This window comes from Topomyia yanbarensis, chromosome 2, assembly GCF_030247195.1.
Source record: "Topomyia yanbarensis strain Yona2022 chromosome 2, ASM3024719v1, whole genome shotgun sequence".
NCBI lineage: Eukaryota > Metazoa > Arthropoda > Insecta > Diptera > Culicidae > Topomyia > Topomyia yanbarensis.
In genome coordinates, this window is record NC_080671.1 from 375,434,607 (window position 1) to 376,011,322 (window position 576,716).

The 576,716-nt window shown below is 38.8% G+C and overlaps 19 protein-coding genes and 2 pseudogenes across 21 annotated transcripts; 8 read left to right on the forward strand and 13 right to left on the reverse strand.

Annotated features, from left to right (window-relative positions):
• Positions 1-1,416: 1,416 nt before the first annotated feature.
• On the reverse strand, positions 1,417-2,360 carry LOC131681597 (glutathione S-transferase D4-like). The gene is made up of 3 exons (XM_058962489.1): positions 2,267-2,360; positions 1,776-2,198; positions 1,417-1,717 (listed from the first exon to the last, which is right to left on the reverse strand). Exons 1-3 carry the CDS (start codon positions 2,351-2,353, stop codon positions 1,574-1,576), a joined length of 654 nt encoding a protein of 217 aa, XP_058818472.1. The 5' UTR covers positions 2,354-2,360; the 3' UTR covers positions 1,417-1,573.
• A 3,184-nt stretch (positions 2,361-5,544) lies between these two features.
• On the reverse strand, positions 5,545-6,139 carry LOC131680769 (uncharacterized). Its single transcript, XM_058961480.1, has 2 exons — positions 6,056-6,139; positions 5,545-5,982 (listed from the first exon to the last, which is right to left on the reverse strand). Exons 1-2 carry the CDS (start codon positions 6,137-6,139, stop codon positions 5,545-5,547), a joined length of 522 nt encoding a protein of 173 aa, XP_058817463.1.
• Positions 6,140-9,422: 3,283 nt separating this feature from the next.
• Positions 9,423-142,673, reverse strand: LOC131684606 (mucin-2). Its single transcript, XM_058967623.1, has 12 exons — positions 142,188-142,673; positions 84,597-84,717; positions 13,645-15,571; positions 13,433-13,588; positions 12,723-13,373; positions 12,460-12,663; positions 12,217-12,402; positions 11,989-12,165; positions 11,563-11,928; positions 10,910-11,503; positions 10,716-10,853; positions 9,423-10,658 (listed from the first exon to the last, which is right to left on the reverse strand). Exons 2-12 carry the CDS (start codon positions 84,645-84,647, stop codon positions 9,619-9,621), a joined length of 5,490 nt encoding a protein of 1,829 aa, XP_058823606.1. The 5' UTR covers positions 84,648-84,717; positions 142,188-142,673; the 3' UTR covers positions 9,423-9,618.
• A 23,230-nt stretch (positions 142,674-165,903) lies between these two features.
• LOC131680770 (gustatory receptor for sugar taste 64a-like) lies at positions 165,904-181,890 on the forward strand. The gene is made up of 8 exons (XM_058961481.1): positions 165,904-165,988; positions 167,969-168,349; positions 168,633-168,802; positions 180,150-180,433; positions 180,493-180,655; positions 181,224-181,313; positions 181,410-181,594; positions 181,690-181,890. The coding sequence occupies exons 1-7, from the start codon at positions 165,904-165,906 to the stop codon at positions 181,536-181,538; spliced, it is 1,302 nt and encodes a 433-aa protein (XP_058817464.1). The 3' UTR covers positions 181,539-181,594; positions 181,690-181,890.
• A 9,735-nt stretch (positions 181,891-191,625) lies between these two features.
• LOC131680771 (uncharacterized) lies at positions 191,626-208,711 on the forward strand. Its single transcript, XM_058961482.1, has 11 exons — positions 191,626-192,168; positions 192,317-192,463; positions 192,520-192,900; positions 192,970-193,133; positions 206,151-206,684; positions 206,749-206,852; positions 207,109-207,401; positions 207,499-207,662; positions 207,719-208,002; positions 208,064-208,316; positions 208,598-208,711. The coding sequence occupies exons 2-11, from the start codon at positions 192,319-192,321 to the stop codon at positions 208,709-208,711; spliced, it is 2,436 nt and encodes an 811-aa protein (XP_058817465.1). The 5' UTR covers positions 191,626-192,168; positions 192,317-192,318.
• Positions 208,712-223,461: 14,750 nt separating this feature from the next.
• Positions 223,462-225,657, reverse strand: LOC131684607 (integrator complex subunit 10). The gene is made up of 3 exons (XM_058967624.1): positions 225,355-225,657; positions 225,025-225,286; positions 223,462-224,950 (listed from the first exon to the last, which is right to left on the reverse strand). Exons 1-3 carry the CDS (start codon positions 225,543-225,545, stop codon positions 223,520-223,522), a joined length of 1,884 nt encoding a protein of 627 aa, XP_058823607.1. The 5' UTR covers positions 225,546-225,657; the 3' UTR covers positions 223,462-223,519.
• A 9,210-nt stretch (positions 225,658-234,867) lies between these two features.
• LOC131684608 (GPI mannosyltransferase 3) lies at positions 234,868-239,499 on the reverse strand. The gene is made up of 3 exons (XM_058967626.1): positions 239,079-239,499; positions 236,189-237,043; positions 234,868-236,133 (listed from the first exon to the last, which is right to left on the reverse strand). The coding sequence occupies exons 1-3, from the start codon at positions 239,201-239,203 to the stop codon at positions 235,566-235,568; spliced, it is 1,548 nt and encodes a 515-aa protein (XP_058823609.1). The 5' UTR covers positions 239,204-239,499; the 3' UTR covers positions 234,868-235,565.
• A 597-nt stretch (positions 239,500-240,096) lies between these two features.
• On the reverse strand, positions 240,097-241,367 carry LOC131684609 (SUMO-activating enzyme subunit 1). The gene is made up of 2 exons (XM_058967627.1): positions 241,162-241,367; positions 240,097-241,097 (listed from the first exon to the last, which is right to left on the reverse strand). Exons 1-2 carry the CDS (start codon positions 241,251-241,253, stop codon positions 240,191-240,193), a joined length of 999 nt encoding a protein of 332 aa, XP_058823610.1. The 5' UTR covers positions 241,254-241,367; the 3' UTR covers positions 240,097-240,190.
• An 8,687-nt stretch (positions 241,368-250,054) lies between these two features.
• LOC131684612 (dynein light chain Tctex-type protein 2B-like) lies at positions 250,055-250,726 on the forward strand. Its single transcript, XM_058967632.1, has 2 exons — positions 250,055-250,409; positions 250,470-250,726. Exons 1-2 carry the CDS (start codon positions 250,229-250,231, stop codon positions 250,724-250,726), a joined length of 438 nt encoding a protein of 145 aa, XP_058823615.1. The 5' UTR covers positions 250,055-250,228.
• A 120-nt stretch (positions 250,727-250,846) lies between these two features.
• LOC131684611 (sialic acid synthase) lies at positions 250,847-252,443 on the forward strand. Its single transcript, XM_058967631.1, has 2 exons — positions 250,847-250,978; positions 251,046-252,443. The coding sequence occupies exons 1-2, from the start codon at positions 250,862-250,864 to the stop codon at positions 252,078-252,080; spliced, it is 1,152 nt and encodes a 383-aa protein (XP_058823614.1). The 5' UTR covers positions 250,847-250,861; the 3' UTR covers positions 252,081-252,443.
• A 29-nt stretch (positions 252,444-252,472) lies between these two features.
• Positions 252,473-254,516, reverse strand: LOC131684610 (zinc transporter 7). 3 transcript variants are annotated; one of them, XM_058967629.1, is made up of 4 exons: positions 254,342-254,516; positions 253,843-254,132; positions 252,751-253,790; positions 252,473-252,669 (listed from the first exon to the last, which is right to left on the reverse strand). In XM_058967629.1, the coding sequence occupies exons 2-3, from the start codon at positions 254,021-254,023 to the stop codon at positions 252,781-252,783; spliced, it is 1,191 nt and encodes a 396-aa protein (XP_058823612.1). In that variant the 5' UTR covers positions 254,024-254,132; positions 254,342-254,516; the 3' UTR covers positions 252,473-252,669; positions 252,751-252,780. The 3 variants fall into 3 exon arrangements, with proteins under 3 accessions (XP_058823612.1, XP_058823613.1, XP_058823611.1); XM_058967630.1 differs by having other exon boundaries at positions 252,473-252,673; XM_058967628.1 differs by having other exon boundaries at positions 252,473-253,790.
• A 3,604-nt stretch (positions 254,517-258,120) lies between these two features.
• Positions 258,121-259,416, forward strand: LOC131684613 (small ribosomal subunit protein eS25). Its single transcript, XM_058967634.1, has 3 exons — positions 258,121-258,214; positions 258,499-258,775; positions 259,224-259,416. The coding sequence occupies exons 1-3, from the start codon at positions 258,212-258,214 to the stop codon at positions 259,301-259,303; spliced, it is 360 nt and encodes a 119-aa protein (XP_058823617.1). The 5' UTR covers positions 258,121-258,211; the 3' UTR covers positions 259,304-259,416.
• A 1,146-nt stretch (positions 259,417-260,562) lies between these two features.
• Positions 260,563-261,709, reverse strand: LOC131684614 (nucleolar protein 12). Its single transcript, XM_058967635.1, has 2 exons — positions 261,455-261,709; positions 260,563-261,396 (listed from the first exon to the last, which is right to left on the reverse strand). The coding sequence occupies exons 1-2, from the start codon at positions 261,535-261,537 to the stop codon at positions 260,661-260,663; spliced, it is 819 nt and encodes a 272-aa protein (XP_058823618.1). The 5' UTR covers positions 261,538-261,709; the 3' UTR covers positions 260,563-260,660.
• A 9,287-nt stretch (positions 261,710-270,996) lies between these two features.
• LOC131684616 (probable dimethyladenosine transferase) lies at positions 270,997-272,238 on the forward strand. The gene is made up of 2 exons (XM_058967637.1): positions 270,997-271,141; positions 271,301-272,238. Exons 1-2 carry the CDS (start codon positions 271,084-271,086, stop codon positions 272,161-272,163), a joined length of 921 nt encoding a protein of 306 aa, XP_058823620.1. The 5' UTR covers positions 270,997-271,083; the 3' UTR covers positions 272,164-272,238.
• On the reverse strand, positions 272,211-274,348 carry LOC131684615 (protein FAM114A2). Its single transcript, XM_058967636.1, has 3 exons — positions 273,583-274,348; positions 272,488-273,516; positions 272,211-272,333 (listed from the first exon to the last, which is right to left on the reverse strand). Exons 1-3 carry the CDS (start codon positions 274,213-274,215, stop codon positions 272,259-272,261), a joined length of 1,737 nt encoding a protein of 578 aa, XP_058823619.1. The 5' UTR covers positions 274,216-274,348; the 3' UTR covers positions 272,211-272,258.
• Positions 274,349-280,612: 6,264 nt separating this feature from the next.
• Positions 280,613-458,441, reverse strand: LOC131684617 (histone-lysine N-methyltransferase trithorax). The gene is made up of 6 exons (XM_058967638.1): positions 457,805-458,441; positions 311,519-312,923; positions 284,113-293,638; positions 283,919-284,052; positions 283,674-283,849; positions 280,613-283,555 (listed from the first exon to the last, which is right to left on the reverse strand). The coding sequence occupies exons 1-6, from the start codon at positions 458,114-458,116 to the stop codon at positions 283,382-283,384; spliced, it is 11,727 nt and encodes a 3,908-aa protein (XP_058823621.1). The 5' UTR covers positions 458,117-458,441; the 3' UTR covers positions 280,613-283,381.
• Positions 458,442-466,707: 8,266 nt separating this feature from the next.
• On the forward strand, positions 466,708-467,781 carry LOC131681599 (peroxisomal multifunctional enzyme type 2-like; annotated as a pseudogene).
• Positions 467,782-467,814: 33 nt separating this feature from the next.
• Positions 467,815-469,912, reverse strand: LOC131684618 (FACT complex subunit Ssrp1-like; annotated as a pseudogene).
• A 542-nt stretch (positions 469,913-470,454) lies between these two features.
• Positions 470,455-471,484, forward strand: LOC131681600 (uncharacterized). The gene is made up of 2 exons (XM_058962492.1): positions 470,455-470,655; positions 470,748-471,484. The coding sequence occupies exon 2, from the start codon at positions 470,752-470,754 to the stop codon at positions 471,331-471,333; it is 582 nt and encodes a 193-aa protein (XP_058818475.1). The 5' UTR covers positions 470,455-470,655; positions 470,748-470,751; the 3' UTR covers positions 471,334-471,484.
• A 3,672-nt stretch (positions 471,485-475,156) lies between these two features.
• LOC131681601 (histidine-rich glycoprotein) lies at positions 475,157-489,198 on the reverse strand. Its single transcript, XM_058962493.1, has 3 exons — positions 489,088-489,198; positions 488,726-488,956; positions 475,157-475,533 (listed from the first exon to the last, which is right to left on the reverse strand). The coding sequence occupies exons 1-3, from the start codon at positions 489,100-489,102 to the stop codon at positions 475,342-475,344; spliced, it is 438 nt and encodes a 145-aa protein (XP_058818476.1). The 5' UTR covers positions 489,103-489,198; the 3' UTR covers positions 475,157-475,341.
• Positions 489,199-535,916: 46,718 nt separating this feature from the next.
• LOC131680772 (uncharacterized) lies at positions 535,917-558,486 on the reverse strand. Its single transcript, XM_058961483.1, has 4 exons — positions 558,414-558,486; positions 557,976-558,150; positions 536,849-540,719; positions 535,917-536,790 (listed from the first exon to the last, which is right to left on the reverse strand). Exons 1-4 carry the CDS (start codon positions 558,462-558,464, stop codon positions 536,145-536,147), a joined length of 4,743 nt encoding a protein of 1,580 aa, XP_058817466.1. The 5' UTR covers positions 558,465-558,486; the 3' UTR covers positions 535,917-536,144.
• Positions 558,487-576,716: the final 18,230 nt, after the last annotated feature.

Below are 576,716 nucleotides of genomic sequence, written 5' to 3' on the forward strand. Positions count from 1 at the left end.
GATATTTCTAAAGTATGGGCAGTAGACTGCCCAGAAAGATAATGAATTTTTGAAAACTCGATCGGCCAACCCCTGATTCGGTTACTAGTGCCACATTGAGTACTTGCACCAAATTTGGAACAAATCGGACAAGTCTAGCTACCGGACCAACGCTCCTGAAGTTCATATGGGATTTTTCGACAATTTACATGAAGAAAACCCACTAACTCGCATTTGTGCCGCTAGATGGCACTGTATGCATCGTATTATCACTGTAAGTAAAAATAAGAAATATAATTTAATTGTCTACAACTTTGTCGAAGACTGCTTGTCAATCCTGCTTTGTTGAAAGAAGTTATTAAACTTTTAACGAAGTGATGTCTGAGTCAGTTTTCTGTGGGGTCTAGTTGTGCATGGTTTAGCTCAATAGTATGTTCAGAAGAATTGTAGTAAATAATACGAGTCATGTTTTGGTTGAAAATTTTTAGTTCCAACTGTGACCGCATAGAGGGCGCCAACACTAACTATTCATAGAAGAGAGATAGAATATCGAAATGTTCGAAAGAATTATTGAAAAATACCTGCTCTACAACTTTGTAGAATACACCTAATATCTATCTCTTTCCGTTGAAAAGTTAGTGTTGGCGCCTTCTATGCGGTACTATGTGGAACTAAAATTTTTCAACCAAAGCATGATTCGTATTATTTACTACAACTCTTCTGAACATACTTTTGACCTAAATCTACACAACCATGCACTGCTAGGCCCCATAGAAAACTTACTCAGATATCACTTCGTTAAAAGTTTAATAACTTCTTTTAACAAAGCCGGATTGACAAGCAGTCTTCGACAAAGTTTTAGACAATTAAACTATCTTTCTTATTTTCACTTACAGTGATGATACGATGCATACAGTGCCACCTAGCGGCAAAAAGGCGAGTTAGTGGGTTTTCTCCATGTAAATTGTCGAAAAATCTCATGCAAACTTCAGGCACGTTGGTCCGGTAGCTATACTTGTCCGATTCGCTTCAAATTTGGAACAAATACTCCTTGCGGGACCAGGAATCGACTTAGGGGTGGGCCGATAGGGGTCATTTTTTTCCTGTCACTCTAATGGGCAGGCTTCACTGGGTCATCGCCTACTGATATGCGATTCATCCGAAGGTTATTTCGAGAGTTTGGTGGGTTAGCCAGTAGCGACGCCAATTAGATAAAATCATTCAATTTAACACAGATAACACTGTCAGCGGACAGACTGTTTCTTTCTGTACTGTACTCATGCATTCTTCGACGGAGTTGATTCGTAAATTAAAAATTGCGTAAATAATGACTTTGTAAATGGAGGTTTCAGAAATTATATTTTTTCCAACAAACAGCCAAAATTTTCTATGCAACCATTTTGGCACACCAATTCATTCACAGTATCAAAGACAACGTAAAGTTCAAACACGCAACGGTAAATATTTATTGGCTTAAACTCACTGATAAAGTTGTTATCATTTAGGCACCTACTGATATGCATAATATCGATTGATTTATTGTATAGGTGAAGCTTTTTCAAGGCATTTCGAGAACTGGCTTACATCGACAGCATCAAAATCCCTTCGTAACCATCGATCGGAAAAGGGTGCCAAACTGCTGGGCAATTTCCTGATCATCCTGGTAGCCTTTCAGCACCTTACAGTTATCGTACCACGCGAGTAACCGCGGATGCCGAGACAGATCTAATCCAGCGTGCTGTAACACAAAAATATTGTATCTTTTTAAAAGTATTCTATTTAATATCGTTGCTTACCACCATCGAAGCTATCGTTGGTAGTAGTGACAAATCAGCAACTGTCACATTTTCACCTGCAATCCAATCATTCCGCACTAGAAACAATTCGAGATTACTCAAAGCGTTTGAGACGCTGGTTTTCATCTCCTCGGATACCTCCGAAGTAAGGCCACGGTAAATCGCGGACAGCTCTCCTAAAGTTTTCAAAGAAAATACCGATAAATCATGGTTCAAGACACGATTAATAAGCGCCTTCTCTTTCGGTATGTTCGGATAGAGTTCATGCCCCGGATAGTACCTATCGATTAGATAGGTTAGAATGGCACGTGATTCCGCTAGATAAAATCCATTGTCATCTAGCGTCGGTATGGTGTGCTCAGGGTTCATCCGTAGGAATTCCTCAGTTCTAGTCGCTCCAGCTCTGACGTCAACTTCTTTTAGCTATTTGAGTATATCGCGTAAAGATCATCGTTATGCCAGTGTGTGTGATATCCGAACCAAAACCCTACCTCAACGGTCAACCCGAGTTCCTTAATCAGCAGAATAACGGCGCGAGCTGGAGGGCTCATAGGAGAGTAGTACAACGTGATCGGCATTGTGTGGCTGATGGGCAGTGACTGAATCGATTTTTGACTGACTATAATTATTCGTGTGTTTAACTGATATGTGACGTAATCTATGCGGCCTGTACTGATAAGTTTTTTCTTGCATTGCGTAAAACCGTAGCTAATTAAGCTGTTTTAATCCACCTAGTGGTGCAATATATCTTTTCTCATTTATCCAAACGATGATTCTATGGTTTGAAATTTTCAATATAGTGTGCTGCACACAAGATATTTTCAATTTCTTACTACTATTACTCATGTTCATTCATGTTTGTATAATATTGTATAATAAAATATGTTTTCATCCAAAAAAGTTTTTTTTTATAAGAACCTAATAATGATTCAGAAATGGTCACGTTTGGTACTTCTTGAACATTACATTATTACAAACCAAATGAGAAAAAAAAGTTAATAGAAAATACTCAATGTAATAAACAGCAACTACAACCTTAGAAATTTTTCGTTATATCTTTTTAAAAACAAAACGTTGTAAAATCAGTGAAATTTCAATATTTTCAAGTCACTTGAGTGTATCGTTCAAAATTTTTATAAAAGAAAACGCTTAAATTTCTAGTTCTTGTCCATATTTTTATAATCCGGTTGGTGTATTATCGTACGAACAACCTTTTTTGCACCATTGTAATGCTCACTAGCACCGTCAAGTGCAGAATTTCATCACATTCGTTTGCCGAAAAGATCAGTGTTCCAAATGATCAGAATCACAAAGTATTGTCAGGCCCGTAGCGTACGATTGGCCGGTTTGGCCCATGCCAAGGGCCCCAACCTTAGGGGGGTGCTGAAATTTGTATCTACTTTATAAGCATAGGAGGATAAGTCACAATAAATGTGCCATATCCAGATAAGCGCTAAATTATTGCCCGAAAGTCAAACTGAAATGTAAACACCTTCGGGCAAATACAAATCGTTGTCACCACGGAATCAACGGCCACCAGAGGACAAACACGGCCCTTTTCCCCACTTTGTCGCATCGTCGGCGACGTTCTTTCTGGATGATATCCAACGCCAACGCTTAGCCTCCGACTTGGACAAAATCTCACCCACCCGGCAAGCCACGAATTGGCGATACCTATGATGATCTGAATGTAGCCAAGCCAATGCCGTCTTAGAGTCACACCATAGCACTGTCTTCTCAAGCGTACTCTGATTACTACTACCATCAACTCCAATCGTGTCATGGAGTCTGCCTTCAGTGGAGCCACCTTGGATTTCCCACCGACTAACGCCATAGAAATCCCATCCGGAAATAACGCCCGAAAGTAGGCGACACACGCATACGCTTCTTCGCTAGCGTCCACGTAGATATGCAGTTGAAGCGACATGATATCTTTCACCGAATGTTGTGGAAAGTAGCAACGCGGAATGCTAATCTGGTCCAGATGATCAAACAAACTCCACCGCATCCTAAAGGTAGTCTTCGCTTTCCACAGCCCCTGGATTAGTACCGTGCCGTGGATGAGGAAAAAACAACACAACAATCCTTCCGGATCGAATGGGCTCAATACCACTCGCAGTACCTAGCGCTTAGTTGGATTCTCCGCAACCACCGCTAGTGTTGTTGTAAACGTGAAGACATCGTCGACCGAGTTCCAGTACATCCCGAACACACGTTCGGTTGAGTTGTTCTTATCCAGCTGGAGACACTTTTCTTACGAGAACCTCGGTGGAGTTTGAAAGCCAGTTCCGCAGATGGAATCCGCCGAGAGAGTGGATCAGTTTGACTTCGTGTGCCAACTTCACCGCTTCGTCAACGTCGTCAGCGCTATCCAAGTAGTCATCCGCGTAGTGCCTCCGGATAATTGCGTCGGCTGCAGCTGGATACTGTCTTGAATGCTCTTTAGCGTTCAAATTCTTCACGAATTGTGCCGAACACGGTGAACACGTTGCATCAAACGTAACGACGTCCATCAAATACACATCAGGGGCTTGTGTCGGATCATCACGCTAAAGCGTGATGCATGTCGCTGTGCATGTCGATCTTCTCGCCGAATCTGAATTTGGTGAAACATCTTCGATCATCAGATCAGCGCACAGAGCGATCCGTTTCTCCCGGAATCCATATAGAACATTAAGCAACGTATTTAGTAGTCCAGGCACTTTTAAAAGCATCGTATTGAGTGCGACTCCATCCACTTTGGCCGCAGCATCACAGAAGATACGAACTTTGGACGTTGAGCTCCTTCCGGGTCACTTTGTGTATGTACCCTTACGCCTGATACTCACAAAGCTGTTTCCTTATACTTTCTCCGATGAACAAATCCTTCTGCATACGCCTCTCCAAGCACTGCAGTCGCTGAATCGCCATCTGGTGGCTGTCCGGGAACTCGAAGTAATCGTGCTTCCATAGAAGCCCCGTCTCGAATCGCTGTTCGACTCGCTCAATGGTTTCCATCAGGATCCGATGTGATCGTTGAACTTCCGCGGACTCAGGACGGGCGACTTCCATTGGCTCTCGACTGAGAAAAACTGCTCTACGAGCTCATGCAGTGTCTGCTCGGCCTCCTGGCACTCGCATATGTGGAAACTATGAACTATATCCACCGAATTGTCCTGGCTGGATTCGTAATCCATCCCAATCCCGGTCGACCATCTCGTAGCTTGAGTGTTGACGTAACGTGAGCGTTGTCGTTTCCAATGAGGATACGAGGTACCACTTGATCGTAATCATCGACTGGTAGGCCCTTCAGGTACGGAAAGGTTTCTGCGAGTTCCGCGTACCGCAAGGATTGTCTTGGTAAGTCCAGCTTGCTTACCGTGCGCACGTCCGACGAAGAATGTCTAGATGCCCCTGACCGTCCTGCTATTTCCAATGCGATCCGTTGAGAATTAGCTTCTGACCTCTTCACGTTCGCTGTCCACTGCGGGCACAATGGTTGCGGATCTCCTACAACCCCAAGTTCCTTTAGCTACTCTTCGTTAATCAGTGCCCTCTCCTAGCCGTCGTCCAAAAAAGCGTACACGGACACAGATCGATTGTTCTCATACAAAGTCACTGGAATAATACGAAAAAGGGTAGTCTTCCCAGCGGAATGATGGTTAGTGACAGCTTCGGAACTACTTGGCTTAGCTTCACTCGATTCCTCCTTGGACCAGTTCCTCGCCGGATTGATGTCGTCCCTAAACTTCCTACAGTCACTAGCTAGCGACTTTTCGTTTTCCCTGGCCTACTGGGCCTCATTAGTGTCCCGTTTGGAGTGCAGCAAAGGGTGGTGTCGCCGTTGACATCCGTCAACGCTTGTGAATTGCTTGTGAATCTTGCAGGGGCGCCTTCCGTGTGCTCCAAGACAGAGTCGACACAAGCCGAGTTTCTGTATTGTCTCCCAGCGTCCATCGACCGTTTTCTTGTCGAACTCTGAGCAGTCGTTCGCCCGATGCTGCGGGTTTTTGCAAATGAAACACGTTGGCCTTGACGAGCGCGTCGTAGCACCAACTGTTTCCTCCTTCGTCGCCATCGGAGAAGAGTCCTCCATTGAGTGAGCTCCGCAGAAGTTTTTGTCCTTTCCCTTCTTCTCCTTCACTATTCGCTGCTGCTGTACGGGTTGCGGCCTAGGATCGTAGTTCACGGTCAAGTCGAATGCCGCTCGCACCAGTGTCTGCATATACTGCGAGAAAGACCGGAGGTTCACTTCCCCGCAGCAACCAGTCCAGTTTCATAGGTGCTGGAAGCTTCTCTACCAACTCGAACAGTAGCATCGGATTGTTGAGATGCGCTTCATGCCTCCCGGCATCCAGATGATCGCAGAAATTCTGCACCGCCATACCGAAACCGATTAGCGTATCGAGTCTTTCCTGTTTTGACTCAGGTACCCCTCGGATCCTCTGCAACAACGTATGGATCGACAATTCCGGTCTACATTATGGTTTCTCCAGTGTAGCTTAAACATTCGGGACGCTCGCCGGTAGCAACAATCGACACCGCACCGACTCAAGTGCGTACCCCTTCAAACACCGTTGTAACCTCGCCAAATTTTCCTCGTTCGAAAACCCGCACGTCTGAGTTGAGTTAACGTACGAGCTAATGAATAGCGGCCAGTCCTCCGCCGTACGCCTGCTCATCATGCAACGGAGGTTGCTCTGCTCTAGCCTGGAACTCCGCAAACTGTGGTTGTTCCTGCGGTCCCAATTGGATAGTGTTGGCCTGACCCGAAACAACTATTGGCGCAGCTGTGCTTTCGGCTCGACTGATAATACCCCCTAACGTCGGCTCAAAACCAAACTGCCCTAACGAAATACCTGCCAACGCCGCTTCTAGAACACCCTCGTTATTGCTAGTTGGTTGCTGCTGTCGTCGCGTTACTTGTATCTATAGCTGAGGCCTTCATGGGTTGAACCCATTTCAAACACCCATGTCAAACCCCATGAGCATGAGTGTATTATGGGCTTTTCGTTTGCTCGGGTTCTCCGTCGGGGCAACCAACGTCAAATAGGCGGACTTCTACTGCTGTACCTTGCTGAAGGAATTCTGCACTGAGACGACACTCCGGTCGTCTTCATCGGCTTCCTCACCGCCAAACGGAATGACTCGTTCATTACCGCCTGGTCTAGTTAGAATAAGCTGTAGATTGTACTTTATCCGAATTCAATTAGGTGGCCTGAGCACGTTTAACTATAAGTTTTCATTTTATACCTTCTTCCTCTCTTCTATCTTGACGTCTAATCTTTTCCTACCCTACCATTTCAAACGGTCCTTCTTCCCTTTTCTATCTTGACGTTGTCATTCACCGAGGGGTGGTCGAGCTTAGAGTTGGAGCAGCGGAACATACCGCAACATTGATCCACTTGACGTCTTGATTTTCCTGGAAGCTCTCGTTTGATCACAAATTTCTCAGACCAGAGACTGTTTGCTTCGGCATTGTGTTTGGCTACCTCGCAAGAGAAAAAAATCGGCCTTTGCAAGGAAACTCATTTACCTATAGTTTTTAGGAACAGTAACAGATGGCCCCATAAGGAGATCGTCAGAGTCGAACTGATTCTGAGCCAAGGGAGTATAATGATAACCGAACGAACAGACGAGACGAACCTTGCCGAACTGAACGTCAATAGGCCAAGCAGTCCCACTAAAGGTTACCCGAAACTAATTTGTTGAAATATACAAAGTTGCCCCGTCCTGTGCGATTGCCATTTAAAATCTTAACTAACTGGAGCAAGGGGTCTTTCAAACAGCGAACCCCGTTTATCAGTAGATCAATACATGGATAAATCGAATCGGTGACCACACCATCGATCTCAACTTTGTAAGCGGGTATGCAGACGCGTTAATCCTTTATAAAATACTTATCGTCATTAATGTCATTCGCTTGCTTTAGATAAGATCACAATTCTAAGCGATCTTTTGAGATATTTGCTAGTCAGTAGTTGGTCTTTGAGCCGAAAGAACATCATATATAATCCAATTGAGTTCAATGTTTATGATTTTAAACTGGAAGTCGGAATCTTCGATGACAAAACATTTTCAACATCAATTTTACCAGCATCTGGGGATATCACTTATGCACCGACCTAGATACCGACGCAAAGTGAAAACTTTGAGAATGCGAACGAAATAGATATAAGAAACTGAAAGACAGTGGATAGTAAAGCAAAAATGTGCTCATCTATCTTTACTCGGTGTATGGCTGCTATATTTCCTCCTTATGGAGAAAAAAAATGGGTAAACACCAAAATTTCTCCCTAGGGCAAAAATTGCGCCCCTCTTTGTACGTAAAAGGCGCAAATCCTAACTTAACAAAGCCGTGTCTGCGCATCCTATCGGCATAAACAGAACTTCTGCTCGAGCGGGACATTAAGTAGAAGTAGATTATTTTATTTATTTTTATTATAGAGGTTTTAAACTTAGAAAAACCTCTAACCCTATGTGCGGGGTTGGGATTCGAACCCAGATGAGCTGCGTACAAGGCAATTGATTTACCAACTACGCTATGCCCACCCCAAGTAGAAAATTGTTTCAAACCATATTTGCACATTATTGGTACAAAAGCTATAACTAAATTCGTTATGGAACTTGCATTTCGGCTTCGTCTCATCAAAATCGGATGCAAACTTAGCGACAGGACTAGCCTATCACCAGAAAATCCCCCGCTAGCTTAATCTTGTTACTCCGGCCCTACGGCTCGTCTTTTGTGTGTACGTACCAATTCTATAGTCGGACGCCACAACACGGAAAACCATGCGCTGCAGTTAAGGAAAATTTATCTACTCCAACAGACACCAGAAAATGTTCAGTTATTGCTAAATAAGTGATAAAATAAATCATGGCGGCGCCGGTGGTTGAGTGGTAAGCTGGGTTCAATTCCAGCCGAGGTCGTTGAGATTTTTCTGAGGTGAAAAAATCTGTGGTCACGTCTTCCTTCGGAAGGGAAGTCAAGCCGTTGGTTCTCGGTCCATGAAATTGGTGGATCGATATCTAGTCCAGGTAATGGAATCGCCTCAATGGCGTCGGTAAAGAAGAAGTTGATCCAACTTCTATACTCTTACTAACTAAAATATCCTCCTTTCGTGATACTTGTGGAGTGCGCAGTAGTATATACGGGCTCTAGCAAAAGCAAGTATCGGACTAACCATTTCTTCCCTTTCCTTCCGCGATCTACGTTCGGGCTTGGCCGGCGCCGGTATGGATCAAAAACACTTTAGGATTACCAGGAGTTGCACATTGAAAGATGTTTCGCTACTCCCAAGCATAATTATCTACTGATTCCCTGTGCAACTTCAGCTAGTCCCGATCGATAACGGAGTAGCAGCCAAGGATGGTCGCACAAGCTCAAGCTCAAGCTCAATAAGTGATGAAATAAATCATGATAAGAGTGCCATTTCCATTTACACACTATATTACTGTTCGAAAGTCGAACTAAAAAAGAAAGCCAAAATAAACATCAAAAAAGCGCAAAACGACGAATCCGGCAAGAACGTCAGAAGACCACGCTACGGCCCCGGATATTCTCGAAAGAAACGACAGAACTATCTGTTTTGCACAAAGTACAACCCACGAGTACCCGTGCGACCAAATTTGGTACGAGTGATGGGCGATTACAGAAACACAATATCATTTAACTTAGCATATTTCTCTTTATTTACAACAACCAAGGCAACAACAACAACGTTTCTTCGATTTTGCTTGGCAATATGTACAGTTTTGAAACTCTTCCTGGTGGAATCGCATTCACCAACAGATCTTCGTCAAATTATTGTTCTTTCTTTTCGGGAGTATTTTTCAGATGTAACTTTTTTCCGGAATTCCACTTTCAGTGTGGCGGTGCAAACTGGAATCCCTTAACGCTGAGTGTGATCGAGATGATTTCCTTCGCAGCTTCCGACAAGTCCCGTTTGCTGCGCTCTAGCGTTGCGCTTTGCTCCTCTTCGACGGCAATCTCCTCAATCTGGACAGGTTCCGCCTGTTCGGCCAGTGCGTTAATTTCGTTCAGTGTATTTTCACTTAAATGACGAACGAGTCGAAGACCGGCTGGCAGTGGCGGTAAATAGGTGGCTGGTGGATTGGTACTGCTAGGTCGATACGGTTGTGGACAGTTGGGATCAGGTGATCCTGGATAGCAAGATGACGGAGTTGTAGTAACGAAAGCCCTCGGACAGGCTAGATCTGGTGATCCTGGATAGCAAGGCTTGCGAGTGGTTGTTGGGCATCGGGGGTCGAGAGATCCTGGATAGCATCTTAGAGCGGGGGTTGTAGGAGCAGTTGGTCGTGGAGTTGTAGGACAACGCGGGTCCGTAGATCCTGGGAAACATCGTGGTGCAGCGGTTGTGGTTGGAGCTGGCCGGGGTGTAGTAACAAATGGTCGCGGAGTCGTTGGGCACCGTGGGTCAGTCGATCCAGGATAGCAGCGCAGAGCTGGTGTTGTTGATACGGGACGTGGACAACGTGGATCATTCGATCCTGGATAGCAGTTAGGAGCTGCCGTTGTTGTTGGCACTAATCGTTGTGTTGTTATCACCGGTCTCGGAGTCGTTGGGCACCGTGGGTCAGTCGATCCAGGATAGCAGCGCAGAGCTGGTGTTGTTGATACGGGACGTGGACAACGTGGATCTGTTGACCCTGGATAGCATTTGGGAGCAGCCGTTGTAGTTGGCACTAATCGCTGTGTTGTTATCACCGGTCTCGGAGTCGTTGGGCACCGTGGGTCTGACGATCCTGGATAGCACCGCAGGGCCGGTGTTGTCGATACGGGACGTGGGCAACGTGGATCGTTTGACCCTGGATAGCATTTGGGAGCAGCCGTTGTGCTTGGTGCCGGTCGAGGCGTCGTTGGACACCGTGAATCTGTTGAACCTGTTATGAGAAATATGATTTCAGATGTCATACAAAATCGATTTCAAAATAAAATACCTGGGAAGCAACGTAACGCTGGTGTAGTCGAAACTGGTCGAGGACAGCGAGGATCTTGTGAGCCCGGATAACAATTCGGAGCAGCTGTCGTTGACGGTACTGGTCTTGCAGTCGTCGGGCACCTGGGATCAGAAGACCCTGAAAAAATACATAATTATATTATTTTCTCTTGAAGTTAACATACGTTAACCAACCTGGATAGCATCGCGGAGCCGCAGTAGTGGTTGGAGCCGGTCTAGGTGTGGTTGTTACAATCCGAGGACAAAGTGGATTGGTACTACCCGGGAAGCAGTTTGGCTTCGCAGTGGTTTGTACAGGGCAACGAGAATCAGTAGAGCCTGGATAACATCTTGGGGCAGCCGTAGTTTGGGGTTGTGGTGCTGGTGGAAGATATGTGGCCGGCTGTGATGTTGGTCGTGGCGTAGTTGGGCATCGAATATCTGGTGAACCTGGATAGCACCGCAAGGCAGGCGTTGTTGTTTGAACAGGCCGTGGCGTTGTCGTTCGTGGGGCAGCAGTGGTAGTCGGTTTAGGAGTTGTGGGACATCGTGGATCAGTAGAGCCTGGGTAGCAACGAAGAGCTGGAGTGGTAGTAGGCGTAGGTCTTGGCGTGGTAGGACAACGTGCATCGGTAGATCCTGGATAACATCTTGGGGCAGCAGTTGTCGTTGGTGCTGGGCGAGGGGTCGTAGGGCATCTTGGATCAGTTGATCCAGGATAGCATTTTGGACCAGCGGTCGTAGTTGGCACTGGACGTGGTGTCGTAGGACACCGAGGATCTGAAGATCCTGAAAGCAAATAAATCATTTAGAAAGTTATCCAAAAACACGCGAAAAGGGTAGCCTACCCGGATAACAGCGTAATGCTGGAGTCGTAGTGGGAGCTGGTCTAGTTGTCGTAGGACAACGAATATCGGTTGAGCCAGGATAGCATCTGGGTGCAGCCGTGGTTGTTTGTACTGGCTTTGGTGTCGTTGGGCATCTATAGTCGGTAGATCCCGGATAGCAAATTGGAGCTGCTGTAGTTGTTGGTACTGGCCTCTGTGTGGTTGTTTGAGGGCATCGTGGATCAGAGCTACCCGGAAAACATCTTGGCTGTGGCGGACTTGTTGGTCGTTGAGTTGTTTGAGGGCATCGAGGATCGGTAGAACCAGGGTAGCATCGAGGAGCAGCAGTGGTCGGAGGCGGTGTTGGACACCGTGGATCGGAGGAACCTTGAATGAAGTTGGTGTTTAGAAGTACACAGTATACAAAGCATAAAATGCTTCCAGTACCTGGAAAGCATCGTGGTGCTGCGGGAGTTGTAGGCTGCAATGTCGGTGGAAGATACGTTGGAGCGGATGTCGTAGTTTGTGGACATCTAATATCAGTTGATCCTGGATAACAACGAAGAGCTGGTGTTGTTGGGGGCGTTGGCCGTTGAGTTGTTGGGCATCTTGGATCGGGTGAACCTATGTTTAATTTGATTAGACGAGTTCGAATTTATCTAAGACCCAATATACCTGGATAACAGGACGGAGTTGTTGATGGTGGAGGTCTCGGTGTCGTTGGACAACGAGCATCAGTCGATCCTGGGTAACATTTAGGTGCGGGAGTTGTCTGTGGACACCTTGGATCAGTAGAACCTGGAAAGCAGCGAGGTGCCTGAGTTGTAGTGGGTACGGTAGGACACCGTGGATCACTAGACCCTAGAATATGAAAAAGATTTTAACACAAATGTTTGATATTAGTGTGGAACAACGTACCTGGATAACATCTCGGAGCCGGAGTTGTTGTGGGTTGAGGTCTTGGAGTGGTTGTCTGAGGACAACGAGGATCACTGCTGCCTGGATAACAACGTAATGGAGCTGGAGTAGTGGTTTGTGGGCATCTAGGATCAGTCGAACCGGGGTAGCAACGTGGCGCTTGCGTTGTTGGTGGTGGTGTGGGGCAGCGAGGATCAGTTGAGCCTAGCCAAATTTTCAATAGTTAATTGTGAATCTCATCTAAAATAAATCACCGTATATACCAGGATAACATCTAGGTCCTGGTGTAGTAGTCGGAACAGGCCGAGGCGTAGTAGTTTGTGGACATCGTGGATCATCGCTTCCTGGGTAACAACGAGGTGCAGGTGGCAGCGTCGGCCGGGGGGTTGTTTGTGGACACCTTGGATCGGTTGATCCAGGATAGCATCGTGGAGCAGCCGTTGTGGGCGGTGGCTGTGGGCAGCGTGGATCACTGGATCCTGGATAGCATCGTGAAGCAGCCGTTGTTGGCGGTGGTTGTGGACACCTTGGATCAGTTGATCCTGGATAACAACGTGGAGCAGCCGTTGTTGGCGGCGGCTGTGGACAGCGTGGATCACTGGATCCTGGATAGCATCGTGGAGCAGCCGTTGTTGGCGGTGGTTGTGGACACCTTGGATCAGTTGATCCTGGATAACAACGTGGAGCAGCCGTTGTTGGCGGCGGTTGTGGGCAGCGTGGATCACTGGATCCTGGATAGCATCGCGGGGCAGCCGTCGTGGATGGTACTGGGCGAGGTGTGGTTGTTTCTGAAACCGGGGGAAGATAGGTAGGTGGCGCGGAAGTAGTTTGAGGACATCTTGGGTCACTTGAACCAGGATAGCACCGTAATGCAGGAGTTGTCGGAACAGTGGGGCATCGAGGATCAGTAGAACCTGGCGTATTAAAGATTAATTAAATATTGCTTCCAGAAAATTCAAATCGCCGAACATACCAGGATAGCATTTAGGGCCTGGCGTAGTAGTTGGAACTGGTCGCGAAGTTGTAGTTTGCGGACATCTTGGATCCTCACTTCCAGGGAAACACCGAGGTGCAGCTGGTGTCGTTGCTGGTCTAGGAGTTGTTTGTGGACATCTCGGATCAGTCGATCCTTAAAGAATACAAAAATTAAATTCGTTTTGTAAATTGAATATTGAACAAAACTACCTGGATAGCATCTAGGACTGGCTGTTGTTGTTGGTGGTGGCCGTGTGGGAGGGGAAGTCTGCGGACAACGTGGATCCGATGATCCTGGATAACATCGAGGTGCAGCTGATGTTGTTGGTACTGGAACTCGAGTTGTAGAAATTCCTGGGCAACGAGGGTCAGTTGAGCCTATGGGACAACGAAGAATTGGTTTACGGCATCTTGGATCATTGGATCCTTCGTAGCAAGCTGGTGTGGAAGGAACGGGAGTTGAAGTAGTTCTTTGTTCCTCAATAGGTGGCAGATACGTTGGACCTTCAGTTGGTGGTCTGGGTGGCCTAGTTCCTCTGCCAGTTGGACGAGTGCCTCTTCCAGTGGGACGGAACGTGGTCGGACATCTAGGGTCAGTAGATCCCGGGAAGCAGCGAAGAGGTGCTATCGTTGTTTCCGGTGCTGGTGTGGTGGGACAACGACGATCTGTTGAACCAGGGAAACATCTAAGTGGTGCTGGTGTAGTTTCAGGAGCTACTGTTGGGCAACGTGGATCTCTAGAACCTGGGAAACAACGAAGAGGAGCAGCTGTAGTAACTGGAGCTGGCGTTGGACGTTGCCGGCAGCGGGGGTCTCGTGATCCACGACCACATTTCGGTTCATCGGGTACAACTATTATATTGCAACGATCATCGGTGGAACCTGGCTGGCAGAAAAATTCCGTTGTAGGACTAATGGTAGTAGTAGTAGTAGTAGTGGAAATAACTGGTGGACGAGTTCTGCGACGAGGGGCGGATGTTGTTGAAGGCTGGTATACTGGAGCAGAAGTAGCCGGAGATGTTGGTCGAGTGCGACGCTGAGGAGCCTGTGTTGTGATGATTTCTCGCGTTACTGATATAGCTGGTTGTGTTGAAGTCACAGGTCTTCGGCCTCTCGTTGGGAATGAAGCCGGGACAGTTTGCGGTGGTCTAGTTCCTCTACGTGGGGCTACTGTAGTAATCGGGGCCGGTCGACGGGTCGTTGTAGTTGTTCCAACAGCTTTAGCTAGCTCTTCAATCTCACACACCTGTGGACCACAACCTCCTCTGCATATTTCTATGTCGCACTTCAAAAATACCTGCATTTTATCGGGGAATTTGAAAGCCTTGATATTGTTGTGCAGTATAAGAGTAGCTCCTGTACTTCCAGTCTGTGTTGTCTTTTGCCAGAGACCGAACAGTTTCTTCTTGCGCGAACAACCATTCTTATCAGAAAGTTGCAGACGTTTGGTGCCTGTGGCATCATAATCTGGACTATCGTATGCATAGCAGTCCTTCACGGTGATATCATATTCACCCTTTTGATCTCTCAAATACACCAAAATACTTAGAGCTTCACCAATTTTAATAATACTTGGAATAGGTGAAACGTTTGGATACGATCCTCGCTGAATATCCATCCAGCATTCAACGCCTCCAGTAGCAGTCGGCACGTTTACAACTTCCAACATATCCACCACGAAGGGTTTGAAGAAAATGGTATTTTGCTGCTGTTCGACTTGACTGCACGAAATCCGTCTCGCCGTGTCCCATGCTTCCTGGACGTCTTCATCGCTCTGTATCACCAGCACGTTGTCCACCGATGCGCAGACCGAACATGACGGTTTACTACCGCATCCATTGAACGGCACCGTAAAGGAAAACGAACGTCCCCCTTTGCCGGCCGTTACATAGCGGCAGCTGGGGTCGTTGTAGTAACCCTGGCTGTAGATGACTCCCTGGAAGTCCGTTTCGAACTCAATCGTCACCAGCATGCCACTCTTCTGGTCACACGTAACGTCGATGGTCTCGATGTGAGTGTGATCATACCGGGGCGCAACGCTATTGGCCTGCCGCGGATACTTCCTCCCCGTTGGCACCAAAGCGTTATCATTGCTGCTAGTTTGTGCGAGTTGCTGCTGGGACAGCACGGCAGTGATCTATATGGGGGGAAAAGTGAAGCAAAATTGAAGAAATTAGTAAAAAACGTGCTGATTTTGCATAACACATTTTTATTAGTGACATGAGCTAAAGTGCGAGTAATTATCGTATCATTGCTGAAATGTTACAGCAAAGCAATAAAACGTTTACCACATTCGTTTTGTCGGGTTAGTGATACGACTGGTGTCAAATGCTGAAATTGCTTATACACTCAGGTTTTTTTTTACGCGGGGATAAGAGCCGCGTAAATGAAAACCGCGTAAATGAAAACCGCGTAAATTTCAAAATCCGCGTAAATGAAAACCGCGTAAATTTCAAAATCCGCGTAAATGAAAACCGCGTAAATTTCAAAATCCGCGTAAATGAAAACCGCGTAAATTTCAAAATCCGCGTAAATGAAAACCGCGTAAATTTCAAAATCCACATAAATGAAGACCACTTAAATTTAAGAATCCGCGATAAAGGGAACCTCATTGATGGGTACCGCGTAAATTCCAAAATCCGCGTAAATGAAAACCGCGTAAATTTCAAAAACCGCGTAAATGAAAACCGCGTAAATTTCAAAATCCGCGTAAATGAAAACCGCGTAAATTTCAAAGTCCGCGTAAATGAAAACCGTGTAAATTTCAAAATCCGCGTAAAAAAATACCGCGCAAAAAAACCGCGTAAAAAAAACTTGAGTGTAATTCGTTTGCATCATCATTCCTCCATAATAGGCTCTAAAAGCTATTTCCTTCCGAGTCGTACCCTGCTATTGAAATCAAACCGAATCTTACGACGAAATTCCTATCAACAAATTCATCCCTCAACCCGATTTACTTACGATCAGTAGTTCAAGAGAGGCGAAGAATGTTGAACATTGCAGATAGAATTCTTCCAAATCAATCATAAAGCATGTCCCATTAAATATACGAATATTTTTAGAACTCATGTTGAGTACTCTGTCAAGTACTGTAAATAGATACTGTGATGGTTAGGTTAGACAACAACATTTAATTTTAATTAATTTTTATTTTTTTAACATTTAAAAATACACCGAAGACCCGTTTTTATCATCCCCTTTCGTGTATTTTTGGTTGACAACATGGGGGCAACGACAACACACATTTATTCATTTTCTTTAATAAACCGAAGCTGCTGAAATATTCAACATTATTCCGTAGACATAACCTCATAACCCTGGCTGGCTGACGAAATCGAAACCTGAAAAAATTGGGGGCTGATAAAAGCGGGTTTTCACTGTAGTAGTTAAAGGTGTTTGTGACCATTATGTTACACATGTAAAGGTGTCTGTTGCCGCTCACCGAGACCCCACGATGTTCTAACGATCAGCAATGGTTTAAAGGTGGAAACAGCAGCAGCAGCAGAGATCCAGTGGTGGAATAATTTCAAACAATTCTTTACAAAATTGCCTTCCCTTGAAGGTCGATTGAAGGACAATTTTCGGTACTCGAACACGAAAGACGTTGGATGGTTTACTTGTTATATTGGACAAATTCCGAAAGCAACTGAACAACTGCACATATAGCGAGACTGTTTTTATAGCACATTAAAACGATTGCACGCTGCCAGTATATCAGCTCCGTCGTCTGTGTTAGGGAAACCATGGCTAAGCAAGCAAATATTGAAATGAGCTCCAACATGCCCGCCGCCTTGAATTATTTAATTCAAAACTTTGAATCCAAAATGACATTATACGATACACGGAACGCTGGCGATTAACTGGTAGTAACTGGCACTGGAGAATGAGTGGTCGAAACAGGAGGATAAACCATGAACAGTTTGACGATGACGATATCCGGCGCCATGAACAAATAATTTAATTATATTGGAATGAATTGAGCTCTGGCGAAGCTCTTTCACTGATTTGATGGGCTGGTTGCGATAATGAGTTGTCATCTGCGTGGGTTGAATTTACTGCACCGGATACTACCCAACCAAACACGCTGTCAACCAAATTTGGAAGATTCTCGTTTAACTGCATACGGGCCGCACTGGGGAAAAAGGAACAGAAATGTTTTGCACCTAGTATTAAGTCTATCGGCTGGCTTTGATTAAACGACGGATCGGCCAAAAACACGTCACTCGGAATTTTCCATCCTGCTGTGGATACGTTTAGTTTTGGGAGGCTGGATGTTACAACATCCATCACGAGAAAATCGGCAACACATGAAAAGCGTCCACGCCTCGATCTGATCTCAGTGGTGACAGATTGACGTACCGGTTTTGCTAAATTACCTGCTCCATGGATTGTTACGTTGGTACTATTTCTCTTCAATTGCAACACACTGGCCAATCGTGCGGAAATTAGGTTAGGTTGCGATGCACTATCCAACAGTGCTCGAGCTGAATGGTGTTGCCCATGTGAATCGATGATCGTCACCACGGCTGTCATCAGAAATACATTTTCAGCTTGACCTCGCATTGATGCACTCACCTCAACGTGTGGGAGATTTCCGGACTGTAACATCGTCGCTTGTTTATTTGGTCCAACAGTAGTTTCCGCAGATGGGGATGGGCTGGTCGTTGGTTGAATGGTGAGATGAACCGAAGAATCTGTACTCGCCAGGCCGTCCGAAGAATTTGGGTGGAGGAGCGTATGGTGACGACGATTGCATTTCCTACAGTTGTAACTAGACGAGCAGTTTCTAACGATGTGATCAGCTCTCAAACAATTGTGACACAAGCGTTTGGAGTATACGAACTGCTGTCGCTCGGGCAACGAAAGCCGATGAAACACTTCACATCGTATTAGCGGATGCGGCTGGTTGCAGGCCAAACAGCTGTCATGGAAGTTAGATGTAGTAGCATATGACGAAGAATTAAACTGAAAAGGCTCTTGTTGCCCTTGTATATAAGAACCAGAAGATCCATGATGGTTGGCGCTGATTGATTCCAACACCCTTACTCGACGATGCAGGAAGTCCACCAAACATCTATAGTTGGGATCCGTAAGTGTTGACGCATGGTCCTCCCAAACCTTAAGACAGTCATCGTGTAAGCGAATGCAGAGTAAATGCTCCAATATTGTGCTCCACTGGTCTGTTGGCTCACCCAGTTGATGTAATATTTTGACATGGCGTTCAAATTCGTCTACTAATCTGTGGAGTTCTGCTGCATTTTCCACTTGCATACATGGTATGCTGAACAATGCCTGCAAATGACGTTTCTTCAAGAGGTATTCATTATCATATCGACTCACCAATGCTTCCCACGCGAGCTTATAATTGGCAGAACTAATAGCGATCGATTCTATTGACTGTGCAGCTTCGCCCTTGACAGCGGCCTTTAAATAATGAAACTTTTGCACATCTGGAACCTCAGGATTCGAATGAATAAGGGCTAAAAACGTGTCGTGAAATGCAAGCCATTGGTTGTAATCGCCATCAAATTCAGGAAGCGTAATCGTTGGTAGTTTAATGCCCGTTAGAGAAGTACTGGAATGTGCAACTGGCGGCAGAGAAACGTTCCCATTTTGAGAAGGGAGTTTTGTGATGAGGCTGGCTTTAGTTTTGAACAGCCGAGGCTCAAAATTTGCTCGAACATCGGCAAGCAACTTCTTACCTTCATTAGTAGTTTCAATGTCCTCCAGCTGTCCTTGAACGGCTTCCAGAGTCGCCCACATATTGTCTAGATACTGCAGTCGCAAAGCTACTTGAATTTGATCGCGTTCGATGTTGAAATCTGCTACGAAAGCCTCCGCCCGACTGAGCGCAGTTATCATTGTGTCCCTCCGTGAAAGCAGCGTACCCTTTAGTTGCTGATCCATTATTCAATTCAATGTGCGAAAGCGGACGAAAATTTGCTTCTTTGTATCACCTTGTTTGATGTGCGTTGGTACCGTTAGGTAGGAAGTACAGGTGATCCAATAGCGCGATGAGCAGCACACTGTTCGATTGTATCCTGGTCACGGCACCAATATGTTGCCGCTCACCGAGACCCCACGATGTTCTAACGATCAGCAATGGTTTAAAGGTGGAAACAGCAGCAGCAGCAGAGATCCAGTGGTGGAATAATTTCAAACAATTCTTTACAAAATTGCCTTCCCTTGAAGGTCGATTGAAGGACAATTTTCGGTACTCGAACACGAAAGACGTTGGATGGTTTACTTGTTATATTGGACAAATTCCGAAAGCAACTGAACAACTGCACATATAGCGAGACTGTTTTTATAGCACATTAAAACGATTGCACGCTGCCAGTATATCAGCTCCGTCGTCTGTGTTAGGGAAACCATGGCTAAGCAAGCAAATATTGAAATGAGCTCCAACAGTGTCCATTTACGTAAATTGAGCGTTGCAAGATGACGTCATATGAGTAAAAATGCTCGAAAAAATGACAGTTCAGCGAGCTTGTTTACATGGCGTTAGAATTCGAAACGAGTTTCTTGTACTGGATGAAACCAAAAATTTTCTAATTTCATGTAAACAAGCTCTCTGAGCTGTCAGAAAAGTAAGGTTATACATTTTCATGCAACGCTCAATTGTGGGACCCCAACGGACGTTCACAGAAAGTTGTTGGATAAAGATTCGCTGTTGCGACACCTTGCGATTTATCTGGCAACACGGCGAAATGTCTGTATTCTGTCCCTGTCAAAAAATGCGGACGATTATTGAGTTCTTGTCGGCCAGTCTCACGAACACCAGGGCAGCTTACTGGTTGAAAACAATCCCATTTACTTTTGCCGGCTTTGTTTACTATTTTCCACCAGCTAGTGAAGTAGTATTTGTGTCATGTGACATGTACGTACATAAGCCGTAGAAAAGTCTATGGTCAGGCGATTTAAAAAGTTTGATGTTTGACTCAACTCGCCTGTGCTAATTGCCCCTGGGAACAAATCTAAATTGCGAATGCGATTTAAAGGCAATTTCAATACTTAGACAAATTCTCTGGCGGCTGAAATGGACTTGGTTGTTTTTTTGCGTTTTTCAAACATGGTGGTTCATGTTTAGCTTAAATTAAATTAAATTAAATTGTTTTTTGAGCAATTGGTATGTTCTCACTTGTATTTTGTTTGTCTAGGGCACTGGTGTGGTACATAATCAGCGTAACAAATCGGTCCCGAAAAGCGGTAGCATGAGTGTTCGGAGTGAAAGTTTGGAAACAACTCCAATAAAAGCTGTCAACTGCCTGCGCGGCAGTTCTTGGCACGACGACTACCGACGTTCACTGGGAAGACAGAGGTGAGTGATCAATCTTCATCACCAGCTACGAGACGACAACGGAAGCGTGTGGTTTTTCCAACCTAGAGAACTTGGCTCGGTTGCAGGAGTGCTTGAAGGGACCTGCACTGGAAGCGGTAGGATCACGACTTCTACTGCCGCAGTTCGTTCCGAAGGTGATTCAAGAGCTTTGAGAACAGTTTGAGCAACCCGAGCAAATCTTGGAGACGTTGTTAGTGAAGGTTAGATCAGCTGATGGACCAAAGACGGAGAAACCAGAATCGTTCATCACATTCGGTCGGCTTGTTCAGCAGCTTTGCGTCCATATGGAGGCCATACATTTGGAGGAGCACTTGGAAAATCCAGGAGTTGGCAAAAAAGATACAATCGAGCACAAAGATGGACTGGATTCGGTACAAACGTAGTGAGCAAAGCAGTGGTAAAAAAGTTACATTGCGCATCATGGCGTGTTTTCTAGCAGAGATAGTATCCGTCGCGACGGAGGCGATAAACTTAGTTGATGGTCAGGGTAGTAGCAGTCATGTATCGAAAGAGAGCGAAACAAACCTAAGCAGCAAGGAGTCTTTGTGAATATTCACAACGAAGAAGAGAAATCCTACCGGGAAGATGAGCCGCACAAGTGAGTCTCGTGTGTGAAGTGTGGTGAAATAAATCACAGACTGCGAAATTGAAATGAGTTCTTGAAGCTCGATCCAGCGCAGTGATTGAGGGCGTTAGATAAGTGGGAACTTTGCAGAAGCTGGCTTAACGAGCACAGAGATACGAGATGTAAAATAAACATCCGCTGCAAGGTAGCGGATTATCAAGGGTTGCACAACACGCTACTACAACAAGCACACGTACAATCGACGTGTAACGCGCACACCAGCATAGTTCCGTCGCCTGGGATATTCCATGTGATCCCTGTACACGCTGATCGAAGCTTCTGTGGCGGAGGAACTGGACTGCATGAGAACGATGCAACCTTTACATGTATTGTGGACTGCCGGGATTACTTGACTGGAGAGAGAGAGAGAGAGAGAGAGAGAGAGAGAGAGAGAGAGTATTGTTGAACTAGCGGTATCTAGCATAGTTTCATCACAGAAGATCGAAATGAGAAACGCACACACAGTGACAGAGCTAGGACTACCAAGACAAACGTTGCAGGTTGCATTTGCACCCGAATTGGTAACCCAAGTGAGCATGTAGCGGTACGAACAACGTTGGGATGGACTATAACGGTCGACAGGAGAAGGCACAGGATCAATCTAACTTAGTCGGTTACTCAAACAGATTTTAATTTCGGCTAAGCAGTCTCTTATGGATTAAAACGAATTATGTTATGATTACTCCATAATCATAACATAATTCGTTTTAATCCATAAGAGACTGCTTAGCCGAAATTAAGATCTGTTTGAGTACGTTACAGTCGAATTCATCAATCAATAAATCATAATAGTCGGTTACCGTACATATACCACCGGGTCTAAAGTAGATCTCGATTACCTTTTCAAATCACGTTATGTACTGGATGATTCGGCTGTGACGGTGGACATGATTCCAGAATCGAATGATGATCGTAGAGCTAGGGAGATATTGGAGAAGACAACCTTACGCATTGGCGAACGCTTACAGTATAGTTTGTTATGGAGAGAAGAGGATATGCGGTTTCCGGACAGTTTTGATAAGGCAGAGAAGCGCATGAAGAGCCCCGAGAAACGACTTGTCAGGAACTCATTGCTACAGCAGAACGTGCAGAAACAAATGACGGAATATTTGCAGAAGGGTTACTGCCATCAAGCGACGCAACAGGATCTGCAATCTACTGAGCGACATAAAACGTGGTATTTACCGCTGAATATCGTGCTGAATCCAAAAAAATGGGTGGGTAATGTCAGAGATATAACCGGAGTGAAGTACAATACACTTAGGATTATTTATATGGATATGTAGGTTATCAACGGGATTTTGCGGAAAAGGGAAAGCCTTCTAATTAATTCTTCATTAAAATAATGGTGGTCCTGAAAAGGACCGTTTATGTTCGCTTTGGCGAATGATGCGCTGCATTCGATTCTCGTTGGATGCTGCTGACTTCTGCTCTCTATTTCCGGATTGAACTGTTGTCCATGGGTGCGATACTGACATGATTGGTGTAGCAGTAGCGTTATAAACCGTTTATGATTTCTTTCTGCATCGTATGGTGAAAATATTAAATTGCTGGATCAATTGACCCTTTCATGCCCAACTTTTTTCTAGTACATGTAAGGTTTCAAAACAATTTTTCCTTGAAAACGGTGGGATCAAGAAACACGAAAAGCTTTTTTTCAAGATAGGTGTTTCCCTCGTAGTGCTACAATCTGCTCAATTTTTACCTTCTAATGCTCAATACAATTCTCCTAGAATATTTACAATAGTCCAATTGCGTGGAAAACGTAGCCAAAGACAGTCTAAATTGATAAGTTTTATCAGTTTTCAACAAAATTGCAATATAACGAAGATATATGAAAAATTTATTTTCCGTCGTCAACATAAACTGTTCCTGGCAGCACTGCTCCATCGGAATTCAATCAGACTAATTGCAATAACTTCAGTTCTAGAGCTGATCCATGGAATTGTTAATACTCAAATGAAAGGCAATTGTCACATTTATTAGCCATAATTGTTTTCGTGAGCAAATCTTGCCTCAATCAAAAGTTATAGCTGCTTAAAAACGTTGTTGTCCACAAACGACATGGGCATGAATGGGTTAAAGAAAGATGGCGTTTGGAAATTTTCAAATGATTCGTTATGATAATTATGGTTAAGAAATTAAAATTAAAAAATTAAAATTGGGAATTGTTTTCCATCGTCAACTAGTTTTCTTCTTTTCAAATCTGCAACATTCTTGGAAAATATTGTTTAAATTTTATTGATGAAACTCCGAAAATGCGTTTGGCAACACTGCCCACTAAATGGATGGTGGGGGAAAGACGCGTATTCGTTTAGGTTATGCTAGTATTAGTAGCATAAAGGAATGAAAAAGTGCATAGCACAAAAACGAGCGAGCAAGAGAGTGATAGTAGTGCGTATTCGCGCGTAAATAGGAACAAAAAAAATAAACGTAAACGTTCAAAATCTGACGCGACTGCCACAGCCGATATTTTGAAACGGGCCCCCATATTTAAACGTTAGAAGTATTCTACTTCAAAACCCGAACGCCTGGTTTGGGATACAGCAGCCACCGTTCAAAACGCTTCCCTAAATTCAACATTATTGAAGGGTCCAGATCTGCTTGTCTCTTTACCGTCAGTGATATTCCAATTAAGAGAGCAAAGAATAGGATTCGGTGGAGACATTCGCGAGATATTCCACAAAGTGCGGATCCGCCCTGAAGATCGTCAAGCCACGATCCATGGTCGTATCATAGCACAAGACCTCTGGAGAAATGGTTGCGACTGGGATGAAACGATCGACGACAATTCGATGCTTGAAAGAAGTTGAATCTGTCAGAATTCCTCGATATTACTTCGGCGATAGCGGTACGCTAGATTACGGGTCACTGCAACTACACACATTCGTAGATGCCAATGAGAACGCATACGGAGCTGTTGGCTATTTTAGGAGGAGTTCCGTACTGTATGGCGTTGGTACAGGCTCGACCTAAGGTGCTCCAATAAAACCATATTCTACCCCTCGCTTGTAACTAATGGTAGCAGTATTGGACGCTCGACTAAAGGATGCAATACTGGAGAGTCACGACTTTGAAATAAAGAAGGTCTTCTTCTGGACAGATTCATGAACTGTGCGCTCATGGATCAAGTCGGATGCACGAAAATATCAACAGTTCGTCGCATTCAGGATGAGAGATATCCTGTCGCGAACAAAAGCTTCGAATTGGCGGTGGATACCCACAAAATTAAATATTTCGGATGAGCTGACCAAGTGGTCTAAACGATCGTTCCTGTCGGCAGGTAGCACTTGGATAGTCGCACCTGCATTTCGGTACCAGCCAGAGATGGACTGGCCGAGTGATAAGGATGTGGAGGTGAATGTCTTAGAAGAGCTTCGAACAGCGTGCTTATTTCATAAAACGGAAACTTCAATTCAAGCCGTAGATGTGTCGAGGATTTCGAAATAGAACGTGATAAGTGATGGAACGTGGTTCGTAACGAATCTCCGGAGGAAAGTGAAAGGTGTACCGATCGAAACACTTCGTTCTCCATCAAATTTCCCCACCCTAGCGCCTTATAGTAGACAAGAGAATGCGATTCGAAAATGCCAACAGAGAGATGAATTACAGCAAGCTGAAGTGATACTGTGGAAACAAGTGCAGAGTGAAGTGTTCGAGGATGAAATCTGTATTCTGTGGCTTCTCCGAGAAAACAACAGAGAATGTAAAGCGAAAACTGAAAAGAGGAGTCCCTTGTACAAACTGTCGCCTATTTTGGATGAAAACGATGTAGTGAGTGTGGAAGGCTGAGCAGCTGAATTTCTACCGTTCGAGATGCGTTTCCCCATTATATTGCCAAGAGGATACTTGATAACGTCACGGTTGATCGACCATTACCATCGACAGTTGGGTCATGGACAACGAGAAGCTGTTGTAAATGAGTTGATGCAGAGATTTTGTATCCCAAAAATTAGAGCGGAAGTTATGAAGGTGATGCGGAATTGTATCTGGTGTAAAGTGTTCAAATGTAAACCAGTTGTACCAAGAATGGCGTCACTACCAGTGCAGCGAGTTACACCGGTCCTTCGCCCTTTCACGTAGACGAGAGTTGACTTTTTTGGCCCAATTAATGTAAGTGTCGGTCGGCGAAGCGAAAAGCGTTGGGTGGCATTATTCACGTGCTCCAAGACGAGAGCGGTTCATTTTGATGGCAGTCCGACGATTCGCCCAATGTCCAATGGAATTTTACTCGGACAATAGCACCAACTTCGTAGGTGCCAGCAAAACCAATTTTGAGAGATATATGTGAAGAATGTAGCGAAAACTTTACGAATGCGAGAACGAGGTGGAATTTCAATCCTCCGTCGGCCCCACATATGAGAGGATTGTGGAAAAGGCTAGTTCGGTCGGTGAAAGAAGCGCTGAAGAAGTTAAAAGACGGGAGATCACTTTCCGATGAAGTGCTAGAGACAGCGTTGGCAGAAGCAGAAGCATTAACTCCGAACCACTTTCTTCTCGGATATCCCTCATGTGACAGAGAAAACTGAAGTGAAGTGAAAGCATTGCGAAATCATTATTAGCGTACACAGTGCTTGCCGACAAGCTGTGTCTACCGACACTTAACTTGAGGTCAAAATGGCAAGACGAGCAACGTTCGGTGCAAGTCGGCGCTTTAGCATATATGGCGGATGAGAAGAACAGGAAGAGCTGCATTAGAGGTGTAGTGAACGAAGTGACCAGAGATGCAGATGGAAGAATCAGACAGATCGTAATTCGAGCTGGTGGAAAGCTTTACCGGCAAGCGGTGGCGAAGATATTGGAGACAGAACGTCTAGCTGCTTTCGAGAGACTACGCCAGAGTTACGGAAGGGGCTGCTGCGGCATCTCGCGATTTATCTGGCAACACGGCGAAATGTCTGTATTCTGTATGACAGACACCAAAGAAGAATGAAAATCCAAAACAAACCGTTGACAGCGCAAGAGGAAAACGTTAATCAGTAATAAAGTTATTGCGGTCATTTGGAGATACTTGGAAACTAAAGTAGAAAGTGGTTTTTAGCGAGAAAGAGAGCATCTTGATAGTGGTAGCGTGAGGAGCAAAAACTATTCATGTAAGGAATTGAAGGTGAAATATCGTAGTGAATTTATACACTATATATATAATTTCAGTTTTGAGCTGCACAACAAAAGCTACTTCAAATAAGGTTTTTTGAGATACCAACATTCGCTATGCGCGCACTCTCCGTGATAAACCTTATCCACGGAAGTCGAAAAGGAAGCGTCAGACTTCAAAAATAGTTAAATTGGCCTAGGAACAAAGGAGTGATAATTTATAAAAAAACTCATTCCCACGGCATGATTGTCCGCGTCAGAGTTGTATATTACAAAGATTTGCTTCCGCTTCCGCCAACCCGTAGAAATTTTATAATTGAGAAAGATCCGAGATGCCATCGAATAATCGACAGTAGACACTTTGAATAAACGACCTAGAAAAAAAAGCTTTATTATTGTAATGTATATTTTAAACATTCGCTGGAAAACGAGTGTAATTTTCGCGAATTAAGTGGGACATGCTGTAAGTTTTACATATGAATGTAGTCAAGTTCATACAGGAATCGTTTGATGGATGAACCAGCTATCAAATCAATATAGATATGCTAGGATGGATCCACTTGCAACTAAAATTTTTTGTAACTTTTTCTAGTAAGTTTTTTTTAATAAAGCGATTTTGCGTGTCTCATCCCAAAACTAATTCGATTTGTCTCAATCTGATAATATGGAATAGTATGTATGGAAAAACCTGATATAGTAACCACCAATTCATCGTTGAACCAGTCTAGTTAGGATGCTTACAAAAGTGTACTACTGCCAGCGGAATGTTGGATTACCCTCACGCGGAGAGTTTCTTCAGAATCGGATTGATAACCTGAAACTTTTCTAAGCGTGTTAGCGGAAACAGAATGCAAAGCATGCATGAAAGTTTTCAAGTTACCCAGGCCCACTACGCTGTGGGTTTATTTATGACTGCTCATTCGTGCCACGGGTTTCAAGTTGGAAGAAATCCAATTGTATGAAACGATAACCGACGGAAAAGTTTTTTTAGCAAACAAATGAATATATTTTCGAGGAGTGAATGTTCTTGTAGACGGCAAAAGTAACGATGGAAGATTCTTGACGATTGTAAATCAGTTCCGATTTTGGTTTGTGGTAACACCAATTCTATTCAATTATGATTTCAATATTTTACATTTCGTTTACTACTTTCGGAGATTCAGTTTAATAATGCTGCGCAAGCGACGAATGTATATGTTAGCCAACCTGATGGGGTTCGAGCTTAGGCAGCATAACTACGAATCACTCAAAGTCCAGCATGCCTCCTGGTAAAGACAGACTTGTCCATCTTTACTAAAAATATTTTAACAGGTTGGGTAAATAGATAGAAAAAATAGGTTCCAATTTTGACAGGATAAAATACTCCATAAGGTTGATGAAAACGGGTCATCACTGTATTAATTCTTTGTTTAAATTCATTCATTCATTTTATTCAAATCCCTTTATAAATTTGACTTGCCATGCATTTTATGCATTTCATGCATTTTATTATGCATTTCATGCATTTTATTATGCATTTTATAATGCATTTCATGCATGTTATTATGCATTTCATGCATTTTATTATGCATGTCCTGCATTTTATTATGTATTTCATGCATTTTATTATGCATTTATTATCCATTTCATGCATTTTATTATGCATTTCATGCATTTTATAATGCACTTCATGCATTTTATTATGCATTTCATGCATTTTATTATGCATTTCATGCATGTCATTATGCATTTCATGCATTTTATTATGCATGTCCTGCATTTTATTATGTATTTCATGCATTTTATTATGCATTTACAGCATTTTATTATGCATTTCATGCATTTTATTATGCATTTCCTGCATTTTATTATGCATTTCATGCATTTTATTGTGCGTTTTATGCATTTTATAATGCATTTTATTATGCATTTTATAATGCATTTTTCACGCATTTTGTTATGCGCTTTATGTATTTTATTATGCGCTTTATGCATTTTATTATGCATTTTATGCATCTTATTATGCATTTTATGCATTATAATTAAAATGCATTTTATTATGCATTTTATGCATTTTGTTATGAATTTTATTATGCATTTCATGCATTTTATTATGCATTTCAAGCATTTTATTATGTATTTTATACATTTTATTATTCATTTATTATGCATTTTATGCATTTTATTATGCATTTTATGCAATTTATTATGCATTTTATGCACTTTATGCATTTTATGTTTCATCGAAGTACGATTCGCACGAAGCCAAGTGAAAGGTGCGTTCCGGTCATCAATCTGTATTGGAGAGAGCGAGAAAATGATTACACTTCCGGAAGCAACGTGGAACGTAATTTTGGCAGTACATCGGTTATAGAAAGTATCTTCGCATGGTGGATACCGGTGAAACCGATGAGACCGTTTCATGTACCTTTTCCAAATATTGGAAATATAATGGTAATATGGCCAGTATTAAGCAATGACATTTTTTTTCTCCTTTTTGATATCTCCGTCATCTATGAAAACTGTTTTGGTTCCGAGCGATTTCCTTAAGTAGGACTATTATGAAATTAAAATGCTTGTAAAGACGAGGCCAGGTCTGATATGGCCATGGATATGCTCAATTCTGTAATTCCATCTACGATTTGTGCAGGTGTTCGTGCTATGCTATGCTATATCTATTTTATGTATTTTATGTATTTTATTCTCTCATTTTTTTATTTTTAACGCATTTTTATATAAATATTTTGTATTTTATGTATTTTATTTATTTTATGTATTTTATGTATTTTATGTATTTTATGTATTTTATGTATTTTATGTATTTTATGTATTTCATGTATTCAATGTATTTTATCTATTTAAAGTTCTTTATTTATTTTATTCTTTTCATTCCATTCAGTCATACTATTAGATTGATTCCATTCATTCGATTTATATCATTTAGCATCATCTACTATTTTTTATTCATTTTCAACATTTATTTCGAGATTTTGTTGAACAGAACTCTAACCAAAGGTCTTATTCATTTACGTAGGGGAATGTGTTCGGTTGTTGGCACACTTTTGTTTTTGGCTCGCAACATTACTCCAATTGCACAATATATGGGAATAAGCATACCAATGGAAAGCTAGAGGCCTTAGCTAATAACTGATGAAAGAATTTAATTTATTCTGTCAACATGAAAAAATTGATTAACAATTTCCTAAATAATGATAATTTTTAATTATTTTTAAAATTGTTGTCGGTTGTGGGCACCCTACGAAAATTGACTAGAAATAGAAAAAATATGAATGAAAATCATCAAAAGAAAATTTATTCATTTCAGCAACTATCAAAGGAATTTTGAATATCATTCTTCATCAGAACCACAATCTGTGTATTTAAAAAAAACTGATGCGAATATAACGCACTGCTAATGCACTGACGGATCGCATTCACTGCAATTGAGTGAGTTTCTGGCAGCCCACTTTTTGACCAGAGCTTCAGGAAAATCAGATAGAAGCCAAAGGGGGGCTACAAGGTAACCCCGTGACACCTTCCCTCCAAATTTTTTGGTCGTGGCAATCTAGTATATACAGTGCAACCCAGCGGTGAAAACACGACCAGGTGGGTTTTCTTTATGTAAATGTAAAACGTTAAACCGAAAGTCGCCTTCCTGGGTTTCAGAATGGTGCCAAAGATCGATCTCCGGTATCTAGTCATAAAACTCGTTCCAAAATACCCATATTGATTAAGTTATTGAGCACTCAGCATTTGCCACAAAAAAATGGTGCCGACAACCGACCATGTTTGGGTGCCGACAACCGATTTTAGCAACCTTTTTGAAAACTGAACAAAAAGAAAATTGTGGTGAACTTCTCGGTGCCATTCAATGTTGAATCACAAAATAGAATAAATTCACATCGTAAATATTCAATGTGCATACTTTTTCGATCAATTTACTTCCTTCTATAACACTAAGCAAATCATAAAAAAACTTTTAAGTAGAGTTTCACTTGTTCAAAAAATATATTGGTTGTAGAACAGAACATTCAAGTCTGTTTGCTTCAGCAATCGGCACAAAAAGATCGTGCAAATATAACACATAAATGATATAGATCAGAATGTCCATATCTACTTTCTTTCACAAGTTACGTAGGGGTGCCGACAACCGACCACTTTCCCCTATAAATCGCATGAAAAAATACATGTATGTCCTAAATAAAACTCCAATTGTTTTGGGACACGTGTTGTGGTCTATTTCGCACAAATTCCGCTCAATACAGATTTTTTGAAACCTTGATCGATTTTATGACCGCAGAAGAAAAAATTTCAACATCACATCAATAACTTACACCCCCAAATATGCATATGTATGACTAGAAGGTCAACGTATAATATCAAAACTCCTACCAAGCAAATTGGTCATATTTCGCGTTCACCGCATTTATCCCTTTTACAGCATTACCGGTCAGTTATAATGCGATTTTGATACATATTTGCGGTGCAGTACATCCGTTTATCGCCCGCATACAGGTGGCACCAACTTTTTAATTAGGTAATTATGATGTTTTTTCACCTTTTGCGATGAAGTGTTTTCTACGCTTGAATATAAAAGAACAATCAACGAAGTAATATAAAAGAACAAACAAGAAGCAACGTATCGTTACAATCAATGGAATTCTACGTATGTAGGTCAAGTGGTTCAACTCGAAACACGCCATGGGAAAAGTTGAACTGATTATTGTTATTCCTGTTGATCACCTATCCTATATCCTCTTCTCTATATGGAAATTTAATGTTTGACCGCACTCTTCATACTGTAACTCCGGAACCAGAGCTCTGATTGAAAAAAAAAAATATTTTAGCGAACTGTAGTTAAATCACAGTTTAATGTTTTATTCCCTCCCCTAAAGAAAGTTGTCATTTATCTACAGCGTGGCTTTTCAGAATGGTCTCATTATTTTAATCTGTCAAAATTCAATTACAAACCGATGGGAACAAATCAAATTCAAGTGTATGGGGAACTCTTTTCTTCTGTAATAAAATTAATGTAATAATTGCATAATAATATTGTGAAATTTCAAAACAATGGAGTACGAATCCGGGCGCTGTGCAGTTTTGGAACTATTAACGAAACAGAAGTCCGTTGGTGGCATAAGGACACTCAACGGTGTGAAGCGAAAAATGCAGGTCATATCCATGAGCTCAATGGCTAAAGACTACAATGTGTCGCGTAAGAGGGTCCAAACATCGCTCCGGTGGAAAATGATCTTGGTTTATATTCATACAAACTCCAACAACACCAAATTCTTTCTGAGGTAACGGAAAAAGAGATTGGAAGATGCAAAATACTACAAACTTGGTACGGCGTCATCATTATCTATCATTAATCATCATTAATCTATCATCTATCATTAATTTCTGCTATCTACCATATACCATAGACAAGCTATTGTGCTTTTGTTTCTAAAAGAAAAATCTAACCTGAGTTGTTTGAATTAGGGTTTGTATGCCTATAATGGACCCTTTGCGTATTATGGACCCCCTCGCGCTTTTTGTCAATTATTCCTCATTAATAACTGTTTTTAACGTATACTGTTGGTTACAGGACAGCTTTAAGACTTAGACAGAAATTAGAATGTGTTTTTCACCATAATTCATTTTAAAATTGATATTTGCACTCAATTTCAATCCAGTGCAGCATGACACAGGGTTTGTAAGTAATTGTTTTACTACTATAAAAAGAATACTTCGCTCTGATGTAAATAAACTACGCGTGAGAAAGATATTGTTTTACTGGTTAATACCTAGCACTAACACAATCTTTTGCGATGTAGATCTAACAAACTAAAAAAAATTAAAATTTATGTTGAAATTTTGGGGGTCCATTATGGGAACAAGTGAAACTAGGTATCTGCGCATTGTTGACCCCTGACACATTAATATAACTAGAAACTTGTAATATCAACTAATAGAATTAAAAAGAGCTATCAACATTCTGAGGATTCAGTATAAAATTGATTGAAACCATCGAATTGAAAATTTGGATCAGCAAAAATTGTGGTTTCTACGCCAATAGACAAAAACTAATAACAGTAGGTACAAATACATGAAGGCTACCAAGCAAAAGTTCATTCGAGTGACTAGAACCATGTTCTATAAAAAAAGCGTGCAGGCAATTTGATGTATCACGCTCTACTGTGAAGTATCGCGGAGCATATAGAAAAACTGGCCTGAAGGAACAAGAAAAGGTCCACGTTTCCCACCATAGAAGAAAATAAAATAGTGACATGGATAGCCCGAAAAGATTACCTAATAACCACGAAAAATTAAATTCTGGAGTAATACCTTAGCAAGTTCGTCGTGCACAGATTTACAGAATGATTGCAATTTGTGAATAAATATCCTTCTATTGAAAAGTAATATAATAAATATATTGATTTAGAAAAAAGGTGGTGCTAAACGTTCAAGAAGCTTTACTAAAATTTTATTATACGGAATACTAAAATAAATACAGTAAAATGTAGCATTGATTACTGTTTCGAATAACTTTCTTGAAATCAACGAGCTGTAATTAATTTCATTTTTAAAATAAGATAATATAGTTCGAAATCTTGTATATATTGCATGTATCCAGGCAATTTCATGTCCATTATTGTTACGTCCCAAAATAAAACAAAACTAAAGATACAAAGTACTTTTATCGAACTTTTTCAGGAAAATAGTAGAAATTAAATAGTTGGGGATTAAATCATGTAAATCATGGGCCCTGTCAGCTAAAATACTTACGGTTTTTTCAAAACGCTTCAGATATAGCTATACTTGAATGTAGAAGCAATTGTATGAACTGATCAAAATGATGCACGAAGTTGTGTCGTTTTTAATTTGTATTTGGTATCTTAAAATATTATTAAATGACAAAATATTCGTTGTCTTTATACACTGAACATGTTTAGAGCCGACTCGTTAATATTGCAAATACTTTACTCCACTGTATTGTTGATGAATTGTCATAATTCGACCACCAATCAATTCAGACAATTGCCAATTACAATTTTCGCAAACTTGTGTAAGACTTTCTATAATGCAGACCTCATCGCCTTACTCATAAGCGTCATAAAAATCACATCGCTTGATATAAAAGTCATGTTTGCCTTTGAAAACAGCATCAGATCAATTAAAAATTTAATTCATTAGTCAAAGATTTCGAGTGCCATTGAAATATTTAATGAAAGGAAAGAATAACAAGATTTTGTTATTTTTCATATTTTATATTTTTCTCATAATGCTGTGCTAAAATGACTCTTAGTATTACCAGAAAACTGAAAAAAATACAATTTTATGTATTAATTGTTGGATATGCGTATAATGGACCCGGGTCCATAATGCGCATATTCGACCCTGCGTCCATAATAGGAAAACGGATCCATTATAGGGATATGGATACCAGTTCGAAATATCGAATTTTACTAAAGGAATCAAGTGGAAATGCTTTAAATTTTCATTATATTGTTTGAAAAACTTGGTATCATCAATTGATAGAATATTACATTAAAAGTACAACTGGATTTATCCAAATTCTTTGAAATTGTTAGCACCGTCTACTGCGGGGTCCATTACTAGCACATTAACCCTGTACCGATCATATTTTTTTTCCATCCCCTCTCGACTATTTACCATTTGACCAGTGTTAAGCCAAAGAGGACCAAGTGCCATTTTGTACCATAATAGTTTTTGGATGCAGCCTTATCTAATTGTGTCAGCCGGCTTACTCGCGGTAAGTATCGGCCAGGAACACTGCCGCGAGCCGTTTTTGTTTTGTTTACAAGTTTGTTTTCGCGGCCAGATGAAAAATTGGTGGAATCAGCTAGCCAGTCAACCCTGAGCTTTAACAAAAAGTCATTCTCATGAAATAAAATTTATTTCCTTTGTTTCAGCCTTGAAAAGTTCGAATGAAAGGTTTTAAAAACTACACACATTTGAAAGTGCCTTATTAGTAAATGAGCCTTTACGTAAATGTAAGGAGTCGAGCCTTTAGCACTAGAAAATATTCGATAAAACATAGCAACACTTGGAAGTAGCTATAACCTTGTTCCCTTTTTCTCAAGTTAATCCTAAATCATACGTATGGATAATTGATTACTTCTATCTTATAAGATAATATTATATAGGGGAAGATGGGGTAGAACGCACCCCCTAAGGAAATATGATCATAACTCAGCTATAGAACATCAAACGGGAGAATTTAATTAATGATATCGTTTTGCCAACATTTTCCTCTGTAATCACAGTCATAATGCTATGCAAAATAATCAAGAACATGAAAAATATTCGATTCTTCAAAATCATTAAAAATTGCCTTTTGAAAAATAAGCGGGGCAAAACGCACCTGTTCGGGAGTAAAATGCAACACAACAACGGGGCATAATGCACTACAACAACGGGGCAGAATGCACCGCAACAACGGGGCAGAATGCGCGGTGAACAAGCAAGTAGTTTTGTTTTCTAACGAGATTTCACAAAAGTGTGCCATTAAATAGCCTTAGGTTATGCAATTAGTAGGTCTTCAGAACAATTTTTTTGTTTTCGATTAAAAAATCAGCCAAATCAAAGAAGAGGGCATTTTTCCCCCGATGGAGCAGAGATATAAATTTAGCAAAAATTCAATTATTTAGTAGATTTTTCATATAAAGTGCGACAGAATAATGAACAAAGGTATAAATAGAACTGGAATGCACTGATATAATAATACAAATTGCATTTATAAGAGCTGAAAATCCTTGTTGCGCGAGCCACGATAATAACATGAGAAGAGCACGATATTGTCTTTTGTTTATTTCTCGAGCTGCTATTGATGTACGATTTGACAAAGTATGTTGACTATGTCGGACTTCTGACTGGTGTTACCCTTTTCTATAAATTTCCAGCAGTTTTCGATATAAGCAAGGAGTGCATTTTGCCTCGGGGGTGCGTTTTACCCCATCTTCCCCTATAAGTTTGTCTCACACATAATATCCTCTTCCCATGAAAACAGCTTTCAAACAATTTATCCCTTATTTAGGAGACCTCTCTGTGACGTTGACGTGATGTGACAGTATGTACTGCCTGAATTACGGATGGAAAAACAGACGTAATGCTTCTTGAAATATATGGGCAATCTCGGAACTAAAAAATAATTTATTCAACAGGGTCATATAAATGCTTCCTATCTTGTAAATGCGGTGCCAAACACGGTAGAACATCTTCAAAGTCTACGATATAATAATCGGCTACAATGTCATCGACCGAGTTTTCATTACTCTAGCAACACACGACTCACACCAATAGATTTTATTTAGAGCGTAATTGCAAACTTATTAGTTGGATACTAAAATTGATGTTTCAAATTATATTAATAATGTGCGTAACATTTCGTCAAGTTTTTCTTAATCATCGTTATCTGAAATAATCTAGACTAGATACTTCGCCAGACAGAAAATTTTAAAAATAATTTTGACCTGTCAAACAGCTTTTCTATCAAAACCGCGACGAACCGCAGCACGAATTGAAACAATCTAATTCATTGGATCAAATAAGTCGAATTATATTTGTGTATGTTATGTCTCCAGAAATTCAAATCATCTCTCATGCCCTTGCTAAACGTTTATAGAAACAAGAGGAGCAGTCGAAACGAATGATAACATATAATTTATGATAATCGATTTTGGAATAAAATGTTAATGGATTTGTACCAGGGTCATTTTCGAAACAGCGACCATGATTGACATTTGATTATGCCAAATTACCTATCAATTGGGTCATCAAAACTTAACTAAATAGCAGACACGTTAATGATAGTCACGACCAACGATTTTGGGCTACTAATTAAATGCATTGGGTACGTCAACTATGTATTTCAAAGGCCTCCGCGAAAGTACACAGCTAATCGATCCGAAATTAGACACAGCAACAAGCAACCAATTTCTGCTAGTGAAATATTTCTGGGACTAGGTATTTGCTCGGCTGTCAGAAGCAGGAAACAGTTGCCTATCAAAAGACGAAACTATACAAGCAAAGAATTTTCGGCCAATGTTTGCACATCACTTTCGCACTCAATCCTTATGAAAAACGGAAAATTGATACCATGAAGCTGAATGGTGTTGTAACGCAATTTCCGCCCTCAAATAAATTGCCTTTCATGTCACACAAACAATTTAGCATTATATACAGAATTCCAAGGCACGTCATCATCAAGAGGAACCTTGGTATTTCTTCAACTCCTTAAGGTTCTTGAAACTACCACAGTCAGTCAAGTCAAAACTGCACATGATAAACGTTAGACTTTGTTCAAGAAATAAAAATCCTCCCACGAGAACAGGCATCCATGCTACGTATAAAAATCGTTGTACAAACCGTAAACATTATTGTCAATTCATTCCCCGCCTCCTTTCATTGAATTTGACATAGGGGAACCCGAGGCTAGTTGGCGGTTGACGGAATCCCTTTTTTCCGTTTCTATTAGACATATAGCGCTGCGTCTTGTTGTGTACCTCAAGTTATGTGAAACCCATTATCCAATGCGTTTTTGTTACAAAATATTCTGTTTTGTAGAAGTTGTGGGCGATATTGTATTTTCGAGCATACCAAGTAAATATTCTAAATTTTAAAGCTTATAATTATATTTTTCGATAGTGCGTGGAAAGAGCTTTCAGTATCCGTAAAGCTATTACATCTATTCATGAACAAAAATTATTTTTTAAATGGTTTTTTATAAAATATGCTGTTTAGGTAAGTTTGCGGTGATGCACGCGGGGTAAGTTGGTAGTACTATTTACAGTGGGCAGTGCACTAGAAAGCGATGTGGCGTAGCCACATTAGTCAGTGTTCGTGTATAAATTGTCCGTTTTCGCTTCAGATAGTTATTCAGATAGTATTTGCGACTCATGCCTGTATGAGTGGTCTACTAACTCTCAGCGCTCTAATATCATAGATACCCTGCCGTTTAAAGAGTTGCCATAATAATTTCAGGTAAGCTAAGGTCAGTTAGCTGACTAGTGGGATACGGAAGCTGAAGTTTAACTATAATGTATGCATTGTTTGTTGTAGTTTGACATTACAACCAAATGTAATAAACTTTATTATTAGTTCGAATAGCACAAATTTCGCATGAATTCATTAAATTTAATTTTTCTGGTGCATAAGCACATATTAATGGATTGTTTTACATTTTCTTTTCTTATGGATCGTTTTGTAAATATTCATGAACCATAATTTAACGTTCGATATATGAATCATGTCTAATGTTCATTTTTACATCTTCTATGGACCAAGAAAAATTATTTAGCAAATATTTTCATCAAATTTATGGAACTTTTTCTGACATTTTATTGCTCCATTTTGTAATACCGTGGAACATTTTTGTCGATATTATGGAACGTATCGACGTGTTTTAATGTACATTGTTAATATTCTATGGATCAATGTCAGTTAATTTATGGCGCAAAATGTATCATTTTATGGAACATTTCCAATATTTTTATGGGGCATTGGTTGATTTTAATTGCTCTTTTATTACTATTTTAGTGCTCTTTTGCCACCATTTTATGGTTCAATTTCACATATTCTATGGATCAAATCACCTCTTTTTTTGGATCATTCACACTGTTTTATGGATTTTCAGTTTTGTTTTATGGAACATGGACAACTTTTTTATGGATCGTTTTTCAATTTTTTATGGATCATTTTTGTTGTTTTAGCGGCGCAAACTTAGGGCTGCCATAAATTTAACACCCTTGCCCAATGGTTCTGAAAACAAAAGATATGAAATCGATAAGCAACGCAAAATTACATTTTAGCAAAAATTTTGCTTTAGATTAGGATTAGGTCGTGTTAGATATAAAAATGAATATGTAATAAACTGTTGCGTTATTTTCAAGTACACAAAGGAAAAAGTTTTTCTCAAATAATTTAAAGAAGGGCAAAGTAAATCCACAAAAGATTTTATTTAGGAGATTTAAGACTACGTCAAATCAACCTCAAATTTGAAACCGTTTGACGTTTGACGTATGGTGGTAGACCGTCTAAAGACAATCAAAGAATCTTGGAAAAACAAGCTTGAAGGTGAGACATAAAGTATTAAAAACTGGCGACTTCAAAGGAAGCTACACCAAATAGTTTTTTATTGCGAAATTTTTTGAATTACATGACTTTTTATTAGGGATCATGCTCAAAATCTACTGTGTGAATGTAATTGAATGTCTTGCTCGTTGCAATAAAAGGGGATATCCCAGTTCAGCACAATAGACATCCAGCAAAATTGTTTTTGGGCTGAGTTATTCTGTGAATAATTTCATATCAAGCACTAGAATTGTAACCACTTGAAAAGGTCATAAATTCGGCTTGGAAAATTATTTTTATTTACTACAGAATACAAAAAGTATGAAAATATTTTAAAAAAAATGTTTGCGACATAGCCGGAATGTCGTGATTAATCTTTGGGATGGTAATTCAAGTCTAATGATATGCAACGGGAACGTTTGAATGGGAATTTTTTAAATGATTCTTTATGATAATTATTTAAATTCCTTCGCCAGCTATTTTCCTTCTTTCAAATCTGCAACATTCTTTTAAAAAATTGTGGGAATGTTATTGATTAAAAACTGAAAATTGACTGACACTTGCCACTTAATGGATAGTGGAGGAAAGACGCATAGTCAAGGCTCCGAAAATGGCAATTTTCTGTGAAATATTTTCGGAGTCTCAGTTACCAAACGTCACTTTTACTGAGATCTCAGCAATACAAATTGTTTGGTGAATTCTCAGCTGTTGAGATTTCGGCAAAAGATGCAAAAAAAGCTTAGATTCCTCAGAAAAAAATAAGTGTGTATTTTTAAAATATATTATCGACAAACGTGATTTGTACAGCAAAGCTATGTGACAGCGAATTGTAAGGAATTAATTCTTCTGTGTGAATTTTTTTTTTGGAGAGATGGTTAAAAAAAACCAAAAGAAATTGAAAAATGCCGTTATATCTTATCTATCTATCTATGTATCTATCTTCTATATATATAGAAGTCAAAGTTTGTATGTATATGATTTATAGACTCCCAAACGGCTTAACCGATATCCGTACAAATTTATACACAGTAGGTATTTGTTAAGGGCCGTGTTTGTGTGCTATTAGTTAGACATTATCTGCCCGCCAGATGGCGTTTTGTAACAAATTGTGTTTTCCTCCAATTTCGTTGAAAATCGCAGCAATGCGCGATGGGTATTAGCTAGTATCTTATAATCTTATTTTTGTTAACGCAAGTCTAAAAATAGAAGAAACTATAATTGCATGATGAAGAAGCTACTTAAAGTATGCTTCTAAATTTCTTAGTGTTTTCCAGTCATAATTATAATTTTCTTACACAATACTAATACTACATATCATTTCGAAGCAAAATGCTTTAAAAAAAATCAAAATATATTCTTTTTCTTTCAAAAATATTATTAAGCAGTGAAAATATGCTCTTTTAATAAGTCATTCACAAATAGGGCAGACCGGGGCTAGTTGGCGGTGTTTTCAGTTTTCAATTTTCACCGCTTTGATGTAGGTAGATCTTGCTAAATAGAACACGTGGCATGAAAGAGCAGACTGTTGGCAACATCTCTGATTTTTTATAAAGTGTTTGATGCATTGTCTCCATTTTTAGAGACAAAAACATGTGACGTGGAAAACCCGCCAACTTACCCCGGCCCCGGGGTAAGTTGGCGGTATGTGTGGGCACGCCAAAAACTAAGCAATCAAATTGAGATTCAATTACTTCGAGGGTCCTTTTGGAACGTGCTGAATGTCTTTTCAAGAAAACTGCATATTAACTGTGTATTAGTATTTCAGTTTCGATACCCTGGTATTTTGACTTTGACGCGTACTCCCTATTCAAAAGCAAATTTTCGAAATTCTTTATGCGATTGGCCGGAATAAATGTTTCCGCATTGATGAGATACACAAGAAAACGATTTTCTTACTTTGGAGTGAATTCCAGAAATAAATTTTTTTGATGACTTTTTTTACGCTGTAAATAGTACCGCCAACTTACCCCGCGTGCAGCACCGCCAAATAACCCCAACCGCATATTTTATTAAAAACTATTTAAAAAAAAAATTTTGTTTGTGGATTGATGTAATATCTATACGGATATTGAAAGTTTATTTCATGCGCTATCGAAAAATATAATCATTCGGGAAATAGATTGAAAATTGAAGTATTTAAAATTTAGAAAATTTACTTGGTATGCTCCAAAATACAATATCACCCACAACTTCCACCAAACAAATCGTTTTGCAGCAAAAACACATTGGATAATGGGTTTCACATAAATTGAGGTACACAAAAAGAGGCAGCGCTATATGTCTACTAGAAACACAGCAAAAGGGATACCGCCAACTTACCCCCACCGCCAGCTAGCCCCGGGCTCCCCTACTAAACATAAAAAGCATGTCCTTCAGCCGTTTTCAAGTAATTTTAGATTTTCTTTCGAAATAAAGTGTTACTTCGAGAAACAACGACCTTTTCATAAGTAATTCACGTTTGTTCATCAAAGACTTAGTTCCCAGATCAAGGATGTTTCGTGTACAACTGTCCTGATTTTCTTGTTCAAAATACGCAACTCTAACGTGACAGATTTTGGTTGTAACGTGACAGTTCCATAAAATTGAAAAAAAAAGTTTTTTTTCAGAAAAAACTATATTTTAAACTCTTCTTTATTTTCCAAGCTTAAACTTAAAACTGTGTTCTCGCAAATTTGGGGACCAACGGAACAGCCTTTTTCAATTTAGTCAGCCACCCTCAAAACTCACAGCGAAAATTGCGATGTATTAAACCAGCCCCGTGAAAACTGTTTGTTGCCTAAAGCTGCCACCAAATGCCAGTAGCGCTAGCTACGTTTCAAATGTTCAAGGTCTGTTCACATGAACTGCATAACACTGTTTAAAAGTTGGAATCAAAACAAGTAATTAATAACAATATATGAGAATTCACGCTTTCTCTTGCATCGCTTCTTCTCCACAAAATCCGAACGCTTTTATAACCTGAGTACCAGTTAAGCACATCAAAATGAAGTTTGTTTACATTCAAAAAGTTTCAGGTCGAGTTAACAACATTGGCTCGTAGCAATGTGAACGTTGCTTAAAGCGCGTTCGCTGTCATTTTTGACAACTAGCCGAGCCAGAAAGCCAGCTTATGTTGGCTTCACTCATTTTTCGTCAAAACGTCAAAACATTCACCCTCTTGTATTAAACTGACAATAAAGCGAAAACCGTTCATGATAGAAAACAACTACCTGAAGAAAATAACTTCCCGCCACTCTATCGTACGCAAGATCAAGGTCAAATGCTACCAGCATCGAGTTTCCATACTGCTGTTTTAGTCCAGTATGCGAGCGGTAGCCTCAAAAATGTTTCGCTTTCCGTTACAGCATTTTGGATTTTTTGATAATACCAATGGAAGGAGGGGGCTTATTTTGTTTTTCAGTATCCTAGTGAAGATTTTGTAGTCAGTGTTTAGTAGTGAAAATCCCGGGAATACCGACCCATTCCTCGGTTAAACTTCTGTGAACGTTGGCAGTACCACATTCCGCCCATGATGTAGCCACTTCCGTGAGGATTATCGCCATTATCACTTGTTCTACCATGCGCACATTTAGTCCAATACGAATTTTTTAAAAAGCCAGTACTTTTTTTAAATTTTCGTGGTAGAGGCACGTTTTACCTCTGTGATTTTCCGATTTCACTACTCTGCCAGAGGAACGATGCTGTACTGTTTGTGCAGTGGATAAGCAAAAAAGCAGTAGAAGTTGTTTGTTTGGGTTATTGTTAGTTATAACAAAGTAACTTCTGCTCTGGGTGAAATTGGAAGGTTGACTGAAGCATATAATAGCTTTTCAATAAAAGTATATTTTTTAACATTTTTTGTCGCTCTGGTATTTTTTAGCTTTTATGAATAAAACGCAATACCGGGAAACCAATTCTCACCAAACCGCGTCGGTACTAGGAATCCTAGTCTGTACGATTTTATGCTGTCGTCACTTTTCTTCTTTTTGACTAGAATGATGAAACCACCAAAAAACTCCTTGGGGGCTTGAGAGGACAAGGCTTCTTTTGTTATAAACGTCAACTCTGGCTGAATCACTTGCCACGATTTTAAATAAAGGTCCTGGTAGACTATCAATGCCAAGAGTTTTGTGTGCTGGTTGATTTAACCCTCAAAAAGGCAAGGGGTCTCAGAGGACCGCCTATTTACAGTTTTCTAATTTCAATGCACTTGTAATTTGAAATTCGATTCTCTCAACAACAACAAAAAAGAGGCTTTTGATTTCGTCAGGTCTTAAGAGCGATGTTTTTAAAAGTAACAATTTATGCTTGCCTTTTTGAGGGTTAATTGCTTGTAAAATCTCGTTGAAATAAATTTCACTCAATATGCGCTGTGTATCCTCATTGTCGCTCGCGATGCGTAGTGTTGGGCTAAAATTGTTATTTACTGTAGTATTCGAGGAGGAGTACAGATTCGCGAAATATTCCTATACATTTCGGCGTACAGGGAATACATGCCGAGTAAATGAAAGCCGCGTAAATCAAAACTGCGTAATTCAAGAATCCGCAAATTGAGTATGTGCTATGTTAAGGGATTACACCACTGTAGAATATTAAAAAAAATCAATTTGTTTTATTGGTCTAAAATGTACTTTAACGACTTGAATATGATATACCAAAAAGTAGAAGGCGACATTAATAGTTAAATGTTCAAATTTCCAATTCTGCCGCAACGCCTCGTATGTATACTCTACGCGTGCTGAAAACATTAACCGCGTTTTTCTCGAAGCCACATTTTTTGAGCTGGCCGGAAACATAACACGAAAAAATAATTTTTTATCCTTTTGAAATTTTCACAGTATTTTCAAAATTGATTTCTCCATCGACGTACGTAGGATTTTATTTTTTTATTGGTTATTTTTTTAATTAGCAATTTTGTGTCAATTTTTATGACATTTTCTGCGTTTCGCTATTTCGCAAAAAAAAACAAGATATAGAAAAAATCCTACGTACGTCGCTTGCTATTGTTATAAGAAATCAAAATACTTTAGTTTTGAGCTCTAGGTTAAAAATTACGGGAGAGAGATTTCCGGCCGTGGACCCTTTCCATAAAAGGCGTTTGCGGGAAAAGGTTTCACGGCCGCCATTTTGTGATAAAATTACTTGAAAAAAATATTTTTTATGCTTCACAACTAGTATTATAAATCCCATTTGACAATATCTCGATTCACCTCCTTATTGTGCCTAGAAAAATTCCTGAAATATACCTATTTTTTGTGTTCTACAGTGGTGTTAATCCGGAAATCCACATAAATGATTCAAAAAATCCACATAAATGAAAACACGCGTATTTAAAAATTTCGCGTGCAGAATACCTGAGTGCATATCGCTTTTTTATGTTATCGTTGTCTAAATACCTGTTATTATTAAATAAAGGTATATTGATGTCCATATGGATTAATATCTGCAATAAATAATTTTCAACATTGAGACATAGCTCAACACCCCAAAATGCTACATCATTTGTGCATGGCCTTTCTTGCTTACCTCCTCAATGTCAAATTTTTGGCGGTGTCACACATTTCTTCGTTATAGGGTAAACAGCTTTGCTTTATTGTCACCAAGATAATAACACATATGCGCTGAAAACAGTGAAATTCTCGTGCTTGAGCGCAACGAAAACTCGAATCGAGTTCCCTTATTGTTGCGCTACCATTTGACTCAATGCGTTGAACAAAGATGGCAGACGCTGCTCTAACCAACAGCTTCAAATGGGAAGGGTAGTAATAGAAACATAACGAAAATAGACTCATCGCCCTATTTATAAAAAACAAGCCTAACTCCGTTGTGCATGTTCGACTTTTCGTGGCAAATGTCAGCGACCACCAAACCATACTATGTATTGCATACGTTAATATGTATGCATGAATAAATTAAACTAACATCAATCTGTCACATTTTTTATGATAAGCAATCAAAATGTCCCCGATTCTTTTAGTGTTTCACTACTGTTTCTGCATGATGATCAATATTGTGTAAGTTACGTATTTTCTCAAAAATAATTTTTTGATGAGAGAAAGTCAACTACTAATATGAACATTTGTTTTATAAATTTTTAAGTTTATCCTCTCTCATTTTAAAATAATGATAATTCAAGTATGGCCAGTCTACATGAGATAATCTTGCTTGGTCAACACACTAGTTTATGACCAGGACTACACAAACTGGAAGTCGGTCACTGAATTATTATCATCTAGAATTCAGCACAAATCGATCTGATGTTCTTGCCATAAACGTAACGGTACCTACGTGTGTGATACAATCACCTGATCTCGACCGAACTCCCCACCGGATAGTTAATAGGTACATGCCAATTAATAGACGTCCCCGCGGCATAACATCAGTTGCAAAGTGGTCCGGTGAGTCCGCGCACAAACAACCCGTGGAGAAGATCATAAGACATCGTCGTCCTTCATTGCCAGCGAACCATAGCGGCGGCGGTATTAGGCGCATCTTCAGGCCACAGGGTAGTGCAAATTAATGCAAGTGTCGTGATTATGCAATCATATCTCTCGAGGAAATGTGTTTTAATGTTGCAAGTCCTATTCCACCATCACCGCCCGCACCGAGGCACGTTTGGTGATTACTTAACTAGATGGTAAGTCATTTTGAGAACTGGGCAGAACTACCCATCTGACTGACTGAGTTGCCCAGCAGCGGCATCGGCTGAGCCACTCGAATCGCCAGGATGTCCCGCTAGCAATTGAAGAACCTGAACGGTGGAAAACGAAAGAGGCGCGGGAAAAAAGGTCACCCGGTACTTATCTCGAATCGGATGTAATATTCACTTCGGAGTTGGCTCATGTATCAATTAATTTTCAGGTGGAGGAGGCACACGTCGAGTGCTGCTGCTGCTAAGCAAAGATTGTTCAAAACAAAAGATGAAAAAGGCTTGGGTGCGAATGGAGTGCTGAAAGGTAGGTAGATCAAAATAACCAATTGTTTAAGTGATGTTTAATTAGCTGCGGAGTCAGTGTTACATCAAAGCTGGTGTAGGTCAGGTTCAAAAACGCTTTTAACTTCACTTCAGAAGGTGACGAAGAGGGTTGCTCTGAGATCAACAGGATGTGGAACAACTCTACGAAAAGTTTTGTAGTCAATCTGTAGGAAAACTATCTAAATCATTGGTAGCAAAATGCGGCTTGCGATCCACATAACTCTTTTATGCAGAAGGAGCAGAAAAATACCACGTATAGATGTCGACCACTGACATAAATCATATGCTGATCGTAAACATAAATCGAAATTCGATGGCTCAAAGTAAACTTTAAAGTGCAAAATTATTATTAGATGAGAACAAAACATTACAGTTGACTGACACCTATTCAAAATGATCGGTAAAAGCCTAAACAGGTATTGTTACCACAAACAGTATTCTTTAAACTGTGTTTACAGCTTAGTTCAGACTACCATCATGTGGATCAAAGTCAGTGGTAAAAAGAGACTTATTTCTGAACGGACAAGAAAAAAGCGGGCAAAATAAAACCCACTTCCACCGAAATCCGATAGGCAATTAACTAAAATCAGTAAGACACCAGACGATATTAAAACTCGAGTCTGTAGTATCAAGCGATAAAAATGATCAAATGTGTTGCGCGGCAGGAGTCAGTTCTGTGCGATCTTACTTTAGAGGTAGTGGGACGATCAATGTCGCCAATGCGATAGTCATGTGTACTTTCTGGGACTTCTTCCAGCTGGATACCCAAATGTGGCAGGTTCCAATCCAACTTCTGGGATGATTTTTTCACATAATTGCTTCGGTTTAACTTAATATAGATAAGATTTAACAAATTAGTTCATAAGTTGTGTTAATGTTCCATTGAGTTTTCATTAATGACAAATTTAAACGGCGGCTGCCTAAATAAAAAAATATATAGATAAATAAATAAATAAATAAATAAATAAATAAATAAATAAATAAATAAATAAATAAATAAATAAATAAATAAATAAATAAATAAATAAATAAATAAATAAATAAATAAATATATAAATAAATAAATAAATAAATAAAATGAAAATAAAATATTCCAATTTGTTTTTCGTTGAATGCTGCCAAAAATCCTAAAAAATATATAAAAATAATGTATCAGGGGAACATTGCGAGCGGTGCAGCTATAACAGGTATCAAAAGACGATTCATCTCATCCAAATACCTCTTCACGAAATGCAACGATACAAGAATAACCAAACAGCTATTGGCGCTTTACCCACAAAAGTTATATCAAAGTCAACAAGTTGATAAGACTACTCGATGACACGTAGTTGGCCATACACGCCGCCGATGATAAGTTTTGGAAAAAAAATCCCATGAATCGGATTATTTGCAGTAAACGAAATACAGAGAAATCTATAAGAAAGTCTCCTCGGTAAAGGAGAAGCAAGTGCAATATATTCTTTTCCATGAGTCGGAAACAAGCGATGCTTAAATTATATAACGAATCCTTATTTATATTTTCAAGTTGCTATGATTCCGATGTAAATGTTGTCAAATATTCTGAGAATCCAGTCTAGGCTCTGATCCTACATAGACCAAAAGCTAAAAACATTTGCGGTAAAGCAAACGAACAAATTTTACACGCGTCGCTTCGTCATTTTTACACGCCAGTAACAGAAAAGCCTCGTTGACCCCACGGTGAGCGAGCTGTGTGAACCAAAAATCTAAGTGCGCCCGCTAAAGAATTTTTTCTTTGGTGGGCGCACTCTCGTGATCGATTTTACAAACTGTTTTTTACAAACTCAAGGAAGACCCAGAGTGCGCGAGGTGGAAAAGTTGTTAAAAGTGAAAATTAATCAATTAACATTAATCTAACGGTTGTGACCAACCTAGAACTATATCATAAAAAATGTAGTACTGATAGCGTTCAACATACTATCAGAAGCAGAAATGTAACACAACACACAACGTCAATTACTACAACATTAAAACCAAGATCCCCGTAGACCAAGGATATGATTGTAATTAGCCCAAATGATTAGGCACCGCGAACTAGTTCCGAGTATGATAAAAAATAATGCAGTAATACGGAGAAGTGTAATCCATTACAAATGACACCTGGAGAAACTTTTTCCCCTGCATTCTCAATGAAGTTGATGTGGTTAGAATACTGTGATGCCAACCTATTCCTTCTTACTTGACCTTCGAATGCAAATCTGCTCAAAGTATCACGTACATTTACGCAGGCGCTCACGGGTATGTTCCGCAACCAGACGGCACACTACGATATTTCAAAATTATTTCTCACACTCGTTACAATTTGCTGTTAACTACTAACGAGACCAAACTTATAATACCATTTACCATTGAAAATTATAATTGTGTTATTGTATTCTGATCGGAATATGCCAAAACTGCTAAACAAAATATATCTACTATAAGACATGCTGACAAACAGCACTGCTAAACCTTTGAGAGAACCGGTCAAACAATAATCCTCTTTGACCTAAGCCAACATTCAGTACACCTACTGAAGCAATAACCAAAAAAGAAAACGTAGGGGAGACCGGGGCTAATTGGCGGTGTTTTCAGTTTTCATTTTTTTACCGCTTTGATTTTGGTAGATCTTGTAAAATAGAACACGTTGCATGAAAGGGTAGACTGTTGGCAACATCTCTGAATTTTATTAAAATGTTTGATACGTTGTCTTCATATGTGACGCGGAAAAGTCGCCAACTTACCCCAGCCTCGGGGTAAGTTGGCGGTATGTATGGGGTAAGTTGGCGGACTGCCAGAAAATAAGCAATTCAATGAAAATACAATTACATAAGTGGTCCATATGAAATGTGCCGATTGTCATTTCAATAAAACTGTATAGTATTCGACACTTTTCATTATATTTCAGTCTCAATACCCCGTCATTTTGACTTCGACGCGTACTCCATATTCAAAAGCAAATTTTCGAAATTCTTCAGGCTATTAGCTGAAATAATTGTCCCCTGCATTGACGAGAGACACAAGAAAAAGAAACTTCAGAAATAAAAATAAATGGTGACTATTTTCGCACTACAAATAGTACCGCCAACTTGCCCGGGTGCGTTACCGCCAATTTACCCCAACCGCATATTTTATAAAAAAGGATTTAAAAAATTACTTTTGGGTATGAATAGGTATAAAATCTATACGGACGCTGAAAGCTCTTTTCACGTACTATCGAAAAATATAATCGTTCGGGGAATAGATAGAAAACCAGCTTAAATAACACAAAATGTTTAAAATTAAGAAAATTTACAAAGTATGCTCAAAAACACAATATCGCCCACACCTTCTACAAAACATAATGTTTCGCAACAAAAACACATTGGATAATGCGTTTCACATTACTTGAGATACACAACGAGTGACAGCGCTTTATGTCTAATAGAAACGGAGAAAACTTACCCCAACCGCCAACTAGCCCCGGGCTCCCCTACACAAAAGTCACTCAGAAACACAACAAGCGTAAAAAACAACCATCAGTGAAAACCAAAGCTTCTGTAGCTACAACGACATGGACGTAAACGAGAGCCAGGAAGAGGGCATACTGACAACAAGCAGCCGACGATAAAATAAATTCACCTCCGAGAAAGATCGCACGCAACAGCAAGCAGTGCGCCCAGGATAGACGACCGTAATATTTTTCGGTTTGTTCTTGAATTATAGTAATTCAAAATGTACCCTTTTCCGAAAAAGGCGGATGATCTTTGGTTTAGCTTAGCTCAGGTAAACTGTCCGTAGTTGCACTTCGTGATTGACCGAATGAGTGCAAATGCACAATGACCAAAAAATTATGCTTGGGAGGAGATAATCATACTCACTGTGCATGTCGCACTGACTCAAAACTTTCATAAAAATGGCCAATAACGACGTCAACCACGACCAATACTGTTCTACCGAGGACTGGAAGGAGTGTTAGTTCGATACTCGCTATTGATAGAGACCGAGACTAGCTCTGCATCCCCTCGAGAATCACGGGGAAGGGATTGTGTTACTAGGAAGGGGAAAAGATCAAGAGGTAAATATGTCTTGGTAGACAATATGATCTTAGATATTTGGACGACGAAAGTCGTTCCGGGTCGATTTCTGAAAATTTTAATTGTACTACTTGAACTCCGGACAGCCGGCCATCAGGAGAGTTACTTCTTATTTATACTTTAATGATCAATTTCAGATTTTCTTTTGTTTTCGTTAAGCATGAACTTGAACTTCACGTTAAATAACGAGAAAATGTCGATTGAAGTTTTTACAAATATTTTTGACAACAGGAAAACTGGCAAAAGGAAAAAAACTAAATAATCTCAAAAAAAAATTCATCGAGCGTGGTAAACAAACCGAAGCTACGATAGAAAACTCGATTTTATATGTGAAATGAATAAGAAATAGCTTTAGGCGGCCTAAAATAAGCATTAACTGTACCGAAAGCTTTAATTTGTATGACGGATCTTCAATAATGTTTCTTTCGCGAAAAGCGGAACTTAGACATGCTCCAACCGCAATTTAAAAAGTATGAAATGACAGCGATTTGGGTCAGAACCCGAACCAGTCCCGGGTTCAGGGAAAAACGGCAGAAGGTGCACTGAGGGGACGTAAGGGAGAGGAGCTCTGTTTCAGAAGTGAATTGCGACATAGTGTGTCCTCATCATGTTGCACAATAATACAGCTTTGCCAATCGGAATATCTCCGAAAAAGGTAGATGATACTTGAGGTAGAACTTTAAAAAAAAAACCTGTTTTGATCCACCTAGTGGTGCAATTGTGCCTTTCTCATTTATCCAAACTATTATTTAATGACACGACTGTCACGAACCTGATAAGTAACATGTCGATACTGACACACTTCAAACAAACAAAACTATAATATTTATATAAAGCCTAATCAGCGTGAGTTCAATGTTGTCTTCATGTTAACTTCGTGGTGCAGAAAAGAAGGGATATAATTAGTGGGAGGATGCGTCGGGAATCATCTAACTTATTGTAGTATACAGGGTCGATGAAGGTTGGTGGTCAGGCTGGCGGTTGGGAGGTAGGAGGTGAAGGGGTAGATGGAGGGTTTAAAACCGAACTTCATATTATACCTTCCATTTGAGACTTGGTTAGTGAAATTTGGTTGTCATCACCGAAGTGGCTTTAGATCTGGAATTTGCCTGGAACCCCGGGACTTCCGGAATCATCGATAGTGGACAATACAATCCAATAATTTTTGATTAGCCATCAGTGATCTAGGCCTGCGAATCGAAGTAAATTGATATTTATTTCAATAGATTTTAAACCTACGAGGTATTACAATTGTACCGACATCAAGACATCAAGATCAGTCATAGGTGACCATTGTGGTCAAAACTACTTCCATTGGTCATTAGTGATCTAGACCCGCAAATCCAAGTAATGTTGAACCTATTTGAATATGTATGATATTATTCGGACATCATAGGGTCACAGTTTATATGGGAATTTGCTGTGTGACCACACTCCAGGGATGCCACATTGAAATCAGTGTTTCGGTCAAAAAAATCTTTTTACCATCTGTGATGACTAAAAAAGGAAAAAAACTGTGGAAAACTGGGATCAATTTCCAAAAAATCGCAAAATTTTTTCAAAAATCTGTGAAATTTTCTTCAAAATGCTAAAAATCGGTCATCTGTGAACAAAAATTATGAAAAAAAATCTGTGACATTACAGAAAAATCTGTGAATATGGTAACCCTGCCACACTCTTCAACCCGTAACTCCGGAACCGGAAGTCCGATCAACTAAAAATTCAATAGCGTCTTAAGGGAGCGTTATACCGTTCATTTGAAACTGAGTTCGGTTCCGCCATCTCTAAGAAAATTGAGTGACATTATTTGACACACACACACATACATACACACACAGACATTTTGCGATCTCGACGAACTGAATCGAATGGGATATGACACTCGGCCCTCCGGGTCTCGGTTTGAAAATATGAGAAAAGCAAAAAGGTGCGAAATCGACAAGGTCCCAAAAAGTCGATGTTTATAAAAAAAAAATTCAAGATAACATAAAATCTCGACGTTTCATGCATTTTAAAGATGTTTGGCATCAAAAATACGAATTCGATTTCTGAAATTTCATGGGGTCCCCTCTTTGAAAAAAATTTTGAGTTCCGGCTTATATGAGAATTTCATATGTGACCGGACGGTTCAGTCTATATTTCCGGAACCATATAAGCGATCCGTACGAAATTTTATAGACATCTGTGGGGATATTATAGCTATCATTTGTACCTAAGTTTGTGTAAATCGGCCCAACCATTTCCGGGAAACTGATGTGAGGTCGGTAATTTTGAAAGATGGCCGCTTCTGCCGGGCACTTTCGGAACCGTCCATGGTGGTCAATGTAGTCAACGAAAGTTTGGTTGGCTGTCGGTGACCTAGAACTGCAAATTTAAGTTATTTGAGAGACATTTTAGCGAAATTTTTACGTTTTTTGCTTTCATCGGAGTATCGGTTTGAATCGCAATTTGCTATGTGATCGCACGCCACAACCCCTACCTCCAGAGCCGGAAGTCGGATCGGGATAAAATATAATAGCCATTTACGGGGGCGCAACTTCTTTCAATTGAGACAAAGTTTGGTTGAATCGGTCTAGCCATCTCCGAGAAACCGATGTGACTGTCATTCTGAATTTAGATACTTCCGCCGGGCTTCCGGAACCGATGATGGTGGCCAATGTGGCCAAAGAGACTTTGAATGGCTGTTAGTGACCTAATACTACAAATCGAAGTAGGTGTGGTCACATTTTGGAAAAATTTTCACCTTTATACATTCATTGTAGAATTTATTAAAATCGACATTTTCTACGTGATCGTACTCATCACCCTGTAACTTCGGAACCGGAAGTCGGATCCATTAGAAATTCAATAGCAGCCTATGGGAACGTTGCACCTTTCATTTGGGAATAAGTTTGTGAAAATCGGTTCAGCCATCTCTGAGAAAAGTGAGTGAGATTGTGTTCGCGTACACACACAGACGCACATACACACACATACATACATACATACATACACACACATACATACACACACAGACATTTGCCGCTCTCGACGAACTTAAATTGAGATGTACGTGAAGAAACAGCTGCGAGGTCCTTCGAGCTAGTACGCAAAGTTCTACAAGGGGATGTAATTCCATGACATCTTACCATTCATTCGAATCGCAGCTACGCACCAAAAAATAAAGAAATTTAAACGACATGTAAATCAATACGAATGTAAACATACAACGATTGAATCCGAAATTTGATTGAAAATTACGTTAAAATCAATTGGAGCACCAAACAGCATACAATTTTACACTTTCATTTGTGTAATATTACATGTTATTCATTTTACAACAATATTCGAGTAAAAATACATTGAGGTGCATTGGTTTTCCGTTTAAAGAAACTGTAATTTTCAATCCACGTGTAAAATTATAATAAAATTCGTTGAAGAAAGCACGACAAGTCGTGTGTATTTGTGGTGGAACTTAATTTTACATTTATTTATTTATTTTGTCAATCAAGTGTAGACTACATTATACAAATATTAATTGCTTATATACTATCCTGTAAACTATTTCTATGTACTATGATGCCGTAAAGAGTTGAAAAACTGTTTTAAACTTGTTCGGGGCATGGTAAGGTCAATACTTTCACAATGCTCGTTATACACAGCCATCATCTGGTTTAGTGGTCCGAACAAATTTCTATTGCGTAATTGACGAGTAGGAGCATATAAATTTAATTTTGACAATATGTAAGATGAGTCAATACGCTGCATAACGATATCGTTTAGAAACGAGATCATAGCATAGTCCCGACGTTCTTTCAATGTTTGAATATCTATCAACATACAACGTGCTTCATAAGATGGAAGAGGGAATACTGTCCATCTTGACTTGCGTAGTGCATATAATAGAAACTGTTTTTGGATTGACTCAATTCTCACTTCGTGTTTTTTTATGAATGGTGACCAAACAATACTACAATATTCTAAAATAGACCGAACATATGCTACGTAAAGAATTTTAATTGTGTAAGTATCTTGAAAGTGATATCCGAAGCGTTTTATAAAATTAAGCATATTACTAGCTCTATGAACAATTGTGTAATAATGTAATGTTCTACAAATTTTAATTTTGTATCTAAGATAGCTCCTAAATCTCTTATTTTATCGCATTTCTGAACGGTTTGATTACCTAATGTAATTGACACGGAAGCCGTGATTTGTTTTCTGCTAAAAGTCATGAGATTACATTTTTTAACATTTAACTCCAGTAAACATTTACAACACCATGTATAAAAAATTTGTGTTTCATTGTGAAAAACATTATAGTCATTATTATTTCTAATTTTTAAAAATAGCTTCATATCATCCGCATGTATGAGAATCTTAATGTTTTTTTAAAATAAGAGAGATGTCGTTGACATATAAAATAAAAAGAAGAGGTCCTAAGTGTGAACCTTGAGGAACTCCCGAAGTAACTTTAATTATATCAGATTTCATCTCATAGAATTTTACTATTTGCTGACGATCTGTTAAATACGACTTAATCCAATTGAGAAGTCTCATCTCGATTCCCAATTTTTCAAGTTTGAATATTAACATGGGAATGTCCAGCTTACCGAAAGCTTTGCTGAAGTCAGTGTAAAGAGCTTCTATATGATTTCCTTTATCCATGGCATTTAACGAGTAATCAACAAATTCTAAAAGGTTTGTACTAGTTGAACGGCCTTTAAAAAAACCCATGTTGTGATTTTTTTTTTTTTTCCATACGTTTATTTGACACGGCATTTGCAAAAGCTTTTTACGCCAGTTTTTTTTTTACATAGCACGTTACAAAAATCCTTAAGACTAATTTTAACTATACTAGTACTTTGTCTAAAACTAACACTGAAATCACTTTATTGTTTGCTTTTTTCCTTACATTGTTGTATTTCATAATGATCTAGTATTTTCGGGTGTATTTATTTACTTTTTTTCTGTTATTGTCTAAATTTAAAAACTAAATATTCTAGGACACTTTAATTGGTGAATGATTAGCCTTGGATGAGAGTATGAGGAGATGAATTTAATTAAATTTTGACAGACGCTGTTTTTAGAAAATGATAGATAAGTTCCATGTATAGAGGATCGCGATACGCCAGGATGTCTCTAACAGGAACATGGATTGGTCTTCCTCGGACTTGTAAAGAATCTACTAATTGTGATCTGGCTTCACGATATTCAGTGCAGGACCAAACAACATGCTCAATGTCATGGTAACCTTCTCCACAAGCACAATGATTACCCTCAGCGAGCCCAATACGACGGAGATGCGCATCTAAAGTATAATGATTGGACATGAGCCTAGACATCACACGGATGAAGTCCCGACTTACATCCAATCCTTTGAACCATGCCTTCGTTGATACTTTAGGGATAATTGAGTGTAGCCATCGTCCCATATCTCCATTGTCCCAAGATGTTTGCCAACTAGCAAGTGTCCTCTGTCGAGAAGCGCTATAAAATTCATTGTAAGCGATGGGTCTTTCATACATTTCACCATCTAGTGCACCAATCTTGGCTAAATTATCAGCTTTCTCATTGCCCGCAATAGAGCAATGGGCGGGGAGCCACACTAGGGTAAATTTATAACATTTTCTTGTCAGGTTACTCAGAGATTCTCGTATCTTCCCCAAAAAGAATGGATCTTGATTATCAATCCTCTTTGAGCGTAGAGCTGCAATTGTGCTGAGACTATCAGTGAGGATAAAGTAATGGTTCGGGGGTAAAGTATTAATTATTTGCAAACTATAGTGAACTGCTGCTAGTTCCGCTATATAAACAGAGGCGGGTTCTGCAAGTTTGAGAGAAATTGAAAAATTATTGTTGAAAATACCGAAACCAGTGGCCTCACTGATTCGTGACCCATCAGTGTAAAACATTTTAAGGCAGTCTATGTGTTGATATTTACTTGTGAATATTTTAGGGATCTCCCGCGAGCGTAGATGATCCGGAATTCCACGAATCTCTGCTTGCATGGACGTGTCGAAGAATAAAGTGGATTCAGGAGTATCTAGTATATTGACGTATCTGGGAACATAACTAGCAGGCGTTATTTCTTGTGACATGTGATTGAAATACACTGTCATGAATCTGGTTTGGGGTCGAAGCTCGACAAGTCTTTCAAAATTTTCAATTACCAGTGGGTTCATAACCTCACATCGAATAAGTAAACGAGAAGAGAGATCCCAGAATCGGTCTTTTAAAGGAAGAACTCCCGCTAGTACTTCAAGACTCATCGTATGGGTCGACTGCATGCAACCTAAGGCAATTCGTAAACAGCGATACTGTATCCGTTCCAGTTTAATAATGTGAGTGTTCGCAGCTGAACGGAAACAGATGCACCCATATTCCATTACTGAAAGTATTGTTGTTTGATACAATCTTATCATGTCACTTGGATGAGAACCCCACCATGATCCAGTTATTGTTCGCAGAAAATTTATCCTTTGTTGGCATTTCGTTATTAGATACCTAATGTGGCCTCCCCATGTGCCTTTAGAATCGAACCAAATTCCAAGGTATTTAAAAGTCAGGACTTGGGCTATCGTTCTACCAACCAACTGAAGCTGAAGCTGAGCTGGATCACGCTTCCTTGAGAAAACGACCAACTCTGTTTTCTCCGTAGAGAAATCGATGCCCAGCTTTAAAGCCCAAATTGATAAATTATCCAAGCTATCTTGCAATGGTTGTTGTAAATTTATAGCTTTTGGTCCTGTGGCAGAAACCACCCCATCATCTGCAAGTTGTCTTAAAGTGCATGGGCTGACAATACAATTATCAATGTCATTCACGTAAAAATTATAGAGAAGGGGGCTTAGACAAGAGCCTTGTGGGAGGCCCATGTAACTTATTCTGAGTGTCGCCAAATCGCCATATGAAAAATGCATGTGCTTTTCTGACAATAAATTGTATAAATAATTATTTAATATCGGTGAAAGACCACATTGATGTAGCTTCTCCGAGAGAACATCAATGGAGACTGAGTCGAATGCTCCTTTTATGTCTAAGAACACAGACGCCATTTGTTCTTTTTTTGCGTAAGCGAGTTGGATTTCTGACGAAAGTAGCGCCAGACAATCATTCGTTCCCTTTCCCCTCCGAAAACCAAACTGGGTATCTGATAGCAAGCCGTTCGCCTCAACCCAATTGTCGAGACGTCGTAGGATAATTTTTTCCAACAATTTCCTGATGCAGGATAGCATTGCAATCGGTCGATACGAGTTATGATCGGAGGCTGGTTTTCCCGGTTTTGGAATAGCGATAACTCTCACTTGTCTCCAGTCGTGCGGGAAGCTCAAGAAGCTTATTGAATAAATTCAACAGGCGTCTTTTTGCTAGGTCAGGCAGATTCTTCACCAAGTTGAATTTAATTCTGTCTAGTCCCGGAGCATTATTGTTGCATGAGAGGAGTGCAATTGAGAATTCCATCATTGTCAAAGGCGAATCTATGAAATCGTTACTTGTGGGAGCATCGCGAGTGATTTTCTGCGCAGGAGCAGAATCGGGACAAATTTTCTTGGCAAAATTAAATATCCAACGATTCGAAAAATCTTCGCTTTCATTAGTCACGTTTCGATTCCTCATTCTTCTGGCTGTGTTCCAAAGAGTACTCATTGATGTTTCTCTTGACAAGCCATCAACGAAGCGTCTCCAATAACTAGATTTTTTGGCACGACGTATACTGTCAAATTTGTTTTGCAAAATGAAATAATTTTCAAAGTTCTCACGTATACCCCCTTTCTGTTTCATAATTTCTTTGTAGGCAACTTGTTTAGCTTCATATGCATCAGAGCACTCTTTGTCCCACCAAGGATTAGGGGGCCGTCTATTTATTGTCATTCCAGGATTGCATTTCGTTTGGGCTTGTTCTGCTGCTTCAATAATTAAACCCGCTAAGAATTCATATTCTTCGGTAGGGGGTAGCTCTTCTGTCGAAGCAAGAGAAGTGGAAATTAATGTTTCGTATGTTTTCCAATCAATATTTCGTGTTAAGTCATTAGGAACATTGATTGAATTCGTAAGGCCTAATTCACTGTTAATTGAAACAACGATTGGCAAATGATCGCTACCGTGAGGATCAGGTACAACCTTCCACGTGCAATCTAACCGAAGTGATGTCGAGCACAGAGATATATCTAATGCACTTGGACGTGCAGGAGGTCTGGGGATGCGTGTTGTTTCGCCAGTATTTAAAACTGTCATATTAAATTCGTCACAAACATTGTATATCAAAGAGGATCGATTATCATTGTAGAGGGAACCCCACAATACTCCGTGCGAGTTGAAGTCTCCCAGTATCAGACGCGGAGCAGCCATGGATTCCACTACCTCAAAAATTTGACGTTGTCCAATTTGAACTTTGGGAGGTATATATATAGAAGCGATAGACATGTCTTTGCCTTTAACGTTCGTTTGGACAGCTACAGCCTCAATGCCCGCAAACAAAGGGATGTTAATTCTATAGAAAGAATAGCACTTTTTAATTCCTAGAAGCACTCCTCCATACGGGGTGTCTCGGTCTAGGCGAATAATGTTGAAATCATTTAAGTTGAAATTAATGTTTGAGGTAAGCCATGTTTCACATAGAGCAAAAGCATCGTATTTTAAATTATGCAGTAAAATTTTTAAGGAATCAATTTTAGGTATGATACTTCTGCAATTCCACTGTAAAACAGTGATGGAATCTTTCATTGGAGGCGGTGAATTACCCATTGAAAGATACAATCGCTGCAAGGATGGGCCATTGAGCAATCAGCTGCTCTAAAAATGTTCTAATTGTTGGGAGGAAAGCTGAAAGTATACTCTTTAGTGGTTCAGAAATATTGAATGCTTTAAAAATCCAATCAACAATTTCAGAAAATTTCATAATCCTACCCCCGGCTGAGGCTCAGAGGAAGTCGAAATTTTATTATTTCCAGTAATGGTGTTCTGTTTGGATTGTATGTTCCTAAAACCGGGCGGAATTGATTTCGGTTTTGAATCGGAATTTTTCGGTTTTGGGCGCAGTTTATCTATTGGTGGAGAAATTTTAAGGCCCTTTCTTGGCAGCTTGGGAAAAGAAGACTGTTTTCTTTTTCTGGAATTTCCGGGTAAAACAAATGATGTACCTTCGCACGCTCCGTCGGAGTCAGACTGTTCCGAAAATAGAGATGTGTAAGTGTTCTAAGAAGATGGGTTTAGGGGTAGCATTTTTCAACATTTCTGCATAGGAGCGCTTAGACCTCTCCTTCAAGGATCGTTTAATTTTATCCTCACGCAATTTATAAATGGGGCATGCAGGGAGCTCATGTGAGTTTTCTCCGCACATTAAACATTTTTCTGAATTTTCATTGCATGTATCCTCTTGATGAGAACCCCCACATTTGCCACACCGTGCCTTATTGGAACAGTAAGTGGCTGTGTGGCCAAGCTGTTTGCAATTAAGGCAATTCATTACACGAGGGATAAAAAGGCGAACAGGGAGACGAATCTTATCGATAATGACATAGTTGGGCAGCGCAGACCCAGCGAAAGTCACTCGAAATGAGTCAGACAGTCGATAAACTTTTTTATCTCCTTCGTGTGATGCTGAATGCAATTGCTTGCATTCAAGTATTTTTACGTCTTTAAGTATGGTGTCTTTGAAACGACCAACCCCATGCTTAATTAAGTCATCAACAGTCAAACTCGATTCTGTGATGACCCCATCAATTTCAATTTCCTTTGAAGGAATATACGCTCTATATTCACGCGTAAAAAGCTCGCAAGAAGCAATTGCATTGGCTTGTTTGAGACTACCAACGACAATGCGTATTTTATCTTTATTAACTTTGACGATCTCTTTTACATCCGAGAATCGCGAAGTCAAATCTTTAGAAATTTGAATGATATTTAGCGCCTTTGCTTTACGCCTAATAAATACAATCCATGGTCCCGTTGACGACTCTGGGTAAATTTTAATTCTAGTCGGATTTACATTTTCAGCATAAGGCTTAGGGGGAGGGTCTGTTACTCGTACTCCCATCTCTTCATCCATTTTACCTAGTAAGAAAAACTATCACAAAAAGGAATGAAAAATATACCTGTTATCTGCTATCTATTAGGTGACGAAGACACCGGTAGAACACACCTCATGTGTTACGTTGTAAACTCGGTGCCCGTTGTTTGACAATGTGACACTTGCTGTCCTTCTTCGTCGCGTTGCTTCTTCAGTAGAGAAATAGTCCTACCTGCAACACTTCAAAACTCTCTCCGATTAAGCTGCTCGTCGGTATCACCACCACAAGCGCGCTCTCTCCGTTTCCACCACCTCGGTAGACAAATGTGGCTACCTGTGGCTTGCTGCGAAAATCCCACTGTCGATGCGGCACTTTTCGGTGCCACTTGTTTTCCTTATTCGTCGTACCCCTTCTGCGGTAGACAAATAGAGCGAATGGGTCTACCTGTGACGCTTCCCTCTCGTCGATTAGAATTGCCCGACGACACCAATGCACTATATCCCCTTCTGTGTGTACAGGCACGATCACTGTCGACCTCTGCCACCGCTGTAGGCAAATTCGTCTACCCGCCGTTTGCTGTCAAAACACCACCTGTCGAGGATGCCGCCGACCACGCCTCCGACGCATCAACCGTCGACTCTCACTTAACAAACTCGTCTCTCTCTCCCACAACAACGCATACAGCGTCTCGCACTCCGTCACTCTCTCGAGAACAAAACCCTCCACCTGGAGGCACAACCGTCTCGGTCGGTTGCAAAAACTGTTATGATGTTGTGAATTTGTTATTTTATGTTTGACTTGGTTGAAAATGGTTTTATTTACGATGGATTCGAAAAGTTTGGGAAAGCAAGACAGAATGGCAATTCCACGATAATTGCGAATATCAGATTTTTTACCCGATTTATAAATAGGTATTAAGAAAGATTTTTTCCAATCTTTTAGGAAAATACCAGACTCTAGTGACTTATTGAACAGCCAGAATAAAGGTGACGTAAGCTTAGTTGCTAAATTCTTTATGAAAGCAGGTGGAATTCCATCAGGTCCTGAGCCTTTAGTGGCATCTAGATCATTGAGACCAGACAAGATCACGGTGTCTTTTTTTAACAACTTTATGCAAAAAAATTCAGCATCTCTGAAACTTCAGGATATGAAAGAATGGGCTTTCCCCTTTCATTTGAAACCAAAATCAAAATAATCCGTCGGGGGGTCTAGAGCAACTTTTTTTTTGAAGTATTTTTTCGTGAAAACATAGATTTTACCATGGAACTAGTTCATATTTCTGCCCCTAGATGGTGCTTTAGACATTCGAACAACACTAAAAGGGAGAATCTGATAGATTATTTAATTGTCTACAACTTTGTTACCAACTAAAAACCGATTTGAAATTATTACGAAAATTAGTTTAATATTTTAACGAATTCTAAGTCTAAGTTAGTTTCACAGAAGACCTAGTGGTTTACTATGCTATATTTTGTTTGTTAATTCACAAGCACTTTTTTATTTGCCAAATAGTTGTGCTTAGTTCAATAGTGCATTCAGCGGAATGTGAGAGCTTGGAAAGTCAACTTTTAGCTGAAAATTATAATTCCCTGATACAGGGCACCATTCATATTTTTAGGATGAGAAGTTTTAGATAAGTTTTGACCAAACTAGTATGATATTAATATTCTTTTTCATGATGGTAAGTGATTCCTCCCGCAGAAACAGCTTTTTCAATTATGTATGCCTTCTTTTTCATTTTTTCGATTGTTCTCAGGGATGACTGATAACTATTCTTACATGAATCTCCTACTCTGTTAGCATCTTCGTATAAAATTGACTTGTCCTGAACTTCAACCATTATATTTGAACAAACTCAATGAAACTTTTAACGCACCATTGCAATATTTCGCGGATTTCATTGCAACGCTTGGTTAAAAACGCTGATTATCCGTTTTCAAAATTAACTCAATGTGACAAACAGTGAACAAAAAACTTTGAGTTTATGGATCAAGATAATTTTTTTTTGGGATACATTCGAGGACTTCTATGTATTTATGGTTATTGTTGTACTCAAATCATATTTTGTTTTGAAAAGTAATACATATCGCATAATCTAGGATCAATTTAGTAACGATATCTCGCATAATTGATAGGGAATGGCCGTAAAATCCAATTGCCACAATATGCTTTGCGGAGAAAATTTGAATAAATCATTTCACACTAACCACCAATTTGGACAGTTACTACTGTGGTTTGCGTTCAATTAGAAACGGTGTGTCCCAACATTTCGTCTTGAACGGAATTTTAATAGCTGACTTAAGCGATCATAACCTAAATTATACGAAATGGTCCTTTCTAAAACACCCGTGTAACAAAACATAAATGTAAGCAAACCCTTGTAACCAAGCAATACCTTCCGATTAATGGTAGTCCCTTCGAACCTATCGGGAAAGATTACAAACCAAAAGCACAAATAGTTTTCTGACTCTGTCAAACATCCTAATTTTCAGAAGTTCAATTAGAATTGTCAACGTAATGAATCCCGTCTAATATTATCATGCCACTAAACCCAATTATTTTTTTTGTAATATAATAAGTGCGAGAAAACATATTTCCAAACCACTAGGCCTCGTGTGAAACTATCTTAGATATAACTTTGTTAAAATCTTAAACAACTTTTCCGGATGATTTCAGATCAATTTTTAGTGGTCAACAAACTTGTAGACAATTAAATTTTCTATTAAATTCTCACTTTTAGTGTTGTTCGAATGTATAAAGCACCATCTAGGGACAGAAATATGAATTATTTCCAGTAGTAAAACCTATATTGTTACGAAAAAAACTTAAAAAAAAAGTTGCTCTGGACCCCCCGACGGATTATTTTGATCTTAGTTTCAAATGAAAGGGGAAAGCCCATTCTTTCATATTCCGAAGTTTCAGAGATGCTGATTTTTTTTGCATAAAATTGTTCTAATAAATACACCGTGAAGATATCTTGAACATTAATGTGACTGACACCAACATCCCTTGAATAATCAGGAAAATAAGAAAAATATTCAAAGTCACGATCATTGTCTGAATAGTTAGAATAAGTTTCTTGAAAAAATGTTGCGAAGAGATTACAAATATCTTTTGAAGTTTCACCCTATTTCCCATCTAAAGACATTTTTGATGGGAAGTTGCATGAATTCTACTTAGTTTTGATGTAATTAAAAAAGTTTTTTGGGCATGACTTGATCTCATTTTCAGTTTTTGCATTATATACAGTTAGTGCCGAAGAAATAGCCAAAGTTAGTTGGTCACGAATGTTAAGGTATTTTTCCAAATTATCCTGATTATTGTGTTTTCTGTAAATTTTGTGAGCTTTTTGCTTCCGATTTTTCAAATTAATAATTTCCTTGTTGAACCAAACTGGATTTTTGGATGCATGATTTCGTCGTTTTTTCGTGAGTGGACCTCCTGTATTATTTGCCAAAAAATATTATAAAAGATCTCCACTGCACATTCAACGTTCACTTGATTCTTTAAAAGGGACTGCCAATTAGCACTGCTTAATTTATATTATATTTTCATAATTTGCTTTTCTATAATCGAAAACGTCCTCGAAGTCACAATCAATGAAATTATGATTCTTGTGCACAAAAATAGAGAATTCTATTGCTGTGTGAAACGTTTCATTTTTCCATAAGGGAGAATGAGATTCATTAACACAGAAATCTTCATTAATGTTTGTTAATAGCAGATCTAAATAAAGATTGTATTGATTTTTTATATGGTTTATTTGATTGAGTCCTAGCAATGCAATTTTCTCAAACATATATTGTAATGTTTCGTTTTCACCAACGACAGGAAGTAGAATGCTCTCATTTTCAGAGTCAGGAATAAAATCTAAGTTGCGCTGATTAAAATCACCATAAATATGAACTTTAAATTCTGGAGGAAAATTAGAGATTATTTCTTCAGCTGCTTGAAGGAAAATCTCATATGTTGATTTGCAAGCTAGGTCCGGTGGAAAGTACACTGAGACAAAAATGTGGATTTCATCATTATATTCATGCTCCAAATAGGTGCATGAAAATAAATTTAAAATTACAGAATATTTTTATCTGTGTATCTAAAACAATTTTTTTTATGAAAATCGCTATAGCGCCGCTATTAGTTCTGAGTATTATTACCGCTAATGGTTTTTATACAGAACATATTGTTGTTCAGCCAGCATCGCATAAAATAATGACACCGGATGTATTGTACTTACCTCTGTTCATCTAATTCCGCTGATTGCAAAATTTTCATGATTGTCACTTGCTGGCCATGGCACTGCCGGTTATTAGATACGCAAATGATCCGAAACGATTTTCACCAATTATACTACTTACTGGAATCAACAAAGTATAAAGACGATGCGAAGTCGGAAGAATGGTTCAAATCATTCAGCGACTTCAGCCGTTATTCAAATTTTTGAAAAGCAAGATGCGCTCATTAAATTGATGATTCAAACAATTATGATTGAATTCATTTTCGCCCACGGACTAGATGCAGGCGAAATTTATATTAGTAGGTATCTTGTTCTGCCTGCCCCATTGAGAAGAATTGTAATAAAGATCTGATCAAATAGTTGGATTTTTTAACTTGTCTGTTCTATGGGTTACTTTTGAGGGCGTTGGTGGATGCAACGCCCGACTTCTAGCAAACAGCAGGCAAAGGATTCCTCACATTTTCATTCGATCATGTTCATATGAGCTTACCTAGTTATTTTTTCCGTTTTTAGTTCACTGTAATGGGTACAAAAAATCATTGCATGTGATTATTGAATATGGACCATTTCAGTTGATGACAAAACTCGGATAGCACAAAAAAATCATCTGGTTGGAATTTTCTAGTTTTGAGTTTCAGTAATTGTGGTGGTACCAGCTCAGTAAAATGTACGGGTATGTAATCGTATTAGTGAGGATAATTCTAAAAATAATAAACAGTATTAAAAATAAACATAGAACTCAATTTAGAAAATCAGCATAAAACATATGATGCAAAACATTATTTTGAATGTCATTCGCATCGAGGTCCATTTGTTTTCAAGAGCAAAAGTTTCCTAACGATACAGCAATCATGCAAATCACCCGCCACAAAATGGGTCATTGTTGCATGGGTGGCTAATTTACATGAATCTGTAATATCAAAACACTATTTACCCGAAAATTATCTCTCAATCCGACCACCGAAACTGAGCCTCCGCCGACGACCGAGACCGGTTTGTGGGAAGATGGTGAAAGAAAGATGTGACAAAAAAAAACGCAACGCAATATGAACCGCAACGAAGAGAAAAACAACCCGCGAAAAGATTACACACGATTTCCCCTCCGGGTGGCTAACCGTTTGTAGCTTACATAATTTTATTTTACATGCTCATCTGAAAGAAGAAAAAAAATCCCAACGACCTTTCCCAATACATAGCCACACCGCCCTATTTTCTCGGCTCACTCGGTGTAGCTCAGTCGGCTTTTTTCATCGCTGAATCACGATCATTCGTTTAACCCAGTCAGTGGGTCATTGGTGGCGGTGGGTGGTGCGACGGTATCGGAATTTCTTTTTGGGAAGGCCCTTCAAACCAGTTGTCTGCGCGGGATCACATCGATTGAAAGTAAACTTGGCTCTATAGGAAAGGGGATATGTTCAGTTCGTTCGCAGGCTATGAGCAGTAAAATTCGGTTGGTATACTCCCACATCTCGACAGATGCCCCGTGAGCATTGAAATAACCGTATGCCATTTAATATATAGTCTGGGTGGAAATAGTAATCTGATATAGTCCATTAAGTAAAATCGTGTGTAGAGTAAGAATTGCCAAATTTATTCAAATAGAAATTTTCATGTATGTTTCGAAGCAATGCGCAATTACATTAATAGTGAGTTTAATAACTATTAGCATCGATATTGGATTGGTACCCGCGAGGCATACATGCATTGAATTTGTCGAAGAAGACATAATCTTCTATAAGATTGTGCTTCAATCAGATCCAGACCTTTTTAATTGCAGTAGCATCAAGCTGGGCCAAATATAATGTGAAATTGTCACTTTTTTGTTTCTTTCATATCAGAATATTTATATCAGAAACCCTTCAAACTAAACATTGGTTCAATTTTTGACTTTTAGCTCCACCAAGCTCTACTGATCCCTTTTATGGTCCTTATTAATTGCGCAAATTTTGGTACCAATCGGTTGCGTCTGCGGACCCTCCAAAAATTTCAAAGTTTATATGGATTCAATTCATCAATTACATCAATCAATTCATGAGAACACTATATATTTCTAAAGGTATTCTTCTACTGAACACATTCGTGGAACATTGTAAGTTTGTGAAAATTCGTTGAGAAAAGTTATTAACTAAAGAAGCAGCATGACATCAAAACAAGTGGATTTTATTATTAAGCATAGCAACCCTGTTTGAATAGCTGCATCTGCCATACGGGAGCGGTTGGTAATAAGCCTAGTTTACACTTGTATAACGATGGAGCTATTAAAACAGGGTTGCTATGATTAATAATAAAATCCACTTGTTTTGAAGTCATGCTGCTTCTTTAGTTAATAACTTTACTCAGCGAATTTTTACTAACTTAAAATGTTCCACGAATGTGTTCAGTAGAAGAATACCTTTAGAAATTTATAGTGTTCTCATGAATTGATTGATGAGGTGATTTTTTAAGAATTTATTTTCAATCTTAACCGATTTTTCATACTAATTACCATATAAACTTTGAAATATTTGGAGGGTCCGTAGACACAACCGATCGGTACCAAAATTTGCACAATTACTAAGGGTCATAAAAGGAATCAATAAATCTGGTGCAACTAAAAGTCAAAAATTGAACCAGTCTACTAAACATACATGCCAGTTCATTGCCATCTAGTTTGAAAATGTGCACATTTTCTCGCAGATACCAAAACCCCATCCCACCAACCTCAAGAACCGCATCCGAGAAGATGCATCCAACAAAAATTACCGGTTTAATCCAAATTTCAATTACCATACTCCACGGTGACGATAATTGTTATAATTATTTGACCAGCCCCTTCCTCAGTACGGCCGGCCATACACTCTTCGAGCCAAGCTCATACGTAGGCCAACTTGCCCCCTTGAGAGCTGTCCGGTCGTCGTCGGCGGCGGTACTCATCATCTCCGAACGACGCGACGCGGCACTGGCAGGCACTATTGAAGTTGCCTGACCACTTCGTCTCCAGTGCCAATGTACACTACATAGTCACCAGCTGTCGGTTGTGCATTAAACTAAACACTACATATGGTCGGTGTTAAGTCAGACCGAACTAAGTGACAATATATTGATTTCGAGAAAAACGAGTTTAAAGTTTGAATCGCAGCATCCTTTACGTTATAATTGGAAATTTAACTTTGCCATAATTCTTGTTTATTGTTACTTATTCCAAATCTGACGAAAGTCGATTGTAGCATAAGAAATTGTTTAACCAGTGCTATCATTATCTCATTTTTTTATGTTTTGCGACTTAGTCCGGTCTGACTTAACACCGACCATATATGCTGTTTGGATGGACCGATGGGCTCCCTACCTGCCGGTCTAGCGCGATTGGGTACCATTGATCAACCCCACACTTTCGGTAGGGCCACCCGACTGTCGGTGTCGGAGACCCAGAGTAGATTTATGTTCGCATCAAATCAAAAACTTGCATTACAACAACGACAACAGAAAAAGTCATGATTTTTGTGGAATTGGGCGAAAAGATGTTGAGAGAGGCGAAGTTTGATTAATTGTTAGCTGACATTTGAACTGCGGCTTCAACTATGTGATTGTTGCCGGTGACCAGTTTGCATTGATTATTCGACGTATTTGAACGGGTCCAACATTTATTAAGTTGATCGATAAGGTCATCTTTTTCAGTCTGAAGCGGATTGCTCAACGATCAAATTATGCGTGATGTGGTTTGCAGGACTTGGGGTTTGCTCAGAAACGTTTTCGGAGCTCGCGTCAATCCGGCGCTAGATTAGCCCTGTCCCTAAGTTAGTGTCGGATTCTGATGAGACGAAGTCGAAACGCAAATTCCATAACTAATTTAGTTATAGGTATTGTACTCTTCGCGCGCAAACATGGTTTTCAACAATGTTCTCCTTAATTGAAGAAAAATAGTTTTATCGTATTTCTTCCACAATAAGTAGAATTATAGCATTGCTAAGCCTAAATTTCGATTTCATTAATTCTCATCAGCTTAATCAGATCACCTTTTCTTGCGAGGCATCACGCAGGACGGGGGGTTTGCTCTGAAAACACATATAGTGTTTTCGTTTATTGAAGCTAGCTCAATCTTGTCACTAAGTTGGTGTCAGGTTCTGATGAGACGAAGTTAAAATGCAAATTCCATTACTAATTCACATTTAAATGTTTGAGTATAAAGGTAATGTCATTTACGTACAAAATAAAAAGAAGCGGGTCTAAGTGGGAATTCTGCGGCACACCAAAGGTAACACGATTTGGTTCAGAGAGTATATTCTGAAAGCGAACTGATTGTTCGCGTTTCGTTAAATATAATTCGAGCTATTTCAAGAATTGGTTTTCTATGCCATATTTTTGCAGTTTAAAAAGTATTTAAGGTATGTGTCTGTGTAGAGGATTTACACGTTGTTGCCATTGTACACTGCAAATGTAGTAAAGGTTACAAACTCTAAAACGTATTATATTTTTAAGCGGCCTGATATATACTGGTACATTTCCGTCAGGTCCTAGCCCCTACGATGCTTCTAGGTTTTTTAGTGCATTGGTGATTTCGTATTCTGATAGCTCGTGGACGAAATGTACACTGGGAGAATATATTCGAAAATCTGCTACGAATAGATTTTATATAGAACAGTTTCGTAAAACAACGATTTCTTCATACATTTGATTCGTAGTTCTCTTGAAATGTTTTACATTTCTTATAAAATAAATGAATAGAATTCGCTCAAACTCAAAAAAAAATTTCGAGGCCCGGAGAGCTAAGTCTTTTATACCAATCAACCCAGATCGACGATGTGTGTGTTTTTTCTTTTTTTAGAGATCTTTGAAAATTTTCAAGAAAACCCTGAGACGTGAGTAAATGTACAAAACCCCAAATGTCTCAGGGAACGGGTTTGGGCTGCCATTACCCGACCCGCTAAAAACCACTGCTCTTGCCCAGAACCTGATTCCTTCCCGGCACTACCTTACGGCATTTCTTCGGGGAGGGGTTTCCATGTTCCATTCAACTACTTAGCAGTTCGTTCCTTCAGCAGGGATACAGCACCACTCCTCAACATACCACCAGTTCTCCACCATCCACACAGACTGGAAATTTCTGCATGGCAGTCGGAAAACTGACTGTTAGTCGGGACTAGTGCTCCTCCCTACGAAGAAAATCTGGACGGCAAACTTCAGATTGTCTAATTTACCGAGCCCTTCGGCTCCCTTGTACCATTCAGCACCACGACTCCACTCCCTTGTACCAGTTAGCACCGCATTTTGGACCATCCACCGACGCTGGACCTAGCCTACTGCAACGAAGAATTCCCCGACGAGAGAAGCTCTCCCGAAACTGAGGCAACCATCCAGGTGTCGAGGTCAGTTCGGCGATTCCGGTCGAACAAGGCGTCCGGTTCGCTGATGCCCCGACGACCCGCGACTGGTGGTGTCTAATCGCGGTCTACTCAGTCTAGTCCCCGGCGGTGAATCTAGCTTATACCGACGGAGAATTTATCAGCGAAGGAAGTTCTCCCGATACCGATTCTTCGTTAGTTTTAGCACCACAATTTCTTGGGCCCTTTGGCTCCGTCTCCTTCCATTTCGCTCAACTTCCCCGATGAGCCATTCAGCTACCGACCTTACTTGTTTGCGAACTACTCGGTCAAGTCCCCGACGATGGATCTAGCCTACTCCGTCGGAGAATTCTCCGGCGAGAGAGGCTCTCCCGAAGCCGAGCGATAGATTTCTTCCGATACTGATGTTCATTTCCGTGAGCTATTTGGCTCCCCGCTTCGTCCCGATCTACTCGATCTAGTCCCCGGCGGTGGCCATAGCCTACTCCACGGGCTAGCCAGTAGGTGCTGAGGTCCATCCAGCGATTGCGGACGGAGCGTAGCTTCCGGTCACTGACGCCCCAGCGACCCACTGCTAGCTATTCGACGTGGTCTACTCGGTCTAATCCCCGGCGATGGATCTAGCCTACTCACGAGCTACCCAGTAGGGTGTCGTGGTCGATCCGGCGATTCCGGTGAAGCCTGGCGCCCTGACGACCCGAACCCGGTGCTACGTCGCGTACTACTCAACTGGTCCCCGGCGGTGGGCCTAGTCTACACTGCCGGAGAGTTCCCGGCGGCAGAATTTCTCTCATTTGTGGATTCATGGCGGCTTTCTAGCCAGTGGTGCTACTTTGTTGGTCCCTTCGCCACTTCCTCTGCAGCTCGGAGAGTACATATAATCGTACAACTCTGTTGACAGCGTCACATGTATGCTCGTCGTGGCACATCTTTTCAATGATATTGTCCACTGTCGCACCAGGAATACCTCTTCGAAGTTCACCTCTCCATGCTTCCTATGCACGCAAGCCGACACATTTAGGATGAGTCGGTGGGTCCACCTTTCTTTCTCTCCATTGTCACACTCCTGCTGCCATTTAGCCAACGAGTCCGCTCGGAACAGTCTCCTTGCATTGCGTGCATTGCTCCGCTGGTAGCATTCCACATCCTCAGCCAGAGTGATGCATATGGGGATCATCCCGGCGATAACGCATACTGCCTGCGACTATATTGCTCTGTAAGCACTCGCGACTCGTACGGCCATCAGCCGGAATGTCCTTTTCAGCTTTTCACAGTTCCGCTTGGTTTTCAGCGCACCACTCCAGGCAGGAACCCCATATCGGAGTATCGATGACGAAACAGTAGATAGAAGACGTCTCGGGCCGTCGACGTTTGGCATGATTCTCGCTGTTGCGTTCGTTGCCTTCGCCGACGTTTCACAGGCGTAGTCAACGTGGTTGTTGAAGCTCAACCGGTCGTCGATTATCATTTCGAAATGCTTCAGTGCACGCTTCGATGCAATCACGCGCCCTCCAACGTCAATCTGCATCCGCTGAACTGCTTTGAAGTTGCTGACCAACAACACCTCCGTCTTGTGGTGAACTATTTGCAGCTTGACCCTGTTCATCCAGCTCTCGATCGCGTCTATTGTCTCCGTCACCAACACCTCCACTTCTTTAAGTGTCTCACCCATCACCATTAGTGAAACATTAAAACCCCATCGTACATCCCGTTCCAAAGAGTTGGTCCAAAAATGGAGCCCTGAGAAACGCCCGCTGTGACTTGCATTGACTTCTGCCCTTCGCTCGTCTCGTACAGCAGCACTTTGTCCTAGAAGTAGCTCTTCAGGATCTGGCATAGATAGTCTGGTACCCTCATTCTGTGCAGCGCTGCTGCGATGACTTCCCAGCTGGCGCTGTTAAATACATTGTTCACATCTATCGTGACCACAGCGCAGTATCGATCTCCTTTTCGCTTCTGTTTAGATGCCTTCTCAGCTCTCTCGAGTACTGTCCGAATTGTATCCACTGTCGATGCTTCTTAGCGTGATCCGTACTGCATCTTGGACAGTCCGCGCTCACCTTCCGTTAATTTTGTCAACCTGTTAAGGGTGATCCTTTCCAGGAGTTTTCCGAGTATATCCAGTAGGCATATGGACATGTGTGAGGCCGTATCGCCCGGTGGCTTCCCTGGTTTCGGCAGCAATACTAGCTTCTGAACCTTCCACATTTCGGGGAAGTTGCCTTCATTTCGACACTTCTGCAGCACCATCCTGAACATGTCCGGATATACCAGGATCGCAGCTTTCAGCACCACGTTTGGTATTCCATCCGGACCGGGGGCTTTCTTTAATTTCCGGCGCTTCGATGCTTCTGCTAGCTCGTCATTAGTCACTTGCCGATCGTCCGTGTTTGCTTCTTCTTCTTCGCCGTACGGTGTCGGTGGCCATATAGTTGGATCGTGATCGCCATCACGACTCGGTATGTGTCGCCCCAGGCGTCTACTTCTCGGCACAGCTTCTTGCGGCAATCTGACTTGCTAAGTCTGATTTCCCGTTCTAAAGCGGCCCTAGCTTCCCGAAACGCTGCCTTGCGCTCTTCTCTATCTGGCTCCGACATTGCTCTTTGATCCCGCCTTCTGGCTCTGAGACAAGCAGCGCGTAGCGTACTAAGCTTCTCGTTCCACCAGTAAGCTGGACGCCGTTTATTGCGTGGTTCCAGTTTTCGCGGCATTGTGGCGTCACAAGCCGCTACAATCCTTCTTGTAAGGTCAGCCGCATCCACGTTCTCGGTCCCGTCGTCCAGCCGAAGTGCCTCAACGAAGAGGTCTTTATTGAAGGTTTTCGTTTTCCACTTCCGCTCACCGGTCATCCTTCTCCGAACTGCAGCAGGGTTCCGTTGACCGATACGGTAACGAATCGCCTGGTGGTCACTATGCGTATACGTTTCGCATACTCTCCAATCCATGTTCACCGTCAGCGAAGGACTACAGACTGTGACGTCGATGGTGGACTCCCTCCTGTCTCTCCAAAATGTGCTAACAAAACCTTCATTGCACAGTCGTACGTCTAACTTCGCTAGAGTTTCCTGCAGGATACACCCTCATGTGTTGGTTACTCTACTGCCCCACTCCACAGCCCCGGCGATGTCACCACCAATGACTACCGGCTTCTGACCGATCAACTAATCGGTTAACTGTTCCAGCATTAGGCTGAACTGCTCCACTGTTCACATTGGAGGAGCGTATCAGCTGCACGCGAATACGCTATTGATTTTGGCGATCACGAAGCATTCGTATGAGCGTTCTACCATTTCTTGAATGGGGAATCTGCCCACAACCGTTCCAGATCTATCTGTTACCGTTATCGTGGGGGACTTGATATAGCTCTGGGCTCAAAGTCACGTCACACATAGTTTCTGTCGTAGACTGCCACAACAGTTGCTGTTCAGTGTCACAATGTTTCAGAGTTATCTGGGTTATCTCCATTACCGTTGGCCTGCAGTCGTCCTCTTGTAGGCATGGCATTTAAAGACACCCGTCTGATGGTCGTTTCCGGCCGCTGGCCTGCGTGCAGTCTCTCGCAAGAGGGCCCGTCTCCCCGCATTTACAGTATATCCCGAATCTTTCCGGATCTTCGCAAGCCCCTGTCAAATGTCCAAAGCATTCGTTGAAGCATTTCTCCGCCTACCTCCAGTGCTTTGTCAGCAGTAGTTGCCGGTAAACGCTGTCTGAGTTCCTCCGTATCTCTTATATAACCGGATCGTCATGTGCACCTCCCCAAGTTACATTGCTTCAATGCACCTCCCAGCTCGTCTTCCGTCGTGATCTCATCAAGGTCCTTGCACACAATTACCATCTCCGGGTTTAAGGCTTTAATGTCTGCCTTTTCACCAATTGATTTGATGATAGTTTCCTGCGATGCCGAGCTGTTAATCCTGAGATCCCTCTTCAACTCGAAGAGCATCTCACCTTTTTGTGTACGCCTGATTCTTACCACGTTTTTCCCCAAATCCGTCAAGCTCCGATTTCGCGCTGACCTTCTTGAGCAGCGCAGCATAGGTCATCGCGTTATTGGCTTTGATGAGTACAGCTTCTCCCTTTGGCACCTCCGAAAGTTTTTCTTCCGTCTTCTGCTCCCCGTTTTTGCTGTTTCCCGTGTTTATGCTTCCGACCTACAACGCGTCAAAGGTTGTTGCAACAGTACTCCGATTTTCTCTCTGTTGGGTGACGTCCTTACCTTCAGCAACGACAGCGTCCTCGAGCGTTTGCCACTTGGACCCGCCTGGCCGTCCGTCTCCTGGCGAGGTTCTTGCCCTCTTTGGAGTCACAGAAACTGGCGTATTTCCCACTCCAATCAGCTTCCCCTTCCCCTGCTTCGGAGAGCCTAGACTTAGCCGACGCCAATGCTCGCTTAGCTACATCTGCCCTCCGCGATGCCGTGTTATACTCCTTCACGGCAGACACAAGCGCTTTTCGGATTAGGAGAACCATCTTCTTAAGGATGTTAAGTATACAGATCGGAAAACTAGAAGTCATAAGAACAGGCTTAATATCTTACGGGCTTAACTTTTGTCTTCTGCTGATGAGGGTCCAGCTCAGGCAGCATAACTGTCTCCTGGCATAGACAGACTTGTCCATCTTTACCGTGAGAATCGGTTCTCGCGGTAACGATGGACAAGTCCGTCTCTGCCAGGGGACATGCTGCTGAACTCGGGTGATTCGTAGTTATGCTGCCTACGCTCGACCCTCATCAGCAGAAGACAAAAGTTAAGCCTGTAAGATATTAAGCCTGTTCTAATGTCTTCTAGTTTTCCGATCTGTATACTTTACATTCTTGCTCACACTTGAGTACTATGGCTCTAATTTTCATAAATTTCCCTACCCAGTAATCTCTAGCTAATTGAATGTAGTTAAAATGTAAAAAATTAAATATTATACTTTTTTGTTTCGAGTGCTGACACACGACTTTCGTGGTAGTCGTAGGAGACGTGCTAAGTGTAATAAGAGTGTAATAGACATTCTAATAAATCCCACAAAAAACGGTACGAATAACAAATCAGCAAGCCCCACGACAAAAAAACTTCTCTAAAATACCAAAAAATCTAATACCGACAGATGAGCACGTCCTGCAAAGTGTTCAACCTTGAAATAATTTAGCATAATATATGCATCGAAAAACCAGTTCTACCTCAAACTGGTTAGTGGTTTCTCTAGGGAAATCAAGTAAACTAGTTGGCATCCAGTTCATCACGATGTCAAATTCATATCGTCTTCGTATAGGCATGCGCCATTGAGACCAAAGGCACTTGTCCAATTTCAGTATATTCAGAACTCAGACAAGACCCCTGAAGAGAAAAAAAAGCATTAGTCGAGATAGAAATCGAACATTTTAACGTCTATTCTAGCCTAAAGGATGACACCAAACTGTCCAAAAAAACGAAAACCGGCTAGATCCCGAACAATAGGAAATAACAAAATTATTACAGAGTACAATTGTCGTAACAAAATGTAATATGAATCAGGTCACGTTATCTGAATAAATTGGAGTATCAGCAGGAGATTTAAGTTTCAACGCATTTTGTTATGATCTTCTGGTCGGAGCTGCTGACCACAGTTCAACAGATTCACTCTCAAGAGTTTTGTCTGACCGGTATGCAAATTTATATTAACCATATCAAATAACTCGGATCGGGAGGTGCGCTCGGTCCTCCAGTGGACGGCATAGTGTATACGGTAATGAGTCCATTTTCACCCTATTATGAAACGGTTCGCACTGTTTTTCGAATAACGTCTAATTGAAGCAATATGTATTATCAATATTATTTCACACAAAAAATAACAATACATATTTCTGGAGAAACTTTGGATTGGAACGTGAGTAGCAATGAAAGATTCTCTTTGGTGTCTTTCTTCTATTCATTACTCGGTCGTTTCAACATTTACTACTCAACTCTTTGCATAATGAGATATGAAGCGGACCAATTTTATTGCCAATATCTGTTATTCGTAGTTCGAAACCAAAAGATGTGATATATGATGAGAATAGGCTCTACTGCTATAATAAGTACAGCACCCTGTCACTTCTGTGTGTTTAACAAATACATCCTGAACATCAGTTCTTTCATCGGTTTCGGCATAAATCCGCATAATAGATTATGATACAGAGGATTACGTAGTCATCAATGATCATTTGAGTTAAGCCAAAAAACCACAAGACCTTCAAAAAATGATTGACGATATTTTGAAGGAGACCAATGTCACACTTAGCCCAGTCTACTCTTTCAGCTGTAGTAGCCTTTCAACCCTCTTCCGCCTTCGACTGTGAATGACTTTTAGATAAATAAATATAATTTTGAGGTTCCTCGTGGTCAGTGACACAGTATTGTTGTTACATATACCATCAATATAACATGAGGATATAACATCCTTCCATCAAACATTTGAAGTGCAATAATGACGGTAAATTTTGTCCTGTTCTTAATAGTGTAATAGTCATGACAATATTCCTGCACTCCAACTTGCAGGAACGTCCAGTTCATTGAACAAACAGACTAATGTAAGATGACTTCTTTCTACTGGGCAGAAAACATAAACGACTATTATAAAAATAAGGGCTATTAACCGATTACGAACTGGACGATACGGGGCGCCATTATGGCACATTGAACACTGCAGTGCGCTGCATAGACAATCTACTAACATTTATAACACAACCTTCTGTCATAATGTTACCGTAGCGATCCTCATTGGAAGAAATATTTACAATCAGCTGTCAAATCAGACTCTCCATTCGCCGGCCCGCAAGCAGACGAAGAAGCAAAATAATTGTTGACCATCGCTACTGATTCGACTCATTAGATTCAGACCCTGGTGTAGTGGCGATATAAAAATCACATAAAACTGCCAGCTCAATACCATGTAACATTTGCCGGCGTGTAGCACGAAGAGAGCTTCACAAACTGTTTCGAATTAAGGGAAAGGTCAACCACTTCTGCTGTATTTTGCTATTGTCGTCATCCATATTGTTTTTTTTTTGATTCGCAGTTGCTTTTGACCATCTTCAAGTGGATTCTGACTCTACGGACTGATACATGACTGCCACCGACCACCTGTGCAAAAGTTATATAAGAATAATCGTCTTCTGCCGACCAGACGCTATTGCTCACGCGATGCTGCCCCTTACCCCGTGCAGAGAAGATGCTGAACTTGTTTTGGTAACAAAGCGCAAAAAAAAACAAATAAGAAAAGCGAAATATGCAAATGCTGTCAGGTTCACGAAAGATCCGGTTGTGGTGTTAGATTCTACATGTAAAGTTAGAAGAATATTGTTCCCCGCATTCCTAAAATAATTTGACATTCTGAATCTTATTTTAAATTTAGCTCGACTGCTTTAATATATGTTGACATTTCGATGTAGAATAATTCGGGGTTCAGACAGTGAAGTTTTGTTGTGGAATACCTCAAATGTGTTGACCGTATAGTTTGAAACAGTCGGCCTTCACAAAATGCATAGCTCTTTTATGCATAACTGCTAATTTCGATTCTAGCTGCGTAATTTAAATATTCACGATCCTTTGGCGTTCTTTCAGCAATAAATATACGATTTTTCGTCTGAAGAATTATTCTGCAGGAAAGATGCATCTATAATCACACAACAAAGAGAAATTACTCATCAAAGCTGATGAAAAATCTACGGATTACGTTTAGATATCATTCGGAAACTTTCAATCTCTATTTAAAACGAAATATATCAAAATAGCTCTTATTTAGGAACTATATGAAACAAATTCATACACTATCATTTGCCATTCTTAAACTACTTCTAAGTAAGATAAAGGGTGCACGGAATCAAATTTGCTTCACAAGAAAGGGTTCGTCAAAGTTTCCTTATTCAAGCGATCGGTTTCAAACTTTCAGGAAATAAAGTTAAATATATTCTTAAACCAACCTGATTTGACATTCGTTTTCGACCAACCTGATTTGACATTCGTTTTCGATCGCTCGCTCGAGACACAAGTGTTTTATTGCCAATCCATGCAGTGTGCAGCTACAAATAGTAGTGTATCGATTTTATTGGCTATTTTCGGCAAATTTGAGACTAAGAGAAACGAAAGCAATGAAATTGAAAGACAGATGGGTATTTTACAGCGAATCAGTTATAAACTTAGAACGGAAAACTAGGACTAGGCAGGCTCACATGGACATGATCGAAAGGAAATGTGAAGAGTCTTTTGCCTTCTACTAAGTAGGAGTTCGGTGTTGCACCCAAGTCTACCGCATGGTCATTGAAAGAACATATCTCATCATCATTTTTTACCGCCGACATCGGCACATCACATTTCCTTTCGATCATGTCCATATGAGCCTGCCTAGTCCTAGTTTTCCGTTCTAATTTTGTAACTGATTCGCTCTAGAATACCTATCCGTCTTTCAATTTCATTGCTTTCGTTTCTCTTAGTCTCAAATTTGCCGAAAATAGCCAACAAAATCGACATAGTAGACCATTGCGGCAACCTTCCAAAAGTCTGGAGACAGGTACAGGTAACTTTCATTTCAAAAGCTGGAAAAAAGGGCAAAAGGTCCCCCAAAATATTTCGTCCAATTAGCATATCTTCAGTATTACTTAAAACAATGGAAAAAATCTTAGATGACTTTATAAAGTTTACATGTCTCAAGCGATTTCCTCTAAGCAAAATTCAATTTGCTTACCAAAGTGGGAAACAAAATCGAAAAATCATTTCAATTCAAGGAGTTATGTCTAGCAGCCTTTCTTGATATAGAAGGGTCATTTGATAATGCTTCATATGGTTCCATGTGAACAGCTATGGAAAATAGAACTCTTGATAAATGTATTATCGATTGGATTGAGGCAATGCTCGCTACCCGAGAGATCTCAGCTGATTTAGGAGAGGAAAGATCAGTAATCAGATCACAGAAGGGCTGTCCTTAAGAAGGAGTTTTATCGCCCATATTGTGGTCTTTAGTAGTCGACTATCTCCTGTGTAAACTAGAGGGTTTCGAGGTAATTGGTTTTGTTGATGACGTCTGCATCATCGTGCGTAGGAAGTACGAAAGCACAATTTCCAGCCGACTGCAAGCGGCACTAAATTTTACACTTAAATGGTGTAAAAATCTCCATCTTAACATTAATCCTTCAAAAACAGCAATAGTTCCATTTACTAGACGAAGGGCTGTTTCATTAACACATTTAGCTCTAGATGGAGTTCTAATTGAATTCTCAAAAGAAGTTAAATATCTCGGTGTTATTTTGGACAGCAAGCTCAATTGGAACTTACACCTGGAACAGGTAATTAGTAAGCTACAAATGCCTTCTGGGTCCGCAAAAGAACTTACGGTAAAAAATGGGGCCTTCGGCCTAAAATGATTCAATGGATTTATACGACAATAGTAAGGCTAGAATAACTTATGCATAATTAATATGGTGGCATAAAACTAAAGAGGTGACCGCTCAGCAAAAATTGAATAAACTGCAAAGACTAGCTTGTATTGCAACAACTGGGGTGATTCGGAGCACACCTTCTGTGGCCCTGAATGCTCTTCTAAATCTCCTACCGCTTCATCAGTTTGTGGAATTGCAGGCAGAAAGAAGTGCCTTGCAATCAACTCGATCTACAAAAATTGTAGAAGGAGATATGACAGGACATCAGATTCATTAAACGAGTTGATCCTAATTGGGATAATATGCAAAATCAGACAAGGCCCTTCGTGCCTCAATTATGAAGGGAAATCTGAGGTGCATAACATCAAATTGAGTCATACGACAATATTCCTTTAAATGGTCGCAGTGGAAATCAAGGCTCTACAGCTTATAAAAAAAAATTTGCGGCGATTAAAACATAGTAACATACAAAGAGTAATACTTATCCGCGTTCAAGGTTATCTGCGCACTCTACGCTTCATCGAGCTTTCAGTATTTTTTCACTTCTTTTGTGTTTCTGTTTCTGAGTACCGTTAGCCGGCCAGTGACCAGTGAAGCAGTGCTCTAGTAGTAAGCCGTATGGATACCGTTACATACACAAGTTAAGTATTATTTTACGTTTCCCCTTCTTCGTTCACCTATGAACGTGCACAGGACAATAGACCCATGCGGGCCCTTCGTGATCTCCTTCCGGACCAAACACAAAAAAGTGTTTGAATCTGCTGCAGATTTCCCGAATTCTGACGGTTCGGTATTCGGCCGTGACAGAAATAGCGAAAATTCGCCCGGATAAGCTTCGGATAAGATTGTAAACAGTTTCATTCAGGCAAACGATATTGCTGGCTATGGGCCCTTTACGAAGGAGTACAGGGTGTATATACCAATTAACAGGGTTGAAGTTTGTGGGGTCGTTTCCGACTACCTCCTCTTTAACCTGTCTACCTGTCCGCCTCTTGGTGCCACGGGTCATGAACTGTACTAATTGCAAACAATTGGGACACACAGCCTCCGATTGTAGCAATAAGGCCCGTTGTGGTAAAGCCAGTGGGAATCATAAGGATGATTCCTGTGGAAGGTATGTCGAAAAATGTCTGTACTGTGGGGGAAACCCACATGATCTCCTGTACAAACAGCGCGAGGAGAATCTTAAACGTTCCCTTCATGGACGCTCTAAGCGATCTTTTGCAGAAATACTACGCCACCGGCCTCTACGAACATCTATATCAACTTGTCTACTGACGAAGGTGGCTGTGATGAACCCAAGGAGGGAACATCTTCTGCTGTGCCTAGAAGCAATAGAAAAAAGAGGAACATTTCCTCTCCCAAGCTTCGTCGTAAAGGCCAGAAGGTGTCTCTTTATGGCCCCCCTAAAATAACACCCCAAGAAAATGCTGGTGGAAAACCGAAGCAGCTCAGAAAAGAAGTTCCCAGCACTTCCAGGAACATCAAAAACCCCAAGTGTTCCCATATCTCAACCAGAGAAAGAAACCAGCGCTGGCTTAATAAATTTCTCTGACATTGTGGACCGTATTTTTACAGTGCTAAATATATCCGACCCTCTTAAAAGCATCTTGGCAAGCTTTCTTCCCGCAGTAAAAACATTTTTGATGCAGCTCACTGCGAAATGGCCACCCTTTCAGCAAATTGTATCCTTCGATGACTAATTATTCGAACGAGGTGACGGATTTGATCACCATTCTAAAGTTGAATTGTAGAAGCATTATCCCGAAAATCGATTCCTTGAAAATCTTACTAAATAACTTGAAATGCGATGGATTTGCACTATGCGAGACATGTTTTACTTCAGAAATAGACCTACACTTCCACAATTTCAATATACGGAGCAGTACTCTTGGGGATCAAAAAGTGCTACTCTTTCAATCGAATCGACCTCCCCTCGACACCAGCCATTGGAGTTGTCGCTTGCCAAACCATAATTAAAGACCTTTGCATTGCTTCCACCTACATTCCCCTAGAGCCTTAGTTAGCCACCGACGACTTTGCGATATTGCGGAACTTCTCCCCGCACCGAGGTTAGTTTTAGGTGACTTCAACTCCCACGGTACGGCATGGGGTTTCCTCATGACGAAAATCGATCTACCTCACTCCATGAGCTTTGCGACAACTTCAATATGATTATTTTGAATATGATTTATTTTATTTTTTTGGGTGAAAGGACACGGATACGTGCCCCACCAGCGCGTACCAGCGCCTTCGACCTGTCCCTCTGCTCGACATCGCTGCGGTTAGATTGCATGTGGAAGGTAGTCTCTGATTCCCACGGCAGCGACCATCTGCCTATTGTAATTAATATTGCTAACGGTTCAGGGCCACCGAATATAATCAATGTTTCGTACGACCTGACACGAAATATTGATTGGAAGAGCTACGCGTCCGCGATATCCGACAAAATCGAGTCCACTCAAGAGCTTCCTCCGGAGGAAGAGTACGGATTCCTGGCTAGTTTGATTCTCGATACCGCAATTCAAGCTCAGACTAAACGCGTACCAGACGCGAACTCTGGCGGGCGTCATCCCAACCTATAGTGGAACAAAGATTGCTCAGATGTGTACGGGAGAAGGCCGCGTATAAAACCTTCCGGGCAGTGGCGTAGCCAGAAATTTGGTTTGGAGGGGGTTTTGATGAAAATCGCAATTTTTTTGAAAAAATGCTAAAATTTAATATGAGTTTGATAAATTATTAAAAACTCAAAAACATAAGTAGTCTAACAGATGTCATTCCAATCTACAAACAAGAAGGATCAACATGGAACAGTTTTCAAACCTCTATAGATTATTTTCTTGTATAATATGTCAATGAAGTCAAAAATTGCGATCTTTTAAAGTGGGATAAATGATCTAAAAAATTTTCAACGTTCAAGATCACCTAATATAATAATCCTTGACTTTGAAGGTTTGACAACTTCGGGAAGTTATCAACATAAAACAGCGCCTGCTTTGATATAGAAATTTTAGTGATTAACTCTCATAGAGGTAATTATGGTGAATTAATTTTTCAAAAATATTAAGAGACATGGTGCCTTCAGCAAAGTTTTTGATAATGTCATTTCAAACAATTTTGTTGAAAATATGAAGGCTACATGAATTCAACATATAGGGATTTAAATGGCCTGGGCCTGCTATATTTCTTCTTAGTGAAGAAAAATTTAGGTGAAAACTATTTTTTCTTCGCTACGGATAAAATTGTTTGAAACAATCATTGCGAGTTGAGAACACAAAACCTATAACTAAATTATGGATGGATGGAACTGAAACTTGCGTTTCGACTTCATCTCATCAGAATTCGACACTAACTTGGTGGGCGGACTAAGCTTGCGCCGAATTGATGCCAGCTCCTGAAAATGGAATCACTCTTTGTGTTTTTGAGTCCTTTTAATATCTGGGAATTATTTGTTTTATATTCAGTTTCCTTATTTTTTTTGTAAGCTTCAAAGGCACCTTGAACGCAATGTGAATTTATTATTTAATTACCGCAGAAGAGATTTATCAAATACAGTAATTTCAGAATAGCTTGTTGTAAAGGTTTTCTACTACTATATTTCGATACTCTGAATATGTGGGATATTTATGTCTTTGACAAAGTTGTTTGAAATAGCACTTTCGAAAACTTTGCTGGAGACATTAAGTCTCGACCCAAATTTGGTTGAAGAGTAATTCTTGTCTATAATTACTTCTAGGAGGATTAACCGTCAAAATTATTCTATCAGCAGATGAACAGTTTTACGTTTTGAAATTCTTCAATGTTACTTAACATCGAAATTTGGCAGTTTCGAATGAATGTGATCGTGACCGTTAAAAATTTATCGAGCATTAATATTACTTTTCTTTATTAGTCAACCTCACAACTTCAGGACTAGTACGTAGCACATAAAATTTTAGTACGCCATTCATTGCATCCTGCTAAGAGGCTATTCATATAGTTGATAATACAACAAAAATCCAATGCTCATAAAACCGATCCTGACCTGCTAGAGACAAAATTACATCAGCTTTCAACTAGTTTCTGAAATGTTATTCTTGTTGTTAACCATATTGAATTGTTGTCTAAACTCTACACAATCTAAAAAAATACATTTTCAGCAAATGTTGAAATGTATGTAAGTTTTCGGTAAACAAGCTTATGTTTTATATGCAATCAACCTATTCAAATTTAGATTCCCATTCGAAAAATTGTTTCTAATCCATATTTTGAAGCATCTTTCCAAAAATGAGCTCATAATAATTCAGACATTTATTTTATTTTACATTGAAGTAATTTGACAACTATGGGATTTTGGCTAAGAGATAAGTTACAAGATCCCCTTCCCATAATTTTCCAAAAGTTCTCATGACGCTTTAAACACAGTTCTCAATGTAGTGATCAGAGAATATTTTTCCAAAAATATTTTGTGGAATATTAAATTAAATTCGTCAGCATCAATTTTTTTTTCAATCTAATTAATTTTGGTTTGGGGGGGGGGGGGGTTTAACCCCCAACCCCCCCCCCCCCCCCCTGGCTACGCCACTGAAAATGGCGACTTGACAGATGATTTGCTGTACCCGTTTTGTAAGTTTTTGACGAGGTTCGGTAAAGTTGGTACAATTTTGCCGAACAACCAGTCAGTATTTACTGGATAATGTTTATGTACCGAAAAAAGCAGAAGAGCTGATAAATTCAGTGAAAAATATTGCGGGTTTCAGAAAATTATTCGAAAAATTACTGAAAATCACTAAAAAATGAAAACTATTCCGCAAATTTTTAAACAATTTGCTGACAGCTCCTTAAAAATATCACTTTACTGAGCAAGTCGTCAAAAGAAATCACTGAACAAGTTTGGGCTGGGTTAGTGTGTAGAGCCTCAGTTAGCCACCGACGACTTTGCGATATTGCGGAACTTCTTCCCGCACCGAGGTTAGTTTTAGGTGACTTCAACTCCCACGGTACGGCATGGGGTTGCCTCATGACGATAATCGATCTACCTAACTCACCTACCTACCTCATCTACCTCACAAGAGCTTTGTGACAACTTCAATATGACTATTTTGAACACGGGTGAAATGACACGGTTACGTGCCCCACCGTGGTCCGAGCGCCTTAGACCTGTCCTTCTGCTCGACATCGCTGCGGTTAGATTGCATGTGGAAGGTAGTCTCTGATCCCCACGGCAGCGACCATCTGCCTATCGTAATTAATATTGCTAACGGTTCAGGACCACCGACTACAATCAATGTTTCGTATGACCTCACACGAAATATTGACTAGAACAGCTACGCGTCCGCGATATCCGACAAAATCAAGTCCACTCAAGAGCTTCCTCCGGAGGAAGAGTACGGGTTCCTGGCTAGCTTGATTCTCGATACCGCGACTTTCGGCAGCTTCCGGGGCTACTGTTCTTCACCGACCAGCACAAGATTTATGTACCGGAGGAAGTAAGGAAGCAGAAACATTCAAAGTTTGCCAATAAATACATGATGTGGAAAGCGATTTGCACATGTGGTAAACGGAGTGCACCTTTCGTGACTACCGGGATTGTAAACGGGGAGATCTACATCAAGGAGTGTCTACAGAAGCGTCTGCTTCATTTGTTGAAGCAACACGATTTCCTGCGATCTTCCAGACGGATCTAGCTTCGTGGCACTATTCAAATGTTGTCCTGGAGTGGTACGAAACCAACGAGGTCACTTTCATATCCAAGTACATGAATCAAATAATCATAAAGTAGATCAAACAATGCGCCAACAGTCCTCAACAAACCCAAGTGAAAATCCGGGAAAACTCTGTAGGAAGTAGAAAATCATATCGTGACCAAACGCAACTAGCCGCATGAAACACGGGAAAACTTTTCCAACAACGATTCCACGCAAACTTTTCAACCGTTAAATAATATGTGTGTCGAAACTCTTCCTATACCAAACACCGTTCAAATCGCTCACAGTTTGGAAGGGCGGAAAACAAGAAAACTCAGAACAAAAGAGTGATAAACTTTATACTTAAACAGTTATTAAATACTTTATACGTAGGTACTAATACAACTCAAGCAGATCCACTTACCTGAACGAGCAATAATACGCCGAACGAGCTTATACTAAACGTCCTCCTCATCGTCTGTGATGTCCCTTTGAAGGGAGCAACCGACCGCTATCAGTCCTCAGCGGTGGCAGCGTTGATGGTTCTGAAAGGAATAAAAAAGAGATACGAAAAATTATGAAACTGCATTATACACTAAATGACCGTTCGTCTCCATTTGGCTACATATGACCACCTGCACTGTGGCCACTGTGGTACATAGTACATAGTGGATGGAGATGAACACTAACGAGTTCCATCGTGACGAGATGCCAAGGGCCAACAACAGATAAACATCCAAAGTGTGGGCACCAAACGTGAAGAAGGTTTACCTAAACTACTACGGTTTTCCGAGAAGGGGTAGAAGGGGTAGGGAGCGGTACGTGGCAATGAAAGCAATGCATTGCCGGATGCTGGTTGGCATTTCCGAACAGAAGTGTTGTGTTTTCGATGACCGCATGAGTAATCAAATTAGTGTTATGTGAAACCGATTTCAATGGTGAGCTTTAGTTGAGGCAGCAGATGATTTCAATTACGATACAGACTTCAATGAACAGTAATAAAAGATTCAAAGTGTTTAAAAAGTTGGCACTCTCAGCCATTTATGGATAATCGATTTAGGGTTCCCAGTAAATAATAATTAATCTATAGCAATAGGCAAAGAAAAATGAAAAAATAGTGTCCTTCATACTTCATAGATGTGTGAACAGCTTAACTATTTAATTGTAATGAAATTTGCTATAGGGTATATGATCTTGAGTGGGACAATTTGCTGATTTTTCTGCTGTATCAGTGACACATATTTTAGAAAACGCGTAGGGGAGGCCGATGAGGGTTGAAACAATTTTTGGTTTTTATTAGATAAATCGTTCGATGATTACTTATTTTCAAATTTCTTACTTCTGTTTATGCTTTATAAAATTACGTTAGAATATCTGGTACAAATCCATAACAAAACATCAATATATTGTTCTTGTTTCAACTCTCCTCCTACCGAGGTAATTTGAAACAGTAATCAATGTGAGTTGAAACAAGTAACCAATTATTTTCAATATTATCAAAACGTTTTCTAAAGCATCAAATGTTACAATTAAAGCACTTCCCTTCTATTTTGAATTTTTTTCAACATTTTTATCCATTTTCCTGGGACAACCATTTCGAATCGACTTTTTCATACAAGCTTGCATACAATAAACCTTTCGTTTCGAGATGCGCAATGCCAGCCCTGTTTTCATTCATTCCATTTTTTTTAATTTTGTTATTTTTTTTTATATCTGTGACATTTTAAATTATTGTTATTTCTACATCTAACTCAGTAGATGATTGTTGCTAATTTCAATTTTTTATTTTTTTGTTGCTTTGTTTTTTGTTATATTCTTTTTTCTTCCTTTTGTCCTTTTTCGTGTTTTCCATGCTTATGATATTTTATTTTTCATTTTGTTGTTTACCCGATTTACATTATTTTAACAATTTTGCATTTTTTTTCCTATTTCTTCTGTTTTAGTCTAATTTTCTTTTTCATTTCATTTTAAATACTAACTACATTGAATGTTCTTTTTGCTTTTTTTAATTGATTGCGTTTATACTTTGCTACTATTTTCGCATTTTGCACAAGGTTGTAATCACGAGTTTTTTAATAATGTTGTACCAAATATGTAAATAAAGGACTAGCAAAAATCAGACTTCCCCGAAACCGCAGAAAGTCAACTACACCATCGAGCACATGAGCTGCTGCATTTTCAGAGGCTGACAATGTGTTTTTTCTTTAACGAATTCTAGGTGAAACTAGACAAAAGCCCGAACAAATTTCGTAGAGACATTTAAAAGGTTTTACAATCAAAATTTGGTTGACTTAAACTTAAACTTGGCGCATTTCTGTGCACAATATTCAAAAAACCTAAAACAGCTCTGATTTGAAATCTTTAAAAGTATCCAATTCAACAGCCACCAGTGTAATGTCAACCGGAAGGAAAAAGTGGCCGATATTTTCAATCATTTGAAGCTGTCGAAGCTCACACAGAGATATCTGATTTGGTAAGCATTCTGTATCTGTGGTTTAAAAAGTGACATTTTCATTGCAACCGAGATCTTCAACCACGTAATTTACGTGAAAGAGAATGTGAAAAACGTTTGCTACTTTTCATGAAACAACACAATCGTTCTATGCTAGTTTGGCCGGATTTTGAATCTTGCCGTTACGGAAAAAGAATATGTAGTGGTACTCCGCCAACAATCCTGCCTACACAGTGGCTGTATAGAATTTGATAGCAGTAGTTAAAAGACGCTCAAACGAAGGCTTAACTGCATATTTTCTGTATTTTATACTATTTGAACTTCTGAAAAAATTCTATGGCTAGACCCCCCCCAGGTCCGTACTTTCTCACTACAGCCCTGATGAAGGAGCTAGTGTTTCGACAGTTTTTCAGTAAAATTTTTGCGCAAGTATTTTAAACTTATTTTGTTCTAACATAGTGGTGGTCAGTTATTTTCGTCCGCGTCCCTTAATCCATAAATGACGTAGCATTTTTTGAGTAATTTTTAACACCCCCCTCCCCCATCGTAGCATTTCGTCACAAACCTCTAAATACCCCCTGGTAATTACGTAGCTTGACGGTAACTCTCCTCCCCCCCCCTGTCAACGTATTTTTTTTTTAAATAAAAAATGATGTTAGTTATTCCCGTTTAAAAAAGCTACGTAGCCTGACATGACCCCCTACCCCCCCCCCCGTCGTCACACATCATCACAAAATGCAAAACTCTCCCTACCCCCATATAATGCTACGTCATTTATGGATGATCCCTTATCACCTATTTTATAAGGTGATGCATCAACTGTACTATTTTTGAAAATGAAGCATTTTGGTTACGCAACTAATTTTTCAGATCTCAATTTATTGCAAATAATTACGCAGTATTTTTTATTATATTCATGATTGCATATATTTTGTAATATGTAATTTTAAATGTTCTTTGATTCAATGGCATTGTAAGCGAACAATTATCTACCGCTTGATGCCAATCGAGCTGACATTTCTTTGGACTAATCCAACCAATTTTTTTGTTTGTTTATTACGTTTATATGACTAACTAAAAACTACTCCATTGGGCATTTAACGGGCGTTGGGAAAATGATGACTGTTGAATCATCGACAGTTTGCGAGAAGACTCGAAAACCAGTTACCAATTTGTGGTAGTCATATGTTTTATTGTCATATACATAGGCTTACCTTTAGTCCGTTAAATAAATTAAATATACTTGATTGTCATGTTAACCATATTTCTTTATGAATATAAAAATACTATAGCCTTATTGACATAAAAAGTGACAAGTTAGTTTCTTTTCATTCTTATTGTCTCCAAACTGGTTCTAGTAATTAGCATAAAAATTGGCATCAATGGTTGTATATTCGACATGATAAGCTAGTCGTTTCAAGTATTTCGGTAGGAGTTATTTTATACCGTATAAAATGCGCTTCAGTTAGCTTAACAACGTGCGCGAATAATTTTAACATAACAATCGGCATCCTATCCAATTGTTCAGTGAGAAAGAAACTGATATATAATTGTCATTTTATTTGCTATATAAATACCAATGTTTATACACGATAAATAATACTTGCATTATGAAATCTTCAATTATATAAGTATTAGCATATCTATTTCGACAAATGTCACGAGACACTAAAGGTAATCGACGGAATAAAGAAGCAAGGAATAATAAAATCGTTCACATACCGTTTGATTCTATTCAACATAAGCAACACTTCCTGCTCTCGGCTGTCTGGAGATGAAGTTACTTTTTGCAAACCGAGCATTTCCAAATTAATTCAACAAACGCTAAATCAATAATAAATTCTCGGCAGCTGGTTGCCCAGAGCAATAAACACATGGTGCTACGAATTGTACGGTCATTATTATCAAGCTCATGCTCATTTTGTTCTAACATGGCTTTCCAAGTTCCAATTGCAAAATTCACTCGAAAAATTGATTGCGAAACAACTTTGAACGTACTATCTTGTCTCTGAAGACATCCTGATTTGAGGCTTTCCCTACTAACATAAGCAAATCTTTGCGATCCTCTGGCGATGCGGATGTAATGTCAGTCTCCAGCAAAAGCGAATGTGGAACCAACTTTCCTTCTTTCCCCAGTAAAGGGTGTACGGAATAAAATTGTTGTAAATTTTTTTCATCAGGTATGCATTGTTTTCATTGTGTAAGTTTCAGTAGTGAAATCTACAACCGTTGTGAAAATTGAGTCGAAAGAATATCAGCGCAAAAATTTCCTGGAAGTTTGAAAACGATCGGTTGAATTTTGACGAACGCTTTCTTGTGATTCAATTTGATTCCGTAACCCCTTGGTCGTGGCCGGAGGTGTTATTGCTCCATTTATTAAAGTTTTGAATCAGTGAAACATCCCAGTGAGAAAATCTACATCTCGCAAAATTTATTTTGTTAGTTCATTAGGTATTGTCACCCGTTCAGTCAATCACGTTGTGCAACTATGGACGGTTCTAAGCTAATTTGTTGCCATTCATAACATTTTTCATTAAGCAATTTCTGTTACGATAGTTCTAATTTCATTAATTTGTAAAATAAGAATAACGAGCCACTTTTAAGACTACATAAAATCTACCATTCCGAAGAGCGTCAGATTCAATTCAATGTGAATGAAATATTACGCCACTTGCACCTTTGGCATAACCCGATTGTGCACACGGATCCGGTGATGTGGCCTGCGACCATCTCACCTAGGAGGCGATACGGTAAGCTTCAGTTAATTATCGAGATTATTTGCCTGACATTTAGCTATACCTACTCTACTCGTATGACCGGATTAAACGATAGCAACTGCAATGCGATATGACTACCGACGAGCGAGCACCGTAGCACCCACCGGCCATCCGTTCTTCCGCCCGCTCCGCTCCGATCGGTTGACCACATTTCAATCCTTGTTAAATCGCACACACAGCTTCGCGGATCTAACGTTGATCCGGTATCGGCAGGCAGTGGCGTTTCAGGTGCAATTTTCTACGAACATCGGCCATCAAATTAGTGTAGTTAACACTTCATAGATTAATAGCGTCACCAACCTCAATCTCGAGAAGTTACATTTTACATTGACGTCACCAGCATAACCCCCCCCCCCCCCCCCCCCCGCATCGGAGTCAACGCTCCTTTAAACAATGTGGCAAGATTTTATTTTTCTCATACCTATCACAACACAACCAAGCGTTCGATGAGCGGTATGACCCGTACGGGTACCTAGTAGAATCCATCGGTATTGGTGTTGTGAAGATGCGCCAATCGATCCGTAAACGGTTTGCTCCGGTGCGCTGATGACAGTCGGAAACAGGTTAAGTTTTGTCGAAGGATACCTATTTTTATACAAATGTCGTAGTCACGATCTGTTTCACGGTACGGTGAACGTGGTGAGTTCTTTAATTTTTGTGTTGTTCTTTATGTGTCCGAGGTAATTTAGAACTCGTAATGGTTAATAGGAATTTGGGCAATTCTCAAGGATATCTGTTTCGCAGTAGGTATTCTAGAGCATGCTCATAGAGTCACAGAAAAAGGGATCGTTGGATCACCGAGTGTCGAAGAGACGGTATAGATTTTGAGGGATTTTGCCCAGTGTGCGCAACATTATTGTGTTGCTAAGACTCCTGTTCTATATTTTGAAAAGAAATTGAATTTGCTGGATTCAGGTAGATGAAATCTTACTTATATGACAAATTTTTATTATTCTGAATCCTTAACTAGAATACGATTCAGTCACAATATCAAATATTTCAAACCTTGCGCAAGTTTACAGCAGGACGTAAGTGCGATGAAAGCCTCCCATAGTGTGCTGTTTACATTCTTTTTCGATTATTACAGTGTCGTTATAAAACCTTGCTCTAAGATTGTATACTAAATCCTCCAGCACTTTTGAAATGTTGATATGGAAGTTTTCTTATATGTCTTTTGTTGCATTGTAGACTCGGTTAGTAATGGATAGGCTAAAATTCCCTCTCAAAGTGTATTTTGGCAGCTGAATATTACGCCCTAATCGTGTGTTGCCTGGGAATTGTAGACAAAACGAAAACTGTATTAACAGTAGACCTCTCCACATTTTGTAAAATTTTTGAATGGGTCGGCTCCGATTTTTGTTCTAGGTGTGAATTTAAAAACTTTCACCTAAAACGACTTAATTTGGACATGATTTAGAGGTGTCTCCAATCAAAAATCGTGTTTTTGCTATGTTTCCATAGTAAGATTGAACAGCTTTCCGGATTTAGTTAATTTTGCACTAACAACAAAAATAAGAATTTTGGTATGCTTCCAACCGCACATTCACATTCATATTTCTACGAAGAATCAGACAGAAATGGCAGTCCCACTATTCAATTCAAACCGCTTTCGAACAACGGCACCAGTAGAATAAAAATGTGCTTCATTTTTCGATAATTTCCAACGGATTTGCAATTTTGTATGTCCATATATTCTGCTTGCTATAGCACAAAAAAGAAGGAACGATCATATTTCAGCGAATTTCAAATAAAAAAAATCTATAGATTTTATAAATAAGTACAAAAATAAATTAATATAACTAGATTGAATCTTAAAATCATTTCAAATATTCGAAAAACGCACTTGCATAGCCTTCAACGAACTATTATCTTTTATTTTTTCAATCGGAACACTTGAAAACTGCTGGAAGTATGTTGCGTTGGAAATGAAAAAAATAAAAACTTGATTTAAGTCAAACACAAAGTTATTGGCGCCGGTTCGTTGGCGAGTTAGCGTAAAGAAATATCTCTAACTACTATTTAGAGGATGATGCAGCATATGCGTAATAGTAAGTTTAATTTTGAAATCCATTGTACTTACTGATATTATGTATATTACACTGAAATTATATTGTTATGTACCAGTTTTTTGCTCTAGTTGTTTGTAGTGCCAATGACGGTAAAAACGTAGGGCTGTTAATACTTTATAGTATTTTGAATACATCTTCGAAAGTTTTGGTGTCGTTGAAAAGAGCCATTTTTGTTGATAGTATTAGTAAAAGTGAAGAAATGGAAAGATTAAAAATGTAATAATTACAAAAATTAAAAACATTATCTAAACGGAGATCAATTGTACAAGAAAAAAACCTGTTTTAATCCACCTAGTGGTGCAAGTGTGCCTTTCTTATTTGTCCAAACTACGATTCCATGGCTGGATATGTTCAATACAATGGTGTAAATTTTTTTTACGCGGATTTTCCAATCAAATCGGGTTTTTTTACGTGGATTTTGCAATTACCGCGGTTTTTTGACGCGGATTTTCCAATAAACGCGGTTTTTGCAAAAATAGTCAAAGTCCCTTTGAATGTAAAAGACAGACTTTTTTCTGAAAAAATTTTCTAAGTCCTTTTAAATGCAAAGAACTTTAAACGCAATTAACACGGTTTTTGCAAAAAATATTACATTTTTGAATGCAAAAGACTTAGAAAATTTTCGGAAAGATGGAAGAGAGGGGTCAGGAAGACTCCTTATGGCCCGCACCCCAACAATATGGGTATTTTCGGAATGGTCTTGAAGAGTAGGTTCCAGAAATTGATTTTTGACGCCATTTTGAAATCAAAGATCTTCCGACTTCCGGTTTAGCGAAATTCGCTATAACCCAATCAATATGGGTATTTTTGGAATGGTCTTGAAGAGTAGGTGCCAGAAATTGATTTTTGACGCCATTTTAAAATCCAAGATGGCGACTTCCGGTTTAGTGAAATTCACTATAACTCAATCGATATGGGTATTTTCGGAATGGACTTGAAAGTGCCAGAAATTGATTTTTGACGCCATTTTGAAATCAAAGATGGCGACTTCCGATTTAGCGAAATTCGTTATAACACAATAAATATGGGTATTTTCGGAATGGTCTTGAAGAGTGGGTGCCAGAAATTGATTTTTGACGCCATTTTGAAATCAAAGATGGTGACTTCCGGTTTAGTGAAATTCGCTATAACTCAATCAATATGGGTATTTTCGGAATGGTATTGAAGAGTAGGTGCCAGAAATTGAACTTTGACGCCATTTTGAAATCAAAGATGGCGACTTCCGGTATAACGAAATTTGCTATAACTCAATCAATATGGATATTTTTGGAATGGTCGTGAGGAGTAAGTGCCAGAAATTGATTTTTGGCGTCATTTTGAAATCACCATTCCGAAAGTATCCATATTGATTGAGTTATAGCGAATTTCGCTAAACCGGAAGTCGCCATCTTTGATTTCAAAATGGCGTCAAAAATCAATTTCTGGCACCTAGTCTATAATACTATTCCAAAAATACCCATATTATTGGGGTGTGGCCCATAAGGAGTCTTCCAGACCCATCTCTTCCATCTTTCCGAAAATATTCTAAGTCTTTTGCATGCAAAAGGACCTAGAATATTTTTTTGCAAAAACCGTGTTAATTGCGAAATCCGCACACAAAAAACTTCCAAAAATATTCTAAGTCTCTTGCGGAGAGTTTTTTACGCGGATTTTCAAATTATCGCGGTTTTTACGCGGATTTTCAAATTATCGCGGTTTTTACGCGGATTTTCCAATTACCGCGGTTTTTTACGCGGATTTTCCAATTAACGCGGATTTTAACGCGGATTTTCCAATTAACGCGTTTTTACGCGGTACGTACCCCCGCGTAAATAAACCTAGGTGTATTACATATTCAGTACGATTTGCACACACATACAATGGATCGACAGCCAAGATCTTGATATACTATGTGTAGACACTGAAACATCGCTTGAAACCACCGGCGGATCAAGAAGGAAGATCCGGGGGGTCCGGACACGGACAAAAAATTTCAACTTGTTTAGTAATTTTAAACTAATTTTAATTTTAAAGTAGCAACCCCTCATTGCACACTCCTACCTAAGCCTTTATAGATCAAAAAAATTTAGGCTGGCGATGTTTGGAGTGATTGCATAACCTTTCTTTTCGAGAAAGGCAAAAAAACAAAAGGAAAACTTAATATTGAAAAAGTGTAGTGTCCAAAAAAGTCAATTGCAGGCAAAATTTTTTTTTTCGAGATTTCATCAAAACTCAACGTTTTATGCATTTTAAAGTCATTTGGCATCAAAAATACAAGTTCGATTTTGCAATTTTGCTTTACTCCCCCCTCTGAGAATTTAAGTTTATATGGGCTGTGTGGTCGCATTCTTCAACCCGTAAATCCGGAGCCGGAAGTCCAATCAACAAAAAATACAATAGCATCCGATGAGAAGGTTCTAACTTTCATTTGAGGCTAAGTTTGTGCAAATCGGTTCAGCCATCTCTGAGAAACAGAAACACATACGCACATATACATACACACACAAAGACATTTTCCGATCTCGACGAACTGAGTCAAGTGACATATGACACTAGGCCCTCCGGGCCGGTATTACGTAGACGATTTTGTGAGTGATTGCATAACCTTTCTTGTCGAGAGAGGCAAAAAACAAAGAGAAAATTTAATATTGAAAAAGTATACAGCAAAAACTAAAATCGCAAAATCAACCACATAAACAAATTAAAGTCAATTGTCAAAAAATGTATAATCGCAAACAAAACCTATAAAAATCGATAAAAGAAAACAGGAAACTAGACAAACAAATTGCAAAGATTAAAGAAGTCGAACATTATTGAACAAATGGTGAAAATAATAAAAAAATCAGTAGATGTTGGAAAATTTTGAGAATTAATGAAAATGAAAAAAAAAACAACTAGAAAAAATACGAACATTGATATAAAATAGAAATGCATAAGACTGAAAAGCTCGAAAACAATAAAATATATTTAACATTAAAAACAAGAAATTTATAAAGCAATAGAAAAACTGAATAAAACGATAAGAATGTATAAAAGTAGAGGAATAGATATAAAAGGCAAAATAAAATAAACATGAAGAAATTTAAAAAAATGGACCAGAAGATTTTGAAAGCTTGAAAAATTGAAAGGATGGAAAGACGAAAATAATAAAGAATTTTGAAAGGTATGGAATAAACAAAAACGGACAAAATGGAATACCATAGAATCACACAAAATCGAATAAATAGCAAGAAGAAATTGAAAAAAAAAGATTAAATTATTTAAAGAATGGAAAAAGCCTAAATGTAAAACGAAGAAAAAATGCGCATAATGCCAAAAAAGATAAATCCAATGTTTTCTACAAAAACAATACAAATAAAAAAACAAACCTATTGAAAAATTGCTAACAGAAAAATCACTTTAAAAATAGGTTAAATGGATAAATGAAGAATAACAAAAATGAACAAGATAAGAGATTAAGGAACATGTGTAAAAAATAAATAAAATTATATTAAATTAGCAATGAGAAAAAATAAAACTACGGAAAATAGAAAGCTAAAAACTAGAAAACATGTACCAAAATTCGAGAAAGGTAAATAAAGGGACAATAATACATTTTGGGATGAATTTAAAAAAAGGGAAAAAAGCAAAAATATATAGAGAAAAAAGAAAATAGAAAAAAGGGAATGATAAGAATAATTGGAGCAAATGGACAAAATTTTAAATTTGGATGGAGTGACAAAAGAAACAAATAAAAAAGCAGGGTATTGAAATATGAAACAACAGAAAAAATAAAATTGAATGGAATTTCCTCGAAAATTACAAATCTATATATATATATATATATATATATATATATATATATATATATATATATATATATATATATATATATATATATATATATATATATATATATATATATATATATATATATATATATATATATATATATATATATATATATATATATATATATATATATATATATATATATATATATAAAAGTCAAAGTTTGTATGTATATGATTTATAGACTCCGAAACGGCTTAACCGATTTCCGTAAAAATTTACATACAGTAGGCATTTGTTATGGAGCGTGTTTGTGTGCTATTGGTTGGGGATTATCTTACCACCAGATGGCGCTACAGAACAAATTGTGTTTTCGTTTCGTTTGAAAGTCGCAGCAACGCGCGATGGGTATTAGCTAGTACAATATAAATATAAATTAAGGTAAGTGGTTGTGATAAAAATGTAAAAATGAAGAGCGTGAAAAGATGGATAAAATAAAAATATGGTAACAATGGAAATAGATCAAAAAGGCAGAATATACAGCTTGAAAAAAATTTAAACTCTTTTTTATGATGTCTTCCTTTTGAATTCCACTATTTTATGAAAACTGCAAAAAATGCACTTTTATATCACAGATGCGTGTTGCGGCTACGACTTGCAGCCTTCATCAGTGTTTGTATCAATATGCGAGAGACATCAAAAAAGAAAAGTGTTTAATGTAATATTTCACTAAGTCGCCCAAAAACAGTGCTTTTTAAGTGGCGTAAAATCACACTTCAGTGTCTTTCGAGAATCTTTGTGAGGAGCATATAATCCGTTGATCCATTGAAGTGAAGGTCATGTGGGGTAAAGTAAATCTGAACACTTTTTAAATATATTGGCCAACACCGAAAGGGGTCCTACTTATCGATTAGGATATGCAACCCGATGATGATGTTTATGATGACTGTATGCTAGACGATTTATAAAATGATGCTGATGAAGAAAAAATTGCAAAATAATCAACTGGATTCTTCCGGGCGAAATCCGAATTACCTCAACAAAGACCCGGAATTCGCCTCCAAAAACCGGTGTGGCAACCCTAAATAGAAGGATGAGAATTTTTATTTTTCTTTCTAATAATTACTTTCGATAATAATCCAGCAGTTGCGAAGACGGAAAATTCAATAAATCAAAAAAATCGATTTCATATTGACGAAATTTGAAGACAACCTCATGACTTCTAATGAAATCATTTTTTTTTTCTTATTTTTTTCGATTATAGAAATTTTAACCTTAGGGCCATTCGCTTCTTCATTCAGGTTATAAAATTTTATTTAAAAAAAATCTCCATCCCTATGGGCGGGGTTAAAAATCGAACCCAGGTGAGCTGCATACATGGCAGGCGATGTACCAACTACGCTGTGCCCGCCCTGGTCTGATTTTCTGATTGGATACAAAAATATATTTGATATCAAATATGCAGTAGTTTATTATTTTCACTATTCTAGTTACATCATACACAAGGTATTGAATTTTTTGTTGAAAAGTTTAGGCCAAAATTTTAGTTTCTGTTAGTAATCCGGGTCCCGTGCGTGCGTCTATCCAAAGCGATCTTAAACCTGCTGGTGATTGAACATAGTTTTTTTACTTGGACTACATGGTGCACAATATCAATCATTCTTTTTATAATCCGCACCGTCTAGCGTAGATAGTTCTGATTCATCTGTATTCTTTGACACATACTTGAAAGAAGTGTTCTCGGATCGAAAAGTTAATTTCTGCAAGATGTTTTTTCACCAACGGATCAAATATCGACGGGTCCATTGGATTCCGCATCTGCAAACTAAACGTCTCCGCTTCTAACAAACTCAATAATCCTGCATCAGTTAATGCCGTAAAATTGACTTCCATTCAGTGAACTTTTAGGATCATTGTTATATTGCCTTCACCGCTCACTTTTATGGTGGATATTCGATCGGTGAAACAAGGAACAAATTCATTGTTTTGCTAGAGCAACTCTTGAATGTTTGATTGATTTATTGGACTGTCATATCGGACTAATTTCGCCTGGGTCCCTTTGCATTGTTTCCTCTTTGCCAATGACAAGACAGGTGATGCATTAGAATGTGACTCGTCTGGAGGAATGAGTGTAATTCGTGATTTTGTCCACGTGATTTAACAGCTCATTCTCAGTCACTATATGTCAGATGAATAATATTTAGCGAATTTGCCTCGTGGTGAGTGATATCTGCACATGTGGCGGCGGCTATTGCGACATCAAGCATGTTGTCTGATCTTGCGTCGAATATTGAGGCTCCAGGTCTCAGATAAGGGAATTCTATTTGGCACGATGTGCTGGTAACGCGCGAGCTTCCTTATGAGTCATTTAAATATAATCTTAGAAGCCATATTTAGCTTGCATTCTTCATTTCATCTCTCATTTACTCGTTCTAAAAGAACCCTTCAATGCTCTGGAGCCAACTCCGGGCAGCATAATATAGCTCTGTCGGAGCTTGAAACGAGTTTCTTTTCTTGCGAAATATTACGCTTGACTAGGAGTTTGCTCAGGAACACAAATTGTGTCTACGTTTATTGCGATAGCGTCTATCCAACGCTAGCTTAGTCCTGTCACTAAGTTAGTGTCAGATTCTGATGCGACGAAGTCGAAACGCAAGTTCCATAACTAATTTAGTTATGCTGCCCATGATTACAAATCAATCCCATAAAGATAGGAAATCCCATAGAAAAACTAGTTTAAACCAAAATTGTTCTCCACTAAACAGAAATATAGCTCGAACTATAAATATAGAGTGACCTGCTGACATTGCTTCATAATTAATCACTCCTTCTAAATATATAAATCCTTATTTTCCTTATCCATGATGTAAAGGATTCCTCGATCATTAGTCGCAATAAGTGTTTCAGCTACTAAAATTCTCTGAACTGCTATTCAAACCATACTCAAACTGTTTGAACTACTATTATTACAGTGGAACCATGAATTGGTGTAATCTCGTAATCTGCTTATTTGCCAACACGCCAAAGTTCAACCATCCGGCGTTCGTTGGTAAATACGTTGGAATTCCTTTCAAATTTGTACAGCTTCAAGGCACAGCTATCCCTCCGCTCCGTGAAACATACTCCCACGTGCTTTGATTTGCATTAAAACACTCGCTGCGTACCTGTTAGCAGTCCCATTCAGACCATTCATTATAAAATCTACCGAATCGAAATCACAGCTATATTGCGACCATATATTCACAAACAGGAGACTCAAGGGTGTAACGGACAGCGCGGGATGAATCGACGACACGTATCCTAGAACAAACGAGCTGCCCGTTTCGTATGGCTTCACAGTTTATTCCGTTAGAATCATCCTTACAAGATTTATTTTACCCTTACTCACCCGACACATCAATCCACCGCTAAATGATTCGAGAGGATTGCGGCGACAGTACACAGTACAAATGAGTTCGTTCTGCGATAAAATTAAATTCGAAAGGTGAATATTTTTTACAATAAATTTTCCACACGCATATATTAAACGTGCGTGCATCCGATCCGTTCCAACTCTATTGGCTGACGGTTGACATTTGAGGGCTTGAACCGGTAACGGCGGCGGTGACTCTTTGACGCAAACCGTACCTCTAGGATTGCCTGGAAACTGATGTTTGTGGGTTCTTGTTCTTCAGTATAAGCTAGCGAATATTTTAATGCTACATAGTAGCATCGCTTACTCCATCAGCAACAAGCTTTAAGAAGGAGGAATTAATAGCAAACATTATTCTTGTATCATATTAATTCAGAATTAATTTCAATTAACGACCATATGCAAAATAGAATTACCTGAACTATAAAAATGCATTGGAAGAGAACGACGAACTATCAAAATCGAATTCAATCGAATAATTGTCTATCATTATCCTCACAACTGTAAGCATGTTGTGATGGCGGAGCCTCTGTTCCCAATATACTGTTTTTTCAGCTCATTTTCGAAATTTTTCTTATCTAATCATCTGTGCGGAAACCAGATTAAGTTTAGCCATGCAAATTAGTCAACAACTCCTCAACGTCTCAAATTGTAGTGAACATTATTCCGCGTCCTTCACAAAAAAAACAGGACCATTACAAATCGGCATTGAAAGCACTACTAAAACTTCAAATACACAGTTATGTAGCCAGGACCAAATCACACCTGTTACATGTAGTGCTGACCGCACCGCGCAGGAACCCCCCCAAGACAGTGCTAAATTACATAAGCGATAAACATATCTTTTTAGTCTGCACTTACTTGGTAGCATGGGAAGGCACTTAAAACGAAGATAAACGAGATGCTGGAATATGTCAAGATTAACTTCATCTTCAGGTTTTTGCGGCAAAAACGTTACGGCCTAACGCCCAGAAGAGGCCCGGTCAAAGTGTCACCGCGCCCCGACCCAAGTGTGAGTAACGACCAATCAATATCGTTGGGATACGAGAGGATGCCACAAATCTTCTGTGTCTCATCGAAGAAACACGTCTAAGCACAATGCGGCGCAGTGAGGAAGCGGAGAAGCGTTGCTGCGGTGTGGTACCTTGACTAGTGTAGACTTGCTTGTTTCCAAGCCAGACGAAGCGACACGTACGTATAGGCTTACAAACACCGATGACACCGCCAGACAGGTGACTTATTGGTCGGCTAGGCATCTGACCGGACCACGTTAGGTCATCGCAATAATAGGATATGCAAATGCAAGCCATTGCTCGAAATGCTATGCGTTGGACAAGTAATTTTGGTATGTCTCAAACTTACTGTCGAATCGGGTCATTTCGATGTTTGAAGTGCGAAAAATTAATCTATGTCATGGTCCGTGCATCACTGAGTGATTTGAAATTAGCCGAAAATAGCCAACCGGAATGGTTTTTAGGAACGATGGCACTCGATGATAGTATTCAATCGGGTGCTCTTTACTACGCCTATATGAACTACCGAAAATTAAACACAGGAGTGGAATACCATAATTGAACCTATTTACTCATTCAACAAACAAATATCTAATCGAGCCAGTTTTTCAGTCAGACAGAATATTAAAAAGATTTAATGCCTGTACAATTCAACTTACAAAACTTGTTTGGACTACACCATTGGTTTAGAAACAAGGAAATGAGGATCAATACGTTTGGCTGATGGAATTTCAACGCTCTTTTACTATGCTATATTTATCCGTAGTGGATAACAATTTTTGTAAAAATTATTTTTTCTCCATTAAGGAGAAAATTGGTTAAAGCCACCTTTGCTCATGAAGAGCACAAAACCTAAAACTACATTAGCTATGGAATTTGCGTTTAAACTTCCTCTCATCAGAATCCAGCACTAACTTAGTGGCAGGCCTCAGCTAGCGCCGGATTGACGCTAGCTCCAAAAATCGGATACACAATTTGTGTTCCTGAGCAAACCCCTAGTCAAGCATGCTGTCCCACAAGACAAGGAGAACACCACCAGTGGCAGATATAGAGGGAGGGTCTTGGGGGTCCGGACCCCCCCCCGAATTTTTTTAACTTCTTGAGAAATCTTAAAATAGTTTCTATTTTAAATTCGTTCTAAACTCAAAATTATTCCAAACCCGATTCGACCACCAAAACTGATTTTAATTAAATGAGGTTATTACATATCACGTACAATGAACATTTCAAAATCGAAATTTCGGACCTCCTCCGAAATTTTTTTTTCTGGGTCCGCTCCTGAACACCACGCTTGACTAGGGGTTTGCTCGAGAATACGAATTGTGTTTCCGTCTTTTGCAGTTAGCGTCAATCCAGCGCTACCTTAGTTCTGTCATTAAGTTAGTGTCGGATTTTGATGGGACGAATCAGGTGGGGAAGTAGAATTGGAAGGGTGGGAAAAATAACAACACAAAACAAAAATAAACAACAGGTAAGTTAAACTCACAAGTAGTTCAACTTGCCTGCGAATAAGCCTAAAGCTCTTTACCACATTGGATTAGAAACTTTAGTATGTCTCTGAGTTTCAGTCGACCAAACATGGTTTCGTCTATATAAGGACGGCTGAAGACTCGAAATCGCAATTGCGCTACCGCTGGACAGTTGCATATCAGATGATATGAGGTTCCGTAGTCGGATTCACAAAGATCACATGAAAAAGACTCAGCGCGCTGAATAGTTGCCATGTGATAATTGAGTTTGCAGTGGCCGGTTAAAGCCCTGGTCAGCATGCCGCAGTGGAGCTTCGAAAAATGTAAGAGATTTTTCGAAACCACTGGGCATGGTTGTTCTAGAAACGCCTTTGTTTGGCGACACGTTTGTAGATTTCTCCAATAATTTCGGTGCTCGGACGAAGCCCAGGACCGTATTTTTTCCCTTATCCAACTTGTCGAAATTGGCAGCGCGGGCTCAGGACCAACGAAGTCAATCGCTGAACCTGCCCTGGCCAATTCGTCAGCCCATTCATTTCCAGTAATACCGCAATGTCCGGGCACCCAGACAAGGTAGATAGTGTTGACAATGCTTAGTTCTTCGATTTGGGTTCGGCACGCGATCACTAGCTTGGACCGGGATTTGTCTGAGCTAAGAGCCTTGATTGCAGCCTGACTATCGGAGCAGAAGTTTATAACTCTGCCGGACAAACTCAGTTGAAGGGCCGATTGCACCCCGCACATAATCGCAAAGATTTCTGCTTGGAATACAGTACAGTATCTACCTAGTGAGTGAGATTGTTCCAATCTCATTTCACGACAGTAGACACCAGCACCAGCACGTCCCTCCATCAGAGAACCGTCAGTGTAACAAACCACTTGCGTTTGTTGTTGTCTTTCCATAAAGCCAGACAACCACTCCTCTCGAGAGGGAATCTTCACATGAAATGTCCTGTAAGGAAAACTACAAGTGAGTGTAATATCGCTGGGAGCAAGAATATCTTCACCCCATGTAACCATTTGTGACCACAATCGTGTATGACTGGTAGCAAGATCAACATGATTACTGTTCCAAAGTCCAGTAACCTGCAGTCTGTATGCACATGATAGTGCTTCTTGTTTTAAGTGTATGTGTAATGGTTTGATATTTAGAAGTGCCTCAAGAGCAGCAGTCGGAGTCGTGGTGAAAGCACCAGTCAACGCCATGAGCGCCATTCTTTGCAGATGGTTTAACTTTGACTGGACTGTCACCACCTCTCCCCTCTGCCACCACACAAGGCATCCGTATGACAGTATTGGACGTACAATTGTCGTGTAAATCCAATAGATGTATTTAGGTTTGAGACCCCAGGTCTTTCCAAAAGTTCGTCTGCACTGCCCGAAGGCCATGCACGCTTTCTTGACTCTGAACTCAATGTGAGCAGACCAATTCAGTTTGGAATCCAATATGACTCCAACGTATTTGACTTGATCTGCGCACAGTAGCTCAGAATCAAAGAACTGCAAGGGACGAACCCCGGTTGTTATTCGCTTCTTCGTGAAAAGAACCATTGAAGTTTTGCTTGGGTTAACTGATAGTTTAACTTGTCGACACCACTGTTCGACAGCTCTTAATGCCTGTTGCATTAAGTCAAAGATTGTTCCGATGCAAAATCCAGTAATTAGTATTTGGTAATCGTCAGCAAACCCGTAGGTCGGAAATCCAAGCTCATTGAGTTTCTTCAACAAGCCGTCAGCTACTAAGTTCCATAACAAAGGTGACAGAACGCCGCCCTGAGGACAACCGCAAATACTCAACTTCCGTATCTCAGCCTGTCGCAGTGACGAGCAAAGTATGCGGTTACTAAGCATTGCGTTTATCCAACCTGAGATACATGCAGGTATCCCATGACCGCGCGTCGCTTCCAGAATAGACTGGAAGGACACATTGTCAAAAGCACCCTCAATATCTAGGAATACACCCAAGCTAGATTGCTTGAGCGAGAAGGCTTTCTCAATGTTGTAAACAACATCGTGAAGCAGAGTTATCGTGGATTTCCCACACTGATATGCATGTTGCATTTTGTGCAGTGGATATTCAACTAAACTAACGTTCCTGATGTGATGATCGATTATCCGTTCCAAAGCTTTCAGAAGAAAAGAACTTAAGCTGATAGGCCTAAAACTCTTGGCTTCTTCATAGCTTGAGCGCCCCCCTTTGGGAATAAATCTAACAGTTATTTCTCGCCATGCTTTCGGGATATACCCGGTAGCAAGACTAAAAAGCAAAATCTTTTTCAAGACATGTTTAAGAATATCAAATCCCTTTTGCAGTAGCACGGGAAGTATTCCATCTTTTCCTGGTGATTTGTATGGAGCAAAGCTGTCAACTGCCCACTTGACCGATTCAGTGGAAACCAATGTGCGTGCTAACGCCCACGAGTCCGAATCACCAGAATGAGATCTGTGAACATTGTTCAACTCCGGATCGATACAACCTGGAAAGTGTGTGTCGAAGAGACAATTAAGAACATCTTTTTCGTCCGTCACATAAACACCATCTCTGGTTTTCAAGGAGTTCATCTGAAAATCATTCGATTTGGAGAGAATTTTATTTAATCTGCTAGCCTCGTTCAGACTAGAGACATTAGTGCATAGGCTTTGCCAGCCAGCCCGTTCTGCAGATCTAAGACATTTCTTATATGCACTACGAGCTGACCTAAAAGCCCTGGAGTCATCACGCTGACGCCGGTTCCAAGCTCTTCTCATAACTTTCTTCATTCTTTCAAGCTCAGCCCTCCACCAAGGGGTTCCCCTAGTCGATTTAACAGTACGAAGTGGACAAGCTTCTTCGTAGGATGCTAATATGAATGAGTTTGTCGTATCCATGACGTCATCTAAGTCGTCTAATTGACTAATTGTTGGAAAATATCCATGAAATTTAGTCGCCAAGTTTTCCAAAAAGAGGTCCCAGTTTGTAGATTTAGGATTACGATATGTCACCACATTGAAGATGACATCAAAATGATCGAAAAATATATATTTATGATCGGATAGAGACGGTTCAGTTTCATTTGGAACCTGCCAATTTCCCAGTTCATGCAAAATTCTATCAGAGCAAAGTGTTATGTCTAACACCTCCTCCCTCCCAGACCTCGCAAAAGTTGGTCGGTCTCCCACATTCAGAATATGGAGATTTGTACTACTTATGTACTCCATCAGTTCAGAGCCTCTCAGATTGATGTCTGAGCTGCCCCAAATGATGTGATGAGCATTCGCATCACTGCCGATAATGAGCGGAAGCCCATTTCTGCTACAATATGCTACAACGCTTTTGAAATCATCAGAAGGAGATGATTCGTTCTGCGGTAGGTATGCTGAACAATATATATATTTTTTGTCTACGTTTCCGACAGTCAATGTAACTGTGACAACACAGATATCGCGAGTTGTGAGCTCCGATATGAGACACGCGTCAATAGCCTTATTTGCAAGAATGCAAGCACGAGGCATTTCACGTGGGTTAGTCATGCCTGTCTTGTTGTAAGCAATGAAGGTAGTGTTAAGTAACTTTCCAAAATAGAACTTTCCTTTATGGAAATACGGTTCTTGAACCAATGCTATGGAAGCTTTACCTTCCTGCATGAGTCGAGATAAATTCATAGTTGCTGTACGTTTATGTTGGAGATTGACTTGTGCTATTCTAATCATTGTTGATTAGAGAACTGTACATTTCATCTCCTACACAAATTGCACAACAACTAGAGGATACCAAGCGAGTTGGGATGTTAACGCATTTAGCGAGCCATATCAGGTTTAAATGGGACATGATCATTTGATTCCCACGATTTGCGAAGAAAATAATGGTCCACTGTGTCAGAGATTCGCATAACATAGTAAGGGCAAAACCCAAAATGCTCCGTGCGCGACTGGCATATTTTAGACCCTCCAGTCATTAAGTCCTCGGCACGGAGCTACACCTTGACTTAGGGTCTCCTACTTTCAGTCGCCTCCTACGACATGGCAGCAGGACTCCAGTGGCTCAATTCTAGGCCGGATACCACACGGCCTCTGGGCAGGTTCATCTGTACACATCGAAATTTGATAATCGAAACTCAACAAAACTTCACCGAACTACCATCAGCCGAGAGTCTCAGCAAACCCCCAGCCAACAATAATTCGGCAAAATTAAGTGGATCATCGGTGAAAAAATCGGTGTGTAGAGTGAACGTTCCGCTGCGTAATGCAGTATACTGGGGAGTTCGCCCGACTCTTCCCAGGCTCCGTTCGCCATTGAGAATGTTTTAAACCCCCTCAACAATTTTACCCATAGCACGGGTCGCATGACACTATGGAATTGGGGTTCCCTGTTTGGTAGATTTTTACCACTGAAACAGGTAGTCCGTAGTGTAATTCTTAGCCGGTTGAAACAACCACTACCGACACTACATGGCTTATCTAGGCTGTTCGGTGAAAGAAGCTGACATTGAAGAACAGCTTCCATATTTAGATGGGCGAACAGCCGCACAAAATTATTCCAAACCCGATTCGACCACCAAAACTGATTTTAATTAAATGAGGTTATTACATATCACGTACAATGAACATTTCAAAATCGAAATTTCGGACCTCCTCCGAAATTTTTTTTTTCTGGATCCGCTCCTGAACACCACGCTTGACTAGGGGTTTGCTCGAGAATACGAATTGTGTTTCCGTCTTTTGCAGTTAGCGTCAATCCAGCGCTACCTTAGTTCTGTCATTAAGTTAGTGTCGGATTTTGATGGGACGAAGTCGAAACGCAAATTCCATATCTAATTTAACATTCTTTCTTCTGACAGAAAAAAAAAACTATTCTGAACCAAATAAAACAGTCCTTATTGAAAACGGATCAGCATTTAATGAAATTTCGCTACAGCCAAAACTAACTTCAACTTCTCTGCCTTCAGAACACTAGAATTTTAGATTTTATAGCATTTTCGTTTTCAACAGTGCTCTACACTGGTGTAGTCAGTTCTACACTCATTCAAACTCGTCTGTAGTCAATCACTTTTTTTGCTCTATCCCGGTGTAGCACCAGTTTAAAATGAAAATGCTATTAGTGATCTATCTCGGTTGAGCATTGCTCCGGAATAGTAAATAAATACCGACGCCCCGGTTGTGCCTGACTAATTTCGAGCAGCAAGTGCACAAGAAGGCAAAAGTAAAATCTTGATACAATATTCCGCTTTGATTCGACAGACTTAAGGACTTTTGCAGGGCTAATGCCACGGCCCTTCTGACCACTAAGTATACTTCCTGACTGGAACTCGAACATACGACAAGAGTCTCCAAAAGTTTTCTTTAAAATCCGGCGGGACTCTAAACTCTACAAAATTTTTATACTTCCTTCAACTTGACCCTAGAAACACATATTCTGCGAGATCAAAAATATGACCTCGAAACTGTAACAGATTCAAAATTTTCAATGATTCTATTTTTTTTTTCATTGCATTTTTTGAAAGACATAAGTGTCTACTATATTATGTTACGCGAGCTTTTTGGTCGGCAGCCCTAAGTTTGCGCCGCCAGAACAACAAAAATGATCCATAAAAAAATGAAGAACGATCCATAAAAAAGTTGTCCATGTTCCATAAAACAAAACTGAAAATCCATAAAACAGTGTGAATGATCCATAAAAAGGGGTGATTTGATCCATAGATTATGTAAAATTGAACCATAAAATGGTCGCAAAAGAGCACTAAAATAGCAATAAAAGAGCAATTAAAATCGATCAATGCCCCATAAAAATATTGGAAATGTTCCATAAAATGATACATTTTGCACCATAAATTAACTGACATTGGTCCATAGAATATTAACAATGTACATTAAAACACGTCGATATGTTCCATAATATCGACAAAAAGGTTCCACGGTATTACAAAATAGAGCAATAAAATGTCTGAAAAAGTTCCATAAATTTGATGAAAATGTTTGCTAAATAATTTTTCTTAGTGCATGGAAGATGTAAAAATGAACATTAGAAATGATTCATATATCGAACGTTAAATTATGGTTCATGAATATTTACAAAACGATCCATAGGAAAAGAAAATGTAAAACGATCCATTAATATGTGCTTATGCTCCAGAAAAATTAAATTTAATGAATTCATGCGAAATTTTTGCTATTCGAACTAATAATAAAGTTTATTACATTTGGTTGTAGTGTCAAACTACAACAAACAATACATACATTATAGTTTAACTTCAGCTTCCGTATTCCACTAGTCAGCTAACTGATCTTAGCTAACCTGAAATCATTGTGGCAACTCTTTGAACGTCAGGGTATTTATGATATTAGAGCGCTGAGAGTTATTAGACCACTGATACAGGCTGGCATGAGGCGCAAATACTATCTGAATAACTATCTGAAGCGAAAACGGACGCTTTATACACGAACACTGACTAATGTGGCTACGCCACATCGCTTTCTAGTGCACTGTCCGACTTCGCTGCCGCTCAGTCGGCTTTTAACTAGCTATAGCCCCTATGTTTAAGTAAACCGGGCAAACGAGAGGACCACAGGTTTGCTTACAATTCCAGCTACGGGTTAATCAATACCTCGTCCAACGGATCCTCAGCGGCTTTGCGCCGCCTCGGATCCTTGGCTTCGGATATGCGGCCAAGCCGCATCACACTAGCTCCCAGTATAAGCTCCCTTGTTAAAACACTGTCACTGTTATGAGAATTATTAAGCACAACTTATTTTTTCAGTTTACCAATTTTTAAATTTATTTTTTCTAGTGCGTAAGCACATATTAATGGATCGTTTTTTTTCTTTTCCTATGGATCATTTTGTAAATATCCATGAACCATAATTTAACGTTCGATATATGAATCAATACATAGCATTTCTAATGTTCATTTTTACATCTTCTATGGACCAAGAAAAATTATTTAGCAAACATTTTCATCAAATTTATGGAACTTTTTCTGACATTTTATTGCTCCATTTTGTAATACCGTGGAACATTTTTGTCGAAATTATAGAATATATCGACGTGTTTTAATGTACATTGTTAATATTCTATGGATCAATGTCAGTTAATTTATGGTGCAAAATGTATCACTTTATGGAACATTTCCAATATTTTTATGGGTCACTGGTTGATTTTAATTGCTCTTTTATTACTATTTTAGTGCTCTTTTGCGACCATTTTATGGTTCAATTTTACATAATCTATGGATCAAATCACCCTTTTTTATGGATCATTCACACTGTTTTATGGATTTTCAGTTTTGTTTTATGGAACATGGACAACTTTTTTATGGATCGTTTTACAATTCTTTATGGATTATTTTAAATATTTTATATGCCAAAATACGTTTTCCCTTTTCGATCCATGCATCAAAAATGCTTCTACAAGCCATTGTTCGAAGTGGCAGGGCGCCATTGCATTGGACGCACTCGATTCGAAACGCGCGCATCAGGTAGAAACCTTTTCATGGCAATATGCACGTTCCCAGAACGCTTCACGTTGCACTGTGCATATGTGCAGGTCTCAAGAACTCATTTCACGGCTTGATCTGTAGAGAGCACCACTGCTGCCGCGGCCAAACTGCGTCTGCTTGTAACGTATCTGCATATAATGTATATCCAATGAACGCTTCAACGGGTGTGTCTGGAGTCTGGCTTCGACACATTTGCATTCTGAAGACTATGAACGCACTGGGAGTTGCTGTTGGATCTAAAGCAGCCCATTTCGCCCGGGCCTCTGATAAACGTCTGCAAACTGCCGAACACAGAGTGTCCGGCTACGTGAGGACTGGAGCAGAAAACTCCAACCATTTCTCTCCAGGAGCTATTCGAGGTGGTGAAAGGACTGCTATTTGGACCTGGCATCGCAGACTTATCTTGAGAGTTATAAAACAACCACATAAAACGATGAAAAACTAAAAATTTTGGTCAAAATTGTTAAAGTCGCATTTAAGTCCGCCATATTAATTTTTTTTATTTTGATACATATTATCACGGTGTCTTTTTTTAACAATTTTATGCAAAAAAAATCAGCATCTCTGAAACTTCAGGATATGAAAGAATGGGTTTTCCCCTTTCATTTGAAACCAAAGTCAAAATAATCCGTCGGGGGGTCTAGAGCAACTTTTTTTTTAAGTTTTTTTTCGTGAAAACATAGATTTTACAATGGAACTAGTTCATATTTCTGCCCCTAGATGGTGCTTTAGACATTCGAACAACACTAAAAGTAAGAATCTGATAGATTATTTAATTGTCTACAACTTTGTTACCAACTAAAAACCGATTTGAAATTATCCCGAAAAGTTTAATATTTTAACGAATTCTAAGTCTAAGTTAGTTTCACAGAAGACCTAGTGGTTTGTCAATTCACAAGCACTTTTTTTATTTGCCAAATAGTTGTGTTTAGTTCAATAGTGAATTCAGCGGAATTTGAGAGCTTGGAAAGTCTCATCTTTTAGCTGAAAATTATAATTCCCTGATACAGCGCAACATTCATATTTTTGGTATGAGAAGTTTTAGATAAGTGTTGACCAAACTAGTATGATATTAATATTCTTTTTCATGATGGTAAGTGATTCCTCCCGCAGAAACAGCTTTTTCAATTATGTATGCCTTCTTTTTCATTTTTTCGATTGTTTTTAGGGATGACTGATAACTATTCTTACATGAATCTCCTACTATGTTAGCATCTTCGTATAAAATTGACTTGTCCTGAACTTCAACCTTTATATTTGATCAAACTCAATGAAACTTTTAACGCACAATTGCAGTATTTCGCGGATTTCATTGCAACGCTTGGTTAAATACGCTGAATATCCGTTTTCAAAATTTCAATGTGACAAACAGTGAACAAAAAACTTTGAGTTTTTGGATCAAGATAATTTTTTTTGGAATATATTCGAGGACTTCTATGTATATAAGGTTATTGTTGTACTCAAATCATATTTTGTTTTCAAAAGTAATAGTAATATCGCATAATCTAGGATCAATTTAGTAACGATATCTCCCATAATTGATAGGAAATGGCCATAAAATCCAACTGCCACAATATGTTTTGCGGAGAAAATTTGAATAAATCGTTTCACGCTAACCACTAATTTGGACAGTTACTGCTGTGGTTTGCGTTAAATTAGAAACGGTGTGTCCCAACATTTCGCATTGAACGGAATTATAATAGCTGACTTAAGCGATCAAATCCTAAATTATACGACGTATGGTCCTTTCTAAAACATAAATGTAAGCAAACCCTTGTAACCAAGCAATACCTTCCGATGAATGGTAGTCCCTTCGAACCTATCGGGAAAGATTACAAACCAAAAGCACAAATAGTTTGCTGACTCTGCCAAACATCCTTATTTTCAGAAGTTCAATTAGAATTGTCAACGTTATGAATCCCGTCTAATATTTTCATGCCACCCAATTATTTTTTTGGTATTGTAATAAGTGAGGGAAAACATATTTCCAAACCACTAGGCTCGTGTGAAACTATCTTAGATATAACTTTGTTAAAATCTTAAACAACGTTTCCGGATGATTTCAGATAAATTTTTAGTAGTCAACAAACTTGTAGACAATTAAATTTTCTATCAAATTCTCACTTTTAGTGTTGTTCGAATGTATAAAGCGCCATCTAGGGACAGAAATATGAACTATCTCCAGTAGTAAAACCTATATTGTTATGAAAAAACTTCAAAAAAAAGTTGCTCTAGACCCCCGACGGATTATTTTGATCTTAGTTTCAAATGAAAGGGGAAAGCCCATTCTTTCATATTCCGAAGTTTCAGAGATGCTGATTTTTTTTGCATAAAATTGTTCTAATAAATACACCGTGATTAACTCAAATTCGTGTTTATACATCACAAAACCTTTTGACTGAAATTCCCTTATTTTAAGTGGGGGTACACCATATTGGATCAGCCATTTTGAATTTCGAAAAACTTACTTCAGATTTGAAATCAGCGATGTCCAAAACCCCTAATACAATGTAATTGTTACAAAATATTGACTTTCAACTACGAATAATTCATCGAAAGTGTTCTCAAAACTTTAAATGCTTTTATCTCTAAACATGATTTTTCAAACTGCGTGCAATCTCATTTGGCAATGGTTCTATTTAAAGACTTTATCTGTTGACCTCTCTTTTCGTTGGAGGCAAGACCTATAAAATATACAAATTCTTTGTATTTACTTTTTAGTGAAGCCTTAAAATGGAAAAAGGGCTAAAAATCGATCTCAAAGTTTGCGATCGCACAATTACGTCAAATTTTAAGTTTTCTACCCGTTCTTAGGTCATTCCTCCGATAAATTTAGTTTACTTTAGAGCCATATTAATAGTTTTGTGTTTCAGATGATGTGCGCAGTTTTGGAATTCCACGCTCACCTAACATTACAGAACGTCACCATGGGCGCCATTTTATTTTTTTGTCTGGAAAAAAATCCCAGTTAACCAGGTGTCGTATAAGGATGACCAACAAAATTCGTATAAGCATACATTTTTTATCGGAATCAAATAATGGTACACCGCATTACACAAAATTTGTCTTAACTAGTGCGTTGTGATGACTCCTTCACGATTCTTGTATATGAGTGCAAACTAAGTCTTATGAGGTATAAAAAGGATTATTAGTGCTGTAATATACCACAATTGTGGCTACACAAACGTGCGTCGGTAATAGCCAAATTAATCCAAGTATTTTAAGCAATAGGTGGTGAGGTAATTTCTATATCGTCGCTTAGTACCGACTTCAATACGATCCGCAAAATAAAATATCAGTTCTGTTAAGTTTCAAAAAAAAATCGTTGCTTTGTAAAAAAGGGAGTCTCAGTTATATATTGATATTGCCTTCTAATCGTTACCATACCAGCATGGTTGCGTCGTACCATAAATAGGAACTTAGAACTATGGAAATATTGACAAGACTTTTAGTTAATAGTTAAAATTATAAGTTTTTCTATATGTTGTTTAGAAACAGCTTAAGTTAATTTCAAGACCGGAGCAGATACTTATGTTAGCAGACCAAAAATGTAAAAAACGTGGATAGTATTCACATAACCCGAAACTTAAAGTTAAAGTGTATCCTAAAGCAAATTTAAAAAAAGTTAATATGACGATAAAACATGATGATGAGTTATGATCTATCAACGACCATTCGGTAGACTTAAGTGGTAAGCCCAACTCCTACCAGCAGAAGGCAAAAGATTCTTCACATGTCCTTCCGATCATGTCCATATGAACCGGCCTAGTCCTAGTGATCCATTCTAAGTTTATAACTGATTCCCTCTAGAATACCTAAATTGCATTGTTTAGTTTATCTTAGTCTTAAATTTGCCAAAAATAGCCAACAAAATTGATACAGTAGAACCTTACGGCAATATAGTAACAAAAAAAATAATACGATTGATTTAGACACTCTTTTGGTTATTTCTATGATTTGATAATTTTCTCCAGTACAAGGAAAATGTTACAATATATAAGTTGATTACAACACGTTTATGATTTTTTTAAAAGTATGTTACGATAGGCGAGTTAGTTAATTCACGTTCGCATAGACAAAGTCGTATATCAGAGTGGTGTAATAATAAGCGTTTTCCCAAGAGTCAATGAGTTTTACCACACCTATCAAATGATGTATGGGGTATGTTGTAGGCACGTAAGCTGATACGTCAGGTTTCGAGACCGTGTAAACCCATTTGCAAGAAAAAATGCTGGAAACATTTTAGAATGTAAAAATTTTAAAGTAATTCTCGTTCTTACAAATAAACAGGAGGTCTAACAATGTGTCTCAATGTTAACTTTTATTTTATATTAATATTTTCCAAAAGCCTAACATAATCGTATATAGTACTCTTTTGAGTCGTAAGTACCGACCACAGTCGCATTTATGTACAGTATACATCGTATATTGAGCAAAATTTTATCTCAATGTAGATTTATTGCCTCCACATTCGTCCGTATATAGCATATTTGCGCATTATATACGATTTAGTATTTGTATTTTTAGTATTTGTATATTTGCATGTATAAGTCAATTGAAATTTCGATTTAACTACAAAATTGTTTTCTGGGTTGTAAATGAAGACGCCCACAAAAATTAAAAATGTTGCTTACATTTTGGTCTTTTGAATGAGAACCTCCTCTTAATTTAACTCATATATTATGAATGATAAGCGTTCACGAAAAAAATTACCTCTACTGATTTCTATTTCTGATTCTCATTAAGAATCGGTACGCTACTTTTTATCCGGTACAGTGCTCCTAGTGGTCGGTTCTGCGCAGTGGCGGCCCCAGGGGTCCTGAGGGTCCGGACCACCTCCCCCCCCCCAAATTTTAAACTTTTTGAGAAATTTCAAAATTCGTTCGTTCGTTCCAAACTCAAATTCGTTCCAAATCAAATTCGATAACCAAGAATGATTTAGATTAAATGAGGTTATTACATATTACGTATTGTACAAAGAACATTTCAAAATCAAAACGTCGGACCACCTCCGAATTTTTTTTGCTGGATCCGCCCCTGGTTCTGTGATCTTTTGTCAAAAATGTGTCTCTTAAAATTATGTGAAAAAGTTTTGAAAGAATCATTTTTAATCCACCTAGCAGCGCAGTGTGAAGAGATCTTTGTTTTACAAACTATTTTACCTATTGGACTCAAGTGACACCCAAAATCTCTAAACAGATAGATACTGTACTAAAACTGCTCAAGTATCACCTTCCTATGCATAAAATAAATTTTCTGGAATATTTAGAATTGTTCAATTGCATAAAAAAGTTAATCTCAGGCAGTCTAAATTGATTTTGTTTGTTTTTGATAATAGATTCTCAAACAGGCTACCCAAATTAGGTAAAATTGCTTAATACGTTAAAAAAGGAATACGAAGGAATTATGAATTTTCATATACAGCCAATATCTCTGAATTCAAGACATTTTCCAACGAATTCCAAAAAAATCAAAGCTCTAGGCCGGATAAACGTTTACCACGCTTGCTTGCCGCGCTTCTATTCAGTATAGTTTCATGATGCGACAAAAGCTGCAACAGTCATGTTAGTCCATACGGGGTCGTGGAAACGCAAACTTTTTTTTCGCAAACCCTATCTGAATTTGATTTTACAACGCCAAATACTACCAAAACATTGGATCTTCCATCGAAATTGTAATTTCACCTAATTTGAGTGCATTATTTGAGAAGTTTTAACTCAATATTTCATAACAAAATTACGTTCGTTAACTGAAATTATTTCTGGCAGCAGGAAATCCGACCAAAAAGACATTTAATTGGAAACTGCCGGAAAAAATAAAACAATTTATGTACCAAAGGTTGCGGAATTTTTCAAGAAACAAGATGTAAAAATTTGTTCGCCGCAAGCAACTGTTGCCGGACATATGGGACTTTGAAAATCCAGAACATTACCGGATTTCATCAAATCATAGGCCCAATTCAGAAGCCGCTTCAAAACTACAAAGAAGTATACACTAAAAGTTCAGGAAAACTCCAATAATCAAGACGAAATCAAATTTGTTGATATGGGGCTTTGAATATTCGGAACATTACCGGTTTTGCCTTTTTCAATAGAAGTGTCCGAGTGTCATATACCTTTTAATTCAGTTCGTCAAGTATGGCAAATATATGTGTGTATGTATGTGTATGTGCGTGTGTGTGTGTATGTGACCAAAAATGTTGTGTAGCGTTCCAACATATAAGTTTCCTTTATGAAAAAACGGTTTTTGAACCAAAGCTATAGTTTCTGTACGTTTATGCTGAGGATTAAGTTGTGCTACTCTAATCATACTCGATCTCAGCACTACACATTTCATCATCAGCACTTGTTGTACAGCAACTAGAAGATACCAAACTTTTTGGTATCTTCTAGTTGCTGTGCAGGCAATTGTGTGGTTATCCATATAAGCAGATACCTTGTTTTGAATGCATTTGTGTTCAATATAGTGTTGTCTATTTGTGACTCCTTCACTAAAAATCTTCACATCTTATCGTGAAAATACGACATTTTTGAAAGCAAAATATTTCGTTTTATTATTTTGTTTTATTTGTCAATTTTTTTTTTCAAATTTTTACTCGAGGTGTCTGTCGAACCCAATTTTTAATGCAACCTCGCCAGCCAGGATAATCTATTTTCACTATTATCATGTTATAATAACATTTGAAACAAATTTTAAAATAAAACAACTTACTTAGTTTCAGCCAAATATGTAGATGTATTACAATATCAAAAACCGGGAATCTGTTCATATTCCACAAACACACAGCATGCAATGAGAGCAAATTTTGCTATTGGGAAGTAGTAAATAAGTGGTAGGTTATAAATTATAAATTTTAATGCGGTGAGATTTCTTATTTAAGCATGTATGCAGCTTTCACGTTTCAAAAACGTGTTCCCGCACTCGTAACAATTTTCAGAAGTTGAATTTTATGTCCTTTATAATAAAAAAGATAAAATTGTAGAGATATTATGTATATATATATATATTTTCATAGCCCTACATTCTTTTAAATTTTAAACTTATTGGTGTCTCTCGATGAGCATAGAAAAGACTGACAAGATCCTGTTCGACCAAACGAGACACGAGTCAAAGAAATAAGTGTTAGTTGTTCGATTCCAAACACTGAATAATTACGGACATAAACAAACGAATAAACTGATTACTAAACCAAACATGAATGTCACAAAGACAAAAATCTGCAAGCTGCTTTGCCCCATAAGTTGATCGCAATCGCATACCAGTGAACGGGCTCATCTGCACTTAACCTTACGATTGAAAAGCCTCTAAAACACATATCAGATAAAAAAAAAACGAAAACGTAATTCCCCGACAAGGCACTCTCCTCGTCAACAAAAGATGCCAACCATAATGCCATAATAATTTTTTATTTCATATTTAGCCCACCAGAAGCGCTTTCCCACAAACTCCCTTCAACAATGAATAGCTAAAAACATAGTTTAGTGGATGTATCTATCATCGGCTACCAGACTTATTATTTCTTTTAAAGTCATTCATCCATCACACGGGTTGACCCACTGTCCAATCATGCTCAACTCATTCCAACATACAAAGTGCACATTGTGCCTGATTGATTCCGCCCGTCGACCGCACCATAAGTTAGTCGGGCTGATGTGCATTACATTAGACACCACGGATTGCACTACCCGTTGAATGGTGGCCTATCGCACAAACTCATTTGTTGTTTTGATCTCGCCATTATAATAACACAAGCCTAGGAGTCCGTAGGAGTTCAAAGGAATCTGAAACGGCCTGCAGGCCAAGTAGAATAGTGGTTCCCGCGAAAAAAAAAAAACAAACCTGTTCGATTTGGTAGAAAAGTTCAACAAAAGTAAATTAGGATTGACGTTGTTCAAACATTTTCCCTCATTAAGATGTTGATCGATGGAATTTAACGCTAATGTGCTTACAGATACGGTTTCGTTCGCACTAGAAGGCGTTAAATAAATCTGGTATTATTTTAACCTTCACGGCTCATTAAGTCTGGCATTAAATTTTTTCCTTAATGATAGCGCCCAGCCAGACGACTATGTTTGGTCTGTTAATGAGGTATTGAATGCACCCGAAAAATCAAAATTGGATCTTTCCGTGTTGTGAGGTCATGAATATTGTAGAAGCCATACCAGCTTTTTCATGAACTATTCTGTGTTGTTCAGAATGATGCAACATATATCCTGCGCTGCCGAGCATTTCTCGCTCATTGCGAATTTCTCACACCGCAAATCATCTTCACCTTTTTGACCCTTATCGCAACCTGAAAGCTTTGAAACAGCAGTCTTTCCACCAAGGCATAGCGGCTGCGTTTGTCAGAAATGGTTATTGAACAGGGCCACGAACTCGTTCACTTTTTTCCGGCACTTCAACGACACTCGACGAGCATCGTCGTTGGGCGAGCTTCAAAGTTTGTTTCTTTCAGTTTTAGATAATGGCGAATCTTGGCTAGTCAATCGCCAACAAGACTTGGACCTGCCTCGGCTTTCGCGTGGTAAATTTATGCGCTATGGGAGCAGTTAAATTGCAGTGTTAAATTTGAAATGCTACGGCACACGATAAACTAATTATTAATAAAGTTCAAAACGTCCAAGTCTTCCGGGGTTCAGATCAGCAACAGTAAGAGTTGAATGTTGAGAGGCGCTTTAATTGAAATAGCCTCCAAGTACGCTGTTACTGGTCGATACTAATCGATTTCTAGGGTAGTTACGGTAGTTCTGGTAGTGGTTCCAGATATGGCTATATCACACACAAATCTATATTTTGGAAAGACCTATCATTGTTTTTTGAAAATAAAATTCATTGAAATTTTTAGGTTCCCGTTAATGGCTCAATATTCGAGTGAGGTTCAATATATCCATTATTGAGAGCGATACCAGAATTGACTCACCTACCTTATAGTTTGTAGCAGCGTGAAAAATCTTGTAAGCATGCAGCCGACTGACATGAGCGGATCGCATATCTAATGCAGCGCCGGATCGTCCCGTCCCAAATGGCCACGATTTGCATGGTTGACATTTAGCAACAATTACCGCGAGCAGTTCCAGTAAAATGGTGTATCGGCATCGACAGTAAAGGAAGCGGAGGTTGAAGGATTGGAAATGAACATTTTGAATGAATATCAGGTCAGACAATGATAACCATTTCTAACCAGCACGTCATTTTTCATTTAAACATCTGAAAACTTTGAACAACCGTCGGTGTTGGGCATTTTGGGTGTTAATTGAGCCGTTGGTCCAGGTGTTAATTTCATTGACACATCCACGACAATTGATGCTTTCAATACAAGGTTAGCTATTACGTTATTAGCTAATCGGAACAATTTAAATAGAGGTTATGCACGTTGCTATGACCTAAATGGCGAAGATTATCTCATAGAAATACAAGTCAGTTTCACCTATCCTTTATTTTGTTTGTTGATATTACAATTCGCAATCTAACACTGGGTTTCGATGATCAGGTGACACGTGAGGGGGAAGTGGTGATGTTTTTAATTCCATCCATCAGAAGGCAGGGAAAAGTAAGCAAATCTAATCAAATGAAATTCCCTCCGACCAAAAATCGTTTTTCTAATAAAGAAAAGTTGTTTTCTTTCTCTGAAAAATAGAACTAGATAAGTTTCTTCATCCATGATTTGTACTTCCGGTTTTAGTTTGAACTAACATGAAATGCGATATGTAAATCTAGATAGATAACACGACAGTGAAAGGAACTCGATACAATTAAGAGTGTAGAGTGCTCAAAAAACGAATTTTTGAAAACTTAATCTGTCCACCTTAAGTCGATTCCTGGCTTCATCTGGAGTATCCGCTCCAACTATGAATCAAATCGGGCAGACCAACTCGTTATAAAATATCAATAATTAAAACATAAATTTTTGAGGTTTTGTCAGGAAACAGCTCATTGGAGTGAATCACCCACGAATTTTCTTTTTTGTAAAAAAATGGTTGGGTATGTTCGAAAGAATTGTAATACATAACATGAGTTATCTTTTGGCACGTTTTCCAGAATGAAGAGCGCCAAAGTCAACGACCTCATCAAGGTCTCTTCTGCGGCATTCCCACTACACGTCCACCCAGCCATCGACTGTCATGTTTTTGTGTTATTCTATGAATTTAAGCTTTATACGCGAAGAAATTGGAAATAAAATGGTCAGGTTAAAATTTCCTATTATGGTAAATGTAAATGTACCTATTTTGTCACTAGTCGATTTTTCAGAATTTCAAGGCGTGATTTGTATTTTCAGTTGGTTTTCGTTTAATATTTATATGCGTAACGAGTTAACAGTATGTATCAGTTGTTTATAGCTATTTGTGCGAGAATTCCGCGACCATCCGGAGAAGATAATGACGAAGAAGAAGAAAGCTGGGTTGAAAATGCTGTTCGAGAAACGAGGACGGAACGAGTTTGCGTGACGCTGGCCGAAAATATCAATGCTCCCAAACCTTGATTCACCGAACCCTCAAGATGGAGGACATCATCTGTCGGAAGAAGACTCGATCCCCCGAGTACACGGACGACCAGATAGCGATCGTGAAACCGCTATGCCGGTGGATGACGAAGAACTACCGCAGGACGCTGTTCGTACTGGACGATGAAAGTTACTTTACCCTCTCGAAGATCCACATTCCAGGAAATGACACTACTAGTCCAACAACAAGTCGGCCACACTCCCCGAAGTAAAATATAAGTTTAAGCATAAATATGAAAAAATATGCTGTACATTGCCATATCGGATAGAAGTATTTTAAAGCCGTGGTTCAAGCCGAGCGGTCTAGCCATCAATCAACAAGTGTACCATGATGAGTGACTTGAGAAAATTCTTCTGCTGTTCTTACAAGAACATCATTCGTATGGGAAGTATGTCTTCTGGCCGGACGACTAGCCGGAAGACGCTAGAGGATCTTGAGCAGAAAAAGATACCGTGCGTGCCGAAAGAAAGGAACCTGACCAACTTGCCCCAGTGCCGACCCATTGAGGATTTTTTCGGCTTCCTCAGTGCCCTAGTGTACAAAAATAATTGGCGGGCCAAGGATACGAAGCAGTTGAGCACCAGGATCCGGAATAGTATCCGGAATTGTATCCGGAAGATAAAGTGCTGTCCAGCCCTCTTGTGAGAGCATCGCGACTAAGTTGCAGTGATTCATTACTTATGTTATAAATTCCATTCTCGATTCATCTCTTTATTGCAGGAAGAAAAATTCCCGAAATATGCCTATTATGTCATGCTCTACAGTGGTGCAACTCCTAGGTTCACAGCTTGCCATGCATGCAAAAAAATCAACGATTTGTGTGCTTATAGGTAATAAGGGACCCTTATTTATATGGTGCTGCAAACAGTATCAAGCATACGGTCCAATATGGCGACTTTCTTCATTTTCAGAATAGGTTCGGCGAGTGGATGACGAAAACCGATGTCTAACGCCATTATGAAATTCAAGATGATGACCTTCGGATGAGCAAGATTTTCTAAAACTCTAACGCAATTTGTAAATCTAAAACTAAACTTTCGGTTGCAGTCTATTCTCAACCACCAAAGGCATCAGTCACAATACCAGTGTACTCTCTGCTGCTCCCAAGCCAGTGCAAGCAGTTGCTTTTTTCTTGTGTGCATTGTCTGAAGAACAAAGGGAACCGTTACTATTAGTGTAAAAGGGTATAATACGCCCCACCTGGGCAAAATGCCTTCAATTCAAATCTTCAATTCTCATCATTCCTGAATTATCTAAAAAGTAAAAATGACTGATAACAGTATCGTTTCATGAAATTAACGTACTAAGTTAATTTGGTATTTTGAATATGTTTCAAAACAACAATATACACAAATATTTCAAAAGAGCTATTTTAATGTATGCTCCCACTTTTTCCAATAGCATTACAACCAATTAGAAACAGTCGGACTTGATATAACTATTTCAAGTAGCTACTAGAATATTATAGTTACTATCTTAGTTTTTAGCTTTGCTTAAAACTATGTGTGCGTGTACTCATTCACAACAGCTCACCACCGGCTAAAACGCCCCACTCATTGTTGTGGGGCATACTCACCGATTGTTATGGTGCATATTTAGGCATCTTTGAAAAATGTTTAATAATACTTGTATCAGGATGTTTTTAATAAAAAAAAGAAACGAATACTAATTTCTAACTAATATAACCATAAATTAGAGTAGTTGGTGCGGAGATCGTAGTGTCGGATGGTGAAATATAGCTATTTTTGCTTAAGGGGGGCGTATTAGACCTGTTTACCCTATTCTATCAAGATGACTGAGTCTTATCAGCAAAATGTGATTCTTCGGGATAACACGGTGACCATTGACTTCCGGTCTTTCCGCATAAGACCGAGTATTGGTGATGTGGAACATTTGCTGAAACAGAAAATGCAGCAGGTTTCGGATGTCAGCTTCATTCAGTTGGAGCACGTCAGACACGCGGTGCAGATAACGTTCAACAAATTCGCCCAGGCGAAAAAATCCATTTCGCAAAACAACTTGAAACACGTTCTGGATTGTGACATCGTTAAAATCAAGATCCCTGAGTATATGGATAACGGAAACGTGGAAATTAAATTGCATGATTTGGCACCACGTACTTGCAAAGTGGTCATTAAAAGATTCATGTCATATTTCGGAGAAGTGAAATCCATTACAAAGGATACGTGGAGTAACTACTTCCAGGTATTTCAAATGGTGTTTTTGTGGTGATAATGCGGGTAGACCAACCCATTCCCTCCTACCTTACCCTGCAGTACACAACAGAAGGGGGTGATACCATTATACAGCGAACTCTATGTACATATCAAGGACAAACTAACACGTGCCAGTTCTGTAAACAAATGGCACATTACGGACAACCCTGCCCAGAAACCGCTAAGAAAAGCTCATCTACAAAAAGAAATACCAACACTCAGTCTCCATACCATTCCCTGAGCCACAAACGGTTGGCAAATTTGTGGCTGCTGTTCAAGCAATAATGACAACTGCGAAAGCCGCATAAGCATAAGAGATCGCCCGTAGTTGCTACTCCGTTATTGACCAGAACCAAATTAGGTTGCAAAATGTTCATTGGAACAACATGCTTGGGAATAACATGATGAGCCACATTGAATGACAACTGCGAAAGCCGCGTCAAGTACCACAAACTCAACAGCTAATACCAACAATGAGGGAGTTACTAGCAATGACGGAGGGTTCACGCTCGTGACCCGAAAGGGAAAGAAGTTAGGAACAACACCTGATCGCGAACATCAAGGCAGTAACCCCGATGATGTCTGGACATGTGCGAAGACGACAGAGATACAACTGACTCCCATGGATGTAAATATTTTACCCCGATACGAAAACGGATCTCCGCGCGCAATGGCAAGTCGCGCGTACGGGATCGATCGTAGCATTAACTGTTTATTATTTTTATTATTTACATCATGTAAATATATAAAAGACCCATAGCTCCGTGAAGCCAACGCTTTGAGCCGTGCCAAATAAACGAATTAAAAAAAAACTTTCGGTTTATCAAAATTGTCTATCGTGATGACAATAGGGAAATATTTTGAAAAAGAATTGTTTTGTGAAGTATATCGATTAGACCGGCAACAAAATTGGAACACCACTTCGGCCAAATATGAAAATTTTTATTTGCCTCTGATTTGCTCACTTGAATTTATAAGGTTGTATGCGAAAATATATGAAAAATTGTCTATGGAAACCCTAAATACATTTAAAAGTGCCGGTATCACTTTATGCATCCCAAAATCAAGTGTAGCGATCAATATTGCCAAAGACTGCAAATAAGTCCGATTTATATAAAGTTATGTGTTGCCTCTGTTTCGCACACATGCTTGTGATAGGATAGTTTCAAAAATTCTTTTGACCTTCGAAGTTGAATAACTTTGTCATGTAACCGCAAATCAATATGCAGCCTTAAACAAAGCAATTCATTGGAAAATAAGTTACGTGGTCTTGAATTTTGAGATTGGCTGAATCGCTGTGGGATTTTTTATTGGATTTAGAATTTTTATGGTCCGCCATCTGCCATTTTATGGTGTGTACATCTAGGTTCAATCCTAATCGAAGGCGATGGGATTTTCTGAAAGAGAAACTCTCTCTGGTCACTTCTCCCTTCGAAAGGGAAGTAAGACCGTTGATCCCGGTCCATGTAATGATAAGCCGATACCTAGGGTCCAGATGGTAAAGGCACTAATGAATAAAAATAATAAAAGCACTATTCTAGACATTCAGCATAGCCAATGAATTATGGGAATTCTACTTGTAATCATGGAAATTCTGCTAAATCATGACCGCTTAGGCAGTTCGAAGTACCGTTCAATCACTTTCATAACGGCTCGAACTTGACGGAAGATAAGTTCGTATACATGATTAATTTTCTTGTTTAAAGTTGGCTGCTTTAAAGTTGCGAGATAATCCGATAACTTTCTATTTATGAATTGCAACATAACCAAGATCGTTACCATCCAGTAAAACGCCAAGGAACAAACTGAGCTTTGAAAACTTTGGAGCTTTGTTGTCCACTATATTAAGTATCGCATTGTTTCTTGTTGTCTCTGTCCAAGATTTGTGAAGTCAGCTTTCTAATAAGGCACAAACAAAGAACTGCCTCGTGCTTACATTCCTATAACAATATTCTACACCGCTCAAATTCGCTTTGGGCATATGGCACATTGACTTAGCCATGAATGCATTCAAGTGCAACGCTAGAAATATTAGTTCTAGTAAATATTGATTTTCACAAAATCAGTATAAATGAACTTCACCGTCCGCAAATATATAAATACTGCATCCAAAACAAGCCCTCTCTGCCTATAAAAAGACAAACAATCAATGTTTAACAAACAACGTTTATTTTTTCAATACATTAGCATATGATTTTTGCCATTTTTTTAATCTGCTATCTTTCATCAGTTGTTGTGATCGTGTTAAACAATATCTCACAAACCAAGTTCTTGATCCAACACTCCCCCAGTGAGCTTGACCTTCTATTTCGACAGACTACTTCGTCGATTATTAACAAATGTATGGCAAGTAGTGACCCTAACAATCTTATGTTGGGCGAACAGATGACGACTGCCTTGTGCGAGCCCGCCGTTACCATCAGATCAGGGTTATTGCATACGCAGAGAGAGACAACTATGCACCTTAATAATGGGCTATACTAATCATGTCTAAGCATCATAACTAACACGTTATTTCCAATGCCAGTAAACATACTGAAATATTATCGGAAAAATCAAACTTTAGCGACACTAAATCAAGGCGGGCTATCCCACACTGACTGTGAGCTAAACCTATCATCACGGGCTCCCACTCTCCTCCACTTGGATATCCACACATTGACTACTCTATGACCTGCAGGCGTACCTATATCGAGTAAATCATGAAGTTCACCCAGAAGTCCCATAGCTGACACCTCCGAACCGGCTGTAGTTAGGCCACCGTCAATGTGCCGTGAAATGGAGTGTAATTGATCACGGAAACGAATTAGGTTGGATGGGCTATTCTTGCAGATGTATTCAAGAGCACAAATGTTTTCATGGAAAAAGATAAAATCTTGTTTACAGAGGTATATATACCCACTAAAAACTAACTTTTAAAACTTAAAACTTCAAATTAAAAGGCAATTACATTATTAAAATTAAAATCGAATAACGATACCTCACCTGACGGTACCGGATTACACATGTTTACGGCACACCACCTGTCGGGACGTGGATGCTGGCTCCGGTGCATGGTAAGTGGTTTTGAAGTAGATGGTAACACTTACTGGTTGGCTGTTAGTTCAAACAGCATCATAATCATACAAAATTTTCGCACTTTGGGTTCAGTCAGGGTGGATGTGCCAATCTATTATAATAACATTTATGAACAGTTCCTTTCCAATTCCCAAATTAAGACAGTTATGTTCAATGCATATGCACATGACGACTAATGTAATAAGTAATTGGCGGACACATCACATGTTAGATAGATACACACCATAACAGCAACGGGTGAACGCTATGGCAGATACTCCCATCAATTATAATTATGTGTTATCTTCATCGGCAGTCCGCAAACAAGTTCTACAACAAAGGTGCACGGCTGCAGAGCAATCGATTCACACCGTATGGTGTTTATGATGAGCTTTGACATTTTCACACTGAAAGCTCTTGGTCATCCAGTAAGTAAACGTTGCATCGGTGAGGCAACGAAGCCCAAATGAGAAGTAAAAACCAGCATACTCTATCCACCTAATGACTAGACCACAATCATTCATTTTTTTTTTTGACGGACAGATTAACCCACTATGGAAATGTCAGTTATTTTCGTATTATCAAATCAATAGTAAAAAGACAAATATAGCATTAAAAATTGGCTAAAACACGTTAGGGGACTACAGCAAATCGGCGTCCTCAATTGTGATTGTCGTCAACACATTTCAATGAAATGTGATATTTGTATTTCATGATTGATGGGAGTTCAAGTTCAATCCGCATCCGAAAATCTCACACGTCCAATGGCGATTTCTTTGAAATATCTGGTTTCCCCGGTAACCGGAATGCATCAACGAAAATAACACATATGACCTAACCGGTCCAATGCTCGATGTTGATCTATTACATTGTCACCTGACCAGCCCTTTTGGTGAGATATTTAAATAGCAACAGTATAATATCATAAAGGAAATCTTTTCTTCCGACCGTAGCAGGTATTGCCAAATGCACATGATATGTTGATATGTTTATCTGTAGAATTGAACTGATTCAGTGTAACTGATGGTTCAGTTTGTATTAATTGTCTCCTTTATGATATTACATACATAATAGAGTGCTGTCCTGTTGAACAAAAATAGTATAGTAGAACGCAACAGTAAAACAATTTTTTATATTATATTATATCTTAATAATGATCTGGTTTTCGTGGCCAATACATGTATTGATCCTAAAAAATTGCAGACGTTCGTCTATCATTTTTCTTGTGAATATTAATGTTTGTAGTATGGTATGGCATGTGACAAAACCATTAAAGCGACCAGGCCAACTGTACTGCGTACAATGAAGAAGATGATTAAAATTATACGGCAATCAAACTATTCATTTAATGAAGAATTTAATCAACGAATCATTTTGAACATTAAATAAGGAAGAAACGTGGACAACCGTACCCACCGTTTCTGTTTAAAACATATTCTTTCTTTCGTGAGCTATTTCACGAAGCTCGGAATATTTTCAAGAAGCTGCTGGCATTTTGTGCAAGAACTGAATACTTCTACGTGAACAATTTCACGGAATTTAGAATACTATTTATGAATTCGTGAATTGGTTCTTGTGAGTAAATTCATAAGTTTAAAGAAGATTCAATAATATTCACTTTTACTCAACTTAAAATTTTTACGAGAACATGGTTTTGAAATTTTTACATGTACTATTTTACAACATTTAGACTATCATTCATGGATTCACTTTTGTTCTGTGAACAGTATCATAAAATATACCATAGTTGCATTCAGTTGCTAGCGATACAAACAGATAAACAAAATAAGAAAACTATCAGGACCTCGAACGTCATTATTCATTATGGTTCAGTGTTGTATCCGAGTTGAAAACGAGATCTGCGCTGAGCAAATAAAATACTTTATAGAGTCACAATTCGTGTTCGAGAAAAAATTTACAGAACCACTGATCGAATACGCTTTCATAGTTCAGCATATATTGTCACCTTACTTCGCATTAAAAACCCGATAAGAAGCTAAACACTAAAATAGACAGATAACGCAGAAAGAAATTACAAAGATCGTGACTAACTGTCCAAAATAATAAACATTGATCAGATTATTTTTCATGAAAAATCTGACAGTATACCCGATCAAAATGCAATAACAAGATTATAACAGAATGCAATTTTCGTAGTAAGCTGTGTTATAAATCTGGTCCCGTTAGTAGATAAAATAACAGAAAAATATAACAAGTAGCAGGGCGAGATATAGTTTTGTAATATTTCTGTTATGTGTTTCTGATCGGGTAATCATCAATAAAATATCACCGCAACATATATGGTAATTACGAAAATCGTGACTAAGCTCTCAAAAGCATGAACATGAATCAGATTACTCCTCGCGAAAAATTAGATACTAAACTCATTTATAGATATATTGCTGGCGTACACATACGACAATCTTGACTAAAATCCTAAAATCATGAACATGAATCACATGACCCCAAGCTAAATTAAGTAAATTCACAAAAAAATTAAGAGTATTTACGAAAATCGCCGCTAACCTCCAGAACATCACAACATTTTGGGCTTATTTAACCGATATAGTTAATAGAAATCAGTATATCAACAATTTTTTTACTAAAAACATAATACAAAATGCAATAATTTAAAAAACTAAGCGGCAACAGTAACCCTACCAAACATTCGAGAGTAACGCCATATGTTTGCAGCATCCACCCAGGACTTCCGGAATTGTCTTAAGTTGTCTCAATGATTGGCGACCGGTGATACATCCTGGTATATCGAAGTAGTTTGTCATACATTTCAATAGAATTTTAACCTATGGAGTATTATGAGTGAATCGATTTAACCTTCTTTAGGTGTTGGCGTCAATGTGACTCAAAATGAACTTTCAAAATGCGATAACTTTTAAATTTTTGCTCCTAGAAATTTGGATTTTCTTGACTTCTCTTTCATGGAGAGCAACGGTTTTCAATCGAGTATAAAATTTTCGTACATTCCTGAAGGGCAGTACAAAAAAAGGTACGAATAAGGTATTAGCGGGTCATATTGACCGCGATTTCCAACTCAATTTTAAGACACATTTTCAGTTAAATGTATATTAACTTGTACCCAAACTGTTAGTTAGAGTTTCAATTTTCAGTTTCCGGTAAAATTTACCGTTTTTGATCAGGTTGGCCAGTTAGGGTCGGTGCATACATAGATATATGCAGAACCGTCATCATAAATCACAAGTTTATTGACAGAATACTAATAATAAACAAAACCAAAACAAAAATCAGAATATATATATTAGTCGCCGTTCTTGGATGTTCCGCATTACGCTTCCGATGCTAATTCCGGCGATACCTTAGTATTTATCATAATACTGAACAAGTGACAATGCATAGTGGTCCAGATTTTGCAGGAATTTTAAATTTTTACGAAAATTAAATGACTTAGCCTTATAATATGTTTGGCAAAGTTGTAGTACTTTGTGAGACCTTTCTTTTTGTTTAAACAGATGCTAGGGTGGTTCTAATTTTAGCATTATTTAAAATTGACTTTTTAACGGTTCGAGATAGAGCTTTACTGTCTACGCTGAAGTTGACGAGCAACATATTTTAGAATATATTTTTTCTGAAGACATGCAAGCTCTATCTTTATACTTTCAATTGCACGAGAAATCCAAATATAAGCTTTAGGGTGTACCTTAAAAACTGTTTTATTTCTATAACTTTTGTAGTTTTTATTTTACATGAAAGTACCCGTTGAACAACTTGAATATTATTTTATGGAGCATAATTTGCTTTAAAACATATATTAAACATTTATATAACAAATATAACTTTTTCAAATAGCATTATCTCCGATTAGGGCACTTAACATTAAATACCGTTGCTGTCATATGAAAAAGCATGCTTTGTAGTACAGATCACCATAAAATGGCAAATACGATATTTTTTATATCTTGCAATCTTTACTATAAAAAACGCTTTTAATCCACCTAACAGTGTGATGAGACATTTCTTATATCTCTTATCACGCTCTTCGTATATTATATCGATTGGAAACATTTAGAATTTGATGATTCGCGGTGTTTTTGATAACACATACTACATGGGATAGTGGCTCAAATCACCATAGGCCAACATCAGTGCTAGAAATCTCAAAGGTTAAACCAAATCAATGCAAAAGCGGAAAAATGACCCATGAAATAGACATACAAACGAATTTTTGCTAATGCTCTGTTAATAACATATCCAAATTCTTCAATCAATGCATTCTTCAAACATTCATATCTTGGAAACTAAACATCAGAATCACAAAACATTTAATAGCGTTTTGTCTGGGTGATAGGCCTTTCATTTAAAATTGGTTTGGATAAGATCGGTTCAACCATTGCTAAGAAACACGAATGAAAGTTTGTCCGTTACATACACACACAGGCACACACACAGACATTGTCCCAAACCGTCGAGCTGAGTCGATTGGTATATAAGACTTAAATCTTGAAAGTTTGAGCGAATTATATACATTTCTTTTATAAGAAATGTATATAGTTTATTTTTAGGAAACAGTATATATATAACTTTCTAACGAGAGAAGCTAGTGGTTCGGTACATTAAGACAAATTGTTCTCCTTCAAAATATCTGAAAGAACTTCTAACGAAATCTTAATCAAAAATCAAAACTACAAAAGTTATACAAAGAAAACAATTCTTTAAGAAACATGCTGTTTTTGTAAATTTCTTGTATAATGAAAAGTACATGACAAAAAGTTTTAATGCAAAAGTTTTTTAAAATTTTATTTTCTTCAATTTTCTAGAAGACAGCGAAACTCTATTTCGAACTATTAAAAAGTTAATTTTCTGATTTTAAATAAATGTGGAGCCACCCTACCCACTATTTAAAATAATAGAATAGTATTGCAAAGTGCAATATTTTATCATGAAAACGAAACTATATTTTATTAATTCTTCTCCGTGGAAGTAATTTAAACATATTACAAAGTGTCAATTCATGAAAAACCATATTTTTTATATAACTTTTTCAGTTTTCATTTTTTCCGACCTACATATCCTTCAGATGTTTTTCAGAGCTTTGAAGTTGAATATTTTCTTCTAACGCGTCGAAACTCTAGCTTCTTTTATTTTAAATATATAATCACTTAATATTTTAAAAATAGCTTGTTTTTAAATCAATTTTATGAAATTTTAAAAAGTTATAGTTTTCGCCTTTTTTGATCAATTATAACTCTAATCGTGACCTTATTTATAGTTGAAAAAAATTATCTTTTGTTTGTCCCAATGAGTTATATTGTTATTTAAAAAAAACCGCGTTTTTGGCGAAAAAGTGCTCATAACTTTTCAACGAAAATAGTTAGATATGTGGTGCCATGAAACAAATTATTCGCCTCAAAACAATCTTAAAGTTGTCTAAAGACAACTTCAGTTTTAAATTAATACCGCAAAAGTTATTTGAATAAAACAGCTTTTCTAAGAAACACACTAACATTCGATTTTAAATTTGTTGTAAAATAAATAGTATGACAGATAGAGCTTACATGTCTTCAGAAAACTTTTCCAAAATTTGACGTTCTACAACTTTGTTGAAAGTCGTTAGTCAGAATGATTAAAAAGTTAATTTTTGTACCTTGGTAAAATTAGAACCACCCTAATTGATGTTTTAACAAAAAGGAGGGGGCCTCAAACTTCTCCAAAGACCTGACAAGGTTAAGTTGTTTAGTTTTAGTAAAATTTCAAAATTCCTGCTAGATTTGAATTCTGGACCACTGTCCAATGTGGTAACCCAATGAAACTAATCCCAAAGTTTTGTAATATTCTTAAAAGCTCATATAAAATCCCATCTAATATGATATAGATACTCTGATTCAAATACTGGATTCAACGGGAAAACCCGGAATATCCGTAGAACTGTCTAATTCATGAATCTACTTCTAGAATTCTGCAGTTTTCTCGGAAACATTTATTCACGTTGTAGTGGCATAAATTTCTAGTTCTGATTGAAAAAGTGATTGCATTGGTCACATAATGACCATCCAAAAAATCTGGAACATTCGCTGAACTGATCAATTCATTAAGCTGCTCTTAGAACTATAGGTTTATAGTGTTTCTTGAATACTCATTTGAACGAGTTCGTACTTATGACCTACTGCTGCTTTTTTTTGGCTACATAATGACCTTCCAGAAGATCTGGAACATCAGTGGAACTGTCCAATTCATGAACCTTGTCCTAGAGTTCTAAGATTCTTTGGAATATCATTCGCATAAATTCGTACTTGTGATTGGAAGACAGACCCTATTCGTATCGTTCCGGAAGATCCGGAACTAGCTCTGGAAGTCTATGGTTTGCTAGAAAGTTTTTTTGGAACTATTATTGCAAAGAAATTGTATTTGTGACCGGAACAAAGATCCTATTTGTGAACTGGCCAATTTAACGCCGGATCATCCGGTCCCTGTTCCAGTCACAAGTACAAATTAATGCGAATGATGTACCCTTATATGTTTTCGAAAATAACTCAGAGCCCTAAGACCAGCGGCACGGATGTTCCAGATGCCGGAAAGTCATTTTGTGGCCTGTTCCAGTTATAACTATGAATTTATGCCAATGCAACCAATATTTTCGAAAAAATACTACTATTTACTGTTTACTGTTTACTGTTTACTGTTTACTGTTTACTTTTTACTGTTTACTGTTTACTGTTTACTGTTTACTGTTTACTGTTTACTGTTTACTGTTTACTGTTTACTGTTTACTGTTTACTGTTTACTGTTTACTGTTTACTGTTTACTGTTTACTGTTTACTGTTTACTGTTTACTGTTTACTGTTTACTGTTTACTGTTTACTGTTTACTGTTTACTGTTTACTGTTTACTGTTTACTGTTTACTGTTTACTGTTTACTGTTTACTGTTTACTGTTTACTGTTTACTGTTTACTGTTTACTGTTTACTGTTTACTGTTTACTGTTTACTGTTTACTGTTTACTGTTTACTGTTTACTGTTTACTGTTTACTGTTTACTGTTTACTGTTTACTGTTTACTGTTTACTGTTTACTGTTTACTGTTTACTGTTTACTGTTTACTGTTTACTGTTTACTGTTTACTGTTTACTGTTTACTGTTTACTGTTTACTGTTTACTGTTTACTGTTTACTGTTTACTGTTTACTGTTTACTGTTTACTGTTTACTGTTTACTGTTTACTGTTTACTGTTTACTGTTTACTGTTTACTGTTTACTGTTTACTGTTTACTGTTTACTGTTTACTGTTTACTGTTTACTGTTTACTGTTTACTGTTTACTGTTTACTGTTTACTGTTTACTGTTTACTGTTTACTGTTTACTGTTTACTGTTTACTGTTTACTGTTTACTGTTTACTGTTTACTGTTTACTGTTTACTGTTTACTGTTTACTGTTTACTGTTTACTGTTTACTGTTTACTGTTTACTGTTTACTGTTTACTGTTTACTGTTTACTGTTTACTGTTTACTGTTTACTGTTTACTGTTTACTGTTTACTGTTTACTGTTTACTGTTTACTGTTTACTGTTTACTGTTTACTGTTTACTGTTTACTGTTTACTGTTTACTGTTTACTGTTTACTGTTTACTGTTTACTGTTTACTGTTTACTGTTTACTGTTTACTGTTTACTGTTTACTGTTTACTGTTTACTGTTTACTGTTTACTGTTTACTGTTTACTGTTTACTGTTTACTGTTTACTGTTTACTGTTTACTGTTTACTGTTTACTGTTTACTGTTTACTGTTTACTGTTTACTGTTTACTGTTTACTGTTTACTGTTTACTGTTTACTGTTTACTGTTTACTGTTTACTGTTTACTGTTTACTGTTTACTGTTTACTGTTTACTGTTTACTGTTTACTGTTTACTGTTTACTGTTTACTGTTTACTGTTTACTGTTTACTGTTTACTGTTTACTGTTTACTGTTTACTGTTTACTGTTTACTGTTTACTGTTTACTGTTTACTGTTTACTGTTTACTGTTTACTGTTTACTGTTTACTGTTTACTGTTTACTGTTTACTGTTTACTGTTTACTGTTTACTGTTTACTGTTTACTGCTTACTGTTTACTGTTTACTGTTTACTGTTTACTGCTTACTGTTTACTGTTTACTGTTTACTGTTTACTGTTTACTGTTTACTGTTTACTGTTTACTGTTTACTGTTTACTGTTTACTGTTTACTGTTTACTGTTTACTGTTTACTGTTTACTGTTTACTGTTTACTGTTTACTGTTTACTGTTTACTGTTTACTGTTTACTGTTTACTGTTTACTGTTTACTGTTTACTGTTTACTGTTTACTGTTTACTGTTTACTGTTTACTGTTTACTGTTTACTGTTTACTGTTTACTGTTTACTGTTTACTGTTTACTGTTTACTGTTTACTGTTTACTGTTTACTGTTTACTGTTTACTGTTTACTGTTTACTGTTTACTGTTTACTGTTTACTGTTTACTGTTTACTGTTTACTGTTTACTGTTTACTGTTTACTGTTTACTGTTTGCTGTTTGCTGTTTGCTGTTTACTGTTTACTGTTTGCTGTTTGCTGTTTGCTGTTTACTGTTTACTGTTTACTGTTTACTGTGTACTGTGTACTGTTTACTGTTTACTATGTAGTAAATATTTACTATGACAGGATTTAGGTTTCACCCAACTGGATAACCAGTTCCCCCACGTAAGTAAAGTCAAAGTTCATCCTACAGTCACTGTTAGACAGCATTCAATAAAAATATCACTCCGACTATAAATCCGAAAGCGGGTTTACCTTTGATGGTGCCTAGTTATGCTTACGGCACCACACTCTTCGGACTTTCGGTTCTGCAGCCGAAGATTAAAAAAAATGTTGACCTGTTGCACCCATCAGCATCAACAAATTCATTGGCCCAACACAGCACGCTCAGTTTATCAAAACCTAGGTGCTTGTTATGGCCGGCTATTGGCACAAGTTCAGTCGATGAGCGTGCGGCTCTTTTTTATGCGATTTTGCTCTGCAGAAAAGAAGAAAAAGTTTGGCCACACCGTGATGGTCCGTAGCGTTGCAACGCAGGAACGTTTTTCTCCGGGCCAATTATTTAGGAGGGGTAATAAGACCGGCCGAAACTATAAAACAGAGCATAGCTTGATGGGCAAAATCTACGCGATCTGCTCGGGTAAGCTGCATGCTAATGATGGGTTCACAAGAAACAAAGCATGATTAATCTGCATGTTTCGAAACGGTTTAAACTGTTCATACGGCGTGGCTACTTCAGCAGTCGTTGGGAACATTCGAGGGCTACCTGAAAATAGATGCCAATAACAGGTTCACCGGTAATGACTTCATATCTGTGTGTAATTGAGGAACATTTCTTCTGAAACGTAATGTACGCCAATTCGACCGTAGTTGGAACAATAGGGAGAGAACTTTATAAGCTTGAACGATGATTAGGTTCGTGTGAATATATAAATATACTAAAAAGCTAGAACTATAGTTGTTTAGAGAAAGCAATAGGGTAAAAGCATTATATTTCGCCACCACAAACAAACGTTTACTCAAAAATAGCGTTTAAATTAAAAGATTTAATTTCTTTCTTGCTTGTATCGAACATATAGTGTAAAGTAAATCTCTACTTCTAATATTAGATGTCATTTTAGTGATAAGCCAATTCGATAGAGCGATGTTCCGAGAAAAAGTGAATGTTTGTGCCGCCAAGCAAATTGTGATTTTCGAATAGGGTGACCATATGTCCTGGTTTCCCAGGACATGCCCTGGTTTTTCATTGACTGTTCTGGTGTACTGGGAAGTCGAGGTAAATGTTTGATTTGTCCTGGTTTTTCTCCTGTAAGCCTAATTTATTTCTATTTATTGAGTCTTCGTTTTCCACTATGCTACAGATCGCAACCATACCTGCAACGTATACTCATCCTCAATCGGAATGCGATAAACAAAACTTAATACAGTCGAATCTCCCAACTGTACCTTCCTATAGTTTTTTAATCTCTTAAGAGTGCCTCGTCAATATCGATGAAACAATGGTTACCAGTGCTTCTTCTCGGCTTAAATCGTCTTTCGATCCGGGACCCGAAGAATTCCCTTTGGTACCTCTGAAAGGACTCACCGGCGTTTTGGTACTTCTGCTTCTATTTGAGTTCTCTTGCTAGTGGCTTTTTTTCGTTTTACTGGAAATCCATTCCACAAAAAGAAAAATAGCAACTATCGTGAAAAAATTTCATTGAACGCTCTCTCGAGCTAGGGATCATGGAATTACTACAGGGTCGATACCAGTACCTAATCAGTCGCTCTGCTTGTTAACAGTGTAGTGAATCAAACGAACGTTTCTACCTAAAGTCTGCTGTCTATATGTACCGTGCCGGTACTATAAACAAGCAAAGCAATCGAATAATAAAATTCGTCCCAAGCCAATGTAAACAATAAAGCACCGTTACTTTCATCGGTGCGATATAGATGTTTGAAACTCAACAGCAAATTTGCAAATGCAGTTTAGACTAACGGAAGTCATCGTTATACAAGTCCCCCTCACTCGTTACTGATAACGTTTAAAACTTTGACCATAACGGAAAGCTACGCTATGGAAGACAACATGCAATACGTCGTTGAGCATGATAATGATAATGATAAGATTGATATGCGTCTGCACGATATACACCTGGGTACTATTAATAAATTTATTACAACCATCATGTCGGAATATGTAACGGTGGAATCCTTTAAGTTTGAATCCTGGAGAAGGTATTCTAGGTATTTCCAACGGTGTTTGTTTCGTGAGAATGCGAGTGATGGAACCTATTCCTTCATATCTGAACTTTCAATTCAAAGCAAAACGCGTGAACAAATCTCAAATCACGCTGCGCACATATGAAGGACAGACCCCTGCGTGCTCTACGTTGTTACATAAGAAAACACACTACGAGAAACCATGTACACATACCTCTAACGAAGCAATATCAACTGCTAGCATACCCAATACACAGCCCTTCATCAACATCAACAAAATCACAAACCACCGGAGTTGCAGCTCAGGCACCAACGAATACTGGAACAACAGAACCTACGCACAGTATGACCGATCATTGCGATGCGCCTACTACTTTCCAATCAACTGCCAGAACCACCGATAATAAAGTAAATAACAAAGAACACGGATACGCGATCATGACCCGTAGGCCCCACAAGCAACTCAAACCAGGTAATCGTGAAAGCCCATACAACCTTAACAGCGAGGATAGCATGAACGAAAACGATAAACCAAGAGAAAGCGGACTAAGTGATCCACAAGCAACAAGAGGCAATGAAGTAAATAGATGTTCAACAAGAAATAAGATCTTTACGCAAAGTAACAAATCGCGTACACAAGATCCAACGGATATGCAATAAAATTCGATTTATTTATTTTTATGTACACATTGATAATATTAAAAGATCCACGGCTCAAGTAATGCATATAGGCGTGTCAAATAAATGAAATGGCTAATGGACGATTAACAACGGTAGGTTTTGCAGCACTCAAATCGAGAGATAATGGTTGTCATTGGAGATTACCAAACATAGCGCAGGGAAACTACTTGAGATCGCTAATGTTTCTGATTTACATCAATGTCGTGTTTTTAGTACTGAAAACTCCTCGCCGGTCCTGCACAGACCATCGCAGCACGAAACGTTTGCTGATGGTGATATAGCAAGAACTGCCTTTGTGTAAATCTGAAAAAGTTTTTAGTAATCGAATTCCGATGAAAGACTTCCTGGCAGAGCTCTTCCTCCCAGAAATTTTTTATTGTCGAAGCTCTGCCTGCCAGACCCCAGAACTTCTTAACTGCCGAAAACATGGAGAAAGGCAATGTCGATTAAGAGGTAACGGGGGGAGGGGAAGCAGTACCATTTCGGCTGTCCTGGTTTTTTACTAGTCTGATATGGTCACCCTATTTTCGAAACACTTTCACAAGTACAGTAGCGCCCCGTGGTGCCTGTTCCGAATTAAACAAATCACTATCCGTAAGGCATTCGCCTTGTTATAAACTTATCTGAAGCAACTTTCTAGGTAGTCAGGATAACTTATTTGTATAAGTTAAGAAAGCATTATTACGCGCCATATGGTAACAACCTGCCTAACTTAAGGCGAAGATATGTGGAAGCCAGGAACGCACGCATGAAGTATCATAATTTCGGCCACCCGGCTAGAAACTGCAGTGGACCTGACAGGAGCAAACAATGCAGAAGGTGCGGGGTTGAAGGCCACAATGTAAAAGACTGCCGACAACCATGTTGCAGGAGGCCTTCGACGTCAGACCTTCACACAGACGACTGCAACGAAGTCACAGTGAAGGAAACGTAAATCAACTTCAACCACTGCGACACAGCGTAACAATTGCTGCGGCAATCTGTAGCGGAGTCTAACTGCGATGTAGCAATCACCTCGGAGACTTACCTATCTCGGCCGCCGATGGAAACTGGATATCAGATAACGGCGATTCGGACGACGGGAGAATATCCATTTCAGGAAGTGGTTAATCGCACCGATGAAGGCTTTATAATTGCCAAAACCAATGGAGGCTTCTTCTGCACCTGCTACGCACCTCTGGTCGACGAACGATCGATTCACAGAAAGGCTCAATAAACTAACAGAATAGATTATTATCAATCGGACACCAATTATCATAGCCAGCGATTTCAACGCTTTGGCCGCTTCACCAACTCAAAGTGGAGTAGTCTATTCGAGGTCTGTACAAAGCTGAACATAGATGTTGCCAACGATGGTACAACCAGAACATACCGCCGGGAAGGTTATTGACGTTACCTTCTGCACGCCCGGACTAGCAGTAAGTTTGAATTGGAGAGTGTGCCAGGACTACACCCACAGTGATCACCAAGCGATCCGGTACACTATCGGAAGCAATAGACAGTCGGAAGGGCGTATGACTCAATCAACCGAGCGAAGGTGAAAAAAACGAAGTTCCACAAGAGAGTCTTTGTTGAAGCGTTGCGGCTTGAGTGCAATCACCTGTACTTCAGTGCAGATGAAGTGATAACGGCAGTAGTGACAGAGTGCGATGCAATCATGCCAAGAGAGGGTAAACCAAGGTACAGTCGCCGCCCAGCCTTCTGGTAGAAGTCGACGATTGCTGACCTACGTACATGTTGCCACTGAGCCCGGAGGAGCATGCAGAGAGCCCACAACGTCGCCGAAAGAGCATCAACAAACTACGTATTCTTCAAGTAGTCGCCCCATCCAACCAGACAGCCATTCCGAGGAGGAATTCTCACAATGAAAGTTTTAAAAGGAAAACCACATATGAGTGTAAGGTCACTGGGTGTACACTCATCCCAAGTAACCGTTTGAAGCCGCAGTCTTGTGTGGCTAGTTAAACAGTCCATTGGGTTACTGTTCCAGAGCAACACAAACACAACACAAACGGTATACATAAGAAAGTGCTTCTTTCAGAAACACATGTAGTGATTTTATATTCAAGGGTGCCTCTAGAGCAGCAGTAGGTGTTGTCGAGAACTCAACAGTCATCACCAAGACCATCCTCTGAAATTAATTGGATTGTTATGACTTCTCCTTATTGTCACCAAACAAGGCACCCGAATGCCAGTATTGGTCTAATAATTGTTGTGTAGATCCACTGAATGTACTTGGGTTTGAGTCCCCTAGATTTGCTGAAAGCCCATCTACATTGGTCGAAGGCCATGCAAGCTTTCTTGATTCCGAAATGGATGTGAGCTGTGCAATTATGTTTTGAGTCATGAACCCCAACGTACTTAACTTGTTCTGCGACAATAATTTCTTTCGTTGGGTGAAAAGCACCATTGATGTTTTATTTGGATCAATTGATATTTCAACATAAAAACACCATTGCTCAACAACACATAAGACTTTTTGCATCAAATCAAAAAGTGTGGTAATGCAAATTCCGGTGATAATTATATAATAATCATCGGCGAAAAAATATGTCGCAAACCCAAGCTCATTGAGTTTTGCCAACAAACCATTGGCGACAAGGTTCCATAGCAGTGGTGACAGCACACCACCTTGAGGACATCCGCAGACACGCGGTTTCCTTTTCTCTATTTGTCTTAACGATGAGCACACGATTGCCAAGCATTGCATGTATCCAGTTCTCGATATATGAAGGTACTCCATGACATCGTATTGCTTCCAAAATGTATTCGAAAGATACATTGTCAAGGGCGCCTTCAATATTAAAAAAATCCTAAATTTGATTGCTTTTGCGAAAAAGGTTTTTACATATTGTAGATGACATCCTGACTGTAGTGGTCGATTAAACGATCTACTGATTTGAGACGGAAGGAGGTCAGACTCATCGGTTTAAAGCTCTTTGCGTTCTCAAAAGTGACGCGGACACCTTTGGAAATGATTTTTACAGTTATGGAATGTATCCTGTTATAGGACTACAAAAAAAGAACATTTTTCCAAAACTTTGCTTGGAGTGTTCATACCCTCTTTGAAGTAGAACAGGATGATTCCATCTTTTGCCGGAGACTTATACGGACCTAAACTTCTAATCGACTTTTAGATCGTTTTGGTTGTCACAATTCTACGAGCAAATGCCCAAGAATCAGAACTACATGAAAAGAACTCAGAAGCCGTCGTCAGTGACGGCTCCGTACAGCCTGGAAAGTGTGAGTCAAAAATATAGGTGAATACTACATCTTCGTCAGATGAGTATTCACCATTAGCAGTTCTAATCGAACTGACATGCAAGTCTTTCGATTTCTAAAGTAACTTATTTAATCTACTAGTCTCATTGAGACTTCAGACATTTGTGCAGCGGTTTTTCCAAACAAATTGCTCAGAGGATCGAAGAGCATTTATGTATTCTTTGCGAGCCAACTCCTACCTCCGACCAGTGTTGCCACAATTAAATCTGTACCGGGAGTTGAAAAATCTTTTCTATCTGTACTGTTCCATAGAAAAATCTGTACCGAATTCTGTACCCAAACAATAAGGTTGTTTTAAAAAAAAAATATTTTTATTATTCATATTTATCATTCGGGATTATTTTATTTGAGCTGGAACTCCGCAAGAAACCAGTTAGAATTCCGGATGAGTTTGACTGGGTAACGTCAATATCAGCTCCAGCTCAAATTCTCTCTGCCACTTTGATTACAGTGGCGGCGAGAAGCTGAGATAGGGCGGGTATTATAAATAGGATGCAAGGAACCTACTTGCAAGAATTCAAATGAAGCAGGTCAGAGTAAACGTAGGCACTCCGAGTAAATTCGCTCGGTTTTCACTTACATATCATCCCTTTGATTTGCTGGAATAAGGTTTCTCGCATATCGCATTCTAATGTCAGTATTAGTTCGGGTTCAATCAGTAACAGCTCCACTTTAGATTCATGCCATCACTACTGCCTAATTCAAAGTACACTTGCTGTTTACTGGGATGCATCGCAGGGTTAAATTATTTTACCTTCCTGTCATGTAAAAAAAATCTGTACCAATCTGTACTTTTTTGCAAAAATCTGTAACCTGTACCGTACAGAATCTGTACCATAAATGTTTCAAAAATCTGTACCTTTCTAGATAAATCTGTACTTGTGGCATCACTGCCTCCGACCCGTCGCTGCGTCTGCGATTCCAAGCTCCTTTTTGTGGCACAAACTTGTTAGTCCATATTTAATTTCAAGCTCTTCTACATAACTTATTGAGTCGAATAAGTTCGGTACTCCACTTAGGTGTTCCTCTAGAAGCACGCATGACTTGAAGCGGACAAGCCTCTTGGTTTACAGCTACTCTGAGTGAATTTGTTTTATCGACGACCTCATGCAAGTCACTTGGAGATTCAATCGCAGAAGATGCCCATGAAACCTAGTCTCCAAGCCCTCTTCGTAGAGGTCCCAGTTCGTAGATTTGGGATTACGATATGTGACGACAACCAGCGAAACGTTTAAATGATCAAAGACGATGTACTTATAATCAGATAACGACGATTCGAGCTCGTTTGGTACGAACCAGTTGGCCAACCCATGTGTAATACCGTCAGAGCAGAGAGTAACATCTAACACCTCTTCTCTGCCAGCTCGTGCAAATTTTGGGCAAATTTTCCTACATTAAGAATGTGCAGATTTTTCCTACTTAAGTATTCGCCAACCTCTCAAATTTATATCTAAGCTGCCCCAAATTATATGGTTGGCATTTGCATCACCGCCGATTACGAAACCGGGAAACCCATTTGTACAACTGTATGATACAATCCTTTTGAAATCATCAGAAGGTGATGGTTCTTTTTGCGGAAAACAAGCTAAAAATAGACGTATTTCTTGTTTGTGTTATCAACAGTCATATTGACTGTAACAGCACAACTATCGCAAATTGTCAGATCGGATATAAGGCATGCGTCAATAGTACTATTCGCTAGTATACATGCACGAGGCATTTCACGTGGATTTGTCATTCGATGTTCTTTGAAAGCTACGAAGTCGGGGTTAAGTAGCTTTCCAACATAGAAGTTTCCTTTATGGAAATACGGTTCTTGAACCAAAGCTATGGAAGCTTTTCCTTCCTGCACAAGGCGGGATAGATTCATAGTTGCTGCACGTTTATGCTAAAGAAATTTGCGCTACTCTAACCATACTCGACAGCACTACACATTTCATCATCAGCACTTGTACAGCAACTAGAAGATACCACACACGTTGGCTTATAATCACCTATAGCGAACCCCAAAATGGGTATTAGGGACATGATCAACATTTTAATCCCACGATTTGCAAACAAACGTCCACTATGTCAGCAAGGGTAAAACCCACGACACTCCTTGCGCGACAGGCATATTTTAGTCCTGCTAGTCATTCAGTCCTCGGCACGGAGAAACACCCTGACTTGAGAACTTCTGTTTCCAGTAGTCTCTTACGACATGGGAGCGGGAGTCCAGCGGATCAATTCTTGGTTAAGATACTTCAACCTTCTGGATACCACACGGCACCCAGGCTGGTTTTTTCCCCGGAGGAAGATAATAGACTGTTATCAACCTCCTAGTGGACCAAAACCCCAACTCAAAAAGTGCTGCCTTCACTAATTAGGATCATTTTCAATTTTTTTCAATACAACCACGAGCCATTAGAACATTAGAAAGAAAAATACTTGAAAAGCTCAAAATTATGGCTCCAAATTATTTCTCGTCAGAGAACATTCATCAATTGACAAATATTTTGTTCAAATGAAGATCTGAGTCAGTGGTTTAGGTTCGAGGAAAGCATGGTTCAAAGAATTGCGAGGATTTTATTCGTTTGATGTCTAGATTCATGCACAATCACGTTTGATATCGAATAGAAATTTTTGCATTTGTGACGAAGTTTGTACAATGTCCATTTTAAAATCGAAATTTTTCACCCCCTCAAAATTTTTTTCTGGATTGGCCCCTTCACCGAGTACCGTGTGGGCTGAATATTGTAATGCCTACGCATTCGAAGACACTCCAACGCTCCGATTTGTGAACTCGCATACCGAGATCTCTCTTACATGTCGGTATTCCAATATATTTTGAAAAGCATAAATGCACAAGCTTATCCCACTTTTGTCACTGTGACCTCTCTTCTCTTCCTCTCTATGGTCCTGTTGCTATTCCGACAGTGAAACAAATCCTAATTGTTCTAAGACCATACCTGTCCAAAGTTTGAAAAATTAACGAAATTTCTTATCATACTCTGTAACGAATAAGCGAAAATATTTTATCAAAAAGTTGTTGTCTTGTGTGTTTAACTTGGTCTCAGCAATAGACGCACAGATTAACATACACTTTATTTAATGAATATATAGCGGTACTACAAGGAAATTTTTAAAAATAATAGCACTCACATTTCACGCTTCGAATCCTCAGCTGCACATCGAATTGGTAACACTTCTCACTTTAAAATCCTTAAATCACGAAACTATATCCTGTACGAATATCGCAACACTTCACACAAAATCCAGTTCACCGTTCGAAACAGTCCATAGGCACCACTCACTCAGTCCGTGTACGTATCCTTGCACGCAGTCAACGATCAGTGCTATTCTTTGGATTGGTTCCAACCCAGCGCATCGATAACCGCACAAATTAAAATGAACCGCGATCCGTGTGAAAACTAAAAGGCTTCATCGGGCTGACATAACTTAAATACCTTTTCGCTGTCCGATGCGCACCCATAAAGGCGATCTTCAGATCCGACCTAGTCCCCACCTCACCGTCCTGCCAAAACCGAACGATCGCCGCGCAGCGCGAGATACATCTTCTTGCCCGGTGCGGTGCGGCGCTCTACATGGGTTCAGGTCGATCGGTCGGGTAAAGAACCTCGCAGTGACACCGCCACCGCCACGATCTCTCATTCTCGCCTCCAAAAAGATGCCTTCTGCCAGCGAAACTCTCACTCTCGTTAGGGATGCATGCCGTGATTATCTCATCAACGAAACGCTAGCGCGCTGGCGAAGCCGGTTTTACAACCCGACTGACAAGAACTCGCACAGTTCAAAACAGGCGCCAAATGAGAGCGAAAGTGTTCAAAGTTTCACTCTTCTGGTGACGCGAGCGAGCATCGATCGTGGTGATGCGTGAGCAAAGCTAGATAGATGCCGCCGAGGGCTTGGCGGTATCTGTTATGATTGTCGCTCTCGGTCGTTCCACGCAAAAGCATGTCCACGTGCTCTGTTGTTGTCGAATAAGCCGGGTGAACGGGGATGCGCCACTACGGACTGGTGCCGGCCAAGTCAATAGGCCAAGTGTAGGAAATTGGTCAACCGAAACGTTTGCTGGGGTGTACAAAAAATGCTAATAGATACTAGCAAATCGACGAAATAGCGTACGATGAAAAATTCATACTTAGACCTATCGCGAAATTATCGCTTATTTCTGTACATTAGTGTAATGTAACGAACGAGCGAAATCGTTCATTTCATATCCAAATTATAATTCAGACCATGAAGCCAAAACCATTGCAATAATGTGAGAAAGGCAGCATCCTACATCTAATAAAGTGCTGGATAAAATCCAACACACTAAAAATAGTTTTATTTGGTTTTTATCCAACGAGAACCAACCACGACTATTCCGAGGCTAGATTCAATTTTATGGTCGAAAAAAGAGGCCGAATGTTGTGCACCAATCGTGTGCATTCACCACTCTTATCGCTGAGAGCGACCGGCACTTGGGGGTCGTCACATATTTAAATGATCGTGAGTTCATTCATGAAAAAAATTCGGCGCCGTACTGAAAAGGGATTTACCCTCTCAACGGCCAACGCGTGGCAGCGTTTGCGATTTTACGAGTGGATTCAATTCGATGGCCGCTTGGGAGATGCACAGATGAGGTAATTGCATACGGCATATATTAAACGGAGGATTAAGGTGGAATTGTAAAATTCGTACGATTTGTAGCCTAATTGAGGTGATAATAATTGAATAGCGCTTTTCGTGAATAAATAAATCTTCTGATAACTGAATAGCTTAATTGACTTCGACACATTATTAATCAAATGGCTGGTATGTACAGAGTGCGGCAATTGAACTGCTACAAACTTTCGATCGCTATTACGATGTCATACATAAAAGACAATCGAGACCCCCCAAACAAAATTTATATGATTGAAGCGAAAAATGTATTGATACTGATTGATTTAATTTAACATTACAATAATAATTATCTGATCAGTACATTGATAACCTATTGACTTAAACATCATGAGCACTTTTGAAAAAAATATGATTAATAACGAGAATAACACTTTCCGAAATCGGATTTCGTTCCTTTTTGGAAAATTGCGTTTTTCGGTTGACTCTAGCAGGTTCTGATCGATTGTGATGATCATTTGATTTTTGTTGTATTAATATAAAATAAATATTTGAAAGTAGTAATTTAAGGTCAATAGCACATTATTTCGAAACCGCCAATTTCGGAAGGTTTAGTATCTTCGATGCATTTTACAAACGTTAAACAGCACATCATCTGATAAAATAATTCTGGCGTTATATCCTTCAAAAAGGATTTATGAAGAATTTACTCTTCAAGCAAATTTAGTTTGAGACTTATTTTCTTTGGCAAAATTTTCGGGAGCGCTATTACCAACCATTTTGTTGAAGACATAAAGCTCCCTGTGTTCAGGGTATCAAAGTATTTTAGACCCTTGTATTTACCTTTAAAATAAATTATTATGGTTTTACTGTTTATGATGAATCTTTTCTAATTTTTACAAACAAGAAAATTTAAATTTTATCCAAAGTTTGAGTGTGTGAAGCTCACAATTGAAAGATATTTTAGGAAAAAATAGAGTTAAGAAAATTAAGACACGAATTCTGTTAATATTTTTGATAAATTAGTTCTCCATAATTTTAAAACTTCAAAGATTTGGGTTTGGAGTTATGCCATTTTGACAGTAAGCTCGATTTACACCTAACCGAATTTCTGACTACGCCGCTGACTCCAAGTAAGTAGAAACAAAATCGTTCTACACTTGTTTACAAAAAACTTCCTCGAATACTACATCGAATTTGATGAGCCCTTAAATTAGCCTGTCCCCGATTTTTTTTCAGCCTCATATGAAAGTGTTTTATGGGTTCTTGCAGACGAAATAAGGCTGAAGTAAAAGCTTTCTTGAACATATTTTCTTTTTCTCAAAAATGCAAAAACGTAATTTTTTTTATTTTACGCTAGAAGACCCCTTTAGGAGAGATTTACATTAAATAATCAGAAATTCTCATCATACGTCTCCCAACCTTTGAACGGAACGGATCGTTATATTTCACAGTGGTGTTCGGTGTGTAAATTTTAGAGAGTGAAGGTCATCCTTTGTTCGTTCGTTAGCTGCCATTCTGCTGGTGCCGGCAGTAAATCCAGTACATTGTTTTCGCTGGTGCGGAACAATCGACGTTGTTTGCAGATAAGTTTTGCTTTATTTTTTTTCCTCGTTTGCTTTCTTTCCTTTTCCCTACTTTTACTCTACCTTGTAATCAAATAATAAGACACATTCCCGTTTATATAACGCTCTGCCCTCGTGCTTAAATGGCCGAGGGCGAAATACCATCTGATGTAATCATGGAAGTCCCTGATCCCCCTAATACTCGCATTGCTCCCCGTATAAAGCAGTACCCAGAAGGTTCCTCTGGGCCATGGGTGGTATATTTTCGGACCGGAGAGAAACCGGTTAATATATTAAAACTTTCTCGAGATCTGACTGCTAATTACCCGGCCGTAACTCAGATAACACGTGTTCGGGCAAACAAGATACGTGTTCTAGTGGATGATCTCGGCCAGGCAAACGCGATTGCTTGCTGTGAGCGCTTTACGCGGGAATTTAAAGCGTACGTGCCTTGTGTGGCCTGTGAAATCGATGGGGTAGTGTCCGAACCGGGCCTGAAATGCGAAGAACTGTTGGAGCACGGGGTTGGCTGCTTTAAGGACCCCTCTCTTGAACAGATTAAGATCTTAGAATGCAAACAATTGTATACCGCAAACACCGAGGGAGGTAAGACTACCTACTCTCTATCAGGCTCGCTTCGGGTGACATTCGCCGGGTCCTCTCTTCCCAACTACATCCTCCTTGACAAGGTTCGCCTACCAGTTCGCCTGTTTGTACCGCGGGTCATGAGCTGCAGCAATTGCAAGCAGTTGGGCCACACAGCCACATATTGTGGAAATAAGAAACGATGCGGCAAATGCGAAGGAGAGCATGAGGATGACTCTTGCGACAAAGAAACTGAAAAGTGTATTTGCTGCGGGGGCCCTTCACATGCTCTTAAATCATGTCCTGCGTACAAGCAGCGCGGGGATAAAATTAAGCGCTCCCTTAAGGAACGCTCAAGGCGTTCTTATGCAGAAATGCTAAAGAATGCTTCGCCATCTGTCCTGTCCGAAAATCCCTATGCTGGTTTGGCTAACGTTGAGCAAGAATCTGACGACCCACGAGAGGGAACATCTTTGGTTAACCCAGGGGCATCCAGGAAGAGGAGAAATCCAGCCTCCCCTACATTGCCTCGTAAGAGTGCCAAGGTGTCGTCCACTCAGAGTGCGCCAACTACAATCAATAAATCCAACGGAAGTGATGCACAAAAGCCGAAGCAATTTGCTCCGGGACTTGGAAATATTAATTCTAACAAGGAGTACCCACCACTTCCAGGGACATCAAAAACCCCAAGTGTCCCCTTTTTTCAAACAGATACTCAGTCCAGTAGCAGACCAATGAAATTTTCTGACATAGTGGACTTAATTTTCACCGCTTTCAATGTTACTGATCCTCTTAAAAGCCTTCTGATACGTTTTCTCCCTATAGTGCAAACATTTTTGAAGCAGTTGACTACTAAATGGCCCTTCCTTGCAGCGATCGTATCCTTCGATGGCTAAGTCATCGAACGAGGTCACCGATTCGATCACTGTTCTACAGTGGAACAGCAGAAGTATCCTCCCGAAAATCGATTCCTTTAAATTTTTACTAAATAGTTTAAAATGTGATGCTTTCGCATTATGTGAAACTTGGTTAACTTCCGATATAAATCTCAACTTCCACGACTTTAATATAATTCGTCTGGATCGAGAAACCCCCTATGGAGGAGTACTTTTGGGGATCAAAAAGTGCTATTCTTTCAACCGAATTAACCTCCCTTCGACACCAGGCATTGAAATTGTCGCTTGTCAAGTTTTAATCAAAGGTAAAGACCTTTGCATTGCTTCCATCTACATTCCTCCTAGAGCCTCGGTAGGGCACCGAACGCTTTGTAATATCACGGAATCCTTACCGGCACCGCGGCTAGTTCTGGGAGACTTTAACTCGCACGGTACGGTATGGGGCTGTCTTCATGATGATAATAGATCAACATTAATCCAAGATCTTTGCGATAATTTCAACATGACTATCTTAAACACGGGAGAAATGACGCGGATTCCTACACCACCATCACGCGCAAGCGCGTTGGATTTGTCGCTTTGCTCGACATCGCTACAGTTAGATTGCATGTGGAAGGTGATCCCTGATCCCCACGGTAGCGATCATTTGCCTATCGTGATTTCAATTGCTAACGGTTCAAGACCATCGGAAACAATCAATGTCTCGTATGACCTCACACGGAACATTGATTGGAAGAGTTACGCGACCGCGATATCCGTTAAAATCGAATCCACTCAAGAACTTCCTCCGGAGGAAGAGTACAGGTTTTTGGCTGGCTTGATTCTCGACAGTGCGAATCAAGCTCAGACTAAACCAGTACCCAGCGCGAATACCCATGGACGGTGTCCCACCCTGTGGTGGGATAAAGAGTGCCCAGAGCTGTACGCGGAAAAGTCCACTGCATATAAGGCCTTCCGGGAAGACTGGTTACCCGCTAGCTATCAACAGTACGCGTCGTTAGAAAGGCGAATGAAGAGCCAAAAAACGCAGTTATTGGCGCCGGTTCGTCGACGGGTTAACGAGAGAAACAGCGATGAGCACTCTTTGGGGTACGGCTCGACGTATGCGTAACCGTAATAGTACCAACGAGAACGTGGAATATTCAAACCGTTGGATATTCGCTTTCACCAAGAAGATCTGTCCGGACTCTGTCCCGGTACAGAAAACGTGCCGCGCCGCGTCTCCTCACGATACCGCGAACGAAACACCGTTTTCGATGGTGGAGTTCTCACTTGCTCTCTTATCGTGCAACAATAACGCCCCAGGGTTAGACAGAATCAAATTCAACTTGCTGAAGAATCTGCCTGACACTGCAAAAAGGCGCTTGTTGAATTTATTTAACAAGTATCTTGAGGGTAACATTGTCCCTTATGAATGGAGGCAAGTGAAGGTCATCGCCATCCAAAAACCAGGAAAACCAGCCTTCGACCACAACTCGTATCGGCCGATTGCAATGCTGTCCTGTATTCGGAAGTTGTTCGAGAAAATGATCTTGTTTCGCCTCGACAATTGGGTTGAAGCAAATGGCTTACTGTCAGATACACAATTTGGCTTCCGCAAAAGGCAAAGGGACGAACGATTGCCTTGCGTTGCTTTCTACAGAAATCCAAATGGCCTATGCTAACAAAGAGCAGATGGCATCAGTCTTCTTGGATATTAAGGGGGCTTTTGACTCAGTTTCTATCAACATTCTGTCAGAGAAGCTGCACCAGCATGGTCTTTCACCAATTTTAAATAACTTTTTGCTAAACCTGTTGTCTGAAAAGCACATGAACTTTTCGCATGGCGATTTAACAACATCGTGATTTAGCTACATGGGTCTTCCCCAGGGCTCATGTCTAAGTCCCCTGCTCTACAATTTTTACGTGAATGACATTGACGATTGTCTTGCCAATTCATGCACGCTAAGGCAACTTGCAGACGACGGGGTGGTCTCTGTTACAGGGCCCAAAGCTGCCGACTTGCAAGGACCATTACAAAATACCTTGGACAATTTGTCTGCTTGGGCTCTTCAGCTGGGTATTGAGTTCTCCACGGAGAAAACTGAGTTGGTTGCTTTTTCTAGGAAGCGTGAGCCGGCGCAACTCCAGCTTTTATTAATGGGTGCAACGATCAACCAGGTTTTCACATTTAAATATCTCGGGGTCTGGTTCGACTCTAAAGGTACCTGGGGATGTCACATTAGGTATCTGAAACAGAAATGCCAACAAAGGATCAATTTTCTCCGAACAATAACTGGAACATGGTGGGGTGCTCACCCAGGAGACCTGATCAGGTTGTACCAAACAACGATATTGTCGGTGATGGAGTACGGGTGTTTCTGTTTCCGCTCAGCTGCCAACATACACTTCATCAAACTGGAGAGAATCCAGTATCGTTGCTTGCGCATTGCCTTGGGTTGCATGCACTCGACCCATACGATGAGTCTCGAAGTGCTGGCGGGCGTTCTTCCGCTAAAAAATCGATTTTGGGAACTCTCATATCGATTGCTCATCCGATGCGACATTCTGAACCCGTTGGTGATTCAAAATTTCGAGAGGCTCGTCGAGCTTAATTCTCAAACCCGTTTTATGTCCTTGTACTTCGACTACATGGCACAGAGCATCAATCCTTCTTCGTACAATCCCAACCGTGTCCGTTTCCTAGATACTTCTGATTCTACTGTATTCTTCGACACATCCATGAAGGAAGAGATTCGTGGAATCCCGGACCATATACGCCCGCAGGTGATCCCCAATATATTTTATAATAAATTCCGAGAAGTCGACTGCGACAAAATGTTTTACACTGACGGATCAAATCTCGATGGGTCCACTGGCTTCGGTATCTTCAACAATACTATCACCGCTTCATTCAAGCTCAATGATCCCGCTTCAGTTTACGTCGCAGAGTTAGCTGCAATTCAGTACACCCTTGGGATCATCGACACTCTGCCCACAGATCACTACTTCATCGTTTCGGACAGCCTCAGCTCTATCGAGGCTCTTCGTGCGGTGAAGCCAAAAAAGCAATTCCCGTATTTTCTGGGGATGATACAGGAGTCCTTGTGTACGTTATCTGAAAAATCTTATCAGATTACCTTTGTTTGGGTCCCCTCTCATTGTTCTATCCCGGGCAATGAAAAGGCCGACTCATTAGCAAAGGTGGGCGCATTAAATGGTGACATATACGAAAGACCTTCAACGAATTTTTTAGTATTTGTCGTCAGAGGACGCTCAACAGTTGGCAAACCTCGTGGAGCAATGGGGAACTTGGACGATGGCTACATTCGATTATCCCAAAGGTATCAACGAAGCCTTGGTTCGGGGGGATGGATGTGGGTCGGGATTTTATTCGCGTAATGTCCCGACTTATGTCCAATCACTACACCATGGATGCGCATTTGCGGCGTATTGGGCTTGCGGAGAGTAGTCTGTGCGCTTGTGACGAGGGCTATCACGACATCGAACACGTTGTCTGGGTATGCGCCGGGTATTGTGACACCAGGTCTCAGTTAAAGGAATCCCTTCGGGCCCGAGGAAGACCACCCAATGTACCAGTCCGAGATATGCTGGCAACTCGTGATTTCCCCTATATGTTCCTTATTTATACCTTCATAAAAACGATAAATATCCCAATTTAGCCCCTCTCTTTTATTTCTCGTTTTTAGAGTTTCCTCCTGCCTTGTGGAACCGATCAGCTCCAGAGTGCCACTATGTAACCGCCGCACAGTGGCTGGAGGCTGGCCAAAACCTCAAAAATTTATTTTTGAAATATTGATATTTTATATTTTTCCCAAATTTCTCATGTATTGAATGATGTATATTCAAAATTTTATGGTCATTGGATAAGAACAAGATTTTTAACAAGAGTTTAAACGTAGCAAAGTTCGGATTTTTTAATGATTTTCATTTCCGAAACCACCATTGCTCTGTTCACTTCATATGCATGTTGCTCTTTTGATTTTCGTCCGATTTTAGCACAACTAGTCTCATTGTGTAGAGGAACAAAAGAAGTTGGTTAGTGAATAAAATACATTTGGTAAATTTGCTTGGAACTACGACTTTTTAGTTTAAATATGTTTGAGGTGGTCAGTTCAAAAATACTTTTTTCACTAATGTATTCTGTACAAATTTCGGAAACATTCCGGAACAGTCACATAGTATACATTCTATGGGAAATAACCTCTACTTTTCGAATATCATGGTCTCGTTCTGCGCCTAGGTGCGCAAAAAGTTTTTAGGAGATTTTGAAGCTTTGTTGCTGATATGGAGGCGCATGGTATTTTGTGTAAAATAGTTAGACAATCTACAGTAAACCAACACGTTATACAATGGATTTAAAGTAGTGTTCTTCATTTTTTATGATATTGCTGACATTGGTGAACAGTAACGGAAAATCTATCATGAAAACGGAATCATAGTTATAAGAAAGGTTCAATGACACTGTATGGAAAAATGCATTTAATATTTTACGACTTTTGACATCAAAAATGAGCTCAGCGCCTCAAAATTAGCTTAAATTGTGATTTTCAGCCAATTTAGGTAACATTTGAGGTTTTGTCCGACTTTTGTTTGAAGACCCGCCACTGTGCGCCGTCGCCCTTACCACTACGCCTGCATAGAAGGAAACTGAAGCGAGAGCGACTCGAGGTCCGATGACTTTTGAAGGATTCCCCGCGGGTCCGAAGAATACCATCCGCCAATCCGGTACTCGACGACTTACTAGACTGAGGCGCAAATTTGTTTCGCTGATCCCCCTTACCCCCCCCCCCCCCCCGTTCGAGCGAAAGTTGCAAGTTTTGCTCTTCTTTCCCTGTCTCTCCCCTGTCCTTGATACAACTGCTGCTACACTGATGCGGAAATAAGCCACCCTCTGAATATCTTGACCAAGCATAAGTTTTAATTAAAAAATTCAAATTAGTATTCTGTATTTCTAGTTTTAAGATAGCTATAATTTTTACTCTTTATTGAAACTCTTGTCCTCCATCTTGTAAATAGAATTGAATCCCTAGTTTTAAGATTTCTGTGAAGTTTCTCATAAATATTTGTTCCCCCTTTTGTGTACTAAACTATATTGTTAGTTTTAAGATAACCGTAAAATATTTCGTAAAATACTATTACTCCCCCTCTTGTATATCAAAGTGAATCCCTTGTTTTAAATTTTTTCATAAAAAAAATCTTTTGGCCCTCTCTTGTATATTGAATCTTATTTCTAGTCTTAAGATAGCTGTAAACTTTTTTTTCCTTTGTAAAAAAATATTTCAACATTGTAACCTCCTAGTTTTAAGATATCCAAAATGTAAAAACATAAGCATTTGGCACCGCCAAGCTAACGCATTTGTGCCTATCAAATAAACGAAATGAATAAAAAAAACAGAAATTCTTATCAGACTACATCAAGGGAAAAGATAGGGACTACATCAAGGGAATTGAAGAATATTTTAACAGCTTCGGTTTATTATAAAGAAAGAAAAAATATGTCCCGATTTAGTCAATGTTCCCATTTCGTTAGCCTAAAATGCACCATGGGGCTGATAAGAACGGGTCTTTACTGTATTTATTATTAACTGTGTCCCACATTAATAGGTACATCCCTTCTTGAGGATATTTTTTAATTGCATCGAAATACACAAATTTTTTGGTAATTTTCAAGGGGTTATTTCATCGATTTTTTCCAAAATTTGGCGAACCTATTCCCATTTGTGCGAGTGCGAGGTATCTTAAATTTAATGGTATACTTAACAGCTTATATATAGCGGATTGAGAAAATGCAGGAATTTTCAGCATTTTCTCTACACAATACTACAAAAGCTCAATAAACAAAATTTCCGTAATAAGATTATGAAAATTTTAAAGTATTTGAAAATTTTGAATACTTTTATGTTTTAATGAACAGAGTAGTGACCATCGCTTCACAACGCAATTTATTTTTCATGACTTGCGGTCAGCACAATCTTTCGAATTGCTGAATTGAAAATTATGGAATAGAAGTTAGTTTTTAGTATTATTTAAAGATTTAACTCACCGAAAATCGCACAAATGGCTCTGCATAAGACCCGCTGGTGCCCTAAGATGATTTCGCTAGATTTTCAGAGCAGCGTACACTAACGCAAGTGACGGAAGTTTTAACGAAAAGTTCCGTGAAAAAGAAAATTCCGGTAATGATGATAATTTTCCCAAATTGGATTCGAGAATTTGATATTTGTTCTTTGGCATTAGGATTAGCAATAATTATTCAAATCAAAGATACTACTGGGAAGTCACTTTTAGGAAAAGTCGATATAGAAGTAAAGTTTAAATTACGCTCCCATGCACTTCAGAGATAGCGTGATATCAAGAGGTGCAATTTAAGTTCATAGTTGTCAGTTGCGTTGGAAATTTGAGTGAACGCTATTGAGAGTATGAACTTCAAATTGATTCAAAATTGTCTTTTCCGATATTTTTGGCCCATACATATGAAAAAGCGAATTCAGTTTTCTCTATACAACGTATTGATTGAAGAATTTAGATGTTATTAACCGTTATGTGTCCATCAAAAAAACACCTTTAACAGGCCAACCCGGGTACCCATAAATTGAAATGCTCATAACTATTGTTTCCTTTGAATGATTCGGACTGTGTTAGATGTTTTGGATTCAGGAACTCGTCGACTTTTTGATTCTGTAAAATTGAACCGAATGAATGGATCTGGTTCTTGGGAATTCGGATTTTCCGGAGTAATGTTCCAGTGCTAGGGTATGATTTGTAAATTTTAATTATGTCTTAGCAATATGAGTATCAAAACTCTTCAAATTGTCTCGGAAGTCTATTATTACATATATTACATGACCCTATGGCAGTTTTAAAAATGGAATTGGAATGGAATGGCCACTCACGGTTCCACGGGAACCTGCTCCGGAATGTCCGTTTCGGGGTCAAATCACCAAATAATTCCAAAACTTCAAAATGTAGGCTACTGATGCAATTCCAAGAATTTTGATACCCGTATTGCTAGTATTCCACTGAAATTCACAAATAGTATTCCAGCACTGGAACATGCTTCAGGAAATCCGGATTCCCGAGAACCGAATGATACAACCCGATTTATTTTTACTAAGGCTAAAAGTGGATGAGTTCCCAAATCCAAAACACCAAAAAGTATCAATATCGGTTGGAAATTACCTTAGTTGTTGGTATTTCAGTTTTGTGGGTACCCGGGTACCCACGTCGATCTGTTACACGTAGTAAAAAAATTCAGGAGCCCCTCCTCACTCCCCTCCTTACTATATCAACAATATTATTAACCCAAAAGCTTGACTTAGTGAAGTTCTAAATTCTAAGTCACAAAGTTTCAATTTCCAGCTATGGATCAAACATGTGAATTTCATTAGTTGAAACCTTAAAAGGTACCCGGGTACAGTGTCGAACACATAACGGTTAATGGAACATTAGTAATAATTTATTTGTATGTCTATGTTATGGGCCATTTTTCGCTTTTCCATTGATTTGGTTTAGCCTTCGAGATTTCTACCACTGTTGTTGTCCTATGCTGATTTGAGCGATTCTCTGAATCCTGCTACTATCCCATGTGTATCAAAAACATCGCGAAGCATCAAGTTCTAAATGTTCCCAATCGATACAATATCCTAAGAGAGTGGAAAGAGTTATAAGAAATATCTCATCACACTGTTAGGTGGATTAAAAGCGTTTTTTAATTTATTTTTATTACCTTTTTCGCATACATATTTTTTCTTATACTCATCAATATTAGCACAATATCCAGCTTAGAAAAACCTGTTTTAGTCCATCTAGCGGTGAAAGTGCGCCTTTCCCATTTCTTCAAACTATGACTCCATGGCCGATTATGTTCAATATAATTGTGGAAATGTCTATTATATTCTTAATACACTTTGCACCTACACACGCTCGCCAGCTACGGACCTGATGAGCTACGTGTCGGAGGGCGACATTTTTGAAACATGCGCACATGCATACACACACACACATACAGACTTTTCCGATCTCGACGAACTGAGTCTAATGGGCTATGACACTCGGCCGTCCGGGCCAGGATTAGGTTGACAATTTTCAGAGTGATTGCATAACCTTTCTATATGAGAAAGGCAAAAAGATGCAAAATCTCTAACAGCCGATTTTTGTTTAAAAAACCTGTTTTAATCCACCTAGCGGGGCAATTGCGCCTTTCTCATTTATCCAAACTGATTTAAATTTGATATCTGGGTAGGTTCAATATAACATTGTCTATTACATTCTTATTACACTTGGTAAGCATATATAAGAGCACGATTGTCACGAACTTGATAAGCAACATATCGACGCTGACACACTTGAAACAAACAAAAATATAATGTTTAATTGGCGAATCAGCGTAAGTTTAATGTAGTCTTAATGCGAATATATTTTGAAATGCGAGGTGACGTCGGGAACCACCTAACTTATTTTGGTATACGGGGTGGATGAAGGGAATACAGATTGGAGGTTGATCTGAGAGGAGGATGAGAGAGTGGAGGGGAGGGGAGTTCGTAGAAAGCGGGTGAGGGGTGGATGAGGGGTGCAACAGCCAACTTCATATTATACCTTCCAATTGAAGCTAGGTTAGTGAAAAATGGTTCAGTCATCACCGAAGTGGTTTTAGTTCTGGAATATGCCCGGAACCCAGGACTTCCGGAATTGTCGATAGTGGACAAAACATTTCAAGAATTTTCGATTCACCAACATTCATCTGAATCTGCGAAACGAAGTAATTTAATGTTCATTTCAATATATTTTTAACCAATGAAGTGTTTCGAATGTACCGGTTTATATAAGAAACTCCTATGTTACCGCAATAACCAACCTGTAACTGACGAACCAAAGGTAAGAACTGAATGAAATTCGGTAGCAGTCAATGGGAGCATTATATCATTCATTTGAAATCAAGTTTTTTAAAAATCTGTTATGAGTTTTCTGGGAAATAAGAGTGAGATTAGCTCAGGAACTTGGTGAGTTCTCCAGGGGCATCAAGAACCATCATATGTGGCCAATATGGTCAGAGCTACTTTGATTGGTCATTAGTGACCTAGAACCGCAAATCCAAGCAATGTTGCACCCAGTTATTACATCATTTGGACATTATAGGGTTACCAGTTTATATAGGAATTGGTGTGTGACCACACTCTTCAACCCGTAACTCCGGAACCGGAAGTCAGATCAACTAAAAATTGAACAGCGTCTTATGAGAGCATTATACCATTCATTTGAAACTAAGTTTGTGCAAATCGACTCCGTCATCTCTGAGAAAATTAAGTGGCATTATTTCACACACAAACACACAAATACATACACACATATATACACACAGACATTTTCTGAACTCGACGAACTAAATCGAATGGTATATATTTTAATCCACCTAAGGGTGCGATTGTGAATTTTGTGAGGTGGGCGATGCAGCACTCAACTGCATATTATACCTTTCATTTGAGACTTGGTTTGAGAAAATCGGTTCAGTCATCACCGAAGAACCGATGTGACTTTAATTGTGAAACATGCCCGGTATCCGGAACTTCCGGATTTGTCGATAGTGGACAATATATTTAAAGAATGTTTTATTGGAAACCAGTGATCTAGACCTGCGAATCGAAGTAATTTGGTGACCATTTCAATAGGTTTTTAGCCTATGAGGCATTACGATTGTAACGGTTTATATGAGAATTTCCTATGTGACCTTAGTAACCACCCTGTAACTCCGGAACCAAAAGTCAGAACCTCATGAAATTCAATAGTAGTCATTGGGATTACTGTATCTTTCATTTGAAATCAAGTTTGTGAAAATCGGTCAAGAATTCGCTGCGGAATAGGTGTGATATTAGCTTAGGAACATGGCGAGTTCCCTGAGGGAATCATGAGCCGTCATAGGTGGTCATTGTGGTCAAAGCTACTTCGATTAATCATTAGTGATCTAGTCGATTTTTACGGTGAATGCATAGCTTTTCTCTTATGAGAAAGGGAAAAATTGTTCGACATAACATAAAATCTAGTCGTTTGATGCATTTTGGAGGTATTTGGCATCGAAAGTACGAATTCGATTTCTGAAATTTCATGTGGTCCCTCTAAGACAAAAAAAAATTGTTCCGGCTTTTGTGGGAATTTCATATGTGACCCGATGGTTCAGTTCATATTTTTCTTGAACCATATAACCGATCCGTACGAAATTTTATAGACATCTATGGCGATTATATACCTTTCATTTGAGACTATGTTTGTGAAAATCGTCCCAAACCATCCCAGATAAACTGATGTGAGTTCGTTAATTTTGATAGGGGGCGACTTTTCCGGGGCACTTCCGGAAGAATTTATGATGGTCAATGTGGTCGAAGAGACTTCGGTTGGCAGTCAGTGACCTGGAACTGCAAATGCAAGCTGTTTGACACATATACATTTTAGCGAAATTTTTACCTTTTTGCATTTATCGCGGTATCAGTTTGAATCGGAATTTTCTATCTGACCGCGTGCCACAACCCGTAACACAGGGACCGTAAGTCGGATCAGAATGAAATTTAATTGCAGTTTACGGGGTAGTAAAAGCTTTCCTTCAAGTTTGGTCCAAACGGTCTAGCCATCTCCGCAATACCAATGTAATTGTTATTCTGTGTTAGGGTACTTCCGCCTGGGCCGCCGGATCCGGCGATGGTGGCCAATGTGACCAAAGAGACTTTGAATGACTGTTAGTGACCTAGAACTATAAATCCAAGAAGTTGTCGTCGCATTTTTGAAAAAAAATCATCTTTATCGTTCATCGCAGTATCCGTTGAAATCGAGATTAGCTGTGTGATCATACTCATCCTCCTGTAATTCAGGAACTAGAAATCAAACCCACACAAAATTCAATAGCAGCCGATAGAAACGTTGTACCTTTGATTTAAGACTAAGTTTGTGATAATCGGTTCAGGAAATTCAGAGAAACCGATGTGGACAAATTATAACAAATTTTTCTATTTAACCGTACTCTTCAACTCGTATCTCCGGAACCAGACGTCGGATCATAATGAAATTCAATTGCAGCCGATGGGAAATTTGCACTTTTCATTTGCGACTTACCGGTTGAGCTATCTCCGAGAAACCGATGTGGACATTTTGTTAACATGTTTACACATACAATCACACATACATTTTCCGATCTCGACGAACTAAGTCGTATAGTATATAACACTCGGCCCTCCGGGCCTCGATTAGATAGTCGGTTTTTGGAGCAATTGCATAACCTTTCTATACGAGAAAGGCAAAAGGTCAGTATTTCACGAATACCGAAGTGCTCATTGCTCTACGCTAAGTTTACAACTTAGCCAACCAGCCCCGCACAAAATTCGGCTACCTTACCCCAATACATATTTTCGAGATTAATCACGATTTTCGAAAACAAAAGTAAAGTTACAATGGAAACTGTTATACCATTTTTTAAGGTTTTGAATACTTTTTTCAGCGGCACCACGTTTTGAAATCGGATGTAATTTGTTTCGCATTACACACATTACTTTACAAAACAGAAATTTACTCACCAGCTCCGAAAAAAGAACAAACGCGCTCCTGTACAATCAATAACACCAAAACACCTTAAATTACGTCGGTGCATGGGCGACCTAATACCCCACCAAAACACAATAGATGTCGCTACTGCGCATAATAACCTTATCATAAAAGACACTCGACCAACCTACCCCTTTAGCCGACCAACCCCGGTCTCCGCTACCGCACCATTAAAAGATACAGAGAAATCGGTTTTAGATTCGAAAATTGGAAAAAAAACTTTTGCAAAGAAACCTTCGCTGTAGAACGAAATTGGTGGAAGGTTTTGTTATATTCAAACGAAATGTCCGACGACCGTGGAGAAATAAGCCCAATACTAAGCAAAATCCAAAAAGTGTCTTACCACAATACAAAAACTTGAGTGAGAAAAAAAGCGAAAGCGTTATTAACAAGGGCCGCGAATGGAATGCTTGAAAATGATTTTCTTTACGGATGAAAAAACGTTACTGACCAGCAGTTCGTAAATAAACAAAACGATAGGGTATGGTTGACGGAAACATCGCTAAACAATTCGGCTGTTTTAATGACGACTTGTCGACAAAAACCTGCTTCAGTGAAAATCACCCACAATAATCGAACTCCATTGGGTGCCCATGCTCACTACGGTTCAATACCTTGGGTTTTCCAACAGGATTCAGTACAGGCGCATGAGACGAAATGCTTTAAGCTGTGTATTAAAATTCACCAAATCTTTACCAACTACGCTATCTTCACCTGCTTGTTATCATGTGTTTATAGCTTTGGGCAGCTGGCTGCCGAGAATGCATGAAAGATTTATTTTTACTGAGTTAATTTTGAAATGCTTGGTTTGTAAAAAAAAGCAACTTCAACTCCGGACAGCCGACAGTCAGGAATGTTGCTTATGTTTAATTGAATCAAATGGCAGATGAACGATATTATTATACCATGCTCCCTCATTCCGGCGAAACACTTTTGTCTCGAGACATTTGTCGATATATCTATGTAATTAAAGGTTTCGTAATACACGCATCATTTATTGTGTATAAATTTTGGTATTATTAATAATGACAATTATGTTGTGTCATCTTTCTACGCGAACGATTGATTCTTATGTTATAATTATTCACGCGCGTTGTTATGCTATGTAAGACACATTTTAAACTGTATAAAATAATCTCTACCGAAATACCCGAAACGACTAACTTTGTATGTCGGACGTACAACCAATAATATGTACGCGCTTTTTACGCTAATTACTAGAACAGGAATGAAAACAATAGGAACGAAAATAAATTAACTTGTCACTTTTTGCGTCAATAATCAAACTGCAATATTTTTATACGCATTAAGAAATATGGTTAACGTGACAGTAATATAGTGCATGTACTACTCCAAAGCATATGCAAGTACTCAATACAATAAAAACAATTTATATAATTTATTGATGATTTAATGGACTAAAAGTTAACCAATGAATATGTCAATAAAACATTTATTCTTCGAGCTGATATGACTGCCGAAAATTGGTAACTGGTTTTGAATTCTTCTTGCGAATTGTCAATTCTCAATCCGCATACATAATTCAAAAGTCATCATTCACTCAGACAAGATCAAGCGTATTCCCCACGCGCATTAAATACCCAGCGGATTAGTTTCCTAGTTGGTCAAAAAAATACTAAACAAACAAAGAAAATAGTTTGCTCAGTCTAAAGAAATGTCAGCTCGATTAGTATCAACCTGCGTATATGTGTTCCTTTACGATACCATCAAATCAAAGAATATTTAAAATTATATACGACAAAATATGTGCAATTCAGAATGTAACAAAATGAAAACTGATTAATTATTTGTATTAAAATAAGTTCGGAAAAAATTAGTTGCATAACTGAGGTTCATTTTCAAAGATAGCACTGCTGATGAATACCTTTATAAAAATAGGTGATAAGCGACGATGTATAAAATAGCTGACCACCGCCTCTTGTGGCTGAATGGAATCAAATTCCAGAAAATCTTGCCTGAAGCAGGCCATTGAACCCAAAGACGAGTATGTTGAATTTGGTGGATGTCATATAATGATATTTTTAATCCTTTTTTATTAACGACTTATAGTGAGTCAATCTTTTTCCTTTTTTATATTGTAACGACATATAATTAGCAAGGGACTGGAAGGTGAAGTATTTTTCAAATATTAAGAGCCATAGTACTCAAGGGAGAGCAAGGATTTGAAGTAAGAAAGTTTAGAAAAGCGTGGAGTAGGGTCAATGAACAAGCTTAGAGTTTCCCGGTTACTTAGCTTTTTGTCTTCTGCAGCGCAGTAGTCGGCTCCGACAGCATAGGTCATTAAATTGACTTTACGCTTGTCCGGACATGCCGCAGACTCAGGTGATTCGCATTTAATGCCGAAAGATCCTGACTACTGCGCTGCAGAAGACAAAAAGCTAAGTAACCGGGAAACTCTAAGCTTGTTAATTGACCCTACTCCACGCTTTTCTAAACTTTCTTACTTCAAATCCTTGCTCTCCCTTGAGTACTATGGCTCTTAATATTTGAAAAATACTTCACCTTCCAGTCCCTTGCTAATTATATGTCGTTACAATATAAAAAAGATATTTTTAATTAAAATGGATAAAATTTGAAATAAAAAGTATTTATTTTCCTTTATTGTTATACTGTTCTTCACGAAAAATACCCAGTTGCCAGACCCTATGCAAACGAATTCGATTACGAACTAATTTTATTTTTCTTAGGTGACGTTACAGTTTGTAAAAGTTTTATTCGAGTATATATCAAGCCTTATTAACCTTATTTAGGTGTTAACTTTTTGTAACGAATAAGGTGTTAGCGGGTCATATTGACCCCGATTTCGAACTCAGTTTTAAGACACATTTTCAACCAAATCTATATTAATTGGTACTTAAATTGTTTGTTGAGGTGTACATTTTCAGTTTCTGTTAAATATTACCGTTTTTCACCTTATTGGTCAGTCTGAATTGGTGCCGAATGGGGTCATGTTTGGCCGATTCTGACGGTATACTATTGTACCCCCAGAATTGGCATCGGAATCGTAATGCGGGACATCCAAGATAGATCGTATCATGTACAAATTTAAGGTTGGACAGAGAATGGACAAAAATCGAAAACGAAAAAAGCAGTTTTTTTACACCGTACGTTAGATCTTCATAAAAATCAATCTGATTATGTAGAATGTTGTTACAGTACTGCTGATTGATTTTTATGAAGAACTAACATACGGTGTGGAAAAAAACCTGCTTTTTTCGTTTTCGATTTTTGCCCATTCTCTGTTCAACCTTCTCATTTTTGTTTTGTGTTTATTATTAGTATTCTGTCAATAAACCTGTGATTTATGATGACGGTTCTGCATATATCTATTGATGCCAAACAAGACTACATTCGGCACCGATTCCCACTGACAAACCAGGTGAAAAACGGTAATATTTACCAGAACCTGAAAATTGAAACTCTAACAAACAATTTAAGTACCAGTTCATATAGATTTGGTTGAAAATGTGTTTTAAAACTGAGTTCGAAATCGGGGTCAATATGACCCACTAACATCTTATTCGTAACGTTTTTTACAGCCCTACAGCAATGAGTGAAAATGTTGAACTCTATTGAAAATCGTTGCTATCCATGAAAGAGGAAAAGTCAAGAAATTCTAAACTTCTAGGTGTAAAACTCAAAAAGTTATCTCATTTTGAAAATTCATTTGGGGTCATATTGACGCAACACTTAAAGAAGGTTAAACAAACTTAATGGGACCGCAACGATAGAGAACTATCTAAAAAGCGGTTGTTGGTGCCATCAATAGCAATATCTCTTGAGCGTATTATCATATCTGAACTCCAAACATTGAGGATCGTATAGTGATGCCGCTTTGCATCGAACTACGCTGGACTAACTAACGGGCCTTATGATTGCAACTTGATCTACTTAAACTTGACACATTTCTTAATTTCGTGCATAGAAAACACTCTTCATTTTCTAGTGCGTACAACTGTTCTACAATTATCAAAATGGTGTCCAAGCAAGAGGAGAAAGACACCGCATGCACATTGCGAAAATCTCAGTCAAAAATACAATTTTCTTATTGAATAAAATTCTAACTGCCATTTCAAATCAAAATGTTTTTAACAAAAATATTCTGAAATGTAATAGCTTTCGAGATATTTTAAATTTCGTTTTAACAACACAACTATTTTTTTTTCATTGCGAACTTTTCATAAGTTCATCGCGTTTTTCCACCAACAACAATAGGTTTTTCAAAAGACCCGTAAAATTTTCTGTTACTGAAGGTCCCACGACTAAAATTAAATCATATTTTGGTTGTTTTCATGCAGCTTTCAAATGATTTACAATATCGCCTTGATGCCAAAAGAAAAGTTACAGGAAATTTTATGGGCCTTTTGAAAAATCTATTGTTGATGATGGAGACACACCAATAACTTATGAAAAGGTCGTAATAAAGCAGAATAATTGTGTTATTCAAACAAAATTTAAAATATTTCGAGAGCTTCTACATTTCAGAAAATTCTCCTTTTGAGCATTCTGATTTGAAATGGCGTTAAAATCATATTCAAAAAGAAAACTATATTTTTGACTGCAAATAGTATGAATTATAAAAATGTGTTAAAAGTATTTGTTAGAAAAACTTTTTAGTAGCTGCTTCTCCATGATCCAAACACACTTAAAAAGTTTTCTTTACACCTCTAAAACGAAAAAGATTTGATAGTGTATGATCGGGAAAAAAGCGAATAACTTTTGAAGAGAGCATAATTACACGAATTATTAGTTTTGTTGGAGCGAAATTCCAAATATCTCAACAACTTCCGCTTTTAAGAAGATGTTTGTTAAATACATTTTGATTTTAAATGACACAGAATCATATTCTGTAATAAAATTACAGTTTTGTAGGTCGATTAGTATGAAATTTAAAAACCTGTTTTAATCCACCTAGCGGTGCAATTGTGCCTTTCTCAATCATGAACACAAGAATGTTTGCGTTGTTTATATTCATTAAAAGCTTTCAAATGCAAATATTACATTTTATTATTATACATGAAATGACAAATATACAAGAAAAGAAATCATTATTCGAGTTCTAAAATTTTGTAACAAAAAACAGCCACGGTAATATTGAACTGAAAAAAGGTGCGAAATCGGCAAAGTCCAAAAAAGTCGATTTTTATAAAAAAAAATTTCGTGATAACATAAAATCTCGACGCTTCATACATTTTAAAGATGTTTGGCATCAAATACAAATTCGATTTCTGAAATTTTGAGTTCCGGCTTATATGGGAATTTCATATGTGACCGGACGGTTCAGTATATATTTCCGGACCCATATAAGCGATCCGTACGAAATTTTGTAGACATCTGTAGGGATATTATAGCTATCATTTGGGACTAAGTTTGTGAAAATCGGCCCAACCATTTCCGGGAAACTGATGCGAGGTCGTCAATTTTGAAAGATGGCCGCTTTTCCCGGGCACTTCCGGAACCGTCTATGGTGGTCAATGTAGTCAGCAAAAGTTTGGTTGGCCGTCGGTGACCTAGAACTGTATTATTTAAGTTGTTTGAGAGACATTTTAGCGAAATTTTTACCTTTTTTGCTTTCATCGGAGTATCGGTTTGAATCACAATTTGCTATGTATTCGCACGCCACAACCTGTAACTCCGAAACCGGAAGTCGGATCGGGATAAAATTAAATAGCCATTTACGGGGACGCAATACCTTTCATTTGAGGTCAAGTTTAGTTGAATCGGTCAAGCCATCTCCGAGAAACCGATGTGACTGCTATTCTGAATTTAGATACTTCCGCCGGGGCTTCCGGAACCGATGATGGTGGCCAATGTGGCCAAATAGGCTTTGAATGGATGTTAGTGACCTAATACTACAAATCGAAAATTTTCACCTTTATACATTCATTGCAGAATTTATTAAAATCGACATTTTCTGCGTGTTCGTACTCATCACCCTGTAATTCCGGAACCGGAAGTCGGATCCATTAGAAATTCAATAGCAGCCTATAGAATGTTGCATCTTTCATTTGAGACTAAGTTTGTCAAAATCGGTTCAGCAATCTCTGAGAAAAATGAGTGACATTTTGGTCACATACACACACACAGACGCACATACACACACGCATACATACACACGCACAGACATTTGCCGAACTCGACGAACTGAATCGAATGATATATGTCACTCGACCCTCCGGGCCTCCGTTAAAAAGTCGGTTTTCAGAGCAATTGTAATACCTTTCTTTTGAAAAAGGCAAAACCTGTATAAAGTAGGGTGGGTGCTCCTATAGTTGAGGTGTACCAATAGTTGCAGTAGTGGGTTATACGCCTAACTAAGATACCAACCATCAACAAATATTTTTTTATCGATTCATCGCACTAAAATTATGCGACAATAAAACTGTTATCCTTGAAATTTGCTCAAATAACTATTGAAAAAAATATTTTCTTAGAATTTTGAGCTCCCTTGCACCTATAGTTGATGTAGTGTACCTATAGTTGCAAGTCCCATAAGAAAGCAATGGGATTTGCAACAATAGGAACCGAAATTAGCGATTGCACCACTATTGGTACATGTGTTCCTATAGTGGTACAAGCGGTTTTGAATACATAAATTGGTTACTAAGCCATCTTTATATTTTTCCTATGAAGTAGGGACTGAAAGCTTTCGTTTAATGTATTGCCCATAGGTCTATTAATCGATTTTTTATCAAAAGTTTTCCTTAAGCATGCGACTATTGGTACATCCACCCTAATCGTTAGAAAAAAACTTTTTTGCCGAAAAGTTCTCCATCATGCAATCACATTCAAAATGTTTCTTTTCTCTTTAGGTTTTAGTTGACAAAATGTAAAAAAAAATATTTTTTTGCAATTTAAATTTCTAACATAAATTTTAGTTTTAGTGAAAAATTACACACATTTTTTCATTGCATATTTTTTTCGTGCAGGATTATAAACTCCCTGTTCTCAGATAGTTTTGTTGTATGAGATACGGTAATCGGTAAATTGCTATTGTGTCAAAACAATCTTATTAACCGTAGAAAATGTTTAGTATTCCATGGCGGTGAGACGTATAAAGTTTCATCGGAATCTAAGATGATCACCATCTTAAAGATTTTCGGACGGATCATCGTGGGATTGCTCTAAGCGTGCCCTGCATTCACCTTCTAAGTTTCTGGCGGGATTGAATTTATTGAAGGTATTGAAAATTGAGTATCATATTTAAAGTCTCGAGCTACCTGGTTGCGCAGTCCTGGGTCATTTGTAGCAATAAAATGTGTCAATGAACCGTTAAAGTGACAATAATTCAACATCACTTTTTCACTCTTCCGATTGTCTCGATGCGTTGTGAATTCTGTAGCAGAGTCAGGCATGGTACATAAAACTTACAACTATGACTTCTGAACAATCAACATTAATTACAAATAGTTTTTACGACAATCATCAATTAACTCTCTGTTCACTCCGTGCCATGCAGGTTGATCCTGCAAGTTCTCACAACTTGCACAGCATCCGCCTCCAAATTGATGGCAAACACTTTGTTATATTATTAGAACTCGCACGCGAGGAGTCTCGTTGCTCGAGACAAGGCGTGACTCATCCTTTGGCACGAAGATGCCATGCAATGCGCATAGACAAGATCCCCACAAACAGCATTTTTGTAATCACCTGGTTATCCCTTCCCCCAAACACAACCACGGTGAGTTAAAAAAACTTGATATTTATTAACACGTTACGCATCGTCGTTCTCCCATATGAATAATGGAATATGATTTGACGATTCCGTATTGGTTTCTATGAAAATGTTAAAGTTCACATCCATCACAGGACGGCAAGAGCTTCGGACAGGTTCGCCGTGTTCGATAGTGTGCCATCGTTTGAGTTTGAAAATAAGGTTTTGAGCGCACAATCCAAACGGACCTCCTAGTGCTGTGTGTGTACTAAGCCGGCGGGAGATGCTAGTGTGCACATCATCTGTCATCTTTTGTCGCGAGCCGCTCTACTCATTAGTGCTGCCAGAGAGGAAGGTGTACATCAAGGAATTTGTGGTTTTTTGTTTGATTCGCATGCAAGGATATAGGTATGTGTGGTTGCAGACATGGAATTTGAAGTGTGTTTTTTATAGCTAGGGAAGCAAATATAATCCTACCTTGTGGCAGATTTAAATTTAGAAACATCTACTCCGAACAGAAGACTTTTGCCATTCTCAATGATTAGGGAGAGAGGGGTTATTTGGCGATGTTTTCAGTTTTAATTTTCTACCGCATTGCCAAATTGAACACGATACATGAAAGGGCAAACTGTTGACAACTACTCTCAATTTTATGTTAGATGCTTTTTCTCCATTTTTAGATACATAAGTGTGTGACACGAAAAAGCCGCCAACTTACCCCTGCTGGGGTTAGATGGCGGAATGCCAGAAAATAGGCAATCAAACGAAAATTTAATTACTTCAGGGGTCCTTATGAAATGTGCTTATTGTACATATTCCAGAGAACCCCATTTTTGGCGAAAAAGTGCTTATAACTGTTCAACGATAATAGTTAGATATGTGGTATCATGAAACAAATTATTCGCTTCAAAATAATCATAAAGTTGTCTGACTACGTCAGTTTCAAATCAATATAGCAAATGTTATATGCATAAAACTTTTTTTCTAAGAAAAACTCTAAACTTTGATTATAAATTTGTCGTGAAATGAAAAGTATGACAGATAGAGCTTACATGTCTTTAACAAACTTTTCTAATATTTGTCGCCCTACAACTTCACTGAAGGTTGTATGGCAATATTTAGAATGATAAAAAATTAATTTTTGGTCCTTGATAAAATTAGAAAATATGCTGTTTTAACAAAAAAGAAGCGGCTCACAAACTACGATAACTTTTCCAAAGACATAATAAGGCGAATGTGTTTAAATTGTTTAGTATTAGTGAAATCTTAAAATTCCTGCTAAATTTGTATTCTGTGCAATGGCAGTATGAATTTATTTTGGAAAGATATCAAAAGTTGGTTGATTAAGTAAAGTAAATACACCCATCCTATAACGAGTTGTGGTAAAATCAGTCAAATACAAGCATTTGCAAACATGAGATATGAAAGTACAGTGCACTAGATGATCTATCTCGACAATTTTCTTAACTAAATGTACAAACGTACAAATCAACTACTTGAAGTGAAAATCGGAAAAACTAAACCTGTTTCGCAAATAAATATGTTTGAAACTTACAGCGTGAGGCACTTCGGTGATAGACATCCAGACATCAGATAGACTACAAGGCTATATGCAAACAATGTTTACAGACTAATAGTTCTCCGAATACGAGCCCCCGTCAAACTTTGTGTAAAACATATGGCAATCTGTGAGAATGTCATTCTCAACTACACATCGATATGCAATAAATGTGTAAACACATAAAAAATGCATACCGTGCTCGACAAAATAGTCCAGTGTGACACGCGATAGTAAATCCTAATCTCTATCAAAACAACAGTCTACATTCTGCAGCGGTTCCGGGCAGCCATGATAACCAAACTTACAAAAAAGTTCCCAATGGTCAGATCCCGTCCGATTGATACCAAACATGACACATTTCTACGATCTATAGGACCATGTAATAAGTTCCAGCCTAGTGCAACAGTGACAAAGGTACTTATCGAATCTTTTAGTTCTCTTTTTAGGACAGATGATGGGCATATTCCCAATATCCGGTGTTTTCAGCCATGATGCGCACAAAATCCGTCTGGACTGGGTATCAGTTCCTGTGATTCTTAATCTAGTTGTTTTGGCCACCGCTCTTTTCAATGTAACTACGGAATACTTCCGCCTTCAGGACGTAGGCATCAATCCGAAAAATATCAACGGTTTATTGTTCTTCATCGATTGTATTACCATCAGTGTACTTTTTCTGCACGTAGCCACCAAGTGGAACAAAGTTGCAATCATGTGGGAACAAGTGGACCGTATCTTCGTCCAGGAACCGTACGGGACGTTCAGCTCTCGGTGGACATTGCGCCGGAAGATACGTATCGCTACCGTAGTTCTTCTGCTTTTGGCCTTAGGTAGGGTAATGAACCTGTTTTCATTTTATAACTATTATCACACTGCCCATTTGAAGTCATTGGTTAGAGAAACATCTTCCATCTTTGTCCAATGTATTGCCTCAAATGGCAGGGTGAAAATTGGAGCACTCGGTTCGAGCTTTTGTTGCGCTCAAAAACGATTACATACTAGTTCTTAACAACGAAGCAAAGATACTGAATCCAATTAAAAGAGCTCGTTACCCTGTGTTGCTACCAATTGGTTACAGAAATTATAACACTTAATGCGAATAATCAATTACAGCTGAACACTTGCTGTCCATTGTGAGCCTTGCAAATGAGCAACGCGAAGAAATCAAAAAATGTGGCTGGGAGAAAAACATCACTGATATATTTCGACATTTTGCACTACGAAAATTTCCAAATGTGTACGTGAAGTTTCCGTACAGTACATTCTCAGCGGTTTATTTTTTGGTAAGTATACATATTCAATTTCTAATACAATACAAGTTTATTTGACGAAACGATGCACAGAAACATACAAAAAATGAGACCAGTCTACAAAAATACAAAGGTTCATTAAATTTAGAATCAGTACTTTGAAAAATGAATTCAAACAAATAATGCCCCTACCTGAATTAGATGAAACTCAAATTTAGTTGTAGGTTGTGTGCCCTACACGCGCAAATGTTGTTTGAAACAAAGTTCTCTTCGGGTGGACGTAGCGTAGTTGGTGAATCGATTGCCTTGTACGTAGTGCACCTGGGTGCGAGTTCCGAGAGTAAGAGATTTTTCTAACCCGAAGAGGCGAATGACCTTAAGGTTAAAACCTCTATAATCGAAATAAAAAAAAGTTCTCTTCAGTGAAGAAAAAATAATTTCGACCGAAATTATTCTCCACTAAGGATAAATATAGCATAGTACCTCTTTGAAGTTTAATTGGTTGTTATAAGATAGTATAACCATTGTTTATTGTTAATTCTAAACTGCTCGATATTTATTGAGCCAAAGTGCGACATATAGCAACTGGGATGACGTGTCATGCTCTTAGTATCTTTTTCCTCAACTCTTCTTTATTTCGTGGTTTCTCATGGGTAATTGATTTTTAATGACCGTCCACATGTTTATACGCGTTTAAGTGTCAAGCACGTCGTTGTTGTTATTATCAAACCATTTGTTAAGGGTCAAAAGTTATACGTTTTGTGTCTTGCATAAGCTGTCATTTCAAATCCATTCAGCACATGGAATAATGACATCCCGAAAAATATCTACCCAAAGGTCACCTAAATCAGCACAAAGTGGGAGAAAATAACCAAAACCACTTCTTTTAAAGCCTGGATAAAGCTCACCAAAAAGTATGTTTTTAAGTAAAAAGCCAAAAAAAAATTTTTTTTATTTAGTTCCTATGTTTTACATTTGAAAATTTCTTAAATCTAGGGAATAACACATTGAAATATATATTTTTTATAATGAAACTAAGAGAGTTTCATGTCTATCTTAAAACTAGAGATACAAATCGATATACATGAGGAGATAATATAATTTTATTAAGATTGGGAGAATCTATTAGATCAGATCGTAGCAGTTCAAATAAGAAGGTTTCATGTAATTTTGGTACGCTCAATTCGTTTTCGATATTAAAATACATTAAAAATAAATATTTGCTGTTCATTAGGGTGGCTCAAAAATAGTTTTTTTTTTGTCGAAACGGTTCTTACAAAGTTTTAAAAGTAACTTTTGTGTAGCAGATTCGTTTTTGATAAAACAAGTCAGAAAAAAGAAATTATCACGCATTAGGGGCTCAAAAATATTTTTTATGGTGTTATCGTTTATAAAATTGTTTAATTGTTATGTTCGTGCGCCGAATTTGTTTTTAATATTAAAACATCTTAGAAAAAATCCCTTCTCGTTAGGGTGCTCAAAAATATTGATTTTGTCGCAGCGCGTGCGTGCATGCGTAAGTAGTGCGCAATGATTCGATATTGCGTCGTTTTACTCGATCACAGTTTATGGTAAAATTCTTCTGCTGTCGGTTGCTTCGATTCAGAAGCGATTAAGTAGCCTTCTAATCAGTATTTGAATATCACCTCAAAATGGTTCGGTTTCCTCGATGACTGATCAATTTTTTTCAGCAGAGATTTCCAGAAAAGTTCAAATTCCTGGTCACCCTTTTCGGGGAGCGATTTCAATGAGCGAAAAACAGTTCACGAGCAGTATATTTGCGCTCACGCAGGGTAGAATACTTGGTAAATAGAGTTTTCTTTTTGGCATATTTCTGTTAAAGTGAAAATTTGTTTGATGCGCAGGTACATAAAAAAATCTGATCAAAACTGCGTTACTAAATGTTTACTAAATTTTACAGTTACTTCAAAAGATAACATGAAGTAATTCCAGACACGTTTCATGACATATTTCAACATTTACTGAATTTTATACAAACTGAATGGATACTATCAATACCTATGTAACTACTCTTTCCACTTTTTTTACAATGGAGAAGACGTTTACGTCCTAACCCAGTACACGTGCTATTGGTAGGTGTCCAAGCTACCACACGGGGTGTACTGGGGGCGTGTCGGGCTCAACCGGGAGGCCATACCGACTAAACTCCACTGGGCTCCGCCATCTATCCCCAGGAACTACCTTTCGGCATTACTTCTGGGGGGATGACCGTACTTAACGTACGCTCTCACTCGTGCCTGACATTCGCACTCACTCACGCCCTATATTCCTCTGCCACGCCTCGAGGTGTCAGTAGCGATAGGTACCGGCAATATACTCTACGTTACGACCCTCCCATCTCGGCATGGGCAGACCATTCCTCCGTCTATCATCCGCCAATTCACTCGATCTATCGCCATGCATCGGCGTGGCTATCGCGGTTGCTACCGCTGTGCCACCCTTGCCTCAGCATGAGCACACCATTCATACATTTCTCCGCACATAACCCATTCCGCTCTAGCTAACTAAACCCGAATTAGTCATACACCTCGCCTGCTGCTCGGCGCACCAAGTTCTCTGCAACCTGCAGGCAATCTGAGTGGTAGCAGTCGAAACTGCGTTCCACTTCTCCACCGCTTGGCACATCCCCTGTACAAGAATATCAGGGGTTGTGTCGCAGCCGCAGACGTCTAGCATAGCTCCTCTTTCGACGTCGAAGCGGGAACATACGAATAGTATGTGCTCCACAGTTTCGTCAACACCTGGGCAGACTGGGGCCTCAGCGTGCCCAAACCTGTGGAGGTACTGTCGGAAACAGCCATGGCCTGACAGGAATTGTGTTAGATGGAAGTGAACTTCCCCATGGGGTCTTCCCACCCAGCTCGATATGTTAGGTATCAGCCGGTGGGTCCACCTACCTCTCGAGGAGTTATCCCATTCGCGCTGCCATCTGGCGACCAAGGTCACCCTGGTACGCTCACGGACTCCCCTATTGCTCCGCAATTCAAAACAATCTTCGTCCTCCCGGATGATCAACCCGGTTGGCATCATACCCGCTATCACGCAGGATGCATCGTGTGATACCGTGCGGTAGGCAGATATCACTCTGAGGCACATCAAGCGGTAGGTGCTCTCCAATTTGCGACGGTAACTGGTTACTTCCAGTGCCCTCGCCCAGTACGGTCCACCGTACCTAAGGATAGATACGGCGACACCTGCCAGTAGCCTACGTCTACTGGCGCACACCTTGGAGCTGTTGGACATCATCCTCGATAATGCCGCAACAGCCGTCGAAGCCTTCTTGCACGCATAGTCGAAATGGCTGCCGAAGGTCAGCTTGTCGTCTATGATGGCCCCAAGAATCTCCAGACTCCGCTTTGAAGTTATCTCGACTTCTCCCGCTTGGATAACTGCTTGTTGTACCGATTTACGGTTATTAACAACAACCACCTCCGCCTTGTGATGGGCGAGCTCTAGGTCTCTCGCGCTCATCCATTCCGCCGCTATGCTTATCGCGTGTGCCGCCGTTAGTTCTACCTCGGAGATTGACTCCCCATAGACCGCCAGGGTGACATCATCGGCGAAACCGACGATTTTCACACCCGGACGGAACTTTAGTCTCAGAACCCCGTCATACATAAGGTTCCATAATACCTGGCCCAGGATTGAACCTTGCGGGACTCCTGCGGTAATAGGAACACTTCGCTGACCGACATCGGCCTCGTATAATAGTACACGGTTCTGGAAGTAGCTTTCCAAGATCCGGTACAGGCCCACCGGCAGACCAAGCCGGTGTAACGAGAGCGCGATGGCATCCCAGCTTGCGCTGTTGAATGCGTTCTTCACATCAAGGGTCACTAACGCACAATATCGAATACCTCGCCTTTTCCGTTGGATCGCTATCTCGGCAGTCCTTACCACTGAGTTGATAGCATCCACCGTGGACTTTCCTTTTCAAAAACCGAACTGATTACTTGACAGGCCCTCCGTACCTTCTGCGTATGAAGTTAGCCTGTTGAGGATAATCCTTTCAAGCAAATTGCCCGTCGTGTCGATCAGACAGATTGGTCTGTACGCCGATGGGTCACCAGACGGCTTGCCGGCCTTCGGCAACAGTACCAGCTTCTGCCTTTTCCATCTATCCGGAAAACAGCATTCGTCAAGGCATCTCTGCATAGCCAACTTGAACATGTTCGGGTTCGCCATGATTGCTGTCTTGAGAGCGCTATTTTGAACTCCATCAGGCCCTGGAGCTTTGTTCGCCGAGAATTAGCTACTGCAAGTAGCTCTTCATTCGTCACCGGGGCCACCGTGTCGTCTGTACCCACCGAGCCTTGCGGCGCCGGGGGCAGGCACTTATGGCTCGGGACGGGAAGAGTACTTCGATAATTCTCGCCAGCCGTTCCGTAAGGAACCCCCTTTGGTCTTTGCCATCACGATCCTGTAGGCATCGCCCCACGGATTCACATTGGCCTCCTCGCACAAATTGTCAAAACACGCTCTCTTGCTGCTCTTGATGGCCTTATTAAAGGCCGATTTCGCAGCACGACACACTTCACGGCGATCCACTCAAACCTCCTCAGTGCGGGCTCGCTGCATCATACTTCTAGCTTGTAGGCAAGCTGATCGTAGGGCTGCGATCTCTGCACTCCACCAATATACCGAACGTCTGCCATTTCTTGGCAGGGTTTTCTTCGGCATAGTGGCGTCGCACGCGCATGATAGAACAGCTACCAGCGCATCCCCTCTTAGACTGTCGGTGTTGGCCTCCAGTCCTAGGGCCGCGGTGAAAACTTCGCTGTCGAAATGATTGGTCTTCCACCCGCGTACCTGACAGGGATTACCCGCCCTCGGATGCTGCACACCATAGTTGATCATGAAGCGTATTGCTAAGTGATCACTATGGGTGTAGCCCTCGTCTACCCTCCAGTCCATGTCTGGAACCAGACTCGGACTGGAAAATGTTACGTCAATCCACGACTCGACCCCATTCCTGCGGAATGTGCTAGCGGAACCATCATTGACTAGCACTGCGTCGAGTTTCGCAAGCGCCTCCAGAACCGCTTGGCCCCTACTATTTGTACAGTGGCTGCCCCACTCCACTGCCCAAGCGTTGAAGTCACCCGCTATGACAAACGGCTTCCGACCCACCATGTCAGACGAAAGCCTGTCGGTCATCTGGTTGAACTGTTCTATCGGCCACATAGGTGGGGCTTAGCAGCTACAATAGAACACACCATTGATCTTGGCTATCGCGACACCCTCCGCAGAGGACTGTACTACCTCCTGAACCGGGAACCGTCCCGTTGTACAGATTGCCGCCATCCTAGACCCGTCCGCCACCCAGTTGCCGTTATCGGCAGGGACGTTGTACGGGTCGGATAGGAGGGCGACATCTATCCTCGACTCCGATACCGACTGCCACAGCAGCTGCTGAGCAGCTGCGCAGTGGTTAAGATTCAGCTGTGTGACGTATGCCATTGCTTCCTCTTTCCGGCCTCCCCGAAGGGACACGCAGGTCCGCCCATAACATGGCTGCGGCCCTGCTTCTTACTAGCGCAGATGAGACACTTGGGTGCCCACTCGCATTTCAGCGACGCCACAACTTGCTCCTGTCTGGGCCCTTACAGTCGTATGACTTGTGGCCTGGCTCCAGACATTTAAAACACCGGTTCACTGAAGGCGGCTGGGGTATGCTAACTGGGCATACTGACCATCCGATCTTCAGCTTCCCTTTATCGGTTACTTTTTTGGCTTCCGCGACCGGTAGCTTGAAGTAAGCTACCTGCATGCCAAGCATCCGCTCCCTGATACGTACAGATGTCTGATCGATCTCAACACCGCACTGCTCCTTAACGGCCGAGACGACGTCCTCTGCGCTTGTGATCTCGTCCAGTTGCTTACACTGGAGAATCACTTCCGCTCCCAACGACCTCACCTGAGCGCCGTTTCCCAAGACCTCTTGGGCCAATCTCCTATACGTCACTCCGCTGGATTGTGCACCACGCTTCAGCACCAAGATCATTTCGCCGTCTTTGGTGCGTCTGACGCTTCGCACATCCTGTCCTAAATTCGAGAGGCTTTCGGCCGCCCGCATCGATTTTAGGATCTCAGCGTAGCTACCCTCGTTGGTTTTCACCAGCAGGGCCTCTCCTCGGTCTCTCGCCTTCTTTTTCTTCGCGGGTCGAGGTGCGTTCGACTTCCGCTTTCTACTGACCACCTGCCATTCACCATCTTCTGCCGATGGCGCCGGCTGACTGGTGCCAGGTTGCTCCAAATGTTGCGCCCGATTAGCGACTTTCGCCTTTTTAGGCTGAGAAGTCGCCTTCTCGGGTCGCCGCCCTGCGGGATCCTTCGCACCCGGATCCGCGCCTTCCAAACGACGTTTGGCCTTATTCGTTGCACGTCGTTTGGCGTTGCTCCGCGTTCCTGTGACCAAATTAAGCTAAAAGCACTGGAGCTACGCTCTTCTAAAAGTTGTGAAAAATTCATTTTTCATCAAAAAAGCCCAAAATTTTACGAAATTGTCTCTAAGCCAGCACAAGAAAAATATTGATGAGTATATCGCGTGCCCTTCATATCTGAACTTAGGGGAAGCGTCTAGTGTAAAGTACTCATACTAATTGTTATTTTGTTTTACGATTTTGAAGGCAAGGCAACAATGGATCTTTTGTGTAATATTAAGATCTATTTATATAGGGTGACCATATCAGACGAGTAAAAAACCAGGACAGTCGAAAGAGTACTGCTTCCCCCCGCTACCTCTCAATCGACCTTGCCTTCTCCGTATGTTTTCGGCAGTTAAAAAGTTCTGGGGTCTGGCAGGCAAAGCTTCGATAGTAAAAAAGTTCTGGGAGTCTGGGAGGATGAGCTTTTTTGGATGGATATACACAAAGGCAGTTCTTGCTACACCACCATCAGCAAACGTTTCATGCTGAGCAGATCGGTGCAGGACCGGCGAGGAGTTTTCAGTACTAAAACACGACATTGACGTAAATCAGAAACATCAGCGATCCCAAGTAGCTTCCGTGCGCTATGCCTTACAATCTCCAATGACAACTATTATCTCTCGATTTGAGAGCTACAAAGCCTACCGTTGTTACCAAAAATTTCTCCGTTTAATCGATTGTTATATGAAAACTGTCGGATAGCTTGGTGTAAATAATATCAGTTTGAGCCAGAAAAAATTGACATCTCCGCGTGAACTTCAAACGTCACGATGAATGAAATGTTTGGTTCGTTTCCCTCGTCATTTGTTCTGCCGACACAGCGTATTCAGGTTCGGACATGTTCGGTTTCAGAAGCAAACTGAATATTGTTTCCATTCTACCTATGACAGGAATTATTGAGCAAAAGTGCACCAGATATAGATTATGTTACTATGTTTTAATTGCCGCAAGGTTCTACTGTATCGATTTTGCAGTTCACTTATGCTCGAAAATGTAGAAATATGCCAGCTTCTGCCTTCAAGCTGTCCACATAAAAACAAATAAATGCTTTGGTTGGTGAAGGAATTTATATTGCCTCTGAACTCAATCATTCCATTCTGCATGAAGTTTCAGTCAGTTGGGAAGTTAATGAATGAGGGAGGCGGTGAATCTGAATTCGGTAAATAGAAGCAGAAATAAGTAACTGATTTTGAAATTTCGCAGCACTGGTTTGAGCGCGACATTCCATACACCCTGTTATGTAGGATGCTAGGCTCGAAGGTTAGTCGCTGTTCAGCGTCCAGGCGTGAAGGCATGTTAATCGCCTATTAGCTATTTCATTTATTTGATTCGCCTCAATGCATTACCTGAGCCGTGGATCTTTTAATATCAAAGTGTAAATAAAAATAAATGAATCGAATTGGGGGTAGGCGTAGCATAGTTGGTAAATCGATTGCCTTGTACGCAGCGCACCTGGGTTCAAGCCCCGACCCCACACGTAGGGTTAGAAATTTTCATATGAGATTTTTCTAACCCGAAGAGGCGAATGGCCTTAAGGTTAAAACCTCAATAATCGAAATAAAAAAACGAATTTTATTGTATATCCATCGGATCTTGTGTACGTGCTTTGTTACTTTGCGTAAAGATCTTATTTCTTATTGAAGAACGGTTTATTTCATTGCCTCTTGTTACTTGTGGACCACTTAGTCCGCTTTCTCTCGGTTTATCGTTTTCGTTCATGCTTTCCTCGCTGTTAATGTTGTATGGGCTTTCACGATTACCTGGTTTGAGTTGTTTGTGGGGCCTACGGGTCACGATCGCGTATCCGTGTTCTTTGTTATTTACTTTATTATCGGTGGTGCTAGCAGTTTATTTATAAAAAAATGGGAAGTAGTAGGTGCATCACAATGATCGGACACGCTGTGCGTAGGTTCTGTTGTTCCAGTATTTACTGGTGCCTGAGCTGCAACTCCAGTGGTTTGTGATTTAGTTGATGTTGATGAAGGGCTGTGTAATGGGTATGCTTGCAGTTGATATTGCTTCGTTAGAGGTTTGTGTACATAGTTTCTCGTAGTGTGAACTTCTTGTGTAACAACGTAGGGCACGCAGGGATCTGTCCTTCATACGTGCACAGCGTGATTTGAGATTTGGTCACACGTTTTGCTTTGAATTGAAAGTTCAGATATGACGGAATAGGTTCCGTCACTCGCATTCTCACGAAATAAACACCGTTGGAAATACCTAGAAACATTTTCTCCTGGTTTCAAACTAAAAGGATTCCATCTTACGTATTCCGACATTTTTAATAGTACCCAGGTGTAGATCGTGTAGACGCATATCAATCTTATCATTGTCAATATAAACGGGTATCTTGATCCTAACATTATCATGCTAAACGACGTATTGCATGTTGTCTTCCATAGCGTAGCTTTACGTTATGGCCAAAGTTTTAATCGTTATCAGTAACGAGTGTTGTGGGCTTGTATAACGACGAATTCCGTTAGTCTGAACTGCATTTGCAAATTTCCTGTTGAATTTTACTGTTGAGTTTCAAACATCTTGAAATGAATGATCGATATCGCACCGATGAAAGTAACGGTGCTTTATTGTTCACACTGACTTGGGACGAATTTTATTATTCGATTGCTTTGCTTGTTTATAATACTGGCACGATACATATAGACAGCAGACTTCAGGTAGAAACGTTCGTTTGAATCACTGCACTGTTAACAAGCAGAGCAACTGAATTGGTACTGGTATCGACCCTGTAGTAATTCCATGATCCCCAGCCCGAGAGAGCACTCAATGAAATTTTTCCACGATAGTTGATAGTTGATTCGATAGTAAGACGAAAAAAGCTACTGGCAAGAGAACTCAAGTAGAAGCAGAAGCACCAAAGCGCCGATGTGTCTTTTCAGAGGTACCAAAGGGAATTCTTCGTGTCCCGGATTGAAAGGCGATTTAAGCCGAGGAGAAGCGCTGGTAACCATTGTTTGATCAATATTGACGAGGCACTCTTGAGAGATTAAAAAAACCATCGGAAGGTACAATGGGGAGATTCGACTGTATTAAGTTTTGTTTGTCGCATTGCGAGGATGAGTATACGTTGCAGTTATGGTTACGGTCGGTCGTTACTGCGATCTGGAGCATAGTGAAAAGCGAAGACTGGATAAATAGAAATATATTAGGCTTCCAGGAGAAAAACCAGGACAAATCAAGCATCTTCTTCGACTTCCCAGGACACCAGAACAGTTAATGCAAAACCAGGACATGTCCTGGGAAACCAGGACGTATGGTCACCCTAATTTATACATTCATTGTACACGAAAAAAAAAATTTCTGCCATTTCCACGTCGAAGAGCGCCACGGCAAACACGATAACTCTTGATAAAATTGTCTGACACATGAAATTCAATAAGATTTGTAAAGCTTAGACTTGTATCTACTCGATGAACCAAAAAAATAGAAAAAAGTTCGAGTTTCGGAAAATGGCTTCAAGAAAACCGAAAAATCTCATATTTTACTGTAATATTCGCTCACTTTTCTTCAAAATAATAGGGAGACAAAAAAAAATATTCGGTTTTCTGTGATTCATCGACAGGCAACACATATTGTGCATGCTCATAAAAAAATCAAGTCAATTCGTTGATTAGTTTTTGAGTTAGCATGTTCGCCAATTTGAAAAACGCGGTTTCGAGAAAAGGGTGCCCCACATCAAATTGCATCACGGACAAAAACGCAGTAGAAAATGACCCACCTATTTTCTCTTCAAAATTTGGGTAGAAGTAGTTTAGAGTGTATTGTTTACACTGTATTTTTATCGCTGGCAGTTTTTCAAAAATTGTTGCTGACGAATTTCGCGCCAACTCGAACAAATGTTGGCAGCACCCTCTCAGATTTTAATGAAACTTTCTGTACATGAAGACTTTGTCACAAAAAGCCACTTTGCATATTTTGTTTTTCCAAAAATGATCTAGACTGTTTTTTGAAAAGGGCCAAACTTTTTTTTACTATTTTTTTTCAAATGGATAAGTCTAAAAATAACAAATCCTACAAAAAAATGTTGTAGTGGTTTTCACAAAATTAGTCAAATTTTCTAATGAAAATATTGAAAAAATTCTTCATTGACTCCTACACTGAAAAAAATCGATTTTAAAAATTTAAAGTCGATTTACAAAAAAAACCATTTTTGATTTGGATCAAATTTTGTTCCAAGATAGATAATTATGTTCCCTATCTACCTTCAAAAATTCATGTTGGGCACTTTTGAGGAAAAATAGTTATTTGAAAAAAACTTTTCCTTACACAAACTGAATTTTTTTTCTTCTGTGTATTTTTATAGAAAACTAAACCAATGAAAGTCATATTCATCTCACAATCCAATAAAACTCAGTTTGTAAGAAGATATTGTCTAATTTAGCAACAAAGCATATTTTTATTAAGGGGTTAACTACTTTTTATTTTTCAGGAAATCGAAGTTTTTTTATTACTTTATCTGAAAGTACAACTCCTTGCGAATGTTTTTCCAATTTTTTATAAAGATCCAAGAAATATATCGAAAGTTACAGCGACATATTGTAATAGCATTTGGAAAAATGTTATATTTGAAGAAATAAAAATTATTGAGTTGCGTTCCTCTTAATAGAATTTGCTAATCTAACAAACTTAACATGTGGTAATCTGAACTTCATAGTAAGTAACATTCACTATGCGAACAAAATACTGAGGAATGTGACCTTCAGAACGAGCACAAAGCAATACCGTGACAAAGCGTCCAATAACACACTGTTCCGAGATTAAAACACTTCCGAACTGTCTGAGAGTTATGGTACGAATATGTTGACATTTTTAGTTTCAAGCTGATTACCTTGTAATTTTCACCAAATAATGACAGCCACATATCGTTAACCATTTTATTTGCAAGCTTTTATTCTGTTGAATGCATTTTCCAGTACATTTCGGCTGCCCTCACCGTCTACTGGAACTTCCTGGACATATTCATTATCCTGGTGAGCATTGCAATTGCAACCCGATTCGGACAGATCCACACATATCTGCGAACGATGACCAACGGTGGTCTACTGCCTAACGAACAATTATGGGTACGTGTCCGTACCCACTATGTCTCAGTTTGTGAACTGTTGGAGTTGGTCGATCGGACCGTATCGTGGCTCGTGCTGGTATCATGCACTACAAATCTATACTTTATTTGTCTGCAGATACTGAATGTCTCACAGTAAGTTTATGCAATAGCTACTGGATCGTTCAAGTACTTAATTCTACTATTCATTTTAGGAAACTGCTGTACATAATGAGCGACATATACTATTGGTTTTCGCTACTGTTTCTGATAGGACGGACTGCGACGATGTTTCTGTGTGCTGCTCGCATTCACGAAACAGCGAAGAAGCCCATGGACGTCGTGTCCAAGATCCCAAATGCTGGATGGTGCGTAGAGGTTTGTATAAGCAAATCATTTTTCCATTAGCACATTTCAGAACTGAGGTTCGGACCAACTGTTATAATCAACGCAAACGAAGTTTCTAGTTTTATTGGCACTTCATTCTTATAAAGAATACCTAACTTTACCTATCCTCGGTTATATAATCCTACAGAAAACAGAAAATATTTTACATGTCCTTGGAAACATATGGTTACGAAAGAAACTACAATGGGGTATGATTTAAATATTCAAAGACGCATCACATGAACGATAAGAGTTGAATAAATGTCTAACCCGAAAGTGCTCCATCATCAACTGACCACGAACATGTCGCTCTACTAATACAATATGCCACCAATAACTCACGCGCAAAAAACCGAAAAAAAATCCCAACTCATATGCAATTCATAGAAGTTTTACTCCTCGAGAATAAAACTCGAACATGCTGTGAAAACGTCGATTCGATGGAATCCTGATGGCACTTGAGGGAATAGACGCATCAATGCGTCGCTCTCACAGAGGCACACAGCACACAACTTTTCGTTTTCACATACTTTCTATGTTGTCCATTTTTCCATCACAGTTGGATCGATTTGCAACCCAGTTGAAGAGCGAAACGGTGGCCCTCACCGGGATGGGATTTTTCAACATGACACGCCAGTTGCTATTTTCGGTGAGTTTTCATTTTTTCAGGCACCTGAACGTAAAAGCGCAGTGCAAACTTATGAACGCTAACTTTTTCACACGCCGGGTGCCTTGCTGGAACCAGATGGCCGGAACGATTGTGACATACGAGCTGGTGATGCTGAAGTTCGACAAAGAGACTAAAGGCAGGGGATATATCCGACCCTGTACGTTCTTTGACATCGAGAAAAGCTGGCTAATGCCAGGACGCTAAACAAACGGCCAGCTCATTTTTATCGAGAAAACCAAATCGATGCAGATAAAGACGAGGTAGAGTAGATGAGAGCGTATTTTTAGTATCAAAGCGTTTGATCAACCAACGTAAGCACGTGTGAGAGTGTCCTGAATTTTTCGCTTTTTTGTAGGTTAATGTTGGCAGTCCAACCTCCATCGATGTGCGGATAGTGACCAAGACGACGAATTATAATCCACAATGGAGTGATACCGGTTTTGGAGAAGATGTTTCCACACGCACAGGTTTGTTCGTGGGTCTTCTGATGGCAACGGATGACCTTAGCTAAGCCGCGCACCGAACTGTCTGCCCGATCGAGCACTACGCAACTCACATTCGCTATTTGTATATTTGCATGCATCCGTGCAGAAGACAACAAAATCTATTAATGCGATATAACATGCACTAACGATCAACAGTCACTACTCCACAGCCACTACTAGATTCATTGAGTAATAAAATGAAGAATAAAGTATCAACTTCTCTACCATCCAACGAAGATATTTTAGACCCCCATGATCGTTTGGACAATCATTTTAATTGCGTAAACTTTTATTTTTTTACAGATTTCAGATATTGGATTCTAATTAGAAGATACCAAATGGTACTTCTTTCAAGCTATGTTTTAACAACACGATAAGAAATAGTACACGAAACATCATTCAACATTGTCTGCCAGACAGATAATGAGGCATCTAAAAAAATAACTTGACCTTGATGAATCAAGTAATATCAAGTTTACATATTTGGTCAAACGACGATCAAGACTCGTTCATCACTTACAATTAGTAATTTATTGTGCATCCAAAAAACGTTGACACTCAAGAGCGCGAACTGGTGGAAACACGGAACAGCACAGACCAGTTCTTTAAAAACTTTTTTTAGCAGATTTCAACCATATGCAACCCTTTTTCTTGAATAATGAATACAATATGTCAAAGTATTGAAACAAAAGCTAACATCGCAGAACACAGTAACTCCACTTGAACAATTGATTAGTACAAAAACACTAACATTTTTTTCCAATTTTGTACGATTGACAGAGTCATCCTTGTGGTTTTGCAGAAAATAATTTCTTAGCACTTAGTACTAGGTCCGGGATTCGGAAGTCCCGGGAAAACTCTTTAACTTTTTTTGGCAAACGAATAATATTCTTAAAAAAATGGGGGGAATGGGAATTTAGTAATGGGTATTTCTACTTTGTTAACTAGTTCAACTGGAACGATGGAGTACGGCAGGTTGAACGCATATTCACCATTTGATCTCTGTTGCGGTATGTTCCTTCAAAGATGATAAAATCATAATCTCGTGGACCTAAAACTAGTAAACAAATTTTGATGAACATATTATCAAAATTTGTTCACTAGTTTTTGGACCACGAGATTTACAGTAGTATGCGGCTATTTTACACGTTTACTGTTATTCTAAATTTGTAAAATGTGAGCAGTGCATCGTACATAATGTAATAAAAATAGACAAGGCTTCTCCCTTAAAGAAAAGCACAATTTCCTCTTTCAATAAACATTTCACTTTGCCAACAGATGCTAACAAACATTCCTTGAACTTTTAAAATTCTTATTCTGTTGATTCTGAGTGGGGGTACGCCCTGAGATTCAAACATTTTTGAGCGTTAGGTTTTTTGTTTTAGGAACAGAAAACCGTTATTTCTGTTGAATTGTCTTTTCTATTCAGTTAGTTTATTTGACCAGGAACGTTTGCTCATGGTTTTTTTTCTTTCTTGTACGAATTATTGTAGCGGTTACAGATTTTAAGCACTTGTTTATTTTGAGTTGCGCGGGAAGATGTTGAAAGTGAAATGAGCTAGATTAATTTTGAAAATTAATAACATTCGTCAAACTTATTGACATTGGCACCCAACTAAAGAAGAACTATTCTTTGCTAAGTAATATTTGTATATCACTTCTTTTAAGAAACATGCAAATGACTCGAACCTATAAATATTCACTAGTCATTCCACCGCTGGTCGAAATTTAAAATCAACAGTAATTTGAACTATTTCACTTCAGTAGCTTTGCTTGAGCTCGGCATGGTTTGATTGTGATGGATAAAAATATTTTTGGTAACATAAATGATGTAAAAAAAATGGTACGATTTTATATCGTGCATGATAAAATACAGAGATCCCTCGCCTAGCCCAGTATGCCCATGCATGAAGATGGCTTCTACCAAGTTTATATCAGGAGCAATAATAGTGGTTGTAACATTTATGCGTTTTAACTGAGTGAACATTTTCAATTGCTTAAAAATATTTATGTGCTCCAGTGAAATAGCTCTATGCGCCTTAAAATTGCAGTGAAAATATTTCTCATTTTGTAAGCGTTGGGAAATAATGTCGTTATAATAAGATAAAGCATTGCAAACTCACGGCGTTCTTTGAGTGTTTGTTCAGGGTGAGCCATCTGGATGTATCCTATTTCAACATTGAACAACTCCGCCATTTTCCAACCGATTTTGCAGATAAAAATAATTCGGAAACGTCATTTAGTGCTATTTAAGCTATGAGTCGATTTACACCAAAACATTGCGCTGAAATCGTAGCGCTTTACATTGAAAACGATCGTTCAATAGTGAAAACTGTGAAAACAGTAATGGTGATTTGGAATGTCTTCCTCGTTCGCCGAATTTAACGGCACCAGGCTTTTTCTGTGGGGTTACTTGAAAAGTAAAGTTTATTCTAGCAAACCTAAGAACCTTGACGAACTCAAAGCTAATATACGAGCTGAAATTGCTGCGATTAAGCCCGAAATGCTGCCCAATGTCATGAAAAATGCCCGCAAAAGAGCTGCATTTTGTGTATCAAATGGAGGTGGTCATTTAATCGACGTTGCAACGCGTTGTATTCTAAACCTAGTTTATAATAAATGGCATAAGATATCCTAAAAAATTGTTTACTTTTGAAAATCGGTTGAAAATGGGGAGTTGTTCAATGTTGAAAAAGGATACATCCAGCTGGCGCAACCTGTATTTGACAGGCCACCACTTCAGTACCTGTGAAGTCAGGGGAGTTGCTCTATAAAAGGAGAAACATTTTCGTATTCCCAAAAATACTCCTCCATGATGATCATCTCTGTCTAGTCTAATGATATTAAAATCACGAAAACTCAAAGTACGCTCGGGCCGAAGCCATGTTTGAGAAATTGCGAAAATGTCACAATGTGTGTGGTACAGAAGTTGTTTGAATGTGTCTAATTTTGGGATGAGACTCCTACTGTTCCATTGTATAACGACGGTATCCTTAATACTGTACGACGTATTAGCCATCGAAACTGATTAGTGAAAATAGGATGGTATTGTAATGAGCATGCAGTGTGCCTCAAATGATGGAAGAGGGAATGCGGTCCAATTGAGTTTACGAAGTGCTTAAAAGAGAAATTGTTTTTGGACTGATTCAATGCGCTCTTCATGCAGGATTGTGTATGAACTCCATACTAAGTATTGTATATGGATTTAATTATGTAAAGGTCTTCAAAATTATAGCTCAAGCGTTTAATGAAGCCCAGCATACTCATTACTGTATTGCAATGTGAGCTTGGAGTCTAAGGTTACGCCTGAATCTCGCATAATTTAACGTTTTTCGACTAGTTGGTTTCCTAAATATACCGTTTCCTACTAAATGGCGCCTGCCATAAGATATCACATCAGCGACGATCTACGAACGATACTAAACGGGTTTGTTTGCAGTAACTGGCTGAAGCGAGGAGTCCATGACACGATCAACACCGTGCGGTAACATGTCCTCGACGGTCCGACTCGACTCGGTGATTCGACGCTGTTAATTTCCACTTCTCGTGAAGACACTTATACGCAGTACTCTAGCCAACCGCGTTTGATTGCTTCAGGACAAACAAAACATCTCAAACGTCGTTTAGTCTAACATTAATAATTTAGGTTACGGCTGGCTACCGCCTTCGAAATTTGTATTACTTTAACTTTGACCCAGAAAAAGATCAGCCAAGGGTAAGTCGATGTTTCTTAATAAGACTTCACACCGCACTGATTCGGAAGTTTTGACAAGGGAAGAGATGGAAAGATAATCTGGAGAGACAGGAATAGATAGGTTGGGAACAGAGTGAATAAAGCGAAAGCACATTACAAGAAATTGGGCTTATAGAAAAATCGGGACGAATCAAGTGTTTTATATGAACTACCAGAACACCTTGGGCAGCCTGTTAGAAACCAGCCAGTTTGATACTGACTGGGATACCAGTACGTCTGGTCACCGTGTTCAAATATAATATGGATGTGCCTATGATTTCATCCATATGCATGTAGCGTTAACGAATTATACTGACGCTATACGCATAACTGTCCCATGTGTTATGGGATTACCTATATACATGGGACAATTATGCGTAGAGCGGCAATATAACGAAAACAAACAAACCAAATGAAAAAATCAAAACTAATCGATTAGTAATCATAGAATAATATAGCATTAACACGTGCACAAATCGTAGATGGAATCGCGAAATTATCGACAAACATATGATTACGGCGTAAAAGCCGAGTGTCAAAACTCTTTTTAAAATGAAATTCCGGACAAACCGTTATAGGCCGAACACAGTTCACAGCAGTGAGAGAGAAAACTTTTCTCTTTTGTTTACTACCAGTCTGTGATTGGCGAGTAACGGTTTGTCCAGAATTTGCGAACAAAGTGAATTTTGACAGTTGGATTTTACACCGTAATCATATGTTTGTCGAGAATTGAGCATATCCATTGTCATTTCAGTTTTTGCTCATCTCCACACATCTCCACACGTCTTTATGAGCGTTTTCATTTTTAAATAGTTCTATCATCTACTTAAAAACGCTCAGAGCTAACAAAAGGCGAAAACTGTAAACAATGTAATGATTGAAAGTTATATGAATCAAAGTTACTAGTACTAATTACTAATAGTTAGAAACGTAACAAAAATATAGATAAAAGAAAACAAAAATAGCTCTTCTAAACCGCGTCGATTTCTTACAGAAGTTGAGAAATCGGGGCGTATTTAGTTTATATATTTGATTTTCATATATGGATTTGCTCTGCTGGGTAGATCTTACCGGATGGATTATCACTTTTATTGTTCTTTTTATTTTGTCTTCCTTCTTACGAGTGTTCTCTTTGACGATTCTATGTTATAATTACAAATTCCACATACATTTGATTTGGAGTTACAGCGATGGTTTTCCGAGCTACGAAAATGAGATTACGGAAAATATGAATAAAAATTATAACAAAAACTAAACATGTCTGTAGAGAAAGGATGAAGAATTTGAAATGATCCAAATGATTTGTGCTTAAAAAGCTTATTGAAAGTAGATGATGACGTCACAGTATAATCCCACCTTGTGCAAATCTTGAACACCAGTCTATATGCTTAGAGTAACCATAAAAATACACAAGACAGTTATATGGCTAATTTCAACACGAACGGATGTGTCGCGTAAGTGTTCAAATATCCGAAAATATTTGTGAATTTCCGGGGGAACGCGAAAATATTCCAGAAGATGGTTTGATATCCATCCTCCGGTCACCACAATGTCCAGAAAACTACCACAACAACTGAACCAAACACTCGAATGCATACATATTTCTGGCGAGAACAAGCTTTTTTGGAAACACAAATAGCTTCATGAATGCGAGGTTTATTATTCATGACATTTGGTTTTGGTCACGACAGAGCTTTCACCATTCATTCAAATTCAATCCGAACGAGCCACAATACAGTTCAGTAAAACGCTTGCCTTCACCCCAACCGAATGAATTCCCGCTATGGGACCATCCATAAATGACGTAGCATTATATGGGGGAGCGGGGAGTTTTGTATTTTGTTATGATGTGTGACGACAGGGGGTAGGGGGTCCTACGTAGCTTTTTTAAAGGAGAATAACTATCATGACTTTTTATTCTTTTTTTAAATTTGGCGGGGACAAGGGTGGGGTAGAGTTACCGTCAAGCTACGTAATTACCAGGGGGTATTTAGATGTTTGTGACGAAATGCTACGATGGGGGAGGGGGTGTTACAAATCGCTCAAAAAATGCTACGTCATTTATGGATGGTTCCTATGGATACCGAAGCAACAACACGAAGAAATAGAAACAGGAACGAATATATCCACACATGCTTGCATAAGCACGTATCATTATAATGATGAACAGTTGTGAGTATCATCGAGAGAGAGAGAGAGAGAGAGAGAGAGAATATCAGTATTCTCTTCTCTCTTGAATAGTGGTCCCTTGTTGCTTGATTGGTTATTTGGTGGAATTGGTTCACGAACATACAAGCTGTTGAATCATAAAATTCATCTGGCCAAATTAGTGGTTTTCAGCGTATTTCGCTACGTCAGTTAAGAACTAATGGAGCGGACATTAGGCAACAGGTACAGCTAATTTGATTCTGCTGAGGTTTGAGGGGGAAAATTTGAAGTTGCGTTCACGATGCTTAATAAATTTAGGGAAATCGTGGATATTCAAACATCGATATGTATTTCGTCAGTTTTGTGGATGTAGGTTCCCCAGATGATTCAGACCAATACATATAGGTTCAGTTTTTTCTAACATTGTAGCTTACAAATATTTGGAATTTTATAATCGTGATCCAAAACGAAGTGGTTATAAGCTTGGTTATAACTGGTTATAGCATTTAATAAGGACATTCTTTTTCCTAAATGTTGTACAGACAGGCTAAATGTTAACAAATATAATATTAACATCAAATTTGTTGATGAGCAAGATTTATGATTCCTGATTAAATTGGATAATACCTAGTAAGGAGTGTTTAAAATGTACGACATATTGTGGAATATTTAATAATCAGAAAAATACTTCGAACTTCGTCTAAAATTGAACAAGAATACACATGCCTTTCAATCTTTGGGAAGAAATTAGATAAAGTTTTATTCGGAATATCCTCCAAATGAATCTTGACAATTGACTTTAATGCCTTTATTCTAAGTTACCCGAGATTTTTTTTTGCAATCAGGCAACCAAAGATGTTTTCAAATTTTGTTAAATGTAAAAAATCACACAATATTTTATTTCCTATTCCATCAACATTACTATCCTATCATTCAAAATTTGTTAACTGGTTAATAAAAACTTGGCACAATTTAACAAATTGCATTCATCGACATTTAAATCAAACATGATTTACGAAATTCAACGTCATGTGAAATTAAAATTAAATCTAAAACATTGTTAGGATTTTTAGCTCCAAACTTTAAAAATTAGCTGATGGGATCGAAACAAATATAAAAAAATTAAGAACCAAATGGAACACGTTATTAATAACTGTTGAATTTCGTGCTTGGTCAAGTCTCCCCATGTTCCCCTTATCCCTTTTTGTGTTTTCACAATTCGACAGATTCAATAGGTTGAAGACAAAACTAAACAATAGGGCATATCAAAAGCGCACAGAAGATGTTCCTACCTCGAATAAAAATAATAAAAGACAACAAACACATTCTCGTTATGAGCGCTGTTCTCCTGGCAGCTGGGAGGCATCATTTTTCGTACCTACATTCGCACCCAGCAAGCAAAGAGAATCTGGGTGCCTATGCTTGCTATGGAGAACGAATGATGCACAGCGGTTGATATCTCTTCGAATGGGAGAGAGAATGAACAACGGGTACTATTACGCTATTATCATAAACCTACACTATAGCACAGTAATGGTTCACCAGCCTCGGTGGTGGTGAACCAAAGCCGTCAACTCCACAGCTCAGTGGTGAATGGTTCAATAGGTGGTATGTTCGTGAATCGAAGAACGAATGAAGAGTATTCGTTCTTTTTCAGCTGATTCGTTTTCCAAGCTCTGGCACGACCTTTGTAAATGAAGCAGTTCACGAATTTATCAACAGTTTTTTTCGTGCATGTTCCAATTATCACTGTAAAGACGTTGCAGAAAAAAAAATTTTTGATCAGAAGAGGTACTCGACGAAGTTTTACAAGAATTAAAATCTAGTCACTTAGTTGAAAGCTGGTCCTCAAATTAACATATCCATTCAACGAACGATAAAATTGATTCTTCGCAAACGAGAAGCAAAAGCAGCAGCTTTTGTTTTCCTATGACAATAGGAATCTAGAGAATGTAGAAAAAATCAAATTTTAGACATATCTGAACGATGCAGACTGAAAATGAGCGTTCTGTTCAACTGAGAAAGCCTCGAATAGCGGCCGTCTTTGAAAACAAAAATAAAAATTTGGTACAGTATGCTCAATCTTGAAATACGTGCAGGTTAGACTCAAGGAAATCACTTATAACAACTGATATTTAATTCATTCATCAAAAATCTTTGTACACGCATAATGTCTGTAACATTTCCTGCATGGTTATGACATTAAAGTGTTGATTTATGCACCATCTCGGTTCTGTCGTGTTTTAAGATATTATCGTCAATATTTAAAACACCAATTAAAATGACAAAATTTGTTTTTAATGGCATGAACTGCCGAATATGATTTGTACCAAACGATTAAACAAAACTTAATGCTAAAATAAAACTATTGCAAAAAAACTGATGTTAAGAATCTCGTTGTACGAGACTGTAATAATTAGTCCAAAGCTACCTTTCTTAGTGAGCAGCACAATAAAGGGTGTTAAAATCAAAACTTGGACAACCTTGACGTATTTTTTTTCATCATGCATTAAAAAAACTGCAATACTACCCATGACCGCAAATCAGTCCCATAAAGATAGGAAATCCCATAGAAAATGGGACAAATATGCGATCATGGGCAGTAAAGTGGAGTAAAATTTCGCTTGATCATCGCAAAAATCCGTACTACTTACACGCCAAGTTGGCGAAATTGTTGAAGGTGGTCACCGTACACACTTTTGTAGACACTCCTTGAGATAGCTCTCCCCGTTTACTGTCCCCGGTAATCACGAACGGCGTACTTCGTTTGCCACATGAGCAGATCACTTGCCAAATCATGTATTTATTGGCAAACTTTGAAAGTTCATGCTTCCTTACTTCCTCCGGAACATCAAACTTGTTCTGAGCGGCGAAAAACAGTAGCTCCGGAAGCTGCCGTAAGTTCGCCTTGACGTAAGTCTCATCATCCATGATGAGACATGAGGCTTCGTCAGCATCTGGGTGTACAGTTTCCCACTGTATTTTGCCGTTCGTCCCGATTGCGAGGCTTCTGCACTTTGGACGTATGCGATCCCTCCCGGAGCTTGGCTCTCTTAACAAAAGACTTGAACGGATTCAACCTTATGACAACATCCCTGGCTTGTGATCCTGATCACTAATAGAATATTCATTCAGACCGCATTTCTTCTTCCGTTCGATGCTCAGAGTTTGGTAGTACTAGTAACGTTTAATCACACGACTCACCGTTGACTGCATGATTACAGTTGTTTTTCGATGTCCCGATGATAGAGTTGAGGATTTTCCAGGTGCTTGCGCAAAATAAATTCACTACATTGCTTTTCGGGTGACGCCATTTTTTCCCATTTTCGAAAAACTGACAGCGACAAACATACAGTGTAAACAATACACTCGAAATTGCTTCTGTCCAATTTTCAAGAGAAACTACCCAGCGGGTTATTTTCTACAGCGTTTTTTCCGTGAAGCAATGTGGTGTAGTTGGTAAGTCGATAGTCTTGTACGCAGCTCACACGGCTTCGATTCCCAACTGTACATAAGATTAGGAATTTGTCTAACCCCAAAAGGTAAAATCTCTAAAACGAACAAAAAAAGAAAAGAATTATTGAGTATGGATGGACTTTTATTGACGACGAGTTTAAAACAGCAGAAGAAAGTTTGCAAAGCAATATATTAATTGTTTACAAACCTTAATCAAACTTCACTACCGATATGTTCAGAATTATATGGAAATTATTGCCGCAAAAGAACATCTCGTATATAACAATCCGTTGAATAAATTTCAATAGAGATGTCAGGGCATAATAAACAAGCCACAATTAATGTGAGAATTTTCCAGACCTCTAATATGTTTAGCTATGTTTACTAAAAACACGGAATATGTTACTCGACTCCAGGTCATACCATCAAACACCCGATCAATGTTTCGTGTAAAAGCCACCCTCCTGGAACGTGATTTTATAATTAGCAACCAACATCTCACACGACTAGCTAATTCCTAATCAGAGTCAGTCGCAGATATGAATTTACCATACCTCGTGTATTGTCGCCGTCCTGTTGAAAACACAATAACTGCCGTTTGCTCGATTTTCATACCGACGATGCAACAGTGCATATTCTGTGTTCAGTAATACAGCACACCTTACAGCCATGTGGAAAGTTGTTGAGAAATTCAATATATCCACTGATTGCTGCTATCTGACTAGCCCGCAGGAAAAGCGGCATTGGTGAAAATTTCAAAATGACGGTCTGCTTCCACGTAGCTTGTGTTTGGTTTGAATGCCACGCTCGCTATGAATAAAATCAGCATATATTAAATAAATATCCAGAGCATGAAAACCGGGTATCGTTCATAGGGAAGTTGACACAAGCAAGCACTGATAATTATTGTTTTCAAACATGGACACCAGGTCCTCGAACTATAATCAGCAGGAACCAATTAGAACTTTGCATACAAATGAAACTATTTGCTGAAAGTGAAAATTAGTCTGTGGTATGATGGTTAGTTATACAACAAGTCAATTTCGAATACTCACCACTTCATATCAAATCACATTCACATCACAATCGTGTCACATTCACATTGCATTCACTTTAAATTCACATTACATTTCTTTTAATAACTCTTTCCTTATTAAAAGCAATGCATAACCCATTTTGGCGCAATCCGTACGTTTTGTGGAAGAAAAGTTCTTTATTAGTTGTGCAAGCTGTTCCGAAAACAGTGCTTCCTGCTTATGAGAATGGACCACTAGAAGATGATTTTTTCCACACTGCAATCGCACCAGGTTCGTAAGCTAAAGTGATCTTATCTTACCGCATGATATCATACTTTTGTTCCCAGTGTTACGATTCGCCCAACTCTTCGGTGTGTTTCCGCTGAACAGTGTAATGGAGCGAGTTCCAGAAAAGCTTTCCTTCGAATCTACCACCCTAGTATGCTTGATCAGTGCGACGGCCATTTTTGGCGGTTTTTCCGTATCAGTACTGAGTATTAAACGCCTGGGAAACGGCGGCATAAACGTGATCAACGTGGCGGAACCATTTTTCTTCGGCATAACCGCTACCAGTACCGCACTGTTTTGGCAACTCGCCAAGCGATGGAAAGTGCTGGTTGATGGTTGGTCCAGAACAGAGCAGATCTTTCTGCGGGAGCCTTTCGAAAAAATATTGCTGCGACACAGGATTAGATTCGTAGCGATCATAGTATTATCGTTAGCCTTTGGTAATATTTTTCACTGTGTAAGAAACACACTGAAAAGTTACTGAAGAGAGCTTTTTTGTATTTCCACAGTAGAGCATGCTCTTTCCGTAGGCAACAACATAAGCAACATTCGCAGAGAAGTAACAGTTTGCAATTGGACTATCACAAATCCGGTCAAGCATTTTTGTTTGAAAACATTCAGCACAGCCTTCCATACTGTGCCGTATAACATACCCGTCGCTATTTACAATGAGGTAAGTGGTATGTGAACTTTGAAAGTATTTAAAACAACTTGCACTTTTAAACTGTTTTCATTATCCTCACAACAAAATGTTGTGCATGTACGTGTCAATCACGCTGTTGTAAGGGTTAAATATAAAAACAAAATCCTATTTTCTGTTCAGTTTATTTGACAAGACTTATTTTCGTTAGCTTAAAGGCAGTGGCGGATCCAGTGGGCGGGTCTCGGAGGTCAGGACCCCTCCCGAAAATGTTCATTTGTTAGATATTTTAAATTAGTTTCAATTTTATATTAGTTTCTTACTCAAAATCATTTGAAACCAAATTTGACCCCCAAAACTGTTAATGACGTTTTTACTACAGACACTTTAAATAACGTTACAGACACTTTATACACAGACTAGTGAAGTGTCCAAAAATTCATCTAAAGGGACTGCAGCCAAACGAGCATGAAGATATTGTTAGGGGAAGTAAAGAGGAAAGCCCATTCAAACCTTATGGGATCTTTCGCGATGCTAGTAATCATACACGGTTGCTAGTTGTACTGTTTTTTTAGAACTAGGAAAAAGCAGGACGGACAAATATGCTTCGGGTAGATATTCAGGAGGGGGTGAAATCCATTATATGGGAATCGGAGACAGGGGAAAGAGAGTGGACAATAATGACAGGGAGAAGAAACTATGAACTTATAGTTTCAGGGGAACGGGAGATTAACAACATCTATTAAAGACTCGAACGGTCTTCATCAGGAGACATCATGTAGTAAGACGCTGGACGATCCTTCTCGAAACGGCAGGTGTTCCTCCAAGTGATTTCGTATTACGGCTCTGATGCAGATCTGCATCACACCGAGTTGCTCGCGGGTTGTTTGCGCTGTCGATCCTGTGTTTGTTAACCAGTGGCGTAGTAGCGGGGGGGGGGGGGGGTTGGGGACGAACCCCCCCCCCCCGAAATATTTTGGAGAATTTTGAAAAAATTCAATATGTTAAACAAAAATATGCCTAAAATTTTAAATAAAATTCTCAAAGTTTCATTTGCAAAAGTTATCTTGTGAAAATATTTCCTTGTAGTGAAAATCGGCTGCAGACTCGACACCTACCTGACGGCACGTTGTGGAGGCTAGCTCAACCGCCGAGGACTATAACAAGTAGATCGAGAAATAAACGTCAATCCCGTGGGGACGCGTACTGAGTCATCATGACGAAGACGAGAGTCCGTCGACACCAGCTGAAATATACCCGGGTAAGCTAAAGATAATCGTTGAGGGTCTCGTCCCGAATCACGATTCAACTACCTGGTCATCGACACCGTGCGGTGAAGAATAAGGAGGTAACACAGCCGAGTGGTAAATGACTAACGACGAGCTCAAAGAAGCATCGATGTGACTAAAATCAAAGAAAACCCCCGGTCCGGATGGAATACCAACCGTGGAGCTGAAAGCTGCGATCCTGGCATATTCGGACATGTTCAGGATGCTACTGCTGAAGTCTTTAGATGATGGTACTCCCCGAAATGAGGAAGGTGCAGAAACTGACGCTGCTGCCAAAGTGTGGGAAGTCACCGAGCCATCCAGCCTCGAATAGACCAATGCCGTAGCGTGGCATAAAAGAATGAGCCAGATCCTGAAGAGCTACTTCCAGAGTAGAGCACAGCTGTACCAGACGAACAAACGGGCAACAGGCAATGCGAGTCACAGTGGGCGTTCCTCAGGGCTCCATTCTCTGTCCAACACTTTGGAATGGGATGTACGATGGGGTCTTAACACTGCGGCTTCCCAGGAAAGTGAAAATCGTTGGTTTCGTGGACGATGTGTCACTACCGGTGAGGCACTTGAAGAAATGGAGGTGTCGGTGATGGAGACAATGAAACCGCGAAAAGCTGAACACGACGCTTCGACTGCTGGTCATACGAGTTGCGATTGCGTACCGGAGGCAGTATGCCTTGTCGCCGAGATGATCCCCATCTGCATTATCCTGACGGAGGATATCAAGTGCTACAAACAATGAAACGCCAGAAACGTGAGGAAGATGATGAGAATCGATTCAATGGTGACGTGGCAGCAGGAATGGGACAATACGGAGAAAGGAAAGTGGACCTACCGGCTCATCCAAATCTTTCGGCGAAAGCACGGAGAGATGACCTTCCATCTGAAACAGCTCCTACCGAGCCACGGCTGCTTAAGGAGTATCTTCATCAGTGTGGGTACGCAACGTCAACACTGTGCTTGGAGTGTGAGATCGTCGAGGAGACACCGGAGCGTCTTTGAATGTCCGAGGTTTGACGTCTTTGAATGTCCGAGGAGAGTCTTTGAATGTCCTAGGTTTGAAGTGACGTGCAGGGAGCTACTTAAAACGGGAGGACCGGACATCAACCCGAATAATGTAGCCTATAGAATGACAAGCGACGTAAAGACGTGGAACGCAGTAAACAGATATATGATGTAGATCAGTGATTCTCAGTGGCCCCTAGGGGGCCGCGAAGTCATTGCTGGGAGTTCGCGAAGAAAAATATATTTTCCGAGTGCATATTGAAATTTCAAGTCATGTTTCCTAACAAATTGAAAATAACATATTGATAGCATACAAAATTGATGTTTATCTATGGGGGTCCGCAATCTTACAACGGAATGGACATAGAACAACGGTTTCGGGAGAGCAATCACCGCCAGGGAACTCTCCGCAGGAATAAGCTAGATTCACCGCCGAGGACTAGTCGAGTAGACTGCAACAGAGCAGCGAGTATGAGTCGTCGAAACGCCAGCGAACCGGACGTCACGCTCCATGCGGATTCGTCAGACCGCCCACGGCACCCCACCGGTTGTTCCGGTAGAAAAATAGCGAAAACCAAAGAAGAATCGATATTGGGAGAACTTTTTTCGCCAGGGAACTCTCCGTTAGCGTAAGCTAGATTCACCGCTGGGGACTAGACTGAGTAGACAGCGACGAGACACCACTAGTCGCAGGTCATCGGCGCACCAGTGCATCGGATACCCTGCTTCATCAGAATCGCCGAACTGACCTCGGCACCTAGCTGAGTAGCTCGATCTCGGGAGAACTTCTCTCGCCGGGGAATTCTCTGTCGGAGTAGGTAAGGTCCATCGTCGGGGAATAGACCGAGTTGTTCGCGAACAAGTCGAGGAGCTGAATGGATCATCAAGGAAGTAGTGCTAAATGTCCCAAGAAGAGAACTAAAGGGCTTAAAGGAGTTGCGGTGATAAATGGCACCGGTCACGGAGCCAAAGGGCTCAAGAAGTTGTAGTACTGAAACCAAATAAGAATCGGTATCGGGAGAACTTCTTTCGTCTGGGACCTTTCCGTCAGCGTACAGTCAGATTCACCGCCGGGAACGAGACCGCGAAGATCGCGACGATACACCACCAGCCGCGCCGGGGCTCCAGCAAACCGGATGCCCTACTCTACCGGAATCGCCGAACTGACCGCAGCACCTGGCTGGTTGGCTAGCTTTCGAACTTCTTTCGCCGGGGAACTTTTCGTCGGAGTAGGCTAGATCTATCGTCGGGGACTATACCGAGTAGTTCGCGAACCACTCGGAAGCTCAACGAGGAAGTGGTACTGAATTGCACAAGGGAACTGAAGGGCTCAGTAAATTAGACAGTATGAAGTTTACCGGCCAGATTGTCCTCGTAGGGGAAGAGTATTAATTCTAAACCAACAGCTAGCTTTCCTACCTTGACTATCTAAACCCGTTCCCTGAGTTGTTGGTTTTGAACATTTTTTTCCTGCTCAGAATGTTTTTGAACATTTTTTCATATACAAAAAAAATTCATATCCCCCCCGAAAAATTTTCTTACTACGCCACTGTTGTTAACTCATTCGACAGAGATGTTTCGTGTCACCTTGAAGTCGCGCCAAACCATTGATGATGTGTAGACAAGCGGAAGAAATAACTTCTGAGAATGATAAGAATAATAAAAGGGGCAACTAAATCTGTGTATTGATAATTTCTACGAAGGTGTATACAAGGGACAAATAGAGGAGATCGCGGTTTGCCAGCACATCCCGAACCGGAACGTTGATTGAACTTTCACAGGCCACAGTTGAGATCTGGTGGAACAATACTCGACGCATGCCCAGACAATATGTTCGATATCGTGATAACAGTCGCCACATGCGCAGATACCACTATTCGCAAGCCCAATTCGTTCGTCAGATATGTACCTCAAACGTGTAGTGATTGGGCATGAGCCAATACATCACAAGAATGAATTCCCGACACATCGTCAGTGTAAAACATATTGCTGCAGTCGACTTCTCAAAATTTACTATGAAAAGTATTTGGGATCACTTGCGGACGTGTGTGATCCGGGATTCCACGAATCTCATCCTTCATGGTTGTGTCGAAGAACAGTTGAATCAGAGGCATGAAAGAGGTTGATACAGTTGTGATAATACGAAGAAGAATTGATGTTTTGTGCCTTGCAATTGTGCTCGACAAGCTTCTCAAGATTTGCAATTACTAACGGGTTCAAGATATCACATCGGTTGAGCAATCGATATGAAAGGTCCCAAGCCCGCCAGCACTTCTCTTCGCTCTAGTTTGATGAATTGTATGTTTGCAGCGGAGCGGAAACAGAAACTCCCGTACTTCATCACCGACAATATCGTTCGTTGGTACAACCTGATTAGGTCTCCTGGGTGGGCACCCCACCACGTTCCGGTTATTGTACGGAGAAAATTGATCCTTCGTTGGCACTTCTGTTTCAGCTAACGTAATGTGACATCCCCAGGTACCTTTAGAGTCGAACAATACTCCGAGATATTTGAATGAGTTGAAGCTGAAGTTAGGCTGGTTCACGCCTCCTTGGAAATACGACTAGTTCAGTTTTCTTCGTGGAGAATTCGATACCTAAGCAAACGAATTGTCCAAGGTATCTTGTAATGGTTCTTGAAGATGTACAGCGTTTGGGCCTGTAATAGAGATTACATCGTCGTCTGTGTGCAGGAATTGGCAAGATATTCGTCAATGTCATTCCCGTAAAAGTTGTAGCGTTCGGGACCTCGACATAAGCCCTGGGGAAAACTTTATACCTAAATCGTGATGTCGATAAATCACCATATGAAATATTCAACATGGTTTTGCAACAACTAGTTTAGCGAAAAGTTATTTAAAATCGATTAAGGACCATGCTGGTGCAGCATGTCAGAATAAATATTGAAAAAAAACTGAATTAAAAGCCCTCTTAATATCCAAGAAAACTGATGTCATCTGCTCTTTGCTAGCAGCTGGCATAGGCCATATGAATTTCCGTGGAGAGCAATACAATCGTTCGTCTCTTTGCCTTTGCCGTAGATAAATTGTTTATCTGACAGTAAGCCATCTGCTTCGACTCAATCGCAGAGGCGCAACAAGATCACTTTCTCGAACAACTTCCGGATACATGAGAGCATTGCAATTGACCGATACGTGTTGTGATCGGAAGCTGAGTTTCCTAACTTTTGAAATTCAACAAGCGTCAAGTCTGGCCTCGGACTTTTATTGTCACATTATAAGAGAGCAAGTGAGAACTCCACAATCGAAAAAGGTGTTTCGTTCGCGGTATCGAAAGGGGACGCGGCGCAGTAGATCTTCTGTGCCGGGGCGGAATTCGGACAGACCTTCTTGGCAAAATCAAATATCCAACTGGTTGAATATTCCGCGCTCTCGTTAGTACTATTTCGGTTTCGCATACGCCGGTTCATGCCCCAAAGAGTGCTCATCGATGTTTCTTATGGGTGAAAATAGTTTTTACCTAAATTTTTCTCTACTAAGGAGAAATACAACATACCCTGCTAAATAGGCGTTGGATTCTGAAGAGACGAAACCACAACACAAATTCCATAACTAATTTAGAACCGGCGCCAGTAACTATGTTTCTTGGCTTTCATCAGATTTTTCATTCACATTTCTTATATCGCATCATTCACTGTCGATAGCTAGTGGATAACCCATCGTTCCGGAAGGTCTTATACACGGTTCCATTGGATGTCAATTGATACTAAAATAACATATTAGTCACCCAATCACAAGGAAATTAATGTTGCTACCAGCAGTAGCATTTTATTCGCTTTCTGTAATTTCCAATTAATGACTATGTTTGAAAACAATGTGACAAATTAACGAACAGACATCAGTAGACAATCTTGGAAAGCGACTAAAATGTCGCAACTAGTTGAGTCTATTAGTCAATAACTTTGGATTATTGTTTCGATTTCATGTTTTCATGTCTTTCGTTTTATTATTGTTCGCAATGGAATAAAATGAGAGAAATGATCAAAAATAACGGAGAAAAGAGAGAAAAACGAGTCAAGCAATTGAAATCGACTCAAGAGCACTTCTATCATTTCTATTAGAGATGGGCGGGTACGGGTATTTTTACCCTATATCCGACCCTAACCCGTACCCGTAGGAATCGGGTTATGTTAACACAGGGTAGAGGTCGTGTGGGACCGGTGGTTGAGTGGTAAGCGTGACCGCCACTCATTCCAGTTGGCCTGGGTTTGATTCCAGCCGAGGTCGTTGAGATTTGAAAAAAAAGAATCTGTGGTCACGTCTTCCTTCGGAAGGGAAGTAAAGCCGTTGGTTCCCGGTCCATGAGTTGATGATCGATATCTCGTCCAAATAGTGGAGTCACTTCTCTGGCGCCGGTAAAGAAGAAGTAGAATCCAAATTCTACACTTACTAACAAATATCCTCCTCCCGTGATACTTGTAGAGTGCGCAGTAGTATATATGGCCTCTAGCAAAAGCAAGCATCGGACTAACAATTCCTTCCCTTTCCTTCCGCGATCTACGTTAGGGCCTGGCCGGCGCCGGTATTAATCAATAAACACTTTAGGATTACCAGGAGTTGCACATTGAAAGATGTTTCGCTACTCCCAAGCATAATTATCTACTGATTCCCTGTGCAACTTCAGCTAGTCCAGATCGATAACGGAGTAGCAGCCAGGGGTGGTCGCACAAGCTCAAGCTCACAGGGTAGAGGTCGTGTCGGGTTTTTTCGAAATATTTTGCACTTACCCGTATAAATGTTTTTGATTGTAAGGATGACCTTTTTCCGCCAATATCAAAAAGTGATAACTTTTCCACGTAGAAAAATATTAAAACAAACACAATTCTCCAATTTTTACATATATTCTTTTTATGGGTAAGCGTGTATCGAGATATATTCTTTTTATGGGTAAGCGTGTATCCATAGATTGAGAACTGAAAGTTTGCCATCTAGAAAATTTCATTGTGAAAAATTTTGCTGTGCTCTAAAACAGGGAAACAGGATTTCTCAAGCATTTTTGAAGTATTAATGTTGTAAATTTTCTTCATCTTTTCTACATTCAAAAAGAAAAATAAGTGCATGGGAATGATATGTATTGTATGACTTCTATCGATCTGTTTAAGGAAAATATTCTAAATTAACCACCAAATATAAAAAATAGTGGATTTTTTATGCCTTTTTTGACAAAAATGTTTGGCGTAACTACAAAATTTATTGATTAGTTTAATTAAAGAGGAATGTTTACATGTATTCATGTACACGAGATTATTTCAATTAATCAAAAATATGCAGATAACTTATACCTTTTCAATTGTAAAATCAATTAAGTGGGGGAGGGGTTAAGGTTTTCAGTGAGAAAAAAAACTTTTTCGCGAATTTTTTCTGGTGAAGCAAATTGATCAAAACTTTTGTGTGTTACAATGTATCATTTCAAAAACATTCTGTATTTTTTTCATGTAAAAATATCCACAAGCACATGCATACACATTCTATGTCAATATACCTAACCCCTACGTTGAGTTTTTGAGATAATTTGAGATAATAATTGCTATCATTCACGAAAAATTCCGCCATTTTATAGTAAAAAACCCCCTTATCGGAAAATTATCTCTAAAACTCAACGTAGGGGTTCGGTATATTTCACATAGAATGTGTATACAAAATTTGAAATAAATCGATTTAGTAGTTGTTGAATAGCAGGTAACACCGCAAATCGTGTTTTTTCCAGAGACGTTCTACCAAAATCTTCATCACCGAGTCGCTTGTGGATATTTTTGCATGAAAAAATTACAGAATGTTTTTGAAATACATGCAAAAATTGGTAGACGAAGCGCACTTCGAGGTGCTGTAACTTTCGATCTAACTCTCGGATCTTTATGAAAATTTGGGAGAATATTCTCAAGGAGTTGTACTTTCAGATAAAGCAATAAAAATAATTTGATCTATTGAACAATAAAAAGGTATGTAACTCCATAATAAATAACAAAATAATCATGACGGGCAGAAGTTGGGCTGTTTAAAATAAAAGTTATTTTCGTTTAGATGATTTTTGGAAGAATTAATCTTATCGAAAATTTTCTAAAAGAAATCTCATATATGCTCATATATACCCCGATTTTACGGTAAAACAGTTTCGGAAAAAATGTCCTCGCATCTCACTAAGTACATCGTGATTAGTGGCAGTTTCCAGATCAGGTGTGGTCGCTGCGAGGAATCTGGAACTGAGGTATTTCTGGTTTCGTTCACATGTAAAAATTTATGCGGGAGCATAAATTAGTACATTGAAAACCCGTTTTTATCAGCCCCTGTTTTTATCAGTTTTTTGACCCGATTTTATCGACCAACCAGGATTGTGAGGCTATATCTAGGGATTAAAGAAGAATATTTTTAGAGCTTCGGTTTATTAAAAAGAAATAAACGAATATGTTTTGCCATTGTTCCCATTTTGTCAACCTAACATAAACGAAGGGGGCTGATAAAAACGGGTCTTCGCTGTAATAGGGGAAACGGGGCCCAGTTCGAGGAAGGCGTAAGTTGGCGGAGATCATTTTTCTTTTCATTTTTATTAGACATATGGCGATGTCTCTCATTTTTTACCTCAAATTATGTAAAATATGTTTTCATGTGTTGCATTTTATTTTGTTTTGTAGAATTCACGGGTTACAGTTTTCGAACGTAATAAGTGAATTTTCTTAATTTTGTGGAACTTGTGTTATTTACGGTGATTTTTAATCTATTGCGTGAATGATTATATTTATCAATAGTGCAAAATCTACTTAAATCAAAGAGATAAAAAATAAAAATACAGCCAGCCTGCCCCGGGCTCCCCTACTCTTTCGAATCAAATAGGTTAAATTTATTTATTGAAAAAGGGATTCGGGTCAGGTACGGTTTATAATTTTTTTTATTGCTGGTGTGGGTTGAATTCGGGTCAAGTTCGGGTCGGGTTCGGGTTTGGATTCTTTCTCATGTCTGGGTACGGGATGGGGTCGGGTCTTGTATTTTCATAAAATCCGGGTACGGGTCGGGTTCGGGTACGGAAAAACTCATACCCGGCCATATCTAATTTCTTTAAACTCAAATCGAGTGCCGCCAGAATTGAATTGCGCTCTGATCCTCTCATTTTCGAAAGACCCTATCGTCTTCGTTATCCGTACGACTTCGATGCGTTAGGTGCAACGGCTTTAATTGAAACTGTTTTTCACATTGTGATAAAATGAACCTGTAATCAAACAGACACTACAGCTTTGTTCAAGTATACGAGCATCTTGCAAACTTGGAGTTAATTGAAGAAAAAATTAGGACACATTACTTTTATTCAAAAAACAAACCAATTAATGAACAGATTAATATCAATATATTTGTTTAATGAAGTGACCATTCGACTTAGAAAGTGTAACCGAAATCGGCAAAGGAGAAGTAAGTGCGATGTGTTCCCTTCCATATGTCGGAAGCAAGAGATGCTAGAATTATTAAGCTTATTTATAGTTCTTTTGGTGGTGTCATCAATGATGCAGTTAACAAATTTCACGTAAATTTGAAGATATTAGTAATCAGTTTTAAGTCATTTTCTTTCGATTTGTGGCCAATTTCTGGGTAATTTTCCATAATATATTAAATTTTGAGCAGTTTCCTTTAGTAGATTAAAGCATTGAAATATAAATTTTGATCCTATTGTTTACCAAGAATCCTTCCTGGCTGAGACCCTGATTTGCTATGCCAAAGCCTGTCTTGAAAATAGTTTCATTTAATTAAAATATGTCAAAAAATGTTGATGCCATACAACTACACGGAAAAAAATGGTTCCCAAAATCGTGAATAAAGTGCCATGAATTCTGGAGCAATCGCATTTTTACGTTACGAAAACAGGACCATGACCAAAAATCATGGCTTTTATAATTATGTTCAATTTCCCTCTAGTAACGCCCGCATAACGCTTTCATTAGTGGAAATATTTGTTTTTGTTTTGCGAACTTCAGTCACGGTTTCCGCCAAAAACTAGTTCACAACTTTATGAACATTATTCATAAAACCAAAGGTTGACTCATGATTTTTTCATAGTTGTAGGAACAATAGTTCACAAAATCAAAATGTTCTGGCAATTTTTTCGTGAATTATTTCATGAAATTCGGAATTTTATTCATAAATCCATTCAATTCTCGTGAACTAATTCATGATCCTTAATATATTAGTCACGATCCAATATCCGTGCTCGTGAAATGGTTCACAAAATCATCAAATATTATTCATGTCTTTGTGAACTGGTTCATGATTCCTAATATATTAGTTACGATCCCATATCCATGCTCGTAAAATAGTTCACGACATTATTAAATATTATTCATTTATTCGTGAACCGGTTCATGATTCCTAACATACTAGTCACGATCCAATATCCGCACTCGTGAAATAGTTCACGAAATCATGAAATATTATTCATGTATTCGTGAACTGGTTCGTGATACCTAGTACAATATTCACAACTTACCATTCGTTTTCGTGAAATAGTTCACGAAATCATAAAATATTATTCATGTATTCGTGAACTGGTTCATGATTCCCAACATACTATCAACATACGCGATCCAACATCAGTACTCGCGAAATAGTTCACGAAATCATGAAATATTATTCATGTATTCGTGAACTGGTTCATGGTTCCTAATATATTAGTTACGATCCAATATCCGTAATCGTTAAATATGTATTCGTGAACTGGTTCTTGATACCTAGTATAATAGTCACAACTTATCATTTGTTTTCGTGAAAAAGTTCGCTAAATCATAAAATATTATTCATGTATTCGTGAACTGGTTCATGATTCATAGTACATGATTTACGATCTATCTAGTATCTATTTGCGTGCTTGTGATATTTAGAAGATGTCCCTAATCATTTACAATTTCATACAACATGGTAATGAAATTTTTACGCGAACTCTTTCATTTCCATGCACTTTTCTATGAAATACCCAGCTGCTAGCGACCAGTAATAGGTACAAGCAGTGGATATAAAAAACTATTAGAACCTCGAATATCGTTATTCATTTGATAAGGTTAATTGTGATGTCCGGACAGAAAACGAAAACTGCACTGAGAGCCCCAAATAGTGTGCGTGATATAGTTCACAGAACCAGATATCGCGAATGAGTCGTATTTTAATGATCCAGTTCATATTGTCACGTTATTCCGATTAAAAAACCGTTAGTAGCCAAAAATTAATAGATCACGATAAGGCGAAGAGAATTTACGAATCCCATGATAAAACAGCTGATATCATGAACATTAGTTACTCTTTGAAAGTAAACTCTAAAATAAAATATCACGATAACATGAACAGAAATTACGAAAATCGTGACTAAGATCCTGAAATCATAAACACAAATCACACAACTAGTGACAAAAATATCTAAAATCGTGACCAAGATCCTGAAATCATGAACATGAATTGCTCTATTCATGACTAAAATATCACGATAACATGAAAAGAAGTTACAAAAATTGCAACTAATATCTTGAAATTATGAACACAAATTACAGATATCATGATAAAACTATTTAAAATCGTGACAAAGATCCAGAAATCATGAACATGAATCACTCTACTCATGACTAAAATATCACGATAACATGAATAGAAATTACGAACATCGCGACTAAGACCTTGAAATCATGAACTCGCGAATAAGCTCTTGAAATCATGAACAACGTTTGACCGTCGACTGTGTATTCCCAAATCATGAACAAGAATCACAACAAAAACTAAACATGCCCAGGGAACAACAACAGTAACCCAACCAAACATTCTAATGTAACGCCATGTATAAATTCGGGCGAGCTGGTTTTTAGAAAACACAAATTGTTTCATGAATACGAGGTTTATTATTCATAATTTCAGGAACTTGGTCACAGTTTTCGTAAATCGTTCAGTTCACGAAATCGTGACCTTTTTTCTTGAATTTATGAACTGATTTTTTTTCGAGTAATAGTTGGATACGCCAGATCAAGAAAATAGGAATTAAACCGTTTCCGCGCATCTATAAATCGCTTGCTAAATCAGAAGATTTCGTGCAAATTTCGACATTCTCTTCGTTCCAATATTTTATGAACATATTTCTATTCATTTCGATTTAGCGTTTTAAACCTTGCATTTTCTAGCACCATTAAGGATTGTCATATTCGATTAGCGCATAAACACATTGAAGTCTAGTCTATAATATCCATTGTTGTAACTAGAGTAAATTGCAACTTGTAAATAAATATTAAAAATCAAATTCAACATCAATAATTTGTCGATGTACTATAGCCTTTCTTGTAACCAAAAACATGTTTTTTAGAATTTTTAGTTTCTATTGTCTTAGATTTGGAATTGTTTTCAAAACTGCATTCAGTTCCATCGACTATCTCAAGTCATCAGAATAAAAGGATTTATGCAACATTTTTTTAAAGCCCTTGCACAAAACAAAATCCTGGCTACGGGCCTATCTGTGAAATCGAACAAATTCAGAAATAGAGAGCAAAGATATATACACCCTTATTCTTGCTTACGAGTGCCAGATTCGTACGAAAGTGGTTCGTAGTCTCGTTTACAACAGCAAATGAACTGCATTCGAATGAATCTCGCATTTGTCGTAAGAAAGAATAAGCGTGATAAGCCCTTAAACCATAGCACAATTAGTGGTTGTAACGTCCATGAACTCGATCTAAAATATAATTGATACAAACAAACAAATCAAGTTAAGCTAATCAATTAACTTTTTTCAGTACATTGTCATATCAATGACATTCGCGTGGAACTTCATTGACCTGTTCGTCGTTCTGGTCAGCATCGGACTATCGACCAGGTTCAACCAACTCAACCGATACATATCGAAGCACATCCGACAGCGGAAACCCACATCGGAGCAGTTTTGGGAGAAAATCCGAATGCATTACGTGTCCCTGTGTGAGCTTGTCGAAACCATGAACAGATCGATCAGTCGACTGGTTTTTGTATCGTACGCCAACGATGTGTACTTCATCTGTCTGCAGATCATGAATGCTGCCCATGAACAGCCGTTCTTGATTAACAAAATCTATTTCGTCTACTCCTTCCTGTTCCTGATACTAAGAGCATTTCTTATGTTCTGGTATAGCACACAAGTGCAGCACGCAAGCCATCTACCATGTCGGTTAATTCTGCATGTTCCCAACGAGGAGTACTGCGAGGAACTGCAGCGTGTGGAAATGTACTCCAAGCGTGGCGTCAGCCTGACCGGGATGGGAGTGTTTCTCGTGTCGAGAAAGATTCTGCTAACGGTAATTGTTATATTTTTTTAGAAAATACCTGTCAATATGCTGATAAATGGCTTTGTTCACGCAGATCGCCGGAACGATAATGACCTATGAGCTGGTTTTGCTCGCCTATCGGAAACGCTCGGATGAAGAGTCCAACAGCAACACCACCGTATGTGAACCATTGCAGCTGTCCTAATGCACTGATGCTATCGATCTACCGTGCAGACATTGTTTCACGCTCCACAGAATAATATACTCATATAAAAGCAATCGAATGATCCTTGAAACAGAGTTGAAAGAAATCCTTGGCAAAGATGCACCAAGACTCGTTCAACGACGCTATGCGATCCGTATTTTTATCCTTCCAGTTCATGGGAACATATCCGGTCAGTGGAGTACTTCAAAAAGACCCCATTGACCTACGCTTCAAATGGAACTCGGTCAGATTCATCTTTTCGCTAGTGGTTATCGTGGTAGGGCTAACAATGTGCTACATTGAGTATGAACGGTTAGAGCGAGTTGGAGTCAGTGCAAAAAATATTATCGGGATTATATTCTACATGGACACAGTTTTCATCATGATGCTGATGGTTAATTTATCTAGAAAGTGGCACTCGGTAGCAATCCAGTGGCAATACGTTGATAGTGTGTTCCTCGACAATTCCGAGCGGAAATCAAAACCATACTTAAAGTCGAAAATACGATATACAGCTTGGATATTAATTGGATGTGGATTATGTGAGTTCTCCGTTGCCAGGAACATGTTACGATTGCGATAAATTGGGAAGCCTCGTTAACGTTGGCGTCATTTAACACATCGGATCTTATTTTACAGTTGAACACATCATCTCCAAAACTGCCGATTTGTATGGTCAATACCTCGAAGCTAATTACTGCCACTGGGACGTACATGATTTGCCTCGATACTTTGCTTCTAGACGCTATGCATTTATTTTCAAGCACATCCCTTATAACATACTAATTTTCCTGTTTTTCGAGGTATTTCGAGGAACTGATTGTCATTCTTGAATCAAACCAAATCTCTTGAATTATAGTACGCAAACACTTCACTCACAATGGCCTGGACCTGTCAGGATCTGATGATCATTCTGATAAGCCAGGGGTTGATTTTCTACTTTCGAAAAATCCACGACCAAGTACAACAATTCAACAGTGGAATTGTGATTGCCGACGAGAAATTCTGGATCGAGGTGCGCTCCCAGTACGTCCTGTTGTGCGATCTTGTAAGCGCTGTGAACGATTCGCTTGCCCCGCTCATAATCACCTCCTGTGGAACCAACTTGTATCTGATTTGTTTTCAGCTACTGACCGTCACCGAGTACAGATTTTCGTTTTGTGTTTTTATTCGAATTGAAAGTAACCCTAGTTTTTTCTTGCAGAAGAGCGCCAAACATTTTTGCGCGCATCGACCACTGGTACGCGCTATTCTATCTGATTCTAAAAACGGGAATCGTTTTTTATAGTGCCGCCATGATTAACGAAGCTGCCCGGGCTCCGTTGACTGTCTGCACAAAGGTCCCGAACGTTGGCTGGTGTCTGGAGCTCGACCGGTTTACAAACCAGCTGCGAACTGACCGGGTAGCGTTGTCCGGAATGGGATTTTTTCATATCACCAAAAGAACCATGCTTGCGGTAATTGTTGTTTCTAGTAGAACAGAGAACAGATCTCCATCTCTAGCATTTGAGTTACGTTAACATTAACGGTCTATTGAAATATATCCACCGATTTCACTGCTGATCAGATAGACAATTCTCAATGGCCGACATAGTTGTATGCCATAGATATCATCTAGCATAACTAAAAAATTACCCAAGTATTTCAAACCAATTTGCTCGACATGGTAGTCTGATCTTTGCGCTATTAGCATTATCATTAGGGAATACATGCAATAATCCACACTAGTAACCCACAGATGGCAGGAACCGTGATAACCTACGAGTTGGTGATGCTCAAATTTGCCGAGGACACCGAAGGTATTGGAAAAGTACCTCCCTGTTCGAAATTAGCATTTTCGAAAGATGCTTAATAATTTGCTCACAACATACAACAAAGTTTAATGCTAATAAACGATAGCTTAGCGTGCAATTCATTTATACCTATGAAAAAGATATGTGATCATTCAAAAACTCCTTACAACTCGTCGAGCCTTTATGGAATGTGTACATGACAACAGCGGGGTTGCTTTATATACGTTTTATGTATATGCATCAGGGTGGCAGTTATTTTTGCGATGTTTGAATTTTGTCCATAGCCGGTCCAAATATGAATTAAGGTTTCAAAAAATAATGGGCGCAATTTGAGCAAAATTGAACCATTTCAAAATGTCCAAAGCAACTGAAATTTTATATGGGAAATGCATGTATTTTTTCATGCATTTTTTTTTTAAATTTGTAACTTATCAAAGTGATCGTAATTTTGAAACTTGGTAGAGTTCGGGAGAATCATGAATCGGTCACTTGCAGAAGTCTCTAGCCTCGATCCTAGCAGTCTAGACTCATGCCTTTCAGTTAGACCAATCAAAAAATACGCTCTATCGAATAGACAACACGTTCCATGGCGACATGACCGGGAACTGATATGGGACAGCTGACTCTCTTCTAGCATCTGTACCATACGCTAAAAATTAAGCATCAGATCAACCGCCTACGCACAATCATTCAAAAATACACGCCACATGATCACAAAATCGAAATTATACACGCGTGACAAACCCATTAACATACAAATGCTTGAGCCGTTCGCGAGCATCCACGGCACCTACACCAGCGATCTCGCAAACATGTTAAGGTTGGACAGAGAATGCGCAAAATTCGCAAACGAAAAAAGCAGTTTTTTCCCACACCGTATGTCAGATCTTCATAAAAGTCAATCAGCGTATGTAGAATGTTGTTACAGTACTGCTGATTGATTTTTATGAAGATCTGACATACGGTGTGGAAAAAACTGCTTTTTTCGTTTGCGAATTTTACCCTTTCTCTGTCCAACCTTAACATCCCGGTGATAAGGTGAACGACTCAGCACTTATAAATTTTCAAACGCGATCTCAAGTGTAAACCCACAAACTCCTGCGCTCGCACGATAATGGATCGGTCACTTCCGGAAGTCTCTATTCTCGGTACCAGCAGTCCAGGTTCATGCCTTCAATTGGACCAAATAAAAAAGAGAGCTCTCATATCCACTGGACATTGTTCTAGAATCTAAACCGGACACCAAAAATTAAGTATCAGATTCACGGTCCGCGCCGGATCATCCACGTAAATATGCGAAATGCACACAGCGATCGAACACGTTAACTTACAAATGTTCGAGCCCTTCGCGATGTTACACGCGATCGCGAAGTCCCTACGCCCGCACATATCAGAACCGTACAATGAATATCACAATCAGAATCACTGCCCGCTGCACAGAGGAGTAACTGGGGTCAAATCCTGGCCAAAATTATTTGTTGTTGCTATTGCTTTTATTATGCCTTAATATGAACAAAAAATAGACAATAAAAAGTTTTAGGAACAATTTGACATCTATCCACGTGCCAGTGCAGAGGTCAAATACTAGTAATTTCGAGCTGATCTTTGTGAATACATTTGTTTTTCCAGTTGAACAAATAGTTGATCAGTGGAAAAGGGAGAAGACAAGGGACGCTTGAGCATATTTTCATAGAGATACATTTTGAAAAACATAGTATTTGGCCCTACAGTATTTCGGTGTACCTCAAATTACTAAAAAATTCAATATTTTCAAATCGCTTAGAATTTGTGGATCGAACAAGATGTTTTTCGGATAGCTGCAATCTTGTTTTGTAATACTGCTTTAGAAACTTTGCCGGATCTCGCCGTATAATGTAACTTTTCTATCATGCAAGTTTGGAATAAAATGTTTAAAAAAACATATATTTTAAAGTTGGTGCAATGCACAGCAACACTAATACTTTCAGTTAGTTTTAGGCTGAAGTTATACAAATGGTTGTGTTCAACTACGTTTGCAATATTATTGTCTTACTTAATGCAGTCATCATCACCAGAAAGCGATATTGCTGGATATATAATTATAATTAAAATGAATAAAAACTGAATAAAGTGGCAGAATTAGGAATATGTCAAAAATCGTTAAAGATTTTTTGCGTGGTTGTAAAATGGTGATATTTTAAGGGGTTTTAATCATTTTAATTATAATTATATATCCAGCAATATCGCTTTCAGGTGATGATGACTGTATTAAGTAAGACAATAATATTGCAAACGTAGTTGAACACAACCATTTGTATAACTTAAATTTTCTAAGATTTTTTTCGAATGCTAAATAATATTTTTATTCAAATAAATACCTTCAAATTAAGTTTTTTGGTAAGAAGTCAGTGTCATTGCAATGAATTCATAATGACATACAATAATTACTTTTGATATTTTTTGACATGGGCCGCTCTTGCACTGAGCCCTTCAATTGTAGTGAGTGATTCTGACGGGGGGCCCTTCCGACAACCTAGCCCTACAGCTCCAGTAAGACAACTCTTGAGAAAACTCTCTGGTCTGAACAAATGTGCAATACTTCGTGTAACATAACCAATTACTTTAATTTTCACTTTTTGCAAAAACCTTGTCAATTTTAGCAAGCGTCACTTTTGCTAAAAAACAGCGATTCCATTTAACTGTTTTTATGCAACATTGGCGTGGGAGTCTACTTTCAACTTCTGCCTGAGTCAGACGTACAATCGAACCAAGTGAACAACTAGCAACCTCTCGATCTGGTGTGCATTGTCTCGAGAACAAAGGAAACATTTCATTTATTCTGAGTAAAGTTGACGAAAAGGCTCTACTCCGACCCAACGCCGCGGTAGTTGACTTTAAATTCTGTTCAATGCGACCGATTTTTCGAGAAGTGTAATCAAGGATGCAAAATGCCTACCTTTTCTGCGGCTGTAATTTTTCTGCCTACATTTTCATTTCTCTCTCGATGCTGCTGTCATTCGCTAGTGCAGGACGCCCAGCGCTGTACGGCTGCCTGTGTGCAAAGCAGTAACATGACAAAAAACTACTGTACCCAGTACAGCCACCAGACGCGAGCGGTACAGCTTCTCTTTCCTTATTTTACATTTTTTAATATTTTCAATCTTTTTAATATTTTTATTCAAAAATTACGACAATGAATGCGGCTTATTTACGCCACGGCCGGCATCAACGCTTTCGTGTGCGGGCCTTTCCCTTTGACTATGGAGAGAAAAATGTACAAAGCGAGAGAACAAACTTTACTACGCCACACTCTCACCGAGCAGTCGGAGTACAGCAGCAAAACAAAAATGTATTCTACTGCTGTACGGGAAAATGTACTCGGTTTGGCTACCGTTCTGACAAGAGCTGTAGTGATGCGTCGCTGTAGCGGGCTGTACGGCTTGTACAAATGTAAATATATCGAAAAAAATGTAGTTTATCGGTACCGTTGGCATCCCTGAGTGTAATACCTCCTGAAGGTCTAGTCTAGTCTACATATACACAGCCAATACATGGAGGAATCCTGGAAAATTGCAGATGTTCGTTTACAATTTTTCCTGTCATTATTAATGTTTATGGCACATATTGAATATGACACAAGAATTAAAGCGGCCAGGCCAAGTGTGCAGCGTACAAAATAAAGATGATTCAAAATTATACGGTCATCAAATTATTCATTTAATGAATAATTTAATCAACGGATTATTTTGAACCTTGAATAAGGAAGAAACGTGGACAACCGTACACAACCATTTCAATTTGATTGGGGTTTGATAAATCGTTGGGAGTGACTTTACTAAGAAGGTTAATGTCACTCCTTTGGTTCCTGGGATGGGACAGAGGTATTTAGCCCTGGCGTGGCTAATGAGCCAGGTTATGCGCCTTTACTCGCTCTCTGCAATAATGATAGTAAGTTGATGAAATGATAGAGAAAATTGACTAAACATAAAGACAAAAACGCCTAAACAACTAAAAGCACGCAAAATATTTTCACTCATTTAATCATCTAATGAATAGTGATTCTAATTTCAATCCTGCAAGTTTTGATTTAATCACTATTTTGTTGGCATACTATTTGTAGGTATGACTTTTCCTAGAAATATTACAGAAGCACGTAATCAAGTTTTCGTCAAATTTTGGGAAGGATTAGATATCAAAAAATATATAATAATATTTGCATAATGAAATAATCAGAACTCACTGATAATAAATCTGGAGACTAAGAAAATCCTACTTCAAAGAGACATTCTCCTTGTTTCGATTCCTAAGGCAGTTTTGGTGTATGTCACCCCTTTCATTTTGTCGGTAACTGCTGAGCTGCTTTGGAAGGGCCCATGTCAGGCGACGAAACACCAGAGCCGGCATATCTGTTGGAGCCGAAAAAAGCCAGCATAGTATTTAATAGTGCCATCACCATTGCTCCTGCTGTCGTGTTGGCGTCGATTGTGACTGGATGCTCCGTGCCAATGAAGACTTTGAAGACGATATGGTAGCTGCAAACTGCCACTACTGCTGCGAAACGCCACTATCAGTGTTGCACACTGTAATCGCATCGGGTCTAAGGGTGGCCCCGGGCCAGTCACCCTTTCCTCTTCTGTTGCCAATAAGGTGGCAGCAGAACCTGCCACTATCACTGATAAGTCATCGAAGGATCTCGAGGATTCATACACAGACATGACCACTATGCTCCGGTGGTTATTCACTGGCTAGTATAGCTCCATGACCACTTTTAAAACTAGACTTAAGAAGGTTATCTCTTTCAGTATCATCATCTTCGCAATGCAGTATTGATATCATTCAACAATTTAGCCCAAGTCGAACGTTTCGTTTTGCAGAACAACTTAAAGCACGTGGCTGAAAGTGATAAAGTAGAAATTAAAATTCCCGTGTGTATAAAAAAGATTATATACACTAAGGAAAAACTTATAGCGAAATTCATAAGATTTATCTTATGATGAATAGAAAAGTAACAAAACTATGTTTTCATAAGATTAATATGAAAAACATACGACTTTTATGATTACCTTAACATTTTATAAGTAATTGCACACGCCAGTCGTTTGAATTTCATACGAGCAACTTATGATTCTTATAATCATAAGACAAATGTATAATATTGTCTTATGAAAAATCAAAGATACCTTATACAAAATGAAGTCATAGCAAACTGATTTGACAAAATAAATGCCGTTTCATAAGACAATCTTATGTTTTACATACGTGCTACTTGTGGCCAAAAAATGTACGATATTCTTATGAAATTCGCTATATTTTTTGCCTGAGTGTAGAGGTATGACTACATGACCTATCACCACGTACCCCTCCTGAGCTAATTGACACTGACACTGATACGTGGAGAAATTTCTTCCCGGTTACACCTAACCACAGACAACCAGCCATAACACATTGAGCAACAGGCAAAATTGTTATGTATTAGATTTATAAAATCCTTTTTACTTGCCTCCAGCGCTATCGTCATTCCTGCTTGACTTATTTACCCATCTCGTCGAAGATAGCGACGTTGGTCGCGTTGTCAGGTAAAAGTGTCATAGTGAAAGTTTGTTTAAATGTTATCGGTATGTTGGGCATAATCATCACAAAGAGTTACACTTCTTTTTATTTATGTTTCAAATGGAGAAATAATAAATAAAACTAAATAAACTAAACTCCGGTGCGATCATCTTGTATTGCTTTTACAAAAAAATCCTTCTTGCAGTCGTGCATTGGTCCACGTTATTAAAAATATTACTTTTGCATGCTTTTTATGAAGCGCGTTCTGCAATCACATCTAGGCACTCCATCTCATTCAGGTTTCCAGCAGCATCTTTCACCTTTGAAGCCAGTCCCTACGCTTTGCCCTAAATCCAAAAATTTCCAGCGAAATTCACTGCATATAGTAACTAAAGTAAAAGTAAAAGTACTTGGAAATAGCATAGGTTTATCATCGTTAATTTAATCCAATGATTCTATTTATTTTTTATTACCTATTGGATTTCTTCGAGATTGATCACTCCATCAATTCGTCCGAGCAACAAAGTTGCACCCAAAGTACACGACTGAACACAAATCTGTTGAATTATTTATATACTACATGGCAGAAGCGCGTGGAAATCGGAAAACGATTTTTGGATTGTTACCACAGAGAACAGACATATAAGTTAGAATAAATTTTCCCGAAAAACCATGTGTAAACATTTAAATTAAAATACGTTGAAAATCACCATCGCATACAGGTTCGCATGCGTGAATCACCATTGTATCCAAGTTTACACACAAGTCCCGTATAGCGATTGCTGGCCGATCGAAGCGCCGACCAGTGGCAAGTTGCTACTCGCTGTTGTCATTTCAAAGCGACAGTTTTATTTCTTACACAAGTTGAAAACTTTACTTGTATGTCAGTTCTCAGTGTTGTTACACTTTTTTTTATTTTGACAATACAAACTCGCACCAGAAACCCATTTTTACAGTTATTTACCCGACTAGTACGCGCGAACTTTTAAGAATGCACTTTAACGCCATCACCCAAAGTGTGGCGTTCCTGCACACTAACATATTCATAAAATGAGTGTTATGTCTGTTTGTCTGTGACCTAACGGTGTTCTTGAGGGGAGGATGCGGATTGAAAGACCTACCCCCACCCACTTGACTATGAAACTCAAAACCCACGAAGCTGCTATTAATCAAACTACGTTACGCACCCATAAGGGACAAATTCCTACGTGCAAGCATTGTAATCAAATTAATTAATTAAATTGTAATCGATTGCCAACGCATCTACGACAAACCTACCCAAAACAGCGTTTTCAATACCAATACCTGAACCACAAATGGTTTATCCAATTTTGTGGCAGCTGTTCAAGCCATATTGAAAACCGCAAAAGCAGCACCTAGCACCCCAAAAACAACTGCAAGCAACATCGGCGATAATAATGACGATGGATTTACACTGGTCACCCGTAAATGGAAGAAGCAGGAAAGAACATCTGATCGCGAGCACCAAGACACATTTAACGATGAAGGCCATCGTGTGTGATGTGAAGGACAGGAGAGCATTATCGCTTTGACCATATTGGCCACCTACGTTCTTGATTCCATATATGCAGGAACTAAGAGAGGAAAATTTCAAAATCGAATTTGCATTTTTGATGCCAAATCTCTTTAAAATGCAGGAAACGTCATTTCATGTAATCTCGAAAAAAATAATTTAAAAGGGATCGACTTTTTTGGACTTTGGTACATTTTTTGGCTTTTTCCCTTTCTCATATAGAAAAGTTATGCAATCACTCTGAACATCGTCAACTTAATCCCGGTCAACATTTTTTTGATTTGTTTAAGGTTCTGTGTTTTAACAGGTGCGCGGATAGGAGTATGTGGTGAGGGTCTGCCCCTGATTTTGAGTTTAGAACTACTTCAAAATTGAAACTAAATTAAAATTTCTTAACAATTTGTTTCGGCGTCGACACATAGCATCTCAAGTTCGTGGCTGTCGATCCCAACAGTGCCGAATAAAGTGTGTCGTGTATTCTCAACCACTCAACAATATCAACCGAATAACCTGCAAATGATGGGGAATTCATTCAAGTTTAATAGGTTGTATGCGGCGGTCTGGCCAGATGGCCAGATTCGGATTTTTACGGATATTCCGTAAGATGTGTCCGAGAACCGAGAATATTTATTTTTTCATTTATTTTCCAAAGTTTAGCTTCAAGTCTGGCTTTATTATAAAATGTATTGGTTATGTTATTGTAAAATATTTGAACACTATGAATTCGTTTTAGAATCATATAGGCAATATTCAGGAAACTTGGAAGCGGTTCTGGACTGGAGTACCCAGTGAATCGCAAGCAACCTGGAAATGTCGTCTATGATTGCGTATCGAGCTAAAAAGCGAGCCTGACTATCGACTTATAAGAAGGTGGTGACTCCAAATTGTGACGGTAAGCAAAATAAGTCGACCAGGGAACGATCGCGGAAGCTGTGCATGAAGATGCTGTCGAAGTTCGCAAAGAAATATCTCGTGTGGCAGGCCATCTGTTCCTGTGGCTTAAAGAGCTACATTTACATGGCGACTGGGACCATCAACCAGGAAATGTATGTGCAAGAGTGCCTAGGAAAACGACTGTTGTTATTCCTCAAGTAACACTATTCTTCTGTTCATTTTTAGCCGGATTCGGCATTTCGTCATTACGGAAATAAGGCCATGGAGTAGTGTGCCGCGAGCAACGTCCATGGACTGGAATAAACTGAATGCTCGAAAAAACCTAATTTACCCTTGTAATGTTTAAGTTAACGATTCAATGAACGTAATTTTAAGTAAACACGTATGTTCCATACCTTTTAATGAAAATTTGAGTCGGTTTTTTGATATTGTTGTCCAAATTTAAAAAAATACTAAAACAATCGAATTTGATTGTAATTGTAATAGTTAGACGAATTTTACTGTTTTGAAAATTTCATTCTACACATCCACAAAATCCTCAATTTAAGACCATTTGCTAAACTTGAGGATGCGCTTAAACCTTTCTTTAGATACCATTATGCAACTAGCTGAGAATTCAACAAATGTTCATCAAAATATTTGACACAATGTACTGAAACCTTTATGTTTGAGTTGTTAATTGAAATCGAATCAAAATGTACATTGCCGAACCGTTTACTCACAAGTGGTATAAAAAGAGTTCAGGTTACGGTAGATTAAAATCTTATTCTGGGGCACTCGGCATCATCGCACGGCTTGCTTGAAAATTCTATGAATCAAGTTACAATTTGTGAGAAAAAAAACTAAATAAATGAATATTAAGAAAACTGGATAAAACTGGCAAATTTCAAAAAACTGGAAGATTTTTCCGATTGTCTGTTTGACTGGATGTTGTAAAAAACTGGAAGAATCCAGTTTAACACATTATAACCCAGCTATGTTAAAACTTTTGATAATTTATAAAATACTTCGTGAACCCTCATATACAAACTATTTGGCGCAAGTTTAGAGCGTGTAACGTCGTGTCATCTAGTCTGTCATCCTATGGAAAATCATCCTACCATCGCCTTGAGGTCAACGTCATATTGGCAAATTTCGCATTGAATCCGCTTCTGTCGCTTCCTAATCTCCTTTTTGTCTCCTAGGTCCGAAACGGATCAATCGACTATTAACCCATTATATCCTAGCGTATGAAATTTCATACGCAGAACTATCAATCGTTTAACGCGTATTTACTGCAGAATTTTGGCATCTAACTGCTTTATTATTGCACTAATGGGATCATTACACCTCATATTTCATTGTGAAACAAGACAACTGCCATTTTCTATAATTTTGTTTACATTTTTGAACCGTGTATAGTTGGGGCAAATGGCGGCTGAAAAGTAAGCAATACATTTGATTGAATTTTATTGTTGGAATTCATGCTAATAATTCCATTATGTGACAAAACGTTCCTACAGGTGTAAAAGAAGTGTTGTCTATCAGAAAATCCGAAGAAATATGTCAAACAACTTTAAATTTGTTGTTTTTATTTAGGAGCACGAAATTTTTTGCGCGAGATATTTTCATTCTCAAAACCATTTTAAGCGGTGATTTTATTTTTCCCATAATCTTTGATACATTTTTTGGTGGAATTGAAGATATCACTGCATTTGGCTCACTTTTTGAAACCCCTGGGTTATAATGGGTTAATTGAAACGGTAAACATACTAGCAGTATTATTAGTCCTTACTCGCGAATACTTTTCCTACAACTGTGCTGTTTCTTCTCTATCTTATAACATAACTCGATTATCCCTGTTCTAGTCAATATACATATTCATTACATTATGGACCAGGCAAACCCTTAAATTTTCTATTATTAGTATCCTGAGTAGCTATACCAGTGAAGGTATTTTAGGATTTCGTTAAAAAGAATCTCTGCCAATAAAGGCGTAAGCAATATTTATCCACATAAAGTTTGCTCGAAACGAATGTCCGCCTGGTTCGACTCGAACAGACCACACCGACCCGAAGGGGTTACTTATCATTTCTGAGAGCCGGTGTGCTTGATCGAGTTTAATAATCATAAGAACAAATCCTGAATAATTAACTATCTCTTAGGTGCCAGTCCTGCACTCCTTTCCTGAACTAGCCTCATACTCACGATCAAAAGAGTCGACAACTAGTAGGATCTACATGTCCCCCACCCAAGCGAATTGATCAACTTGCAAGTAGGAGCACATATCTACCAACCAGCCAAAAAGACTTCCGAATCAATGAGAATGGACCATGCCAGTCGAAGGCCACAGGCCCAGCGCCATCTCGTACAGTGTCATTGTCATTTTTCAGCCCACCCTCTGGCAGACGTTCATTCGCCCATCTAGACTCTGTCAAGATGAGAACCTATAAAGCCTAACTTGTTCGTATGTGCTAGTCCGTTTAGATTTTGGTTTGCTGAAACGAAACAAGAAAAGCAAAATAATTGTGATTAGTGTCGTAGTTATAATAAATAAGTAAACGATTTCTCCTCTGTTGTCCGTTCCCTTGTTCGTAGTCCTCCCTCCTGTTCATGATCTGTTTGGGCCACTGGCTTTCCGTTTCCTTGGCCGTCACGCTCGAACCGCACCAATCCGTTCATATCATGGCAGGAGAAACAAATGAAAAAAAACAAAGCAAAATGAAAATAAATGGACATCTGCTATCTGTGCCTAAATTGATGTTGCTTCTCAGTTTTGCACGACCCAGGGGCAGGGCAGGAAATATTCGAACCGAACCTATGTTCGAATACTTTCAAAGCGCGAAGCTTTGCGTTACTGGTTCGTATTCACAAGCTTCGCATCACAATCGCTTACCATCGTAATTGCGGACATTTGGGCGATACTTTTGCATGCTCTTCGGCGAGGACAAATGAAGCTTCTTGTTCATTTCATTGATGTTCGGAAAGATATGTAAAAGCTTTTGCGTAGTTTTCGACGAACACGAGCTAAGCTCTTGGTTCGTGTGATCGATATTTTTGAAACAGTTACACGGAGCTTCGAAGCGATGTTCGCGAACACAGAAAAAAGATTACCTCGAAGTATTTCAGAATCGCGAACACCGAAGGATTATATCAATTTAGCATCGCGAGGGCCATCGCTAACATGTTTGCCGGACGATATTAGTTTTCTTTATACAAATACCTACCTACTAGTTATGCAAAAAAAAGTATATTCTAGACAGAGGCCTTATATTAAGGGTGGAATAGGTGAAAAATAATTGTGACAATGTGTAGCTTATGGATGCTGGGGTTAACTGAAAAGTGACGTAACAAGTTTATTTAAGATACCCTACTGATATATTACCAGTAGGGATAAAATCAAGATTTCGTGACAGGGCGGGGATAAATTTTCAAATGAAATAAATTAGGGCTAGAAAATGAAGTTAAACACAATGTACACAACGTATTGAGTGGCTCGCTTATCTTAGTCATGTTCCTATGTCAGTTTCTTGAGGATCCAGTTATGTCAGTTTCTTGAGGATAAAGATATCGATATCCATTCAAAGGAAAAAATCGATTATCAGTTAAATAAATAACGTCATGATGTGTATGATGAATCCTAGAAATAAATAGGGAATGTCAATAAACTCGACCATTCCCGATTCATATTTGGCAGTTCTGGTCGTTTTGTAAATCTTGTTTTCGACTAACAGTAAAACCATTTTGATTCAGAAGTATGTTTTTTCGTGCACTTATTTAAAAAAACTCTTTGAATCCATCTACCAGTGTGATGAGACATTTTTATAACTGTTTTCGAATATTATATCGGTTGAGAACTTTTAGAACATGATATTTCGAGAAATTTTGAAAGTGAAATTAAATCAGTTGTAAAGCTATAGAAAATAGCCTTTTAAAATGAACGGACAATCGAGTTATTACTAATACTTTATGAATACATTATCTAAGTTCTTCATTCAATGCAATATGTATGCAAAAAGTTAAAAACTGGATTTTCCTTGAGAACTGGGCCAAAAAATCGAAAAAAATGTGTTGGCGATCCGAGAACTAGAACAGAAATTGTAACCCTTGGACCTCTGAAGTGCATGCGTACAAAATGCTATAGTCTAATGTTTGTTTTCATTCATTTCATTTAATAATTTTCAGTTGAGCAATTTTGTCGCAAACTGCATTGTGGAGCGAGGGTCATAACTTCCTAAATTTAAGTGTTCCTATTAATTTAGTACACTCTCTTTAACATAAACTACTCTAACGAATGAACGAATGGGAGTAGGTTCGATAAATTTTGAAAGAATCCGTTAAATCAACCACTTAAGGGATTACACCACCGCAAAATTAAAAAAAAATCGAAATTGATCTTGATTGATTTTATTATTCCATATCAACATTTGAATAGGGCTAATAAGATTTGTGAACAAACTTTTGTTTTGCTGATTTCTCTTAATTTGTTATCATTTCAACACAGAAAACATTTGAAATTGATTCTACCAAGGGCAAAGATGTTGATTCATGTGAATTTTTCATAAAATTCAACTCTGTAGCGGAAAAATGAGCGAAATAAGTTTGTTTACAAAAGTCTCATTAGCCCTTTTGAAGAATTACTATTGTATTGACCTTAAATATGGGTCTTCAAAATAATATATCAAAATATGGAATACGACAAAAAGCGAATAATAATGGAAAGACAGTATTCGAAAAAGTTCGAGTTTAGAACGACTTTCATTCTACTTGGAGTTATTTATTTCGCTTCTCATTTTCCGAGATTTCCCTTACATAAAGCATTTCGGCTATAACTGATTCAAAAAAAAATACAGGGGGCCCTAAAGATTTCTTTCTTTTATTTTTTATTAGTAAAAGTCAAATAAGGGAAGATTACATCATGGAGAAGATAAACCAAATTTTGTCCTTTTCAGAATTGTTTTTGGATTTCCAACAAAAAAAAATCACTAGAACATTGTTTGTAAGTTCTTTGCGTTTCTCCATCAGTAATTAGTTAACAAATACAATACAAACAAGTTGGAATATCCTTCTCATTATTTATCACAAAACACATGTACAGGAGTCAGGAAATAAATTTCATAAAAGTGGAACATGTAATAAGTTTGACACTTCATTTATTAAGTGAACAGATTCTGTCGAAAATGTTTGAAAATAAATATTTTGTCTCTTGTGATTAGGTAATCAACCAATAAACTTATAAAACAATATTATAAAAATCATTTGGAAGCTTTCCTCTTGGTTTGGTACAGATGCCAAGAAATTATAATTCAATTAATGACAATAATAATGGATTCAAGTATGTAGGTATTTGTTAATAAATTCATTTGGTAAAATTAAAAATAACGTTTAACACACAAATCATCGCATATTATTGAGTGAATATGACTAGCCGATTTAAGAATGTTGCGCAAGAACGTTAGAAACCGCAACAAGTTGAAAACAAAGGCCAACGGACTACGCCTAACTACCCCTCAGTGGATGCAAATAACTGAAGTTCGCCGTCTAACTGAACTCGGACGTCAGCAGTGAGATTCCATCCGAAAATTGTTCTTTTTAGGAAGAATTTGTTTTAGATAGGGAGATTATTAAGAGAGGGGTAATGGTTTTAGCGTTAAAAAACACTATTTGAGATTTTTTTAGAAATTTGGGCGAAGCGAATTGATCAAAACTTTTGTACATTATAATGTATCATTTCATCCAAAAGAGTCATTTCACCAAAAAAAAAATTTTCACGCTGAAACCCTTACCCCCTTAAACATACTTTATACATCTTCACCCTAAACTCCTTGGCAGGGAAAATATACTCCGATTGAAGAAGAAAAGACGAGTTTGCAATCAAAGTAGCTAGTAAACATAATTGTATTCCGAAAAAAAAAATTGAATTTCACTACCACTAAGCTCATTCAAACTCGTGGCTCATAAATTGGTAAGGTATGCGACGCACCTAATCCCTAAATCCTAAATTATAATCTTAAAATAATCCATTTTATTTATACTCAAAATAAGATTTACAGATTATGATTTTAAGACAGATAGTCACGTAGCGAACATGTTCACGGTGGCCTCATGATGCTGATGCTTGAAGCGATATAAAACTTCGATGTTCGCGATTCTCAAATAAACGAGGCATTCGCTTTAATGTGTTCACCGAATATCGCTTCGAAACTCTGTGGAAATGTTCCAAAAACGCAAAAACCACGAGCCAAGAGCTTACCTCGTGTTCGACGATGTGTGCTTCTAAGGTTAATGTGAACTTTTTCGAACATTGTAAAGAGCGAACTAGATGCGAAGCTCGCTTCGTCCGAGCAGAGATAAGTTTTACCCCTAAATGTTCGCAGCGATTGTGTGAAACTCATCGATTGCATGTGGTATGCTTGAGAAGGTGCTTCGTGAAGCTTCGAACAGCAATCAATTCATTTTTCGAAATTTTCCTGCCCTGCCCAGGGGGGACTTGGCCTTGATCCCAATGCTATGTCACCGATGTTACGTGATATTCGTTATGGAATATTCTTTGTTTGGGGGGGCCATTCATAAACAATGTTGTACTTTTTTTTTATCCCTGATCCGCTGATACGTCTAAAATTCATTTTTAGTTTTTATCTCGTTACGTGACGCTCTTCCCCTATTGTCAATATTCATCATCATTTATGAATGGTCCCCTGGTGATATATTTAGAGCAGACAATCCAATGAAAAATGTGCGCTCTTGGCGCCTTGTGTCACATCTTCATGTTTGTTATACATATTAAGAATACCAAAGCATGCGATGTGATGACCGAAAGATTAGAAAAGCAACTCCTCCCCTTCCCCCCCCCCCCCCCAAGAAAACGACTAGTCATGCTTGTATTACAAAAATGTATGACCACAATTAACCTCGTTCGATTGCTAGTACATCACTTTTCAAAGATATTTTGCAATAGAACCAAATGTTGTTGCTGTAAGAACTGCACCAGTAGCTCATCCAAGTCCTCGTTACACCGTGTAATTTGTTGTTTAATAACCTGCTTGAAATCTTCCTTCACTCCCCTGTCTGAACCACGGGTCCCGATTCGACGCGACCCAGCAGCGGCTAGGTTTCCTCCGCTCTGAAGCACAGCGAACTCTAGTTTCACCTCGGGACATTTTTGCCACAAGAACATGAACTCCTCAACAATTTCTACGTTAACAATGTAACTGGTGAATAGGAGATAGGTGAATTGCCGTCGGGATTTGATTATTTCGAATATGATCTCAACAATGGTGGATTCGTGAGGCCAATTCAGCTGACAGAGCACCAGTAAGTTTCCCATCAGCGTACTGGAACAATCAGGATCTCCCAATTTGGCTTTCAATAACGTGATCAGAGTTTGCACTATATAGTGAAGAATGGAACGTTTCGTTAGCGGCATCAGCATTAGAACTCGAGGAGCAGGGAAAAGCGAGATGCTTTGCAAATATGTACCGTTGACCGGTGGCAGATTTTGAAGAATGTTATTCATCAGCTCGAAGAGATGAACATTTATGCTACCTTGAACCAGGGCTAACCCAAAAAGTCGAACATTTTTCTCCAACTGAGACATACCGCGTGCGTTCGGTGATTGAAGCAAAGTGTGCGTCTCTTCATGCTGACCCACGTATACCGATAAATCCATCAAAAATTTTTGAATCCATAGAGACAGTGCTGGAATGCAAATGATCAACTGGGTAAAGTCAGCTTTCAGAATTTCGTTAGAATGCAGCAGTTGCCAACAGTTGTACGACGTAACCAGGCAATTGGGTGCATCCGGATTCACTGGGCCATTGACAACCACTTGTGGAATCTCCAAAACCGGTTCCAGCTGTCTACGCTTCAGGTCCAATTTCAGATCTTTCAGACCTTCAACTAGTATGACCTCAATTTCGCTGTCCTTGCCTTTCAAACGCGAAAAATTAATGTATTCTTGTAGCGAAAGCACAAACACAATCGTAGCGCAAAATAGAATCTGTTTATTCTCTGATGGCCTTGGCGGTGCCGATTGCACGATCTGAATTATCTTTTGCCAGTATATGTCTTTACTCCATCCTTTTTTGTAGGGTACAAACATTTCCCATTTTAGGATCTTCCCACAAAAGTCCATTACTTCGAAAATTTTGCGCCAACAATCGGCGATTAACCGGCCTTTATCTTCGGTTTCTGTCAGCATCTGGTTCAGGTAGTACTCAAAGCATATGGCTAAAATCTGATGAACCAGTTTGTTCGGTAAATCCGGAGGTCGATTAAAAATCAAAGGGATAGCTTCCTGCACCAGCATCTCTTTAAAACTGGGGATGGCGATATTTTGCACCAAAGTGTCGACAAGTCGGGGCTGAAATGTAGTTTCAAAAACACTTTATAAGAAGAATACAACAATCAATGCAATGGTAACAAGAGAAAACATACAGCGTGTGTTGAAATGGCTTGCGGGAATCGTTTTAAAAGCAAGACAATCAGACGACAATGATCCAAGTTGTTATTTGAATGGGCTGCAGTCAAAAGCAAAATCTTGTGTTGCACCTCGTAGGAGATATACTGGAACATTTTGACATAGAACTCCTGTTCCGGTGAAGTCGTCCCTTCTGGAACCCGGAGCGCTGATGTCATTAGAGATATTTCATTCAGCAAACTAGCCGGTGTTTGGAGAGCGTTTTGGAATGTCATAATGCTATTAAAAAGATGAATGGAATAAACATATTAGTTTCAAGCTTCGATAAATAATACCTTTAAACTCACATGTAACTCAAACATTTCGCCGCTTCCTCAAAATTCTTAGCGTTCTTTTCGATCTCGTAAGCTTCAAACTGTACGCCGAAATCGTTTGGAAACAGCGTTTTTGCAGCGATAATCCACGCCTTCGCTGTGTACGGATCGGACGTTTGCTTGGCCCGGGCTATTAGGTATTTTTCACTGGTAAGAACTTCCATCACCACAAATAGAAAGGTGGATTTCCGATATTTTGCTTACAGGTAAGCAACCACCCCAAGATATTGCTGACAATTTTATGCTGTTTTTGTTGGTGCGGCAGTGAAATTTATGTTTTCAGTCACTGGCATTCCGAACCGCTGGCTGGCAACCTTGGGATAAAATTCACTAATGAACTAACATAGGGGTCCATCCTTCTAGGAAATTTGTTCAATGATTTGTAACCTCGAAATGCACATCAAACCAATTATTTGAAGAACATTTGTCAGGAATTCTACATGTTTTTGTCAAGAACATAAAGTTCTTGTTTTATTTTTTTTCCATACGTTTATTTGACACGGCATTTGCAAAAGCTTTTTACGCCAGTTTCTTTTTTTACATAGCACGTTACAAAAATCCTTAAGACTATTTTTAACTATACTAGTAATTTGTCTAAAACTAACACTGAAATCACTTTATTGTTTGCTTTTTTCTTTACATTATTATATTTCATAAAGATCTAGTATTTTTTGTATTTATTTACTTTTTTTCTGTTATTGTCTAAATTTAAAAACTGAATATTCTAGGACACTTTAATTGGTGAATGATTAGCCTTGGATGAGAGTATGAGGAGATGAATTTAATTAAATTTTGACAGACGCTGTTTTTAGAAAATGATAGATAAGTTCCATGTATAGAGGATCGCGATACGCCAGGATGTCTCTAACAGGAACATGGATTGGTCTTCCTCGGACTTGTAAAGAATCTACTAATTGTGATCTGGCTTCACGATATTCAGTGCAGGACCAAACAACATGCTCAATGTCATGGTAACCCTCTCCACAAGCACAATGATTACCCTCAGCGAGCCCAATACGACGGAGATGCGCATCTAAAGTATAATGATTGGACATGAGTCTTGACATCACACGGATGAAGTCCCGACTTACATCCAATCCTTTGAACCATGCCTTCGTTGATACTTTAGGGATAATTGAGTGTAGCCATCGTCCCATATCTCCATTGTCCCAAGATGTTTGCCAACTAGCAAGTGTCCTCTGTCGAGAAGCGCTATAAAATTCATTGTAAGCGATGGGTCTTTCATATATTTCACCATCTAGTGCACCAAGTTTGGCTAAATTATCAGCTTTCTCATTTCCCGCAATAGAGCAATGGGCGGGGAGCCACACTAGGGTAAATTTATAACATTTTCTTGTTAGGTTACTCAGAGATTCTCGTATCTTCCCCAAAAAGAATGGATCTTGATTATCAATCCTCTTTGAGCGTAGAGCTGCAATTGTGCTGAGACTATCAGTGAGGATAAAGTAATGGTTCGGGGGTAAAGTATTAATTATTTGCAAACTATAGTGAACTGCTGCTAGTTCCGCTATATAAACAGAGGCGGGTTCTGCAAGTTTGAGAGAAATTGAAAAATTATTGTTGAAAATACCGAAACCAGTGGCCTCACTGATTCGTGACCCATCAGTGTAAAACATTTTAAGGCAGTCTATGTGTTGATATTTACTTGTGAATATTTTAGGGATCTCCCGCGAGCGTAGATGATCCGGAATTCCACGAATCTCTGCTTGCATGGACGTGTCGAAGAATAAAGTGGATTCAGGAGTATCTAGTATATTGACGTATGTGGGAACATACCTAGCAGGCGTTATTTCTTGTGACATGTGATTGAAATACACTGTCATGAATCTGGTTTGGGGTTGGAGCTCAACAAGTCTTTCAAAATTTTCAATTACCAGTGGGTTCATAACCTCACATCGAATAAGTAAACGAGAGGAGAGATCCCAGAATCGGTCTTTTAAAGGAAGAACTCCCGCTAGTACTTCAAGACTCATCGTATGGGTCGACTGCATGCAACCTAGGGCAATTCGTAAACAACGATACTGTATCCGTTCCAGTTTAATAATTTGAGTGTTCGCAGCTGAACGGAAACAGAAGCACCCATATTCCATTACTGAAAGTATTGTTGTTTGATACAATCTTATCATGTCACTTGGATGAGAACCCCACCATGATCCAGTTATTGTTCGCAGAAAATTTATCCTTTGTTGGCATTTCGTTATTAGATATCTAATGTGGCCTCCCCATGTGCCTTTAGAATCGAACCAAATTCCAAGGTATTTAAAAGTCAGGACTTGGGCTATTGTTCTACCAACCAACTGGAGCTGAAGCTGAGCCGGATCACGCTTCCTTGAGAAAACGACCTACTCTGTTTTCTCCGTAGAGAAATCGATGCCCAGTTTTAAAGCCCAAATTGATAAATTATCCAAGCTATCTTGCAATGGTTGTTGTAAATTTATAGCTTTTGGTCCTGTGGCAGAAACCACCCCATCATCTGCAAGTTGTCTTAGAATGCATGGGCTGACAATACAATTATCAATGTCATTCACGTAAAAATTATAGAGAAGGGGGCTTAGACAAGAGCCTTGTGGGAGGCCCATGTAACTTATTCTGAGTGTCGCCAAATCGCCATATGAAAAATGCATGTGCTTTTCTGACAATAAATTGTATAGATAATTATTTAATATCGGTGAAAGACCACATTGATGTAGCTTCTCCGAGAGAACATCAATGGAGACTGAGTCGAATGCTCCTTTTACGTCTAAGAACACAGACGCCATTTGTTCTTTTTTTGCGTAAGCGAGTTGGATTTCTGACGAAAGTAGCGCCAGGCAATCATTCGTTCCCTTTCCTCTCCGAAAACCAAACTGGGTATCTGAGAGCAAGCCGTTCGCCTCAACCCAGTTGTCGAGACGTCGTAGGATAATTTTTTCCAACAATTTCCTGATGCAGGATAGCATTGCAATCGGTCGATACGAGTTATGATCGGAGGCTGGTTTTCCCGGTTTTGGAATGGCGATAACTCTCACTTGTCTCCAGTCACGCGGGACAATATTCTGCTCAAGAAACTTGTTGAATAAATTCAACAAGCGTCTTTTTGCTAGGTCAGGCAGATTCTTCACCAAGTTGAATTTAATTCTGTCTAGTCCCGGAGCATTATTGTTGCATGAGAGGAGTGCAATTGAAAATTCCATCATTGTCAAAGGCGAATCTATGAAATCGTTACTTGTGGGAGCATCGCGAATGATTTTCTGCGCAGGAGCAGAATCTGGACAAATTTTCTTGGCAAAGTTAAATATCCAACGATTCGAAAAATCTTCGCTTTCATTAGTCACGTTACAATTCCTCATTCTTCTGGCTGTGTTCCAAAGAGTACTCATTGATGTTTCTCTTGACAAGCCATCAACGAAGCGTCTCCAATAACTAGACTTTTTGGCACGACGGAGACTGTCAAATTTGTTTTGCAAAATGACATAATTTTCAAAGTTCTCACGTATACCCCCTTTCTGTTTCATAATTTCTTTGTAGGCAACTTGTTTAGCTTCATATGCATCAGAGCACTCTTTGTCCCACCAAGGATTAGGGGGCCGTCTATTTATTGTCATTCCAGGATTGCATTTCGTTTGGGCTTGTTCTGCTGCTTCAATAATTAAACCCACTAGGAATTCATATTCTTCGGTAGGGGGTAGCTCTTCTGTCGAAGCAAGAGAAGTGGAAATTAATGTTTCGTATGTTTTCCAATCAATATTTCGTGTTAAGTCATAAGGAACATTGATTGAATTCGTAAGGCCTAATTCACTGTTAATTGAAACAACGATTGGCAAATGATCGCTACCGTGAGGATCAGGTACAACCTTCCACGTGCAATCTAACCGAAGTGATGTCGCGCACAGAGATAGATCTAATGCACTTGGACGTGCAGGAGGTCTGGGGATGCGTGTTGTTTCGCCAGTATTTAAAACTGTCATATTAAATTCGTCACAAACATTGTATATCAAAGAGGATCGATTATCATTGTAGAGGGAACGCCACAATACTCCGTGCGAGTTGAAGTCTCCCAGTATCAGACGCGGAGCAGCCATGGATTCCACTACCTCGAAAATTTGACGTTGTCCAATTTGAACTTTGGGAGGTATATATATATATATATATATATATATATATATATATATATATATATATATATATATATATATATATATATATATATATATATATATATATATATATATATATATATATATATATATATATATATATATATATATATATATATATATATATATAGAAGCGATAGACATGTCTTTGCCTTTAATATTCGTTTGGACTGCTACAGCCTCAATGCCAGCAATCATGGGGATGGTAATTCTATAGAAAGAATAGCACTTTTTAATTCCTAGAAGCACTCCTCCATATGGGGTGTCTCGGTTTAGGCGAATAATGTTGAAATCATTTAAGTTGAAATTAATGTTTGAGGTAAGCCATGTTTCACATAGAGCAAAAGCATCGCATTTTAAATTATGCAGTAAAATTTTTAAAGAATCAATTTTAGGTATGATACTTCTGCAATTCCACTGTAAAACAGTGATGGAGTCTTTCACCTTAGGAGTTGAATTAACCATTGAAGGATATAATTGCTGCAAGGATGGGCAATTGAGCAATCAGCTGCTCTAAAAATGTTCTAATTGTTGGGAGGAAAGCTGAAAGTATACTCTTTAGTGGCTCAGAAATATTGAATGCTTTAAAAATCCAATCAACAATTTCAGAAAATTTCAATAATCCTACCCCCGGCTGAGGCTCAGAGGAAGTCGAAATTTTATTATTTCCAGTAATGGTGTTCTGTTTGGATTGTACGTTCCCAAAACCGGGTGGAATTGATTTCGGTTTTGAATCGGAATTTTTCGGTTTTGGGCGCAGTTTATCTATTGGTGGAGAAATTTTAAGGCCCTTGCTTGGCAGCTTGGGAAAAGAAGACTGTTTTCTTTTTCTGGAATTTCCGGGTAACACAAATGATGTACCTTCGCACGCTCCGTCGGAGTCAGACTGTTCCGAAAATAGAGATGTGTAAGTGTTTTCTAAGAAGATGGGTTTAGGGGTAGCATTTTTCAACATTTCTGCATAGGAGCGCTTAGACCTCTCCTTCAAGGATCGTTTAATTTTATCCTCGCGCAATTTATAAATGGGGCATGCAGGGAGCTCATGCGAGTTTTCTCCGCACATTAAACATTTTTCTGAATTTTCATTGCATGTATCCTCTTGATGAGAACCCCCACATTTGCCACACCGTGCCTTATTGGAACAGTAAGTGGCTGTGTGGCCAAGTTGTTTACAATTAAGGCAATTCATTACACGAGGGATAAAAAGGCGAACAGGGAGACGAATCTTATCGATAATGACATAGTTGGGCAGCGCAGACCCAGCGAAAGTCACTCGAAACGAGTCAGACAGTCGATAAACTTTTTTATCTCCTTCGTGTGATACTGAATTCAATTGCTTACATTCAAGTATCTTTACGTCTTTAAGTATGGTGTCTTTGAAACGACCAACCCCATGCTTAATTATGTCATCAACAGTCAAACTCGATTCTGTGATGACCCCATCAATTTCAATTTCCTTTGAAGGAATATACGCTCTATACTCACGCGTAAAAAGCTCGCAAGAAGCAATTGCATTGGCTTGTTTGAGACTACCAACGACAATGCGTATTTTATCTTTATTAACTTTAACGATCTCTTTTACATCCGAGAATCGCGAAGTCAAATCTTTCGAAATTTGAATGATATTTAGCGCCTTTACTTTACGCCTAATAAACACAATCCATGGTCCCGTTGACGACTCTGGGTAAATTTTAATTCTACTCGGGTTTACATTTTCAACAGGCTTAGGGGGAGGGTCTGTTACTCGTTCTCCCATCTCTTCATCCATTTTACCTAGCAAGAAAAACTATCACAAACAGGAATGAAAATATACCTGTTATACCTGTAGAACACACCTCATGTGTTACGTTGTAAACTCGGTGCCCGTTGTTTGACAATGTGACACTTGCTGTCCTACTTCGTCGCGTTGCTTCTTCAGTAGAGAAATAGGCCTACCTGCAACACTTCAAAACTCTCTCCGGTTAAGCTGCTCGTCGGTATCACCACCACCAGCGCGCTCTCTCCGTTTCCACCACCGCGGTAGACAAATGTGGCTACCTGTGGCTTGCTGCGAAAATCCCACTGTCGATGCGGCACTTTTCGGTGCCACTTGTTTTCCTTATTCGTCGTACCACTTCTGCGGTAGACAAATAGAGCAAATGGGTCTACCTGTGACGCTTCCCCTCTCGTCGATTAGAATTGCTCGACGACACCAATACAAAATATTTTTCTGTATGTACAGACACGATCACTGTCGATTTCTGCCACCGTGGTAGGCAAATTCGTCTACCCGCGGTTTGCTGTCAAAACACCACTTGTCGAGGATGCCGTTGACCACGCCTCCGACGTATCAACTGTCGACTCACACTTAACAAACTGGCCTCTCTCTCCCACAAAAACGCATACAGCGTCTCGCACTCCGTCACTCTCTCCAGAACAAAACCTTCCACCTGGAGGCACAACCGTCTCGGCCGGTTGCAAAAACTGTTATGAAAGTTCTTGTTTTAGTTATGCCCGGAAATAATAAAACCTGTACAAGTGTTACACAGCGGCAGATTTCTCTTAAAACCTGACCAAAAGTGGAAAATTGCATGAAAGAAACAGTTAAAATTGCCACGTTTTGTGCATTTTTTATTGAGCTCTCGAAATATCAGTATTATTCAAGTGTAGGATTTTGATAGGTGTGCCGGATTTGAGTTTAGAATGAAGCACTATTTACACCTGTCCGATCGGTTTCAGTGGCGGTTCAGTACCGTGCACGGACACCAATATTCTCTCACACACTTCAAATGCGAACATTCACATTTGTACAGCACGGCACCGTGTCGGACATATAAAGTATATGAAAGAATATTGGTGTCCGTGCACGGTACTGAGCCGTCACTGAATCGGATCGGAAAGGTTTATTTGGCTTAATGACAACACAGAAAAAAAATATTGGTAAAAATAAGAGTTTTTCACTCTTAGCAAAAAACAACCAACGCATACTGTTAGTTTGACAATAAAACTTTTATTTTAATTACTATTCTTCATTAGCTTAAAAAGGAAAACTTTTATTTTGATTATTATTCTTGATTAATTTAAAAGTTTTACTTTCAACCTAATAGTAGGCGTTGGTTGTTTTTTGCTAAGAGCGGATCACTCTTACTTTTACCAAGATTTTTTTTCTGTGTGAAGTTATACTGACCGTATGTTCTTTTTATGTGTAATAATACATTTAAGCTTTCAATATAGGAACCCGTTTCAAAATATCAGTAGTGACAAGCACTTCAGTTTTTGAACGCTAATAGCTTCTGTTGTTCTGAATGAAATAACTAGATTATTGCACTATTTGATCGCAAAAATGCACCCCTGTGTGAAACGAATTCTGTATTATGTACAATTACTATAAATAATGAAGCAATACGCGAAACGTACCAGCAGTGTGTAGTTGCAGATTGCACAGTAATACGGACAGTAAGAAGAAGCCTCTATCGATTTTTGGCAGCGTCTAATTTTGTCGGCAAAGCGGCTGGACGGTTCACCAAATTCAAAGAGCTCTTCCACGGCGGTAAATGCGCGAATGCACGCAGCAATCGGTTCGTTGTATCCAAATACGGTTCGCAGTGATCGATTTGGTATAAAAACATCTTCTTCCGAAAGTATCTCTGGAGCGTCAATGTCCCCGTTGATTAGTTTTGCGATAATTGCCGCCTGTTGACTTTTTGGCGACTTAGTGATGTTTCAAGTCCCAGCAATTGACACCTACCCGGATATGGTGACAGATTAATTGGGTCTTGTCATGGCAGGCTTCTTAGCGCCATGCGAACGAAGCGTTTCTGCACTCGTCCGATTCTAATGCACCACGAAACTTGATGTAGAAACCAGATCACTGAGGCGTTTTGAAGAATCGGGCGAACGAGTGAACAGTACAGAGCTTTCATGCAAAGCGGATCCTTGAATTCTTTAGCAATTTTGAAACTAAAACCCAGTTGACGCGAAGCCTTTGAGATGATCAACGAGCGTTGTGAATCGAACATCAGCTTTGCATCCAACTGCACTCCCAAATGCACGTTATCACTTGACATTTGGCCACGTTAATGACAAGCTTATTCTTGCAGCACCAATCAACAAACAGTTGCACCAGACCTTGTAAGCGCCAATAATCCTCTACCGTGCGAACTAGGAGATACAGTTTCCAGTCATCTGCATAACCTAATTTGCAACCAGCTCCCAAAAGCAATGCGATATCGTTTTTAAAATAATGCGAATAGAAAGGGTCCTAAGTTACTGCCTTGCGGAACACCTGATTTATTTGAGAACTGCGATGATATGCTATCATTCAATTTTATTTGTAAAACTCTTCCAGAAAGATACGATTCCAACCAGGCCACGAGTTGAGAAGGCATTCCCAGACGGGATAACTTGCAAAGAAGTATCCTGTGATCAATTTTGTCGAACGCTGCTTTGTTTTTAGATCAGTATAAATGACATCCATCTGTGCTTTGGCTTCCATGCCCCCGATGCACTTCGATGCACAATTATCGTTTCGAGGATGCAGAAAGACCGTTTATTCCACGGCAATTTGCAGCGTTCCGCGGATCGCCATCCTTAAAAATAGGACACAAGTATGATTGATTTCATATGTAAGGGAATTTAGCATGCTCAAATGGTCGATTGAAAATCCTACTCAATGGACCTGCCAAAGCTGTGATACAGCGGCGTAGGACAACTGCCGGCAAGCCATCTGGTCCGGGTGAGAGTATTTTAGTTTCTTTGCGGCATGTTCAACCAATTCAGGCGTAACAACAAAAATGCCCAAATCAACTACACCGGTGGGAACATCGGTGGCAGCATCTTCCGCCTCTTGTCTTAAAGTAAAGCTGCTCGAGAAAACTTCAGTGAAATGCCTCGCAAATAGTTCACATGATTCAGAAGCTGAAGTAGCGACTGCACTACCAAGAAAAACATTTGACGGTATCGATGAGTTTTTTCTTTTGAAATTTACAAATCGCCAAAACATCGTGAATTTCGTCGTTAGTCTGCATGCGAAGCAAATAGGATTTATGCAAACTGGCACATAGAAAACGATATGCATTGATATTTATCTTTGCTGTTATTGGTTTGTGTTTGTCAACCAAAAGTCTTCGAAATTCGGAGATTAAGGATAAACGGTTTTTCATTTAAATTAACTTTTTCAAGCTACTAAAAAAATCCTGAAATATTACGTCCCTATCTACTAGAGTACTTTTACAGTCGGGATTGAATAACAGATGCCTTAGAATATGTTTTACTGACTGCAAGTATGTGCAGCTTACATACTATCTAAAGGGTTATTTCTTTCGAATTCAAAAAAGGGAATCAACCAAACTATTTGAATATGAACACTTTATTTCGAAGAACATGGTAAACTCACTTGTCGAGGATCTGGACATTACAAACTAGAAATCTGTGATTGACTACAAAATAAAAGCAACCTAGTAGGTTTAAATTTAAATTCAATAATTCAACACAGAAGTGATAATCTTTGCATATTTGAACAATACGCCAAAACTTCGACTCTATTCTGCTGTAATCGCGATACACCTATTGCAGTTTTTGGCTACCAGACAATGGTTACAGTGAGCAGTTTTCTCCCAACAACGAGTCGAATTCATTCGTTGGGTAAAGGTTTTTAATCTTGCTTTTAGGCCCAATCAACGAATCATGACTGTATCACCAGTGGTTTGAAACATGTTTGCTTTGGAAGAGTAAAAATAAGGAAAATACCTGGCAGTTTGTTAGACAAATATAGCCCCTATTAGGCTAACCTTTCTTCCCCGAAGAATATTGTTTGATCCTTATCATATAGAGGAAAAATAAAGTACGGTTTGTACTATCGCTTCTACCTTCTAAGTGTTACCAAATTGCTAAACTTTCGTCAAAAGTTTGATATTGCCACGTTTTTCGTACGGACTGCTCGTCGATGACGGCCAAATTAATTACAAATAAAACTTCACATAGAAACCTAGCACTTGAAAAAGGGGGAACAAAAACCAAGTACACACAAAACCTTAAATAAAATAGTGTTTAGCCTTCAGTACCCTGCTCGGTAGGTTGTTCATCTTCCTTTGGTACCGGACTGGTTGTCGTGGTTTGGGTAGGATCAAATCGTTCATAGATGAGAATATTAGCTCCGATCCTATCAGTCGTGTAATCCGAGTGGAAGAAGGATTCCTTTTGCTTGTAAACCGACAGGAAGTCCTTGATCTGCGGTTCAAGAATGTCGAACGCTACCACGTGGGTCGGTAAAGCGCTGCGCGGATGAACGGGTAGGTTCTTTCGAATCCAACTCATGGGGTCCTTGTAGAAAGTGTCTGCTTCGTCTGAATAATTATCAACGTTTTCAAAGTTGGGTTCACATCGCAGAAACCGCATTGTGGTGTTATGGTGGATATGACTCTGAAATGGCGTTGAGTGGCAGGGTAGAAGGAAGATGAACTTTGCTGGTTGATCGAATTCGTCCCGGTAATCACGTGCTATAGACTGCAGTGAAGACATCACTTCTAGAGCACCACGCTGATGAACGAAGCTAAGGTAGCTGGCAGGAATGATGTTGCCGACCAATAGTCCAAGTGCTGCAAACCATACTAATTTACTGAAATAAATTGAAAATTAGTATGATAAAATTAATAAAAATATTTGTTTCGTACCCAGACGCTTTTCTACTCCACCGTGATAGATGATCTGCTGACACGTACAAGCATAACGGCAAGATTTGAAGTAGGAACCGAAACTCTTTGTGCGAAAGAAGCGAGTAAACGATCAAAGTAAAAACAATCGTAACTAACAGAATAGAACGCTCTTTGTACACTTGTCGGTGACGAATGGTTTCCACAACAGCAAACAGAAACGGGATAGTTCCTATCCCAAGAACAGTTGGTAGGCCAACATTGACGTACCAATACCAGGGATGTTCGCCATAAAAGCTGCCTATTCCTTTCAGAACGTTGAAGCGAAGGAATTCATACGGGGAAATGAGAAGAGAACCATGCAAGAAGCTGTCTACAGCCAGGGAAAATGATCCTATGATAAATCCAATCAGGAGATAACGCTTCAGAAGTAATTCCCAAACTGGATGTGTCGATTTTTTCATATGGTATAGACATAGCGGAACCCAAGGGATGGCTGATGTTGGTCTGATGAAAATAGAAAGAGCAACAGGCCACAAGAAAGTAGTGCTCTCTACGGCAGTCCAAGGGAAGTAACTTAGAGCGATAACTGTCAGCGAAGTTTCCAATGTGTTCGAGAGTGTGCGGGAGGCAGTGTAGAACCAGAACCACGAGGTTGCTAAGACAAAAACTGACCATTTACTCTTGTTCGACCACACATAAAATCTGTAATCTGAATATGCTGATAGAAGTGCCTGTAGCACCCGAGGCAGCAGTACCAACAGTTCGACACAATCCAGCTTAGACAAAGCGAGAAGTTTGTATATTATGGCGATGAAGGCAGGATAGACGTAACTACGTATGCCTTTTGTCCATTCCCAGGTGAGGTGACCGTATCTGAAAGAAATGAAAAGAATCCTACGTTATTGCCGGTTTGGTTTAGTTGCATTCAACATGTCTTGCGTAAAGTCATAATTTGTTACAATTAGATTCAAAACGATAAATGAAAAACACATTTTATTGTAAATCATATACAAAAAGTCAAAAATTAAAACTTGCAATAGGACAAAAGTTAATTGTATTTTTTTATAAGGGCTAATCGGTCGAATGCACTATTTCGTGACCATCAAATTTAAATATATTTAAAATAATAAATTAAATATATGACGTAATAGAAGTGACTGCGCGACCCTTTTGGATGCTTTCTTAAACACAGTGTATTGCTAACACAATTCAAAAGAAAGGGGAATAAAGCGTATTTTCTTCGAATCGTTGTATGAGAAAACCTAGTCTAGTCTATACATACACAGCCAACAAGGCGTCTGGAAAATTACAGACGCTCGTCTACATTTTTTCTTGTTAATTTTAAAGCGACTATCAAATTTTTGATGGGGTTATTAAATACATGACGGAATAGAAGTGACAGTGCGATCCTTTTAGGTGCTGTCTTAAACCCAATGTATTGCCAAGACAATTCGACACAGATCTTTCATTAGGGCCTAAGTCGCAATGTACTCAAATGGAGAAAAATCAGTTTCAATATTCGGCGAAGGTTTTCTAAATGTAGTTTTTATTGTAGGTATAAATTACTTTATGACCGTGTTTTTCCGGAAGCATTTTTCGTTAAACCTTATGACAATATAACAAAGAATTTAATTCCTATGTGCTTTTAGTGGGTAGAAACTAAAAAAATGCTTACGCCCAATTTGCATCCCAGTCGTGATTTCGCCCTTCAGCAACCACCATTTGCGGAAGGGCTAAACCATGTACATAATTTTCAGAAGGGCGCGGTAAATGGGCTAAACTGACTCTGTCTTGCTGGGTAGGGCTGGGTAAATGGGCGAGCTTGACAGTATACTTTTTAATAGGGCTCAGCAAATGGGCGCATAGAAACCCAATGTAAAAGAAAGGGCGCGTGAATCTTTTCTTCAAATTTCATGAAAATATCGAAATATTCGAATGTTTATGTGCAACAACTATCGAGTAGACATGATCATAGTAGATATTGCTTATCATTTATATAACAGAATCGCCGTTTATTCTTTTATTTGTGAATAATAACCGTACGCCCGCTTCTGTCTAAAAATGTAAGTTTGGCCTTTATATTCCATATGAGAAGAAGGGCCTAAGTCGAAATCTCGAAGAAAATGCATGTTTCGCCGTTTTGTTTTCTTTAATTATACATCGAACTAAAAACCATTTTAACTAATTTTCACCTCAATCTTGTAGTATTTTTGTTGCATAATGTCGTAATAGCGAAAACGCAGTTTGTTTACATTTGCGATTTAAGCCCTAATGAAAAATCTATGTCGAATTTAGAAGAAAGACAAAAAACGTTTTGAATCGTTGTATGAGAACACCTTCACTGATAAAAATGTAAACGTTATGTGTAATGATTTTACACATAAATTTTTGCAATGAACGGTGGCATATACACACTATTTGCTGACTCATAAACCTAATGTGTGTATTTACAAGAAATATTAATCTTATATTCACATTTCATAACTATAAGGCACATAAAACCCGATTCTATAACAATACGCACATATAACCCATGTGTGCGCATACATAGTTTATACAGTTGACACATAGAAAGTATGTGTGTGCTGTATAACATTAGCATTTATTCTTCATATGGATTATAAGTGGTTTGAAGCAAATAGAATTAACGTTTGGATTTGTTTGAGTGTAGGAAACAAAATTCAACGATCTTGGAATGTTCGTCTATAGGTTTCACTGAACGGTACAAACCGTAACCATATTCGTGCACCCCTCAAATTGGTGAACATTGAAAGCACAGACATAAACCAGACGCGAAAGATTCATTATCGTACGTCAAATGAATCGATGTTCATGAATGAGCACAGATTTTCATTCATTCATGCTTCTTTCCGTAACCTCCTAGGACGTTGTAGCAAAATCCTCTTACCCAAATGTTAGTCGATGGGCAACTTCCAAACTTTGCCAGTACTCATCCGGAACATACCAGGTTCTCACAACAAATACCGATGCTAGCCGCAGAGCGACAAAGAAGAGTAGTATTTTGTTCAACATGTTCACTACCGTGGCACACTGCAATCTATCCGGTCTTGAATGAACACTTCTGTAGATGCCACAGAATCAGCGTGCTTCCAAAATTTTGAATTTTTCGCTTCCGATTTTTACCGATGAATCGATAGTTTTTCGCATTTCAAACTAGCACTTTCCAACCGCTGCCTCTGCTAGAGTTCAATGAACAAACATTTTTAACGGAAATTATTGAAAATAACAATATTAATAGAAAATTAGGAACACATCGCGGACGACGATTGACTCCCTCGAAGAGTAGCAGCACACGCACACTCATACACTCGCGACATTCGACAAACGAAAATAAACTTTCAACGGTCTCTCTCACCCGCTTCAATGGAAATAACAGTTACTGTGAACCTGAGCCGCACAAACACTACCCGCAAAAGCGATGACGTTCTTGTTTTCAATGAACGAATGACGTAACCGGCCGGCAGAATTTTACGCTTTGAATGCACGAGGGGTGGCAATATGGGAAATAGGCATAGCAGTAACCCGTCCGTAAGGGACTATAGCGACCCCGTGATCCTTATACACTTTTTGCTCCCAGTTTCTCCGAAGCAAAACAAAAACTTGCTTCAAATTACTTCGGTTATACTTTTCTCACTGTTTACTCGAGAATACTTAGGCCAATGATCATATTGAGTACATAAACAATTCGGGAGTATTTCCAGTTTCTCCTGGTTCATGAACAAGCCTAGTATTGAGCGTGTAAAACTCGCTAATGTAACATGAATCAATAACGATCATTTTGTATTAATTACAGTCCTTATACTACAAAAAAGCAGAACACCACACCCTGTTGGAAACGTGAAAAAACAGAGCTGTTTGAAGCTAATCTAACACCTATAACATACCGACAGAAAAGAATACCCAAATTAATCATGAAACTATATATTGAGGGTTACTGTTATTTATTGAATGAATATCTCTGCTTCTTATAATACTGCCTGGCCAAGTTACACTTCAAGCTCAAGCATTTCCCCCAATCGATTCAATAAATCCGCAGCAGCTGTCCGGGTCAAAAAGAAATACGTTATGATGGGGTGCCTCCTTCTGAGACACAGTCTTGATAATCTCGTGAGCAACAGCGCCCCCAACAATGGCTGCTGCTGGTGATATCTGGGCGAATACATGAGTGAAGGCTGCCTCCGGAATCAAATCGGTGGCAATTTCATCTCGAATCTTCAGTAGCTTCTCCAAATCGGCATTTCTCTCGTTGTACAACGGATCGCGCTTCTCGTCGTCGCGGAATTTCTGCAGTACACGAAGAAGGGGCAACGATGGTCCAGATCGTTTCAATTTACGAGCATATGATTGAGATTTATAATCGAAATCCAACACCGCTTGGTAGGCTGGATAATCCAGCGTACGCTTCACTGTTGACGTTACCAGTTCGGTTTTAGTCTTCTCATGGGGCTTCGAAATAATCTTATGCTTAACGACGTCTTCAACAAAGTTATGCTTCTGCAGATCGGCAAAACTGTATCCGAACATGCCCCACAAATCAGCTGCAAAGAACTTTACTTCGGCTTCACGGCAAACATTATCAATGCGTATCAACTCCTCCGTAGATGCTCCAATGATACACACCACATCGAAATGTTTGAAGAACTCATCCGGTTTCTTCGACAGCTGTTCCGTATCTGCTTTCAGTTCCACCATAGGATTAAGCTCCTGAGCTCTGTGCAATGAAGCTTCCGCCCGGTTTGTTCCCAACGAGGAATGTGGTACCAAGAATTGAGAACAGAAATCGGATTCCTTTACGACTTGATCATCCAGTAATGTAACAGCCTTTACGCCGGAAAGGATAATGTTCTTGGCGATTTCCGCTCCTAGTCCATTAACTCCGGCAATCAAGATCCGTGCGGCTCGCAATCTAGAATGGAAGTTTTCTAGTTTGTAAAAAATAATCGTCCAGATTGAGGTTAGGAATGTCTTACCTTTTCTGCGAATCAAGCCCCCAAAGGCGAATCTGACGATCGTACAGTTCGGCTTCGTGCTCGGTAAGTTGAATTCCGTTAGCCTCGACCATTTTAGATCAAACTAGTTAAATTTTGGTGACGATAAATCCTGTTTTAAAACGCCGAAGATCAGAATCTGTTATTCTGCTATTCGCGAGACGCGGCTTTGTGCACTTCGCATTGAGAAAACGCATACGCATAAAACAGAAAGCGTTTTGACGTTTAGGTTATAGGCTATCTACCTGGCGAAAGTTGTCGTGAGCATATCACTCAGCGAAAAAACACTGAAGAAAATTACACGTACAACATCGTTGAAATTGACTTATTATATTTTGACGTTTAGGCACAGTTGCAATGTGTATAGATAACATATAGGATTTTCGATTGATTGACACCGGTGTAGTGGAGTGCACTGAAATTGCACCGTTTTTGCAATTTCTAGCAGAAGTGCAGAAAACTGGGTATGTTCCATTGACACTTCTGCTAGAGAGTGCAAAACCAGTGCACTCCACTACACCGGTGTCAATCCTTTTTTTTTGGTAAAAATTTATTGTCCAGTCTCTTATTACTTATTTAGTTACATTGTAAATAAAATTTATATCCATCTACAGTTTTTTGGTTCATTGGTGTACTGGTCATGTAACATAACATCTGGGAGAATTCCTTCAGTATTAGCTGGCGTGTCCGTCTGGATTGGTGTTGGAGAACTGAGTAGATCCAATCCTCAGGTTGTAGTTGTATTAGCCGTCGATCAATCGTTACGAAGATGTTCAGTTGGTATACCCAGATAGCTTTGTTTTCGCTACATTGAAGAAGGTGATGCTCGATGCTATCTGTTTGATCAGGACAAATATTGCAGTCGGCGTCGGCTCGTCTATTCATTTTGTAGAGTAGCTCGTTGGTAATTATCTTGCGATGAACAACTGAATACCACGCAGATCGTTGATCCGAGCAGCTTGGAGTGGATGTGTCTAAATACTTTCTTCCAGTCGCGTAGTGGATTCTCCCTCACTATTTTCGGTTCCTTCAGTTGTTTTAGGAAGCTGCAGTATATTATACTGGAGCTAGGCGTTCTTGCGATTTCATCAGTTAGAAAAGCAGATTCTTTCACCACTGTTCGAATGTGTTCGTATTTCCGGGGTATGGCCAGTAGATTTGGGAGATTGGCGTTGTGTTCTAAGAAACTCCAAAGAAAAGGGAGATCTGAAGCGATTTGTATCATTCGATTTGTCAGCAGAGCCTTGGCTTTGATCGGTGGTGAATGTAGATTTAACCCTCCTCTGTCTTTAGGAAGTATCAGCGTTTCGAAAGCTATCCTGGTCCATCTTTTCCCATACCATAGAAATGATCCAATTCTCGAGATAAACTTTCCACTATGCTTGTTTGGAAGTGGAATTACAGATGCTGTGTACCATAGCTTCGATGTTATGTAAGTATTTATCAAAATGACTTTTTGTACGAGATTCAGATTTCGGACGTTGTTCATCCACATACACGTTTGAAACCCTCGTAAAACCGCAGCCCAATTGCAGTCAACTGTGTCGGAGAAGTCTTCAGCAAAATGTATTCCGAGGATTTTCACTGTGTTTTGTATCTGCAACCACTCATTTTATGGTGTCAAGTTTATCAGGCCGATCCTTATGGCTTTAGTTTTCTGGGTGTTTATTCTTGCCCCAGAAACAAATCCGAATGCTTCAAAGGTGTTTAGAACAGCTCGCACCTGATAGTCACTGCCGAGAAACATAGAAATTTCATCGGCGTAGGTGTTCAAAACAGCATGTGGAAATTCTCTGTGCAATTTATCAAGCAGTGGTTGCAAATAGATTACAAACATAAGCATTGATAGTGGATCCCCTTGTCGTACCGATCTCTCTATTTTTATTTCATTTCCCAGTTTGCCATTGATAAGCGCCCTTGAAAAACTGTTGTTTGTACAGTACATTAGAAGGTTAACCAGATCAGGATTGAAATTCATTTTTGCCATGGTGCTTGCCAGGAAGTTGTACTCTACCCTATCAAAAGCATGGCCGAATTCAAAAGCAACCAGCAGTGCATTCCCACGTCTCGCTTTCAGTTCACAACAGCGGTCAAGTATCCGAGCAGTGGCTTCAAATATGTTACGCTTCCCATTGGAGCATTTTTGATTTTTTGATAGCACCAATGGGAGCAAGGGATTAATACTGTTTTTAATTATTCTAGCGAATATTTTGTAGTCCACATTCAGGAGTGAAATCGGTCTGAAAGCTTTGACGCTGTTATCGCCCTTCTTTTTCCTAACAAGCACTAGTACTCCATCAAAGAATTCCTCAGGAGCATTAGAGGACATTGCTTCGTTGATGACAAAAGTAAACTCTCTCTCTCTCAATCACTTGCCATGCCTTTAGGTAGAACTCTTTTGGCAAGCCATCGTTGCCGGGTGTTTTTGGTGAGCTGCTCGATTTGATTGCTTGTAGAATTTCGCCTGAAGAAATTTCATCCATTACTCGCTGATTGTCCTCATTTTCACTCGGGATGCGCTGTGTTGGGTTGAAGTCGTCGTTCTCGACCGGGTGCGTGGAAGAGTATAAGCTAACAAAATATTCTTGCACACTCTGGTGTATCGCATTTGGCTCTCGTATTGTATCATCTCCATTCTGCAGTATATTAATCGAGGTTTCGGTTCGTCGGCTCTTCTGGTTTGCTATGTGAAAAATTGATGTGTTTTCTCCTGCTATGTATATTTCGTTCCAGCACCGCGTGCGATGTGTATAGCTACGCTGTAAAGAGAGCATCCGTCCTTTAATGTGATTGATTGTTTCCAGTTGACGGGGATCGCCATAATACCGATCATATGCTGAGCGAAGTATGGCGTAGTACAATTCCATTGTATCATGGAATGAGCGCCTTTGAATGGACGGTTTCCATTTTAGGAAGGAGATCAGTTTAGGTTTCACGAATTGAATCCACCAGTCTATCCAAGTACGATAATTTCGTCGATGCCTTGTCCAGTATCCCCATTTCACGTGCAGTTCCTCAATGACCGCTGGATCATCAACCAGGCTTGGATGCATACGCCATATTCCCCGACCAGGTGGATTTCCAAGTGTTGGAAGAACAGTGCGAATTATGTATGCTTTGTGGTCTGAAAAAGCCGTTGCAGCAAAATTTGCGGTTCGAATCCATTCTCGCATATTCGGTGTGACAAGAATCCTATCTATCCTAGAGGCAGAGTCCGATCTGATAAAGGAGAATTCAACATGTTGGCGATTTAAAAGCTCCCAGCTGTCGTCTACACCTGAGGCAGTCATGAATCGTTTTAGCATTGGACTATGCGCGTTTGAACCAGTAGCATCTTTTTGGTTTACTACCGAATTGAAATCACCACCAATGATGACAGTGTTCGTAGCATTATAGAAGTAGTATGGTAAAACTGTGTTGTAGAAATTTTCCCTTGCGTTGCGATTTTGAGTTCCCGATGCTGCGTACACATTAATGAAAGTTACGCCATTGATCCGTGCACTGATTAACCTTGAATCCATGCTTCTGTCTACATGGGTGAAGGTGAGAAAACTTCGTGCTGCAATCGCTGTTCCTCTTTTGTGCTCGTCTATATTGTACTCAATGATGAAGCCTGGTATGTTGAGATGTATCGTTGCCACTTCCTGCAGGAAAATGATATCAAGTTCAGCGGATCGGAAGAATGAATTCAGGGCGTCGACCCAATACATATCAATATTAATTCGTCAAAAGGGCGAAAGTGTTTTTTGTAAACAAACTTGTTTCGCTCAGATGTCCGCTGCAGAGTGGAATTTCATGGAAAAAATGCGTTAATGTAAATTTTCACCCTTCGTAGAAGTAATTTTAATTACGCTATATTTTTTAGGGTGAAATATAGCGTAGTGCCACATACAAATATGTTCTAAATAGGGTTCTTTAAATCCAGTTTTCGGTGAGTCAAAAAATGATCACCTTTTTGTATGGAACCTTGGCGTATTTAATTTGTATTTGGTAGTGCTTTCGCATAGGCCTGCTAAGCCAAGACAAGTTTCGGCTTGACTGTGTCTCATCGGCATAAACAGAACTTCTGCTCGAACGGGACATCACGTTTGATCAGTCGTTCGATTGAAACACAAAGTGTGTTTTAGTTTTAAGGGATTTGCGTCAAGCCGGCGCTAATCTATTCCGACAATAAGTTAGTGTCGGTTTCTGATGAGGCGAAGCCGAAACGCAACTAAGCATAATTTTAATTGTTTTCTGCTTTGGAATTATAGTAAATTAAGAGAAACCATCAAATTAAAAGTTTGTTTACAAATCTTATTCGCCCTTTTGCAAATTTAATATGGATATAACGCACGGCTCACAGAAAGGAGGCTTGCTATTCCGCGAATTGACAGTTTTCGGTAACGTCAGAGAAATCGTTGAGATAAACAAACGGATTTCTCGAAAGTTGTTAATTGACAATATTTGAGCTCTTACAGTGGAAAAAATAGTGTGCAATGGATTTTTGACGTAAATTACTCCATAATTATACTAGACACAGTGGATAATCAGTGCATCTATGTGATTATTAGCGTAAATCGGGAATTTGGATGCATGCCATAGAAAACATATCCCACCGTAATGTTCTGATCATAGCAAAGGTTTTGGACATCCGCATAGCTTCCTTGTGATTTACCAGGTGCCGATCATTCGTTAGCAGCAAAACAATATATGAATTTCGTGTAATTGCATTCGCCGACGATTTCTATGACGCGCTCGCGTCAAATGTTTACATTCTAACGAGCTAGCCTAGTATATGTAAGCCGTGGATATAACGATTCGCAATCTGATTTAACCTCATTTGGCAAAAATTCCACCCGATTTAACCTCAATCTCGCACTAACACAACTGCACATGGATTAGTCAATAGTGTACTTGACAATCTGTAACTGTATTAGTGTGTTCAACGATTTGTTTTCATACACCAGTCATAGATGGAGGAAAACAAATCTAAAATAGCTTTTCACTCGAATTATTTTCATCATGGAACCTGATCAACCGGTATTGTACGTGTCTGGAATAAGTTTTACAGTGTCGTAGAGTATTTCAAAACCATTATAAGTACTTTTGTCGAGCTATTTCAAATGTTCAAATTGACTAACAGTTTTATATATGACAACTGGAGGAAAACAAACCCCCAATTAGTGTGTGTGAAATGATTTGCATTGAACTCTATTGGAAATTTCTCGACAAACATACACTGAGAAACAAAAATATGCATAGTTAGCATACTTTCTACTCCCGTCTCTTTTCTTCTGCTGTGATTTTTATGCATTTTCATGCTTCTAGTAAGCATTCAATAAGTGGATAGACCGAATGTGTCCATGCATTAAATTTACAGCAGAAAAAACGAGTGGCAGATAGAAAAGTATGCTATCAATGCATAAATAAAATTCTGCGTGTATATGATAGGCGGCGATTGTCACGCTATCGAGATTGATATTTGCATATCGAACAAAACAAGGAATGAATCGTTGCGTCTAAGACTTTAAAGACATGGTTGCGTTTGACACATCGAGGGATCGTGAGATACTTAAAATTCAATTCAAAATGAGCCACAAAATAAAAGTTAGTGATCTGAGACAAGACATGCGAATAACAAGAAATCGAACGTCAAATGCAGCCAGAGAATACTTTCAAATGCAGCTAGTCCATTTAAAATATGTGAGGCAGAAAGAGACTCAATAAGCTGATCAAAAAATCTATTATCTATCCGCAGGTCTCATCCCAGTTAGTGGTAAGACACTGGTTCTACCTCGTGTTCCACCTTAATTACAATAAGTATTCTATTAAGTACAGCAAAAGCATTTTTAAATAATTTCATTGATTACTTTAACTACATTTAAAGTACGTAGGGATTTTCAATACAATGCACTATCTACTAGTGCTAGTCCCTAAGTTCCAAGAGTAAAACCGAACTATGCACATAAAATATTAAGCTATTAAAATGCATAGCAACCACGAACGAATTTTTATCAATTTTTGCACCTATCTGTTTATTTCCCGTATTCATATATTCATCTAATATTAAACAATATGAATGACGAGCCAAAAAAAGTTTCCACTTTCTGTCAACTTTTTCATGATTTTTGAACGACCTGAAAATAGCAAAAAGACTGTAAGAAGATGAAAAGGTAAATAAAATCCATATTTTCAACTTTTTCCCTCGAGCCATATTTTTTTCATCGCACTCCAATTTATTTCTAATAATATCGCTCAAAAATTGGAGATGAAGATGGATTAATGCTTCTTTCTATGTGTCAAGTGCCGAAAAATCGAGTGAAAAATTTAATCATTAATGCTCGAAACTCACGTTCTGACAGTGCTCGATGGAATCAAAACAAAACATTTCCAGCAGCATAACTGCAGGAACGAATTAAAACAAAAACATGAATTTTGTTGCCAGAATTATTGAACGATTCGAAAATAAAATAAGTTTGCAGAGTTGCCAGTTACAGCAAATTGCTCAAAATTCGAGCAAAACTGAATTGAGATTTGATTGATATGTTGTAATTTCTTCGAATTTGTTTGGCAATACCCGATTTGGCCGAAAGTTGCTTAAATTTTCTAAAATTAACGGAAAAAATACAAATTTATGCAAAACCGTTCCGTTTTGTAACAATTTTTCCGAAGTGGCGTTCCCCTCGCCAAGGTTCCATACAAAAGGTTCATCAAATGTGTTTTCTGCTGGCCGTAGCGCACCGCTCATGGCAGGGCAGAGTATTCCTTGTATCTGTAGCGATAGATAGTTCCTACATCGAATGCTGTCGCCACTATTCGTTGCAGCAACGAGAAAGCTCAGTGAGTAGCAACTGTTCTATGATACCGAATTAAGAAATTTTAAGATTTTGCGTGAATTGTTTCGTGGGTTTACCTAACGATTCAAAAACGTTTCTAGAAGGTACATCGAGGGTACATACAAATTAGAAAACGTTCACATTGGATTTCGATCGTTAACAAGTGTTTTTTTCTTGAGCGGAAAAATAAACATTTACAGTTGTCAAAAAACAATTCCAAAAGTGCAGCCAGTCTTTGTACTTTTTCATCAAAGTACACTGTCACTCTGACCCAGTACCTTTTCTGGTAAAGGCCAGCTTAAAACGTGTCCATCATCAGAGCATAATGTATTAACATATTTGTATTTGGCGGTACTTAATATACTTAATGGTACCACAGATAACAGACGTTTAGGCTAGAACAAAATTTCTTCAAAAACCTGTGTAAACTTTCAAATTGATATACGTTGAAAATCCGTGTTTCACTATTGCCATCTGCGCAACTGTTTGCTACACGTGTTTGACAGCTGCACTCTAACTGCATTGTAGTGATCACTGCGCCATCTGCAAACGTTTGCCAAACATGTTTCAGATGTCTGATTTATTCGGAATTTCAGCAGCGGGTATTTACACACGATTCAAATCGAGCCTAAACGTCTGTTATCTGTGATGGTACTTAACGGTACCTAAAGTAACTGATTAAGTACGACTTTTAGCATTGCGTCGTATTGAAGGTTTAGTGCTTGCCTCTCGGCCCTTTCCGTAAGTTATTCCCAACTATAACATAAAAAAGAATTGCTTTAAATATAATCGCAATTTTTTTAACATGAAAAAAATAACAATAAAAGATTTTCTAATTTAAACTTTAAACATCTTTTTAAAATTCATTTGGGGGTGGGCGTAGCGTACTTGGTAAATCGATTTCCTTGTACGCAGCGCACCTGGGTTCGAGTCCCGACCCCGCACATAAGGGTAGAAATTTTTCATAAGAGATTTTTCTAACCCGAAGAGGCGAATGACCTTAAGGTTAAAACCTCTATAATCGAAATAATTCAGTTAATTTGCAACTTTAAATAATTTGCTTAATGAATAAACCACAAAATGTTATTTCAATTTAATATGCTCATGAAAAATTGCCCTTCAAAATGCAATCGTTTTCAAGTTATTTTAGATTATCTTTGGAAATGATATACTAGGGTAGATGAGCCCTTGTCCATCTCATTAGTCAGGATGTCACACTATTTCGTTGATAACTCGACATAGAGTGACTGGATTGCGCTTAAATAGGTATCACCATCTTTGCTTCGTTCCTAAGAAGCAGCACAGTTAAAATTTTGGCCTGGAAAATGCAAAATGTTCGCGTTCGAACGAAATGAAAAGTCGAGTACAACATACCCTCATTCATCCTGCCATTTGAGCTAATGCGTTGAATAGAGATAGCAGAGACTGCTCTAACTAATTTGTTCAAATGGGTGGGGTGAATAGAGCAGCTAAGACAAGCTAAGAAGAATTAGGGCGCAGTAACACTATTCCGTGATATTACAACCTTTTCATAAGTTATCCCTTAAACGAATGAATTTTATTTTTCTTTGGTGCTCATTTTTCTGGATGGATACGATCTATACCTCTTGTTGAGGCTTTATATTTTAGAATTCGGTATGTTGCCAATGTTGGCAACAGTATGAATTTAAGGGTTATTCAGTTATAAGGATGTTTTGTGTACGACTGTACTGATATACTCCATGTATCGAAAACAAAATATTTATTCAGGAAAACAATATTTCAAACTCGTCTTAGTTCTCCAAACGTCCAACTTCCAACTGTTTTCATTGCAAATGTGGAGGCAATATTCTCTTTGGCGCAAACCTAGCAGGCCATTTCAGCCAAGTCTTGAATAAAAGATTGCGGTAGCGTTTGTATTTTCTTATTATCCGAGTAGCTGAGAAAAAACATTCAATTCGCCAAGTAGTTTTCTTCCAGTGTTACTTTATTTCGCCAAAACACTTCGGGCAACATTTTTTTGAAAATCAACCGATCGCCCGGGAAACGCACGAACAAAACAAAATTGTAATTGTAATTGTAATTTATTAATTATACGAGGGCCTGTTAGTTATACTTTACATCAGGTCAAGGAAGATAAAATAAATAAATAAAAACAAGCGCATTCTCTAGTGGAATAATCAAAATTATAACACATTATCTCTAAACCCGAATACAAGTTTTAAAGGGACTTTCATTAGTGGAGAGCAAAAATGCTGCAGCAAGAACAGTTGCTGAAGGTCGACCGACCATGTCCTGATCCTGATCCCAAAGTGGCAGCTGATACCGCAGCTCCACCAAGCACGTACCAGATGCGCCCGTCTTTGGAACAAACTTTCAAATCGGAGAAAATTAAACAAATTATTAATACGGTCCTCAATGATACTCTAACCGGTAGTACAACGTATTTCGTTAAAGTATTGTTTGATGGCCAACGTTTTTTTTTTTTTGTAGGACAAACCTATTCTGCCGTGGACGCTACACGATGGACCAAATCGCTGGCGGACGAGATCAGTCTCAAGGTCAAGGATCTGGAAATGAGACGGTACAAACATGTAGTTCAGGTGATGCTTGGTCAACAGTTGGGTGCTGGCTGTAAGTACATAGCACGCTGCCGATGGGATGCAGAGTGTGATAGTCAAACCTCGGGAGAGTTCAAGAATGCCACCATCTTTTGCGTCGTCACCGTGTTCGGATTGTATCTGTATTGATGCAAGGGAGCGATATTTCTTTATGTATTTGATTTACCAAGTGATTTTGATTGAGAACATTGTCTAACGAAACAGATAATAGACGTTAATAATAAGGACATTGCTAAGCCGTTAATTTCCAGGTATATTCTAGTTATGAAGATTTTTGGAAGAGATGTCGGGGATGGATATCCAGTTTTTATCATAGCAGAGATCGGGCAAAATCATCAGGGTTCAATGGAGGTCGCCAAGGAAATGATTGTACGAGCAAAGGTGAATAAATTTGTGGGCGTTTCCCAATTTAAAAAAATCAAAATAAAACTATTGTTTATCACTCCAGGAAATTGGCGTCGATTGCATAAAATTTCAAAAATCCTGTCTTCCAGCGAAATTTACACGAAAAGCATTAGAACGTTCGTACACCGGAGAAAATTCATGGGGACGTACCTATGGCGAGCACAAAACACATCTGGAATTCTCACTATCAGACTATCGAGCTTTGCAAAAATTTTGTTCAGATATTGGAATACTTTTCAGTGCATCTGCAATGGATCCAATCTCGCTGGAGCACCTGACAGAACTTCAGCTACCATTCATCAAAATTGGTTCAGGAGATGCTGATAACATTCCCCTACTGAGAAAAGCTGCAGTTACGGATATACCCTTAGTTATATCAACCGGCATGCAATCATGGGACCAGGTTCAACATATTTATTCTATTTTTAAAAACAAACCTATTGCTTTGCTTCATTGCGTCTCGGCCTACCCCACTCCACCTTCGGAGAGCCTGTTGAAACTTATTCCGCTGTACAAACGGTATTTTCCAGACATTGTCATAGGTTATTCTGGTCACGAGTTAGGGCTACAACTGACGCTAGCTAGCGTCCTCCTGGGTGCACGAATCGTTGAACGACATTTCACACTGGATAAGGATTGGAAGGGGACGGACCATAAAGCGTCGCTGGATCCAGCGGAATTCGGCCGTTTGGTAGGCTACATAAGATGTGTGGAAAATTTAAGGGTTAATCATGAAAATATTATTAATTTATTATCGAAAACCCTGAACGAGACTGATTACAATAGGGACGAGCTTTTGTTAGCTTTGAAACAAGTTTCCGCTAGTGATAGAAAGCTGCTGGGGTCGGAAGTTGCCTGTCACAGTAAGCTAGGAAAATCACTTGTATTCATGAGAGATGTTCTGGAAGGCCAATCGCTCACGGCCGCCGATGTAGGCGTAAAGGTTAGTGAACCCCACGGACTTGCTCCTATCTGGTTTGATCGAGTTCTTGGTCTCAAAGTGGTTCACACGTGCCGCCAAGATGAACCAATTCAGGAGGGCGATGTCGCGATGCGCTTTTCTTCAGATTTATATTAATTGTTCTATTTCACGTTGCATTTTATAATTTGAGGACAATTATATAGCATTAGACTTACAAATGTAAACTCCAGCAGTTTAAAAATAGTTCGACACGAGAAGCATAAACTGTTTTATATGTACGTCCATAATCACAACTTTAAATATCTACAGCGCTTGAGTTGAATTTACACTAGGCGTGATTCAAACATTATTTGACTTATACAGGTTTAGTTTACAATTATATGATTAGCAGATACTACATAAATTTAAATCTTTAAGATTTTATTGAGACACCTGTCGTTTCGTATCATTTTAAATAAGCATATTTAAATGGATCATTCGGATATATCAATGCATGTAGCGTCTTCTTAGTGACAGCCATTTAATCTTTTGAAATAAAATGTATAAAATAATGTCCTTAATCTTTGTAATTCTTTTTTCGGTGACAATGTAAATGAACTTAAAGCGATAGAACTCCAGCACACATTTCTAAAAGTGTATCTCAAATCAATCCTAGTGTGTTTTACTCGCTCATGCTCTCGGATGCTTCAACTGCTCAGTAGGTTTAAGGTCAGGTGGCAGTTCGCTTCCTTCACTCACACGCACACTTTCTCGAAAAAACAAGTTTCTTCAAAACACGAAGGAACACACCCACTAAGTGTCTAATAAAGATAGATAAAATACTTACTCATTTTCATCATAGCGTTCACCCACTTTATCACATTGCAGCGTAGTCAAGTTGAATATGGATTTGCCGCACTCCGATCGCTTCGAAAATCATTCGCGTGTGCTGAACGACATATCGGGCATCAACGTTTTTGGACACTTCTAGCTTGATAGCCCCTACGTATACTTCGCTACATAACGTCCAAAAGTGAGGTTCCTGGACACTGTAAACTCCTGCGAGACCAGTAACCTTTTGGTAGCACTGCGAAAGCTGTCGATCCAGAGCTTCTGGTTGACGCTGCATAAGTATCATAACCGATTCTTTGATCAACGAAAGAGTGCTCACTCCGATGGTAAGAGCGATAAACATACTGCAGATGGGGTCAGCTCGCATCCACCCAAACAGTTGCATTAGTACAGCCGAAATGATTACACCAACCGAACCAAGTGTGTCGGCTAATATGTGTAGAAATACCCCGCGCATTATCTGAGAATTGTTCGAAGTAATCGGTTGTTCTACCCCGATTGAGGTGGTGCCGTGATCGTGATGATCGTGGTTATGATGGTCGTTACTTCCGTGGCTGTGACCGTGATGATTATGGTTGGCTAAGAGATGGTTCGTATCATTGGTACTTCCGCCGTGTGAGTGGTTATGTCCACTGTGGCTATGCCCATGACCTCCGTGACTATGTCCATGACCCCCGTGACTATGCCCATGACCCCCGTGACTATGTCCATGGCCTCCGTGGCAGTGTCCTTGTCCTCCGTGCTGGAATGCATATATACCGACCAAGTTCACCAGAAGGCCCAGTACAGATACAACAAACAACCTTTCATGTTTAACCTCCGGAGGTTCGATCGCACGTTCAACAGCCTCCGACATGATGAAGAATGCAATGAACAATAGAAACAAACTATTCACGAAACCAGCCAGTACCTCCGCTCGCACGTAACCGTAAGAATATTTTTCATTAGCCTTCCACTTAGTAATTACGGAGGCGGCCAATCCAGCCAATAGACCGGTGCAGTCAAAGAACATATGGAATGAATCCGAAATCAGACCTGTAGACCGAAACATTACTGGCAACACTAGCAAAAATCGAAAAAATCCTACCTAAACTGTTGGTCCATATTCCGTACATCAGCTCAACAAATGCAAAACTTAAATTTAGCAGCAAAAACAAAAACAGATTCCTCGAATTCCTATCGGAAAGGATTAACCTGGAGAGGCTGTTGAACTTCTCTCTTACTTTGTACGTAAATCCCCGGGAATCCTTATGTGTGAGCGGAAGCATCCTTGTGTCGTTTGATTTCAGTTACTATTTCAATGAACTCCAACCTTTTCGCGTTATACCATGTATACCGATAGCTGTTCCAAATCGTACCCCAGTACCCGTTTCGTTCCTGAAATGATGATAGTAAAATTGTTATCAATTGTAAATATAATTAAACAGAGTTGATGCTGTACAATGGCCTTACAGAAGAATGATAAACATAGTCAGTCATCGATTGTAATGCATACGTGTTCAGCGATTACAATCTTCTAATTGGGACAACCCAACCCGGAACAATTTGCTCCGCAGAACAGACATGAAAAAATAGACTACACCTACCTTGAAACAGACTGAATCGATCAACCTGAGAATTACCTACTTCTCATGCATCTTTTCGGGTAAATTGCGGTACGTTCTATGCAAAAATTTACTGAATCAATGCCACATAATTTTCGACAGAGGATAAAAATTTGATTTCCGAAGATTGTTGAGTTGTCACCTTTAAAACCGCAGTGACAGGTAATATGTGACATTTGCAAAAAAGTTGCGTTTGAGCAAACTGCGTTCGATGCAACACGCTACGACAATTTTACCTCAAATAGGTAATAACCAGAATAGAGGTTTGCAATAGTATTATTGATTCAACATTGCTCGACGCACCGTTCTCGCAGTAGATTTACAGTGAAACCTCAGGTTACAATATAGATAAATTTATATATTAAATATAAATTTCTCTGTTTCTGAGAAAACAATGTATGGAAAAACATTGATTTGTTTAATGTTAAGATACATAACCACCCCCTTTTTCTAAAAATACGCTTTTACATCGAAAATTTACTGTAGGAATATTATTTTATTGTTTCTGTATTGTAGCATAACATTGAATTTTACTGTTAATTATTGAAAAATTACTGTACTGTCACAGTGAAAATTACGGTTTTGTTACCGCACATTTCTATTTGGGTAAGGTTGTGCGCAACGATGTATTCTTGTTGCAGTTGAAAACTGGAAAATTCAACCAGCGATAGGCAGTTTTTATCGAGTTTTGGCTTTGACGCATGCTAAGACCTTCATATATAACCTGGAACAGGACATGCTGATAGAGAAAAAAACAGGTGTCAAACTGATCCAGCTCTCAAAAAAATTCATTTTAAACCCGTCTACGCCAGATTGAGATGGCATGTGAATAAAAATGAGAGCGTGTGTGAGTAGTATGGGGAATGAAAATAGGTTTGTTCGAGTACAAGGATGTCACTCCGGAGTAAACAGGAGCAAAAAATATTTCCCCACGCAGAATTTTATTTATGCATCGATAGCATACTTTTCTATCTGCCTCTCGTTTCTTCTGCTGTAAATTTTATGCATTGAACATATTCGGTCTATCCACTCATTGAATGCTTACTAGAAGTATACCCAAGTAACCACTAAGCCGTAAAAATGGCATCAATTCGGTTCTATAGTCGCGTAAGGGTAACTGAGCTTATAGGCATCATATTGTACATGAGTGCTGTTCAAAAGCCACTTTTGGCGAATTTTTCGGCTGATATGCAGCCTACTCCCACTTTTTCACCGCGCCTATGGAGGAATGTCAAAACAATTTGTGTAATGGGTAGAACCCACTGGTTGGAAAAAAAACAAAACGAAAATGGAGGCAAGACTGTTTTTCTCTCTTTCTATCTTTTATGGTCTATCTGCCACATGTGTTTGACTTTTTTCTATACAACGTTTGATCCAGGCTCGAACTTCTGCTTCTAGAAGATAAGGGGGAAAAATTGTTCCAGTGCGCTTGCTGTTTGATCCATTTGAGTATTTGGTCATATAAATGATATTTGCCGTTCTTAAATCGAACGGTTTTGGTTCGATTGGAAGTTGATTTCACTCACCGACGAACAGAAGCATGCTTTTCGGAATATTTTATTTTTGAAATTACTTCCATTCCTACACTAAACTCAAAAGTAATTCATCGCAGTTTCGTATCATTTTGTGGCTCAAAGATTTAGTTAACTTTAATTTGTTTGTGCCAAATCTCCGAAGCCGACAAGCTTTTTCTTGAGCATACAAAGTGCACCATATCATATTTGTTTTGATTTGGACTTCATTGCTTTAGTTTAATAGAAATGTCAACCATAAACGGCATTATAAAGGCATCGCTGACTACCGCTTACGGCTTACAACTACAGGGTTTTTAGGCTCTAAAGTATAGCTTCATATACCCATATACGGTCTATTTTCATGCTTAATGCTTATAATGCTTATAAACATTCGAAAAGCTTGTATAAAACTTATAAACATTTGTAAAGCTGCTATGCAGCTTATAAACATTTGTAAAGCCCATATAAAGCTTATAAACATCGGACAGCTCTTATATAGTCAATATGCTGCTTACTTTAGTGCTTACTGGTTTGCTGGGTATGCTAGAAAATGCATAAAAATCACAGCAGAAGAAAAGAGACGGGAATAGAAAATAACTAACAATGCATATTTTTATTTCTCAGTGCTCCTTTTCATTCCGGTTTGCTACCAGAAGAATAAAAAAGAGAAGAAGAGAGTACAGGAACGATTTTCTCCGCAGCGCTTCCAGTTTCTCCTGGTACCGGAACAAACCGAATAAAAATAGAAAAGAAACCATGAGTCCCGTCCCAGCTAGATAAGGACTTTGCATATCAACGCTTTTCTTGAAAAGGGCGATACTAGCAGTGACAGCATTCAAAGGAAATCAACAGGTCTATTTCCAGACTTGGTTTTATTTCCTATTTAAAAACTATTGTGTGATCGATCGAAACTCAAAACTTCATAAAGTATTTGAAATTATTAAATTAAAATTTGTTTTTGCTATTTAAATCGAAAAAATGATAGTATCGCCCCTTTGGTGATTGTTTACTTTTTCGGTCCCACCACTGAAAAAATCCAAACGTTAATTTTATTTGCTACAAACTGCTTTAAATTCATATGAAGAAGAAATGCTATTGTTATCACGCGTACACATACCTTCTATGTGTTAACTGTATAAACTATGTATGCACACACATAAGTTGTATGTGCATATTGTTATAGAATGAGGTTTTATGTGCCTAATAGTTATGGAATGTGAATGTAAGATTAATATTTCTTGTAAATACACAAATTAGGTTTCTATGCCAGCAAATAGTGTCTATATGCCTCCGTTAATTGCAAAAAACTATGTGTAAAATCAATAGGCATAACGTTTACTTTTTTTTGAGTGACCTATCACCATTGAAGCACAGAGAACAGACATCCATGATCGAACAAAAATATTTAAAAAACGTGTGTAAACATTTGAATTAATATACGAAAAACACTAGCGCCGCCGCACCAACCTATCCCAACTATCCATCAAATCGATTCCGGAACCGGTTCGAAATCCTGGATGGATTCAGCATGAAATCTAGCTCAAAGAAAACAACCGATTCCGACTCTATCGGTTGACGCATTTGAGCTGGAATTCATGGTGGAAGTCCGAATCGGTTCCGGACTAGTTTGACTGGGTAGAGGAATAACCGCTGTCAGTTCTGTCGCACTCAGCCACAAAAAAACATGACGACAGTAGCGCACCTGGTTTAGATATCCAAACTACCTTCGAAACCGTTAGAGATTTTACACAAGTTGAATGCTGAAGATGGACGTCTGTTCTCTGTGATTGAAGTATCGCTCTTACGTTTTTTACAATAACTACCGTTTTGCACCACCGATTTTGTTCGGATTTTTTTCAATAGCGATTATTGTTACTATTTACAGCTAGTATCAGCTTGATAATCCTAAAAAAATACGAATAAAAACAGTTTCGTCTCTAAACTGGTAGCAAAACAAGTATCGCCCTGATTGTTTGCATGGAGCGTGGAGGGCGAAACTTTAAATGAACAAACAAAAATACAGTTTCGCCCGTTGTATTTTTTGCTATAGTTTAAGAAAGCGATATCATAGAATCCAAATTTTTAGTTTAATTCGTTGCGTTTTGAAGCCCTCATTCGCATGCATTATAAAAGACTTATGTTTACATTTGTAAGTATCGTAACTTTAACAAAAAAGCGTTGATATAATCCATTGTATGGTTGGTAATTTAAAATAGAAAACTGGCAGCTTTGCCGAAACGGATTCCGTTTATTCGCGTTGACTGTCAAAATATGCGTTTCGGTACTTCCTTCTATCACAGTCTTTCGACGGACGTTCTTTCGATGTAGATTTGCCAAAATGGTAGGTACCGTTCAAGAGTTTTTTGGTTAATTTTGATAATATCCTAATGAAAATGCCACTAATCTTTAGTTTAAAAATATTTAACGAGTGTTCTTTCTACCGGTGTAATAAAATTTGACAAAATTAATCGTGAATTATGCTTGAAACATATTGTTTAATGTTTGTTTACTTGCATGTGGCAAATTAAATTTTGTTTAGTGTTCTTTTCAGTGATTACTTCAAAATAATAGCTAAACGGTTCTGATAATGGCAACAGATCTAATATCCGGTGTTTTGTGTTACAGCCTCCAAAGAAGGACACTAAGGGAGCAGCGAAACAGCAGCAAAAGACCCAGAAAAAGAAGGAAGGGTCTTCGGGAGGTAAGGCCAAGAAGAAGAAGTGGTCCAAGGGAAAGGTTCGCGACAAGTTGAACAATCAGGTCCTGTTTGATAAGGCTACGTACGAAAAATTGTACAAGGAAGTTCCCGCCTACAAACTGATTACCCCGTCCGTTGTTTCCGAACGTCTGAAAATTCGTGGTTCGTTGGCGAAGCGCGGTCTACGGGAGCTGTGCGTAAAAGGTGAGTTAATTGATAATTTAACTAGCACAGAAATTGAAAAAATCGAGCCCTGGATAACTTTGAAAATGATAATTTAGCACTTTTTTGCTTTAATTTCCAAGCATTTGTTGATTTGAGACTAATGTACTCGCGCTTGACATTTTTTTAAACAAGGAATCAAATTCAATATAACTTAGTGCATAATGAATTTAAAAATGATTTTCATTAATTTTATTCATAATATTCTGTTGGCTTACACCTAGTATCTGGATAATGACATAGACAACATTAAATGGTTTTTAAAAAATACTGAAGCAGATTGTATATCAGAAGAATATCAATGTAAATAACCAATTAGGAAGTAATACATGACAAACTGAGTGCAGCTTCCTTGACCTGACAAATGGTACAACCACCAGGGTATCGTTAATGCTAAATAAATTACAAATGTCTTTTTCTTTATTTTCAGGGCTAATCAAGCAAGTTGTTCATCACCATGCACAGGTCATCTACACCCGAACCACTAAAGGAGATGATCCAGTTGCATAAGTTACTGGAGTGTGGTGTGTTTGAATATAATTCTGGGGTGCGAGTATGATGAAGATACAGTATCTTTATGTTCAGTGAACGGAAAAATATACTTATACACAAGTAAAAACTAATACCTGTACGTATTTTGTATGACAGTCGATCAAGATGAAAAATATGTACCTATAATCCAGATCGGTTCAAGTTGCTAGTTTTTGGGCAAAGGTCTACACGGTCAGGCTCTTAGTCTCCCAGGCGGCAGCGTGATATTCGTTTTCAATTACCCGAAACTGATTCGCGTAGACCGCAGGAAAAAATTAACTTGCATTGCGTTTTGATTTTGACAATGCAGGTCGTTGGTGTAAACCGACGGAGACTTCACCCCAAGGTAAACTATGAGATCCAAAGGTGTGAATCATGTTGGAGGCATGATAAAGTTATATAGGTAGCTATCGTTTCAGTTTGAGATGTTTAATATCTTGGCAAGTATGAATGCTCGCATTTGTATGTGTATGAAAGTATATTGGTGTCCGTGCATGGTACTGAATCAGATCGTAAAGGTGCAAATTCGGCTTAATACTGTGATTCAAAACGAAAGGTTCGGAACATATACTATGCCATTGAGCAGCGTTATTTCTTCAAAGCGAGACCTTGGGCCATATTCTCACAGTCACGTCACCTAGTGACTAGAAGGAAATTTTGCTCTAGTCACTAGGCGATGTGACTATGAGAATAGGGTCCCTTATGATGCTCAGCGATGTATGACATACCTGTCTCAAGCGAATGATCAGCTACATAAATAATGTAGCATCTGACTGGGGTAACACGTGCACAAACATATCACCTCCGATAACAACGGATTCGAGCAATTTGTAACATGTATAGTAAACAGAGGTAGCCACGAGAGATAACCTGAATTAAGGCCGAAGTGGCAGTACCCCCATCAAAAAAACGAAAGACTATTAACTAAACGCGATATTTTATGCGTGAAACATGTATACGTTACTTGAAATCGCGTTCTTTGTCAAATGTTTATCTAATTTTTTGTAATTTGAATTTTTGCTAAGTGGACTTGTAGAATGACTGGTTTATGGGATAAAAACACTAATACTTTTCGAGGAAAAACAAGACAGAATCGGATTCATTTCGCTTTTTGTAGTATAGATAACGTTGACGTTTGAATTACTGGCAGGAGAATGTTTCGTAGGACTAGACAAACTAGAGGATATGAACACATTCCCGAGCGCGGGCATTTTTTTAATTTTCGCATTCGAATTTGTTTTATTTCGGCCAACATATATTTTGCAAAACTAAACTAGAAAATTACCAAAAAGTGCTTCAATTTCAGTGAACTAATTTTCAATATACCAACCACCATCTAGCCGTCTCTTCCGCCGCGATTCTTTCCCTTTCCTTTCTTGTCTACTTGAAATTTTCCTTTTCGTTTCAAGTGCTTCTCCTTGAAGTGCTTCACTCGACGTGATTTCTTTAGCTGTTTCTGCTGTTGAGCACGAGCAGACTGCTGGAATGGTTTACTTTTCAGCCTGGATTTCAGGGCATGGCGCTTCAGCTTCCGGTTGAGTTCCTTTTTAGAGGCGACACCCTCTAAGTTCAGAACTGGACCACGTTGTTTTGTACTTTTTTCACTCGCTGAAGTACGGTTAAGTTTTGTTTGTTTTCCATTGCATTCATCTTCTTGTGCTTGCTCAGGTTGCTTTTTCTTTTTCTTCGAATGTGCCCCTCCCAACTCCATGCCTGGAATAGCTTTTAAATCAATTTCCTCATCACTGGAAGAAATATCGCTACTTTCCTCGTCTTCTTCGTCTCCGTGGATCACTGGTCGATTCTCACCGATCCAGTTATTCTCCTTGGCCAGATCGGTAGTGGACAGTTCGACAACCTTGACGGTGACATTTTCCGTGTCGTACTCTTGTTCATCGGGATCCTGATCGGTCAACTCTGGGATGGGTTTATAAGAGTGGTACAGCTTTTTCACGTTATCCTTTGCCTCGTTCCGGATGCGACGGACCTCAGATTTCAGCTTGCGCTGTACATCATTCTGCGCTACTTTTTTCCGATGCAGTTTTCGTTTGTGAAATCCGGTAAGAAATTCACTAAAAAAAGTTATTTTGGTAGGGCTGTTACACTTCAGGTTCGGGTTGTTGTACTTACGCTCTCTGCTTGGGATCAAAAACTATTTCGATTTTTCGTTTCACAAAAGATGGCTTGTTGCCATCTTGAGACTTTCGTTTCATCTTTACTTAACTGAATAGCCTAGAATTGTTTTTTATGTAATTCGCCACAATGCTACTGCAAAGTACATTGAATTAAACTAAATTTTAATCACTACAACTTCAATATCACGCAGAACGTGTGAACAACACACAGAATTTACGGAATTTACAAACAGCAAGCATGCTTGCCCTTTCTTGACATTCAAAGCGTTAGCGAAACGTTAGTTACCAGATGATGCACTGAACCAAAACAATGTCTACAAATCTTCCATACACAGAAAACTTGCATTACCTAGCAGTAGGTAATCTTAAATCTTTGCATCCTACTTCCTCTAACGATAAACGAAAGAGAGGGAGTCCAAATTTACCCAAAAATAATGAGATATTCCCCAAAGCCGAATAAACTTCATCCCATTAATTTTGAGTAAAAAAATCATTTCCTCCCCTCGTTTTCCGGCAGTGAAATAAGGACAGCAAATTAAAATTACCTACACTAAGAAAAATTATATAGTAACACTTACCATATGAGGAGGTTAATTAGACTTTGCGAGTATAGTGGTTTTTAACCGACTATAGCATTAGCTCACCTTAACTATATCCATGCTCACTTTCACTATACTTGAGCTTTGTACCATAATAGTAACATTGAACATTCTATTGAAAGCATGACTATTGTGAGTGGAATGTTCAGTGTAACAATATGCGTAGTTATGTTGACCTAACGTTTTATCATAATAGTGAAATTGAACACTATGTTGTTAAAATGACCATTATAAGTGGGCTGCTTGGTATAACAATAAGCATAGTAATCCTGACCTAGGCCTGTTTGTAATAACTAAAACATTGGGACTTTGATATTTGTTGACTAGTTATTTTGAGAAAGGATATTGTTATTCTGAAAATGACGCCTGTTAATATAACTAAATGGATGGTAAGAGTGAATTAAAGCGTTCCGTATATTTTTTTATTAAAATAATAATTTACTTAATAATCACAGCGGCAATTTACCAGCAGACAATAGATTGTGCCCAAATACCGCTCGACCGAGGATGGTGAGCCTGAAGCAAGACTGCAAAATCCTGCTGCGCTGATCGACGAATGATACGGTCCAAATACATTTTCTCCAAAATAGAATATGCAGGAAGATATGGACAGCGCTCATCTTTGAAAAGAGTAGCCAGCATGCGCGATTTTTGTTGACCAGCCGAAGCAAGAACGGTACATATTAATACTTGCTTTCACCCTCTTCCACAATAGATCGGTAGGACAGTTCATTGTAGCATTGGACAGCTTCGATAAACTTACGACGATCTAATCTAATAATCCTCGATAATTATCTTAAAAAAGCTCTTTTAGTCTCATTTTTCTGCAGTCACGCTAAAAAAATAGATCGAAAAATTTATGGTTTGAGAACGTTACAGTTCATTATCATATGAAATTTCAGTATTTACTCACTGGTACTGTATTCCGTTGCGACTTTCTGTTTCGTCATACTTTTAAGCCGATTCTTAGTGTAGAGACTTTTAAGGCTAATGCTAACTCCTATTTGGTCACTAAGAATCCTTTCCGGCTGGGACTCGATTATGCCTTACCGCAAAATTATAGTAATCGTAAAAAAATTGAAGTCTTCGAAGCACGCCCGTATGTTATGTATACGGTTTTTCACTGTAATGGCCGCGACATGTAGGAATACATTTGGGAACGCAAAAATTGACCAGTTTTATAGTTGATAATAATACAAAGTATAGTCAGCTGAAAAGCACTATACGCAAATGGTGCTTTCGACATGGGTCTCGTCCACATAAACGATGTATTTAGTTAATTTAACCTTTGTGTTTTCATAACAACTATACATTAAGTCTTCGGGACTTATTAATACATTGTGCAGAGAACAATGACACAAAAAGTATTTATAACAATGACACTGGTTATATTTAAGATGCTCATATTTTCATTTTAACTTTATTTTAATAGTGATTCAGACTATTCCATTATCAGTTTTAAGATGACAAATATTGTTGGAGTGACCATGATCAAATTGTCATAAATACCAACATTATAGTTGAGCGGTAATCGATTTTTCTAGTATTGTTTACGATACAGAAGTTTAGTCTTACCGATCTCATGGTCATTCCTACTTTTTTGGCAAATAGTCAAAACAACCATAAAAGTCTGGTCATATATACTATAGATTTTTTCTCAGTGTACTGGTAGGTAATGGATTTTAAGTGTGTACGCGATCTATAACGTTGGATATCGACCGTCAGATGGCACGAGAGTTGGTGCAATGACGATGTTTTTATTTTATTTCATCCAAATTTTTAATTTTATAAACTCAATCAACATTCTAATTAAATGTTATTTCTTCTAATAAAAAATAATTTCCTTGAAGAAAATATGTTTTCTATCTCTGAAAAAATATATAGAAGGTGAACTGCTTGTTACGCTAGGGGCAGACAGGGATGTAATGAACCCCAGAGCAAATAAAGAGAAGAATAAAAAACGCTCTTTGCACTTTACATGCAAACCACCGCTCTTCTCTTTCACAATAAATGGCTGCACACCTCAAAGAGTAGAAATAAAGAGGCTCTTTAGTGTGAATCTTGGTCCCATGCGCACAGAAGCAGTGAAGGCAACCAAAAAACATTTTAAAAATGTTCTTTCGATCAAACTTTATCTGGATTGTAGTTTGATTCGCCTTCCTACCTGTTTGCCAGTGAAGGGAGGCACAAAAAAGTGGCTGTTCAAGATGACTCTGAACGAAATTGTGCAGCTCTTGGTGCACAGATCTTTCTCTTTTTCGTTTTCAAGTTTCTCTTTGTGCGGTCGTTCTGCACATCGCAGTGTTTTTGTGCTGCTCTATTTTCATCGGTGTATTTCGCTCTTTGTTGCACATTGTGTGAGCAAATAACATGCCTGGGGGCAGACAACTCTAGGAATGTATAACAAATTTGCATCAAATTAGAAAAATGCATTTAATTTCCATTTCTGCATCAACTTTGCACTGCCCCGCAGAAAAGTTTGTTCAACAAACGTCCTACGCTGATCCACTTTGTTCGACGTTTTGTTGAATGTAGGGCTTGTTTTTTATGTAATTCGCCACAATGCTACTGCAAAGTACATTGAATTAAACTAAATTTTAATCACTACAACTTCAATATCACGCAGAACGTGTGAACAACACACAGAATTTACGGAATTTACAAACAGCAAGCATGCTTGCCCTTTCTTGACATTCAAAGCGTTAGCGAAACGTTAGTTACCAGATGATGCACTGAACCAAAACAATGTCTACAAATCTTCCATACACAGAAAACTTGCATTACCTAGCAGTAGGTAATCTTAAATCTTTGCATCCTACTTCCTCTAACGATAAACGAAAGAGAGGGAGTCCAAATTTACCCAAAAATAATGAGATATTCCCCAAAGCCGAATAAACTTCATCCCATTAATTTTGAGTAAAAAAATCATTTCCTCCCCTCGTTTTCCGGCAGTGAAATAAGGACAGCAAATTAAAATTACCTACACTAAGAAAAATTATATAGTAACACTTACCATATGAGGAGGTTAATTAGACTTTGCGAGTATAGTGGTTTTTAACCGACTATAGCATTAGCTCACCTTAACTATATCCATGCTCACTTTCACTATACTTGAGCTTTGTACCATAATAGTAACATTGAACATTCTATTGAAAGCATGACTATTGTGAGTGGAATGTTCAGTGTAACAATATGCGTAGTTATGTTGACCTAACGTTTTATCATAATAGTGAAATTGAACACTATGTTGTTAAAATGACCATTATAAGTGGGCTGCTTGGTATAACAATAAGCATAGTAATCCTGACCTAGGCCTGTTTGTAATAACTAAAACATTGGGACTTTGATATTTGTTGACTAGTTATTTTGAGAAAGGATATTGTTATTCTGAAAATGACGCCTGTTAATATAACTAAATGGATGGTAAGAGTGAATTAAAGCGTTCCGTATATTTTTTTATTAAAATAATAATTTACTTAATAATCACAGCGGCAATTTACCAGCAGACAATAGATTGTGCCCAAATACCGCTCGACCGAGGATGGTGAGCCTGAAGCAAGACTGCAAAATCCTGCTGCGCTGATCGACGAATGATACGGTCCAAATACATTTTCTCCAAAATAGAATATGCAGGAAGATATGGACAGCGCTCATCTTTGAAAAGAGTAGCCAGCATGCGCGATTTTTGTTGACCAGCCGAAGCAAGAACGGTACATATTAATACTTGCTTTCACCCTCTTCCACAATAGATCGGTAGGACAGTTCATTGTAGCATTGGACAGCTTCGATAAACTTACGACGATCTAATCTAATAATCCTCGATAATTATCTTAAAAAAGCTCTTTTAGTCTCATTTTTCTGCAGTCACGCTAAAAAAATAGATCGAAAAATTTATGGTTTGAGAACGTTACAGTTCATTATCATATGAAATTTCAGTATTTACTCACTGGTACTGTATTCCGTTGCGACTTTCTGTTTCGTCATACTTTTAAGCCGATTCTTAGTGTAGAGACTTTTAAGGCTAATGCTAACTCCTATTTGGTCACTAAGAATCCTTTCCGGCTGGGACTCGATTATGCCTTACCGCAAAATTATAGTAATCGTAAAAAAATTGAAGTCTTCGAAGCACGCCCGTATGTTATGTATACGGTTTTTCACTGTAATGGCCGCGACATGTAGGAATACATTTGGGAACGCAAAAATTGACCAGTTTTATAGTTGATAATAATACAAAGTATAGTCAGCTGAAAAGCACTATACGCAAATGGTGCTTTCGACATGGGTCTCGTCCACATAAACGATGTATTTAGTTAATTTAACCTTTGTGTTTTCATAACAACTATACATTAAGTCTTCGGGACTTATTAATACATTGTGCAGAGAACAATGACACAAAAAGTATTTATAACAATGACACTGGTTATATTTAAGATGCTCATATTTTCATTTTAACTTTATTTTAATAGTGATTCAGACTATTCCATTATCAGTTTTAAGATGACAAATATTGTTGGAGTGACCATGATCAAATTGTCATAAATACCAACATTATAGTTGAGCGGTAATCGATTTTTCTAGTATTGTTTACGATACAGAAGTTTAGTCTTACCGATCTCATGGTCATTCCTACTTTTTTGGCAAATAGTCAAAACAACCATAAAAGTCTGGTCATATATACTATAGATTTTTTCTCAGTGTACTGGTAGGTAATGGATTTTAAGTGTGTACGCGATCTATAACGTTGGACATCGACCGTCAGATGGCACGAGAGTTGGTGCAATGACGATGTTTTTATTTTATTTCATCCAAATTTTTAATTTTATAAACTCAATCAACATTCTAATTAAATGTTATTTCTTCTAATAAAAAATAATTTCCTTGAAGAAAATATGTTTTCTATCTCTGAAAAAATATATAGAAGGTGAACTGCTTGTTACGCTAGGGGCAGACAGGGATGTAATGAACCCCAGAGCAAATAAAGAGAAGAATAAAAAACGCTCTTTGCACTTTACATGCAAACCACCGCTCTTCTCTTTCACAATAAATGGCTGCACACCTCAAAGAGTAGAAATAAAGAGGCTCTTTAGTGTGAATCTTGGTCCCATGCGCACAGAAGCAGTGAAGGCAACCAAAAAACATTTTAAAAATGTTCTTTCGATCAAACTTTATCTGGATTGTAGTTTGATTCGCCTTCCTACCTGTTTGCCAGTGAAGGGAGGCACAAAAAAGTGGCTGTTCAAGATGACTCTGAACGAAATTGTGCAGCTCTTGGTGCACAGATCTTTCTCTTTTTCGTTTTCAAGTTTCTCTTTGTGCGGTCGTTCTGCACATCGCAGTGTTTTTGTGCTGCTCTATTTTCATCGGTGTATTTCGCTCTTTGTTGCACATTGTGTGAGCAAATAACATGCCTGGGGGCAGACAACTCTAGGAATGTATAACAAATTTGCATCAAATTAGAAAAATGCATTTAATTTCCATTTCTGTATCAACTTTGCACTGCCCCGCAGAAAAGTTTGTTCAACAAACGTCCTACGCTGATCCACTTTGTTCGACGTTTTGTTGAATGTAGGGCTTGTTTTTTGTAGGGTTTTGACGTCTTACACGGAAAGCAACAAACATTATGAATTTCCATTTTGATGGAAAGAAATGGATTTAATTTCGCTGATTTTTTTAAATGCATGTGATCTGCCGCTACACCGATAAAAATGTAAACGTTATGTTTATTAAATTTATACATACACTCAAAAAATAAATCACGTAGCTTCTACGTGAAAACATATGTGAATCTCATCCACCGCACTTTTCACGTAAGTTCTATCGGGTGCTCCGGTAAATTAAAATCATGGTCAATATCTGATTCATCAGGTAAAAGTGATGTGTTTTGAGGATAATTAGCAACATGAAGCAACATAACAAATACATGAAGCCAAACGCAGTAATTATGTGCAACCAAACGTAACAAATATATGAAACCAAACGTGAAAATTACTTGAAGCCGTTCATAGATTGTATTTTCAATAAATTTGCATTCTAAAAAAGAAAAATCTTTATATGTCAATTTTTTTCAATTTATTTGAATCCTTAATTGCGATAACTAAACAACTTCGGCAACACTAGCAGTGCTTTTTGGATGATTGTCAGCATGATCAGCAGAGGCAATGGTAGATTGTATCTGTAGATGTTTTGTATAATGACAACGTAAAAGTATTTCAATGCCTAGTTCGCTACGAACAAGTCATTATTGACTACGTCCTGGGCCGTACAATACTGTAGCTATTTCTCCTCCCCCGGGAATGTAAGGTCGGCCAGATTGATTTCCAATTTGCCTTGTGTCACTATATGGAATGCAAATATATAAACTCGTTGGAAATCGGATTCAGTAATGTAATGTGATAATGGAAATAATATGACGAACCCGAATAGTCAGAAGATATTTTAGCGGTGCCTATGGTTGACAAACGTTCATCCAACGAAATACCTATACTCCTACGACATCTTTGGCATCCGTGTTTCGCGATTTATTTGATCGTCCATCGGAGATGGAACTATTCCCCGGGTAAAAAGACAAGCTTAATTCGAGAAAAAAAATCACGCATTCCACTTACCATACAAGAGATATATACATATGGAAAACAACAGATTCGGAATAATTTAAACAGTGGCAGATATTTCAGCCATTTTTTCACACAGGAAATCCACGTGAACTACGTTTCGACGACCAACATTGCATCACTTAAAGGTTACGTGTGAATCAAATAAATTTTACAAGATTATCAAGTGTCGTTCATGTGAATCACGTAATGTATGTTGAAATATGGAAAATATTGATTCACGTGACAATTCATGTAAATTTAAAGTGCTTTATTTTTTTAGTGTAGATTTTTGCAGTTAGCGGTGGTATATAGGCGAGGAGATTATAACTACTTGAGGGAGCAAAGCGCTACAGTCTCCATATATCCACTGACTGAAACATGGGATCTCGATCTAGCATATTGTATCCCATTACTTTGACATGTATGTACTCGGGGCAATAAATGTCAAACAAATGGGCCTATCATATATAAGAGTGAGATAATAAACCATCAGTGTTACGGCGAGTATAGCCGACCCTTTTGCTGCCAGTTAAAACTGCCACACTACTTTTACAGTAAACGGCAAGTTACGGCGAATAGTCTAGAACAACGTTTCAATAGCCTACCGATCGCCAGCATTTAGTTTAACCTGCCTGTCCGCCATTTCGTTTACTGGGTGTGACTGCATCTTTATTATCGCGAGCATATATGTTGAGGTTCCGTCAGTATCAAATGTCGCGATAATACGTTATTGAAGTGCGTAGAAAAAGTGAAAATAGCGAGTGTTAGAAGGTTTCATATCTACATGAGGCTAACGGAGAGGGAAACTAAAATCTGTAAGTTAATGAGTACTTAAAGAAATGTATTAACTAAAACTTAACGATAATTACAGTATTGATCTGCTATAAAACAGAGCTGATACAAGGACTAGTTTATCCCAAAAGAATCACTTTTCTCGGATTTTTCTTTTCTTTCGAGAACAGAACTTTATCTTTCTTCTTTCACAGCTGGATTGATGGTATCTTCCCAAGCAACCATAAGTTCGGATGTTACTTAAAAAGCACACTTTAAAGTTCACATAAAGTTATTAGCGAACTTTCAAGCTGCTTAAACTTTAATGGAACTTGAAAGCTGCTTAAGCCGCTATTAGTACACAAAACGTATCGCAAAATTACTTAAAACGGGAAGCTTATACAGCTCCCTTTTACGCACTTTTGGTTGCTTGGGTTAGGATCGGTCAAGTTATTGGCGGAGTGAATAAATGATCCAGAGCCTTGGGGCAGATCACTCTAGGAATGTATAACAAATTTGCATCAACTTAGAAAAAATGCATTTAATTTCCATTTTTGCATCAACTTTGCACTCCCTCGCAGAAAAGTTTGTTTAACAAACGTCCTACGCTGATTCACTTTGTTCGACGTTTTGTTGAATGTAGGGCTAATTTTTTGTAGGGTTTTGGCGTCTTACACGCAACGCAAAATATATTGCACGCAACGCAAAATGCAATACGAATTTCTATTTTGATGGAAAGAAATGCATTTAATTTCGCTGATTTTTAAAAATGCGTCACAGGTGATCTGCCCCTAGTCCAGAACAGACGCAGCTTAAATCAATATATGTTGATCAGTCACCAGTGATAGTGGAATCGCGGTCAAATGCCGGCCTGACAATATAAGCAGCACTACGAAACTTGGGCACTGATACGTGTGGAATAGTTAGAACAAAATAACTGCTTTTAGGTTTGGCATAAGCAATGCAGAGCTGTTGTTCTACCCGGAAAATTGTGACTCCACGCATCTCGAAGTTCTATCTGCGAACGATCTGCGTGATTCAAAACACAATTTTCGCTGAAATCTTTGTTTTAGATTTACCACTTGAGATGACGTTTGTTAGTTTGGTTGAGCCTTGTGGGACGTTTTTGTATCTTCTGCCATTCGAAGATTCAGAAACGATGGATTCATTGTCACGATTAGCTACTTAGGTGAATTTGCGATAAAGATGATTTTTCAGACCGGAGTTGTGAACAAAAGTGAAATTCTCGGATATGTTGGAGATGGGGAAAAATTACCGTATTCAGTTGCCATCTCGTAGGACGTAGGATAACTGATCTTTTATTTACCCCTCTTCTCGTTCCCGGGACAACTGTCCTAAAACAATTAAAATAGAACAACCATCCTGTATCATCAACGCAAGAAGATACTTTCGTCATTTGACTGGTACCAATAATGAAACCTAGTTGGCGCGCCAGCGGATAAGTTTCACGTTCGAGAGCCAAAATCTGGCAACGCTGAGAGCAGCCAGCGTTCTCGGTCTCTCTCGAATGTTTGCGGAAAATGAGTGTGGTGTAATTTTGACAGTACATTCAGCATTAGAATTTATTGTTTACCATTCGCCATATGGCATTCTCTCTGGCGCTTTTGCCTAAATAAAATAATTTCAAACCTATTGCTAAAATGCCGAAGGTGCGGGCTGAAAAGAAATCGCGCGTGCACACGGAAGTGGCTAAACAAGGTATGATTGTAATTGTAATTTTATTGCATACGTTATTCTGTTGGTTTACACCTAGTATCAGGACAAGGAAAAATGCTTTGGATACAAGTTACTTGATTAGAGCAGATATGATTCCTAACACGATATTTGCTGTTCACTTACAAATTTATCAATCTACAGGCATTGTATTCAACAAGGACTTTGGCCAGCACATTCTGAAAAATCCGCTGATCGTTACATCGATGCTGGAGAAAGCCGCTTTACGCCCAACAGATGTGGTACTGGAAATTGGCCCTGGTACCGGTAATATGACTGTAAAAATTTTGGAGAAGGTCAAAAAAGTGGTGGCTTGCGAAATCGATCCCCGGTTGGTGGCAGAATTGCAAAAACGAGTCCAAGGAACACCCTTACAGTCCAAGCTGCAAATTCTTATAGGTGATGTGCTCAAATCGGAACTGCCGTTTTTTGATGCTTGTGTTGCCAATATGCCCTACCAGATCAGTTCTCCCTTCGTCTTCAAACTGCTACTACACCGTCCATTTTTCCGATGCGCAGTGCTTATGTTCCAGCTTGAGTTTGCTCAACGTTTGGTTGCTAAACCGGGCGATAAGCTCTACTGTCGATTGAGTGTAAATACGCAGCTATTGGCTCGAGTAGATATGCTGATGAAGGTGGGAAAGAACAACTTTCGACCTCCACCAAAAGTTGAGTCCAGCGTGGTACGCATTGAACCAAGGAATCCTCCCCCGCCGATCAACTACACAGAGTGGGATGGACTCACGCGGATAGCTTTTCTACGAAAAAACAAAACGCTCGCTGCAGCCTTTAAACAGACTACTGTTCTGACGGCTCTGGAGCAAAACTATAAAATACATTGTTCGCTGAAAAACATTGATCTGCCGCAAGGTTTCCTCATCAAGCAGAAAGTAGAGGAAATTCTTGAAAAGGTAAGCGCTGGGAGCAAACGAGCGAGAACAATGGATATAGATGATTTTATGACAGTTTTACATGCCTTTAATGAGGAGGGAATTCATTTCAGTTGAACACGTATTGTGATATCCCCAAATCATTTAATGATGTTACAGCAGAATATTAATAAAAGAATCATTTATATTTTACAACGAAACTTTTTCTCCATTTAACACGCTCCGATCTGCAAAATCGGAATGAATAACTGGAACGCGTTTTGAACATACGATGTGCTGTTGGAACCCTGAAAATCAAAATATAAATTATTGCTTTTGTTCGTAACTTTGAAGTCAATGAAGGTTCAGGGCAGAGCTAACTGATAATCTATTGAAGATCGTGGTCGCTTGCCACCATATTTAAGCTACTGTATGTTCTTTCGATACTTTCGTCTCACTCACCTCTAGAAAGATGTTAGTAATCAAAGAATTATCACTGTCCTCTCCTGACGATCGCCGACTAGGGCCCTCATCCACTCGATTACTCAATGCAGCCGAAAACCGAGCAGCTATGCCGCTCAGGTGCCAGCAGAAAACCGTGGTCATTTGAACCAACGCATCGACCTCGTTTGCTGTGCTGTGATGTTCAAGAATAAGCAGAATTTCGGCCAGTTTATGCATCCGTAGAACGCAAAGAGCTGTGGTTTGGGCCAGAGCATGCATAGCCTTTTCAAAAATCTGCTGAGCCGTTCGAGAGTTGGACAAAGTTAACCAATCTGTGTTTTCCTTCCAACATTTTAGCAAGTCCTGAAAGTCAACCTTTACATTATCTAAATCGGTAACGGCCTCGTTAAGCTTTCGCTCTAGCTCGTCGACACCATGTGTGCCATCAGTATCATCGTTTTCCGAATCCGGAAGTTCGCAGAGCTCCTCCACCTCATTCAACGTTTCTTGCAAGTCCTCCAAAGCATTGCCAGTTAGAGGACCTAATAACGACTCCAGTTTCAAAGACGCCTGCTTCGAAAGCATCTCTAGAGCTTCCAAATGTACTAATCCATGGTAATCATCAAACAGTGTTTCAAAATGCAACTTCTTCTTGTAGAGATGTTTTTGAACCTGCTTTAAGTTACGTTCACGTTCTTCTGTTTTTTCTTTGGCCTCTCGAAGCACTTGACTCAAAACAACACCCTCGTTGCCCATTCCGAGCAAGTTGCGTTTATTCAACAAACCGGGATCGTTCTCCTGCAGAATAGTCATCGTCTTCTTGCCAATACCCTCAAGCGTGTCAAGGCCACCTGTGATCACTTTGCTGCTAATATGGGTCACTCCTGAAAAGATCTGATCAAATCCGAATCGATCGGACCCTGGCTGCTCAGGCGTCGGTAGTTCCTCATCAGCTATGTATCCGTCAGCTTTAAGTTTGGCCTGTTCGACCGCCTGGCGCTTAGCTAGTTCTTCAGGATTAGGCACGCCAATGCCTGATTCAATCACCTGAAACAAACGTTGACATTTGTTTTAAATAGACGCAGTTCCTCCTTTAATAATTATTCAAGTCACCTGGGTAATGTTCGTCGTAATGGAAGCGACACTTTTTGATGCCGACGATAGAAACGATACCGCTGCACCACTCCAGCTGGGCTTCCACGTTCCCCAAGGTTGGCCGACACTCGATTTGTTTCCCTCTTGGCCAGAAAGTCTATCCAAAACATCACTGACTTGTGCATCATCTTGCCCTTTCATAAAATCTTTCAACTTAGACTCCACCTCGTCAATGTCGACATCTTTAAAGCTGGTTTTTACATTCCTTTCTGATTTTGTCGTTTCTGGAGTGTCCTGAGATTTTGCATCAACTAAACCTGTGTCTACGCTGAAATCCCCCCAATCATCAAAATCCCACCCATCTTCTGCGGAAGCCTGTTCCTGTTTCTTTGTTTCATCGTCCGCCAGTTTCGCTTGGCTATATTTATCCTTGCTGGGTGGTAGTACAATCTTTCGTATTCCAGTTTTCTTCGATTCAAAAATTTTCTCATGTGCTGCATCTTTGTTTTCTGTACTCTTTTGTTTCTCCACGTCAGAGTTACCTTTGCTCGACGGAGTCGTTTCCTTACTAGTTAGCTCCGGCTGTTGCTGCTTTTGGTCTTCAATTTCTTCATCGGCGCTCTCGAAAGCTTCGTTGTCCGAGTCGCACATTTCGCGTGATAGGCTGGATTTTGATAAATATTTTTAAAATAATGGACCTAGTAAAATCCTGAAACGGAATAGAAATATTTTCTTAAAAACATTACTGTGTCATCGTCATTATTGACGTAAGACGGTCAGAGACTGAGAACGCTAACACTAAACATATCTCCCTGTTAAGAAAAATGCGGACGAGTGCTTTCAGGCGAGTTCAAAATTTTGACGTTTGACTCTACACGCCTGTGCTAATTAAGCAATCCATTAGACGTTTGTTTGGCAATTCAGCGGTGGGTTCTGTCAATAAGTTTACTCCTGCGAACAGAAAACCTCGTCCGACAAAAATCTTTCGTTAGTCCGATTCGTTTGATGTTGGATCGGATCAACGACATTGTTGGACTCACACCCCTCGGAGTAACGTCAGAAGTAAACAAGAAATAATCAGCTGATTGCCTAATTGCCCTAAGAACAAATTCAATTTGCGAATGCGATTGAAGGGCTATGTTAACAATTATAGAAAAAAAAATTCTGGCTGCTAAAATGGACTTATTTTTCACGATGGATGCACGTAAAAACTAGAGATAATCGGGTTTCAATTTTTTTAAACTCGAACCCGATGGCTTGAAAATTCAAAAACCCGTACCCGAACCCGAGCCTGAAATATAATTAGAAAAACCCGAACCCGACCCCGAACATTTTAAAATTGCAAAACCAAAACTCGACACGAACCCGACAATGAAAATTTTTTATAACCCGAGCCCGACCAGACCCCGATAATTTCAAAATCTAAAAAACCCCAACCAGAAAATTTACAATTCGAGAAACCCGATCTTAACCGGACTTGTTAATACGGAGAATCAACCAAAGATCTCGAAGATTTTTATATTTAGGCTCCCGAGCTGGATCCAAGGCTCATCCAAAATAATTATAGAATCACCCGAGCCTGAGGTAGCACCATACGCATCCAGTTATATCTGCCTAGAGCAAAACGAACTACTAGCGAAAGGATTTTTTTACTATTATTAAACGTCGCATTTGTAATGTTCTGAGAAACTTATAAATCGTCGATATCTTAACCGGCAAGTAGGATAAATCAGCGGCTAACGCATGGGGAATCAGAAATCATAATATATTGGCTTAAATGGCACGTTCCTCGTATGTAGTCGTGGATTTGTACCTTGCCGTGTGTTTTCATTATTTCCTGAGCGGAAGGAAAGGACAAGGAGGTGTGGGGAAGTAGAATTGGAAGGGTGGGAAAAATAACAGCACAAAGACAAAAACAAACAACAGGTAAGTTATACTCACAAGTAGTTCAACTCGCATGCGAGTAAGCCTAAAGCTCTTTACCACATCGGATAAGAAACTTTAGTATGTCTCTGAATTTCAGTCGTCCAAACATGGTTTCGTCTATATAAGGACGGCCGAAAACTCGCAATCTCAATTACGCTACTGCTGGACAGTTGCATATCAGATGATATGAGGCTCTGTAGTCGGATTCATAAAGATCACTTGAAAAAGACTCAGCGCGCTGAATAGTTGCCATGTGATAATAGAGTTTGCAGTGGCCGGTTAAAGCACTGGTCAGCATGCCGCAGTGGAGCTTCGAAAAATGTAGATTTTTTGAAATCACTGGGCACGGTTGTTCTAGAAACGCCTTTCTTTGGCGATACGTTTGTAGATTTCTCCAATAATTGTGCAGCTCGGACGAAGCCCAGAACCTATTTTTTCCCTTATCCAACTTGTCGGAATTGGCAGGGCGGGCTCAGGACCAACGAAGTCAATCGCTGAACCTATCCTGGCCAATTCGGAGCAGAAGTTTATAAATTTGCCGGACAAACTCAGTTGAAGAACCGATTGTACCCCGCACATAATCGCAAAGAATTCTGCTTGGAATACACTACCCATGATCGCATAGTTGTCCCGTTTTCTATGGGATTTCCTATCTTTATGGGACTGATATGCGATCATGGGAAGTACAGTACAGTATCTACCTAGTGAGTAAGATTGTTCCAATCTCATTTCAGGACAGTAGACACCAGCACCAGCACGCCCCTCCATCAGAGAACCGTCAGTGTAACAGACCACTTGCGTTTGTTGTTGTCTTTCCATATAGCCAGACAATCACTCCTCTCGAGAGGGAATCTTCACATGGAATGTCCTGTAAGGAAAACTACATGTGAGTGTAATATCGCTAGGAGCAAGAATATCTCCACCCCATGTAACCATTTGTGACCACAATCGTGTATGACTGGTAGCAAGATCAACATAGTTACTGTTCCAAAGCCCAGTAACCTGCAGTCTGTATGCACATGATAGTGCTTCTTGTTTGAGGTGTATGTGTAATGGTTTGATATTTAGAAGAGAGCCTCAAGAGCAGCAGTCGGAGTTGTGGTGAAAGCACTAGTCAACGCCATGAGTGCCATTCTTCGTAGATGGTTTAGTTTTAACTGGACTGTCATCACCTCTCCCCTCTGCCACCACACAAGGCATCCGTATGACAGTATTGGACGTACAACTGTGTAAATTCAATAGATGTATTTAGGTTTGAGACCCCAGGTCTTTCCAAAAGTTCGTCTGCACTGTCCGAAGGACATACACGCTTTCTTGACTCTGAACTCAATGTGAGCAGACCAATTCAGTTTGGAATCCAATATAACTCCAACGTATTTGACTTGATCTGCGCACAGTAGATCAGAATCAAAGAACCCCGGTTGTTATTCGCTTCTTCGTGAAACCAATGTTCGACAGCTCTTAATGCCTGTTGTTTTAAGTCAAAGATTGTTCCGATGCAAAGTCCAGTAATTAGTATTTGGTAATCATCAGCAAACCTGTAGATTGGAAATCAAAGCTCATTGAGTTTCTTCAATAAGCCGTCGGTTGCCAGGTTCCATAACAAAGGTGACAGAACGCCACCCTGAAGACAACCGCAAATACTCAACTTCCATATCTTAGCCTGTCGTAGTGACGAGCAAAGAATGCTGTTACTAAGCATTGCGTTTATCCAACCCGAGATACATGCAGGTATCCCATGCCTGCGCGTCGCTTCCAGAATAGACTGGAAGGACACATTGTCAAAAGAACCTTCATATCTAGGAATACACCTAAGCTAGATTGCTTGAGCGAGAAGGCTTTCTCGATGTTGTAAACAACATCGTGAAGCAGAGTGATCGTGGATTTCCCACACTGATATGCATGTTGCATTTTGTGCAGTGGATGTTCAACTAAACTAACGTTCCTGATGTGATGATCGATTATCCGTTCCAAAGCTTTCAGAAGAAAAGAACATAAGCTGATAGGTCTAAAACTCTTGGCATCGTCATAGCTTGAGCGCCCCCCTTTGGGAATAAATCTAACAGTTATTTCTCGCCATACTTTCGGGATATGCCCGGTAGCAAGACTGGAAAGCATAATCTTTTTCAAGACATGTTTGAGAATATCAAATCCCTTTTGCAGTAGCACGAGAAGTATTCCATCTTTTCCGGGTGATTTGTATGGAGCAAAGCTGTCAGCTGTCAACTTGTCCGATTCAGTGGAAACCAATGTGCGTGCTAACGCCCACGAGTCCAAATCACCAGAATGAGATATGTGAACATTATTCAGCTCCTGGTTGATACTACCTGGAAAGTGTGTGTCGAAGAGACAATTAAGAACATCTTTTTCGTCCGTCACATAAACACCATCTCTGGTTTTTAGGAAGTTTTTTTTTAACGGGCTGATAGGACTGCAGCTTATAGCTTGAGGGATCTCGGTCCGTCCCGCGAGACAAAATTTGCAAAATCGGAAGGATTAGCGACTGTCCGCCAAATAAACACCGGTCCTCGGGAGGAGGACTAAATTTTGCGCCTGTTTGTCTCGAAGTGTGTAACGTCAAGTTCTCTATTTTGTCTGGTCCAATGTATCCTGCTCCTAACAACGCGTGCTAAGTCATCAGTGATGCAATTAAAACTTCGCATTGATTCCGCTTCTATTTTCTTCCTGATCTCCTCATGGGTCCCTTAGGTCAGAAGCGGATCAATCACTATTTGGCGCAAGTTCAGAGCGTGTAACGTCGTGTCATCTAGTCTGTCATCCTATGGAAAATCATCCTACCATCGCCTTGGGGTCAACGTCATGTTGGCAAATTTCGCATTGAATCCGATTCTGTCTCTTCCTAATCTCCTTTTTGTCTCCTAGGTCCGAAGCAGATCAATCGACTATTAATTGAAACGGTAAACCTACTAGCAGTATTAGTCCTTACTCGCAAATACTTTTCCTTCAACTGTGCTGTTTCTTCTCTATCTTACAACTGTGCTGTTTCTTCTCTATCTTATAACATAACTCGATTATCCCTGTTCTAGTCAATATACATATTCATTACATTATGGACCAGGCAAACTCTTAATTTTTCTATTATTATTATCCTGAGTAGCTATACCAGTGAAGGTATTTTAGGATTTCGTTAAAAAGAATCTCTGCCAATAAAGGCGTAAGCAATATTTATCCACATAAAGTTTGCTCGAAACGAATGTCCGCCTGGTTCGACTCGAACAGACCACACCGACCCGAAAGGGTTACTTATCATTTCTGAGAGCCGGTGTGCTTGATCGAGTTTAATAATCATAAGAACAAATCATGAATAATTAACTATCTCTTAGGTGCCAGTCCTGCACTCCTTTCCTGAACTAGCCTCATACTCACGATCAAAAGAGTCGACAACTAGTAGGATCTACATGTCATTAGGGGGTTATATACATTGTGTTCCCCCACCCAAGCGAATTGATCAACTTGCAAGTAGAAGCACATATCTACCAACCAGCCAAGAAGACTTTCGAATCAATGAGAATGGACCATGCCAGTCGAAGGCCAAAGGCCCAGCGCCATCTCGTACAGTGTCATTGTCATTTCTCAGCCCACCCTCTGGCAGACGTTCATCCGCCCATCTAGACTCTGTCAAGATGAGAACCTACAAAGCCTAACTGTTCGTATGTGCTAGTCCGTTTAGATTTTGGTTTGCTGAAACGAAACAAGAAAAGCAAAATAATTGTGATTAGTGTCGTAGTTATAATAAATAAGTAAACGATTTCTCCTCTGTTGTCCGTTCCCTTGTTCGTAGTCCTCCCTCCTGTTTCTGATCTGTTTGGGCCACTGGCTTTCCGTTTCCTTGGCCGTCACGCTCGAACCGCACCAATCCGTTCATATCATGGCAGGAGAAACAAATGAAAAAAAAACAAAGCAAAATGAAAATAAATGGACATCTGCTATCTGTGCCTAAATTGATGTTGCTTCTCAGTTTTGCACGACCCAGGGGGGACTTGGCCTTGATCCCAATGCTCTCTCACCGATGTTACGTGATATTCGTTATGGAATATTCTTTGTTTGGGGGCCATTCATAAACAATGTTGTACTTTTTTATCCCTGATCCGCTGATACGTCTAAAATTCATTTTTAGTTTTTATCTCGTTACGTTACGCTCTTCCCCTATTGTCAATATCCAACATCATTTATGAATGGTCCCCTGGTGATATATTTAGAGCAGACAATCCAATGCAAAATAGGATTGACAGGATTTTAGTGCGCTCTTGGCGCCTTGTGTCACATCTTCATGTTTGTTATGCATATTAAGAATACCAAAGCATGCGATGTGATGACCGGAAGATTAGAGAAGCAACTCCTCCCCTTCCCCCCCAATAAACACCATCTCTGGTTTTTAGGAAGTTCATCTGAAAATCATTCGATTTCGAGAGAATTTTATTTAACCTGCTAGCCTCGTTCAGACAAGAGACATTAGTGCATAGGTCTTGCCAGCCAGCCCGCTCTGCAGATCTAAGTCATTTCTTATATGCACTACGAGCTGACCTGAAAGCCCCAGAATCATCACGCTGACGCCGATTCCAAGCTCTTCTCATATCCTTCTTCATTCTTTCAAGCTCCACCACGGGGTTCCCTAGTTGTTTTAACAGTACGAAGTGGCAAGCTTCTTCGTAGGATGCTACTATGAATGAGTGTCGAATCCACGATGTCATCTAAGTCGCCTAGTTGACTAATTGTTGGAACATATCCATGAAATTTTTGTTTTCCAAAAAGAGGTCCCAGTTTTTATATTTACGATATGTTACCACATTAAACCTCAAAATGATTGAAAAATATATATTTATGATTGGAGAGAGACGTTTCAGTTTCATTTTGGACCTGCCAATTTCTTAGCTCGTTCGAAATTCTATCAGAGCAAAGCGTTATGTCTAACACCTTCTCGCAATCTCGCAAAAGTTGGTCAGAATATGTTCGGAAGTTAGTAGTCTCGTTTAGTCTCTGATACAGCTTTGCCAATCCAGCATCGGAGCCGAATACTGATATGAAAATAAACTACTGCGAATATATCTAGGGGTACTTCATGGTTTTCTTTCTCGAATTAAGTGTTGCAGAGCTATTTCGAATACCTCTTATTTTATTGTTTACTTTTCATTTCAACATAATACTTTGAATGAGAAAAAACTAAACTTAATAAACTGCAATTACGTTCCTAGGTAGTAGTTTTTTAATAGTAGTAAAGCCAAAATGTACACAATAAAAGTTTCCCTACGTCGGTTTCCTTGCGCGCGCTTGTCCATGCGCTCGCTTGCGTTCGTGTTAGAGAAATATGTATATGCAATAATTGGACGAGTCAACACATTTTACGAATATAAGACTCTAATACTTACAATAGTTACGTAAAAGTATTTTGTGTGTATGTATGTGTATAATTATAATTCGTAATTTTATGAAGTTGCTTGTAAGTGAGAATTTACACTATGCATGCTAGTTATTGTGTCTTGTTATTATTTAGTAATATCCTTTTTCTATTTCGTAGATTCCTTCTCTTTTAAATGTACTTTAGTAGCAATTAAGTTAGATTTCAAATAACTTTTTCGTTAGTATCACATTTGTTTTCATTTTACCACTCGTAGTAACTGCTGCACAGAGCCAAGTTATGAATGTATGACATAAGTTTGATGTTTCTGACTCTAGCAAGTCACAAGTTAAAACTCATATGAGTTCCTTTTTTGATTATTCTGATTCCAACTACAAATAAGAGCATATTAGCTACAATTATACAACGGGTAATGACTACTAGATAGCAAAGTTAGGCTCTTCATATATTATAAATAGTTACTAAAAGTAGTGACCGCGAACATTTCACACACGTTCGCCTCTAATGACTGCTAACAAACATTAAATGTTTTACTATCAATATGCGCAGACAAGACTGTTTAAATAATAAAAAACAAATATAACGGAAATGGCAAGATAACGTTCACTGATGCGATGTCAGTTTTTGACAAATGTGATTAAACTAGGAATTTACTTGCAGCAACTCCTGACTGAAACTCGATCGAACTGCCTGCAAGCCTTTGACACAAATCTTTTATAAATAATTGGCCGTAAAAGTATCCTAAACTAATTAGGTAATATAAAAGCGTATAGAATTGTATTTGAATTACGAACTAAAGACTAATATTTACAACCTGCTATCAGTTGTTTTGTAAGTGAATAAGTATTCACATCAACTATTGATTTCCTGTGATATTTGACTGGTACGATATTTAAAATGCGTCGATGGAACATCAATACTACAACCATTACACAGGTAGATAAGATACAGATTGTAGTAAATTTATGGTCACGATTAAAAGCTTACTCTTCGATTTTATAATGGTGCAAACTTCACGCTGTTGATCCAATCGTACAACCGAGGAATGAATAAAATTATGTTTTCAATTATGTCAGAAGACTTAGGGGGTTATATACATTGTGTTTGTTCTTGTAGTACAAACGGTCGAGAATATTTCGTTGAAATTTCATAAAGATCCGAGAACTAGGTACAGGTAGGCGACGGCTAATTATAGCACGCTACCTCTCAAAGGCAAACCTTGTCACGCTGCATTTCAAGTACGTAATTGAAAAGCTAATATTTGTAGAAGTTACTTCTACAACCATGATTTGAAGGACATTTTACTGGCGAACCTATACAATATACTAATGTTCGTTTCTAATTTGCTTAGTTTCAATTGAGTCGTCATGCTCATCGCAATTGATAGGAAATAAGCGGTTTAGAGTCAATGGTGTAAGCTGAAGTTTTAAAAATTTACACACAATTTTTTGCGCCTTGAAGCATGTTTTTGACTTTGTATTTTATTACAACTAATATAACCCCAGTCGCAGTTCTAAGTTGGACCACAAAATGTATTGTGATAATTTAGTAGAAATGATAAACATACTTCCAACGCCAAAGGTTCGTTGTAATACAAACCATTCTGTTTAATTCTAGGAAGCTGTTACTATTTCTTTCGTTTGTTTGTAACGTAACATAGCATAGTACGATTTGAGATTGCAGCGGAGAGCCTTGTCGATCAAATGGAAACTGTTTGATTTACCAATCGAATCGCACGCCAGTTCAACTATCAGCGTTAAAAGGGCTTGCGCGATGCTTTCTTTTCTAACCGAGATTTCAAAACTGTTACATCAACCACGGTTGCCGTGAATCGACCGTGGGATCGGTAAAGCATTTAATTTGTACGTTATCGTCATTATTTCCAGTTTGAAAGTGACAGTGATAAAATTCTATTGTGTTAGTCATGAGTAAAATGTGTCTATTTGAAATTTACTGTTAAACGGGTTGTGTTGCAAATGTGTACTTATATACTGTTTATTTAAAACAACTTATCGAATTGAGTTACTGTAAATATTAGTTTTTTTAATGTATGTTGTAATACAGATTCTTGGGCTCAACATGTATTCTCGTTCTGTTGTTTTGTTGATCAAAGCACACTCAGGTATATTTACACGATGAAGGTTTCACTTCAAAGCAACAAAGCAACGACGGCACTATACTAAACACTTTGCACAACTTACTGCAATTGATACATTTTAATAATATAATACATGCTGTATAAGCTGTTGACCCACGTGGCTCAAATGTCTGTTCCTGTTCAGAGCTAGAACAGCCTATTGCAAATCTGTACGTCTAAATAAAAATGTGTGGCTTTTGTGATGCATTCCAATTATCACAATCACTGTTGTTTCGGCCTCCATTCAGCAGCACCATATTGTTCCGAGATAAACCGTTAAGTTTCTCACTCTACACGGATCTATCGTCCTGTAACGTTCTATTGCTTATTACTGGTTTTGATCCTATGCTATCGCTCGCTATTTGCAATTTCCGCACTCAATTCAGATATTTTCGACATTTTTTCGAACCACATGAACATGGGATTTTTACATCTTCAAACGGAAATTTATAATCGTACGTAAGCTCCTCGCCTTGAACGATTCGCCGGTACGCAAAGATGATGATATGCTTGTGGCCCAGAATGTCAACGACCTTTGAGTAGCAGTTTGGCTGTGAACGAGAAATGTAGACAAGTGAAAGTTCAAGGTCAGACTCTGGGAGTGATTTTAGATGAAAGTAATTTCATGTCATGGCGACCATCTGTTGATGCTGACGCCACTTTACATACCTCGCACGAATGGTTAATGAAGCGAGCTGCATTACCACGCATCGTTGCATCTACGACAAAATTTTCATCGATTTTAAACATATAGCATCCGATTCCACGGCTGTCGTAGTACCGTTCCCGTTTATCCGTAAGCGTCGAACGAATCAGCTCTCCGGCGTATTCAATAACCATTTCACCTGGGAACAAAAATTAAATGTTTGTTTGTTGGAAAATAAGCGTGTCGAGAAGACGAATGTTTCACTCACCAGCTTCTATGTCACGGTTGCAGAACAAACCTCGACCGTGAATATGCGAACGGTAAACGCCAACAGATTCCTTGGAGGTTTCTTTTAACGTTCGATATCGCATTGCCATTGGGAGATTGCTTCCGGTTCCTCGTCTGAAAGAAAATTAAACGTTTAAAAAACACATGCCTCAAAGGAAAAGGATTTAGAATTACCTTGGAATCACTACATCGTCTATACTCTGTGCTACCACTGGCATAGGTTGCTTACGATGACGCGATGCAAGCCAACTGAACATGTCGTACTCTGACCGAGAGCTATACGGTTCACACCGGGCCGAGCCGAACTGATTTTCCTTGATGATATCGAAATAATCTTCGTAAATTGAAGAGATACCATCCGGCGTTGCAGAACTTTCTGATGCTGCCTTCTTGTGGTATTGTGGTTTGTACTGGGTACATTTCTCCACTCCTGGCAGTTGCTCCAACAGATATCGCATGGCATTCGTTTTCAAACCTAGCATCTGCACGCCAGCCATTTCCTCCAGTTGTCCTTCAGGAAGCGGTTGCAGCCCGTGAGCTTTCCGGGCGATTTGAACCGCTTCAAACAGTTTATCCCAAATTTCAACAATCGAAGTTGATTTGTAGGTGAACCCGTCCTGCGATTGAATCTCGTACAGTAGCTTTGGGCTGTTGGTTTTCGGCACTTTGCTCACCGGAGCTGGGTCGGTTTTACCTTTCTCTAGTATGTCTAACTGTGACTCACTGCTGGTTAGTAGATTACTGTTACAGCTAGGAGCAGGACTCACCACATTCGATATTGTATCATGATGTTCTTTTTGCTCGGCTTCGTAACCAGAATCGTCATCTTTTTTAGGATCACAGTCAAATATCGGAGGGATCATAAGTTCCGAAGCGTTCGTCGAGCCAGCAGGCGATGCGTTTGCACTAGCTTGAAGTTCCATGTTGAGTTCTTCTACCAGTTGTTGTTCTTCCTGGCTTTTAGTTGGACTAGAAGCTTCCAGTACCTGATCGTGTTGAATTTTTCGCAGCAGTTCCGAGCTGTCTGTGTGATCACATTCACTGAAAGCATCCTCTTCGTTGGTCTGCTGTTCGAGATTGTCCAATATCTCCGATATCTTGTTCTTGATTTCGGGTGATTCTGATTCGTCATTCAAGCTGGGTGAATCCACACTAGACGAGTCCAGTGGGTCTTCTTGCAGGCTTTCGGCGAGCATCTCTTCGGTTTCCGTAAACATCCGATCGGTCGATTCGATTGACTTAATTTCAATGTCAGCGATGTTCGGATGATAGGATATACTTGTAGACGTTACCGAAGGTGTATTGCTAATGGGAATCAATGAGCCGTGTTGGTCTAAGCTTAGGGTGAACTGGAAGTTCTGTTGTTGATGATCGATTACGCTCAACTGGTCGTCAATAGGCGATTGTTGTTGTAGCAGTTCAATCGGCTTGATTTCGATTTCAAAGTTGTTTTCTTTGACCAACTTATCGGATTGATTGATGTCCGTTGAGTCAGAAATGAAATTATGATTGGGTATTATGGAGATTTCGTCGTTTTTGTCCGGCATTGTGTTCAACAGTTTCAGTGGGGGAGGCGTTTGCGGAACCTCCGGCGATTTCGGCAGGATAAGCGAAGCTTGCATGGGAAGGACTCTATTGGTTGGACGGTTCTGAATCATGCCGGTGTTTGTGTTGTTGTTATTGCACGCGCTGTTGTTGCTGATGGTGGTGGTAGTTTGCTGGATCGGGTTGACCACGTTGGTGGGAATATTGGAGTAAAGTGGCATTGGGTACGGTGCTGTTGGCAGAGTGATGCTTGCCGTTTGTGTTGGTGTGATAGTGATTGATTGTGAGTTTGCCATTGCGATAGACCCGGCAGTCGTTGGTATAGTTGAGCTGCTGCTGGTTGCGAGTGACATTGTTATTTGAGAAACTTTGTTATTGGTTTCCATTGGCGAAAAGGGTTTCTGCGATTGTGCTGTCGATTGTGAAACTGTTTGTTGTATGTTCGAGTTGAAGTTGCCGGTTGGAACCATGTTTATTTGAATGGACTGCGGCTGCTGTTGAAGCTGCGGTTGACTAGCTTGGAAGGATGCATTGGTGGGCATGCGAGGGAACGGTTTCACGTCAGGTTTTTTCAGAAGAGATGCAGTTTTTGGGGGCTGCTGATTGGCGGTGGGGATAAATTCAACAGAACTTTTCGAATGAATCTTCGTGGCCATGGAGGTGATCGGAAGCGGCATCTTATCCAGCGAGCAAGGTTTTTCGTTGTTGATGCTTGGTTTGATTGGAACTAATTGAGCTTGCGAGTTAGAGTTGATGGGCAATCCTGCTTGAGTAATCTGTTGGACAGGTTTCTGCTGTTGGTGAAGTGTTTGGGGTGATTGTGGAGAAGACAGCGGCGGAGATAGTAACGTTTGTCGTTGCTTCACCGGTTTTGCAATAATTTTAGGTTTGTTATGATTTATTGTTTTTGTGATCGGTTTGATGACGTTTGAAAGCTTGGTTGTTGTTGTCATCGCAGTGGCCGTAGTGTAGACTGCAGTAGAACCGGATGTCTGGAAGTTTAGTCTCTGCGACGACATAGAGGTGTTCAAATGTTCCGACGTCTTTACTAGCGGGTTGGGCATGACTTTGTTTACAAGCTGCGGCTGAGCTTTGGGTATAATACTTTTGATTCCTGTGCTGGATTTCAACGGATTAACTGTTGTAGTTTGGGGCTGATGCTGCTGGACAAATGTAGACTGGGGCTCAATTTTCCAAGTTTGCACCGGAGTAGATTGGCTAACGGCAACTGTAGCCTGCACCGTCTGCTGTTGAGGTGCCGGTGTCACTGACGGATTTGGCTGAATTTGAGCTTGTTGAATGATTCCAGTTGGAGATTGAAGCTGCATAGATGCTATACTTTGCTGAGATGTGGTGCCATCGTTGTTCAGCACCACATAACCGCTGGGAACTTCAACAATCGGTTCAATTTTGCTAGCTTGGAAAACCTGAGTTGTAGTAGCGGAGAAGCTTGAGTTTTGACTCAGAACACCTTGCATGGCTGTTGAAACAAACTGCTGTGATGACATAACCGTATTCTGAACAATCGTCTCCAGACCGTAGTAAACGGATGGACTGGTAAGGTACATGCAACCGGATGTAGGATCAGTTACCATTTCCAATGTCGGTGTAGGGGCAGCTCCTAGAACCATCTGTTCAGTTGACATCATCCCGCACTGAATGGTGGTAGCCTGCGGTTGAATTATCGTTCCGATAACTTGAGGTTGCGGGGCGGCCAGCTGAAGGGCACTAGCAGGTATCATTGAGTATCCACCAGTTCCGTTCGGAATAAGAATATTGTTTGCCGCTGCTGTGAGTGATCCATCCCCGGCGGTGGTCATAGCGTATCCATTTTGGGTTAGTACATTTGTCGGAGTCGTTAGGTACTGAACAGGGCTCTGATCCGTTACGTAGGATATTTGGTTTCCTCCCACCTGCTGTACGATGATGGGTTGGTTAGCTTGCTGGAAAATGATGGGGTTGTTTGTAGTTGCAGTTGTTGGATGCGGCGTTGCGGCATTCGCTGGTCGGATTAAGGGGTATGATGTGTTGATAAGTTGAATCTGCTGCTGCGGTTGTTGTTGCGTGGATATCGGTTGGGATATGGTTTGAATCGACTGGGGCTGCGGAGTCGGTGCTTGCTGAATGGCAATTGGTTCCTGCTTTTTCATGTGGATAGTTTTGTTAGAGGTTGCCGTGGCTGTGGGAGTGATCCTTTTGGCTTTAATTGGTGTTGGCGATTGGGAAACTCGAGAAAAAGTGTGCTTTTTAGGAGACACCGTTGGGTATATCAGTTGCTTCTTTTGAGTATGATTTTGAAGGATAGTAGCTTGCGGTTGCTGATGTTGAGGAGTTGATACTGTAACGATCTGAGGTTGGCCATTCGGTCCAATTGTAATAATCTGTTGCTGCTGCTGTTGTTGGGGAATAACGTTTATTCCGTTGCCGGTGTTCAAAAAATTGTTCGAGAGTGAAATGGTTTGAGGGGTTTGAGCAGTTGGTGCTGGCTGAATATACCGTGGTTTATTCTGAACAAAGGTGTGCTGGTTGTCCAGAGACTGTTGGAAATTAATAGGTTGAGCGAAAATTTGGCCCTGGTTCGAAAAAATCATGTTTCCTCCAATGTTCGAGAATGTTCCTTGCAGAGGGATCTGTTGCGTTCCCGTGGAGGTTTGGATGGGAATACCAGATGATAGTTGATTGATCGTAATCGGCATGGACACTGGAATATTCGAGAGAATCGCTTGGTTGTTCAAATTCCCCAGATTAATGGTTTGATTGTTCAGACCGGAAATGACCGATATTGTTGGATTCGCTTGCTGATTCTGACCCATTTGATTATACATATCGGTAGTCATGCTTTGAGATGTCTGTGGCAAGATGAACGTACTATTTCCGAGTTGACTAGCAACTTGCGCTTGCTGTTGCTCTGGGCTTAACAGTCGTGGAGATCGAGTTTCCGAATCGCTCTCGCTCGTAGAAAGTACTTCACATGAATTCAAATGTCGCTGATAGGATTCCTGATTTCGGTATGTTGCATGACAACGATCACACCGTACGGGAGCTTCAATCATACTGGAAGAATAAATTTTCATTTCTCCAGATTCTCCACAAAAATCGTCCATTCCATCCAACTGGGATATTTTCAGTTTTTCAAACACACTCATACCGTCGGTTAGACTCTCTCCTCCTCCTCCGACTTTCCTATTTGCACTCCAGTTGAAATCGTCACTCGGCAAAGATCTTCGTCGTTCTAACATGTTTACCGCGGTATCATCCTTTATCCTACCTAGCGACAGAACATCGGCCAGTTTACTTATCTTTCGGCGTTTAGCCACAACAGCTGCCGTCGATTCTAGCTTTGAATTCCATGAAAAACTGCTCGAACGTTGACCTGCAACACGACCACCAGCTACCGCTCGGGACAATATATCCGTTTTGCTGCGCTTCAGCTCCCGATTAACTGAAGGCTGTTTCATGGCACTCAATAACGCATCCTCAATACCAGGAGTTGCAATACTTTTCATCCACCCATCATTACTCAGCTCCCCACTGCATTTCATGATCGCTTCGTTAATATCATCTTCATCAACATCCATTTCGTCGTCCTTCGAACCACCGGTTGCATTACTGCTGTTACTGCTACTGCTGCTACCTAGTCCAACTTCTTTCAAAATCTCCGCATTAAAGTTGTTCTCATTCTTCAGATCCATCGCAATTAAATCATCGTACGTCATCAGTTTAGGTAATATATCGAGCATACTGATACCATCTAAAATGTCATGCGGAATATCCTCAAATATGGCATCTTTGATCTCCTGCGGTAGTAAATCATTGTTATTCTGCGGTTCTTCGTCGTTAGTGTCATCTCCGGTTTCCAGTAACTGTTTAACTTGTTTTTCCCGTGGCACTCCCGAAGTACTCGGCACTGGTTCCGATTCCGGTTCGTCACTATTCAAACTGTTATGCCATTTACTGATTTGTGTAAGACCCCACTGGACCAGACTGCTGTTCAGGCTGTGATCCACTGTGAAGTTTCGACCGAAATCTGTTCCATAGCAATAATTGTTATTCTGAATGGTCGTTTTGATCTTGTATTGTACAATTTTCCACGGTTCTTTCGAACTCCAATAGAGCCTGGTACACTCAAAATCCGTTGGTACGATCGCGTCCGAATGATCGCTGAACATTGGGACTATATGACCAAGCTTTTTAACACTCAACGATCCAATCATGAACTGAACCTTGCCCGGTTCGACAAATTTCTTTTTCCGCCTATCCAACTCAACGTACACCGATCGGTTAATTTCGAAGCACTTCTCCACCTGACACTTCTTTTTGGCCGCTTCGGCTGCATGCTGCGGACAGAACAACGTCTTATCTTGCATGAATATGCAACCGACTTGTCGCGCACAGGGGAAGTGAAAGTGTTCCGCGCAATGTTTGGCATTGCATCGTACCGTAGCACCCTTGACACCACAGTGGCGACAGTTCTTCGAACGTCCCCGAGATACAGCTGAGTGAACATTCTGCAATGACCCGTCGATCTCTTCAAACACTTCCGCCGTCCACAGAGCACAGTTTGTGTGCACCCAGTTATTTTGACCACAATACAACAGACGAGATTCGTGCAATGGTAGCCCTTCGCCCTGCTGCTTGCAAAACATACATATGCGACAATCATCCAACTCGGACGATTCGTAGAAATAGTCGTCGATGTCGTTCAATGGGATATCAATACTCGGAACCTTCTGGTCGGTGTCCATAACCAAATCCGCTGCAGGATTATAATCGCACATTTCCTCCCCACACATGGCCTCCTCCAGGGCATCTGTACAGGCCTTGGTCTCATTTTGGAACCAGGGAAACGTTTCACTAAGGAATTCTTTGTACGCCGTTGACAAATCCTCCGACCCGATAGCATTGATCAACGTATTCATATCATAGTTGAAGTCCTGCAACGAATAGTACTCATTTGCGTTGATTTTCTGTTTGATTTCTACTAGAGTGATATCCGCTGGTTTGGAGGGTCTCAGTGAGCAGTAGCATTTTGTGTTCGAAGGAAAACTGGAACTGCTGCTACTGCTTTCGCTGTTGAAATCATAAATTGATTCCTGCTCATCGAGCTTGGCTTTCTTTGAAACCGATTCTTCCTTAGCTGAATTAAAACCAAAGAAAGTAATACTTTTTCCGGAACTCACGGAACAAACACAATTGCTCGTCTTCTTCCGTGGACTCAACTTCAGCAAAGCGCACGCCTGCCGACTTTTGCTTAGCAATTTAACGACACTTAGTAAACCAGCTTTGAACTCGCCGGCCACTGCATCCCGCCAAACGTTTCCATGTTCATTGTTTTTCCCACACTTCTTGCAAATAAACTCAATGTTCTCCGGCAACGCACTCAACATATTGTACTGCTCATCGGTAAGTCCTTCGCATTTTGCATGCACCCACCGCTTGCAGTCTCCACACTCCATCATCTTCAGGTCAAAATCATTGTCTTCATAGCACCGTTGACACAGCGGACAAAAATTGCCCTTTTGTCGCAGTCGAAAGCAAGGGGTACACATTGGTAGATTGCCAATGAACTTTGTCACATTGGTTGTCGAGCAGCTCTTACACTTGAGACATCCCGCACAAATCAACGGTCGATCCGCACCCAATAACCGCTTGCTGGTACCCAAGCAGGTGGTATGATAGTTCTTGCCGCACTTTTGACACTTGACTTTGCTGCCAGCAGCCATGTTGCAAGTGTAGCAAACCGTGCACCGAGGACACATCCAGTTGAACCGATTGAGTGCTTGTTGTTGAGGCGTAGCTCCTCCCACATTCGTTGTACTCGTTAGTTCCAATAAACTGACATTGGTGTCATCCAGTGAAACTGTTCGAATATTGTACTCATCTTTCACGCAGTACTGATGGTAAGGTTCACAGCAGCAAACGCAAAATAGAAGCTCATCCAGTCCGGAACTACCGCAGAGGAAGCAGAGAGCTTTCAAAGGGACATCTTCGGATAGTATTAATCCGAATCCGGTTCGACTGACTTCGGCTGGGTCGTAATTTTCCCAAAAATCGATCGATATAAGGGGGACGTTTGGAACTTCAGCTATGCCCTGCTGACCCGCAGCTCGGACATTGGTGTTGAAACTTTTGGTTATGGCGTTAATGTTTTGTTTGAGCACCTGCGGTCGAAACGATGACGTAGCCTTCCTGGTTGCTGGTCGTTCTATTTCCTCGACTTTTTTAATGGGCTCTTTCTCTTTCACCTCCACTTCAACTTTCACCACAGGTGGAGGCCGTGGCTGTTCTACCTTTATCTCTTCGACCTCCTCCTTGGTCGGGGTCGTTTGATTAGAGTCCACAAGTTTGTCTTCATCGATCACCAACTCTTTCTCCGTAGATCCACTCGTATCAGCGTCTGCTGGTGTTGCTGGTGGACTCAATGCCAAATTGTCGGGTTCCTTACACTCAACACACTGATAATCATCACTAAGTTTGGGTGTTGCAGGACGCAGTGGCATTTCGGTTGCTGTGTCCAAAACCAAGGGAAGCTGATCAGTTACATCAGCTACACTGTCACTGGGTGGCGTTTCAATATTCTCCAACGTCGTATCGTCGTCGGGGAAGGTGGCCAATGGTTGACCGAGTACGATGGAAGCGCTCCGGCAAACATGCTTGACGCGGGGACCTTTCAGATCTATTCGTTGTCGTTTGTCATTAGGATTTGCTGCACCTGATACTTGCGTTAATGCCGCTGCATCCGTTGCGACTGTGTCACTTGCAGTCATTACTGAAGCAGTGACAGTTGTTGTTGTTGCATTACCAGCGGCCAGCGGTGAAGAGTTTGCAGTTACACCAGCGTTTGCTGCTGCTTCAGTCTTACTCCGTGTTCTGATACTGTTAGTGGATTCTTCTGTAGCTTCACTTACATCAGAATCTTTTTTCTCTTTTTCCGTGATAGAAGACTCCTCGCTTATCTGCACCAACGGGCTTTTATTTCCTTTCGGACTGGACAATGCACTGGGCGTCAACATTATCGGCTTGTCGCTTATGTTGAGCTTAATTGACGGCAAACTGCCAAAAGTATTGTTGTTTTGCACCAAGGGATTTGCAAGCGAAAGAAACGAATTTGTTTTGGCAAAATCGGGTTTCTCCGAGCCGGAAGCATTCCAAAGCCCTCTCGAAGCCGAAGAATTTTTACAACTGGTTAAACTAGTTGAGAAAATGTTATTCTCGGTTGTTTCATTCTTGACTGGACTAATTTTTGATCCAGTACTTGGCTGCCCCTCGGTTTGTCTCAGTGTAATAGGAAGCGTTTGCGTTAGTCGAACTTTCAACACTGGGGGCACCTGGAAACTTCCTAGACATTTCCTCAACCAGCAAGCATGACAGCGTTCCTTGAAAATGTGCCTAGTCTTAACGTGATCAGGCCGAATAACGGATGGAGGTCCGATTGAGCACTTGCCTTCATTTTTGCATTTCATTGTTACGTTAGTGTTAGTTGGACTCGACGAACTGGCCAACTTTTTGACCATCTTCGAGATAAACTTCCGGCAAATATCACAACAACTAACACCAAATTTTTTTGCAGGTTGCTGATAATAGCGAGTGTTACAGGCGATGCCACAAATACTGCAACTAGAACCCATAAGGGAAGCAGCAGCAGCGGTTGTTGCAGTCGAACCGGTCAGGGCCGCAGTTAGTGCGTTAGAGAAGATTTTCGACGAATCCAAACTGGCTCCCGGTTTCAGATGCAACGAGAACGGCCCATCAGTGACCGCAGATGGCACTTGGGAGGAAGGAGTTGAACCAATTCCGTTTTGATTACTACTGCCGCCAGTGTTAATACTGTTGCCTACCCCAGCTCCGGTGGTCGATCCAGACGCTGCCAGTGGATTGGAGTTCAGTAAGGATGTCGTGAACTGCAGTCGGGGCTGGCGGAGAATACTTTTGCCAAAGATTGACGTTGCTGATGCTAGACCCGCACTGGGACTGGACGTAAGACTAGATGTAGTGGAAGAGAGTACCGAGGGTTTCACCAGCACTAGGGAACTGGCAGGGGTGGTGGTGCTGCTGTTGTTGGAGGGGCTGCTATCGAGAAGAGTAGTTTTAGCGAAAGGGTTGTTGATGCTGCTCGGTGGTCGTGCAGGTTCAGAGTCGGCGGGGTCCGATGAATCTGTAAAGAGAAAAGTTATTTAAAAACCGTGGCGATACTATCTGGATGTTTGTAGTGTAACTACACGCCTTAGATTCACTACTACTTTAAAAGTAAGATTTAATTTGTGAATTTGTTCTGCGGTTTACTAGTCCATGATTCAAATGTTAGTAAAATGATTATATTTTAATATGCGCATTATAGGGTAGTATAAGATATCATAGTTCAACCGCCCAAATAGCACAGTACTGGTATATCTCGATAGTACGTACACTAGACTGCCCGGAAAAATAATGAATTTTTGAAAACTCAATCGGCCCACCTCTGAGTCGATTCCTAGTCCCACCAGGAGTATGTGCTCCAAATTTGAAGCAAAGCGGACAAGTCTAGCTACCGGACCAACATGCCTGAAGTTTGCATGGGATTTTTCGACAATTTACATGGAGAAAACCCACTCGCATTTTCGCCGCTAGGTTGTATTATCACTGTAAGTGAAAATAAGAAAGATAATTTAATTGTCTACAACTTTGTCGAAGAGTGCTAGTCAATCCGGCTTTGTTGAAAGAAGTTAATAAACTTTTAACGAAGTGATGTCTGAGTCCGTAGCGTAGGGGAACTGGGGGCAAGTCCGACACCTTAAGCGCAATCATTTTTCTAAAATACCAAAAAGCTCCAAAAATTGTATATTCTGTGCGTAATCCTTGTTTACATGGTTCTTAACAAGATATAATTTTTTAAGCGTTTCAAAAAATTGGATTCATTAAAAATTATTGGTTGCCAAAAAATGGAGAAAAATAACATTTTAAAAACGCTGCGGGTAAGACCGACACCCCGAAGTGGCACGAGCGTCACCCTTGTTAGCTTTCTTTTTGTCCAATTTTTTTCATTAAAAATGTGTTGTGTATGTGTGATAAAGTGTAACTATGTGTATATGAGTATGTGTGATACAAATGCATGCTTTCTGGAATTTCATCGCGTAGCAAGAGGAAGAGAGGAAGGTGTGAATAAATAATGTTCAACACTTGGTTTGTATTATGGTAAAGATTTTCCCTCTTAATCTTTTCAAGCTTTATTAGCGCTTGTGAAGCCATTCTAAGAAGTAAGATCCGTTCTGCAAGAAGAATATATCCCCTGTTACTAAGATTCATTCACTTAGAAGTAACATACGCTTTTGTAGTAAGCTATCCGATTCGTGTTATGATTTTTCGGAACTCTGTTGATCAACAATCCGGCAGTCGATGGAAATTGTTATTTAATATCATTTTAGAATTTCATATTAGATTATCCTTTTTCCTTTCGTTTTATAATAAAACTATGAATCGCGCTCAATTCGATTTTTAATTTTTTGGTCGACAATACTGACAAGGAATAAATGCAAATACCAGAGTTTCCGTATATTTCAAATATTAACATGATGTTATAAAAGTAGAATACCATAAACAACTCCCAGTCGTTCGCATTGAATCAGAAATGAACTCAATCATAAATAAATAGCGTGTCGATCTTACCCCTCCTAAAACTGTCGGTCTTACCCCAACAGTGCACATTTTTGTTAAATGCCCAATAAACAGTGTTGGAATACTCAAACTTTTCCTCAACGCAGATAAATAATGATATGGAGAGTAGATTAGAATGTGCGGCAAAAATACTGGTGATTTCCAAAGCCTTTGTGCTGTTAAAACCTTAAAGTGTTTCAACTAAAAATAACATCCAAGTGCGCATCAACTTTGTTTTCGCATGTTTTGTTTATTTTGTGACGTTGGATGAATCTACATGGCATCTGTGTGTCTCGAAATGCTCAAAATAATCGTACTAATGATATCCTGTTATTATTGTATGATTCAAAATTTTATATCTGGGAAAAGTCGTGGGGTGTCGGGCTTACCCACGGTGTCGGACTTGCCCCCAGTTCCCCTAGCAGTGCATGGTTGTGTATTAGTACTCGATTTCCGCGAACTATGCATTTTTGTGATATAATGGTTAGATTTAGCTGAATAGTATGTTCAGAGGAATTGTAATACATGATACAAGTTATCTTTTAATTAGAACATTTTAGTTCCACCTGTGACCGCATAGAGGGCGCCAATACTAACTTTTGATAAAAGAGAGATAGAATATTGAGATGGAGGAATTACTGAAAAAAGCCTGTTCTACAACTCTGTTGAAGACACCTAATTTCTATCTCTTTCCGTTGAAAAGTAAGTGTTGGCACCCTCTATGAGGTAAATTCTGGAACTAAAATGTTCTAACCAAAACATCACTCGTATTATTTAGGATAATTCTTTTAAACATGCTATTGAGCTAAACCGAACCATTATTTCACGAAATCGTTTAGTTCGTGAGAATTGAGTACTAATACATAACCATGCATTGCTAGGCCCCATGCAAAACTGACTCAGACATCACTTCGTTAAAAGTTTAATAACTTCTTTCAGCTAAGCCGGATTGATTAGCAGTCTTCGACAAAGTTGTAGACAATTAAGTTATTTTTCTTATTTTCACTTACAGTGATAATACAATGCATATAGTGGCACCTAGCGGCGAAAACGCGAGCTAGTGGGTTTTCTCCATGTAAATTGTCGAAAAATCCCGTACAAACTTCAGGCACGTTGGTCCGGAACCTAGACTTGTCCGATTTGCTTCAAATTTGGAGCAAATACTGGGTGGGAATAGGAATCGACGCAGGGGTGGGCCGATAAGGGTAATTTTTTTTCTTGTCACTCTAACGTACACCTTCGCTTTGTCTTTTAGTGGTACACTGTCCTGTCATTAGGTACCTAATTTTAGAAAGTTTACAATGTATGTAAATTTTTATCCCTTATGGGCAGCTGGGCCGAGGGTTTCATACATCCGGTGGCTAGCGGGTTTCATACATCCTTGACCTGACGGACGAAGCAATAGTGCCTAGAACACAGTCAACGCAGATCCAAGGTCATCATTGAAATGATAAGTCCTGTGTTTGAGATGTACTTGTCCCGGATACCAGATGAATACCTGTAATTTTTGCGTGTGACATTGTATGTATAAGTCTAATTGTGAGTCCTACTGTGGTCGTGTGTGCGTGGAAGCTGTGAGTTTTACCGTTCGAGCCTAGGGTCTGTCTGAGTTGTTCGCAATAGTGCGTAGATGTTTTTTTCGAGAGTTGTCCTGCTGGAGCTGTAGGGGCTTGGAGGAGCTTCCCATCAGAATCACTCGCTACAATTGCAGACTAGACGTGAAATGTCCCACACTAAAATACTGCTTAAGGCCAATTGCAACAGGTCGCGAGGGCACGATCGCGTGTATCATCTCGAGGGGCTCGAGCGTTTGTGCGTTTACGTGCTCAATATCGTGGGCGTTTGCATGTCGCGTGTGGTAGCGTGTACGCAACTTCGCATGTATAAATTCAATTGTATAATCGTGTGTTCCTGCATGATCGGACCGTGAATCTGATACTTAAACCTCAAAAAGCTAAAGCTCCTGAGACCCAAGGAAATCAAAAGCCTTTTTTGTCGTTTTATCAGAGAGAGAGAATCGAAAGACCGATAACGCTCGATCATTCGCATTTCAAATTATAAGTTCATTCAAACTAGAGAACTGTAACTAGCCGGGCCACAGAGACCCGTTGCCTTTTTGAGGGTTAATTTCTAGCGTATGGCTCAGACCCTAGAAGAGAGTGAATTCTTTCATTTCACTAGAGCTCCCGGTCATGTTGGCAAGGTGACGTGCTGTCATTTTTTATTAGTCGAACTTAAGGCACGGATCTAGGCTGCTCTGGCTGAGTAGGGACTTTCGGGCGTAATCGAATCTTGATCGCACGAACACGAGCGTTCGTAGCTTCACTCTTGGGGCGTGGATGATCGCGAAGGGATTGAGCGTTTGTATGTTAACGTGTTTGTCGCTTGCGCTACCGTGTTTGTATTTTTGCGTGCATAAATTTGTTTTTATAACCATGTGGCCATTCGCACATTCGCGTGTATTCTTGAATGATCGCGCGAGGATTGTGAACCTGATGCTTAAGGGGTTATATAAAAAGTTGGAATTTTTTTTTATTGAATATTCTGAATGTACATACTTTTGAAAACATCTGTGCGAAATTTCATCCAGGTCGAAGCATCAGATTTCAAACTACAGCCGTTCGCAGCGCGCAGGTTCTTCACGAGTGAAGTTAACGCAAAACTTTAAACGCAATGATCTCGGAGTTATGTTTTTTGAAATGTACCTTTGCGGTGAACGTGATATCTCAAAAACTAATCATCCGATCTTCATAATTTTTTTTGATTTGTTTGTATTAATATTCTCGTGTACTTGAACGGTTTCTTTTTGATCCAATAATTTTCGATTCTTCGCAATGAATTTTTGTTTAAAATTTTTAACACCACAAAACACGATTTTTCGGTCAACATGTTTTTTTTTATCGGAAAATAATTTTTTATTGGGAAACCGATCCGTTCAAGTACACCACAATCCATTTTTCTTCAATACTCTTTTTACTTTTATTTCTGTTGAGCGGTTCGGCTTGGAGAGCGTTCAACGCAAACCCCTGCCAAAAACACGTTTCGGTGGCTAGGCCATAACTACACCAACCTTGCATATTTTTTAATTCAATCTGTTTTTTTTCAAACTTTGATAGTAGTAGTACGAACCGTATTTCGCTTCTTCAAATAAAATTTGCATAAAACACTTTAAAAAATCACAACTTAGCCCACTTTTTCGCCACAACTTTGAATATAACCCCTTAATTTTTAGTGTATCGTACAGATGCTAGAAGAGAATCAATTTTTTCATATCATTAGAGTTCCCAATCAACTGAAGGCATGAGTCTAGGCTGCTAGGACCGAGGGTAGAGATTTCCGGAGGTGATAGATAGGACCAATAGAAGTACACCAAAAACAATGGTAGAAGAAAAAAATACGTGTGACATGTAATCGAACTACTTTAACACGTTTAAGTGTTATCAAATGATGTTTACCTACCATTAACGACAATTGCTTCAGTTGAAAATTCAACATGCTAGTCTCACCGGGAATGAATGATTCACGTGCGATCGCAAATTAATTGTACCTTAATTGATCCAATCGGGAAGGATACGCCACTATTCTACCATATACGCCAGTTCAGCATCTATTCCCTGACCCAGCTGTCACGATTATACAGACGAACACATACATAAATAGATATACGAGTAGCACATAACAATTGTACACTAGTACCTACTAAACCTACAATTATTACGAACTATCATTAGCAGGCTTCTACTTATACATTTGATTAGCTTGTGCACGATGACGAAGGCGACCGATAAATCGACACACAATGATTCCCACTGTGAGCCTTGTCCACCAACACTGCTATTAAACTGTGAAACAATGTCTGCAAACACGGCCCATAGCAGAATGTAATACACGTCGACCCGCTAGTCGGCCACGCCAGCGCGCACAGGCTAGCAGTTGAGCATAAAATAAGGCACGTAGGCCGTCTCGGTCTCCTCGATGCACAACTATTGAGCCGTAATGCAATAACCATCTTAAAGCAATTGCCTGTCAGAGTAGACCAGTGCGCCGCCGGTAATTTTTAACGTACGCCGACGTCGAAAGGTCCCACGCCGACGATTCGCGAACTCGAAAATTGTTGACTCATAATTTTATCCACAAATCTAGCAACTTTATCTATGTACCGAATATACGACGTTAACTGATTCATGTTTTATCACATCTTAATCATTATTTGGTATTAGTGGTTGACATTTGGATTACAAAATTAAAATAGTCTTGATATTTTCTCGATAACCATTACACGCTCGGAATATTAATCATGGATCCATTCTTGCTTCGTGAACTGGATATGATTCCGAGCATATAAGTCAAAATTCACCATTCGTGTGCGTGAAAGTGCCCAAATTTAAAAAAACACTTCGACTTTCAAGATACAGTTAATGAAATTTTGGTTTTGTGCTTGATTCCTAGTATGCTAGTCACGATTCACCAGTCGAGCTCGTGAAACGGTTCATGATATAGTTCACGAAATAATTAATTTTCTGCATGATCTTAATATATTTACGTAAACAATTTCAAGGAACTCAGACTATTCATGGATTCTAAAACTGTTTCTTGTGTGCTTCCGAATGACACCCTGCTCTCTGGTCTTTACATTTCTGCGTGATCTATTGTGTACAACTGCTAGCAATCAGTCTAAAAGGCGAGAGCATTAGATACAAGGTTTGTTATTTTCTTGTTAAGATTCAGTGTAATGTTCGTAATAAAATGAAACAGCACTGAGCACCAAAAATACATTACATAGCCACAATTCATGTCCGTGAAATAATTAAGAAAACTCTTAGACACGTTACTCTGTGTAAAAATCTCGACGGTAAGCTCAACACTAAAATATCACGATACCACGAAGAGAATTTGTGGTCTATTTTAGTTGACAAAGTTAATGCTAATCAGTGAATCCTCAAATTATGAACTAGAACCATAAAAATAATAAACCTATTCAGACACAACCGCAATAATTTTACTAAACATTAGAGTATAACGCCATTTTTGTTTCTTTTTTCGTGTGCACTAGTTTTATGAAAACACAAAAATTGTTTTCAATACGAAGTTCATTGATTAAATCGTGACCTCAATTTTTTTCTCAAAAAATTGTTGGGTAGAATGATTTTGACTTTTCGCGATGCTGGTTCACAGAAGTGGCGATGCAGAGGGTAAGATTTCTGGTCTCATAAATTAACCGTCGTGTGGTCGAGCCTAACTTAGGAAAGATTTTCAGTGTCAGTTGCACCAGCCCGGTGTCACAGACAAATAGACGCAATACGATATGAATTTTCAGCATAATTTTTGACACTTCGCTAGTCTGTGTATAAAGTGTCTGTAATTTTGACACAGAGCTAAATGCGTTACTTATAGCGTTTTTGCTTGACCCCGGAACTGAGTCAGGTTCTAACCCCAACCGCTGTCAGCTTATACATTTTGACAGCAGTTGGGGTTAGAACCTGATTCAGTTTCGCTTCAAGCAAAAGCGTAATTAGTTTCCGCACCCACCCGAAAATGTTACCGCCTTTTTAATCTCATGCAAACCAAAACAAACAAAATGGACCGGAAATGCGAAAAGCATTCTTGTGGAAGTGCCCAAGGCAGAGTTGTCCAAAATCATTTCATAGGTTACAACAGGGTGCCGATCGGTGAGTAAGAACATAATAGGATGTTACTAATTTAATTGATTCAGTGTTTCGAATCTAACCGGAACTGATAGAGGAATTGGCGGGGGCAGGAGCTGCGAAAACTAAAGATACGCTCAGACCATTGTCAATCAGACATGTTTAGTGAACAGTTTCAACCCAACAGGAGGTAAAACATAAAGTCGTGGAATTATTATGAATGATATTAACTGTATATTTGAGTTTCGTCAGGATGCAGATCTGTATGATACCAGCACATAGAGCATACTTTGCACTCAAGATAGAAACAAATCTTCCGTTGAAATATAAGTGTCCTTACACGATCATGTGACATTTCTGCGCAGTAATGCCATTGTTAACGCCTCGTGTTAAGGTACCTTATGTCTGCAGGATTCTAAAAGAGCGACGGTATAGAGTACTAAATAGAAACAAAAAACAATGAAACGATAACAGGAATTGATTTCCTCAAGCAAAACAAAAACTAATGTTTCAAAGATTTTCTTCCATTTAATTCCACTATGTTTTTATAGTTAGATGCACTTGCACTACACTATTTAACAGATACCGGTATTTCGATTACTACTTGTAATCTTCTTCAGTGTTTGTATCAGTCTATAGGAAATTACGGGATTGTAAAGTCGTTTTATCTAGGGAAGCGGGTAGGCTGTGGTCGTTGGGCCTACCGCTTCCACTAAGACCTCCGTTCGCGTATATATTGGGAAAACAAAAACTATTTTACCATTGCTTAATTTCCTAAATATAGAACAATAAATGATTATGATGGGACGTAAATATGCAGTCGTTACTCTGCTTTCTTTAAATTTGCCCATTGCAACCACTATTCCATGGGAACTCGTAGTATGCGACATTGACGATTTTTCTATTTCGCTCTTTAAATTTGACAACTGTAAACATAATCCCGTCTTCAATATATGATTTGGCTAGTAGGGTGGGTACAGAGCTTCGGTTAAAAAAATCATTTGACATGGTTGCAAGAATCACCTTTTGTGTAATGTATTCAACATATGTCATAGTATACCGTGGGCGATGACTTTTTTCAGAATTCTCTTCAAGCAGTCAGGTTAGTTTGTATGTGGCTGTATGCTGCGAAGTCCGTTACAAAAGAAACCGCCGATTGGGTCCAACGGCGTGACGCCGTCGGCCAAAAATGTCGCTTACGCCGCTGCCGATCAAAAATACATCGGCGCACATGTCTATGTCAGAGGTTCTTTAGAGCGGATGCACGCAGTATTCTTGAATTTTGCAATACCGTAAAATCCCTCATCGTAGTAGAGGACATTTGCGCGTAAAGGGCACAAAACTTATATCTAAATTAGATATGGAATTTGTGTTTCGACTTCGTCTCATCAAAATCCGACACTAATTTAGTAACAGGACTAAGCTATAGCTGGATTGTGGCTAGCTCCAAAATAAACGAAGCCTTAATCCTTAATGACAAAAAATAGTTTTCACCAAACTTTTTCTCCTTGGGAGAAATATAGCACAGTGCATCTTGCATAGGCTTACTATTTCGATTTCACTTAAATTTCAGCTTAAAATGAACCTCTTTTTCTTGCGGGGAATCACGCTTGAGTTATGTCTCCTTTTTTCTGAAGCTAGCGTCAATCTGGCGCTAGCTTAGCTACTAAGTTAATGTCGGATTCTGATCAGACACAGTCGAAACGCAAGTGCCATAATTAATTTAAATAAACAAGACTAAAAGGGTAATAAGTAATCTTTCACATCAAATTTGCATTTTTGATGCCAAATGTCCTTAAATGCATGAAGCGTCAACATTTTATGTTATCTTTTTCGAGATGTTTTGACGAAAATCGACTCATTGACTCGATGGCACATTTGTGGTTTTCTCATGCAGAGTTGAAAGCTAAATGGGGCGGCAAAGGAAACCCTTCCATTAATTAAAACAAATTAGAATGAAGAAAACTGTAGTTATTAATTATTAAGCAAATTAATTATCATCGTTTTTATTTTCCAAGTGTTTTTTTTCAATTTATCAATCAGCGTCGAAACGTGGCTCATCAGGTTTGTGGTTGACTTGTTGGAATTGTCAATTGTGCATAAATGAGGTAGACACAATTGCCGCACTAGGTGGACCAAAACAGTTAATTTTAATGTTTGTATAAAGAAATTCATTTCATGGACGACTGAGCAGTTTCATCGGATATTAGATGGAAGAAGAGTAGGTGATCAAATATTCGAATTTATTTGATCAATTATGTAAACTATGTACCGTGATGATGCTCTCATTTATTGTGCAAAAAGAATAAAAAAATATAACATACATGTCCGACAATGGACCATTAATTCATTACGTAACAGGTTTTTTTGGGAGAACTGGGAAGTATAACAAAATGTGTGTCAATCGTAACAAATTGAAGTAAGCTTTCTCAGCATTGAACAACTCGGCCATTTTCCAGCCGATTTTGACTGATAAATACAATTCTGAAACGTCATTTATTGCCATGAAATCGTATCGCTTTACATCGAAAACGATCAATTAATAGAGAAAATTGAGCGTGTTTATCGTAAAAAATATGGCAGGCAATTGGCGCCTACAAACAAAACAATCCGCAATTTGGTGAAGAATTTCTTTGAGTACGGGTCTGTAGCAATTCCCCAGATTCCTATTTTCAACAAAACGGGACGCCTTGCCACACCGCAGCCACTACAATTCAGTTCTTGCAGAGCAAATTCACAGGACGCGTTGTCTGCTCCTCCTCCTCCTCGTTCTCCGGATTTAATGGTACCAGACTTTTTTTCTGTAGCGTTATTTGAAAAGTAAAGTTCATTCTAGCAAACCTAAGAACCTTGACAAAGCTAATATACGAGCTGAAATTGCTGCGATTAAGCCCGAAATGCTGTCCAATGTCATGCAAAAGAGCTGCCTTTTGTGGGGCTGGTCCTTCGATCGACGTTGTATTCTAAACCTGGTTTATAATAAATGGCATAAAATATCCTAAAAAAACTTGTTTGCTTATCAGAATCGGCTGAAAAATGGCGGACTTGTTCAATGTTGAGAAAGGATACATCCAGCTGGCGCACCATTCAGATTAGAGTTCATTCTCAACATATTTGGAAACGAAGGACCGCAAAAACATAAACATAAACAAAAGCTCACCGATAGGAAGGATAAGAACAAACAAAGTAGCTTAACCTGGCGTCAAAGGCATGTGGTGCTGTATTTGAACATGGCTATTGTAGGAAGAAATGCAGGCGCCACTTCACAGTGGGAAAGAATCAGAAAAAGCCGGACATTTATATTTGCAACGAAGCTACTGGTTATGGCACTCTGACGTCTTCAGAAATAATTCTTTTTTAGGAGTACTTTAATACGGTAGTAGAACATTTTACTTTAAGGGGATACATCATTAGTTAAGAGAAATAACTTTTTCATTTATTGTTCAAGCGTTTCGTTGTCAATGGAAAGTTTGTAGATCAAATCATTTTGAGAAATTTCATCGAAAATAGAAAACTAGAACTATCTCATGGGAAAAAGGCATGAAAGTTCCGTAGCGAATAGTTTCGTCGCAAATGTCAATGTCCAACGTTTTATGATTTCGTCCCACTGTACGTCATAGGTTGACTCTTTCCCTCTAATATCACATATAGTGATTCGGTTAGATAGTTGTAAGCAGAAAATCTGTATAAACCTCTGGGAAATGTGAATATAGGATGTAGTCTATAGGAAAGTATCGAAACGATGAATCTGGCAAGCAAACGCAAGCTCATTTTGATGTGGCTGCCAGGGCACTTGGGTGGGAAACGAATGGAACAAGTTAGCGGACGAATTGGTTAATAGGTGAGCTGCCTCTCATTTCTTAGGTCCCGAGTCATGCTTTGGATTTGAAACTCGCAACCTTATAGAAACGGTCGATGACTGGGTGCAACAGATGAATGGCAAACACATTAATGCCCTACCACCCCGTTCGCAATAAAGACGGTTTATTTAATTCTCAAAGAGGACACCTAAACACTTTACACGAATCCCAACTAAAAGTAAGGACCATTCATAAATTACGTAAGGCAAAAAATTGTTCAAAAATGACTTTCCCGCCCCCGTAACGAATAGTCACAAATTTCTCTATCTATTACGTAACAAATTCCTCCAAAAAATTTTTTTTCTTCGGTAAAAACATGTTACGTTACGTTCTAGCTTACTCCCCTTTTCCCACATGTCACAACATGTCACACTTTGTCATACCCCTCCTCCCCTAAAAGCGCTACGCAATCATTTTTTATTAGGGGAAACTTTGACACTGCGACCACTATTCAGGTTAAGTTTTGTGGCCACCCTTCTTTGCTCTACATGTTAAAAATCGCTCGAATCCAATGTAGTTGCAAACGAGTTGTTTGTTTGTCAACATGTGTCGTCCCAACCGAGTAGTATATTAATAATGTAACTGAGGATCCGTTTGGGACAGATATGCCATACCTCGTGAGGCGTCATAAGATGCCTTCCGTAATATCGCTCCCTTCGAAGAAACAGTACTGGTACAATGGCAGAGAATATGTTCCGAGTTCTCGGGCTCGTAGTTACAGAATCAACAAATATCATCATGACTTTTGCCATTTTTTTCAGATGATGCTTAGCAGGACAATGTCCCGTAAATAAACCTGTGATTATACGTAAATCTTTTCGTTTTATATCCATTAGTTTTTTGGCTTTCGTTCTATCTGGATGCATAAATTACTTAGCTTGTCGAGCGCCTTCTACGTTACGCCAGTCGTTTAGTAGTTGGTCTCTTGCCCAAGCCGAAAGTTCTAGTTTGATGACCCAGGTAGATATACCTAGAAATGGATCTGGTCCAACAAACATGTTTGATGAACCACGCCTGGCTAATTTCGTCGGCCACTTCGTTACCATCGCTTGCTTGGTGGCCAGGTACCCAGAATATCATTATTTAATTCCGAGTTGCCAGTTGTTGTAAAGATGTGATGCACTCCCAAACCAGCTTGGACTCGCATTTCGACGACCTTAATGCTAACAGTGCTGCTTGGCTGTCTGAAAAGATTGCTATTTTTGCATTTCTGTAGTTTCGTTTCCTACAGACCTTCGAGCAGGTGTATATGGCATATACCTCTGCCTGGAAAACTGTAGGCCACTTTCCCATTGATATCGCTTCTTTAATTCTTGGTCCGTAGACTCCCGAGCCAGTCAGCTCACCCATTTTAGAATCATCCGTATAGAATGATATTGTACCTTGAGGTAGTATGAGACCCCCTACATCCCACATATGACGATCCACTATATGGACCTAATACGAGATATCAAAGTTCGGTTTAGTCCCCATTGTATCTTGAACAGTAGTCAAGACATGGTTTAGTGTGAGTTTTTTATTATACTCATGTGACCATTTAAATCCCCATCAAATCCCTTTAGCACTTTCAGAGAGCCAAGTCTCGCCTCCCCCATAACATGTTTGTGCAATGAAGGTAGATGAAGCATGGCTTCCATAGCTGTAGTGGGTGTTGATTTCATAGCGCCTGTGATAGAGAGGCAGACTAGCCTCTGAACTTTAGTTCTAGAGAAAATTTTCAATAGGACGTAAGTAACAATGAGAGATTCTCTTTGAGGTCTTTCTCTTCTGTTCATTACTCGGTCATTTCAACATTTACTACTCTATTCTTTGCATAATATTGTAGTAAAAACCGTCGGCTTTCGATATGTACTGGAAGTTTGTACAAAGTGTTGTAATGACGTCGCAATAAACGAAAGAGAAAGTAAACAAAGAGACGCTCTCATTGTTACTTACGTCCTATTGAAAATTTTCTCTAGAGTTAGTTTAGCTTGGGCGGACTTTTGCTTAACTTTGGGCCACATAACTTATGAATGGTCCCGTACAGGAAGTACTATCAAGGAAACATCCAAACGTATACTATTCGACAGCCCAGCTCTCGCCTGAGCTCAATGATCTTTGATAAAGTATTCCCAGAACCTGAAGAGATCAGAAACACTTAAAAGGTGTCCCACATCAAATTGCATCACGGAAAAACGCTGTAGAAAATAACCCATTGGATATTACTTCTCTTGAAAGTTTGGGTAGAAGTATTTTAGAGTGTATTGTTTACACTGCATTATTATTGCTGTCAGTTTTTCGAAAATTGGAAAAAAAAATTGCGTTACCCGAAAAGCAACGTCACAAATTGATTTGATGCAGTCAACGGTGAGCCGTGTGATTAAACGCTACTATCAAACTCTGAGCATCGAACGGAAGGAGAAATGCGGACAGAATGGATTTTCTTTTGGGGATCAGGATCACAAGCGTGTAATGAAAGCGTTTAAGCGGAACCCCAATGCTTCGGTGAGGTATATGGCCAAACAGTTAAATCTGTGCAAGACTTTCCGGGGTTCTTCTTCATCGCCCAGCACAAGTCTGGTGTTCTGGAGGAAGTAAGGAAGTAGAAACTTTCCAAGTTTGCCAGTCAACAAATACATGATTTAGCAAGCGATCTGCTCATGTAGCAAACGGAGTGCGCCGTCCGTGACTATTGGGATGGTAAACGGGGAGGTCTACCTCAAGGAATGTCTACGGGCAGGGCCGGCGAAACACTTTTTTCCCGAGTGGGTAGTAAGATTCGGAGTGATTTCTACTCGTAGTGACGAAAGTTCAGATATGGTGTATGTTAGTAAAAGTGAGAATTTCCGGATAATACCTGGTGGCTATTTGAAAATTCCACAGCTACCAGTACCAGTATCCCATTGAGGGAACATGTTCTAATGTGCCTATACATTTTCAAAAAAAGAAAAATCATTTGCTCTCCTAAGCTGCCTCGTACATGCATGAGAGTGTTCTTTGATGGGTGCTAGTACCGAAGTAAGTGGCTCCTCGTCTTGGAAATCTTAGAAATTAACAGGAATTTCTTCATGGGACAACAAAAATCCCAATTGTCCCTATATTTCATTCCCATGGTTTTCCTAGGTTTAACACGAAACATTTGGTTAACTTCCGTCTTCCGACGTAGATCTACAACAATTTTATCATTTTTCGCCAGGGCCGAGTTAATGCTCGGTACCAGATATTGAAGTTGTCGGTTGTCAAGTCCGAATCAAAGGCAGACATTGTTTTCCTATACATAGCACCTCATTTGGTTCAAGACGACTTCAACTCCCACGGTATGCCATAGGGTTGTCTTCACGTTGGTGACCGATCTATCTTACTGCATGATATTTGCGACAATTTCAATATGATCATGACTACTTGAATTTATCATTGTATTGGACCTCAATTAGTGATTTGAACAGCTACGCGTCCACTATATCCGAAACAATCGAATCAAAACAAGAAACTCCTCCGGTGGAAGCATACAAGGTTTTAACTGGCTTGATTATCGACACCGCGATTAAAAATCCGACGAAACGAGATCCGGCGCAAACAGCAGTGGACGGCCTCTCTTCGCGCTCAGAATTGTGCGTGAAAAGGTCCTATAAGGACTTTTTGAATGTCGGATCGCCCGAATTTTTCCGAATATACGCAGCGTTAGAAACGCAAATGAAAAATTTAATGAATGCAGGAAACGCGGTTATTGACACCGGTTTGTCGAAGGATTAACAAGAGAAATAGTGTTTCATCTGGCGGCTAGGTCCTACGTTGTGTATTCTATTCAACCGTTGATCGGAATGCACGGAACCAAGATTCCTTTTTCGGCGAAAACAGCATTCCATATAGATCTACACTCAAACAATTGATGTTTCGCGATGAAATGATAATACTTTATTTAAACGTAATGATTGCTCTGGCACACAAATTTATATGGCAGCAAAGATGCTCGCGCTAAGCATTGCAGTGCGCATATCACTTCGTTAGATGCTGACAGCTATGCATAGCTTCTATGCTAATTATTATAGCAGTAGTGGTGAGGGAGATCATAAAAGAGACTGCTGCATACATTCTCCCCACAAATCTGATGGTTTTATATTTACCCATCAACAACCATACCCACATTATTTGAGTTCCAAGAATGCTCTCCATTCGATGAAATATGGAATGCACTATTTGCATTTTATGGGGAAAACATGGAAGTTTCTTAGTTATTTATGTGATAGATCATATCAGATTACCTTAGTTTGAATTATTTTGCATTGCTCCATTCCTGATAATCACTTAAATTAGAATGGCAATGAGAAAAGGCGTACAGGCATTAGAAGGTGATATGAAAGATCGCATAGCTTCAACGAGTTTTCCAGTATTTCTTACCAGAGGACGCTCGAAATTTCGTGGAACAATGGAAGGTTGGGAATCCCACAGGCACAAACAAGCCTTGGTTCAAGGAGATGGATAAGGCTCGTGACTTCATTCGGATGATTTCTAGGGTCATGTCCAGTCATTATACGTTGGATGAGCATCTCCGGTGTAGTGGAGTCGTGGAGAGCGGTCTCAGCGCTTATGATGACAGTTATCGCAACATTAAACATGTTGTCTGGTCGTACGCCTAGTTCCCTAACGCCAGATCTTCGTTAAACGAATCCCTTCGGCTTCGTTCCAGTCCGAGATGTGCTAGCTATCCTCGATCTCCCTATATGTCTCTCATACACAGATTTTTTTACTGCGCCAAATTTAGTTATCTCTTCTCATTTAATTGATATGCTGTCTGCTACAGAGTTCCCAGCGGATCCAAGCAGTCGGCGATCCGGTTCATGATGTCCTGTAGTATTCTTCCATATGCCAAAAATCTGCAAGTTTAATTTCTTCTTTTCCCTAACATTGATGTCCAGCCTCTCTTTATTTTCCCTGATACGGTCTCTTCTACTCTGATGTTGAAATCAATTCCTCTTGTGTATATCTTTTGTCTTCCTTATAATAAGCCTAATAGAGCGTCTCCTTGTTTCAATTGTTAATCAAATAATAGTTTGTTCTAAAAATAACAAATTGTGTGTTAAAATATATTCCCCCTAGTATTACTAAAAAGTTTAAATTTTAATCAAATCCGAAATATTATACCATATTTTCAAGAAATTTAAATTGTGAGCCAAAAGACATTTGTATCTCAATAAAAAAAATGAAATTATTGTGCATCTAGAATTTCAGACGCATGCATTTTATCCTCAAGTCAAATATGCGGTTAATTTCAGGTTTTAGTTTGTTCCAAACCTTCGAGTGGGTATTTCCCGTATCGGTTATTTTTGAGTGGGTAGTACTACCCATACAACCAATGCTATCCGCCGGCCCTGTCTGCGGGAGCGTCTGCTTCCTCTGTTGAAGCGACGCGAGGGCCCTACGATCTTCCGGCCGGATCTAGCTGCGCCATTCAAATGTTATCCTGGACTGACACGAAGCCAACGGGGTCACTTTCGTTCCCAAATATGTGAATGATTTTTTTTCAATAGTTTTTTGAGCAAATTTTTAAGGATAACAGTTTCATTGTCGCATAAAATTAGTGCGATGAATCGATTAAAAAATATTTGTTGATGATTGGTACCTTAGTTAGGCGTATAACCCACTACTGTAACTATTAATACACCTCAACTATAGAAGCACCCACCCTAATCGTTAAGGTACAAGGAATACCCATATACTAATGGATTTTTTTGAGTTTTGGGATTTTAGTTAATCTATTAGTCTTCAATCGTGATCATCGCAAACCTCTTAAACAAAAAGGGTTACGGGAAAAAAGCCATGACTTCGCCAATTATCGATACAATTTGATAAACTTATGCTTATTTATTTCACTGAAAAATGTACTACCAAAATACTATAAGTTTGATGTAATGAAATCATTGCTTTATGCCGAAATCATGCTACGATTCGATTCAACTTGTAATGTTCAATCTTATTTTTTCACGGTGGGAATTGTTCACCCTTCTCCGTAAGATAGATTGAAACATTTGACAACCTGTTTCAAATCATTCATGAATTGACTATCAGATTGTCGAATTCATAAGTTAGAAAATCATATCTTTTCATTGATACAGTTTACGTACTAATACAGTTAATTTTTCCAAAATGCGTTTTAGTTCGTCTGATTTGGAGCGTGATTTTAAACTCACAATGTCCTTTCAAAGTGCTGTATCTTCTAGAATATCGAGAGTTCAGTGTTCAAATTTTGTACCCGCATTGTTTAAAGATTGATTTATCAACTAATAAAAATTGCAAAAAATAGTGGTCTAGATGGACTATCTCTTTTAAAGAATTTTTTTAAGTGTTCTAGTTACTCATACTATTAATTCAAATTGACTCCACAACTCCTGCAAATCAAATGTATCATCTGAGAAAAGTTTTACAAAATATTTTTTGCATACGTATAGACCACACAATAAGAATAATTTAGTAATTGGAACTTCGAATTTTTGAAATATTTTAGGAGAGAAATAAACTAGACGTACTTCAATTCTAAATGTATACAACTTTCTGATAAAAATTTCAGAATGTTGCAAATAGCTGCAAAGTTGATTCAACCTCACCACCGTCAATTATTTGATTACCATGTCGTATGAAATGTCAATTGAAGTTCAAAGGGATAATAATTCTTCAAAAGTACTAAAGAGATGTTTGTAAACAAACTTATTTCGCTGCTTAGTAGCCATTGCAAAAGTTTACCGCGCTGAATTTATAGCCAACTAAGAGAAATTAGCAGAACTAATGTTCGTTTACAAAATGTATTAGCCCATGTAAAAGGTTTTGTATTAAATTCAGGTGCATTGTCTCCAATACTATGCAATGGATTTTGTTAGTCCATAAAACGTATCTCTAGCTAAGAAGAGAATTCAAAATATTTCCTACCTTTTCCATCCACTTTCCCTGCCTTCCTGCCCTGTTCATCAGTATCCTTTTTCGCCTTTTCTCGCTTCTTCTTTCCATCGTCACCCTTTTCACTACTATTATCGTCACTGGGTTTTGCACTATCATCTGTTTCATTCTTCGAGCTCACTTCATTCTTGATCAACTTTTCAGCGAAATAATTGTTTCTATCACCACTATTATCCTTGCAGGATATTTTCCCAACATTGGCACCACTAGAACAATCACCGCTAACCGATGGTACTGTCGATTGAGCCACTGCGGTAGGTGCAACAGCTGCTGTTGCTGCTGCTGTCGCCGCCGCTGCTTGCGCTGCCGCGAGATTTTTGTTTTTCTTCTTGATCTCCAGCTCGAATTCGTCCAGAAACCGTTTGTTGGGCTTAATCACACGACTAGAATGAGCACTTCGTTTTGGCAAGATAAACCGCTTGTCACCAAATTGGGTACCGCCGCTTTCGAGATTACGAGCCTCTGTAGGATCACTGCTTCCAGTACCACCGAACGGTACTATATCTTGAGACAACGATGACGAAAGTTGTTCTCCCGATGCATTCAGGCTGCTTGCACCTGCTGAGAAACTTGACGTTTGTTCAGGTGAAATGTTGGCATCCTCAAGTTTGCTGGATTTTTGCATGATTTCCGTCAATCGGGAAGGACGTACTATACACTCGGACTTAGCTGCCGCAGATGCTGCTTGCATCGCTAACCGTTGGAGACGTTTCTTCATTTTTCGGTTGAAACTCTTCTTAAGCCGGATCGGTCGCGCCAGACATTCTTTCTTGATGATGGGAATCAACGGAACCGTGGCCGGGTTGTACACTTTTTTAACCATGTTCTCGTCACTTGTTTCCAGCGTGCTGTGAAATGTTACCGTTTTCTTTTTGGGTTTTGGCGGAGCATCCAGGATGGTAGGAGTAGCTTCATTTAGAACCGTACCTTGTTCTGCCACAGTAGACCTCGTCATTACCGACTCGTCGTTAGCGGCAGACTGAACAGCGGTTGATTCTACCGAAGCCGACCCCACCGATGAACTAAGGGCGGCGGATAGCGAGGATGGTTTCATTTCGAAGCTATTTCCGTTTGATGGTTGCGAGACAGACGTCTGTTTGTCAGTGCCATTCAAGGTCCGCATATTACTCTCAGCACCGTTCGGTGGACATTCGTCATCGTTTTGCTCCGTCTGATGCTTAGGACTGGCGTGCTGGCTATTTTGGTCTCTCTCCTCACCTTCACGTCCCTGATCATCACCGCTGTTGCATTCCTCGACGTCGTTGTCATCACCATCCTCGTCTTCGTCATCATCATCGTCATCATCATCCTCGTCGTCATCGTCGTCGTCATCTTCATCTTCGTCGTCTTCGCCGTTTTCTGAATCATCGCCAGTGTGCTGTAAGGATATCAAAATACACAACAATTAGTTTAAAGTTGATAGAATCTTAGGTTATACATGTTAAATTCAACGAGGCGATTCATAGACATATAGATTTACAAAAGGTAATGATATCGGACGCGTTGCGCTGTAATATAGATCGCATAAAAATAAAAAAACGTAATAATAATCAAATCATTCGGCTTAATCATTCAAACCAGTCTTCAGCGATTCAGTGCCAGAGTGCCATGTATAAAGTATATACACATTCACTATCTGACCACGCTGAAAAGAGGGGAAATAAAATGCAGAATAAACAATCTCTTTGGTTAGTTCCTTCTCAACTAGGCGAACAGAACCGGCGTCGGCATTACGACGCGGCTTGGCAGTTTTCGTTCTGGAACTGTCTCGATAGCTCTTTGTTTATGCTCGCTTCATAGCACACTCACACCTCGGCACCGGGACGGAAGGTTAGTTCCCACTACGGCACGGTTGCAAGTTAAGAAAAAGGGAGACCTGCCACGGATGATATTTACATATACATGGTGCGTGCAGCGAAAGGCGCCCAGAGATACGAAGGCAAAAATAATAAACCTAAAGCCGACACGCAGCACAACCAGAACGCAAAAGGGATCGCGGCACATGGGAAGTCAAATGAATGCAGCTTGCAGCAGTTCTTGTTTTCTCACTCAAGAGCCTTGTATTTTATTTAATGCTGTATTTTTAATTAGTGTATGATGATGACAGCATGGACCAGGGACTCGCATGTTGGCGGTGGTTTGGGGCGCAGACCTGTTAAAGGGGAAGCCAGCGAAAGAAAAATCATAATCTTAATTGCCCTTCGTTTGCTCTTTTACAGGTTTTCGCTGATATTATGAAGTGCGTCATACGTGGTTGTTGAAAGTTTCATGCAAGTTTTCACCTGAACGTTCTTGTTGCATTGTTATGAATTAGTGACTTTTGGATGCACTTGGGAAGGCAAGCTATACTTCATAATTTATTCCGTCGGTTGATTATAATTATGGACAAAGATACTTTCGGCCGCAATAACCTAGATTTTGCATTAGTTTTGTTTGCTTGGCGAAATCTTTGATCTTCAATCAAAAGGTAACAGCGAAGGCTAAACGGGCGTTACTCAACGCATATTGCGAAATTAGAAATTTGTAATTTCCATTTTTTCATTAAAGTTTAAATTTTAAATTTACATTTTTTCATTAGAGACCGGCATAAAAAACATAATAAAATTTGATTGAATTTTTCACATTTCCATATTTGCTTTTTCTCTTCTTCGGTTTAACTTTGGATAGTGACACCGAAGGTTGAAATTTTAGAAACCACTTTAAAAGAAGGAACATTTCATATGCTTGCCCCTGTGCCTAGTCTTAAGAAATGAATAACATATGTTGGTGTTCTTTTCTCATTTGTTTTTATTAAGTTTATCATCGATACACAATGAACCAAAGACAAAAAATGAAAATGTTTAGAACTTCAAAGAATTCTAGTAATTTAACACTTAGTTTGTTCGCAGTGAATCAACAGGAGCTCTGGAGCTGGATTTTTAGAAGAGTTCTATTTCAGAATAACCCACTATAATTGCCGACGAGACGGGAAATGACACCCACTAATACACTGCTTAAGACCAATTGCAGCGGACTGTGGTTCTGATTTTGATATTAAATGTACTGTTCAGATGTGGAGACTACATTATCACGTTGAATTGAGCGTTTATATGTTCGCGCTTGAGACCGCGTTTATAAATTTATAAGTACCAAAACGTTTACTTAATCACCGGAACGATTTCACGTTTGCGAGATCGCGTGCATAAGTGTGTGTGTGTGGATAATCGCGAAAGGTACAAGCGTTTGTATATTAACGTTTTTAATCGCATGGGCGTTTTGTATGTCGCGTACATTACGTTGTAAATTGGCGTGTATAAATTTGAATGTACAGCCGTGGAGTCATTTTCATATTTACCGGGGGCCTAGAATGTTCGCGCAAACTGCGAGTATGGTTTGAGTGTACAGTTCATATGCAACAATAGAGTGAGTTTCCTCATATCACTAGAGTTCTCGGCAATGTCGCCTTGAAATTTTTTTTTTATTCATTTCGTTTATTTGATAGGCATAAATGCGTTAGCTTGGCGGTGCCAAATGCTTATGTTTTTACATTTTGGATATCTTAAAACTAGGAGGTTACAATGTTGAAATATTTTTTTTTACAAAGGAAAAAAAAATTACAGCTATCTTAAGACTAGAAATAAGATTCAATATACAAGAGAGGGCCAAAAGATTTTTTTATGAAAAAATTTAAAACAAGGGATTCACTTTGATATACAAGAGGGGGAGTAATAGTATTTCACGAAATATTTTACGGTTATCTTAAAACTAACAATATAGTTTAGTACACAAAAGGGGGAACAAATATTTATGAGAAATTTCACAGAAATCTTAAAACTAGGGATTCAATTCTATTTACAAGATGGAGGACAAGAGTTTCAATAAAGAGTAAAAATTATAGCTATCTTAAAACTAGGAATACAGAATACTAATTTGAATTTTTTAACTAAAACTTATGCTTGGTCAAGATATTCAGAGGGTGGCTTATTTCCGCATCAGTGTAGCAGCAGTTGTATCAAGGACAGGGGAGAGACAGGGAAAGAAGAGCAAAACTTGCAACTTTCGCTCGAACGGGGGGGGGGGGGGGGGGGGAAGGGGGATCAGCGAAACAAATTTGCGCCTCAGTCTAGTAGGCCTTGAAATTTGTTATTTAGTGTATATGAGCGTAATTTATTTTTTTATAGGATTATCCAACTGAAGACATGAACCTAGGGTTCTAGGACCAAGGGTGATTCATGATCGCGTGGGAACGCGCGTTTGTGTAATCGCACTTGAGTCCGCGTTTAAAGAACAGTAGATGTTAAAATGTGTATTTAATTACTGGGTCGTTGATCTTTTTGGGATGAGTCAAATGTCAAAAATTAAACATACGAAATGAACATTCATCTGCGCCAAAATTGATAGAGTTGAAGGATCTAACAACACAAAAGCGTTAAAAATTTCCAGTTTTGTTATTACACATCCATATCCATTCTCTTTATCAGCAGCTGCGTTTGAGCAACACAATATTTTTAAATTTTGAATGCTCAATATTGCGGTAAAGGGTCAATGAACTGCAAAGACCGATTTCGAAGATCTTGCTATAGCGAGGAAGGCGATGTTTTTCCGACAACTTTAAAATGCTTCTGTTTGACCAATAAGACTGCCGTGATACGCATAACATGCCTATTTGCTATAGGTTTCCTGTCCAAGAAAAAAAAGTTTATAAATTCAATGAAAAATAATCGCAATTACGAGAACTGCAGGATTTACGGGACTCGTGAACAAGTTTCTGAAATTATGAATAATAGAACTCGTCTTTATGAAACTATTTGTGCTTCGAAAAAACTAGTTCGTGCTAAAAGTATACATGGCGTTGCAGTCGAATGTGGAGTTGGGTTACTGTGGTTGTTCTCTGAGCATGTTCAGTTTTTGTTATGATTCTTGTTTATAATTTCGGGATACACTGGTTGCCACAAACTATATCAATTTAAACGATGTTCATAATTTCAGGAGATTAGTTGCGATTTTCGTACTTTGTCATCACGTTACCGTGACATTCTGTTCATGAGTTTACTGTCGAATTTTTCTGGCAGAGTACTGTAATTTATGTTCATGATTTCATGATCTTAGACACGATTTTCGTAACTTCTATTGACCTTTTCACAATATTTCATTCACAAGTTTTGTATCGGATTTTTCTGGCCGAGTAGTGTGATTTATGCTTGTGATTTCTAATATCACGATTTTCGTAAATTATATGCACATTACCCTGACATTTTGTTAATTAGCCTACTATCGAATTTGACACGTGGAAAGATATGACTCATGTTCATGATATCAGCAGCCTAATCACGATATTCGTAATTTGCCTTCGTCTTACAGTGATGTTATTTTCTGGTTCCTATCGGAATTTTTACTCGGAGTAAAGTAAACTGGAGTAGAGAGACTGATTCGCAGCATCTTGTTTTGTGAACAATATCACGAACACGATTTTTGGCTCCATAATGAATTTTTGATGCTTAGTTAGAAAAATTCATTTTCTGTCCGGACATCACACTGAACCTATTTAAATATACCTTATTACACGAAACACGATGTTCGAGGTACTAATAGTCCTACGTTGGTCACTCGCAGCTTGATACAACTATATTATATTTCATGAAAAATTTCATGGAACAAAAATGGATTGATGAACAATATTCCAATTGAAAACGTTATTAGGGATATCTTCCAAATATCACAAGTAGGCAAGATAGATCGTGAATAATGTACCATTAATCAAGAGCCAGTTCATGGATCCATGAATAATAGTTTGATTTTGTAAACTATTTCACAAGCACGAATGCGTAGTAGTTACAAATATACTAGGAATTGTGAACTAGTTTGCGAGATATTTTATGATTTTGTGAGCTATTTCACGAGAACGAATGAGTCGTGACTAATACAATAGGAATCATAATTCAGTTCACGTAGCCATGAATTCATGGTTTTGTGAAGTATTTCACGAGCACGAATGGTGCGTCGTGACTAATATACTAGAAATCGTGAACCAGTTCATGAATAGTGAATTTTATGATTTTGTGAGCTGTTTCACGAGCACGAATGATGAGTCGTGATTAATTCGCTAGGAATCATGAACCAATTCAAGAGGACTGACTATAGTTCAGGAGAAAATATTCAGATGGTTCTGATGTTGTGAACTAATTCACAACCACGAAAACCAGATCACGATCAAGATGTAATGAATCACGAATCACTTCACGTCGTATAATCGGCCTCTAAATAATGTTATTAAATCTATGAATAAAACACGATGGATAAAGTTCATTAAATTGTCAACCAGTTCACAATTTAATAATGATTGAAACATGATTGTTCCAGAACTCATGGCACTTTATTCACGATTTTGAGAACATTTTTTTCCATGTGAAGATGGACCTGGTTCCAGGTCATTTGGCAGAAAGCCGTTTCGCCGAATGGGTCAATCAATCAATCGGATGCCGTTAGGAAATTTTATGAAAACTTCCCAGTAGGATAATTTTGTGGCGCTGAATTCATATTTTACGTGCATTTTTTACCTTTTTCACCATTTTCTTTACCTCCAAATTTAGGTACTTGGAGTGGTTCAAAAATATTACATTTACGAATATAAAGATTCTTCAAAAAATTTTGAATTGTGAATTTTTAGCAGAATACACATTTCTTTCAATTGTTGATAATGCTGAGAGATACAGAATTGTATTACGTGCCCTGGGTAATCAAATACTACCATGCGTCTCCGTCAGACAAATCATAAAAAACACTTTTTTAATACCTCGGGGCAGAAAATAGACGAAACAAAACATTCATTTTTGGAAAGTACGCAATTTTCAAGTGTAATGAACTGCAAGCGATTTTTCCGAACTGTTTAAAAAAAGTAGTCACTTTGAAAATTATAATTTTAACTTAATGCACGATTTATTATTTCTTCTTCATGTTTGAACAAGAAGAAAGGCTTATATCGACTAAATCAAAAAGCAAGTATAACGAATAACATTTCAAATGAAATCAATTCGACCCTAATAGGAATCTTAACTAAAATATATTGATTTGAATAACACAGGTTTGACTAAAGTCTTTTTCAGAATTCATAATCTAGTTCACTTTTGAAGTTTTATAAAAAATCTAACTTTCGTCCGCAAGACTTAATGTTTTAAGAATAATCTATTCAACCTGTTTACAAATAGAAACAAAGTTTAACTATAAAAAATTTAAAATAAAATTTCGAGGTTTTGTCCAGCTAGGCAACACTGTGCAGTGGGTTCAAAACCGTTTAGATATCGGATGGAAAAAATATAATAATTTCGATTCGAATAACTTACATTAGCACGATATTGTTTTGACAATAAAAGCACAATTCAAGAGTGCTAGTGGCAAATATATCTACGCAGGATATGGGAAATATTGCGAAATTTTCCTGTAGACAGATATAAAAGGAATATATAAAAAGAACAGCTCATGTTGAAAAGAGGGAAAATATCCAGAGAATGTCTAGATCAATATCAACAAATATTGTAAGTACAGGGATTAATAAACAATACTCAATTTAAGACAAACACATCATATTCGATACTTCCATTGAAGAATGGACAAATGGAACTTCCATTGAAGAATGGACAAATGGAAAAGAATCATCCAACACGATTCATTTTTGTATTTCCGAAACGGCACCGGTAAACAACTTTCGTCGACCGTTGGTTCGCAGATTATTCGAATCCCGAAAAATCGAAACCTGAACCATGTTAACGGTTTTAGGTGCATTTCCAGTAAAGCCACCTCGAATCAGGCTCGAGCTCAAACTTGAGCTCTTTTACATCGTTCGTCTGTGCTAGCACCAAAATATTTCAAAATTTGGTAGCAGGGTGTGTTGTACTGTACTCTGTAACCCGTATCGAAAAAAATCACGATGAAGACTTTTTTATGCTGGTCACGCATGTATAACTGCTAATATACAATACGCTCGAGAAATTGCAAGAGGCTCTTGCAAACAATTATCGGTCGTTTAATTCGAGAGGTTTCTGTTAAACACTTCAGAAACAGAACATGATTATAATACCAAAGCATTGCTTTTTTGATCAGATCTGCTGGCAATATTCCCAATCAACCTATTTTCACATTAGTGAGTATGGACGAACTTCAAAGTTAGCTCTCAACGCCCTAGAACAAACGAAAAGCGTAACACGTTGGCAGATATGGTGAATACCAACTAAAAAAAGAGTACCGGATTCGCTACTTGTTCAACGCTACACCGCTCGATTGAGTACATTTTGGCGGTTGAACTGCACCGAACTCACCTTCGGCATCGATCCCGAAAGTCACTTTCAGCTGAGGGGTGGGGATGGTGTCAGCGGACGGGTCACCGCGGGTACTTACCTTTTTATGTGCAAGGTGATGCCGTTTTTCTTACATACCGCATGCGCCCCTGCCGCTCACAATGAGCTGCAGCTCGTATCAATTTTATGATCGCATTTTTCCCCATACTCCCGACTCCCCACACGTTGCAGCGCAACGTGGGGCACCGATACAAGGAAAGCAGCATGGTTTGTGGTGCAGCATATCCATGCCATGCAACTGCATCCCATTCTTACACTGCCAGCAAGCACTTAATTCTGGATTCGTTGTTTTGCAAAGTTTTTTTTTCTCTGTAGGCGAGTACCGTGAAGGGCCCGTTTACCAATCAATCCGCTGACTGAAAATTAAATTGGATCGGATTGTTAAGAGATGTCTTTTCAGTATGTTAAACATCCATCAATGTGTAAATGATTCAGTTCTCATATGACCAGAATCGAATGCTAATATTTAACGGAATAAAAGTTGTTTGGAGGAAGGATCCCTGGCGCGGTGGTGAATGGAACCTGCACGGTACGTGAAGCGCGGAAAATATTCCGCATTCCACCGACAGCCCAAGCTTCGTCCGTCGTCGGTGGCAGGAAAAAGTGCCGGGCTTCGAACGATTCCCATCAATGACGCTTGTGTGGCTCGCTGCAGAACGAGAGAGGCCTTTTTTCAACAATTTATTCACATCTATATCTGCACTCGACGAACACGATATATCCAAGGTGCTCGAGGAGGCTCTTGTGAGTCCCCTTTTGCCATATTGATGCGTGTCGTTCGTGTTGTTTGCATGTGCATAATGTGCGCCTCCGCCGGGAACGCCGATGTATGCACCATAGGAATGAGGGAGAGAGCAGTACGTGCTTATTGATATGCATGCGGTATGTGTGTGCAATTGGGGTTCTAAAAGAATGCAGTACTTGACCATAAATGGTTATCACGTGATTGCTTTATTTCAGGTTTTCCTACACCGAAACAGGAGGCTTCGGGTGATTGTCGCCGTCCCGGTGCGGTTTGTAGGCTTGCATTATTATTTTTTTCTTCCTTCGGGCCTCTAGAAAATGGTGGTTTGACACCAAAGGTTCGCTCATAATGTCGTTTATGATGAATTGAAACCGGTAATTTGAGGTTCGAGAAGTTATTTGGCATAATTATGGTGGAAGCCAAGGGAGAAATTATACGTCGGACTTCAAAGGGGCGTACAGAAAACGGTAAAAAAGTATGGTTTTGGTAAATTTTCAAAAATCAATGCTTATGGACAATGCTGTGTCCATCAACACCAGGTATTACGAGCCATCTGAACAACACATTATTAGTTGTTTTCAATTTATCATTTTTATTACTTAACACCAGAATTATCATAATCACGACAGATCCTATTTAAAGTCGAAAAGGTATACTATGGAAAAATAAATGTAACCCAGAATTAAACAATATCGAGTACTTTGTCAGAAAAGAAACTATTTCTTTTAATGTTTCGATAATCACCGCAGTTAAAAAACATCTTCCCATAGGTTGAATGGATTGATATTACAAACATCTCCAAACAACACTGGTTTAATCGTAAAGCTCCATTTAATGCGTGTTATATAAGTGTCGAACGCCCATCTAATCTTTATTGAACGAATGGCTAATTAGACGTTGCATTATTTGTCCTTTTTCTGTTTCCTTCTGAGCGACACGAAAAAGCACATGGGAATATGCAAACGACCAGACGGTTATAGAAACACAAACGCTCACGCGATAAAAAGAACGCGCACAATAACATACAACGATCTCACAATCTTGAAAACATCTCGGCGGTTAAGTCAACGAACGAAATTATGTACGCGATTTCAAGCGTCAACATACAAACGCCCATTCTCGCGCGATAGTGAATCGTGCTCGTCTGGGAGTTCCCACTCTAAAATATGGAAATTATATACACTAGATTTTCTTTCTTCATACGAACCGCACACTAAAAATTAAACATCACAGTAACGACCCGTGCGGACATTGAAAAGCCCACGCGAATATGCATACCTACAGCTACACGGTTATACAGGGTGTTTGGTTCATGAGTAAGAATCTCTCGAGGGGTGATTTACTGTCATATTTGGAGCAAAAAATCGTCCTACACATACCATCGAATCTCAACCGTTACAGAGTTATTGAACTTTTTGTTTAAAAAACTTGTTTATATTAAAACACCTCTAACTCAAAAAGTATACCTCGTATTTTAAATCTTTTAGTGCCATTGGAAAGGTGAGAAAATTTTCTATTGAATAATGTTCTCATATCTTTCAGATAATTAGTTTTAATTACCTTTTAGTTGTAAAGTAGTTAGAAGTTAGTGTTTTTGATGAGGTTTCTGTTAATTTTCTCAAAATAATGAATTATGATTATAGCAATATCTATTATCCAAAAGTTGGGTTTAAGGATGATTCATAATTTGTTCTTCAACATAATATTCCTATCTCTTCTCGTTTCCTTGTAATTTGACTTCTAAACTTTTCCATTTTCAAATTCACTTGCAAGTTCTTAAATGACTCTAATCTAAAAAATGTGCTTTATATCGCTATTATCAGGGCTTCATTGGAAAGCTGAGAAAATTTCCTTTCGATATATGTACAGATATCTGTTAGTTAAGTGTACTACATGACTTTTTACTAGTAAAATAACTCAAAATTTGCGTTTTTTGTGATTTTTGTAATTATTCTAATTATTATTTAACTAAATTTATCGTCACTATTGTTCATTTGATGCCCCTTAATATTATCTACAACTTGTTTTTTGACACTTTATTCCTATCGCTTTTCATTTCGCTGCAATTTAATAGTTAACACAGCATGGCCTTATCACAAATGCAGTGGGTCCGAAATCGTTGTTTTTGCATATGAAACGAGAAGATAAAAATGATTTTGCTTCGAAACTAAAAGAGATAATTGAATGGAGTCAAAGGAAGAATTGTAGAACTTGCATTAATTCCATGATAAAAATGTTTATTATTTACTATTTTAAGAAATAACGAAAATATTAATATTAGGACACTAACTTTAAACTAATTAAATTCTAAAAGAATACTAAATTCACTTAACTGAAAGGTATTAATACATTTTTCTCTGCAAAATTTTCCTGGCTTTCGAATCAAAATAAGAAAAGGTACAATAAGTGCCATACTTTTTAAATAAGAGCTAGTATTAGTGAACATGAGATAAAAATATCCAAGTTTAATAACCCAAACACATGAAAACAAGCAAGATAAGTATTTCATGTCCAAGAACAAATTATACAACTTTTCAAGACTAACAATTTGAATTATTAAACTAGTGATGTTAACTATTAAGATTTTCGCGAAGTGAACGAAAAATCGATCAAAATTGTTAAATTTTAAATAAATTGCTGTGAAAAGATTACTTAACCTCATTCGCTGAAACATTTGAGGACCTTTTTCTATGGAAAATTTTCTCACCTATCCAATGGATCTAAAAGATTTGAAATACAAAGTATATTTTTTAAGTTAGAGCTATTTTAAGACAACTAAGTTTTTAACACAAAAAGTTCAATAACTTAGTAATGGTTGAGATTTCATGGCATGTGTAGAACGATTTTTTTCTCCAAATATGACAATCAATCATCCCTCGAGAGGTTCTTAACCATGAACCAAACACCCTGTATAGAGGAATTCAAACACGCGAAGTTATACACACGCTAGCATACGCGAAAAAAAAGATCAGGCGACCAGCACTTTAACACAGAGACGCTTATGTTTCTTGCCATAATACAAATCTGGTAACGCATACAAACATACATACAATTGCGATCATCCGCGCACACCTGCGATGTCGTCTACATAAAAACGCTCCGGCATTCAAGTCAATATGTTAGCACTTACGAATTTATAAAAAAATCTCTAGTGCTATTATACTGGTCATGAATTGGTCTGAGTTTTTGTTAATAGGATTGGGTAAAGAGTAACACAAATTTACTTTCATCCTTAATGCGATATGATCTATGCAACACACAGGTGTATTATCGTGTGTTTATTGCTCTAGGCAGCCGGCTACCGAAAAGATGTGATAGATTTTTTTGATTATAGATATTTTAACCTTGGGGTCATTCACCTCTTTTCGGGTTAAAGAAATCTCTTTTGGAAAAATTTCTAACCCTATGTGCCGGGTTGGGAATCGAACCCAACTGAGCTGCGTAAAAGAAAATCGATGTACCGATTGCCCGTCCCCGGTTATAATAGATTTATCGTTTGTCGAATTAATTCTGAAATTCGATTTGTAAAAAAACAACTTCAGCTACAAACAACCGACAGTCGGGAGTGTTGCTTATATTTAATCGAATCAAACGGCAGGTGAACGATTTTATTATTCCTTGCTTTTTCATTCTGGCGCAACACGACATTCTGAGAGCAATAAAATATAATGAAAAGCAATTAGTTTTAGTGTCTCTAGATATTTGTCGTTATAGTTATTTTAAGGTTTCGTAATGCAAGCGTAATTTATCGTGTTTAACCTTTGGTAATATTATTAATAACAATTATGTATTGGTTCCTTTTTTCGCGGACGATTCTTATATTTATTCTTATTTTTTATCTGATCTGTGTTGGTCTACATGATGTGTTTCTTGAAAGGGAAAAGCTCATTTCAGGATATACTTCAGAAGCAATTCTCAACTAGGTGTGCAAACCCATCATCCTTTCATATTTTTCACACTTGATTACAATTGCTTTACACTACAATTAAGCATAATCATATAGTACACAGCATTGCACGACCAAAAATTACAAACATCACAAATATGGAATCTTAAAATCTAAGTCAACCTTCTTAGTCTACTTTTGAAAATATCTCAAGGTACAGAGAAGTTGGTCATAAACACTATTAAACACATTACACATGGCCCTAATGGGTTCGTTCTAACCATAATAGATGCGCAGAAATTCGAGTCTTAAGAAGTTATGCCGTCTGAGATTTCTCGGGGCCACATTGATATTTATTTGTGAGAAAATATCTGGAGCATCTTTTTGCCCAGTTAATATCTTTCCAACAAATGCTGGTCTAAATGTGTTCCGACTTTTCGCTAGGGTTTCCATATCGAGCAGACGACAGTGATCGCAAAGCTCTGCTGGGTTACGCCACGGGAGAGTTCTAAAAGCAAAACGGAGGAATCTTGCTTGCACTGTTTCTATTCGGTTGATTCAAATGCTCGTATAAGGACATCAAATGGGTGCTGAAGCTTCCAGGACAGATCGAACAAGTGAAAAATAGAGTGCTCGTAAACAATATGAATTAGTGAACTCTTTGGCGATTCATTGAATGAAGCCGAGATTTATATTTGCCTGTGCCATAGCTTCAGGGTAATGATTTCTGAATGTCAGTTATGAGTCCAGGAGTACTCCGAGGTCTCTGATAACTGTCATTCTCTCTAGCGATTCCCCTTAGATGATGTAGCTCCGGAGTATTGGATGTTTTAAGCGTATAAAAGATATATTGGAACACTTGGACTCGCTCGTCATTGAAGAACAACGGAAAAAGCAGCGACCCTAGATTGCTCCCTTGAGGCAGCTGTATGACTCGCTATTTCCCAATTTCACAGATAGAGAACGATTTACGAGATATGATTTAACCCACCCTGTAAAATTTGACAAAGCGCTCAACCGTTTTATCTTTGTCAGTAGAAGAGAGTGATCTACACGACGGAATGCAGTCTTGAGATCTGTCTACACAGTATCGACCTGAGATCCTGCTTTAAGATTTTTAATTCAGAGAGAGGTGAATTGGGCCGTCCAAGCCCGAGCGTAGTATTTCGTAAGGAAAGGCAAGGAATGTTAGTCCGTTAATTGTTTTTGTTAGAAACCGCATATACTACTGCGCACTCCACAAATATCACGGGAGGAGGATATTTGTTGGGTGCGATTCTTCTTCATGTTCTAGTTATTTTCCATCAGCCTTTTTTCGACACGAAGCCAAAGACCCACACACCAGGGAAGTGACTCCACTATCTGGACTAGATATCGACCCATACACTTATGAATCGGGGACCAATGGCTGTACTTCCCTTCCGAAAGAAGACGTGACCACATATTTTTTTCACCTCAGCAAAATCTCAACGACCTCGGTTGGGATTGAACCCAGACCATTTGGGGTGGGTGGCGGTCACGCTTACCACTCAATCACCGGCGCCGTCGCAAACGCTAATTGCGATAGTGATTGGTTTTAGGGCCCTGGCTTATCTTTTAAACTAGGTTCACCAGTACGTTTAAACCCGGCTTAATCGTTGAGCGAGGGTGAAGAAATCGGCCCTCAGAGGCGTACACAATGTGCTAGCGCATCTTTTCAGTATAATGGAAGGAATACTATCTGATCCTGCCGATGTTGAAGACTTTCGCTCTCTCATGGCATTTAGAATGTCTTCGTCAGTAAATTGTATGTTACCCAAATTAATTACATCATGAGGGACATTCTGACGGCCATATTGCAGTTAAGTGAAATTAGTCCTGTTTAAACACACTCGAGAAATGTTAAGCGAATAGATCACATATACCGTTTGGAGTGCTTGATGTTACATTTGCAAGGAAGGTAGCACATTTTCAGGTTCGATTGGGTTTGTGCTACTTGAACAGAGGAAGCGATTATATGTCTTGTAACAGTTGTTGGTTTGAACGCACTCGTTTTGTAATGAGGTTTCGTCGGCCGGTGTAATGCCGAAGCGCAGCTGCTCGCAATCTTTTTAGCTTACGTAGATGACGATTGGACCGTGCCGGGTTGGACCAGTAACAGTTTTTCTATGGGTTGATATCTACATCGATCGCGGAATTCAACAAAGTCTCCCAATCGATTGTCTGCAATGAACGCTGGAGCCTAGAGAAATCAGTCATCGAAAAATTGAACTCCCTGACATCCAGCATTTCTTCATAAACAACTAACTGGGGACAAATCAGCGTAACTAGAAGAGGAGGATGATGTGCGTAACATGCAACTAATGGCTCAAGGGTTACTGAAACAGCGCAGTTAATAGAAGTTTCTTCATTTACGAACAGGAGGTCCAGGGTTTGGTTTCGTCTTTTATTTACTGTACATATTTGCAGCATGTTCAATAGAGTCATTCCGTCAAGTACGGCAATACTCGCCCTCGAAAAGATAGATTCAGAAGGATCTGGGTGCATAGCCCAAGATAGTACTCCTCCAAAGAAGTCCAAGTTGATTATAATCACCACACAGTAGATAAGCCGTGCTGGGTTGAATGGAAGTTGCGATGTCAAATGCTGAGTCTGTGTGCTTCTGAACAAAATCTATCTCACTTGCGGAATCGGGGGGATGTACACTATACCTGCACAAATATTAGTATTGCGACCGCGAATATCTACCCAGTTCGAGATGCGGTTGGACACTGCAATAAGCACAACGCCACCACGTTTTATGTTTGGACGAGAGCCGTTTGGACACTGCGATAAGCACACCGCCACCACGTTTTTTTCCCCTGTGTTGTCTGGATCACGATTGATACGGTAAACCGTGTACCTTGAGCCGAATTCGCGCGCGTCGTTATTCTATCTGCGGCGCATTTTAAATAGTATAAAATAAGTGCTACTGAAATACCTGAAACGATTAACTTTGTATGGCGGTTTTTTACGCAAATTACTAGAGCAAGATTGGAGATAATAAGAACGAAAAGAACCAACTTGTCACCTTTTGCGTCAATAATCAAACTATATTTTTATACCTTGTTTATTGACGGCTAAGAGCGAGTCATTTTTTCTTTTTTTATGATGTAACGACATTTAATTAACAAGGGACTGGAAGTTGCAAAAAAAATTTCTATATTAAGAGCCATAGTACTCAAGGAAGAGCAAGGGGTTGAAGGAAGAAAGTTTAGAAAAGCGTGGAATAGGGTCGTATGAGCAAGCTTAAAGTTTTCCTACGACTTAACCTTTGTCTTCTACTGCAGTAGTCAGAATATGGCACTTTTAAATGCGAATCACCTGAGTCTTGACGTCAGTTCCGACAGCATAGGTGACTTTATACTTGTCCGGACATTTAAAAGTGCTCAAATATTCTGACTCAAGCAGTAGAAGACAAAATGTTAAGTCGTCGGAAAACTCTAAGGTTGCTCATATGAACCTATTCCACGCTTTTCTAAATATTCTTCCTCCAACACCTTGCACTTTGTTGAGTACTATGGCTCTTAATATTGAAAAAAATCACACATTCCAGTCCCTTGTTAATTAAATATCGTTACAACATTTTTTATGCTCTTGAAATATGGTTAACTAGACAATAATATAGTGCATACACCACTCCAAAGCATATGAAAGTACTTAATATTTATGAGAACAATTAATATAATTGATTGACGGTATGATCGACTAAAAGTAAACCATTGAATATGACAATGAAACATTTGATCTTCGTGCTGATATGATTGCCGCAAATTGGTAATTGGTTTTGATTTGTTCTTGCGAATCGTCAATTCTCAACCCTCATACATAATTCAAAAGTCATCATTCATTCAGAGAAGACCATGCATATTCCCCCATTGCGTTGTAATAATCGAAAGAGAAGCTCTCATTTACACATAGGACCATATGAATAATTTATCGAGGTTTTATTTTCCATCGATAAAACAATAAAATATGTTAACTACTAAATACTGACAAGTATCATTATCGAAACTTCAACCTGGATATCATTTTGGATTTTTTTTCACGTTTTTTTTGTTTGGAGATTGTTACGTGTTAGTTCCAGACCGAACGAATTACAAGCACAGATGAACTAGATTTCTTGAAAAGGGGTGGGCGTAGCGTAGTTGGTAAATCGATTGCCTTGTACGCAGCGGACCTGGGTTCGAGTCCCGACCACGCACATAGGGTTAGAAATTAAGGTTAAAGCCTCTATAATCGAAATAAAAAAATAGATTTCTTGAAAATTTTCAAAACGTCGACGCTGTTTAATTTTTTTATTCCTCATGCGCTTGGAATTTATTCGCCTCAACCAGCATAATTTCCAGTAAGCGTATAAGGCGTACGGCAAATAGCGTAATAAAAGCTTTAATCTTTCTTTTATGCTTTAATTTTATGTGAAAACAGCTTCTCACAGATGAGCAAAACACCAAGTTGAACATCATGTATGTGAAGTCTTTTTGCGATTCTACTATTCCCTGCACGAATTTCATTCATACGCAGTTGCTGGTAGCCAACGAAAAGAACTATTTTTTCCCTAGTCCACCCTACTGGTCTCCTTAAGTACATTTTCAACCCCTCTGTAGAAGACTATATGTTTTTGCATGATTTTCTAAAATTTACCATCGTATCCCGTCCACCTACCCATTCCGTTTGAATCCACAGTGGACATAATGCACTACATAACGGCGTCACATTCTGGCACGATGACCAAACCCATCGTCGTCGTTGAACATGCAGTCGGAATTTTCCCCTTTCTGCCTTTGCGTCGTCACCATTTTTTGGATGGTGGTAAAGTTTTTTTTAATGCTCGGTTCGACGAAGCACCGAAGTGCTGATCATGAAAAGCAAGTTTTAACAACTACCCTTAGCGTTGAACCAGTGACACCTAGTTTTGGTATTTATATCTTTTGAGTTTGAAAAGGTATCACTAGTTGGAAGTTTACGCAATTCGTGGTATGAATATTGAAGGTTAATTTGTTCTGGATAAAATTTTCAATAGGATACTTGTTTACTTTCTCTTCCGTCAATAAATTTGCCCTGACGCAATATAATATCACTTTTCGATGTTATTAGAAAATTAGTTTTATAATAGTGCCGTACTAATCTTTCTTAAAACCGTAGAAGATTTATAAAAAATTTACATTCAGAACAGGAAATTTAAACATTGTTTGTTGACCCTTTACATGAACATGAACTAGGAATAAACCCCAATGAGTTCGCTCCTTTCGCATCGACTTTCGGAAGGTGGCAAAATGTAGTAAATAATTCGGTCCAGATATTACTTGAAAAATTCACCGAGCAATGATTTTTCCATCCAGTCTGATGATCAAACTTAAGTTTACCATTAAATGCAGATGATTTTACCAGATATGATATTCTACATTAGTCTATTAATCTATACACTATATTTATTCTATTAGTCTATTGATCTCGGCACCCATCTCTGAATATCATGTCCCAAGTTCCAAGTCATGCTGAGATGAACCGAACCAAAGATAAACTATGCATTTAATTTTTGTAGCGTCATGAAGTACAAGATTGTATGCGTAAAATTCAAACTAAAGAGTCAACTTCTTTCCCAGTGCTTTCATAATCGCTGTTTTCTTTACGCTCTCACCTCGCAAATTGCCAGCAAAATGGGGTTCTGCTTCGTTTGGACACAACTTCTCCACTGCACCTATAGCTATGTACTAGTCCTGATTTGGCGCGTTGCTTGGTCTCTTGTTAAATCATTTTACAGTCGACAGATCGGCGGTTTTCTTGGCCCTCTGGTTGACTTGGTCTAGAAGCGTCCCGGCCTCGTGTACTGTGTGCGCAATAGGTGGTGGGAAGGGACGCCAAGTGACGTAATATTTTTTTCGCCGCCGACGCCACCGCTCCTATTTCTTTGTAGCACACAGAAAACTGTCGTTCTACGGGATCAGGGGGTGGGTTTGCTTTCGCCACGGTTTCAGTGCCATGCTGCTGTCACTATTTGTTAGGGCACCGCAAAGGTGTCTCGATGGTTGAATAATATGTAAACAAGCAATTTTGCGCATATTCAAGCAAGACTCGGCCGTAGGGACGAGGTAAATGTGGGCGAAACGGCAAGGTGAAAGAATATATAAAACAAATCTTCGACATACAAGGGGGAAAAGTTCAGCGTGTCGGTGGCAGTGTGAGCATGGCAACTTTCCCGTTGATAGCAAGTAGGTGAAAAAAGTGGAAAGGATTTACATATTTATGGGGGAAAGAACGTTCGGTTGTAAGAGGGTAACACAAAGCACATCAAAAACAAGCTAATTTTGAAGCAATTAGGTGCTTGTGAACAGTTAGAGGTAAAAGAGCAAATTGCTCGAGTAATATTTGATTAAACACACCGTACGAAATGTTTTTCTATCAACGAATGGTACGTGCCAGCTTGATTATCGGTCATTACTGGGCGCTCATAACATTTATATATTCATATTAATAGATCTCACAACGCCAGTACATTAATTGTCTTGGGGGAATAAAACTTACGAACATAGGCGAGTTCCTTTTAGTTTTTATTTTTGATATTTTCTATTTTTCTTGATCTTCTCGTATATTGAATAATTCGATTTTAACGATCCTGTTTCAGATAATTTTAATTGTTTTCATTTCAAATATTTGTTGTTATGTCAATTCTCAACCGAGTTCAATTTAAAAAAAGCAGATTTTTCTTGCCATTTTAATAAATTTGTCAATTTTCTTTTAAGCTACGATTTTTTAAAGTAGATCGTAAACGTCTGATAACAAACGTAATCTATTCAAATATGTGAAACAAAAAGGAACAGTCACATAGCGTTCATTCCCATTCGACGTAAAATTAACTCAACCTTTCGAATATCGAGGTATCGCTCCCGCCATCCTTGCTCCAAGAAAGGAGAGCTTGACTGGTTGATTAGAGCATGACAGATCAATAGTAAATATGCATGTTGTACACAATCACATAACGTTCACACACGGTGTATTTGGTAGAACAATTTTATTCGAAAAAAATCGGCATCGCTAAAACTTCAGCATGCGATAGAAAGGGTTTTTCACCTTCATTTGAAAGTAAAATTAAAATATTCTGTTGGGGCACCAGAAAAACTTTTTATTTTAAAGTTTTTTGTTCGAACAGTAGGTAGTTCTTTAGACATTCAAATATTACCAAAAGTGAGAATGTGATGGAAAATTGTGTATTGTGTACAACTTTGTAGAAAAATATATCGCGATCTAAAATCGCCAGCGAGTTATTAAATTTTTATCAAAGTTTCTAGATTTGCACGGGGCCTATTGGTTAAGAAGCTTTATTCCAAAAACATTTTTATTTGTAAAAAATGGATAGCCTTATTTTAACAGTGTGCTCAGAATAACCTGAATGCTAACAAAGTCCCACCTTTAAGCAGAAAAAAACTTAATTTCCAGATTCCACCGTTTTATGCGCACCAATGATATTTTAGGAGCAAGGAGATATAATTTGAACGAAATTAGTACTCTTTTGAAAGATGCTGGGTAATACAGCAAAATGAAACAGTTTTTTCTGTCACAGATATATTTATTTCTTCACACATTCTGGAGTATGCTTGATGTAATCATGAATCAACCTTTTTGCTCGTTAGCATCTTGTGGGATATATTTGGCCTAAATTTTAACATTATATTTGATCAAACTCGATTAGATATTTAGTCATTTGATTTGATTTCGATTGAAATTCTTGATTGACAGTTTCATAAAGAATAGAAAAAAATAATTCGATGAGATTTATGTCCAAGTTTGTTAACTTTTGGGAATCGCTGTACATTGTACAGAAATCGCAATAGTAAATGAGAAATAAAGATTTTGTCTATTGTACGAAGATAGCGATCTCAATATAAAAGTAGATATAGAAAATATCACCTTTACGCGAAAGACGTGTTGCTGTTAATCAATGTACTGGATACTAAGGTGTGGCAATGCTGTATTGCTCTCTCGCTCAATTTCTGTAACTTTATTACGTAATAAAGTTCAACTCCATATATTTTCCATATACCTGCTGTCCACGTGCTTTACAGAGATCGAGCGAGAGAGCAATAGCATTGCCACACCTTAGTATCAACCTCATTGGCTGTTAATGTCACCAGATTCCCATATTATGAGAGAAATCTTCAATAAACAGACTTGTATTACTTTGAGAATTTACTGAATGTATGGTCCAGCCTGATATTTTCTTGTTCGTTTTCTGTTGTGATCCGTGTCCAACGAGTAACGACTCCGGCATGTCTTCTTAAATGGAATTCTGAAACTTTGTTTTGTTCTTTTTTCTAAGAAGAAGTGTGTTCGATTTGGAAATAAAATTCGAGGACAAGCAAAACTCTGCATCTATAAATTCTGATGAAATGAATCTACCCCAAAAGATAACAAACATGGATCCAAAACTCAAAGAGTTCTCTTTCTTTGTTCCCTTTCAATCATCTTTCTATTAATGTTGATAAGGACAAACAGGATTATTAACCCAAAGTTGCAATAAAATCCGTCGTTTATAAGATTATCGAATAAATTTGGTCAACACCTTTCCACACCTCCTTGTTCATAAAGTGTCATTTTCTCCCAAGAACCGGAGGAATATGAAAATATATTTTTTCTGCCGAGAATGGGACTTTTTAAACATTGAAATTTATCTGAATTTACTGTTCATTTAAAAACATTTTTTTTGTAAGTTCTTGTTAATCGACTTATGAATCCATAGACACACACCTAAAAACTGATGAAATTTTAATAACTTTTTCGGGTGATTTTATATTCATTTGTAGGTTTCAACGAAGTTGTAGACCAGTGGTTCTCAACCTTGATCATACCACGTAACCCTTAGAAATCACACTGGGCTGCCGCGGATCCCCACTGATAAACATCGATTTTGTATGCTATCAAAATGTTATTTTCAGTTTGCTAGGAAGCAAGACCTGAAATTTCAATATGCATTCAGAAAATATATTTATCTTCGCGGACCCCCAGTAACGACTTCGCGGTCCCTAGGGGTCCGCGGACCCCAGGTCGAGAATCACTGTTGTAGACAATGAGATTGTTCATCAGATTTTCACTTTTAGTATTTTTTGAATGTCTATAGTACCAATTAGTAGCAAAAAAGCGAATTAATTTCATTAAAAATGCTTTAAAATAAAAAGTTTTTCTAGACCCCCCGACTATTTTATTTTATTTTTACTCTCAAATGAAAGGGAAAAGTCCTTTCTTTCATATCCCGAAGTTTTACAGATGCCGATTTTTTTTTTGAATAAAAATGTTCGTCAAAGACACCGTTTCACATTATCGATATATGGAGGGCCAAAAAGAAGCGGATCCACAAACCGAAGCAATCTACATCAAATTTTAGACACTTTTGATCAGTTTGTTTTAAATATTTAATAAACCTCAGAAACGTTTCACTTACATGACAGCTCAAGCTCTTCACGTTATTTCGTGATATTCACACGATATTCACGTGATGTTCACATTATTGTTCAATTTGGTAAATTGCCGGTAGAAAAATTCAACGTTGTCAGTACGCGGTCTCACCGAAAAACTAAAACAGCCAAGGAGTACCATGCTTGGTGTGCAACATGAATCGCGAGGTTATGAAATCAACATCAATAAGCACAACAAAGCGTTGGTACTACATTCTGCATCGAAACTGGAACTTCTATTTCGACTGACTGACTGACAAAGTAAATTTCACTGCAAAAAGTGGGAGAAACTTCTCACCATATTTTTACAGAAAAGTTTTCTGTACCATAATGAACGACGAAACATATGTGTTCGAAGACCTCCAATAGCATCCAGGTCTGGCTTTTCATACTAGAATGCAAAATAATACTGTTTCCAAGTAATACCAAACAGATAAGCTGTCAAAATTCCCCAAATGTATTTGGTTTGGCAAGCTATATGCAGTTGCGGCCGAAAGTCCAAATGTTGTATAGCTACCAAAGCTGTGCACGGAAAAAGTCTGCATATGCGATTGCCACCTTTCATCGAAAGCCACGGCACTCCCGCGTTGTTTTGGCCATTTATTACTTTACAAAATTCGGAATGGAATATTATAATACGCAACATACACATACGTATCAACACAGCTAAGCCACTAAATTACCAGAATTTCGCTCAATAGAAAAGCTCTGATTAGGCGAAGCATATTCGAAACTAAGAGGATAGTAATTGCGGGTCTGAAGATACAATAAGGAAATTAATGGCGGGTATGTCACAGAAAGTTCGTGAATTTTACAGACAAAAAATTACCATCAACATAAGCCAAGTCTATTTTGTGAAAAAAAAAATCTTTTTTATTGTATATGCAGATTATTTTTGCCGACATTATCTGGGCTTTTGAAATCTAACGTCGATAGACTTTAAGACAGTACCTGGTGTAATCCTATTCAAATCGAGAACACGAAACAGAACAAATGCAGCAACTTTGGCACTTAAATTTCCCTACTAATAAGTGTGAAACTGTGTAACTTGTATTTGTCGAAACGGTGTAACTAAAATTCTTATTATTGAAATAATGTTTTGAAGATGTTTTCGCGATATCCATATCACATTCTTGTGCGGTGTGTAAAACAAAATTTAGATAAATATTGATCACTTTTTTTATTCGGAAAATTAAGCACACATTAACGTGTGAATTAAACGGATCTATTCGGCGAATTGCTAAAAATATTAACTAAGCAGAAGTTTGGTAGTGGTAGAAAACGCAGCTCAAGCACCATTCAGAATTTACCATATTGATTCTAGATGTAATAAAAGGATTGGTTTTGTCCAGAAAATAGTAAAACGTTCCGAATTGGATGTGAACAGAAGGCAAGAGGCATCAAACCGAAGTGAGAAGCAAAATGTCGCTTCCACAATGCTTGCAAAGGAGCCGTGAGGCTTACATTGCTTCTTTCATATTGATTGTTCAAGAAACAATTTTCTAAATTCGAAATAAAAAATCTTTATTTGGCAAGCAATCCGTAAATATGACAAGACGAGCGTACTTAACAAAACATTTAACTATTAACAAAAAATGCTTGTAGAAAGCATGTTTATCAAAAATTATTACCATATATCTTAAGAACTCGAATTCTTCTTACTTTTCCAGCACAGGTGGAGGCGAAATTTTGCAGTAAGTTTAAAATGACAATTTCTCATGCTTGCGGAGTACGATTCCGACATATTTGGCAACACTGAGTAGTTAATTCTGTTTGGTGTCAGATGTAAACAAACAGTATTGAGTAAACTATAGATTTCGTGTCAAAAGAGCAATCGATAAACTGCTGCCGTTTTATTGCATGCGGGGGTAAAAGATAGTTCGGTCGGTAAATGTGTCAATGAACAGTGTTTTATGTATCAAGTGCCGCTCTAATACGACTGAATGGAACCGGATTAAAAGAGTAGAAAAAATTAACAATTAATTCTTTTTTTCGGTTTTCGATGTCTTTTTTTGGTTGTATCCAACGGGGAATTTAAAACTAAAGCTAAAATTACACTCTAGAAGATAATGAACACCCAGGTCTTGGTATCTAGCGGGGAAATTAAATAGATCTAATGTGCTGGGTGGCAGCTGCGGTTTCGTGTGAACTCGCTTTAGAAGCAGTATACGATCACTGTTGCCATGAGTTCTTCCTGGGACGTCATCGTAACCCTTGTGCATTGGACCGGAGTCCCAAGGGTCGCGGGTTCGAATCTTGCCTCTGGCAGATTTTATCTCACATAATTGCTTTCGTTTAATTCAACATTTCATTTTGTTTTCGACGTTGGATGCCACCAAAATGACTCAGAAAAAATAATGAAAAATAATCTAGTCATTGAGGTTAACGGTAATGGCTAAAAAACTTTGGATATGCGTGATGCTGAGACCAAATTACAGCGTGTGTAAAAAACTAAAAAACTCTTTACTCAGTTGAACCTTTCACTTAATAAGAACCATTTAATCTTTGTTTTGATGAAAAAATCAACCCCCCGCATTTCTTCGATTGTGGACTAAAGGTAACATTCGATGTAAACACCAAGTTCCTCAGGATGTTGTTGTGTCATGGATAAAGGAGTCAGTAGCGTCTGGCTCAAATGGCACGTTCCCTATGTTGATCGGAGATGTGTGCCATGGATGCAGAAAGATGCTGCTGGCCGTCATTTCATGTTCAACCAAGGCGGAGCACCTGTTGGTGGTAAGAAAACGCGAAAATGACTAGCGGTAAATGTTCCAGTCCAGATATCAATACTTTGGGTCGTTTTGTGTGAGGCATCATCGAGCGGGATGCCAATAGAGACCGTCATGCCACACAAGTAAAATCAAGGCGCTGACATCTTTGGATCTAAGCATGATAAAACGTGCATGCGGCAGTTTCCGGTAGCGTTACGCAACAATTATCGAAAAGGAAAGTGATTCTTTAAAAAAATATTAAAGGGTGCCCCTTAACTTTTTGAGGTCTTTTGAAATTCGCGAAATATTACATGCAGCTAGAAGGACTCTCCGTTAGAATAACTCACTACAATTGCAGACGAGACGGGAAATGTCACCCACTGATTCTAATTGTGATATTGAGTGTGGGGCTCAGATGTGGGGACGTGGAGATTTCATGATCGTGTAGAAACGAGCGTTTATATGTTCACGCTTAAGACCTGAGCTAATCACTTAGTCGTTTTTATGTTTACTTTAAACGTTTTTAGGTTTGCGAGACCGCGGGCATAAGAATGCATGGTTGATCGCGAATGCATGTTCGCGTTTGTACCCAGGTTTGCATTACCGCGCCGGCACGAGCGTTTGTATGATATCGCATTTGATAGCATGGGCGTTTGTATATCACGTGTAAACATTTGCTTGTATAATCATGTGACCGTTTGCATAATCGCATGAGCTTTGGAATGTTCCTTCACGTCGTGATTCTAATATATAATTTTGAGTGCATGATTTAGATGACAAAAGAGAGTGAAGCCCTCCACATCACTAGCGAAACCGGCAATGCCACCCGGAAACTTGTTGTCTAGTGTATATTGAGCGTTTCTTTTCAGAATTATTCAACCAGAGACATGGACTTAGATTACTAGAACCAGTAATGCAGAACTTCTAGTTGAATCTTCCGCAAGCATAAATCAAATTCAAAGCCTCTGTCAAGATTCCATTTTTATAGCATTTTCGGGCAGACATGAACAGCGTGAAGTATGGTCAGGGTATTTTTTCTTGAAAATATTAGTCAATACCGCAGTGGATAGACATTCAAATCGTTAATGGTACAACGAACAACTGTGATTTAGGCATAATATGACATTTGAAAACTGCGATTTGAGCATAATAGGGCATTTGAAATTTTTCTTACTTCAAGTTCAAACAAACCGGTCATCAGTTCTGGCTAGGACAGAGGGGGATCTTCCGGATTTAGATTGATGATCGCGTAAGATCGGTAGGTTAAACGGTGGTGCTAAAAACGTTTGTATAAGTTTGTAAGAAATAATACGGTAACCTGTATGAAATGAATGTTTTTATGCAAAAGAATGTGCGCTCGGATTAATTGCTCGAATTGTGGTAACAACGCAAATGCAGGTGATAGATTATCCTTCGAATGAGTTAACACACAAACATAATTAGTGACACAAACTAGGTTTATTACTTATGAATTTCGCACGTCCCGCACCTGTTGAGCCTAATTAACTTCTGACTACTACTATACAGCGCGCGGTGCGCGGGTCACAAACTACTATCAACTGACTGCTTAAACTTGACCCAAAAGACTTTTTAACAACGCGGGTTTAGATCGCTTTCGCGCATCTCTGAGAGAAAAGCACGAAGTTTTTGAAAACATTTCTAATACTCTCACTAGAACTGTCGGTCGCTAGTCGCTTCAATTAAAAAAAATGGACTGCTTCATGAGGTGATGACATGCCCTTGCTACGGTAGGGTCGCGACATACCCAAATAATTTTGTTGTCATTAAACATTGCCTTCGCGTGTACGAGGCGCAGCCTCAATGAAACTTACTTAGCTTAATGCTTAAGGCGCGCATCCAAGAGGTTGGCAAGAAATGATTGAATATTACCGGTATTGAAACCGGAGAAAATTAGGGACTCTGCATGCCCCCTTACTTACTGAGCTTGATGTTGCCGCGGAGAGACACATCATCAAGACGATTGCGCGGGTTATATATACAATTTGTATCAAAAGCCGTTTGTGTCCAAACTTCCCGCTAAAATAGTCAATTTTAGTACTTTTTGGTCATTGTGAGTATTATTATAAACTAAGTTAGCACGAAACAAGTTTATATAAATAATACTCAAAGAATTAAACAAAAATTACAATGTTTTGCAATTTATAGAAGTGAAGCATTGTTAATTTGCTGATCTTATAAAAATCGCAATGTATTCAAATCACTTTGCGCGTCGTTCCAGTTGGAATTTTAATGAAAGAACAGCTTAAATTTCTTGCTGTTGCTTATATTGTGAAGATTCGTTTAGGGCTTTATAGTACGAAAAGCTTTTTTCTATGACCACTAATAAATAACCTATTTACCTACTGGAGAGGGTGCCGGACTATTTTATAAATTACGCGGCCTCATTCGAAGGAACTCGTATAGATTGGCATCAGCATCTTTGATTCGTTCTTAAGAAGCAATCTCCTAATAAAAATTGTCTGAGAATGGTGAAATACTTCTGTTTGAGCGCAACGAAATCGCGGAAAAAATTCCACAATTATCCCACTACCACGTGAGTCAATGCGATAAATAAAGATAGCAGAATCTGTTCGAATTAACTCCACACCACAAATCAAAAACAAACACTACTGATTTTATCTTCATTGTATGATTATAGGCCATGTAGTAGAATGGCATAAATTCCGATATATTTCTTCATTCTACGTCACTCAATAACAAACAACCCTATTATTATTCCTAAATAGCAGCCATGAGGTTAACATATGAAAGCGATTCCAAATCGTGAATTAAAACCTCAGCACAACAACCAAATTCTTGATTAGAACCGGTTTCCGTGAGCAACAGCCGCGTGAGTTGGATTATAAGCGTGATTATCGTAATCATGGGTCCTTATGATCTCGTCATCAAACAATCATAAAAAGGCGAACTTTTTTCTGTGGATATCTTAGAACACTTTTATCCATTCTTTTATATTTTAAAATTACCCATGAAAAAGCAAATCCCCAAAACTGATAATCTGCTAAAGACAAATAGACAATCAAACACCTGTTAGTATAATGATATCCTTCGACCGTCATTATCGCGGAGCACTTAGACATCGTTTGTGTCACCTTCCAATGTGTAGCTCGACCTTCACGACTTCCCTCCAGCGACGGAAAGCTATCGAATCAGCTAAACTAAGCGACAGCGAGCAAAATGTCAAACAGTCACTCATCAAACTCAACCTAGACGTTATAAAAAGCGTATTGTTTTTCCCCCTACATCATTGGACGTGTGAATATAACATCATCTTCTGGGCCTGATCTGCGTCTGTCATCGTTTTGTCGTAGTTATTTTTTGCGCTTCTGTTGAATACTAAACTCAGCGGTTCTCGCACAGTAGGGTTTTGAGCCCGTTTTCATCACGCTCCTATATTGTCACCATATTCATCTGTGAGAGATAATGAACAGCCGCATTGAGATGGCCAAAACAGGGGAGCTCGATTGAAAGCATCGATTTACCCAAACATTTTTCAAGGAAGGCTAATTATATTATATTTCTCTGAAAACCGCGTCAATATTTTTACATTTAGTGCTCTAAGACGTTTCCGCAGAAATTCCTGAACGAAAAGCACTCAATGCACTACGCTACTGTTTCTCAGGAACCGAGTACTTATTGAAATTGTAAATCACGTTTTATAACACATTTAAAATAGTTCAACAACCCTATATGCATTCGGGGCAAAGTTAGAGCTGATGCCTTTACACGCCTAATTTGAGAATCATTCCCTCGCTCGATTGTTGCCAGCGCGTCGTTAGCTGTGTCGCGTTATTAGCTTAAAGGTCTATCCGCACTAGACCGATCCGATCCGATCCGACCCGACTTTTTCATCTTCGGATTCGCTCGGGTTGTTGATGTGATGGTGTTGGTAGCATGTCGGGCGTCCGACGCAAAAAAGAATCGTTGCCAACGATATTCCTCGAACAGACTCTCCGACTTTTTTCTGCTTCTCCACCGACCGGCTCGAACAGAGAGAGAGAGAGAACGTGTGAGCCAACCAAAGCAGGTAAAATGATTCTTCTGCTGGTGTGGGACAGCATGTTCGTCCACTCAGAAGGCAATAATATTAAATTTTCGTCAATCACTTTTGCTTCTACCCATGCTTGAACGGCTTGACCAGAGGCGCATATGAGATAGCGGACAGATTTGTTTTCCAACCGGTGCGGAATTGATTCTATGCCGGGATAGCTAGGATTTCTTCCGATTTTACTTTCAGGTTGTTTTTGTTGCCGAGCTGGATGTTCAAATTTGTTTATGAACACCGTAACGTAGGATATTTGTGCTATTTGCGGGTCCCGGTTGTATTTTGTACATCGGTAGGAAGAATGTTCTCGATTTGTTGACAAATATATCATTTTTGCTTGAAGCGAAACTGAGGCATGTTCTAACCCCGACTGCTGTTAAAATGCATGAAATGATAGCGTTTGGGTTTACAACCAGACTCAGTTTCGCGGTCAAACAGCGCATATTTCAATTCAACTAAACATTAATTGTTTTTATCGGGGCATACTATGATGGTCGAACCCTAATATTTCTTAATTCGACCGAGCGTTTTATTGATTCTAATAATGGTCTTATTTTATTATTGAAACAACGAACTTCTTTGTTTGCATTGATCGTATCAACAATATTTATGTAAAAAAAATAGACCAGTTCAAAGCAATAAAACAAAACACGAAAATGATGTGTGTTAAAGAATTCTTCCAATCCAACAAAACAAAATTTGTTAACTAATCCTTTTCTTGAAATATAACAGAATCTTTTTTAAAATGAATAATGTGGAATTTTCAGGAAAAGTCGCCGAATGCGGAGCGGATATTAGAAAACTTAAGTTGGAAATACCAACATTCGAACAATGTTTCCTATTTAAGATTTGCAGATTGCGAAGTTTGTAGACAAGACTTATTTTAGTATTTATTTTGCAATTTCATTTAGGCCTCTTACGCAATATATTTTACTATAGAAGTTTCGTGAACCAGTACAGCAAAATCGGTACGTCGTAGAAACCTATGTGATCCTATATAATTTTAAATTACAAACTTCTAGATGTTTTAATAACGTAAAATAAATTGTTTGTAGAAGAAAACACGACGAAATAGGGTGATATGTCACCATTCGTGCAGAGGTGTGGGCGGCGCATTTAACATTTTAAGCCGTCATATGTTTTCGATATGTATAATATATTGATACATATTATATTATATATATATATATATATATATATATATATATATATATATATATATATATATATATATATATATATATATATATATATATATATATATATATATATATATATATATATATATATATATATATATATATATATATATATATATATATATATATATATATATATATATATATATATATATATATATATATATATATATATATATATATATATATATATATATATATATATATATATATATATATATATATATATATATATATATATATATATATATATATATATATATATATATATATATATATATATATATATATATATATATATATATATATATATATATATATATATATATATATATATATATATATATATATATATATATATATATATATATATATATATATATATATATATATATATATATATATATATATATATATATATATATATATATATATATATATATATATATATTGTATATCAAGGCGTTGTGGAGCGTGCACCTTACAATGAATTTTGTTATTTGAATGGTTGGCGTCCGAAAGGGGCTACCCCACATTTTGAATTTTTTACAGGAAATGAAAAAAACTTCCGCATTTCCAAATTAACATTGATTTTATTGTAAAAATACATTAGTTTATTAGTAGTTTATTGACCCATGTTGCCTAAAAAAATAAGATCATTACATGCACTACTTTTCAATTCACGAGCATTTTCGTAATTCGGGGGGCTAACCCCGGGGGTACCTAGTACTGGGGTTACCTTCATGGTCAACTTTGACTGCTAATAGCAAAAAATTTAAAAATTATTTTCAAAATTCTTAAATAGCAGCACATGGATTACTTAGAACTACCAAAAAATGTCGATTTCGGAAAAATGTGGGTTGGCCCCTTTTGGACGCCAGCCATTCATTTGTTAGGGACCGTTCATATACCACGTGGACAAAAAAACCGTCATTCTACCCTCCTCCTCCCCTCCGTGGACGATTCTTTACCCCTATCTGCCCCCCGCCCGCCATACTATGTCTACGTGGAGTTTCCCATATTTTGGGCAATTTAATAAAAAAGGAGTTTTCAAAAAGTTTTCGTTTGTGTTAGACTACTATGACGAAGAAGGTCAATGAAAATCGTTCAAACTTCAACCACAGAATATCCTCCACTGCTTCCGTCTTTTGCAAAATTTTCATGGAAATATCTCATTTCTGAACGAAATTATAATCTTTTATATTTATGTATTAAAGATTCATCATAATAACATAAAATTGAAGTAACGTATGGATTCTTGAATTGGCCTCGTAATTTCAACCACACGCTTTCAAATCCAAAACTAGAGGTATTTGACCGAGTTACAGAAGATTGAATCAAATGATTCAGACAGAAAAAAATCTGATTTTGTTTCGCACGATTTCCTCTGATTTTTTTAATGATTTGCTATTACATACTATGCTGTTATAGGCACTTTGACTATTTCAAAATCATGAAAAACTTTGAAGGTAAGCGCACACATGAATGACATTGCAAATTTATTTCATTTTCTTTTAAAAGACAAAATTATAATGATAAGTCCACGTGGGCATTTTCAATACCCCCACCCGTTCCCCATGGACAAGCGTGAGCTTTCTCGTTACCCCTACCCTCCCCTTAATTGTCGACGTGGTATATTGATGGTCCCTTATTTGTTGTATCTTCACTAACAGACCCTTTGGCCTCAATGGTGGTTGCTTAAACTAATTACATTTCAGGATAGCAAATATTTTAGCTTTTTTCGATTATAGAGGTTTTAACCTTAAGGTCATTCGCCTCTTCGGGCTAGAAAAATCTCTTATGAAAAATTTTCAAACCCTATTTCCGGGGTCGGGACTCGAACCCAGGTGCGCTGCGTACAAGGCAATCGATTTACCATCTACACTACGCCCACCCCTATTTTAGCGTTTATCGAATTCCTCGTCAGGTTGGATTCAAAAGCCGTCGCCACACTGCACTGTTGACAATACACTGTACTTCGGTAACAGCGCTCTGGCGATCATAGTTGGTTCTCCTGAACGGTAATCGCAAAAGAGAGTTATTGCGTACAGCTCAAACGCGGGCTTGAAGATCCAGGCGTCCGAGGATTATAGGATAATCCACCCTGAAATCTGTCTTGCCAAGGAAGATGTCGGAGTGCAAAGCGTATGAACCGGCGTAGGCCGGCCTCGATTGTGACAACGCCGTTCTGGTATATAGTACGGATTCCAAACAACAGAACAATATTCTAGCGTTGAGCGAGCCTGTGCGCAATAGTGATTTTAACCAGTGTACGTGGTGTGTGGTTTGCGTGTTAGTGCCGAATCCATGATGACTACGAGATCCTTGATGTGAGAGTGTCTTGGAAAGCTCGAGTCGAAGAAATGGTAGTTAAACTGAATCGGATGGCGTTTTCGCGTTGGCCGTTGTCGATCGTTTAGTCATAAAGTAGTGTTGTAAAAACAAAGAAACAAATCATTTTGGAGAAAAGCTTAGTGATAAATTGAAAGAATAACCTATAATACTATAGCTAGTAAACAGAAAAAAGAAAAGTTTACAGAAGAAGAACTATTGATAATGGCAGTAGCACTTGAAGATGAAGAAGCCTCCGTCATAAAGAAAAAATGGGTTCACAAAGCTTGGAGATCGGAAAATTAGGAGTGAGATTTTGAACGTTAGTAAATAGTCGGATGGTTTGAGAAACAAGTTGGCGACAGTAAAAGTTTAGGAATGTACGGCTTTGTGCGCTTGGCCCCTGGACCGCTTTGGGTTAATCCACTTTTCCTCCTTGCTTTGCATGTTGTTCCTTTAATTGCGGTTAGATGGAAATAAATTTAATTAGGAACAGGGAACCTTTTAGGTTGCCATTCAACATACGAACGCAAGAGGCTTTACATGTGGAAGGTTAAACAATCAAAAGCACAACATTTAAAAAAATTGGACATTGATGCACTTGAATGTACAATTTTTTGGTTTATTAAATTTTATATGCAAATTTTTTTATTTCTTGATTTAAAAGTCCAAATTTCAAAATATTCAAATTTTTGAATCCTTGAATTTTCAAATTTTAAGAATTCTAAACTTTTAGATTCATATTTTTTTTGGATTTTTTAATATATAAGCAATTTAAATTTTTTGATTTTTAAACTTTCTAAATTTCTGAATTTTTAATTCTTGGATTTTAGATCTTTAAATTTTTAAACTCTTAACTTCTTAAATTTTTAAACTTTTTGAATTTCTGAATTCTTAAATTATAAAATTTTCAAATTCCAAGATCTTTGATTTTTTAAATTTACAAATTTTTAAATCTTTAAATTCATAAATTTTTGAATTCCTAAATTTTTAAATGTTCTTTAATAACCGAATTTTTAAATTTTTGAATCTTTAAATTCTAAATTTTTTAATTTCTTTGAATTTTTACATTTTTAAACTGTTAAATCTTTAAATTTTTAAATCCTTAAATTTTCAAATTTTTAAGCTCTTAAATTTTTGAATTTTTAAATTCTTAAATTTTTAAATTCTTGAATTTTGAAATTTCTAAATTTTTAAAAATTTGGGAATTTAAATATTTAAAAATACTAAAATTTAAATATTTAAGAATTTAAAAATTTCAAAGTATAAAAAAATTTAAAATCCGAAAATTCAAACAATTTAAAAATTTAAAATCTTTGAATTTTTAAATATCTTTGAATTTTTTTTATATTTTTAAATCATTATATTTTTTAATTCATAAATTTTTAGATTTTTAAATTCTTAGATTTTAAAATTTTTAAAAAATTAAGTTTTAAAATTTTTGAATTTTTAGATCTTTAAATTTCACAATTTTTAAATTTTTAGATGCTTAAATATTAAAATTTTTGAATTTTCATATCCTAAAATATTAAAATTTAAAGCGTTTAGATTCTTAGATTTTTAAATCTGCACATTTTTAATTTTTTGGATTTTCAAATTCTTAAATTTTAAAATTTTGGAATCTTGAATTTTTAAATTTATATTTCTTAAAATTTTTAAACTTTTAGAATTTTTAAATCACCAGATTTTCAAATTCTTAAATTTTCAAATTCCTGAATTTTTAAATTCTTAAGTTTTTAAATCTTTAAATTTTAGAATTTTTGAATATTTAAATTTTTAGATCTTTAGATTCTTAAATTTCCAAATTTTTGAACTTTTCAATTTTAATATTTCTAAATCATAAAATTTTCAAATTCTACGATCTTTGCATTTTTAAATTTACACATTTTTAAATCTTCAAATTTACAATTTTTTAGATTTTCAATTCTTCAACTTTTGAATTCCTTAATTTTCAAATTTTTGATTTTTAAATGTTCTTTAATAACTGAATTCTTAAATTTTTCAATCTTGAATTTTTAATATTTAGATCTTTAAATTTTTAATCTTTCAAAATTTTTTAATTCTTGGATCATCGAATTTTTAAATTCTCATATTCTTAAATTTTTAAATTCTTAGATTTTTAAATTCTTAAATTTTTGTATCTTTAAGTTTTTAAATATTTGGATTTTTAAATTTTTGGATCTTTAGATTCATAAATTTTCAAATTTTTGAATCTTTAAATTTTAATATTTTTGAATTCTTAAATATTAAATTTTAAAATTGTTATATTTGCAAATATTGCAATTTATAAATTTCTAATTCTTTTATTTTTTAATTTTTGGTCTTTTAAATTCTTAAATTTTTGAATTTCCCTATTTCTAAATTTTCATATTTTTTATATTTAAAGTTTTAACTTTTTAATTTTTTAATATTTTAAATCTTTAATTTTAAAATTTTAAGCGCTCTAACTTTTTAAATTTTCGAATTGTTTTATTTCCAAATTTTTATTTTGGATTTGAACTTTTAAAATCTTAACGTTTCTAAAAATGTTACATCCTATTTTTTAATTGTTTAGTTTTTAAATGCTTAAATTTTGAAGTTCATGAATTGGATAATAAATTAAAAATTCCAAATTTTATTTGATTTAAATTCATACGGATAAAGTTTTAACATTGCTGTTTTCTAGAAGCACTAAATTCCAGCTAAGGCAAATTATTAACTTCCGTCATCTTTGAACATCCCCATCTGCAATTCTTCAATAGCAACATCGTGATTTTCCTAAAAAACCACTCACCTACACAGACCGCGAAATTTTGGCAATCTAATGAGAGAATGACGAGTATGAGTATTTTTGATTCCGTTTTATTCCAACGAAAGGATCAGTTTATTTTTAATTTCTTAAAAATGTAAAGATCCAAATTTTTAAATTTCTTAAAATCCAAAATTTAAATTAATGAATTTTCATATATTTCAATTTTTGAAAATTTTATATTCTTGAATTTTAAAATTTTTATGTTTAAAAATCTGTAAGTCTTAAATTTTTAAATACAGTGAAGACCCGATTTTATCAGCACACGATTTTATCAGCTTTTTTTGCCCGATTTTATCAGCTTCATATGAAAAATGATACTTGGTAGTTTGATGGGTTCTAGCAGACGAGCCAAGTTGAATTCGAGTAAATCCTTTCTTGAGCATATTTTCTCATCTTAAAGATCCGAAATATGCAAAAAAAAATATTTTTCTTAACTTTTGCTCTGTCAGACCGTCGAAGCGAAGTTTAGGCTAAATAATCAGGAAAGGTTATGAGGCTATATTTGGGGACCAAAGAAGAATATTTTAAGAGCTTCGGTGTCTTAAAAAGAAAGAAAAATATATGTCCCGATTCCATCAATGTCCCCATTTTATCAGCCTAAAATTGACCAAGGGTCTGATAAAAACGGGTCTTCACTGTATTTAAATTTTTAATCTTAAGATATTAAATTTTTTGGATTTCTAAATTATTAAATTTGAATATTTTGAATTTTTTATTTCTGATTTTTAGATTTTCGAATTCTCAGTCTTTCTGATTTGAAAATGCTTGGAATCGTTGAAATTATAAATTTCTTGGCTTCAAAATTTTTAAATTTTTCTAATCTTGGGTTTTTAAATTTTGATGACTGTCTCCAGCGTTTTGAGGTAACAGGAAGTCGCCCTCTTGGATTTCAAAGAAGAGTCAATTATTATCTTGCGCCATCTACAAACTTCGCAATCTTCAAATCTTAAATAGGAAAACTTTGTTCAAAAGTTGGTACGGTGGAGACCCGATTTGATCAGCCCCCGATTTTATCAGCTTTTTGACCCGATTTTGTCAGCCTCCTTTCTCGACCGTTTTTGCTTGACCGCGAAACTGAGTCTGGTTGTAAACCCAAACGCTATCATTTCATGCATTTTAACAGCAGTCGGGGTTAGAACATGCCTCAGTTTCGCTTCAAGCAAAAATGATATATTTGTCAACAAATCGAGAACATTCTTCCTACCGATGTACAAAATACAACCGGGACCCGCAAATAGCACAAATATCCTACGTTACGGTGTTCATAAACAAATTTGAACATCCAGCTCGGCAACAAAAACAACCTGAAAGTAAAATCGGAAGAAATCCTAGCTATCCCGGCATAGAATCAATTCCGCACCGGTTGGAAAACAAATCTGTCCGCTATCTCATATGCGCCTCTGGTCAAGCCGTTCAAGCATGGGTAGAAGCAAAAGTGATTGACGAAAATTTAATATTATTGCCTTCTGAGTGGACGAACATGCTGTCCCACACCAGCAGAAGAATCATTTTACCTGCTTTGGTTGGCTCACACGTTCTCTCTCTCTCTCTGTTCGAGCCGGTCGGTGGAGAAGCAGAAAAAAGTCGGAGAGTCTGTTCGAGGAATATCGTTGGCAACGATTCTTTTTTGCGTCGGACGCCCGACATGCTACCAACACCATCACATCAACAACCCGAGCGAATCCGAAGATGAAAAAGTCGGGTCGGATCGGATCGGATCGGTCTAGTGCGGATAGACCTTAATTGTGACGTACCGGCACCGCACAGAGAAGTGTTTCTAGAGAAGCGACACCGAAACAACACTCGAAATCTCGAAAGTGGCTCCGACGGGTTTTATTACGCTGGCTGGAGAATGATCGGGTGCGAACTTCCCATGTGGAGGAGGGTGTTGTCCGGCAACCGATTCTTTTTTTTAGCCACACTCGCCGCACATTTATTGAATAAGCGCGTTTAGTGTAGTGATTAACCTTGAGATGAAACGATTATTATTAATTCAAAATGGCGACCGCGAGCATATATAAGCAATTATTTATACAAAGCGTCGTTTGGCGTTTCTCTCTGCACTGTGCTGGGCTGGAACGCACGAACGGGCGGGACTGATGAACAGGTGAACGTTACGCCGATGGGTGCTGGTGCGGTGGTTGGCGGGGATGGTACACGAAGCAATACTGTCGGATGTTGGCCGCTTGTAGTAGAGGAAAGATGGATGAATCAGGGTTTCGGGGTTGAAGCTTCCAAGACGGTGTGTAAGCATACTGTTTATGTGTGTATTTACATTTATCGACTTGTTGACTCCCGCAGTTATAGCTGGACGCTTCAACCGGCAAGCAGTTGATTTAAATTTGCTTGCGAGAGGGGCGAATAGCTGGTTGTCTAAATGATTAATCAGGATCTAATCTGTTAGGATCGGCCAGTAATTCAATGGAATCGTTCGGAATTTATACAACAATTTACCATGATATGCGATTGTTGAGATTTAGTCAATTTTGTACTACTTGCGAACGTAGGGCAGGTTGTTTACCGAATACAATCTCTAAGCAATAGAATTTCGGTTCACTGTATGGGAATAAAGCTATGCATTGCAATGTGTACTGGGTCAATGCGTCTCCAGACCGATCTTTCGCCTTTAGGTTTATTGTTTTGTCATTTAGATGTTCGTCATAATATTGCTTCCACCTATCGATCTCTTCACACTCGTTCATGAGAAGACTGCTTGCTGCTTACTGCTCACATAATTGGCACGTAAAAATGTTACAACATTGGACCCTATTCTCACAGTCACGTCACTAGGTGACTAGAAGAAAATTTTCTTCTAGTCACTAGGTGACGGGACTGTGTGAATAGGGCCCTTAGTGTTGCCTTTCGGAGTGAGCTTTCAACGTTCTCTGGTCGGAGAGAAGAATGTCAATAAGTGAAAATTTTGGGTGGAATTTCTAACGAAATTAAAGATGCTTGGATTTTCTTCTTCTCAAGTTATCTTTTTTGGGAATTTTCCTGCTGGAGCTGTAGAGCTTGTTTCTAGGAAGGGCTTCTTGTCAGAATCACTCACTACAATTGCAGACGAGACGGGAAATGTCACTCATTAAAATAATGCCTAAAGCCAATTGAAGCGTGATTCTGATTGTGATATTGAGTGTACAATTCAGGTGTGCGAGCACAGTGCAATAATGTTTACTAAATCATCGGAGCGTTTTCGCCCTTGTGTATCATGGCGAGAAGCTCGAGCGTTTGTATATCGCGTGTGCTTGCGTTCATTTTTATAAGCATGTGGCCGTTTGGATATTCGTGTGGGCTCTTGAATGATCGCGCGGACCGTGAATCTCATGCTAGAAGAGTCAGTTACCCCATATCACTAGAGCTCCCGTTCATGTCGCCATAGAACGTGAATGGGTGGATATGGGCATTATTTTGCCTGATTAGTCCAACTCAAAACATGGACCTAGACCTCTCGGAACTTCCGGACGTGATCGTTTCATGAACGCGCGAGCGTTTATAGGTTCACACCTGAGACCGCATTTGTTAATTTATAAGTGTTATAACGTTCACTTAGTAGCCGGGATGTTTTCATGCTTGCGAGATCGCGGGCGTATGTGTGCGTAGCAGATCGAGAATGGCTCAAGCGTTTTTTGCTAACGTGTTTCTTGCGTGTGCTACCGTATATGTAGCTTCGCGTGTATAAATTCAATTTTTAACGGTTTGGCCATTCGCATATTCGCGTGTTCTTGGATAATCGCGCGGATTGAGAATCTAATGCTTAATTTTCAGTGTACGGTTCATATGCTAGAAGAAAGAGTTCCTACATATCACTACAGCTCCCGATCCTGTCCCATTGTGAGTGGCATCTTTATTCGTTTTTTATTAGATTGTGCCAACTGAAGGCCTGTACCTAGGCTGTTAGGACCGAGGGTAGGGACTTCCGAAAATGACTGATTCATGACGTGCGTGCACTAGCGTTTGTAGGTTCACGCTTGAGACTGTATTTCTAAGTTCATAAGTGCTGAAACGATCGATTTATCAGTGGGGCGTTTTCATGTTAGCGAGATCACGAGCCTAGGTGTACCAGGATGATCACGAAGAATTCGAGAGATTGTCATTGAATGTGTTGAATTGCGTGGGCGTTGGTATGTCGTGTGTGTACTTAACTTCGCGTATGTAAATTCGATTATACAACCGTGTTATCATTTGCATGTTCGCGTGGATTAAATATTCGCGCTGTGAGTCTGAAATTTAATTTTGACTGTGTGGCTCACCTTGAGCATGTGCGACCACCCCTGGCTGCTACTCCGTTATCGATCTGGACTAGCTGAAGTTGCACAGGAAATAAATAGATATTATGCTGGGGAGTAGTAAAACATCTTTCAATGTGCAGCTCCTGGTAATCCTAGTGTTTATTGATCAATACCGACGCCGGCCAGGCCCGAACGTAGATCGCGGAAGGAGTGGAAAGGAATGTTAGTCCAATACTTGCTTTTGCTAGAGGCCGTATATACTACTGCGCACTCCACAAGTATCACGGGAGAAGGATATTTGTTAGTAAGTATGGAGTTCTGCAGAATAAAAGAAAAAAAAAACAATTCTGACAAGCGCGCGATTTAAGATGTTTAAGGTCTCTGGGCGTCCCCTGGATGAGACATTCATTCCCTCTCTGTTGCCCCTCGTTTAATTTTGACTGTGTGGCTCAGATGCAAAAAATGAACGCATAAACGCGTTTCTATATATGCAAAATCGCGGGCCTAGGTGTTTATAAATTTGTAAGTACTACGATGTTGACTTAATCGCCGGGACGTTTACATGATAGCGGGCGTAGGGATGCGTTAATGATCGCGTTTGCGACTGGTTTTGTATTATTGTGAAAGGCTTGAGCGTTCACGAGAAAAACAACACATTAATTAGACATTCATTCAGTAAAGGTTAGATAGACTTACAACTCGCACACTACAATATATTAGAGAAAGACATTAAGTATTGTGACAATCATGCGTAGAATGGCAAATATATGAATACAAGTAGTGCTTCGGCCAGATATTGACGAAACAATATCGAAACGCAAATCTGCCCCATTTTGAACCTAACAAGAATCATATTTTTTTTTAAATTCAATGAATTGAATCTTTTCCGGTCTGATCAAGTTAAATATTTATTTAAAACACACACATATATCAACAGACCGCAATCGACTCCATTTTGTGTATGGTAGGCGAGATGGAGGATAGTGAGATGGAATCCTCCATTTCACAAGAGCAAAACTCTTCTGATCCCCCTCCCTCAACTCCCCTTAGAATAAAATTATACCCCCAAGGGTCTTCTGGACCTTGGCAGGTTTTCTTCAGGCGGAAAGGAAAGCCATTAAACCTTGTGCAAATTGCACGGGATCTGACTTCACGATTTTCTGCTGTAACAGAGATCGTGAAAGTAAATAAAGATAAACTTCGAGTTAGCATTGATAACATTAGACAAGCTAACGAGATAGTAGCATGCGAACTGTTCACGCGTGAATATAAAGTTTATATACTTTCGCGCGATATAGAATGCGATGGAGTCATCTCCGAACCCAGCCTCACTGCCGAGGATATACTTAAGCATGGTGTTGGTTGTTTCAAGAACACCATGCTTAATAAAGTAAAAATACTCGATGTTAAGCAATTGTACTCAGTATCAATTGAAGAAGAGAAAAAAGTTTACCGACCATCCTATTCATTTCGTGTAACTTTCGCTGGGTCTGCTTTGCCTAGCCATGTTCTCATTAATAAAATTCGTCTCCCCGTTCGCCTTTACATCCCTCGTGTGATGAATTGCCTCAATTGTAAACAGCTTGGCCACACAGCCACTTACTGTTCCAATAAGGTACGGTGTGGCAAATGTGGGGGGCCTCATCAAGAGGATACATGCAATAAAAACTTAGAAAAATGTTTACATTGCGGAGAAACTTCACACGAGCTCCTTGCATGTCCCATATATAAAATGCGGGAGGAGAAAATTAAACGATCCTTGAAGGAGAGATCTAAGCGCTCTTATGCAGAAATACTGAAAAATGCTACTCCTGAACCCACGGTCTCAGAAAACAGATACGCTATTCTATTGCCGAAAGAGTCTGACTCTGACGAAGCGTCCGAAGGTACATCGTTTGTTTTACCTAGAGGATCCAGGAAAAGAAAACAATCCTCTTTTCCCAAACTGCCAAGCAAGGGCCTTAAAATTTCTCCTCCAACAAATAAATTGCGGCCAAAGCTAAAGAATTCCGATGCAATACCGAAGCCAGTCCCTCCCGGTTTTGGTAATGTACAATCCAAACAGAACACCATTACTGGAAATAATAAAACTTCAACTTCCTCCGAGCCTCAACCGGGGATAGGTTTATTGAAATTTTCTGAAATTGTTGATTGGATTTTCAAAGCATTCAATATTTCTGAACCACTAAAAAGTATACTTTCAGCGTTCCTCCCAACAATTAGAACATTTTTAGAGCAGCTGATTGCTCAATGGACCATCCTTGCAGCGATTGTATCTTTCAATGGGTAATTCACCTCCTCCAATGAAAGATTCCATCACTGTTTTACAGTGGAATTGCAGAAGTATCATACCTAAAATTGACTCCTTAAAAATTTTGCTGCATAATTTGAAATGCGATGCTTTTGCTTTATGTGAAACATGGCTTACCTCAAACATTAATTTCAACTTGAATGATTTCAACATTATTCGCCTAGACCGAGACACCCCATATGGAGGAGTGCTTCTAGGAATTAAAAAGTGCTATCCTTTCTATAGAACTAACATCCCCTTGTTTGCGGGCATTGAGGCTGTAGCTGTCCAAACGAATATTAAAGGCAAAGACATGTCTATCGCTTCTATATATATATACCTCCCAAAGTTCAAATTGGACAACGTCAGATTTTTGAGGTAGTGGAATCCATGGCTGCTCCGCGGCTGATACTGGGAGACTTCAACTCGCACGGAGTATTGTGGGGTTCCCTCTTCAATGATAATCGATCCTCTTTGATATACAATGTTTGTGACGAGCTCAATATGACAGTTTTAAATACAGGCGAAGCAACACGCATTCCCAGACCACCCGCACGACCAAGTGCATTAGATCTATCTCTATGCTCGACATCACTTCGGTTAGATTGCACGTGGAAGCTTGTACCTGATCCTCACGGTAGCGATCATTTGCCAGTCGTTATTTCAATTAACAGTGAATTAGGCCTCACGAATTCAATCAATGTACCTTATGACTTGACACGAAATATTGATTGGAAAAAATACCAATCTTTAATTTCCACTTCTCTTGTTTCGACGGAAGAGCTACCACCTACCGAAGAATATGAATTTCTAGCGGGTTTGATTATTGAAGCAGCAGAACAAACCCAAACGAAATGCAATCCTGGCATGATAATGAACAGCCGGCCTCCTAATCCCTGGTGGGACAAAGAGTGCTCGGATGCATATGAAGCTAAACAAGTTGCTTACAAAGAAATTATGAAACGGAAAGGGTGTACACGTGCAAACTTTGAAAATTATTCGATTTTACAAAACAAATTTGACAGTCTCCGTCGTGCCAAAAAGTCTAGTTATTGGAGACGTTTCGTTGATGGCTTGTCAAGAGAAACATCAATGAGTACTCTTTGGAACACAGCCAGAAGAATGAGGAATCGAAACGTAACTAATGAAAGCGAAGATTTTTCGAATCGCTGGATATTTAATTTTGCCAAGAAAGTTTGTCCAGATTCTGCTCCTGCGCAGAAAGTCATTCGAGATGCTCCCACAAGTAACGATTCCATAGATTCGCCTTTGACAATGATGGAATTTTCAATTGCACTCCTCTCATGCAACAATAATGCTCCGGGTCCAGACAGAATTAAATTCAACTTGGTGAAAAATCTGCCTGACCTAGCAAAAAGACGCTTGTTGAATTTATTCAATAAGCTTCTTGAGCAGAACATAGTCCCGCACGACTGGAGACAAGTGAGAGTTATCGCCATTCCAAAACCGGGAAAACCAGCCTCCGACCATAACTCGTATCGACCGATTGCAATGCTATCCTGCATCAGGAAATTGTTGGAAAAAATTATCCTACGACGTCTCGACAATTGGGTTGAGGCGAACGGCTTGCTATCAGATACCCAGTTTGGTTTTCGGAGGGGAAAGGGAACGAATGATTGTCTGGCGCTACTTTCGTCAGAAATCCAACTAGCTTACGCAAAAAAAGAACAAATGGCGTCTGTGTTCTTAGACATAAAAGGAGCATTCGACTCTGTTTCCATTGATGTTCTCTCAGAGAAACTACATCAATGTGGTCTTTCACCAATATTAAATAATTTTTTATACAACTTATTGTCAGAAAAGCACATGCATCTTTCATATGGCGATTTGGCAACATTCAGAATAAGTTACATGGGTCTCCCACAAGGTTCTTGTTTAAGCCCCCTTCTCTACAATTTTTACGTGAATGACATTGATAATTGTATTGTCAGCCCATGCACTCTAAGGCAACTTGCAGATGATGGCGTGGTTTCTGTCACAGGACCAAAAGCCATAAATTTACAACAACCACTGCAAGATAGTTTGGATAATTTATCAAGTTGGGCTTTGAAGTTAGGCATCGATTTCTCTACGGAGAAAACAGAGTCGGTTGTTTTTTCAAGGAAGCGTGATCCAGCTCAGCTTCAGTTGGTTGGCAGAATGATAGCCCAAGTCATGACCTTTAAATATCTCGGAATTTGGTTCGATTCTAAAGGTACATGGGGAGGCCACATTAGGTATCTGATAAAGAAGTGCCAACAAAGGATAAATTTTCTCCGAACAATAACCGGATCTTGGTGGGGTGCTCATCCAAGTGACGTGATAAGATTGTATCAAACAACGATACTTTCAGTAATGGAATATGGGTGCTTCTGTTTCCGTTCAGCTGCAAACACTCACATTATTAAATTGGAACGAATACAGTATCGTTGTTTACGAATCGCCTTAGGTTCCATGCAATCGACACATACGATGAGTCTTGAAGTTCTAGCGGGAGTTCTTCCCTTAAAAGATCGATTCTGGGATCTCTCCTCTCGTTTACTTATACGATGTGAGGTTATGAATCCACTTGTAATTGAAAATTTCGAAAGACTTGTCGAGCTTCAATCCCAAACCAGATTCATGACAGTGTACTTCAATCACATGTCAGAAGAAATAACGCCTTCTAGTTATGTTCTGACATGTGTTAATATACTAGATACTCCCGATTCCGCTTTATTTTTCGACACGTCCATGCAAGAGGAAATTCGTGGAATCCCGGATCACCAGCGCTCTCTGGAGATCCCTAAAATATTCATAAGTAAATACCAACACATTGACTGCCATAAAATGTTCTACACTGATGGGTCACGAATCAATGAGGGCACTGGCTTCGGTATTTTCAACCATAACACCGCGATCTCTTTCAAGCTTGCAGAACCTGCCTCTGTTTACACAGCCGAACTAGCAGCAGTTCATCATAGTCTGGAAATCATTGATACTTTACTTCCGAGCCATTATTTCATCCTCACAGATAGCCTCAGCACAATTAAGACACTACACTCATTAAAGCTTGATAATCACGCTCCGTTCTTTTTGAAGAAGATACGAGAATATTTAACCAAATTAACAAATAAATCTTATCAAATTACCTTAGTGTGGATTCCCGCTCATTGCTCCATACCGGGTAATGAGAGAGCGGATAATTTAGCCAAAATAGGGGCGCTGGCCGGTGACATCTATGAAAGACCTATTGCCTTCAATGAATTTTATAGCGCTTCTCGTCAGAGGACGCTTACTAGTTGGCAAACATCATGGGACAATGGAGATCTGGGACGGTGGTTGCACTCAATTATCCCTAAAGTATCAACGAAGGCATGGTTCAAAGGGTTGGATTTAAGTCGAAACTTCATTCGTGTGATGTCTAGACTCATGTCCAACCATTAGACGTTGAATGCGCATCTCCGCCGTATTGGGATCGCAGAAGATAATCAATGTGCTTGCGGAGAGGGTTACGAAGACATTGAACATGTTGTTTGGTCTTGCATTGAATATCGTGAAGCCAGATCCCAATTAATAGACTCCTTACGAGCCAGAAGAAAACCACCCTATGTACCAGTTCGTGATATCCTCGCTTTACGAGATCTTACATACATGAGCCATATTTATCATTTCCTGAAATCAATAAATATTCAAATATAATTATCCCCACAATGTTTCTAGTTTTTTTCCCTTGCTACACACAAACAATTTAGATTTCTTCGCAGTTAGTTAAGTTAGATAAAACGATATAAATAAAGAAAAAAAACAAAGATTACAGAAAAACTATCAATAGGTTTACAATGAAGTTCAAGAAAATAGATTATAATTAAAAACATTCAAAATGATGATTATCCTCAGTGTTAGCATTAGAAAGTGATTTTTTTTATAACGTGATAGTCTTAAGAACCTTTGTAACATGTTATGTAAAAAAAAACCCCGGCGTAAAAAAGCTTTTGCAAATGCCGTGTCAAATAAACGTTTTATGAAAAAAAAAAATCGACTCCATTGATGGAACTTTTAATTACTTCTAATCGCTTCTGCAGAAATCGACTCTTTAATGATGACTGAGACAAATAGAAGTCGAACTTGAAGAGGCGTTCAAATTCCGTGATAGCAGCGTTATTAGTTTGTCGGAAAAGCCCTTTAAAAGGAACGTTTCCACGTAGCGTTCTAGATCTTGCTTGAATGTTGACTCGCTTTCGTAAAGCGTCCTGATAGATTAAATCAGGGATGAATAAGAAGCTCAGGCACGAATAAGACTGGCAGTTTCTCTACTCCGCTGAAGGGTATCGATCTGGATGAGTAGATTTTTATATGATTTATTTTTAATTACGTGAATTTATAAAAATCATTCGGCCCGCTTGGTGAGTTGACCAGCACTCGCAGCTGAGGAATTCCACGAAGATCCTTCCGAAAATCTTTAAAATCGTGACCGACCATCTTAGATTCCAATAAAACTTTACACGTTTCACCGTCATGCAAGACTAAATATTTTCCACAGGTAATAAGATTATTTTGACTCAAGAGCAATTTTTCAAAAGGGCGTAAACGTTTCTACGTGTATGAATTTCAAAAATTTTTTGTTCGATTACTGTATTTTATACAGCAAAGCTATCTGAGAACGAGTTACAGGGAATGAATACTTCTGTCTGAAAAAATATACACTAAAAAAAATGTTGTGTCGTTTTTCAAAAAAACAAAAATTTATGATAAAAATTTAAATTGCGAAAAAACCCATTTTTTAATTTTTTTTATATTTTGTTACCAAACACCGAAAGAGAAAAGAAACATTTTGAATGTGATTGCATGATGGAGAAAAAATCGGTAAAAAAGTTTTCCTAACAATAACTTCGTACATGTTTTTAAATTTCATACTAATAGACATACAAAATTGTAATTCTATTACAGAATATAATTCTAAGCACCATTTAAAATCAAAATGCATTTAACAAAAATCTTCCAAAATGCGATAGTTTTCGAGTTATTTGAAATTTTGCTCCTTCAGAAACAATTAATTCGTGTAATTATGCTCTTTTTAAAAGTTATTCGCGTTTCCCCATCAAAAAATGTCAAAAATTTAATGTTTATCGTTTTAAAGACGTAAAAGTAACTTTTTTTTAGTGTATTTGGATCCTGGAGAAGCTTTCAATAGAAGTTTTCCTAACAACAACTTTTGACATTTTTTATAATTCTTACTATTTGCAGTCAAAATACAATTTTCTTTTTAAATATGATTCCAAACGCCATTTTAAATCGAAATGCTCTTAACAAAAATTTTCTAAAATGTAGTAGTTCTCGAGATATTTTAACTTTTGTTTTAACAACACAATTATTTTGTTTTATTACGACCTTTTCATAAGTTAGTCGATGATGATTCTAAACGCCATTTTAAATCGAAATGCTCTTAACAAAAAATTTCTAAAATGTAGTAGTTCTCGAGATATTTTAACTTTTGTTTTAACAGCACAATTATTTTGTTTTATTACGACCTTTTCATAAATTAGTCGCGTTTCTCCATCAACAATAATAGGTTTTTCAAAAGGTCCGTAAACTTTCCTGCAACTTTCTCTTTGACATCTAGGCGATATTGTGAAACATTTGAAAGTTACATGAAAACAACCAAAATATGATTCAACTATATAGTTTAATCATCAGACCCTGTGGTTGAAATATATTTTGGTTGCTTTCATGTAACTTTCAAATGGTTTACAATATCGCCTTCATGTCAAAAAGAAAGTTGCAAGAAAGTTTACGGGCGTTTTGAAAAACCTATTATTTTTGATGGAGAAATGCGACTAACTTATGAAAAGGTCGTAATAAAACAAAATAATTGTGTTGTTAAAACAAAAGTTAAAATATCTCGAGAACTGCTACATTTTAGAAAATTTTTGTTGCGAGCATTTCGATTTAGAATGGCGTTTAGGATCATATTCAAAAAGAAAATTGTATTTTTGACTGCAAATAGTAAGAATTATAAAAATATGTCAAAAGTTGTTGTTAGGAAAACTTTTTTATTGAAAGCTTCTCCATGATCCAAATACACTAAAAAAGTTGCTTTTACGTCTTTAAAACGATTAACATTAAATTTTTCACATTTTATGATGGGGTAACGCGAAGAACTTTTAAAAAGAGCATAATTACACGAATTAATTGTTTTGAAGGAGCAAAATTTCAAATATCTCGAAAACTATCGCATTTTGGAAGATTTTTGTTAAATGCATTTTGATTTTAAATGGTGCTTAGAATTATATTCTGTAATAAAATTACAATTTTGTATATCAATTAGTATGAAATTTAAAAACATGTACGAAGTTATTGTTAGAAAATTTATTTATTTATTTTTACCGATTTTTTCTCCATCATGCAATGACATTCAAAATGTTTCTTTTCACTTTAGGTTTTTGGTAACAAAATATAAAAAATTTAAAAAAATGGGTTTTTTTGCCATTTATATTTTTATCATAAATTTTTGTTTTTTTGAAAAATAACACAACATTTTTTTTCAGTGTATATTTTTGACAGACAGAAGTATTCATTCCCTGTAACTTGTTCTCAGAGAGTTTTGATGTATAAAATACAGTAATCGAACAAAAAAAAATTGAAATTCATACGCGTAGAAACGTTTACACCCTTTTGAAAAATTGCTCTTGTATCAAAATATTCCAGTTGCCAGAGAATATCATGGAGATTCATACAGTGAACACACTTGCAAAGTTTCGTTCGAATCGACGATGGTCATATTTTGCGGTCGGCCGGTTTCTCATGGAATCCCTCGTTAGTATTATGTAAAGAAACACTAAAAACAAAGAACTCAAAAATCGCTAAGAGCAACATCACTTATGTAAGGCCTGAAGAAATGAAAATGAAAATGTTGTTCAAATGTCTATTTTAATGAATTTTTTTTATAATACTGACCTAATAACACATTTTATCATCAAAACACCATATAATTATTCAAAATATTTTATTGTTGTTACAGAAGTATCACCACTTTAAGTTTATTAGCACGGAATTCTCACCATCTATCTAAGAACTTTACGATACACTTAGCATCTTTGAGTCAATTAGTATCTCAAAATGATTAATGACAAAATAATAGTTATGCCTTGGATAGTGTTACCACTAAGTACAGGAAGGAGACCAACTCAAAAAAAAAACTTTAATTGAGTCACTCTGGACCACCTAGTCACATGCCATTCTGAGCATTCCTATAACGGATTACTGAGGACGGGTGTTCTTTTTCTGTTGAATTTGTATGCTTCCTTGCCTCGATCGTTCGAGCGTATTTCACATTTATGATATTTATAATTTTGACACCATATGCCGCAAGCGCCGCTGCCGCCACCGCCACTGCCATCAATTTTGTATGTATATAAATATCAGTATACAGGCAAACAGTGATCGCTAGACCGGCAGTCAAGCGTTGTAGTGTTTTACTTGCGCTACTCGGGTTCAAGTTGTTGCCGGTGTATATTATAATTGATAGTCGTTCGCGATCTCGCGGTGGTGGTGTTTTTTTGTTCGTTTGTTGTTGATGGACGCGATAGTAGTAGTAGCAGTAGTAGTTTGTGGTTGTTGCTGCTTTTCTGTCTGTCAACGGCATGATCTCGCTCAGCGGCGCGCCGGCTGTGTTTCCCTTTGCTGCTGCATGTACGAACAGTTTAGAGAGTTTCGATATAACATGTTTCGGAGTTGCTTCGCGGACCGTGAACCAGTGGGTCCTCGCCTCAGTAGCAGCAAGCAGTGTACAACAAGTTGTGCGATTCGGAACGGCCAGTTTCGCTACAACCTGCCCGCAGGCTGTAAGACAAGCAAAAAAAGCAGTGCTCGAATTGTGTTGGTGCAATGAGAGGTTGATGTATGTACAATATTTGGCACATTTGGCGCGTGAAACTGCGGTTGATGTTTGCAGCAGTTTTAATTTTTTTCAATATAGTAATCGCGATCACCTTCGCATTTAGCGATATGGGTGAATCTTTGATTAGAAAATGTTGCCTTTGGAAATTTCAATGCTAATAATTCGAAATGTTATAATGTTAAAGTATTTAATATATCTTTTTAAAGGGCGTCATATATCTCAAGCTTTACAAAAGCTATAAGCATTCAATCAATGTCAACGCAGAAAATTCGAAATGCTCCACAAGGAGTTGCGGACTCTTCGAATGATGTCAAGCCAAAGCGGTTTGTGCGAGAAAGGGTTAAACAGAGCTCCGCGATGATGGTATGATGGTATTACCTGTCTGTAGTATGTACAGGCTCTGCGTTTGATGGTCGATGTGGTGCTGCTCGTTTGTCGATACGCTACCACTGAACTGGTGTGATGATGGTGTTTACAAATGGTAAATTTCAGGTTTCGGAAACGAACGAATGGTTTTAATGAGATCTAATTGATTTGGCAGTATAAATAAAGAGGGTTGATTTGATCGTACGATTTCTTGCCGTTTTTACGGCGTTGAAAATTAGAAACAACAAATCATCGGATCGGTTGAATATTGATGAGCGCCAATAGAGCGGGCAAACTGTCGGGAATGTGTGATTTGTGCTCGAGGGCTGTTTATTTATGATATTGATAGAAATAAACAAGGGTAGGTGGAAGCGCCAATATGGTACCATGATGATATGATTTTGCCACCTTACAATTATGGGTCTTCTATGAATGATACAATTTGTGAATATGCGTATGAAAAAATTGTCACCTGTTACGAACCAGGCAAGTATGGTTCGCATCACAACCCCGTGATTCTATTCCTGAAATTCGGTACGCTGCGGGGAATGCATTTATTTCAATTATTGAGTGTACTGAGTCCAAGGGTGCAAAACGTAAAAACTTCATGTAGGAGGGTAGCAAAGCAGAAAAAAATAATTTGATTGTGCCGAAATGCAGCAGTATAACTTACGACCCTCGAACAGATTTGAAATAATTGATAGAAGCTAACCGCAAGAAAAACTTACGTACATTTTTGTTGGAATATTGTGTTGGAAATAGGTATATTGTTGTCTATCGAAACAGTTGTCCCAAGTAGTGAAACACTTAAAAAATCAACTTTAAATAAAAATTAAGAGTTTAAAACAATTTAGTATTAGGCACAAACAGTTGCTCTTAAGAATTTGTTTCCGATTTTATTTTGTTTAACAATGTAAGTTTAAACACTCCGATGGGATGGACTATAGTGAAGGACGTCCTAATACACTGAAAAGGCACATTAATGTTACACAACAATAAAGTATTTTTGATATACAGAACATTTCATTTAAAAATATTTTTTGAAAACACAGAAAAACAAAAACAAATACATGCTAATGCAAACACCTAAATTTAACCATAATGAGAATATTTGATCGTGAAAATTTCAAAAGAATGATTTTCTTCTAGTGTTTCACAACTGTATGAAACGACTTCATCTGTCGAGACAATTATTTAACATTTTTCGTGTCAATTATTTTACCATAAGTTCTGTCATCATGCTCAAGAACTTATGGTAAAATAATTGACACGAAAAATGTTAAATAATTGTACAATTCGTAATGATTGACCAAAATAAGTGAAATTGCACGGAGAATAAACAAATGCGGCCTGGGGGTAGCTATCCATGGTCAATGTGCACGTTTCGAGAGTTCTAAATGACAATAACGGCGCCGGCCACGTCTTTACAGGCATAAGGGAAGAAAAGAAATGTTAGTGTAACAAACACTGTATGGAGACCTTGTATACCTCTGCATCTCCACGTTTGCCGCGGGCAGGAGTTTTTGTTAGTATGATGGGATAAAGAGTTACACAAATCTGGATTCACCTTAATAAGTGATACGATTTATGCAACTCTCCGTAAGTGCTATCATGTGTTGATGTTCTGGGCAGCCGGCTGCCGAGAAATTATTTATCGTTTGTTAAATTAATTTGGAAATGCTCGGTTTGGTAAAAAGGGAACTTAACATAAGCAACAAGCTTCGGACAGCCGACAGTTGAGAGTGTTGTTCATGTGTACTTGAATCAACCGGCATGTGAATGATTTTATTATTCCTTGCTTCCTTATTCCGACAAAACACGACAGTCCCATAAAATGGAATATATGCAACAAATAAAGCAGTTTTGTCCACCTTTACGTCAATAATCAAGCTATACTATTTTTATACTCATGACGAAATATGATTAACATTTCAGTCAATAATTTAGTGCATGTACTACTCCAAAGTACTCAATACAATTAGAACAATTGTTATAATTGATGAGTTAATGGACTAAAATAAATCAATGAATATGACAAACCGGTTTTCAATTCTTCTCACGAATTGTCAATTCTCAACCCTCATACAGGACTAAAAAGTCATTATTCCACACAGACAAAACCATACATATTCCCACGTGTTACCTTACAATGCCACCAAATCAAAGAACATTTAAATATACATCGACAGAATATGTCGATATAATACTGAATAGTGAAAGTTATGAAAATTTAGAGCCATAGTACTCAAGAGAAGTGCCACGGTTATTAGAAACAGGCTTAAAATCATACGGCCTAATCTTTTGTCTTCTGCTGGCATGAGTCGAGCTTAGGCAGCATAGCTACGAATCACTCAAATCTACCAACATGTTTCCTGACAAAGACTGAGTTGTCCCTCTTTACCGTGAGAACCGAAATGGAAATAAATATTGTGGGTAATAATTAGCATAAACCGTACTTAGCGCAACAGATTTCTTGGGTTGATTCCGAATCTATTTCGTTAATAGCAAGAATTGCTATTTAAAAAAAAATCTATTTTGCTACACAGTCTCTTTAATATAAACAAATCTTGATTATCGAAAGATCGGATGAAAAAATATACAAAAACTTTGTTCGATGAACGAAAATGAAATCGTGCGATTAATGAAATGTTCGTGCTTTATGCAAACATTTAGTAAAATAACAAAACATCATTTCAATCACCAAAAATAGTCTTCGACGACAAATTTCGTGCAACTTATTCCAAATCGTGATCGAGTTTATTTTAGATTTCCAGGTTGGTCGTCATTCTCCAGTCTCTTAGAACACCCGTCGCACATCCCTGACGAGCATGAGCTGTTAATGTAATTAAAGTAAAATTTGTATATAAGGAGACACACTTGTAGCTAAATCACGAGTGCTTTCACTACATCGATCACTTTGTCTGGTCATGCATCAAGTATTGCGACTCCAAATTTCAGTTAAAGAACACTTCCTGGGTCCAATAAAGATCACTCAATGTTTGAGTATGGCATGGCGCGATATCCCCTATATATCCTTTTTTATAGCGATTGATACCAGTAAGACTCCTGTGCTTCTGTCAATGTGTGTAGTATCTGCGATGACCTGGATCGCAAACAACGCGACAAAATTATACTTTATAAAACAGATCAACCAGGGTTTTACAACATCATTCTACTAAAAAGGCATTGAACCACTAGCTTCATAACTCTGAAACGCGGTCAAACCGTTCCAACATCTGTTATCCGGATCATGAATATGACCCCGAAACACCTTATGTGGTAGATAAGCTACCCCTGAAAAAATGACATGAAATATTCGCTACAACAGGTACCAACAATGGTGAAATTTAAAATAGTTTGTTACCTCATTTGTGATAAAATTACCGTGAATTTTGGGGAAATCACGTTTTGACGGTAAGAAAACAGAACCGCGAACAAAAATCATGTGTTACGTAAATATGTGCAATTTTTCTTCCATAGTGTCCGCATACCGCTTTTATTTATTTGTTTATGAACTTCAGTCTAGCTTTCAGCTAACTAGTATCGCCTGTCCATTTTTCCAATCATATAATATTTAGTAGTATTTCGTTTCTTATTTTTTACTCTTCACTTGCTATTTTTTTGTTATTATTAGTGGCACGTAAATAATACTTCACGGTTCTGTGAAGCTACCGCGTTGAACCGTGTTAGTTCACCTGTTTAACCGTATCTTGATAATAGGATAGCTCAAAATTACTCGAAGTTATAAATATTGGCCACAGATTGCACTCCAGCGTCAGTCGTGTGTAGAACGAGGGAAGTGAAACTATCGTTCGTCTACGTACATATGCTGGTGAAAGGACACTGTAACGATAGAATAAATTCAAAGTGTTTTCAATACTTGCACTGGAGAAAGTCAGTGAGCCCACTATGGTTGTTATTTTAGAATACCAACCTGGTTTTTCACGCCAAACGTGTCGTCCGAGTGGAGCGTTACTGTGTCATGAACACTGTAGCGTGTTTAACGAAACAAGCGATAGTAACAAGTTGCTGTGCCACAACAAAGTACAAGTTTTTTTCAAATGGACAAATAGCGAAAAAAAATAATTTTAATGGATTCTGATGTTTTATTTTGAGTAATTCTCACACTCACGCAAGAAGAAGCTTATCCGATGTCCAACTTTTCCTAGATAGAATGAGTCGCAAAATTCTTTATCTCTACAAATAGTGTGAGAAAAATTTTCCAGTTAAAATTTAGCTAATTTTTTTCATTCTCACCGGAGAAGGGTATAATATTTTGATTTCGAGAAAATAAATAAACGTGTTAAAATATACACCTAATTTCCAAGAAATGCGACAAAGAAGTATGATAGACTTGTTTTTTAATAGCGGCAGCAATGCAGTGAGCGCAAAAAGTATACCGTGATAAATTTGCTCATTCTTCGGCGGATTTACTTATCCGGAGAAATAATGCGTTATCCGGAGAAAATGTGGGAGTGCCAATAACGTTTCATGTGAAAATGCGAGTTTTTATTGTCAAAGTAGTAAATTATTCGGACGCATTTACTCATATGAGTGATAAATGCAATGCCTGATTTTGAGTAACCAACAGCGACTCATAAGCAATACATGATTGAATATCAAAATATTCACAGTTTACACCATTTTTGAGTTTTTTACAAGCTCAGCTACTCGGAATAGTTTCTCTATGTAGCCTTTGAGGTTGACATGTTGTGAACTTCGTCATCATTTCGTGTAACAAATCGTCTAAATGTTGGATTTTCTTCTGAAAGATTTTAAGCCAGCAGCTATTAGCACTAAATTGGGTAGCTAGATTCTGATTGTGCGGATCTTACAATCGCGGGATTCTCAAAACTCTCGATATATGATGTCAACTTCAAAAGGCTGCAATAGAGAAACTGAGAAGATACTCCGCTAAATTCGAAAAGGTCGGTTAATCGTTTTAGACTGAAAAAAACTGATAATGTTGTTTTTGTACCCGTAGAATCTTCCAACGACTCGGAGGGTCAACCTATTTATAAATTATGCGCCATCATGAACCTGCCGGTCCGACTTTTGCCCGGAACCTAATATAAGAGGTCAAAACAAAGGGGCGGGTGTTTAGGTTGGGACTTGAAGAACATTTTGGAAAAATATGTTTATGTTGAATACTGTCTCCACTGAATGATAGATGGCTATTTTCCAATATTCGAACAAGCCCACTATCAAGCAAATAAAAACTAGAAAAAGTCAAACAGAACGTGATCATTTATTTAATAGCAAGCAGTCCAATTAGTCAATGTTAATAAATAATCCGTTAACTTGGCTGATGCTCGAAGCAACCACCACTGCATCTGTCTGTTATTTATGAGCGATAACCTCTGAAAGATCACAGTAATGAGGGATTTCATTAATTGATTAAATAACTGATGGACACTTCATTCGTTATAATATACCGATTGACGTTCCTATTTGATTACGGTTAAACACGAAAAAATCCACACGGGGAAATTTGTTCTAGAACTTTTGCAATGTACGAATAAGTTTATTAGTTTTTATTATGGCGTAAAGAAGAAATATATTGCTTCCGTAATAATGTTATTTGGCAAGCAATTCCAAACTACGTAATGAAAATTAAAGTTTTTGGCATATCTGAGATCATAATTCGTGAAATTTATAAATAAGGAAAGATTACTATCGTTTTCAAGGCAGTGTTATCATATGTTATTGAATGTGACAGAACCCAACCCATACACCGGAGCTAGAAAACATCTTGAATAATAAAGGTTAAGTAATGTGCAAACTAGTTATAAAGAAATGATCAAGATATCTTTATAAGTGTACGATCAGCTATGTTTACCAAAAAACATATAGGTTATTGTTCACGTGTTCAAAATTAAAACAGATCATATCGTTATTCTACTCATAACCATAAAACATGGAACAGTTATTTAAAAACAGTAAAATAATTATTCATGGTTGCATACCAACAAGAAAATAAATAAATAGATTAACCTGTTGCGTAATGCAATACAACCCCTGTCATAACTTCTATCATTTCCCTCAAGCTTTATATCAATTTAAGCAAATTGTGAATATATCCCGGTTCAGAAAAAGTGTGCCAAATGCAAATCGAACGGCTACTAATTGCAAAGCCGCCCATAGTTTGAGCATACATACTCACAGATTGACATCCACCTCGGCTTACATCTTGTCAGTGTAGAACTTGACTCGAAGATCTGCTTAAAGCATGCGAGCCCCGTGTCCCTTCCGAAGATCGAAGCACCCATTCGAGAAGGGAGGTTTTGCGCGCAGCGTTCGCTATAATACGCGACGCGCTTCTCAAGTTATTCGAGTACAAACGAGCTATTAAGCTTTAAACTCGGCCGGCACTAGAAGACATTGGCAACGGTCAACGACACCAATTGCTCTCCGCAGAGAACCGCCTCTCAGTCGGTCAGCACGCAGTACAAGCTCTCATAACTCTTCCAGTTATGTGTGTAAGCTGCCTGCTGACCGGCTGCTGTGTATGTCCCTATAAGTAGCTATCGATTGGCGATCAAAATCAGCGATCCGCGCGAAATGGACACTGTGAAAAATAATGTGTTTATAGGCATTTGTTTAATTTTATTCCACGTGTCATACTAACACTAATTATCGATATTCGAAATGAAAGTACTATTTTGGAATGATATTTGATAGTAGCTGAGAGTATTTCTTACTGTGCAGTATCACATCTTATAGGATAATAGAAAGAGCTCGGGTGCAAGATATTCATGAGAATAATCCACTCATTGACAGCGCTTGCTATAATTGCACAGTCATTGATTCGTTATAGACATATTTAGGCCCTCATAGAGAGAAGGAGTTGGTCAACAACTGTAGATCTGTGCAACTTTCTTTGCATAAGTTCTATGATTTTTCAGAATATTGGATTTTTCTTAGAAAATATGGAAAATTCAGCATGTATGGAATTAAATCGTTGAAATCGTATTTAGTGTACATCATAGCAATGTTTACCTTGGCCAGCAAATTTGACGTAAGGTAAAACGCGATATTCTGAGTATGACTTGGATTTAATGATTATTTTTTATGTCTATTTTCCATATGCCTTTCATATGTTAAAAACAAGTTCCAGTTGACAAATTGCTAAATTCATACCCCCGTTGTTTATAAACAACTTTACTGCTTTACTGCCTATGATTGCAAATCAGTTCCATATAGATAGAAAATTCCATAGAAAATGGAGCAATAAGCGATCATGGGTGATTAAACCTTTAGTTTAGGCAAAATTTTCCCGAAAAGCGCAGGCAAGGCTAATAACTGGGACTATTGCCTCTAATTTGACCACTAACAGTTAGTAGTACTATTAATAGAATGAAGTTATTGCAATTAATTTGATTGTATTCTGATACAGCAGTGCTGCCAGGGATATTTCCAGTTAACGGTGATAGCATAGGAAGGTTAAAATGTGCCAGTTTTTAGCACTGCAAGAGAAGCACATATCTTGATCAAAATAGGATTTTCGTGCTTCTTGATCTCTGCAATCGAAAGAAAAAATAGTTTTGAAACCTCATATGGACTACAAAAAAGGCCCACCACATAATTTGAGGCAGCCGATTTCAGAGGCGCCGAATTGATTGAATAACTAAATAGCAGAAATCTGCATATACTTAATGTAGGAAGTTGGATAATATTTGCCCGAGCTAGCAGTTTGTCACATATCGAACTGGGACCTCTACGAAGAGCTTGGCGACTAGGTTTCATGGGTTCATTCACCTTCCGACGATTGAATCTCCAAGGGACTTGGATGAGGTCGTGGATAGAACAAACTCACTCATAGTAGCAGTATACCAAGAGGCTTTCCCGTTCCGATTTATGTGTGCTTCTAGAGGAACACTTTGCTGGAATGCCGAACTTGTTCGACTCAAAAAGTTATGTAGAAGAGCTTGGAATCGCAGACGCAGGGACGGGTTGGAGGTCTTTGAGTTGGCGCGCAAACCGTACAGAAATGCCCTTTGATCCTCTGAGCGAAGTGATTGGAAAAGCCTCTGCGCAAATGTCTCTCAAGTCTCAACCAGACTAATAGATTGAATAAGTTACTTTCGAAATCGAAAGACGTTCATGTCAGTTCGATAAGAACTGCTAATGGTGAATAATCGTCTGACGAAGATGCAGCACTCAACTGTCTTTTTGACGCACACTTTCCAGGCGGTACGGAGCCATCACTGACGACTGCCCTTGAGTTCTTTTTAGGTAGTACTGATTCTTGGGCATTTGTGACAAGCGAATCGATCAAATGGGCGATTGAAACTTTGCTCCGTATAAGTTTCCGGGAAAATGGAATGGAATCATTCCAGTTCTACGTCAAAGAGGATATGAACACTTCAAGCATATTTTGAAAAAGGTTCTTACTTGTAGTTTTGCAACAAGTTACATACCTTTAGCGTGGCGGGAAATAACTGAAAAATTCATTCCCAAAAGGTAATCGCTTCACTTATGAAGAGGCAAAGAGTTTTAGACAGATCAGTCTGACCTCCTTCTTACTCAAACCAGTGAAACGTTTAATCGACCACTACATTCGGGAAGTTAGCTTTGGCGAGCACCCGCTGCATGCAATGCAACATGCATATCAGCAGGTGAAGTCCATTATCACCCTGTTACGCAATGCTGCCAACATATTGAAAGAGCTTTTTCGCGAAAACAATCAAGTCTTAAAACTGAAGGTGCTTTCTAAAACGTGTCTTTCGAATCCATTTTGGAAGCAACACGAGGTTTATGGAATACTTTTTTATATATCACGAGCTGGATGCACGTAATGCTTAGCAATTGACATCCGTACTCATCGTTAAGACAAGTAGAAATAAGGAAACTGAGCTTCTGCGGATGTCCTGCCACCACTTCTATGCAATCTTTTCGCTGATGGCTTGTTGAGGAAACTTAACAAGCTCCGGCTTCTGACATATGGTTTCACCGATGATTATCATATAATGATCAACGGTATTTGCATTAACACACTTTTTGGTTTGATGCAACAAGCCCTATGTATTGTTGAGCAGTGGTGTCTTCATGCTGGATTTTCAATTAATCCAAATAAAACATAAATGGCACTTTTCAAGCTCGTCCGTTGCGGTTCTTTGCCTCTAAAATTGTTGTCCCAGATCAAGTAAAGTACGTTGGGGTAATTCTTGACTCAAAATTAAATTGGACAGCTCGCATTGATTTCAGAATCAAGAAAGCTAATATGACCTTCGGCCAATGTATCTGTAAATCTTAAGGACTCAAACCTAAGTTCATTCAGTGGATCTACACAGCAATTGTTAGATCAATACTGGCATACGGGTGCCTTGTTTGGTGGCGGCACAAGGGAGCAATCATGACGATCCATGTGTTAGTGCGAAACTGAGGTTCAGTTCAACTGAATTTTTGAAAATTTGAGGTTAATTCAGGCGAAAAACACTCTTATTTAATATAGAAATATCTCCTTACATATTGCAACTGTTTATGTGTCCTAGTTGTCAAATAACTCAATGGTATAATACAATGCAAACAAAAGCATGCACGACGCATTTATTCTTGGAGCATTTTGTACCTAAATTTTGTAGAAACTTCCTATAATTTGTGGGTCTTCCCAGGATTTCATAGATGCTTCATAAATAGCTTCTAGGAACTTGTAGAAATTAAAAATCGTGGGATTTCCTTGAATTTCGGAGAACATTCTTACGCCAGAGTTCCTAGAAATACTTTGAAGTGGGAAAGATTCCCCTGAATTCCGTATACACATCTCAGGTTCGTAACGTTATATTCCCTAAAGTGTATAGGTTTTCTTTAAGTTTGACGAAAATGCTTGATCAAACTTTACTTAATATGGAAGGACTGAATTAAATTTGGTAGAAGCTGTATGAAGTTCTTAGAACATTTCAGAAACCCAAACATTCCTTAAATTCTTTAAATTCAAAGATTGTTGTAGGGTACATCTGATGTTTGATAGACTTCCCTGATGTTCATAGGTCTATCTTGAAGGTCAAAAACATAGATGACATTCGTCAAACTGCCATGAGTTTCATAGAACTTCTGTAAAGCTCGTAGACATTTTCTGTAAGCCGGTAAGAATTTTTTAAAATATACTGCTGTGAATTTCATAAAACCTTCAGACAGTTTGAATAAATCCTTTTGTAAGACTTTCCCAAAATTCATAGAATTTTCTTTAACAAAAAAGTTCGTTCGTTGGTGTTTAATTTCGGACACCAAGATAATGTCAGAAAAAATCCACGCGTTATACAACAAAACCGATTGTTTCTATCAGAAAGCAGATTTTCTTCTATACAAATATAAGTTTTTTCAAAGATATTTGTCTTTTGTAATATTGATCTATGTGGAACTTTCACCATCAGATTCCATATTATATTCATTTTTAAAAATATTTTGATTATAGAGGTTTTAACCTAAGGGCCATTCGTCTCTTTTTTCGGCTTAGAAGTCTCTTTTAGAAAAATCTCTAACTCTATGTGCGAGATTGGGAATCGAGCCCAGGTGAGCTGCGTACAAGGTAATAGATTTACCAAAAAGCCAATTACAGGTCGGACTCGATTATCCGGGGATTCGATTATCCGTAATTCGATTATCCGTGATTCGATTATCCGGGGAAAATGATTCGATTATCCGGGTGTTTCGAAAAAAATCAAATTTCAACTAGAATGTCTGATAATAGTGCTAATTCGATCATTTCAGTCAATAGAACTTTTTTTCTGGGAATGGGGGATCCAGGGTTAATCTCTTCTCGAATTTTCGCCAGCCTCAAAAATAGCTTATATAGGGGTTATTACATGCAAACTGACAAAAAACAAAACTTGGAATCAACCTTCACGGATTGGCGCCAATTTTGAAGATATCGTTCATCTATAGCCAATGTATAATAACCTAAATTATTGTGTCGTTTGAGGCACCCCACGGTCAATGGGAACACTCTTTGTTATAATGAATTGTTTAAAAAAATATTTTTCTTCGGATTATGTATCTGTAACTGTTTGTACTAGAATCAATCAGCGGGATGATTTTTGAACGATTTGTTCAAGGAATCTAGGAAAAATACTAGTTTTTAACGGCAGTGTTGCCAAATATGCAACTTTTTAATTTTAAGCTGAGAGCACATTTTTCTCGTAATACACATATCGGTTAGTGCAGGTCTTTTTGACACATAAAATATCATCATATCTATTTGGCTCCATAGGCTTCTGACACTATTTTCGAATATTGAAGACATGCTTGTCAGGATTCTGTTTGGATAGTTTCCAGGATTCTGATGAAGTTTTCTTAGCATTCCAATGGCATATATTTCAGAATTTCGATTGAATTCTTATCCGCATTTCCACGGTTTTTTTTAAATTTTGATGCAGGATTCTAGAAAAAGCTTCTTAGAGGTCTGGTGAAATTCTTCTCAAGATAGAATTCTACTGAAGAATCTGATTTGTTTAAGATGCTGATAGAATCATGTTCTTATTTTCAATTAAATGCGGTGTAAAACTCTAATGGATGATATCCTGCTCAGAGTTCCTGTTTGACATAATATTGCTCTTCTCCAGGCATTCCATTGATCGCTCATATGAGTAAATGCGCGTGGATAGTTTGCTTCTGCGACAATAAAAACTCACATTTTCACACGAAAAGTTATTGGCACTCACACAACTTCTCCGGATAAATACAACGTGTTATTTCTGCGGATAAATAAAACAGCCGGAGAATGAGTGAATGAGTTTATCACGGTATCCTTTTTGCGCTCGCTGCTTTGCTGTCGTTATTCCAAAACGAAAAAACCAGTCTATCATACTTCTATGCCGCTTTTCTTTGTAATTAAGTGTATTTTTTGAAGTTTATTTTTTGATTTCCACGAAACTAAAATTTTATCACCTTCTCCGGTGAGAAGGAAAAAGACAAATCAATTTTATCCGGAAAATCATTCTCACGCTATTTGTGGAGATGGAGAATTTTGCGACTCATCATATCTCGGAAAAGCTGGACATCGGATAAGCTTCTTCTCGCGTGAGTGAGAGAGAATTACAATACCTGCTCTTCTCCCATTATCCCCTTCAACAATTGATTCCTGCTCAGAATAAAAATGGCATATTTAACCCCTTCATGCCCATGTTGTTGATAAACAACCACGTTTCTAAACGACTATAACTGTTGGTTTACGCAACATATGTTCACAACGACAAATAAGGCTTATTATGGGACTAATATCTTTCATTTGAGCAGTAACAATTATAAATATTATCATTGGCACAAAAGTTATTACAATTAATCTGATTGGGTTCCGCTAAAGCTGCCAAGTATAGTTTCTGTTAATGGTAAAAATGAAATTTTGGAATATTTTCGTAGCCTGGCAGTATTATTAAAAACTGATAAAATTTTCTAATTTTGACAGCCTTCATCTAAATTTTTCATGTAATTGGACTAGATCAGAAGATAAATTTTAAGTAGCTTCTATCACTGCAAAATACCTCTCTTTATTAAACCAGGTTTTTCGCGTTTCATGGCGCCAACAGTTCTAAAAATAGTTTTGGAACCATATACGCAGATGAAGAAAGGGTTAACAAGATTCTGATAAGAGACCCGGCAGTCACTAGAAACGATTTAGGGTAGCAAGGAAAGCTAAAAAATTAAAGAATTCTTACACAAATAGCTATAAACAACTGATACGTACCGTCAAATCGATACCAATATAAATAATAAAAGAAAACAAACTGAAAATACAAATCGCACCTTGCAATTATGAAAATACGACTAGGTCCAAAATAGGTACATTTACATTTACCATGACAGGGTGTCGACTCATTTCTGAACATGAAATTCCCTGATTTTCCAGGTTTTTCCAGCTCTTTTTATAACTTTTCCAGAGTGCTCAAACAAATCAAATTAAATTAACATTTTTCAATGTCTATCGTTTGAGCTTAGGTACACCATTTTTCCATTTTTAGTTAGTTTTAAACTTTTTGTATCTTCCATTTCAATTAAACCACTTTTGATCTTTTAACTGTCATGTAATTTAAATATTTACAAATCTGAAAAATTGTTACCAGGCTCGAGGGATGACCGACAAGCAAATGGAGGAGCTAGTGTTCTGGAAAAAAAAGCGGATTGACATTTTGGGAATGAATTTCCTCATAGTGTTATGTATTTTAGTCTGTGTGGAAATGGTGATGAGTCTGGGATCTTCCGTTAATCTTTCGGCAGTCGCGCTGGTGCACTGAGTGCACGCTGCTCTGAAAAGCTAGCGAATTGTCTTTGGGCAACTGCGGCTGCTCATTCAGTGTCATGCGCGACTTCCGGAGGGTTAAGTAGGCACCGTTTTAACATATTCTATTACATTCTAAACACCCTTGAAGGTGGTCGTAACTCATTCTTAGGTCAATTTGCAATGTAAAGTTTGTTCGCGACAAAATATGGAAACCTAAAAACACATAGATCTCTTGATATATTCAACCAAAAATGAATTTTTTTACAAATATGGACGTATGTCTTTTTTATCCAAAAATACATAATTCGTTGACATGTTAAATGCGCTTTCAAAAATGGGTCGAAAGAAATGCGAATTAGAAATAATATGTGCGGTCTGTGTCTGTGTGTGTGTGTGTGTGTCTCATTGGAATAGTTCTAAAAAGCTTGGCTAATCGGCAAGCTCTGTTCACACCGTTTCCAAAACGTCTAATACTCGATTGCCATCAGCTACATATAAGAGAAATGCAAATTACAATCTTAAGAAACGACGTAATGGATTCGATAGTGAGACAAACATTCTGCTCGTACACTAATAAAATAATAATAAAATAAAACCGTCAAATGTGTTTGTGTATAATTCGAAGCATCATTAAGGAACGAAGTCATTGAAGGTATTGATTATTCCGAATTATAGTGATAGGCAGCATATGAGGGCTAAACACTTCTTCGAAAATTGTAGCGTGGATATTCTACCAATTTTTCCTGTGTGGCAATGGATTACAAAACTTGGACGTAGAAGACTTCAACCATGCTTCATGGTATGTAACGAAATGAAGTATTAAAGTAATTCTGAACGATAGAGAAGTCTAAATTTCTGAAGAAATATTTGGTAAAGCAGGGTGTTGTGCAACAGTGGGTGAACCAGTAAAAACTTCATACCAACAGAAAGGTATCCCAGAATATGTACTAAGAAGATTGTTTCCAGCACTTTTTCACAACTTTAAAGTAGGGGAAAATGTCGAATAATCACAAGAAAACACAGACAGGTCTGCGAACAAATTATAGAAACCGGTTTTTGGTAAGTTTACTTGTGATTTGAGACAAACAGTTTTTTAGTCTCTCATTTGCCTGCTTATGATTTTTCCCACCAATTCGTCATTTCAGAAATTAGGTACCCTCTAAACTGCCGTTAAGATCGTATTCGTGTTATGTTTTATGAAATTCCCTCTATACATAAGACAATTATGCGTTAAACGGCAGTGGAAAGGTCAGTTGAAAATTCCATCTCGGAATATAAAAAATACAAACAAATAAATAAATAAAGCGATTTTTAATGCAATCTGGCAATAGCAGCACACAAAAAGGACACTAGTGTATATTCTATCTCTGCTCAAGCTAGTGCTATAAGTTAAGCAAACGTAACAGTCGCCACAATCTATGGTGAGTGATAATACACTGACGATATTTTTTTTGCGATGATCGTTTGTCTGTTTGTTGTGAGATGAGTGAAGCTTCGCAGCAAAAGGGAGGCAAACTTCGGTTAAATACACTATTTGTTGATTTTAAATATTGTCGTATCCGCCCGTCTGTTAACGGAAGGTCAGGGCCGGCGGAAAGCGTGGGTAGTATGGGTAGTACTACCCACTCGAAAATAACCGAGTTGGTAATTACCCACTCGAAATTTTAAACCATTTCAAAAAATTTAGATGTGCAACGCATGTATCTCGCACTACACACATTTGAAAACATCGATGTACCACAATTCCATTTGCATTAACGAAGTGATTTAATGTGAATGTAATCTAAGCGTGTGCATTGGGAAAACGGAAAAAAAAATCCTTACTGATGGACCTCTCACCCTATGCTTTCTATCCACTCGAACGTAAAGTGTTTCGCCGCCCCTGCGGAAGGTGATATTGAAACTGAAGCTTGCGAAAGTCATCTTCATACAGTTCTATTATACACGGAAACCCATATTGAAAACGTTGAATTATTAAGCGGAGTTGAGTGTTTAACCGTTAGGTAACGACATAGTACGCGAGTACCTTTCCAGATTTCAAATAAAATTACAATGTGTCTTTCATAACTAGAACCTGAAACTTGGTGACATCATAGTGCATCACTAGGCATACATTTTAGTGAGATAAAATTGAAGATGTAGACCTGAGCGAACGTTTTGGTCGTTTCTACCGCATAGCACCCGGTCCTGGAGGTGTGTCCTAGCTTTGAAATACTATTTGTAAATTTCAAAGAATCCTAGTAATATGGATGTCAAAATTCTTAGGTTTGCCACAGAGATTGTTAACAATCGTCATGGGACTATCTGATAATTTGACCCCGGAGCGGTCGTCACAACTTTATTTAGTTTCTTAATAATTCTGTCTGTCAGTGAGCGGAGCAGACAAATGACTTCAGCTGCAGACAAAAAATAGGGGCAGCCAACGTGCGCGAATAAGAAGTATGAAAGCTGTGCGTTACCTAATGCCGCTATGGACTAGCACTGAACACGAGTGGAATTGAGTAGCGCTTAGAATTAACTCGATGGCTAGTACATGAAAGAACTTGAATAAAACAAGTTTACGCCGTTGAGAATTAGTTGATTACAAATCCCAAAATTGGTCATATAAGCAAAAAATAAGCTGCCGCAAAACAAGAGATCAGCTACGATGCGATATACTGTTATACGGTCATGACGATTTATTTCAAGAATCGGCAATTTTTATGATATATATGAGTAATTCTACGTCAGATTTACAACCAAAATTTTTTTGCAATCTTTAGCTGAAAATTGTTCACACTATGTTTTGTTTTTGTTGAATATGATTATTTTTTGCCTTTCTCATATAGAAAGGTTATGCAATCACTCTGAAAAACGTCAACCTAATCCCGGCCCGGAGGGCCGAGTGTCATATCCCATTCGACTCAGTTCGTCGAGATCGGAAAAAGTCTGTATGTGTGTGTGTATGTATGTGTGTGTATGTATGTGTGTGTATGTATGTGTGTGTGTATGTGTGTGTGTATGTATGTGTGTGTGTATGTGTGTATGTGTCAAATAATGTCGCTCATTTTTCTCAGAGATGGCTGGACCGATTTGCCCAAACTTAGTCTCAAATGAAAGGTGCAACCTTTCCATCGGCTGCTATTGAATTTTGGATCGATCGGAATTCTGGTTCCGGAATTACGGGTTTCAGAGTTCGGCCACACAGAAATTTCTCATAAAAACTATAGGAATAATTAAAAATACAATTTTTATGTTTGATGCTAAATGTATTGATGCAAACACGAAAAAATTTTGACGAAGATTCACTTTTTCGGATTTTGCACATTTTTGCCTTTCTCATATAGAAAGGTTATGCAATCACTCTGAAAAACGTCAACCTAATTTTTTTTTCGACTCGCATAAGGTTTCTGGATTTTAACAGGGGCGTAGTTGATGGTTTACGGAGAGGGGTTACACCCCCCTCTACTGTTCACTCCCCTCCTTTAAAAATCTCCTTAAATCACCCCTCAGACCACCACCTCATACCCCTCCCTTTCAACCCCATCATCTTTAAACCACCACTATATTACAAAGCATAACAATTTAAGCTGGGGAGTCGTTCGTTCATGGGACTTTCGCCCTCCTCACATACCCATCCCCGCATGACAAAATGAGTTAGCAAGCAGATAACATTGATCTAATGCTGATAAGGCTAATGGAGTATGATATTTTTTTGTTTCAAGTGTTTCACCGTCGACACGTAGCTCATCAAGTTCGTGGCTGGCATGCCATTGTGTATAAGTGCAAAGTGTACTAAGAATGTAATGGACATTTCCACAATTATGTTGAACATAAAAAGCCTCCGTGCCATAGTTTAGAGAAATGAGAAAGGCACAATTGCACCGCTAGGTGGATTAAAACAGGTTTTTTTTTTCAATTTATGAGTTTGTAAAATTTTGAATTTTATTGAATTGAACATTTTTCAATCACTGATAACTCAGAAACTATTCAATTTGTATGTATGTATGTTGGTAGCCACCATCCTAGCTCGAGTCTTACTCTGCATGCGGCTCCACTTAATCCATTCATGCCCATGTTGTTTGTGGACAACAACGTTTTTAAACAGCTATAACTTTTGATTGGGGCAAGATTTGCTCACAAAAACAAGTAAGGCTAATAAATGTGACTATTGGCTTTCATTTGAGTATTAACGGTAACACGGATCAGCTCTAGAAATGGAGTTATTGCAATTAGTCTGATTGAACTCCGATGGAGCAGTGCTGCCAGGGACCGTTTACGTTGACGACGGAAAATGATTTTTTTCATATAACTTCTTTATGTTGCAATATTAGTGAAAACTAATAAAACTTATCAATTTGGACTATTTTTGGCTACGTTATCCACGCAGTTGGACTATTGTAAATATTCTAGGAGAATTGCAGTGAGCATTAGAAGGTAAAAATTTATCAGCTTCTAGCACTGCAAGGAAAGCACCTACCTTTATGAAAAATGGTTTTTGGAGTTTCTGGACCCCACCGTTTTAAAGAAAAAATAGTTTTGAAACCCTACATGCACTAGAAAAAAGTTGAGCATGAAAGGGTTAACAGTACGCTCAAATTTCGTTACAATTCTGCATTCAGCATACCACTGTATGAAAGACCAAAAGGGGGGTAGCGGACCCGTAGGCAATTACACCTACTCAGTATCCGCAGGAATCAATGAATCTTCTACTCAGAAACTATTCAGTTTGTAGAAAAAATATTAAATAATTTATTAAGTTTCCTTTTCGCATGAGCTCACCGAAATTGTTTTTGTAATGCATATTTGTTTTTGCTATGTAACTTATGTATTCTGCAAATACTAGAAGCAAATTTTTTTAAGTTAAACCAAAAACATTTTATTGTTTTTTGAAATCATTTATAATTATATTGCGAAGATTAGGTAAAAATTACAGAATGGATCTCCAAGTACTTCACGAGATAATACAATTATAACAGGTCTGTCACTGGTCGTTTAGTGTAAAATTGGCTTGTATTTTGATATCCACTCCATATTTTTTCACAAAAAAAAAGATTAAACATGATTCTTAATATTTAAAATTGGCCCAACTTTAAAAAAAATTAATTTGTTTATAATAATTGAAGATTTCATAAATATTTTTTATGTTTTTTCGGAAAGCTCATGCAAAAACTACTTTTTGTAAATAATATTTTTTCCATGCAGTTATCAGTAATTGAAAAATGTTCGATTTTATAAACTTCAAAAATTACAAATCTAATAACTTGAAAAAAGTATCATATTCAGCCAAAACAAAAAATACGTGTTAATTATTTTTAGCTAAAGAATGCAAGAAAAAAATTTGGAAGGAACTCAAATTTTGGTTGTAAATCTGACGGGGGATGACCCATATAACCATTGTTGTGAAAAGTTGTAATTATGAGATGGATCGAATATTGTTATTCTCCCTTGTATAAAATGTGTTGAGTAAGTGCGTTCAACCTAATATTGGAGCCAATATTTTCCAGTCGTATTTAAAAAAACCTGTTTTAATCCACCTAGCGGTGCAATTGTGCCTTTCTCATTTCTCTAAACTATGGCACGGAGGCTTTTTCTGTTCAACATAATTGTGGAAATGTCCATTACATTCTTAGTACACTTGGCACTTATACACAATGGCATGCCAGCCACGAACTTGATGAGCTACGTGTCGACGGTGAAACACTTGAAACAAAAAAATATACTCCATTAGCCTAATCAGCATTAGATCAATGTTATCTGCTTGCTAACTCATTTTGTCATGCGGGGGTGGGTATGTGAGGAGGGCGAAAGTCCCATGAACGAACGACTCCCCAGCTTAAATTGGTATGCTTTGTAATATAGTGGTGGTTTAAAGATGATGGGGTTGAAAAGGAGGGGTATGAGGTGGTGGTATGAGGGTGATTTAAGGAGATTTTTAAAGGAGGGGAGTGAACAGTAGAGGGGGGTGTAACCCCTCTCCGTAAACCATCAACTACGCCCCTGTTAAAATCCAGAAACCTTATGCGAGTCGAAAAAAAAATTAGGTTGACGTTTTTCAGAGTGATTGCATAACCTTTCTATATGAGAAAGGCAAAAATGTGCAAAATCCAAAAAAGTGAATCTTCGTCAAATTTTTTTCGTGTTTGCATCAAATCTCGACGTTTTATGCACCTTGAATACATTTAGCATCAAAAATAAAAATTCTATTTTTAATTTTTCCTATAGTTTTTATGAGAAATTTCTGTGTGGCCGCACTCTGAAACCCGTAATTCCGGAACCAGAATTCCGATCGATCCAAAATTCAATAGCAGCCGATGGGAAGGTTGCACCTTGAGACTAAGTTTGGGCAAATCGGTCCAGCCATCTCTGAGAAAAATGAGTGACATTATTTGACACATACGCACATACATACACACACATACACACACATACACACACACATACATACACACACATACAGACTTTTTCCGATCTCGACGAACTGAGTCGAATGGGATATGACACTTGGCCCTCCGGGCCGGGATTAGGTTGACGTTTTTCAGAGTGATTGCATAACCTTTCTATATGAGAAAGGCAAAAATATTAACACTAGGTCGAAATTTCTCCCTGATTTGAATGCAAATTCCCTGAAAATTCCAGGTTTTTCCAGCTCAAATAGAATTCCCTGAAATTCCCTGATTTTCCAGGTTTTTTCCAGGAATCGCCACCCTGCATGATAGGAAAATTTACCCTGACCCTTTTATTCTCTATTTCTTCACGAATGAAGCTTAAATTCATAAATTAACACACAAAAAAGTTTGATTCGATTATCCGGGGTGCGATTTTTTTGAAATCCCCGGATAATCGAGTCCGACCTGTATTCAATATCGAGAAAAATGTACGATCGATGTACACCTGTCTAAAGGAATGCGAATTGTGTACAGAGTGAAGCGACCGTTTCAGAAGACTGGTACCGGGACAAGAATCTACGAAGAAAGATGCAAAGGTAATGTAATATCTAATACTGATGTTCTTAGATGTGGTAAAAAGTAATGTCTACGCCTAACGCCCATTATGCCTATCATACATTATGCCAAACGTTGTATGATAATTAGTGCATCGACCTTGTTCAACTATTAGATGAAAAATGCTACTAGCTATATACAGTATATGTGACAAGCTGCATAAAGAATGAAAAATCAATCGAGTGCGGGGAAAGATATGAATATACACAATGTATATTACACAAGAACATACAATAAGGTTTGTACCGTGACATAATCCGCCAAAAAAATTAACAAACATTAAAAGGTTTTACAATATTTCATAAATTATCCCCAAAATCCTTAAATCACTAGCTAATGATGCAGTGCTAGATGCTGCTACGGGTGTTGAAGCGAACTATAAGAAACAGGTTTCTGCTGGTTGGTTCGGATAGCTACGGATGGCGGGAGAAAAAAGTGCGACACAGTTATCACCGTTGTTGATGTGTTGCTCTGCGCGGGGAATTGAACCGGTTTTTATCCTCCAGCAGCAGCAACAGCGGCAGCAATAGCAGTCGTGGTGGGCGCATTTCGGAGCAAAGTTTATAGGCACAGTCATTTTTAGGCATCAGCTCGAACCTACCCTTTCTATCTGCTGTATATAATACGAAGGTGTGATGCAACTGGCTCCGAACGAAACGAAAGCCGATATATGGAGCGTACTCGGCAGAACACACTGAATTGAGTGTTGAGTGGCAAATTGGGTGCACATTAAATGTTAATTTATAGCTTTGATTAATTTAAACGAAACCATGACGAACTGCGACTACGGACTGGATAGCGGTAGACGTAGAAGGGTGACAGGTCTAGCAATAATATAGTGCGAATGGCAAACTATTCCGAAAAAGATTAAGTTGATTATAAGTGGCGCTAGGTTCGGTTTTGGAAACGAATGACAATCAAATGACATTACACGCTAACTAGACTATAAGTGACAGCTACGAGCACCGAAATGGAACGATATCCATCAGTTACAAATAATATCGGGGACGAACTTGGAAAAACGTGATAACAAGAGTTTACAAAGCATCGTATGCATGCTGTCACATACGCTATGTGTGGGGATTGACAAATGTTTTGGGTTATTAAATTATCCTAATGAAATTTGCAGGACCATGGCAGATTTTGCTTGTATAGCTTTATCAATAACTTTTTCATTAATTGGTATTTAGTTGTACTTACAATTAGCGTTCGTGTGAATTGTATTGTATTTGCACTCACCTAGAAGAAGAAAAAATGGAATAAATTAGCATTTTCTTTTATTATAAATAGCCGTATACGGTAAATGCCGAAACAAGACAACTGTCAGTTACTAGACACGCATTTATGGTAACAAATATAACTATTTCCCGGATCGCAACCACAATTAAAACTAATAACCCATCGTAATTGAACGATAGTGTGGCGAATTTTTGATCCTGATCCAATTACACGACACGCATTATTCTATTATTAACATATTTTATGCTATCAAAACACCTTGAAGGTCTTGATTATTAGATATATGAAATTTTCGGCCATTATGTCACTATGACTGCTTTTGACATTTTCGAAGATGGCCGATTTTTGTGATTTCTCCGTTGAGACTTAGCCAGTATGAATCCGTGAAGTTGCGAGTATCTTCATTTTACGTAAAAAAGAAGATATACGTTCTTCAAATTGTTTGAAAGATCAGACTTTACCGTCTCAACAAAGAGCTGACTTATGTTCCATGTTACTGTACGTATCTGTTAATCTCCTTCACATAAATCAACGGTTTCCCTGGTTTTCGTTTCAATGGCATCAAATACTTAATCTTTGCACCGAAACATGTGGGATGCAATTATACAAAACGTATATTTGTTACAGAAAAAAAGTAAGCAACAATGAAAAAGGGTGTAAATCCTGTTGTATTGTTTCTATTGTCACCCTATCCATTTGAGCCCGTTTGAAAAGGGTGGTTGCTTTGAATAATAGGATCACTCGATTCGACGTTTCACTTCGCTTCTACAAGGGAGTTTACGTGTTTAATCCACTGCTGCTATTGAACAGGTTCTCGGGGTCAAGGTAATAATATTATTATTCCGATGATATACGCGCAACTTATTGACTGTGAGTCAAGTGCCTGCCTGAACAAGTTTTTACAAATAGTATAATATGTCGATTGAATTTGGCCAGTATCCACGTATTTCTACAAGTTAAAAAACACGATTTTTTACCGTTATCAAATTCAACAAATTGAAAGAAATAATTTATAGCTTTATCTGAAAGCAAAATTAATTTGAAAATCTTCATAGATGTACTGCATAGAGCAGTACATCGAAAGTTACAGTGTCTAAAAGCGCGCCACTAGGGTTGTGGTACTAGTATCACTTCAATAGCTTTTCAAGAGCAATAGATTTAATCTAACCTTCAAACACATATAGGAGCTTGTTTCAAACATCGGTCAGCAAGGTGGCATTAGAAGATTAACGAATTGTACGTAACTGGATGTGTTTAATATTTATTCGGAAATAAATACGACGATCTTCCATTCTTGTTTTCTGATCTAGCATGAATAAAATAAGTTTTTTTTAAATATCCCATAAGTAACGGTCTGATTGTATCTCATTATCCATTCGGGCCTGAATCACATCTATATACATTTTGCTATTAAATATTAATATATAAAAGAACGAATGCCGACTTAGTACCGTAAACCGGGGTGACTTTGATCATCGGGGTGACTTTGATCACTCGAAACTTTTTTCGTAGATCGCTCATTAAACCAGAATAGTCTACCGAATCATTTTAGTTTGAAATGATTTTTACTCTAAACTTTACTCTTAGCTTATACTGGTTTGTTATACTTTTTGAGTATTTTGTTCGGTTTTTGGGTACAAAAACTACAAAAAACCGAAATTTGACTTTACCTTATTTTTACGAAGCTTCATAAAGTGTCTATTTTTTATAAAACAAATAAATCTCAGATTTGAGTAAGAGTAATAAATTACAAGCGAGATTTTATTTTCCTTTAGAGTGGGATGTACTAAATTTACTTTTAAGAGTTTGTTTATTTTAAATACAATTTTTTGTGAAACTAGTTGGCAATTATTTCAAATTTTTTTAAGCTGAAACTCGCAACTTTTTTTATTGTTCAATATTCCAATGTGTTAAAATGGATGAAACATTTGGTACATTGACAAAGCACTGAAATAAAACAATTTTAGCAGTTTTAAAGGTTTTCAGAATTTTTTATTCTAGTTGGACACAAATTATACGAATTTTGGTTACTCGAATTTTGCAGTACATTGAATACTTTGTATAATACTGTGTATAATACCAATTAACAATGAGTATCTTTCCAGAATTAGTTTAAACAACCATTTGAATGAAAAACGTTGACATCAATAACTTAATGTGGGTGAACATGCAGGTTATCAAAGTCACTTCGGAATACGAAAACGAACATCAACTTGAAATCATTTTTGGAAAAATAGCTGTAAGCGCACAATTTTAGGTAAAACCATCCAATCTTGTTCTCCTTACATCAGTACATGGTTTAAAAATATTAAACTTGAAAAAAATGTGTTGCGTCTAAAAATATGCAATGATTACTTCGAAAAGTGATAAATGTCACCCCGGTTTACGGCACCTAACCTCGATCCTAATAGGGATCGTAGGGATCTGATCTGAGTTTGTGATCAGCATTGTTTGATTATATTTGATTACGCTCACGATGTAGTCACTTCCGTGAGGATTATCGCCGTTATCACCTTTAGGAACTTTTCCATCAAGCGCCCATTTGGTTTAACACGAATTTGTTTAAAGTCAGTCAAAATGATAATTCTCCTTAGTAGAGGCACGTTTCACTTCTGTGGTTTTCTGATTTCACTGCTCAGTCGGAGGAACGATATTGTACTGTTTGTGCAGTGGATAAGCAACAAAACAGCAGAAATTGATAGATATAACTATTTTAATTTTTGCTTCTGCTCGAAGCGAGATTAGAAGGTAGACTGAAGCATATAAAAGCTTACCAATAAAAGTAAATTTTTGTACTTAGTTTGTTTTTGGATAAAATCATTCCAGTACCGGTATTTCTAGAGAAAGTTTTCAATAGGACGTAAGTAACAATGAGAGATTCTCTTTGGGGTCTTTCTCTTCTGTTCATTACTCGGCCATTTCAACATTTTCTACTCTACTCTTTGCATAATATTCTAGTAAAAACCGTCGGCTTTCGATATGTACTGGAAAATTAGTGCAAAGTGTTGTAATGACGTCGTAATAAACGAAAGAGAAAGTAAACAAAGAGAGGCTCTCAATGTTACTTACGTCCTATTGAAAATTTTCTCTAGATTTTACTGGTATTAACGGTACTGAGGGATACAGTACCGGAGAGCCGGTTCTCACCAAAAAGGGCCGGTACGAGGAACCCTACGTACCATGCGTTTGTTCCAAAGATTCTTTTACCGTTTTGACAATTGCCGAAAAACTATTCAACCGGATCTTTGTTTTCAATTGTTCGAATATTATTGTCTCTGTACATCAACGATTTTTATTCATACATTTTAATTTCGCATGATTTTTTTATGAAATTGTTAAAACCAACAATTTTTTGAGAAAAATCTAATTAAATAATTGTTCAAGGGATGTGCATATATGTGCAAAATATTTTACGGGGTGTTAAGATTTCAGTTGACCTGCAAGCCATCGCAATCCTCATAAAAATAGTTTCGGGGAAAATATTATTTCCATTGAATATTAAGATTTGTTATAGGCTGAAAAATATTGGATTTTTCCCTTGAAAAAGCTATTATCGAACAACTTGTATTTGAGAATCATCCTACTGAAGCTGTAGAGTTTGGTTCTCGAATGAGCTCCCTGTCAAAATCTTTGACAATTGCAGACGAGACGGGAAATATCACACACTAAAACACTGCTAGGTCAATTGCAGCGGGCAGTGATTCTCATTGTGATATTGAGTGTACAGGTCAGATATGCGAGCCTAGGGACGTCACGATCGCGTGGGAATGAGCGTTTTATTTATTCGCGCTTGAGACCGAGTTAATCAGATTATAAATGCTATAGCGTTCCCTAAATCATTGGGCCGTTTTTGTGTTTGCGAATACTTGGACATAGTTGTGCGGAGATGATCGAGATTGCATGTTGGTCTTTGAGTATCATTGCGAAGGGCTCGAGCGTTTGTATGTTAACGTGTTCGATCGCGTGGGCGTTTGTATGTCGCCCGTGCTAGCGTGTATAAATTCGATTTTATAACCGTGTGGCCATACGCATAATCGCATGTGTTCTTGAAGGATCGCGTAGACTGTGATTCTGAAAATTAATTTTCGGTGTACGGTTCAGATGCTACAAGAGAGTTCTCCCACTAGAATTCCAGATCATGTTGCCATTGAATATTTGTGTTGGATTGCGTGGACTATTGTAATTGTAAGTTCGCGCTTCTGGCTATTGTTTATCGAGCAAACGTTTGTACGTCAACGAGTTTGATCGCGTAGGCGTGTGTGCAGCTTGTATGTAACTTCATGTGTATAATCGTGTGCCTGCATATTCGCGTGGGCTTTTGAATGTCGTCCGCAATTTTAAGTGTATGGTACAGATCTAGAAAAGAGTTTCCCAAATATCACTAAAGTATCGCTAATGGCGCCCTGAGATTTCTAGTGCATATGAGTTTGCGTTTATTTTTTAAACGAGCCGAAATGCTTCCGGACGAAATCGATTCATGATCATGTGACAACAGACGGTGATATGATCGCACCAGAGACCGCGTTTATGAATTCGTAGGTGCTAACATATTGACTTGATCTCTGGACCGTTTTATGTACCAGAAATTGCAGTCGTAAGTGTGCGCAAATGATTGCGATTGCATGTTCGCATGCGTGATCTGATTTGTACAAAAAACGTTTCTATGTTAACGTGTTTGAGCAAGAATGTTTTTATGTCACGTGTGCTAGCGTGTTCAAGTGTTTGATTTCATTTATTTAACCGAGAAGTCGTTTGCATATTCGCGTGGGATTTTGAATGTTTGCACGGGCCATCACTTCAATGTCTAATTTTGAGTATACGGTTCAGATAAAGGTAGAAAGTGCGCTCTCCGTGTTCCCTGAAGTCTCCAGTTATGGCGCCCTGAAACTTGGTGTCAAGTGTTGTAAGTTCCGTATTTTACGGGGGAGCGCTGGGACGATTACCATTCATAAGATAATGAGAGCGGGCGTTTGTCATTTGAAACCGTGTTTTTAAATTCGTAACGTTGACTTAATCACCGCACAGAGGCGTAACTGGGGTCGAATCCTGGCTAAAATTATTTATTGCTGTTATTATGCTTTAATATGAACTAAAAATAGACAACAACTAGTTTTGGAACAATTTGATATCTGTCCACCTACCAGTGCAGAGGTCAATTTTCTATATCCTATCGAATAGTAGTGATCTCGAGGTGATCTTTGTGAATACATTTGTTTTTGCACTTGCATAACCAGAAGGGACGCTTGTGCACATATTCATATATAGCTTTTGTCAAACATAGTATTTGGCCTAACAGCATTTTGGTGTACCTCAAATTAGTACAAATTTCAACATTTTTAAATAGCTTGGAATGTGTGGATCGAACAGGAATGGAAGAGTTTGAATGTGTTTTGGGTAGCCGGATGCAACTAAATAAAAAATCGAAAAAAATTGGTTGTTGGCCAGGAATTTGTTCTAGTTACTACTCTGTGCATCGGGCGGAATTTACGATTACAAAATCATACATGGGTACGCGATCATGTACATAGGTGTACATGATCGCGTTTGCAACCGGATTTGTATTATCGACAAAGACTAGAGCATTTGTATGTAATTTATATCGCCAAAGTATTATGATGTCACTATGAGGAGAATCCGAACCGTTTAAAAACTTAGGTCCCCTCGATGCACCACTATCCAGTCGTATTGCAACCATCATCTTAAAGCAACTTTCTGTTGGAGGTCAATTAAAAGGCTACAATTATGTTGAATAGAATAAGAATGGCTATTTTCCTAGTTGACACTTTAAGTTAATTCAATCAGCCTAGGAGAGGGATTAAACCCCGTCAACATTCAACAAAAATGGCCTAACAAATTCAAGTGAGATGCTTCGTGCATGCATATTTGCGAATTGGGCTATTGACTGATGTCTTATATCTGATCTCACAACTGCTGATAACGCAATCATTGGTATTTGAAGAGAGAGTTTGTTGTAAAAGAATTTATTTCTGCCCAGATTAAATATTGAAAATCGAATTTAAATCGATGACCTCTTCCTTTCAGACTTCAATCATTCACAAGAAGGCATCCGAGCATGCAAACCGTTGACCGAAGTTACGTCAAACAATTTTTTTCTGTCAGGTATGAATCCGGCAATGTTAAAGAATTTGAAGCATTTTTCTAAGAAGCGTCAGCGTCAACTCAAGAGCCTTTCTTAATCTATTTAAAAAGTTGAATTGTAATCTGCTACGTGGAATGTGAAGATCGAACTCGGATGACACTCTGTTGAAGGTCCACTGCAAACCAATGATGACACCGTTTACCCCATAGTTAGTCCGGCGAAGAGGTAATCGGAGGAATAAATTATTGCGAAGGGCGCGAGGGCGAACGTTCATGTTTATCGCACTGAGAAGCTCGGGGCAGTCAATTCGATCTTGCAAAATATCCGAAATCGTCATAGCACGGAATAGATCCCGTCGCACTTGCAATGTATCGAGTCCAATAAGCAAACCCCGGCTTTCATAACTTGGCAGCTGGTGAGGGTTGCTCCAAGGAAATCGACGAAGGGCAAACCGAACAAATCTGAGCTGTACTGTCTCAATTCGATGGACACCGTTAAGATAATGAGGGTTCCACACAACTGAGCAATATTCCAGAGTTGATCGAACGAGTGAGCAGTAGAGAGATTTCAAGCAGTAAATATCTGAAAAGTGTTTAGATATTCTCATTATGAACCCCAAACAGCGTGATGCCTTTTTTTTTCGAGAGTTGTCCTACTGGAGCTGTAGAGCTAGGTTCTCGGAAGGGCTCCCCGTCAGAATCACATACTACAATTTGCAGACGAGACAGGCAATGTCGCCCAATAAAACACTGCAATAGGCCAATTGTAGCGGGCCGTGATTCTGAATGTGATATTCTTTGTACGGTTCAGGCATGTGCGGGCGTAGGGACTCGGAATCGCGTGTATCATCGCGAAAGGCTCGAATATTTGTACGTTAATGTGCTCGATCGCGTGTGCGTTTGTATGTCGCGTGTGCTAACGTGTAACTTCGCGTGCATAAATTCTATTTCATAACCGTGTGCCTTTCGCATATTCGCGTGTGTTCTAGAATGATCGCGCGCGGACCGTGAATCTGATACTTAATTTTTTGTGTACGGTTCAGATTCCAGAAGGAAGTGGGTTCTTCCATATCATTAGAGATCCCAATCATGTCGTCGTAGAACGCGTGGTCTAGTGGATATTAGCTTTATTTTTTTTGATTGGTCCAACTGAATGTATGGACCTAAATTGCTAGAATAAAGGTTAAAGATTTCCGGACGTGACCGATTCATGATCGCGCATTTGCGGGTTGGCGTTTGAGATCGCGTTTGTAGCTTCGTAAGTACTAAAACGTTCACACAATTGCCGCAGTGTTATCAAGTTTACGCGATCGCGGGCATAGGTGTGCGTAGATGATCGCGAAGGGCTTAAGCGTTCGTATGCTGACGTGTTTGTCCCGTGTGCTCGCGTGTATGTGACTTCGCGTGTATAAATTCGATTTTGAAACCCTGCGGCGATTTATATATTCGCGGACCGTCAATCTGATCTTTAGTTTTCGGTGTACGGATCACATTCTGACAGGGAGAGAGTTACCCCATATCACTAGAGTTTCCGGTCATGTCGCCATGGAACGTTTTGTCTAGTGGATATGGTAGTTATTTTTCAATTTTATTATTTTTTTAATAATTAACAAGGACCTAGATTGTTTGTACCGAGGATAGATACTTCCGGACGATCCCGATTCATGATGGCGCGAGCGCGGGAGTTTGTAGGTTGACACTTGAGATCGTGTTGGTAAGTTTATGAGTGCTGAGATTTTCACCTTATCACCGGGGTGTAATCATGTTTGCGAGTTCGTAGGTTGCTTGGAAAATCGCGACGGGCTCTAACGTTTGTGCGCTGACGTGATTTTGTAACGTGTGTTCTTGAATGGTTGCGCGAACCGTGAGTCTGATATTAAATTTTCAGTGCGCGGTTTGAATTCTGGCAGAGAGTGGGATCGTTTATATCGATAGGGTTCCCGGTCATGTCGCCATGAGACGTGTTGTCTAATAGGTATGGGCGTATTTTCTTAATTGGTCCAGCTGAAGGCATGGACCTAGGCTTCTAGGATCAAGGATAGACTTTCGGACGTGACCGATTCGTAATCGCGTGCACGATGGCATTTTTGTAGGTTTCCGCTGAGACCGCGTTTGAGAATGTGTGAGTGTTAAGACGTTCACTATCACCATCTTTGTTGACCCAGCTGAAGGCGGGTGTAGAACGGCAGTATAGGATTCGAAAAGAAGAAATAAAAAACAATATATGAGAGACGTAATAGATAAGATAGGTACAAGATACAGCTGAAGTTATGATCATCACATGAGACATACATTAGTACTTCAAACACTACTAATACTTGAATAGCCAATCACCACACATAGCACATCCTTTCTCAATTATCTATTTGTTACTGGTTGATTGTTGGTTATGAGCTGGTGAATAGATGAAAGGTATAGAACAGACAAAAGGCTCATATCAGCCCTCCCGGCCTCCTCGACACACCACTATCGAGGCGTATTGTAATCAACATCTTGAAGCGGGCTTCTTATATAAATCAAATCCTCAGTAGTCATAATGTTTGGTGGATTATTAACATGAGAACTAATTAACCTCTAGTAGTAGAACTTGGTGCAAATAAAAACTAAAAAGTGCGAAGGTCCTTATATTTAGATAACTCTATTGAATATATTGTGGCTTGATGATGTTTACAATACCGTCAATCCCATCAACCTGCGAGAGGGAACCCCAAACAGCGTGATGCCTTTGCGACAATATAGCTGATATGCTGTTTAAACGTCAGTTGTTCATCGAGAAAAACTCCGAGATCTTTGACACAATTCGCTCTGTCATTTGTGGATTCAGCTAGACAGTAATCGAATCGAATTGGCGTTTTTTCCTCGAAAACGTAATGACCGTACATTTCTTGGGGTTTAGGGTAATTCGGTTGATCTCGCACCATTCCGCAAAGTTTTCCAGTTGGCGTTGAAGGAAAGCTGCATTATCAGTATTCTGGATTCTATGGTATAACTTATGGTCGTCGGCGAAAGACAACCGTGGTCCTTCTAAACAAAAGTTAACGTCATTGAAATACAGAAGAAAAATCAATGGACCGAGATGGCTGCCTTGCGGAATACCAGATGAAGCAAAGAACTCTTCGGATTTCCAGAGTTCGGGAAATACTCCGGTCGTTAGCGACAATTGAAACAGATGACAAAGAGGATCAATTAGACCGGCAGAGCATTTTTTAGAATAATAGTTGGTATACCATCTGGGCCTGCCGAGGTTGAAGCTTTCATTTTGCTAATCGCCAGTTGTACCATATTATTGTCGATATTGATAGAGTTCAAAGACTGGTATGATTGAGGTACATTGAGAGCCGCGCGTGAAGCCTGGGTCGGTGTCAGTTTCTCGTTGGAGAAAACACTCGTGAACTTACAGAGAATAGTTGGTAGATCTCCTGTAAACTAGAGCTCATACGTCCTCCATAGCTCATCGTTGAAGGCAACCCGGATTCCTTTCTTTGCAAGTTTACATGCTTCCAGAATGTTTTAGTTTCGGACTTCAAGTTACGTTGCACGTTTCGCAAGTAATCGGCATGGCAACGCTTCGATGTCTTTTTATAGACTTGGTTAACATGAACGTAGTGTTGTCGCAGCACGTAGCCCCCAAACTTGGAGTACTTCTTACTCCTGTGGCTCAAGGGTTTAAAATATATAACCAACCTTTCCCAACTGCCTGCCAAGGGCAAAATAAGCGTCAAAGTGGCATCGTTTATTGTGAACTGTGGTTGAAGGCTGTTCCCACCATTTTGGATCCAGGGATGCCATCATCCCACATTTATCTGGCAGAGCCAGAGTTTTTTGCAGCTTACAAACGAAAAGACAAACCTATCATTCTGCCAGATTTTTAAATTAAAGTGGTTACACACAACTATTGGAAGTTTGAGTCACATTTTCCCAAATTTAACAAAAATCAATTGATGCATGTTGTATGAAGACTAAAATGTTTGTCAAATTTCGATGCATTATAGGTTGCTATCAAGCGATAGATTTTGTCAGACATTTTTAGTTGATCTACTTGTTTTATTTGAAAAATAGTGGCAACCATGCCATTATGAATTGATCTACCCGCCATATTATTCAGCGAATCTATCTCCGAGAGAACTATAAATGCTACCTAACAGGGAAACAGCCCACCCGGAGTCTAAACCAACATACAGAGGCCCGAACTCAGATTTCAGTGATGGTTTCAAACAACAAAATCTGTTGCAAACAATATGGTGACATTAAATATTTGAGAGTTTTTGTCTCCGGTTACGGTTCATATTTTTGAGTCAATTTTGTTCATAGGGACTACAGCCAATAACTCAATAACTCTCGAACTACCTCGTATCCGGTTGTAACGCTGGAATAAACATCCCACTTAGCTACCAGTTTCAAGTGTTGTCAGCATTTATCATGTCATTCTACATGCTAACCAAACACAACGTTAAGTATCCTTGTCGTCACATCTCGAATGTTTTGAATGAAAGATAAAACTAAAAAATAACAATCCTTTCCATAAACTAACATGTGTCGCCATGTGTGCGGCGAAGGTTGCTTTTTCCATCGATATACTCTTCCTTCGGTCTTCCTGTCACAGAAAAATGCGCTCACAGGAATGGGAGCACATTCGAAAAAAGACGAAATATTTAATTATTTCAACAATTCGGAAACACTTGTAAGGCGTGTCAACAATCTTCGACGTGCTGTAGCCTCATAATTTATTGGATGGTTCACGACAATTTTACCACTAAATGACCCGTCAATAACTCTATCAGCGGTTAGATCTAAACTACATATACCCAAGCCCTCCGAATTCAGTTTTACGACCGCAATTCGCACCTTTGCACTGGAGACGACGTGAACCGACAGTATCCCATTTCACAGTCCATTGCGGTGGTAGTTCAAATTGCTCGTCCGACCTTCCGCGGGTTCTAACATCATCAATCATTTCGAAAGACAACAGCATGCGATCGTGGTTAGTTGCGTATGGTTCTAGGTCAACATTTATACATTCATACACGTACAGAAAGGAGACGAAGGAGAAAACCATATGACGATACAAACAAGAACCCTAAAAGTTTTTTCTCCCGAAAAGATCCGTTTACGGCGGCGGCGCTCACCGAAAGGCAGACAGACGCGGGAAGAGTTTCCATCGACCGACGTAATAATCGGTCACAGCAATTTGATACATATTTACGTTGCAAACCTACAAAGTGCCCTAAGAATAGAAGAAAGGAATTCGAACAACGTGCTGGAAGGGGGAAAAGTAGACTGTCTTCTTCAGGAAAGTCTGAAGCGCATTTGAAAACACCCTCCGATAACCATTTATCTTCGTCAATAAAATGCGCCTCTTTCCCGAACTAGGAGAGGGCCTTTGGCGGTTTCTGCCTGGCACAGCGGCGAGCCCTGGATGGGAAAGACAGGGAGATGTAAGAAACAAGAATACCTCCAGGGGAGAAATAATTGAAGGGCGATAGCTGCAGGCATTACAGATACAAAAAAGGCAGATTAACTTGCGAGTTGACGTCCGGAGAGACTGGAACGTTCTGGCTGGATTTTTTTCTTTTCTAATACTCAGAAAATCCACTAGGCTTAACACGATATCTCGTTTCTCGCCATGAACTACATGCTATTCCAAATCAATCAGTTCGTAAGCGCCTAGCCCGAATTATCTGTGTAGCTCTTGGCAAACAAATTAGAAAAAAAAAGTTGCCGATGAAAAGCAAGGAATATTGGCGGAAATCAGACACGCTATGCCGGTTGAAAACTAAAAAATTAAAAGTTGAAATTAAACTGAACGGCCCAATAAACACGCTCTTCACCACTCTGTTACCAGCTCACAATTTGTAAGTGGAATAAGTGTCGGAAGAATGAAATGAATAACAAGCAAAAGATATACATACAACGGCTATTCAGAATACAAACTGACATGAAGGGGAGAACGCAGAAAAAAAAAACAAATCAACACTCGAACCTTAACGTGCGCGCCTTTACACAACCAACAAATTCTATTCAGCGACGAGTAATGAAGATTTATTCCAATATGAGTATAGTTGTTGCTACATTTGTCCGATATTATTATATTATTTCTCATCTTTGAGTAGTTTGTTTATGTAAAAGTTTGACATACGACAAACAGTTAGATATTTACTGCTCGATATCGAGCACGGTTGTACAAACGTTTTAATTATAGCTACACTCATTTTTGAATAACTTTGCGTTACTCAGATGTAGAGTAGAATTTGTTGATTGTGTACACAATCCACGAACGAGCACCATGAATAGCGAAGCGAAACCGAGCGACCTCTTTTGGGGGATGATGGCAACACCGAAAGACGAATGGTTCGTGAAATCCGGCTTTGGAAGAGGATCAACGCGCACACATCTGGATCTAGTTTGCACCGTTTTGACACGGTAGTTTGGTTTTCAGTAAAGAAATATAATTCTTTGTTTCGCTAGAAGAGCAGTGCCCCGCAGATGGTTGCCTGTTGTTGTGCTGTGGTTTTCTGTGAAGTAGAATGAATGTGTCACTGTTTAAAACTTCGACGGGACATTTTTCTAACGCATTTGTCGCTTAATTGACTCCGAATGTGCGGTGAGCAGTCGCCCGTAAAACGTCACCATTTGTTAGAATTGTAATGTAGCAGTTCGTTCTGAGGGGACTAGACGTACATAATTGCGACTGGGTGTTGGGAATTGCTGTGAAGGAGTATTTGTCATTAATTATTTATTTAAAGTTTATTTATCGCATGTTCTTCGTGTTTGTTTATTATTTTGGAACAGAAACTTCATCCTTCTCCGTGGAATCATAAAAAGTTTATGTACGCACAGATTTGGTGCAATGAAGCATTTAAATTGGAAATAAACCATGGAAAGCGATCGTAATACGATGTTTTATGATACTTTGAACTAGTTCATGAGCACGCAAAGTGACGCACTATACGACATGTGTGTGTTAACCTTCTAAACCCTTCTTTCTGGTCGGTAGTGGTATTATAAAAAAAGTTTTCTGCATATGGCCCAATGCAAACAACTTAATCTCGGGATGTAGTAGGTGTTAGCTCTACCAATTTTGTCAAAGACCCATTTCAGAATGACAGAGACCTAGTGGTACATTCCGAGGCCATTTTTCCGCCGGCAAGCCCCCCGCCCAGTTATTTTTTTCACTTAGATTTAATGCATACATTTGTTAGGTACGACTGAGATGTTAATGTTGACGCGTGAACTATACGACGTGTATCAATAATCAGTTCAAAACACAATAAAAGGATAATGAAATTATGAATGTGAAAATATTATGTTTTGTAAAACTTGCTTCAAACACACAACAAATCGAAACAAACAATGGCAGATCATCACCCAAAATCCGACGTACAACTTTCTATTGTGTTTTAATCAATGTACTTAGGGTCCTAGGCTGATCTGTCTTTGGCAGTAGCTAGGTGAGAATGGTGGAAAGTGAGACAAGCAGGCTACGACGGAGAATAATAACAGCAAACAACTTTATGTACTAACTGAGATTCAAGCAAACGTATATCGAGATGTATGTATCATCACTAGTACCTAGTAAACAATGTCGTTTTTAAAACTAACATGGCTGATCGACGTTTATGATAATCCTATCACCTGAGAAAAAAAACTCCTTTGTTCTCACAGTATTTAATTATCAATTTGCTTTGTTGCTACTCCATGATAGTCCAGAACAAGAACGATTGAACAGAGAAACAGTAAATGGAGCCTGGAAGTAGACTTCAATTCGCTATCTACACGTTTCTATGCGTTGATGAGTTGAAAATGATGCCGATCAGGTCCCTACGTGGTTTATACACCATGATTGTTCCCTTTTATATCTAATACTATGTTCACACTACACAGTTAAAACACGTTATAAGTAATAATTAGCAACAAGAAAAACATCATCAAGATGGCGTTAAAACACGTTTCAACTCGTAGTGCGAACGTAGTATAATACTACGTTCACACTACGAGTTAAAACGTGTTTTAACACTATCTTGAAATAGCATCACGGAAAAAACGCTGCCCAAAATAATCCATTAGGTATTTTCTCTTGAAAATTCGAATAGAAGTAGTTTTAGAGTGTATTGTTTACACTGTATTTTTTTCGCTGTCAGTTTTTCGAAAATTGGAAAAAGTTACGTGACTCGAAAATCAATGTCGCGAATTGAAAAATCCTTAACTCTCTCATCGAGACATCTCGGAACCGTGCAGTCAATGATGAGTCGTGTGATTAAATAGGGTTACCAAATGGGCTGAAAGCGAAATAAGGACATTTTGAATTTTGACCGAGACTAACAAATTTTACTTATCTTTGACTAAACGTGTTTGGTTGAGTGGTGTTAAGAAAAGATTTCCAATATTTTTTTAGAACAGCGCTTTTTTGTTCTTCTGGGGTCCTAAGAAACTAGGCAGACTATTAGGTCGTGGCATACCGTGTTACATTTGAAATTTATATGGATATTATTGCGAGAAATCCTATATTTTTCATCTTCATTTCCAAAAATCAAAGTTTTTCCTTAAGAGAACTTGTTGATTAAAGTCCATGAAGTTACTAAGAAATTTGCCGACTGTGCTAAAAAAGAGATAGCTGTTTAAAATTCGATGGTTCGAATTAGAGGACAAATCTTTTTTTTCTGTCAGCGCTCAACAAGATGAGAAACATGAAAAGTATTAGTTTGTAACTTTTCTTTAGGCAATAAAATTATTGGATGAACTAAACTTTTTGCATCATTAATATGCGCATAACAAATCAAAAGACTCTAAGGAAGTGAACAACTAAAATGGCGAGTAAAATGTTTCATTCGCTTGAGTGAATTTAATCTAATTGATTTCAAAAATAACACGGATTGAGATTAAAACTAAGGACATTTGAAGTAAAATTAAGGACGCTTTCCCAAATCATCGAAATTAAGGACATGTCCTTTAAAATAAGGACGGTTGGTAACCCTAGATTAAACGTTACTTACGAGCTCTGAGCATCGAACGGAAGGAGAAATACGGCCAGAGTGGATATACTATCAGTGATCAAGATCACAAGCGTGTAGTGAAAGCGTTTAAGCGGAATCGCAATGCTTCGGTCAGGATGTTCGCAAAAAGTTGAATCTGTCCAAGTTTTGCGTTCAAAGAGCCAAAGATCGGGAGAGACTGCATACGTACACAAAGTTCTGAAGGCTCCAAATCGTGACGGTGGGCAAGTGACGGGCCCGAAAATTGTACACCCAGATGCTGACGAAGCCTCATTAAACGGGCCAAGGCGAACTTCCGGCAACTTCCGGGACTACGGTTCTTCGAAGCTCACCACAAGTTTGATGTTTCGAAGAAATAAGAAAACAGAAACTATCAAAGTTTGCCAATGAATACATGACTTGGCAAGCGATCTGCTCATGTGGCAAACGGAGTGCGCCGTTCGTGACTACCGGGACTGTAAACGGGGTTATTTACCTAAAAAACTGTCTGCAGACGCGTCTGTTGAATGCTCTACAATCTTCTGGCGGGATCTAACTTCTTGCCACTATTCAAATGTTGTCCTGGAGTAGTACGAAGCCAACGGGGCCATTTTCGTACCCCGCACATAGGGTTAGATTTTTCCAAGAGATTTCTCTAACCCGAAAAGAGGCGAATGACCCTAAGGTTAAAACTTCTATAATCACAATAAAAATGAGTCTAGGCTGATCGAGAGTAGAGACTTCCGGACGTAACTGATTCATGATCACGCGAGCAGTGGGTTAATGCTTGAGGCTACAGTTGTTGAGTTATAGGTGCTGAAACGATCACTTAATTACCGGGGTGTTTTAATGTTGGCAAAATTCCGGGCGTAGGTATGTGTGGACGATTGATATTGTAAGTTCGCGTTTGTGTTATCGCGAAGGCTAGGGGCGTTTTGGATGAGAGATTGTGAGTGTACATAAGAGAATAAAGAATTTATTGTGTTAGTGGGTGTTGGTATGAATTTAACTTTAGATATAGTAATAAAAAGAAAAATAACATGCCGAATTAAAAGAAAAAAAAATTGAAGAGATTATGTAGAAGCGTATAAATTGACTCATATTTTTTGGTATACATGAGTAGTGGAAAAGTAATAGAAGTAAAACACAAATCGACCAATGAAGTAGAAGAAAAGAACGGGAGGGATGTATTTAAAGTTGAAGCACAGTAAATGGCGAGATCTACAAATCTGAGTGCCTCGAGAAGCGCCTTTTGCCGTTCTTGCAGCAGCACGACGAAGCTCCGCTATTTTGGCTAGATTTGGCATCATGCCACTATTCTAAAAGTGTCCTGGAGTGGTATGAGGCCAATTCCGTCCATTTTGTTCCAAAGGACATGAATCCGCCAAATTGTTCGGAGCTGCGCCCGGTGGAGCAGTACTGGGCAATGATGAAGCGGGAACTTCGGAAGAGCAAGAAGACAGTCAAAGACGAGAAGGACATGTTAAGAAAATGGAAAAAAAAACTGAGAAACTGGTACCGGATGACACTGTAAAGACGTTGATGGAGGGCATCAAGCGAAAATGCGTTCAATTTTACACTCAAGGCTCCGTCGATTAACTTTTCTTTTGATTTTTGAAGTAAATATATGTATAAAACAACCCTAAAATTTTGGTTTGATTTTAAACATTATAAGAAAATTGGCATGACATTTTCGGTGTCGCAATAATTTCGTGTTCGCCCTTTATTTGGGAACATAGCCACTTTATTTGACAGTTTTGTTGGCGTGGATGATGGTTCTTCAAGATTATTGGGCCGATCTTGAACATTTGAACTGATATGGTTCCAATATTTTGGAGAGCTCACTTAAATTTTAAATTTAGTACATTGTGCAATTGAATGATGTTTACTTTAGATTTGATTAGTATCCATTAGCTTTTATCCACCATCTGAAGCACGCGCCGTGTTGCTACTAGCTGCTAGGGACCTCCAGAATCCAAGGTCTCCAAGCTACAAATCTCTAAGAACAAAAAATTGTAGTCTGGAGTCTACCGCCAAGCCAAGGTCTTTGGGAGTTTTAATAGTTTGAGAGCTTTTTTGTTAAAATAACAGTAAGGGTGGTTCTAATTATACCAAGATCAAAAAATTAACTCTTTATCATTCTAGATAGAGCCATACTACTTTCAGTGAAGTTGCAGAATGACAAATTTTAGTAAAGTTTGCTGAAGACATGTTAGCTCTGTCATACTTTTTAGTTTACTAGAAATTTAAAATCGAGGTTTAGTGTTTCTTAGATAAACTGTTTTACTCATATAAATTTTTCAGTATTGATTTAAAACTGAAGTAGTTTTCAGACAACTTTAAGATTTTTTTAGGGCCAATACTTTGTTTCATGGCACCACATATCTTACAATTATCGTTGCAAAGTTATTAGGTTCATTGGAATACCAATATCACTAATTGAGGCAAATGAAAGAGAATTCGTTTTCACCTACATATAAGGTCATGATTACAGGTAGAATTGAGCAAAAAATAGACATTGATATTTTTTTTAAATTAACCAAACTGATTATAAAATATTATTTTGAAATTATATGCACCGAAAGTTTCTTAATAATAGAAGTTTTGATGTGTTAGAAGAAAATGTTTCCAAAACTCTGCAAATCATCGAAAGGTTATGTTAGAAAAAATAAAAACTAAAAAAGTTACATTGAAAAAATTGGTTTTTATTGAAATGACTCTTGGTTATATGTTTAAATTACTTTCACGGTAGACAATATAAAAGATATAGTTACGTCCTCACGACAAAATTTTGCGCTTTCCTATTATTTTAAATTGTGGGTAAAGTGGTTTTAAATTTATTAACATCTAAAATAACTATTTAGTTGATCAGAAAATTGTAGAAAATCAAATTTTAAAAACTTTGTCGAAGACGCAGGAGTTTATTGTCTTATATTTTTCAATTCACAAGAAATTTACAAAAAAAAAAACATTAGGGTGTTTCTTAAAAATGGATTTATTCATATAACTTTTGCAGTTTTGATTTTTCGTTGAGATGATTTTAGAAATTTTGAAGGGGAACAGTATACTGAACCTCTAGCTTCCTTCGTTAGAAAGTTATACATACTTTTCACTAAAAACAAACTAGCTTATAAGTAAATATTGCAAGATATACTAAAATATCGTGTTTGTCATGTTTTGGTGATGTAAACCAGAAAGTATGGTACTTCATATGGTAGAAACGATATTTAATGTTAACTGTCAAAATCCCATTTGAAAATCTTGTATTTTTTTCTGGAAACGCTTTCGAAAATACTTTAGTAGTTTGTGTTTATGAATAAATTATGCACACTAAAATAATCTTGAAGTTGTCCAAAGGTTACACTAGTTTAAAATAAAAGCTGCAGAAGTTATATAAATAAGAACATTTAAAGCTTACATTAGGATTTCTCGTACAATGGAAAGTATGAAAGATAGTTTGCGTGTCTTCAACAAATTTGTCCAGAATATGTTGTTCTACAACTGCATTGTAGACAATCAAGCTCTATCTCGATCTTCTAAAAAGTCTAATTTTTGTTCTTGTTACAATTAGAACCACCCTAGCTTCTGTTTAAACGAAAAGATAGTCTTGAAAAGTATAACAACAGGTTATAAGTCTATGTTATTAAATTTAAAAAAAAGTTAACATTCATGCTAAATTAACATTCTGGAGCATCGTCGTCATCATTGGATGTTTTCGATTATATGGTCTTCAATGCTTCTTGCACTTATGATTCACAAGTGTAACTCCGCCGTATTTCACATTGGCCGTCGGGTTGATGGTGTTGGCTGAGGATTTAGTGGCACTGGATGCAGCTATACAGTTATCATTATTGTTTGAACAAAAACCACAGATTTGGTAATCGTTTGCGGTTCGATTGTTTGTTGGATTGGAGTGCCTTAAATGAGTTTTCCTGAACGGTGTCTGTGCATGACTTTTCTAATGTGCCGTCACAGAACTGGCTCGTATTATTTAATGCATTGTTCGCCTGTTGCTGACAAGCTTTGATCATATTTTATCAATATTTCAGTAACTTCTATTCTGTTTAAATTTCAAGCGAAAAAATATTTATACCTTTTTTAAAGGGATTTTAAAAACCGCCAATCATATTTTTCTAAAAATTTCGTGCAGATTATCTCATAGCTTCAATACGAATTATTTCGAGATGTTTTTTGCAATTGTGTATTACAGGGTTAATAACTACAAAAATCATTTACTGACTTTGCTCAAAAACTCCTGGACCCATCGCTCTGAAATTTTGCACAGTTCTTCCTCGCATCATTGGCCAGGTAACCAGAGGAACTTATCATAAAATTTTGAATATTTTTAATTTTACAATAACACGTTACCTGATTTTTTCAGCAAACATCGGACTTTTGGCTTCAAACTGCTACCAAAAATTCAAGAATTCAGCAAAAAATAAAAGCATCTGTAGTTACTCAGGGAACGACGTGAAAAAGAATTGTCACTCACTCAATTTTCAGTATGTTGCCATGAAAATTTGAATGTTCAATTGTGGAATTATTATATAAACATGGAATGAATATACAAACACTCTTTGTATATTTACGATTTTTAAGAAAAAATGTGCTTTTTTAACTGAATTTACCTTACACTTCTCTGACACCCTTTAAATAACTTTTGGACCATTGTAGTTAGAAACGACGTGCTCAGTCACTTTCGTTTTCAGTCACTCTTAAGGATTTACGAAAGTTTGCATTCCAATTTTCGATGGGACAATGTTGGGGTGCTGACCTCTGTTGATACAAAAACATTTTTTGCTACATCCCAAACCGAAATGTTGGATCGACGCTTGAACTGGTTCAATACCATCATGGCCCTCTTCTGATCTGTTGTTTCGCTTTTTCTGTTGCTATCATCGTTCTGCTTGGTTAGCTGATGCTCCTTGGATACAGTGGTCACGTGGAATGCGGTTGGATTCATGAAAGACATTCGGGTTTTTAAGTGAGGGTCCAACACAACATCTTTCAGTTAATATTTTACTCATTTTTATCTACATGCTAAAAAGTTACAAGTAATTGAGGTTGTTTATTTTTTCAAGTGCTTTCTTTTTTATTTAGATTATAGAGGTTTTAACTTCTTTTCGGGTTAGAATAATGTCTAAACGCTATGTGCGGGATTGGGAATCGAACCCAGGTAAGCTGTGTACAAGGCAACCGATTTACCAACTGCGCCATGTCCGCCTCCTTTTCAAGTGCTGTCTTTTGGTAACAAAGTTACAACAAATCGAATTTTGTTGCACAGCACAACTCTTAGGCTAGTGTTATTACATGACATCCTACTGAAACCGTACGCTGACTGGTTTTTGAGACCAATACCTTATCTTTTGCACTACCACACCAGTTTATTCGTGGTTGAATCAGAAAAAACACAAAACTTCCAGATACAATAAGCTCGAAATTACCCAAAAATGCACAAAAAAATACCAATCACAAATAATCACAAAAACAAAATTCATGCGTCTCCCCAAGGTCGTAACTTTAAGCCCAACTAGATTTATGTCTGCCGGTCGCCTAATTTATATTCCAACCATCACAAAGCAGTCAATATATCATCTGAATTAGAAACCCAATAACCAATAAACATGTGCCAAAATTTTGATATTTATCACATTCGCAAGAGGAGAACGCAAAAAAAAATTGATATGTCCATTAGGCATGCACTGCAGAATGCAGTCCGCTATTCCGAAGGGATATTTGATATTCAATTTGGCAGCCCGGGGTAGCAATTTATGGTGTATCTTGCTCCTCACGTTCGCATATCAATAAATGAAATGGAAGTTTCATTAGGACTTCCATTCAAACCGTTCCACTCGCGCATTCGCACCACCCAAAACAACAGGTTTTTCGTACAAATAATAATTTGATGGCACATTTTGGACGCCCGGAGTTTGCTGTCGATTTTTTGTTGCTACCAAAACATGAGACATCATCGCGAACCGAGCTGAACAGAATTCTTTTATTTTATTTCATTTTATTTTATTTTATTTTTTGTGCGGACTTAAAACGTGTTCGCGTAAATTATGTATATTGTATATAGAATTATACACACATAAAAACAGCGAAGAGTAAGAAGTTGAAGGTGAGCGGATCGAACTAACGAATGGGAATGGAAGAGCAACATGCGAGAATAAAAAACAAGTAACGCGACCAGATAATTTTCGCTTCGAAGAAGTTGGATGATTTTTTATTTGATTTTATTGAGCACTTTGTAAGCGTTAAAAATGACGATTCGTGTATTTGCCAAAGCACCCAACCGTTCTGTAGTAGGTTTCTGTCTTGACTCCACTAGTCCACCTCGTTTGCAGAGGGTGTCCGAGTCAAACAGACATTTAGGAACATTTCATCTGGTTTATGATCGTTATAAAAAAGACATATTTGGTTTCTCTGTGGGATATGCCAGACATGACCTTGAAAAACGAACAAATTGGGCAACATCAACAATATAAAACTAACACTTTATTATAATGTAACAACAGAAGCTAAACGCATATCTTATTCATATCTCAAGTCTTCGACGTCTTTCGCAAAGTATCCCGTTGCACCCCCAGCTCTCCGATTATACATTCAGATTCGTGTTCGCAGCCAAGCATACCTCTAGAGATTCGAGTCAAAATATAAACAAATACAGACGAAGCGAAAGCGCGCTGTTTGTCTGTAGGCTAATTATTATACGGAATCCGTTCTGGCCTAGTATGACGAATGCGAACACGAGCGGCATCGGCAGTCCAGCAGCCGGATCGCGTGCGACGAACTGTGAAGCGGTGTATTCTTCAATGTCTAATTGCGTCGATCCGAAATGACGGCGGAGGAGCGTCCGATGATAGATTAGTTTTGGCGAGGATGATACTGATACTGTTTTCTCTAGAACTATTGTCCGATTGTTTCTAATGTTGTCATTTTTCATGCGCTAATTGCGTAAAATCTGGCAAATGACTATCTGGCATCTAGAATGTCCCTAATAAAGAAACTAGCAAATTAATTACACACGTAGACAACAAGAAGTCGCATAAGGTTGCATTTTAAATCACTATTGTATATCTGTAAAGCCCGCATTTATTTGATTATTCATTGTTTTTTCACGAACTTTATGTCCAAGTTGTTTATAAACAACATTTTTAAATAGCTTTTGGTTGGTTTAGGCAATATATGCTCACAAGAAAAAGTAAGGCTAGTGAATGTGACTATGACCTTTAATTTGAGCACGAACAGTTACAAATATTAGTTCTAGAACTGAAGTTATTGCAATTAGACAATTTACGTTGTCGACGAAAAATTAAATTTTGATATATCTTCAATTTAGCCTATCTTCGACCACGTTTTACACGCAATTCAACTATTTTAATATTCTACGAGAATTGTATTGAACATTGGAAGGTAACAATTGAGCAACTTCTAACACTGCGAGGAAAACACCTATCCTCATGAAAAAAGGTGTTTCGTGTTTCTTGACCCCACCATTTTCAACGCAAAATATTTTTGGAATGCTATATGCACTAGAAGAAAGTTGGACATGAAAGGGTTAATGCGATGGGGTTTACAGAATAAAATTCTCATAAATTTATAAGAATACATGAGATCCAACAGTTCATATTACGTACAGAATGTGTTAGCAAATCCGATCATTACAAAGAAGTTAATGAATTTTTGAAACCTCCATCGAACACCCCTGAGTCGATTCCCAGTCTCACCCGGAATACTTGCTGTGAATTTGAAGCAAATCGGACAAGTTTAGCTACGGGATCAACGTGCCTGAAGTTTGTATGGGATTTCTCGACAATTTTGTTAGCTTAGCTTAGTTGACCGCCCGTGAATTTCCCGTGATTGATCAAAGCCTGTTGAAATTTCATATTGAACCAATTGTATGATACTTGGGATTAGTTCATCATAATCAACGTGCAACCTAAAGAGACTAAGATTATAGTATGATCAATAACGTAGATGGCCACGCCCATGCAGGTCAATTTTAGGATGGGAAGGAATGTCAGTTCAACACTTGTGACTATTACGACCGAGGAATTCTCTGTATCATCCACAAGTGTCACAGGATAGAATTGGTACTAGTAGGTAGGGAGATGAATCAGGATATATCTTGGTAGATATTGTGATTTAGTCAAGTACTCACGCACTTTGTCGTTTCATTTTAGATCGAAGTTTTCAGGTGTGCGACCTCCAGTAGAAATATGAATCCATTCAAATAGGCATTTTAAAAATTAATTTTCCGTGGGGCGTAGTGAAAGGATAAAGCCGCGTGGAATATGATAGAGGTCTATTCATCTATAGACAATAACATGATCTTAGCAATATGTACGAAGTCGCTCGCGATCAATTTCCGAGAATTTGAAACGAACAATTTGAACTCCGAACATCCGGCCATCGGGAGTAATGCTTCTTATTAACACTTCAATAATCATTTCAAAGTTTGCAATACAAAGAAAGCGCACAAATGTATAAAAGATATCCTAAATGAATGTAAAAAAATTCACTGCGAAATGTTAATGACAAGTTGGCATCTCCACTCTCCCTATCAGACACGTTTCCATAATTTGGTTAAATGCCAAATTGCAAACATGTTTATTATGCGTAATAAATATAATAAGCACAATGACAAGGGCTTCTGATCCATCGGCGGCCCAGAAAAAGAATGGATGGAAGAAGAGCAATACTGGCAAAGGCTGACTACCATATAAGCGGTTCAGATTCGAAAGAGTGACGCAGAGTACTGCACTGGATGATTTTGAAGAGAGGATCAGGAGAGCGATTTTACGAAGTTTTAGCTTCCGATGGCCCTACATTTTCTGACAAAGTGAAGTTCTGGAATGTTGAGATTTTTATCACTGTTTAGGAAAGCAAAAGTATCATAAAGCTAGTGTCAGGCATTCATGAGACCTCAAGAAGTCACTTTTGGAGGTATTCGTAAATGTAGATTTGTTGGTAGACGGTTCCAGATTTAACAACACAACAAACTTTTTGTGCAATTCGACAGCTCCATCATAGGCCAATTAAATAAATTTCCTAAATGAAAATTTACTTTTTTTAAAAACGGTTTTTAAACCAAAGCTTTGGAAGTTAAACCTTGGCGTGGAAGAACCGGTGTATTAATATATGCTGTTACTTAGTGTAGAATTAGATTTCGTCCTTTACGGCTAATATACAACTGCCAGAAGAAACTTAAAACGTTGGTACACAATCGAGAATAGCGAATCAGAAAAGGTGACTATATGTCAGAGATTCACTAAATACAGAATGGGTGAAGGTTATGATGTAAAACCTTAAGGTCCGTCCAGGTTAAGTCTTCGGTACGGAGCAATACGTCGACCTAGAAACTCCTAGCATGTTGTTAGTCGCCTCTTACGACATGGGAGCAGTTCCCAGAGGTTCTATTCTTGGCTGAGATAGTGCAAAAAGATTTTATGCCCGCCGGACACCTCACGGCTTCGGGATTTCTCGACAATTTTCATGGAGAAACTGCATGGCACTGTATGCATCAGATTATCACTGCAAGTGAAAATAAAAAAAAATGTCTACAGGGTGCGCCAGCTGGATGTATCCTTTTTCATCATTGAATGAACTTCGCCATTTTTCGGCCGATTTTCGTAAGTAAAACAAGTTTGTTTTAGGATATTTTATGCCATTTATTATAAACCAGGTTTAGAATACAACGTCGATTAAATGCTCTTTGGCGGGCATTTTTCAAGACATTGGAAAGCATTTCGGGTTTCATCGCAGCAATTTCGGGTCGTATATTTGCTTTGAGGTCGTCAAGGTTCTTAGGTTTGCTAGAATAAACTACTTTTCAAGTAATTCCACAGAAAAAAGTCTGGTACCGTTAAATCCGGAGAACGAGGAGGTCATTCCAAATTACCATTCTTTGAGACAACGCGTCCTGGGAATTTGCACTGCAAGAACTTGATTATAGCGGCTGTGGTGTGGCAAGGTGCCCCGTTTTGTTGAAAATAGAAGTTTGTGCACTTGTAGACAGCCAAAGTGCGCCAAAATCCAACGTTAGCATGCGCCGTCGATGGTCTCTTCCAATTTGAAAACAGTTTTGACGTAGGACTACGTCTTTGTTTTCGATATAGGGGTGCAACTTCTACAAAAATGGTATCTAACGCAAAGTGGTCCGATTTCAAACGCATGTAATTCAGCCATCTCACGATAAATTTTCAAATTTTTTGCGCATGTCGCCTCGAAATACTTCTAAGAATAGATTCCAATAAACCCAAAGATTTTTGATATCATAGCATTAAAAATTTAAATAATGAACAACCTAGTCAAAATATCGCGCATTTTCACACAGAAGATAGCGCTTCCCTAGTCCAGCACGACAGATTTGTGTACCTAGCGCGCTACGCTTCTATGAATGACGTCATCATCGACTATTTAAACGGTCGGATTTCGCCAACCAGCTCAGTTGCCTGTTGAACGGCAGACGAAGCAGATCACTGCGCTGTGTGTTTTCACAGCCAGTGTAGCTGAGTTAGAAATCCGTTACACTGCCTGTGGAGGTACGCTACCCAGTGAATGCGAGTGAGCTTATCCGTTCAAACACTATGCTATCTTTTGTGTTGTGCTCGTTTCCAGCACACTTTTATGTATAATTATTCGTACACAAAATAGTTTGTACATGCGAGCTCCTTTTTCAAACACGGTTAACATAGTGTCGTGGTACTAGTTGTCTCTATTGCTCTATTCATCACCATCAGCGTTGATTCATTTTGCTTTGTGCGTTTGGGTTTAATGTTTGAGGCGAATGTGTAGGTAGGTAGATTTAATAATAATATCTAATAATAGGTAGGTTGTTACTAATTTGCACAACGAAAGTTAATTATTTACGTTCGATCAATTCATTGATTCATTTCCCCTTCACGTGATTCATTTCCACTTAGCCTATAGTATTTTGATTCTACTAATAGGTACATACTACAAAGCTTTTTTATGAATGAATACACTGTCACTTGAAAAACCGTTGCAAAAACGCATCTTGTCCATATATAAAATTGTTTTCGATTCTTGAATATTTATAGTTTCGATATATGATAAAGACCACATAATTCGCTATATTTGATTGTGTACTTTAGGAAAGTTACAATAATGGCAAAATATAACCAGAATGCTTGGTCTATACATGAAATGTGATTATATTGTCTAAAATTTGATGTTTCTTCACTGTCCCGGGTTTTTTACCACACACAATCGAAAAGACATTACAAGACACTACCGGCTCCGGATCTCCAAGAAATCCAGGAGGAGATCAGCCGGCTCAAAAATAATAAAGCCGCTGGGGTTGACCAAATACCAAGCGAGCTACTAAAACACGGTGGCGAGCCACTGGCTAAAGCGCTGCACTGGGTGATTACCAAGATTTGGGAGGATTAGATTTTACCGGAGGAGTGGATGGAAGGTGTCGTGTGTCCTATCTACAAAAAGGGCGACAAGCTGGATTGCTGTAATTACCGAGCAATCACCCTGCTGAACGCCGCCTACAAGGTACTCTCCCAAATACTATGCCGTCGACTATCACCAATTGCAAGAGAGTTCGTGGGGCAGTACCAGGCGGGTTTCATGAGCGAACGATCTACCACGGACCAGGTGTTCGCTCTTCGTCAAGTACTGCAGAAATGCCGCAAGTACAATGTGCCCACACATCATTTGTTCATCGACTTCAAAGCCGCATACGACACTATCGATCGAGACCAGTTATGGCAGATTATGCACGAGTACGGATTCCCGGACAAACTGACGCGATTAGTGAAGGCGACGATGGATCGGGTGATGTGCGTAGTACGTGTCTCAGGGACGCTCTCGAGTCCCTTCGAATCACGCAGAGGGTTACGGCAAGGTGATGGTCTCTCGTGTCAACATCGCGCTGGAAGGTGTAATAAGAAGAGCAGGGATCGACACGAGTGGTACGATTTTCAAAAAGTCCGTTCAGCTACTTGGCTTCGCCGATGACGTTGATATTATTGCACGAAACTTTGAGAAGATGGAGGAAGCCTACATCAGACTGAAAAGAGAAGCCAAGCGCGTCGGACTTGCCATCAACACGTCGAAGACAAAAGTAAATGATAGGAAGAGGTTCACGAGAAGAGAATGAGAACCGCCCGCTTCGAGTTTGCATCGGTGGCGACGAAAGCGAGGTGGTTGAAGAGTTCGTGTACTTGGGCTCACTGGTGACCGCCGACAATGATACCAGCAGAGAGATTCGTAGACGCATCGTGGCCAGGGCAGGAAAAGTTCGAAAAATGAATTGATTGCTGTTCGAAGCTTCACGAAGCACCTTCTCGAGCATACCACATGCAATCGATGAGTTTGACACAATCGCTGCGAACATTTAGGGGTAAAACTTATCTCTGCTCGGACGAAGCGAGCTTCGCATCTAGTTCGCTTTTTACAATGTTCGAAAAAGTTCACATTAACCTTAGAAGCACACATCGTCGAACACGAGGTAAGCTCTTGGCTCGTGGTTTTTGCGTTTTTGGAACATTTCCACAGAGTTTCGAAGCGATATTCGGTGAACCCATATAAAGCGAATACCTCGTTTATTTGAGAATCGCGAACATCGAAGTTTTATATCGCTTCAAGCATCAGCATCATGAGGCCACCGCGAACATGTTCGCTACGTGACTGTCTGTCTTAAAATCATAAACTGTAAATCTTATTTTGATTATAAATAAAATGGATTATTTTAAGATTATAATTTAGGATTTAGGGATTAGGTGCGTCGCATACCTTACCAATTTATGAGCCACGAGTTTGAATGAGCGTAGTGGTAGTGAAATTCAAATTCTTTTTTTCGGAATACAATTATGTTTACTAGCTACTTTGATTGCAAACTCGTCTTTTCTTCTTCAATCGGAGTATATTTTCCCTGCCAAGGAGTTAGGTGAAGATGTATAAAGTATGTTTAAGGGGGTAAGGGTTTCAGCGTGATTTTTTTTTGGTGAATGGCTCTTTTGGATGAAATGATACATTATAATGTACAAAAGTTTTGATCAATTCTCTTCGCCCAAATTTCTAAAAAAATCGCAAATAGTGTTTTTTAACGCTAAAACCATTACCTCTCTTTTAATAATCTACCTATCTAAAACAAATTCTTCCTAAAAAGAACAATTTTCGGATGGAATCTCACAGCTGACGTCTGAGTTCAGTTAGACGGCGAACTTCAGTTATTTGCATCCACTGAGGAGTAGTTAGGCGTAGTCCATTGGCCTTTGTTTTCAACTTGTTGCGGTTTCTAACGTTCTTGCGCAACATTCCTAAATCGGCTAGTCATATTCACTCAATAATATGCGATGATTTGTGTGTTAAACGTTATTTTTAATTTTACCAAATGAATTTATTAACCTAGTACCTACATACTTGAATCCATTATTATTGTTATTACTTGAATTATAATGTTGCATTCCAGGCACCTGTACCAAACCAAGAGGAAAGCTTCCAAATGATTTTTATAATATTATTTTATAAGTTTATTGGTTGATTACCTAATCACAAGAGACAAAATATTTATTTTCAAACATTTTCGACAGAATCTGTTCACTTAATAAATGAAGTGTCAAACTTATTACATGTTCCACTTTTATGAAATTTATTTCCTGACTCCTGTACATGCAGACTTGTTATAAACACTTCAACACACAATGAGGGCTGCTATCCCTCCCTCAGGATGAGGTAGAAAAGAATGATGCAACGGGAGCATCTCTACCGTTGTGTGTGAGGACCCGAAAAATGAGAGAGTTCCTCTCTTGCTCAACGAAATGATGTGGAAAAATATTTTATTACGCATGGGATATTTGCTCCGTGGAGGAGAGTGGGCTACACCTCATGATGATTCAAGAGGAGTTTGTGATGTCCTCACACGCCTTGTGAGGAGGTAATGATTAGTTGCTATGAGGTTTTGTTATATGGGTTTGATGCGTGTGCAAAGTTTATTTCTGATATATTTTTGTTTTTGAAATGAATGTATAGTTAAGCGTTGCATGAAGCAATTCAACTGTTTAAATATATACAAAGTTTTCAAATATGTATAGGGTCATGAGCCTCTTTTCGCCCTATTACAATTAGCTCTTAACCCATTTGAAACCATTGGTTAGAGTAGCGTTTGCCATATATTTGTACTATCTTTTGACTTAAATGGTAGTGCGATATTTTGGGCACCAGATTAGAGTTTTCGTTGCACTCAAACAGAAGTATTCCACCATTCTCGGGCCATTTATTATTTTACTAGTGGTTCTTAGGAACGAAGCCAACGTGTTGGTGCCAATTATAGAAATTTCATCGATTGTAGGCTTCGTAAGTGATAAAATAGTACAGTACCCTCCTTAAGGGGCCATAATTTGCCAAGCGATATATTATTAAAATATAATACTCGTTTAGGAAGAAGTAGTTAGGTATCAAAAATTGCTACGTTTTTTGACGTATGGCACCTAGGGTTCGTCGCGGTTGCGGTAATTACCGCAACCGCGCGGTGTTTACCGCACCCGCACCGCAAAAACAGCGGTGCGGTGAGACACTTTTTCTCGCGGATACGGTGCGGGAAATGAGCTTTTACCGCGCGGTATTACCGCAACCGCACTTCAAAAAATAATTGATAAAGTCTGCAGTCTGCATTAAAAAGTGGATTAAAGCTATGACTTTTACCATTTAAGAAGGACGCAACTAGATTGATTTTCTGAACGAATACTTAGCAATGTCATTATTAGGAACATCTCTCTCTCTCTCTCTCTCTCTCTCTCTCTCTCTCTCTCTCTCTCTCTCAGAACGTTGGAGTTTTATTTATTATTAGAGAAACATGATAAACATTTAATTGCTCTAATTTCCATAGACTTGACAATGATTTGAAAAGAAATCTGAATATAATCTGTATTCGATCCATCGCTACTTGATTTTTTACATTTTGGTCATTCAAACATGATAAAACATACTATTACTAAGAAATAAAATCTATAAGCTGTGTCCAATATAATTTGGCACCATTATTTTAACGACATATTTTGAAAACTATTTATTTTATACTTCAAAGAAAAAAATTACAAATAAACCTTTTCAAATACATAAAACGCAAAATCCAATCATTGAAAAACAATTGAATTTTACTGTCAAATCCAATTACAAAATGCATCATTTCTCCTGATTCCTCTTAGAAATCGTGGAATTATGAATCGTTTTCGATGACATTGTCTCAACTGTGAATTTTGGTTAATTTGGAGAATTTAGAGATGGACTAATGATAAAAACAATCCAAAGAATGTAATTATCATCATCAAACCAAACGAATTCGAAGGAATTTTTTTCGCGTGCGTCCATTGTTTGTCCAACTGGGAACATTTTCTACCAAATTAACAAATAATATTTTTCAGTTAGGAGTATTTTGTAACATTTTGAAAGTAAAGCTTTCGAAGTTAGTGTAGGGCATTGCGATTTTTTTTGTGTTTCTCAAAGTCTCCCTCAAGGTCTTCCTTCATGTTGTGACAAGTCAAAGTTAGCCCAGATGCCAAATTTTGCATAGTTTGGAAAGTTTTTGTCTTAATTGAAAATTTATCTCGAAACTTTAACGTAGGGGTTTTTACATAGAATCTGTATACAAAGTTTGAAAGAAATCGGTTAAGTAGTTTTTGAATGGCAGATAACACCGCAAATCATGTTTTTTCAGAGACGTTCTACAAAAAGTTTCGTCACCGAGTCGTTTGTCGATATTTTTGCATGGAAGAATTACAGCATGTTATTGAAATGATACACTATAATGTACAAAAGTTTTGATCAGTTCACTTCACTCAAAGTTTAAAAAAATCGAGAAAAAGTGTTTTTTCACGCCAAAACCCTCACCCCTCTTAATAAAACTTGCAAAGTTGAATATTTTCATAAAAGTTACATTCTGAGGAGTCCGTCGAAGATAATTTTCGTGTAAATAAGAATAACATTTTTTATATATTTTTATTAAATGAATAATTTTTCAGCACAATTTTTAAAATACATGATTTTTACCGCATTACCGCGCGGTGCGGCGCGGTAAATGCAATGCGGTTGCGGTAAGCGGTGCGGTTTCATTATTTTTTTTTGCGGTTGCGGTGCGGACTATCCATTTACCGCCCACATCCGCACCGCGACGAATCCTAATGGCACCCATAGCTAAGCTAAAACGTGACACACAGTTTCTATTGAAGCAAACCGTTTATTCGTTACGCACTGTCCAGGTGGATTAAGAATTTGTTACCAAAACTTCATCATAACTCATTTCACGGTACTATAGTGATTTTTTAACTTTTCAAGTGAACTAGCATAGGTTATAGTGCAACACAAAATGTTTTGAAAAATATTGCATGCCCCCAAATTGATTTATAACAGAATTAAATGTTCTTCCGAATTCTTATTAGAACCATAAAGTGCCTTTGGAAGAATGTTGAACCATTTGCATATTTGTCATGAAAAAAATGCAAAACATGACAATTTTCTTATTATTGTCGCAATTTAGCACAATATTTCTTGCATAACAGAATAATACAGCATACCTTTGGAAAGGTGCAATTGTTCTCTTTAGAACTTTCTAGAAATCGGCTAAGTCTGGACAATGTAACTAATGTTTTGGTGCCAAAGGTCTCAGAAAATGTTTTTTGCTATAAGTGAAGATGATAAGGAGTAATGAGAGCAGCCTTTATTTTTTCAAATTTTTCATTGCACTTTGAAGGCAATACATTCGTTAAGAAATCGGTTAACATGTTATTTAAAATATAATAATGATGTTGTAAAGCACTCCCGTAGGTACCTGGGCAATGATGTGAGAAAAAACTCTGCGAAATTTCTAAACGATTAGTATAGGAGGTTTTAAGTTAGTGTGTACACCGCATTTTTTCGAGTTTCCTCCTGAAAATTCAATGCCACTCACCCAATTTTTAATACTTTGCAATGAAAATTTACAAATGTCAATCAATCTGTTTAAAACATTATTTCTCTTCTAGGGGGATTATTTAGTGAAATCAGTATCAAAATAAGAAGCTTCGTCTTCTGCTCCGAATATAGGGAAAAGAGGTAAACCTCTTACAAACCTATAACTAAACTATTTATGGAGAAGCGTTTCGAGTACGAAAACAAAATTTGTGAATCTGATTGAATTGGTATGAAAGCTGTAAAATGTTCGTATTTAAGTGCAACGAAAACTCGAATCGAGTGTTTCAATTATTGCCTTACCTTTTAATCCAATACGTTGAACAAAGATGGGAAAAACTGCTCTAACCAACGGCTACAAATAAGTAGGGTGATAATAGAAACAGGCCGAAAATAGGCTCATTACCCTAGCGTTGAAAGATAATCAGAATAGCTTAAAATTTTCGACTATATATAATTTTAAATATTGCTGTCGATAAATATCTCATTTTAAAAATGTATTACCCATTGGAAATTAACCCGCACAAACTTTCTACTTTGACATTTAGTAATAAATAAACACAAACAACTATTTTTTAAAACTTCATTACTTGGAAACTAACCGGCCAAAACAATATATAATAGAGATAAAAACGAAACTATTTGATAAAAACATTTTTTTTTAAAATTTTATTGAGAAATAACGCTAGAATAGAATCGAAAATTTTGCACCCATTTTACTTGGAAGTGATTTCATGTTGTATTAGATTTCAAAATCAAAATATTTATTTTCTATTATGGTGTTATTGAGTTTGACGAATAGGATTGATTTTAAATTTTCCGAGCTTAGTGTTGTCTGATCGTTACTGGATCCTCCAGCCTCTTACATTCCCACCACATGATGATATCCATATTCCACGAAGCACTGATCTACACCACGAAAATTATACTTATATCCCCATCCTACGCAGCAGATTCCATTAAAACAAGAGAGGGAAACAATCACTCTCGCGCTCCACACTCTCAGCATTTTGGAAGAGGGATTCCAACCCATCTTCAATCAGTTTTGCGCTCTCGCCTCTCCTGTGTGATGCACATAACATCCTCTAATCATTGAACAAGTCATCACCTCTGATGATGAGTTTGCTTGTTGAGTGGGAGAAGAGTTTTTTTTTGCTATTGGAGAGGTGTGTGAAGTCCTCCTCAGAATATTGATACCTCACCTCATTTTTGCATCATGAGTGATGCTCCAGCAAGCCTGTGTACATGTGTTTTGTTATAAATAATGAAAAGGATATTCCAACTTGTTTGTATTGTATTTGTTAACTAGTGATTTTTTTTGTTGGAAATCCAAAAACAATTCTGAAAAGGACAAAATTTGGTTTATCTTCTCCATGATGTAATCGTTCCTTATTTGACTTTTACTAATAAAAAATAAAAGTAAGAAATATTTAGGGCCCCCTGTATTTTTTTTTTTGAATCAGTTATAGCCGAAATGCTTTATGTAAGGGAAATCTCGGAAAATGAGAAGCGAAATAAATAACTCCAAGTAGAATGAAAGTCGTTCTAAACTCGAACTTTTTCGAATACTGTCTTTCCATTATTATTCGCTTTTTGTCGCATTCCATCAGAGGCGACGCGTGGTTCCACCGTCAACCTGTTCAATGCCACAAAATCCCTCAAAATCGACGATTCTAACATCAAACGAATAGTACCAACGAAAGATGTTCGGCGGATGGGTTTTTCTGATCGCAGGAGATGAGCAAAACAAATTTGTTGTCAAAACCCATCGGTGAATTATCAAACAAACATCTTGTGGAAAACCTAATTCAAGAGAGTCCCGCAGAAAAAGCAAAAAAGATATATTACATCCGTATAGGCAACCACTTACTTCGTATTGAAAAAGAGTTCTCAACTTAAATTTCAACAACCATGTCTAAAGGCATTATTGATTCGAATTAACCTCCAATGTAGAATCTTATTTTTTACACATAGAATTATTCCTTCTTCTGTATAAGATAGGTTGAAACATTTATTAACCTGTTTGAAATCATCTATTAATTCTACCAAACAGGAGAGAAATTTAAATGTTCCATATGCAATACCAGAGGCGACGCGTGGTTTCACCGTTAACCTGTTCAATGTACCACAAAGGCCCTCAAAACATCACAATCATCTCTAATTCGACTCCATGAGACGTTTTTAGATCAGCTGAATATTTCTTGTTTATCTCTTCTGGCGTTACTCGGGTGGGTTCGACGTCCGACAAAATCGTCGATTCCATCCAACATCAAAAGAATAGGACCAATGAAAGATGTTCGTCGACGGGTTTTCTGTTCGCAAGAGCTGAGCAAAACATATTTGTTGTCTGAGTACACTGAGACTTTCGAACGCTTATCACGAATCTGTTTCATAATTCAAACGAATTGTTCCATAAAATACACGAATGTCTTTATAATATTTACGAGCATCCTTCGCAATATGAACAATTTTTTCTGAAGAATCCCCAGCATAAATATGAACCAAAAATTCATATCGCGAATTTATTCGTATATCTGCTAAAAATAGATTAGATGCTTTAATTTCGTGAACTAACTGAAAACATGGCGACTTGATGAACAAAATTTTTCGCAATTTTAAATATTTTATGTACATTGCACGAAATTCATGGTATAAAACGAAACTACGATGAATTTCGTGAGTAGTTATAAATCATGGTATGATATGAATTAACTTGAAATGTAGAATATTGTGTTCTACACACAAAGAAATATTTGTCCTTCTGTATAATAAAGATTGAAATATTTGTCAACCGGTTTAAAGTGTTCCCTCAACTATTTCAAATGGGATATAAATTTGAATGTTCCTCGTGCAATTCATTGAATCCAGAAAAAAGAAATATGTTTCTCGTGAAATATCGAAGGCATAAGATATTTAACATCAACCCGTTCATTATTCCAATAGAACACGAGATCATTCGAACAATCCCTGGTTTGAGTTTATGTCCATTTTCCACTCTCAGTAGACAAGTTTTCAACAATCAATTTATTTGAGCAAAAGTTATTATTGTTGAACCAACGAAACACATACGCGCCTAAAACCAATATGCCCCAAGTGCAGCAACATTTGTTAGGGCTACCAAGAAAGCGTTCAACCGACTGTTATGAACATACGGCGCTACGCGCTCAAAAATTATAAATCGCTCTCGCTTGCACACAACTCTAACGCCCATATGGACGCTATAGCAATGCACGCTGGTTCAATATTTGACTTGAACCGGTGAACAAGGAAATAGAAAAAGCCGTCGCCCATGGCATTCTCGCTGCTGTTCCGGCCGTCGCTCATGCAGCTGCTCTATCCAGAGCATGTGGTGAGAGTATGAGATGCGTGCATGGCTGAGATTGAACCGTTCATGGACAGAAAGAAAATTTTTGAAATGTACTTGCTTGGTATGCTAGGTTGGTTTTGTCGTTTGGATCAAATTGTCGAACTTCAAGGTTGGAAGATTATTACTTTCATTTAAATTAATTTTAGTGCTGCTGCTATTAATTTTGACTGAAATGGATTTCTGGTCAGTTTTTGTTTATCTGTTCAATGAACAGGTTGAACGTACCGACGCGTCGCCTCTGTGCAATACCAAAAAATTAATTTTTCTCGAAAAATGTCGTAAGAAAGAGACTTTTAACATTATGGCAATAGAATGTGAAACGATTCGGATGAAATCCATTATGTCCCTTTTACATTTTCAGTAGACATGTTTTCAATGTGTAAATGCAAAGAACAAACAATTTCTACGAAGAAGAATGACGGTTCATTACTTTCGTTGAACCAACCAAACCCATAAGTGCTTATAACTAATAAGTCCCAAGGGCAGAAACATCTGGTTAGACTACCCAAGAAAACAAGCGTTCGACCGACAGCTGGCACGTATGGCACAACTGCGAAGCGTGTTGGAAAATTAAAAAGCGCTCTCGTTTCGCACACAGAGCTCTAACGAGCAAATGGACATCGCTACACCGCACGCTGGTTCAATATTTGATTTGAACCGGTGCAAAAGAGAATAGAAAAAAACCGTCGTTCATGGCTCTCAGGCTGCTGTTGCAGCCATCACCCATGCTGCTGCTGCTGCTCCCTCCAAAGCGTACGGTGAGAGTACGAGATGCGTGCATGTTTGAGGTTGAACTGGTGAAACCATTTTCTGAAATTTTACTGGAGACCGGTTGGTTTACCGTTCAAATCTGAATAACTTTAGTGTTTTATTTTTCCCTTCATTGAAAATATTTTGCCGGGTTCTACAGTTAATTTAAACTTGAAATGGGTTTCGGTTTGTCTGATTTGGCTTACCTGTTCAATGAACAGGTTGAACGTACCGACGCGTCGCCTCTGCATTCCATATTTTGATAAATAATTTTGAAGACCCATATTTTAGTTCAATACAATAGTAATTCTTCAAAAGGGCTAATGAGACTTTTGTAAACAAACTTATTTCGCTCATTTTTCCGCTACAGAGTTGAATTTTATGAAAAATACACAAAAAATGCCCTTGGTAGAATCGATTTCAAATGTTTTCTGTGTTGAAATGATAACAAATTAATGGCGATTTCGCTTGAACCTGAAACTGAGTCATGTTCTAACCCCAACCGCTGTCAGTTCATACATTTTGACAGCAGTTGGGGTTAGGAACTGACTCAGTTTCGCCCAAACAAAAACCACATAAGAGAAATCAGCAAAACAAAAGTTTGTTCACAAATCTTATTAGCCCTATTCAAATGTTGATATGGAATAATAAAATCAATCAAGATCAATTTCGTTTTTTTTTATTTTACGGTGGTGTAATCCGATAAGTGGTTGATTTAACGGCTTCTTTCAAAATTTATCGAACCTACTCCCATTCGTTCATTCGTTAGAGTAGTTTATGTTAAAGAGAGTGTACTAAATTAATAGGAACACTTAAATTTAGGAAGTTATGACCCTCGCTCCACAATGCAGTTTGCGACAGAATTGCTCAACTGAAAATTATTCAATGAAATGAATGAAAACAAACATTAGACTTTAGCATTTTGTACGCATGCACTTCAGAGGTCCAAGAGTTACAATTTCTGTTCTAGTTCTCGGATCGCCAACACATTTTTTTCGATTTTTTGGCCCAGTTCTCAAGGGAAATCCAGTTTTTAACTTTTTGCATACATATTGCATTGAATGAAGAACTTAGATAATGTATTCATAAAGTATTAGTAATAATTCAATTGTCCGTTCATTTTAAGACTATTTTCTATAACTTTACAACTGATTGAATTTCACTTTCAAAATTTCTCGAAATATCATGTTCTAAAAGTTCTCAACCGATATAATATTCGAAAACAGTTATAAAAAATGTCTCATCACACTGGTAGATGGATTCAAAGCGTTTTTTTTAAATAAGTGCACGAAAAAAACATGCGCCCTTCTAAAACATACTTCTGAATCAAAATGGTTTTACTGTTAGTCGAAAACAAGATTTACAAAACGACCAGAACTGCCAAATATGAATCGGGAATGGTCGAGTTTATTGACATTCCCTATTTATTTCTAGGATTCATCATACACATCATGACGTTATTTATTTAACTGATAATCGATTTTTTCCTTTGAATGAATATCGATATCTTTATCCTCAAGAAACTGACATAACTGGTAGGTGACTATAGGAACATGACTAAGATAAGCGAGCCACTCAATACGTTGTGTACATTGTGTTTAACTTCATTTTCTAGCCCTAATTTATTTCATTTGAAAATTTATCCCCGCCCTGTCACGAAATCTTGATTTTATCCCTACTGGTAATATATCAGTAGGGTATCTTAAATAAACTTGTTACGTCACTTTTCAGTTAACCCCAGCATCCATAAGCTACACATTGTCACAATTATTTTTCACCTGTTCCATTCTTAATACAAGGCCTCTGTCTAGAATATACTTTTTTTGCATAACTAGTAGGTAGGTATTGGAATAAAAAAAACTAATATCGTCCGGCGAACATGTTAGCGATGGCCCTCGCGATGCTAAATTGATATAATCCTTCGGTGTTCGCGATTCTGAAATACTTCGAGGTAATCTTATTTTCTGTGTTCGCGAACATCGTTTCGAAGCTCCATGTAAATGTTTCAAAAATATCGATCACACGAACCAAGAGCTTAGCTCGTGTTCGTCGAAAACTACGCAAAAGCTTTTACATATCTTTCCGAACATCAATGAAATGAACAAGAAGCTTCATTTGTCCTCGCCGAAGAGCATGCAAAAGTATCGCCCAAATGTCCGCAATTACGATGGTAAGCGATTGTGATGCGAAGCTTGTGTATACGAACCAGTAACGCAAAGCTTCGCGCTTTGAAAGTATTCGAACATAGGTTCGGTTCGAATATTTCCTGCCCTGATCGTGGCAGGAAATCGTGCTTACTTTGGCCTTCGCAAGACACTTCGGTCGAACAGAGTTCGCCGTCGTACGAAGTTGACCATCTACAAGACGCTGATTAGACCGGTAGTTCTCTACGGGCACGAGACCTGGACCATGCTCGTGGAGGACCAACGCGCACTTGGTGTCTTCGAACGGAAAGTGCTGCGTACCATCTATGGTGGAGTGCAGATGGAAGACGGCACATGGAGACGGCGAATGAACCATGAGTTGCATCAGCTGTTGGGGGAGTCGCCCATCTGTCATACCGCGAAAATCGGACGACTACGGTGGGCCGGGCACGTAGCCAGAATGTCGGACAATAGCCCGGTGAAAACGGTTCTCAATTGCAATCCGACCGGTACAAGAAGACGTGGCGCGCAGCGAGCACGATGAATCGACCAGGTGGAAGACAATTGCGGACCCTTCGCCGACTGCGTGGCTGGTGACGCGCGACCATGGACCGAGTGGAATGGAGGAATCTTTTGTATACGGAACAGGCCACTTCGGCCTTAATCTGTTAATAAATAAAAAAAAAACAATCGAAAAGTTTTTACAAGCTAATCTTATGCTATAAAAATTTCGCTCCAGATATTAGTTCGGTCACAGTTTTCTGTCTACTTTCTTCAGATCTTCTTAAATAAGTTTAATCGTATTCGATCACCAAATCAAATGAAATGACCTGATAACCAAGAAGGTTTGGTTCAATATGTAATATTCGATGTTGATTGGTTGTGATTAAACCATATATTTGATTTATTATTACTATAAATGTACTAAGAAAATAAATATTTTACATTAAGTAGTATAGTCCTACGTCTACAGCTCGTGCAACCCCATAGGGCTGCCCCTTGTAGTTTTCACTATTGAACGATCGTTTTCAATGTAAATCGCTACGAGTTCAGCGCATTCTTTTGGTGTAAATCGACTCATAGCTAAAATGGCACTAAATGACGATTCAGAATTGTGTTTATCTGTCAAAATCGGCTGGCAAATGGCAGAGTTGTTCAATGTTGAAATAGGAAACATCCAGATGGCGCATCCTGTACAACTTTGTTGAAGACTGCGAGTCAATCCGGCTTTGTTAGAAGATGTTAATAACTTTCAACAAAGTTATGTCTGGGTCAGTTTTGCGTGGGCATAGCAGCGCATGGTTGTGTACACGATTTTCGCGAACTATACATTTTTATTAAATAATAGTTAGGTTTAGCTCAATTGTATGTTCAGAAGAATTTCAGTAAATAATATGAGTCATCTGAAGTGGTTAAAATTAAGTTTCAGGGGCAGTTTCCATTAAATGTTATACAGCGCCATCTAAATACGAATCACTCCACTACAGATTTTCAACCCATTTGGAAATTCCTTTCAAAAAAATTCTTGCATTCTTTCGTGAAAAATAATTGACATGTATTTTTTACACTATGTTTTATTTTTCCTTAGGTTTAGGTAAAAGCTATTTTTTCCGCTAAGGAGAAAATTGTTGAAACTCATCTTTGCGCACGAAGAGCACAAACCCTATAACTAAATTAGTTATGGAAGTTGCGTTTCGATTTTGTCTCATCAGAATTCAACACTACTTCAGTGATAGGACTAAGCTAGCACCGGATTGACCTACCTTTCCTTGTTGGCTACAGCCTCATCTTGCGAATGCCGGGCGCATCGTAGATCTTTATCGGTCTTGGGCAGCGTCCTTCCAGTTCCCCCGCACATTCAGCGATGTCAGGTCCTCTTCCACTGCGTATAGCCACTGTGTTTATGGCCTTCCCCGATTTTTTTTCCGACATTCGTACCACATGACAAGCCCATTGCAGTCTGCCGTATTTTACCTGTTTAACAATATCCGCAGTTTTATATACTTGGTACAACTTATGATTCATGCATCTGCGCCGCACTCCATTTTCGCATATCCCGCCGAATATTGTCCGCATCACTTACCGCTCGAAGCCTCCGAATGCTCTCCTATTTGCCTTCCTCAAGGTCTACGCTTCGTGGCCATAAAGAGCGACAGGGTGGATCAGTGTCTTGTATAAGGCAAATTTTGTTGACGTTTGCAGGTTGCTGGACCTAAGCTGGTTACGTAGACCGTTAAAGGCCCTGTTGGCAGCCATTCACTACCGTGTTTGAGAAGTTCAACTGGGATCTCGTCCTTCGTCAGCAGCTTTACCGATTTTCAGCTCACGTATAGCGTTGTTAACCTCGTCTAGTGTTGGTAGATCTACAGGTTGTCCGCCATTTTCAATGCTTATTCTGTTCCTAAATACACTTTCATTTCCGCCATTCAACAAAACCTCGAAATGCTCCTTCCACCTGACAGCCACCTTGTTTTGTCTGTCAGCGAATTTCCCTCTCGGTCATTGCACATAATGGGCACTGGCGCTGATTTATGCCACATTCTGGTCCATACTTTCTTGCGCTTCAGCAATCACACTTTCTTCGTGCTGCCTATTCTTTTCGCGGTGGAATCGTTTCTCGACACTTCTCGCTTTCCCGTACCGCTCTCTATTGAGGCGTGTACCAGCCAGTAGCATCCGGCTTCTGGTCGCATTCTTCTCGTTCGTCGCTCTCTGGCACTTCATCGAACCAACCGCTTCGTTAGCGCCGCTGAGCTGTACCTATCATTTCTCGTGCCGTTATTATCACAGCTTCATGGACCGACTCCCACATGCTGATGACATTGCCAGTTACGTTGGTCTCATCTATCCGCTCATCCAGCTTCTAGCGATACTCAGTTGCTACACCTTCTGCCAAAAGACGTTGGATATTGATTTGCATCGTTTTGTTGTTTCTTGGACTCTTGACGCTGGATAATCGCCACGAATCTTTGCTATTACGAGGTAATGATCCTAGCCGATGTTTGGGCCTCTGAAGATCCTCACATCAATGACGTCCGAGAAATGCCGTCCATCTACCAGTACGTGGTCTATTTGGGAACAAGTACTGCCACTTGGGTGTCCCCAGGTGCGATTTCGGATATCCTTACGTGCAAAATAGGTACTACTGATTGCCATCCCCCTAGCAGCAGCGAAAGTAACAAACCGCAGGCCATTGCCGTTGGTAGCAGAATGAAGGCCCTGCGTACCAATAATTGGGATAAAGAACTGCTCCTCCCCCTAACCTGCGCGTTAGCATTTCCGATGACTATTTTAACATCTTGTCTTGGGCAATCTCCATAGGCTTTATCTAAGTTCTCATAGAATGCGTCCTTCGTATCATCGGGCTTGTCGCTAGTTGGCGCATAAATACTCATCAGGCTGTTGCCCTTAATTATTAGCACACAGATTCCCGATCACTATGAAACCAACATCACGTCGGATTGACGCTAGCTTCAAAAAACGAAAACACTTTTTATGTTTCTGAGCAAACCCCTAGACTTGCAAACCTCCTAGTCATGCAGGACTAGGAGCTTGCTCAGAAACACAAAAAGTGTTTCGCTTTTTGAAGCTAGCGTCCATCCGGTACTAGCTTAGTCCGGGCACTAAGTTAATGTCGTATTCTGATGAGACGAAGTCGAAACGCTAATTCCATAACGTAAAGTACGATAATTCGCAATGGGGGTATTGGAAAAACATTCACATGATTTTTACATTTCTTATAAAAGAAATGTATAGAATTCGCTCAAACTTTCAAGATTTTTTCCGAGGCCCGGAGGGCCGAGTCTTATATACCAATCGACTCAGCTCGACGATTTGAGACAATGTCTGTGTGTGTGTGCCTGTGTGTGTATGTAACGGACAAATTCTCATTCGTGTTTCTCAGCAATGGCTGAACCGATCTTATCCAAACCAATTTTAAATGAAAGAACTAAAAAACAATATGAACGCTATTAATTTGTTTTTGATTCTGATGTTTTAGTTTCCAAGATATGAATGTTTGAATGCGTAAAAATGGCGTTTTTTGCAGATTTTTTAAATTATCTGCCGAAATTGACAATATAGATTAACATTTTATATGTTTTTAGACAGCGAATACCTTTCGAACAAGCTATAGATTGCTGAAATCGGGCTATTATCAAAAGAGATATTTAACATTAAATGCGGACGAAAGATTTTTATCATTTCCCATTGCTAGAAATATGACCAAAAACATGTAATCTATTATTAACACCAAAACGGCTTATTTTAGGTCAATAGTATCTTCGGAGAATTTAATGGAGGTAATATGCCCTTTCTTTAGGTATTGTGCTTTTGCTGATTAATCCCCCTATAAGTGAGATATTTTCACAAATTTTCTTGGAAGTGATTATATCGAAATGATGTCTTCAGCAAATTTGTAGCTCTTACTTTTGCGAATAACTTTACTTAAGACTTTAAATATCTATTTTGAATACTTTAAAAGTTATGGCTTGTTGTTTGTTGATTACTCTTTGTCGCCTATTTATTGTTCAATATAGTAATAATCCATTGAAATAAGCTAAACGTTATTTCGATAGAACGAATTTTGTATTTCATTTTACTATCTACAACCGCTAGAAATAATCACCGAACACTTCCAAGTTGTCTGGAAGGAACTTGATAACTTATCAGTACAAAAATGTTCATTTGTGCGAACCTTCTGACTGCAATTTTTCTAACTTATAACCATCAGATCGATCTGAAACATATCGGAAAATGAAAAGCGAACAAAATAACTCCAAGCAACGGCGTAGCCAAGAGAAGGTTTTGGGGTTTAACACCATACAACCCCCCCCCCCCCCCCACAACACCCAAAAAAAATATTGGATTGAAGTTGAAAATTTATTGATGCAGACTGATTGAATTCAATATTACAATAACAATTATCTGATCCGTAGATTGATAACCTGTTGTTGTAAACATCATTAGGACTTTTGATAAATTGTCGGAATGGTGTCCTGATATGTAACTGATCTATTGGTCTTGATTTCACAGTTGTCTAATAGCATCAATATCAAGTTCCTGCCTGAAAACATTCCAATAGAAAATTCCAGAGTTCTGTAATCAATCATAATCCTCAGATTTATTTTCAAATTGATCTCGCTTTTGTAGAGATTTACAGTCATAAGGGTCTTTATTTAATAGGAAGCGAAGATAAAATTGATTTAATGCCTATGAAACATAAAACTGCTCACCAAAAAATGCATAACTTTCAACATTTGCTAAAAATGTTTTTGCCTTTCTACCAATTAATTGGTATACTTAAGGGTTTATATGTTGCAGATGGAGAAAATATTGAAATTTTCAGCTTTTTTCCTACACAATATTACGAAAGCTTATTAAACAATTTTTCCTAATAAGTTTGTGAAAATTATAAACTATTTGAAAATTTTTAATAGTTTTATTTTTTATTTAACCGTGATTTTTTAATAAATAGTTACCATCACTTCACAACGTAGTCTATTTTTCATGGCTTGCGATGAGCACGATTTCTCGAATTGCTGAACTGAAAATTATGGAACAGAAATTATTTTTTAGTATTCTTTGCAGATTTAACTCGCCGCGCAGATAGCTCTGAATTAGACCAGCTGGTGCCCTAAGACGATTTCGCTAGATTTTCAGAGCACTGTGCACCCAGTGCATTAACGCAAGTGACGGAAGGTTATCGAAAAGTTTCGTGAAAATGAAAATTCCAGTAATGATGATGATTTTCCCAAACGGTTCGTTTTCGTTAGGTTTTTATTTGTTCTTTGGCATTAGGATTAGCGATAATAATTCAAATCAAGGATACTACTGGGAAGTCACCTTTAGAAAAAGTCGATGTCGAAGTAAAATTTGAAACTATGCACGCATGCACTTCAGAGATAGCGTGATATCAGGAGCTGCGATTTCATTTCAACGCTTTTTTGTGAAAAGGGCGATACTTACAAATGTAAACATAGGGCTTTTTCATACATGCGAATAAGGGCTTTGAAACGCAACAAATTAACCTAAAAATTTGGATTCTACGATATTGCTTTCTTAAACTACAGCAAAAAATATAACGGGCAAAACTGTATTTTTGTTTGTTTATTTAAAGTTTCGCCCTCCACGCTCCATGCAAACAAACAGGGCGATACTTTTTTTGCTAGCAGTTTAGAGGCGAAACTGTTATTTTCGTATTTTTTTTAGGATTATCAAGCTGATACCAGCTGTAAACAGTAACAATGATCTCTATTGAAAAAACACGGACGAAATCGGTGGTGTAGAACGGTAGTTATTGTAAAAAAACGTAAGGGCGATACTTCAATGCTGATGGACCGAAAAAGTAAACAATCGCCAAAGGGGCGATACTATCATTTTGTCAATTTCAATAGCAAAAACAAATTTTAATTTAATAATTTCAAATACTTTATGAAGTTTTGGGTTTCGATCACTGAATCATGCAATCTAGGATGTAAAAAAACACAATAGTTCTTAAATAGGAAATAAAACCAAGTCTGGGAATATTCTCTGTTGATTTTCTTTGAATGGTATCACTGCTAGTATCGCCCTTTTCAAGAAAAAGCGTGATTTCTTAGTTCTCAGTCGCGTTGGAAATTTGAGTAAAGTATAAACTTCAAATCGATTCAAAACAAAATTTCGATTTTTTTTGGCTCAGTACAATATATAACCCCTTTAGGAAAATTCAGTTTTCCCATAACAATTTAGATATTTTATTAACAGAGCATTAACAATAATTCGTTGGTATGTCTATTTTATGGGCCATTTTTTCGCTTTCCCATTGATTTGGTTTGAGATTTCTAGCACTGATGTTGTCCTATGCTGATTTGAGCGATTCTCTGAGTCCTGCCACTATCCCATGTAGTATGTGTTATCAAAAACATCGCGAAGCATCAAGTTCTAAATGTTCTCAAACGATATAATATCCGAAGAGAGTGATAAGAGTTATGTTAGGTGGATTAAAAACGTTTTTTGTAATTTGTGGTCACTGCAACTGAAAAAGAAATATTTTTATAACACCATAATCAACGTTCACTTAATCATCGTTGATCAATTTTTGACCGTCCTATGGTACTGTTATTTAAAAACTGTTTACCTACTGAGTAATAAAATAAGACGAATGAAGATGTGGAGATCCTCGATAATAATCCGAAGAATTTAGTTTTTCGGAAGATACAAAATCTATATCAAAGAATAGTTTTGTTTTCAGGTTTATTATCTATGACGTTAAATTTTTCACTAACTCTACCGAAACTGTGAAACCAATTATACACCCAAAATCCGACGGTTAAGTTTTTATTACTTTTCGGTAAGATTCTCTTATCTTGTTGGTAACAGACCATGCAATTCCGCATTGCCATATTCAACCCAGGCTATCGCAAATGTAATAACCGGTGGAATGACGAATTTTAGTAGCTGTACATGTATGTGCATTACACAACCAAGCAGATTTTCAGTATAACTAACCTCGGTTCGGTTTATATGTGAGAAAATTTGATCGATTCCTGTGATTGTAACAGTAGCGAGTCAAAACAGTTGGAATTTTGGCTGTTTTCTGCCGGAATCTTGGCAATCCAGTGTTGCGGATTTTTTGATTGGGTAGGTTTTTCGGAAATAATCGATACAATGCTACACTCGCTCTAGCTTTTAGATGGCTGACACCAATTTTGGTATTAGTTAAATCTGAATCTGGATCAGTTTCCGGATCTGATCCATCTCCTTCCCCCTACACTTCTCGTACATGACGGCAAGGACTGTTCATATTTTAGCGACCGCGGTTGACGTCCGGGATAGAAAACAGATTTCAACTCAACACGGTAGGAAACACCCCACCACTATTCCGTGCAAATTTTGCGTTTGACTGTGTTTTAAGGTTGGCCAGAGAATGCGCAAAAATCGAAATCGAAAAAAGCAGTTTTTTTCCACACCGTGTGTTAGATCTTCATAAAAATCAATCAGCTTATGTAGAATGTTGATACAGTACTGCTGATTGATTTTTAGGAAGATCTAACACACGGTGTGGAAAAAACTGCTTTTTTCGTTTGCAATTTTTGTGCATTCTTTGTCCAACCTTAAATCGGCCGAATATGAGCCGATTGAAACTGTGCTGTGTAGTGAATAACCAAACCCATCTTTCTCCACATTATGTCATGTCATGCTTTGCATAATGCGCAATACAATGACAAGTGAAACACTACATTCTTTTAGAAGATCCGAAAGCGTGAATATGTATAAGAATTGATGAAACGTGAAGGATCTCATTTTCCACATGAGTGCTACCCAAAGAGGATTTGTATGTGGTGATATTGCCGTTCGGCGATTTTTTCTTATGACCGTTTTAGTATTAATCTTTTTGCTTTTAGAGCATTTTTCTTATTACCATAAAGGTAGCACGGCCTAGTTTCGGGTGTAACAAGTCAGAAGTTCACCGCCAATTTAGTATTACTTAACACTTCAATCATAGTAAATAAATAAATACACAAGTTTAGTGCAATTCACCGCATAACGATTCAATTAGATCTATTTAACGCCATTTACAACTGCAAGCATTGTAAGATTTTCTGTTTGCAAAACCCATCATCGGTTGTGAAAACGGCCGAACAGCGAGAGACGCAGCTCGTCTCGGGACGGGAGAGAGGGCCGACACAAAAAAAAACAACACAGGAAGAAATTAAATCAATACACAAACGAACGAGAACAAAAGGTGAAACAGTCAACGGCACTCGACTTCGCATCGGGCACGGTACAGGTAGATGAAGAGATAGGGGGAAAAAACAGGCAGCAGGACAGCAAGGATTTCCGTCCTGGAAGGATGTGCGGTAGAATGTACGGATGAATGCAGTTGTTTCACGATTTACCAACTGACTGTGCGTTCGGGGGGTTGTGAGTAGCAAACCAGCAAAAGCCGCAAGAATAATAACACCAGATGAACCGAAAAGGGCGTGTCAGTCAAATAGGGAGGAAAAAAGCGATGAAACATAGTAACTATTTAATGTGATGACTTCGAAAGAATGATAATTGCGTGGGACAGCATATTACCAGGGATCAAGCAGTGCTGGATGTCGTTAATGAGGTTTATTGGTGTTCGAAATGAGAGAGCGAATGGTAAGCATTTTCTAGGGTATTTTTTCCTGGATACTGAGAATGGAGATTGAGCAACACCTCTACTGTAGCGTCATATAAGTATAAAGGTATGCAACGGTAATTCACTATGTGTCATGGTGAGCGAAAGGAAAAAATCGATACCATTTTGATTTTTGGACTATATACTGCCGTTTTAGGCTTAATTGTCCCATGTTCTATGGAATTCCCAATAAACATGGCGCAATTATGCGTGGAACGGCGGTATATATAAATTTCCGTTTTTTTTCAATTCATACGGGTTTTTATTCTTGGTAAATTAAAATTGTCGAAAATGTCTACGTGACCGGAGTTATATCGAGTGGTAATTGTGGTCGGATCGGACAAATTAACACTAAATTAATTTAACGTCCACAGTAACGTTCTCGATTTGATTACAATTCTTAAATTGTATGGTGATTTAATTATAGATATATCATCCAAAATTATTGTACAAAACATGCTTGTGTATTGGTTAATGGCCGGACTATTTAAATAATTAGAGCAGGTAGAAAGCTTCTGACGCCATAAATCTTCTAATCTCTCATTCTCACTCTTCGGAAGGTATAAAACCGCATCTTTGGTATCAACAAATTATATATTACCAAATGATACATATCATTGACTAATATTATACAATGAATAGAAACGGGACATGATTTATACCTAACAACATTGCACTAAAACTATGGCTATACAGACAATAAACTTAGAAACAGCCGTTTTACAACAATACGTGAAAAGTGAAAATCGTAAATATTAGAATTACGATTAATTAGACACCACATTCTAATGAATGGCTAATTATCGCCGTAATTGGTTTCGGTACAAGGGATTCTTAAACAGGGACGAAACTGTAAACGACGACGATAAATCAATAATAATTCTTCAAAAGGACTAAAGAGATTTTTGTAAACAAACTTGTTTTGCTCATTATTCCGCTACCGAAATTTAATAAAAAAAATCCATATTAATCAGCATCTTTACCCTTCGTAGACGCCATTTCAAATGTTTTCTGTGTTGAAATAATAAGTCATCATTATAAGAAATCAGCAAAAAAAAGATTGTTTACAAATCCCATCAAAGCTTTTCTAAAGTTAATATGGAAATGTTGATATCTGCAATAGCTGCTATCGTTTACACAAGCGAACTAGAAAAAATTTGCACTAGTTTTTGATAGCAACAATCCAGTGTCTTCACAATTTTTAATTCGGTGGTATAACTTGAACTCGTTGGCGAAGGCGCTTGGGAGATTTTTTTGAAAACCATGTTTTGGGCACCCTTTCCAAAAATGCGAAAATGTGGGTAAATCAAATATAAATTTATTAAGGTTTTAAGCGACAAACGTTTAACAAGTACATTTCGTACATTTTCAAAAATGTTTTTTTCTAAGCTTGGGTCGCTTGTAACCCTGAAAATTTACGTGTTATCCACACATATTATATATTTTTGGGAAGGGCACTCCAACGCCTTCTAAGCGGTCTGTTTGTATTGGTCAGAAGATTTTCTCATGCAATATGAACCAATGACTATAAGAAGCAAAATATCGCAGTAAGTGAAAATCTCAAATATTTTTTTTAAAAGAATTAATATTGTTTTCGAGTTCATCGACCAAAAATTAGCCTAGGTAATACTTTTTCTGGCTACTTATTTTTTGCAAAACCATTGTAAATTCAAACATCAATTGAAGTTTAAATCATTGAGAAGGGCAGAAATATGAATGGTCCGAGATGACAGCCTTGAGGAACTCCAGGGCTGACAGCGGCAGGAGATGTGATACGGTCTCCAATTTTTACAACCATTTTAACACCGGTAAGGTATGACTGGAACCATTCTGGTAAAGATTCACTGAATCCGAACTTATCGAATTTGGCAAACAGTTATTGGAAGGTTGATCTTGTTAAAGGTTGGACGATTGGTATATATATAGCGTTAACCTGTTGACGAGCTTCTAAAGATCGTATAGCGAACGTCGCATTCAAGATTCGTAGAAATAGAAGATCGGTGAGGCATGAAGCCGGGTTGAAGCTAGGTGTCGTACGCAGCTAGAACAGTTATGAGAAATGAAATCCAGGAAAATTACATCAAACTAATTTGATGTACAGTGTACAAAGAGGACACCCTGGATTTGTTTCTTTTGTTACATATTGGGAAGGTCTAAGATTCCCTCCATGAATTGGGGAAAGTCAACGAGTGTGGAAAAATTTTGTAGGGTATTGGAATCAGCAATCAGAATATATTGGCTCAAAAGGCATTTGTATTCTGATTCCAATACCCAACAATTTTTTCCAACACTCGTCAACTTTCCTCAATTCATGGACGGAATCTTAGACCTTCCCAGTATTTAGCAAAAGAAACAAGCAGTTTTTGAATACTACAGATGGAATTCCATGGCGTCCTGGGCTGGTCAAAAAAATCAATTCAAGGGAGCTGAAATAATTTTTCTCCAAGCTCGGTTATACATCTTGCTAGTTTATAACCAATCATTCTAAGTGCTGTTGGAATTAGTGGTCGCTTTGAGTCCATTTTAGAGTCAACTGTTGAATTATATTTATCCTAATAATATAGATATACAAAATTATGATTATCAATGCCAAGTTGTTTTACAAATAAAGGGACACAAGTTGTTTTACGAATATAAGTCTACCTCAGCTACATTTTATGCCGCAGAAGTAGCTGCTATTCAGTACACCATTGGATCATCACTTAATCATTTCAGATAGCTTCAGTTCCATTGACGCTATTCGCTCGATGAAACATGGAAAACACTCCTCGTATTTTTTGGGGAAATACGGGAGCTACTAAGGGATGATCCATAAATGACGTAGCATTTTTTGAGTGATTTTTAACACCCCCCCTCCCCCATCGTAGCATTTCGTCACAAAATCCTATATACCCTTCCTGATAATTACGTAGCTTGACGGTAACCCTCACCCCCTCGTTGTCCCCGTAAAAAATTTAAAAAAAATCAAAAACGATGTTAGTTAGATGAAACGGGTAAGATTGTCGTGAGATCAGGTCAACCCCTATTCCCCTTTAAAAAAGCTACGTAGCATGACATGATCCCCTACCCCCCCCCCCCCCCCCCCCCCCTGTCGTCACACATCATCACAAAATACAAAACTCCCCCCTCCCCCATATAATGCTACGTCATTTATGGATGGTCCCTAAGTGCTTTATCTGACAAATATTTTTAAAGTACAATGGTTTGGGTCCCTGCTCATTGCTCCAGTCCGGGCAATGAGAAGGTAGATACTTTACCTAAGGTGCATTAGAAGGTGACATTTATGAAAGACCAATTTTCTTCAGTCAATTTTTCAGTATTACTCATCGTAAAACTCTGAATAGTTGGCAAACTTTGTGAAGCAATAAGGAGCTAGGAAGGTGTTCGATAATCCCTAAGGTATCCAAGTCCAAAGAGATGAATGAGGGTCGTGACTTCATTCGTGTGATGGCCCGAATCGTGCCAAAACGCTATCACGGCATCGAACACGTTATCTGGGCGTGCACCGTGTATAGTTCCGCCAGGTCTCTGCCAATGGATACCCTCCAGGCCCAAGGAAGATCATCTAACGTCCCGGTTATAGATGTTATGGCAAACGGCGGTCTTCCCTATATGTTCCTCATCTATTTCTTCTTAATCATTATAAGAATTTGAAATCTCCCTTTTTCATTTTTTCGTTCTCAGAAGTCCCCTATATTGCTTTTGTGGAGTCGCACTGGAGCGCGACTACGTGATGGTCTTCATCTTTACCAACGGGCTTGTATAAACCAACATCGGAGCCGAAACGGCTAGAAGTTCTGAACCATCCTGGAGAAATCCCTACGGGTTCGACGGGGACCACTCGGCGTTCGTTGCGGTTTGTTTTGGCCGTCCAAGGCTGTCATAACTGTCGACGAATTGCCAGAAGCTGTAAGCTTCGTGTTCTTCTCTTTTCTGTCATCGTTATCAATCCTCTCTTCCTTGTATGTGATATTGCTGTTACTCCGATGCTAAAATCAACCCCACCCTAAATCTCTTTATCAAAAAATATGCCGTTTCAAAAAAGCGAATTTCAATCTGCTTCATTTTCTTGCCTTCCATTAAATTACAATCTTTCAAAAACAAAAGGTAACTATATTACAGTATTGATATTCGATCAGCCACCCCCCTCCACCCCTTTCAAAATAGCACCAACAAAACAAATATTTATTTGCTTTGGTATTATCCTTGTTATGTCAAGCGAACCACTAAAACAGCGGACGTTTGTTTCTTCGCAAATCGTGGAATTCAAATGATGGTCATGCCTATTATTGGAGGTTTGCTATACTTCCCTGCAGTCAGTTCCACGTTCTTCGGGATTCCCTATCTACATGGGAACGACTTGCGATTATAGTCAACGCGTATAGTATCATCGACGATGGTTAGAATAGTATAAATTAATCTTCAGCATCTCGCCATGTGCAGGAAGGAAATGCTTCCACAGTTTAGGTTGAATAACCGTATTTCCATTTGTCCCATGCTGCAAAGCTACTTAACCCCGTTTTCGTAGATTTCTACAAAAATGGCAAGACAAATCCACGCGAAATATCTCGTGCATATATACTTGCGAATAGTGCTATTGACGCATGTCTTATATCCGACCTTGCAACTCGCGATATTTGGGCAATTCCAGACAAAAAACTATTGGCAAAATAGACAAGAAGCACGTCTATTTTTCGGCATATTTTGCGTATCACTTTCTGATGGTTTCAAAAGGGTTGTATCATATTGTGGCAGAAATGGGTTTCCGCTCATAATCGGCAGTCATGCAGATGCCCATCATATAATTTGAGGCAGCTCCGATATCAATTTGGAAAGCTTTGAATTGATGGAATGCTGAAGCAGCATAAATCTGTATAATCAATGCAGAAAATCGACCAACAATGCCGCGATGTGGCAGGACGATCCCGGGCTGCATCCGTACTTGCCAACCAATGGCGTAGCTTGCAAACTTGCGCTTAAGCAAAAACATTTTTGCTGGATGCGAATCCGAAAACGTAATTTTTTTTTCAAATTTCTGTGCTCTAGTCAGGGTACAGACAGGAAATTGGAAAGACAATTATTATATGGCTATTATGTAATATCGTCTCTGTTGTGCTATCTTATGACAAGCGCTATTTAGAACATTTCGAGAAAAACGATTTTTAAAGTTTGAGATTGAATATTTTGACACTTATAAATGGTATAAACAATCCAAAGAAGTCAATTGAGTATTCTATCTATTCTGTATTAATCCCTCAAATATTACGACGATTGGTTGATTATGGAGCGAGTTTTTACTACGAATGTAAAAAAAGTACTCACACGTGTTATAGGCGTGTATTGATGACAAAAGTTGTATGACATATCGTCGCTGTTGTGCTATCTTATGACAAGCGCCATTTAGCACATTTCGAGAAAAACTATTTTTAAAGTTTGAGATTGAATATCTTGAAACTTATAAATGGTATATACAATCCAAAGAAGACAATTGATGCTTCTATCTATTCTGCATTAATCTCTCAAATATTACGAAGATCGGTTGACTATGTTGCGAGTTTTTACTATGAATGTAAACAAAAGTCGCACTCACACGTGTCATAGGCGTGCATTGATGACAACATTTGTATGACGTGTCATAATCGTGCATGGAAAATTTTCCATAGAAAAAAATCATCAATTTTTAACTTTTATTCATATCTTTGCGTTCATATGGTCTATCAGCAATCGGTGAAATGCATTTTGGAGGAAATGAGTCAGGGAATCTGGATAAAATTGTTATTTTTGATTACAGTGTTGCCAAATATGCTTTATTTCCAGTTTAAAACTAAAACAGTGTTTTTCTCACAACTCGTGTAATTTTCTTTTGAAAATGTTTATGCCATTGTATTCCTCAGACATTTTCACACATAAAAATATCTAAAACTTCAATATAATTTGAGCAAATCCCTAGATACAGTGATTTGAAGTAAAAAACTCACAATTTCTCATCATGTTTCTCGCTATATATAAGTAACAAAGTAAAATTTCAAAATTCTGAAAACGCCACTTTGTAGAGATTTTTCAAACAAATAATGTGGCGTTTGTCATAAGATAGCACAACAGTGACGATATGCTGAGTATTCTTCGTGTGATCTTTGTGAATCCGATGATGGAGCTTTATGTTACTTTATAAATTGACAAAGATCGGCATTGAGCCTGGGCTACTTATATGGTTAGAATCATATCTTTCCGAACGCCAGCAAATAATTAAATTTAAAGGAAAGCAATCTAATCCAATTAAAGTCACCTCAGGAGTTCCACAAGGCTCTCATTTAGGCCCTCTATTGTTTATTTTATACGTGAACGATATCTCCTTCATTCTCAAAAAACTGAAAATACTAATTTATGCGGACGATATGAAACTTTATTTGGAGATAAAAAATGCCGAGGATATTAATACATTTCAAAACGAATTACAAATTTTCCACATGTGGTGTCAAAAAAGCCTCTTACAACTGAACGTGAAAAAGTGTAATTGAATAACCTTTTGTCGAAAACGACAAACATCGAATGTTGAGATTACCTTAGGAAATCAGTCTGTAGTAAAATGTGAAAGAATTAGGGATTTAGGTGTTATATTAGATTCAAAGTTAAATTTTATTGATCATTATAACACAATTATACACAAAGCTAACAACATGCTCAGTTTTATAAAACGCTTTAGCTATCATTTTGAAGATCCTTATACAATAAAAACATTATATATTGCATATGTTGGGTCGATATTGGAATATTGCAGTATTATTTGGTGCCCTTTTTCAAGCAGACATGAAGCATGAGCAGCAGGCATTGTAATTCTCTCTCACTCACGCGAGAAGAAGCTTATCCGAGGTCCAACTTTTCCGAGATAAGATGAGTCGCAAAATTCTCCTTCTCCACAAATAGCGTGAGAATGATTTTCCGGATAAAATTTATTTGACTTTTTCCTTCTCACCGGAGAAGGTGATAAAATTTTAATTTTGTGAAAATAAATTAAAACTTCAAAAAAATACACTTAATTACAAAGAAAAGCGGCGAAGAAATATGATAGACTTGTTTTTTCGTGTTTTGGAATAACGACAGGAAAGCAGCGAGCGAATGAAGAATACCGTGACAAACTCATTATCTCATTCTCCGGCTGTTTTATTTATCCGGAGAAGTTGTGTGAGTGCCAATAACTTTTCGTGTGAAAATGTGAGTTTTTATTGTCGCAGTAGCAAGCTATCCGGGCGCATTTACTCATATGAGCGATAAATGCAATGCCTGATGAGCAGACATGAGGAATCGGTACAAAAACAGTTTTTATTATTTGCCCTTCGTAAATTAGGATGGACAGCATTCCCTCTGCCATCTTATGAAGCACGCTGCTTGCTTATCAATATTCAAACATTAAAGGAGCGTCTCGAATTTGCAATGCTCTCATTCATTAATAATATCGTTTCACATCGTATCGATTCAGCTGAAATTTTATCCAAATTGAACTTTTATGCACCTTCACGACAGCTACGAAATCGAAGTATATTTTCAATAACTCCTTTTCGCACAAACTATGCAAAATATAGCCCCATAAATCGAATGATGTCTATTTATAATCACTATTGCGACTCAATTGATTTTACAATGTCTAAACTGAAACTAAAACAATATTTTATACACAAAAGAAATTCTAACGCGTAAGAGGATGATTCTGTAAAAGCCGAAATTGCTTCATTTATACTAAATTCACGAAATATACACATTAGTAATTAAGGAAATCTGTAGTCTACATCGATTGACGAAATAAATAAATAAATAAATGTTGTCTGATAAACAACGGCCTTGCAGTAATGCAACTGCTTATTCGGATTTTTTGGTTCCCCATAAATAGATCATCTACAGGGAGCTAAAACTTAAGGATATTTTATTGTTCCTAAACCAATATGGTAAAGAGATATAGGCTTTATCAATAGGTTTCATTATTTCTTAGAGAAGAATCTAGGGTGCTTACTGTTTTGTTATGTGATTGTACTGTGTGCCAAGAACTCTCTATTTCATGCATTGATCCTTTTCATTTTTCGTTTGGTCAGTTAGTTTTGGTTTTGTTTATGGGGGTTTTAACCTTAGGGTCACTCTCCTCTTTATTCGGGTTAGCAAAATATCATTAGATGAATCTCTAACCCAATTTGCGGGGTTGGGAATCGAACCCAGCTGAACTGCGTACAAGGCAATCGATTTACCAATTACGTTATCCCCGCCCTCCCCCCATGGTCAATTACTGAATCATATGAAACCTTGCGCAATATTCACAAATCAATGGGTTTTTTTTTTCAAGTAATGTTGAAAGAACGTCATTTTAGGGTCATTTCTGGATACTCTTGGAGCAATTCTAATACTAGTAATTTGCTGAAATGTGATAATATTTGCAATATGAGTACTAAACCGCATGAATTTCAAAGACCCGGTAAGACGTTTTTGGTAACATTTACCATCCTGTACAGTTCCGAAAATCATTAAGTAGTTTAGTATGTTCAAAATTAGTGTTTCCAATTGTGGAGTAGCTACAACTTGGTGCAGTAGTCAAGTGGCGTGGTGCTGAAGAGATGAAGACGAAACACAAATCACTGAGCTTATACTCAATTAATGATCTATCTAATTCCAGACAAAAAGGGCATTAGAATCTCTCGATTCCCTATCAGTCTACTCTACCCGGTCCAGTCGAAAAATCCGCGTCTACTTCGTAAAAATCATGATAAGCCGTATTTCGTTTCTACTTTTCGATTCCGATTTTTGAACCCGTCACATGACCGTTTTTATTTTATACTTGCTTGGAACTAATACTTCCATTATTAATTTGATCCTAAATGTAGGATATGACCAATTCTAGTCGAAATGCTTGCCCAAGTCTACGATGAAACTGTGACATGTCATGAAATTGCAAACATAAAAAATTTCTCATCGTCAGTTTAAAATATTGACTATTTAACCCAAAATTCATTTGCGTTTGCGAACACGAAAAATTATTACAAGTTCTTCATTTTTATAATTTGTTCCAGCTCTGCATACCTAAATTGACGATCTGCAGATCTTTCGATTGTTCAATTATTCTTCGGAATTGCTTACCTCGAAAGTACGTAGTTACAATTGTTCATGCATTTTGCTTTAATAGAACATCTACGCGTAATAAGAGTTTTACTTCATTTTGCAATCTTGAGGGAAACCAGTATGCGCATGAAGCATACTTTCGAGTTAATACAAACTGCAAACTTTAAAGATCCCGGATCAATTTAGCGAGCTTCAGGATCTCTTCTAGCTTCAAGTAAATCCCACGAGTTCCAGGGAAGTCCAACACTCAGCAGGAAATCTTAACAATCTTAAGGAACGTCTTATGAACTTAAGTAGCGAAACGCGATACGTTAAAACAACTTTAACGTAGGTTTTGTGCTCTAATGCACAAATGAATTTTACCAAATTCGTCAAGGAAAATTTCACTTGCATTGGCTTACCGAGCTAAATTAAAGTTTTGATTCCATTATAAGCTTGAATCAATCTTCAGTCCGTTTTTATGAATGCATTTTGAATCAATTTTCAGGCCATTTTTACCAACTTCAATGAACTTCAGAGAAGTCCTATGAACTTAACTGATCCCTCCATCGTCAGTATCTATTGTCGTTGTATCATTTCTAGCTGTTATGGCGGCTGGCTAAATCTGACCAAGACGTAACTGGGAAACCATAGGGCTTTATTGAGGCACTTTTTCTATATACTTCCAAATTGATTGTATACTATTCCCCCGAAAATCATTCCCCAGAAAGCCATTCCCCAGAATTCCACTCCCCAGAATATCATCCCCCAGAATGTACTATTCCCCAGAAAGTCATTTCCCAGAATGTACCATTCCCCAGAATTCCATACCCCAGAATGCACCATCTCCCAGAAAGTCATTCCCCAGAAAAGTTTAACTTTTTTATATAGATTTGATCTTCTCAAACGTACTACTCGTTCTCATTTCCATCGAACGACATTCTTCGATTCGGTCACATTTGAAATGATTTGCATTGTGTTGAAACCGGAAGTTAGGATGACATTATTTATTCCGCATTTAAATAAAGCTAACTTTCCCGAAAAATCATTCCACAGAAGCTAAAATACCGAAGTGTTTTCCCCAGAAAGAACTATTCTCCAGAAAACTGTATCCAGAATGAACCAATGCTCATAAGTTCATTCCACAGATATAACCATTTCCCAGACATTCTTTTTGAAGTGGGAAATTTTGTTGATGAAAATCAAAACATTTTTTCATTATGTTGGCCATATTGCTCCCCTCGAAAAGTGTACTGGTACCAGCATTAGACAATAGTAATATTTTTACTTTTCTTTTAATAATATAAACATACATATAGGACAAATCGCAAAATTCAGTACAGGTGTGTTTTTCAGTGCCATTTAACAACAACCATAGAAAGCGGTAGCCCCTAGGGGCAGATCACTCTAAGAATGTATAAGAAATTTGCATCAAATTGAAAAAATGCATTTAATTTCCATTTTTGCATCAGCTTTGCACTGCCTCGCAGAAAAGTTTGTTTAACAAACGTCCTACGCTGATCTACTTTGTCCGACGTTTTGTTAAATGTAGGGCTAGTTTTTCTGTATGGTTTTGACATCTTACACGCAACACAAACAACATGGCACGCAACGCAAAAACATTGCACGCAACGCAAAATACATTATGAATTTCTTTTTTGATGAAAATAAATGCATTTAATTTCGCTGATTTTTAAAAATGCATCACAAGTGATCTGCCCCTAGGGTAGCCCTCTTTCTAGGATCCAAATGAATGTAACAGTGTTATGTAAGTAAGGTTGTGTGGCGAAACGAAAACTTTGTACATTACCTAAGTCAAGGAACTGATGCATGATGCACGATGTTAAGCTGGTACGGATAAGCCGTCGAAAGCGGCGGCTCCTCGCAAAAATATCGTTGCGCCAATTCGGCCAAAACACTAGCTACACCTTTTATACACGGTTCCAACCACTCATTTACAATTTGTCAACCCTCAGGCCCAGGAGCAATTGGTATATCCCCCGTATACTTGCGCATATGTCATTGGCGCAATAATCGCAAATGCGATAACAGTCCCAACTAATAATATATTCAATTCAAAATGATCGCTAGCATTGACGAATAATTGTTGTCGAGTGTTATGTCTGTAACTCTGTACTATAAGTACCATTTGGCGTAAGGTATGAAAATACTTTCGAATGTATTTAGTGCAACCTGTTTGAGTAAACCGAGCAATCGGGTGGATCGTACATTTGCGTACGAAACATTCCCAATACAAAAGAAAGATAAATGCTCTAAAAATCCACGAAACCATTTGTCAAAATATGCATTCATTTCGATTTTAATATGGATTCATCCAAAGCTCCAAAGAAGGAATCAACATCTATGTTTGAATAAACCGGGCAGACGAAAAGATCACAAGTTTGCGTGCAAGAGTTGCTTGGAGTACAAATTCAAAGAACTGCTCATGTTTGAAAGAAGGAACCAAGTCCTATGTTCGAGTAAACCGGCTATACGAGAGGATAACAGGTTTACTTGCGAAAGGCCGCCGCTTTCGACGGTACATCCTCAGCAGCTTAACACCGCATAAATTTCTTTAATTAGGTATGCGTAAACCTTTGGCTTAACCACAAATAATAAATAAAAACCATAACTTTTCTGGGGAATGGGGCATTCTGGGGAATGACTTTCTGGGGAATGGGGCATTCTGGATAATGGTTTTCTAGGGATTGGTACATTCTGGGAAATGTCTTTCTGGGGAATGGTACATTCTGGGGAAAGGAATTCTGGGGAATGGCTTTCTGGGAAATGGCTTTCGGGGGAATGGTATACAACCTTCCAAATTCTATACGACTCAAGAACGCTATGTTTCCAGCCACAGGAATAGATGTGAAGAAGTTTTGTAGAATTTAAGACACTGCAATTGCTGAAATCGGCTTTCGTATAGGTTTCATCGTCGATCAACACGCATCCATTGAGTTTCGCCAGCTCCTGGTGGTACAGCTTACAGGCCTAGATTCTAGCTACTGTTTGTTGTTTGAGGTTTCGGTTCGGTTGTTTACTTGCTCAGAAGCATTTGTAATCTTCTCGGAAACGGATTCGCCGCACCTTAAACGTATAGCATTCAGTTTTTTCGTTAAATCATAATCCAAAATGTTGGGATCAACTAGATTTTTCGAGTGATTTGCAATTTTCACTCCGAAACTTGAAAAGTTTCCTTGAAATTTTTAATCGCTCGAGCTACACTACTGTTGGAATAATCCAGCATTTTTTGCAGACCCACGTAGGCGCTTATTGGTTTTGGAAGAAACTACGAATGATTGTTTTCCTGCATGATATCTCGGAACCACGTTAATTTAAAATTGTGAAGAACTGTTTACGAGCAACAAAACGCTTTCAAAAGCTTCAACATGTCACTTCGAAGCACCGGTATCCCTAAAATTAAGTGATCCATTTCTGAATGATCTAGCCTTTATATCTAATCCACAATTTATTTACTAATGAGCGTGTAGTAGCACCCGGAGCAAACAATGTCCAACCTAATAATATCCCTTTCGTAATACACAACGAAATGAACCCATCGGAATCGATCATTTTTCATTTAGCGCAAATAAAAGCGGAACCTTTTGTACGACCGCACAATTTATCGAGTGTAACCGATCGGAGAGACGTGTGCGAGGTGAGATGAAGTGACCGCACAATCTCCTCTGACTTTTACGTGTTGTCGGTAGTTGTTATTATTGTTATTTCATGTTCGTTTTTCCTTACAACGCACTGCCAGTACAACTTTTACCGTCTTCTGCATGATCGGTTTGCAGGGGGAAAACATCGCAGCATCCATCATTTGGTTTGACGATGAAAGAAAAAAAAATGAAACGCACGCATACCGTAACAAACGCAAATATTGGCACACAACTGAGCGTTTCATTTTTTTTCCTTCTTCTTCCGCTCAACAACCAATTCGTGTTGCGGTCTTGTTTTATTAATTTCGCTCGTTACTATTAATACCTTCGGCTATTTCGCACTTATCGGCGATTACGTGAACGAAGGGAGGGCACCTGTGCGTGCGGAGTGCGGCAGGTAGGAGGCAGGTACGTTAGGTGGTAGGCTGTGCTGGCTGGGTGCTGCATACCTGCACATTTTCGCTGCTGAAACTGCATCGAGGCTGTACGAAATATCGATTTGATTTTTGCACAATTTGTTTTTGTGTTCGGCGGTATGAAAACCGATATGACCACAGCAGTCAGATCATTTTCCTTTTCATTGTTTTGGCCTTCTTCATAACTGTTTTGGCTGATTGAAATGAAAAAAAAATAAAAATTGTTCGCGCTAATCTGGCGGTAAAGGAGGTTTCATGAGCTAATCATCGTATGTTTGAGCTCCGTCTGGAAAGGATATTCAACGTCACAGAATCATATCTATAGACATAGTCGTGTACGTAGCAATGTTAGTATGTTTGCTAGTATATTCTATTTTTCCATGTACTAATGCCACAATTGAACAATAACAATAACATAATTCCCCAGGTAACTATAGGAGCTTTAATTCTTTCTCGACTTTTGACTTCGTAGTGCCTTGAAACTTGTAAAAATAATAATGATAATACTTATTTTGTAAAAAGCTCCCTTAGTTGCCTGCGCAACAATGAGAAGAATTGCGATTGGTACAAGAGATTTTGAGTTATGATGCACACAGCATTTTTTTTTCGAAGTGTCACCCAATTTTCTACATTTTGCTATGCTTCATTTTATGAAATTGACTAGTCTACTCAGCAACACTCTCGGAACAACCAAAAAATAATTATTTTTGGAGCGATTACCGTTCACGTGAAATACATTACATCTCCCCCTCCCTTAAGTGACATGTATCTACATATACTCAATGCATAAAATAGCTTAACGTTTACACGATTGGAAGGGAGATCTGTTCAATCTAATTCTCTGTTCCAAAAGTATTATGCATTCATTGGCTAATTAGATCACGCCTAAGGCACTACACCCCTGCGTATCACGAGAAAATGGATATATCCCTTGAAATTTTTCTTGGACGCAATGAAGAGATGAATCGAACTCCTTTCAAATGTAATTTATAACACTAATGGTGATGTTCACAATAGAAATTTTTCGAATAGTTTTGTCATAGAGAGCATTTCCCTGTCGACGGCTTTTTTTGGATTCAAGGCCGAAAATCTAGCTCCCGCAATTTTTGTCCTAGAGCCAAAAACTAAAGTTTTTATTTCTTTCGAACGTAGGATTTTCGCGCATTTGCGCACTTTTTAGTAAATACAAAAAGTGGTGAAACTATCACTTAAATCGGAGCTTCATCGTTTCAGTAAGTAAAAAGACAAAATTATAAATTGCATCGTTTAGGTCTTTTTATCGCCTTCAATATTTTAGATAGTATTTTTACGATTCTTAAGCACATTTTTTTCCTGTTGCGGGAAACTTTGCCACTTCGACCATTACTACTCACGCCATTGCTTTTGTGGCTGCCCCTGTTTGCTCTACATGTCACAAATTGCCCGAATTCATTGCAATTGAAAGTGAGTTGTTTGTCCATCTCAACCGGGTACTACATTATTAATGCAGCTGAGGATCCGTTTGGAACAGGTATGCTATACCTCGCAAGGCATTATATGATGCCTTTCACGGTATCGGTTCTATCGAAGAAATAATGCTGCACAATGGCAGACAGTATTTTCCAAGCTCTCGGGCTCGTAGTTAAAGAATCGATAATTATCTTGATTTTTGCCATTTTTTCAGGTGATACTTGGCAGGACAATGTCCTATAAACAAGCCTGTGACTAAACTTAAGTCTTTTCGTTTTAGATCCATTAGTTTTTTGGCTGGATGTATGGATTTCTTAGCTTGTCGAGTACCAACTATGTTACGTCAGTCGTTTAGTAGTTGATATCTTACCCAAGTTGATAGTCGATAGTAGGTAGATATTACTAGAAATGGTTCTGACTCAACGAACATGTTTGATGGACCACGCCAGACTAATTCGACTCCGTGGTGACCCAGAATTCAGGGCTGCCAATTATTGTAAAGATGTGAAAGAACTCCCATACAAATTTGAACTCACATTTTGATGACTTTATAGCGTACACTGCTGCTTGGCTGTCTGAAGAGATTGTGATTTTTACATGCCTGTAATTTCGTTTTCTGCAGACCGCCGAGCAGGTGTATGTTGCATATACCTCAGCCTGGAAAGCGGTAGGCCACTTGCCTATGGATATCGCTTTTTTAATTCCTGCTTCATAGATTCCCGAGCCATCAGCTCGCCCATTTAAACCATCCGTATATTGTATCTTAAGGTAGTACGGAACCATCTTCCCACATATGACGACTCACGATGTAGATCTTACATCAGATGTCGAAGTTCGGTGTAGCCTACACTTTATTTTGAGCTGTGGCCAAGTTAAGGTTTAGTTTGAGTTTCTTTATTATGCTCAGGTGACCATTTAAATCCCCATCAACTAGTTTATAATGGTTTTAACCCCAAAGGGTTATTCGCCTTTTTTGGAAATAATATGCAATCCAAGGAACTAATAAAATACAATTCACAACAATACATAAATAGAAAAACAATCAGTTGTTGCTGCAATCTATTCTGGGCGCACTGCTTTCCCTTTCTCGTATTTAATGGTCAGGTTCACTCTGCCGCTTGCTGATCATTCGGTCTGCCTTCGTTCTCGCTCGTGTTTGCGTCCATGTTGTCATCGCTGCCAGCACTGATTCTCGCTGTTGGATGTTTTTGTGTGGCTTTGGCGAAGTTTTTTCTTTATTTCTTTCCTGGGTATGTTGACTATTGGCTTGGGGATATTGTTTGTCCAGCGTTTATTTTTTGGCCGGGGCTTGTGGTGTATCGGCATATGTTGAAGGCTGTTTGGAAATGTTTGTAGAGTAATTCAGTTTTATTTAGTTGTTTTGGCGAATGGCTTACCATTGTGTGTCGTCCGGTTACAGAACTGGCACGTCAGCGTCTGTCTAAGGTATGCGGGTCGAGTTCTTTGAATGTAGTTAACACCTTGGAATTATCGGCTCCCGAAAGTCAAGTAAGGTGGTATAGGTGGGTTCAGTCGCATTCGAACACCATTGAGAATGACAGGGAAAGTTTCTCTAACTGTCCATGTTTGTAACCGATCCCACTTCTCCATTCTTCGACAAGAATCTTCTAATGTAATCCGTGCTAGGCGAATTTCCATCAGATCGAGGTCCATATACACGGGTATCTAGGTTTTGACGTTTTCATATTCGACGTCGTTGCATGTTGTTTGAAGCTTTCTGCTTTGGCTAAGAAGTTGAACGTTATTAGTACTACTTGTCCCGTATGATATAATTGTATGTGTGAAACTTCTGTAAGCACAAGGTGCATTTTCACATTCATCAACTGTTCCACCTCGCGCACTGTAGGTCTAAAACGGGTCTGCGAAAAGTCAAGCATGATTGTGTTCTCTCGTAATAGGCGAAATTTATTTTGTGCTTCACTCATTTCACTCGCAGTTGGAGGTAACGTTTTGCAATTTAGCACTCTCAGAGAGTCAAGTCTCGCTTCCCTCATTGTGCATTGAAGGTAGCTGAAACATGGTTTCCATAGCTGTAGTGGGTCTCGAAACACATTTCAGTCAGATCATCCAGAGCAGCGGTGATAGCACACCTCCTTAGGGCAGCCTATATTGGCTGTTATAGTTACTTTAGTGTCTCCCAACGTGGCTGTGATCACCCGATACTTAGGCATTGCGAGAATTCAGTCCTCAATTGAAATCCCGATTCAGTCCTCAATTGAAATCCCGAAAAGCGAAAAATATAATTTCCTTGTAATCAAGGGATTTTCTCAATAAGTGTCGCAGGATTGTTTCCGAGGCTTTGTCCTTCTGGTATTTGTTTAACGGAACATTTGATAAGTGCTCCGTGATCGGACTTACATGCAAAGGCACTTGGAATGTGTCACACAGTAGGGTAAAAGGGTATAATTCACCCCACCGGGGTTAAATGCCCCTCTTCGATTCCCAGGATTCCTGAATTATCTAAAAAGTAAAAATGACTGATAACAGTATCGTTTCATGAAATCAACGTACTAAGTTAGTTTGGTATTTTTAATATGTTGCAAAACAACAATATACACAAAAGTTTCAAAAGAGCTACTTTTATGTAAGCTTCCACTTTTTCCAATAGCATTACAACCAATTAGAAACAGTCGGATTCGATAGAACTATTTCAAGTAGCTTACTAGAATATTATAGCAACTATCTTAGTTTTTAGCTTGGCTTAAAACTATATGTGTGTGTGTGTGTGTAGAATTATTCATGTATTCACAACAGCTCATCACCGACCAAAACGCCCCACCCATTTTTGTGGGGCATACTCACCGATTGCTGTGGGGCATACCGTCCTCTTGTTGTAGGGCATATTACACGTTCACCGGGGGCATTTTGCCCTGGGTGAAAGAAAAAACTAGAATTTAGGCACCTTTGAAAAATGTTTAATGGTACTTGTATCAGGATGTTTTTAATAAAAAAATGAAACGGGTGCTAATTTCTGACTAATATAACAATAAATTAGACTCATTAGTGAGAAGATCATAGCGTCGAATGGTGAAATATAGCTATTTTTCCTTAAGGGGGCTTATTAGACCTGTTTACCCTATCTTTCTTGCAACACTTCACACTCTTGATCTAGTTATGACCGTTTGACATCACGCACACTGTCAAATTGTGATACTCTCGCGCAGCTAATGCTGCACAGAGAGTGTTCTCATGGTATGCTCATTTTCCGCGTGAAACATTTCATGTTTCATTCCTTGTCCAACTATTACCGAGTCCGAATGTTAATAAAGGTCTAAGCGTAATAAGCTAAACAGAGAATTTCCTGGTTTCCAATAAATCATTAAAATGCAAACGAATTGAAATTGTTTGGCATTCCGTAAATCGATTAAAGATATTTCGTGTGCTTCGTTGACGTTTTCGGGATTTGGTGAGCAGTGCCGTGTAATCCGTTCGATTCAGTGAACCGACTAGTCGTTCAAAGTTAACCTTCGCGGCCTTTGCTCCATCCAGAACCTTGTACAACACTCCGTTAAGTGTTGAGTTTTATCTACCCATTGTTGGAGTAGATATCACCCAACTATTCTCAAGCTGCTATGTGGGTGCCCAAGAATAAGACCGGACCTCAACATGTTTAATAGATCTGGAAGGAGTATGTCCACCGATTTTTGAAGAAATATTGAAGCATTACCAGGGTTTGGAGATTTGAAGGGTTTGAAGGAGTTAATAGACCATTTAATTGGAGATGGAAGGAAGATTTGATAGGCCACTTTTTGTCATGCCTCACAAGTTTTGTTAGGACGGAGTCAATCACAATCAAAACCTGTTGAATTCTCGTCCTTCGCAACCGAACCAGTAAAATAAGTGTTCATTATGAGGGAGCTATTGCTTTTTTTTCTTTTGCCCTAGGCCATGTGTTATCCTATGACAAGGTTTTTAGAAGGCGAAACGGCCTTTGATAGTTTTAGCCTTTCTCAACTGTAATTAGTAAGAGCGGTCCTGTGACTTGGTCTGTTGCCAGTAATCTTCGCTTTAGTGGCGCCTAGCTTTTTTCCTAAGTGTTGTTAAATTTTCGTACCACCAAGGAACATCGCGACGTATAGATTACGTTACAAAAGGGTAACTATCGTTAAAGGTGGTTATGATCCTCGTTTGCATGTCATTTGCCGCATTATCCCAATCTGCTAGATTGGATTGGACTCCCCGTTCTTTTCGATTGTCCCAGAAGTAAGCCGTATACACACTGGTTTGCTTTACTGATTTTCCTGTTTTTGCACTTTGGTTTTATTGGCTTATATGGCTAACATTATGTGTCTATGACCCGACGTGCCAATTCTTTATCTTTTTCGTTATTTGAGCGCTGAATAATGGAAGTACTTCGCTACTAACAGCGCGCATAAATGTAGGTTCAACTCCCTTATTGCATACAATGACATCATACGACGAAAGATATTCTAGTAGGTACCTACCTCTGGTATTCTTATCCGTGCTACCCCATATTATGTAATGCACATTGGCGTCACATCCAATGAATGACGGCTTGTTAATGCTTCTACAGAACTTTACGAGGGCACCGATTTCAGAAGGTGGTACTGTATCCTTATCGTCAGGGAAGCAGACAGGTGCGTTCACAATATCCTGTTTACCCCAGTCGTCGGAGAATCCACTGTTATTGCAACGTCCTGTTGAACGAATCCTGTAATTGGAGAGAATTTTATTGCCCCATTTAACAGTTTGGAGTTGAGTGGTCTTTGGAATATCCTCATTTTTTACAAAAATCAAAACTTTTTGAGTGAGTTAGTAACATGTCACAATTAACCCTCTTGAGACAGATGTCCTCCATTTAATTCTACTGTAGAACCATTTGCTTTCCGCCAACAAACAACAGATACAAGCATTTCGACTACGACGCATAATCTTCTTTAGTGTTCATATCAGCCTTCAGACTGATATGAACACAGAAGAAGACTTTACGTCGCAGTCAAAACACTAGTATCTGTGATGGTGAAATACAAGTTTCCCAGTATAATTATAGTAGAATGAAACGGAAAGCATCAGTCTTAAGAGGAAATTAGAAAATATTATCTTGTGAGCTGAGGAATTTAACCCAAAGATTGTGTGTTTATTTGCCCACGGGATATCCAGACGCTCCTTAGTAAAACGCCGGGCAAGGACGCTTGCGGCACCTTTGATGAACCTTTGGATGCAGCGTATGCTGCTCATGGCTTTGGTGTTTTTGGCATTCAATTTTGGGGGTCAAACCTTCGTTCCCTTTATTTTGCCGAAGGCTAGTCGCAGGCTGTGTACTGCACGACGATCCAGTTGTCCTCTTCGGACCAATATTTTTCTCGGTTATTGTCGTCTGCGCACTTTCATCTGCAGGGAGTTTTCGATCTTCTCTTTGCGTTTCAGTTCGTGCGCCTCATCAGGTAGGGGGCTTTTGTGTATAACTCGTGAGACGTGCTGCCAGCGATGCACCCATTACCATTGTTGCAGGCTTGCTATGATCAGAAGTCCGTCGTGAAGTATTCCGCACTGGCCCATCTGTGGGAACCTTTTTAGTCCATGTGTTTGTCTAGTCCTTCCACGTTCGCCGATAAATTTTAGTCTTTTCGGTTACATGGTTCACCTGGTTATCAGATTAACTGAAGCCTTATCCACGTTCGCCGGGGTATCCTTCAACTGGAAAATTTTAGCCTTTCCGGTTACATGGTTCAACTAGTTATCAGCCTCGACCGTTTCGAGGACCGTAGTTTTCTTCACAGTTCCATAGCGTTTTGGAAAGAAATAGTTGTTCCTGTTCTGCAGCAGCCAGAGGATGTTTCCATAGGATATATCAAGAAATACCCGACATAAAACGCCTTGGAATTTGCAACGCTTCAACGGCTTGCTATAAAGCGCCTTCCTAAGGCTTAATCGCAGCTGTTACATCCTGCAGCCACTTAATTGTGTTCTTGTGTGCACAGGCGATTTCGAGATACCCTTGTTTACCCCATTTAGCTGTTCATGGCTTGGGGTATTCGCAGGGTACCCAACCGGAATGATGGCCATTGAGCTCGACTTTTTGTTGCAAGTTGGGTGTTGTTCCGTTGTTTGTGGCAGTCTAGAATCATGTTCCTTGGTCTTTTTCGGTTGTGACCGTTTCTCAGCAGCCACCCTTAGCGTTTCCTTGCCCTAACGTAACTAGTTTCCAAACAACAACATCCGCCTCGAGTCACTTTTCGGTAGATTCCCAAGTTTTCTTTCCGCGAAATTCTTCTGCTCTTGTCATCTACATCGCCGTAATCTCCAAACTCGAATAGCTAGGGAAAGAAAGTCAACCTTGCCAGAGCTCCGCTTGGTAGGGTAAGGGCAGAGATAATGTGGGGCGCGCCCTGGAGCCTCACAGGCTCTTTGCGTGGCTTGATATTTGCCATCACTTCGTATGCCAGTTAGATTAATCCTGGACATTCTATTGGCAAAATGGTGACTAAACATAGGATCAGCCAGTTTACGCCAGGGAAAATCGTAAAGGATGATTGCGGGCAAAATCGAGGGAACGGAAAAACTCACATAACTAACCGCATCTGCGAGCTACGAGTCGAGTGCTGCAAGAACATTTTGAACTTTCTCATGCAAAAAAATCTTGTGAGCCTGTTTACAGACTAGAGCATGTTTACCGTTGATCCCGAGTCCACGTTTACGCGATCTCGCTTCCCATGATAAAAGTCGTAACCGACAAGTACAAAAATGTGTTCTTGACAAAGCATCCCGCTAGTATTGTGGTGTTTGGGTTGCTGGCTTCGGATGGTAACAACATGGAACGAGGTTCATTCCAAAATGTGCCAAAGTGTGCACGAAGGTCTTGTTCGACATTTCAAGTAAGTTTGTCATTTCGCAATACGAATCGAGGCCGAACATTGTATTTTAACAAGTTGGGGCTTGGTGCCACATCTTGAACAGCAATTTTTTTATAAACATGTATTGTTCTGATTATTACAAACCAGTTACATGTCACATAAAACTTATTATCTATGTTCTTTTCGTTTGCTGGAACTCTTGTCATATACAATAACATTGAAGAGAATGTTTTGCGAATTTGCAGGCGAGTTGCAGTAGATTGATTTTGGAAAACCGGGTATATCAACTCTTCCTGATGAGGTTGTAAAATCTAGATCCAGGAAAACATTTCGCTGAAATATCCATATATGTAATTCTATTTTCACTGCGTTGGAATATGTGATGCACCATGGCATCTGTCTGATCGGGACACGCAAATGTTTGGAAGGTTTACGTTGTGCTCCACTAAAAGGGTATATCCGTTACGATTTTCATAATGCAGTCTGTTAGCAAGGACTTGACTTTGATAGACGGCTAGTGTAGGTTTAATCCTCCTAGATGTTTCGGCAGTATCAATATTTCGAAAGTAATTTACTTCCACCAAACCATACCACAGAAGCGAGCCAATGCGGGGTACAAATTTCCCGACGTATTTGTTCGGTAGAAAGATCATTGGTATATCCAGTTTCCCTAACGAAGCTGTAAAGCTGTTCGCACACGAGGCGACGGGACACACGCCACACAGTATGGATTTTTTTCTACCGATTCCAACGCTGTTTCTGTTGCAACGCTTCGTTGAAATGTACATATGGTACTATTTTCACTCCATTGGAATATTATGTGAGGTTCGATGGCGTCTCGTCTGGTCGGGATACTGGCTGCAGTTGGAGTCAGCTCTCCTGCTCACCCTATATAAAAGCTCGCTGGTTATAATTTTACGATGCTCCACCTAAAACCGTACTGATCGTTGACTAAACTCCTTGGAGCGAACGTTTTTCAAATTTTTTCCTTAAGTTGCGTTGTAGATTTTCTTTGACTATTTGAGGATTAATCAACTGTTTCAAAATGCAGTTCTATATTATACTAGAAGTAGGTGCTCTAGCTATTTCATCTGTTAGAAATGCTGTCCCTTTGACTACTGTACAGATGTGCTCAAATTTTCGTGGAATGCATGAAAGGTTTGGAGGGTTTACGTTGTGCTCCAGAAAGCTTCATAAAAAGGGTATATTCGAACTGATTTTTATAATGCGGTTTGTTAGCAGGGCCTTGGAATTGATAGACGGCGAGTGTAAATTTAATCGTCCTAGATGTTTAGGAAGTATTAATGCATTGAAGGCAATTCGGGTCAAATACTTTGAGTACTACAGAAAAGAGCCGATTCGCGAAATAAATTTTCCGCCGTATTTGTTTGGTAAAGGAGGGATCACTGATGCCGCGAACTATGTTTTTTGACGCAATGAGCGTGTTCAACAGAGTAAGTTTCTGTATGACATGTTTCTGGAGCAGTTCATCCACATGCTTGTTTGAACTCTCCTTGAACTCTCCAAGCTTAAGAAGTCTTAGGCAAAATGTATTCCGAGGATTTCATTGAACCACTCGCTACATGGCGTCATATTCAATGTGTTGATCTTTCGGGCGTTAGTTTACTGCGCGTTGAGCTCCAGAAACAGCTGTGGAATCATCAAAGATATTTTAAAAATCCAAGCAGCAGAGATTCGCTTTCGTCGAACAAAGACGTTCAGTACCGCATGAAGAAAATGTCTACGCAGTTGATTAAGCAAAGGTTGTTGGTAAATAGCAAGCTAGATCATTAAAAGAAGATCACTTTGGTGTATTGACCATTCAATTTTAAATCTTACTAGCTTCCAATTGATCAGAACTTTGAGATTGTTATTCTTGCAGGATATTAGGAAATTCATCAGCTCCGGATTGAGGTCCATTTGTCTTACCGTTCTTGCAAGGAAGCTGTACTTCAATCTATCGAAAGCATGGTCGAAATCGAGTGTTACTAACATTGCGTTTTCATGCCGTTGTTTAAACTCGCTGATGCGATCTAATATTACATTTTTTGATAACAGCATTTTTGGACATCACTAGTGGAAGCAGGGGACTCATTCTATTTTTTAATTTCCTAGCGAATATTTTTTAGTCGGTGGTCAATAGTGGGATCGGGCTATAGGATTTTATGCTGTCGCAACTTTTCTTTTTTTTAACTAGCACAAGAATGCCACCAAAAACTTCCTTGGGGCTTGAGATGACATAGCTTCATTTACGATGAAGATGAGCTCTTCCTATATCACATGCTATGATTTCTAATAGAAGATTTGTGCTTGCTGCTATCTTTTATTGCTTGTAAAATTTCATTTGATGATATTTGACTCAGTATACGATTATTGTCCTGATTGTCTTGGGATTCGTTTCGCTGGTTTGAAGTTGTCATTCACTGTGGTTTGCGTTGAATAATACCGGTTCGCGAAATAGTCCTGCGCGCTCCGATATGTCTGATTTGAATCTCTTATTGTAGCAGCTTCATTCAGCAGCGTTTTGATCAAAGTTTCAGCCCGTCGAATCTTTTAATTTGCTACGTTATTGCGATAGCATATACCGTTCTGGACAATGGATATGTGGCTACCATCTATACCTCATCTAAAATGCATTATTCAATATGGTGCGTCATGAAGGTTGTTTTAGACGTCATTGAAATTCAGCAAGCTTCAGAAAAGCATTGACCCGTGATTGAATATATTCGGAATTTATTATTCGAACCTTTTGTGCGTTCCAGAAACATATTGAGGCCGTAATTACTGCAAATAGAAACTGGATCAATGATTCATGTAGTTGAACAAGAAATTTTCTTCTTTTGAATAAATAAAAAAGCATACTGAATTGCATTAGAACTTTTTATATTATTTTTAATGCATTGTTTAATGATAACGCAAAGGCGTATCCGAAGTTTTGATTACCCATACATAGAGGAACCGATGCACAGGGACCTGAAACTTTGAGATATTTTGTTGTTTCTACTCAATGTGATAAAGAGCTAGTGTCTTTATTGAATGGGTTTAGTATTACATCGGAAATGAAGAATCCTAATATTTCGTGTTTCACTCGTCAGTAACTGACACCAACTTGCTGCCAGTTAGATGATGTATAAAAACTAAAACCGAATTGGCGCCTGTTAAGCGGCCCTTACACGTTCAATATTTTCGTCAATACTAGCAAGTATTGAACGTGTAATGGAAAAAAGTTATATTGACGATGTGGATTTCAAATGGGTTTGAAATATTGTAACAATAATGTCAATACTGTGTATCGACAAAAATATTGAACGTGTAAGGGCCGTTTTAGACACTAAATCCAACAGTTAACACGCTGTGAGCGCCTAAACCAACTGGCTGGTTCCGAGTGATGTCTCGATTACCACCAGTCACCGCTCTAACTGGCACAAATTTGGTGTTAGTTTCTATACATCGTCTAACTGGCAGCAAGTTGGTGTCAGTTACTGACGAGTGGAACACGAAACATTAAAATATAACTTTTCAAAGTTAGGTCCTGTGCCTTCATGCGCAAATTGGTTAATCCATCCTTTTTCTATTTGGAGAACATGAAGGATTAATGAAGAATCCTGTTTTACGCTTTCATTTGTCATCAGCAAAACGATAAAACCCAGATCTCTAGATAACGTGAGAAACGTGTCGATTGAGCCAAGTTGAACGGATTTTTGTTTGATTTGTTGATCAAATTCTACTAGTAGAATCTGTTTTACGTAATTTTCAACGGCAATAAAATAACTTACTAAATAAACTCATCGAACTAATCAATGTTTTCGAATTCGCTTCGGTTCGTTTAATGAAAAATGGCTGCAGCAAACTTTTCCGCACATTAGATGCACTACAAAATGATTTTCAACAGCATCGTTCAAATTACCTAAAGCTCAACATTATTAAACAAAATACATTGGTATGCAAATAGCTTGCGGTAAACGTAGAACATACACAGAGGCATCATGTGAGACCCTCAGTACCGCTTAGCCACTTACGGTAAGTTTGTTTACATTTTATGTCTGCAATCCAAAACAAATTCTTTATAGACGGCAAACGATCCGAGCATGTGCTAGCCCATTCAATTGCTGCCGTCGTTATTATTTGTTAGTAGGTTGTTGTTTTAATTGTTTCGCTATATTTACATCGAATGTTGCGGACTACTGAGGATGTTCTTACCAGTGGGCTTCAATGACATACACATACGAACATAGAAATTCCAAATGGACAAGAGAAGCTCGAAGGTTCTTATGGCTTTCTAAAAACCTAATTTAATTCTCATATAAAACGTATGTTGAACATTTTAATAAACATCGCATAATTCTTATGGTGACATACTACATGTGAACTGTAAAATTCAAAGTAACATTTGAACAAAGATAACAATCGAATTACATATACTAACAAAATTGACGACTCTTTGAGGAAACCTTATTCGAACTCCACATAGACGTATCTGCACATAAGACACCCCTTTGGGACGATTTGTCAATTCAATGGAACTACATTTTTTATTCAATGTAGATACAATTTATATATAATTTTTTTCTAATAGAAAACCATTGCGAACAACCAGGTTCTGTTCCCCTAGGAGAGCAAACTTTCCTAAAGAATTATAAGTTAATCCAGTTTCACTTTACTCAATAGCAATTGTACAAAAGTCTTCTGCGATATAAGCAAAACACGAGTTTGTTTACAAAGTTTGATACCCGCTTCGAAGAATAGCCCACCGAAGGGCAAACCATTGCGTTTTATTGTGCAACAGGATTTACGACTCGGCGGTGTAGGAACATCGGTGAAAAAAAAAATCCCATAACATTTTGTTCCGTTCTTCGGAGCCGTCTGGAAGAAGACAGCTAAATTTAAAAACCATTCGAAAAGGGCAGGTTTGTTTTGATGAATGGTCTTCTTTTGCGATTTCTGTTTTCTTTGTTATTTTGGTTAGTGTTATGCTCTAGGTTGTTTGTGGTTTCTTCGTTCGATGATTTCTCGCTTTCTGTTAACTCGGCAACCAACGCACGAGACCGCTTCTCATTCTCATTATTGACCCTTATGCACAGTGTTTAAATCGATTGAGTCATCGCGCGTCCCCGTCCTGCACATCAATCGACAAAGCAGGCGACCAAAGTAGCAGGGTAGCTTCCCGACGAAATTTTTGCGCACTATTTTTATTTATTTTCCCTAACATTTTTCATTCACACTCACACACCTTCCGTTTTTAAGGTTCTTGGTCTCGCTCACGCACACAAACAACCGTTACAGTCTACACAAGCGTAATCGATTGCGAGAGGGCGCTGTTTTCGCATGTTCCTTTTTCGGTACTGTTTCATTCATGCCGATACTCACACCATCATGGAGCGTTCGAATTTTTCTCTCGCACACGTCAAAAAAATTCCTCTTGGTGGTTCTTCTCAGGTTTTTCATCACGTTCGGTTCGCTTGCATGACCTGAGTTTGATGGTTGCGAAAAAAATCCTGAACATTTCTGGGCCAAATTTTTCTGCAACGTACATGAACTACGACACCCTAACTGGTAACTTGAAAGAATAAGCCCCATACGCTGAAATCTGCTGACATGTATCCCAGGAAAATAAATTTTGGACGAGTATACCGAATTCCATCAAATTATTTTGATACGATATTTTGAGTGAAAAGAGTAATCATGAAACTTACCTTACTAACATCATCATCGCCATCTTGATCAATTTCTTCATTGTCTAATAACGTTGATACCTTCGGTGACGGCTGCTGATTCTGCTTTTGCTGTTGTTGGTGGCGCTGCTGCTCTTGCGACTGTATTAGTGACTGCTGGTGCTGGTTCAACTTTTCCGTCGTCGACGAATTTTCCTGCTGCTGGTTCTGGTTGTTATCCTCATCGCTGCTACTGCTGCTGGCGAGCGTATTCAACCCAGCGCTGGACAGAACCGAAACTCGCTTCTTGTTTACCAAACGAGACGGCTTACCGGGAAACTTGGACTTTCCCATCGTGGAAAACGAACGGATAGCAAATTTTTACACATTACTCGCTTTTCAGCTCTTGTTCTTCCCCCTCAAAAACACACTATTGAAGCTTTTACTTTTCAGGCGTGCTCCTCTTCGCCTACGTATCCTTCACCTATTCCTACCAATTTCTTTTTCATTTGCTTAGTATTCACAATTAAAATTTTAAGGATCTTGAATGACACAAACACCAGGAGAAATTCATGCACACACTTGCAGTAAGGGGACGGGGGGACGCGCTACATGCACTGGATTGAATGCTTCATTTATTACACGCGAGCACTTACAAAACACAACCGAACCGATAGACAGCACTTTACGAACTGACACCCGAAGGCAAGGAAAAATGGTTGCTCGTTTTGCGTCACGCGTGTAATATCGCACAGCTCTGCACAGATATCGACGTTGCTGTCAAAACTGCTCGATTCCGCATTAAGGAGACAGGTGATGCATGAATGAGACACTGAACCAATTCGCTTTCCAGAGCTGAATAGGGGATATATATGTAGGTAGCCTATTCCCGTATATTATTGGGTAAAACCATTCCCGTAAAAATAGCATAGGAGAAAATCCTTTGAACTTTGGACTGTTTATAAACTATTCAATGATACTCACCATCTTGAGGAAAGTACTGGTATATTCCAATAATTAATTAATAAGTTTAATAAATAATCGTTGATTAAACTGTTATACAACCCAGGTAATCAATAAGCATGCAGAATGCGTCTTAACGGCTACCTGATAAACATTTAAGTCGTTTTAAATACTATTTAAAAGTCGCTTTTGGCAAAATATACGGCTGCATTACAACTGTGCCATAAAAATGCTACTTAACTGCTGTTGTGCATTCAGAATGCTGCTTACTGGCAAGAAATTTTTAAGCAGTTTTTCGAATGCTGATCAACAACAATTATGCATAAATAATGCTAATATACTGCAAGTAGCATCGCAAATGCAAATTATATGCTATTTTACTGCATACACTAATGCTTGTTGGTTACCTGGGAACCATTGGCATTTGGGTTATCATCATAAACTCGATCTTAAATACCTTCCGCATATGCATTTGAATCTCACAATGCTTATTCATAATATAATAATTCATATTTAGAATATAGGCACTGTCCATTAAAGTGTAAGAGTCTCATGTGGATTTTTTGTTAAAACTGTGATTAATTGTTTATTTGTAATCTGAAACAAGTTTTATTCACAATGAACAAGTAATGAAGTTTGCTAAGAAAATTTCTCGAAAAATACCAAAACATGAAAATGCTTGTGAAAATGTAAATCTTGAACAGCGTATTTATCGGCTTGTTATTTTTCAATGTGGGTCTCTTTTGCTTTAATGGGGCAGTGTACAGAAAAACCTTTTTTAATCGGACGAATCTGTAATATACGGGGAACATGCTAGGGGCAGATCATTTGTGATGCATTTTAAAAAATCAGCGAAATTAAATACATTTCTTTCCATCAAAATAGGACTCCATAATGTATCTTGCGTTGCGTTTCGTGCAAGACGTCAAAACCCTACAACAAATAGCCCTACATTCAGCGTAGGACGTTTGTTAAACAAACTTTTCTGCGAGGGAGTGCAAAGTATATGTAAAAATGGAAATTAAATGCATTTTGTCTAATTTGATGCAAATTTGTTATACAGCACTTCCTCGCACAAAAGTTTGTTCAATAAACGCCTTACACTGATCCACTTCGTTCTACGTTTTGTTAGATGTAGAGTTAGTTTCCTGCAGGACTTTGACGATATCCACGCAACTCTGAATTTTTATCTTGATGGAAAAATGCACTTAATTTCATTGATTCAAAAAAATGCATTTAGATTAGCTGTCGCTTGTTAATCAGCTTCTGTGGTAATTGCTAATCGCATTTTTTGTTTGCTGGGTTACAAAAAATTGTTAAGTATTGAGTGAACATTAATCTTGCGTTAACATCACGCTTGCGGGATGGTCCTGTCACTAAGCTAGTGTGGAATTTTGACAAGACGAAGTCGAAACGTAAATTCCATAACAACTTTTGCTATAGGTTTTGTGCCCTTTATTGATTAACTTGTTTAAAGATTTTTTTACGTTGCTAGTTGCTCTAGAAGACGACATGTAATCAATTAGCGGATGGACCATTTATATGACCATGTATATAAGCAATTCATAAACCGTCATCGCAACACGACACTGCACCAGCTGTTGGCAATCAGGTGGGGAAATAGAAACTTATCGTTTTAGTTAATACCGAATGTGTATACGTGGTAACCTGCTCCAATCGAAGGCAATTTTGCTAATCGCAATAAGAAAGCAAAAAAAAATATGGATTGAACACAATAGACAATAAATAAATTAATTTAATTTAATTAAATTTATTTATTGTTTCAATACTTAATAAAGTTCCCCTTTTCAATATTTTTTTATAAAATTAAAAAAAAATATTTAAATTAGGTCGGTTAATGAAGAATAAATTTCGTCTTTTATTTATAAAACCGATAGAGCTCATCTTTCTAAATATAACAATATATATGTCCAACCTTTAAAAATTCAGAATAAGTTTTAATTGATTTTATAAAAAATCAATCGCGTCCGGTCTTCCTTGACAGTGCATTTAGCCACATGGGGTAGCAGTTTTGACAGTTTTTCCAGCAAAAGGATCAAGGTAGTTCAATGGAAGGTGTGATCGTGAAAATTCAGTTTTATAAAATAATTTTTATTTGTTATTTTGCGTACAAAAAAGTGAAAAAAAAATTCGATTACGTATCTTTAACGTTAGCTGCATCGGACAAAATAAAAAAACAGCATATGACTTAAATACCCAGTTAAAAGTTTTATTGAAAATGTATATTCAAACTTCGATTAACACCAATCATTTTGTCGTTTGACGCAATATCCAGTAATTGATTGAGTAAAATAACACATATTTTTGACTATGGTGCAGTTTTCTGCGTTGAAGTAAAAATTATTGTATCGAAGCAGCTTGAAATGAACTGGACCCATATGAAAGATATAACATTATGTCAAGTTTGGCATGGATGTGCTCCACCATCTGATTGATGGGACTAATCAAAAGTCAAAAAGCCTATCAGTCAAAAAGTATATCAGAAAATACTGTGAGATTTGACTGCAATAGAAACTATGACGCCATGACTATAACTATGACTATTGGAGAAATTAACTTGGTCGAACCAGCAGGATCTTCCACGAATGGAATCTTTTTGCCCAAGGGCAGATATGCTAACAAGAAGTTTATTTGTTTGGAAGCTTGCCAATGCCGGACACTTTTAGCTGTGACGGTCGATACGAAGACTGATGACAGTATTTAACGAAATCACTAATCCTCCGTTTATTTGGATCGATTTTGGCAGATAAAATAATGTTGCCAATAAATATTATGAGCAGGAATCTAGGTCGAACCAACGAATCTCGACGGTATATCATTTATTGTTGAACAATAAAATTGATTGTTTCCTGAGATTTTATTGTTAATCTGCTGGAAAAATTCTGCATTGAACAATATAGAAATAATAATCTATTGTTTTACGATTGTAGGATAAATGCATTAGTTAATTTCTATTCGAATGGTGAATCTCAAACTAGGAACAGATCACTTCACTGAAAAAAATCCAAACTTTAATTCTATTTGCTTCAAACTGCTTAAAATTCATATGAAGAAGAAATGCTATTGTTATCACGCGCCCACATACCTTCTATGTGTCAACTGTATAAACTATGTATGCACACACATAAGTTATATGTGCATATAATTATAGAATGGGGTTTTATGTGCCTAATAGTTATGAAATGTGAATGTAGGATTAATATTTCTTGTAAATTCACACATTAGGTTTATGTGCCAGCAAATAGTGTCTATATGCCTCCGTTAATTGCAAAAATCTATGTGTAAAATCAATAGGCATAACGTTTACTTTTTTTGAGTGTTGTTATGCATTTTTAAAAAACAACGAAATTAAACTGTAAACTATTTTGCTTTGCGTGTAAGACGTCAAAGCCCTACAAGAAACTAGCTCTATATCCAACAAAACATCGAACGAAGATGGATCAGTGCAAAGCGTTTTGTTGAACAGACTTTTCTGCGAGGGAGCGCAAAAATGCTAATGGTAATGAATTGCATTTTTTCAAATTTGATGCAAAGTTGTTATACATCCCTAGAATGATTCGCACCTAGGTCTCGAAATATTTTGGACCAGAGAGAATAGGGAGAGAGACGAATAGTGGAAATCAGTCAAAACGGCAACGCTCCCTTTATGATGATTTCAACACTAGCATTTTGGCAACAGCTTCCACAGTCAGCACTTTAAATGATTCCTATTATATTTCGAAAAAGTTCGTATGGTGATCGTTGGAGTTTTTTTGCAAATGCATTTCGAATCCAAGAGATGAAATAATTTTAAAGCTTGTTTTTAATAATACACACTAGAATCATGATTTGAATGAATTCTAACGAAAAGTTGTTTCTTCTTTAAGGGACCACTTCAATGGAAAAAAATGCTTGGCCACGGAAAACATTCTAGGAACACTGATGATTACTTTGATGGTTCTGACAAGACACACCAAGCAAAAATCTAGCAGTTTATTTGAAAAAGTTCCTTTTTGCTAATTTGTATACACTGAGAAAAAATGCAGAGTTTGCATATTTTCTGTTTCCGTCTCTTTTATTCTGCTGTGATTTTTATGCATTTTTAGCATGTGCTTCTAGGAAGCATACAATGTCAAAAAGAGCAATTTACAGCTGAAGAGGCAAGAGGCAGATAGAAATATTTACTATCGCTGACTAAATAAAGTTTCAGTATATTATGTATAGTAACGAACACACTAGTAAGTCCAGCCAGAATTCTTGTTGGTGACCGGTTAGTTTTCAATCTCCAGGGACACAACCGATTGTAATTAGTATTCGTTTTGTTACTGGCGTCGGAATAATTACCACAACCAGCCATAATGCCGGCGTACTTTCCAGCTGAGCTTTATTAGAATGGTTTGCAAAAAAGAGATTACAACCTCTAGAGAGAATGTTGCTAAAGTTACGTTGCAAACACTGCACTGGTCGAAACCTCACCTGCTCTAATTAGTTTGATAGTAATTTTTGAGGATACAAAGAAATCAGATATACTACAGCGAGACAGATTGTTCAACCAGTGAATGCATAGATAAATGGCGTCTTGAGGTAATCTCTATTTGATAACTACGGTGACGCATGATTCTAATTCTGCATTTTGCTACTGCATATAATTTTTTCACAAAACTAGGCAGAGATGGCGGATGCCCTAGGTAGTATGAGTGGTATTACCCACTCGAATATATCTGAGAGGGTAATTACCCACTTGAAATTTTTGGACAAATCTGAAATTTGAAATCAGACGAGCAGGTGTCTCGCACGCACAATACTACCGTCTGAAAGCCTCGATGTACCACAATGCCATGTGCTCCAAATGCACCGCGGGTAATTTTATCAGATTGTTATGCTAGTATTGCAAAAATGCGGTATTTATCTAGTCCCCCCACGCTTTTACCCTAACACCGGCCCTGAAACTAGTTCACTCCAAATATCATATTGTGTTGCACTCAAATATTTAGTAAGATCACTGCGGTTGTGTGCCAAATATGTTTAGTTTTATCTTACAAATCTAGTTCATAATTTGAAGAAACACTGTTTCGACCAAAAGAGCAGAATATTGAACGATGTTCATGATGTCAAGAGGTTAGTCACGATTTTCGCAATTACTATGTACATTGTCGTTATATTAGTTGATGAGTTTTCTATCTGATTTTTCGGGCATAATAATGTCATTCACGTTTATAATTTGAGGAACTTAGTCACAAATTTAATATTCGTTTTGCGTTGTATATTATATGTACAATTTATAATTATTATATACTTATAATTATAATATTCCAAAATTTTGTAAAATCGTTCACGTGAAAATTTTCAGACCTGGTGCAGAGTTGCATGAAAGTGCCAATGATTAGAGATATCTTTTAAATTTCACAAGCTTGAAGCATGCACAAAATTGCACATTTCATGAACTATATCATTAAATTGGAAACGTATTTTGATTTTGTGAATTATTTTACGAATAAGAAGGGTTCATCGTGACTAACATACTCGGAATTAGTTTACGAGGCTTGAAGGGATCCATGAATATTATTTCGTGAAACTAAAGCAGTAGTTTTATTGCCTCATTCACAACCAGAGTTAAAAATAATCGAAGCACTTTTTTGACGGCAGAAAATGTACCTGATGCGACTCGCGGTGAATAGAAAAAAAATTTCATTCAAATATCCATGTTATTCATTCAGTTGAATATCGTACATTATATTCATTTCAATAATTATCTAGGAAAATGTTTTCAAATGCCGGAAAAGTATATGAAACAACAATCATCATCGCTTATATTGTGTCAGGGCCCACTTTGATACGTTTGATTCGTTGCTGCACGGTCGCTTAGTGTAATAATCGGAGACGAATGAAAATCTGCATGGATGAATGGGCGGTTTGTTCGTTTGAAGTTTTCAGCTGCGTCACTGAATATTGAAAATGAATGCGGCTGAATATGATCAATTTTCATTCAATGACTTTGAATATTTTTAACTCTGTTCACAACCACAAAAACCTTATCATGATCAAGATGTAATAAATCATAAATCAGTTCACGTCAAACCGTGAACAATGTTCTTGAATTTATGAATAAATTCACTAATCAACATTTGGTTTATGAAAAATGCTCATCAACTAGATCACAGACAGTAATAACGATTTGTCAATGACTAAGCGAAACCCGTGATCAAAGTTAATAAAAAATCAATAAATCTGGCGTTACGGAAAATTGTTTATAAAAACGTTGATAAAACACATGAATTTCTGTTAACGGTCCTGTGTCCGAACGTAGAAACACGATTATTCCAGAATTCATGTCACTTTATTCCCGAATTGGGGAACATTTTTGTCGGTATTGCGATACAAATTGGTCGTCCTTGTAAGCATTTTTATTTTCATAATAGGCAGACACACATGTTGCTACCTAGTTTGCTCGGAGTCATCGAACTCTTTCTATCAGAATTTGAATACAGCACGCTCTTATTACTCTTATTACCAATTATAATCAACTGCTGACAGTTGTATTTCTGACACTAATTTATCTTGAAAACAGCTCCATATTTTCATTATAATCTATCATTAGTGTTCATGCTCACTACTCAGTTTTGCTTTTTTGAAGAATGGAAAAGATCAACATATCAAGCATTTCGATATTTTTCGCAGTGTATATTTTCTAAAATTGATATAAACTCTTTTCAATTAGCATGCTAGATAAAGGTATTGATGTCAATGAAGTCATGTCATTTGAGTCAACAAACAAGCCAAATTGAAGCTAGATGGCCATGGAATATCATTATACGCTAAATGTTTTCACAATGTAACAAATGTTCGATTACGAATGGTCATTTATGCAACGATGTTTTCAGAACATTCTACATTATAAATTCGGAAAAATTTATGTCAATATTCATGATCAAAATGAAATAAGCTAGATACAGTGCTTATTTTATTGAGATATGTGATTATATGCTTATAAGCACATTGTACAATATTCGATATTTTCTTTTGACCATATATTATCCACATTTACGCTGTGCATGCAAACTATTGCAAACACCATAGTGTTGCCGATATGGATGTAAATAAACATCCCTTCACCCAAATCTTTCGGACAGGAAATTCCGATTTTTGAGTACTTTTTGTGGAAGCAGTGAATTAAAAAGGTTTCCTTGGAATGTCACAAAGGGATCAAGGTAAGTTCAGCATTATCTTTTATTGATTTACGGAGATAACCTGACTAGAAAATTGAGCTACGAAAATGAGCCATGTTGATTGGATTTATACAGGACCAATAATTTTCTGGACAGGAAATCTTTGTAATAAATGCATATTTCGCTTTTCGGTAAATTCCTAAATATTGTTTCAACTTCATTTTAGGTAGTAAGAAGATTTCAACGAAATTGGAGCGATATATACGGAGAAACAATTTGTTTTGCGAAGACGTCACATAACCACAGTTTTCATTGAAGTGGTCCGTTAATGGGATTCTAACTCAAGCATGAGTAATGTTTATTTACTTTGCACGATTGGTCTGCTCAACAAGGTATTTTTGGCTATTCTCTTTGTTTTGAACATACTTCGAGAAATTTACACAAAATGTGGATACAGTTCAGTATCTAGCGACAGGATAAATAATTCGTTTAGTAGTAAAAGCAACGACACGACTAGACACTTGCATTCCAAAACTGTATCTCAAATCTGACTACCCCTCAGTGACTCAGGTAACTGGAAATGTCAAATTTGATGTTTGCTTAAAATATTCATGAAACTAGCAGCTCTGACGAATCTGTTGCTATATTTTTTTTTCTAATAACAGTAACCCATGGTTACAATATTGTGACTATAAATAAACTGGTTGGAATCTTCAATTCTTTAAAATTAATTTTATGATTATTGGTGAACAAATAAGCTTCCCGGCACCGAATTTGCTCATTCCAGAGGTCAATCAGCTTGGGTGCAGAGAGAAAATGGTATCAGCTAACGAGAATCAACTGCGCTACAATGGCCGAGTGGTGGTCGTTACCGGTGCTGGTCTAGGTCGCGAATATGCCTTGCTGTTCGGTTCCCGCGGTGCAAAGGTTGTGGTGAATGATTTGGGTGGCAGTTTTCACGGTCAGGGCAAATCGAATGCAGCCGATAATGTGGTACAGGAAATCCGAGCGGCTGGCGGAACCGCGGTTCCAGATTACAATTCCGTAGTGGATGGGGATAAAATTATTCAGACTGCAATGGAAGCATTTGGCCGTGTTGATGTTTTGATTAACAATGCTGGAATTTTGCGAGACAAGAGTCTTGCTCGCATTTCCGATGAGGACTGGAATCTTATTCATGATGTGCACTTGGAAGGTAGTTTCCTAACGACGCGAGCTGCCTGGGCGATCATGAAAAAAACAGAACTATGGTCGAATAATTATGACATCCAGCAACTCCGGTGTCTATGGAAATTTCGGCCAAGCCAATTATAGTGCCGCCAAACAAGGATTGGTCGGGTTAGCCAACACAGTCGCAATCGAGGGAGCTAAAAATAACATTCAATGCAATGTAATCGTTCCAACAGCTGCGTCAAGGATGACCGAGGGAATACTTCCAGAGGTTTTGTTTAATGAGCTTAGTGAGTTTCATTGAATTTAAAACTGGCGAAGTAAATTCATTTTTTCTTTGATTTTCAGAACCTAAATTGATTGCTCCGGTCGTTGCTTATCTGTGTCATCAATCCTGTCAGAATACGGGGGCAATAATTGAAAGTGCAGCTGGTTGGGCCACATAGGTCCATTTTGTTAGGGGAAAAGGATCAATTCTCCGTACATCAATCGATGATGATGTTACACCAGAGTATGTTAAGAGTGTTTGGAATAAAGTCACTGACATGTCGGATGCGAAACATCTTAATGCCATCAGTGAAGCCAGCATATCTTAAGTAGACGTACTGGAAAAGTTACGCGAGGGAAAGCATGCCGAAAATTCCGTTACAGAAACATTTAAGTTTAACTTTAAAGTTGTTATAGCGCATTGCGCACATAATAAGTGCGACTAAAAGTGCGGAAACGTAAATAAAACTGCGTTTTTACATTGAATTGTCTTGGTGTCTATTACGCACTTATGTATTATCCAACTGTGCAAACGTGAGAATATTTAGGTCAAAGAGAATCCATTTTTCGCTCCCGATAGTTTACTTTAGTCGCTGCTTGCTTCATCCGCTTCCTCCTCTTCCTCGGCGGATTCACTTGCCGACGCTTCTGATTCAGGTTCCGAGTCGGATTTTTCAGATTTCTGTTGAATAAAAATAATCAAATAAAACATTTCGAGCACAGTTACACTACACTGATGAAAAAAGGCTTAAGAATTTCTTAAGTCAGGACTTATGAACCTGCACAATATTGATTCCATTAGACGATTATGTATTTCATAAGTATGGCTAATGGAATTTGCTTGCGGGTTTTATGTTTATCTTATTGTCATCGTCACCGCTGCTACTGGAGTCATCGCCGGAGATGTACTCCTTACTCTTGAAGCCGCTTCCCTTCATTGCCGTAGCCGAAGCAGGTTTCTTGGGGGAACTTGCTTCCTTCTTGCTCTTCTTGGTCGCTTTTCCACCATCATCTTCGCTTGCTCCGCCGCCACCATCGCCTCCTGCTTCCTTGTAGGCTTTCAATGCTTCTGTATACTCCTCCTTTGCCTTGGCTGCTTTCTGTTCCCATTCATGCTTGTCCTTCAAATCCTTCCACATCTCACCACCCTTTTTGGCAATTTCGGTGACGGAGATTCCCGGATTGTCCTTCTTTATCTTCTCCCGACTTGCGTTCATCCACATCATAAAGGCCGTAGCCGGTCGCTACCAGCATCATCCGAGTCGTCATCGGAGGTAGATTCCACATTTGAATCAAACTCGTCCGCCACATCCGATTCTGCCTGGTTCGGGTTAAAGTCCTCATCGGTCGATTCTTCCGAATCATCATCGTCATCGTCATCATCTCGCTCCTTTGCTTCGGCCTTTACCCTCGCCAGATAGGCATCCGGTTCAGCCTCATTATCCGAATCGGCAAAGTCCTACTTGTAGTTGCTTTTGCCATCCTTTCCAATGTTCTTCACGTGCAATTTCTTGGACGAGATGAAATCGAACAGTTTCCCGTACTCTTCCTTCTCGATACTGCTGAACGTGTAGATGTTGCCTGCTTTTAGCTCGATTTCAAAATCAAAACTTCGAGTGGAGCCACCACTGCGAGCAAAGTTCACCGATGTGATTTCCTCGAAACGAATGTGAACCGGTGGCTTGTGGACGTAGATGAATCCTCGTTCCAGTGGGTAGAGATAACCTGCAGCTGCCTTGAAAGAACATCCAATTGCAGGAGTTCCCGAATGACTGAAAACGAGGCAAAATATATTTAAATTAAATTAGCCCGACTTAAGCCGTTAGGGATTCAAATAAAGCCAAGCTCACCCGATAAAAGTTCCCGGTCCGGTCAGCTTTCGGTTTATGATGACTTTCATAATCTTTCCGAGTACTTCGTACACCGGTCCAGCGAGCTCTTTAGTAAGTTTATCCTCATACTTTTCCTTCAATTCCTCCTCGGTGAAGGGTAATTCGATGTTTGTTTCCTCGTCCATCTGGAATAGCGTCACCAGAAAGTGGTAACGAGTTTGACCCTGCTTTGTCGGCGGATCCAACGAAATGACGAAAAACATTTGCCGGTTGTCCTTATGCGGCAGCAGGAACAACCGCAGCACCGACGACGTCGGAATCTTAAAATCATACGTCTTACCGTGCAGCTGGAAAAAGCTCTGTAATACTTTAATGTCGTAGCGACCCCGCGGTGTCAGGCAATGTATCTCTCGGAATATAGCAATTGCGTCACCGGCGTCACCAGACGCAGAAATTACGGAAGCCTGTCTCATCACCTGCTCCTGGAATGCTTCGACAGGGTCAATTTCAGCCGATTCCGCTGTTGGAATGTGGAACCGCATTTCCATCAAATTCACCGGAGCTTCATCGTTCCGGTGAAATTCGACTGTAACTTCGTTCTTTCCGGCATTACACTGGGAAACGATTCAGCGGGATTTCAAAGCTTGTCTTTCCTTCCACATCGAACGAAAGAACGCTACCTGTAAACATAAAATGGTTGCTATACAGCAACAGAAAATAAAATAAACAAAAAGTGTTGCTGAAAAAAATATTTTTTGGTCGTATCGAGGGGTGACTCAATGAACTGGTAACTGGCGGTAAATTACTCGCACACTTTCTCTTCAAAAGATTTCATGAAGTTTCAGGTCGTGTCGTTGGTAAAAGTCTTGTTCAAAAAAGTTCGAGCGCCTTCAATTGACTGTATAATTTACCTATGATTGAAAATATTCTTATCGCTAACGATAGGGATTTAGCACTACCCCGCAGTCCCGTTATTTGAAAGCAAGATTTCGTGTTATATTAAATTTCAGTTTTCTATGATCCCGGGACATTATCTAGACTGATAAATTTGAATTAAATAGATAATGTAAAACAATAACTGAGTGTTTGATTTCATCTTTGAAATTGACGTATTGACCTTGAATTATACACATTTTTTATTGATCGAAAATAATCAATTTGCTAGATGTGATTCTATCCGGTTAGGCCATTTGATCAATTCTTGTTAGAGTTTCGTGTTTAAATATTGCACAGCTCTAATGTTTCGAATCGCTTTTCGGATTTTTCGGTTTCAAATCGAGCAGTTTCAGCTGTCAAACAAATCCGGTTTTTATTTTCTGCAAAGTGAAATTTACGTGAGTTGTGTTTCGCAAATAATTATAATAAACATTTTACGGAATCCAGCCGATTTGCCTGTTCTACAGGCCGAACAAGTTGCTATTTTCCATAATATATTGCTTGAAAATTTTATAGTGAAGGTTTTCTGCCGTAAACAAGTTATACAGTTTACGACCTGGTAAGTTTAGAGGTCCAAAGTTTGCAGTAGAGTGGTAAACCAGACTACTTACAACTCCCGGGCATGATGTCATGAAATTGATATTTTCACAGAAAAATGGAATCACTGAACTTGATAGAATCGCGTCTCGATAATCTGAACCAGTTGCTTGGCCCGCTACCAACCGGCGACAGTCAGGTGGAAAACCTAACGGATTCGGTACTGTCGGCTGCATCGTTTCTGCCCTCAGCTAGTACGGGGCACCTTGCCGATGGAAGTGCCCGAGATAACATTTTGCAAGTGTTCAAACGAAAGGATGAGTTGGAAGCGTATCTGGATCCGTCGTATCTAGACGAAGAACAGGATATTAGGGCAAAAGAAATTTACATCAACACCATTGCCAACGATCTCGCTGGAACGTTCGAAACATTGCAGAAGATTAAAGCTCTCGAGCCGACTCTAGGAGCGGAATACTTTCGTAATCTACCGGATGTTAGCGAACAGTTGAAAACGATGACGGAAAAGACGGCGGAACAGAAACAAGCAAACGATTTGCTGGAGGAGAGCCTGGTAATTGCAATGCAGCGTTACAGTGAAATTCAAACCGGCATTAAGGATTCTCTTCGCGCTATGAACGATCGTTTGGATAGGTTGGAGGAACGGTTGCTGGAGAGGAAAAAGCAAGATAAGGATGTCTAAGTACGATTTGTATGATAGGTTATACATTTGGGAGTACATTTTGGCATTGCTTCTATGATATAGATATTTATTTATACTTTGCTTATAATCATTACTAAACTATATTAGCTTCGAATAAAGAAAGCTTAGCCCATTGGTATTTTTATTGTTACCTTAGACTGTATCATCTGTAGACTTGAAATCCTACTTGTACCGGGACTAGATCTTATTCCGGCCACTGAATCTCGTGAATACGGCAATGCCATGTGACCTACTTCGTCCTATTGGGTCCTATTCTCACAGTCACGTTTTTTTGCGACTAGAAGAAAATTTCCTTCTAATCACTAGGTGACGTGACTGAGAATAGGACCCATACTATAAATTTTGAAATATGGTATAAGCTTACCAAAAGCTACGTACGCTATGTGGCAGTACTTGATAAAATTGAAATAAAAGAACAACGTCAGTAAATACTCCACAAGTGTGAGTTTTTCTTTTCTATTTTTATATTTGTTTCAGTTTTTTAGCCTATTTCACGGAGTACGGTATTAACATATAACTCGTTAATGATTTTTCCGAGTAACTAGTAAAATTTATATTTTTCTATTCCAATACATTTCAGACAAAACTATAATAAAAACACGATAATCTCAGTGCCGACAAAAACTATTATCTCCCCTGAAAATACCCTTAACTATATCAAAACTCAAGCCATCAGCGATCTGATTGCATTGAAGTCATGACAGCACACCAACATCCGCAGATACAATCTCTTCTTGTCATACCTATAAGAACAGGCGTCGATTGCTAAGCATTGCGCATATCCAGTTTGTGATATATAAGTAGTCTCATAACCAAGACACGTTGTCGAAGACAACCCGAATATTTCGGAAAACAATAAGCCTGTTCAATGTTATAAACAACATTGTGTAACAGGATGATATGAGATTTTGTTCGGTTTATATTGATGTCGCATTGCATGGAGCGGGTGCTGTTTCTGTCGGAGAGACGCAAACATCAACTCATACGACGAACCACCCTGTGCAACAGGCGAGTATGCTTGATCAGGCACTACTTTTTTGCTTACTCGCACACACACAAACCGCGCCTAGAGAAACGTTATCCATTCCTAATCAACCGTATGGCAATACATTTTATAAAACTGTCCTTTTGTGTTTCGCTGATAGTAAAACCGCGTGTGTTATTCCCGAAAGCAAAACTATTGTCCCACTGTCTTGCCTGTCCCATAGTTTATGGGCCCAGTGGATGTTGGGTAAATTGATTATTCGTTTTTCAAACCGGTAATGTTTTTTCTTCGGATAAATTTTCGGTGCGGTTGTACGTTCCGGTTAGCGCTCATTTTGTGTCAAACCCCAACTCATACGACGAACCACCCTGTGCAACAGGCAAGTGGGCGAATCACCATGCTTCATCAGGCACCACTTTTTCGTTTACTCGCACACACAAGCATCGCAAGAGAAAAGTTACCCATTCCTAATTCAACAGTGTGACAATACAGTTAAAAAAACTGTCCTTTAGTGTTTCGCTGATAGTAGAACCGTGTGTGTTATTCCCGAAAGAAAAACTGTTTTCCCATTGTCTTGCCTATCCTCCCACAATTTTAAGCTAAATCTCAGAATTAGTGGTCAATTAAACCTTTCACCGATTTGATAACGAAGGATGTTAGACTGATCGGTCTGAAGCTCCTTTCCTCATCATAGGTGGAAACCTCTAAGAACGAATTTTGCAATTATTTCCCGTCACTTTCTCGCCACTGTGTTATGCTGTCAGAGCAGAGAGTTACGCCTTACACCGCTTGTAAAACAAAACAGCTCAGGATGTTCAGCAAGAAATGTTGGATGAATTCAATCGGACTAGATCTATGCGATGAAAACGGACTATTGATTGGACACTTAGGACATGGATCTGCAAGTGTCTCAACTTCATCGCGAGAATTTGCATTCTGTTCTATATAGAGAGAGATCTCAAGTTCGAAATCGTAGCGGAGGTATGTTGGAAGTTGTCTTTTGCGGGTACAACACCATGTACCAGCGCTGCACTAACACACACGAACTAGGGACAGCATTCATGGTGTTGGGTTGAATGCAAAAGCGCAAGATCTAATCGTGGCCGATCAGCAACAGAATGTGCCGGTTGAGGATCAAACCCCCACCAGTAGCGATGATAACAAAAACTGGAGCGTGAAAACGATGCCCAAACCATGATGTCAAGATCATCATCGACGACTTGAATGCTCATGTTGGACAGGAGGTAAAACCACAGAGTAATAGACTAACTCGACCAAATTTTTTCCACCCGCTTTACGGTTATTTTAAAAATATTTTTAGTTGGGACTGTGGCATTTGAGATTATGGTTTCACTGATATATGCGCAAGTATACAAGGGATAGACCACTAGTGAAAAATTGTTCCTGAGCCTAATGGATAACCCTTTTGCAAATGAGTGGTTGGGACGGTGTATAAAAGGTGGAGCTAGTGTTTTAGTAAAATCCGCGGATCGATATTTTTGATGGAATTTCCTCATAGTGTTATGTCTGTTAGTCCGTGGTAAAATTCAGACCGATTATTGGAAGGATCGTAGCCCACCAGTAAACAAATAAGAAACGACCATCTCCAAGAACATGGCCAGAAAGCGTTATTTTTCCAACAGCGCCTTCTGCGTATCTGGGGTTGTTCAGCAAGCATACACTCGAATCGACTACGTACTGAATCATGGATGACACTTTTCGTACATTATTGGCGTAAGAGCGTATCGGAGCGTTAACATCGACAGGGACCACTACTTTAGTGGTCATTAAGCTGTGTCCTAAGCTCTCCGCAGTGAACGATGTAAGATACCGTCGCGATTGCCTATGTACAGCATCTCGAAACAGCGCTGCTAGAGAAAAGAGGAGCTTACTGAAGCGACACTTGAGAATTTCTGGAGTAGAACAAGAGAAGAGTTTATAATAAACATTTGAACGGTGCATAGACGAATCTGTCAATCTGAATCTGATCATCACCCCGTTATACAAGAAAGTGCAATCCCAGATCCAATTTTGACGCCTTTCACCACTGATAAAAAGATTTGTTGGTAGTTATCACGCAGGCTTCATCACTTGAGCACTTATCACTTGAAGGATGGCGTTCGACATCGGTAGAAACATGAAGTCGGTAGCATAGTTGTACACCCGACTGAAACTCGAAACAGCACGAGTAGGACTGAAGATGAATATGTCTAATTAAAGATCTGGTAACGTCTCGTATTTGGTGGTGTAGTTTAGGTCAGATTAGAAGGAGTAGTTAAGGTCCTACGCGTTTTCGTAACACGAACATCGTTAGGAATAACTGAGAGGAAATTTTATCAGGCTTTAAACGTATCGAACTCCACCTTTTCGTATTGCATCATGATTATTGCAGTAAACCTATCGGAAGCGCGCGAAGATAGCTCGTGTAGCTCTACCTCAATATTGTCATCATCCATATACACATATACACGGGTCGCTTTACTCTAACGTTGTCATACTTGACGATACAATGTTTTCGTGGTGGCTGAACAAAACACCAAAAGAAGTTATCGTATATCCGTAACTGCTTTGTTACGGTCGAAGATTGTTTACTAGAGATTTCCACATCCCTAACACTAGTCGCCGCCTCTTTTGTTGAGAACACTCCTTTAGACAGTATCGATATAACAGATTCGGATTCATATTTTTATTCCAAGTTTACGATTTAATTGTATATTTTAGAAATGTTGATGGGAAATGTTCAACAAGTGAAAAACAACAATGAATGATTTCATAATTAGATAATTTACAATTCGTTTCTCGAAGCAGAGACTCGAACTTTTCAATACTTATCCAGTAACTGACTATATCACATTTATAAATTTAACTTTCTCTCGCTGCGTCCTCGAATGGAAAGCAGCTTAGGAGGTGCCACGCCATGGCGCCACTAGTTGCTTCCCGTGGTCGCTCTTCCCTTCCGATCTGCTTTGGCTCCTACAACCGGTATGAGCTTCGCTGGCAGTCTAGCTCTCATCGCCATCGTCCAGATGACCGTAGTGATGCTCGTACTCGTGGCTGTAGTCCTGGGCGACGTGCTCGGTGCCAGCATGGCCCAGGTCGTATCCGTGTCCGCCGTGCAGTTTATGATCGAACTCACTGTGATTTTCCAGCGTCAATCCATGGCCGTGGCTGTGTTCGGTTTCGGGGTGGACGATCTGGAAATGAACATTTGTGTTTGATTATTCAAATTATTCATTTGATTTTTCTTGGGTCAAGCATTTTTCGTGTGAAGCCATTTGCTGATACACTCATCAAAGAATTAATTTGTGCTACTATTCGATTCTATATTCGAATAGACTTCGTCAAATTCAGCTATTAGACATACCTAGTCGAAAATTTTATGTTCTGTGCTCATATCAAACCACACCACACGAAGGGTGGTGTACGAACTCAAACACGCTATTTCGTAGCAAAATACATGCATATGTTCGTCTGCACTACCGAACCCCATGTACGTACACGGTGTGCGTACACATGGGTTCGTGGTACCAGTTTTCTCTTTCTTACTCTCATCATCACTAGCGTTGACTCTTTTTGCCTTGTTGGAATCGTTCTTGTGTATGCACCCGGTGTACGTACACGGATGTTTGAACTAGAGTTTGCACATCGTTCGAATGGTTTCGATGTTCTAGCAGAACCTGTACATCGAGATGAAGCGTTTTTGAGGTTGAACGCATGCATAAAATTTTGTACACAGGTACAAACTTGTCGATATTTAAGGGAAGTCTGATAGAAATTCAATTGACCTCATCGTCAGTTTTAACTAGTTTATCATTAAAAATATTTCAAAATAAGGAATGATTTTTCATAGATATTTTGTTTTACCATATATGGCCTGTGTTAAGCCAAAGTGGACCAAGCGCCATTTTGAGATACTTGCTTTAAAAACGGTGTCGCATCCAATATAGTACTAACAAGACCCACATCTATTTATTTTTGGAAACACAAATAGTAAACGAAAGTTAATAAATTTTCCTTAACTTGCTATGTTAATGGTAAGTTATCTAAAAATGTCATTTAAACATTAAAAATACTGGCAAAAATCATGGCGCTCAATTCGGTTTGGGTTAACTGTCAAAAAGGCAAGCTAAAAGTGTGACTTCAAAAAGTATCGCTCCTAAGACCCAATGAAATCGTAAACCTTTTTTGTCGTTTTATCAGCGAGAGTTGGAAAAATTGTCAAAATCTTTTTATTTCGGATTTTTTAAACTATATCGCATATTGTTACAATATGATAATTATTTTTCATCTCTTGTGATGCCAAACTAGATGTGGAATAAGTTTTTTGTAGTGCTGATGCTGAATAGTGGTTGATTAAATAGAAAAGAACTAAAAATTACCTTCCATCCGAAATTAAATTCTTTAAGCAATTACAAGCAATTTGTAAATATCTTTCGCCGTTTCTTCTCTTTTGAGATTTCAGTCCAAAAAAGATACCATTATGAGAAACATATTTCTTTTTACGTGTGCTATAACTGACCTCCGGAGTATTTCATGCGTCATCGTTTTAAAATATATTGTATTTAACGATGAACTAGTTTAAATCAACATTGATATCAGATGAAGGTTAGTTAATTGTGCCTAAAACGGTAGTGTAATGGCATATGCGTCTGTGTCCAGGCTGGTACAAACGTTACAATCCTGGTTAATCCTGGTAAGCTCTTCAAGTTGAAACGTTCGTAGCCAGACTAAGGTTGATAGCAGTAAAACAACAGTGCTAGATTATTGTTTTGAAAGCCCAAACATCAACTAGACAGAAACAAAAAATCAACTACTTTTTCGTTGAAATTGTGATGAGTCGGTTTTCCGTGCAAGTAGCCAAAGTCCGCACAAGGGAGCTGCATAAGCTACTCGTTTTGAGTAATTTTCCGATACGATTGGTGTTTTAGTGCATTGTGGCTTAAGCAAGGCTTTCAATTTCTATTAAAGTTTAAGCAGCTTGAAAGTTCGCTAAGAACAATATAAGAACTTTAAAGTGTGCTTTTTAAGTATTACCCGTAGCGTTACAACCACTACTTGCTCAACTTTGGCAACAAATTATTCTTAAAATACCTTTGTTAGGACTGATTATTTCTCCATAATATATAAATAAAATGTATTATAATTAAGAAACTCCGGCTCCGCAAAGCTACCGCAGCGAGCAATGCCAAATAAACGAATTGAAAAAAAGTATTACCCGAACTTTTGGTTGCTTGAGATGTGACTCATGTTGATGCTACTACCTGCTTTATAATGATTTCCGTATTTCTCTTCGCGTTTACGTGATATGTTATTCTTACTTACTCCGTGATTCTTTCCGCGGAGTAATATGAACTGGACCATGAAAGTGTAATCGATCTGTGTCTTTTGATTGTATGCACTATTTCACAAACACGAATTGTAACTCTGTAATGTATTTTTGACCGCACAGTTCTCGTTCTCATTTCAGCCATCACACTGAATCTTATTAAATAAATGAGGTCCTAATTATTTTCTTATATCTGCTGCTTGATCCTATTTCCTATGACTGGTTGTTAGCAGTCGGCCACTATAATATTATATTTCATGAACCTGTTTACTGACCAGAAATGAGTCCATAAATAATATTCCAAATATTGGGAAACTGACAACGATAACAATTCACGACAATGACTAGAGTTACATGAAAGTGCAAATGAGTAGAACGTCTTCTAAACTTGTAAAATTTGTAAACGTCTTCTAAATTTGTACGTGCGCGAAAGATAGATCTTGAAGAATATTAATAATCAAGAACCATTTCACCAAATTAATCATAGATCGATAAATACTATTCTGAGCCCTGTCAAAATGTCTCGTGTCTTGTGAAAATATTAAGACAATGCACAAAATTTCATATTCTGTAAATTATATCATGAAAATGAAACAGGTATTTTATAATTTTGTGACTATATCACGAGAATAAAAGGTGGAATCGTGACCAACATATTATGAATTCACGAGGCAGGAAAGTGTTTATGAACAATATTTTGAATTTTATTAAATCTTTCACGAGAAAATACCAAGACAAATTTTTGATTTCTACTAATTCGTAACCATGAAAACCAGATTGTGACCGCAATGTTCTAAAATCTCGAAAACCGTGATTGAAGTCACAAAAAACAACACCGATAAATGTCTAAAGTTAACACAATTACCATGATGATTTTTGTTTACGGTCCTGTTTTTATAATATAAAATCATGATCGTTCCTGAATCACCAGCAGTTTGATAAATATATTAAAGTCAGCAGTCTACTTTCTACTTCCGCCGCAGTCAGACGTACAATCGAGCCAAGTGAACAACAGGCCTCTCGATCTAGTGAGCATTGTCTCGAGAACAAAGGAAATATCGGATTATTCTTGTCGTCATGGGTAAAGTTGACGAAAAAGCTCTACTCCGACCCAACGCAGCGGTCGTTGACTTTAAATTTTGTTTAAAACGACCGAGTTTTAGTGAAGTGGAATACCTTCTGAAGGTAAAAATGCAACTTAGGCTTGCGGAAGTCTTGTACCTTCAGTATCATCATCTTCGCAGTGCAGTGTTAATATCATTCAACACGTTAGCACAAGCCGAGCGTTTCGTTTTGAAAAGCAACTTAAAACACGTGGTTGAAAGTGACAACGTTGGAATTAAGAATCCCGTATATATTGAGAATGATTATATAGATGTAAGGTTATATGACCTATCACCTCGTACCCCTCCTGAGCCAATTGCAAAATGCATGTCGCAATACGGAGAAGTAGAATCCATTACACCTGATACTTGGAGAAACTCCTTCCCGGGTACTCCTAACGGCGTTTTTCTAGTGAGGATGCGGGTTGAAATGCCTATACCCTCCTACTTGACAATAAAACTCAAAACTCACGGAACTACAATTATGCAAACTACGCTATGCACCCATGAGGGGCAAACTCCTACGTGCAAGTATTGTAATCAGACAGATCATCATGGACAACCTTGCGCGGAAGATGCAGAGGAAGACGCATCTCAACCGTTTGCCAACTCATCTACGGCAAACCAACCCAAAATAGAGTTTTCAATACCAATGCCTGAACCACAAACGGTGGCCAAATTTGTGGCAGCAGTTGCACAGACCATAATCACAACCACAAAAGAAGCATCCAGTACAGCGAAATCAACTGTAAGCAACATTGGCAAGGATAACAATAACAGGGACGGATTTACGCTGGTCAACAATAAGTGCAAGAAACAGGGGAAAACATCTGATCGCGGACACCAAGCCGGCTTCGACCTGGACGTGAAAGACAAAAAAGAATTAAATGACCCCCCCCCGAATGCAGATTGCCAGCAAACCCCGCGAAAGAAGGTCTCCGCTCGCAATTAAAGGTTGTGCACACGAGATCCAATATTATAATAATATTTGTTTATATTTTTATTTTTACATTTGTAAATGAGTCGTGTCAAATAAACGAATTATATAAAAAAAATATATTAAACTACTCGACAAAGTAAACATTTTGAGAGTGCTGGGACAGAATTTTGTTTGTCAGGAAGAACAATTATGAAAATCAGCGTTTTCTATTTGTCTCTGGTACGCCAGTATAGGTTTTTATGATCATTTGAAGAATTTTTATATCACTAATTACTGTATAGAAATAGAACCCAGTGTAATTGTAATTAGACCAGGCAAAAAAAATTAAGTAAGTGGCTATGCTATGCTGTTCATTTAAGTGCTGAATTGAATGGCGTAATTAGATTTTAGTTACGTTTTCGAATTATGCACGTTTAAAGTCAAGAATACCGAAATACATGTCCAAAAACAGTTTTTCACGGGGGAGGGGGGGACGATTATAGCGTAGTTGGTAAAACGATTGCCTTGTACGCAGCTCACCTGGGTTCGATTCTCAATCCCGCATAGAGGGTTAGAGATTTTTTCAAAAGAGATTTCTCTAACCCGAAAAGAGGCCAATGACCCTAAGCTTAAAACCTCTATAATCAAAATTAAAAAAAAAGTTGTCTGCGATCAAAATCACACAATTTCGAAACCGTTAACTCTGGAGGATTAGTATCTTCGAAAAAGTTTTATAACATAATACAGCACATCTTTTTTAAAAAAAAGTTTATTAATCCCCCTAGAAGTATTTATGGAGAATCACCACTTCAAATTGTTGACGCTTGATGGCTTTAATGGCCCTCAAATACACACCCACAGAATATCCGTATAAAGCCGAAACAGATTATATGACCTGACCAAAAAAAAATGGAATGGGTTGAAAATTTACGGGGACGCAAAAGTAAATTAAACAGGCCATAAGCATTTACTCATTGCATTGAATATCAATTCATAAACGTATGTTTCCTTTATTATCGCACAACATGGAAACTTTCAAATGGAATTGAATCAACTATATCCTCGCACACAATAGGATCGAAGCATACTACAAATGGCGGAAGATACACTTTACACAACTTTCACTTTTTTTTCAAACTCGGTAAATAATAAAGTAAACTCTTTGCATTGATAGCCTTCAAGGGGATGGTAAAACAAGCTGTTTTTAGCGATTGTTTTTTTTAAGGGACAGACTCGGTCGTTAAATTGTGAGATAACATTGTTCTTACAAGTCTCCTATTTCATGCCTCCACGCGAGTCTATTGACTTCACTACATTTGGTCCTTAGACCAGCGACGACTGGGTGTTATCAGCGTTCTGCCGATAGTCGCAGAATGATAGGGTGCGAGCGGATCCAGGCGCGAAAATCCGTAATGTATCGTAAAGATGAATCCAGCTTTTTACGTGCCATAATGGCGGCCTAACTTGTTTAGTTCGCAATACGTTTAATTGCCCTTTTTTGACAATAATCGTTTACGTCATCCGCCCAGTGAGAGAAAGTCATCCTACGTTAGTCCATTGCGTTGGATGTTTATTCAATGAACGCCCGACATCTTCAACTGGGCGTTGCTGTCAAGCTGGCGTAAGCTATTATGAACTTGAGCTTGTGCGACCACCCCTGGCTGCTACTCCGTCATCGATCTGGACTAGCTGAAGTTGCACAGGGAATCAATAGATATTTTGTGCTTGGGAGTAGCGAAAACATCTTTCGATGTGCAACTCCTGGTAATCCTAGTTTTTTTATTGATCAATGCCGGCGCCGGCCAGGCCCGAACGTAGATCGCGGAAGGGAAGGGAAGGAATGGTTAGTCCGATACTTGCTTTGCTAGAGGCCGTATATACTACTGCACAATCCACAAGTATCATGGGAAGAGGATATTTTGTTAGTAAGTATAGAAAGTTGGATTCTAGTTCTTCTTTACCGACGCCAGAGAGGTGACTCCACTATCTGGACTAGATATCGATCCATCAACTCATGGACCGGGAACCAACGGCTTTACTTCTCTTCCGAAGGAAGACGTGACCAGAGATTTTTCACCTCAGAAAAATCTCAACGACCTCGGCTGGAATTGAACCCAGGACAACTGGGATGAGTGGCGGTCACGCTTACCACTCAACCACCGGCGCCGTCCGATGGCGTAAACGATTATTGTCAGAAAGGGACAATCAAACGTATTACGAACAAATTATTTAGACCGCCATAATGGCACGTAAAAAGCTGGATAGTTGATCGGAGATCAGCCCAAAAAAAATTAATCTGACTAGTACCGATGATCACGGGGAACACATACTGAAAATTTGCCGCGTCTGTATTTATGCATCTAATGTCAAGTTCCTTCCATTTCGTGCATCAGGTTATCAACCTTTTATATTTCCCTTCAATGGTCGTTATTATCGCTCGTATACGCGTAGTTTACGAATAATTCGATATGAAAAATAGGAAATACTTTCCTTGATTCATAACATTTCGGAGTATCAGAACTATTTATCTGTATAAAGCGTTATCACTCTATAGTTTTCAACCCAATAAATATATCGTAGGGAAGAAAAGGCGTAACCTGTCTAAACGCTGTTGCAATAAATAGTGATCTGGTCTATCACGCTGAGAAGATTAGCTTTTCTAGACAATACTCTGGCGGCCGACTGTGTGGAGTTCAAATTGCCTTTGTTAAGAAACTATAGCATACTCTCGGTAGCCGGCTACCCAGAGTTTAACTAAAAAACAAAAACTAAACAATATCCAATACTTTAATAAAATATTTTATAGACAAATTTTGCTGAAGACACTATAGAAAATAGTTTTTTCGTGGGCAAAAAAAATCGATCACGGTTTTGCCTATTTGGAAACGTTGTACGGGGCTTATGTGAGTAGTATACGCTCTCCCTACTCCGTTATCCTCTACATCTTTGTCGCATAACGAGTCATTACCATCTGATGATTTCAAAAGCGTTGTATCATATTGCAGCAGAAATGGGCTTCCGCTCACCAAGGGTAGAGATGTAAATGCTCATCACATCACTTGGAACAGCTCGAATATCAATCTGGATAACAGTAATGCCTATCTAAATATTTATAATGTAGGAAACCGATCTACTTTTTCATGATTCGATAGGCACCCCCTGTGTTAGACATAACGAAGTGAAAGTGTTTTGCAAGAGCTGAGTATTGGTAAGTTGTATAAATTTAAAGCGGGATATTATTTACAGATCCCATTCTGGTGATTCGGACTCATGGCCATTCAACTCATTGGTTACCACTGAATCGGTCAACCACTTTGCTTTAAACAAATCGCCTGGAAAAGATGTAATCTTTCCCGTTCTACTGCAAAAGGGATTTAATATTCTAAAAAATTTGTGCGTTCTATATGCATATCAGCATGGGAAATCCACGATCACTTTGTTCAATGAGGTTGTATGCAACATTGAAAAAGCATTCTCGCTCAAGAAATCTAGCTTGGTTGTATTTCTAGATATTGAGGATTTTTTTGACAGTATGTCTTTCTAGTCTATTGTGGAAGTGACACATGATCATGGAGAGCCTGCATTTAACTCGGGTTGGATTAACGCTTTGCTTTGTAACTGCATTCTTTACTCGTCACTGAGATCAGCAGTGATAATGAAGTTAAATATTTGCGGCTGTCCTCACGGTGGCACTCTATCACCTTTGCTATGGAACTAGGTTGCCGACGGCTTGTTGAGGAAACTCAATGACTAATGCATGCATGCATGCATTGGGACAATTTTTGACTTAATGCAACAAGCAATAAGAGCTGTCGAGCTGTGGTGTCACAACTTCGCAACACGAATAACGAAGCAAATAACAACCGGGGTCCTTCCTTGCAGTTCTTTGACTCTGATCTATTGTGTACGGATCAAGTCAAGCACGTTGGAGTTATATTGGATTCAAAACTAAACTTGTCTGCTCACATTGAGTTTAGAGACAAGAACTCGGGCGTGCTTTTCGGTCAGTGCAGACGAACTTTCGGAAAAACTCGAGGTCTCAAGCCCAAATAAATCTATTCGATTTATTGGACAATCGTACATCCATTCAGAGATGGCATGGCGCACATCATATATGCGCACTCTCGCACATCTTCCATAAATTGTGCGCGCAGCTCTGTTTCTCACTTCTACCACTGCGAAGCCCACTCATTTACAAACCGGATAATACTGCGCGAGGGCAATATTGTGTGAGCGGTCGAAAATCTTCTCGCTGCTGTACTGTGAGATGTTCTCTATAGCTTATCTTTCGTAAATATGCGAAAGCACAGCAGCATGCTCTGCGTGCTCATGGAAACTTCTCTGTGCACAGTTTTCTGCGCACAGTCAGCTGAACTCGTCTGTTTTCAATGCAAACTGATCTCATCGAGTAAACAGCAGCAATCAGGTAAATGCGTGCGTTTTGTCTGATGTGAAAATGGCGAAGAGCATGTTAGCAGAAAGCAGTGGCGGATCCAGAGGGGGGGTCCTGGGGGCCCGGACCCCCTTCGAAAATTTTCAACTTGGTGAGAAATTTTGAATATGAGTTTCGATTTTATATTAGTTTCAAACTTAAAATCATTGCAAACCAAATTTGACCACCAAAACTGGTTTTCATTAAATGAGGTTGTTACACATAACGTATTGTAAAATGTTCATTCAAAAATCAAAATTTCGGACCCCCCCCCCTCGAAATTTTTTTCTAGATCCGCTCCTGCCAGAAAGTGTGGTCGAGAACTTCTTTTTCGAGAAAGTAGATTGATAACGGAAGTGGAAAACTTGTTAAAGTTGCATGTTGTAATTTGTGTGATGTAAACGCAAAGCAGTTATCATTGTTAGGGGAAAGTGCTGATTAATTTTTCAGGTACCCAGACTGTTTAAAAATAGCCCGAGTAATTCCAATTTTCAAAGCTGGTGATCCAAACCAACCTTCCAACTATAGACCAATTTCAACATTGTGCGTTTTCAATAAAATTCTTGAGAAATTGCTCATCACTCGACTACTCGAGTTTTTGAACAAACACAACATAATTTACAACTACCAGTATGGGTTCAGACAGGGCTGCAGCACTTTAATTGCAATGACCGAACTAATTGACTCCATCATTAGTCAAATTAATAGTAAAAGAATTGTTGGTGCCCTTTTTCTGGACCTAAAAAAAGCATTCGATACTCTGGATCACTCAATCCTGCTTAAGAAGTTAGAATGCTATGGTATCAGAGGATTATCAAATCATATTATTCGTAGCTATCTGTCGCATAGGAACCAATTCGTATCTATTGGAGACTCGTGTAGCTCTCATAGACCAATAGAAATAGGAGTGCCCCAAGGCAGTAATATTGGACCACTGTTATTTTTATTGTATATCAATGACCTAGGTAGACTCGGGTTAAAAGGGACTCCTCGTCTTTTCGCGGATGACACCGCGTTGTTCTACCCGAACAACAACTGCCTGGATATTGTACGCGACATTGAATCGGATTTAAAAACACTAACGACCTATTTCAACGAAAACCTTCTTTCCTTGAACCTATCAAAAACTAAATATATGCTGTTTCGTTCATCTAGAAGAGCTATAGGCGTGCATCCAGACCCAAGAATGGGACAGTCTGTAATTCAGGAAACTAACTGCTTCAAATATTTAGGACTTCACTTAGACCCCACACTCTCCTGGATTGAGCATATAACATCTATAGAGAGAAAAGTTGCATCGTTATGTGGGGCTATGCGTAAAGTATGCTCTTTTGTTCCTCAGCATGTACTTCTAAAATTTTATTATGCGCACATCCACTCATTGCTGAACTACCTTGTATCTGTGTGGGGCCGTGCCAGTATTTCGAATCTGAAAAAGCTACAAACGCTTCAAAACAGATGTCTTAAAATTATTTATAAAAAACCATTTATGTACCCTACTATTTTGTTATACCATAATAATGCCCATAACATTTTACCTTTGCTTGGGTTGACTAACTATCAAACAATAATGTACATCCACAATGCTTTGCATAATACTATTGCTCATAATAATATAGAATTTACGACAGGAATTCGAGCTCACAGCACCAGACAAGCCAATCATTTATTATACTCCAGAGTATCCACGAACCTTGGTCAAAGACGCATTTCTTTCATCGGACCTAAGTTATTCAACTAGCTTCCTACTGATTTAAAGCAAATAACATGTCGCACTCGTTTCCAAGCAAAATTGAAACTAATTTTAAAAAATAAAATAGGAGAATTTTTAATATAAACTTCGTTCACCACCAATCGAGCTTATTCCTTTAGCTATAATTGGTTAACATTTTTTTAAATAAAAACAATTGATAAATGCATTTTTTCTAGCAATAAGTAATAAATAAATTTAAATTATTATGAGCTTCCTGCAAAGCTACGATGGGACCCTTAAAAGGATTCTTTTCCGCTGGGTACTCGCCGTAGCTTCTTGTCAAATTTTGTGTTTTGTCGGTTTCGTATTGTTTTTTTGTTGTTCTCAGCGTTTCCGCGATTCGTAACTTTGTTTTGTTGTGCTGACCTTTTTTTTTGTACGCTGAGAACTGATGTGTCCACTACCAGGGGGCTCCGTTTGTGAGCTTTTTGGTGTGGGAGTAAGAGGCGGGCTATTAAAAAAAAATGTGTTGCTTTTTTGTTCTCAGAAGTTGAATTTCAAAAATATCAACATTGAACATGATAATCAAACAATGAATACGAAGTTGACTATTTTGTTAAAGAAGAAAATCTTTGATGTGGATGCCAATTACCAATATAGATCTCTACGTGTCATATAATATATCAAATAATGTTGCCTCTTTAAACGTGCTTTATTTAAATTCTGCTCACTCATAACACTGTGCATAGCTCTGCGCATACAACTGTAAACTACGCAGAGCTGTGCGAGCTGCGTACACATTTCTTCGTCTATTTCAGTTGTGTGAGAACTGATTTTATCATTTTATTTTGCCTGTGCACAGTTCTGAAGCGAGCTGTGTGAGATGCCCGAGATCGTGCGATGGCATTGTGTGTAAGAGACCTACCGGCGCGCACTCGCACTCTCAATGAAAATACGTGTGTAGCGTGTGATAGCTCTTTTCTCTCAACGAACACTGATGAGCAAACCATCTCTGCATCCATTAATGTCACAGCGATCATCATCTGCAAAGATTGTCACTCATGGCATCGATTGGCGTGTTCGAGAAAAGTCTGACTGCGGTTATTGAGGTGGTTTTAAATATTAAACCTTTACATATACACCTTAAACAAGAAGCACTTTCATGTGCATATAGACTGCAGATAACTAATATTTGAAACAATAATCATGTTGATCTTAGTACCAGTCATATATAGCTGTGAACACTAATGGTAACATGGGGTGAGGTTATTTCGTGCTCCCAACTATAGTTTTCCTAACGAGACATTTCACATAAAAATTCCTTTTGGAAGTTGTTGTCTGGCTACATGGAGAGACAACAACAAGCGCATGTATCCTGTCACTCTGCTGGTGTCTACTATCGTGAAATGAGATTAGAATAACCTCACTCGCTAGGTAAATACTGCACTGTATTCCAAGCAGAAATCATCGATTATGTGCGGGGTATAATCTGCTCACCAAGAGAGCTTGTCCGGTAAAGTTATAATAGAAGAATTTAGAATTGACAATACTATCAACCTCGTTTGGGCGCTCGGACATTCCGGTATTACTGGATATGAATGGGCCAAATAAGGCCAGAGCAGACGTACACTGCTAACCTGCAATTTCAAAAAGTTGGATAAAGAAAAAGATCCGGTTTTGGGCTTTAACAGAGCACTGCAACAAATATACAAACTGGTCGTAGAACAAAAGTGTTTGTTGACAAAAACCTGTTACATTTTTCTAAACAAAACTATGGTATGCTGACGCTTGAGATTTAATTGGTCACTGCAAACTCAGTTATCACATGGTTACTATTCAGCACGCTGAGTCATTTTCATGCGATCCTTAAATTATCTGATATGTAACTGCCCAGTAGTACTGCAATAGCGATTTCGAGTTTTCGGCTATCCTTACAGAGACAAAACTGTCTGGGCGACTAAAAGTTAGTAACATACACGACTTTTTAATCCAGTGCGATAAAGAGCTTTAAGCTTTCTCGCAAGCGATTTGAACTACTTGTGATTTCCTCTCCCTCTTTCTCCTTTCCTTCCGATCAGAGAAATGATGAGAGGAAATTCCATAACCTATTCAGTTATACGGCTTGCGCGATTCAGGCGCGAAAATGACTATTCAATCTTCTTCTTAGGGTCGATTCCTTCCCCAAAGCCTAACTTTTAAACCAGGTTTATCGTGCGTTAAACCTAGTTCACTTGTAAGTTGTTGATTCGGCAAGGCATCTGTAGAAGTGGAAGTAAAAACTAATACTTCCATCATTGGAACGACCATAAATGGATAATTTTAGAAGAAAGCGTGATTCCTGCAATGAATTTTGTCATTTATTCAATCACACGAAGTTCTTGGTGAAGCTCTAGTACAACATAGCTAGCTACCATTACCATCGGGATGTGCTAGAATGTCGATGTCTTGAAAAAGTTTCAATCCACAAATATTCAGATTTGACCGAATTGAAAATGTTTGTGTAATTGTCCAGCGTAACAAAACCCATTTTGTGTAGCTAGATTCTAAATGGAACAGACGACTTACTGAAGCAATTCTATACTTTTGGCCGGAAGTGTAAAATTTCTCGAATTTGTTAGATTTTTTTGATAAGCATTTCATGGTTTTTGGGAAATACCTTCGAAACACATAACACCGCTCAACATTAATTGCCACTGGAGAACAACTAACGCACACAGCAAAATATTGCCACTGTCAATGTTTGATGTGGAATATTAGCACAAAACTGAAGCTTTCACTCATTTTAATCGGTATGGTTAAAGCTGAAGATCATTCTATTGTTTTTTGTATCGTCATTTTACACTTAGAAGTCATCATTTATTGCATAACCACACACATACGCATTCCGTTCGAACTCATCCCACCACACCTTACCTTGAGATTGTGCTTCAGCCCGGACACCTCGACCGGATGTTTCAGGAACTGCTGGTCCTCTTTCTTCACATAGACCGGAACGGCGTGGAAGTGATGAAACTTGAAGCTCTGATGTGACGTCGCATGCTTGTGGTCAATGTTGTGATGATGCTCGGTTTCGGCCACCTCCTCATCGTCCTGCCGGTGGTGGATGATACCGGCGAAGCACACGGTGAACAGTGTCACGAGAATCTACGGTACAATAGCATCGGGTCAGACAGAATATCAACAATCGCACTTGATGTTCATTTGATCACATATTATCCTAGTACAGTCCTTCGTATATTAATATAGCACATATCTACGGGCACAATCTCACTCACAATTGATCGAAACATGTTGTTCGCACAAACACTCGACTATGGATGGAACAATGGAAGGCTTCGGGAAAGGGTACCAAAATGAGAACACAGACAGCAGAGCAGTAAATGTTGACGGGGCACCGGTCGGTTGATGGTATGGTTGAAAAGTTGCCACTGTTTAGTGCTTTATACTGGTGGCCCCCTCCCGGGTGAACTGACGAGCAGCATGAAGGAATGATGTGTGTAGTTTTTCCGATTTGGAGAGACCATGCACATATAGGTTGGGGAAAAAGAGGCTTTCGTTTCGAGTAACAGCGGATGGCTGGTTTCGCTGGGTGGAAGGTTGACTTGGTGAGTTTCGAGTTAACTTCCCAAACCTGGTACGAGGAGTTCCATGCACCTTTGTTTTTGTTTCTGGCGTACCATTTCGTTTCAAGTATTGTCGATTGGCGCCAGAGGATTGCAAAAATAATGTTTGCGGCGTACGTATAGCTTGTGATGTTAAACAAATTTTGCTTCAAATATTTTTTTGCGACTCCATGCGTTCGTCACTTCCGTTTTGTCGATACCTTTCGTTATGTTTTTATCAATTAGTTGCTCATTCTCGTCACACCAGTTAGCGTATGGTGGAGAATGAGGCAGATAAATTTAATGCTTCATCGAGCAGGAAATAGGTAACTGAGCCACTTGTACTGCGTTAAAATGCAAAACACTGTGTTTGTATGTATCGAGTACCCATCGGACACTTTGCAGTAGTAGGTGCTCAATAAATCAAAGCATGATATGCACGACGTATGCATTCGCAAAAGTCGGTGTCATGGGTGTGTAGTTTCCCGTTTTAGCCATCATCAATATAAAGTGGTTCAGGCTGGACCCGATCGGTAGAAATGTATAAAAGTGTCGGGAAAGTATTAAGTCATTGATTACCTTAGGCGTAAACCAGTTTTCTCACTCAACGTTGATCATCATCATCATCTGCAATGTTATGCAATGGGCGGGCATTGAACTTTGGGATGATATAGACTGTGAGACTATATTTAATTGATACTCATTGGCACTGATCTCTCTTAATTATGAGATAAATAAACGATATTAGGGAGTTTTTGCAGGATAGTGGGGAAGTTTGTTGCTGTACCTACATTACGGAAGGTAGACGATTCGTCAAACTATTCCATAGGTTTCGCGAAGTTGCATACTTAGAATAATATCTCGAATTTGCTTCAAGTGAGCGATGCGACCTGTAATGATTTTTTTATTCAATCTGTTTTTTTTGATAAAATAAGGTACGATACCATTACATTTCCAATTTTGGCATTTTGCATTTTAAATATCTTCAAACTAGAATATTACAGTATGATTTTTTAAAACTGCATTTAAAAAGTGAACAAGTTTTAGATTATCTTACAGTTGAGGACAATTTCTAGACTATCTTAACTAGGATTTAATTACTAAGAGGAGGAGGGGGGGGGGGGGGGGTTGGGGGTAGGGTTCGAGGGCTTTTGCTTTGAAACTAAATATAATTCTATAAATCCACTTTAGTTTTAATTTTTAGGAGAGTGATAATGTAATTGAGAATTAATGAAAGCCATTAGGGGAACCGGATTCAAATTCGCTTTACAATAACAGTCTATTTGCTTGAGAGAGACATTTTCACGAGAATTTGATTTCAGCGTCGTAGTAACAGTAATATCGGTTACAGGGGAGAAGGTGAACAACGATGGCAGCGAAGAGAAGCATCAAGTTTACCGTTTATTTTACCGTTCATCGACTGTTATGACAGCCTTGTACTACCTGTGGGAAATCCTCCACATTGGGTTAGATCTTCAGGTCGTTTCGATTCCAATTTTGGTTTATGCAAGCACACTGGTAAGAATGAAGACAACCACGTAGGAGCACTCTGGTGCGAGTCAGACACTCTAGAGAACGAGAAAAAAAGAAAGAGAGAGGCTAAATTATTACACTGATTGATTGTAGGAAGAGATTAATGTGGGACATATAAAGCAGATCGCGGTTTACCATAATATCTCGGGGGGTCTTTCTCGGGTCGAAGGGTATCCATTACCTGAGATCTGGCGGATCTATACTCGGTGCACGACCAAACAATGTGCTCGATATCGTGAAAGCAATCGCCACAAGCGCAGACACCACTAGTCATAAGTCCAATACGATAGAAATGTGCATCCATCGTGTAATTGTTTGCCATGACTCGGGACATCTCACGAACTCTTGAACCAAGGTGTAGTGTGTAAGGATTCGTTGAAGCGAATTGGTCTTTCATAAATGTCACCTTCTAAAGCACCCACCTTACCCACCTGAGAACTGACGTACAAGTAATTTTTTTCAATGCTTGAAAGAAAAAAGTAGCAACTTGCTACTAGCCGGCGCTACGATCGACCAGCAAATGCTATACGGATCTTGCGTGAAAAGTTGAATACAATGATGATTCATGTATGCGATGATGATTTCCAACGTGTTTTCATTTAAATGTTTACGCAGGTTTTTCGGGAAAGCTCGTATGTCTGTTCTCTGTGGTTCTATGTCAGTTTCAAGCCTTGTATAGGCCTGAACAGTAGAGTGAAAAAATAAATACAAGTATGTGAGAATATGGAATTGACAGGTTTTGTCTTGCAGATTTACTTATTCCAGCAAAAATTGACACGCACGCGAAGCATTTTTTTGAGTTGTGATATTGAGCTGCATTCCTCTGGTTATATAAACAAAAAAGTGTCGCAAAATAGGCGAGCTTACTGTGAACACTGTAAGCACTAGCAAGTGAAAACATTTATAAAAAATTTCGAAAGCTCTATCATAAAAACATTTAATTGTTTTTGCCAACAAAAATACCGAATATACCGGTTTTTTAAGGCTTATAAAACCGGTATTTCGGCATTGAATATTTGGACGGTTTTACCGCTTTTCGGTCACGGTAAAACCGGTACTCCCAACCCTAGATCCAGATCAAGGTAATCTGGAAAGATTCGTCTGATAAAGCACTCAGTAGCCCCCTTTCCCCCAAAAAATACGAGGAGTGATTTCAATGTTCCATCGAGCGTCATTGGAACTGAGGCAATCCGAAACGACGAAATAATTATCTGCTGGCAATGTGTCAATGACCCCAAGGGTATAGAACACTAGCTACTTCTGCGGCGTAAACTGAAACAGGGTCGCTGAATTTATCAAAATCGAAGCACTTTTGATTAAAAATACCGAAGCCAGTAGACCCCTCGAGGTTTGATCCGTTAGTATATAACATCTTAGAGCAGTCGGCTGCTCGGAACTTATTATAAAATATGTTTTATACAACGTAATTAGATCTTCTGGATGGGCACTCCACCATGTTCCGGTTATTGTAGTTGTTGGCACTTCTGTTTCAGATATCTAATATGGAATCCCCTGATAACTTTCGAGTCGAACCTGTAAGTTCTGGCCAGCCCCAGCCGTGAGCACTGCTGAGACTCCCTAAAATACCTCAAATACCTCAGGGTCGGCAGGCTTATCCGGGAATTTCGCGGGTAGCAAGGAAATGCCTGATTCTTCGATGCAAACTCCCTTTCACAAACTTTTTCTTCAATCTCTTCCACTTTCCACTTCTTAATTCTATCTGACCTTTTTTACTGGTTCACCACCTGATTCTCCTACTGTCTAACTCCCGTTATCCTTTCCGCCGCATCTACGGCCTTTGCTGTCTGCTGGGCTGGAACCGATGAAGGGGTGGTGATCTTCGGTGTCGTTGGGTTACACCAAGGATGGTTGCGGCCTTGGTCTTCGGCTAATCGATGGCAAGCCGAAATGCCTTGAATAATGGCGTGGCGTGATTTAAAAGGTGATTGCATGCTGATGGTAGTATGCTTTCCAAAGGTCTATCAACTGTGACTAGTGGAAGGTCGGTTCCCAGCAATCACATCAAACGAACACAAACGTTTTCTGCTTTATATTTGAAAACTTATTCGACTATTTAAAACACGCGGCCTGAGCAATAGTTCGACCCGTTAATAGAAACTGTAGTTGTTCTGGTTCACTCTTACTTGAAAATAGGACTAGCTTAGTTTTCTCCCTGGAGAATTCGATACCCAGCTCAATAGCCCAAGTAGACAGATTGTCCGAGGTCGAAGGCCCGTTGTCTGCAAGTTGCCTTAATGTGCAGGGATTGTCAATATATTCATCAATGTCGGTGACATATAAATTGTATAAAAGGGGGCCTAGACATGAACACTGGAGAAGACTCATGTAGCTAAATCATGATGTCGATCAATCACCATGCGAAAAAGGCATGTGTTTTTCCAACAACAAGTTTAGCACAAAGTTGTTTAAAGTCGGTGAAAAACCGTGTTGGTGCAACTTCTTTGAAATAATGTTGATAGAAACTGGATCAAAGGCTCCCTTAATATCAAAGAACATTGATACCATTTGCTCTTTGCTAGCATATGCAATTTAAATTTCTGTTGAGAGCAACGCAAGGCAATCATTCGTCCCTTTGCCTTTGCGGAAACCAAATTGTGTATCTGACAGTAAGCCATTTGCTTCGACTCAATTGTCGAGACAGAACAGTTTCCGAATACAAGACAGCATTTCAATCGTTCTGTACGAGCTGTGATCGGAGGATGGTTTTCCTGGTTCTTGGATGACGATGACTCTCACTTGTCTCTAATCGTGTGGTTTCCCTCAAGAAACCCATTATCAAATTTCAAACAAGCGACTTTTGGCAGGTTGTTTAGCAAGTTCTATATGATTTTCTCTGGCCCTGGGGCTTTTTTGTTTCGTGATAAGAAAACAAATGAGTGCTCCAGCTTCGAAAGAAAAGTGTTTCGTTCGCGTTATCGTGAGAGGACGCGGCGCGCTAGATCGTCGTAGCCGGGGCGGAATATAGAAAACCTTCATGGGAAAATCGAAAATCCAGTGGTTTGAACATTCCGCGCTCTCGTTAGTCATGTTTCGTTTTGGCATACGTCGGACCGTGCCTCAAAGAGTGCTCATCGATGTTTCTCGCGATAATATATCAACAAACCAGCGCCAGTATCCACGTTTCTTGGTTTTCATCATTTATTCGTATTTCTAACATCGCGTACTGTCGATAGCTAGCGGGTAGCCCGTCGCCGCACTAGGCCGTTTAAGCGGCGGCCTTCTCTGCGTCAGAACATATTTTGTCCCACTACGGATTGTATGTGTATGACCTTACACGAAACATTGATTGATTCCGATGGCCTTGAGCAATTGGTGATCGAGAATACGATCGGAAGATGGTCAAGCGACACTTAAATTGCGCGTGGAAGGTAATCCCTGATACCCACAGTAGCGCTACTGTGGATATCAGGGATTACCTTCCAATTGTTAATTGCCATGTTAACCATATTTCATCATGAGCTTAATAATATTGCGGGATGGCTCCATAAAACATCTGTTGATTTCCGTTGATTGTGTACTGGTTCACGTAGTTGCATCCAGGTTAAAACAAGCTTTACACGCTGAGACAATTACCTACCCGCACAACCGTTATATCCAGCGTGTATTAACGTAGTTGCTGACGCTACTTTGATGTATTTCAGTATGGTGTGCATCTTGGCTAGATTGTTGTCATTTCGTATGATGTGCGTCTTGAATCAAAATCAATAATTTTCAATAACTATTATTTGAGAATCTCGCAAAATTAAAGGAAAATTTAGCTACATTTTTCATTTTTCTGTTGAAATCAACTAACTAGGAAAACAAGAATTGGTTTTATGATTTTTTCATCTAATGCAGTGTTTCAAATAAACCACACATTTCACACCAAGGGGCCTGTTTCCAAAGGAGCGGTGGAAACCAATCATTGTTATGCACGTTTCTGGGATTGAGTAAAAAAATCAAAGCAATCCAAGTGGGTTTTGACTCTTAGGTTTTCACTCCTGGTTTTGGCTCCTCCTGTTCACTCCAGTTTGTGATATTTGTTCTGTCGCCGCTTATAGACCGAATTTTATTTCAAACTTTGCAGGTCTTCAAGATTTGTATGTTTAATTTCTCAATTATCCCAGCAGTATGTACAGGGTGCGCCAGCTTGATGTATCCTTTTACAACATTGAACAACTTCGCCATTTTTTAGCCGTTTTCACAAGTAACAAGTTTTTTTAGGATATTTTAAACCAGGTTTATTATACAACGTAGATTATATAACCACCCCCATTTGATACACAAAAAGCAGCTCTTTTGCGGGCATTTTGCATGACATTGGACAGCATATCGGGCTTAATCGCAGCAATTTCAGTTCGTATATTAGCTTTGAGTTCGTCAAGGTACTTTACTTTTCAAGTAACCCCACAGAAAAATATCTGGCACCGTTCAATCCGGAGAATGAGGAGGCCATTCCAAATCATCATTTTTTTAGACAACGCGTTCTGGGAATTTGCTCTGCAAGAACTTGATTGTGGTGTGGCAAGGTGCCCCGTCTTGTTGAAAATAGAAGTTTTTCAGACCTTGTGGACCTTTGTGGACAGACAAAGTGCGCCAAAATTCAACGGTAGCGTCCGTTGTCGATGGTCTCTCCCTCTTTGAAAAAATAAGGACCGATGCTTGTTTTGGAGCACGCTCCGGCCAAAACAGTTACTTTCTGGTCGTGCAGTGGTGTTTGATGTATAACTTGTGGGTTCTGTGTCCCCCAAATTCGAAAATTTTGTTTATTTACTCCGCCGGAAAGGGTGAAGTGAGCCTGCCATATTTTTTACGATCAACACGCATAGTTTTCACTATTGAACGATCGTTTTCGATGTAAAGCGCTACGATTTCAGCGCGTTCTTTTGGTGTAAATAGACTTATAGGTAAAATGGCACTCCTTCGAGGTCTATCGAAAAGAAGCTTTCACCATGAACTGTACCAAACTGATCTGTTGTGCTTTTGTGCTTGATAAAATGAAAATTGAAAATCTAAATTGAGCTCGAGCTTTTAAACTGTATGCTGCAATTATAATCTAGTAACCTGTTTTCACTCCTTGGCGGTTTTCACTCCTCATGAGCCAAAAAACCATGAGTGATGAAATCATGGATTTTAATGATTTGTCAAGCTATGGTTTTTTCAACGCATGGTGATTGGAGTGATTTTTGAAACACTGATCTAATGACTTTCAGTGCTGATAAAAAATACCCAAAATTAAAGTGGCACTAGGTAAATCAAATCCGCAACGACTGATAACTCATTCTTGAACCACTAGTTGATTTTCACACCATTCAGAATCCGAAAACAGATTCTTTGTCATTTGAAGCTACTGCACCCCAAATCATAACCGAATCCGGTTGTTGCGTTATATATACACCTTCATAGCTTGGATTACTGGAATCAAGATTTTTACGGAGTACCCTGTTATTTTAATGGTCAAATTTGCGACTTACATCGAATAATTTCTTATCCGAATAGATAACGACGACGTCAGGATAATCCGCGAATCATCTTTTTGGCGTTTTGCATCGTTCAAGCTAGTGTTGTCGAAGTTTGTATGTATGCAAAACCAAGGTCCAAGGAGTTCACATTCACTTAATTTAGATTTGTTTCCAGCGCTTTGCAATTGAATTTTGACAGATCAAAACAATGGGACCGTTTTAAAAAGCCTCCCTGTATAGCTTGATTATTGTCGTAAAAAGCTTGTCGCCTTGTCAAGTTACTGCTTTTTTTCTTGCACCATCTGAATTTTCTGGTTCTTTGTTGTTTTAAGTTACTAACTTAAAAAATGTTTCGTTCTATGTTATTTTGAATTAGTAAAAAAATTTTTACAATCTTGCTCTAGCAGTTAGCATAAAACACACGCTTGTATATCTATTTCGACAAATGTCCCGAGACAACAAACGTAATCGCTTCATTATAATGTATTGCTCCAGGAATGTCGTGGAATACAGAAACAAGGTATAATAAAATCATTCACATTCCGTTCAACAAACGATAAATCTATTATAAATTCTCGGCAGCCGGCTTCCCAGAGCAATGAACACGTGATAACACTTCTGAGAGTCGAACAGATCGTATCACTTATTATGGTAAATGTAGGTTTTTGACTATTTACAACGTTTGTTACACTAACATTCCCTTCCTTCCCGATGACTGTAAGGACGTGTCCAGCCCCGTCTAAGTAGACTTTTCCCAAAATTCTGAACAGGATTTTCACCAGAAATATTTGAAGAGCATTATCAAACCTCAGAGTGGAATTCTTTTTGGAAAATGAACAGGAATACTGAGCAAGCTTTCGCCCGGATTGAGACTAGTATTTCGGTAGATTGCTATGTAGGAATCAATCATAATGCTCCATCGACCTTAGGGACATCGATTTCTGTCAAATGGCATTATATATACTAAATGAAGTGCTAGTTGCTATAAAAAGAACAATAATTAAGCTGTTCCATATTATATTGCAGAAGTAATCGAAATCTCGCTCAGTGTGCATAATAGGTAACGTAGTGAGGGAACCTGCACTACTTTTCGCACAGAAACCATGGAATTCATAACACTATTTAATACTAGATCTGGTAGCAGAAAAAACAAAAAAATCCATTTTTTTATTTAAAATGGTTCACAAATTTATATTTATATTTACCCCAAACCCTGGTAATGTCAGGATTTGTGCTGTTCCCCAATCAAGTTCGTCTTTGAAATTCACAGAAGAAGATTTTGCTTTAATTTCATTCCTATTTCGGTTTGAAGCTGTGAACAGCTCTGAACTAACTTATTTAAAAATTAAATTACTACGGTTTAATAGTATCCCCAAACCTGTAACTGTTTGGATTTGTTTTGTTTCCCAGTCCAGTTCGTTGGTGAAATTCGATGGTTAATGGTTAATAAAATTCGAGGATCAGATCAAAAACCTTTTTTTTAACCTTTACAGTACCAAGCTAAAATTTTTCTGAAAATTTTGTTTAAATTTTGCTCTCATTTCGTCAATTTTTGACCGAATTGGATGGAACCGGCTTTAAAAGATCTGGAATTTAGTCCAGTTTCTATATACCAAGTAGTGTTCAAATCCGTGGACCGGTTCCGGAATTAATCCGAATTCCCTTGGGGTATATCCGGCATCCCAGTGGGCTGACGGACGAGTTTTGAAGAAACATCCCATAAATTTAAGTAATTGTATTTTGAAATGTGCTACATATGACTATTTCCCATTGATCCTTCACAATAGACATGAATTGGACCAATCTTGGCCACCGGAGAACTGTTCCGAGAGAACCTAAGAAAATGTATATATTTTTCTATCATTCCAGCGATTTGGGTACATAGCTTTATACGAAATGCGAAGTTCTTCCAATCATACGGTTCTACAGCTCCCTCAAGGCCATTCCGGCACCGGTTCCGTACGGATGGACATTTGACGCCATTTTGAAAATCAAGATGGCGGCTTCCGGTTACCACAAAACAGTGAAAACCACCATCAATATGGGTGTTATTTGAAAGAGAACGGTCAACAAAAGCCGGAAATTGATAATTGACGCCATTTTGAAAAGAAATGGGGATTTCCGGTAACCACAAAACAGTGAAAAGCATCATCAATATGGGTGTCATTCGAAAGGGAGTGGTCAATAGAAGGCAGAAATTGATTTTTGACGCCATTTTCAAAACCAAGATGGCGGTTTCCGGTTATCACAGTGCAGTGCAAACCACCACCAATAATGGCGTCATTGTAAAGCGCTAGCGATCAGCAAAAGCCGGAAATTGGTTTTTGACGCCAATTCGAAAACCAAAATGGCGGGTTCATGTTCCAAAGAAACAGTGAAAACCGTCATCAATATGGGTGTCATTTGAAAGGAGTGTGTCAGCAGGAGACGGAAATTGATGATTGACGCCATTTTGCAAACCAAGATGGCGGCTGCCGGTTTCCAAAAAGCAGTGAAAACTACCATCAATATAGGTGTTATTTGAAAGGGATTGGTGAGAAGAAGTACGAAATTGATTGTTTATGCAGTTTTGAAAACCAAGTTTGCGGTTTCCTGTTACTGCAAAACAGCGAAAACTATCATCAGTATAGGTATCAGAAAGGGGTAGTCATAAAGTTATTTTTAACGCCATTTTCGAAAACCAATATGGTGGCTTCCGGTTACTACAAACAACAGTGAAAACCATAAGTATGGGTGTCATTTGAAAGGGGTGGTCAGTAGATGTAGTGGTGGCGGTGGTACTACCACCTTTGTAACAGGAACACTCTTCATAGCACTGAGCAATCTTTACACGACAAGCATGACGTGTTCAAGCATTACTCTCTGACCATACTCAGCATGCTACTGTACGAAGGGCCAAAAAGGAATTGCGTGGTCGGAAAGTGACTTCGTTTACATGTACTATGGAAGCTTTTGCTTCCAATAACAAGACCATATAAGCCAATTACAATGCAAGCCATTGTTATAAAAAGTACCCTCAATAGGTGGGGAGAAAATCCTGCGCAATGTTCACGAAATGTTAGCAACAAGAATCTGGCTACTCCACTCTTCCTGCCCAAATCGTTTCAATCAGGTGGCTTGATGGTCCCTCTCAATTCCCATGTATTCTATGTAAGGGTCATTCCACGCGCAGTGATCAAGGCAGTGTAATCGACCTTCACGGATTTGAATTAAATTTGGAGGAATTGCTCATCTAGGGCCAATATATAAAAACCCAAATTTTTGTGTCTATTCAATCACCCCTCGGGCAATGGGAGCACCCCCCCCCCCGTTTTGGCAAATTGTCAAAACCCTTGATTTCCTTTTGAACATATATGCGGTTCTATTTACTCTAGAACCAAACCGTAAGATGGGTTTTGAAGAAAATTGTTCAAGGAGTTTAGAAAATATATTAGTTATTGTCGGCAGTGCTGCCAACTATCCGATTTTTTCAGCCAAATAGCAAATCAGCGATATTTTGAAGCAAAAAAACGCTATTTCCCATATAAAATCGCAGGTGCTCAACAATAAAAAAAACTAACTTGAGTATTCTAAGTTCACACATACTTTATCGTGAAGTAGACGAGAAATTATGAAAAATTACGTTTTTGGTTGCTTTTTAGCAGATCAGGGTCAATTTTTATGACTGTTTGAAGATTTTCTCAATTTTGGCCAATAAAAATGGATTTTTATATGAGAAAATTCGAGTTCTTCCCTTCAAAACAGTGCATCTCAGGATGCGCTCAAATTATATTGAGATTATAAGTGTTTTTTATGTAAAAATATCTACAGAACACGATGGCATTAGAATCTTCAAAATTAAAATATTTGTAACAAGAAAAAAACTTAATATTTAACTGAAAAAATAGCATAGTTGGCATCACTGCCGCGAAAAGTTAAGCTCCTTGAGCAATTTTCTTCAAAAACCATTTTTCGAATGGATTCTATAGCAAATAGAACCGGTGATATTTGTAGAAGACACCTAATTTCTATCTCTTTCCGTTGAAAAGTTAGTGTTGGCGCCATCTATGCGGTCACAGGTGGCACTAAAATTTTCTAACCAAGACATAACTCGTATTATGTATTGCAATTCTTCCGAACATACTATTCAGCTAAATCTAACCATTATTCTACAAAAACGTTTAGTTTGTTAGAACCTAGTACCGATACACTACCGCGCACTGCTAGGCCCCATGCAAAACTGACTCAGACACCACTTCGCTAAAAGTTTAATAACTTCTTTTAACAAAGCCGAATTGACTAGCAGTCTTCGACAAAGTTGTACACAATTAAATTATATTTCTTATTTTCACTTACAGTGATAATTCGATGCATACTGTGCCACCTAGCGGTGAAAATGCGAGCTGGTGGGTTTTCTTCATATAAATTGTCGAAAAATCCTATACAAACTTCAGGCACGTTGGTCCGGTAGCTAGACTTGTCCGATTTGCTTCAAATTTAGAGCAAGTACTCCTGGCGGGACTAGGAATCGACTCAGGGGTATGCCGATAGGGGTCACGTCCTTACAATCGTCGAACGGTTTTGTGTAATCAGATAGGTGTACTAATTTTTGTTTTAAGTTTGTATACAAGAAACAAAGGGGTTGGATAGGAAACCGCTCTCCTCTTGCTGCAATAAGTGTGCTGTATATGCTACACATAGCTATGCGGCGGTACGGTTTTTTGGTGTCGGTGTTTGTTTTTTCGTGTCGTGGAGAAGGTGGCCATCAAGGTTTTTATATAGTGACGGACCACGCATCGAACCGGCCCCCCTGAGTTTTTTTGTTTTTCCGGGACACTTTCCAGCCACAATAACCAGTGCGGTGAAGTGCGCGTGACAATCCCGTTCGAAAAGTGCCGACCCGTGGTTCGGGTACTCAAGTGTTTTGGTGTCGGGTCGCCGGAAAAGGAAGCTAAGCGCCAAGGAGCAACTCGCTTCCACGGCTAAGTATAAAGGACCCAGAAGACGCCTTTCCGCTCTCGCTGTGAAGGATCAGCCGAACGAGCCTAGCTCTCCTTCACAGCTAAGCTTCAAGGAGAGCGAAGCAGGGTGGCCAAAGGTGCTCCCTGGGAAGTACACTGCGGTGACTTCTGGGATCTCTCGCGGGGACCGAGTAGATCCGGCGATAATTCGCCATCGTCGCTAGGGAGGTTCCAACAAAGGAGCCAAGCTCACCTCCCTAGCTAAAAGTCAAGGACCGCTGCCGGCGCAGCCAACGACACCAGCAGGAGAACGCGGCCGTTGTGTTCCCGGCCGGTCGGAAGAAACCGCCCGCCTTCCCGCCATCGTCAGAAGCAGCTGATCAACTTCATCGACAGAGTGCAGCAAAGAGGAGATTTGGTGGAATAAAAGTCGGTAAATCTATTAGTTTATTTACCTTTTTTTGTTGTGAAACGAAAATCCGTAATTCTGTAGAAACACCTAGGCCGCCCTGAAAAGAAGGGTACGCCGGGCAAACAAGAACCCGAGTAGTGGAAAACCCTTACTTACAAAGTAAAGAAAAAAGTAGGCAGGCAACCGCGGCATCCCAGTCGCCGTCGTTCCCCCAGCACATTATTCGGCAGCGGCTCACGAGTCAAAACTTCTTGATATCATCCACTGCTTTAATTGAGGCCAGCAATCACTCCATAAACGATGGAGTCATCGAAGAAGCCCCACAAACCTGCACGTATACCACACTATGATGCCGACACCGACACCAACTCCGAACGCGTGAATCAACAAATACATCTCCAATGCAACGCACGATCACGATCCGCAGTATTGAACGAGGAAAAATACACATGTCCAAATCGAAAATTATTATTATAACAATATTGCCGATTGATAGCCCATGTGAACATCGGCAAGAATGAACTAATCTTGTTGAGATCTGCGTTCAACATATTGACAACAATATGATTTAATTCAGTTATTCTCGCATAGTAATGACTACGAAACGGGAGCAAGTTTTAAAAGTTTCGCTGAACTATATTGAAAATTAGTCTAAATCTGTACCTTTTGAGTCACGAAGAAACTTAGTTGTCTGTCACAACAGCGCATACTTATTGTTGGTGTGAAAAATTGCTACTTGGATGACCGTTCATTTCTAAATAAAACCCATACCGATGATGATTTTGACTATTTTGTGGTACCACCATCTTGCTTTCCAAAATGGCGTCAATCAATATCCGTATCTGCCGACCATCCACTCGCAAATGACTTCCATCTTGATGACAGTCTTCACTGTTTTATGGAAACTGGAAGCCGCCATCTTGGTTTTCAAAATGGCGTCAATCATCAATTCCCGTCTTTTACTGATCACCCCGTTTCAAATGCCACCCATACTGACAATGGTTTTCATTGTTTCCTTGGAACAGGAAGCCACCATCTTGGTTTTCAAAATGGCGTAAACAACCAATTTTCGTCTTTTGCTGACCACCCGCTTTACAATGACACCATTATTGACGGTGGTTTTCACTGCCTTGTGGAAACCGGAAGCCGCTATCTTTGCTTAGAAAAAGGCGAAAAAATCAATTTCTGTCTTCTATTGACCCCCCCCCCCCTTTTGAATGACACTCATATTGACAATACTTTTGACTGTTGTGGTAACCGGAAACCGCCATCTTGGTTTTGAAAATGGCGTCAATTATAAATTTCCTCCTTCAAATAACACCCATATTGATGGTTGTTTTCACTGTTTTGTGGTAACCGGAAGCTACCATCTTGGTTTTCAAGTGACCATCTCTTTTCTAATGACACCCATATTGATGACGGTTTTCACTGTTTCTTTGGAACATTTTGGTTTTCGAATTGGCGTCAAAAATCATTTTCCGGCTTTTGCTGATCGCTAGCGCTTTACAATGACGCCATTATTGGTGGCGGTTTGCACTGCACTGTGATAACCGGAAACCGCCATCTTGGTTTTGAAAATGGCGTCAAAAATCAATTTCTGTCTTCTATTGACCACTCCCTTTCGAATGACACCCATATTGATGATGCTTTTCACTGTTTGGTGGTAACCGGAAATCGCCATTTTGCTTTTCAAAATGGCGTCAAATGTCCATCCGTACGGAACCGGTGCCGGAATGGCCTTGAGGGAGCTGTACAACCGTATGATTGGAAGAACTTCGCATTTCGTATAAAGCTATGAACCCAAATCGCTGGAATGATAGAAAAATATATACATTTTCTTAGGTTCTCCCGGAACAGTTCTCCGGTGGCCAAGATTGGTCCAATTCATGTCTATTGTGAAGGATCAATGGGAAATAGTCATATGTAGCACATTTCAAAATACAATTACTTAAATTTATGGGATATTTCTTCAAAACTCGTCCGTCAGCCCACTGGGATGCCGGATATACCCCAAGGGAATTCGGATTAATTCCGGAACCGGTCCACGGATTTGAACACTACTCGGTATATAGAAACTGGACTAAATTCCAGATCTTTTAAAGCCAGTTCCATCCAATTCGGTCAAAAATTGACGAAATGAGAGCAAAATTTAAACAAAATTTTCAGAAAAATTTTAGCTTGGTACTGTAAAGGTTAAACTTACATTTTTGCTTTGATGTCCGATCTTAACGTTTCATGTATTTTGAAATCATTTGGCAATGTAATGAACTTTTGTTTCTACTATTGTTACACATGATGCATTTATTTGTAAAAACCAGTAGCTACAAAACTGTAACTTGAGTGGTTATTCATTACTGCATTGATATTTGCTGCATAATTTCCATACTCTGGACAAAGCAGGTCACAAGATAGCCTGGACAGAATAAAACTACGAGACTTGTTCCTTTTATTCGACAGGTTATTATTGATTTTACCAAGAACGTTAGAAAAAATATCCAACTGATGTGCAATACAAAATGAGAATGATTTCAATACTTTTCTGTAACTAAAGTAAAGAGCGTACATTTTTTTCTCTCCAAGAGAATTGCTCTCTGGACTCCCTAGAAATGGATATCATGTTTCTTGTAGATCGGGTGCTGCCAGTTCAATCGAAGATGGCGTCGAAACAGCAAGCACAGCGCGAGCGTGTTGTACGGTTTTACGAAACACATAGTCATCGGGGAAAATGGTTTACGGTAGATCACTTTCGAGACGAAAACTTGCCCGTGAGTACAGTTTATCGGATCCTGGCATCCCTGAGATAGTTTTGTTGTATAAAATATGGCAATCAAACTTTCTTTTCGAAGAAACTACACCAAAATTCGGCTCAGATGCGAAAGCTTTAGTTGATTTACTGAATTAAATTAGTTATTATTTAGGGCAACTCAGCAATTTGCTGATTTTTTATATTCCTTGTTTTGACGTGAGTCTTCCTTTTTCAAGGATTTTTATGAACGTGTCGACTGGAAAACAGAAAGAGAAAGAATGACCAGAACGGTGAGAATGAAGAAGTTCAAATGCTGATTTTGATTAGTTGTTCTCGATCCTCCCGAATTTAGATATTTTAACCCTAACGGTTTCTATTGCGTAACAATATTTGATTATGAAACTTTTCGTAACAAAGTATCAGCATGTTATTAATTGTGTAATTTCATTTAAATCAGGTTTTAATACATATATAAATCAAATATTAAAGAAATTGTAGACCCTTTAAGTGTGCGTAAAATATTCAAAAAAAAAATGTGTTTTACGGCATCTACAACTTTTCAGAACATTGAAAGGTGTCAAAAGTCAAACAAAAACGGGCACAAAAAAATCTCGTAACTTTACGTCTTGCCAGATGCACATAAAAGGAGCGTCCTAATTCACATTCATTCACATTTAATGACATATAAAAAATGTGAGTTGTTCGGCTTTTCCTGGGCCATCCAGATGGAGTTTTACACCAAAAGAGTCATATTATTTAATTTTACATATCATAACATGTAAAATTCTACTATGAGACAGAAAAAAAATACGTCGCTTCGTTGTTTACGTCAGATGTAATTTTCATTTTTTCTAATGGCGATTTCGCTTGAACCCGAAACTGAGTCAGGTTCTAACCCCAACCGCTATCAGTTCATACATTTTGACAGCAGTTGGGGTTAGAAACTGACTCAGTTTCGCTTCAAACAAAAAACAACCTAAGAGTGCGTTATAGTAAAAAACGCTGTATATATTATTATATATTTAAAATTCTCCCCAAACCATCATTGGAATTTGTGTGGTTGAAGGACACTTTAGACATATAAGAAATAAATTCCGAAAAGAGTTTAGACTCGGACTCGGAAATGCTGTAAACTTACCAATGTATATGCATTAGACCGGCAACAATTTTGACTTTTTTCGGAACACTGCTAAATCAAACGGTAATTGACTCCACATTGCATTTATCAAATATGAGCTTTTTCCGAAAACTCTAGTTCACTCACAAGAGTTTTGTAGCTTGTATGTGAAAATATATGAAAAATAGGAAATAGAAGCAATAAGTTTAGTTCAAAATGCCAGTGTCATCTTGTGCATCCCAAAATCTGCAGATATATAACTTTAGGTATAAGGATATACATTTCCGAAGACTATAAATTGATCCGATTTTGCAGCAAAAAGATAATGTCATATGAAGTTATGTGTTGCCTCTCTTTCTCGCACATGCTTAGAATAGGAATTTTCAACAAAGTTAAATAACTTTATCGGGGAACCTACAATCAATATGCAATCTTCAACATGTTATGTTCGTTATAAATTAAACTACGCGACCATAAGTTTTGAGGTAGGTAGAGTTACTGTGGATTTTTTGCCTTTCTCATATAGAAAGGTTATACAATCACTCTGAAAAACGTCAACCTAATCCCGGCCCGGAGGGCCGAGTGTCATATCCCATTCGACTCAGTTCGTCGAGATCGGAAAAAGTCTGTATGTGTGTGTGTGTATGTGTGTATGTATGTGTGTGTATGTGTGTGTGTATGTATGTGCGTATGTGTCAAATAATGTCACTCATTTTTCTCAGAGATGGCTGGACCGATTTGCCCAAACTTAGTCTCAAATGAAAGGTGCAACCTTCCCATCGGCTGCTATTGAATTTTGGATCGATCGGAATTCTGGTTCCGGAATTACGGGTTTCAGAGTGCGGCCACACAGAAATTTCTCATAAAAACTATAGGAAAAATTAAAAATAGAATTTTTATTTTTGATGCTAAATGTATTCAAGGTGCATAAAACGTCGAGATTTGATGCAAACACGAAAAAAAATTGACGAAGATTCACTTTTTTGGATTTTGCACATTTTTGCCTTTCTCATATAGAAAGGTTATGCAGTCACTCTGAAAAACGTCAACCTAATCCCGGCCAAACCTAACCGTCAACGTCAACCTAATCCCGGAGGGCCAAATTTTTTTTGACTCGCATAAGGTTTCTGGATTTTAACAGGGGCGTAGTTGATGGTTTACGGAGAGGGGTTACACCCCCCTCTACTGTTCACTCCCCTCCTTTAAAAATCTCCTTAAATCACCCCTCAGACCACCACCTCATACCCCTCCCTTTCAACCCCATTATCTTTAAACCACCACTATATTACAAAGCATACCAATTTAAGCTGGGGAGTCGTTCGTTCATGGGACTTTCGCCCTCCTCACATACCCATCCCCGCATGACAAAATGAGTTAGCAAGCAGATAACATTGATCTAATGCTGATTAGGCTAATGGAGTATGATATTTTTTTGTTTCAAGTGTTTCACCGTCGACACGTAGCTCATCAAGTTCGTGGCTGGCATGCCATTGTGTATAAGTGCAAAGTGTACTAAGAATCTAATGGACATTTCCACAATTATGTTGAACTTAAAAAGCCTCCGTGCCATAGTTTAGAGAAATGAGAAAGGCACAATTGCACCGCTAGGTGGATTAAAACAGGTTTTGCCTTTCTCATATAGAAAGGTTATGCAATCACTCTGAAAAACGTCAACCTAATCCCGGCCCGGAGGGCCGAGTGTCATATCCCATTCGACTCAGTTCGTCGAGATCGGAAAAAGTCTGTATGTGTGTGTGTATGTATGTATGTGTGTGTATGTGTGTGTGTATGTGTATGTGTATGTGTGTGTGTATGTATGTGCGTATGTGTCAAATAATGTCACTCATTTTTCTCAGAGATGGCTGGACCGATTAGCCCAAACTTAGTCTCAAATGAAAAGTGCAACCTTCCCATCGGCTGCTATTGAATTTTGGATCGATCGGAATTCTGGTTCCGGAATTACGGGTTTCAGAGTGCGGCCACACAGAAATTTCTCATATAAACTATAGGAAAAATTAAAAACTGAATTTTTATTTTTGATGCTAAATGTGTTCAAGGTGCATGAAACGTCGAGATTCGATGCAAACTCGAAAAAAAAATTTGACTACGATTCACTTTTTTGGATTTTGGCACATTTTTGCCTTTCTCATATAGAAAGGTTATGCAATCACTCTGAAAAACGTCAACCTAATCCCGGCCCGGAGGGCCGAGTGTCATATCCCATTCGACTCAGTTCGTCGAGATCGGAAAAAGTCTGTATGTGTGTGTGTATGTATGTATGTGTGTGTGTGTATGTGTGTGTATGTGTGTGTGTATGTGTGTGTGTATGTATGTATGTGCGTATGTGTCAAATAATGTCACTCATTTTTCTCAGAGATGGCTGGACCGATTTGCCCAAACTTAGTCTCAAATGAAAAGTGCAACCTTCCCATCGGCTGCTATTGAATTTTGGATCGATCGGAATTCTGGTTCCGGAATTACGGGTTTCAGAGTGCGGCCACACAGAAATTTCTCATATAAACTATAGGAAAAATTAAAAACTGAATTTTTATTTTTGATGCTAAATGTGTTCAAGGTGCATGAAACGTCGAGATTCGATGCAAACTCGAAAAAAAAATTTGACTACGATTCACTTTTTTGGATTTTGGCACATTTTTGCCTTTCTCATATAGAAAGGTTATGCAATCACTCTGAAAAACGTCAACCTAATCCCGGCCCGGAGGGCCGAGTGTCATATCCCATTCGACTCAGTTCGTCGAGATCGGAAAAAGTCTGTATGTGTGTGTGTATGTGTGTATGTGTGTGTATGTGTGTGTGTATGTGTGTGTATGTGTGTGTATGTATGTGCGTATGTGTCAAATAATGTCACTCATTTTTCTCAGAGATGGCTGGACCGATTTGCCCAAGCTTAGTCTCAAATGAAGAGTGCAACCTTCCCATCGGCTGCTATTGAATTTTGGATCGATCGGAATTCTGGTTCCGGAATTACGGGTTTCAGAGTGCGGCCACACAGAAATTTCTCATATAAACTATAGGAAAAATTAAAAACTGAATTTTTATTTTTGATGCTAAATGTGTTCAAGGTGCATGAAACGTCGAGATTCGATGCAAACTCGAAAAAAAAATTTGACTACGATTCACTTTTTTGGATTTTGGCACATTTTTGCCTTTCTCATATAGAAAGGTTATGCAATCACTCTGAAAAACGTCAACCTAATCCCGGCCCGGAGGGCCGAGTGTCATATCCCATTCGACTCAGTTCGTCGAGATCGGAAAAAGTCTGTATGTGTGTGTGTATGTATGTATGTGTGTGTGTATGTGTGTGTGTATGTGTGTGTGTGTATGTATGTGCGTATGTGTCAAATAATGTCACTCATTTTTCTCAGAGATGGCTGGACCGATTTGCCCAAACTTAGTCTCAAATGAAAGGTGCAACCTTCCCATTGGCTGCTATTGAATTTTGGATCGATCGGAATACTGGTTCCGGAATTACGGGTTTCAGAGTGCGGCCACACAGAAATTTCTCATATAAACTATAGGAAAAATTAAAAATAGAATTTTTATTTTTGATGCTAAATGTGTTCAAGGTGCATGAAACGTCGAGATTCGATGCAAACTTGAAAAAAAAATTTGACTACGATTCACTTTTTTGGATTTTGGCACATTTTTGCCTTTCTCATATAGAAAGGTTATGCAATCACTCTGAAAAATGTCAACCTAAGCTTTTTTTTCGACTCGTTTAGGGTTTCTGGATTTTAACAGGGGCGTAGTTGATGGTTTACGGAGAGGGATTACACCCCCCCCCCTCTACTGTTCGCGCCCCTCCTTTAAAAATCTCCTTAAATCACCCCTCAGACCACCACCCCATCCAGCCCTCATACCCCTCCCTTTCAACCCCATCATCTTTAAACCACCACTGTATCACAAAGCATACCAATTTAAGCTGGGGAGTCGTTCGTTCATGGGACTTTCGCCCTCTTCACATACCCAGCCCCGCATGACAAAATGAGTTAGCAAGCAGATAACATTGATCTAATGATGATTAGGCTAATGGAGTATGATATTTTTTTGTTTCAAGTGTTTCACCGTCGACACGTAGCTCATCAAGTTCGTGGCTGGCATGCCATTGTGTATAAGTGCAAAGTGTACTAAGAATGTAATGGACATTTCCACAATTATGTTGAACATAAAAAGCCTCCGTGCCATAGTTTAGAGAAATGAGAAAGGCACAATTGCACCGCTAGGTGGATTAAAACAGGTTTTTTTTATTGGGTTTTAAGTTTTTACTTCCGGATTTCCATATATAGTAACATATATATATATATATATATATATATATATATATATATATATATATATATATATATATATATATATATATATATATATATATATATATATATATATATATATATATATATATATATATATATATATATATATATATATATATATATATATATATATATATATATATATATATATATATATATATATATATATATATATATATATATATATATATATATATATATATATATATATATATATATATATATATATATATATATATATATATATATATATATATATATATATATATATATATATATATATATATATATATGTTACTACAGAAACTTGAAACCTCCTGTGGGTAAACTAGAAATATTGTAAGAAGCTTATATTTAGCATATGATCTGTGCATCCAAATACCATTTTGAATTAGCAGTGTTCCAAAAAAAAAATCAAAATTATTGGCGGTCTAATATGCATTCTCCGAAATAACTTGTGTATTGCGGTTGTTTGATTTTATGTTAATGACATAGGAAAAGACAAAGCTCTACAACAATTACTGTAGAGTAGATGCATTGGGAAGCAAAATGAACAAAAGCAATTTAAGGAGAAAATTAGCATTGAGCATCTCCGTATTCAGAACGTATAGGATACATCCCAACAAAAGTTTAACAAGCGCTAAAACAGGGTTTTAAAGGAGACAAAAAGTCTACTGCACTAATTAGTATCCCTCTCCCTCTTCCATCATTTGAGCCACTGCATTGACAGATCAACTGTTTTAAATGGCTAGAGGTAGGTCGAGGAATTGTATGAAAATGGGTTCAACACTTGTCATATTTGTCAACAGTATGAATAATTTCACAGTGCGTCATTCTATCTATTGTCCCTGTCATGATGATCTAATTAGCCGCGGTTATTATACGAAAGGATTAACATGCACAGTCTCCGTATTGCTGTGTGTCTAATTTGGCGTTGCAAACAGCCTTTTAGTCTTGCTTAGTCGAGTACCATGTGACTGCGTCTATTATTTATTTTATGTAACCAAAACAGACACCGCGAAATTGTTCCCCGCTTAGTGGTTGCAGATAAATACTTCTATCGAATTAGTTTAATACTTAGGCATTAACCGCAGTTTGTCTTTTCGGTATTTTCGCCGTTGTTCGGTTGCACGTAAAAGTCAACCGCTCGTGGACCAATTCCCTACTTCACATCTGACAGTGTTGATTTTTATGATCTTGTCAAGGTGCCGTCGTCTGCCTGCCTGCCTGCCTTACTTTTACTGTATGGTATAAAGCGCTACGTGTGTCTGAAAATCCGCATCGTTATGCAACGGTCGTGGAATGGTGCAGCAAGTCCCGCAAGAAGCTTAAGATGATGGCGGGAACGACGAAACCCTTTCTTTCGGTTCTGCACACAATTATTTTTCCGCTTATTATATATTTCATTGGGTCTGTAGCCGAGAATGGTACAATTATTTCATTGCACACTGCAGTCGAGATAATCGGTCCGCTACCTACCTAATATGAGCCGAGAGCGTAGGCCCGCCTAGCTTTGTCAAATTTCAGGTAACGGAATGAATAAGAGTTACGTGATGCGAAACTATGGATCAATAGAATTGCTTCGTTCAGGCTCCCTATCGTATATCTCTTCATAGAGAGATTAAGTAAGAGTGAAATATCGTTTTATTTGTTGCAGAGACATACTTGGTTGTACTTATAGTTATAACATAGGAGTAGTACGGTATAATCAATTTCTACTGTTAAAATATTATGACAGCCGATTACATTTCTTGTAACTTTCTTTTTGACATTAAGCCGATATTTGGGTCGATTTGAAAGCTACAAGAAAACAATGAATATATAATTAAAGTATAGGGTCTGATGGTTCAAGTATATAGTTGACTAAATTTTAGAAAATTTTCGTTGGAGTATTTTGATTTGAAAAGGCATTTAGAATCATTGTCTATAAAAAATATATTTTTGACTGCAAATAGTACGAATAATGAAAATATGCTAAAAGTTGTTATCATGTAAACTGCTTTATTGATAGCTTCTCTATTGTGTTTGAAACAATAATTATTTGATTGTTGATATCTCTTGATGGAGAAACGTGAATAACTTATAAAAAGGGCATATTTGCACGAATTATTTTTTTAAAGCAAATTTCCAAATATCTCGAAAGCTTCTAGTTAGAAGCATTTTGATTCGAAATGACATTAAGTATTATATTTAATAATAAAATTAAGTTTTGTCTGTCAATTAGCATGAAATTTAAAGTGATTGTTAGAAAAACCTTTTTACTGTTAGTTTCTCCATGATGCAATGACATTTAAAATGTTTCCTTGTTTAAAGCTTTTGTTAACAAGAAAAATGGTTTCCTGTAATTTAATTTTTTAATATAATTTTTTATTTTTGTTAAAAAATGTTACAACTTTTTTTCAGCATATATTTTTTTGCGCAGAACTACTTATTCTCGGGTTGCTTTGCTGTAAAAAATACAGTAATCGAATAAAAAGCTTCTGATAAGAATGAATGCACTTCTACGCCCTTTTCCAAAATTCCTCTTTTGCCAAAAGGTTCTTATTGCAAGAGGTAAACATGGATATTGATAAACCGAACACAACTGCAAAGTTTTGTTAGAATCGACGATGGTTTCGTTTTATATGGTTGGCCGCTATCACATGGAATCCCTCTGATGTCAATGCATGATCTTAAATTTCATGTGATGTAATGAAAAGAGTACTTTTTTGTTTTGACAAAGTGGATAGAATGGAAGGAAGATTACACAGGTGCTACTGTGATTTCCACCTTGTTACAGTATCCCGAAACACACTCTGCAATGCCCGATGTTTCAATATCATTGCTGTCAATTCTCACACAGGCCATGCCATTGGAGATTTACGACATTTGTGATAATCACGATAGGGCTCTGTACAGAAAAATTGCACCCGGAAGAATTTCCAACGAAAGCTAAAGTGCTTTTATCGTAATTCGAAATACTAACAGACCGCTCGTACAGGAAATTCGTTGAACGCGTGCAAACAAACCATCCATCAATCACACTGGTAGACGCCTCGTGGAAAGTAGACCAGGTTATATTGGTCACTATACCGTGCTAGGAATGATAGTTTTTGTTTCTATATGGGCAGTAACTAAATTAATAAGTTGCAATAAAACATGACATAACTAATGATTGGAAAAATATGCAGGGTCTACACATCTTTTTCCAATTGGGTTTACGCTGTTGATCCGAAAGGGGGCGCATCGTTATGACACATGCGCATTCGAAAAGGTTTCTTGATCGCTCTAGAAATTCAATTTATTGTATCTCATCAGTCACCTAGACACTATCTTGTTTGGGTCTTTCAACCGATAGACGAAACACCCTGAGGGTTGCTTTAACCTATTCGTCGTGGTGATTAGTTTCGTGGTACGTTGCTTTTGATCCAATACATTGAGCACAAATTGTTACGATGTTGATATATGCATTGGCGCCTTCGGCGTTTGTAGGTAAACGCTGGAATTATTTCGGTTTGGAGTTCATGCTTCTTCGCTGTTTATATCTTTACTAAACAATCGATGTGATAATTGATAGTGATAACCCTTCACCATGGGAAAACATGTGGCCAATAATCGAAAATTTGATCAATTTCAATTAATTTTGTTTATAGTAACCAAGAATAATAATAAATTGATTCAGTTTTAATAATAAATTGATTCATGTTTACGTTCCCACATTTATCGGACACTTGTATCCACTTTTGCATGCAAGGCCCGTATAGCGATTGCAGGCTGATTGTAGTACCGGCTAGTGGCAAGTTGCTACTTGCTGATGACATTCCAAAACGACAGTTTTATTTTTTACACCCATTGAATTCTTTACTCTGATGTCAGTTCTCAGTGATGTTACTGATGATTCTTCGCTCTCGAAGCTTCTGTTTGAGCCTATAACTTTTAACTACGTAGGACAAAAAAGTAGAAAATGTTTCTATATGAAATTTTTATGATTGAAATTTTGAAAACAACACTTCGTTCGTTTTTGTCATCGCTTCTGTTTCTAGTCGTTCACGGTCGAAAGTTCTTATTTGTTTTTTTGTTCCTACGGGTAACTATTGTAAATCCGTCATCATCAGAATTCTTTTCTTGGTGGTTGGCTGAATGTAAGTTTTAGTCACTTGGAAAAATTACTGTTATTTCGTTGTTACTAGGTACTAGGGTCGTTCAAGAAGTCCTTAGAAAATCCGAGAGGTGGCGCTCGTAGTGTCGGTAAAGATTTTTTTGTAAGTATCACTATCGATAGGAAAGCTGTCAAAATTTTAGCTGGATCCATAGCGTTGGTCATATTAGATTGCCGATTAAAGTCAACAACATTTGTTTGTTCATAACAATGGAAAAAACTGAGTTCAGGGCTGTAGGCTTAAGCCCGGAAAAAATCAAAGCCGAGTTGGATGCAGTTCACGGCACATCTGCACCTGTGTTTGCGATGGTTTACAATTGAGTGAATGAGTTTAAACGGAGTTCATCCACAAAAGATGGACATCGTTCAGGACGCCCAGTTGAGGTGTCTACTCCTGAAATAATCGATAAAATCTACGATCTGAGGACGTCATTGCTCAAACGAATGAGCATTTTGCAGAACTTCCAAAATCCTATTTTTGGACGAGATAAAATTTTTGGGAAAACGGTTGTAAAAGTATGTAGAGCTGAAAGGAGATTATGTTGCACGGAAAACCGATCACAATTTCAACTAAAAAATTAGTTGAGTTTTTGGTTTCGTCTAGTTAATATTTGGGCGAACTATGTTTTTGTTGAAAACAATAAACCAACGTTGTTGGTTTGATGCTGTCAGTTTCAGTCTGGACACGAAGGTTTAAGCTAAGCACAAATCTTGAAAAGCTTACCTGAGCTAAAGCTTGAAACGCTTGTCTTAGCTTGTAACGCTTGTTTTAGTCCAGACACAATTTGCATATGCAGTTATACTACCATTTCAGCCAAGACACAAACGACTGGGATTCAACTAATCTCATTGTTGAATTAAACTGCTTCATCGTAAAATACAACATAGGATATTTCAAACAGTTTGTTACACAGACCGATGGATGAAGGTAGGGAATTAAATTGTGGAAATACTCCGCATGCCAGTAATTCACACGTAAATATAATTTAGAGTTATGCTTCTCATAATGTTATCTTTTTATGAACTGCACTCTTAAATGAGACGAAGGTCGTCAAACGGTGGGATAACAAAATTCTCACAAGTTTCCTATCTCATGCCTCCACACGAGTCTAAGTCTATTGATGACATTTGGTCCTTAGACCGGCGACGACTGGGTGCTATCAGCCTTCTGCCGATAGTAGCAGAATGAGAGGGTGCGAACAGATCTAGTCGAGAAAACATTGCCGTAAAAATGAATAGTTGATCGGAAATTAGCCCCAATACGAATAATCTGACTAGTATCTATGATCACGGGTCAATACGTATTGAAAATTCGCCGCGTCTGTTTTTATGAACCTAATTTCAAACTCCGTTATTGCTAATAAGCCCGTGCGTCAGGTTAACAATCCTTTATATTTCCCTTCAGTGTTCGTTATTATCGCTCGTATACTTGTATTCCACAAATCTGATATGGAAAATAAGAAATACTTTCCTTGATTTATAACATCTCACGCTATTTTTGCCTGTATAATGTGTCACTCTAGCTTGTCACTCTAGCCTGTATAATGTGTCACTCGGTAGTTTTCAAGCCAATAAATATACCGTAGAGAAGAAGTAGCGAATTCTGTCCAAATACTGTTGCAATAAATAGTGATCCGGCCCATTACGCAGATAAGATTAGCTTTTCTAGGCAATACTCCCACTGTCGGCAGAGTGGAGTTCAAATTGCTTTTGTTTAGGGAACATAGTATACTCTCGGTAGCCGGCTGCCCAGAGTTTAAAAAAAACCAAAAACTAAACAAGATCTCTTTTTCGAGTGATCGTGCACTCGAAGACTGACTAAACAACTAAGTAATAAAATATGCTTTACAGGTCGCATCGCTTGCTTGGAGCGAATCCTAGACCTGATACCCTTCCAAACTACCAACTCCGCGACACCTATGGAAGAGTCTGATGAATCGTCGTCCTTCCGTTAAGTAGATGGAGCATCAACACTTCCTGTCTAGCTTATCCTTTATCCTTCCCCGTGAACGATGGAGATGGGGGCGGCCGGCAATGATGGCTATCATGCTGTTGAGGTTTTAATATGGGTCGAATTGGTATGAATTCCTACTTACCATTTCCTAAGCAACTCTTATTAGATAATCAGCAGTCAAACATGATGAAGTCAGTGTGCAATCCGCCAAAATCATCGTCACAACGCAACGCAACGCAACTGCACTCTTAAATGAGACGAAATAGCCAAAGGTATTTGAGAATTGGTGGTAATTGATTGATGATTTCAATTTCAGATGAAAGGCATAATTTTATTTCTTTTATATTTAGTTAGCCAGCAGTTTGGAATCTCAAAAGATGAAAAATAATTATCATATTGCATATTACAAAATTTGTTAATAATGAAATTTGACTATATAATGGACTTAATCCGAAATGGAATGATTTTGACAATTTTCGACAATACTTTCAACTTTCAGTATAGATGTATTTAAAATTAAAATGTCAATCAAAATCTTTCTTTTATTGAAATGTTTTTAAAGAAAAACTAGGTAAAACCAAAATGAGGTCAGCTGAATTTCTGTGATTTGTGTACTGGTTCAGGTAGTTGCGTCCAGGCTAAAACAAACTTTCCAAGCTGAGACAACTACCTACCAGCATAATCGTTATGCCCAGCGTGTATGGACACAGTTGCTGTCGCTACCTTGATGTATTTCAATAAGGTGTGCATCTTGGCTATTTTGCTGTGATCTCGTATGATGTACGTCTTAAATCAAAATCAATTATAATTTTCAATAATTATTATTTGAGAATCTCGCAAAATTAAGGAAAAATTTAGTTACGTTTTTCATTTTTCTGTTGAAATCCACTAATTAGGAAAACAAAACATTTGTTTTGTTATTTTCTTCATCGAATGGTTTTCAGTGCGAGAAATAAAATAGAAAATTTCCAAAAAACTATGTTTTTTTTTATCTTTTTCTAAGGACTTATTGAACAACTTTCGTATTTTCAATTTGTTTCGAGATACAAAACGCATTTGTTGTTGTTTGGCCCTTTGATTGTGTTTCAGCAACCTATTTTGAAGACTGCCGGTTGGAGTTGGTTGTAATATACCAAGGAGAAATAGAGTTGTTTAAACCTAGAACAAGATATAAAAGAAAGGACAATTCCCAATGAACGATCAATGATTTAGCATAGTTACGTCATATTTCTGCGTGTATTTCTGTTTGTTATTGAATATGTCTCATACCAAAATTTATTATATTATTATTCTTTAAGAATTTGTGCCGCTTACGTTATGGAATAAATAAATAATATAACGCAGGGTGGGGGTAGTTGGTAAACCGATTGTTTTGTACGCAGCTCATTTGGATTCGATTCCTAATCCTGCACACAGGGTTAGAGATTGCTCTAAGCCGAAAAAAGCGTCGATTGACCCTAAAGTAAACCCTCTATAATCGAAATAAATAAATAAATACCTTTAACGCCCAATGCGACCACATCCAGAGCTCAGAAACATTGACATCCCAGGTGAGTTTGAAAGAGAATTGACATATTCAATTCACATTCGCCGCGCTGAAGGGTATGTTTTGGTTGTTTGCTTCGACATTCATTCGTTCGGTGCAGCGCATTTATTAACTTACTTTCGGTTCTAGTCGCAAATTGAATTTCGTTCCTATGTTGGTTCTGAGTGGGATTATCGAACGAAAATGCACCAGGCATAGATCCTATGGTTGAATCATATTTCGGTTGTTTTCATGCAGCTTTCAAATGTCAAAGGGAAAGTTACAGGAAATTTTATGGGTCTTGTAAAAAACCTATTGTTGTTGTCGAAGAAACGCGAATAACTTATTTAAAGATCGTAATAAAATAAAATAATTCTGTTGTTAAAACGAAACTTAAAATATCTCGAGAACTACTACATTTCAGAAAATTTTAGGTATGAGTGTTTTGATTTGGCGTTTAAAATCGTATTTAAAAAAATTGCATTTTTGACTGAAAAAAGTATGAATTATAAAAATGTGTCAAAAGTGTTTGCTATGAAATTTTTTTTATTGAAAGCTTCTCCATGATCCAGAAACACAGAAAAAGTCAAACACAGAAAAAGTCAAGTCTCAATTAGTATGAAATTTAAAAACATGTATAAAGTTATCGTTAGAAAAACTTTTTCACCGATAAGTTCTCCATCATGCAATCACATTCCAAATGTTTTTTTTCTCTTTAGGTTTTTGTTGAAAAAATATATGAAATTCAAAAAATGGCTTTTTCCAATCTAAGTTTTTAACAAAATTTTTTGTTTTTGTGGAAAAAGACACATTTTTAGTGTATAGTTTTCCCACAGAAGTATTCATTCTCTGTAACTCGTTTTCAGATAGTTTTGCTGTTTAAAATGCAGTTTTCAAACAAATTTTGTGAAAGTAGTGCACGCAGAAACCTCTACGTCCTTTTGAAAAATTGCTCTTGTATCAAAATATTGCAATTGCCTGAGAAAATATTGGAGATTCATAAACCGAACAGAGCTGCAAAGTTTCGTTCCAATCGGCGATGGTCATATTTTGCGGTCGGCTGGACTCATGGATTCTGCCTTGAGTAATACGAGTTATTCTTATTACCTACTCTAAGTAGTTGGCTGGGCATTAATATGTTAATGCATGTTATGTAACCGACGTGGTACCCGGGTACCTTTTAAGGGTACCCGGGTACCCACAAAACTGAAATTCCAATAACTAAGGTAATATTTCCAACCTATTTTGATATTTATGGTTGTTTTGGATTCGGGAACTCACTCGCTTTAAGATTTGGTAAAAATGAATCGGGTTACTTTATTCGGTTCCCGGGAATCCATATTTCCGGAAGCATGTTCCAGTGCTGGGACCAGACATTGCCTTTTTCGCTCATATGAGTAAATGCGTATGGATAATTTGCTACTGTGACAATAAAAACTCACATTTTCACACGAAAAGTTATTGGCACTCACCCAACTTCTCCGGATAAATAAAACCGCCGGAGAATGAGTGAATGAGTTTACCACGGTATCCTTTTTGCGCTCGCTGCTTTGCTGTCGCTGCTCCAAATCACGAAAAAACAAGTCTATCCTACTTCTATGGCGCTTTTCTTTGAAATTGAGTGTATATTTTGACATATTTATTGATTTCCACGAAATTAAAATATTATCACCTTCTCCGGTGAGAAGGAAAAAATCAAATAAATTTTATCCGGATCATTATTCCTCACGCTATTTGTGGAGACGGAGAATTTTGCGACTCATCTCGGAAAAATTGGACATCGGATAAGCTTCTTCTCGCGTGAGTGAGAGAGAATTACAATGCTTGGCTGGGACACTATTTGTGAATTTCAATGGAATACTAGCAATATGGGTATCAAAATTCTTGGAATTTCATCAGTAGGCTGTATCTCGTGGTTTTGGAACCATTTGGTGATTTGACCCTGAAACGGATATTCCGGAGCAGGTTCCCGTGGCCGTGAGTGGCCATTCCATTCCCATTCCATTTTTCAAATTGCAATAGGGTCCCGTAACAATAAATAACAGACTTCCAGACAATTTGAAGAGTTTTGATACTCATATTGCTAGCATACTATTAAAATTTACAAATCATACCCTAGTACTGGAACATTACTTAGAAAATCCGCATTACCAAGAACCACATCCATTCATCCGGTTCAATTATACAGAATCAAAAAGTGGACGAGTTCCTGAAAATGTCCAAATCGGTTAAAGAAAGCCATAGTTATGAGCATTTCAATTTGTGGGTACTCGGGTACCCTCGTTGGCCTGGTAAAGATGTTTTTTTTGTTGGACACATAACGGTCAAACATGATCTTTTCTCTAAGACAAAACCTTACTAGCATCCCGTTTACCATGGTATTTCAATAAATACGACTTATTTCTGATAACTTATCATGAAACGAAACTTATCTTCGTCGTGGAATTCTTGTTTTAATGTTGAAATTCATAAGCGGTACAATTGAGCGAACGAAAATAAAAGTTACAAGGATAGAACATGCTTCGCAAAACTTGTTTCAAACATATTAGAATATAAAAATCGGAAATAAACTTCAAGCATAATCGGACAGAAATCCTTCTGCATAAGATTCGCTTAAAAAGTTCTAACCCGTAAAACTCGGCAAGGATTATCCTCCAGTATAAAAATCGTTTAAAAATAAATAAATCGTTCGTAGGAACATCCGTATAAAAATAATGAAATTTATTGATTGAAAATTAAGTTAAAATCAATGCAATTGGCGCATCAAAAAGCATACAATTTTACACTTTCATTCGTGTGATATTACATGTCATTCAATTTACAGCAATATTGGATTGGCTTTTCTTTTGATCCTTATTTCAATGGAAAATAATCTTTATACGTAAATCTAACATATGTTTCGATGATTTTATTTCACTTGTGACAGATATGCATAGAACATTCGCGAGGTGACAAAATTGATATTTATTTTTAAATTTTCAGAACAAGCATTACGTTTCGAAGCGTTTACATGAAAACACATCTGCTTTTTATGGTTTTGCGATGAAATGTCAAAACCGATAAAAATGGACGTGGGACAGTATATCTGTACATATCCTATACAGTGTAGTATAGTATACATTGGTGGGCACCAAAACATTATTTAACAAATTGAACTTGACATTTAAGCAATCGACGTGCGTTTCAGTAAAGTACCTGTATTTACGTAACGATTTTCCATACCCATGGTCAATGCATGGGTGCACTTGGTGCTCCGTTACTACATATTTGATTCAACCAACACGAAAGTATGACACGACGTCTAGGTATACCATTGGCATTGCCTTTGCTACGGCAAATACAAAGTGTAACACAGGAAAAGAGGTGCTACATTAATTTCCTTTTTCCTCATTTTCGCGCCCATTTGACGAAAGATTGAGGAAAGTGGCTAATTAACAATCACTTGCATTTTAATTCGAAGTTAAACTAATCGTATCAGTGTGGTTGAAGAACCGTAATCAAAGCATCGAGAGTGTTATTTCGATGTATGAAGAGCCTATAATGTAATTAGTAATTCTACTCGCGGTGTTCCTCGCCGCAGTGATTGCCAATCGCATTTCAAATGATACTAATCATGAACGAATAAAGATCACTGACGATAGATTTAAAGATTTTATGGATGTACACCGAACATGAATTGCATAACCATTGAGTCTACACTTACTATGCACTTTCATTTGCGGCGCTTTTTTCTCCATACATGCAACTAACAAAGGGGACTTTCAAGGGGACACCACAGAGTTAATACCTATACGCTGCACTGCAATGTTTGATTGGTCCGTTTTGGTAGTGATATATTCACTGTTTCCTCTGTCCTCTTATATGCCTATTACCACACTGCTAGTGTATATCGATATTTCGCACATTTATCGAACGTTTTTTTCTCTCTCCACCTAATTCATTGCCTGGTATCGGTGAGATCAGGAGCGATCAACACAGCTTAAACGGAGCAATTACGACTCTATTAAAATCCACTTCCTTGTAGATAGGTATACCGCGCTGCGTGCATTTTAGCATGGATACTCTCATGAATACAAATCATGCATAATTTTATGTTTGGTGTTAACGGTATTATAAGATGTCTTGCTCTTCTCATTTTATCGTCGTTTAAAATCGAGGGTCGTGACCAGCTCGATGTTGCAAGAATGCGGTGGTGCTGATGCTTTAATAGCCGCAAACATAAGTAGGGACTTTGTCGATAAGGTCCGCGTTTAAATTCACTCGAACTACTGATGTTTGGAAAACAAAACAATAAAAGATATCAAAACAAAAAAAGTTCATTGATTAATGCATTAAGTAATGACTTCACCAAAATGACTCCACTCTCTGTCGGGCAGCCTTTCGGCAGTTGACCAGAGATTTGTTCATAGCCGTCGAAACAAAATTTGTTCTTTTAGATTTTCGTCACGAAAAACTTCAATCGCGCGATTTTCATCTTACAAACGTTTGCTTCAGCCTACTGTTTACATCATTCGATTCGTTGCAAATACCCGTTGTATAACTCGTAGAAATCCCCTTCCCTTTACCGGTTCGATTAGCAATACTCTCGCTTAATGTTAAGCGCCTAAACGATGCAGATTAAAAACTGACATCGCAGCTGTTTCCGTTGCGCTAGAGTCCAGCCGGTGCCGACCAATCAACAGATTGGACAAGTTCCTCGGCATCGAGTCTCACCCAGTCGACACTAGCTGCTGCAACTAAGACTTGCATCCGAATTTTCGTTTACTTTTGCAACAAGGCGGTGCGTATCAAGTCGGTGAATAACCTGTCGACTCAAGAATTGCTGTCTGCACTTCGTCGTCTATACTCCGACAACGGAAAGAGCTTCGAAGACCCTGCCAACGAATTGCACGAACTCTACCGAATGCTGCAAGATGAGTCGCAGATCAACGACAATTAACAGTTGAGTAAACCTGCAAACGAATTACATGACACTTCAGCCCGCTGAAAGCCACATATTTTTGGAAGATTGTGAGAGGCGGCAGTTAAGCTGACTAAACGTCAGCTGTACCGATAACTCAGCAATTCAAAGCTGTTCGCCGAGGATTTGTAAAGAACTCTCGTCCTATCGTACTAAGTGAAGACTCGAATGACATCGCTGAACTAGCTTCAGCGCACTTCCTGATCGGTAGTAAAAGTAACTCCATGTCCGAACCAGTGCTGCATCTCATGTAGCCGCATGTGCTGCATCGACTTCTGTTGAACTGTCTCGACCATCATCAACGGCTTTAAAGAGTCTACCAGTAGTTTTAATACGGTTTGTGAACAGAATACCTCCAACAATACATCCTAACGCAGATATTCAACCGTAAGGACTCGCCGTGCTAACAGACGAAATTCAAATATCGGTGAAGTGGTCATTGGTTCCAATAATTGCCGTTCACCTTGGCAGAGGACAAGCTGGTGCGAGTCGCTTCTCTGCGCACTAGCCGGGGAATTATCGTACGGTTGGACACCCAAATCTGCATGCCTCCGATGGAAGAGAAAAAAGACGATATACTGTACCCTGCTTAAATTTACATTAAAAAATTAAGTCAAATCTTGTTTTTAAATTCCTTGTAAAATAATTTTCAATTGTTAGTCATGGCGGCAGAAAATTGTTATTTTCAAGGTGGCGACAACTTTGCTACAATAGACGTAATAGATAGCATGCCAATTCGTGTCATAAAAATATTGTTCGATCAGTGCAGTAAACTCCCTCACTCACGGATGCGAAGACTACTTGCTCTAAACAACAAAATAATTTTGTTGAGGTTTGATATAACGCCTTATTATAAGGCTTTTTGGCAGCGTCCAACGGATCGAAATGGTGAGTTTAACGAAAATAATTATGTGAAAAAAATTCTCCCAGAGGCAGAATTCGAATCTGCAACCTTTGGGACTCACAATGTAAAGTAGATAAAAATGGTTCAACAAGAGAATCAAACAGTACAAAGTTCAACGCCTGGAATTGGGCAAGTTCTGATTCCGTTGTTGGTGTCGGTCAATCCAGAAGTACAGCAAAATACATATATTACAACCCCAGAAGACAACTCAGAGCACTCGTACATGCACAATTCACGATATTAGCTAGCATTTATCAACTGAAGCAACACAGGAATCGAAGGACATTCCGGATTGATGTCATTCGTCCGCATACATCATGTTAGGATGAACATGATTTTGGAAACCGAAACTCATCAATGCTGCGGTTTGAAAAAGAAACGAATGCTTCTCTAATTTAACCGGGAGATCTTCTACGATTGTGAATTTGACGAATTTTTCAGGATTGAAGTAATTCATAAAAGGTTAATCGGACGACCATCGGGTGAGACCTTTCCTTTTATTCTTGTTAAAGTTGTCCTAGTTCATTAGAATTTTTAACTTATATTTATATTGTATGTTAGCTTGTTTCGGAAAGCCGAACGCCACACAAACCTTTATAGGTTGTAATTGTAAATGGAAAACCTAGCGTGTGAATCTAGCATCTTCAGTTTCATTTTATTTGTTTCACGGTTGTATAATTTGTTGAAGTTATTTTTCATACGTTACTCCTCTAGTAGTTTATACGGGAATTGATGTCATGTTTGTAATATACAAAGCATACTGGGATTACACAATTCCACGTAGTGTAGGTTTCTTCAAATTTATCTCTACTGTCAACGACTAGATTCATTTTATGCGGTGGCATGAAGGCGGAGCATTGAGTGGGATTGTTGCGCATTGTCAGCAGCGATTTATGATGGCTGAGGATTCATTTGGCTCTAGAAGTTTTGAAAGTATCGTAGTAAACATTCTGTTTATCATCCGTCATATTTCTACGAAATAATCGTGCTACCGAAATTTCTAATGAAAATATCGACGTCCTACGCAAATTTTAGTGCTTTCCTGTTTAATTTTTGGCCTTCAAAACGGTCTTTGTTAATTGATAAAAGTGAAAATTTATAAAGTTTGTAAAGAAGCTGAGATTTAAAAAATCGAAAAAGGAAAAATACTTTTGTTATAGGCGAGTATTGTTACATGTCTTCTTTCTTGTGTTACACGTGAGGCCAGTACTGTTAGAATACGTAAATAGATCACGGAATATCTATGGAAACTCAGAAAAATGCGTTGAAAAATTCATGAGCTTTTCTTAGGAGATCGTTATTTATATTAAAACCACTTCATACAAACGTGCTCCGGAACGACCATGTCGCAATCAAATCTTCAGATTCGCCCATAAGGACAAGGATCAATCTACTGAGAAAATCCCCAGAATGTTGACACTCCTAGTGCAAGAGTTCAGTATCAACCAATTTCCAGAATACCATTGCAGGGAAAATAATGGGGTTATGTAAAAAATAAAACACTTATCACACACCGCGTGACACAGGTGCATGCTCATGCTGATTTCATTTTTGGATTCAGTCGCTCTAGGTTCGCTCTGTACTGTCGTTTTTTATGGCTTTAATAAATATTAGAGCGAGTTTCGGGCGACTCGAGTCCAGGGATGAAATCAGCATTAGACCGAAGTTAGCATTAGTTTTGAGGAGAGCGAGTAAAGGCGGTATAACCTAGGCTCAATGAGTCAGGGCAAGGTGTAAATACCTTTGTCCCATCGCAAAGGACCAAAGGAGTGACATTAACCTTCTTAGCAAAGTCACTCCCAACGTTTTATTCTAACCCCCTATAAACTGAAACGGTCGGTACGGTTGTCCTCGTTTCTTCCTCATTCAAGTTTCAAAACGATTCGTTGGTTGAATTGTTCATTAAATGAATAATTCAATTGCCAACTCTGCACAGTAGGCCTGGCCGTTTTAATATTTGCGATATATTATAATATGCTTCAAATATTAATGTTGACAAGAAAGACACTACAGAAAAACTGAAGTGTTTTCCAGGATGCTTTTCAATACTGGCTGTGTAAGGGTTAGAATAGAATAGAATAGAATAATCAATCATTAGCCGCTTAATGGAATAATATATTCAATTTTCATTAATATGACAACCCGTTTACACCTTATTACTCTTACCTCACCACCCAATTGAAGTCATTATTTAGAACAGCATCTGCCATCTTTGTTCAAAGCGTTGGCTCAAATGGTAGGTTGAAAATTGGTGCTCTCGATTCGTGCGTTAGTTACGCTCAAACACGAGTATTTTACAATTTTCAGAAGACTTATTATTATGCTATTTGTTATGAACGACGCTAAGGATATTCAGACCAATTTATACGAATTCCATTGATTGTAGGTCGAACAGTGAACGAAAAACATCAGTGCCACCTTTAATAGTGTAGAAATAGGCTCATATCCCTATCTGGCGGCTTCGAATAAAAACAAGTCCTAAAACTGAGTCAGCTTTGGTCTCAAAAAAAACGTCGTAGATTAAGTTGTAAGCTGATCAATCTGTTAGCTACTTGAAAGCTCGGTTTGCTGGGAAAGCTCAATTAAAGCTGAAAAGCTTCGTTGTACACATGTGCACAGTGTTGATCTAAGTAAAAAGCGCGCTGTAGTGAAAACAACTTGGATGCAAGAAAATCTGCAGATATAGAAACAAATTAATTTTCCTCGTGTTTTTCTGTCACACTGTCTGTTAAGCACAGAAGCGTATTTGACTCAAACATCTGGCCAAAACCTGGTCAATTTAAAACTGCTGCAATGGTTTCTAATACAACACAACTGACTTCCTCGATAGCTACTACACGATTTGGTAGCTTTATTTGACTAATTTGTTTCGTTTATAACCTGCATGAGCCGTTAGATCTCAAGTAAAATAAAAGCGATAAAGAGTCCGCATTATTGGCTAGTCTTTGTTGGGATTTGGAACCACTGCGACCATTGAGTTGATCTATTGGCTAGTCTTAAAGTAACTACTTAAGTTATTGGTATGTAAAGTCAAATACCGCAATTAACCCCATTTTCAATGATTTTATTCAAAAAAAAAATAGATCTCAATATATTATACAATATTAGATTTTTGTATTTTAATGTGATATTTATTTATGTTCTAGCCATTTCTCACCATAAATTTCAATATCATTTGATAAGCCAGAGACCCAGTAAGTAAGTCAAAAGTTAAATTTCTGCCAATTTTTGCCATATTATATTTAACAATTATTTTACAAAATGGTGTATTTTTCTGTTTCATACTATTTAATTGCGCGATTTTAAAATCTGCCTTTTCAATTCCATTAATCGATACCTCTACATTAAAGAATATCTGTGCAAAATTTGAGCTTGGTATTACAAATATTGCAAGAGATACAACATTTTGAAAGGAACAGGATTCACACAAATCATGCGCACAGAAACGATCGCCTTTTCACGAAAAGACGCTTTTGAAACATGAGGGCACTTTTACAAAAAAATACAATCACACTTAAAGATGCACACCAGCATTATTATAATATGATTCCATTAGAAAAATGTTTTGCACCTCTTAATACACCAGATTTCATTAATTATCTAACTTTTTCTGCAGAAGAAGTTCTAATACATCTGGTCAGTTTTTTAATCCGAATACTCCTCTGTACAGTGGTCCTAAATGAAGTTTTTATGAATGCGTTGTTTTAAAAAGCTTTCAACACTGAAACACTCACACTCGTTCTGTGATTCTCGGACTTGGCAACGGTCTATCTTTCCAGTATGTGCAGAATAACGTTAAAAATAATTGTGCTAAGGGGCCGTACACTGATTACGTAAGGATTTTTAAAAACTTTCAACCTCCCTCTCCCCACCCCGCCAGATAAGAACTTACCATGAATTTCGTAATTAAAAAATCATATTGTTAATTCATTAAATAATATGATAACAAACGATACAGATAGAAATAGAACTATTACAAGAAAACTCTGGACTAAATTTAACTGTAATCATCTGCAGTAATTTTATTTGCATCCTATTCTTGCCCAGTAGAAATTTCAGAATAACCTTTGGAAGATATTCAGAAACTCCGATTTGGTGCACATAATCCTATTTACTATATTCCACTTCCTCTGAATCTATTTCCTTGTGATGTTGAACTCAAAAGAATTTGTAACCTCTTCTGGAGTGCATTTATTCTAAGTTCCAACCATAACGCTTATCGTACGCATAGCTCCGACATAGCCATCATCGAATTTGCTTGAAGTAAAATACAGGTTAGACTCTGGAAATATTCGGCCTACAAGATCTTTGACAATTACATGACAGTTTCTTTTTTTATGAATATTTTTTTTATCGATTTCATCTTTCATACCTCTTTTATGATATTTGTAAGTTATTTTGAAATTCCCCTCCCCCCATATGCCCTTACGTACACACAGAAAAAAAATGTTGGTAAAAATAAGAGTTTTTCACTCTTAGCAAAAAAGAACCAACGCATACTATTAGTTTGAAAATAAGACTTTTATTTTGAATACTATTCTTCATTAGCTTAAAAGGAAAACTTTTATTTTGATTATTTTTCTTGATTAGTTTAGAAGTTTTACTTTCAACCTGATAGTAGGCGTTAGTTGTTTTTTGCTAAGAGCGGAACACTCTTACTTTTACCAATATTTTTTTTCTGTGTGTAATTAGTGTCCGCTGCCAAGATTATCTTGCGCATTCTCCGCCAAGCAAAAAGGGCAAGTTGCTGGCTAACGTGGGGCTATTTGCCAATTCGGATGCGCTAATTGCCCTTTAATTTGCCAGCAAATTGCTGGCAATTAGGGGGCTATTTCAAATGCAATATTTGGGCGATTTGCCGCCCTACCCGCCCGTAAATCGCTCCCAAATCGCCCAGGGAACGCGTCATTCAATCGCCCTTAATTGCCTAATATGAAAATTACAAATAATATTTATTTTCGGATTCATTATTATCTATTCATGTAAACTTATCAATACACTAGGTAATTACCACCAAACTATAGGAAGAATCAATAGTGAAATTGGTAATGCACACCAAAACTTGCCACAATCTGACTTTCATTAAGACTTTAGGTTAGAGATCTTGTTCCACTATACTTACACACGATTCCACAATTTCTCACATTCGTTGGCTAAATGAAGTGCACTAGACAAACAAAATACAAGCGAGAACACGCCAATTGTTAAAAAAAAAATAATTGTAAGCTTAAGCCAAACATGAACCACCATGTTTGATAAACGCAAAAAAAACAAGTCTATTTCAGCCGCCAGAAAATTTGTCTAAGTGTTGAAATTGCCTTTAAATCGCATTCGCAAATTGCCCCTAGGAACAATTAGCACAGGCGAGTTGAGTCAAACGTCAAACTGTTTAAATCGCCTGACCATGGTCGTCCGCATTTTTTTGACCGGGCCGCTTCATTGAGGTTGTAGTATTTTTTTCCCGTCATTTGTGTTTCTACGAGTTTACCATTATCCGGCCAGTGAGCAGTGTTTTTTTCTAGTAAGTCGTCTGGAAGTTAAATAGCGCTATAATACTACACTCCTTATTCTTGTATATTCCTGCTCGGCTACTTTCGTCTATTGCAGATTTCTCAAGTTCTGACGGATTTATATTCGGCCGTGATGGAAATATCGAAATAACCCTTATAATCTCCCAACATGTCCCGTGTACAAACAGCGCGAGGAGAATCTTATGCGTTCCCTTCGAGGATGCTCTCAACGATCCTATGCAGAAATTCTAAAGGTAGTTATATCACCGGCCTCTACGAATATATATACCGACGAAGGCGACTGTGATGTACCCCAGGACGGAACATCTTATGCTGTGTCTAGAAACAATAGAAAAAGGAGAAACATTTCTGGAAGTATTGATGCAAAACCGTAGCAAGTAGCCCTTGGCTCAGAAACCAGAAAAGGAGTACCCAGCATTTCCTGGGACATCAAAAACCTCAAGTGTTCCCATATCTCAGCCAGAGAATGAAATCAGCGCTGTCTTAGTAACATGCTCCGATATTGTGGACCGTATTTTCACCGCTTTAAATATTTCTGGTCCTCTTAAGAGCATCCTAATATGGTCAAGGCTTCTGTCTGTCACGTCACAAGTTTACGCATGTTTTATAAGATAAGTCTGCAAAAACGATAAAACCAGATTCTATCATAATTGCACATTATTAAGGTCATTAAGCCGCACATTTTTTCTACAGTTAGTTATTTTCTATCATAAACCGTTTTCACTTTATTGTCATTTTGATGCGTCTGTCACGTTACACAATTTGCGCAGTGAGTTTGGAGGTTGCCTGACTAAATCTAAAAAGTCTGTTCCGTTGGTTCCCAAATTTGCATGAATACAGTTTTAAGTTGAAGCTTGTAAAACAAGGAAGAGTTTGAAATATAGTTTTTCTGAAGAAAAACATTTTTTTCGATTTTATGGAGTATTATCAATGATCTGTCACGTTACAACCAGAATCTGTCACGTTACATTTCTGTATATTGATTGAAGCAAGGATTTCGAGAGAGTCGAACACAAATCGTCCTTGATCTGGGAACTGAGTATTAACAGGAAATTTCATGTTTATTTTGAAAAACATATTGGTTTTGATAAACAAACATGAATAACTTATGAAAAGGTCGTAATTTTAAGAAGTAATACATTATGTCGAAAGAAAATCTAAAATAACTACATATGCAGTTTGAAGCACAATTTTTCATGAGCACTTTGAACCATTTTGAAATACATTCTATAACTAAATTATTTAAAGAAGTTTTTTTACAATAAAAGATTTTATTTATTGTAATTTTCTCCACGATGCAATTATACTTTAAACTGTTTTTATTTGAAATTAAATTTTAAACGTGTTATGTTTTTTGCGTTTGGTATTTGTTTTTTAAACGGCGTATTTTCACTACTAGATATTTTTATTGAAAAAAAAAATGGAAATACCTTAGAAAATTTTTCTTAAAAACGTTTTACTTCGAAATGATATTTAGTCTTAATATTGTATAAGAATTTTACACTAAGAAATTTAGAAGCATTCTTGAAGTTTTTGTTAAAAATGCTTTCTTACTAATACCAAATGCAAGATCCAAATAAAGACAAAATTGCATCACTTCTCTCGATTTCTGTTGAAAATCGTGGAATTATGAATCGTTTTCGAAATCAATTTTTCAACTGTGAATTTTGACTAATTTAAAGGAATTAGAGATGAACTAATTATGCTGGGACTTAAACACAACCCAAAGAATATAATTATCTTCATCAAACCAAACGGATTTGGAGTAATTGGCAGTAAAGGATACAAATGTATGAAAGCGTCCAAAATAAGGAGGGGTCCAAATTAGGATGATTATTCTATCATTCGTTCATCAACATTGTATTTCTATCTTTTTTGATTGCTGTGTAAATTCAATGTAAATTTTTCTGCAGTCAATTTTATGGGACTCTTTCTCAAAAAATATGCAACATAACTTTTTTTCGCGTACTTCCATTCAAATTTACTATAATTTTCTACCAAATTAATTCCTAATATTTTTCAGTTAAGACTATTTTGTAGCTTTTTTGAAGCTTTTTTTGCCAGATACCACATAGTTTGACTCCCGTTCACTTCAATTGAAGTTTTTGCCATTGGCTCTTTGGGAAAATATTAGAGGAAAATACATTAAATGCTAGAACTTTCGAACTAGCCTTTAGAAAATTACACTTAATACATTTTTAAAGGGAGCAATATTAGTTTTTGAATGAGAATACATCTGTTTTTTTGAAGAATGCGGAAGTTAGAGTTTTGGGATATTTTGTCCGTAAAAGCCCCTATTTTTAAAAATCATTTCTGCTGTATGCTACAAATCATACATTTTTTGCAGTTTTTCTAATGTTCAATTGAGACCGGACTCCTGATTAGATGTAATGTACGGAGCAATTTTGTTCGTCAAATATGGCGTCGTTCTTATTGATGAAATACAATATGTTTTTATTTCACTGTATTGGAATAAATGCGCTACTATATAGAAGTACTGGTATTTCGACTTTAATTTTTTTTTGGTGAAATTCTTTTAAGAATGAAAGGTGGTTTTACACGTAAAGCGAAAATCATCCATTTCATTTACATATGTCAAAAACATTGAAAATATGAAAATTTAAAGTAAAAAATATGCAACTTAATTTCTTATTACATTTTTATTCCTCATTTTTCAATAAACTGAAGGGTTGCTAAAATAAAAGTTTTCTTATTACTGCAGAGTTTTTGAATGTATAATGTTTGCCTTAAAATGGACGGAATTTTATTAATAGAAAATGCAAAAGTTGATTTTTTTCATAAACATTACATTTTGAGGAGCCTCTTAAAATTAAATATCATTACATTAATAACAAATAACATATTAACATTTTGAAATGAAATAACATTTTATTACATATGGTTACACAAATGTACAATTTTTCAACACTATTTTTAAAAATATAAAAATTTTACCGCATTTAACGCATTACCGCGCGGTGCGGTGCGGTAAATAAAGTGCGGTTGCGGTAAGTGGTGCGGTTTTATTATTTTTTTTGCGGTTGCGGTGCGGACAATCCATTTACCGCTCACATCCGCAACGCGACGAACCCTACTGGTAGCTTATGCTGCTGAGCGGTGCGTGGTTGATCGTACGCTCATTTCGTTCAAAACTGGCGAGCCTCTTGAAAATAGAACGTTTAGAATGTTATTTCATAATAAAATTATAGTTTGTATGCCAATTTGCATTAAATTTAAAAGAATGTACAAAGTTATCCTTAGAAAAAAAATTTAATGGTAGTTTCTCCATCCCGCAACTACATATTAAAAGTTCCTTTTTTCTTTTGTTTTGAGTAAAGATAAAAAATGTAATAGAATGGCTTTTTTGTAATTAAATTTTTCAACATAAATGTTTGTTTTTGATTAAAATGTCACTACATATTTTCCAGTGAATATTTTTATTCGTACAGAAATTTTCATTCCCTATAATTCTTTCTCAGATTATTTTGCTGAACAAAATTCGGCAAACGAACAATTTTTGTTTGAAAATTTTTCGGACCTTTTTGGAATTCCTTATTACAATATGGGAATTATTAAAAAAATGAAAAAGATGTTATTAACTCATTATAACCCAGGGGTTTCAAAAAGTGAGCCAAATGCAGTGATTTCTTCAATTCCACCAAAAAATGTATCAAAGATTATGGGAAAAATAAAATCGCCGGTTAAAATGGTTTTGAGAATGAAAATATCTCGTGCAAAAAATTTCGTGCGCTTAAATAAAAACCACGAATTTTAAGTTGTTTGACATATTTCTTCGGATTTTCTGATAGACAACACTTCTTTTACACCTGTAAATGTATTGCTTACTTTTACACCTGTAAATGTATTGCTTACTTTTCAGCCGCCATTTGCCCCAACTATACACGGTTCAAAAATGTAAACAAAATTATAAAAAATGGCAGTTGTCTTGTTTCAGAATGAAATATGAGGTACAATGATCCCATTAGTGCAGTAATAAAGCAATTAGATGCCAAAATTCTGCAGTAAATACGCGTTAAACGATGGATAGTTCTGCGTATGAAATTTCATACGCTAGGATATAATTGGTTAATCAAAAGTAAAATTGTAAATAATTAGTTAGATGATACAATAGCAATCGAAATCTTAAATAATTAAATGATGTAATGAAAATCAGAAATAAAATAAAAATGTGGATGAAAAAACGAAAAATAGCAAGATAGGGAATGTTGAATCAAATTAACGAATTGAGAAAATTGATGAACTAGCTTAAACGAATAAGTGAAAAGCATGAAAGAGAAATGAAAGGAAAAATGGCATAAACGTAGGATAGATAAAAAACGGAGTATTAAACCCAATCGAAAAACACCAAAATACGAAAAAGTGTTAAAATAAAGATACAGGTATAATGATGAAAATGATAGTTTAAAAGTATAGTAAATAAACACACACAAAAATAGCAGGTTGATGGATTGAAAAAATTTAATAGATTAAATAGCAAAAATGATGCGCAGATAATTAAAAAATCATTAAAATCTTAAAAACCTGATAAAATAAAAAAAATGTTTAAACTTCAAAATTAGGTTTCTAGTTGGGACTCATGCAGTGTAGGCTGCTAGTTCTCATTGTAAAGAGTACTTTTGGAGGAGACTGGAGCGATTCGTAATAACACTGCCTAAGCTCGACTCTTGCCAGCATAAGACAAAAGATTAGTCCGTAAGGTTTTAAGTCTGTTTCTAATGATCCTACCACTTCTAATTCAATATTAATTCGTCAAAAGGGCGAAAGTGTTTATTGTAAACAAACTTGTTTCGCTCATTAGTCTGCTGCAGAGTGGAATTTCATGAAAAATATGCGTTAATGTAAATTTTTACCCTTCGTAGAAATAATTTCAATTATTTTCTGCTTTGAAATTAGAGTAAATTAAGAGAAACCATCAAAATAAAAGTTTTTTTTACAAATCTTATTCGCCCTTTTGCAAATTTAATATGGAATTCTCCGATCTGTATATGTCACATCCTTGTCCTCACTGGAGCTCGAAATTTTCATAACTTTCCCTACTCAGTAATCTCTAGCTAATAGAATGTCGTTAAAAAGTAAAAGAGAAAATGTGACTACATGATGAAAAAGACATAGAAACATGATTCGTGAGAAATATATTTTTGAGTTATATTTGTTATTCGGGTTTACTTCGAAACTTATTTAGGTTAAGCAAGCGAAAGTTAGTACGTTAAAAAACTCACATTTCTGCAGCTTGAGATATTTTGAAAAGGGGGCCGTTTATTGACAGGTAAGGTTTACTCAACGACAAAATCTTCAATCGAGAAAAGATACATTTGGTCGGGTAAGAGTGCTAAGTGACCGAGGACAAGGGTAGACGAAAACCTGAAATGCTAAAACTATGGCAAATTCTAACTGATTGGGATAGTTTGGATCAACTATGTTATGAATTTTGATAAGAAAACCGTTTCAGTTAATCAGGTTCGTGGAAACCCGGATTATGAGAACATTTCGAAGTACTGGAATATTTTTTTAAAATTTCAATACTAACAATGTTGGTATCAACATTTTGAGTATACCTCAGAAAATTATTTTTCTGGTTATGAGAGATACGTGATACTGGATCACGGGAGTGACAATTCCGGAGTCAAGTTATTAGATGTTCCCATAACGATGAGAAGTAATCCCCAAAAGCAATTCAAGGATATTTAAAGACTCATATTGAAGTGGAATTGGAATATGCTCATGAATATGTAGATTTTCGGGAATCAGATTAACTGAACTGGTTTCTATTCTGATTGAACTATTAGGTTAGAGAAGGACAGCCGACTTGCGTTTAAAAACATAAGTCTCACAAGGCATTCATGAAACCTCAAGGTAACAAATCAATCCATAAAATTTCAGGTTAACAAATGTTGTACAAATGCAGTGAGTGCTATCCGTTGATAAATTACAGTGCAAACAGTACATCTCCAAGCCAGCCAGTTGGTTATGGCTCGATTTGTTCAGTTGGCATGTAAACAAGCCATCTGCCATTGGTTTCTCCTTCGATCCAACGCCGCCGACCAGTGCAAATTACTTCAAGGCCGCCGTTGGCGCTTCTAGAGGCACCCGCCCGTGCCAAACTTTAAAGAGATATATCCGACGTCTTTTGGCGTGTTGATGAAGGCCGCCAGTTCGTGTAAGGAGAAAATGAATGTATAAAACATTGTTTCAATAAGCATAACGTCTACGACCCGCACCCACATTTATCAGCTACAAATCGTTACTCCGGCCGGCTACCGTCATCGTTTTGGTAGAAACAATCGCAAACAGACCAACCGCCCGCGCACCTTTAGTTCATGTTTTTCCAACGAAATAGAAATTAACTTCGCGAATCCAAACACGCAAGCATACGTGGATGCATTCCAACCACCTTTTTTTTCGTTTTGATATATAGAATAATTGATGTTCAGCCATGCTTGACCGGTAATAGCGCACATTTCACTTTTCTTTCCGAAGGGGTGTTTGGACTGGAGGGCATAACGGGAAATTTTTTGAATTCCTAATAGGGGGAAAAACCTCTCCGAAACAAACTCCTTCGTGGTCATTCGCGTGAAGTGATTTGTGATTCAAATGCCTGAGCCCGGATATATATTGCAGTTAATGACTAGCTTCCTACCTTTCGTTGTTGTTGTTGTTTTTATTGCTGCTGATCAAAAAAACAATAAATTAATGTTGGTTGAATAAGTTGTGGTTTTACAGCGCTTTCGTTGAGTTTAAATTACTTACGAACTTCAGCAAACATAGGATTGTTGTCGGAATGCATTGAAAATCATGCCAGGTATCACTTAATATTTGGGAAATCTTTTTTTATTTTTCAGATTCTGTGTAATGTCGGAAGCATGACTCGCATTTTTCTACAATAGTTACATGATAGTACTTTGGTTAAAAGATTTTCAATAAATTAAAAGTAATCTCAATAAATTAAAGTTAAAATTAGCCGAAAGCATGGACGAGTACGCATCAAAAGCCGTTTGCGCCTACAAATTGACAATTAAATACTCTAAAACATATTCCTAACTGACCTATCTACACAAAAAGATCACTTACTATTGCATCTAGCAGAGCATCGCACACCCCCTTGGTCCCGTGCACTGCCAGAACCATCTGCGAACAGCCAGCTACTGCTTTCACTCTACCGTGGGGGTGGTGGCCGTAGGTTCGTGTCTAAGTTGGACGCTTTCACGGTACTCACAGGCGATGGTTTGCTGAGGGTGCTTTTGCGATCGAGCGGGCCGTTCTTTTTCTTCATTATCGGACCATTAAATTGGCCATGAGGATTAAGGAACAGTTCCGGATTGAACTCACGATTCGGTCGAATCTGTTGTTGATGTTGTTGCTGCTGCTGCTGCTGCAGCTGTTGCTGTTGATGCGGATGTGACTGCGGATGATGGTACTGCGGATGTTGATGCTGCTGATGTTGATGTTGCTGGGGTGCAACTTGGCGGTTCTGTCTGAGAGGTTCTCCCCAGGAGGCGTAGTTCATTGCAGCACTGCCGAGCGAGTCACTGTTGATCGGTTTCATTTTGAAGTCTTTGACGTTCTTGGGGATCTTGATCTTGAAATTGCTGCTGTCGAAGTTGGCGTTGTACTTGTAGTTGTTTGCCTCAGATGGCGAATGCTGGAAGGTAGGCATGTTGGAAGAGAAAATCTGCTGTGGATTAGAAACCGTTGGAAGTGACATCCAGTTGGAACCCTTGAACTTGATCGTTGGCTCCTGTTGCTTTGTCTGCTGCTGTTGTTGTTCTACTTGAGCTTGCGCAATGCCGCCCAACATGTACCTGTCAAAAGAACAGAAACTCAAAACATACCTTTCAGAGTTGGTGTATCGATACTTACCTCAGTGTGTTGATATCAATGTTGTACGGATTCGTAATAGGTATACCGTTGATAATCTGAATCGGTGCATCCAGCGCTTCCGGACCTAGTTTGTGATCATCAACCTGGGGTCCAGCTTTGTTATTGCCTCCGAAACTGATTGACGCACCGACATTAGCCATTCCTCCCTTGATGGATGAATATGGAGACGATGGCTTCAAATTCTGGGTTTCCTTCAAATTCGTTAACGAATTGATATCGTGATATGTTTGCTGGTTGAAGTGCAGTTTCGTTTTCTGAGCTGGTATGTGGACTACTGATTGAGCGTCAAAGCTACTGCCAACTGTTTTCTGTGGTATTGGTGGATCATAGTTTGGACCGTGAAGATAGGATTGGCCAACATCGATAGTGGATAGATCCGGTTTCGTCAGCCCTTTCGTACCCTTAACTGTCAGATCAACACTGTTTCCCAGCTGCTCCTGCAAACTTTCAATTGCTATTTTCAATGGTTTTCCGGCGGGATAAACATTTTTCGGTATTTTCACATTGGTAATTGGCCTGTACGTGCTAGTGCTTGGCACCGTCTTCATTGGTTTATACTGACTAGGGTTTATAGGGAGGTTCACCTTAACGGGTGTGCCGAGCTGGAACTTGTGTTTGGCATTGTTCTCGTTGAGAAGAGCTGAGATGTCAAGCTCATCGAAAGTTTTTTGTGTCTCATCTGGTTCTCGATCCCGTGACACTATGGCCGGCAGCCTGCCTTCGTCCTGCAGCTGTTTCATGTACTTCAAAACAGCATTCTGAACGTGCCGCATGTATTCCTGCTTCGTAATCTCAACCGGTCGACCGAGTTTCGATACTGGATCAACGACCCTTACGTTCGCTTCGCTACCGGATCCGAAACTATCCCTACCTTTGAAGGATGGATGCGCGATGTTTGGCCTGAAATTGTACTTGCCGATGTTAGGGTTTACGTAATGATGCTGAATATCGTCATCGGCGTCTTCGATCGTCTGTTCGTGATGGTAGTTGAAATGTTCGTGGGTCACTTCCGGATCTTCATTTTCCTTTTCCGTGTAATGGTAATGGATCTCCTGCTTCACTGGTGGTGGCGGAGGCGGTGCCTGAGTGGTCGTTGTAGGCGGCTTCGTAGGTTTCTTCTTATTATCCTCAATATGATACAGAACAAAATATTGATGCTTCTTGGAAGGTTCAGCACTCATATCCATATCCGGCAGCTGTTGGTCCTGAAGGTTCTGTGTTTGCGGCTGCGGAGTTAGCTTTAACATCATCTCCGGGGCAGGCTGATTCAATCCCGGTGGCAAGAAAAATGCATTCTTTTTCGTAGCTTTATTCGGATCATCTTGCAGAATCACTTCTCCATTTGCGAAAAAGAAATCCTCGTCATCATCGGTCACCTCGCCGCGCTTGTCACTGATCTGGGGAATGCCTTCCTGTGTGGAATAATGATTGGATGGCTCGAAACCGCCTTCCATTTCCGTATCATCACCCGACCGATGGGTATTTCTGTAGATGGTGAGCGTCTTAATCGGTTTCAGTGATTTCAGTACAGGCTTTCCTTTCTTCTTCTCCCGCAGTATATATTCGGACGGATCGCGCAATTTTCCTTCCTTCAGCGCAGTCTCTGGGCTGATGAAGAAGTCTCCATTTTTGGTCGGTGAAGGAATACTGTCCCAGTAGTACTTCATCGCGAAATCTTCTGCAAGTTTGGTCGAGTAGTTCGAGCTTAGGTATGAGGCATCGCCGGGACTAACGCGGAGCTCCGGTGGAATCTTCGATGGATCACTGCCAAGCTTGATTTCGGTACCGTTGGCGAACACGTAGTAGGTTGTCAGATCTGGGTTTGTGTAATATTCCGTCTTGGCTTCCTCGGTGGGTGATGGTGAAAATTCCACGTGGGTTGTTCGATTCTGGAGCGATTTGGAGCTTGAATCTTTCGGATCCGTCGTGGAGAGCTCCGTTGGCGAAGGTTTCATTATGATTTTGGTGCTGAGCGTTTTGAACGGTTGCTCCGAAGGGTTAATGGTTCCGTACACTTTAGTAGAGGGCGTGGGCTCAGTGTACTTGGAAAAAGATTTTGGAGCTTCACTCATGTGCGCGAAATCGAAGCTGTCCGGGGTTGGAGATACTGGATATTTTGGAGAGTAGGTGGTTGCGGCAAGTGAGAAGACTTTCGGGAATTCGGGAGATGGGCTGAAGGATTCTTGCGTTGAAGACGGGATGTAGTTGGAGATGGGTTCCGGGGAAGGGTATACTGTTTTGAAGCTGGTTTTTGTTTCATCGTGCTCTGGCATTTTCGTAGGGATATATTTAGGGTAGTTTGGTGGAGTTGGTTTCTGGAATCCGTGGCTAGAGATGGAGATTTCAGGCGTCGGACTTGGCTGGAATTTGTATGGATCGTAGGCAGGAGCTTTTGCCCGATGGTAATTTTGCGGCGAGTTGGAGGTGTTTGGTGTAGGATAAGTCGTAACTTTAGCATAACTTGGTGCCCGAGAGGGTTCCTCATAGTACTTTGGTGCTCGGGAGGGTGCGGCAGTTAAGCTTTCGTGTTGTCCTTTGTGTATTTGCTCTGGTCGATTTGGTCGATAGTTGTCGGGCTTTGCAAACTCCTCGGGGCGTGCTTTGGACGGGGTATGATGGTAAGATTCAGTATGAAAAGTCGGTTTCTCATTTGAGTATTCTTTATGGTGTGGTCTTGGAGAAGGATAATTTGCGTTTGTTTCCTGGTACTTTGATTTATTTTCTGTGTAAACTTTTATTTGGTTGTACGGTTTGTATGGTTCGGCAGTCGTTGAAATATCCTTCGAAAACTTGAACTTGGCAGATTCTTCGGGTGGATAACTTTTCGGGGGTTGGTACCGATAAGGTTCCATGGATGGAGAAGATGCTTCCTGTTCGTATTTTGTCGGTGATTTTAAGGACTCATATGGCTTAGTTTGGTAGTACTTGCTGAAAGGGTCAGCTGTCGAGGATTCTTCTTTGTAGTATTTTATGGGATGCCGTTCAACGGTATGGCGAATCTTCTCTGTATAGAACTCCGGTATGTTCTCTTCTTTTGCAACGTGATCATGGCTTGCCATATGCTTCGGTTTGTAACGAACTTCATCGGAAGTGGTGTGCTTCCTGTGCTTTTTCTCGAAAAAGCTATCCTCCTCGTGGGGGAATGATGGTTTGTGCTTGGCGTGCGTGTCTGTTGGAGGTTTAACCTTTTGTATGCTGATCACTGAGCTCGATCCATGCGAATCTGTGACGGGGAGTTGCTGATATTCTTTGAAACTGCTTCCGGTGTCGTGATGTGTGTTGTAACTGGTGTAAACAGGATCGATCGGTTTGACCTTCTGAATGTAGATCGACGAGGCTGCCGTGTCCTGCTGCTTGATTGAGATGTGTTTGGGTGATTTGTGCTGGTCCTTCGCTTTCTCTTTTCGATACGGGCTGGTAGTTTCAGCCTCAGGCAATTCTACGTCACTGAATGGGGTAACAGAGTTTACCGGTAGCTTAGTTGGGTTTGGTTTCATATGTTTCGGCCGATAGTTGACCGGGTCCTGGTGTGCCGATGTGTGATGAACTTTAGGCGGAACAGGTTTGCCGTATTGAGCAGCTGATGGAGGCGACTTGCTTGGTCCGAAATGATCGTACTTGTCCGTGGTGTATTCAGCGAAAGAGCTTGCAGGACCAGGAGTTGAAGCTTTTATGCTGGATCCTTTTTTGTATTGATCCCGCATTCGTAGCGCTTGCTGGACAAAGTCCTGCGGCGATTGATGCTTCGCCGATTCTTGATTCGAATTCCGATCGTTTGCGCCCCTTTCGTGGATGATGACCTCATCATCCGGAGAAACGTTGATAATGTACTGGGACTGTTTACCATTTTCTGTGAGTATGGAGTGAAAGGGACAACTTGAAAATATTAGTAGTGTTTATTGTGGTGTACATTCGACATAATGAAACCCATTTTATCATGCGCATCAAATGACACTGTCAGCAATACAAATGTTAATAACTTATAGTACATTAGTAAATGAATGGAAGGTATAAATATATTAAAGATTATTTAGTTTTGAGATATTATATATTCGTGTTATTTCATTTGTAGTGGTATAATGACGAGGCTATGTAACCATTGTTTTTGTGTAGCTATTTTCACAATACCACCCCAGAAGCATTTACGGTAGATAGTTAGTTAGTCGAGTTAGTTTGAATCAGCATATAACTAACTATAACTATAAAAACGTAAACATGGCATTGAAACGAACTAAATTTTGGAAGGACCCCGAAACTTCGATAATAGACAATATTCAAAGGATCTTTGATTTGTCATCAATTATCTAGACATGCAAATGGAAGTACTTTGATGTTCATTTCAATAGATTTTGAACCTCTCCGGAACTACCGGTTCATATGGGAAATTCTAACTTGGCCGCAATAACCAACCTGTAACTCCGGAACCAAAAGTCAGATATGAATGAAATTCAATAGTAGTCAATGGAAGTATTGCATCTTTCATTTGAAATCAAATTTGTAAAAGTTGGTAAAGATTTCGCTGAGGAACAGACGTGACATTAATTTAGGAACTTTTCATGTTCTTCGGGGCAACCGTTATAGATGACCAATGTGGCCAAAGCTGCTTTGGTTGGCATTAGTGATCTAGATTCGCAAATTCTCTTAATAGTAATTTTTAATGTGTATTGCATTACTTCGGCATCGTGGTGGAGCCAGGATATATGAGATAACCGCTTCCTTGAGTTATTTAGCTCCCAGCTTTATCGAGCTCTACTCGAATATTTTCCGGCGGTGAAATAATCCTACTCCGATTGTGAGTTACGCGGTAGTGGAACTCCTTTTGGTACCGATGTCTGTTACGTGAACCCATTAGCTTCCAGTTTTGTCAAGATATAGTTGAATAGTCCACGGCGATGGATCTGCCCTACTGTAAATTGTCTCGATATCGATACTCGTTTTCGTGAAGCATTTAGCTCCTCGCTTCATACCGATCTATTCGATCTAGATCGGACGGTGGACCTAGCCTACTCAACGGGCCACCCAGTATGTGCCGAGGTCTGTCCGGATGGGTGGAGCGCAGTTTCCGGTTCACTGGCTCCCCAACAACTTGCTACTTGCTCTTTGATAGTCCCCGGATGTGGATGTAGCATGTGCACAAGTTATCCGGTAGGGTGTCGAGGTCAATCTGGCAATTCTGATGGAGCCTAGAATTCGGTTCACTGACGCCACGACGATCTGAACCCGGTGCAGCGTCGCATACTACTCAATTGGTGCCCGGCGGTGGATCTAGTCTATTTCAGCGGAGAGTTTCCCGGTGTCGGAATTCTCCCCGAACCCGAATCGTTGGCTTTCTAATCGGCAGCGCTATTTTGTTTCTTCGACACTTCCTCTGTAGCTAGGAGAGTATATTCGATACTACTACCGTGAGCGCATCCCATATATGCTCATCTTGGCACATCTCTTCGACGATATTGTCGATTGTCACGATGGGCGTACCTTCTGCATCAACATACGTCCCTCCACAATGATTTTCAGTTTGTCAGCGCACATTTTAGTTAGCGTCGTTGGACTTGTTCAAATGAAATGTGATCTTACACTCTTCTCTCACTGTTTCAGATCTTGCTCTCTGAACGCGTCTTCTGGCTTTTAGGCAAACAGCAGGGAGGAGTAAGCATTTCGTTTCACCAATACATCGGACGGCGGTAGTTCCTCGGCTCCATTTACTCGGCTTTGTTAGGTTTCACGCTCTTGCTAATATTTTCGACAACTCATCGACATTCGGTATTGGAGCGAGGCTGTCAGTACGAAGTGCTTCCACAAAAAGGTGTGGTGTGTGTTTTTATAGTAAGGTAAAAAAGCCTGTAGTGTATTGGAACGGCTCACGACCAGAGTGGCCACTTTTGCATGAGGTCAGATACGTAGATTTGGATTTTGAGTTTTTATATTTGATCCTCATTGCTGTACCGATTCGATACCTTGGAATTAATTTCACTTTCTCGTGTTGCGTTGAAGCTTTGGAACGTTTTTTCGGAAACTTCACTTAAAACTTTTCCTTTATACATCAGGAAATAGTTTTTATTTTTTTGGACTAAGAATTTGTTTTCTTTTATTAATGGAATTTTCAGTTTATGAAACAACATAATTATGGAGAAGATCTTCTGTTGATGAGTTAAGTTACTATTCTTTGTGTTATCGTCGCGTCACGTCGTTTTTAGATTTGCATATTATTCTTTACATACAAAAGAACGAACACTGACTCTGTTTTATACTGGGCCGATGAGCGGAGAGATCAGTGTATCGGACCGCGAAAGAGAAAAGCATGCTGGCATTGCTATGCTTTACGTCGCTGTTGATCCACACTGAATACGAAAAGTACTGAGCTGTGTTGCGATGACTGGTATATGCGAGAAATCGAAAATATGATTTTAAAAATATGATTTTAAAAAAAATAAAAAAAAATATGATTTTAAAAAAAATAAAAGAACAACGACATAAACGACAGGTTTCGCCTTGCCAAGATATCATGAATAAGGATCTACCTCGAAAACGTAACGAATTTTCTGAGCGGCACTTGGGATTATGACATTTTGTCCACGTCCAAACAATATGTTCGATGTCTCGGAAATTCTTGCCACAAACGCAAAGTTTACTGTCTCGTTTGTGATTGAAACTCGACTAGTCATCAAAGCTTCATTACCTCGCATCAGCTGACTAGATGAGAAGAGATATCCCACAAATGGAAAGGAAATCTTGGGCAATACGCGAACTGTATTTGTTCCAAGTTGATAATGGGAGTGTTCGCGGTATAACGGAAACAGTAGTTCCCATGCTTAATTACTGAGAGTATCGTTATTCAATACAACCTTTTGTAAGTTTACCTATCAAGATCAAATTCATGTGCGAAGAAAATTAATCCTTTGTTGACATTTAGTCTTTCGATACCAAATGTATCCCCTTCAATTTTTAAAGTCGAACCAGCCTTTAAGTACATGAATGCGAAAATTTCAGCAATCTTTCTATTCACTGGTATAAGCTTAAGTTGAGCTGGATCACACTTCCTTGAAAACTTCTTCGTGAACTCGATGCCCGGATTTATAGCTCAATTGTAAATATTTTTCTAGATGCAACGATTTTTGCAAATCTGTAGTTCTGTGACAGCAACCACACCATCATCTGCAATTTATTATGGTGTGAATGAGCTGGCAAGGTATTAATCAATGCTTTACACGAAGGAATGGCAAAGAGAGGGTGTTTAAACAAGAGTCTGATGGAAAACCCATGTAGATGATCTGAGAAGTCGCCGTATCGCCACGCTACTATTCTACGAATAGTTGTTGGTATAAGTCCATAACAATGAAGATGTTCCGAGAAAACAATACTTGCTACATATTGGTTAAAAATAAATTTGCCATTTGCTCTTACAGCGTATGTCAGTTGAATTTATGTTCAAAACATGGCAGACAATTGTTCGTCCCTTTGCCATGGCAAAATGTAAACTGAGTTTAAAATAACAAGCCGTTTGCCTCATCCAAATTGTCTAGGCGTAATAGAATAGCATTTCAATCGGCCGATACGAATTGTGGTCGAAAGCTGGTTAACCCGGGTTATGGATAAGAACATTATTTTGCAAGAAGTGCACCTGGGAATTCATCTATAAATACAAGTCAGTTAGGTAATATGTTGCTCAGAAATTCAATGAAGTTTAGTTTAGGTAGCTTCCCAGCGACACGTTGCGCGTAATACCCTGCATATCAAGTCTAAAATTGATCCAGAAATCCGGGGTTGTGTTCTAAGAAGCAATTTATGAAATCGAAAGCCATTACTTCATCGTATTGGTTCGTATCCTTGTAAAAAGTTCTTTATTGAAAATCCAACACTGTTGAATTTTCAGTTTTTTACATTTATTGGAACTGAACATTCTAGATCAATTTGAAGATTTTTTGGAAATATCCCAAAATTTGTTTCACATTCTTTGTCAACAATATTTTGGACTTATCCGATTAGCATAATCTATTGAGTCCATCGATAATAGGTAATATGTTGCTCAGAAATTCAATAAAGTTAAGTTTTAGGATTCGATAATATTTGGTGAATGTTTTTGAAAATATCCACATTTGTAACCAAAAGATAATATTGGCACAAATCAGGTCGCAACGGCATTCCCCCTTCTGCTTCGTGAAACTGAACATCGTATATTCTAGGGATTAGCGTTGATTTGTACTCCAAATTAACAAGTATCTTCGAACTGTTCATTTTAAATGTGAAGTAAAAAATCCAGTCGAATATTATTCAGAACTTTTTTACATTTTAATGACATTCAATTAGCTAGAGATTACTGGGTAGGGAAAGTTATGAAAATTAGAGCCATAGTACTCAAGTGAGAGCAAGGATGTGAAGTAAACATATCGGAAAACTAGAAGTGGCAGGGTCATTAGAACAGGCTTAATATCGTACGGGCTTAACCTTTGTCTTCTGTTAATCTAGTAATCTCTAGCTAATTGAATGTCGTTAAAATGTAAAAAAGAAAATGTGACTAACATAGTCTAAATAAAAAAGGAAAAAAAAATATTCAGAACTCTGGCGTATTCCAGCTGAAATACATCCAATTATTCCGCTTCGATTGAAGCAAGTGCAACAATTATTAAACGTGTTCGAATTAAAAAATCGAATACGTATTATTTCTACTAAACTTCCGTAGACTTCTGAGGAAATTATGAAAATTCCGTAGATTCCTCACGTTAATCCGTAGAAAGGACATAAATCCGTAGATCTACGGGGAAATCCGTATGGTTGGCCACTCTGCTCACGACTCACTTTCGTGCTTAATCACTAAAACACTCCTTACTCTTTTTCCTCTCTTCTTCCCCACAGAGCTACATCAAGGTATTACTTCGTGGAGGTGGGGGCTCGTTGTGCTTTCGTCACACCATTTCCTTTTGTCCACGAGTTTTCCGCAGCTGTTTTAAAGCCTAAATTGATCCATGAAATATTTATATATTATATATTTAGTTTTTGTCCCAGCATTTAGCTGCTGATTTTATGAGCCATTTAGTTGCTATTTCCGTGAGTCATTCAGCCCCGATTACGATCTATTCGGATAGTCCCCAGGACAGAAATCTACCCTACTCCGACTGAGAGTTCCCAGGCAAAGGAATTTCTCATGACTCCGATACTCGCTTTCCTGAGCCATTTGGCTCCCCTCTTTATCGGAATCTATTCGGAGTTTCACCACCCTATTTCGACTGAGAGTTTCCAGGTGGCAGAAGTTCTCTCGGTACCAATTTACCAATTGGATCCCAGCAAAATTAGAATCCACCCTGCAGTGTATTCCTCGGCGATGGGTTTATCTAGATCTCGATGTTTGTTTTCATGAGCCATTTAGCTCCCCGTTTTGTCTGATCTACTCGTTCTTGCCCCTGGCAGTGGACCTAGCCTACTCAACAGGCCAGCCAGTAGATACCGCGGTCAGTCCAGCGATTCCAGGTGGAGTGTAGCTTTCGGTTCCAATAACCCGCCGCTAGCTGTTCGATGTGGTCTACTCGCTCTCGTCTCCAACGACGGATCTAAACTACTCACGAGCCACCCGATGATGCCGGTGGAGCCTGGTGTCTGATTCGCTTGCATCCCTACAACTCGAGCCCGGCGCAGCGTCGCGTGCGACTCAGCTGGGCACGTGCGGTGGATTTATTTCGGCAGAGGCCCCAACTCCTTTTTTGTTTAACGGCGGCCTTCTAGTCGGCTGTGCTACTTTGTTGGACCCTTCGCCACTTCCTCTGCAGCTCGGAGAGTATACTAGTCACTACTCTGTTGACAGCATTTCATATATGCCCATTGTGGCACATCTCTTTGACGATATTGTGGACTGTAGGGCCAGACATAACCCTTCAAACTTCTTCGAACATATGGTATTCGAAGACCACGTGTTCTGGCGTCTCTTGTGCGTTCGCACGCTCCGTGCAAACAGGTAACGGAGCATTTCAAACCGTTGAAGGTACTTCCGGAAGTATCCGTGTTCGAACAATAACTGCGTCATGCTTTCTATGCACCCACACCGGCACATTTGGGATGAGTTGGTGGGTCCATCTTCCTTTCTATGCGTTGTCCCACTCTTGCTGCCACTTAGACAACGCGTGTGTGTTTATTTTTTATAGTAAGGTTTAAAAAGCTTCAAAAGCCTGGCCTGTAGTGTATTGGCACTGTGTGGGATTCACGAGTCACGTTCGTGCCTAACCACTGAAACACTCCTTACTTCTTTACGCCCTTCTTACCAACTGAACAACGTCACGGTATTACTTCGTAGGGGGCTCGTTGTGCTTTCGTCGCACCTATTTCTTCTGCTCTATCTCGGAGCCTCACTTGGTTCATGGAATGGCTCGACCTTTGAGCTTTGATTTAACTTTCGACTCTTGCTTGTCTTCATCTATTACGTTGCCGTTTAGCTCATGTTTCCGTGAGTCATTCAGCTCCTGGCGTTATCGTGATCTACTTAGATAGGCACCAACGGTGAACTTACCCTACTCCGACCGATAGTTCCCCGACGGAGGAATTTACCCCGGCACACCGATATTCGCTTCCTTGAGACATTTAGCTCCCAGCTTTATCGAAATCTACTCGGATATTATCCTAGTCCGACTGAGAGTTTCTCGGCATCGGAATTTCTCTCGGTACCGGTGTTTTTTTGTTAGCCAATCAGCTCCCCTTTTCGTCACGATTCTGTCGGGTAGTCCACAGCGGCGAATCTACCGTGAGTTCCCAGGCGGTAGATTGCTCCCGATACCTTTTTGTGAGCCATTTAGCTCCCCGCTCCGTTTACTCTGTCTAGTCCCCGACGGTGGATCTAGCTACTCACGAGCTACCCGGTGGGGTGTCGTGGTCGGTCTGGCGATTCCGATGAAGCCAAACATTCGGTTCACTCGTGCCCCGATGACCCGAACCCGGTGCTACGTCGCGTACTACTTAACTGGTCCCCGGCGGTGGACCCAGTAGAAGTTCACCTCTCCATACTTCCTACGTTCCCAAGCAGACACATTTGGGATGAATCGGTGGGTCCACCTTCCTTTCTTACCGTTGTCCCACTCTTACTGTCACTTACCCAATGAGTCCGCTTGGACCAGTTTCCTTGCATTATGTGCATTTCTCCGCTGGTATTATTCCATGTCCTCAGCCAGAGTGATGTAGATGGGAATCATTTCGGCCTCCGACGATATCATTCTGTACGCACTCGCACAGCCATTAGGCGAAACATGCTTGTGAAGTTCGTCCAGTTACGCTTTGAGTTCAGGGCAGCAGCTCAGGCCGGTAGGCCATACCTCAGTATTGAGGATGAGACACCCGCCAGAAGACGTCTCGTGCTGCCTCTTGCTCCTGCGTTATTTGGCATGGTCCTTGCCAATACGTTAGTTGTCCTCGTAGTCTTCTCACAAACATAGTCGACATGGCTGTTGTAATTAAACTGATCGTCGACCATCACACCCAGGTGCTTCAGCGCACGCATCGATGGGATGGATTGTCCCCCGACGCTGATCTCTACACGCTGGATTTTTTTACGGTTGCTGACCAGCAGTATTTCGGTCTTGTGGTGAGCCAGCTGCATCTTGACCGTCAGCCATCCAGGTTTCCACGATGCCTATTGTGCCTGCCGTCAACATCTCCATCTCCTTAAGGGTCTCACCGGTTATTGTCAGGACAACATCATCTGCAAATCCGACGATCTCAACTTCCCTGGGCAGTTTCAGTGTTAACACTCCTTTGTACATTTTATTCCAGAGCGTTACCCTTGGGTATTCCCGCCGTCACCCTAACCGACCTCTGCCCCATGTTGGTTTCGTGGACCAGTACTCGGTTCTGGAAGTAAGTTTTCAGAACCTTGCACAGATATTCGGACTAAGCCTAAAATGTTGTCTAATTTGGTTGAAAATCTCAAGTTAAGCTAATTTTGAGGTCCTGAGTTAATTTCTGATGTCAAAAGTCATAAAATATTAGATGCATTTTTCCATACAGTGTTATTGAACCTTTCTTATGACTATGAACCCACTTTTTGATAGATTTTCCGTAACTGTTCGCCAATATCAACAATATGATAAAGATTGAAGAGCACTACTTTAAATCTATTGCATAACGTGTTAGTTTACTGTAGATTGTCTAATTATCTTGTACAACACACCACGCGCCTCCATATCAGCAACAAAACTTAAAAGTCTCATTAAACCCATTTGCGCACCTAGGCGCAGAACGGGACCATGATATTCGAAAAGTAGAGGTAATTTCCCATAGAATGTATAATATACGACCGTTCCGAAATGTTTCGCAAGATTGCACTGAACATTAGTAAATAAAATATTTTTGATCCGACCACCTCAAGTATAATTAAACGAAAAAGTTATAGTTCCAAGGAAACTTAGTGAATATATTATAATCGCAACCCAAGCTCTTTCGTTTTCCTATAAAATGAAACTAGTTGTGCTAAGATCGGACCAAAATCAAAAGATCAACATGCATTTGAAGTGAACATAGAAATTGTGATTTTTGAAATGAAAATAATAAAAATCTCATCCAATGATCATAAAATTTTGAATATATATATAATTCAATACATAAGAGATTTAGGAAAAATATAAAACATCAATAGAAAACAAAACTTTTTGAGGTTTTGTCCGGCCTCGAGCCACTGTGCGGCGCAGTAGCGATTACTTCTTCTCTTTTGCTTCAATGCTTTCTTCGTGCTCGCGATGACTGTGCGCTGGGATGTTGTGCACCTCAGAGCAAATAAAGAGAAGAATAACAAACGCTCTTTACACTTTTCATGCGAATCACCGCTCTTCTCTTTCACAATAAACCTCTTCACTCCGATGCGTGTTGCTCCCACACGTGTATTCTACTCCATGGCTCTTTAGTGTGTATCTTGGTCCCACGCGCACGTAAGTAAAGAAGGTATCCATAAAACATTTTTAAAACGTTCTTCCTATCTAACTTTATCTGAATTGTAGTTTGATTCGCCTTCCTACCTACTTGCCAGTGAGGGGAGGCACAAAAAAGTGGCTCTTCAAGGTGACTCTTTGAACGAAATTGTGCAGCTCTTGGTGCACAGATCTTACTCTTTTTCGTTTTCAAGTTTCTCTTTGTGCGGGCGTTCTGCAAGGGTTGTTAATCGATAATTAATCGTTATCGTCGATAACGTCAACCACCCGTCAACGTCATCGGAAACTCCGTTAACGATAATTTATCGTCGGATTCATCGTCATCGTCGATAATTCATCGGTGGTTATCGCGATACATTTTGCGTTACTTTCACGTTTATTGGAGTTGAAGTTGATGCGGTCAACTTTCAATTGTTTTGAAATAAATAACTATTGGAGGACATGTTGTTGGCAGTTGAAAATCAATAGTTTTGGACATTTTCTATGCACAGGGGGGTCCGACGATGAGTCAAAATGGAATTTTTTGTCAACTTTTCGGGAGAGTTTTATATTGAAGGGAAAGTTATTGGCAGTTGACAATCAATAGTTTTGGACATTTTCAATACACAGAGGGTTCGACGATGTGTCAAAATAGATTTTTTCAACTTTTTGGGAAAGTTTATTATATTGAAGAAGTTATTGGTAAGTGAAAATCAATAGTTTTGGGCATTTTCAATGTACCGTCGGTGCGTCAAAATAGAATTTTTTTCAACTTTTCGCGAACTTTTTATATTGAAGGCAGGGATGCATGAAGCACAGCACGAGAGCCTAACACGAGCTGAGTGGCCGCTTTGAACGAACCAAAAGCAATAAGCACTGATACCGCTCGTGCTAGGTAACCTTCGTGCTCGAGCTGTAGGATTCGAAGAGCTAGCACAACGAGTTAGCACGATAAGCTAGCACCGTGAGCTAGCTCGGTAAGCTGGCATGAGCAAGCTCGGTGAGCTAGCTCAGTGAGCTAGCACGAGTTAACTCAATGAGCTTGTCCGATGAGCTAGAACGGTGCAGTAGTGTAAGCTGTGGAACGAAAGAATAGGACAAAGCAAGAAATATGCGTTGGTGAATGTGCGACAGGTTGCTGAAAAAACGATGCAGGCATCATTACTCATACTAACGTGTTGTTTTTTTATTCTGCTTTGCTATAGCTGAGCTATAGCTCCGTGCAGCGTGCTAGCTATCACCGTGCTAGCGAGAGCTCTCGCTCATCGGTGCTCGTGCTACTTGCTAACTCTAGCTCATCGGAAACCAGCGCAAGCACTAGCTCAAGGAATTTAGTTCTGGCACATTATGAGTCAGTGCACAGCAATAGGAAACGGAGCAGCACCGTTCTTGTGCATGCCTGATTGAAGGGCAGGTTGTTGGTAGTTGAAAATCGATAGTTTTGGACATTTTCAATTCACAGAAGGATCCACCAGTGCACAGTCTAGTCTAGTCTAGTCTAGTCTACACATACACAGCCAATACATGTAGGGATCCTGGAAAATTGCAGGCGTTCGTCCACAATTTTTCTTGTCATTATTAACGTTTGTGGCACATATGGAATATGACACAAGCATTAAAGCGGCCAGGCCAACTGTGCAGCGTACAAAATGACGATGATTCAAAATTATACGGCAATCAAACTATTCATTTAATGAATAATTTAATCAACGAATCATTTTGAACCTTGAATAAGGAAGAAACGTGGACAACCGTACACAACCGTTTCAATTTGATAGGGGTTTGATAAATCGTTGGGAGTGACTTGGCTAAGAGGGCTAATGTCACTCCTTTGGTTCCGGGTTCCTGGGATGGGGCAGAGGTTATTAGCTCTGTCCTGGCTAATGAGCCAAGGTTATAGCGCCTTTACTCGCTCTCTGAAATAATGATAGAGAAAATTGGCCAAAACGGTTAGTTATTGCTAAACATAAAGACAAAAGGCAAAAACGCCTAAACAGCTCTGAGAGCCGAAAAAATAAAGTCCAACGAAAACATTTCCACAAAAACAAAGTTACAATGATTGAAACTAATTTCAAACCAATACAATAATAAATTAGAGTAGATTATTTGTAGATCCTACTCCCCAGCGCCGAGGGGTAGTCGACCTTCCTTAAAGGGGGGGGGGGGGTAATGTATTACTGTGTAAATACCACCAACATTTGATTGCTAATTTTAATTGATATTAGAAGTATGGAAGTATGGACGTAGTCAAGGACTCAATTATAGATATTCTTGCAATAAACCAAAAAAGGGAAGCAGCTTAGTCGGCCTATCAGATGGATACTTCCAGATATGACCGGAAATCCAATATTGTTCCAAACATAAAGCGTATATAGCAATATTTAAAAAGAATATTAGAAACGATCTCACCGGTGTCCAGAACGCAAATTATGTCCAACATCCTGCTTGCTTACAGGTTCTTGATGCCGCTTCTGACTGATGACAGTTGCAGGATATTCAAGATCCTCGGTTACCTAAGACATGATGTGTGTTTGATGATCTACAACTAATGGTTGCAACACTCATGGAGCATTTGAAGACAGAACCACATCTCGAACAAAACTGTAGCAAGCAAATCTTTGCTTTGTAGTTTGTGCACTAAGGAATGCTTCTTCTTAAAGCTAATCCATGTTTCCCGGAATCGTCATCAGTGGGAAAATGGCTTGAATTCCCATCTGTTCCCCAACAAGTCCGCCCGCAAAGGTAGCATCAGGCAGCATCTGTAATTTCTTCACCCAGCAAGTGTTTTCAGATCCGGACGACGAAGCGTTTCTTCAAACTCCGGAAACGGTTTTAAACCTGTCGATCAGTTTTCCGTGTCGTAATTTCACTACTCTTCAAAATTAACGCAAAATTAATTTTAGGAAAAAAATTGACGGGAGCGAAAAAAATTGACCACCATCGTCAAAGGTTGCTGTGATTCTTTTCAGAAGGATCCACCAGTGCACAGTGTTTCCAAAGTGGCAAAAAGGTGAAATAAATTCTTTGAACCACGAAAAACCTTTTTTAGCTATAGTGTCTTCAGCAAAGTTTATTTATATTTTTTTTGCATTTAAAAATTATTAGTTGGGTGATTAATCCCTCTAAAGCTGAGCAGCAAGTTTTTGTTTGGTCATTTATGAAAATAAAAAAAAAACTTTCTTTGGCAAAGTTGTTGAGAATATCTTAAGTATTAACTTCGCTGAAGAGATTATGTGTCTATCTGTCGATTTTAAATTACATTTGTGGAGATTTCTTTGATACACCCCTGAAAATTGCTTTTTTAAAAATACTTTTCCTGGTAATTTTGTAGTTTTGCAAAATGTTCCAAGATTTTGTTCAGCATAAGAAAATACAGAATTTTTGTAATGTAAGTTTATTTGTATCTCTTACAACTTAGAAGTTATCGAATGTTGTGTCCAAAAAGCAAAACAAACACTATCAAATTCGTTTGGTGGGCTCTAACCTACGTTCAAGTCAAATTCGAGTAAATTCCTTCTTTAGCATATTTTTCTTATCTTAGAGATGCAAAATATACAAAAATAATAATACTGTACTGTAAGACCTCCTTAAGGGAAATTTTTACTAAATGATCAGAACGGGTTATGAGGCTTTGTCGAGGGACTAAAGAAGAATATTTTAACCGCTCCGATTTATTAAAAAGAAAGAAAAAATATGTTAGTCCAGGTGTTTGCGTTTCGACTTCGTCTCTTCAGAACCAGAAAAAATATGTGCCGATTTTGCCAATGTCATCGTTTTATCAGCCTAAAATTGGCCAAGGGGCTGATAAAAACGGGTCTTCACTGAATTCAAAAAACCGACTAAAACTCGTGCATAAATTACACTACATATTTAAGGGTAAAAGAAGGAAGAATGAAGCATCTTCTTAAATAGTGTAGAGAAGAAACGGAGGAGGGGGCTAAAAGCTTCCTAACTAGAAAATGTAATCAAACATTGAAAATGTTTATGTATATTCTCTTTTTTAAAATCCGAAATCTTCTAGTTTAAATTAAAATTATAATAAAATCTGTTAATCACCACACCACTAAAATGTGTAGTGTAATTTGTGAATGGCCTAATAATAGTGGTTTAGAAGTTTTTTTCAATACACTACAATTTTGCGTGCTATAAATTACTAATTACACAATAGCTCAAAATTTGTTTTCTTCATGGTCAAAACAATTTTGATCACCTTTTTGCCGCTTGGAAACACTGTGCATCTGGGATTCTTCTGTGCACAAACTTACTCGAAAAGTTGAAAAATTCAATTTTGACACATCGTCGGACCCTTCTGCGTATTGAAATGTCCAAAATTATTGATTTTCAATTGCCAACAACTTTCCCTTCCATGTAATACACTTTCCCGAAAAGTTTAAATTATTTCATTTTGACGCATCGTTGGACCCCGCTGTGAAAATGTCCAAAACTATTGATTTTCAACTGCCAACAACATGTCCTTCAATAGGTATTTATTTCTAAAAAAATAAAAGTTAACCGGATCAACTTCAACTCCAATAAATGGGAAAGTAACGCAAAATGTATCGCGAAAACCGATGAACCGACGATGACGATGAAAACGACGATACAATTATCGACGATGACGATGAAGGCAACGATACATTATCGTTAACCCATTATTGCCCAACCTACTATATATAGTAGGTGCTAAGAATAACTCCTATTACTCAATTAATAACGCAGAACAGGCATTATCAACGAGTTAATATTGTTCATATACTCTTGCAGAATATGTTTAGAGAAGTTAGAGTGGTTAAACCGGTGTTTATGTTTTGTTTTTAATAAATTTTCACTTAAGGGGTTACACATTTTTGTTAGGATGAAAAAAATTGAATTTTTGTAAATTAGATATTCTGAAACTACATACGCTGAGGAAAATTTTCTCAAAGTTTCATTACGATCGGAATACTACAACTTAAGTTACAGCTATTCATAGATCGCTACCCATTCACCACTTGTAGGCGGTACGTAGTGTTTGATACGCTAGACCGTTGACTCGCTGCACCGACAGTAAAACTCGATTATCTCGGAGTTGTATTTTGTTGAAAAGTTCATCCGCGGCGATCACGATATCTCAGGAACCGATTAACCGATCAATCTTAAATTTTCACTGGTTGTTCCTTATAATATCAGCTACTTTGAGTACAAAAACAATTTTACTGGAATGACCACATCATTTTTCTTCGATCGGAAAACACAATTTGTGATGCGCGTGAAAAATAAGTTGGGCAATAATGGGTTAACGAAGTTTCCGATGACGATACATTATCGTTAACGAGTAACGCCGATAAATTATCGTGAAAAATGTATCGTATTAACAACCCCACATCGCAGTGTTTTTGTGCTGCTCTATTTTCAATCGGCATATTTCGCTCTTTGTGGTTCATTATGTGAGCAAATAACAAGCCTGACTGTGCGGGTGGCGTCCACTGTCGATATCCCTTTCCGAAACCTGAACTGTCTCTCACTTGCAGTGTAGGTCGTCAGCCTGTTGATGATGACCCTTTCCAGGAGCTTACCAAGAGTATCCAGCAGGCATATAGGCCGATACGATGCAGGATCTTCTGGTGGTTTCCCTGGTTTTGGCAGCAACACCAGCTTCTGGATCTTCATTCTTTCCGGGAAGTAGCCATCGTTCAGGAATTTCTGTAGCACTAACTTTTTTCACTAGATGCTTATCTACGATGCAATTGTATTTAAAGCAATCCGTTTCACGTTAAGTTTTAGATTTTTTGGAAAGTTGTAAAAATTTATACGACCTTTGAAAATGCTCTTGATTTATAATGGTCTGATTGCCTGCAAAGTTTCGATCGTAACGAAGATAGTTCCACATTTTTCAGTGTAAGTGACTTTAAATAAATGTGAAAATTAACCTTTTAAAGTTCGAGAAACAAAATCACAAAGGCCTGCTTTTACCACACTAAAAAAATCCGGTCAGAAATTCATGTAGCAAAGATCACGATTTTGGGAACTGAACGATTTTCGAAAACTTCAAGTTCCTTGAAATTATAAATAATAAACCTCGTATTCATGAAACTATTTGTATTTTCAAAAAACTAGTTCGCGTCGAATATTTAAATGGCGTTATATTCGAATGTTTGGTTGAATTATTGTGGTTATTCCTTGGACATATTTAATTTTTGTTATGATTCTGGTTCATAATTTGGGAGTATACAGCCGTTAGTTAAACTATGTTCATGATTTCAGGAGCTTTTTCTCGATTTTTGCAATTTCTCTCCACGTTACCACCAACAGTTCAGTGTCAGATTTTTATGTCCGAGTAGAGTGATTTATGCTCATGATGTCAGGATCTTAGTCACAATTTTTGAAATTTCTATGTTTCGTTATCGTAGGTAGAGAGATTTATGTTCATGATTTCAGGAGTTTATCCACGATTTAGGATATTATTGTTACGAGTAGTGTTTTATATTTATGATTTTAGGATCTTAGTCACGATTTTCGTAATTTATATGTACGCTTTCGTGATTTTTTGGTCTTGTGCTTTCCTCGAATTTGACACGTGGAGTGATATGACTCATGTTCATGATATCAGCAGTTTGATCATGATATTCGTAATTTCACTTCGCCTTATCGCGATATGTTATGTTTTGGTATTTATCGGATTTTTTACTCAGAATAACGTGGCAATCTTAACCGGATCGTAAAAGTGTAACTAATTCGCGGTATCTTGTTGATTTGTTACTCTATAATATATTTTTGGTGTTCAGCGCAGTTTTCGTTTTCTGTCCAGACATTACACTGAATTGTAGTTTTCTTATATCAACTGCTCGTGCCTATTACTGGTCGTTAGCAGCTGGACATATGACATTTTATGAAATAGTGCATGGAACAAAAATAATTTCACGAATAATACTCGAAAGTTTGTGAAATAATTTTCAATTTGGAGATATCTTCTAAATATCACAAGTACGCAAGATAGGTTGAATCATGTAGGAATCTTGAAGCAGCTCACGAATAATATTTCATGATTTTGACAACTATATCACGAGCACAAATGGTTTTTTTCTGACTACTGTAATAGGCTTCAAAACCAGTACACGAAAAATATTTTATGATTTCCTAAACTATTTCAGGAGCACGAATGGTAAGTCGTGTACTAGGAATCATGAACTAGTTCATGTATACATGAATAAGATTTGATGATGTTGTGAACTATTTAACGAGCATTTATATTGAACCCCAACTAATATATTAGGGATAATGGTCCGAGTATCGTTAAAAAGTTCAAGAGAAAATAACCTGACTGTTTTGAATTTGTGAACCAATATTCCAAAATTAATGAATAAAATAATAAGTTAACCTTCGGGTTTATGAATAATGTTGATAAAGTATTGAACTAGTTCAGGTACAGAAAATCGATTTGGTAATAACATGGCGGAAACCGTGACAGAAGTTCGCAAAACGAAAACAAATATTTCCAATAACAAAAACGTTATGCGGGCGTTACTGAAGTGAAATTGATCATATTTAGTTATAAAAAACATGACTTTTGCTCAGGGTCCTGTGTTCGCAACGTAAAAACGTGATTGTTCCAGACACTTCATTCACGATTTTGGGAACATTTTTTCTCGTGCAGCGTTACGAAACACAAAAATAGATTGCATAAAAATGTTCTCGATGGCTTTTGCCTAAACAATAACGCCAATCAATTTTTCTGTCGATGTAACCGCGCAACGATGCATATGGACTGGAAATGAATAAAATTTTCTTAATATGAGGTGACATTGGAAATAACTAAACAAATCAATGGTTACATAGCTGAACTAGTTCATTTTCTCTTCCGTACCCTCACGTTGAATTTGCAGTTTGTCTGCTGATGTTGTTGATAACAGTTTGATCATAATGGCTCTTTATCGTCGATTTTGCATTTCAGATTTTTATGCCTAACCGATATGAGATTTTAGATCCGAGAGCCTTCGGAATAGCAGGGGATCGGAATCACGAGTACAATTTGATTGATTCGATTTTCGACACTGCGATCACCATTGTATTTCCACCACCGTCTTGAAAAACATTGTGAAACAAATCAATAGCACAGTTTTCACTCGAACGATAAAATTCTCTGACTGTCTTTTAGGCGTGAAAGGAGCCAACAAGGATGCTATCAAATTCCACTTACACCACTTCACATACCCTCCGCGCTATTATATTTTCGTTACATTTTCCAAACTCACCAGTAGTTTTGGCGATTATACGATTCGAGGTCCAGGGCGATATCTCAGAATCAGATGCTATTTGGTCAACATAGTAAACCTGTTCTGTTGGGCCGTCCTCATCATACCGTTTGGGTCTAGGTTTGTGGCTGCTGCTACTTTTGCTGCTTTCGGCGTTAATTCCCCACACTAGCAACTTCCGGGGTTGAGAAATGAGATAGGAAAAAATCACAAATTAGAACACACATGTATTGCACTTGAAAAGTCCATATAATCCTGGTGTCATTACACACAATTCAACACGATCACCTCCGCGTGTGATTGATCAATCACACAGGGAGTGAACAGTCCTTTTACACATATGTAGTTTGTCCTGTTTGTTTGCACTTTTGATCGACGAGATGTCACTAGAATTGTTCTTGATCCTTAGGAAATCTGTCACTAGAAGAGCTCACTTACGGTTAGGTTTATCAATATCACAACGCGCACAACAGCCGATACGAATTTCATGGTGTTAAACGCCCAGCCGGTTAACCGGATTAAATCGGACTGGTAGGACGGCACGTGGAAGTTGCTTTTATATATAGACTTGGTAAGTGCAGTCAGGTGTGTCGAGGATCGCTGCATAGTTTGTTTTCTTTGCTGGCCAGGCCCTCCGTCTAATCCCCGGCAGTGTGGGTGGAAATGCGAGCAAAATAGATAGGCACAGGAAAAGAAAACAACAGCATTGAACTTGACGCGGAGAGTTCGGTTGATTTTAAGTGGATTTTGGGAAAACGGCAGACTGTTTGCATTGGTGTTTCCGCCTAAAGTGCATTATGCATAGTTGTCCCGAACGGTAGAAATACGTTTGATTTACCTATAGACCTTAAACTTTAGACTTTCAAATAGTAGCAGACATATTGGGCAATTGAAACAAACTATTATTTGGACATGTATATTAAAAAATATAATTAATTAAATTAATTTAATTTAAATAATTCTCATTTCATTTTATTCGTTATGAAAACAAAAAGTTGCGAAGCCACTGGAAATTGAGCCTTAACGATTTCAGGAATATAACATTCGATACGCTTTTAAGCTTGTTCCAGTGAACCTTAAAATTATTCGGTACTACACCTTATTGTAAAAACAACTGTTTCATTTATTTTCCACATTTAACGTAATTTTATCTGCAACGAGGAAATTTTTCCTTTCAAGAAAGCTATAGGGTTACTGTGCCCTAATTCATCTTAGCTCTTGTATTCATCCCACCCATATGAATAAATTAGTTAAAGCAGTGTCTGCTCTCTCTATTCAACGCATTAGGTCAAATGGTAGGATGAATAAGGGTGCGTTGTACTCGACTATTCATTTCGCGAGTATTTTACATTTTCCAAACCAGATTTTTTATGTCACCGCTTCTTAAGAACGAAGCAAGCATGCTGATTCTTATTTAAGCGCAATCCAATCACTGTAAGCCGAGTTACGATCGAAATAGTGTGACATCATGACTAAATAGATCAATAAGGGCTCGTCTACCCTATATGTTTGCCAGTGGAAGGATGAATCAGTTTTTTCGTGCTTTAACGATCCTCGTGAGGACGGACCACTGCACTGTTTGTTGGAGCTCGAAGAAAGTAAACACGTTGAATAAAAGTAACAGTTTTTCCAGTATATTGTGTAACGTCCATTGAGCACTGAGCAGCACGGAATGGTTAAGTTCATATACACACCTCTCGATTTGTTAATGGTTTTCATTACATTACCATTTATGAATATGTTTTCTGGCATATTGAATTCGTTTCGTGCTAAAATCGATGCAAAGTTTGGAAACTACATCCCATTACTACAAGACAACTGAAGGGCTACAGTACAATGATCCTGTTGACTCTCGAAATCCCTAGCGAATACAAGTGAAATGAAAACATGTTTAGCTAAGCCATCAAAAAACAGTTCGTTACATAAATTTCCAACCAGAGGCTTAAAATATTCTGCTAGCTAACTATAACTCATGTCGTACAGAATGGAATTATGCGAATACGATTATTTGGTCATTTAATGTACCTTTTACGAGCACAATACTGAATAGACACAACTTTCTTGCATCTTTTCGATCTGTTCAAAGAATCCATTGTATATGTATTTGTACATGACATTATTGTACTATAACTGAACTGATCAGTTTTTCACAAATCATAAATATCGAATCATTCATAAAAAATCAAAGTTTATTATTCATTATTTTATTATTATAAACGTCTTATTATCATATACGTCTTCGGTATATGCCTACCGTAGAGATTACACTTAATGTTAAAAATGTCTAATTGCTAACTTATAACTAGATTTAGTGGTATGGACGTCAGAAACTAAAGCAGTTTCGTTGAATTAGCTACAACATCTGTCTACCGGATTATTCTGGCCATATGTTGTACAGTGCCTAGGAATCCACAGAACCGGACGAACAAACAAATTAATCCTTGAGAGAATGTCGGGAAAGTCAATATTGTTCAACAAAATATCAAAAATAGTAATTTTTTACAAGAAAGTGCGGTGAGACTCCAGCGTTGGAAAATCTAGCAACATTCATCTATTATTATACCGCGGAAGACGGATAGGGTTGTTCCAACGCAGATTTTTGAGAGAAAATCATACAAAGCTTCTCTGAATGCGATCCATCCGGAAACTTTGAACATTGAGGCATTGTATGGCGCTCATACTTGTACAGTAGACTTCATATTTTGAAAAAGTTTTGAAATATATATGGGTCAGCTCGGGTTTTTGTTCTACGTGTGAATTTAAGAAGTTCGGCCAAAACTGACATAATTTGGACATGATTTAGTGGTGTCTTCAATCAAAAATTGTGTTTTTGCTATGTTTCAATAGTAAGATCACTTACACACTGATTTATTAGGTCCTATATGCCCACATATAATCAAATGTTGTTCCTTAGACATATCCTCACATGTTTTAAAGGGGAAACATAGCGCAAATCGCAATAGAAAATTTGTTAAGTGGTTTTTTATATAGAAAAGTACAAAAACAAGAAAATTTAGTAATATTTTTTCGTGTTTTTGAAATTCTTTTCTTTAAAAAAATTCAGTTAATAAATTTTATATTGTGATTGGAGCTAGGTTCACTTGTTAAAACATGTTAAGATATGTCTAAGCAACAACATATGATGATATGTGGGCAATGGGCATGTATGGCCTATTAAATCAAAGTGTAAGTGATCTTACTATGCAAACATAGCAAAAACACGATTTTTGATTGGAGACACCTCTAAATCATGTCCAAATTATGTCATTTTTGGCGAAACTTCTTAAATTCACACGTATAACAAAAATCCAAGCTGTCCCATGTATGTTTCAAAACTTTTTCAAAATGTGGAGAGGTCTATTGTACAGCATACTCCAAGGTGCTCCGAACCAGTGCGCAGTATAAAGATTTCAGTGCGTAGAAATCCATCCCAGTCAAAAATGGCAAGTTGCCGGCTAACGGGGGACTATTTGCCAACTCGGATGCGCTCCTTCCATTTTCCAGCAAATAGCTGGCAATTAGAGGGCTATTTCAAATGCAACATTTGAGCGTATTACAGCCGTCATTTTTTTGCCGTCCTGCCCGCCCTTAAATCGCCCCCAAATCGCCTCCAAATCGCCCACGGAACACGCCATTTTATCGCCCTTAATTGCCTAATATGAAAATTACAAATAATACTTATTTTCGGATTCATTATATACTTACATTTACTTACCGGTATACTAGGTAATCACCACCAAACTATAGGAAGAATCAATTATGAAATTGGTATTGCACACCAAAACTTATCACAATCTGACGTTCATTAAGACTTTAGGTCAGAGATCTTGTTCTGCTATACTTACACTCGATTCCACAATTTCCCACATTCGTTGGCTAAATGAAGTGCACTAGACAAAATGTAACGGATTACTTGCGCACACAACAGTCGACAACTTAAGCGCCACTTCCGTTAGGAAGGCTGCCGACGCATGACGATAGTCCAGCCAGAGACTATATCCACAAGGCGGGTATGTTAATGTGGCTCAAACACCGGTCTTGCTCAGCTAATACACCGACGAGACCCCAAAACAATAGCCAAACCGAATAGGTTCGTTGAGAAAATCTTTCGCGTAAAAATCTAACAATAAAAAAGTAAAACGAACGAACCGCGCACTTTAATCGAGATGGTCATCAACCCTCAGGGAGATAGACTAGCGAAGTGTCAAAAATTGCAGCCAAACGGACTGTCAAAAAGTGCAGCCAAACGAGCATGAGGATTTTGAGAGGGGAAGTACAAGAGGAAGCCCATGCAAAGTTTATGGGAGCATCCGTGATGCCAGTTTACATTCATGGTTGCTAGTTTTACTGTTTTTCTCTCCGCAAGTCTGTTATATAAAGTGTCTGTACTCGAAACAAAAGGATTATTGTATGCAAGCTTGCATGAAAAAGTCGATTCGAAATGGTTCCATAATGTCGCCTCTGATTTGTATCACTAGGGTTGCACAGTGATCAATCGGTAGGGTTTTAACAAATTATTGCAGCCTTTTTAATCAAGAGGGCGCACTACGTACCGCATCTGCGCACTTAAAGCTGTTTTATGAATCTTCTAATTAGCGGATTCTATTTCAACACTCGCTTCTTATATTTTGTTGATAAACTTTCTTTGCTGCCAATCTAATAGTTTTTGGTAACGCTTCGCACTTATCCCCCAAGTGATGGCTTCAGCAATCTCTTTTAAAGTGAGAACAAATACCTTTTTGGTATAGTGGCGTGATTCCCGAGTGATAAAAGAGTTGCCCATCTCACTCACTCTGTCTGGCATGCCTACCTAACGTGATCGTATAGATCCTCGTTGGAGTTATTCTTCTGGTGGTTCATCGGGTGGAAAAGGCAAGGAGGGTGAGGTGGAGCCCGTGCAAAGTTAAACTTTTCCGTGAGCCGCAGCCTTCCTGTTGACGGAGAGATGGCGCAGTAAGCAATGCTGTCAGTGTGATACCGACTGGGATATTCTACCTCGTGACAAAACAAAGTACAAGTGAGAACACGCCAATCCCCGCGTGTTTTTTGAAAAGGGCCAATAAGCATGCTGTCAAAAATCACTTTGAAAGGGAATTCTGGACAAACCATTAATCGCCGATTATTAATCATAGCAGCAGACGAAGGAGAAAACTTTTCTCTTTCATAAAATGCTAACATCCATTTTAGGCGAGTTACGGATTGTCCAGAATTTTCTCTAAAAGTGAATTTTGACAGCATGCTTATTGGCCGTTCACAAAAAACACGCGAGAATTAATCAAAAAACAATTTTAAGCTTATAAGCCTAACATGAACCGCCATGCTAGAAAAACGCGAAAAACAACCAATTCCATTTCAGCCGCCAGAAAGTTTGTCTAAGTATTGAAATTGCCTTTAAATCGCATTCGCAAATTGCATTTGTTCCTAGGGGCAATTAGCACCGGCGAGTTGAGTCAAACGTCAAACTTTTTAAATCGCCTTCATCCGCATTTTTTGACAGGAATAAAATCGACTGTTTTAGAAATCCTAATGTTGCAAAAGCCTTCGTCGTTGTTGAAGTGATATGGTTGTCAAAACAAAATTTTCTGTCGAATAACACTCCCAAGTCACGGATAGAATCTGCCCTCTTGATTACGATCAGAAGGGTAAATTCGCATCGTCTTAGAGCTGCTGAGCGTTCGAAATATTTTAGCAAATTTTTTACCTTTTTGCATTCATCGCGGTATCAGTTTGAATCGGATTTTTTTATGTGGCTGCATGCCACAACCCGTAATACCGGAACCGTAAGTCGGAACAGACTGAAATTTAAAAGTAGTTTACGGGATAGTAAAAGCTTTCACTTAAGTTTGGTCCAAACGGTCTATCCATCTCCGAGAAACCGATGTAATTGTTATTCTATGTTTGGATACTGCCTCCTGGGCCGCCGGATCCGGCGATGGTGGCCGATGTGGCCAAAGAGATTTTGAATGACGGTTAGTGACTTAGAACTATAAATGGAAGTAGTTGTGGTCGCATTTTTCGAAAAAATTACCTTTATACATTCATCGCAGTATCCAATGAAATCGGGATTTTCTGAAATCAAACTCACACAAAATTCAATAGTAGCAGATGAAATCGTTATACCTTTCATTTAAGACTAAGTTTGTGATAATTGGTTCAGACAATTCCAAGAAACCGATGTGGACAAATTATAACAGGATTTTCTATGTAGGAATACTCTTCAACTCATATCTCCGGAACCAGATGTCGGATCAAAATGAAATTCAATAGCAGCCGATGGGAACGTTGTACCTTTCATTTTCAACTAAGTTTGTGAACATCCTCAAACGTGAACGGACAGGACACGGATTTCAAATTGGACAACGACTTTGGGCTGACAGGCGTGCTGTTCTACTCCCTGAGTAAGGAAGGATGACACCGACTTGAAATGGCGAGTGGGCTAACAGCACGGCTGTCTCCGTCCCAACAAAACCCAGGTCACTGGGTATGTTCAAAACTCGTAACCATTTTGTATGTTACTATGTTTTAATTGCCGCAAGGTTCTACTGTATCGATTTTGTTGGCTATTTTCGGCAAATTTGAGACTAAGAGAAACGAAAGCAATGAAATTGAAAGACGGATAGGTATTCTAGAGCGAATCAGTTATAAACTTAGAACGGAAAACTAGAACTAGGCAGGCTCATATGGGCATGATCGAAAGGCCGGCGTCGGCGGTAAAACATGATGATGAGTTATGTTCTACCATAGACCATGCGGTAGACTTGGGTGCAACGCCCAACTCCTACTCTGCATAAGGCAAAGAATTCTTCACATTTCCTTTCGATCATGCCCATATGAGCCTGCCTAGTTCTAGTTTTCCGTTCTAAGTTTATAACTGATTCGCTCTAGAATACCTATCCGTCTTTCAATTTCATTGCTTTCGTTTCTCTTAGTCTCAAATTTGCCGAAAATAGCCAACAAAATCGATACAGTCGTAACCATTTTGTTGGTGGTACTAGGTTCGGTTGGAACATTTCCGATTTTACGCCGATCCCGCTCTGAACACTACTCCCCATAAAGGACAGTGGCATCCCTTCCTGCTGCTAAGATATTGGTAGTATAGATAATCATGGGATCACGGGAGGCGACTATGTGCAACGAGTGGCGATAGCGGCACGGAGTTGGGAACCAACAAAATGGAGAATAACATTGAAACCCACTCATACGCAACAGGCGCGTGGTTTAGTGAGGTCACCACCACCAGGAGCAGCTGAGGTTATTCAGCGGGAACAAGAGAAGGGGAAGCAGCAGCAACAGCAGCAGCAGCACCAACAGCCACGGCAGGACGGTATGAATTACACTTCACCGAAGCCAAGAGTAGTGGCAGCGAACTGCCCGGTGGAGGAGCTCCACAAGTTTGTGGATGCGAGAAACAATGTCCATAAGGACATTAAGGAGATGGTTCTCAGAATCCGGAAGGCGTTATTGTCTGCCGTGAATGAGTACGACACCGCAACGCGGAGGGCTGATGTAGCTGAGCGTCGGCTAAGGCTACTATCTTCCTAGCTCCCCCGAAGAAGGAGAAGGATAGGCAGATTGGAGTGGAGAACACGGCAGTTTCCGCAACTCCAAATAGGACAAGAACCTCGCCAGGAGACGGAAGACCAGGCGAGCCCAAGAGGCAGACACTCGAAGATGCTGTTGTTGCCGACGGAAAGGTCGTCACCCAACAGTGAGAAAGCTGGAATACCGTTGTAGATCGGAAGAAGAAAGACGGGAAATAGCAAAAGCAGAAGGAAGAGCAAAAAGTAGAACAGAAGAGAAAAGCAAAACCTTCGACTCGTCAGAAGGCGCCAAAAAGAGAAACCGTGCTCGTCAATGCCAATGACGTGACGACGTATGCAGCGCTACTCAAGAAGGTTAGAGAGCACCCAGAACTGAAAGATTTGGGGGAAAACGTGGTAAGAATCAGGCGTACCCAAAAAGGCAACATGCTCTTCGAGTTGAAGAAGGATCCCACGACTCGACCTTGCAGCAGATTATTACCAAATCGATGGATGAAAAGGAAGAAGTTAAAGCCCTAAACCCGGAGATGGTGGTTGTGTGCAAGAACCTTGATGACATCATGACGAAGACGAGCTGAGAGGCACACTAAAGCAGCAGTGTAACCTGGGCGAGGTGAACATGATGATCCAGCTTAAGAAGGGATACGGAGGAACACAGACAGCGATGATTCGTTTACTGGTAACCGCTGGCACTGGAGGTAGGCAAAGTTACGGTTGGATGGTCGAGATGCCCATTGAGAGCCGCCCCACGAGTGAATAAACAAGCGGAGAAATGCTTCAAGTGTTTGCGCTCTGGACATTTGGCAGGGGCTTGCAAAGGCCCGGATGGATCCGAGATTTGCTGGAAATGCGGGGTGGCGGGCCATCTTGCGAGAGACTGCACGCAGGGGCCGAAGTGCTTGCTTTGCACCCCAGCGGACGGAAACGACCATCAGACGGGTGGCTTCAAATACCCTGCCTAGAAGAAGGCGATTGCGGGCCAATGGTAATGGAGATAACCCAGATAAATCTGAATCACTGTGACACCGTACACAGTCTACGACGCTTGCTGGCGGATAGATCGGGAACAGGTGCGATGCAGGTTATGGGCAGATTCCTCATTCAAGAAGTGATAGAACGCTCATAAGATGGCTTCGTGATTGCCAAAATCAACGGCGTCTTCGTGTGCAGCTGTTACGCTCCTCCAAGGTAGACAGTAGAGCAGTTTAGCCTAATGTTGGAGTAGTTAACCGAGCAGTTGATCGGTCGGAAGCCGGTAGTCATCGGTGGTGACTTCAACGCCTGGGCTGTGGAGTGGAGCAGTAGAGTAACCAACACAAGAGGGCGTATCCTGCATGAAACTCTAGCGAAGTTAGACGTCCGATTGTGCAATGAAGGTTCTGTTAGCAAATTTCGGTGAGACAGGAGGGAGTCGACGTCACATTCTGTAGTCCATCACTGATGGCGACTATGGATTGAAGAGTATTGGATGAACGGTGTCAAGCTGCAAATAGCTCACCACAAGACGGAGGTGTTGTTGGTCAGCTACTGCAAAGCGGTTCAGCGGATGTAGATCGACGTCGGAGGGCACGTGATTGCATTGAAGCGTGCACTGAAGCAATTAGGAGTGATAATCGATGACCAGTTGAGCTTCAACAACCACGTTGACTACGCCTGTGAAAAGTCGGCGAATGCAACGAACGAAATAGCGAGAATCATGCCAAACGTCAGCGGCCCGAGAAGCAGCACGAGACGTCTGCTATTTACTGTTTCGTCGTCGATACTCCTATAGGGGGTTCCTGCCAGGGGTGCTGCGCTGAAAATCAAGCGGAACTGTGAAAAGCTGAACAGGACATTCCGGTTGGCGGCCGTACGAGTCGCGAGTGCTTACAGAACAATATCGTCGTAGGTAGTCGGACCAGTCTCCTTGCGTTACGTGCATTTCTCCGCTTGTAGGATTCCACATCCTCAACCAGAGTGATGCAGATGGGGTATAACGCATACATGTTATATGGAGTGGGACAACGCGGAGAAAGAAAAGTGAACCCACCGACTCATCTCAAATGTGTCGACTTGGGTGCATGGGAAGTATGGAGAGGTGAACTTCCATCTGACGTAGTTTTTGTCCGGGCACGGATGCTTCTGCAAGTACCTGCATCGGTTTGGACATTCTTCGTCACTCCTTTGCCCGGAGTCTGTGGACGTGCAAGAGATACCGGAACACGTGGTATTTGAATGTCCTAGAATCGTAGAATTTTGAAGCGGTATGCCTGGTTCTGGTGCGACAGTGGACAATACCATTAAAAAGATGTGCCACGATTAGCATACCTGGGACGCTGTCATCAGAGTGGTTACGAGTATGCTCTCCGAGCTACAGAGGAAGTGGCGAATGAATCAACAAAGAAGCACCGTTGGCTAGAAAGTCGCCGTGACACCACGAATGGGGATTCGAGAGTAATTCTGCCGCTGGGAACTTTCCGACGATGTAGACTGGGCCCACCGCCTGGGACCAATTGAGTAGTACGCGACACAGCACCGGGTTCGGGTCGTCGGGGCGCCAGTAAACCGGACGTCCGGCTTTACCGGGATCGCCGAACCGACCTCGACACCCTACCGGGTAGCTCGTGAGTAGGCTAGATCCACGGCCGGGGATTAGACCTAGTAGACCGCGTCGAATAGCTAGCAGCGGGTCGCCAGGGCACCAGTGAACCGGAAGCTACGCTAAACCTGGAATCGCTGGATGGACCTCAGCACCTACTAGCTGGCCTGTTGAGTAGGCTAGATCCATCGCCGGGGACTAGACCGAGTTGATCGGAGCGAACCGGGTTCTAAATGGCTAACGGAAATGAACATTGTTATCGGGAGAAATCTACCGCTCGGCTTCGGGAGAGCCTCTCGCCGGGGAATTCTACGTCGGAGTATGCTAGATCCATCGTCACGGACTAGACCGAGTAATTCACAAACAAGTAAGGGCGGGAGCTGAATGGCTCATCGGGGAAGTTGAGCGAAATGGAACGAGAGGGAGCTTAAGGGCTTAAGACATTGTGGTGCTAAAACCAAATAACAATCGGTATTGGGGGAGCTTTCTTCGCGGGGAAATTCTCCGTCGGCGTAAGCTAGATTTACCGCCGGGGACTAGACTGAGTAGACCGCGACTAGACACCACTCGTCGCGGGTCGTCAGGGCACCAGCGAACCGGACGCCCTGCTCCATCGGAATCGCCGAACTGACCTCGACACCCGGCTGGTTGGCTCGGTTTCGGGAGAACTTCTCTCGCCGGGGTATTCTCCGTCGGAGTAGGCTAGGTCTATCGTCCGGGGACTAGACCGGGTAGTTCGCGAACAAGTCGGGAACTCAACGAGTAAATGGCGCTGAATTATGCGATAAGGGAGTTGCGGTGATAACTGGCATAAGGGAGCTGAGTCGTGGTACTGAACGGCATGAGTGAGCCCAAGGGCTCGGTGAATTAGACAATCTGAAGTTTGCCACCCGGATTGTCTTCGTAGGGGAAGAGCACTAAGTCTCGACTCACAGGCAGCTTTCCGACTGCCTGTAACTCTACTGAAGGAACTAACTACTCAGTAGTTGAATTAGAGTGGATGCTATGCACATAAAACCCCTCCCCGAAGTAATACCGTGAGGCAGTGCCGGGGAGGATTCAGGTTTTGGGCAAGAGCAGTGGTTTTTAGCGGGTCGGGTGATGGCAGTCCAAACCAATTCCCTGATACATTAGGGTTTTGTACATTTTTTCCTGTCTCAGGGCTTTTTTGAAAGTTTTTTAATGCTCTTTAAAAAACATACATACACAAAGGACAATTTCGCCAATTTCGAGATTTCGACTAACTGCGACGAATAGTATATAACACTCGGCCCTCGGTTAGGAAGTCGGTTTTTGGAGGAATTGCATATCCTTTCCTTTATATGAGAAAGGTTAAAACCAATTTGATATATGTTATCGTTTCTTGTGACAATCTACGTGTAGAAGTGATAACAAATAAATTTCGCCGATTTGAATATAAAATCGTCTTATGGAATTATTGTTTGTTTGATTTCTCGAAACGTACTCCTAGTTTCTCCGGAACTAATCAAATATCTGGTTTGCTACCAGAAGAAAGCGGGAATGCAGGAACAATTTTCTTCCTGTATTTCCAGTTTGGTAATGAAACAAATCTTAGAACAATAATGTCAGATTTTTTATTTCTTTATTCGAGTTCGCAAGGATCGACGCGCTCGGTCAGATTTTTACTGCACAAAATTCCTTCCAATTCATTGCACCATCTATTTCGAATAGACCGGGCGGGCGGGTGGTGGCGTGGGAATACTGTTGGTAAAATCAAAGTTGTAACATCATAAAATGCGTGATTTATTCATGCCCCATTCGTAACTTACACCCTTTTTGTGCAGCTACCGCTTGTTTGCTCGTTGCAATTGAGTGCCTTTCCCTCTATTTATTACACACATGTGTATTTACTTATTCCTTTCAATGACCTTGACGTTGGCGATTTTTTTTTATTATCTTTCACTTTACATTGAGTTCGAATCGACGAAAACATAATTATTTCCAATGAAGTTACTCGACAGTTCCTTAATTACCATCGCTATGGAAGCCGCTCATGCAGTCATACGCTCCTGGAAGCGAAATTTTCCTTAGACACAACGAACGCAAACATACTTGTTATCACTAGTAGTCAGTGCAAGCAGAGACCGTTGCGTTCGTTGGCAAATGGTTTTTTTCGCTTTCATATGCCACGGGAGGGAAACGAGCTTTTCCACCCTATAGCGGACCGACCGTCGATAGCTTCGCATCCGATCGCCTTTTCCGTCTTGGGTGATTTTTGTAGCGTTATTAATGTTTCATTTTGTAAAGTTGCTGAAGAAGGCATCATTAAATCTGATCGTCGGCAGGATCGGTCAATTTAACGTCGAGTAGCCTCGAAACACGGATGCTACCGCACTGTTGCACGCAATTCGTAACGAACTGCTGAGCCGAACAACAAGGAGTAACTTATTCAATATGTTTTACGATGTGTGCTGGTAAAAGTGATAAATTGATAGCGATTTTCATTTACGGCTTGCACTAGTCATTGACAGTTACGAGCAGTATTTCGCATAGCGAAAGTAAATAAAACCATTGATGGAGCATGGTGTTTAATTTGGCTTGAACATTTACACACATAATGTACAGCGATTTAATTTTTCGTTCATTATATATGTAAACTAATAATTGGTGATTTTGCTTGATGGTCTTTGGTGTTCGGAATTTAATTGCAACACAGTTCATATAATATCTAATTTGTAACAATCACCTTAACAGTAATTAATGATGATTGGTGTTTATCAATAAGTTTTTCAAATATTACACTCGATTGGAATGTTCAATTTGAAGTGTACAGCAGTGTACTAACAATTAGCAGTCGGAAATTAAAGTATTTTGGTCTGATAACTTTGTAAAACCCACGTTTTTAAAACAAATCTTTCTACCGGCAATTTTTTCCTGTCAATTTTGCTATATTAATAATAATATATGCAAAATCATTGCACTCTAAATTATTTACTAAAATATGATCGCTGCGAGGAATGAGCCATTTAGTAGTTAACTACTTTAACATTCTTTAGGTGTTAACTTTTTGTCATAAATAAGGTGTCAGCGAGTCATATTGACCCGGATTTTGAATTTAGTTTTTATTTCATATTTCAGCCAAACGTATATGTACTTGTACCCGAATAATTGTTTGTTAGGGTTTTAATTTTCAATTCCTGGTAAATATTACCGTTTTTCACCTGGTTGGCCAGTGGAAATCGGTGCCGAATGGGGTTACATTTGGCAGATAGATGTATGTAGAACGGTTATCATAAATCACAGATTTATTCACAGAATACTACTAATTAACACAAACAAAACAAAAGCGAGAATGTATGTATCAATTTTGTACATGATACGACCGATCTTGAATGTTCCGGATTACGATTCCGATGCCGATTCCGGCGGTATAATAGTATTTCTCATAATATTGATTGTCTTGTCAATTCATGCACGCTAAAGCCAAATTTACACCTTTCCGATCCGATTCAGTGACGTTTCAGTACCGTGCACGGACGCCAATATTCTTTCACACAATTTAAATGCGAGCATTCACACTTGCCCGGGACGGTGCCGTGCCGGACAAGTGTGAATGCTCGTATTTCATTTGTATGAAAGAATATTGGTGTCAGTGCACGGAACTGAACCGGCACTGCAACGGATCGGATAGGTGTAAATAGTGCTTAAGGCAACTTGCAGACGACGGGGTGGTTTCTGTTACAAGGCCCAAAGCTGCCGATTTGCAAGGACCATTACAAGATACCTTGGACCAGTGATTCTCAACCTGGGGTCCGCCGACATAGTACACAAATGAATTTAAGCCGCGAGAGTCCGCAACAACCCTGACTAATTACGAAGGGGTCCGCTGGATGAAAAAGGTTGAGAACTGCTGCCTTGGACAATTTGTCTGCTTGGGCTCCACAGCTGGATATCGAGTTATCCACGGAGAAAACTGAGTTGGTTGTCTTTTCTAGGAAGCGTGAGCCGGCGCAACTACTCTATTAATGGGTGTAACGATCAATCAGGTCGTTACATTTAAATATCTTGTGGTCTGTTTCGACTCTAAAGGTATTTGGGGATGTCACATTAGGTATCTGAAACAGAAATGCCAACAAAGGATCAATTTTCTCCGGACAACAACTGGAACATGGTGGGGTGCTCACTCAGGAGACCTGATCAGGTTATACCGAACAACGATATTGTCAGTGGTGGAATACGGGTGTTTCTGTTTCTGCTCCGCTGCGGACATACACTTCATCAAACTGGGGAGAATCCAGTATCGTTGCTTGCGCATTGCCTTAGGTTGCATGCAATCGACCAATACGACGAGTCTCGGAGTGTTGGCGGGCGCTCTACCGCTGAAAGATCGATTATGGGAACTCTCATATCGATTGCTCATCCGATGCAACATCTTGAACCCACTGGTGATTGAAAACTGCTAGAGGCTCGTCGAGTTTAATTCTCAAACCCGTTTTATGTCCTTGTACTTCGACTACATTGCACAGAGCATCAGTCCTTCTTCATATAATCCCGACCGTGTCCCTTTCTTTGATACTTCTGATTCAACTGTATTCTTCGACACATCCATGACGCAAGAAACCCGTGGAATCCCGGATCATATACGCCCACAAGTGATGCCTAATATATTTTATAATAAATTCCAAGAAGTCGACTGCGACAAAATGTTCTACAACGACGGATCAAACCTCGATGGGTCCACTGGCTTCGGTATCTTCAATGATAATGTCACCACTTCATTCAAGTTCAATGATCCTGCTTCAGTTTACCTCGCCGAATTAGCCGCTATTCACTAGGCCCTTGGGATCATCGACACTTTGCCCACAGATACTTCATCCTTTCGAACAGCGTCAGCTCTATCGAGGCTCTTCGTGAAGCCTAAAAAGCAACTCCCGTATTTCTGGGGAAGATACGGGAGTCTCTGCGCAAGTTATCTGAAAAATCTTTTCAGATTACCTTTGTTTGGGTCCCCTCTCAATGCTCTATCCCGGGTAATGAAAAGGCCGACTCTTTAGCAAAGGTGGGCGCTTTAGAAGGTGACATCTACGAAAGACCAATTTGCTTCAAGGATATTTCAGTATTTGTCATCACAGGACACTCGACAGTTGGCAAAACTCGTGGAGCAATGGATAACTTGGACAATGGTTATATTCTTTTGTCCCAAAGGTATCAACGAAGCCTTGATTCAAGGGGATGGATGTGGGTCGGGATTGCATACGTGTCTATGTCCAACTACTACACATTGGATGCGCATTTGGGCGTATTGGGCTCACGGAGAGTAGTCTGTGCGCTTGTAATGAAGGTTATCACGACATCGATCACGTTGTCTGGGTATGCACCGGGTATTGTGACGCCAGGTCTCAGTTAAAGAATTCCCTTCGGGCCCGAGGTAGACCACCCAGTGTCCCAGTTCGGGATATGCTGGCAAATCGCGATCTCCCCTATATGTCCCTTATTTACATCTTTATAAAAAAGATAAACATTCCAATTTAGCCCCTCTCTCTTATTTCTCGTTTCCAGAAGCTCCCTGTCCTACCTCGTAGACCCGACAGTGCCAGAGTGCCACTATGCGACCGCCATCGCCCTGCAGCTGAAGCGAGAGCGGCCCGATGGTCTGATAACTTCCCCGCGGGTCTGAAGAATACCATCCGCCAACCCGGTACTCGACGACCTGCTGACAAGGCACTGTGTCGCTGATCTCCCGTTTGCCTGAAAGTTACAAGTTCTGCTCTTCTTCCCATGTCATCATATACACCTTTTCTCCCCTATCCTTGATGCAACTGCTGCTACATCGATGATGGAAATAAGCCCGCTTTGAATATCCTAACCAAGCATAAGTCCCCATCAAAAAATCAAATTCGCATTATGTATTCCTAGCTTTAAGATAGCTGTAATTTTTATTTCTTTGTTATCTTTTAAATAGAATTGTATCCCTAGTTCTAAGATATCTGTGAAATTTCTCATAAAATATTGTTCCCCCCTTTTGTACACCAAACTATATTTTTGGTTTTAAGATAACTGTAAAATATTTCGTAAATAACTATTCCTCCCCGTTTTGAATACCAAACTGGATTCCTAGTATTAAAAATTTTTCATAACAAAAAAATCTTTTGCCCCCACTCTTGTAAATGGAACTGTATTTCTAGTCTTAGAATTGGTCGGTGTTAAGTCAGATCGGACTAAGTCGCAAAACATCAAAAAATGAGATAATTATAGCAATGGATAAAGAATTTCGTCAGCTACATTCGACTCCCGCTAGATTTGAAATATGTAACAATAAACAAGAATTACTGCAAAAATTAATTTCCAATCATAATGTAAAGGATGCTGCGATTCAAACTTTAAACTCGTGTTTCTCGAAATCAATATTTTGTCACTTAGTCCGGTCTGATTTAACACCGACCAATTCTTCCTCTCAATATAAAAAAAATATCTGAACATTGTAACCTCAGTATTCAGTTTTCAGTATTTAAAATGTAAAAAACAAAAGAATTTGGCACAGCCAAGCTAACGCCTTTGTGCCTATCAAATAAACGAACTGAATAAAAAAACTCGCAGAACTCTGATTAGAGCAGCTAATTGCACCTGTACGTTGGTTACAGTGTACTCTGAACCTATTTATGGTGGTTCTAATTTTTTTATGAAGCAGATTTAAAACTCATCAATTCGAACAGCCTAACAGCGAAAATCATACAGAACTAGTAAATAACTGAGTTTAGCTCCACCAGAACGAACTAATACGATTTTATATCCTATTTTATATGGATAACAATTTCACACGTTAAAACTAGTAATAAGACCACGAAAATATTATTCCGAAAATGCTCTAGAAGCAGTGCCGTCTTTACGCATGGTCACAGTGAGAATAAATTCATACTAAAAACCTGTTTTAATCCACCTTTCGGTGCAATTGTGCCTTTCTCATTTCTCTAAACTAGAGCACGGAGGCTTTTTATGTTCAACATAGTTGTGGAAATGTCCATTACATTCTTAGTACACTTTGCATTTATACACAATGGCATGCCAGCCACGAACTTGATGATCTACACACCAAAAAATAATGAAATTTAAACGACATGTAAATCAATACGAATGTAAACATACAACGATTGAATCAAAAATTTGATTGGAAATTACGTTAAAATCAATTTGAGCATCAAACAGCATACAATTTTCCACTTTCATTCGTGTAATATTACATGTCATTCATTTTACAGCAGTTTTCGAGTAAAAATACATTGAAGTGCATTGGTTTTCCGTTTAAAGAAACTGTAATTTTCAATCCACGTGTAAAATTCTAATAAAATTCGTTGAAGAAAGCACGACAAGTCATGTGTATTTGTGGTGGAACTTAATATTTTACATTTATATTCATGCTCCAAATATGTGCATGAAAATAAACTTTAAATTACAAAATATTTTTTTCTGTGTACGTGTCGACGGTGAAACACTTGAAACAAAAAAAATATCATACTTCATTAGCCTAATCAATATTAGATCAATGTTATCTGCTTGCTAACTCATTTTGTCATGCAGGGGTGGGTATGTGAGGAGGGCGAAAGTTCCATGAACGAACGACTCCCAAGCTTAAATTGGTATGCTTTGTGGTATAGTGGTGGTTTACAGATGATGGGGTTGAAGGGGAGGGGTATGAGGGCTGAGGGGTGATTTAAGGAGATTTTTTAGGGAGGGGAGTGAACGGTAGAGGGGGGGGGGGGTGTAACCCCTCTTCTTAAACCATCAACTACGCCCCTGTTAAAATCCAGAAACCTTATGCGAGTCAAAAAAAAAGTTTGGCCATCCGGGCCGGGATTAGGTTGACGTTTTTCAGAGTGATTGCATAACCTTTCTATATGAGAAAGGCAAAAATGTGCCAAAATCCAAAAAAGTGAATCGTCGTCAAATTTTTTTTCGAGTTTGCATCAAATCTCGACGTTTCATGCAGCTTGAACACATTTAGCATCAAAAATAAAAATTCTTTTTTAATTTTTCCTATAGTTTATATGAGAAATTTCTGTGTGGCCGCACTCTGAAACCCGTAATTCCGGAACCAGAATTCCGATCGATCCAAAATTCAATAGCAGCCGATGGGAAGGTTGCACCTTTCATTTGAGACTAAGTTTGGGCAAATCGGTCCAGCCATCTCTGAGAAAAATGAGTGACATTATTTGACACATACGCACATACATATACACACACAGACACACACACATACACACACATACATACATACACACACACATACAGACTTTTTCCGATCTCGACGAACTGAGTCGAATGGGATATGACACTCGGCCCTCCGGGCCGGGATTAGGTTGACGTTTTTCAGAGTGATTGCATAACCTTTCTATATGAGAAAGGCAAAACGCTTTTAATCCACCCAACAGTGTGATGAGACATTTCTTATAACTCTTATCACTCTCTTCGGATATTATATCGTTTGAGAACATTTAGAACTTGATGCTTCGCGAGAATCGCTCAAATCAGCATAGGACAACATCAGTGCTAGAAATCTCAAACCAAATCAATGGGAAAGCGAAAAAATGGCCCATAAAATAGACATACCAACGAATTATTGTTAATGCTCTGTTAATAAAATATCTATATTGTGGTGGGAAAACT

Bases quoted from the DNA above. Each gene is read 5' to 3' on its own strand.
- LOC131680771 (XM_058961482.1), top strand. From the start codon at position 192,319: ATGCATAACCCATTTTGGCGCAATCCGTACGTTTTGTGGAAGAAAAGT. The intron at 206,853-207,108 runs GTCCTAATGCAC...GAACTCGGTCAG, and splicing joins GTATGTGAACCATTGCAGCT to ATTCATCTTTTCGCTAGTGG. The intron at 208,317-208,597 runs GTAATTGTTGTT...AGTAACCCACAG, and splicing joins CCAAAAGAACCATGCTTGCG to ATGGCAGGAACCGTGATAAC.
- LOC131684611 (XM_058967631.1), top strand. From the start codon at position 250,862: ATGAAGATTTTTGGAAGAGATGTCGGGGATGGATATCCAGTTTTTATC. The intron at 250,979-251,045 runs GTGAATAAATTT...TTATCACTCCAG, and splicing joins AAATGATTGTACGAGCAAAG to GAAATTGGCGTCGATTGCAT.
- LOC131684608 (XM_058967626.1), bottom strand. From the start codon at position 239,203: ATGTTGAACAAAATACTACTCTTCTTTGTCGCTCTGCGGCTAGCATCG. The intron at 237,044-239,078 runs GTAAGAGGATTT...CATTTCTTTCAG, and splicing joins GCCCATCGACTAACATTTGG to ATACGGTCACCTCACCTGGG. The intron at 236,134-236,188 runs GTACGAAACAAA...AATTTATTTCAG, and splicing joins TGGAGTAGAAAAGCGTCTGG to TAAATTAGTATGGTTTGCAG.
- LOC131684606 (XM_058967623.1), bottom strand. From the start codon at position 84,647: ATGAGGAGGACGTTTAGTATAAGCTCGTTCGGCGTATTATTGCTCGTT. The intron at 15,572-84,596 runs GTAAGTGGATCT...CCCCCCATATAG, and splicing joins GCGTATTATTGCTCGTTCAG to ATCACTGCCGTGCTGTCCCA. The intron at 12,664-12,722 runs GTATATACGGTG...AAATTTGGCTAG, and splicing joins AGGACCTAGATGTTATCCTG to GCTCAACTGATCCTCGCTGC.
- LOC131684614 (XM_058967635.1), bottom strand. From the start codon at position 261,537: ATGAAACGAAAGTCTCAAGATGGCAACAAGCCATCTTTTGTGAAACGA. The intron at 261,397-261,454 runs GTAAGTACAACA...AACTTTTTTTAG, and splicing joins TTTGATCCCAAGCAGAGAGC to TGAATTTCTTACCGGATTTC.
- LOC131684609 (XM_058967627.1), bottom strand. From the start codon at position 241,253: ATGGTCGAGGCTAACGGAATTCAACTTACCGAGCACGAAGCCGAACTG. The intron at 241,098-241,161 runs GTAAGACATTCC...CTTCCATTCTAG, and splicing joins GGGCTTGATTCGCAGAAAAG to ATTGCGAGCCGCACGGATCT.
- LOC131684616 (XM_058967637.1), top strand. From the start codon at position 271,084: ATGCCGAAGGTGCGGGCTGAAAAGAAATCGCGCGTGCACACGGAAGTG. The intron at 271,142-271,300 runs GTATGATTGTAA...ATCAATCTACAG, and splicing joins CACGGAAGTGGCTAAACAAG to GCATTGTATTCAACAAGGAC.
- LOC131684615 (XM_058967636.1), bottom strand. From the start codon at position 274,215: ATGTGCGACTCGGACAACGAAGCTTTCGAGAGCGCCGATGAAGAAATT. The intron at 273,517-273,582 runs GTGACTTGAATA...CGTTTGTTTCAG, and splicing joins TTACGACGAACATTACCCAG to GTGATTGAATCAGGCATTGG. The intron at 272,334-272,487 runs GTGAGTGAGACG...TTTGATTTTCAG, and splicing joins TTACTAACATCTTTCTAGAG to GGTTCCAACAGCACATCGTA.
- LOC131684613 (XM_058967634.1), top strand. The intron at 258,776-259,223 runs GTGAGTTAATTG...CTTTATTTTCAG, and splicing joins ACGGGAGCTGTGCGTAAAAG to GGCTAATCAAGCAAGTTGTT.
- LOC131680770 (XM_058961481.1), top strand. From the start codon at position 165,904: ATGCCATGCAATGCGCATAGACAAGATCCCCACAAACAGCATTTTTGT. The intron at 165,989-167,968 runs GTGAGTTAAAAA...TTCTCTTTTTAG, and splicing joins TTCCCCCAAACACAACCACG to GACAGATGATGGGCATATTC. The intron at 168,350-168,632 runs GTAGGGTAATGA...AATCAATTACAG, and splicing joins TCTTCTGCTTTTGGCCTTAG to CTGAACACTTGCTGTCCATT.
- LOC131684617 (XM_058967638.1), bottom strand. From the start codon at position 458,116: ATGGGAAAGTCCAAGTTTCCCGGTAAGCCGTCTCGTTTGGTAAACAAG. The intron at 312,924-457,804 runs GTAAGTTTCATG...ATATCCTTACAG, and splicing joins GCGATGATGATGTTAGTAAG to CACACTGGCGATGATTCAGA. The intron at 283,850-283,918 runs GTGAGTGAAACA...TTTTGTTCCCAG, and splicing joins CAACCGTGACATAGAAGCTG to GTGAAATGGTTATTGAATAC.
- LOC131680772 (XM_058961483.1), bottom strand. From the start codon at position 558,464: ATGAAATTCGTATCGGCTGTTGTGCGCGTTGTGATATTGATAAACCTA. The intron at 540,720-557,975 runs GTGAGTTTGGAA...CCATACTCACAG, and splicing joins TATAATCGCCAAAACTACTG to AAAATGGTAAACAGTCCCAG. The intron at 536,791-536,848 runs GTAAGTATCGAT...TTCTTTTGACAG, and splicing joins ATTGATATCAACACACTGAG to GTACATGTTGGGCGGCATTG.
- LOC131681601 (XM_058962493.1), bottom strand. The intron at 475,534-488,725 runs GTAAGGTGTGGT...GTTCATTTCCAG, and splicing joins GGCTGAAGCACAATCTCAAG to ATCGTCCACCCCGAAACCGA.
- LOC131681600 (XM_058962492.1), top strand. From the start codon at position 470,752: ATGGAATCACTGAACTTGATAGAATCGCGTCTCGATAATCTGAACCAG.
- LOC131684610 (XM_058967629.1), bottom strand. From the start codon at position 254,023: ATGCTTCCGCTCACACATAAGGATTCCCGGGGATTTACGTACAAAGTA. The intron at 253,791-253,842 runs GTAGGATTTTTT...TTCGGTCTACAG, and splicing joins AATATGGACCAACAGTTTAG to GTCTGATTTCGGATTCATTC.
- LOC131680769 (XM_058961480.1), bottom strand. From the start codon at position 6,139: ATGGCGGTGCAGAATTTCTGCGATCATCTGGATGCCGGGAGGCATGAA. The intron at 5,983-6,055 runs GTAGAGAAGCTT...TCTTTCTCGCAG, and splicing joins CGATGCTACTGTTCGAGTTG to TATATGCAGACACTGGTGCG.
- LOC131684612 (XM_058967632.1), top strand. From the start codon at position 250,229: ATGCTGCAGCAAGAACAGTTGCTGAAGGTCGACCGACCATGTCCTGAT. The intron at 250,410-250,469 runs GTAGTACAACGT...TTTTTTTTGTAG, and splicing joins CCTCAATGATACTCTAACCG to GACAAACCTATTCTGCCGTG.
- LOC131684607 (XM_058967624.1), bottom strand. From the start codon at position 225,545: ATGGAAGTTCTTACCAGTGAAAAATACCTAATAGCCCGGGCCAAGCAA. The intron at 225,287-225,354 runs GTGAGTTTAAAG...TCTTTTTAATAG, and splicing joins GCGAAATGTTTGAGTTACAT to CATTATGACATTCCAAAACG. The intron at 224,951-225,024 runs GTATGTTTTCTC...ACTACATTTCAG, and splicing joins AAGCCATTTCAACACACGCT to CCCCGACTTGTCGACACTTT.
- LOC131681597 (XM_058962489.1), bottom strand. From the start codon at position 2,353: ATGCCGATCACGTTGTACTACTCTCCTATGAGCCCTCCAGCTCGCGCC. The intron at 2,199-2,266 runs GTAGGGTTTTGG...ATACTCAAATAG, and splicing joins AACTCGGGTTGACCGTTGAG to CTAAAAGAAGTTGACGTCAG. The intron at 1,718-1,775 runs GTAAGCAACGAT...TTTGTGTTACAG, and splicing joins CAACGATAGCTTCGATGGTG to CACGCTGGATTAGATCTGTC.